The sequence below is a fragment of the Cydia splendana genome, chromosome 25 (genome assembly GCF_910591565.1).
Source record: "Cydia splendana chromosome 25, ilCydSple1.2, whole genome shotgun sequence".
NCBI lineage: Eukaryota > Metazoa > Arthropoda > Insecta > Lepidoptera > Tortricidae > Cydia > Cydia splendana.
In genome coordinates, this window is record NC_085984.1 from 10554128 (window position 1) to 10996535 (window position 442408).

The 442408-nt window shown below is 38.6% G+C and overlaps 15 protein-coding genes, 2 long non-coding RNA genes, 2 other non-coding genes and 1 pseudogene across 34 annotated transcripts; 10 read left to right on the forward strand and 10 right to left on the reverse strand.

Annotated features, from left to right (window-relative positions):
• Positions 1 to 12500: 12500 nt before the first annotated feature.
• Positions 12501 to 74715, forward strand: LOC134802942 (uncharacterized). 2 transcript variants are annotated; one of them, XR_010145910.1, is made up of 4 exons: positions 12501 to 12872; positions 13362 to 13425; positions 14445 to 14604; positions 74705 to 74715. XR_010145910.1 is itself a non-coding variant. In XM_063775672.1 (3 exons), the coding sequence occupies exons 1-3, from the start codon at positions 12663 to 12665 to the stop codon at positions 14519 to 14521; spliced, it is 351 nt and encodes a 116-aa protein (XP_063631742.1). In that variant the 5' UTR covers positions 12501 to 12662; the 3' UTR covers positions 14522 to 14635. The 2 variants fall into 2 exon arrangements, 1 of the variants encoding a protein (XP_063631742.1); XM_063775672.1 differs by lacking the exon at positions 74705 to 74715 and having other exon boundaries at positions 14445 to 14635.
• On the forward strand, positions 14899 to 23441 carry LOC134802941 (NADH dehydrogenase [ubiquinone] 1 alpha subcomplex subunit 8). Its single transcript, XM_063775671.1, has 6 exons — positions 14899 to 15154; positions 16318 to 16413; positions 17145 to 17224; positions 18307 to 18414; positions 21707 to 21834; positions 23081 to 23441. The coding sequence occupies exons 1-5, from the start codon at positions 15026 to 15028 to the stop codon at positions 21822 to 21824; spliced, it is 531 nt and encodes a 176-aa protein (XP_063631741.1). The 5' UTR covers positions 14899 to 15025; the 3' UTR covers positions 21825 to 21834; positions 23081 to 23441.
• LOC134802673 (uncharacterized) lies at positions 24610 to 40622 on the forward strand. The gene is made up of 5 exons (XM_063775306.1): positions 24610 to 25245; positions 28308 to 28493; positions 37386 to 37473; positions 39944 to 40087; positions 40436 to 40622. The coding sequence occupies exons 1-5, from the start codon at positions 24980 to 24982 to the stop codon at positions 40619 to 40621; spliced, it is 870 nt and encodes a 289-aa protein (XP_063631376.1). The 5' UTR covers positions 24610 to 24979; the 3' UTR covers position 40622.
• LOC134802674 (uncharacterized) lies at positions 41308 to 58946 on the forward strand. Its single transcript, XM_063775307.1, has 5 exons — positions 41308 to 41316; positions 41661 to 41779; positions 42567 to 42986; positions 44310 to 44471; positions 58877 to 58946. Exons 1-5 carry the CDS (start codon positions 41308 to 41310, stop codon positions 58944 to 58946), a joined length of 780 nt encoding a protein of 259 aa, XP_063631377.1.
• On the forward strand, positions 63072 to 65098 carry LOC134802914 (uncharacterized). Its single transcript, XR_010145903.1, has 2 exons — positions 63072 to 63926; positions 64020 to 65098. It is a non-coding gene; the product is annotated as an uncharacterized LOC134802914 (long non-coding RNA).
• On the reverse strand, positions 65397 to 74046 carry LOC134802933 (uncharacterized). Its single transcript, XM_063775661.1, has 9 exons — positions 73731 to 74046; positions 73153 to 73385; positions 71580 to 71770; positions 71031 to 71176; positions 69808 to 69944; positions 68889 to 68976; positions 67913 to 68071; positions 67336 to 67388; positions 65397 to 65946 (listed from the first exon to the last, which is right to left on the reverse strand). Exons 1-9 carry the CDS (start codon positions 73944 to 73946, stop codon positions 65811 to 65813), a joined length of 1359 nt encoding a protein of 452 aa, XP_063631731.1. The 5' UTR covers positions 73947 to 74046; the 3' UTR covers positions 65397 to 65810.
• On the forward strand, positions 74572 to 105219 carry LOC134802675 (uncharacterized). Its single transcript, XM_063775309.1, has 21 exons — positions 74572 to 75033; positions 75530 to 75589; positions 76010 to 76447; positions 78830 to 79006; positions 81452 to 81567; positions 82560 to 82652; positions 84277 to 84400; positions 85167 to 85220; positions 85421 to 85602; positions 86494 to 86617; positions 88468 to 88536; positions 90447 to 90521; positions 90936 to 91091; positions 92046 to 92133; positions 92870 to 93007; positions 94448 to 94620; positions 95240 to 95456; positions 99398 to 99486; positions 100005 to 100190; positions 103283 to 104376; positions 105173 to 105219. Exons 1-21 carry the CDS (start codon positions 74738 to 74740, stop codon positions 105217 to 105219), a joined length of 3996 nt encoding a protein of 1331 aa, XP_063631379.1. The 5' UTR covers positions 74572 to 74737.
• Positions 105220 to 108217: 2998 nt separating this feature from the next.
• LOC134802925 (uncharacterized) lies at positions 108218 to 123965 on the forward strand. The gene is made up of 12 exons (XM_063775642.1): positions 108218 to 108678; positions 109434 to 109530; positions 110564 to 110695; positions 114847 to 115066; positions 116075 to 116240; positions 117140 to 117288; positions 118225 to 118461; positions 119125 to 119855; positions 120512 to 120769; positions 121891 to 122066; positions 122703 to 122831; positions 123842 to 123965. Exons 1-12 carry the CDS (start codon positions 108500 to 108502, stop codon positions 123963 to 123965), a joined length of 2598 nt encoding a protein of 865 aa, XP_063631712.1. The 5' UTR covers positions 108218 to 108499.
• A 2638-nt stretch (positions 123966 to 126603) lies between these two features.
• LOC134802944 (ATP-dependent zinc metalloprotease YME1L-like) lies at positions 126604 to 149328 on the reverse strand. The gene is made up of 15 exons (XM_063775674.1): positions 149075 to 149328; positions 148491 to 148986; positions 147022 to 147174; positions 145959 to 146091; positions 143444 to 143546; positions 142891 to 143101; positions 142205 to 142305; positions 141102 to 141230; positions 138312 to 138475; positions 136593 to 136758; positions 134909 to 135092; positions 134230 to 134375; positions 133662 to 133768; positions 130824 to 131004; positions 126604 to 129680 (listed from the first exon to the last, which is right to left on the reverse strand). Exons 1-14 carry the CDS (start codon positions 149108 to 149110, stop codon positions 130827 to 130829), a joined length of 2307 nt encoding a protein of 768 aa, XP_063631744.1. The 5' UTR covers positions 149111 to 149328; the 3' UTR covers positions 126604 to 129680; positions 130824 to 130826.
• LOC134802625 (uncharacterized) lies at positions 137167 to 138296 on the reverse strand (annotated as a pseudogene).
• A 285-nt stretch (positions 149329 to 149613) lies between the features above and the next one.
• LOC134802928 (protein daughterless) lies at positions 149614 to 332215 on the forward strand. 13 transcript variants are annotated; one of them, XM_063775656.1, is made up of 16 exons: positions 257403 to 257547; positions 287328 to 287863; positions 300651 to 300816; positions 301784 to 301908; positions 304773 to 304931; positions 305200 to 305319; positions 307462 to 307530; positions 308507 to 308609; positions 309186 to 309272; positions 310291 to 310390; positions 311457 to 311525; positions 312477 to 312566; positions 323066 to 323161; positions 324434 to 324579; positions 327558 to 327667; positions 328679 to 332215. In XM_063775656.1, the coding sequence occupies exons 2-16, from the start codon at positions 287465 to 287467 to the stop codon at positions 328727 to 328729; spliced, it is 1890 nt and encodes a 629-aa protein (XP_063631726.1). In that variant the 5' UTR covers positions 257403 to 257547; positions 287328 to 287464; the 3' UTR covers positions 328730 to 332215. The 13 variants fall into 13 exon arrangements, with proteins under 13 accessions (XP_063631723.1, XP_063631725.1, XP_063631715.1 ...); XM_063775653.1 differs by lacking the exons at positions 257403 to 257547; positions 287328 to 287863; positions 327558 to 327667; positions 328679 to 332215 and adding exons at positions 149614 to 149718; positions 191245 to 191297; positions 202077 to 202172 and having other exon boundaries at positions 309186 to 309284; positions 324434 to 324717; XM_063775655.1 differs by lacking the exons at positions 257403 to 257547; positions 287328 to 287863; positions 327558 to 327667; positions 328679 to 332215 and adding exons at positions 149614 to 149718; positions 191245 to 191297 and having other exon boundaries at positions 309186 to 309284; positions 324434 to 324714.
• Positions 281809 to 284800, reverse strand: LOC134802943 (uncharacterized). Its single transcript, XM_063775673.1, has 4 exons — positions 284703 to 284800; positions 284179 to 284241; positions 284038 to 284097; positions 281809 to 281946 (listed from the first exon to the last, which is right to left on the reverse strand). Exons 1-4 carry the CDS (start codon positions 284780 to 284782, stop codon positions 281832 to 281834), a joined length of 318 nt encoding a protein of 105 aa, XP_063631743.1. The 5' UTR covers positions 284783 to 284800; the 3' UTR covers positions 281809 to 281831.
• A 617-nt stretch (positions 332216 to 332832) lies between the features above and the next one.
• LOC134802931 (nucleolar GTP-binding protein 1) lies at positions 332833 to 367780 on the reverse strand. Of its 3 annotated transcripts, XM_063775660.1 has the most exons (14): positions 367634 to 367780; positions 367396 to 367548; positions 365680 to 365801; positions 364452 to 364587; positions 363914 to 364015; positions 362055 to 362147; positions 361469 to 361618; positions 360167 to 360321; positions 347770 to 347911; positions 344450 to 344630; positions 336320 to 336548; positions 334655 to 334788; positions 333913 to 334073; positions 332838 to 333309 (listed from the first exon to the last, which is right to left on the reverse strand). In XM_063775660.1, exons 1-14 carry the CDS (start codon positions 367679 to 367681, stop codon positions 333154 to 333156), a joined length of 1962 nt encoding a protein of 653 aa, XP_063631730.1. In that variant the 5' UTR covers positions 367682 to 367780; the 3' UTR covers positions 332838 to 333153. The 3 variants fall into 3 exon arrangements, with proteins under 3 accessions (XP_063631728.1, XP_063631729.1, XP_063631730.1); XM_063775658.1 differs by lacking the exons at positions 365680 to 365801; positions 367396 to 367548; positions 367634 to 367780 and adding an exon at positions 365465 to 365551 and having other exon boundaries at positions 332833 to 333309; XM_063775659.1 differs by lacking the exons at positions 365680 to 365801; positions 367396 to 367548; positions 367634 to 367780 and adding an exon at positions 365357 to 365443 and having other exon boundaries at positions 332833 to 333309.
• LOC134803018 (small nucleolar RNA SNORA16B/SNORA16A family) lies at positions 343503 to 343636 on the reverse strand. Its single transcript, XR_010145930.1, has one exon. It is a non-coding gene; the product is annotated as a small nucleolar RNA SNORA16B/SNORA16A family (small nucleolar RNA).
• Positions 355355 to 355491, reverse strand: LOC134803019 (small nucleolar RNA SNORA16B/SNORA16A family). The gene has a single exon (XR_010145931.1). It is a non-coding gene; the product is annotated as a small nucleolar RNA SNORA16B/SNORA16A family (small nucleolar RNA).
• A 451-nt stretch (positions 367781 to 368231) lies between the features above and the next one.
• LOC134802994 (presequence protease, mitochondrial) lies at positions 368232 to 372158 on the forward strand. Its single transcript, XM_063775723.1, has 2 exons — positions 368232 to 368383; positions 368661 to 372158. Exon 2 carries the CDS (start codon positions 368695 to 368697, stop codon positions 371737 to 371739), a length of 3045 nt encoding a protein of 1014 aa, XP_063631793.1. The 5' UTR covers positions 368232 to 368383; positions 368661 to 368694; the 3' UTR covers positions 371740 to 372158.
• A 3038-nt stretch (positions 372159 to 375196) lies between these two features.
• On the reverse strand, positions 375197 to 376735 carry LOC134802995 (gastrula zinc finger protein XlCGF57.1-like). Its single transcript, XM_063775724.1, has one exon. It carries the CDS (start codon positions 376637 to 376639, stop codon positions 375218 to 375220), a length of 1422 nt encoding a protein of 473 aa, XP_063631794.1. The 5' UTR covers positions 376640 to 376735; the 3' UTR covers positions 375197 to 375217.
• A 287-nt stretch (positions 376736 to 377022) lies between these two features.
• Positions 377023 to 378835, forward strand: LOC134803006 (zinc finger protein 121-like). The gene has a single exon (XM_063775733.1). The coding sequence runs from the start codon at positions 377144 to 377146 to the stop codon at positions 378764 to 378766; it is 1623 nt and encodes a 540-aa protein (XP_063631803.1). The 5' UTR covers positions 377023 to 377143; the 3' UTR covers positions 378767 to 378835.
• A 5095-nt stretch (positions 378836 to 383930) lies between these two features.
• On the reverse strand, positions 383931 to 388652 carry LOC134802930 (zinc finger protein 555-like). The gene is made up of 2 exons (XM_063775657.1): positions 387779 to 388652; positions 383931 to 385074 (listed from the first exon to the last, which is right to left on the reverse strand). The coding sequence occupies exons 1-2, from the start codon at positions 388591 to 388593 to the stop codon at positions 384087 to 384089; spliced, it is 1803 nt and encodes a 600-aa protein (XP_063631727.1). The 5' UTR covers positions 388594 to 388652; the 3' UTR covers positions 383931 to 384086.
• Positions 388653 to 393862: 5210 nt separating this feature from the next.
• On the reverse strand, positions 393863 to 397106 carry LOC134803003 (uncharacterized). Its single transcript, XR_010145927.1, has 3 exons — positions 396870 to 397106; positions 396620 to 396785; positions 393863 to 394513 (listed from the first exon to the last, which is right to left on the reverse strand). It is a non-coding gene; the product is annotated as an uncharacterized LOC134803003 (long non-coding RNA).
• Positions 397107 to 442408: the final 45302 nt, after the last annotated feature.

Here is a 442408-nt window from a genome sequence, read left to right on the forward strand (position 1 = left end):
TCGATAGACTTCGTGAATACAGTGAAACCTAACTCAATTTGAAAGAAAACGAAATCAAAAAGTATGTTATTTTTACGGTGCATAAGTTTTAAGTTAAAGGGTCATTCTGTTTATTAAGACTAAACCTTGCCCGCACTTATCGCAATTCTCAAATTTGATCATACCAAACCTGCCCAAGTGCCCAACTAGGTAATCTAACTATGCACCTTTAGCTGACAAATAATCCAGTAGTCAACTAACTTTTTCCCTTAAATATTCCAATATTATATAATTAAGCCGACCATTAATTAAGGTCTCTGAGTGACTACAAGTTAATTTAAATCAGAAAATAATTACCTACTAAAAAAAAATTCTTACATACCTAGGTTTGGTTTAGATGATTAAAGTTATATTATTTCACTCAACGGCGCATTTATAATAAAAGTTTTATCTAGAAATATTGAATATGTCTTATTTTGGCGTTTTACTTGTTTTTATAAATGTGGGCATCTCATAGTAGGATGATAAAATCTAGTCAATTAAGTGGATTTCTGCAAAATATCATTAGTTTTAGCAATATGTGAAATAAGCTTTTGAATAAAACGATAATAAACCGATTTCTCGTTCTTTTTCTTATTTTTTATAATATTCGAATAATTATTCGAATATTCGAATATGTCGTCAGAAAAAGTCGAATATTCGAATACCTGAAAGTTTCGAATATTTGCAAGCCCTACTTCCAACTATTGGAAACACAAAAGTCCTCCTTGTTTAGTAAAAAGCTTTCAAAAACTTAAATCTATATCAGCTCCCACTGTTAGCTCTTCAACACTTCCCATTTTCCAATATGAATATGATTCTCTGACACTTATTCCTCCAGTTCTCCTCAATATTGGAGTCTCCAAGAATGATGTTGAACAAAATCAACAATTCCTGGGATTCATTGGAACAGATGGCCTGGGTGCTCATCATATGTACACAGATGCTTCTAAGACGTCAGAGAATGGTTGTGTTGGCGTTGGTGTTCTCCACACCCAATCTAATATTTACCAAAAAATAAAGTTGCCACCAGAATCCTCTGTGTACAGTGGTGAGTGCTTTGGAATCCTGAAAGCAATAGAGTTCATCATTATAATGCATCTCAAAAAAACAATTATTTTCTCAGATTCCCTAAGTTCACTACAGGCAATATGTAAATTTCCTTTCAAATCTAAATCTAATAACCCAATTATTTATCAAATCCGTAGCCTATTGTTAAAATGTCACATTAAAGGGTATTCGGTTTCCATTGCCTGGATCCCTGGACACAGAGGGATTAAAGGTAATGAAAGGGTGGATGATTTAGCTCGAGATGCCATTAGTTGTGGGGACATGTTTCCGTTTAAGAATGTGTCTGAAGACCTGTTGGCACTGCCTAAATTATACCTACGAAAGGAATGGAGGAATTTATGGACATCTGGTGCAGGTGCTGCTGCGTTACATTATCGAAGCATTCAAAAATCAATTCCTGCCAAACCTTGGTTTGCTAAAATCTCTCTGCCAAAACCTGCAACTAGTATGTTAATTCGAATGAGATTGGGTCACGTATGTACACCGGAACACCTCAAACTACTAAATCGCGTGGCCAGTTCTGCATGTACTTGTGGAGCTGATCCCGCTGATCTTAACCATATATTCTTTGCATGTAACCTTTATGATCGTTCTATACTATTAAGACAGCTGTCAGATTTTTTATATATTTTATTTTTGATTGTACATACCTATATTTTTAATGTTTCTGACACTTAGAGACCTTTACATCTCTAAGTCAACTTAGGCTAGTAATTATGTGAAGCTATACTGTCTTTTTATGTAACATACGAGCACAAAATGCCGTGTCTTACAGCTACTCGTACATGTTATTACTATTTTAATATTATTATAGGCCGGTAGCTTGAACATGTCATGCTCGCTTAAAAGTCTTTGCTTACGGTGGCGTCGTTGATCGGGTCGCCACTTTCCCGAATGAAGGTTGAGGGAGGCGATGGCTGAGATACGCGTCATACTCGTGAACGGGTGCTGTTTGTGGAGACTGGTCTGTTTAAGCTAACACAAGCTATTATACTTAGTAACTTTATTTTTATTAATTAATTACAGTGAGACGCCTCATTCTGCTCTCGTATGTTTCTTTTCTCTTAATGAATGTATTAATTATACAGGATATTGACTCTTGGAGACCCTATACATCTCTAAGGATAACTTGATAAACTATATAATCTTATAGTTCTGACACCTAGAGACATTTACACCTCTAAATATTATAGTTTTTTTTTTGTATTTTGTATCTGTATTTTTTATGTAATTCGACATTAAGAGACCATATACATCTCTTAGTAATTGTAATACGTTAGATTGAATTCTTAGTTTTATTTTATAAAATTGTTGATGTTATTATTTTTGCATGTATGTAAATTCAATGATGACGTGTAAAAGTGCCCTTGTGGCCTATTTGCTGAATAAATGTTGATGTTTGATGTTTGATGTTTGATGTTTAAAGTTCCGTTTCCCACATCTATTACAACACTCCTGTATATTAATGATTCTTCTCCATATATATTTAAATCATTGTATTCATTTATTTCACGTCATAACATTAAACTCTAACTGCCTATAATTTACCTTTTCCTGATCCGTCTTACCCGTTATAATGTAATCCTTTAATTCCGTTTCCCTGCTTTACTCGTCTGGCTGAATGCGCCAGGAGCGCGATGCCATAAAAAAAAAAAAAAAAAAAAACCGCTCCTCCTGGCTTGGCTCGTGGTTCGCACACGAATGTAAACACGGGTTTGAATTGACTCCACAGATACCTACCCACACAGATTTAATTTTATTGAAGTGTGAGTGCACTATTAGGCCCCGTTCGCACGGCAGCTTTTTCAACGCGCGTTAAAAAAGCGTTTGAATGACACAAATGGATAACCATGTAGTTATTCACACGAAGGCGGTTTTTAAGCGCGGCGCTTTTTTATCGAGCACTGTTCGATTTTCGGCGTTGAGCGTTGGCGTCAAATTGAATAGACCGTACGGAAATCCGTGTATCTGTTCTCACAAGCGTTGAAAAAGCGCCGGCGCTGCTGTCAGTTGGCTGTCAAGTGTCAATTTTTGGTGTCAATCGTCAAGATTATTATTAGTTTCACCTTAAAAATGTCAACTTATGCTTACAAATTCCTGAAATATTCAAGCTATATTCAAATAATACGTCGTAATAGCAAATAAAGTATGGCTTTGCTGAGATGCGTACGTGGCAGTACGACTCACAAGTGATTTTTAAGCGTTCATATGAACACAAATATTGGAAACGGTAAAAAAGCGCCAACGTCGGGTTTTAACGCAACGCTTTTTAAGCTGTCGTGCGAATGGGGCCTTAAGGCCGTAACACACGTAAGAGCGAGAAAGCGATATCTCTTTCTCGCTCTTACTTATCGGTGCGTTGCACAATGACCTTGGTGCGGTGCGATAGTCTGTAACCACTATTAAGGCCCCTGTCACAGAATAAGGCCTCATACATACGGCAGCTTTTTCAACGCGCGTTAAAAAAGCGTTTGAATGACACAAATGGAGACCCATGTATGTATTCACACGACAGCGGTGGCGCTTTTTATCAAGCGTTGTTGGATTTTCGACTTTAAGCCTTGGTCGTTAAATCGAATTTAGAGTGCGGACAGATTCAAGCGCTTTTTTAACGCGCGTTGAAAAAGCTGTCGTGCGAATGGGGGCTAAATAATAGTACTGCCGTACAGAAAGGAAACTTCCTACAAAACCGAAGTTTGACAGCGGTTCAAGGTCGAATCATGCTATCCCTTTCTAATATATGGCACCATCCCTTTCGGCTATTTAGGGTTGTCAAAATTCAAGTGATTATTTTATCTGTGGTCGTGCACGCAAAAGGAAGTCAAGTGGTGCCAACCCTAATAATTGCTCGGAGCAATGCTGAGCCGAGCGGAGCCGAGTTTAGCCGAACTCAGGAGTTTCGCACCACTGCTCCTGTACATATTGGGCCAACGCAGGCCAGTCCAAGGGACGCAGCCATGCCGTAGAATGAGATAGCAATATCACTTGCACCCTCTAACGCATAAATGCGTCCCCCAGACTGGTCCACGCTGGCCCAATATGTACAGGGGCCTTTAGATGATTTGTAAAAAAAGTAACTGTCATAGTCTCTGGTAAAATATATAAATTTTCGAATCTGTGGGCGGTGTCTGGCTGGTGTCAATTTGAAAAATTTTGCAAAGTTGCACTTTTGTTTATCGTTTCGTTTTCGGTTTTCGGCGTCTCCCTTGCTATTTCTCATGTATTTCTGTAAGATGTAATATCAGGCATCATTTTTCTAAGCGATCGAGTTATCGGGGAATAGTATTATGTATGGGAATGTGAAAATTCGACAAAATTTACACACAAGCACATTTGCCGCGAGAGGACGGCGGTGGCAGCATGGCGTTGGAGGCGCGTGTGAAAGAGGAGACCCTCGATCAAGTTTCGGACCATGGTGAGTTTTGCGACATAACTAACGATAATCCGCTCTAAACTTACTTAGTTTGTGACTCGCGCGCGATAGCCGCAGTGAGATACAGATGGCACAATCCGCGACTAAAGAAGGTTAAAGTCGCGTGTGAAGGATTTTTGCACTAACTTGTAATATAGGTATACATACAAAGTGTACCTATCTAAGTATATACACAAAGAAATAGATTCGTTTAAAACGCTGTTTAATTTTTGTTTAAACGCGGCGCGGCAAGCGGTCGCATGCGTCCATTCCGCGGCCTTATAGATTTTGAATAACTAAATTCAAATGTTTTCCAAACCAAGATGTCAATGTATAATGTTTTATTTGTAATTAAAACACTATACTATATGACTACTATGAAAATATTACACAGGACAGCATCTTTAGTTCCTAAATGTCTTACAAGAGTTATCATCTTAAACTCACTGCAATACTATTCTTTATTACAACCACATCACTTGCACCTAATGCCCTTATCATGTTAATGTCTGACTGCTGGTGTTTTCACTTCTTTTCTCAAAACCTTAATTCTGATGTAAGTAACGCTTGGTCAAAGTTGTTTACAGATGGCACCAGCATAAGTTGTCTCTGTCAATCCTATGAATAGTCACAGAATAAGTAATAGTACTATGGTACAGAAAGGACACTTCCTACAAAACTGAAGTTTGACAGAGGTTCAGGGTCGAATCATGATAACCCTTTCTAACTTTTGGCACTATCCCTTTCAACTATTTAAGGTTGTCAAAATTCAAGTAATTATCTTATCTGTGGTTGTGCACGCAAAGGGACGTCAAGTGGTGTCAACCCTAATAATTGCTGAGCAATGCTGAGCCGAAACGGAGCCGAGTTTGCCCTAAGTCAGGAGTGTCTCCCCACTGTACAGTGTCAGATACTTAGCTCTTTAAGTCTATTATCATAGAACAAAATTTACCTACTAGACAGTTAAAGTAAAACCTATGCTGGTGTCATCTGTATAAGTTTGCTCTAAATCACATTTGACACTACTTACGTTACATGCTAACCACACTGAAACTTACATCACAACTATGTGCACACATTTTTAAATGTCACAATAGTTTAAATTATGTCACTAGTTTTTAAGTTATTTATTGGTAGGTAATTTGGTAAGTAATATCTTTTAACTATTTCATATTTTTCACTGATTTTATTGACGTGATCTGGTCCTGGCAGAATATCAATGCCTCTCCCATAGGGTGCAGCGTAACACTGAGCGTGAGCCAGAACCCTTTTGTTTTGCTGCGACGCACACAGCATTCCATTTGTGTAAATCAATATTTATATGTATTTTTTCTTTCTTTTTCTATTTTTGTAAAAATCTGTCCGACTCTTATTTGTGTTTGTATTTTCTGTTTTTTCTATATATTGATTGTTTTTTTTTCTGTCATTTTTGTATTTGAATATTCTGTGTATATTGTGGCAAACAAATAAACAGATTATCTATCTATCTATCTATCTACCTAAACCTTTGACTGCCAACCCCATATCCCATTTTTTTACAGCACTTATAAAGAGCGAAGCAGAATTCACAGAAGAAGAAATGCGTGTAAAGAAAGAGTTACTGAGTTTGGGCAATGAGTGCAAGATTAGTGAGGCGGCTATGCTGGCCGGACTGTACAAGGATCATACCGTCAAGGGTGAGCTGGTGCTGGGCCCGGAGCATCCTCATCGGCCAGATGTAATGCTGGTAGTACATAGTAAGTTGTTTTACGTGGCATGGTGGTAAATATAAGAACTAGACTCACTCTGAATAACAAACCAACTCAAAAAAGTTGATCCACTCATGTATAATACGAGTATAACTAATACGTATTAGGAAACAAATTAAATTACTTTTAATACAATTATTTTTAATTTTGTGTTATTTTCAAGTAGAAACACTAATATATTATAAATTATAGATTGAATTAGAGACCGGAATCAAACCAGCGTCATCTTCATCTGCATTCGTGGTAGATGCCTTAAACCGCCTTGGCCATCCGGGCAGTGGCATGGATCGAATTTTCTCATGTAAAGTCAGCAGCAGAAGTTGCTAAGCGAGCGAGGTGTTCAAAATTACCTTGACACACTCTTATTCTCTTAACAATAAAGTCGCGTCAAGATAATTTTGAACAACTGGCCCGCTTAGCAACTTCTGCTGCTGACTGTATATGCAATACCTTACGGCGCCCTTTGTAGCCCTGGGCACTGGAGGCTTTGGTCACTTTTTCTTTCGTTTAAGACATCAATTTAAGTTTACAACATAATATTCTGTGATCACCAGGCTGGGCGTCAGGTGACGCGGATGGCTGTCCCAACTCACCAGCGCTAGAGCGCGCCCACCGCCCAGAACCCGCGCTCCGGGATTGCTACGTGCAACTGGAACGCCTCCGAAACCACGAGGCGCTCGCCAGCAACTATGGAACCACCATACAGAACACAACTATTGATGCTAACAAATTTTATACTGAAGATGTAATGTACACTAAAGTTGTCTGCGAGAAAGGGAAAGAAGTAATAACTGAAACTTGTGATAGCTTTGCTCTGAAGTCGGATTTGAAGAAACATATTCAAAAGTCAAGAAGCATGAAGAAGGAAAGAGACAAGCATTGTGCTGCGGGGAGAGGTGAGTTGATTGTAACAAACTATTAGTATCCGACCGGAAACGAAATCTAAGGTTCGGTTTGCTCTAGTTTTGGTCGAAGGTTCGGTTTCGTGGGCAATAAATCTTCTTTAACTGGATATAGGTCACTCTTTTCAAGACCTTTTAGGAATTAAATTGACCAAACATGCATTTTTGTATAAGGTTTAAGCCTATTCTACGTCCACAACCGCTAAAACTCCATACAAACGTACCTAGTCCCCATTTGCCTCTTAAGTTTAAAAAAAATTGTACAGTCACCTGCAATAATATGTTACACAACGAAGGCCTCAAAAATATCTGACACGATCTTATTTGTAGAGCCATAAGAGCGTGTCACATATTTTCCTTCCTTCCTTCGAAGAGTAACATAATTATTGCAGGTGTCTGTACGCAATTCTTTTGAGAGGAAAATGAGGACTACGCTTGTATGGAGAAATTGGAGAAGCTGTCATCCATCCTCTTAAGATTTAAAAACAAATATTTGTTTCTTGTTTCAGATAAGAACAAATCGTTTTCAGGCGGCCGCAAACAGACGTCAGCACGGGAGCGCGCCGCAAACAAACTACATACGCTCCGGGAGTGCTTCGTGAGAATCGGGCGCCTCCCACACCATGCGCTACTTGGATGCAAAATGCAGCCCTTAACAGCGCTCCACCAATCTCCAGCCGCGAGTCACACAGGGGAGTCCCCACCTGATTCACCAAACAAAATTAAATCAAAGAAAATAAAAACTAACACGAAAAAATATATGTGTGACACTTGCGATCGTACATTTGTACATAAAAAACACTTAATCGAACATATTAGACGTCATCTAAAAAAAAAGTCAGAGTCTTCAAACGTTGAGCATAAAACAAAAGGAAAAAAGCGCGATATAAAGCATTGTGCGAGAAATACTAATCTAAACCAGTACAAACAAAAATACACACGAATTAACCCTTCTAGTGTTTCTATAACATTGTCTGCATTGTTGAGTAGTTCTACGCAGTGTAAAAAAGCACCTGAAAAATCCTATTCATGCGAAAAATGCAACGCACGGTTTGAAAAATTGTCCCATTTTAAAATACATAGACGTCTTCATATGGGTCTAAATGTATTCACGTGCGATGTATGTGAAAAGAAGTTTGACAATTTAAACAGTTTCGAGTCGCATAAACGAATACATAGTGGCGCAAAACCTTACTCCTGCGAAATATGTAAAAAGAGTTATTCTCAAATGAGCCATTTGAATTATCATAAACGCGTACACACTGGTGAGAAACCATTCGTGTGCGAAATTTGTAAGAAACGGTTTACGTACGCGAGCGTCTTAACTGTACATGTACGTATTTGTCATACGGATATTAAACCATATACGTGCGAAGTATGTAATAAACAGTTTAAAACGCAGAGTCAGTACAAAAGTCATCAACGTGTACATACTGGTGAACGACCGTATTCTTGCGAAATATGCGATCAGCGGTTCAAGCATAAGCATGCTTTAAATGGACACGTGCTATTACACTCCGGTGAAAAACCATACTTTTGTGAAGTATGTAATAAGAGCTTTGCGCTTGAAAAGTATTATAGTTCACATAAATGCCGCGTCAAAAAACCTTACTCTTGCAAAGTATGTTCAAAGAAATTTGCGCGTCCCAGTCAGTTGAAAGACCACAAAATTGTTCACACGCGTGAAAAACCTTATTCGTGCGAGTTATGCAAAGAGCAGTTTTTGTATAAGAGCCAATACAAGAGGCATAACCTACGTCATCACGCTGATGGATCGCACTATTTGTGTGAAGTATGCAACAAAATATTTGTTACACGGAACAATTTTGAGGCACACAAACTAACTCATACTGACGAAAAACCGTTTTCGTGTGAATTGTGCGAACAAAAATTTGCACATATAAAGAGTTTGAGTCATCATAAACAAGTTCACACTGACGCAACATACTCTTGCGATATATGCAAAAGAAAATACTCCAATAAATTATCGTTGACTCGTCACATAAGAGCGCACATTGGTAATAAGCCGTTCCTGTGCGACGTATGTAACAAGCGGTTTATGCACTTGAGCCATTTTAATAAGCATAAACGCGTTCACATGAAGAATAAAACATACACCTGCAAAATATGTAAAGAAGAGTTTGCACGGTTGTACCTTTATCACATACATAGACGAATTCATTTGGGTGAATTCTTATATTCTTGTGAACTTTGCGAAGAAAAGTTTGTAGATAAAAGTCGTTTTGAAACACATAAACGAAAGCACACTGGAGAGCGTCCATACACATGCGATGTATGCGACAAGAAGTTTGCGGAATCGAGTTATTTAGTTGTACACATGCGAATCCACACTGGAATAAAACCTTATAAGTGTGAAATATGTGACAAACGGTTTACACAATGCGGTGACTGGAACAAGCACAAACGAGTACACACTGGCGTAAAGCCGTACTCCTGTGAGATCTGTAACAAACGGCTTGCGGATTTGCGTAGCTTTCGTTATCACACACTTACACACACTGGTGAAAAACCCTACTCATGTGACATTTGCAACAAAAAATATGTTCATCCAAAAACTTTGAGAGCACATAGACGAACCCATACTGGCGTAAAATCTTAATGCGAAACATGTTAAATGCATTTTACACAATCAATAGCTTGAAGTGCCTATAAACAAAGAAATATAGAATACGTTATGTTATTAAGTTAGTAATTTGTTTATGAAGTTGTCTTTTACGTTAACCTTTTTTTTTTGTTGCTGTACATTGTATATGTGACTTGCACAGTGAATAAAATAACAAATGTTATTTGTTGTGTGTGTGTGCATGTTTCATTCATTTATATTTTTTATTTGTCACAAATACGACGTAAAGTGTGTCTTATCATGTAAACAAACGTGACGTCAAAGTGTCATTCCAACAATACGATTCATAGACAATCTAGACATCGTAATGTCAGATGTTTTTGAGGTGATCCGTTCGTTACTGCGATTATTGATGAAAATCTTATTAGAAATTATATTCAGTGGTTGTTTGGTTAATTTCAATACATTTTGAGTTTCTTTAAGCATACAACAACATTTTAAGTGATGATTATTGTGTAATTCCAGAGAAAAGTGTGATAATGTCTTTGAGAACTGTTTGTTTACACTTTACATGATAGGACAAGTAAGGATGAATACACTTTAGTTTGATTGTAAACAATATAATTATGTATTTAAAGATATAAACTGAAATAGGTGTCAAATATTAAATAAAAAGTGACGAGGCCCTCCAGTCGGGAAGGCCGGATGTCCTCGAATCGCTTTTTCTTTAATAGGATATTATACTGTATTTAAAATAAATCATTTTACACCATGCATGAAATAAAACACCAGATAATTTTTAGAATAACACAGATCTGAGTTATTTATAAGAACAAGTTCTATTTAATAAATCGGATAGAAATATAAAAAGTAGGTGAGTTGACCGTGACGTCACGATGTAATGTTTCATATAAATTCCATATTAGCAAATCGTTTTGACAGTTCTAAAAAAGTAACTGATTTGACTAATAGGTAAATATACCCTATATTATATGACATATATTTCAGTTTATGATTTACTAGTAGTGTGACTACTTAAAAAACACAAATAAAAATAATTTAATTAGTTCTCAAGTTGTGTATAATGAAAGCTGCCAAACCGGCCAGCCTAGAAGCTTTTTTTCTTGTTTTTTGTTAATCTATATCATAGACTAGGAATCCTCTAGACGGCGTTAAGAGCAATTATTTCATGAAACCGATGCTGCCAAAAATACGGCGGTGCGGCCTGAAGGGGACGAGGTGAGCGAGGTCCCGTGCCGTGATTGGTCCGTTCAAAGACACGGACGTCACACAAAGACACTTTCGATTCGAAAATGGAGTAAAACTACCGTATTTGCGGCAGAGGGGGTAGAGCTACTATGCTCAGTCTGGAGGATGTCTTGTCTGTGATCTATATATAGTTTATATATACTGAAAGCATATTATGGCATTTTTGAATGCCAATTATGAATTTATTTTTCTGTAAGATTAAGTATAATATTGGTTGTGGAAGAAACACGTACTTACCATATTACAATTTAATAAGTAATAGGGTAAATCGTCAATTACTGGCCAGCCTTCAATAATTATTAGCCACCATATACTACAATGAATTAATATAATAGGTGAATAGAATTCATTTTTATTATAAGGTGGCCAGTTATTAAACAGTGGCCAGTAATTGACGAATAATCATTATTTAGTTTTTTTCTGGTTAAAGTTATATATGAAGGTATATTTCAGGTTTTTTTTTTCAGTTGTAAGTTGAACATTAATGCTGAAATAAACAGTTGTTGTATTTAGAGTTTTATTTTTATTCCCACCTAATTACAAGTCACGTTAGTTACTTAGGTCAGCATCAAAGTAGCGGATGAGACGAGGCAAAAATATCTAAGACTCTCGAATACTTTTCCAAATAGATATACTTAAGATTAAATCTCTACAGTCCGCTTTCAAAACTTTCTATTACAGACATTACAGTCTAATAGTTCTACATTTATGTACACGGTTTTTTTTAAACTCCGTTAACTTCGGAGTATGGCTTAGTAAAAGTACATTTAAGGAAACTAAATGGCATAGTTTTTAGGGTTCCGTACATCAAAAGGAAAAAACCGAACCCTTATAGGATCACTCGTGCTTTTGTCGGTCTGTCTGTCCGTCTGTCACAGCCCATTTTCTCCAAAAGTACTGAACCAATTAAGTTGAAATTTGGTACACGTATGTAAATTCGTGACCCAAAGACGGACATCTTACGTAAACAAATGAATTTTAAACATGGAGGCCACTTTTGGGGGGTTAAAGAAAAAAAAATGTTTTTTAAACTATATCGTGTTACATACATGTTACATATCAAACGAAAGAGCTCCTTTTGAGAATTTCTAATATTTTTTTTTTGTAATTTTAAAATAAATAGTTTAGGAGTTATTTAAGAAAATAGACAAAAAATGACCAACCCCCCCCCCCCCCTTTATCTCCGAAACTACTGGGTCTAAAATTTTGAAAAAAATATACAAAATAGTTCTTCACCTATAGGTGACAGGAAAACCTTGTTAGAAATATGCAGTCAAGCGCGAGTCGGACTAATAACTTAGGTTTTCATCCACCCCTACGGGTTTTTTAAAGGCAATTCACTCGCGTTTCACATATAAAAATACATTGTTAAAAATTGGGTAATGTACGGAACCCTTAGAAAGCTAGTCCGACTCGCACTTGGCCGGTTTTTTTGTTACGTGTTACACGTAAATTTTGATAAGGATCTCGAAACCCTCATTGATCGAAGATAACCCTACTTAGCATTCCAATTAAATAAGCTAGATATGATCTCATCATGCGGGATAAATCGAAACCTGTCGGTATAAAACCTCATGAAAACCACCATCACACCATCAGTAACTTACCACCAGTTTTGGAACGTACCCGCCAATATTTGACAGCTACATTCTTTTACAATGGGATTTAAACTAAGCTTCGGAATCGCGGTTTTCTGCCTAATTTGTTTTTTAGAAACGCAAGGGTCTTTTATTAAGGGGAAGAACATTCCAAGGGTCGGGAGAAGCAACGAGGCCGATGGGCCTTTTGACCAGGAGGCAATGGGTTACGTTATCAAGACAATTCCGGCGAAAAACATACCGCGCATGGGGAGGAGGAATTACGATTCGGTAAGTTACTTGTACAGTCAGCTTCAAAGAGAATTGAGCAATTTTGTATAAAATAATAAAGTTGGTCAAGCAGATCTTGTCAGTAGAAAAAGGCGGCAAATTTGAAAAATGTAGGCGCGAATGGATATGAAAATTTCTCATAGAAAATTTGAATTTCGCGCCTTTTTCTACTGACAAGATTTGCTTGACCATATATTGTATGACCATTGTATCTCTAATGTACCTACACCCTACACGTATAGAACTCGGGTGGTAAATATGCAGCTATTTACTTACTAAGGTTTATACAATAAATTAGGTTGTCATTTGTCTTTTCTGTTCCTGAAAGTTATTAATAACATTGTGCACGTTTTTGGCCGATATAATAGAGATTTTTGTTTTTCTGTCTGTACGACTCAAACTCCGCTGCACTTCAAGCTCCTTATTATATTTTTGATCCATAGCATAGGTATTTATTATGTATAATTTTCAATTGTGTTTATTTTACAGCAAAATCGCTATGATATCCCGAAATTTTATCAAGCGCCTGCACAAAACTTGGAATTATTTGGAGGTTAGTAACATTGAAACTGGCTATTTTTGTAGGAGCATCCTACTTCTACGGCACCACCGTACGGTCAGGGAGGCTAGGTACCGCGTAAACCGAAACTCGCAAATTGCGGGGATCTTTCTCTTTTACTCCAATGAAGGCGTAATTAGAGTGACAGAGAAAGATGCCCGTCACTAACCTAGGGATTATCACGTTGCCAGGTCTCTTGATACTGCAAAAAGCCTCATACACGCGAGAGAATTTAGATAAATACCACAGGCGGGGTGACAATAGCGACCGTATTACACGATACGGGCACAAACTAGCAGCAGTGTCTGTGTATAATAATCTACCAACAGTAATAACAGACGCACCTAGTTTGTTAATTTTTAAAAATAAACTTAAAGCTTGGCTTGTTGAGCGGTCGTTCTATAATATAGAAGAATTTCTGACTGCGAAATATTAATGATAAAAATAGAAATCTACGCAAGTAGCTAATGTATTTAATTTTAATTTTTAATGTTATTTGTACTAGTTATGTAAGCTGACATGTAATTACTTATTACCAATAAAGAATGAGTATGAGTATGAGTATGAGCATTTGCGAACTTCGATTTTCGCGGTTCTAGCGTGAAGAAAGAAGAATCAAAAACAAAAATGACAATGTTATCACGGACATTGGGGAGCAGAAGGTAACAAACACCCTTTCGGCAATAAATGTAAAAGGTACACTTAAGCCCCCCATTCACACTCCTACCTTGTAGTCCGCCTTGTAGTCCGCCTCGTTGGGTAGGATTGTGTATGGGGGTTGCGGACTACGAGCCGTCCTACCGTTTAGCCGTTTGTAGGACGGCTCGTAGTCCGCAACCCCCATACACAATCCTTATTATTTTTGACCGGTATTGTTACTATTTGTCGTGGCACCGACTTCAAACATATCAGTTGGTAACGCATATACTTAAAAACGGATAATATTTTATTTCATCCTTTTTGAAGTCGGTTTTCTTTTTTTTTGTAAAAGTTTTTATTTTTTCTTTTTGTAGATGACGGTCAACCTGGATTCAACCAAGAACAAATAGAGGGTTATTATAGCAGCCAGCTGGAAAATATGAAGAAATAAGAGACAGAAATGCTCGACTTGGCTGGAGCACTACCGTGTCCCTAAATATTGAAAATGGATCATTGGATTTAAACCCTTTTTTTGTTGCTTTTGCTAACACTGTTATTATCTAGTCATTATGTAAAATAAAATAAAATTACTCGCGACTTATAATAAAATTTAAATTCTTCAACTCGATTGTTTTATTTATTCATTGCGTATTATTTTTAGCGTAGATAACTTAAAAATATATGGCGTTGAACGGAACGTAGTTATGTCAACGTCAAAAAGTAACTCTATTACCCTACTAAATACAAAAGTCAATGTTACAAACTTCAAATATCTTTGCTCTTTCATACTAGAGGTAAAATACGAATTTCTCCTTTCACTCGCACAGTCTTCTGACGTCTACTCTAATCAGTCACTTAATATCCTCAGATTTCTTCCACGGTATCAGTGGAAGAAATTTTCCAATTTCTTTCGATTAAAACTTCTAAATTGCCAGTGAAACTTTAAGAAACCAAAATGGTGCTGACGGCGGACGTTAATTTGCCCGAAGAGTCCGAGTTGACCGTCCCCGAGGTCAATCTATCGATGGCCAGTTTGAGGGCTGGTTCATTCCACCTCGGGAAATACTGCGAGCAAGCTAATAATGTGGGTATTAAGCTTAAATAACCTAAGAAACGTATAACCTAGTTTATTTAGCTAGTATTCAAGCCCATGTTATTGTTTGAATCGGTTTGATGATTGCATAATCACAAAAATGAGGTTATGTTTTGGTCAAATATTTTTATCAGTTTTTTAGCAGCAACCCTATTTTTTCGTTAATGTTAAATAGTAATATTACTAATATTGACCATATTGTAATGGGTAATTAAACCCTTTTTCAGGTTTAAATATAGTGAAAGTACATTGTAGTATAAGATAGTAAACAAATCCAATTTTTACATACCAATTAATATTTTTTAGGCCAGAACATAGATTATAGATGTAAAACAGAACTTAGAATAATGTTGATTTTAAGTAGTAGTAGTAGTAGTAGTAAACTCTTTATTGTACAAAAAGACATATCAAAAATAACATACAATTAGTAAGAAGTACAAAGGCGAACTTATCCCTTTGAGGGATCTCTTCCAGTTAACCTTTGAGTAGATGAGAGGAGAAAGTGAAAAGAGGGTGACAAATGCAGCAAAATGTACAACAAGGTACCAGAAAGATAAAGGATATAAATACATACAAAATTTATAGGATAAACATACATATATTACACAAAAAGGAATGGGGAAAATACACTAAAAATTGGAAAGAATTAGAACGATATAAAGCAACTATACAATAGAAATATAGACAAATTAATCAGTCAGATCAGATAACCATAGTTTCTTTAACCTCTCCTTGAACGACGCAACCGATTCCGATTTTTAATTCTGTTTGTCTGTGTATAGGTGAGACTTTTTTCTACATATTCTCATATTTTAAAACATGCATTTTTGATTAAAATTGCCATGTTAGTGCATTATAGTTTGGCAAAAGTAGTGGGCTTAGTAATCTTTTTCTTTTAAAACCCCAAAGAGAGATGAGTATATTTTTTTTATTCTACTGTTACTGACTACATTGATTTGCCTGATCAGCCTGACTATTGTTTTCATTTCATATATACTTGTGGACAAATTTAGAGGAACACAAAAAAAAGGTTTTATTACTAGATTACAGCATATAAAGTAATTTCAAAATTAGTAATGTTTTTGTGTTCATCTAAATTTGTCCATGAGTGTATTATTATTTCTAGTCATTTATCTGTATAACCAATATTTCAGGAGTTCATGCTCTGCCGGTTCGAGGAGAAGGATCCTCGCAAGTGCATCAATGAGGGCAAGGCGGTCACCGCTTGCACCATGGAGTTTTTCCGCAAGGTGAGACTGACTATTTAAGCTCGGTTTTTAGGTTGTTTTTGTGCAGTGGGGGAATTTGTTTTATAAGGTGTAGTGATTTCTCCACAACAAGACTCCCAATAGGGTATATTACTGCAATGTTCTGCCGCCAGAGTGCAGCACTACCGATTCAGTAAATTCATAGACTAACTTATACATACTGTGTACATATTGTACACATTGTGTACATATTGTAATAAAATATGACATTGATGCATCAAGGCAGCTTGTTAACAAGGGCCTACCGGTAAACGCGAAAATCTAAATTTAGTTATCTGCCTCTTTATCGCTCGAATATGCAAGAGTGATAGAGAGATTAGATAATGAAATTTCGATTTTCTTGTTTCGCGGTAGGCCATGTGATTGACGTGACGTGTGATGTGTCAATGTGGTTTGTTTACTGTATGTGCCACAAAGGTGCCACCTACGCAGAGCTTTGCCTAATATTCCCTATTCAAAGAAAGAAGCCTATACACACATATTAGATGAGATGTTACACATTTTAGTTTCAAATTATCTTCATTCCAACTGGCTTGGAAACTAATTCAAGTTTGTAGCTAATGATTTATTTGGATTTGGCATATCCATATAGATGCCAAATCCTAATAAATCATATTTGGCATATCTAAAGATGCCAAAGACATTTTTTTCATCTATTGAAGTGTCATTTACATTAAACTTCGCATGTTTATCCTCATTTGTTTTGTTTATAGGTGAAGAGCGCGTGTATGAGCGAGTTCAACCAGTACGCCAACTGCATCGACAAGAGCTCCGGGGACTTCAGCCTCGAACAGTGAGTGTCTGCTTGTTTCCATGCAGGCTACATCTTCTCTTCGTCCTCGTTCACTCATTGCTGAGGATCGCGACCACATGTGATTTGTCTCGTGGACTGCTGGGGTATACCACGCTGCGTATACGCCGCAGTCTTCGACAACACCACATCTCAGTAGACCATCAGTGTTACGCCATCTAATTTAGCTGTCAAAACTGCTGCTTCGATACTCGATATTTTGCACTGTTTTACGCGTATTCCTTTGTCAATAAACGGGTCACATACTCACATAGAATAGAACGCGGCAATTTCCGCGCGAGGTGGCTCGGTGGTGGATACGTGCCTCAGCCGCATTGCCTCGGGCCTTATGTTATTATATACTATTAAATGAGTAATACTGGGGTGTTCAACTTCAATTGTCAAAGGTTTGCATAGATGGCGCCATCATAGCTTGCCCCTTTCTTTAGTTTGTTCTATGAGATTTGGCTTAAAGGGCCGGCATCCAGGCCATAAAATTAAAAAAAAAGCATAATTCTAGGGATTGACAGGACAAGCTATGCTGGCGCCATCTGTGAAATATTTCGAATAAATAATAAATAAACATTATAGGACATTCTTATACAGATTGACTAAGTCCCACAGTAAGCTCAAGAAGGCTTGGGTTGGGTTGGGTCGATATATATAATACATAAATATGTACTTAAATACATAGAAAACAACCATGACCCAGGAACAAATATCTGTGTCATCACTACACATCGGTAACTTGTGGCATTAAGGTAGCACTTAAAAGATTAGTTTAATTAATTCCTTTTTTTAGTGGTTTCTTTTTCTCGGCTCGTATAGGAAGAACATTGTCACATCACTAGTCTGTTAGAAACTGTCAAGTGCTACCTAAGTGCCACGAGTTACCGATGTGTGCTCATCACTAATCTTTTAAGTGCTACCTAAATGCCATGAGTTACCGATGTGTAGTCATCACACAAATAAATGCCCTTACTGGGATTCGAACCCGGGATCATCGGCTTCACAGGCAGGCTCACTACCCACTAGGCCAGACTGGTTGCCGTTGAATGTGTATTGTAATGGACATCCCTTTTCAGCTGCCGCACGACACAGGGCGTGATGGACAAGTGCATGTTCGAGAAGCTGAACCTGGCGCGCCCAGACTTCGGGTACTTCACCGAGGCGCGAGTGCACCACACCAAGAGGTACCATTACTCAATAATCCTTTATTTCAGACGTAAGTCCATCGCGGTTAGCCTCACTCATTCTCACACTCCTACACCTAAGCCCTCCTACACATACTCGTACACTCGCAACTCGACTGGAGAACTCCATTTCACATCACCTATTCGAAAAAGGGCTTTTTCTTCCCCGCTAGGAGGGATCAAAGTGGCACTTTTCTTTAGTGTCCGACCGAAACATGTTTTTTGGCCGAAACCGAAACCGAATGTTCGGCTTTGGCTCTAGTTTCGGCCGAAACCGAAACCGGAACCGAAACTTATCTAGACTTCTTAAAATCGTTGAAAAAATGACATAAAATCGCTTTTACACACATATTATGGGGCTGTCAATACCCAAATGTCCTTGAGATTGATGTTAATTAAGCAGTTTTGTAAGAAAATTACTTGAGTTAGACCAAGATAATTCTGCAACGATTTTGATAACACACGCAATGCAAGTGTTATTTTAAACGTCAAAACTTCTATGAAATTATGACGTATAAATAACATTTGCACTAGTTGCACTGCGTATGCTATCAAAATCATTGCAGAATTTTATTGGGCTAACTCTATTCATTCACCAGTCAAGCTAACATGTAGATACAGGGTCAACCATAAAACCAACCAAAAACGCGAGCGCAGCGAGCGCGAAATTTTTTGTTAACAATATCGCAAGGCCGGGTACCGATCTTCACCTGGGCCTAAAAGTCCGAAGTGCCCCAGTGAGGCGAACTTTCATGCGAAGTCAAAGCCGTGCTTCAGGTTTCAGGATAAGTAGTTGAGCACATACTCCAACCAATGTCCATTGTATTAAAAAGCGAGACCGCAGGCCGAGCAAGGCTCAGCGAGGCCAAAGGATAAGCTGAAGTAGAGGACATGTGGAACATAATTAACACAAACCAATGGTAAATTGAGGTAAAAAGTGAGGCTAAGGTCGAGTATTCGTATTAAAAACTGTACTGGGAACATTTTTAAGGGATTTTTCTTCGTTTTAATCAATAGTCAGCTGTTCAGCCTCGCTAAATATTAACTATTGAGAAAATCAACTTTGCGGCACTAGTTGAGCGTAGCCTTTAGCCTCGCTTAAAATTTGCCATTAGAGGTAGATAGGAAAATGACTGAATAAGTGAGTGAATAAGAGCGAAAAAGACATCGAATTTGACATTTGATTACTATTTGCTTTTCGGTGAAGGAAAAACATCGTGAGGAAGCCCGACTAGTCCCGTTAAGGCCTAGTTTACTCTCTGGATTAGAAGGTCAGTCTGATGGCAGTCGCTTTCGTAACAACTAGTGCCTACACCAATTCTTGGGATTAGTTGTCTATTGGACCCCAGGTTCCCATTCCCATTGCCACGGCTCGGCAAAAATTCCGGGATTACGCGAGGAAGATGATGAGCTTTCTTATTATTCTCTTGCCCAGGGCCCAGTAACATGCGACAGTGCTATCTCATTCACTCCGATACAATTAGACAGTGTGCGCGTTATAGGTATTGACAGCCTCTTAAGACTGCGTCGACCGTCCAGTGGCGCCCTCATTACTGGAATTGTGTTTTATAATAAACCAATTAATTTCTGTACATATACATGAATCAGTATTCCTATATGTAAGTATTAATATTGTTGTCCTACTTATTCCCCAACTATTGGTCTTTGTCCGAAGTACTACTTCGTAAGTTTCGGCCCGGCCGAAAGGTTCGGCCGTTTTTTGGCCGAAACCGAAACTACAGCCGAAACATGATTTTTTGGCCGAAACTGGCCGAAACCGAAACCGAAACCGAACCTTCGGTCGGACACTACTTTTCTTCCCTGCTAGGAGGAATCAAAGTTGTACTTTTCTGTTATAGGACACGATTTTTTCTTTCTTGCATTCAATTTTTTTTTGGTCAAATAATACATATTTTGGAACATAACAATTTCCTCATAGTTGATGTGAAAAGCAGTATGTGTCACACGGTATCAAAATTATTTCGTCTTGGGCGTTAACACTTGAATCCCTCATTACACTCAGGATTCTACTTTAGAATCCCTAACTACGTTCGGGATTCTATTGTAGATTCCATCGCTTCATTCAGGATTCAACGTACGCCCTTGACGGAAATATATCATTTTGATCCCTTGTAACACAAACTACTATTGTGCATCGTGTCGTGTGACTGCATCTTCAAGACAAAGTTTGGTTTTGCGAGCCACATTAGGGCATTTCATAATCCGGATAAGAATTGTTGATGGAGTCGCCATTGCCGGATACGGCAAGGAAGGAAGAGAGAGATTACTAAACATAAAATAAGAGTTAACATTATATAAAACGAAATAAAATAAAACTAATGAAAACAAAAGTTAGTTTAGTAGTTATGTAGTTTAGTTTTCGTCTTTTTGATGTACTTTAGGAGCATTCCACGGGCTGTCCCGTACAAACGTATTTTATTTCATGTGTTGCGACTGTTTTTCGGCATTTAAGGCAGGCGATTATTTTTCTGTGCATATTTTTGACCATTTGCCATAGAAAAGGAAACTTATACCTGCAAATCTTCAAAAAAATCGCGTTTGTACGGGACAAACGTACTGTACTTACATATTTAACTCTTCTCTTCTTCCTCGCGTTATCCCGGCATTTTGCCACGGCTCATGAGAGCCTGGGGTCCGCTTGACAACTAATCCCATGATTTGACGTAGGCATTAGTTTTTACGAAAGCGACTGCTTTCTGACCTTGCAACCCAGAGGAGAAACTAGGCCTTGTTGGGATTAGTCCGGTTTCCTCACGATGTTTTCCTTCACCGAAAAGCAACTGGTAAATATCAAATGATATTTCGCACATAAGTTCCGAAAAACTCATTGGTACGAGCCGTGGTTTGAACCCGCGACCTCCGGATTGAAAGTCGCACGCTCTTACCGCTAGGCCACCAGCGCTGTACATATTTAAGTAATCTTCTTCTTCTTCTCGTGTCGATGGTTTCTTTCATATTAAGCGGGACCAGAAGGTAGCGACGCTTAACGCCCTGTCTGTTGCGTCCCGTAGATCTTGCTCGGAACATGAGTGCGGGTTCGCTGGGCAGGACAGCATGTGTATCATCGTTTGGGGAGCCGTGCCACACACGCATAGAGTATCCGAGCCATTCAGGCCGCCCCACCTTACTAAGTTCTCTTTGCTGCGGCGAACTTGGGAACGCAGTCTATTTAAGGCTTTCCAGATCGGCCATGGTTCTTTATGCCCAGCCGGAAGCGTTTCGGCGGGACGGACGTATATTTAAGTAATGAGTCCCTAATTGTGTGTTGCAGGCCTAAACCTCGCTCGGAGCCCGCGCTGGAGTTCCCGGACGCGACGCCGGCGCTGCCCGCCGACGCGGAGCGCAAGCCCGCGCGCATGGGCTCGCGCTTCTACTGGATGACCGAGTAAACCCACCTGGGTATGTTCTCAAACATGTAACCTGTGTCATATTGAAGGAACCACGCGTGGCCACGTCAATATAGAGATGCGCAAACCGCTTCATTGAGTTGAAAAGATTGATTCATATCTTTCGCTCGCGGTGATATATATCACTAATTTCGCTCACTTCGCTCAATGGATCTGTAGATTATATTGTTCAAGAGTGAGTAGAGGGAAATGTCAATCAATCAGATACACACAGCCATAAGATGGAGAATCTCGCGATACGATCCCGCCAGGTTTTCCCTTCATCCTCCGAATTCTTCCGAGCCGCTCCGAAACCTATTCGCATCGTCTCGCTCGCTCCTCGCTCATCAGGCTCGGCTGTCTCATTCGAATCATGAGTGGGAAAGAGCGCGCAAGGAACACTGAGTTAGATGAGCGACTGAGCGAGTTAAGTCATCAGTGAGTTGAAGAGTGAGCGATTTCAATCAAAAGATATAGTTCATTTAAATCACTCACTCGTGAATGACACATGTCTAGTCAATAATATACTATTTTCAACAACAACACAACACCAATACTCTCCAATTGTTCGCTCCCGGACACTTCTCAACAGTTTCTTAGTTTTTGCACCTGACTGCGACTTGTTTGACAAACATCATAAATTTTATAAAGATTTTTTACGTTTTTGTGAATCAACATAGTCATCATCATTTTGCGTCCGCACCTCCTGAATCGATCGGGCAATTGAATCAGATTGGCGAAAAATTGACTAATCTGGATACGCCTTAAATATCCCTGAATAAATATCAAATTTTGCACGAATGTCGTATAGTTATAGAGCTAACACATTTATTCCAGACAACTTTAGACAGCGCAATACTATTCAAATACAACCAAATTCATTTATTGTAATAAAATTATTATAAAACGCGAAGCGGTGGTAGCCGAGGATAATTGGATTTGACGTCCGACTTTCAATCCGGAGGTTGCGGGTTCAAATCCTGGCTCGTACCAATGAGTTTTTCGGAACTTATGTACGAAATATTATTTGATATTTACCACTAGCTTTTCGGTAAAGGAAAACATCGTGAGGAAACCTGCATACATCTGCGAAGAAATTCAAAGGTGTATGTGAAGTCCCCAATCCGCATTGGGCTAGCGTGGGGACTATAGCCCAAGCCCTCTCGTGCATGAGAGGAGGCCTGTGCCCAGCACTGGGAGGTATATAGGCTGATTTAAAAAAAAAAAATTTTTAATGATTAGTTTCTTTTCTTTTTCAGTTGGCGAAAAAGCGATCGAGTACCGGTCTCCAAAGCGCGACCAAAAGTTAAACACCTTGTCATTTCGTTGTCAGAAATCAAAAGATGTGTTAATGCAATTTGATCTTTAATCCGTTGGTAAAAAGGTTCAAAACTATGCTATTGACATGTTTTCTTTTGATTTTTGACAAGTTGTAGAAAATGAGTGGTCTTTGTGTATAAAGTAAAACTTTAGACTTTTTTATTAATTTTATTTAAGATCTTTTTATTTGTTTACGACAATTATATCTGTCATAAATATGTAAGAGCAACTTTTCTAACGTTTACTTTATACATTAAGTTAGGTTAACAAATCATGTAGATTAATAAAAAATATTCAAATTATGACTTTATTTATTTAGTTGTGTCCATGCATCCTGTGTACCCTGAGTAGAAGTTCAAAACTTTTGAGTTAAAAATTTATAAATAAATTTAAATATTTACAGCAGAGATTTTGTATATCATACTTATAGACATCGGTAACTCGTGGCATTTAGGTAGCACTTAAAAGATTAGTTTCATTAATTTCCGTTTTTTAGTGATTTCTTTTTCTCGACTCGTATAGGAAGAACATTGTCACATCACTAGTCTGTGCCTGCTACCACAGAATAATTAATAGTACTATCGTACAGAAAGGAAACTTCCTACAAAAACGAAGTTTGACAGCGGTTCAGGGTCGAATCATGCTGTCTCTTTCTAATATATGGCACTATCCCTTTCGGCTATTTAGGGTTGTCAAAAATCAAGTGATTATCTTATCTATGGTCGTGCACGCAAAAGGAAGTCAAGTGGTGCCAACCCTAATAATTGCTCGGAGCAATGCTGAGCCGAGCGGAGCCGAGTTTGACCGAAGTCAGGGGTTTCGCACCCCTGCTGCTACCTAAATGCCACGAGTTACCGATGTGTGCTCATCACTAATCTTTTAAGTGCTACCTAAATGCCACGAGTTACCGATGTATACTTATGTCTAAGACCATTTGAGGAAAAGTAATACCTACCGAATATAGCAGTATAGTTTGCTATATTCGGTAGGTAGTAGGTATTACTTTTCCAACCAATTCAATTCTGAGATCCTACAGCCAACATCGAGTCTCTCTATTTAGTGCAGCTTGTGTTTTCGAGCGAGAGACGCAGATAAATTATGTAAATTTTCGCGGTAGCGCCTCAGAGTACTTTAAGCCCCCATTCGCACGACAGCTTTTTCAACGCGCGTTAAAAAAGCGCTTGAATCTATCCGCACTCTAAATTCGATTTAACGACCAAGGCTTAAAGTCGAAAATCCAACAACGCTTGATAAAAAGCGTCAACGCTGTCGTGTGAATACATACATGGTTATCCATTTGTGTCATTCTAACGCTTTTTTAACGCGCGTTGAAAAAGCTGCCGTGCGAATGGGGCCTAAAGGTATGAAATAATCTTCAAGAAATAAGTCAAGAACGAGTATAATATTTTTCACAAGACGATGCCGATTACAGAAAGCCAGGCAGTATGGCCTAAGGTCTCAGCTTGTCCAGAAGGACGAATAAAAAAAAAGAAATTGTCATGTTTCAGAGCTGCAAAAAAACGCCACAAAAGCAAGATTAGCGAGCGCTCCACCCTTTATAATTATTTTTTTACTCTGGCAACAATAGCCACATCCGTCAATCTGACATTTACATTTTTCTGAGATTGTTGTCGTCGCAGTGAAAATAAATAAATTAATTCAAAATAACACACTTTAACACTCTTAAACTTACCTTGAAAGCTATGATAAGTTCATTTAATTCATTATTTCTATATTCCACTCGAAATCTCACCCGTTTAGTCGCGCCGAGTGCTTAAAACTGAACCTCCTTCGAGTTATTTTTGAGTTCAAATTACCTATTTCTTATGTAAACAGTGATGGAAAACTGTTGGGAACCGTCGCCCCACAGTTCCCAGGATTGTTATCCGCACTACAACCTATTCCAGAGCTCGATATTCTACGATACAGACAACTTTCGTGTGCCGTGTCTGTTGGAGGACTCCGTGGCCTCGGAGAGCTCTGAGAATGAGGAACGGAGCGCGGAGCCCCCGGACAAGCCGCCGGAGGCGCCGGTGAAGGCCAAGCGGGTGATCGCGAAGCAGGAGCTGTATCGCGACCCGGATTTGTTCGGGAAAGATGATGGGTATGTTTGTTTTGATGTCATGACATATTTTACATTTAGATGGCTTTAGAAGCGAGTTTTTATTATATTTATTTTGTCTGTTGTATACAAAACAGACAACATTCAAAACATAGTTAAAATTAAATGTAAGTGCTAGGTTTTATATTTAACCCTCTGCATACTAGGTGGAAAATATGTTTGTAAATGCATCTATTATTATGAAGCAATGTCTAATAATTTTGCATTTATAACATTATTTTCTATTTTTTGGGGATGTCTTTGTATGACTAAAACGAGTATAACTGATAAGAAATAAATTCTTCAATTTTTATTAACGAATCTAGAGCTTGGAGTCTGTAATACCTACCTTGTCCGCGGAGGGTTAAATGACATTATTATGTTTTATTTTACAATAAACTAACTATTAAATGCATTTTAGAGACTCATTCTTCATAAAGAACGCACATAGAATGTTGATAAGATAATATTTGTTTACAATCAACTTTTGCCATAATCAATGAAACAAAATTAATAAAAGTAAGCCAACAAAACTTTTTCTTTTTTACAGACAAAATACAAAAGAATCACAAAAACTTGCTGATTTATTTACTGTGTGCAAATAATAATAAAATCAGGGGCCTATTGCATATTAAAATATAAGCTAATAGTTATAGTCAGGGTTGGGCAGTATTTCAATTACATGTATTTGAAATACGTATTTGAAATACATTTTAGTATTTTGTATTTGTATTTCAAATACTACCTGGAAAAGTATTTTGTATTTGGTATTTCAAATACTGCACTCACATGTATTTTGTATTTTGTATTTCAAATACTTCAAGGTTCAAAATACATTTCTACAAAATACATTTTATTAAATTCTATGATCCTAAAATGGAACATTTTTTTAAATATAATGTACGACTTGTACGAGCGCAAATAGGTACATTGCGCGAGCTATTCTGCGCAGAACTTTTCGTCAACAGCCAGGGGATAGAGTCATTGTAGTAGTTTCCGTCCATGCTCTAGTTTTCGACCACTTGACAGATTAGCATATAATATATTTCATTTTTAATTTACTATTTGCGAAATATATTTTTTATATTTATTTATTTATTTATTTATTTATTACTCAAATAAGTGACACAGCATTACAGTAAAAACTAAGGCACTGTGAAACTACAAAATAAGAATACAAGAAAACAACAACAAAACTACAAATAAAAACCAAACACAAATTAAACATTAAATTTGGGCGACGACGTAACAGCGTGGCTCCGTTGCGTCGTCTGACTTGGTGTAGGGTTCGGCAGGTTGCCCCGGAATCTCCGAAACACCACACCCTTCGGCCAGAAGTCCGCGCTTGCGATGGTGTCCTGCAGCGGCCGCGGCACGCGCACCACAAATGAACTGAAGTGCACATAGTGACGCGACTGTAGCTGGTGCACCCTCAGCGTGTAGCCAGTCTTCCGGCGGACGTACTCCACCACCTCGTCGGCCCCGGCGGAGTAATGCAGGCGAGACACGTAGAGCGCCTTACTCGGTGTCGCAATTCGTAAACCAGAATTAACCGGTTCCGCAGTGCCACACAGAGTCTTACGGGGCGCCCTGCGCACCTTGTTCTTCCTTTCCACCAGTGTGAATCCCTCCTTATCCACATTGGTGCGGGAGGACTTCTCCAAAAGGGGAGCCCGTGATTCACACGCCTTAGAAGGCGCGTTGACCCGGTTAGCTGCGACAGGCTGACCGGCGACGTCAGCATAAGCACGCTGACGTGACTTCGAGGGGACAGGAGGCGGTCGCGCGCGCGGGGGGTGCGCGGGCGGTGCAGCGGCGCGTGCGACACATTTTACAGTGTCAGCAACACGTAAACTAACCGACTCGACTCCAGTGTCAGGTCGATAATCGCTCTTGAAATTTGAAACCGCCGACCGAGTTGGAGCATTCCGCAAACATGTGATTTCGTCGCGTAACTCGGCGATAGTGACTAGGCTAGCTTCAAACTTCATAATAACTTCGGCTAATCTTGTATTAAGGGCCACGATTTCCTTAAACAAGCTGCGAACGTCGACATTATCCGGGGCACACGACGGCAGGATTGGGACATCCGTCGCCACAAACTCCGGAATCCGATCCTTGTTTTCCCTTAGGATTTTCATTATATCCTCGAGGGACTTCTTCCCGGCTTCATCCCCTCTCCGGTGAGGTACATAGGTGCCAACGATCCCAAGGGACTGGCATAGCACTTGCTTCGCTGCACAGATGTCTTCCACGGTGAAACTCGACGCACGCGAATTCATCTGGACAGCAGTCACCGCATCCATCGCTCCTTCCTGCACCAGCTTATTTTTTAGTTGCAGAAAGGCGAGGAACTCATTCACGATGGGTTGACTCTGTTCGGAGTCACTCATCGCGTCGATTTACCAGCGGCGGCCGAGCCGCGCTAATTTCGCAATTAAATAATTTAATTACACATCAATGCGTCTATGTCGCTGCGCGCATTGAACACGACTCTCATATGTAGACAGATATATTGTTTAGCTAAGGATTGAAATCAGTCCAAATTTGTGCAGCAATGTAGGTTTATATTCAAATTTCGTCAAGTGGACGAAAACTAGAGAAGGACGAAAACAAGCGCAATGACCCTATAAGTTTTTAGGAAAGGATATTCGTTAAAAAAAAACTAAATGATTAAACAAAAAAAAAGAAAAGTATTTTGTATTTTGTATTTGAAATACATTATTTTAAACACTGTAATTTGTATTTTGTATTTCAAATACCAGTCACCAAAGTAGTTTGTATTTGGTATTTCAAATACTTTTAAAAATGTATTTTGTAATTTGTATTTGAAATACGTGGAAGCCAGTATTTTGCCCAACCCTGGTTATAGTATTAGCAAAGCCACATTAATTGCTATTAGTGATTTTACATTGTGAAATACAACCATCCTGGTGTAAAATTGTTTAACTAAGTATATAGAATATTTATAGAAAGCACCAGTTTTTTGATTAAAATAGACAAAGTAAGAAAACATTTACATATTAGTTATCATGAAATTAATACAACATGGACTGTCCTTCCAGACAATCAAACACCAATGGTCCCATAGAGCCACCAAACTTGCCGCTGTCCCAGCCGTGGGGTTATGACTGGACCAAGCAGAGCTGGGTGAAGGAGGGTGCTCCGGTGGCCGATATACTGAAGGATGAGAGGCGTACACCAGAACACCAGCCTGCTGCTCCGAGGGTTAACAACAGCAAAGCAGAGAGGTCAGTATAAATAAATTAATAAATATTATAGGACAATTTTACACAGATCAAACTAGTTCCACAGTAAGCTCAATAAGGCTTGTGTTGTGGGTACTAGACGACGATATATATAATATACATATATATATCAATACCTTATATACATAGAGAACATCCATAACTCAGGAACAAATATTTGTGATGAACACACAAATAAATGCCCTTACCAGGATTCGAACCCGTGTGTTTGCATATTTCTGTTTTGAACTGCTGTAGGCCTCTATAAATATGGTACAACAAAACTAATGTGAAACCTATAAACAGCAATTAAGTTCATGTAGGTTACAATTTTGTTTTAATCTCTCTGAGTTTTAGTACAATTTATCATAAAGAATCCACAATCTATTAGTAACTTTTATTAGGTAACTAAGAAATCCAAATTCAAATACAAAACAACTGCATCTAGGTCTCAGGAGTTTAAAAACCGGACAAGTGCGAGTCGGACTCGCCCACCGAGAGTTCCCACCTTTTTAGTATTTGTTGTTATAGCGGCAACAAAAATACATTATCTGTGAAAATTTCAACTGTCTAGCTATCACGGTTCATGAGATACAGCCTCGTGACAGACAGACAGACGGACAGCGGAGTCTTAGTAATAGGGTCCCATTTTTACCCTTTGGGTACGAAGGCCTAAAAATCTGTAAAAACATTATTTCTCTTACCATAGAACTGGATTAACTAGACTTACTATTACTTGTATTGTATGTGTATAGAATTATTATATACAGGTGCCTCGCTTATTGAGAGTGAATGAACGTGGGATAAAATAGATGATGAATGGAATACTTGTTCTTCTTCTTTCAATTTAAGAGCTAGGCTCTTGTCGGTGCAAGGGCAATGGAACGGTCCATGTTACAAATTAAAATTAAAGACAGAATCAGAAATGAAGTTATAAGAGAGAAAACTGGGGTAAAAGATGTAATACATGCAATAAAAAAGAGTAAATGGGCCTGGGCTGGCCATATATGTCGTACTACAGATAACCGATGGACCAAACATATCACAGAATGGTTACTAATAGACACACCGAGAAAACAGAAAAAACCGAATACAAGATGGAGAGATGAGCTACGAAATTTCGACAGATACTGGTGGAGAACAGCCCAGAATAGAAAGGAATGGGAAAAACTGGGGGAGGCCTTTTCCGCACACGCGACATGCAAATGAATAAAATAAATTGAAAAACAATAAAAGTTAAAGAAAATAATTTAATAAATAAATGTAATAACAATGAAAGTGTAACAAAAACGCATGAAATAAAGGCTATTACTATTACTACTTGTCGGTGCAGCGTGATGAAGTTGTCTCCACCTTGGTCGGTCCAAAGCCAGCCCCTTAGTGTCCTGGTACGACACGACCCCTACATGCTCCTTTACTTGGCTCATATAACTCTTCCTTGGTCTTCCCCTCCCTCTCTTTCCATTTATTTTCCCTTCTATGATGTTTCATTGTATCATTCTTCCTCTTCTATTTTTAATAACACTCATTAGACTTCTCTTTTCTTTCACTCTGTTTAGGACAGCTTCATTCGTAACTCTTTCAGTCCAACTTATTCCTTCCATCCTTCGCCAACACCACATCTCAAATGCTTGTAGGTATTCTTCGTCTCTCTTATTTAGCGTCCATGTCTCACATGCATATAGTGCGATGGACCATATATATGTTTTCATAAATTTCTTCCGTATGTTTAAGGATATACGTGATTTAAAAAGGTTTTTCTTCTTATAAAAAGTCTGCTTAGCCATTGCAATTCTTGCTTTTATATCTGGAGTACATCTTGTGTCCTCTGTTATGATACTTCCCAAATATTTGAAGTTCTTGACTTGTTCTATATCTCTTCCCCTTATTTTTAGCTCACTCTTTATATTAGCTGTCTTAGACACTTCCATGAATTTAGTTTTATTGTCATTAATTTTTAGTCCAAATTCTTGAAATATTTTATCCATTGTATTTACCAACTTTTCTAATTGAGTGTTGTTATTGGCTAAGGCTGCAATATCATCCGCAAACCTAACAAATACTACTCTCTTTCCATTTATTTGAATGCCCTGCTCTTTTACTGAATCCAAAACCTTTAGGATGGCAGCTTCAATGAACACGTTAAATATGAGTGGTGATAATGAGCATCCCTTATTTTAGCCATTCCCTTTTCATTCTCTACTTCTATAATTGTTTCTTGTTATGAACTTGTTATGATGTGACTTGTTATGTGAGATTTTATTGTTATAATTGGCTACTTTCCTATTATACTATCGACGTTACATCCTCGAGATTTAATTTTAACTAGGTAGTACACTGTTTAATGTACTAGGCATCCAGCACAATATTTAGATATGAGAAAATAAGAAAGTCAATTGATCCTCTCGTTCCCGCCGCTGCGCCCTCTGTTGGCGCGCGCGTCACCTCATTCGCTTTTTTTTGTGCGGGCATCGCAGTACACTCTCGTTCTTATTTTTCAAATTAAATTATTAATCTTGTGAAAATAAGTGTTATATTACCGCGTACGTATAAAAGGATATCACGATAATATGGGAAAACGAAGAAGACGTCGCTCGGAAGATATTAAGCGCAAAATAAAACGATTAAAACGCAGTTTAGATCGGCGCCATTATTATAGTGACGATGAAGGTGAGTTCAAAGTACTTACATTTTTTAGCCGTGGGTACTATGGTGCAGGAGCGGCGAGCCTCCGCCGCTGTTCGCTACCTACCGCACATCTTGGAAAATGTAAACATACCAATGTTCGTATTGTTCGTTCGTTCGTTTATGACCCAGTTACCTATGCCATAAGGTGCATTTTCTACCGGATTGACATGCACAGTTATTAGAAAAAATGTGTTACATACATACCTTTGTCAATAACTGAATACTCGCCCTTATTTATCTGGTTTTAAACCCTACGCTGTTGTGTGCTGCAAATCGTATGTGTGGATATGTGTAAGGAACACATATATAATATAGTTATTTAGAACCGTGATGCGATTACGGTCAATAACTTTAGTCTCGAATTGCGATGCGATTGCAATCAATGACTTTAAACGTTGAGTTTGGCAACAAAGTTTTTATTTTTTAGCCCTTCATACCTCGACTTGTATAAAACAAGTTATTTAGAACCGTGATGCGATTACGGTCTATAACTTTTTTGTTGCCTATTATTTTTTGAGTCGTGATGCGATTACGACCTTATTTGAAATTAAGTTTTCACAAAGTAAAATACAAATTATGTCGAGGTATGCACTTCATATGCACGCACATATCAACGTCTGATCGATATATATACACACATTTACTCGAAGTTGTTCTTTGTTACATGGGAACTCATTATTACAGTTTCCGACTGCAACTCTTCAGCGGAAAATTACTATTCTGATTATGAAGAAGTGTCACAAGCCTCGGCATCGGACTACTCTAATGCAGAGGAGATTAAATCAGTAGTAGTACCGGTCGAAACTTCGGTCGACGCCCAGGCTACACAAGCACCCGCTCCAGAGCTTGTCGCAGGCCCAAGCACTATAACGCCGGAAGCGCCGTCGATGGAGTTGCCAGCTAATATTTTGGAGGCGCTGGGTGGTTCGAAGGAGAAGGAGGAGGTATTTGGGCCTAACGTCCCAGAAGAAATCGCTAAACGTTGGGGGCGAATAGCAGTTGAGGGCTTAGGCAAAGAAGAAAAGGAGGAGCTTACAGAGAAATTTCTAATTCCAGAAAACTTTAAATTACTTAAAGCTCCTAAACTTAATGCTGAAATTGCAGCTGTGATGTCTGAGTCTTCAAGACAGAGAGACAAAAGAATGGAAAAGGCCCAAAACCAACTAGGACTGGCTATTGCTGGCTTATCAAAGCTCACAGGTTCCCTCATTTCAGAAAACATGGAAAAGCTTGCTATCATAAAGCAGATAGCTGATGTTAGCCAATTGTTAGCTGATCTTCACTCTGAGAATACCAGTAGCAGAAGGAAAATTATTTTACCAAGTTTGGATAAAAAATTTACAAATATGATGCAAGATGTTAAAAGGGACTCGTATTTATTCGGAGAGAATCTCGGCGAAAAGATTAAAGCTTCAAAGTCAGCAGAAAAGTCAGGACTGCAAATTAAAAGATCCTACACTTCTAATGTCCCTTCTACGTCAAAGAAATATACTTCGCGCCAGGGAAACTGGAGGGGCCCACCCAGGCAGCAGGGTTCGAGAACGAACAAGCCGGGTGGGTACCGGCCTCGCGCCCCTCCTCAGCACCCCCGGCGGACGACCTCGGAGAAGTACCAGCCTTCGTCGTCCAAGAGAGACAGCCGGCAGCCACGCAAACATCAATAGAGGTAAAGCAGCACGCAGGTAGACTCCAGTTTTACATTGATCAATGGCGTGATATAACAGACGATCCGGTTGTTCTACAGTATGTTGTTGGATACAAAATCCCATTTAATTCACCAGTTGTACAAGAAATTGAGCCAACTAACTCTGTTATTTCTCCATCCGATAATGACAATCTTAAAATTGCTATCACAAAGTTACTAGATTGCGGCGCCGTCGTAAAATGTCGAGACTCTGCAGGCCAGTTTATATCCAAAATTTTTCTTACTCCTAAAAGTGACGGGTCACTTAGATTTATCCTCAATCTTAAAAAACTAAATAAGTTCATTGATCATCATCATTTTAAGATGGAGGATATTCGTACTGCCACAAAACTAGTACCTAGATCAGGATACCTGGCAACAATTGACCTTAAAGAGGCATATTTTTTAATTCCGATTCATAAATCAAGCCGAAAGTTTTTAAGGTTCAAATTTCATATACCTATGAGTTTACTTGTCTACCATTCGGGCTCTGTTCGGCGCCGTACGTTTTTACAAAACTCATGAAACCTGTTATTTCACATTTGAGAAGTAAAGGCTTAATGCTTGTAATATATCTAGACGACATATTGTGTATAGGTCGTACTTATAGCGAATGCTATGATTGTGTTACAGAAACCGTATCCCTTTTAAAGAGATTAGGATTTGTGATTAACGACAAGAAAAGTAAATTGCAGCCAAGCCAGACATGTACCTTTCTAGGACTTGATATAAATTCTCGTGATATGAGCCTAGAGTTGCCCTACAAGAAACGAAAACATATTTACGATCAGTCAGAAAATATTTCCAAACAAAAAGTTATAACCATCAGAGAATTTGCTACTTTTCTTGGCTCTCTTACCTCTGCTTGTTTGGCAGTATCTTATGGTTGGGTATATACCAAACGTCTGGAGAGAGAAAAATTTCTCGCGTTAAGGAATTCAAGTGATAACTATGATAGTAATATGACATTAACTGAAAAGATTCAACCAGACTTAAAGTGGTGGCAGGAAAACATAATGACCACCAAAAACCCGATCCGATCTAGTAAATACGCGTTGGAAATATTTTCAGACTCATCACTCACTGGCTGGGTAATATATTGTAATGGTAAACGCTCTCACGGTTTCTGGAACGCTACAGATAGGGAACACCATATCAATTTTTTGGAGCTCCAGGCAGCTTTTATAGGGCTTAAGTGTTTTGCGAAAGATTTGAAAAACAAAGAGATTTTACTTAGAATTGATAATATGACCGCAATCTCTTATATAAATAGAATGGGTGGGGTGCAATACGTACACCTTAATGACATAACTCGCAAAATATGGCAGTGGTGCGAAAGTCGCAAGCTATTTATTTTCGCATCATACATAAAATCAAGAGACAATAAGGAGGCCGATCAAGAGTCCAGGCGCACCAATATAGATACAGAGTGGGAACTATCAGAGGATGCGTATATTCAAATTATTGACAAATTTGGTGTCCCTGACATCGATATGTTCGCCACTCGAATCAATTCTAAATGTCAGAAATATATCTCTTGGTTCCCGGATCCAAGTGCATTCAATATTGATGCGTTTACAGTTGATTGGCATCCATTTTTTTTCTACGCGTTTCCGCCCTTCTCATTGATTTTAAGATGCTTAAATAAGATAATTGCCGATAAAGCAACTGGCATAATTGTTGTTCCCTACTGGCCTAGTCAACCGTGGTTTTCGCTACTGACAGCCTTGTCAACGTCAGAACTAATTTTCTTGGGACCTAATATTGACTTGCTCCTATCCCCTTTCAGGACTTACCATCCACTTTGGAAGAAGCTTACCCTGGTGGCGACGCTGTTATCAGGAAAGCATTTTCTAGGCAGTCATTAATGCCCCAAACGATTGATATAATGATTTCATCTCTTTCTGCAAATTCATTAAAACAATATAATTGTGCATTGTATAAGTGGTGGCTGTATTGTAAAAACAATAAGTTAGATTGTTTCTCAGTGGACACATCCATAGTATTAAATTTTCTAACGGAGCAATATGAACGTGGAGCTAACTATTCAAGCCTAAATACTTCTCGATCAGCTCTATCTTTAATTTTAGGAGATTCGATTGGTAAAGATAGACATGTGTCTAGGTTTTTAAAGGGAGTCTTTAAAACCAAACCCTGTTTCCCAAAATATCAAACAACTTGGGACCCGAATATAGTTTTGGATCATTTAACTACCCTATATCCAAATGAAGATATAAGCCTGGATCTGTTAACACGAAAAACCGTAACTCTGCTCGCATTGTCAACTGCACAACGAGTACAGACGTTATCCTTGATTAAGCCTCCTAATATTCAAATCAATGAAGATAACATTCAAATAATTGTTGATGATATTATAAAAACTTCCACTCCCGGAAGGACAATGCCACGTCTCATTATACCGTTCTTTCCCAATAAAATAGAAATCTGCCCAGCCAGGACATTGTTGGCATACATGGATAGAACCGAAACTATTAGAAATAGCGTCAACACAGAACGACTTTTTCTAACAATAAAAAGACCAATACATAACGCTAGTTCTAGCACAATCAGTCGTTGGATAAAACAGACGATGTCTGACAGTGGAATTGATACGAGCTTGTTTTGTGCGCATAGCACAAGGCACGCCGCTACCTCAGCGGCTAATCGCAAAGGCCTGTCAGTTGAAATAATTAAGAAAACAGCAGGCTGGTCCGGAAATTCGTTAGTATTCTCAAAATTTTACAATAGACCCCTAACAACTGACGCTAGTGCCGAAAATGCCTTTGCTGAAGCAGTTTATAATGCCTGATTGTACTTATTTGATTATACTTTATAAGTGATAATGAGCCTAATATTATATAATCGTAATGAAAGAAACTAATTAAAACACCATGTGATTACAATAGTGTTTTTTTCCTTTAGTTTTCACTCTGCGAAAGGGCGCTAAACATCTACCTAGTTAAAATTAAATCTCGAGGATGTAACGTCGATAGTATAATTTATGGTTAAACAAACTTACCTGAAGTGAAGTTTGGCCATAATTATACGAGACGTTACATCCGAAGAGATTTAAGGTCCCATCCCGCCCTATTTGAATGGTAATAATTAGTAATTACATCTTACCGTTCATCCCAAAATTTCGCAGAGTAGATGCCATAACTCTCTAAAGTAATGAGGTGACGCGCGCGCCAACAGAGGGCGCAGCGGCGGGAACGAGAGGATCAATTGACTTTCTTATTTTCTCATATCTAAATATTGTGCTGGATGCCTAGTACATTAAACAGTGTACTACCTAGTTAAAATTAAATCTCTTCGGATGTAACGTCTCGTATAATTATGGCCAAACTTCACTTCAGGTAAGTTTGTTTAACCATAAATTATAACACTTTAAACTCTCGCGTTTTGTACACATATTTAATTACACAAACGGGTCTACCGCGATATAATTTCATTGTTTTTACCTTTAATTCCGACGTTTCAGCTGAGTTGCACCAGCTGTGGTCATGAAATTATATCGCGGTAGACCCGTTTGTGTAATTAAATATACTTTCCTATTAGTCAAATCAGCTTCTTTTTTAGAACTGTCAAAACGATTTGCTAATATATGGAATTTAAATAAAAACGTGTGTAGTGACGTCACAGTCAACTCACCTACTTTTTATACTTCCATCCTACTTATTTATCAAATAGAAATTGTGTTTAAAAATAAATGCTATCTATGTTTTTCTAATTATGATCTAGTGCTTTATTTCGTGCACGGTGTGAAATAATTTATTTTAAGTAGAGGAAAGTACCCAATTGTATAATTTTAATGATGTTATGATGTAATTTTTTTTTAAATTCTATTGATATAATTGTATAAGTATGTAGTAGCAAGTGTAATTGGTATACTGTAACCGTTCTTGTGGTATTAATAATAAATAAATAGAACTTTACTGTCTAGTTTCCAAATAATAACAAGTAGCTATGCCTGTGTTTGCATCGTTTTATAGTTGTAGTTTGCATAGTTAATAAGCATATTTTCTATTCTTATGTATAAACAATCCCATATACAGGGTGGAACACTTCTAGGGACTGAGCTCAAAGGATAGTGTTATCTAAGTGCTCTAAAATCGAGTTATTATAATCGTAAAGCTGGATTAAAAAGTAAAACATAATCTTTGAAATGAAATATTTTGATATCAGTGACAACCCTACAAAGTTATTTACATTTTCAATTGACATATGTCATATCATTCAATAGGATCTACTTGCTAGGGGTGAAACTGTGTTGAAACATACAGATTTATGAACTAATGTTTAACAAACTGTATCTCAAAAACGGTTAGAAATATTAACGTGATTAATAAGTGAAAAATAAAGTACGTAGCCTAAAACAATTCCCACTTTGCATAAAAGTCCCTCGTTCTGTTCTAACCGATATATGCAACAGGTGGTTGTATCGCTAAAAAATAATCTCTTCATGACAATGTTACTTTTAGGATTTTGTCTAGCAAATGTTTAACTATTGTATGTTGTTGCAGCATGATGCACAAGATGGGTTGGCAGGGCGGAGCGCTCGGGAAGACCGGTGATGGCATCACGGAGCCCATCACACCTAAAACTATCCATGTAAGTACAGTTAGCTTCAATAGTTGCGTATGAAACAACGCGCTAAAAGTTTATGAAATACCACCCTGAAATATTCTCTCTCTTCCTAGCTATCTATCCCACATGGTGGTGGAGTCAGCTTTCCCGCTTAACCTTCTCCACTTCGCCCTGTCCACGACAACGTCCTCGGATAACTTGCACTCACTCATGTCCTTTAGCACTACATCCTTCCATCTTGTTCTGGGTCTGCCCCTAGATCTTCGACCACCCTGAAATACTAAAGCTATTTTATTTAGTTTAGTCATTAGCTGAAGGAATACAATCCAACTATTTCTACTCTGAAAACTCGGTTGATGACTAAATTGTTTATACGACAACGGTTTCACTCACTTGAATTTTTAGTCGCTATTGGCGACATGTTTCGGGCCCGTCGGGGGTCCTTCCTCAGGCTCGAGTGCTCGCGGCGGCTGCAACTCGTGCACTGATCGGTTTCAAGTGAGTGAAACGACTATAAACAATTTAAAATATGTCTCACGAAAGTTTAATATCGGTTGATGACTCTGGATACAGGCATTATCAGTTATTTCAACTGCTTTACAAATAATAATAAATAAAAAGGGCCTCTGCGCTGTTTGCTGCTTCGGCCCCACGCGTGCCTCCCAAAGGTCCGGGACCCCATGGTCCCGAGATATGTCAAGGACAAACAAATAATAATAACTATAGTGTTGTAAGACCTTGGTAGGGTATTAACACGTTCACTGCCAATCACCCAACACACAATCGCGTATGGTTACTATTTAATATTATTGAAGTGAAAACTTCTTTAGCGGCGCTGAGCACTTTTTGAGGTGGGGAAAAATTGATAAACTCGAGACAGCGTAACGCGTAACGCTGACGTCATGTGTGACGGACAATATTATTCACTAAAGAACTTTAGTCATAACGTATCATAATCAGGTCAATTATTTAAAACTGGACTTTTATATTAAGCAATAAAGCTCAATGTTCTAATCTTGTACAGGCTGAAATACGAGGATCTCACAGTTACATAACTTTATATCACTCCAATATAATTCAATAAAGCTACATCTTGATGAAATCGCTAATAAAAGTGAACTCTAGTTCTGGTGAATAAAACTCAAAATATCATGACCAAATATATTTAGACGCGAGGTCTGCAAGGTAACTTTACAATTTCTATTCAAATTTTAAACAATTAACGCTACAAATTTAAGCTCACTGGCCAGCTATTTCGGAACTAAAGTTTTTCAATAGAAAGGAGGATGTGTCAATTATACATAGTGCTGCAGACATTTTGGACTAGTCATTGAGTTTTCACTTCTGTCGGCACTCCCGGAGTGCAACCCGTTGTTTTTATTAACCTTACTGCATTAGAACTTTACTATGGAGTGCTAATAGTGCTATATATAAAATAACTATGGTATTCAAAGGGCAGTAAGACTTGAGGCTTCAAATACAAATACTTGGAAACTTTTTTGTTAAGAAAGCCATCTTAAGTTGCACAGCTAAGCCCTAACTCACAAAAATGTAACCAAGGCCGCAAAAATACCTGCACGAGCCTTAGAGCATTTAATAACTGGGAGTTGCCTTTAAGAGCTTACCCCTCTGCCGAAAACCTTGTATAATTGTGCAAACTTTTGTATGGACTGACATGGCTATTTGTACGTTACGTACAAATCATGTAGAAATAGCAATACATATGACGTCCCCTCCCCCGCAAAAATCGTCGGCAGACTGTTTTGTACAGAAAATGACAGCAATGACGTCTCCAGTTACTAAATGCTCTAAGGCACGAGCTTATTTGTAGACCTATAAGACCGTGTCACATATTTTTGCGGCCCTCGAAGAGTGACAAATATTAAGGGTTAGTTGCACCAAACTGTTTGTCATCGTTAAAGAGTCCGCTACATTTTATTGTATGGAAAGTTTCATAGTAAACTATCGCGGCGCGTCGGGTGGCGTTGATCAGTCTGTCAAGTGCGGATGGTGCAACTGGCACTATAGTAGATTGTACAACAAGGGCATAAAGTGACCTATTTATACCCGAGGCAATTTTTTGGTCTGAGCGAAGCGAAGACCAAAATAGTAGACGAGGGTAAAAATGGACATTTATGCCCTTGTTGTACACTCTGCTTTTCACTTCGATTGCGAGGAAAATATACAAAAAATCAAATATTCTAGGTTATTTTAACGTATTTATTCAAGACTAAAGAAAATTGTTCTTGTGCCGGTCGGAGGCGCGGGGCACGCCGATCGGGAGAGCGCCGGTCGGGGGCGCGCCGGCAGGGCTGGCAGTTTGTATGGCAGAATTTGGACTTTATTGCTAAGTCAATAAGGGTCGTAATCGATGATTTTACTGTATTCTCTAGAGCAAGCATAAAATGCGATTTTATGTCGTCTACGCACGACATAAAGGTGCACTTTTTGAGCATGAGAAGTGAAAAATGAATTAATGCATATTTTGTTTCAGGCGTTCCGTCCGTCGCCGGGCGTGGCGCCGCGCTCGGGCAAGAAGGCCCGCGCGCCGCCCGGCAAGAAGAACCACAACATGCGCGACGCCTTCCGGACCAACATACTGATGCACATACTGGAGTTTGTACAGGACGATACCGAGGTAAGTGCTAGAAACGCCGCTCCCATACAATCGAACATTACGCTCTCTTTTTAAAACGACTCGCAATGAAATCATGAAGTTTACTTCTGTACCTAAAATATGTATAATAGCGTATTTCATTAATCTTATGCTTTATTTCATGCATGGTGTAAAATAAATTTATTTTAAATACAGACAATTGCCCTATATCTGTCTGTGTACAGTCACCTGCAATGATAGGTCTTACCTCTGGGAAAACGCGCATTTTTGAGTTTTTATATGTTTTCCGAGCAAAGCTTGGTCTCCGAAATATTATTACAATAAATAACATTGTAGACAGACTTACAATTAAGCTTAATTGTATTCCAGACGGAGCTCCTATTCGACACGTCCCTCCGGCAGCACGAGCGGCGCTACATCACCAACATCGTGCACTCCGTGGTCAACGACGAAGCCCTGCACGCGCTCACCTCCACCGCGCAGTACGAGCTCGCCAGGGATATACACAAGTGTAACAAATACTTGCTGGAGTGCGCTCAAGGAGACAACCAGTAAGTACTTCCATAGCAAACATCGGAGGCTCGTGGCACTTAGGTAGCACTCGGTGGTCAACGACGAAGCCCTGCACGCGCTCACCTCCACCGCGCAGTACGAGCTCGCCAGGGATATACACAAGTGTAACAAATACTTGCTGGAGTGCGCTCAAGGAGACAACCAGTAAGTACTTCCATAGCAAACATCGGAGGCTCGTGGCACTTAGGTAGCACTCGGTGGTCAACGACGAAGCCCTGCACGCGCTCACCTCCACCGCGCAGTACGAGCTCGCCAGGGATATACACAAGTGTAACAAATACTTGCTGGAGTGCGCTCAAGGAGACAACCAGTAAGTACTTTCATAGCAAACATCGGAGGCTCGTGGCACTTAGGTAGCACTCGGTGGTCAACGACGAAGCCCTGCACGCGCTCATCTTCACCGCGCAGTACGAGCTCGCCAGGGATATACACAAGTGTAACAAATACTTGCTGGAGTGCGCTCAAGGAGACAACCAGTAAGTACTTTAATAGCACACATCGGATGCTCGTGGCACTTAGGTAGCACTCGGTGGTCAACGACGAAGCCCTGCACGCGCTCACCTCCACCGCGCAGTACGAGCTCGCCAGGGATATACACAAGTGTAACAAATACTTGCTGGAGTGCGCTCAAGGAGACAACCAGTAAGTACTTTAATAGCACACATCGGATGCTCGTGGCACTTAGGTAGCACTCGGTGGTCAACGACGAAGCCCTGCACGCGCTCACCTCCACCGCGCAGTACGAGTTCGCCAGGGATATACACAAGTGTAACAAATACTTGCTGGAGTGCGCTCAAGGAGACAACCAGTAAGTACTTTAATAGCACACATCGGATGCTCGTGGCACTTAGGTAGCACTCGGTGGTCAACGACGAAGCCCTGCACGCGCTCACCTCCACCGCGCAGTACGAGCTCGCCAGGGATATACACAAGTGTAACAAATACTTGCTGGAGTGCGCTCAAGGAGACAACCAGTAAGTACTTTAATAGCACACATCGGATGCTCGTGGCACTTAGGTAGCACTCGGTGGTCAACGACGAAGCCCTGCACGCGCTCACCTCCACCGCGCAGTACGAGCTCGCCAGGGATATACACAAGTGTAACAAATACTTGCTGGAGTGCGCTCAAGGAGACAACCAGTAAGTACTTTAATAGGGAATATTACGCAAAACTCTGCGCAGGGGGCGCCACTACCACTATCCATCACAATCTGGGGGTCTACCGCGAAACAAGAAAATCGAAATTTCGTTATCTGACCTCTTCATCGTTTCGATTTTCGCGTTTCCCGGTAGGTCCTTTGTAAACAAACCGCCTTGATGCATCAATGTCATATTTATTGTCTGTGAAAACTTGTCAAAAACAGTTTAAGGCACAGTATGTATAAGTTCCTCTATGGCTTATTAGAGGCGCTTAGTGCTGTACTCTGGCGGCAGAACATTGGAGTAATACCCCCTATTGGAACAGAGTTGTTTTTCTTGTGTTTCGTCGAGTTCAAAACATAAGAAATTCAACCATATTTCCTTCAATATTACTTTCAAATTCAATTGGCAATTTCTTTTTGACCTGCAGTGCCGGCAGAAGTGAAAACTCAATGACATTGTAACAGTTTTTCGATCAGGTCACGTGTCCGTCTTACGAAGCGTCTTACGTCTTACGTCAAATTATTAATAACAGCGCCATCTAGTGCAAAATGTTTGCAGCACGGCACTATGTATATGTATGGCATTTAAATCAATAAAGAAAAACTCAATGACATTGTAACAGTTTTTCGATCAGGTCACGTGTCCGTCTTACGTCTTACGAATCTTACGGTCACGTGACCTGTCGCGAGTTTAACATTTTTTCCCCATTACAAAAAGTGCACAGCGCCGCTAAAGAAGTTTTCACTTCAAAAACGCAGTACCATAATATTACATTTCCTTCCAGCCAACTAGGCATCTACAAGGAGGCCCCAGAAGATGTCTACCTCGTCACCCCCGACGACTTTTTATCAAAAGACACAGACAGCGACAAGAATGTCACCATCGACGAAGATGTCACCCACGACACGAGTGACAAAGTCGTCACCCACGACACAAGTGACAAAGTCGTCACCCACGACACAAGTGACAAACTCAACGGAGATATGGAGGACGACGAAAATCCTTTTCTAAAAAGCATTAAAAAGAGTATAAAGAAATACGATGAGCCGAAATTGACTAATAAGTTTGAGACGGATTGTGTGATAGCGAAGGAGAGTGACCCTAAAGTGGAGGGCAGTAAGGGGGATATTCCGGTGACGGCTGCTGATAAGATGTTGGAGTTCTTTTTGGAGTTTGCTGAGACGGAGACTTATAAGGAGATGCGGTTAGTCATTCTTTTTATTTATTTTTTTAAACATGTCCGGCTCACAGCGGAAACCAAACGCCAGAACATGGAAAAACATACAAATTAATATTTTACAAATACACAGGACAAGTGAAAAGACACAGACAAGTAAACAAAAAACCGGACCGGGCGAGTCGGACTCGCCCACCGAGGGTTCCGTACTTTTTGTATTTGTTGTTATAGCGGCAACAGAAATACATCATCTTTGAAAATTTCAACTGTCTAGCTATCACGGTTCGTGAGATACAGTCTAGTGACAGACGGACGGACGGACGGACGGACAGCGGAGTCTTAGTAATAGGGTCCCGTTTTACCCTTTGGGTACGGAACCCTAAAAAGACACAGACAAGTAAACAAAAAAAAAACTATTCATAATCATAATATCCACATTTTATATTCGGGCATATCTCCCAACCGCTTTTGTCTAGGGGCGTCCGATAAAAACAATTAAATATTGGGATATTTTCGAGCACGAAACACCCAAGTTATCATTAATATTAATATTTATATTTTATCCCTTTATTGTATGCTTTTACAAGCTTTTATATAACTTGCCCTGTTAGTATGTATGTTTTCACCACACCAACTGGTAAAGGCTCTCTTGATTGTTCAAAAACCGATAGTAAAGTTACATTTTATTCACATGTGAGGCAAAGTAATCAAATGCAAATATTGAGTTGTTTCCTTATGTTTGCTGGTTGAATTGACTTTTAAATGATGATTTTGAATGATAAATATTTAATAACATTCATTTGGATTTAATTTCGTTTGTTTTTGTTTGATATCTTACAGTTAATATTTTCTTCGGGTTGGTGTGGTGAAAAATTTTGTGATTCCACTCGGGGGCAAATTTTGTTTAACCCTCGTGCTTTGAATCCCTCGCAACGCTCAAGATTCCATTTTTCATTTTGCCATGGTCATGGGAGCCTGGGGTCCGCTTGGCAACTAATCCCAAGAATTGGCGTAGGTACTAGTATTTAAGAAAGCGACTGCCATCTGACCTTCCAACCCAGAGGGGAAACTAGGCCTAATTTCCGGTCCGGTTTCCTCACGATGTTTTCCTTCACCGAAAAGCGACTGATAAATATCAAATGATATTTCGTACATCAAACCCGAAAAACTCATTGGTACGAGCCGGGGTTTGAACCCAATATTAGTATTGCAAGTCGCACGCTCTTACCGCTAGGCCACCAGCGCTTTTTATTAATGAGTATAAGTTGCCTATTGAAAGAAAAGTACAGTCAACGATAAAAGCTTGCACCAAAAATTAAAAATTTCCAATAAACTAATAAAATGTTTCAGCTTCCTAGGCACATTCGCCGACGCCCAATCGTCAGCCATCCACGACATCCTGAACGACGTGTCCGCCTGGTCGCTCGGCAGCTTCCGCGGACACGAGCTCGTGGCGAGGGCGCTACGGGCCGCTACGCTCAAGATACGGGACGGGGCTAACGGGACCCCTGAGTAAGTTAAACTCATTTGTCGGCTATAGACGACTGTGGCAATTATAGTTATTTACGATACAAGTGCGGAAAAGAGGAAATTACCTATTCGCACGTGTATCGTACAACGTTTTACAGTACATATGGTATGGCCCTTTAAACTTTTGACATATACACGAAAAGTGCTATTTTACGCACTAGTGCGGGGAAATAGGGCCATATGTACTGTAGAATATCTTTTTTCTACTAGTCGACTGTAATTCTTGAATTAAGATTTCTTATACCAAACTGCAATTGGGTATTTTTAATGTATGGGCTCCCAACTCAACTATAATATTCATTTCGATACAGTTTAGTGAACTATAATGAAATTTACCAATCACAGCTCGCCGCGATCAAGAGGACGAAACAAAACCATAGGTCAAATTAATTATTGTAGGTTGTATAGTAGAAACAATTGGTTCCTAAGTCAGAAACGCGCATGTGACACCCTTAATATAGCAACATCCATAGACTACGAAAACCACTTAGTGTTGCTTGTTAGTCTCCATAGGCTACGGTGGCCAAAATCGAGAAAACAACTGTCTAAAAATTGAATTTAGCGCGGAGCAAGTACCAGGGCCTCATGAGTTACGAGAAGGTGTCGTTGACCAGCCCGCCGTAGGGCACGGCGGCCGGGTCGCGTACCAGTATGAAGGTATCGCGGCTGCTCGCGAATCTTAGCTGTATACTTTTGGTTTGGTTTGTTTGTATGATTCTACTAGTTTAAAGTATTATTTTTGTTGACTAGTAGAAAAAGTATTGTATACAATAGTGATATAATCAAGCTTTTCAATCTCGTACCTTACTTAGGCAACTCAGCAAGCTTCGTTGCCTAAACACGGTACTCGACTGAAAAACTCTCTATTATATCACGATTGTATAAAATACTATTAGTGAAAGCCTTTGTTTTATCATTTTGTGTAAAAAAGGGTAATTCCCCAGTAACTGGCCACTGTTAGTAAATGGCCACCCTAAACTACAAATGAATTCTATTCACCTATAAACAGAATTCATTAGAGTATAAGGCGGCTAGTTATTGAAACCTTATACTAAAATGAATTCTGTTTATAGGTGAATAGAATTCATTTTTAATTTAGGGTGGCCAATTACTAACAGTGGCCGACGACTGACGAATTACCTTACTGTATCTTTTGCTTTAAAAATAAATATATCTTATCTAATAGCTTATAATTTTGCGTATGTCACCTGACACCGTAAAGATACCAAGACAATGGCAACAAAGTAAAAGTAAAAAACCGCACAAGTGCGAGTCGGACTCGCCCACCGAGGGTTCCGTACTTTTTAGTATTTGTTGTTATAGCGGCAACAGAAATACATCATCTGTGAAAATTTCAATTGTCTAGGTATCACGGTTCGTACGGAACCCTAAAAAACCAACTACGATGCAGCGGGGCAATTTCGACTGCGGGATAATTTCAACTAATCGAAATATCGTCCATGTTTTACATTATTAACTAGAGTCACACACAACACATATATCTCGCTATCTGGACATATATGGCACTCTAGTTAATAATGTAAAACATGGAAGATACTTCGATTAGTTTAAATTACTTTAAATTACCCCGTTGCACCTTACGATTATTTTTCGTAAAAAAAAACAAATCGATTCGATTACCAACTCGTTCACTTGATAAACAAATATTTATGATAAACACAAAAATAAATTCACACAAAAATAAATTCAATAGTTTTAAATGATTCACACTTAGTTTCACTAGACTTATATCGACCGGGATATGAAGCGTTAGATTACCTTTTGTATTGTTTTTTTTTGTTTGCAAAAGGTAATCACGGTTCATATCCCGGTCGATATAAGTCTAGTCAAAATAAATTCATTTACAGAGTATCGAATCCAGGCCGCGTAGCCAACATGCCAATCCCTAACACTACGTAGCGAACGAAAAGCAAATGTCACTGTCACACTAATAAGGAAGAGTGATAGAGAGACACAAATTATTTTATTAAATAATCCGGCCTCCGGCACCGGAGGTCTTGGTCACTTTTTAGGGTTCCGTACCCATAGGGTAAAACGGGACCCTATTACTAAGACTTCGCTGTCCGTCCGTCCGTCCATCCGTCCGTCCGTCCGTCCGTCTGTCACCAGGCTGTATCTCACGAACCGTGATAGCTAGACAGTTGAAATTTTCACAGATGATGTATTTCTGTTGCCGCTATAACAACAAATACTAAAAACAGAATAAAATAAAGATTTAAATGGCGCTCCCATACAACAAACGTGATTTTTGACCAAAGTTAAGCAACGTCGGGAGTGGTCAGTATTTGGTTGGGTGCCCGTTTTTTTTTTTTTGCTTTTTTTTTGTTTTTTTTTTTTTTTTTTTTTTTTATGGTACGGAACCCTTCGTGCGCGAGTCCGACTCGCACTTGCCCGGTTTTTCTTTGGTATATCTATGGTCTGTATGTTCGCGAGAAACACAGAAACTACTGAACGGATTTTCATGCGGTTTCCACCTGTCAATAGAGTGATTCTTGAGGAAGGTTTAGGTGTAATTTGTTAAAGTTTACGCGTGCGCAGCCGGGGCGGGTCGCTAGTGACATATTTCAGTTCATAATTTTTCCTTTTCTTACAGGATCCACAAGGTGCCAGCCAGCCCGGGCCGAAATCTGGGGAAAACCTAGATATTGTTCATATAAGGTGGGCCAATACTATACTAACTACTTAGGAAAAGCGAAAAGAACCCTTCAAGTAGGTCTTAGTAAATCTCAGAGTTATTAATAGCAGAAGACTTGTAAAGTCTAAGAAAAAATCGTGCCACAGAATACATAATAGTACTACCGTACAGAAAGGACACTGCCCACAAAACCGAAGTTTGACAGCGATTCAGGGTCGAATCATGATATCCCTTTCTAATGTATGGCACTATATGGTTGTCAAAATTCAAGTGATTATCTTATCTGTGGTCGTGCACGCAAAGGGATGTCAAGTGGTGCCAACCCTAATAATTGCTCGGAGGAATGAGCCGAACGGAGCCGAGTTTGCCCGAAGTCAGGAGTGTCTCCCCACTGATCGTGCCTCGAATTTGACTGCTAAAGTAGATGTCGCTGTACGGCCATCTATTTGGGCTGTTAGAAGTATAGCACGTGATCGTCCATACAAAAAGAGAAAACGTTTTTCTACTTAATATTTTCCATTCTCCATGATTTTTTAGTATGTTATGTTATTAACACAATGAAATTCTAGGTTTATTGGTCTTCCTTTTTTCAAAACTTGCATTACAAAAAAAAATATTTTTAAAGCGAAGTTTATAATCTTAGAATTTTAGAATATATGCTGAAGCGATCGACATCAAAATCAAAGTGATATGTTAACATTTTAGTTAGTGGAAAACGTTTTCTCCCGAAATGGAAATTGTATGAAAAAAGTACATTTTGTCAGTAGCTATACTTCCCTACAGTCACCGTACGATTTATTCTTAGACGATAATCTCTTTCAAAAATCAATTGATCTACTTATCTATTAATCGATCTCGTTAAAAATGGTCGACGATGTAAGCTAATAATATTTAAAACTTTCGCGTTTTGAACACATATTAACTCAATTTATAGACGGGTCTATCGCGAATAGGGTTTCTGCTCGAGAATTCTCGAGGCGAGAAATCTCGAGAAATTTATCCTTCGTCGAGACGGGAAAAAAAATCTCAATGCCTCGAGAACTCGAGAAATAAATCACTTGTGATAAGTAACCAGAAAACACGCGTATAAAGACGTGATGTGTCTATACTATAGTGTATTTCTTTAAGCAGTTAAATAAATGTAGTTAAATAAACTTAAAACATTTATTAGTCAACCAACTAAATAAAAAACTGCCTTGATCCGTCCCCTATCAATCTGGCTTCAACAGATTTTCATGTTTTGAAACTTTTAAATTACTACTCTCAAATGTCTAAATAATTCGTCTCGTTTTAGGTTAATTACTATAATTCGTTTTTTTAGTATTAGAAAAAAGGTCAACAATCTTGACGAGTCTTTTTATTGAAAAACGCTTAAAAAAAATAGTAACTGTTACTTATGAAAGCAAAACAACATAAATTATCGTATATGCTAATGTTACATATTTGCCGTGACTTATTATAGGTATCAAAAGTGTTTTTCATTAAAAAGACACGTCAAGATCGCTTATCTTTTTTCTAATACTAAAAAAAACGAATTATAGGGCCTTGTAATAACAAATATTGCAAAACTAAATTACTATTGATAAATCAAATCATCCCGATATATTCTTATTAGCAAAATAAATAGCACAATATTAATAGCTTCATTGTAACTTTGAGTACCTATGTAAGTATTCATATTACTTAGAAAAACTTGATGATAAAATACCTTATTATTGTGGTTTGTTTACATTTTGTGAAATATCTAAAGAAATACACTATAGCATATCACATCGCCGGCACGCATGCACCTTTAGTTTTTTTGTTGTTGAATTTCGATTATTAAGTGTAATTTATGGTAACTAAAAACTTCCCATTTGTTTGATTATTGATCTCACCTACGACACCTATGAGTCTGATTTGTAGTAAAGCAAAAAATTGAAAATCACAAGGTGTTTTTTGAAACTTTCAAAAGCTTCTCGAGATACTCGAGAAACTCGAGGAATTCTGGTCGAGAATTCCCGTGCCTCGAGAAATAAAAAAGGCCGACAAACCAGAAACCCTAATTCGCGAATTTATGTTATTACCTTTATTTACCAACGTTTCGACACAGGTTTCACTGCTCGTGGTCGCGGCTGACTGACGTCCCAGCAAAATGTCAAAACAGAGATTTTTGCAACTACCCTGTGTCGAAACGTCGGTATATAAAGGTAATAAAATAAATTCGCGATAGACCCGTCTATAAATGTGAGTTAATAGATATAAAGCTTACTCAAATTATAACCGAATAGACTTTATTTAAAGTAATAAAAAAAATTAAAGTTGAGAGTCCTCTGAGAAAATATTTCTAAGATCTTTAAAAGTGACGCGTTTTACATGCTCGGCCATTTTTATTATCTCCGACTGTACGCCAAGACGTATATGTTTTGTCGCTAAAGATAAGACAGAATGAGTTTTGTGGACTTTTTTAAAAGGCATTTAAAAGAAATACAATAATACCAAATATCATTATTCAAAGAGCTATTTTGATAGCTCACAAATAAATATAAATATGACCTGTATATTTTGATATTTTAAAGGTAACCAAGCGTATTGTAACTCACAAAATTCATTCAATTTGACAAATATTCATATTTAAGTAAATATAATCTTGTAAATAAAATAGTAAGGTGTATTCTGGTATTCCGAAAAGCGACTTTTATTACAACGGAATACTTACGAGTAATTTTTAAATGATCTTCGGGATTACCCGATTTTGGAAATTACCAGAATACACCTTAATTATACCTACTCTGTTTAATTCGGTATTTAACTGAATGTCTAGACCAGCGGTTCTCAATCTTTTTTTTGACGGCACCCTTTTGGAAAGCGAAATACTTGATGGAACCCTACAATAAAACAATAGTTTTTAGAAGTGTGTTTTTTGCATAGTAATTTTTTTCGAGGCGACTAAACCATAGTGTTCTAAATTCTTGCGGAACCCCTGCAGGGGTGTCGCGGAACCCTAGGGTTCCGCGGAACACACTTAGAGAATGGCTGGTCTAGACAATGGGATGCAAAGACGCGTAAATTAGTGCAAAATATTATTAAACAATAATAATCTCATCAGAATCAGAATCAGAAATTTATCGGTAAAAGTCACAGAATTTTACATGTCAGGCATAAAAATATATTATAACTAATATGTCACATTTTTAAATCATATATCTTTTTTTTTTATCACACAGTTAGTTATTAGTTTATGATGCGGTATAGGTCGTACGGTCAGCAGCAATAGTTGCTAAGCGGGCGAGGTGTTCAAAATGATCTTGACGCGACTTATTGTTAAGAGAATAAGCGCGCGTCAAGGTAATTTTGAACACCTCGCCCGCTTAGCAACTTCTGCCGCTGACTGTACCAACGTTTGATTATACGATACAGAAATAGTGCATAATTATTTTCCATCGTGGTTTCACGGAAACGTACGAACGTGTCTGCTATGTCTGTTCTGTCTTGCTATTTCAGTCGGTCTCGGTACAAAAAGTACTGAGGTTGACTGAAGTAACATGACAAATACGAACGTTTCCGAGAATATAGGGTAATTCGCCCTTGGTCACTCAAAACTAAAAATTAATTATATTCACCTATAAACAGAATTCATTGTAGTATAAGGTGGCTAGTTATTGAAGGCTGGCCAGTTATTGAAACCTTATACTTACTAAAATTAATTCTGTTTATAGGTGAATAGAATTCATTTTTAGTTTAGGGTGACCAGTTATTGGCGAATTACCCTACTATGGAAACAATTATGCACTACATCCGTAACTTAAACTGCTTTATGCATTCTAGTATTCCTTTGTTTACAATTAATAATATAATTAAGTTGTACGTTATAATATAATATGATATGGAAAAAAACGAAGGGGGTGAAAAACATGACGTTTTTTAGTGTCCATAGTGTAAAAAACTATTCTAGAGCGGCATTTCCCAAACTATGGGTTGTGACCCATTGGTGGGTCGCGAGCGAATATAGAGTGGGCCCTGAAACTAATATGAGCGTGAGCGAGATAACAGGGAATATTAGGCAAAGCTCTGCGTAGGTGGCACCACTAGCACATACAGTAAACAAACCTCATTGACATCATCAATGACACATCATGCGTCACTAGGTCAATCACATGGCCTACCGTGAAACACGACAATCGAAAGTTCGGTTTTTGCCTCTCTATCACTCTTGCTTATTCGATCGATAAAGAGGCAGATAAAGAAATTTCGATTTTCGCGTTTCGCGGTAGGACTCCTGTAAACAAACCGCCTTGATGCATTAATGTCATAGTGAAAACTTGTCAAAAAACTGTTTAAGGCCTAGTATGTATAAGTTACTCTATGGTTTACTAAACAAATTAGTGCTGCACTCTGGCGGCAGAACATTGCAGTAATACTCCCTATTCATGCCCCCTTTTAAAACGGCCAAGAGCTGGGTCCCTAAAGGGGCCCACTGACTGACAGTCCGCCGGACGGTATCGGCCTGTCAGTTGTTCGGAACTATCAAAATTTAGTTCTAACCGACAGGCCGATACCGTCCGGCGGACTGTTAATCAGTGGGCCCCTTAAAATGACAGTCTTTATTTAATTACACAAACGGGTCTCTCGCGATATAATTTCATTGTTTTTACCTTAAATTCCGACGTTTCATCTGAGTTGCACCAACAATGACATTATATCGCGGTAGACCTGTTTGTGTAATTAAATATGTGTACAAAACGCGAGAGTTAAAGTGTTATATGGCAGTCTTTGTCAGGTGGGTCGGAGCCCAATCAACTTTGGGAACCACTGCTCTAGAGCATAGATAAAGTAATACTACGACGCGTAGAGTAGTGCGAATAGTTTTGATAATTGACGTAAAGAAAGGACGCTCAGCACCACAGAATAAATAATAGTACTAGGTACAGAAGACTCACTCTCTAACAACACGCGTCTGTTACGATCAGGACAGATATGGCCGCTAGGTGGCGACAGCGCCACGCGCGGCTTATGGCTAGCTACCAAAATTGGTGTGGAACGGATGTACTTTTAGCTACCTGTTGCAAAGCGACGAAATCGCGGAGTGAGCCACGCCTGTCAGCACTAGGAATTTCGTACATTTACCCGCCTGTTCCTATCTCTATTGCACGCGCGTAATTATATTGCTTTCTCGCCCATGATGCCGGCGGTAAATGACACTGCGAGCAGGACAGCTATATAATTATGCGCCTGCAATAGAGATAGCAACAGGCGAATCTACGAGATTACTCGATGAACCGTCCTTTCTATAAATGGCGCTGAACGACGCCATCAGTTTTGTGTTTGTGAAATATTTATCACTTAACACATTCATTGCCACTAAGTGCTACGGGTTACGCTCGTAGCGCGTAGCCACGGTTTCGCCGTATGGAGCGCGTAGTCGCTACGAACCTTAGAGGATATAACCAACGGAGACGCCATGTCTAAAATTTTCGGTACAAAATAGTCTGCCGTTTTTTGCGGGGGAGGGGCACATCAAATGTATAGGTACGTCATGTCAGATAAACGTCAGTCCATACATATGGTTGACATGTGGTTGACCATTGGCCGCCTATTTTCGACAGAGGGGAACGCCTGTTAATGGCGGCTCCATTGTTAATTACTCCGAGCTACGAACAGTGTACCCGACAGTCGGGTTCTTAGTCCTGAATGTGTTAACCTAGTTACCTATCGCATAATGTCCAGGGCAATACAGCGCCATCTATTTCAGCTGTCAAACATACGGCTCCAATATATTGCAGTAGTTTACGCGCCTGTATGGGAAATGGTTAAACTCCTGTAATTTAGTAGATATATGATAAAAAATAAACATTATAGTACCTTCTCACAGCAATGTGTCGAAATGGACACGTGAAATCCACCGCCTTAATATTATAATATAACTGTGAGAAGGTTCTATAACGATATAAATATCTAATTAAATGTACGATTAGTATGAATATTTAGGTGTGTTAACAGATAATTTTAACATATAGTAAATGTAATTAATGTAATATACTTAATTTAATGGCTTCCTAACCTAAGAGTTTGGTTCTTATAGGTATTTTAATATATAAAAGTAACAAGGCAGCTTTTTGTATAAATATATCATTCTTAATAGGGTAATTCGTCACTTACTGGCGTCTTTTTAATAACTGGCCACCTTATACTAAAAATTGTTATTGAAAGGCGGCCAGTTATTGAAACCTTATACTATAATGAATTCTGTTTATAGGTGAATAGAATTCATTTTTAGTATTAGGTGGCCAGTTATTAACCGGTGACCAGTTATTATTATTAATTCAGTCTATATACGTCCCACTGCTGGGCACAGGCCAGGTGACTAGTTATTGACGATTTACCCTAAATATGTAACATTTAGACTACCACGCAATAGTCAAGATTTTTCTCAATTTAAAATATACCCATTGTCCTGTATAAGCAACGGCCAAAAGGAATAGATACAGTTAGCTGTTCAGTACCCTCACCATGAGTTTCACGCGGCCTTAAACGCTAGCGACTACGTCAACTCAAACGCAGTGCATCTCGCTTGAACCAATGTCGTTGCGAGGGAAATGCATTGTGAGTTGGTTTACGCAGTCGCTAGCGAATATGTCAGTGTCAAACTCGTGGTAAGGATAGAGACATCTTATGTCCCTGCTTACAAACTACTAGCCCACTACTAGCCCAGGTATTTGTATCCACTGTACCTTTTTTGGACGCCAGTGTCGTCTATACATGACAAATCTTATATAAGAGCGTTTTCCAAAAAAAATGTACATTTCATTCATGTCTTCAAAATATTGACTTCTTGGGCTCATTTTACGCAGAATCATTTGTACATTCACGCCTCATACATGGAAAAATGTTTCCCAAGATTTCCTTTCCAGATCGTCACTTTTTTGTATGAAAAGTTTTTTTATTTGTATGAACGTGCTGCACTGGAAAAATATTTTTTTATACAAAATTTTGGGACACGTTTCTTCATGTATGAGGCGTGAATGTAGGTACAAATGATTCTGAGTAAAATGAGCCCAAGAAGTCAATAATTTCAAGACATGAATGAAATGTAAATTTTTTTTATGGAAAACGCTCTTTTATAAGATTTGTCATGTATAGACGACACTGGCGTCCAAAAAAGGTACAGTGGATACAAATACCTGGGCTATTTCATTTAACCCTTTATAAATTGAACCTTATCCCTTTGAAACACCGTTCAAAATCATGTGGGAAATATATTCCCTCTAACTTATAAAGGCTTAAAGTAGTGCTCTATCCTTTTTTTGAAACTTGGGTCATTTTATGCTATTTATACTCGGAATCACGAGCTCTTTCGATCCTTGTGGGAGAACAAGGTGTCCCAAGATTTTTATTTCCAATCCGTTGCCATTTCTCATAGGCTTTGTATGTCAGTAACGGAATGGAAGGCATTAAAAATGTAAGGAAATTTTGGGACACTTTTTTCTCCTTCTTCTTCCTCGCGTTGTCCCGGCATTTTGGCACGGCTCATGGGAGCCTGGGGTCCGCTTGACAACTAAACCCATGATTTGACGTAGGCACTATTTTTTACGAAAGCGACTACCATCTGACGTTCCAACCCAGAAGGGAAACTAGGCCTTATTGGGATTAGTCCGGTTTCCTCACGATGTTTTCCTTCAACGAAAAGCGACTGGCAAATTACAAATGATATTTCGTACATAAGTTCCGAAAAACTTATTTGTACAAGCGAGGGTTTGAACCCGCGACCTCCGGATTGACCTCTTACCGCTAGGCCACCAGCGCTTTTTTTCTCCTATCAGTGTCGAAACAGCTCGTGATTCTGAGTAGAAATAACAAAAAATTGAAAATGTTTGAAAAAGTATTGTAGTACAGCTTTAAATAGAATGGCTCACAATCGAACGCTTATTGACAAATAAATTATATCTCTTTACATTTGAGTCGTTTAACTTCAAACTCGGATGAATCCATCATCATATTATGCGATTTTGGTATTAAGAAAAGGTAATAGGGTAGATACTTGCTGAGAGGGTCGAATGGATTTACCCGAGTTTGAAGTTAAGCGACACATTTCGGTATAAGAAGTATGAAATCAAGCATCGTATAGGTACTGTCACAGAATAAAATTTACGACTCATTTCGTACCTTGTCACAGTGACAATCAATATGAAAGTAGCTGGAGACCTCATACTATTGTCACTGTGAGAAAGTACAAAATGAGTAGGAAAATAAATAGGAAAATTCTTTGACTGTACCATATTGTTGTATTTACCTATTTATTTTAGAACTAAACGTTTCCCACTTTTTTGGGTCTTGAAACGTTAAAAGTCTTCTTTTATTTACTTACTTATTATATTAAGAAATAGTTGATTAGTCGCACACAGAACGAGCCGCCTCGCAAGGAAATTGCCGCGCGCAGCGCCCGAGGCAATGCGAGGCACATCTACACAGACCAAGTTGCCCCGCGCGGCAATTTACTCGCGAGGCGGCTCCTAATGTGTGGACCCATATAACTAATATTAAGGGTGGTTCATAGATATAAACATGGTGAAAATGCTCTTCATTTTTAAGGCCTTTAATATTATTAACTAAAAAATATTGTTTTAGTTTTATGATTAATATAGTCTTAGTATTTGAAATATCTGAATATAAATATATATTAACCGGTCGGTAAATGGGGGAGTAATAAAAAGTTGTATATAAAATATTTTTTCAAAATAGTTTACCGGTCGGTTTTTATATACAATTTTATTTATTAACTTCCAATATTGTGAGCATTTGTTGCGTTAATCGTCACGCAAAGCATCTGTCTCTCTCACGCTTGTCAGAACCCCTGGTGTACATTTCATTCGATACCGTGACGAGCGTTCGCGTTTGCGTTGTGTCTATTTTGTATGGGATTTAGAACAGCGCGCCAAGCGGGACGTTCTGGAAACTCGAAATCTCATACAAAATGACACTTAACGCAAACGCGTACGTCACGTCACGCCATCGAATGAAATTTACACCAGTGGCCCTTTTCTCGAAAGTTTGTAACTTGTAATACAAGTGGAAGTCCCTTTCTAACAAACGCTGTCAAAAGTGACATCCGCTTGTATTACAAGTTACAAGCTTTTGAAAAACGCGCCCCAGGGGTACAAAAAGAGATGATTTACAAATAATATAGACGTTTAAATACGGTGCTGTACTAATTCTTAGACAATTCGTTGGGGAGTTTATGCAATATTTTATTAGTTTTAGATATATGTGACGTAATCTATAAAAGGGACCTTATTGTCGATGGCGCTTACGCCATCATTAACTATGCTCCGATATAAATACAATGCCACGCGACGCTGTGCGGCGTAAGCGCCATCGACAATAAGGTCCCTCTTCATAGATAATGCCCCATATGCTTCGTTTATAGCGTTCGGCATTTGATAAAATATTTGTTGACCTATTACTAAATACATGTTTACAGAAGTAGTGCATAATTGTTTTCCATCGTATTTTCTCGGAAACGTTCGTATTTGTCATGCTACTTCAGTCAAACTCAGTACTTTTTGTACCGAGACCACAGAATAAATAATAGTACTAGGTACAGAAGACTCACTCTCTAACAAAACGCGTCTGTTACGATCAGGACAGATATGGCCGCTAGGTGGCGACAGCGCCACGCGCGGCTTATGGCTAATAGCCACCAAAATTGGTGTGGAACGGATGTACTTTTAGCTACCTGTAGCAAAGCGACGAAATCGCGGAGTGAGCCACGCCTGCCGAGACTGACTGAAATAGCAAGACACGTTCGTACGTTTCCGTAAAAATACGATGGAAAATAATTATGCACTACATCTGTCGTACCTATAGATCAGTATAACAGTAAACTTTGAATGTGGTCTGAGCTATAGGGACGCGTGTTGGAGGGTCTACCATCTTGTGGGCTACATTGGAATAAGTTTAAAATTGACATTTGAGCGTTTTCCAAAAAAAATTTTCATTTCATTCGTGTCTTCAAAATATTGACTTCTTGGGCTCATTTTACTCAGAATCATTTGTACATTCACGCCTTATACATGAAAAAATGTATCCCAAGATTTCCTTTCCAGATCGTCACATTTTGGTATGATTTTTAGGGTTCCGTACCCAAAGGGTAAAACGGGACCCTATTACTAAGACTTCGCTGTCCGTCCGTCCGTCCGTCCGTCCGTCCGTCCGTCCGTCCGTCCGTCTGTCACCAGGCTGTATCTCACGAACCGTGATAGCTAGACAGTTGAAATTTTCACAGATGATGTATTTCTGTTGCCGCTATAACAACAAATACTAAAAACAGAATAAAATAAAGATTTAAATGGGGCTCCCATACAACAAACGTGATTTTTGACCAAAGTTAAGCAACGTCGGGAGTGGTCATTATTTGGATGGGTGACCGTTTTTTTTTTTTGCTTTTTTTTTTGTTTTTTTTTTTTGCATTATGGTACGGAACCCTTCGTGCGCGAGTCCGACTCGCACTTGCCCGGTTTTTTTTATTTCTATGATACGTTACGCATTAAAAAAAATTTTCCATACAAAATTTTGGGACACATTTTTTCATGTATGAGGCGTGAATGTAAAAAAGATTCTGAGTAAAATGAGCCCAAGAAGTCAATATGTTGAAGACATGAATGAAATGTACAGTTTTTTGGAAAATGCTCAGTTAGGCCATATTTTATTTCCCGCCAATAAACAGGGGGCTCCTGTGCTGCCCTCTACAGTTCATGCACGTTCCCTTAAATTCAGACGTGTTTTATTGCAAAAAATAGCTTTACAATTAGGTGAATGAATTTTATATCAAATATAAAAACGCCAAAACGTCCCTGTTTAGTTGAATCATGCAGTTAGCAGCAAAAGTACCTATGCATACGCAGAATAACACAAAATAATCTGCAATAAAAGAATTCCACTAAGTTCACCTATAGATCCAACTCTTTCAATACATCTGAAAATAACTGAGGAATCAATAATAGCATGGTATAATAATATACTCCGCCTGGTACTCTCTTCCGACCACGTGACTGACACAAGCCTACGTCATCATGCGACAGCGCTATATGATAATATGCGATAGCGCTTTACAAAGTGGCAATGTTATTGTGACGTAGGCTTGTGTCACTCTGGGAAGAGAAGACCATGTTTTATTAGACTATGAATAATAGATTTGAATGATTTGAATATTAACTTCTATGAAATTATGACGTTTAAATAACACTTGCATAGTCTGGGCTTTCAAAATCGCTGACAACTTAGCTTGGTCTATAGTCTGTATCTTTAGGTATTTAAATAAAAGTAAACAAACAATTTGTACATTTTCGGGTAGTTATAACATTTATTGGTTAACCAACCAAATACAAAACCACCTGGATCTGTCACTGGTAAAGTCAGGTTTTAACCTACATTATTTGATCATGTAATGTTTCCATCTACCCTCAACTGGCTTAAGGAGCCATTTGAGGGTAGATTTTGTTTACTTTTATTTAAATACCTAAAGATACAGAGTATAACTCTAGTTAGATTTTAACGTTCGTAAGCGACATTCTAGTAGAATGCTCCTCGAATTTTATTCTTTTGATAACAGAAGCAAGTGTAGATCATTTTGAACGCTTCGTTCGCTTAGGTGCTCGTGCTGCTACTCGTAACTCTTCATAGCTTTAAATAATTAGCAGTAATTTATTTAACAGGCGTATACGAAGTGAAAACATTAACCTTTTGACCGCCACAGACGGCTGTGGCCGTCATCGGAAAGTCTTGCCAAGGACGCCAACGACGGCTACAGCCGTCAGCTTCGCTAATGCAATAGGTACTTACGCGGGACTACGTAAGGTTCAATTTCGCTTAAATACTCGCGATCGCCTGGCGTCCGAGGCACTACATATTCCTTCGCCGTCTGGCGTTCAAAAGGTGGTATCGCGCGTTTGATTGTTAATTTACTTTAGGATATGTATTCTAACACGCAAATGCGCGGTCTCAGTAATTTCTATAATTTAAATACAAATCTAGGTATCCTTTCATACACTAAGGTTAAAATTAAATCTTGAATGTATGAAATCAAAAAAATCACCCATCAGAAATCGTTTTGATTATTAAAACGTTTTACTCCTTATATTTGTTTATTTATTTGATATATAAATACTTACTATACAGTGTGTAAATTCAATACGGGCTAATATTTAAACGGTGGGTAGCATAGGACTTTTAAGAAGTATATTGAGATTAATTTTGTTTAGAAATACAATGAAAATATTAACCATACCAAATAATTTGGCCCGCAATGTAAAGCAACACAAAAGTTACGGGATACGGGCTTTTTAAAGTAACTGTCAACGCCATTCTTGACAGTTACTATAAAAAGCTCCAATCTCGGAATGTCATGTCATAATATCGCTGGCCCAATATTACAGTTACAGGGTTCTATGTTACATTTTCAAGATAGTTGAAATTCGACTTAATGTCACTATGACAATGTTCAAATTTCAGGTCGATAAAAGTGAAACATAGAACCCTGTAATATTGGGCCAGAGATATGTTATAAATGAAATGAAACGAAAATTTTTATTTCAGGCAACTAGTGGCCCATATATAATATATTCTAAAACTACACACTACACATCACATTGTGGTTTCGATGCATTACGCAACCCCGCAATGTCATGGAGCCGGCCGCGGAACCGCCGGAACTTGACACCCTTCGGCCAAAACTCCTCCTTGGTGAAGGTCGCTAGATGTTCAGTCGGAACGCTCACCACAAACTAATTAAAATTCGCATTGTGTCGACATTCCAACTTGGCTCGAACTTTGATTTGACTTGACTTTGAACTTTGCTCGATCGTATTTCTCGTAATGTTTACAGTACATTACTGCTCGGTTAATTACGGGATCATAATTAAGTGTAACTTAAAAAACTTCTTAATTAATAATTACACGGATAAATTATCTGGTTTAATTTATCGCTCGAATTGGATTTACACACGGTATTTGAATTAATGAAGTATAGAGTCTGTGCAGAAAGAGAAGAGTCGTAGAATGTATGGGGCCCAATACATTCAACGACTCTTCTATTTCCGAACAGACTATATCAACACATTTTTAAGAGTCTTATAATTGACACTTTTTTACTATAACGTAAGTGTAGGTAATGTTAGGTAAATGCAGAGAGTAAATAGTAAAAATGCTAACGTAAAAAAAATATAATGTTCGACTAGACGGCGTTTGTAACGTTATTTAAATTTTCGGGTGAAGAAACATAAAAAACGAAACAAGAAGCTCTTTATAAACGCCATCTAGTCATCTCAGACGACACTTTTTATTACTTTAGCATTTTTTTTCATTAACTCTCTGGGTAAATGTACAGATAGCTATATTTATGTTAATTTTTAATCATTACTGCTCGAATCTTCGTACAAACGTTATTTTAAGCACACTTAAGACATATAACCTGTTTGTTTAAGTAGGTACCCAGTCCAACATTGCCTTCTATTGCAACTTTGCCCACTTGGCTTAGCTCATTTCGCTGTTGTACAGTCAACTGTAAAAATATGGGTGCACAAATCATCTCAAAAATATGTCTCATAACTCTTATGCTAGCGAATTAAGAACTATAATGGGACATATTTTTGAATAAGTTGGCTGCACCCATATTTTTACAGTTGACTGTACACAATAACCTTCTAACTTTTGGGCAAAGTTGAAATGAAATGCGATTTGGAAAGGTTGGTGTGTCAATTTGACATTTCAATGTCAATTCAGTGTCTGAATCACGTTTGTACTATATGTAGGAGAGAGCTATATTTCTCTAAATAGGACATTATAAAACCTCACTACGCTCGACTGTAATTTTCACTCATCAATAAGAAAATATTTTTATATTCTAACCCTTTCACTGCCAATAGTAAACATAAAAATATTTCCACGCATTTCTGTAAGGTAAGCGGATTTGGGGTAAATAAACATAACTTCCTGCAAATTTCCTTATGTTCGTATATTTTATCATTGTAGTCTCTAAAGCGCTTCACACACTAGTAATTCAGTAACTGACGACAGTGACGCAGCTATACGTTAGACACGGTACAGATATCTGCATCTCACTTCGACACATTGCCGCGTCCCTGTCTTCAGTTAAATGAATTAAGTAAGGCGTGTGGAGCACTTAAGCTTACTCTGCACTTACTGGGCTAGCGACAGAGTGTGAAACCGTCATAACGTTCCATTCCTTGGAACAAGTGGTACAGCCACACTTTGTCTCTCCTAAATCGGTGCACAGTTAGCTTAGACGGACGCTAAGCATGAAGAATTTCGTACATTGACCTGCCTGTTACTATTTCTATCGCACGCGCGTAATTTTATCCTCCTACGGCCCAAGGTCCTACGTATAGCACTTATTCAGTTTGATGAAATTTAAATCATATTCAATTGGAACAGAGTCGCGTTTGTTTTGTTTCGTTCAATTTTCAAACAAAACCAAAATCAACATATTCTGGATTTTTCATTTGTATGGCGGGGCCTTACGAGGATATAGCTGTCCCGCTCTTTATGGCTGCGGTCAATGCCACTGTGCGAGCGAGACAACAATATATACGTGTGCGATAGAGATAGGAACTACTTGTCTAAGCTTATACCAGTATATTTTTATAATGTCCAGTTTATTTAAAACCTAGTATAAGTAACTAAACTACTCGTAAGGATGTATAGTTGTATGTATTTATTATGTAACCATGTACAGTCAGCCGCAGAACTCCCTGAACGGGTGAGGTGTCCAAAATTATGTACATTCACTAAACAAAGTGGGTTATTTATTCCCACTAAGTTACCATCAAGTTGTTACCAGTGGTAACAACTGAAAAAAATCATTCCCATTATTTTTGATCAACTAGCTTTGGTGATAGAGTTAGTGCAAGTGTTATTTTAAACGTCAAACTTCTATGAAATTATGACGTATAAATAACACTTGCACTTGCACTTGCACTGCGTGTGCCGTCAAAATCGTTGTTTTGACTTTTCTTGGTCTAACTCTAACTACTTTTCTTTGTGGCAATGGTAACTAGTAAGGTTTTTTTAGTTATTCCCAGTGGTAAAAATCTCAGTTTTTACTACTGGTAACAACTTGGTGGTAACTAGTGGGAATAAGGCAACCAAAGTTGTGTTCAGATAATTTTGAACACCTAGTCCGCTTAGCTAATTTTGCTGCTGACTGTGCCGTCAGATGTACGAAGCGTCGTTTGTACAGTCCGCTTATGTATGTGTGTACATAGTTATGGGTGGGAAGTGGTAAACATTACAGTGTTTTCTTTCTTGTCTGCTAATTTAGACTGTTCAAAAAAGACCTTAGGGCCTAAAGGTGGTATTCCACCTGTCCAATATATCTCATTGCGTTTCACTCTCTCTTCTTCTTCCTCGCGTTATCCCGGCATTTTGCCACGGCTCATGGGAGCCTGGGGTCCGCTTGACAACTAAACCCAAGAATTGACGTAGGCACTAGTTTTTACGAAAGCGACTGCCATCTGACCTTCCAACCCAGAGGGAAAACTAGGCCTTATTGGGATTAGTCCGGTTTCCTCACGATGTTTTCCTTCACCGAAAAGCAACTGGTAAATATCAAATTATATTTCGTACATAAAGTTCTGAAAAACTCATTGGTACGAGCCGGGGTTTGAACCCGCGACCTCCGGATTGAAAGTCGCACTCTCTTACCGCTAGGCCCCCAGCGCTTCGTGCGTCTCACTCTCTCATTAAGCAAAAATGTAAGAAGCCATACACATTGGACAAAGAAATTGGATAGTTGGAATACCACCCTAACGGCCTGGCCACGACATTGCGCGTCTGGCTTCGGCAAAGGCGAAAACTATAGGTGGGAACGAAAGGTCCGATCGCTGTGCCTCGCTCCAACCTATGGTTGTCGCCTTAGCCGAAGCCAGTCGCGCAATGTTGTGGCCAGGCCGTAATGTGATAAAATCAAAATTACGTTAAAGTCGGACCAAGAAAAGTCTGCAGCGGATTTGATAGCCCATGCAGTGCAAGTGTTATTTATACGTCATAATTTCATAGAAGTTTGACGTTTAAAATAACACTTGCACTGCGTGGGCTATCAAATCCGCTGCAGACTTTTCTTGGTCTGACTCTATCTTAAATTTTTGTAATGCAAATTTTAATTTTTCTTTTTCGCGGTAGGGGCTCTGATCTGCTTCATAAAAATACACTCATGGACAAATTTATAGCAACGCAAAGAAAAAAGTTTAGTTACTAATTATCAAATTACTTTAGGTAATTAAACCTTCTTTTTTGTTCCTCTTTTGTCCATGAGTATATTTATATAACTTCCTAATTCAATTGAATCTAGGAATTCAGGACAAGAAAGCATTGAGGACAAGAAAAGCAAAATACTGTAACATTATTGTATGATAAATATATGTAATAACTGTCTTCTGCCCGACGCAAGACGCTCTAGTATATCTGATGCACCCTAGGAAACCTATTCGAACTATATTATTTGATCTCATATTGACATCACTCAGTCCATTTCGTTCGCACCAGCACCATCGCCCACACTGTTAACTGACAGTAAACCTTATTATAAAAGGCATAAGGTCCACCAATGGTTAAGAGTCTTGCTGTTTGTACTACCCTCATAAGCTTAATAGTGGTATCTCAAAAACAAAATTGTATTTTAACGTTTTGAACGCCAAACGTCGCATCCATTTGCCGTGCCACTGACGCCACGGGGGTAAAATTTAGTTTTGTGAATAAATAATGCCAACCTAAAAGTTGGGTGTTTTTCAGTAAATTTTATTTATTTTATTTAATCTTTATTGCACATAAGGAAATACACTGTACAAAAGGCGAACTTAATGCCATAAGGCATTCTCTACCAGTCAGTTTTTCATCAGAAAACGATTGACAAATGCCGTCTTTGGCGTCGTTGTCACGATTTTGCGTTGACGTCAATTGCCATCTGTGGCGTTCAAAAGGTTAAAATAAATCATTTAAAGTATTAATTTTGTTTATTTGAGATTTAGCTAATTGGCTTATAATTATAACGGCAGAGTATATTTAAGTACGATTAAGACGCATTGAGTGATGTAAAGATTATATCATTATGAGATCCTTAAAGTTCTTATAGGCCTAGCTTTAGACTGTAATTCCTAGTATCTATACAGTGAACATGTCAAAATATATTTACTATTATTTGTGTATTTATTCCCAATTACCACTCTGTTCTTACAGATATAGTGCATGATTATTTTCCTTCGTAGTTTCACGGAAACGTACGAACGTGTCTTGCTATTTCAGTAAGTCTCGGTACAAAAAGTACTGAGGTTGACTGAAGTAGCGTGACAAATACGAACGTTTCCGAGAAAATACGATGGAAACAATTATCCACTACAACTGTATTTTGTGTGAACTTTTGTGGTTAGTTTCCTGCGCCTATTTTACGAAATGGGCGGATAGCTACCACAAGTTAAATGTCTGTAGTTTTATTATATAAGAATCCCACAATTGTCAAACGTAACCAAAAGGCGCGTTCAAGGAAATTAACTCTTTACCAGGCTAACATTTAAAAAATGACAATCGAATGTCAGTCTTACTCATCGAAAATAGAACACATGTTTGAAGTGCCGTATGTGGGAAATATATATCCCTTAGCCTGGTAAAGGGTTAAAAAATTACCAGTTATCTCATTAACAATGATGTGAAACATTTCTTGCTCCTAATGATTAAATAACCTTGACTGTACATTTATAAAATGCAAAATAATGCAAGTGTTTAGAACCCACGTAAACTGTCATGAGATACTTTGTTTTACAACTTTGCCCAGTCTGAATGATCCGGGCAAAGTTGTAATAAAATGAAAGTTGTATTTTTTTGATATGGTGGACTGTATACTTATTAGAAATTTTGAATCTAAGAGTATGTATCTGTTAACGTTTTAATAAAAGAATACGTGTTTAAACAGTTTTTTTCTTCTAATCACAAACCCTCAAAACTAGTAAGTTTGTTGATAACTATTGTTGCATATAATCGCCCGCAGATGGAGTATGGAGACAAACCTTACTGGTTTAACGATACTTTTGTAATTAAGTTTAGATATTGTGTTGTAATTACCTGAATAAATAAAATAAAATAAAGGGATTTAGTCCAATGCGGAGTACAAATGTTGCGACTTGGCGAAGTCACACAAATATATTTATTGTGGTTTGCTAAAAGCTTGTTCAGCTTAAATTAAAGAGTATTCAAATCAAACACCAAAATACACTAAAAATACTTTATTAAATCAAACTCTGTCACATGAAGACTCACGTTCGAAACGGCTACGTGAATACAAAATATTAGCACGATAAGGTCCCATTCAGTATAATTATTACAAATACGATTTCGTACATTTGTAGGCTTCCATAGCCAAAATAGCAAAAACGGGACCCTTAAAATTTTATCATATCCGTCTGTTCATTCGTGCGTCTGTCTGTCCGTATGTCACAACAATTTTATTTGTATATTATTTAATATATGTAGCTTGAAAGAAATACTTATCGCGGGAATTGAAGAAAATACATTGTCTTGTTGAGGTTGAGATATCGAATCCTTAAAACACAAGATGACAACTTTGCCCTATTTTTTTAATCTTTGCCCTAAAGTTTTACTTTGCCCGGTGTAAAAAATTATTATTATCTTCTATTTCTTTGTGTTCTTTTACTGGCGCCGCACGGTATGAACACCTGGTATTTGGGGGTGTTGCCGCCCTTCTCTAACACGGCGCGTGCGAGCGAGAAGGGGTCCAGCTTCTTCTTTACCACCAGGAATCTGAAATTAATTGATAAGTTAGTTGTAGGTAACTTTGCACACTAGCAATGATTGAGGAGTGGTCACACGAACTGAGATTCCAAATGATTTCTATTAAATGGGTCGATTAACTATTTCTTGTTGTTATTCTGTCCCATCAGCCAGGAGACAATATTAGCATAGTTTCTTAGAAGAGCTGCTGTACCATGTTCTACAAACGTGCTTAGTAGATGTCCCATTATGGAAAGGCGTTATAACTACCAAAAAATTCAAGTTTGGTTCATTTAAATACGAAATAACCAGTATTTTTAGAGTGACCCAGGAGACCGTATAACCATGGCAACTAGTGACAAGAAAAAGTAGATTCACCCTTCATTTTTTGGTTCTATTTGTGTCGCTTAACTTCAAACTCGGGTAAATTCGACCCTCTCAGCAAATATCTACCCTATTTCCTTTTCTTAATACCAGAATGGCATAATCTGACAGATGGATTTACCCGTGTTTGAAGTTATGCTACTCATTCATGCTTTAGCAGTCTATGGTCTACTACAGCTATTCCCAAAGTGTGCTCCGCGGCGTAAAACATCTGTGGTGTAAAATAAGTAAAAAAATCAAGAACCAGCTCTTCTGTGTCGGGTCCACAGTGATGAACGAAAATGTTTAATTTGGGGCTCTGTCAAATGTCGCTTTCGAAAAGTGGTGAAAAAATTTGAGAACCGCTGATCTACTATACAGGGTGGCTAAAAAATAACTGCATTCCCGTTGCCAGGGAGGTTTTGGAAGTATACTGAGCAACTTTTACTATGAGACCAACCCCGAATCCCGAAAAAAATTTGGTTGTTTCATACATTTTGGCTGGTCCATTTTCTATGGGAGGATTTTCGTGGTTGGTTCAATAGTAAAAGTTGCTCAGTATAATCCCAAAACTTTCCTGGCAACGGGAATGCAGTTATTTTTCAGCCAGCCTGTATACGATTTCCAGCTAACGTCATCATCATGGCAACATTTGAGATCTTGAGGGGTGAGTAATTGTTTACCATCAGGCGATTCGTATTTCGTCTGCTCGTTTGCCTCATATATCACAAATCAAAGGTAATTTACATGATATAGTTGGTCAAACCAATTTGTCAGTAAGAACCAGGAAAACTATACTCATCCTTTTCTTTTGGGTGCTAGTACTAGTGTAAGACAAAGTATGTATGATTCTCTCTGTCTATGATTGAAATGAGACAGTCCTTTGACAAACTATAACTGTTATTAAAAACTGGGTTTGTTCTGTTTTTGTATACCATCGCACACACTGTTAGCTGACATTTTGTAAACCTTATAACAAAATGCATAAGGTCCAGCAATGGACAGTTAAGAGTGTTGCTGTTTGTACATGTAACTAGATGTCTGTGGCGTTCTTACCTTTCTTCTCCAGCCCCGTAGCTCCTGCTGGCCAAGCCGACCTTCTGCGCAACCTGGAAACAATATAGAAAAGAATGAGTACAATAAAAAACATCTAAAATTGTTGACCATGACTGCATTTATAAGCTAGTTGACAGAGCGAGTGCAAAGCGTCTCCGTTTCAGCGGACAAACATGCTTCCATATGTCCCTGTCGCATTTCTTAACCGATTCTGGTAAAATTTTGTGAGTAGGTTCGTTATTATATAGAACTAATAAAAAAAAAAGTACCGCTTCATGCCAAGGTTTACCTGACGTGTGACGAAGTTTATCTGACGTGTGACAAAGTTTACCTGATGTAAGGAAGCCCGCTCTTCCTTAGAGAAGTCTCTGCTGAAGATAAGATCCACGTCGAGACAGTCTTAAGCTAAGTATCGCCTGTTGACATGGTTTACCTGACGTATGACAAAGTTTACCTGATGTAAGGAAGCCCGCTCTTCCTTAGAGAAGTCTCTGCTGAAGATAAGGTCCACGTCGAGACAGTCTGAGGCTAAGTATCGCCTGTTGACAAGGTTTACCTGACGTATGACGAAGTTTACCTGATGTAAGGAAGCCCGCTCTTCCTTAGAGAAGTCTTTACTGAATATGAGGTCCACGTCGAGACAGTCTGAGGCTAAGTACCGCCTCATGAGGGTGAAGGCGGCTCGACGGAGGCTCTGGGCGTCGGAGCAGGTGCTGCCGAGGCCTTGGCGGTTCACCTGGACAACAAATGTATTCAATTCTAATTGCAGAGTAAAAGAGGTGTCTCGCACCTTACTTAGGCCACTCAGCAAGCTTCGTAGCCTAAACACGGTACTCGACTGAAAAGCTATAATAGAGAGCTCAACACTCACGATTATATAAAATACTATTTTAGTCACAGGTTTTTCTTGAAGCACTGGTGGTCTAGCGGTAAGAGCGAGCGACTTTCAATCCGAAAGTCGCAGGTTCACACCCCGGCTCGTACCAATGAGTTTTTCGGAACTTATGTACGAAATATCATTTGATTATCAGTCGCTTTTCGGTGAAGGGAAACATCGTGAGAGAGAGAATCCCCTCTGAGTTGAAAGGTCAGATGGCAATCGCTTTCGTAAAAACTAGTGCCTACGATTCTTGGGATTAGCTGTAAAGCGGACCCCAGGCTCCCATGAGCCGTGGCAAAATGCCGGGATAACGCGAGGAAGATGATGGATATAGGTTGTTCTTATACGTTTCTATAGTTACTCATGCATTCTCTTTCAGAACTTTCAGACTGTTATGTCAATTCTTCATTTTTGAAGTGAAAACTTCTTTAGCGGCGCTGTACACTTTTTGTGATGGGGAAAAAATGTTAAACTCGCGACAGCGTAAGACGTAAGACGCTTCGTAAGACGGTCACGTGACATGATCGAAAAACTGTTACAATGTCATCGAGTTTTCACTTCTGCCGGCACTCCCGGAGTGCAACCCGTTGTTTTTTTTTGTTAAAAGGTTATATTTGAAAAATTGTGTTTACTTTTATCATAGGCCTAGAGTACAAAAACTAGTGTGACTCACCATTTGTAGATGGGGCTTGATGGGCTCCTCGATGCCCTGCGCGTCGGCGCCCAGCCCGCCGCCCGCCCACCCCATCAGCTTCATCATCCTACACAACAACAACAAATACAATCACACTGACAATTTTGGGACACTTATTTCCCCTATCAAGATCAAAAGAGTTCGTGATCCTGAGTAAAAATAACACAAAAACTACTTTTAACCTTTTGAACGCCACAGACGGCAATTGACGTCAACGCAAAATCGTGACAACGACGCCAAAGACGGCATTTGACGTCGATCGTTTTTTGATGAAAATCTACTGAAAAACATCCCACTTTTAGGTTGGCATTATTTATTCACAAAACTAAATTTTACCCCCGTGGCGTCAGTGGCACGGCAAATGGATGCGCCGTTTGGCGTTCAAAAGGTTAATAAAATGGGCCAAATAAGTAGAGATGCCCGAACAGGTACTGGTTTTGGCCGAACACCGAATATTCGGCCCCTCTCTCTGCCGAATATTTGGCATGACATTTGAGTCACAATTATTATGAAAATGTTCGCCAACACAGAACAACGTTTGCTAGAACATATTTTTTGTGTAACAAAATTAAAGATATAAATAGAGTCAATCAAATCAGACCCATGATAAAAATAAAATATTTTGTAATCAACAAATGCTCAAAAAAGGGTCTTCATTTTTATCAACTTTCCAAGAATACATTTTAAATATTAATTATATGTATACCTAGTTTTTGGTTATTATTATTGTGTAATTTTTCTTTTTCTGTAGTTGCAACAGATATTATGTATTCGGCCGAATACCGATTATTCGGCAAAGTGGCCGAATACCAAGTAGTTGCCGAATATTCGTAGCATCTCTACAAATGAGCATATTGTCGAAGGTAAAAAGGGGGGTAGCAGAAACAGATGGTGTTACTTGGTGGCGACGCTGTTCTCCACGGGCGCTCCGAACTCGTCGTCGCGCCGCCCCGCCACCTCGCTGACGGAGATGGCGCCACCGTCTGCTCTGAATTGCTCTTTCACTACCACTGTTATCACTTCCTCGCGTAGTCGCTGTAACAATCAGTAGAATACATAAATATCATGACACAAATCGACCTAGGCCAACAATCAGTTCAATAAGAATTGTTTGTGACAGGGATGTTGCGGATGCAGATTTTTAGACATCCGCGGATGCGGATGAGGATATTTAAAGCCTCACATCCGCGGATGCGGATGTCAAGATTTGGTACTTAAAAAACGTCAAAAATTACATTTATAGCATTTTTTATTTAAAAAAAACGAAACGTTTAGTATTTGAGCAAGAATATAGGTGCGTTTTATTTAATAAACAGTAACTTGGCCGACTTTTCGGGATCTAGACGATTTCGTTATATATAATGACGAAATTACCTAGCACTTACGCCGCCGCTAATACGTTCCTGTTACCGACTTGGTCGACATCCGCATCATGCAGTTGCTCCGCATCGGTTTTATGCGGATGCGGATGTTGAAAATAATGCGGATGTTCCGCGGATGCGGATACGAATATTCGCAATATCCCTGGTTTGTGGGATTGTAGATGACGATGTACATAGCAGATCCATAACTCAGGAACAAATATCCGTCATAAATTTTATAAGGGCATTTAAGTGTGTACTTAAATGTCCTTAGCTGCTTATAAATAATAAATAAATATTACAGGACATTATTACACAAATTGGTTAAGTCCCACGGTAAGCTCAATAAACCTTGTGTTGTGGGTACTTAACTTAGACAACGATATACTTCATATACTTATATAATATATAAATACTTAAATATAGTTTATCAACGGACTGTCTCATTTCAAACATTAGAATCATACTATCTTTGTCTTACACTAACTAAGCACCCAAAAGAAAAGGATGAGTATAGTTCTATTGTTTTTATTTACTGATCAATTTACATAGAAATAAAAAAACCAAATAGCCATGCTCATCACACGAATAAATGCCCTTACCATGATTTGAACCCGACTCCATCGGCTTCACAGGCAGGGTCACTACCCACTAGGCCAGACTGGTAGTCAGCTTATAAATAAAACGTTGAAATAAATGATAAAAATGTGTGCAAGCAGAAAAAACTCTTCACTTGGTATAAGAGGAAATAAAATCTTACATTCCAAGCCATAATTTCGACGTTGCACTTGGCGTCCGCTTTAGAAATCCCCCCGGCGCGCGCCACCAGGAGCCCGTTGACCAGCATGGACATGGCACCGTCTTCAAAAGTTGAGCTGAACGGGATGTTGCATACTTGACAGCTTGCTGGAATATACAGATTTAGTTTTACTTTAGTTACATCGGTTAGTTTAGTTAGCATAAGAGCAGACATACATACATACATATTAGTATGTACTAATTATTGCCTTTGTACCATCAGCCTCAGGGTGGTATTCCACTTGTCCAATTTCTTTGTCCAGTGTATATTGCGTCTCACATTTTGCTTAATATCTGGGAGACCGTGCTTTGCTCGGAAAACATATATAAAAACTCAAAAATGCGCGTTTTCCCAGAGAGATAAGACCTAGCTAGATCGATTTATTGCCCCCGAAAACCCCCATATAGCAAATTTCATCGAAATCGTTAGAGCCGTTTCCGAGATCCCCGAAATATATATATAAATAAACAAGAATTGCTTGTTTAAAGGTATTAAATATGCTCTACTCACTCTGTATATTCCACCATTTCCCCGCCCAGGGCCTGACGAGCAGCACCAGCTGTCCGAAGCTGCTGAAGAACATGCTCTCGTCGAACACCCGGGCATCCAGGCACCGCACGCTGCTCAGGTCTTTCAGGTACTCGTTGAGGTCCCCGAGGGGCTTCCGAGCTTCCTCAGTCGGTTTGTCGGTTTTAGATATGCTGGAATGAACAAACAATAGCTTTGATTTTTGGCTTTATTAGTATTAGAATATTTGTCACAACCTTGTAGGCTCAATGTACAGTCATCACACAGGACAGGATTGATATGCCATTTAGGGTTCTTGCTAAATTGGAAATTCTATAGCGTAAGTATTGAACAACCAATTTAGCTAGGACCCTAAATGGCGCAACAATCGCCGAACGTGATGGTACATTACCTACAATGTATTTGTTGCAATCCAATTCGAACAACAATCTTTCATGAACCAAATAAAGTAGCATTTCTTTTGTATTGTCACTTTTACAACAAGGTTCAAATTAAAAATAGGAAAATTAGGTTTGGTGGGCCTTACATGGTTAAAGATGTTTCTGATCCCTGATGATTCCATATTATATAATAAATAAGTAAAGAATGGCTCAGTCTTTGAAAATCAATAACTTATCAAGACCTTATTTGAAGAGGTTTCGTGTTTAATAGAATGTTTCTATTGCTAACTTTAGAGAGAGATGTGGTGTTGGCGAAAGCTCCTACGCATACCCTGGACGGCTATGAGAACCAATAAGTCTATCCTAGAGGAGCTGAAGATCACCACACGGCTCTCTACAAAATGTCAAGAACGCGCGCTCAGCTTCTTTGGTCATATCATGCGGTCTAAAAAGCACAACCTAGAAAGGCAGATTATCTTGGGCCAAATAGAGGGCAAGCGAGCGCGAGGAAAAGCACCCACGAGATGGTCTGATGTTGTGAAGAGGGTGATTGGCGGCAACATGCAGTGCGTGACCCATATGGCCTATGATCGCACACTGTGGAGACGTAGCATACATGGTTGCGATCCTCAGCAATGAGGGACCGAGGAAGAAGAAGATTGCTAACTTTGCATTACCACCAAGGTTTTAACAGTATGCTAAGTTTTGAATCAATCAGCAAATTTGACAACCTGAAACTAGGGTGAATTTAAGTTTTAAGAATTATTATGAACAAACTGAACAATTAACCAAATAAAGTTTCAAAAAATTTCATGCAGTAATCTTTATTAGGTTTTTTATAATTAATTTAAGAGAACATAATGTTTATGAACATGACTACAATGAAATAAAGAATAAAGAACATGGTACTGTTTTGATTTTTATTCAAAAAGTATAAAAATTGTCTTTTATTCAAAAAGTATAAAAATTCAAATAATAAAATTATTAAGACTTATTGAGACAAGCATTAAAAAAATAGGGTCATTACGTCAATTTACCGTCCAGTGCCTGTTTCCGTCCACTTGGCGTAGTTGCTACATAGATCATCATCATACGCAATTCTGAAGCAACTATGCCAAGTGGACAGAAACAGGCACTGGACGGTAAACTGATGCAATAACCCTACAATGATTTACCTTGAACTAATCAAATTCCTTATTCTACTATCCACATCCTTATCCTCACTTTCCTCTTCATTGCCCTGGCCCTGTTTCACAAACTGGATTTTGGAAGACTTCGGTGCTGGGCCGTCTTTGATAATGCCACCTTCGCGCTTTACACCTCTCGCTCGGTCCTCGGCAGCATCGGAGGCTGATACAAACGTCCTTTGGAGTTTACCTTTCTTGGACTTTCTGTAGGTGCTTGCTACCTATGAAATCATTATGTTATAGTTACTATACACTGTGAAATATAAATCTGTGACTTTCCATGGCTAAAGGGTTTAAAAAGGGTAAGGGGTTTAGGCATGGAATGCCGCATATAGTTAAAGTATCATGTTTTAAAACTCTTTTTTGTGTGTTGTTTTAAAAGGTGTTGGGACACAGCAAAAAAGAGCCTAAAACAGGGGATAAATTTAATGATAACAAGCCTCATGGGACAAACGGAAAGTTGAGTACTATGCGAAAAATTATATTGAATGTGCCTTTCACTAAAACCAATTCAAATGATGCTGCAGTTAGACAAACATTAAAGTCAGAGGGAAAAGTGAGCTTACTTCTTGAGAGAGCCTTCCAACTTCTTGCATGACTTCTGTGGGGTACCGGCAACCCATGAACTCCATGTTAGCGAAGACCCTAGCTAGGCAAACCAGCCTGTCTTTAGGATATTCGTTCTTCCATCGTTCTATGAACGCCTTTCTTAACTGCCAATGTTCTTCGCATTCGTGGTCTTCTCTCTGACTTTCGACGTCCCAATTGACGTCGAAAGACATTATTAATGAATTGGTTATTTAATTATAGCACTTTAATTTAGAATTAAACGATAATTCCAGAAATAATATGTGTACATTTTGTAAAAACACAAATTGACATTCATAAGGATGTTGCCATATGAAATAATTATAAATTAGGCAGTAAAAACCATGTTTCGAACAGCTTTGACTGCGTTTTGTTATTCCATTATCTATTTTAGAATGAGTTGATTCACTGTATATCGTAACTATCGTATAAGGCAAATATTTAGTATATTTTGTAAAATTTGAATAATATGCTACTCAAATAAATAAATTTTGTTTGAATTTAAGGTATGTTTGGATGATGGGTCAATATTATTTCTTGAAGAATTTGAAGAAACAAAACGTTGTCTTCCTGTTTTTTGAAATTTTCTTCTTGACATCTTCTCAGTTTTCTGTTTGTTGTTTAGCGAAAATCCTGCAGTTTTTAAGAAAAATCTCATTCTATTCAGCAATAATATTGTCGGTAATAACTTAAACTTACTTGACTAGAGTTATTTAAAAATATCTTAATTACTTTTTTTTTGCATATTTCGCTGACGACCCGGTTTCATCAATTTTCCAGAAGTGTGGGTACCCACAAGTAAGAATTTGCATTTACAATATGTTCATGACAACTATCACTACTTCTCTTCGGTGTTATGAATAGTAAAAATGTCTACAATCATGCACGATTCATATATTCACGCGGAACTTTAGGCATCCTTGAAATATAGTAAAGAATTTAAATCATCAAGAAGCTTTTGCGCACTTGCCAAAACACTGTCAACATGGCTTCAAAAAACTTAATGGAGTTTGAGCAAGCCATGAAATACATGGAACCCATGGAAGTAAACGATTATCTTCAAAAAACACTGGACTTTTTGAAAAGAAACAACAGTGAAGTATACTTTCCCTCCATTTCGCCTTACGTCGAGGGGTTTTTGGTGAATTTGGTCACTGATACAAGGAATTTGAAGAGCAAGGCCTTCAAGTATCAGGACAGAGTGCTTGCCGAGGAGATAATCAAAGTCCTGGAGATGTCCCGGGAGGTGTTTAGGTGGACACATGCTTATGAGAATGGGAAGTAAGTTTACGAATTCAAAATAATGCCTAATTAGATAGATATAATGTCCTTTAGAAAACAGTCTATACAATTTTTTAAATGAGTACCTAATGTTAGTTAAATTAAATGTAACTTGCCCTTAATTTTCATAGTAGTATAGAGAATGATAATTATTGTGAGGGCAGGTTATTTAATAAATTCTGTGTACTTTTTTATTTGAGCATGGGGGCTGTCCATAAATTACGTCATCGATTTTTGACCCCCTCTAAAATCATCCAAAAATCATGCTTCGAATGACCCCATTTCCTCCTACGTCCAGACTTCCCCCCCTAATTTGACGTACGTAATTAAACGATGACGTAATTTATGAATAGCCCCATGACAAGAATATATAAAGTTATAATTTGCTTGAAACAGGGTCAATTTATTTATTAAATAAGGAGGCAGGCAGTTATGACAACTGATGTGGCCTGTATCTAATTTATGTAAGATTATTTTTGTATTTTTTTTCTTACAGCCTCTTAGTGTACAAAAAAATGTTTTCTAATAAGATTAAGAAAAAGCCAGTCAAGCTGAGGTAAGGCTTATTTTTATTACGGTTTTTCTTTTTGTTTAGTTCAATTCACCGTCTGACTAACAAATTAGTTTGTTTATTTTTTTATATTGAAACAAATTAATAATAATGTACCATATTTTATATTATTTCTACTCAGAATTACAAGCTTTTTTCATCTTTAGACCTTACAAGAAGAAATTTGAGAATTTTTTCCCATACTATAACTTTTTTGATTGAAAAATATATGACTTAAAAAACTCTTTCTGAGCAGAAATAAGATAAAATTTCCCAAATATGTAGCATTGTGCAGTGCATTCACTATAAGCAACACTCGTCATCACTTCATTCCTTGCAAATAAATTAACTTCAATATTACAAAACTTTTCTGTTGTCTGCTTACCACATAACAAGCTTTTCTTCAATCCATTTAACGTTTCACAGCACCATAGCCGACCGCTTAATCCAAGCACGAGCTTCAGCTCTCCAACGTCACACAGCACACCCACGCGCTCCCCTACCTCATGACCTCCGACAACCTCACACACGCGCTCCCCTGCCTCATGAACCTGCCACCATGCAACCACACTCACATGCGAGCCCGCTCCGCCCTCCCAACGTACCTGAAGAACCGATTGGCACCTTTAAAGTCCGGTTCCTAGACAAAACTTTACGCTTCATCAAAAGCACTCAAACCAAATTGTCCTATGAAGAAATGCATTTAAGTCAAGCGGAGTATATATACAATCTGTTGAAGTATCGAGACAAGGATGTCGGGTTCGGGTATAAGTCGCTTTACGCACCACTTTGGGAGGCCATGGAGGGTTGTGGGGATTGTAAGTTTGAGGTGACACTTAAGGAAACTAGTGGGAGAGAGACGGCGTAAGTTTTTCTTTGTTTTGGTTATGTTGTAGTTCGGTAGAAATTATGAGCTGCATTTAATAACTAATCTAGTGAAGAAGAAGAATCTAGTGAACATGATTATGTTTGCCTGCAAAAATGACCCCAAAAAAAATTGGCCCAATATTACAGGGTTCTGTATTTCACTTTTATCTAACTGAAATTTGAACATTATCATAGTGACATTAAGTCGAATTTCAACTATCTTGAATATGTAACATAGAACTCTGTAATATTGGGCCAGCGGAACAGCTACCTAGCAACAGAACACAAGGTATTAATTCATTTGATAAAAATCCTGCACATATAAGATTTGGTGAGCGCATATTATGTAGATCTACCGGTATGAGACAGTGGTATTAGGGATTGCAAACCGGATTGATTTTCAATCTGGCCGGATCCGGCCGAATTTTGGCCACAATCCGGCCAGATCCGGCCGAACCGGATCCGGTTAGGTATAAGGATATTAAAGTTAATTAAATGACATATTTTTCAAGTTTTATACGTTATATGAGAAACAAAGGGTATTTTAAAAAATGTATTCATAAAACAACAATTTAAAGTTAATAAGAACAAACTTTTTAACAATAAAATAAAAGTAAGTATTAAAACCCGGAAATCCCACTAAAATGCAAAAGTAAATTGTTCAACTCTTGCATCCTCCCTAGCATGACATATGGTTGCCAAACGTGGGCCTTAACACAAAAAAATAGGAAATCCCTAGAAGTATGTCAACACAACATAGAGAGAAGTATTCTCAACATCAAAAAGAAAGACAAAATAAGACTAAGCACCATAAGAAAAAACACAAAATTAAGAGATGTATCCTATGTAACAGATAGCCTAAAATGGAAATGGACTGGACACATGCTCAGAGAGCCAGGACAAAAATGGTCAAAAATTGTTACAACCTGGTACCCCAAAGACGGGAAAAGGAAAAGAGGCAGACCTTACCGCAGATGGGAAGACGACATTAGAGCTATCGCTGGACCAACATGGACATGGACAAGAAGAGCAACTAACAGAGAGGAATGGAAGGTCTTAGGGGAGGCCTATGCCGGGAGGCAAGTCGACCGATGTCAACTCTAACAAAAATGACAACCAACCTTATTCTAAATCAAATTATAATAATAATAGTGTAATATGTTTGACTAGCATGACAAATTTGACAAATATTCAATAACATGACAAAACTGTACCATTTAAAAAAATTTAAGGTCGAAATAAAAGGCTATTTTATTTTATTTTATTTTATTAAAAAGTGTCACAATGTCAATCTCAAATTAAAAATAAAACTTGAAATCTAAGTCATTTATTAATTTCTGCTCAAATTTACGTTTACAATAAAATTATAAATTTGATTAGAGCCCAAAGCCTGTTAATGGGATAATTATGGGATGGGAATTGGAGAACTCCTTGAAAGGACAAGTTTTCGCAACTGTTCTTAGATGGAATTATTTGTAACGCATCAGCGTATATTAGAATGGATATCAATCCATTCTAATATCAAGATATTTATTTTTAACCAAAAGTATATGAAATGCGCTCCAATATTATCTTGCTTTCTTTTTTTTTCCGTGAAAATAGTTTTATAGTCTAAATCACAAATAAGTAAATAATTCATGAATAAATATTTGGGGACAATCTTATACAGATCGACCTACTCGTAGCCCCAAACCAAGCAAAGCTTGCACTATGGGTACTAGCTAGCTAGGTAGTACTACTAGGCGACGATATATATACATATAGTATATTGATAAATACATGCTTATTTATATTGAAAACACCCATGACTCAGGAACAAATATCTGTGTTCATCACCCAAATAAATGACCTTACCGGGATTCAAACCCAGGACCATCGGCTTCATAGACAGTGTCACTGAATGGTCACTACCCACTAGGCCAGACCGGTCGTTACAAATGCCTTCCATAACATCTCCATTTTTTAATTTTTACTTCTAAGTATATAAGTAATCGTCGTATCGTGCCGATTTGTGCCACCAACATGAAAGAAGAGGAAATCCTCCTCTGTTCTCAATCATCGTCATATTAAATATCTTTTTATTTTACTAAATTTTGAATTTTTCATTCATTCTTTATTCTGTTTAACTTCTTTCTTCCATCCGTCGCCTTTATCTCACCTAAAACGCTCAGTGGGTGCTGTGTGCGGTCTTTTTTTCTTATTTCCCGGATCCGGTCCGGATCCGGTGATTTTAACCGGATCCGGTAGCTCCTAAAAAGTGTCGGATCCGGCCGGATTACCGGATCCGCCGGACCGGATTGCAATCCCTAAGTGGTATATGTAATGGTATGGTACCTGCAAAATAATAGTTTGACCTGTAGCATATTTTTCCAATTTCAGGGCTTTACTGCTTGAAAAAGTACCAAAGAATGGCAACAAATCTAAAAAAGATAAAGAAAAACCTAACAATAAAGTTAGTGAGAAAAAGAATAAAGATGAAACACACAAGACCAAAAATGTGTCCAATAGTCCGCATAAAGAAAACAAAGATTCTAATATTCAGACTGATCAGTCTCTGTAAGTACCTATCTAAAAATGTTACCTTATGATATGACTGTTTTGTTTTATAAAATATATTAAAAACGGGTCGCTCACGTATTTGAAGTCGATAAACGCTCGACATGTTTCGAGGAGTGTCATCAGGAGCTTGCGTTTACGGTGACGGACCGGCGCAGACTGCGGGCCGCAGCCCTCCGCGCCCGATGACTCGGCGCAGGCGCCGGTGGCGGCCGGGGGGCGAGAGACTACCCTCATTTATGGCATTATTGTCAGTGTGGATGAACCATTAGCGAATAACGTAGTGGGTGTTGTGTGCAACCCATCATTTGACAATAATGCCATAAATGGGTATACACCCACTTGCCAGAATTTCATTTGCCATAATTTCATTTGCCATAATAGTCAACAGCCATTATATTGTTTCCCATAATTACATATGCAATACTTATTGTTTACTATATTAGTCACGTGCCAGAAACTTTGTTTCCCATAAAATCAATTTCAATAATATCATTTGTCATCATCATTGTAAGCCATAATTATCACTAGCCATAATATTTTTTTTTACAGAAACCAAATGCTACTAGAAAAATGGGTTAGGTTAGGTTTGAACTGCGACCCTTACAGAAAAGTAATGCTACTAAAAAAGTGGGTTAGGTTAGGTTTGAACTGCGACCCTTACAGAAAAGAAATGCTATTGGAAAAGTGGGTTAGGTTAGGTTTGAACTGCACCCCACACAGAAAATAAATGCTACTAGTAAAGTAGGTTAGGTTAGGTTTGAACTGCGACCCTTACAGAAAAGAAATGCTATCAGAAAAGTGGGTTAGGTTAGGTTTGAATTGCGACCCTTACAGAAACCAAATGCTACTAGAAAAATGGGTTACGTTAGGTTTGAACTGCGACCCTTACAGAAAAGAAATACTACTGGAAAAGTGGGTTAGTGAGGTTTAAATATTCTATTAAATAATATTATTACAATTAATAATATGGACAACAACACGTATGGCACTCGTACGTTCTGGAATCTAATAATCGGGTAAACAAAGAGTATGTCACATAATTTTTATGGTAAACAAACAATTCGGGCAAATAAAATTCGGGCATATGAGTATTATTTTATATAATTTTCGGACAAACAATAGACAACCCCATAAATGAGGGTAGTTTCTCGCCCCCCTTGCCGCCACCGGCGCCCGCGCCGAGTCATCGGGTGCGGAGAGCTGCGGCCCGCAGTCTGCGCCGGTCCGTCACCGTAAACGCAAGCTCCTGATGACACTCCTCGGTACGGAGTGAAACATGTCGAGCGTTTTTCGACTTAAAATACGTGAGTGACCCGTTTTTAATATATTTAATTTGTCTGTGTCTCACGGAAGTTTTGTTAGGAAAACTGTTTTGTTTTGTTGTTATATTCAGACAAAAAACGACATCCATAACATATTTTACGTAAACCTACGTATTCTACATCTCAGATTCCAAAAAGGTCATCAAGTCATCATTATTGAAATCCGCACCCCTGAAAACTTTGAAAACGATCCCTATGATGACTTATGAAAAAGTATCCATATGGGCGCTATCTCAGAATTCAAAACCGATATCGTGTGACCACAAGCACATGACCATCACTGACATGCCCCTGATCTGCCCTGTTACGGCAAAACTGCTGCATCGAGATGTGGCCTAGCTCTGCGTTTTCTATCGCATGTATAAGGGGGAGTGCTCCAAGGAATTGTGGGGATTAATCCCTGCCGCTTCTTTCCGCCATCGCCCTACGCGACAACATTACCATCTTCACCACTTGGATGGTTGGCAGTCCTCAACTGTGCGTTTCTCCAGAAACTTCCTGCCTCGCACAGCCAAACTGTGGAATGAACTGTCGCCTGCGGTATTTCCGGACCGATACGACCTTCAAACCTTCAAGAAAAGAGCGTACTCCCATCTTAAATATTAAAGATTGTAACTAGGTTTAAGAAATTGTAATGCTATTAATATTTTTTTGAAATAAACAGATTTAATTCTCAAAAAATTCTCTCTTCTCTCTTCCATCTCAAAGGCCGGCAACGCGCTTGCAACCCTTCTGGTGTTGCGGGTGTCCATGGGCGGCGGTAATCGCTTACCATCAGGTGATCCGTCTGCTCGTTTGCCTCCTATATCATAAAAAAAAACAACGTATACTAGATAGGAAGTATTAAATATGTAATTAGATACGTTTTTTTTCCGTAACAGGGTACTCGAGTACAGTCACCTGCAATAATATGTGCCTCTTCGAAGGCCGCAAAAATATGTGACACGCTCTTATGGCTCTACAAACAAGATCGTGTCAGATATTTTTGCGGCCTTCGTTGTGTAACATATTATCGCTGGTGACTGTACATTATCAAGTATCAGACACATTCGTCTACTAATTCTAAATAAAAGTTCATCTTTAGACATATGAAATGATGATAATATTGTTTTCTTTTCAGAGCCCACAGTTTTCTTGATCCATATTACCCTGACGCCGCTACCACTATCCCTTCGCTCCGTCTCCTCTCAAACATTACTGAGAAATTCTTCACCAAAACGGTGGTCGCTCTCACAGGTAATTTCTATACCTACTATTTATAGTCTGTATCTTTAGGTATAATAGGTGTTTAAAAAAGAGTAAACAAAATCTACCCTCAAATGGCGTCTTAAGCCAGTTGAGGGTAGATGAAGACATTACATGATCAAATAATGTAGGTTAAAGTCAGGTCGTTCAGTGACAGGTCCAGGTGGTTTTGTATTTGGTTGGTTAATCAATAAATGTTACAACTACCCGAAAATCTACAAATTATTTGTTTACTTTTATTTTAGAACCTAAAGGTACAGAGTATAACATCCTAAGTATCTTAACTTTTGTACAATGCAACCAGGGGCTTATAGCATAATAAAATACAAGCCAATGCTATTAGTGATTTTGAATGTAAAATCACTAATGGTATTAACTTGTATTTTGTTATAAAATTCGGCCCTGTAATCTTAACAGTTTTTTAGGGTTCCGTACTCAAAGGGTAAAAACGGGACCCTATTACTAAGACTCCGCTGTCCGTCTGTCTGTCAGGACACCAGGCTGTATCTCATGACCCGTGATAGTTAGACAGTTGACATTTTCACAGATGATGTATTTCTGTTGCCGCTATAACAACAAATACTAAAAACATAATAAAATAAATATTTAAGTGGGGGGGCTCCCATATAGCAAACGCGATTTTTTTTGCCGTTTTATGCTTTATGGTACGGAACCCTTCGTGCGCGAGTCCGACTCGCAGTTGGCCGGTTTTATTCACCTGTGTTGGCTGTGTTATATAAATAAATGCTCATTTCTATGGTAACTGGTACCCATCGAGCTGATCTGATGATGGACTGCATGCAACTCTGTGATAAAACTATGCACACTAATTGTTTTAGGTTTGTTATGATTGTCTCGATGAGTATTTATCGCCTGTTGAAAGAAAAGTACAGTCGACGATAAAAGCTTGTATCCAAAAAAATTTTTAACAAAAAAATATTATTTTTAACAGAAAATATATTTTTTTTTGTTATTTTGCACAGAGTTTGCGGACAATGAGAACAGCAAGATGAAGACGTTCAGTCAGCTTTCAGAGGGAGAGGTCGAGTTCGTGAAGGAGGTTTTATCATTAGCAGGTCGGTTGGTAACTTGATAAGTGCTTTTTAGGGTTCCGTACCCAAAGGGTAAAAACGGGACCCTATTACTAATACTCCGCTGTCCGTCTGTCTGTCTGTCACCAGGCTGTATCTCATGAACCGTGATAGCTAGGCAGTTGAAATTTTTACAGATGATGTATTTCTGTTGCCGGTATAACAACAAATACTAAAAACAAAATATAATAAATATTTAAGTGGGGCTCCTATACAACAAAGTTGTCTTTTTTTGTCGTTTTTTGCGTAATGGTACGGAACCCTTCGTGCGCGATTCCTACTCGCACTTGACCGGTTGTTTTTATTCGATTTCTATAGTTTTATACTCATTCATTTATTCATAAACATTATTGGCAGGTACATTCAAAGTCAATCTTAAAATCTACTTAACAGTTTACATTTACCCTAAAATAAATGTCCTAACTTAAAATCTAAACACATTACTAATATACCATTCCACTTATACTATCAGTCCCATTCCGACCCCCACCCAGTCCAAAAGTGCCAAAAATACTAGCGGCATTACCGCGCTGGATGGCAAGCGATATCTGTTGGACTAGGTAAACAGCTCCAATCCACGGGGCGACTACGCACAGTGCCGCGTCGCATGGCAGTTTCAGTCAAAAATCCGAGGGTGATTGGACCAACGTATTATGAACGTCTACCTGCAAAATTGCGAACCGAACCATCTGACGAAACATTTGAACGCCAATTGAGACTCTTTTTATTATAATCCATTATATTCTGTAAATGAATATGTACATATATGGAAATGACATTTAATACAATAAATTGAACATAATTATTTTTTCAATTGACCTGTATTTCATTTTATTTTAATTTGAAGATCATTATGAGATATCCATGCTTAGTCGTATTGACATTGTTTTTTCATTTTATATTATTTGACATTCATATTCTTAAAAAAAAAATAGTTAATTAATTGATTGCTTATAATTGTTTTAAATTATGTATTGCTTGACATTTGTATAACTATAATCAATTGTTATTTTCCTACCTGACGATCATAATATGAATTCGTATAGATTAGTGTAAAATAATTTATATTGTAATTTCATATTATGAAATATTTAAATAAATCTAAATCTAGGTAGGAGCCAGAACGGGGATCGCACCCCTTTATATTATTAGTTCGATTACTATAATTTTATTATAACACCCTAGATCCTACTCATAGTGTTGTGTTCCTGGGCACACCGACCCTAACACTCCGCACCCTCGTTGAGCACCGGCAGGAACAAAACACTATAAGTAGGGTCTAGTGTTATTTCGCTACGGTTTTCTGTAAGGTGGAGGTACTTCCCCAGTTGGTCTGTGCTCTAGATCTGGACTGACATCCGCTGTGCTGTGCCCTACCACGAGATGACATTCACAGTGCCAATACCTCTCTTTTGTACGTAGTTGAAGGACATACCCCTGGGTCCTAAGTCTCCCTGAATATGTGACGTTTTCAACCAAAAAGGCACCACTTTGTCGGTTGTCGATAAGGTTGATTTCAAATTGAGACTACATGGAAATAGCGACTTAATGATAACCGATAATAAGTACCATTTTGGTTGAAAATGGCACATATGTTTTGTTATTCCAGAAACCATATCGGTGCGAGACATGTTCATGCCGAAATACCGCATTTTGCTGTGGAAACTGGATCGTGTCGTAAAGGAGGCGCGAAAAGCTTACGAATTGACTTATACCGTTATTGAGAAAGACAGGTCAGTTGTAATATAAATAAATCTAATACCTTTAAACGAGCAATTCTTGTTTATTTATTTATATACATATATATAAATATACATATAATATATACATATATATTCGGCGATCTCGGAAACGGCTCTAACGATTTCGATGAAATTTGCTATATGGGGGTTTTCGGGGGCGATAAATCGATCTAGTCCTAATATTATAGGACATTATTACACAAATTGACTAAGTCCCACGGTAAGCTCAATAAGGCTTGTGTTGTGGGTACTCAGACAACGATATATATAATATATAAATACATAGAAAACACCCATGACGCAGGAATAAATACGAGTGTCCTTGCTCATCGCACAAATAACTGCCCTTACCGGGATTTGAACCCGTGACCATCGGCTTCATAGGCAGGGTAAAAAACTCGCTACCCACTAGGCCAAAGGTCTTCATAATAATGTATACTGTTAAAATATATGTCAAATAAGTAAGTGGAGTAAAATTTCTGGTTGTGACTAATCGTAATCTGTCCCGTACCGATATAGTTTTTAGATAAGTATATTAAAATTTAGGGCATTTATAGTTAATACTAATGATTTCAACTTTCGGGAACAGAAAAAATAAATGAGAACACTTATTTTTTGTATTCTTATAATTCTTAAGGGTTCTGTTGTAATAGCAAACTTCGATGTAACTTTTTTTATTTTTTTTTTATTATTTTACAAAGCATTTATTTACATACAATATATATACAGTGGTACTACTTCTCTTATTATTTTTCAGAAGTATAACATGGATTAAAATGCAAAAATCTGCTGGAGCACTTTCAACATCCCCGTAAGTATAAGTACTTTACCATCACGCTCCGCGATTGTTGCGCCAATGAGGTACCGGTACTTGGTGAGTTACCGGTAATGACCTTAAGTTCCGGTACCCTACCAAGTACAAATCGTTTACCGAATGCATTGCAAAAAAATGATACCGGTTTTTGAACGATATAATGTAATACCGGTATTTAATCATATTATAACTTTCAGAGACAACGAATCTTCGGCCCTTCCACCACTAGAGCTTCTCACAAATATAACGGAGCCATTCTTCAAACAAACAATTATTCGTTTAACGGAGTTTGCGGACGATGCGAGGTTCGTGAGTCGCACTTTCAGGCAACTGAAGGAAGAAGAAATATTCTTTATTAAGAATATTAGACAGTTGGCAGGTCAGTTCATTCTTAGGGAATATGCAAACCGGTAAAAACTTGTAGAATATACTAGTAAACCGGTAAATTACCGGTATTTGTCATACTAAATATTTTACCAGATTTTAGCTCTATTTATTCCTATGTTTACCACGAATATTTTTCCTAAATTAATGTTTTCATTTCATTTATCCAATATTGTATGTCATGTATATACCTTGTAAGGACGGGGTCCCGTTGTTTGACATAAAGTTTTAAGTCATAATGTAAGTATATTATCATTAATGTATGTTGTCGTATTATCATTAGTCCTAAGTTAAGTTTTCAGTATTTTCGTAAGGTTATTCTATAGGTTAGGTAAGTTATATGGCAATCCTGAAAAGTTACGAGTTTCTGAACCAAACAAATTATGACTAACGAAAATGCGGACAAACAATACATTATGACTTAAAACTATTTGGGAAACAATAGAGACCCTGTCCTTGGACCAGGGATGTTACGGAGCTCCGTTTCCGTTAAGTTGGAACTTCCGTTTGGTATAACTATTGTGTATAAGCGTTCCGTTTTGCGATTTCGGGGTTGGTCCCATTGTAAAACTTGCTATCATCGTGCATCGTTGCTTGCATCGTGTGACCGCATCTTCAAGACGAAAGTTTGGTTTTGCGAGCCACATAAGGGCATTTCATAATCCGGATAAGAATTGTTGATGGAGTCGCCATTGCCGGATACGGCAAGGAAGAAAGAGAGAGAGAAAAAACTTGCTATTATCCCAAAACCTCCCTGGCAACGGGAATGCACTGATTTTTTGGCCACAGTGTATAGTTCTATTATATTTTAGGCTAGTCTATTAGGTAACATTTATCTGCATTTATTGTATTGGCCCAGTTTGAATACCGGTATGGTTTCGCACAGGCTCCACCAAGGTACGCGAATTGTTCGACCCGCACTACCGGGACCTGCTCTGGAGGCTCAACTACAGTATCAACGAAGCCGCCAACATCTGTAAGATAACTACGAGCGTCAACGATAAGGAGAGGTAAGTAATGGGTGCATTACATTTGTTATAATTACATATATTATAGTTTGTTATATCGTTATTTTGAATAACGTAATAAATGGCATAGTACCGTAATACCTAATTAACGGTATACATAATGTTATAATTGGTATAATGCTCATAAGGTACATTTACACTTGGTTTAATATACATTGCCATAATTATTACATACTCTAAAGCATATTATATATTATAACAAGTGACATCATAAATTGTTTGTGTGGCATAATAGTTGAATGACATAAATGGGTTAGGTTACGTTGGAACTGCGACTCCGCACAAACGAATAACTACCTAGCAAAAGCAGGGTTAGGTTAGAACTTTGACTCTCCGTAGAATAAAATACCTATCAACAAAGTGGTTTAGGTTAGGTTTGAACTGCGGGCCCCGCAGAATCGAAAACCATGAAAGAAATGGTTAGGTTAGGTTAGAACTGCGACCTCCCTAGAATAAAATAGCTAGCAAAAGAAGTAGGCCTGTGTACTACTTATAAAAAATATGTAAAACTTTACGTTATTGTCTTATTATTGAATGAAATATGGCAATAAATGTTATACAATATATGTATTTATGCTTGATAGAATTGTATGAAGTATTACGTTAGACAAAAATATAATATAACAAATGTCATTATAAAATATGTCTATATACTATTTATAAATTATATTACAATAGGCATTATAGCAATGACAGTTTAGATGAAATCACAATATAACACAGGAAACGTATAATAAAAATTACATTATAACATAAAATAATATATAAAATGGCGTTATAACAAATGTATGATAGTTTTTAGGGTTCCGTACCCAAAGGGTAAAACGGGACCCTATTACTAAGACTTCGCTGTCCGTCCGTCCGTCCGTCCGTCTGTCACCAGGCTGTATCTCACGAACCGTGATAGCTAGACAGTTGAAATTTTCACAGATGATGTATTTCTGTTGCCGCTATATAAACAACAAATACTAAAAACAGAATATAATAAAGATTTAAGTGGGGCTCCCATACAACAAACGTGATTTTTGACCGAAGTTAAGCAACGTCGGGTGGGGTCAGTACTCTGATGGGTAACCGTTTTTATAGATAATGGCATGGAACCCTTCGTGTCCGAGTCCGACTCGCACTTGCCCGATTTTTTTTTATAATTATATTAAGCATTACACACCCGTAAGTAATAAGTCGTATTTCTCACCGATCGGCAATGTGGTAGGTACCATTTACTTAAAATGTCATAAATGTTGTATAGATGTACCGAATAATCCGTTCGATTTTAGGGTTCCGTACCCAAAGGGAAACGGGACCCTATTACTAAGAAGGATTCCACTGTCTGTCTGTCCGTCTGGCTGTCACCACTCACCAGGCTGTATCTCATGAACCGTGACAGCTAGACAGTTGAAATTTTCACAGATGATGTATTTCTTTTGCCGCTATAACAACAAATACTAAAAACAGAATAAAATAAATATTTAAGTGGGGCTCCCATACAACAAACGTGATTTTTTTGCCTTTTTTTGCGTAATGGTACGGAACCCTTCGTGCGCGAGTCCGACTCGCACTTGGCCGGTTTTTAGGGTTTGCGTAATGGTACGGAACCCTTCGTGCGCGAGTCCGAATCGCACTTCAGCAGTTTTTTATAAAATTGGCACCATTTGTGTGACGTAAACCTTTTTCGTCTTCTCTATGTGAAGGTAACTCCCCAGTTAGCCTGCTCCTGACTTGAACCTGAAGACATTACGTTGTCCATACCTCTCTTAAAAATCAAAGAAAATATTGATAAATAATAATTGTTGTATGAGAATTAATATTAACAGTTGGTATTTTGATTTCAGAAGCATAACATTAAAGAAAACGCCAAAATTTGCTACACCCGCTCCAGTGCCACCAAAAGTCCAGCCAAAGTAAGTAAATAAATAAATAACCCTTCGGCTTTTAAATATTTATTCATTGTTTGTGCCATTTTCAGTCAACAGGGTACTTATTGTCAGTTGTCAATAAGGCACTATTTCCATATAGCTTCAGTTTGAAATAGGGATTGCAAACCGGATTGATTTTCAATCCGGCCGGATCCGGCCGGATTTTGGACCCAATCCGGCCGGATCCGGCCGGACCGGATCCGGTTAGGTATAAGGATGCGTTATATGAGAAACAAAGGGTATTTTTACAAATGTAATCATAAAACAACAATTTGAAGAAAATAAGAAATAACTTTTTAACAATAAAATACAACTAAGTGTCACATAGTCAATCTCAATTTAAAAATAAAATATGAAATCTAAGTCATTTATTAATTTAATTATATTTAATCATTCACATTCTGCTCAAATTTATACGTTTACAATAAAAATATAAATTTGATTAGATTCCAAAGCCTGTTAATGGGATAATTATGGGATGGGAAATGGAACTCCTTGAAAGGAAAAGTTTTCCTAACTGTTCTTTGATGGAATTATTTGTAACGCTGACATCCATTCTAGTAACAAGATATTTTACTTTTAACCAAAATTGTATGAAATGCGTTCCAATATTATCTTGCATTCATTTTTTATCCGTGAAAATAGTTTTATAAATAAATAAATCATTCATGAATAAATATTTGGGGACAATTTTATACAGATCGACCTACTCGTAGCCCCAAACCAAGCAAAGCTTGTAATATGGGTACTAGCTAGCTCTAGTTTACTACTACTAGGCGACGATATATATACGTATAGTATATTGATAAATACATGCTTATATACGTAGAAAACACTCATAACTCAGGAACAAATACCTGTGTTCATCACACAAATAAATGCCCTTACCGGTATTCAAACCCAGGACCATCGGCTTCATAGGCAGGGTCACTGAATGGTTACTACTCACTAGGCCAGACCGGTCGTTACAAGTGCCTTCCATGGCATCTCCATCCTTTAATGTTTACTTCTAATTATTTAAGTAATCGTCGTATCGTGCCGATTCGTGCCACTAACATGAAAGAAGAGGAAATCCTCTTCTGTTCTCAATCATCGTCATATTAAATATCTTCTTATTTTACTAAATTTGGATTTTTTCATTCGTTCTTTATTCTGTTTAACTTCTTTCTTCTGTCCGTCGCCTTTATCTCACTTAAAACCCGCAGTGGGTGCTGCGTGCGGTCTTTTTTTCTATTTTCCCGGATCCGGTGATTTCAACCGGATCCGGTAGCTCCTAAAAAGTGCCGGATCCGGCCGGATTACCGGATCCGCCGGACCGGATTGCAATCCCTAGTTTGAAATCAAGCTTTATAGTAGAGATGCACCGGATATTCGGTTACTGTCCTGTATCCGCCCTATCCGGCCAATATTTTACTATCCGGTCGGATACCGGATAGTGACCTACTATCCGGCCGGATACTGGATAGTGACCTACTATCCGGCCGGATACCAGATAGTAACATTGCTTGATTTCGGAGTAAACAAATTGGATCTAAGAAACAGTGACGGTCATAATCGTACTCGTTTATTATTTTAAAACAATTAAACATTCCACTGACTTGCACGCGCACTCATTTCGAACCTAGAAATGAGTCCGTACGAACAGTCACTAGGAAACAGCTCAAAACCTGCACAATTCGCACCTAAAAAACCGAAATGTAGGTATAGTTCCGCCGGCCGAATATCCGGCCAAACAACTATCCGTTGCATCTCTACTTTATAGCCGACAATGTGGTACCTTTTGGTTGAAAACGTCACATTTTAAGTGTACAACTGTACATAATCCAAATTCGAATTAGATTTACTTTTCGATCGGCATTAACCTTTTTGAGTTCATGGTTTTTTTGTAATTTTAGCGTCGCAACGGGAGCCAGAAGCAAATCGATGGTGCCGATGAAAACGAGAGAGCGATCTTTGAGTAGAGACAGATTGTGAGTTCATTATTTAACTATCTACCTCTTTCACTTACTCTCAGTTTACATTATGGTCCGTTTGGGGGAATAAAAGGGGCGAAAAAGAAAAGATTTGTACTTTTCGACCCTTTACCAGTGGGGAGACACTAAGATAATGACTTGAATTTTGTCAACCCTAAATAGCCAAAAGGGATAGTGCCATACATTAGAAAGGGACAACATGATTCGACCCTGAATCGCTGTCAAACTTCATTTTCGTAGGAAGTGTCCTTTCTGTACGTTAGTACTATTATTTATTCTGTGTCTTTGCGCCTACGTTTTAAAAACTTAGTGCTTTTTCTACTGACAAAAACAGTTTGCCAGGCTGTAGTATCTAATTTATCGTTTTTTCTTTAAAACAAAGATTTTCGACAGCGTATCCTATTCCCGCAGAATACAATTCGAAAAAGGCGGGAAGCCTACCACAGACATCATAGACTTGACCACAGATAAAGAATCAATGCAAGAGCGCGGCCGCAGCATGAGCAGGCGAACGGCGAAGCTGCTTGAAGACTTGTCCACACCTGTCGAGAGCGATATCGGGATGAGGTTAGTACATCAGCTCCTTACCACAGACATAGACCTGACCACAGACAAGGAACCAAAGCAAGAGCGCGGCCGCAGCATGAGCAGGCGAACGGCGAAGTTACTTGAAAACTTGTTCACACCTGTAGAGAGATGATATCGGGATGAGGTACGTTATTTAAAAGAAACACTAAAGGGTATTTGATTGTATTTAAAATAAATTATCTTACATCATGCATGAAATAAGCACCAGAAGATTAATAAGGAAACGTAGACAGAAGTTATTTTTAGACACCATCATAGGTTGCCCCTTATTCTATGAGATTTGGCTTAAAGGGCTGGCATCCAAGGTTTTAAAAAAACAAAAATTTGACACATTTCTAGGGATTGACAGGGCAAGCTATGATGGCGCCATCTGTTAAAAACTACCACCGGCCAACCCCATTCAAGGGTGAACAACTTTTCACACTTAACCCAAATAGACGTCCACCTGGCTTCGACAAACCGCGCCGGGTAATTAAATGGAGTCAACTAAACCGCATTCGAACAGGCGTTGGAAACTGTGCCTACCATTGGCATAAATGGGGCTGGTGTGACTCCCCTCAGCGCGTGTGTGGTGACCCTGAGCAGACGGTCGAACACATTGTTCTGGAATGCCCTCTCACCAAATTCAAGGAACGGATTGAAGACCTCGCGAACCTCAGTGAAAGGGCCATCGAGTGTCTGAAGAGTGCAAACCTCAATCTCTAGATTAATAATTAAATTGAATCCAGTAATTGTAATGCCATACGATAAATAAATATAAATTCCATAGTAGCAAATCGTTTTCACAGTTCGAATAAAATAACTGATTTGACTAGTAGTCAAATACTCAATAAACCCTATTGAGTAAGTTGAGATTATCTTGGAATGTAGACCCCTCCTTTTTATATGTAAATACAGTGTGTTTGTTGATGGTAACACAGTTGTTTGTGGCAGGATGATGATGATGATGGGGTGGCGAGGCGGAGCGCTAGGAGCTCGAGGCGACGGCATCATGGAGCCCGTCATGCCGAACATTGACCAGGTGTGTATGTAATTAATTACAACAGAGGAATTAATGAAGCTTAACTCGGGTGAAAGCACTTATTTTATTTACCCTTGTACTATAAACTTGGTCACCTTCGAGCTTCACACCTCTGCCCGAGAAGATTTAAATCCGTCCTCAATTGGAGGAACCCAATATGGTACATGGCTGATATATCAACAGGTACTTGAAAGTTTTTTCACTAATAAGGAGGTTGCCTCTATTTAAAATATGTAAATAATGAGACACTGCACGAAATAAAGCACCAAAAATATTAGAGAAACCTAGACCGCAGTTATTTCCAGACACAATTTTTATTTTATAAATCCCATTAAATTATAAAGAGTAGGTGACTTGACCGTGACGTCATTGTTCTGTATTTCATGTAGATTCCATAGTGGCTAATCGTTTTGACAGTTCTTAAAAATAAATGGATTTGACTAGTCAGTCAACTACCCTGCTCAACTAAGGGCAAACATAAAGTAAATTATTGTAAATCTAATCTAATATCTTTAAACGAGCAATTCTTGTATTTTTATTTATATATATATTTCGGGGATCTCGGAAACGGCTCTAACGATTTTCGATGAAATTTATATGGGGGTTTTTGGGGGTGAAAAATCGATCTAGCTAGGTCTTATCTCTGGGAAAACGGGCATTTTTGAGTTTTTATATATTTTCCGAGCAACGCTCGGTCTCCCAGATATTTATAGTGCTCAATATATCTTGTTCGCAGCCTAAACGAGGCGGGCTAGGTCACGTGCCGCCTCCTAAACTAGTGCCTCGGAAGCCGATCGACTTCAGACTGATGCTGCTCCATAACTTGCTCGACTTCCTGTTACATGACGAGTGGAAGAAGGAGATCGTGTTCAAGGTACATTCTAGACTGAGAATGAGAGACCAGCAGATCTTTGGCCAAGCCGGATCCCTTTGTTTGATATAATTATTGCAAGTCATAATGTAATGATTGTCAGACAATCATTAGTCATAATTCTGAAACCGATAACTTTTCAGGATTTTCGTAAGGTTATCCTATAGATAGGTTAGGTTAGGTTTGATTTATGGCAATCCTGAAAAGTTACGCGTTTCTGAGAAAAACCAAATTATGACTAACGAAAATACGGACAAACAATACATTATGACTTAAAACTTTATAGGAAACAATGGAGACCCTTGGCAAGCTCAGCCGTGGCAAGGCTAATGGGAGACTGGGGTCCGCTTGACAACGAATCCCAAAAACTGGCGTAGGCACTAGTTTTTACGAAAGCGACTGCCATCTGGCCTTCCAACTCAGAGGGTAAACTAGATCTTATTGATGTTTTCCTTCACCGAACGGCACCTGATAAATGTCAAATGATATTTCGTACATAAGTTCCGAAAAACTCATTGGTACGAGCCGGGGTTTGAACTGGCGATCTCCGGACTGAAAGCTCTTACCGCTAGGCCACCAGCGCATACTCAGACCAGCTCGATATTAGCATGATATTGCGTTGTCACCGGTTGCGTGATGTCAAATTTACCTCATACCATACCGTACCGCCAAATGATTGAAGGTTTTAAAAAATAAATACAAATTACATAGATAGTTTTTGTTACTGACATATCGTCGCTATACTTACTCAACCTCATATCTGCAAAAATCATTTGATGGAAATGTCGCTTTTCTTTCATTCGGAATAAGGGTGTTTTTGTCTTCAAATGAGTGTTGCAGATACGAGGTTGAGTAAGTATAGCGGCGATATGTACGGTCATTCAAAGTTTTATAAGAGTTCTACCTAATATTTTCGCCAAGTTTAGTTTTGTTTTCTTTAGGGTTCCGTTCCGTACCCGAAGGGTAATAACGGGACCCTATTACTAAGACTTATCTGTTCGTCTGTCTGTTCGTCTGTCTGTTCGTCTGGCCTGTCTGTTCGTCTGCCTGTCTGTCTATCACCAGGCTGTATCTCATGGACCGTGACAGTGACAGTTGAAATTTTCACAGATGATGTATTTCTGTTGCCGCTATAACAACACATACTATCCATAGCCAGCGAATCTTTCCACCATATGGGTCTAGGGGACCCTAGCGACATCTACCGTAAGACTGTTATACTTCTTAACCTTTTGAACGCCAAACGCGCCATCCATTTGCCGTGCCACTGACGCCACGGGGGTAAAATTTAGTTTTGTGAATAAATAATGCCAACCTAAAAGTGGGATGTTTTTCAGTAGATTTTAATCAAAAAACGATCGACGTCAATTGCCGTCTGTGGCGTTCAAAAGGTTAAAGACACGTTTCTGCTTGTTATAAATTAATTTCTTGATATTTCTCCAGGAGCCCCTCGTAGAGAGAGAGCGCAAGTTCCTCCACTGCCTCCTGACGTCAGTGAACGGCCGCCACAACATACAACTAACTGAGAAGGAAAACGAGTACATAGCGAGGATATACACCAGGCTAGCGGACTACCCTACTATGGAGCTTAGAGGAGACATCTCTAAAGATCTCAAGTAAGTATTTTACTAGTGGCTCTGTGAGCTATAGAGCTCTAAGATAAAATATTTATATCACTCTCACTTACGCGGTTACACTCACTTGTATTTTTAGTCGTTAATGGATGTTTCGGACCCGTCGGGGGTCCTTCCTCAGGCTCTAGTACTAAAAATACAAGCGAGTGTAACCGTTGTGATATAAATATTAAAAAAAAATTAAATAATAATTTAATTCAGGCAAGACCTATATAAGTGTTAGTAACAGGACTTAAATACTAATGTTCAGACATAGAAGTTTGTGTGGCAAAAACGAGTGTTTGAGAAAATGAAACATCGATAAATCTGTTATCGATAAGTCAATTAAGTCATAGATTAATATTTAAAATATGCAACTTCTACTTGCTGTAGGTAACTTACCGAGAAATTTCAATTCCTAAATCAAGTACAAAGCGGTACATAATTTGTAATAAATATCTAAGTACATACATAACGTTAAGGTAACATCGATAACAGACATGTCGATATTTCATTTTGTCAATCACTTTATTTTGCCACAAAAACTTCTATGTCTGCTCATCAGAAATGTTTAAATCGTGACACTATACTATCTATATAAAAGCTGAATTTTATTTCACAGAACAGTGACCCTACAGAAGCTCCTCGACCGGCCGCTGCGGGCGCTCAACATCAAAATACCAAAACCGAAGCCCCTTCAGAGCCAGCCTCAGCCCCAACCAAGCCCTACTGCCCCCAAAGCTAAGGCTGCCGTAGACGTTGTCATCACTAAAGCTGACGTGTCGAGGGTCATACCGCTCATAGATATCACTCAGATGGAAGTCGCGGCTACTCCGCAGGTACCTATTTAAAACGTTTAACCATTTATAAGGGGTATCAGAAATTACGCAAAGTTGAACCCTATCACTTTGAAACTAAGTTCAAAATCATGTGGTGGTATTCCTTCTGCGTGATCGAATCAGAAATGAGAAGATCCGCAGGAGAACCAAAGTTGTCGACATAGCTCAGATAATAGAGTATTAGTATTATACTATATTTAAAGTAATTTATTTTACACCATGCACGAAATAAAGCACCAGATAATTATTAGAAAAACACAGATAGGAGTTATTTTTAAACACAAGTTCTATTTAATAAATCGGATAGAAATATAAAAAGGGCTTATTATTAACCGGGCAACTAAAATATTAAACAGGAAATTTCATTGGGCATATAATAATATAAGTTGGCTGTGCATTAATATTTTAGCGCCAATAAATATATATTAGCCTCAAATATAAGCATCATAATTATTAAAAAACCGGCAGCAAAATCATGCCACCCAAAAAAATTAACCCTTTGACCGCCGTTGGCATGTATACAAGACAACGATAGAACGATACACTGGCGCCGTTGTCTTGTAAGACAAAAAAAAATTCAACAAATGTCAATTATACATTTTTTTACACTAATGTTAATGATTTAGGTCTTTGTTTAAAAAAAAATGCATTTAAAGCTGCTATATAAATCCATTCTTTTATAATAAGGCTATCAAAATAATCGCTCCAGATTTCAACTTTTTTCATGTTCCTCGTCGCCGTTGTCTTGTATACAAGACAGCTAGGGATGGGAATGTTAACTCGATATGAGAATATTCAAAATAAATATGAAATAGCAAATCTGGTTTTATTTAAGCATTTGAACACTTGTTATATGCCAATTGGTGGTAACTAGTACGAGCCCCGATGCAAATTATTTCGTCAAGTAGGCTTGTGCCTGCTCGGTCACTACAGAGAGCGCTCCGCTCTCGGTCAATCGGTCAAACGAACTAGTTCGGTCTTTTAGTTCCTTTAGTTCAGTTCGGTCGTTGAGAGCCGGGAATGAATAGGAGTCGATTTTTCATTGGTTTCTTTCCAATCTTTGGTAACTGAATACAATTTAACTTGTACGATACGATATGTCGATATTAAAAATTAAAACATCATAACATAATTAAAAAATATCAAATATGTCGAAAAATATTTGATTTTCCTTCATATTTTACGGGCTTAGGAGTGTCACGTCGTTCTTTCATCTCGTTCACACTCGTGCCAGCGACATTGACAACCGTTTCGTTCCGTCCATTTTACGTTTCACTCAGTCAAGCGCTCTCGAATCCCACTGAACTAAAGGACCTAAAGACCGATTAAGAGCGTGCAAAAAGATTTAGTTCCTTTCGGTCCTTGATGGGATTTCATTCTTAATAGTTCTTAGTTCAGGACCGACTCAAGCCTATCGTCAAGTTCCACGCAACAATTTTGTTTAATTCTAATATATTTTACACATGAACATAAAATAACCCAGTAATGGGAACCATAATAGTAATGTTTAATGTAGTTTATTTTGATCGTATAATAAAATTGTATGAGACTTTTATTGCTGAAAAAACGTACTTTTCAAAAACGTTGTCCAAATCGTATTGTCCTCCTACAGCACTGCTGCATGCATGGGCTCGAAACAAAATTGTCAATACATTGGTACTAGTAATAGCCCTTTTCACATATGTTGCAATCCTACCCGTCAATAAAAAAAATAAAACTCGTTATGTTTTCTTTCAGTACAAACGGTATTTCTTGTATTTGGATTTAGTTATTGCAGAGTATTACCATATAAAATTAAATTACATTAGTATAAGCATTAAATATTAGTAATTTTAAAACTAAAACATTATTTTTGAACAAACGCGAGAACCTCAAAAAATGGTCTCACTAGACGAAAACATGTGCATCGGGGCTCGTAACTAGAATACGTAAAACGAGACGAGAGAGACAGGCATAACTATAGCTGAAGTTCAGGGAGCTTCTTCAGCTGTTGATAGTAGAGTCAGACAAGTAAATCTGTCCTTGTGGTTTATTTGCAGAACAAAAGATTCATTTTAAGATGATAGTGTAGCGGGGAGTGATACCCTGCAGTGACCGCTTCGCACAAGAATGGTACAGGCGGACGCTAGGACTAGTCAGTGTCGCCCAACTATGAGAATGTTATATATTTGAAATTGACGAAAGATTGACATGGTAGGGAGGATGTAATACGCGAACTGAGAAGCTAAGGAACATGTCGAATGTGAAACATGCATTCCCGAACATTTCCGATCCCCACCCTTTTCCAATATTATTGTTCTTCACTCATTGACAATTCAATTAACCCACGTGTAATTTTCCCCAATGCAGTTCCGGTACTTACATTTATATTATCGACACACGATGCGCGGCTCTAACGTTACGCTTATAAAGTTTACGTACCGACAAACGCTTACGCCGTTGACCTAGAGACTATTATTACTTAATCCGCGCGGAAACAGTCCTTGTCGGTGTGCACTGCGGACAGTCCATGCGCGCCGTTGTCTTGTATAAAAGACTTCTCTTACTGCCTAGTGCGGTGATATTACGTCATGAATCGATATTGTTTAGTGGTTGTTTTTAATGATAAAGACCTTTATTTTTAACATTGTCGTGTGTAAAAAATATGTTAATTTTTGGCATTTTCGAAATAAATTAAAGTTGGTTAAGAACAAAGCCAAATTGAGAAGATTTTTACCATAAATTGTAAATATCGATATTACTATTTGCAATCCCTAAACTTTTTATTAGTTGTTTACTTAAAATTTGCTCTGGCGTGTGAGTGAGCGTCTTTGCGGACTAGGTCCGGCGGCCAAAAGGTTAAAGGGAACTTGAATTGATAGGTTGGCAACTAATATTGTAAAGCGATCATAAAATTTAGTTGTCATCTAGTTGTTCACACCTAAGTAATCAACTATAGTCATAACTGAGCACGTCGTTTCAGCTAGGTAGTATTTAACACGAAAGCAGTTAAATTTAATGAATATTGGTCACTTTTTACACAAAACACCTCAAATTAATTTACCAATACGTAATGGTCAGTATACTTATAGTCGAAATTTCTAATCATGAAACGCCTAATGGCCATTATACCATTAGATCTTTTAATTTTTAATTACTAATTTCAATAGTTACCACCGTGTTCTGCTAGAGTCAACAGATAGGTGCGACGACGAGCGAAGCGAGGAGGAGCGTGTTAGGTTGACCGTGTAATGACCAAACAAAATATTTTAAAAGAACTTCATTTCTGAATTAATATAGATAGCCGTTTTCTTTTTAAAATGTGCTTCATAAATGGTCTCCAATATAATAATTCAGTTGCCAAATAAATACTTGGTACCTGCCTAAAAATAATCAAAAGCTGTAACGGCATTAAAATACAACTCATATTGATATATTTTGAGGCTCCGTTTTTGTTGCCAAACTATTAATTTTAGTACCCATTTCAATTTTTTTTAAACTACCCAAATTCAATTAACTAGCTGACCGGTTAATAAAAAGTAGGTGAGTTGACCGTGAGGTCACGATGTAATGTTTCATATAAATTCCATGTTAGCAAATTGTTTTAATAGTTCTAAAAAAGTAACTGATTTGACTAGTAGGAAAATACCCTATAGCCAGACTTAAGTGGCAGTGGGCGGGCCACATTGCTCGCAGAACCGATGGGGCAGAATGGTTCTCGAGTGGCGACCACGTACCGGAAGACGCAGCGTGGGAAGGCGCTAGACTAGATGGACCGAGGATCTGGTAAAAGTCGCGGGAAACTGTTGGTTGAGGGCAGCGAATGACCGTTCGTTGTGGAGATCCTTGGGGAGGCTTTTGTCCAGCAGTGGACGTCGGCTGAGATGATGAGGATGATGAATTTGTGTTAATACTCGTATTATTAAAACCTGAAAAAGATCGATAGATAATTAATATTGCAGGCAATCAGGAAGAGAGCGCTTCGGTTGGTGTTTCTGACGAAACTGGCAGAAGCACTGAGCTGGGACTGGTGGGATCAGATTACATTCAAGTAAGTAATGCACTATTTAAAAATAGTGCCATTAAAAGTTTAGTTACATACAATGTTCATAGTTAACGTAAAATAATACATAAGCAATTACTTATTGCATGGTGATACCGACGAGAGCGGTAGATGGTAGCACTCGCTTTGGCAATGTACATATACACATATGTTTCCGGATAAGACCGCAAGATGGCAGACCCTCCAACGCGCACGGTCCCTCACAATCTGGTTATTAATATTTTGTTTCACTACACCTGTCTAAAGGCTCTCTTGATACTTCAAAAACTAATGAGAAAGTGACATTTTATTCACAAGAGTGGCAAAATAATAATAATACTTTTTTAGGTATTAGTTGTAGTTTTGTAGGTAGTTTTAATTTTAGGTAACTTTTTATTGTAAGTTTGATATTAATTAATGTTTATGTTGGTTTTAAATAAAGTTCCAAAATAATTAGATGCAATTTTTTTCTTGTTTCCTCATTTTGGCTGGTGGAATTTACTTTTCTTTCTTTCTATATTTCCCAGATATGAGGAAGGCGGCATCGCAATGCCCATAAGAACTTTCTTCCTCAGTGTGGTGGTGCACCTCAACAACAGGGACCGGTGCCTCAACCTGTACGGCGCCGAGGCCCCGGTGTTCGAGGCCATGTTGGGGGCCTTGTTGGAGGCTAAGGGGGCACGGGGGCTCGCTGTGGAATTTAAGCCGCCCTCGTAAGTATTCTTCTTCTTCATGACAACTAATAACATGATTTGACGTAGTCACTAGTTTTTACGAAAGCGACTGCCATCTGACCTTCCAACCCAGAGGGGAAACTAGGCCTTATTGGGATTAGCCCGGTTTCCTCACGATGTTTTCCTTCACCGAAAAGCAACTGGTAAATATCAAATGATATTTCGTACATACATAAGTTCCGAAAAACTCATTGGTACGAGCCGGGGTTGGAACCCGCGACCTCCGGAAGCCCTCGTTATATTCGTAGATTCAAATTGCTATTTTTATTTTTACTTATTGTTTAACTGTGGAATGTCGAGCTCTTTCTCTCTCTCTCTCTCTCTTTCTCTTGAACCGAGGTTTTCTCGAGGGGCTATAGTATGGGCTAAAAAGAGGAGTGTACAAATTTTTAAAGGGTAAGCAACGCGCATTTAGCACCCGTAGAATAGGGTATTATACTGTATTTAAAATAAATTATTTTACACCATGCATGAAATAAAGCACCAGATAATTATTAGAAAAACACAGATAGGCGTTATTTTTAAACACAAGTTCTATTTAATAAATCAGATAGAAATATAAAAAGTAGGTGAGTTGACCGTGACGTCACGATGTAATGTTTCATATAAATTCCATATTAGCAAATCGTTTTGACAGTTCTAGAAAAGTAACTGATTTGACTAGTAGGAAAATACCCTATTGTAGGCGTCCATAGGCTACAGTGACCGCTAGGCAGGCCGTATGCTTGTTTGCCACCGACGTGGTACAAAAGAAAAAATAGATATCTTCACATTTGACGTTAAGAGATGTTTGTTTGGGAAGTAGGGTAATCCGCCAGTAACTGGCCGGTTTTTGTTACTGGCCACCCTAAACTAAAAATGAATTCTATTCACCTATAAACAGAATTCATTTTAGTATAAGGCGGCTAGTTATTGAAGGCTGGCCAGTTATTGAAACCTTATTATTTATATTATTAGGAAAACAATGTACATATTAAAAAAGCTACGGCACTCCGCGGATCTGACTCTTTTAAAAAATATATACATATCGCTGTGCCAGTCAATAACTACTTACGCTATATCAGCGTGGGGCAGTGCTGCCAAAACCTCTATGTTAATTGTCGAAAGAGCTCAGCGCTCTGTCCTAAAAGTTATGCTCAAGAAGCCCTACAGATATGCAACAAAAAGCCTTTATGCCGAAGCCGAAGTCCTAACGGTCCGTCAGCTCTACATACACAAGGTTTGCCTCTCAATGCACAGATACGCGTCTAACCTGGAAAATTACTCTGAATTGCTCTCTAAACGCATTTTTAAATTACCTATTCCAACAGTCAACACTGCATTTGGTAGGCGTTTCGGTGATGTTCTTAGCTCTAGGATTTACAATTCTGCTGTAAAGTTACAAAGTGGGTTGATACGTTGCACGGTATCGGAGGCTAAACGGTTCCTTTTTAAATGGTTATTATCACTGGACTACCAGGAGACTGAAAATCTACTTTTAAGGGTAGTTTAAGGTTAACTCTATACAACTCTATATATAATAACGCTGTAGTCTATCTAATTTTGTGTTCTCTAGGAAGGTAGTTTCTGTAAAACTGTAATAATGTTATTTATTTCACTAACAAACAAATCAAACAATGTACTTTTAGTTTATAATTTATTTATTTTCTCTACTATTCCAACTGTCACTCATGACATACAAATGCATACTTGGTCTCCCGCGGTACAGGCCTAGCCTAGTGCGGGGACCCCTGGAAATTCGGTACTATATTTAACCATGCTATGCACCCACCCGATGTCACAACAATTTATGTACTGTACTGCCTGTTTTGTGCGCAATAAACTTATTTTTATTTTTTATTTTATTTTTTTTATTTATACTAAAATGAACTCTGTTTATAGGTGATTAGAATTCATTTGGCGAATTACCCTAATAAGAATACATGAGCGATTGCTAAGGTCTCTGTTTCAGCTTGGGCATAATGGTTTCTTAATTTTCGTATGTCTGTCCGTCTTTTCTCCTGTACAGGTCGTTTCCATATATATGTCGCAGTCGGATCGTATAATCCGCCGTATTACATTACGGCTAGCCGTTTTCAAAAACAGTGGCGTTTCGAAATGCGGCGGTTTAACGATTAGCCGAATTGAATGCGGCTGAATGAGAATCCGCCGGAATGTATTCGGTGCCATACGTTCTTCAACACGGCTAGCCGTAATGTAATACAGCGAGTCATTAGCCGTCGCTTTGACAGTTTTTAGTTCCCATTTTTAACACCCGTGGCGCTGCCTGACAAACGCTGGGGTATCCATCAAATACATCGGACTGTTTCTTTTCAAAAAACATTTCCTTCGCAACCTAACTAGACGGAGTCCCGCTTCGCGGGGCTCCTATTTCTGAGCGGTTTGCCCTTCGGGCATCTGAAGCTACCTAACGAACCTAACCTACCTACCTATTGATTTAGTGAGACGTCCGTGAAAACATTACACTTTGGGGAAAAAAGCGTAGGTAGGTAAGTAGGTTAGGTTCGTTAGGTAACTTCAGATGCCCGAAGGGCAAACCGCCCAGAAATAGGAGCCCCGCTTGCGGGGCTCCGTCTATTTAAGTTATGAAGGAAATGTTTTGGAAAAGAAACACATGTAGTGCGGTGGAACCATGGTAAAAATAAATTAAATTGCAAACATTGTCAAACTCCGGTTACGTAGGCGACCGAAAGAACTGGTCACTCTACAATCTAAAACAGTAGTACGATGCGGCTAAACGTAGGCCGCCTTATTGAAGAACGTATCGCAATGACAATCCGGCTAATCGTCGAACCGCCGCATTTCAAAACGCCCCTGTTTTTGAAAACGGCTAGCCGTAATGTAATACGGCGGATTATACGATCTGACTACGACATATATACATATATGTTTATATATTTTCTTTGTAGAGTCAGTTATTCGTTATTTTTTTAATTTCTGGTGCCATGAGATTCGAGAAGTGTACAGCTCACAAATCTAAATACAAAAGCTATAATCTATATTTGGATAATGTCACGTGTTTTGTAATTCCTACAATGTATATTAATAACTTTCTACTCTGATTGTTACAGAAAATTGATACTTAGCAGGACGCGATTTGTTAAAGAAGAGAGCCTGCCTAATAATTTTGCTAAACTCAAAGTCAGTGACAAAAATAACGATAGCAATGTCAAATCAAACAGCAACCAAGATGTAAATATGATTGATAATATTAAAAAGGCTCCCAATGAAAAGGAAACTTCAAAAGAATTAAATACCACTAATGTTATTGAAAATGTTGATAATTCAAAAATTAATGGGATTGCGAGAGATGACCTTAAAGATACAGCTAGCGCTATTGACGTAAACATTAAAGAAAATATAATAAATAAGAAATCTGCTAAAAGCGATGGGCTAGATGAAAATAACATTCAGGCAATCGATAATAAACCAAAAGTCATAACTGGAAAAGAGGTAGATATGGACGTTAATAATAATAAAGATGATTATTTGACTCAAGAACGTAATGAAAATGCTCTGGGAAGAACAAGTCCTGGGACTAATAATGTTGAAAATAAAACAGTTGATAAACATAAGAGTAATGTAACTATCGAGAACGGTAATTTAAAAGACATTAAAGTAGAATGCGATAACAATTTGGTTGAATCCACCGAAACTAAAATAGAAGGATTGGAGATTAAAATTGAAACCGATGATAATGTAGAACGTAATGAAGATAAGGGAAATTATATTTTGATGAATATTGAAGAAATTAAGAAGGAAAGGACTGATTTTGAATCTGATAATCTTAATATAGCGGGACTATCTGATTTAGATAAAGATATACGGGATTTAGAGATGACTATTTTAAATGCAGAAGCTGTTGCCTGTCATGTGAAGACAGAAAATGATTCTAATGATGGTGCCAGTGATTTAGAAATGGCTATTTCAGAGACTGATCTCAGCTTTATAATAAAGCAAGAAAACGACGACTCTAATATAAGTGGTAAACGATCTCACAGTAATTCAATTTGCTCACAAGAACTTGACCCGAAAAAAACTAAAATCAACACAGAAAGTGATGAAAATGTAGTGATAATCAAACCAAAGAAACCAGACGAGATCATGACGGAAGATATGATAAAAGAAGTACAAACAGTAATGGCTAAAGAACTAGATAAACCCGGTGGGTTTCTACCGCTACTGAAATGTCATGGCGCTCAAAATGGCGGACTGGTATACAGTTGCCATGACGACGAGGATGTTGCCTGGATAAATAAAGTAATCAATGATGCCAACTTAGAATTAAAAATAATTAATAAAGATTTTGGTTTAAGGAAAAGTCGAGAGTTGCTTGTCAAAATTAACAGTTACATTCCGTTGGATACAAAGAAAATTTTACGTAAATTGGAAATTTACAATGTTGGGTTAGACACAAAATTTTGGAAGGTTTCATACAAACAGGCTTCTAATACTTTCGTACTGTTTATAGTTACCGTGGACGAGAAATCTTTCAAGTATATTTCCGATGAAAATTTCTCTCTGTACTGTGGTATAGATAAAGCTCAATTTAGTATTATTTAAATTACCTCAATGTACCTGATTTATGTAAGTTTAACACTACCTCGCCATATTGTTAAGTAAAGAATATATTTTATTCTTAAACAGTTGTAGTCTGTAGGTATATCTAATAGATAAAATACTCTTACTATAGTCAGACCGTAAAAAGTCTGCAGCGATTTTGCTAACCCACGCAGTGCAAGTGTCATTTTAAACGTCAAACTTCTATGAAATTATGACGTATACATAACACTTACACTGCGTGGGCTATCAAATCCGCTGCAGACTTTGTTTGGTGTGACTATAGTGTTATTTGGGAGCAAATACAAAAGTTATACATAAAGACATTCATAGTGTTATTTGGGAACAAATACAAAAGTTATTCATAAAGACAATACTTTGCATTTAACTGTGACCCACAGCACAGAGACATTCAAAGTCTACCCTACACAAGCAGCAACACTCCTAAACTGTACATCGGTGGACCTATTACAACAGGCATAAGGTCCACCGATGTACAGGTTTAGTTATTTTGGGCGAAAAATCTGACAGACTGTTATTTGTTGATTATGTGTGTGTTGTTTTTTTTATTTTAAGTTTAGAATATTTAAGCTGTAAGAACATTATGGTGTAATGATGTACTATAGTTTGCCAAGTCATTTCTGTCAGTAGAAAAAGGCGGCAAATTTTAAAAATATAGGCGAATGATTCACCTCTCTTTAACCTTTACGACGCCGTGTCAAACACAAAAGCTGTCACTCAGACGCCACGTCACCGAAGTGTCAAAACTGAAATTGAACTTTATGCATATGCACGTAGGTCTATGTGGCTCTGTGGTCTGTGACCGATTAATACGTCTTTGGCGTTGGACCTGCGGTGCGGATATATCGGTCATTGGCGTCCAAAAGGTTAAATTTTGAATTTCGCGCCTTCTTCTACTGACAAAGGGCATCAGAGTATGCTGGTCGTATATTGTGTGCGCAAGGCGCCGTGCTATTTGCATAATTCGTATTTACCACCAATTTTTAAGGTCATGACTTTCGCTCTATCTATGTACAGTCAGCAGAAGAAGTTGCTAAGCGGGCGAAGTGTTCAAAATTACCTTAACACGCTCTTTTTTTCTTAACAATAAAGTCGCGTCAATATCATTTTGAACACCTCGCCCGCTTAGCACCTATTGCTGCTGAATGTATATTAGGGTGGTATTCCATCTTCAAACTTCAACATCCGTCCAATATCTTTGTCCAATGTGTATTGCGTCTCAGATTTTCCTTAATGAGAGAGTGAGACGCAATGACATTGGACAAGTGGAGTCGCGCACTTTTTTTTTAAGCTTTATATTCAGGGGGGAAGTGGGGTCACATGGACAAATTCTACTTATTTTTTGTCCCATGGTCAAATTATAGACCCAGCCCTTTCATGGGCTGATGCCCATGGCCCCTTGAAATTTTGAATGAGGTAAGTTGGTGCCGTATTGTTATGTAGGTATATATTTGTTACCTTACATAAATATAGTTTATGTAATACATAATATCTGCAGGGAGACCTCAAAATTGCGCGTTTTTTCAGACATAAGACCTAGCTAGATCGTTAGAGCCGTTGCCGAGATCCCCGAAATATATATTTATATTCCATTCTTAGGCTGATTATCTGCAGTAGATACTTTTTTTATGAATCTTCAAAATACACAGGGAAAATAAAATAAGTGTAGGTGCCTACTTATGACTAGAACATAATAAAATAATGTGGCATTTTATTCAAATTACAGCGAAGTTTTTGACATTTTAAAGATATAAATAGCTTGGAATTAAGATAAATACGGATTTTTATTGTATCAATGCCGAAATACCAAATAGCATTGTTGTATAGAATAGTAAAAGTGTTATGGCGTTATTCATAAACGCGTTACTGGCCTGAATTACCTATGAATCGTTTGTCTTTATCTGTCATGATTGTCATGAAAGGGATAAAACATAATTTAACTAAATCAGGCCCGTAAAGTTTATGAATAAGGGGGTTAGAAGTTACGTTTTTGTTCTTTCCGTTGATTTATATATTTACCCTCTTATTCATAAACGTCTACTAAAGTTGACAAGCCGATGATAATCGTTTGTCCCTTTCCGACGTATTCGTATGATGGAAAGGGACAAACGATTATTATCGGCTTGTCAACTTTAGTAGACGATTATGATAAGGGGGTTAGTTGATAAAAAATAAAACGATGTCCAATATATGGTAAGTATTTTCTTTGTAAATATCCCTCTTCGTCCCTTAATAGTTTCTGCATGAAGGCTATCAATGAAAGTCTTAAGCTTCATACGTAAAAGGGTCAATTCATACCCTTCAAAAATATTTTTACAGTACATATGGTCCTATGTACATAACATACAGTACATGTTTTTGTCATCTGTGTTTGTCATAAATAAATGTTTTTCTATTTCTATTGTATTCTATTTTCCCGCGCTAGTGCGTAAAATAGCACTTTTCGTGCGACGTCAAAAGGGCCATATGTACTGTAAAATGTTGTACGATACACGTGGGAATATGTAATTCGCAACTCGTGTCGATTTAAAACACTCCCTTCGGTCGTGTTTTAATTTATCGCCACTCGTAACGAATTTCCTCTTTTCCGCACTTGTATCGTAAATAACTATTTTACGTTACTAGACTAGACTATAGTTGTGACTATAGTTTACCGTCATTGCGAAACTTTATACTTGTCTGGGAGTTGTCTGGACACAGCCATATAGCCAACCTGTACGGATTATGAAGGTATTGTTTAAGGTTCAACCATATTGAACTTCTTTTTTTATGGCTTGGTTACGAGACCTTCGATCCAAGATCTTACAAGTGACCCTTGCCAGTGAAAAATAGGCAATCAAAGGACAAATATTTAGAAAGTTGCCCATTATGGTCACAATTCAACAGAAATAGGTTGCCAAAGTTGATACAATTGGACGTCTACACAATTAGTTTAGTTTCCTCTATTAGCAATTATTGTTGCTGACTGTACAGATCATACACAACCCAAAAATATAAATATTTTTCGAAACTTGCGCCAAAAATGTTTGACAGTACGTCGAAATGTAGCCAGTACTAAAAGAACTTTAGGGTTGCTATTTATATAATAAGTACGAGTTATTCTAAAATTTTAAATAACTAAAATAACATACCAAACATTTTCATTGTTACAACTTTACAAGTTGAAAATAGATGAATAATAATAACTCAACGAAACAATTTTTGTTTGATAAGTCGAATTTTTATAGTTATGAATCATCAAAATCAATAAAGGAACGCACTCACGACACGATTGACGCGCTTGCTTATTTATAAAACACTGCGGATTTATTTTGAAACTATCTTTTATCTCTTTCACTCTCGCATAGATTCACGGTAAACTAGCGCCAACATACTGTCAGTAGTACCGTTTTAAAAACACGTGCCGCGGAGCGTGTACTCGTATAGGCTGTTTGTGTGTGTGAAAAAAAAAAACGATTGAATGAATCGGCTGCTGACCTTTCGTAACTGTCAAATGCGGAAATTGGTTAATTCCACCGTAAAATCGTAAATACATTTTTCTACAGAAATGTCTAATATTAACATTAATAAGTGACTAAACCGCCGTAGCTGTGAGCAACTGTGATATAAGTAATACGAATAAAGTGCTGTTATGAATAGAGTTTAAATTATTGTTAGTGTGAACGTTTGGGCGTTTTGTTATTTTTCTACTTTATTACGAGTTAAAAATGGAAAAGAACAAGGAATATCACGACCCGGATTACCCGGAGGCCTCGGTGCGGGTGAAGGTGGAGGCTCTCAGCTTGTCAGAGGAGGAAAAAGAAGAGAAGATAAGAAGCATAATTGAGAGGGAGTTTAAAAACGAAATCGATGTTCGTGAGAATGAAGTGATGCTGGCTGATCAGCGGTAAGCGGGTTGTTTGCTGATTTGTTGATAACTTTTGACATGCACTTGATGCACTTATGTTTGTTTTGACGCGCATATGTGCTTATACTTGTATTTGTAAATAACAGGTTGCAAGTTTAAGAGATGCATGTGATTGTAACCATCTGTATTATGATTGGATTTTTAGTTACCTTTCAACCTCTTATTTAGTGAAAAACGTAGAATGCTGATAAAAGTAAGACAAAAATGTTTGCTATACATAGAAAACATTGTTCAAAACACATTCAGAGTTCAGACAGACGTCATGCACTATCTCTGGTGTAAGAAGTATTTTTAAATCAAACTAAAACTGCATGTGCCTTTTCCTTTTTTTTTTATTTTAAACTGCATGTGCTAGGATTTGTACTGATATGTTTCAACCCAATCATGAATCATGGCCAGAAATTGGCCAATTGAACAGTTTTATATCTACAGGGTGGAAAGATCGAGTGTCACATGGATGGCAACTACCTTAAATATTGTAAATAGCACATTTTGTGTAAATGAGACTTTCCTTTGTTTTATTAAACAATAAATTCTGCATTTAAGGATTTATGAAAAATCACTTGCCTCAGTCGGGACTCGAACCGGTCAAATGTGAAACTAAACTAATACAAAATGATATGCTCTCATGTATGTGTTTGAAATTAATTGAAGTTACTGATCATTCATTACATAAATACACCTCATTGTTTAGGTTTGCCACAGTCAAGTTAAAATTAAAACTTGTTTCGCAGCATGGCCACGGCGCGCAGGATGCTGCACCGGCTGCGCTGCGTGCTGGTCTCGCGGTATTATCGTGACAAGAAACTGCAGCTACCTGAAGAGCCTGAGGTAGATAGTGACCAGTATAATACAATACAATACTCTTTATTGCACACCTCACATACTCGTAGTTTACAATAAATGTACAGTAACATAAACAAAGACAATAGAGGTAGCAACAGGCACTCTTATCGCTTAAGACCGATCTCTTCCAGACAACCACTTTTAAGAGAGTATAATGTAAACATTTAAGTTGTCGGGACTTTGATCAGCGTGCACTGAGACCACTCGCATTTTGCATTTGTTTAACATGGACGCCACGCCGACTCCCCAATGGTCGCCGCTTGAGCATGTGTTCAATTTGCACCCTTACAGATTAAAACGCAAGAATCTCGAACATTATCATCATTCTCTTGTCCTTGTCCCATTCATTTGGGGTCGGCGCAGTATGTTTTTTCTCCCATAACTCTGTGTCATACTACAGTACTTTGGCCATGTCTCTAGGCGAGATAACAACTCCATAGAGCGACTGGTCGTACAAGGAAGAGTGGAGGGAACCAGATCGCGCGGCCGGTCACCTATGCGCTGGACTGACCAAATAAATTCGCAGTGGGAAACCGCGTATCTGACTGTGCACGACAGTCTGCCAACAGGGAGAGATGACGGGAGATCGTGCGAAGAGCTGTGTCCGCCTCTACTACCGATGCGGACGTTCTGTCAAGAGCGATACGACAGAGAAGAAGACCTCTCTGTCGACCGTCATCTCATCATTACCTTGCGTTCGTTACATATCATCTCTCACAAAATCCATCCACCTTTTCCTCGGTTTTCCTTTCCTCGTACCGGAGAGATCCACATTCATTCGTAATACCTTTCTCGTCACATGGCTTTCATCCTTCCGCATCACATGCCCGTACCACGCAAGAATCTCCAACATATCGAATATTTCCTTAACAAACTCATAATCTGTTGATTCTAAAATATCTAAATCATAATTTTAAGCTTTTGTCGCCTACTGCTGACGCCAGTTATTTCGCACCTAAACTTATCTCAAATTATGTAAATAATATTTACAAGAAAAATAACTTATTCTATTCCACAGTCGTCATCATCACTACGCAGCGGGCAGCGACGCCTTCACCCCTCCGTGAGGAAGCTCCTCGGTAAAACCACGGCTGATATAGAGGAGATCTTCAGACCGCTGGCCACCAGGAACAAGAGGAGAGATTACTCTGTAAGTTGATGTTTTCTTCTCGTTGTGTGTTAAATTTGGTTTACTCTTTAGTCATTTAATTCTTGGGATTAGTTGCCAAGCAGACCCCAGGCTCCCATGAGCCGTGGCAAAATGCCGGGACAAGGCGAGGAAGAATTACTCTTTTGGTCATTTAATTTTTGGGATTAGCTGTCAAGCGGACCCCAGGCTTCCATGAGCCATGGCAAAATGCCGGGACAAGGTGAGGAAGAATTACTCTTTAGTCATTTAAGTCTTGGGATTAGTTGCCAAGTGGACCCCAGGCTCTCATGAGCCGTGGCAAGATGCCGGGATAAGGCGAGGAGATCTGCCTCCATTCTATCCGCCTAACGATATTTAGGATGACCAACAGGACGGCGTCCGTTGATCGATCCAAGTAGGCCCTTTTGGCTGCCCGATCTTTTGTTTTAGATTTTTTTGACGTGAAACGTAGGTAAACGTCTTTAAAAACCCGTAGTAGAGGTGCCGGATCAAAAACCGATGTAACGAAAAAGTGTTATGGCGCGGCGGCTTATATCTCCGAAACTATAATACCTATAAACATAGTTTTGATCTAGATATATAGAAGAAAGTAGCCATTACTCGGAACAGCCCATGCCGCTGACATAGATGGCGCTGATTCTGCGCTAGACACGACGTATTCGGAGCAAAAATGACCCCTATTTTCAGTGTTCATTTAGCAATGACTCATCAGCCCATTAACCGATTTCGGTAAAATTGATGTCATTTGATAGATCTTATTTTATTTTAATGAAATATGAGTAAAATAAAGCACGCGGAATTATAATAAGCTGTTAAAAAATAGAAATGTGACAGTTTTTACAGAATTTTTATCACTGCTCTTGTTTGAGGCCACCGTGTGCGAAAAAAAGGGCACAAAACTGACGCAAAATACCTGAAATAGTAAGATAAAGCAAAAACGGTTCTTTACATACCACTTTTACCCTATTAAAACATGCTAATCTCCTCAAATAATGCATTAGAATCTACGGCGGCGCGGCGGCGCGAGTTAGTTTGATAGAACGCATAGAACATATGACGGCTGCTTGACAATCTCGAGTTCCTATTGCTAATTACTATCTTAGTTGGGTACTTTCTGATGTACCTATGGGTAAAAAACATATTTTAGAAAAGGTCACTTCTGTGGACAATACTATAAAAGGTAACGACTCTGGTACATAATATATATCCCGTTTTTCTCATTTGAGTCTCAAGTATACTGAAAAAATTTATTCCGCCTGTAAAGGTGCTGCGTAAAAAATAGCTTTTAAATTCCCTTAAATTTGCGATGGCTACAGGAAAGACACAAACGAGTTTGCTATAACGTGTATTACCCGTATAAAATATCTATTCTCGTAATTTTGGGGTGTAATTACAACAAAATAGTACCTAATCGTTACATTCATTACTCCAAAATGAAATGATCATATAATTAAATAGGTGTGACGCTGTAATTAATTGTTTTAAAATTACCCATCAAATTCTGTATTCAAGTTCATTTAGACACAGTGAATCATTATGACCTCAAATAATCTTTACAGCTAAAATTTAAGATATTACTCAAAATAATTATAATACATCAAGCATTCGCGAGATGCGCGACATTTCGGTATGGAAACACAAAGCACAAGAGTCTAACTAAATGCAAAGGCCGAAGGCTGAGCTCTGCGTAGGACCGATTCGAAGGTCCGAAGCGTCCGACAGACGCGCGCCTCCCGTAACTTTTCCAAGTATTTTAAAGTACAAGTGTCTAAATCGCATGATCCAAAGGCTGAAGTCGCGTAGGGCCGAAGGCCCAAAGCATCCAGGATGTCAGTGGTTAAACACAGAACTGACAGCCTGGACGCTTCGGGCCTACGGCCTACGCGGAGCTCGGCCTTCGGCCCACGCACTTAGACACTTACACTATTGTTCTGTGTTTAAGCACTAACATCCTGGACGCCACGGGCCTTCGGCCCTATGCGGAGCTCGGCCTTCGGCCTTCGCATTTAGACACTTGTACTATTGTTCTGTGTTTAAGCACTAACATCCTGGACGCTTCGGGCCTTCGGCCCTACGCGGAGCTCGGCCTTCGGCCTTCGCATTTAGACACTTGTACTATTGTTCTGTGCTAAAGCACTGACATCCTGGACGCTTCGGGCCTTCGGCCCTACGCGGAGCTCGGCCTTCGGCCTTCGCATTAGCTGTCCACACCACGTTTCACGTCAACCATAGCGGCTGTGTCCCTGATACAGCCTTCCTGATTTTTTTTTAAAAGGAAAGTGATGTTAGAAATAATAAATAATTATTACGATTCCCGAGTGTGGCATATCACCGGAACTTAAGTATAAATGAAATGAAAATGAAATGAAATGAAATAATTTATTAATAACAATAGTTACATGTCAGATATTACCATGTTTGGTATTATACATAATTTATACATCAATACATGTTCGCAACACTTTGGCTTATATTAGAATAGGTAGGTTAAAGAATTCTTCATAACTATAAAATACGTGAGTCTCGAGCCACATTTTTAATTTATTCTTAAAGCCCGCGGTGGTAGCTGCTTTTCTTATACTATCAGGCAAGCGATTATACACGCTAGGTCCCACAATATGGATCAATTTCGCTGATTTGGCGAGTCGGTGTGTTTCGACTACCAGCCTATTTTTATGTATGTTACTGCGGAGTACCTTTACATTTAAACCTGGCAATATTTTCTCGCGTGAACACCGCAATCTGATGTATGAACAGACATGGGAGGGGAAGGATCTTAATGTCCCGAAAGAGGTCACGTGCGGGGGCATCCGCTGCCTTGCTGGCCATAGCGCGGACAGCTCTTTTTTGCATGGCGAACACGCGTTTCCAGTCAGCTGCGCGGCCCCACAGTTCCACGCCGTATGTCAGAAGCGAGTGCACTGTGGCAAAGTAGCACTCTCGTACCGCAGGTCTTCCGGCGGTGAGCGTAAGCCTCCGCAGCGCGAAGCACGCGCGCCCCAGCTTGCCGCACAGCTCGTCGATATGCGCTTCCCATGTTAAAGCGTTGTCCAGCTGAAACCCGAGGAGACGTGTGCAGGTCACCTGCTGTATAGGGGCACCGCCCGCACACACTCTCAGGGGTGAGCTGGCGTGGCCGTTCAGTTTGATCGTCATGAAGGACGTCTTTTCCTTATTAAGTGCCAAGCCGTTTGCTCGGAACCACTCGTGCAGCTGATTCATTACGTTATTTAGTGCTCTCTCCAACTCCCGTCCAGATGTCGTGCTTACTACCGCCGTTACGTCGTCGGCGTACATAAAAATTTGAGCGCCTTTTATGGTTTTCGGTAAGTCGTTTAGCAGAATACTGAACAATGTGTTGGAGAGGCACGACCCCTGCGGGACACCCATTAGGTTTTTTACTTCTGAGGACTTGACTTTCCCGCCATCACCGACAACGATTTGGGCTCTCTCGTTCATGAATGACAGTAATAGTCGGGAAGCCGGTCCTCGTATGCCATAGTGGGCGAGTTTGTCGGCAACGAGGGCGTGATCCGCCGTGTCGAAAGCGCGAGACAGGTCGCAGCAGATCACCGCCACGCTGTGTCCCGCTTCGCGATCCAGCATAACGCAGCGCACCACGTCTCGCACCAGGTCAGTGGTAGATCGACCCTGGCGGTAGGCATATTGACTGTCAGTGAATACATTCCTAGGGGACCAGAAATCGAGTAGTCTTTTATTTAATCCTACTTCGAGACACTTACTTGGGCATGGGACTAGAGATATGGGACGGTAAGATTTAATAGCTGACTTCTGGCCTTTACCTTTATCTTAAACCATTTAAATTTAAACCATTTACAAAGAAGTACCATCACGCTCCGCGATTGTTGCGTCATTTAGGGTCAGAATATAGGCCCCCTGCTATATGCTGATCCTATCAGGGGTAGAATATAGTTAGATATTGGTTGTTCAATACTTACGCTATAGAATTTCAAATTTAGCAAGAACCCTAAACGGCATAATAATCTCGTGTGGGGACCGTACCTTCGAAATGTGTGAGAGGTTCCCCTATCGGAACTGACAGTTCAAACATGTCAACGTAATGTGGTCGCTAAATCGCCTCTAACAGTGGTCGTAGTTTACATTGTTATAAGACATGTGTGTTTCCCCAGGCAATGTTACAAGCCCGCAACTACACGATCCCGGCGTCGGGCGCGCGCTCGCTGCGACCCGGGGGCGGGGATGCCCGCGAGGAGCGCGAGGAGCCCGCCGCTCCGCCGCAGCCCCGCCCCACCAGGCCGCCAAGACACATCGAGCCGAGACCCGAGAACGTTCTCACTTTAGACGAGGTTACGAGAAACAAGATGAAACACCGCTATAGGATCATTATTGGTAAGTCTGTATGTCTGTACCTCTTTTGCAAGGACTTTTTGGGTTCTGTTTTGGTACCTATAGTTCGTTTTTTTAGCATTAGAAAGAACTTCAAAGAAGGTAAGCGATCTTGACATGTCTTTTAATTGAAAAACGCTTTTTAAAAATTACTATTACTAACTATTACTTATGAAAGCAGGAGAATATAAATGATCGTATTAGATTCATAATTGTTACATATTTGCCGTAACTTATTTTTAAAATGTGTATTTCAATTAAAAGACACATCAAGATTGTTTACCTTATTTTTAATGCTAAAAAAATGAACTATAGCTGGTCCAGCTGTAGGTAATATGAATGATGTAAACTTATAGGGTCATTGCGTCAGTTCACGGTGCCTGTTTCTGTCCACTTGGCGTAGTTGCCACAAAGAATTGATAGATTACCTTTAACAAAGAGAATTTGAAATAGAGAGTTACTGTTATGGTAAATTATGTAGCTACAGTACATTTACTGCCATCTTTATTCTTTTTCCTTATTCTTTCACTGATATGTGTTAACTTGTTAAATATTAATATTAACGCCTTCTACTCGACAGTAGGCTGAAGGTTATGGCGCCATCGCTCGAATAGATTGCACCATACCTTTGGCCTACAGTCGAGTAGATGGCGTTAATATTAATATTTAACAAGTTAACACGTATCAGTGAAAGAATAAGGATCAAAGTCAAATGGCGTTCTAACAGTTTTAATCTTCTGTCGAAAGATGGCAGTAAATTTACAGTGATTACATCATTTACTTTGACTATCCGCCTCTATAGATTTTAGATTTATATTTATTTATTTCACAATATATGATTACAGTACAAATTACATTAATGTCAATTTATAAGAATCTATATTGTGATCGCCAGAAATAAATTTAAATAATACATACACTATTCTCTTTGACTTTAAGAATCCTTGTTATGTGACTTGCATAAAATACTATTGTAAGACCATCGACTCAAAACTGACTTATTATGTCCAGGAAACACATCAAAATACGCCCCGGCGGCGTCCAGCATGGACCGCTCCACCCACAAGTGGTTGCTGTACGTCCGCGGCCCCACGGGCCGTGACGCGTCCAGGCTGCTGCGCGCCGTGGTCGTGACGCTGCATCACTCGTACGCGCCGCACCACATTGTGCATATAGAGTGAGTTAGAAAACCGGACAAGTGCGAGTCGGACTCGCCCACCGACGGTTCCGTACTTTTTAGTATTAGTTGTTATAGCGGCAACAGAAATACATTCATCTGTGAAAATTTCAACTCCATTTCAATTCTCACGGTTTATGAGATACATACAGACAGACAGACGGACGGACAGTGGAGTCTTAGTAATAGGGTCCCGTTTTTACCCTTTGGGTACGGAACCCTAAAAATCATAAATGTTTATTATTCTACTAACTTCGTATGCGTAGAATTGGTGAATTTTTTACCCACAATTTACTATGAAATTCTTGAGTTTTTCGGAACTTATGTGCGAAATCTCATTTGATATTTACCAGTTGCTTTTCGGTGAAGGAAAACATCGTGAGGAAACCGGACGAATTCCAATAAGGCCTAGTTTCTCCTCTGGGTTGTAAAGTCAGATGGCAATCGCTTTCGTAAAAAACTAGTGCCTACGTCAATTCTTGGGATTAGTTGTCAAGCGGACCCCAGGCTCCCATGAGCCGTGGCAAAAATGCCGGTAACGCGAGGAAGAAGAAGAATTAACTATGAAATTCAGCTACCGTTCTTAATAATAAATATTTGTTATTTTTACTTCTTATTATTATAGCTTTATTTGCGCAGTGCTTTACATTATTTTATGTTAGATTGGTTTCACTTTTGATTGCACTGATCCCTGCTGGGTGAAAGCATCCTCTTTACCCTTTCATTTCTCTCTGTTTTTTGCTGTTTCCATCCAGTTCTTTCCAGCTAGTTGTATGGTGTCGTGTGCCCATCGTTTTTGAGGTTTTCCTCGACCTCTTTTTCCCCTTGGACCTGACCATTCTGTTACCCTTAAGGTCCACGTTACGTCCAAGTAACGTTACTAAACTTATTACTTGCAGTAAACCACCGTACCACATATCGCGGCGCGGCTGGGGCGAATTCCCGGCCAGAGTGGAGCTGCACTTTAAGCTGCCCGACCGGAACCGACCCGCCACCGTGGAACACACTATAAAATTGGACAGACACTATACTGGACTGCAGACACTAGGTAAGTTAAATAAATATTATAGGACATTTTTACACAAATTGACTAAGCCCCACGGTAAGCTATCAAGACTTGTGTTGTGGTTACTCAAACAACGATATATGTAATATATAAATACTTAAATACGTAGAAAACAACCATGACTCAGGAACAAATATCTGTGTTCATCACACAAATGAATGCCCTTAACGCGATTCGAACCCGGGACCATCGGCTTCACAGGCAGGGTCACTACCCACTAGGCCAGACCGGTCGTCAAAAATAAAAATAGTAGTAAAAATTATAATTAAACGTTAAGAGCATGCGCTTCATTCCAGATGTCGCGGGTCTAAACCCGGACCATACCGATGAGGGCGATGTGTTTTTGGGTACATATGTACCAAATATCATTTAACGCATTCACTGCCAGGGGGCGTGGCCTAGGAACAAACTTATATGACGCTGAACGCACATGTGCGTTGGGGGCAGTGAATGTGTTAATATTTACCCGTCTACCGAAATACGGTGAAGAAAGTCATCGTGAGAAAACCGGACAAATACCAATTAATATAAGGCCTAGTTATCTATCTATCTAATGATTTATCTATCTATCTATCTAGTTGACCGTCAGGGTTGGAACGTTAGATTCGATTTTCGTAAATAGTAGTGCCTATCATGCTTAAAACTCGGTTTTCCTAGGATAGCGATGCCGTCATATAGCGACCGTCTTCATACAAAATAATACAGCTAAATATGGATGTCGTATTTCGTATGGAGACGGTCGTTATATTACGGCACCGCTATCCTAGGAAACGAGAGCTTAAGTCACTTCTTGGTATTATTTGCCAAGCGGACGTCAGGCTCCCATGAACCGTGGCAAAAAGCCGAAAAATGATGATGGATTAAATTTGAAACTACTTTTGAAAACCGATTGAATAATACCTTTTTTTTTCGTTCCAGGTGCAGAAACGCTAGTAGACGTCTGGTTATACAGTACTCCGGACATGCTGGAGTGTGAATACAAGGAGGAGCAAGAGGCCCTGCCAGAACCCGCCCCGGTGCCCAAACAGGAACCCGTGGAACCAGAGCCCGAACCACCGGCACCCGACAGCTGGCTGGACTTCTTCACGGAGAACACTAAGCTGGATGTCGATGAGATGATTATTAAACCGGAGAAGAAGCAGGACAACCATATAGGTAAGAGAAGTACAGCTTGTTGACGGCACGACCTAAAGCCAAATGTTTACTTATTTATGTTTTTCCAAATGCCAGCCTAGTTGTTCATAAATTTTACACGGAAATACCTGGTTACGTACAGTGATAATTTATAGACTAAAATAGATGTCATATACGAAAGAAAAATTTACTAAGGCCTCCAGTGCCCAGGGCTGGAATGGAACCAGCGTCCTCTGCTATTGCGGCAGGTGCCTAGACCACTCGGCCATTCATAGATTTTTGACCGGCTGTGTGGACGTATGAACTTTATATTTTGATACTTTCAAACACGTGATTAAAAGCTGTCGGCTGTGGGACATACTAGAGTCGGACCAAGAAAAGTCTGCAGCGGATTTGATAGCCCACGCAGTGTAACTGTTATTTATACGTCATTATTGACGTATAAATAACACTTACACTGATTGGCCGTTGACGTGATTTGACGTTTAAAATGACACGTGCACTGCTTGGGCTATCAAATCCGCTGCAGACTTTTCTTGGTCTGACTCTAGTCACTTGAAAGCTGTCTGATGTGAAATAGTATGAAAAGGGGCTCATATAAGTTCATATTTCTGCCACCACGAGCGAGCTTTTCATACAATTTAGGCTGTGATTTGTTTGTACAACATTATCCTCTGCTTTCAGAAACCCACCTGGACTTAGACAACCACATAGACCAACACATGGACTTGGAACCAAAGGACATTAAACCAGACATTTTCGACCTTGAAAACTCCATCAAAATGGAAAACGACCACGTGGACTGGTCGAACGACAAAACCATAGAAAACCCTTCCGAAACCATACCAAACGAAATACTGAACCAGCCCGCGTCACCCAAGAAACGAATCATGAAATATCTAGACCCGAAAACAGGGAAAATATATTATCTAGAAATGGATAGGAACTTAGATCTAAGCAAAGTGCAAGAAATAGTAATCAACTCTAAAGGGAACATGAAAACGGCGAAATTAAGTCCTGTAAAGCAGAACGGAGTGAAAAAAGTCAAAAAAGGTGTTTCTTTATTGAAGCCAGAAGTTAAAAACTTGATAAATAATAAGGAAAAGCTAAAGAAGAATTTTACACATATACAAAACGATCATTGTTATTTAGGAGTGACGTGGGCGAAGAGTATAACATTCAGTGCTCCGGACAAGGAAGTGTTAGTGAAAAAAGAAAGTAATCTATACGATAGTTTGTGTGCGTGTGTGAGTAGGTTTACCTGTGTGCGCGTGGCGGTGAACTATCTGCTTCGCAAAGTGCCGATAGTGACGGAGCTGGCGAGAGACCCGGACTTTAAGAAGTGCTTCCCGTTTGCAGTGGACAGCGATGAGAGGTTTTGGAAGATGGACTTTGCTAAGCGGAGAAATAAAGAGGTGAGTTTGTTTTGCTATTTTGAGTAAGCTGAGACATGATCGTCTACAAACAGTACAAACTAACTGAAAATTTGAATAACTTATTGCAATGATACAGTCAGCAGCAGAAGTTGCTAAGCAGACGAGGTGTTCAAAATTACCTTGACACGCTCTTATTCTCTTAACTATAAAGTCGCGCAAAAGAGATGATCTTATTTTGAACACCTGGCTGGCTCAGCAACTTCTGCTGCTGACTGTACAACCCCGTTATCAATGTTACAGTTGGTTGAAAGTTCTCGCATGATAATTAGATGATCGCTACGCTACGTATTTATCAGCTCTTATATAAGAAAATTGTATAAAAAGAAGGAAAGAACATTAGAGTCTAACTACTCTAGTTATCATGTGCTACGTGAGTCAAATATGGCGCCCATATGAAATATGTTAGCATTGTTACTTCCAACTTGTGTGGTCCGAATAAAATTATTATGTCCACTTGTGTTTTGTTTTTACACGACTCGGTTATCATTGACTCGGGTAAACTGTTCCACACTTTCACTACACGGTTAGATAGGAAGTGTCGTCTGGGGTTGCTACTACTCTGCGCCCGTGTCCGTTTCGTTTCAGAGAGTGTAATTGAATGTAATTCTAATAAAATAATGATTGTACCTTTCCAGTGGTCAAGAGCAAAGCTAATCAACACAATCCTCACGGAACACTTCCGCACCACCGAACCGATCTGGCGCACCAAGCAAATCCTCATCTTCTCCCGTCTCCACGGATACCAGCCCGTCCGGAAAGACAGCTTCTCCACCGACTACTGGGACAACACGGAGATTAATAGTGACCCGGCCACTATTAGTGTGTTTAACCCGGAGGATTTCAATAAGAGTTTGACGGATACAGTGGATGTTTCGGACGATGAAGATGTTGAGGTGTGTATTACTTTGAAATATTTCTCTTAAATAGCCGGGTCAGTTGAATCGTCATTTTAAACAAACGGCCAGTGTAGACGTGCCTCGCGCACGCCGCCTCGGCCGAGGCACGTCTACACCGGCCGTTTTGTGCACGAGCAGATTGCCTCGCGCCTATGCTCGCTCTGTGTGGACCCGGCTAATTACTATTAAGACATATAATAGGTGAAACCGTTCTTACCATTGAGGAACTAAGCACCATGTTTTCTCAAATAGAGTCGTTCTTTGGGTTCGATTTTGTGGAGCCCAATTGGTTGATTTAGCCCACAAGTCATATGGCAAACGTGTCCCGCCCAGTCCCACTCAGCTTGGAAAGGTTGTCCGGAAGAGATCGCTTTTAGAGATAAGTTGTTACCTAGTCTTAAGCTTGTATTTCGCTTTCTGTGTTTTGTTTTACTTTATGGTGCACAATAATAGTACATTATTGTCGAGGCTCGGAAGTAGCTACTTGCAGGCTGAGGATTCGTTTTAAACGGACGACCTTGGGAGTCCGTTTAATTGAATCCGAAGCCAGCAAGTAGCCTTCCAGCCGAGTCATATATAGTGCTTTTCTCAAAAATGGTGGAAGAAATATAAATATCATAGAAATATTTTACAAAAGCAACGTTGTTACGTATATATTTTCACAGAAGAAAGCCCTTGCCGCCTTTTTATTTTTTTAATAAAAAAATAGAAGTGTATTTTTCTGCCGAAAATACGCCAACCTATTTGAGACAACTAAATAGTCGCGGCACTAATCATCTGTTTGGCTGTTCAAAGGGCCTGTGCCTTCAATTGATATGGCCATTTCAACTTTTTAAAAGTTTGGAACTCGACAAATAATGGAATTTGTATGCGACATTGCAGTCCCAAAATCGAGACTGCAATGTTTTTAACTTTTTAATTTTTAACTGACCATAAACTAAGCGCTTCGCGACCTATTTTTTAGACGGCAAAGTCGAATTTGCCGTCCATTTTTGAGAAAAGAATATTTACTTACTTGGCGGTCATAGAGTTATTTACCCTATCGAAAAGAGTAATACAATGTAGGGGGAGGACTTTTGTTTTTCAAATGTTGGTATGATTCATTTACTTATTTCCAGGTGGTAGGGGAAGTGCCGTCTCGTGTGGGGGTGAAGAAAGAGGAACCGTCGGGCCTCGCCGTGATGCCGGTGGAGACGGAAGAGGACAGACTGCGGTTCCTCTTTCTGGAGCGGACGTGCGCGGACATAGGCGTAGAGTTGAGGAACGAAGACGTCGGCAATGGATACTCATATAGGTGAGTTGAATGGTTCATAATTGGTCATTGTCTAGCCATTTTTCCCATATATCAGTCAATTTGAACATTCCTCACTCGGGAGCTCCAGCTGTGGAAAGAGTTCCCTACCAAGGTTTTTTCGAAGAACTACAGAATGAGTTTCTTCAAAAAAGGGTACAGGTTTTTAAGGCGTCGCCTATGCGCATTTAATACCCCTGGAGTTGTGAGCATCCGTAGACTACGGTGTTTGTTTACTATTCGGCGGGCCGTATGCTTGTTTGCCACCAACGGGGTATTTAAAAAATAGTGATGTTCAATCTTTTTTGTAACGAGAAAAAGTTTTGACGTGAAAAAGTTATCGCGATCGCCAATCCCTTTTTTTAACATTTATTGTTTTTTTTTTCCTTTTTTGCCATTTATTTAGGCTTTGTAAGCCCCAGTGCCAGGGGCCTCGCAATTCACAGATTGAAAAACACTGTCATAAACAAATAAACAAGGAATGCGGTCTCGGTTTGTTAAGAAGGCCCAGTCGGCAACCGAATCTCAAGATCCGGTTCATATATGGATATGTTTTATAAAAGTGCCCGCCAGCTTAGTTATGAACCCAAATGGACTACTAGGTATTTTTTGTGGTAAACATTGTGTTTCTATTCTCAGCGCGGTACACGCCGTCCTCCTGTCAGCGCTGCGGAGCTTCGCCGAGGAGCTGGTCCGCAGCGCGCACGCGGCCGCCGCGCTGCACGCCAGCGCGCCGCCGCCGGACCAGGGGCCCAGCGTATGGACCGGGTATGAACTTTATATTTTCACGTATCTTCTCTTCTTCTTCGTCTTCTTCATTACTGAAGGTCGTGCCTGTCTTGAAATGCCTTCACCGAGGCCTCGATGAGTTGCTTCCATTTCACCCTGTCTTCGGCTTGTCTAAGGGCAGTAGTGACAGTAAGTCCTGTAATGTTCCTTACTTGATCGGACCAACGGGTGGGTGACCGTCCTCTCGGCCTCGTGCCATCCACTTTTCCACAAACAACCAGTTCACGTATCTAAAACCTTTTATTTTATCACCTAATTTCTTTGAGGAATTTTTAGTAGTGGGAGGGAGGGGGAGGGTCTTGACATATACTACGGGGGGTTAACGAGGGGAGGGGGGGGGGGGTAAAAATGGGTCACGTAGGTTATGTTGCCTTAAATTGGTAGCTCCAATTGGACATATTGATCGTATATTTAATTACACAAACGGGTCTACCGCGATATAATTTCATTGTTTTTACCTTTAATTCCGACGTTTCAGCTGAGTTGCACCAGCTGTGGTCACGGAAAGACTGACGTCCCAACAAATGTCAACGGAGATATTAATAAAACACCACTAAACTACCCGAAATTAGTTTATAAAAATGTTCGGGGTAGACAAAGAAATTGCAGCTACCCGTTAAAGTTTAATGTTTATTGTCCACGGCACGACACGCAACACTCACAGTATCCGTACACTGGTCCGAAGATATATCCGCTGGTTTCAACATTTGAATCACTGGTCCCCAAGTAGACGATAATTTGTACCCGTCCTCACGATTGAAACTCAGCTGAAACGTCGGAATTAAAGGTAAAAACAATGAAATTATATCGCGGTAGACCCGTTTGTGTAATTAAATATGTGTACAAAACGCGAGAGTTTAAAGTGTTATATATTGATCGTATATAATAATAATTGCGTTTCTCTAAATTTGTGCACGAGTATGGTTAAAAAACAGACAATAGCCAATGATACATACAAATGTGTATAGGCAATATATGTATGGTTGCAGCTGGGCGTCGGGCACGGCGGTGACGCCGCGCTGCGTGGCTTGCGGCGCGGCTGGGGCGAGGCTCGCGGCGGTGACCGGCCGGGACTGCGGCCAGCCCAGGAAACATACCAACGAACAATTATAATGCTTATTTATACTATACTGAGATTTTTATTTACACCACCGACCTTGTTCCATATAAACGTTTCTAAAAATTACCCCTTAACCCTTTTCCAGGCACAGTACGATTTATCGACCACGTACGCGCCCCTAGAATTTCAACTTTAACATTCCGATTTAAGATTCAAATTAGATTGACTTCCGAGAAATTTGACTTGTCTTCAAATGAATCATCAAAGCTGGATTAATTGGAATATATTTGGATTTTTCGGGAAAACCTTGTAGATTGGTGCGGCCTGGAAAAGGGTTAAACCTTCGGAACCTAGAATATGTGACGTTATCTATGACAAGGAACCTTATTGTCGATGGCATTTACGCCATTATTACGATGCCCCTATAGAAACACAATGCCGCGCGACGCTAGCTGTGCGGCGTAAGCGCCATCGACATCAGTAAGGTCCCTTTTCATAGATAATGACCCATATAGGTATATATGAGATGTTACAAAACACCAAAAGATTTGGTTTTTGACTAGCCGTTACCAACCGTTACTAACAGTTAAAACGCTGAGCCTTAGACTCAGCGCCCACTATCGGCATAGCTCTGCAAGGGATCATGCCAAAGCGTTTTCATGCATGCCGAATGTGCTTGGGAATGCCGAGGCATCCCTCAACGACTCAGGTGTACCAAGGTGCCATAGACATGCCGAGGCGTTCATAACATTTGTAATTTTGTATGGCCACCTGTGTCCATCATCAGATCAGCTCGATGGTAAGTGCGAAAAGGACAGGAAACATCGTTCGCGGTAACGCCTCTGGGACCGCAGAACCAGCTACATGTCACCATATTGACATTGACTGTACTATACAATTAGTAGGACCAATGCCCATACATAATTATGATTTTCTTGTTACAGTTCTACCGGTAGAACCAGGGACAAAAAAAATTGCCCGTGGTACTACCAGTAGGACTACGCAGTAGGACCACGGGCAACAAATGGTAAAAATAAAGCCTTGTGCGCACACTGGCTGCGTGTGCGTGACGTGCACGTGCACGTTGTATTATAATATACAGATCCTTATGAGAGACGGCACACCGCTTCCGTGACGTGTGCGTGCACGGCTCCGACATTTTAGCGCACGTCTACGCAGCCGGTGTGGCCTGGCCTTAAGAATCTTTTATTTGCGATAAACATTACTAGATACATAGATGTTCATGCGATAGGTGGTAGGTTTCATGTACCATTGTTAGTTGCATTGTCACCTAAGTACAGTAGGCCAATAATATGTCACATTCATGTTTTTACAGTATAATTTTTTTTTATTTGTGAGTGACTTCCACTGCTTTAGGTAGTCTAGTAGTATTTCTTTGTACGACCGATGAGAAAAATTGGTCTCATGTAGTGAATTTTCAGAGGTTTTTTTGTTTTATTGTATGGTCAACTCATTTTTTTAGAGTTTTTTTAGTAATATTCTGAGTCTTCTATTGTAATTAACAGGTATTCATCATATACTATTTATCATTTTACTTGGAAATTTACTTGTACAGCACAAATGGCGCACAAGATGGGAGGCACACGCAAGGGTGCCGGCAGCCGGTAGGAAATTTACTTGTACAGCACAGATGGCGCACAAGATGGTGTCTTCAAGCAGGCCGACGAGGTAAGCCACTCGCTTCCTGGCGAGCGCGTATGGCAGCAGACCGGACGATAACGATGCGGCTTCTTCACTCCACCAGTGCTCAGCGCCGACCTACGCACGGCTTTGGTGGCCAGCAGTTTACGAGGAGCCTTTCCTCGTCGATTAACGCGCACTTTCGACACTTCGTATTAATTATCAAACTGGATAAACGTTAAACGTAGCAAATGTAGTCTAAAAAAACAGCCCGGATCACCAACGACCTTTTGACACGAAATCCACAAACCATCTGCCAAAAAACAAAAATTCAATCGTTTCTTTCTCCTACATTCTATCAAAATTTGAATTCAAAATTATCGCAAATATGCATTTTATTTTTTTACAAACGGCCAGTAGCGTTTCGCTACAATATATATCTATTTGTATAAAATGACTAATAAAATATGCAATCTACAAACTAACACACAAAGGTGATATAGTATTGGCCGGTACTGTATGTGAAGTTTCACCTCAATCGAATTGGGAAGTGGGTCAAATTGAGCTAGCAAGATTTGGGTTAGATACAAAAATAAAACCAACATAACTCGTCAACGGTATATTAACGACCAGTGAACAGTCCCGAGACTATAGGAACCAACCAACGACTATTGTATTTCAACATTTCACTAGTTCACCAGTCAAGCGGCCAAATATTATTTACTTACTCCAAAATGTCAACATGACTTTTTTATTTCAGACTAGCGACCCGCCCCGGCTTCGCACGGGTTAACAAGTTATACACCTAAACCTTCCTCAAGAATCACTCTATTGATAGGTAAACCGCATGAAAATCCGTTCAGTAGTTTATCGCGAACATACAAACAGACAGACGCGGTGGGGGACTTTTGGGGGGTTGGGGATAAAGTGTTAGTGATACTAAAAGTTTCAATTTGTCTTATTTTCAATATTTATGTTGAATTGCATACAAATTGCAGTCAGATTGCAGTCCGTTTTAGTACTAGTTTTAAATATTTGATATTGACTTATTAAACATTTCGGAGTAAATAATATTTCGCCGTATAATATTGCATCCTATAACCTTATTAAAATAATATATTATATACAGTCTAAGAAGATATAACTTTGGAAGAGATAGATGGGTCCTAAGGTGGAGTTTTTTTTGAAGGATTAGAAAATCTATTTCGCTTTTAAAGTGAATACATTCTTTTAGGTATTTAAAATAAAGTAAACAAAGAAAACCTTGTGTTGTGATTGGCTAAAATGAAGTGAAGATTTTGGTGTTGGTTTGTTAAAATACCTAAAAAAAGTAGACTATTTAACAAAAACCTGGCTATAGGTAGCCCATAAATTCATTTTTTAAACCTCAAAATATTCTTTAAGCACGTGTCCATATTATTGTGTTTCAGATGTGTAACTTTATTTTTATATATATTTTTAAAGAAAACAAAATAGTCAGACCGAGACAAGTCTGCAACGATTTTGATAGCACACGCAGTGCAAGTGTTATATTCTTGGTCTGACTCTATCGAAGTACACCAAGCAGTCAATAAGTTTACAAAACCAAGTAACATAAATACATAGATTATTTTTATTTCACCACGAATAGTTTTGCTTCAAGACACCTTATGTAGTTAATTTGAGTTAAATGAAATATGTCATTGTACTGTATTTATTTAAGGCCAATATTTTATATTTGAGTTTGTAAGAAGTTCTATAGATTTCTTTTAAATCTGTATATTAATTTCTTTTTACTATAAACTGATTTAGATATCATACACATACAAAGACAAAGTGACTAAGTCCACCGGTGGCCGAGGCGGGAATCGAACCCGCGTCAGCTTACGCGGCTAACGTCGACCACTAGACCACCCGGCCACGGGTCGTTCTTTATACTAGTTAAACTGGCAGTGTACTACGACTATAGTTTGTATCTTTAGGTATTTAAATAAAAGTAAACAAATAAATTGCATAGTCTAATAAAACATGGTCTTCTATTCCCAGAGTGACACAGGCCTACGTCACAACAACATGGCCGCTATATATAGCGCTATCGCATATTATCATATAGCGCTGTCGCATGATGACGTAGGCTTGTGTCAGTTAGGTGACCTAGAAAAGACGGGAATGGAGTACCAGGCGGAGTATATTATTATACCATGATAAATTGTACATTTTCGGGTAGGTAGTTATAACATTTATTGGTTAACCAACCAGATACAAAACCGCCTGGATCAGTCACTGAACGCCCTGACTTTAACCTACATTATTTGATCATGTAATGTTTTCATCTACCCTCAACTGGCTTAAGGAGCAATTTGAGGGTAGATTTTATTTACTTTTATTTCAATACCTAAAGATACAGAGTATACATTTTGGAAGCCAGAACAGTGACTTCTGCACCCTTGGTGTATAGTTTATATGGATTTACAGTAATTTCCTTTTTACTATTTTAATTTCATTTGTGTAGTTCTCAGACAAAAAGTTTCACTCGGTCTTTCGAAAATACATGTTACATTTTGCCTAAGGAATGTTATATTTGTAACAGTTCGTCTAATTATTGTAGGTAGTTGCAATATTTTTATGCAAGCATAATAATTCATATTACGCAGAAAAGTAATCAGATTAAAACCCAGTGATTGTTACTACTTTTTTGAGACAAGCGAAAATTACATAAAATAATGTTGCAATCTGATATTTATCGCTTAGACCGTAAGGTCGATATTTTACAGATGTTTATGTAAAAATAAAAATCGTTAATCTCAAATAATGTCAACTACTTACAAAAAAACGATTTCGTACTTTTTTCCCCATATTGTTTACTAACTTTAGGCTGATATTACATTATCATATTCATATTAAATGGTATTAATAATGGTCGAAGATTTGAAAAATATGATCCTAATGATTTATAGAAATATGATGAAACTATGACAATAATAGCTTATACAATTTCTTTTACCATTAGGTACCGTAGATCGGGGTGACTTTAGAAAATTTGGGGTTACTTTGATAGATTTAAAACGGCCATAGAGTTACCATTATTTACTGAAAATGTTCCTGTAACTAGTTAGATTACTATATATTCATATTCACCTACTGTAAAAAATCTCGCATAAATATATATTATGGCTTAAAAATTAGAATTTGAAAGTCGCCCCTGCATTTGAAAGTCACCCCGGTCAATGGTACATAAAACAATTTAATAAAATGAAAACTATACTCAACGGACAAATTATGAAATGCCCGTAAAGGCCCATACGGTAAAGGGTGGTATTCCATCTATCTTATTCCTTTGTCAAATGTGTATTGCCTCTCACATTTTGCTTTAATGAGAGAGTGAGACGTACTGACATTGGACACGTCGAATACCACCCTAAAGTAAAAATGTGTATCTAAGTTCAAAAATAATACTTAACACTTCAAATGTCTAAGGCTTCTATGACATATCGTAGAAACGGCAACGACTCTTTATACTTACTGTATTTTCAAAAACATCCTGAAACTCAATTTATCTAATAATCTATTTATTCATATTTGTTTTATTTATTAATATTTTATTTCCCAATAGAAAAAAATATTGTATGCGGTGTTAAATATTGTATGCCAACACGACAAAGCCGAAACGATTGAAGTTATGTCTAAATCAAACAGAATTTCGTATAGAGACGAATTGTCAAAGTAAATTTCGTAGTCACAGTAAATTTATTGCCATCTTTCGACACATGATTAAAACTTTTAGAACGCCATTTGACTTGGATCCTTGTTTTTTCACTGATGTATTAAATAAGATAAATATCAAAAAGTGTCGCCCATCTACACGAGTATAGGCTAAAGGTATGGCGCCATCTGGTCGAGCGAGCGACCAAAATTTGCTTTGACAATCCGCGTCTATACTAAATTCTCTTTAGTCTAAATAAAAACCAAGATGAAATAATATGAATATGTAATATCAGTCCTTAATAATTAATGGTTACATCTCCTGTTTCACTAGCGTGGTGTCAGTTTTGAGTTTTGCTTATTTTTATTGATTTGGAAGCATTTTATGGCGCCTGCAAAATTTTCAAAGACACTTCTAACGTCCCTCCAGCTGCGATGTGGCCCGGCTGCAACAAATAATGAAGTTATGATAAATGGAGTAAAATATGACTATACTCTGTATCTTTAGGTACTTAAATAACAGTAAATAAACAATTTGCACATTTTCGGGTAGTTACAATATTTATTGGTTAACTAACCAAATACAAAATCACCTAGATCTGTCACTGAACGACCTGACTTTAATTTTCATTATTTGATCATGTAATGAAAATGTTATCAATTTACACATCGGTAACTCGTGGCATTTAGGTAGCACTTAAAAGATTAGTTTAATTAATTCCTTTTTTTAGTGGTTTCTTTTTCTCGACTCGTATAGGAAGAACATTGTCACATCACTAGTCTGTTAGAAACTGTCAAGTGCCACGAGTTACCGATGTGTGCTCATCACTAATCTTTTAAGTGCTACCTAAATGCAATCAATCAATCAATCATTTATTGTACCATGGTTACAACAAGGGATGTTACAACATTTATACAAGTACGTACCTCATGGACCCTAAAAGGGTATGACAAACATTTCCTTAAACTAAGATTTATAATATTTACATATGTCATGCAATAAAGCAGAAAAAGTAGCATCGTATTAAATTATATAAATAAAACTAATAAATTACACATTAAAGCTATCTGCGAAGAAATCATTAATAGAATAATACACTTTGCCACGAGTTACCGATGTGTGCTCATCACTAATCTTTTAAGTGCTACCTAAATGCCACGAGTTACCGATGTGTAGTTATCATCTACCCTTAACTGGCTTTAGAAGCAATTTGAGGATAGATTTAGTTTACTTTTTTTTAAATACCTAAAGATTACAAACTTATAGAATCAGTCGGGGTTCTGGGTTTTGTCGGTGAAGTTCCATTTTTAATACATTTACCAACAACCCGTCAGGCTATAAGCTACGGTGATCGCTATCTGTATATTTGGTTTTGAACTCTAAAAGGACCCAAAAAAGGGAAGATCGTGAGTCGAAAACTCCAGGCCTTCAATAGTCGTATCTCGTCGTGATTATTGTTGATCGTGTCTAGTAATTTTAATGTTGATGTCGAATTAAGGATAAATAAATAGTTCGTAAGATATTTAGCAACGTGACAGACGGACAGAGTCGCACCATAATTTTTAGTAGTTAAAGTAGTTTTAGTAACCTGTTACGCGGGCTGCGCGTGCGGCGGGCGCGGCGGCAGCAGCGGCGCGGGCGCGGGCGCGGGCTGCGGGCTCGCCGGCGCCGCCGCCCCCGCCGGCTCCCGGGTGGAGCGGCTCTTCTCGGGAGCCGGCTTGTCGCCGTTCACTATGGCTTTGATGTCCTCCAAGTCCAGAGTTTCATATCTGGGAATACAAAAATACTACATTATTATCGAGGCTCGGAAGTAGCTACTTGCAGGCTGAGGATTCGTTTCAAACGGACGACCTTGGGAGTCCGTTTAATTGAATCCGAAGCCAGCAAGTAGCCTTCCAGCCGAGTCATATATAGTGCTTTATTTAATTACACAAACGGGTCTACCGCGATATAATTTCATTTTAATTTTGTTGGGACGTCAGTCTTTCCGTGACCACAGCTGGTGCAACTCAGCTGAAACGTCGGAATTAAAGGTAAAAACAATGAAATTATATCGCGGTAGACCCGTTTGTGTAATTAAATATGTGTACAAAACGCGAGAGTTTAAAGTGTTATATAGTGCTTTTCTCAAAAATGGTGCAAGAAATATAAATATAATAGAAATATTTTGCATAAGCAACGGTTCTTACGTATTTTCACAGAAAAAAGTAAAAACAATTGAAAAAGTTTGCTTTGCCGCCTTTTTATTTTTTAAATTTTAAAATAGAAGTGTATTTTGAGACAGCTAAATAGTCGCGATGTCGCAGTCGGATCGTATAATCCACCGTATTACATTACGGCTAGCCGTTTTCAAAAACAGGGGCGTTTTAAGATGCGGCGGTTTAACGATTAGCCGGATTGAATGCGGCTGAATGAGAATCCGCCGGAATGTATTCGACGCTATACGTTCTTCAACACGGCTTCAACAAGCCGTAATGTAATACAGCGAGTCCTTAGCCGCCGCTTTGACAGTTTTTAGTTCCCATTTTGAACACTCGTGGCGCTGCCTGACATAACAACAACAAACTATGAAAAACTCTGGGGTGTCCATCAATCTGGAGTTCATCGGACTGTTTCTTTTCAAAAAACATTTCCTTCGCAACTTAGACGGAGCCCCGCGAACGCGGGGCTCCTATTTCTGAACGGTTTGCCCTTCGGGCATCTGAAGCTACCTAACGAACCTAACCTACCTACCTATTGATTTAGTGAGACGTCGGTGAAAAATTACACTTTGGGGAAGAAAGCGTAGGTAGGTAAGTAGGTTAGGTTCGTTAGGTAGCTTCAGATGCCCGAAGGGCAAACCGCCCAGAAATAGGAGCCCCGCAGAGCGGGGCTCCGTCTATTTCAGTTGTGAAGGAAATATTTGGGAAAATAAACACATGTAGTGCGGTGGGACCATTATTATTATTATATAAGCCTATACGGTGTCCCACTGCTGGGCAAAGGCCTCCCCCCTCGATTTCCATTCGTCTCGGTTTTGAGCAATCTCCGGCCAGTCGTTAAGATATGCGTCCAGGCCGTCCCGCCATCTCCGTCTGGGCCTGCCAGCTCCTCGCCCGTCTGGCGGCACCCATACCGTGGTTATTTTGGCCCACCTCTGTGGGTGCATGCGACAGACATGGGACCATGGTAAAAATAAATTAAATTGCAAACATTGTCAAACTCCGGTTACGTAGGCGATCGAAAGAACTGGTCACTCTACAATCTAAATAGTAGTACGATGCGGCTAAACGTAGGCCGCGTTATTGAAGAACGTATCGCAATGACAATCTGGCTAATCGTCCAACCGCCGCATTTCAAAACGCCCCTGTTTTTGAAAACGGCTAGCTGTAATGTAATACGGCGGATTATACGATCTGACTACGACAGCGATACCAACATTATAATAATAAATACTTGTCATCTGTTTGGCTGTTTAATGAGCCTGTGCCTTCATTTCATATGGCCATTTAAACTTTTAGAAAGTTTGGAACACTACAAATAATGGAAATTGTATGCAAAATTGCAGTCCCAAAATCGAGACTGCAATGTTTTTAACTTTTTAATTTTTGACTGACCATAAACTCCGCACTTCGCGACCTATTTTTTAAACGGCGAAGTCGACTTTGACGTCCATTTTTGAGAAATAGTACATTATTGTCGAGGCTCGGAAGTAGCTACTTGCAGGCTGAGGATTCGTTTTAAACGGACGACCTTGGGAGTCCGTTTAATTGAATCCGAAGCCAGCAAGTAGCCTTCCAGCCGAGTCATATATAGTGCTTTTCTCAAAAATGGTGCAAGAAATATAAATATCATAGAAATATTTTACAAAAGCAACGTTCTGTATATATTTTCACAGAAAATAATAGGAACAATTGAAAAAGTTTGCTTTGCCGCCTTTTTATTTTTTAAATTTTAAAATAGAAGTGTATTTTTCTGCCGAAAATACGCCAACCTATTTGAGACAGCTAAATAGTCGCGATACCAACATTATAATAATAAGTACTTATTATCTGTTTGGCTGTTTAATGGGCCTGTGCCTTCATTTGATATGGCCATTTAAACTTTTAAAAAGTTTGGAACTCGACAAATAATGGAATTTGTATGCAACATTGCAGTCCCAAAATCGAGACTGCAATGTTTTTAACTTTTTAATTTTTGACTGACCATAAACTCCGCACTCGCGACCTATTTTTTAAAGGGCAAAGTCGACTTTGCCGTCCATTTTTGAGAAAAAACGTTTTATTTCAACGTGCCAATGACTGCCCATTAATAATTGTAACTGAGCCGCTTAACTTCAAACTCGAGTAAATCCATGTGGATTTACCCGAGTTTGAAGTTAAGCAACTCAATTATACATTACATCTGTAAGAATGTCCCCATAATATAATATAAAAAATATACATACTTGAGCAGCGCCTCGGCGAGCGCCTTGTGTTCCTTGGCGTGCGTCCGAAGGATATTCTTCGCGCGCTCGTAACTCTCTGTCAACAACTTCTTGATCTCCGTGTCCACCTGACAATCAAACAACAATTATACTCTGTATCTTTAGTTTTTTTAATAAAAGTAAACAAAATAGGGGAAAACCAACTCAAAAGATGGGAGGATCGGCTAAAACTTGCTACGGGATTCAACTGGAGGAGAGTGGCCCGCGATAGAGTACAGTGAAAGCAGCTAGAGGGAGGAGGCCTTTGCCAAGAGGCACACTGAATTGAGGGACATGCTCTGATGCAAAAATAAAATCACAAACTACCAATTCAGGATGAAAAGGCTAATATAATAATATAATAAACAAAATCTACCTTCAACTGGCTGGCTTCTTACCCTCAGCCAGTTGAGGGTAGATGAAAACATTACATAGGTAATCAAATAATGTAGGTTAAAGTCAGGTCGTTCAGTGACTGATCCAGGCGGTTTTGTATTTGGTTGTTTAACCAATAAATGGCGGTCAAAAGGTTAAGGAAACAATGTCTTACTAGTTCATTGGTCTGAGGTCCCAGCGTGTGTGACTGTTGCCCCCTCGACGTCTCCATACTGCGGAGCCCTACTCGCTCGCTCATGCCCCACTCGCGCACCATGTGCTGGGCGATGGAGGTGGCTTGCTTCAGGTCCGATGAGGCCCCTGGAAATAATACAAAGGTTATTACCTAAGACGATACTGGACAAATCTTCATACAAACGTAGTTCCCATTTCCCTTCCTGGATATTGATATTATGGAAAATGTTTTGACAAAATTTATTGTCGTATAGTAACTTCTAGTTTTTGATTTGTTGGTTATTACTTATAAAAGTTAGGAGCTAAAAAGGAATTGCATGCAAATTTTCAAAAGCCTAAACGAGGGTCCACGAGATGATGGTCATTTTTTGGAGGGAATGAGCGCACTCGGGAGGGGTAAGCGCCCTCTGGATAGACTAAGGCGTCCTTAGATGGAGGTAAGACCTCTTTGGATGGGGTAAACGCGTGGCGTTGGATGGCGTTAATATTAATATTTAATAAGTTAACACATATCAGTGAAAGAATAAGGGTTAAAGTCAAATGGCGTTCTAACAGTTTTAAGTTCTGTCGAAAGATGTCAGTAAATTTACAGTGGCTACATAATTTACTTACTTTGACAATCCGTCTCTATGCACTCAATTCTCTTTGGTATAACTAACCTGAAGTAATCTTGTCAGGGCCGAAGACCAGCTCCTCAGCAGCTCGGCCGCCCATCATGGTGTCCATCATGGCCAGCAGCTGCTGCTTGGTGACGTGGTAGCGCTCCTTGGCGGGGATGTAGGCCGTGTGGCCCAGCGACGGCCCGCGCGGGATGATGGTCACCTTGTGCAGGGGGTGCGCGTCCTGCAATCAACGGGGACTTTAAGTTTTGTACGGTCAGCAGCAGAAGTTGCTACGCGGGCGAGGTGTTCAAAATGACCTTGACACGTTCTTATTCGCTTAACAATAACGTTCGCCATCAGGCAGCCGGGAACGTCTCTCCGGACCCATGAGGACCTTGTCTCCTCCTTGATCAGACCTGGAATATCTCTGGACCCACAACAATATGAACAGACCTTGGTGTAATAAGCTACCAGCGCGTGTCCGCCCTCGTGGCACGCGGTGATGGTGTTGGCCTCCTCATCAGGCAGTCGGGAACGTCTCTCCGGACCCATGAGGACCTTGTGTCCTTGATCAGATCTGGAATATCTCTGGACCCACAACAATATGAACTGACCTTGGTGTAATAAGCTACCAGCGCGTGTCCGCCCTCGTGGTACGCGGTGATGGTGTTGGCCTCCTCATCAGGCAGTCGGGAACGTCTCTCCGGACCCATGAGGACCTTGTGTCCTTGATCAGATCTGGAATATCTCTGGACCCACAACAATATGAACTGACCTTGGTGTAATAAGCTACCAGCGCGTGTCCGCCCTCGTGGTACGCGGTGATGGTGTTGGCCTCCTCATCAGGCAGTCGGGAACGTCTCTCCGGACCCATGAGGACCTTGTGTCCTTGATCAGATCTGGAATATCTCTGGACCCACAACAATATGAACTGACCTTGGTGTAATAAGCTACCAGCGCGTGTCCGCCCTCGTGGTACGCGGTGATGGTGTTGGCCTCCTCATCAGGCAGTCGGGAACGTCTCTCCGGACCCATGAGGACCTTGTGTCCTTGATCAGATCTGGAATATCTCTGGACCCACAACAATATGAACTGACCTTGGTGTAATAAGCTACCAGCGCGTGTCCGCCCTCGTGGTACGCGGTGATGGTGTTGGCCTCCTCATCAGGCAGTCGGGAACGTCTTTCCGGACCCATGAGGACCTTGTGTCCTTGATCAGATCTGGAATATCTCTGGACCCACAACAATATGAACTGACCTTGGTGTAATAAGCTACCAGCGCGTGTCCGCCCTCGTGGTACGCGGTGATGGTGTTGGCCTCCTCATCAGGCAGTCGGGAACGTCTCTCCGGACCCATGAGGACCTTGTGTCCTTGATCAGATCTGGAATATCTCTGGACCCACAACAATATGAACTGACCTTGGTGTAATAAGCTACCAGCGCGTGTCCGCCCTCGTGGTACGCGGTGATGGTGTTGGCCTCCTCATCAGGCAGTCGGGAACGTCTCTCCGGACCCATGAGGACCTTGTGTCCTTGATCAGATCTGGAATATCTCTGGACCCACAACAATATGAACTGACCTTGGTGTAATAAGCTACCAGCGCGTGTCCGCCCTCGTGGTACGCGGTGATGGTGTTGGCCTCCTCATCAGGCAGTCGGGAACGTCTCTCCGGACCCATGAGGACCTTGTGTCCTTGATCAGATCTGGAATATCTCTGGACCCACAACAATATGAACTGACCTTGGTGTAATAAGCTACCAGCGCGTGTCCGCCCTCGTGGTACGCGGTGATGGTGTTGGCCTCCTCATCAGGCAGCCGGGAACGTCTCTCCGGACCCATCAGCACCTTGTCGCGGGCGTCTTCTAGATACTTCATTGTGACTGTCTTTGCGCCGTCGATCGCTGCCCTGCAAGCAAAACATAATTATGTTAACAAGGGGACCCACAGTTTTAACCTCACCAAGGGCATTTGTTAACCGATTGTTGTGAAATTTTGTGAGCATGTTTGATAATGATACGGTTTTTTTGTCAATACAGCTTTTGGATTTTTTTCAAAATGGCTGAGCTATGGGTGTTTGCAAGGTCTACACATAGTATAAAAACCGGACAAGTGCGAGTCAGACTCACCCACCGAGGTTTCCGTACTTTTTCGTATTTGTTATTATATCGGCAACAGAAATACATCATCTGTGAATATTTCAACTGTTATTACGGTTCATGGCCACAGCCTGGTGACAGAGAGACGGACAGTGGAGTCTTAGTAATAGGGTCCCGTTTTCACCCTTTGGGTACGGAACCTTAAGAATGAAGGATAGTTACTTGAGCGCGGCCTGGTTGACAATGTTCTCCAGGTCGGCGCCGGTGAAGCCCGTGGTCCCTCGAGCGAGCACGTCGCTGTTCACGTCGGGGTTGGCCGTCACGCGGCCCAGGTACAGCTCGAGGGTCTCCGCCGTAGTCCGGTGTACATGTGAAGGATAGTTACTTGAGCGCGGCCTGGTTGACCATGTTCTCCAGGTCGGCGCCGGTGAAGCCCGTGGTCCCTCGAGCGAGCACGTCGCTGTTCACGTCGGGGTTGGCCGTCACGCGGCCCAGGTACAGCTCGAGGGTCTCCGCCGTAGTCCGGTGTACATGTGAAGGATAGTTACTTGAGCGCGGCCTGGTTGACCATGTTCTCCAGGTCGGCGCCGGTGAAGCCCGTGGTCCCTCGAGCGAGCACGTCGCTGTTCACGTCGGGGTTGGCCGTCACGCGGCCCAGGTACAGCTCGAGGGTCTCCGCCGTAGTCCGGTGTACATGCGAAGGATAGTTACTTGAGCGCGGCCTGGTTGACCATGTTCTCCAGGTCGGCGCCGGTGAAGCCCGTGGTCCCTCGAGCGAGCACGTCGCTGTTCACGTCGGGGTTGGCCGTCACGCGGCCCAGGTACAGCTCGAGGGTCTCCGCCGTAGTCCGGTGTACATGTGAAGGATAGTTACTTGAGCGCGGCCTGGTTGACCATGTTCTCCAGGTCGGCGCCGGTGAAGCCCGTGGTCCCTCGAGCGAGCACGTCGCTGTTCACGTCGGGGTTGGCCGTCACGCGGCCCAGGTACAGCTCGAGGGTCTCCGCCGTAGTCCGGTGTACATGTGAAGGATAGTTACTTGAGCGCGGCCTGGTTGACCATGTTCTCCAGGTCGGCGCCGGTGAAGCCCGTGGTCCCTCGAGCGAGCACGTCGCTGTTCACGTCGGGGTTGGCCGTCACGCGGCCCAGGTACAGCTCGAGGGTCTCCGCCGTAGTCCGGTGTACATGTGAAGGATAGTTACTTGAGCGCGGCCTGGTTGACCATGTTCTCCAGGTCGGCGCCGGTGAAGCCCGTGGTCCCTCGAGCGAGCACGTCGCTGTTCACGTCGGGGTTGGCCGTCACGCGGCCCAGGTACAGCTCGAGGGTCTCCGCCGTAGTCCGGTGTACATGTGAAGGATAGTTACTTGAGCGCGGCCTGGTTGACCATGTTCTCCAGGTCGGCGCCGGTGAAGCCCGTGGTCCCTCGAGCGAGCACGTCGCTGTTCACGTCGGGGTTGGCCGTCACGCGGCCCAGGTACAGGTCGAGGATGTCGCGGCGACCGCCGTAGTCCGGTGTTGGCACGTTCACCTTTAAAAAAAGTTTTTTAGGTTATACATCAATAATAAATTCTTTATTTAAGGCCGTCGAGGATCATTGTGTTAGTAATATAAATAATCTTAATCAAGTGTTATAATCCAGTAACGTTGTCGAATTTTGTCATCTGGCTCTTTTGCGTCAAATCCGGTAGTTCTGATTTTTTGCAGACTTGTTTGTGATGTTGGCCCAATGAATAATCCAAGTTTGTGACCTCGACCGCCGGACGCAACTTTGTCAAAAAATCGAATAAACCGCAATTTTTTTTTAGATTTGGGCGATTTAACCCCTAAGTACTAGTTTTTGGTAGTAACTTCCTAGGGCGTTTTTAAAGTAGACTAAATTTGCTACAATAAGACACGAGAATTGTCTCTGTACATCTAATATTTTCCGAGATAAAGCCTTTCAAAGTTTTATAATTTTACATCAGGTCTTAGCTATAATATAAGGGTTAGGTAGGTAATTTATATGGAATTCATCACCGCCACGTTCTACAAAATATTTATTTTCCATAAAAAAATATTTTTTCAAAATAGGCACTCATACATTTTTTTAGTAGCAAATTTAGTCTACTTTAAAAACGCCCTAGGAAGTTACTATCAAAAACTAGTACTTTAGGGTTATAATCGCCCAAATCTAAAAAAAAATGCGGTTTATTCGATTTTTGACAAAGTTGCGTTCGGCGCTCGAGGTCACAAACTTGGATTATTCATTGGGCCAACATCATAAACAAGCCTGCAAAAAAATCAGAACTACCGGATTTGGCGCAAACGCAAAATGTATAATTTTACTGTATTATTATAACTATACATAACTATCCTTAGTAACTATAACTGTACATTTATTTATTATTGCGTGCGTGTATCAAGCAGCAGTTATTCAAATACAGGCAATCAATTCTGTTCTGTGTGGGCGGTTTCACTTGACTGTGTACAATCAGCAACAATATAGACTGTCAACCTATTTCCGTCAGTAGAAAAGTGCGGTAAATTTAAAAAATGTAGGCGCGAAGGATTACCATACCATAGTAGCGCATGAAACAACGTGCCAAAAATATTTTCTCGGAAGCGTTCGTATTTGTCATGCCACTTCAGTCAACCTCAGTACTTTTTGTACCGAGACTAACTGAAATAGCAAGACACGTCCGTACGGTTCCGTGAAAACACGAAGGAAAATAATTAATTAATTATGCACTACAACTTTACGGATCTATATCTGAATCCCTAAAATCTTTTCTCCTATCTTTGCATTCCCTAATATTGTTTGTCATAATGATCAGATGTCCTAATGCGCGTATTCCCTAATTTTGGTTTCCCTATTATCGAATGGGCGATCATTAGGGTAATAGCCATTAGGTCAAAACAGTTAGAACATGTTATTTTATGCCAAACATTGTTAGGGATTTCGAAGAATATGGTAAAAAACATTAGGGATCTTGATAGTTATGGTACAAATGCTTAGGGCAAATGAGTCTTAGGCTAACCATTACATTATGGAAAATAATCGTTATGACAATTGATCCTTAGGGCATGTGCCCATTAGAACAAACCAGTTAGGGCAAGTGACTTTAGGACAAACGTTGTTAGGGATTCAGAATGACACCCACAACTTTACTACTTTCCCCCTAAGCTTTCCTCTACAATTCTAGTGTAAAATTGTTTGCCACAGTCTAATTGTTCTAAATATTTTTGTTGTGTTAGTTTTACATATTAATAACACAAACGGGTCTACCGCGATATAATTTCATTGTTTTTACCTTAAATTCCGACGGTTCAGCCGAGTTGCGCCAGCTGTGGTCACGTGTGGTCAATATGTGTATTTCAATATAAAATCGCAAATATGCAAATCGCGAGAATTTAAAGTGTTATATGTGTCAGTTATGTCCTACATATTACCTCAACGTCGAACCGTCCCGGCCTGAGCAGAGCCTGGTCCAAATCATCCCGGCGGTTGGTGGCGCCCAGGACTATGACCCCCCCGTTCTGGTGGAAGCCGTCCATCTGTCCTACATATTACCTCCACGTCGAAACGTCCCGGCCTGAGCAGAGCCTGGTCCAAGTCGTCCCGGCGGTTGGTGGCGCCCAGTACTATGACCCCCTCGTTCTGATGGAACCCGTCCATTTGTCCTACATATTACCTCCACGTCGAAACGTCCCGGCCTGAGCAGAGCCTGGTCCAAGTCGTCCCGGAGGTTGGTGGCGCCCAGGACTATGACCCCCTCGTTCTGGTGGAAGCCGTCCATCTGTTCTACATATTACCTCCACGTCGAAACGTCCCGGCCTGAGCAGATCCTGGTCCAAGTCATCCCGGCGGTTGGTGGCGCCCAGGACTATGACCCCCTCGTTCTGGTGGAAGCCGTCATCTGTCCTACATATTACCTCCACGTCGAAACGTCCCGGCCTGAGCAGAGCCTGGTCCAAATCGTCCCGGAGGTTGGTGGCGCCCAGGACTATGACCCCCTCGTTCTGGTGGAAGCCGTCCATCTGTCCTACATATTACCTCCACGTCGAAACGTCCCGGCCTGAGCAGAGCCTGGTCCAAGTCGTCCCGGCGGTTGGTGGCGCCCAGTACTATGACCCCCTCGTTCTGATGGAACCCGTCCATTTGTCCTACATATTACCTCCACGTCGAAACGTCCCGGCCTGAGCAGAGCCTGGTCCAAGTCATCCCGGCGGTTGGTGGCGCCCAGGACTATGACCCCCTCGTTCTGGTGGAAGCCGTCCATCTCTGACAGAAGCTGGTTAATGGTCTGTGAACAAAAGATTTTGATCATTAATTAAATTAAAAGCGAACACCAACAGCCGACATGAAGAAACACATTTTTGTGGAGAAAATGTCACTATTTCATCCTTTTTTGAAGAATAGATAGAGCCTTTACGACCTGGTGGCCTAGCGGTAAGAGCGTGCAACTTGCAATCCGGAGGTCGCGGGTTCAAACCCCGGCTCGTACCAATGAGTTTTTCGGAACTTATGTACGAAATATCATTTGATATTTACCAGTCGCTTTTCGGTGAAGGAAAACATCGCGAGGAAACCGGACTAATTCCAATAAGGCCTAGTTTTCCCTCTGGTTTGGAATGTCAGATGGCAGTCGCATTCGTAAAAACTAGTGCCTACGTCAATTTTTGGGATTAGTTGTCAAGCGGACCCCAGACTCCCAAGAGCCGTGGCAAAATGCCGGGATAACGCGAGGAAGAAGAAGAGAGCCTTTACGACCTGGTGTGGTGAAAACTTATACATATATACCTACCTATAATAGTAAAGTTATACTATTGTTAAATACTAATGTTTTGTTTTTTATGTGAATTTCATAATTTAAATATTATGTAATCTTAATACCACTCCAATTAGCTGACCGAGGGCGGGTTTAAATTCAGCAAGCTGTACCCGCACCTTTTTCATTACTTACACAATTTGTTACACAATGTTTAGATTAATACTTACCTACTTACTCCTTATACCTAAGATGGACTAATTACCTACCTAACCCTTATACTATACCTAAGAACTTATGTAAAAAGTAATGAAATAAACGCATTTGTATTTGTATTTGTATTTGTATTTGTAATATAATCAAGCTTTTCAATTTCGTACCTGCTAAGGTCACTCAGCAAGCTTCGTAGCCTTAAGGTACTCGATTGAAAATTTAAGGTCTCCAATTATCATGATTGTATAAAATACGATTACTATGAACTCTATGAAGCTCGTTCTAAGTTTATTCACCTGGTTGGCGTATGGATGTAGAACGCTGTTGGTTCTCTTGGCTCCGACAGAATCGATTTCGTCAATGAATATCACACACGGCGCTCGCTCCTTTGCCGCTTCTGTAAAAAAAAACATCGGATTAGAAAGTTTGACAGTGTATTTTTTGCGACAATAGTATCGCTATGGTCTAAATTTTGGTTGGTTAAGTTGTTTCTAATACCTTGAAAAATTTACCAAATCTTTTGTATGCATATCGACTGCTTCATTCTAATATTAACTTGTATTGGAAAACTCTGGTCATCAGAACAGATTCTTAGTCAAATAAAAAAATCTCAGACATCAAACCAGTTCAAAGTAGTACTTGACTTGATTATACTCAATTTTTTTTTCCAATTTTGAGGTGTTCGAAATATATAATTCAAAATAATTTGGTTCAAACTTACACTATAATGCCCAATATAAAGTAAACACTTCATATACTTACGAGTAATAATAAGATGTTGACGTTTCCGTCAACCGTACAGCTTAACCCCCTTATTCATAAACGCGCTACAAACCTCAACTAGCTAATGATCGTTTGTCTTTAACTGTCATTTAGACTTATGTATTTGTAAGAAAGGTATAAAACATAATTTAACTAAATCAGGCCCGTAAAGTTCTATGAATAAGGGGGTAAGCAGACAAATTTGTGGTAAAGGACTTACTAAACAAATCTCTGACTCTTCTCGCCCCCTGTCCAACAAGTATCTCATCGAACTCAGGTCCGGCGGCGTGGAAGAACGGCACCCTCGCTTCGCCGGCCACCGCTCGCGCCAACAACGTCTTGCCGGTGCCCGGAGGACCCACTAGCAGCACGCCCTTGGGCAGCTTGCCGCCGAGCGATGAGAACTTCTCAGGGGACTTTAGGAATTCCACCTGGGAAACGAGAATATTTTTCTTAATTTTTACCATTTTTCACTAAACTCTATTAAACTTCGTTCTGCGTTAAAATTCTTAAAATAACCCTCCCTATCCTAAACTAATATTTACCCCGACCTCCATTTTAAATTTTGGGGGTGAATTTTAAGCATAATTTTGATACTTTTAGCCGGTTGCACCCGCCAATAGTCTCATAAAAACGAGCAGAGTTCTTCAAATTCTGACTCAGTGGACTAGAGTTTTTACCAACACTAGTACAAACGCAAGTAGTAATAATGATGAAAGAGCACGCTTCCTTAAAAGACATTGACGTTCCTTTTTTTAGAGCAGCCCACTTACCACATCCTTCAGCTCCTGTTTGGCCTCGTCAGCACCCTTCACATCATCAAATGTCACCGAGATGTCTTCGGGATCCACCTCCACCTGGTTGCCCAACTGAATCCTGCTCGAAAGGGATAGTAGACTGATTATTCAAGTAAACCACTTTTGAAACGCCAATCGAAACGTTAATAATGTATGGAAATAGTCACACAAGTTTTCGTAGCATCTTTCATCCCGATATATTTTTTCAAGTGCAATAAGGATGTTTCCATCTCAAATTCCAATAGAATTTCTGATAGAAACGTCTTCCTTTTGCAGATGAAGCATAAGGATCCTTCTCTCATGGAAACCAACATATCTCTGTTGGGCGCAGGTCTTTTTAAAGGAAACGCCCACATAAAATTTAACTAAGACTATATTTCCAATTCCAAATGATCTGGTGATATGGCAAACTGTTACATTTTTGTTACTCTACCTGCATATAATGTATCTCAATGTACAGTATGTATCGTACAATCTCCTCATATTCTTAAAAATCGCTCAAGTGCGAATCGGACTCGCGCACGATGGGTTCCGTACCATTACGCAAAAAACGACAAAAAAATCACGTTTGTTGTATGGGAGGACTTAAATATTTATTATATTCTGTTTTTAGTATTTGTTGTCATAGCGGCTACAGAAATACATCATCTGTGAAAATTTCAACTGTCTAGCTATCACGGCTCATGAGTTACAGCCTGGTGACAGACAGACGGACAGTGGAATCTACTTCGGGTCTCGTTTTTACCCTTTGGGTACGGAACGGAAGAAACAACTGTAGATAGATACCGGAACACAGTGCCGCTGACGGAAGCCATGAGGCTGACGAAGATGGCCAGGAACAGCACGATGGTCAGCAGCTGCTGCACCACCTTCAGGTACATGGAGGCCTTGGTGCCGCGCGCGTTGTCAGGGTGGGAACCTGAACTAGTGTAAGCAGTTACCGGAACACAGTGCCGCTGACGGAGGCCATGAGGCTGACGAAGATGGCGAGGAACAGCACGATGGTCAGCAGCTGCTGCACCACCTTCAGGTACATGGAGGCCTTGGTGCCGCGCGCGTTGTCAGGGTGGGAACCTGAACTAGTGTAAGCAGTTACCGGAACACAGTGCCGCTGACGGAGGCCATGAGGCTGACGAAGATGGCGAGGAACAGCACGATGGTCAGCAGCTGCTGCACCACCTTCAGGTACTTGGAGGCCTTGGTGCCGCGCGCGTTGTCAGGGTGGGAACCTGAACTAGTGTAGACAGTTACCGGAACACAGTGCCGCTGACGGAGGCCATGAGGCTGACGAAGATGGCGAGGAACAGCACGATGGTCAGCAGCTGCTGCACCACCTTCAGGTACATGGAGGCCTTGGTGCCGCGCGCGTTGTCAGGGTGGGAACCTGAACTAGTGTAAGCAGTTACCGGAACACAGTGCCGCTGACGGAGGCCATGAGGCTGACGAAGATGGCGAGGAACAGCACGATGGTCAGCAGCTGCTGCACCACCTTCAGGTACATGGAGGCCTTGGTGCCGCGCGCGTTGTCAGGGTGGGAACCTAAACTACTGTAGACAGTTACCGGAACACAGTGCCGCTGACGGAGGCCATGAGGCTGACGAAGATGGCGAGGAACAGCACGATGGTCAGCAGCTGCTGCACCACCTTCAGGTACATGGAGGCCTTGGTGCCGCGCGCGTTGTCAGGGTGGGAACCTGAACTAGTGTAGACAGTTACCGGAACACAGTGCCGCTGACGGAGGCCATGAGGCTGACGAAGATGGCGAGGAACAGCACGATGGTCAGCAGCTGCTGCACCACCTTCAGGTACATGGAGGCCTTGGTGCCGCGCGCGTTGTCAGGGTGGGAACCTGAACTAGTGTAGACAGTTACCGGAACACAGTGCCGCTGACGGAGGCCATGAGGCTGACGAAGATGGCGAGGAACAGCACGATGGTCAGCAGCTGCTGCACCACCTTCAGGTACATGGAGGCCTTGGTGCCACGCGCGTTGTCAGGGTGGGAACCTGAACTAGTGTAAGCAGTTACCGGAACACAGTGCCGCTGACGGAGGCCATGAGGCTGACGAAGATGGCGAGGAACAGCACGATGGTCAGCAGCTGCTGCACCACCTTCAGGTACATGGAGGCCTTGGTGCCGCGCGCGTTGTCAGGGTGGGAACCTGAACTAGTGTAAGCAGTTACCGGAACACAGTGCTGCTGACGGAGGCCATGAGGCTGACGAAGATGGCGAGGAACAGCACGATGGTCAGCAGCTGCTGCACCACCTTCAGGTACATGGAGGCCTTGGTGCCGCGCGCGTTGTCAGGGTGGGAACCTAAACTACTGTAGACAGTTACCGGAACACAGTGCCGCTGACGGAGGCCATGAGGCTGACGAAGATGGCCAGGAACAGCACGATGGTCAGCAGCTGCTGCACCACCTTCAGGTACATGGAGGCCTTGGTGCCGCGCGCGTTGTCAGGGTGGGAACCTAAACTACTGTAGACAGTTACCGGAACACAGTGCCGCTGACGGAGGCCATGAGGCTGACGAAGATGGCCAGGAACAGCACGATGGTCAGCAGCTGCTGCACCACCTTCAGGTACTTGGAGGCCTTGGTGCCGCGCGCGTTGTCTGGGTGGGAACCTAAAAAACGGACATTTTTCTTGACACTTTCAACACCAGTCATAGTGATCCATGTCAGAATGCACGAAGGTTGATATTGGGCACGTGAGCCGCGCACGTCAGCACAGAATAAATAATAGTACTAGGTACAGAAGACTCACTCTCTAACAAAACGCGTCTGTTACGATCAGGACAGATATGGCCGCTAGGTGGCGACAGCGCCACGCGGGGCTTATGGCTAGCCACCAAAATTGGTGTGGAACGGATGTACTTGTAGCTAGCTGTAGCAAAGCGACGAAATCGCGGAGTGAGCCACGCCTGACGTCAGTTTAACGTCTTTGGCGGATAAAAGGTCAAATCTCAAACCGAAGAAAACCCCTAGCCGCCCTAAGGCCTTTAAAAAGGCCCTTCTTTCCATTGAGTCGTCATTATGACTAATGACAAATTATAACACTTTAAACTCTCGCGTTTTGTACACATATTTAATTACACAAACGGGTCTACCGCGATATAATTTCATTGTTTTTACCTTCAATGAAATTATATCGCGGTAGACCCGTTTGTGTAATGACAAATTAGTTGACAGCTAAGACTAAAGAATAAATAAACTTTGATGATCCTAATCTGGATCAGTATGAAGTTCTTCAATAAAGGAGTATACAGGTTTTTAAAGGGTCGGCAACGCGCATGTAACATCCCTGGATTTGCGGGCTACGGACGCTACGGTGACTGCTTACCATCAGGCGGGCTCTTAATTTAGCATACTGGTCTTCAACTCCTATTTTTACGTCAAGTTTTGTTTATGTTAAAAATTACTTCATGTTTCCCTCCATAACATGGAGGTTTATCGTCATCTCAGTGACGCATTGTAGTGTGTTCAAATTTCAAATATGCCCGAGTCCCACAGAAGTACCTATTGTTATTAAAATTAAATAAAAATAAAATACTTACCAGCTAAATATCCCTCAGCAAAGGCAATCTTGATCTTGTCTTTCTGCTGGCTAGTGAGAGGCGAGTCATCTCCTAGCAGCTTCTCAAGGCGCGGGGCCACATCTGGTCCCAAAGCCTGCTTGTCCTTACTGGTAGGGGGCTCTGCTGCAAACCCTAGTGTTTTGGTATGTCAATAATTGAATTATTATGTGGAAATTGTACAAATATAGTAAACAAAAATAAATACACCACAAAGTACATACATAACACATATAATTTATTGCTTTAAGACAGTGGTTCCCAAATATGGCCGGGCTCCGACCCACTTTAAAAATTTGCCAAATTTGGGACCCACCACTTGGCCGTCTTAAAAAGTTAGTTAGTAGTTTCAGGGCCCACTTATAGTTCGTTTTTTTAACATTAGAAAAAGACTACGCGATCTTAACGTGTCTTTTAAATGAAAAACTATTACTTATGAAAGCAAAAGAATGTAAATAATTGTATATGATTCATAATTGTTACATATTTGCCGTGACTTATTTTTCAAGTGTTTTTCAATAAAAATACACGTCAAGTTTTTCTAATGCTAAACTATAATATACGCCCACCCGTTGGTGGGTCGAGACCCATAGTTTGGGAAATGCTTAAGATATCTATTCCAGTGAATCTTGGAGCAGTTGTGGCATAGTTTTCCCGTTCTCAGGAACACTCTCTGTTTTTTATGGGGAACATTCTCCCTAGGGGGCTATTCATAAATTACGTCATTTCAAATTAGGGGGGGGGGGTCTGGACATCGGATGATGGTAGCATGACGTAGGAGGAAATGGGGTCATTTGAAGCACGATTTTTGGATGATTTTAGGGGGGGGGGGGGGGTCTAAAATCGTCGAAAATAGATGACGTAATTTATGGACAGCCCCTAGAGAATATTCCCCGTAATAACCGGAGAATGTGCTCGAGAACGGCACAACTCAAGTTGTGGACGAATTAGAGATGTTTAGATTAGAACTTATTGCTTTCATCACGCAAAATAGGCGCAATAATATGACGTCGAGTTGCGGACACCAAGCCCGCGAAAACCTATAACCTATAACCAACTTATTGCCAAATTCTCCAAAACACTATACATTCACTGAATTCTCTTCTCTCATATTACCTATGTTCTTTTCTATCTGCAATTGCAATCTGACTTAATTCAATACCATATGGTTTCAATAAAACTAGTCAAGTGGCATAATAAACCCTTTGAATGCCAGGCCTATTGCGTGCAGCTAGTACCGTCTTTACCATAAGGGCATATTAGTTATATTTTATTTATAAAAACTTGCTATGCTATGTTAATTACACAAAATATTTATGACAGAACTCATGTTAACCATAATCCATAATGAAATTAATAACAAAACTACTTTTTCTATCTATATACTCACACAGTTATCACACTGTTCTCTCTAGTCAACATTCCTACGAATTTATCTTATTCATACTGACCGAAGAACTTACGCAGTCTATTAATCAAGTTCGGGTTCCGTTTCAGGTCCGCATGGATCCCTCTCTCCGTCTTGAAGCCTCGCACTTGGATATCGAAGCCCCTCTGCTGGATACTACTTGATAATAACCCCACAAACTGATCTGTGAAGCTGAGGAAACCTCTTGGTGGAGGTTGGGCCGACCAACCATTTTTATTTTTCTCAAAGGAATCTGCTGATACATAAGAGATCTTTCTAGGCGATAGACACCGTTCTGTGTCTCTTGAGACGCGAGGGGATGATGCAAGCGAGCGGATGTCCACTTTCTTCAATTCCACTAAGACATCTTTGTCCAAATTCTTGATCGCCTCTTCAAAGCTTTCCTTGCAAATTGTTGCATCATAAGTCAACGCCGCGCTCTCTTTCCGTTTAACATTCTTGTTTTTATCATAACTGTGCTTTCTGTGCCTGAAAACACTGGAGTAGCGGGCCGATAGTTGGCTAAAACTAACTAAAATCTGCAACGATACAAAGGTTATGATAATGACAAACAAATTCACGATTTTAGCAGATTATACTTATTATACAATTTCGGGAGTACTTTACCTGATTTTGGGTGTTTATGGAGTTCAGTGAGAACATGTTACATGTAGCTGGATTTGTGTTTAGCGAGTGCACTCGAAAATTTTGTAGGCTCTTACGTCAAACTTAATTTTCGTAGCAAAATATGGCGAACAGACACATTTCTTCTATGACCTCTATGGGTCAGACTTGAATAAGAATTATGATGCCACTGACTCGATAGTATTACATTTTTCGACAAAAAGATTGAATAAGTAAACGAATTATTGATGTATTTATTTTTACAAGTCATATATTAATGTAATGAAATGTTACTAAACATTAACAGAGGCTAAAAAAGAGAGAATAACGTTTAAATTATGTTTAAAAATTTACTTCATGACTTTTCAGATAGAACGGATAAACAATTTGGACGAAAATATTAGTTTTATTTCAATATAAAAATATTTAATTACTGAAAGATTTATTAAATCTTGATTTTTTACTACTCATATTTTTTGAATGCATAGACACATGAAACAAAACTTTTTTGAATGGGTAATTAACCTCTACATTGTCTGTGATATATTTGGCAGTAAAATCCAAAATGGCGACGAGCGATGACGAGCCTATGCATTTATATGAAGTTTTTCAAAACTGTTTCAATAAAATAGCGAATAAACAACAAGGTGAGTGAAAAAATGCATACCGTGGATCGTCTCGCGTTTCTCGATTAAACTTTCGCGGTCAAGTGAAGTGTTTCATTGTGAAATTGGACCAAAGTGTTTGCGTGTTATGCCATTTTCAGTATTGAAACTCAACAGCATTTTTTCAAAATACGCCCAAAATCATCACCTCACGTGGTTGAAATGAATAGTTTTAGTATATGCATTAGTCAATGAAGGTGATATGATCATCAAAAAGGTTTCTACACGGGTTTGTAAGCCTGAAAAGGCTATGTTTTGATCGGAGAGTGTATTGTCAAAATGTGCCTTACCATTGTGTCTCAGTTGGTTTTCAGAGCAAAGCTGAATTGTTTCGCGAGTTTTATTTACTTTGACGTAAACTCTGACGCTTCGAGCAGGTAAACTAGGCTTTATTGACCGGCAGTATTGTTAAAACTGCCGAAAATTCATGTTTAAATTATGTATTCTGTCTATGCATTCTCGCTTGGGATGGAGACGATGGAGTCGTTTCTAGGGTATATTGATACATAGATGGCGAATTACCGTTTTTATGTTCTCTTTATGCCCATGTTTACAGTATGAATTTGTTTATTTACTCATCGTACGCTCGGACTAGAGACGCCAATGTCGGACGCTATAGTATGCATAGACTTAGTTACGTACTAAGAGACGAGAAGTCATAAACAAACTAAAAAAATATACAAGCGGTTTCATTATTCTAATGCCGAACAAAAATATCGAAACTTTATTTATGGATACTTATCTACTTGTTTGATTTATTGTTGCTGGGTGGGCAGAGATAAACAATGGATTTGTTTTATGGATCATAATTTTTAAATGGGCTGAATAATGTCGCAACCTTTGCCTTTTCCTCTTTGTTTTATTTTAGTTAATTTGTATTATTCTCTAATTGGACTATTTTGTCTCTTTCATATTGTAGTATTATACTCAAACACACCCACTTTGTCAGTAGAAAAAGGCACACAATTAAAATTTTCTACGGCAACTATTTTTTTTTAATTTGCCGCTTTTTTCTACTGTGGGTTTACTAAGTGGGTGTGCCAGAGTGCATCACTCCAATAAAAGGAACAGATGAAGCTTTTTTTTTCATTCTATGGTTACTGACAAATTTGGTCTGTCTTAGTATGAAAACATTTTTCAACATGTCTAATATTCAATAGATTTTTTTCTGGATTTCCTAACATCATGGGATTAATATTCAATAGATTTTTTTCTGGATTTCCTAACATCATGGGATTGCATTTTTGCATTAAGGTTTGTTATAGTTTTACCAGTTAACCACCAAAGAAAGAAAGACAAATAACAACATAGATTTATAGATCAAAGTCTATGTATAATTTGCCACTCCCTGCTAACTATGTAAAATGCCTTGTTAGGCTACCTTTTCACTAATGCAGAGATGAGAGGATATGTGTAGGAATCAGCCAATGCTATTGGTTGATTCAGGCACTTCTTTCATCTTTCCTCATCTCCGCCTCAGTGGACAAGCAGCCTTAAGCTCTACAACTGCTGCAGAGGTGTTTTCTGCTCTCAACTCTTTTCCTGTAACCTCATATTGTCTCCATAAATATCTTAATTGTTTTTAATAGAGGCAACGGCCAATAGGCTTGTGCCTGCTCAGTCACTACAGAGAGCGCTCCGCTCTCGGTCAATCGGTCAAACGAACTAGTTCAGTCTTTTAGTTCCTTTAGTTCAGTTCGGTCTTTGAGAGCTGGGAATGTATGAATCGATTTTACAGTAGTTTTTTCCTAAATCTTTGGCAACTGAATTACGATTCAAGTTGTACGATACTATATGACGATTAAACATCAAAAAGCTAGACATAATAAAATGATATAAAAAATACAGAAAAAATATTTGATAGTTCTTCATACTTTTCAGGTTTAGGACTGTTTGTCACTCTTTTATCTCGTTCGCACTCGTGCCAGCGTCATTGTAAACCATTTCGTTCAGTCTATTTTCTGTTTCACTCATGTCAAGCGCTCACCAATCCCACTGAACTAAAGGACCTAAAGACCGATTAAGAGCGTACAAAAAGATTTAGTTCCTTTCGGTCCTTGATGGGATTTCATTCTTAACAGTTCTTAGTTCATGACCGACACAAGCCTAACGGCCAATGACAATGACTCATCATCTACTGAATAATTTATGTTAACATTGAAAATCTTCTTCTTCCTAGTCGTATCCATGAGGATAGAGTCATGAGGCTGAGGGATGTGACGAATGTGGACACTTTTCACTAGTGCTCTCCAAGCCGCTCTGTCTTGGGCCCAGTGCATGCTAGCTTGCAATGTGGCGTTTGTCATTGACAATCAAAAGGATTAAAATTAACATTGTCTCCTTGACATAATGGGGTCGGCCGGTCGAAAGTATTTAGAAGATGGCGCCAGCATAGCTTGCCCAGTCAATCCCTAGAAATGTGTTAAATCTTTGTTTTTTTTAATGGAATTTTATGCCCTGGACATTTGGCCTTTTAAGCCAAATGTCATAGAAAAAGGGGCATTTCGCTATTTCGGAGTTGGACCCATAGTAAAAGTTGCTCAGTATAATCCCAAAACCTCCCTGGCAACGTGAATGCACTTATTTTTTGGCCACCATGTAAGAATTGGAATTCGCTGCTTTGCGTGATCTGACTTGGCCATTTTTTTCCTGAAATTTTTACCATTCATTATATTAGTCCATTAAAGCTTAAAGTTACTGTAAAAACGAGAACAAGGACATATGACTGATTGTCAGCTCATATTGATTTCAATAGGCTAGCTCTACGACAATTATAACATGTGCTGATGACCTAAATAAGACCCTATTATGACTGGTTAAGGTATATTGTAGAATGATGGCTGTGGCATATAAAATTGTATATCTTTTAGCCACGTTTGAAGAGACGGTTTATGCGTTCAGGATAGTTTTTGTTCACACGAATGTTCCGAATTATCTGCAAAACCTGGTTTTCAGTAAGGGGCATTGGGATCATTTCGTAAATAGGGTAATTTTGAAATTTGCTCATATCTACACCACAGAATAAATAATAGTACTAGGTACAGAAGACTCACTCTCTAACAAAACGCGTCTGTTACGATCAGGACAGATATGGCCGCTAGGTGGCGACAGCGCCACACGCGGCTTATGGCCAGCCCTAAATTGGTGTAGAACGGATGTACTTTTAGCTACCTGTAGCAATTAGCGACGAAATCGCGGAGTGAGCCACGCCTGTCTACACTAAAAGTACTAAACTAGGAGCACTTATTATTTTAGAAACAGTAAGCAAGATCAGTGAGGCGACACTCCTCATTTCGGGTATTCTCGGCTGCGTTCGGCTCAGCATTGCTCCGGGCAATTATTAGGGTTTACACGACTTGACGTCCCTTAGCGTGGACGACCACAGATAAGATAATGACTTGAATTTTGATAACCCTAACTAGCTGAAAGAGATAGTGCCATACATTACAAAGAGACAGCATGATTCGTCCCTGAATCGCTGTCAAATTTCGGTTTTGTAGGGCACTCTTACATCTTGCCACAGGACACTTCCTGTGGTATGATGCCATCCATGCCATTGTCTATTAGACGTCCTTGATTGATTTAATTATTACCATAATATACCATATTACCATCATCCGCACTGTTAACTGACTATTTTTAAACCTTATTTTGTAGACAATAGGGTTCACCGATGGTCAAGAGTCTGTTAGTCCCGGTGGTTTCGTAGTCGTCGTAAATACGTTTTTACGTTCCCGTGAATTATCGCGGTTGTTAAAAACAATAAAAACTATAATGGGTGCTTACGGTGCGCTATAGGCGTAGATTACCTCACGTAGAAACTGCATTATTAAGCGTTTAGGCTGCGTTTCCACCAGGGATGTGCGAGGATGCGTAGCGAGGGATATGTTTGTTATGAACCAATAGAATCAATTAATTGACACCTATCCTCGCTCAGCGCACCCCTGACGGCAATTTTCTATTTAATTTTAACAAATACATCGCTCGCTACGCAAGTACGCATAGTACACATATATCCTCTCACATTTCTGGTGGAAACACTGCCTTATAAGACTCACCTTCGAACATGAATAACTTATGGAAAAACTGAAACCATGCCCTAAAAAGTAAAAACTTTTAAAATACCGCTTAAAACATTTGTATAATTTATTTGGGTAGTTTCGGAACGAACTTTGTACGAACTTTTATATTTATTAGTGAGGACGCGGATTTTCTTCATGCATTAAACTCATACAAAATTCGCTACGAAACTACAAAACTCAATTGGCTTCCAATCCGCCGCCGTAGAGATCTTCACACTCTTTCTCTTCTCTTTAATGTTCTTTTTACACCTTCTTCTCCTTTATACCTCTCTCAAAAATTTCAATTTCTGGCTGAAGGCAGTGGCCACCGTCTGCGTTCGAGCGCGAATTTATCACTTGCCATCCCTCCTCACAAATCTCGAGGATACAACAAGTCCTTCGCAGTGCGTCCAGTGAAGCTGTGGAATGAGCTGCCTGTTTCGCTCAGGCAGGCACAATCGGTTGCGTCGTTCAAGGAGAGGTTAAAGAAACTATGGTTATCTGATCTGACTGATTAATTTGTCTATATTTCTATTGTATAGTTGCTTTATATCGTTCTAATTCTTTCCAATTTTTAGTGTATTTTCCCCATTCCTTTTTGTGTAATATATGTATGTTTATCCTATAAATTTTGTATGTATTTATATCCTTTATCTTTCTGGTACCTTGTTGTACATTTTGCTGCATTTGTCACCCTCTTTTCACTTTCTCCTCTCATCTACTCAAAGGTTAACTGGAAGAGATCCCTCAAAGGGATAAGTTCGCCTTTGTACTTCTTACTAATTGTATGTTATTTTTAATATGTCTTTTTGTACAATAAAGAGTTTACTACTACTACTACTACTACAATACAATACAAATACTCTTTATTGTACACCTTAATTTTAGAGCATTTAATACTGCCGAAACTCTGCCGAAAACCTTGCACAATTGTGCAAACTTTTGTATGGACAGACGTTTATCTGACGTGGCTATTTGTACTTACGTTACGTATAAATAGCAGTGTTGGCCGAAAGTTAATGCGAATTGAAAATGTTGGCCATTAACCATTATAAATTGAACCTTAAACCGTAACGGACGATTACAGATTACGGTTCAATTTATAATGGTTAATGGCCAGCATTTTCAATTTGGATTAACTTTCGGCCAACACTGATAAATAGCCATACATTTGAAGTACCCCTCCCCCGCAAAAATCGGCAGACTGTTTTGTACAGAAAATGAAAGACATGGCGTCTCCAGTTACTAAATGCTCTAAGACCTTAACCTTTTAACCGCCAGCAATTTTTGATCGAGCGTGCTCGTGTCGCCACGCGTTGGCATAGTTACGGGAGTTATAAATGTGCTGTAAAAACCAAATCAGATCTTTGTCTTATTTATCAGACTGTGGCGAAATGAGCTGGATATGTAATATCTTATATATCAGACTCTGGTGGTTAAAGGGTTAATAGAAGAAAACAGAAATAAAAGCAGAGATAAACTGTTGTTTTATCACGGTCTTATCGCTAAAAAGCGATCTCTTCCAACTACCTAAATAATACGAGTGGTTCTTTCGAGCTATTTTCCCCCTACTCTCGTTCTAAATTCAACAGGTATGAAAGTAATAATTTTAGAATATTTTTATCTATTACCTCTTCTTCTTCCTCGTCTTATCCCGGCATTTTGCCACGGCTCATGGGAGCCTGGGGTCCGCTTGACAACTAGGCAATCCCAAGAACACTAGTTTTTACGAAAGCGACTGCCATCTGACCTTCCAAGCCACAGGGGAAACTAGGCCTTATTGGGATTAGTCCGGTTTCTTCACGATGTTTTCCTTCACCGAAAAGCAACTGGTAAATATCAAATGATATTTCGTAATAAGTTCCAAAAAACTCATTGGTACGAGCCGGGGTTGGAACCCGCGACCTCCGGATTGAAAGTCGCACGCTCTTACCGCTAGGCCAACAGCGCTTTTATTTTTGTCTATTACCTAACTTCACCAACATCAACACACAACATGTCGCCAATAGCAACTAAAAATTCAAGTGAGTGAAACCGTTGTCGTCTAAACAGGCGGCCTAGCCAAGGTGACAATCGCTTGCGCTTCGCCATCGAATCGCTTTGTGTCTCTCTATCGTCTTCCATATTAGTGTGACAGTTACAGTTGCGTCTCGGCATGTTGTCTATGGGGCCAGATTATCTAACTTTTTTATTTTTCAAAATATCGAAGCCATGGGGGTTTGCGAGGGAGGTCTAAAGCTGACAGAGAGCCACAACTGTAATTTCGGTTCGTTATAAAATGAGATTTATTTAAAAAAAGCGCTGGTGGCCTAGCGGTAAGAGCATGCGACTTTCAATCCGGAGGTCGCGGGTTCAAACCCCGGCTCGTACCAATGAGTTTTTCGGAACTTATGTACGAAATATCATTTGATATTTGCCAGTCGCTTTTCGGTGAAGGAAAACATCGTGAGGAAACCGGACTAATTCCAATAAGGCCTAGTTTCCCCTCTGTGTTGGAAGGTCAGATGGCAGTCGCTTTCGTAAAAACTAGCGCCTACATCAAATCATGGGTTTAGTTGTCAAGCGGACCCCAGGCTCCCATGAGCCGTGGCAAATGCCGGGATAACGCGAGGAAGAAGAAGAAGATAAAATGAGTTTTATTTGATAATCGCTAGTTTGGTGGCCGCTGCGCGGGCGCAGGCGCCGTGGGAAAGCGTTTAATTGCGCGCAATGAATCACGGTTAATAGATACTATGTACTGCGAAGGCCGCCACATGTGTCTATACTGGACGGTCTGAACTAGAGATGCCCCGGATAGTGGTTTTGGCCGAATACCGAATATTCGGCCCCCCTCTCGACCGAAGCGCCGAATATTCGGCATGACATGCGAACATTTTGAGTCGCAATTATTATGAAAACTGTTCGCCAACAAAGCAAAACGTTTGCTAAGATATATTTTTCGTTGAACAGAATTAATGAAGGTAGTTATTGTCAACCAAATCAGATCCAGGATAAAAATAAAATATTTTGTAATCAACAAATGCTCAAAAATGGGTCTTCGTATTTAACAACTTTCCAAGAATACATTTTAAATATTAAATAATAAATATACCTAGTTTTTGGTTATTTAAGTTGTGTAATTTTTCTTTTTAGGTAGGTGCAACAGATATTCGGTATTCGGCAGAATAGTAGCAACATTCGGCCGAATACCGAATATTCGGGAAAAAGGCCGAATATGCCGAATTGCCGAATACCGAATAGTTGCCGAATATTCGTGGCATCTCTAGTCTGAACCACAAAATAAGTACTGTTTAACCCGTTTAATACAATTTCTTTAATTAGTACGCTTTCCCGCTAAAACGCGTATTACGATTGGGCCGATTGGCCTCTTTAGGATCTTCTAAATTTAATTTACCTAATTCTCAAATAAGGCAATCCACTGGAAATAGAGTTCTACAGTCTACGTAAGCTATTGCCACTCATAAAAAATGGCTAAAAATTGGTTTTCGCGCCTTTTTGAATGAAATTAAAGGAGTTTGCCAGAGTATCTTGACTTTCATGGCAGAATGTTCGCGATTCCATGACGTCTCCCACACGGCAATGCGGGTGAAGCCGACGCGGCTTTAGTGGGCAAGGACCTCTCCCTCTTTTCTCGCTAAGAGAAAGGAATGGGAGATGGGAGTCCCACATAACCTCGACGCCTCCTAGGTCACAGAGGGTATGCGTAGCAGCATTAATACATCGTTAAAAAAAAATCTTGACAGATAAAATAATATAAGAACCTCATAATTTCTTCTTTGTCGTCACACTCTTGTCAGAGTGGTCGTGGTCGTCATATCAGGGCCGGTGGCAAGCTTCACAATCCGTCGCCATTCCTCCCGTATTGTACATTCATGGAGTGGTCCATTGATTGCATTTATGACTAGGTCTGACCAACGCATTAGTGACCTACCGCGCCTTGTTTTTCCTTGCACTACAAGTCGTTCCGCAGATGTCTCGTCCCGACGTATAATATGTCCAAAGAAAGTGAGAATACGACACTAGACGATGGAAGAAAGACGCTGTTTAATACCAAGTTCCTGGAGAGTTGAGACGTTGTTTCGGAACCTCACCATAACTCCTGTAAATTCTTTGGCCTCTTCATAAAATGATTGCCAAACGTAACGTAAAGCTATTACTAGAAACGTATCGCGGTGTTTACATATTTACTGCGTGTTTGCACAAGTGTTATTAATTTGTTTCGACCACAGACAAGACATCCTCCAGACTGAGCATAATAGCGCTACCCCCTCTGCCACAAATATACGGTAGTTTTACTCCATTTTTGAGTCAAAGTGTCTTTGTGTGACGTCCGTGTCTTTGAACAGACCAATCACGGCACGGGACGGGACCTCGCTCACCTCGTCCCCCGCACCCCCGTATTTTTGGCAGCATCGGGTTCATGAAATAATTGCTCTAAACTCCGTCTAGAGGATTCCCTAGTCTATGGTTCCGACTAAATCCACACGATTTGGTCACGCCCTCTATTCTGTCTTCTGGAAGGTTCTTTACAAGATCTTCTTTCACGCATTATCCCGGCATTTTGGCTCATGGGAGCCTGGGGTCCGCTTGACTACTAATCCCGATATTTGACGTAGGCACTAGTTTCTACGAAAGCGGCTACCATCTGACCTTCCAACCCAGAGGAAACTAGGCCTTATTGGGATTAGTCCGGTTTCCTCACGAGGTTTCCCTTCACCGAAAAGCAACTGGTAAATGTCAAATGATATTTCGTACATAAGTTCCGAAAAAACACATTGGTACGAGCCGGGGTTTGAACCCGCACGGATTGAAAGTCGCACGCTCTTACCGCTAGGCCACCAGGCCCCTATTTCACCAACGTGACAGGTGCGACAATTCGACAAGTCTCATTGTTGCTGACGTCACAGGCATCCATGGACTACGGTTATCGCTTACCATCAGGCGGGCCGTATTCCTGTCACCATCATTATATTATTTAAAAAAACTTTATTATATCGGCAAAAAACAGGTATTTCTCTTGTGATGTTTATGATGATAATGATGACAATTGTCACAAGATTTCAAAGAACTTTCGGTAATTCTTGACAGCAAATGAGTTCTGTGTCGGAATTCGCCAACAAACTGTTCCGCAGTTTGGCGAAATTTCAAATGTGTAAATTTGTTTATTGTGTATGTTAGAACTAAATAAAAAAAAAATTCGTGACAATTGTCGTATTTCTTGTGACAATTGTCGTTAGCTTCGCAAAATAAGTACTTATTTACTGGCGATATAGTGGACTTTTTTTTAATTAACATGTTGGTGGCAAACAACCACACTGCCCGTCTGATGGTAAGCGGTTACCGTAGCCTATGGAGGCCTGTGACGTCAGTAACAGTGATGTCGACAAATGCTACATTTGTCACGTTGGTGAAATAGGGCCCAGCGCTTTACAAGATCGATTAAAAAATAACAACGGCTAACGTCTGTTTATCTCCCAAATAAAATGACGGTTCGATTGGCCAATGAAAATAAACGCGCCAAACTAAGCACAGATGGCTCTAAAATCGTTCTTAAATTTTTATCAATTTTCCGAATATTTTTCAAGTTAAGAGATTTTATTTGGTTTTAAAGAATTTATTTCTCAATCCTCAATCTCACTGTCCAAGGCCCTAGATCACGCGGCCGCGGTAGGCCTAAGAAGCGCTGGGTGGACGTCGTGACAGCGGACATGGAAGAGAACAATCTCACACCTGAGGATGCCGAAGACCGGGCAAAGTGGAGAAGACTGAGCAGGAAAGCGGACCCTGGCGCTAGGCCGGGAAAACGCTAGGTTGAACAAGAAAGAATTTATTTCTCTCTTTAAAGTCTTGCGTTTAGGGTACAATAGTGTAAAACGTGACCTGATATGCCCTATGTAAGCTACAAGTATGCGTCGTGTCGCGCCTATCATTGCCATTGAGCATCTTGCCTTATCCGTACACACCCGTTATGGCGAGCAACACAAGATAAGAGAGGAAGCGGAAGCGGTAGCGGGTGGGTATGAGAGGTGGGGGATATGCCCGAGTCGGGCCCAGCTCAGCAATGTGTTGTGTGGCGACAATCATGCGAAAGTAGCTTGTCTTGTCTAAGTATGTTACCATTCATGGCTAAATTACTGACAAGGGTGACTATTGGAAAGTAGAAAGCTTCCTGGGACTTTTATATTGGAATCCACCCCGGCTTAGGGTAAGGGCACAGACCGACTCCAACGCAACGGAGCAGCGTGGCACTGTTAGCAAACACATAAATAAATATTATAGGACGATCTTACGCAAATTGACCCCTAGCTCCAGTCCCACTGTAAGCTCAATAAGTCTTGTGTTGTGGGTACTAGACGACGATTATATAAGTAAAGTATATGTATATAATAAACATACATAACTCAGGAACAAATATTTGTGAAAGGCCTAAAAATATTTGCCCTTACCTGGATCTGTACCCAGGACCTCACGCTAGTAGGCACTACCGACTAGCTAGGCAATAATTTTGCATTTAATCAGTGATAATATTTATCGCTACCGCCTACCGCCTCGCCTGTAACTTGTGACCTTACAACAAGTTACCATCCTTTGACATATTCTGTACCTGTAAATATTAATTTATTTACTGCATTACTTAGTAATCTACAGGATGTTACGATTTATTTTCTACAATTAGTTTTCCTGTTAGGATTATCTGATCTGATTTGGATTATGATCTTTTATAATAGAATGTTGACATGAAGCACACAGCTCACCTGATGGTAAGCGGTTACCGTAGCGTTGCCGACCCTTTAGAAACCTGGCCCCGTAGATAACATGCCAATCGCTAACGCTCCGTAGCGAACGAAACGCAACTGTCACTGTCACACTAATATGGAAGAGTGATAGAGAGACACAAAGCGATTCGATGGCGAAGCGCAAAGCGCAAGCGATCGTCACCTTGGCTAGGCCGCCTGAGGCCGCTTGTATACGGTCGTTTTCATCGGACAACGGCCCGTGCTACGCGAGTACAGTCAGCAGCAGAAGTTGCTAAGCGGGCGAGGTGTTCAAAATGATCTTGACGTGACTTTATTATTAAGAGAATAAGAGCGTGTCAAGGTAATTTTGAGCACCTCGCCCGCGTAGCAACTTCTGCTGCTGACTGTACACCCAGTTTTATAAGTAGCTACCGACAGCTACAGCTAAAACAAGACATCGTCGTCTAAAGCTACCTTTCCACAGAGGTGCAGATGAGAGACGGGAATCAACCAATAGCATTGGTTCTCTTCTCCGCTTCGCTGGATTACAACCCGCACGTCACCTGTCATCTCCATTCGTCTCCACCTCAGTGGTTAAGCAGCTTAACATGGACTTAGGTGGTTAGTTATAGATGACTACAGCACTCTGGTCTTACTAAAGGCCTGTGCACACCGGCTTGCGTGTGTTGCGTGAGGCATCAAGGTGCAAGACGTCGGATACGTCATTACCAAACTTAAATTGATTTGGGGGGGGGCATGTTGCCAGGCATAAGCCCTTGCTAGACGGTCGCCGACAAGCCTTCTAACCGTCTGACCTTGGTCTGTCCTTGGTCAGTTTTGGTCAAATTTTGTTGGTAACAACTGTCTACACGGTCCGGGACAGACCAAGGCCACGCGGTTTCAAGGCTTGTCGGCGACCGTGTAGCAGGGGCTATAGTGATGGCAGGTGGGCCAAAATGTTAACGGAATGGTGGCCGCTTTCAGACGAAAGGAGTGCCTGGCGTCCGTTGGCTCGTTGGGTGGACGACATTCGGAAGAATGCGAGGCACTTCTGGATGAGATTGGCTCAGCACCGGGATAAGTGGCGTACTCGAAGAGAGGCCTATGCTCAGCAGGGGGCGAGAAAAGGCTGATATGATGACGAGTGGATGCCAGAAGGAGGGCGCGGACGCGGCAGGCCCAGAAGGAGATGGCGGGACGACCTAGACACCTTTCTCAGTAACTGGCCAGAGCAGGCGCTATGTCGGGAGTCGTGGAAGACAAAGGGAGAGGCCTTTGCCCAGCAGTGGGACACCTTAATAGGCTAGCAAAAAAAAAAAAGGTGACGAGACTCACTAACATTAGATCAGCCTGTGACTGCTCCGTATAAGGTCCGGCACGGCGTGGAAAGTGTTACGGGGCTCGCATCCATCATACGTCTGTCAAATGTTGCGCACAACTTGCTTAATAACTAATACATACTTAATATTATTATGAATAATCTAGTTACGAACGCTAACATTAGAGCCAATCAAATTATTTTTTTTCCAGGAATTAATTCCCAGCAGGCTGGAAATCGTCTTAATACCTTCATTTGGTTCTAAATTAGCGTAATCTGAATTTGCTCCATACCAGGAGTTGTGGAAAAAAATTTTGCTCTTCAGTTTTTTGCTTGTAATTCAAATACGGTACGTCCGACGGAAAATTTGCTCTAATCATGATAAAAATTGACATCTGAGGATCCGAAAGATACCTTAATATGAGTTCGTAGTCAAAGATTGTAAAAAATGACCGCCACTTTGAATTTCTTCTTTTTTTTGTAAAATCGTGTCAAAATCCGATTTTTTTTATCAGTGTCTGATCCACAACAACCTTGCTGGTAGTAACTTTGATTTTGACGGTGGGTTCCTTCTGCATCGAGTGGTTTTGTCAATCCAAGGTAAAATAAATCTCCCAAGGCCCCCAAAATTTATCCACACCTCCTGGGATGGAGCAAACGCGGATTATACGAATTTAGGACCTAATGAAGGTATTAAAATGATTTCTAGCTTGCTGGGAATTAATTCCTGGAAAAAATCTATATATAATATATTCATTCCTCAAAACGCTTTTTTTACAAGCTTTTATTTAGTTTCACCTGTCTGTTGTCTGTCTGTAATCAAATCTTTCAAGTTAAATTTGATCCACTTCCCGGTTTCGGATTGAGCTGAAATTTTGCATACATACGTAAGTCGGGTGACAATGCAATATTATGGTGTCATCGAGCTGATCTGATGATGGAGACCGGAGGTGGCCATATAGGAACTCTGTGATAAAACAACGAAACCTAATTGTGTTTGGGGTTTTTAGAATTGTCTCGATGAGTATTAGTTGCCTGTGGAAAGAAAAGTACAGTCAGCGATAAAAGCTTGTACCAAAAATGAAATTTTTGCCTAAAACTTATTTTTATCTAATTTGACTGGTGCTATTAACAGTTTAATACATGTAAAGGGTTAATGAACACTACAAAGTCAATATGTCCTTCACTCAGTACCTTATCAACTAAAAGCTAGGCTATCTCGAACGAGGCCGCCATGGCCTATACTATACATAGCACACAATCTAACGTCCTAACCGCCACGCTTTCCGATACTAGATAATGTCCTTTTTATGGTACGCTGAGCGTTGATTGGTTAATTAGGTTGCAGTAATGGTTAGAATGTACATTGTAAGAAACACTACACGCTTTAGATTGGAGCTTTAATGTTTGCCACGTAAGTTAGTGCGAAGTAGTTAAAACGTACAGTATGTGTTCGAAGGCAAGCCTTTAATGTGTTGTCAAATTATTGCTTGCCTTACTATGAGAGACTTAACTTTAAAATAGATTTTTTAGTTACTACCAACCCGTTCCGGCTTCGCACTGGTTAACCTTAATTGTACACTTAAACCTTCCTCAAGAATCACTCTATTGATAGGTGAAAACCGCATGAAAATCCTTTCAGTAGTTTTGAGTTTATAGCGAACATACGAACAGACAGACAGACGCGGCGGGGAACTATGTTTTATAATATGTAGTGATAGTGATACGTCACAAAACTAGTCTTCGTTGTAGCAGGAGTCGTTGAAATTTGTTTAACCCAATTTTAATCCCCAAGTTCTGAGTTTCGAAAGATCATCTCTTTGTCGAAAATAGTCAATATAATTCTGCCACTTTACTCTACGCATTATTTTAAAAACCGGACAAGTGCAAGTCCGACTCGCCCGCCGAGGGTTCCGTACTTTTTATTATTTGTTATAGCGGCAACAGAAATACATAATCTGTGAAATTTCAACTATCATGTTCATGAGATACAGCCTGGTGACAGACAGACGGACAGCGGAGTCTTAGTAATAGGGTCCCGTTTTTACCGGTTACGGAACCCTAAAAAGCACTAGTTATCCGTACGTGCCGACACGTATACATGACATAGGTCCTTAAAGATTTATAATGTTATAAGACTTCGCAGCCAATTTAGACTTATGATTGACAAATTTATTAGCCCCAGCTATCAGAGAGATCTTGATTGATCTTGTTTTTATCATTTGTCGCCTCACTATTAAGGGCATAGCCTTTTAGTCGTGCTCTGAGTTCTAAGAAGTGTCGATTTTATCATTTTTATGATCTGAGGAGGAAATCTAGTCCAATAAATAGTACCTTTACCTTTCATAATGTTAGTTATTTCTAATTAGAATCACATATGAATGTCAAACAATTGTTTTCGGATTGAAGAAAAAACTAACAAAGAAAAAATTGAAAAAAAAACCTTCAATACTAGAATAAATCAATGCTGGTTACGCAGCTTAGCTTAGCTGAAACCTATTTTGGTATGATACAGCATAAAATCGGGAGTTGTGGAGAACCAGAAAAATGTTTACGTATACTCTTTACTGTTATCTGAAAGGACGCACTACTATTTGTTACTACATATGTATAACTACTTTTTAGGGTTCCGTACCCAAAGGGTAAAACGGGACCCTATTACTAAGACTCCGCTGTCCGTCCGTCCGTCGGTCACCAGGCTGTATCTCACGAACCGTGATAGCTAGACAGTTGAAATTTTCACAGATGATATATTTCTGTTGCCGCTATAACAACAAATACTAAAAACAGAATAAAATAAAGATTTAAGTGGGGCTCCCATACAACAAACCTGATTTTTGACCGAAGTTAAGCAACGTCGGGCGGGGTCAGTACTTGGATGGGTGACCGTTTTTTTTTTGCCGTTTTATGCATTATGGTACGGAACCCTTTGTGCGCGAGTCCGACTCGCACTTGCCCGGTTTTTAAATATACCTAACGCAATCATCACTTTTCAAGTTTTGATCACCGTTTATTACTGTCAAAATAATTCTTTATAAATAGTCATTTTATTCCAAAAGTAAACCTTTCTTATATCAAACGAAATCTTCTGGAAAAACTACAAAAAAAATCTCAACGTAGTAAATTGCTGTCAAATTGACGATTACAAATAGATAGTTTTATATCATTGAGTACCTAAAGTGATTAATGTCACAACAATATTTTTATCACACCAACAACGCGCGTTAATTGTTATTCTCAATTAGTTCAATTACCCTTCGACCTTATATCGCGATCGCGCTTGACTTTTGACATTTTTCTCATAACATGCCTAACAGGCGAAAACTACCTATCTGTTTTTGTTACCACGACCTTCAATTAGTGTCGGACATATAGGCCCTGTGCATAAACAGGGGGCAGCATAGGAGCCCTCAGATTTTTGGCGCGAGGCTTAAATGTGTCTTATGCTTCCGATGTAGCCCACAAGATGGCAGAACCTACTATGCACAAGGAAACGTACCGACGAGAACGGTAGATGGTAGCACTTGCTTTGGCAATGTGTATGTGCACAGATGTTTCCGATTCCTGGCCACAAGATGGCGGACCCTCCAATGTGCACGGACCCATATAGAAAACGCCTTTTTGATGACCTTATTGTTGAGACTGTGGGGCTTAGTCAAAATATCCTTTTTGACAGATATCAAAAAGTGACAAGTAACACTTTGCAAAATAAGGTTTTACTCATATAAAATGTTTTCCTTCTTTTGACCTCTGAAATGCTTGGTTAAAATCTTTCGGGTCTCTCGCGCCACCTTGTAGATAAGATTATGTGACAATGGGGTTGACCGGTCGAAGTATTTCACAGCACATCAGATGGCGCCAGCATAGCTTGCCCTGTCAATCCCTAGAATTTTGTCAAAACAACTTTAAGCCAAATCCAACAAACCAAATCTCACAGAACAAAACCAGATAAATGGGCAAGCTATGATGGCGCCATCTATGCAAACCTATGACAGTTGCCATGCCCATTGTTAGATATATCACATAGTACGGAAATAATACAGGTAGAGAACGCCTTAAGGCATTAAGTCCGCCATTTGTACCTTCATGTATTGTGCAATAAAGATTAATATAAATACATAATTTTTGATCGAGCAGTGACACACGCAAAGACAAAGAACCCATAAGTAATAATTTAATTAGCATACGCCTGATAAGCTGACATTCGACCGAGAGACGTAGTAACCCCGGGTTATCAGTTTACATGATGTGATTTGTAGGCGAGTTATTACGTTTTATTGTGAGTAGTCAATAGAGATGAGACATCATGTAAGTAAGTCGACCTGAACTCGACATCTTTCGAAATAAATATATACATATTTGGGGATATTCTTACAGAGATCGATCTAGCCCCAAACTATGCATAACTTGTACTATGGGTAATACTAGACGACAATCTTATATATACCTTTAAACGAGCAATTCTTGTATATTTATTTATATCTATATATATTTATATATTTCGGACATCTCAGAAACGGCTGTAATGATTTTGATGAAATTTGCTATATGGGGGTTTTCGTGGGCGAAAAATAGATCTAGCCAGGCCTTATCTCTGAGAAAACGCGTAGTTTTGAATTTTTATGCATATGGTTTCCGAGCAAAGCTCGGTCTCCCAGATATTACATATATACTTATATGGATACATTAATACTTAAATACATAGGTAACATCCATAACTCAGGAACATACAAATAAATGCACTTACCGGGATTCGAACCCGAGAACTCCTATTTCAAATACAACGTCGTTGTTTCTTTCTGCCATCCCTCTAATGGGGCCCACTGATTAACAGTCCGCCGGCCGGTATCGGCCTGTCAGTTGTTCGGAACTGTCAAAATTTTGTTCTAACTGACAGGCCGATACCGTCCACCGAACTGTTAATCAGTGGGCCCCTTAATACGCGACAACATTTCCATCTTCACCACTCAGACGCTTGACAGTCCTCATCTGTGCGTTTCTCCAGAAACTTCCTCCCTCGCACAGACAAACTGTGGAATGAACTGTCGCCCGCGGTATTTCCGGACCGATACGACCTCCAAACCTTTAAGAAAAGAGCGTACTCCCATTTTAAAAGCACAACGCACTTACCTCTGGTGTTGCGGGTGTCCATGGGTGGCAGTAATCGTTCACCATCAGGTGATCCGTCTGCTCGTTTGCCTTCTAAATCATAAAAAAAAACATTGCCTCGCTTTGTCATTGCAAATGCCAAGCAGTGTTATCTTGGTCCGACTCAGAATATGACTCTTTTCATAATCATCATCATCATAGGCTTTATCCCATTACCTAGGGTTTGGGTCGGCTCTCCGTATCATTTTGCGCCATTCTTCTCTATTTTGCGCTCGCTTTCAGGGCTCGCGCCTATCGTCCTCAAATCTTTCGACACGGTACTCAATGTACTCATCCATGTCGTAAGGGGGCGGCCTATACCCCTTCTACTTTCGGGAATATCATTTAGGGCTCTCTTAGACATGTGGTGGTCGTCTCTTCGCATCACAGGTAATCGGGTTCGGGTCAAATTTGGCCTGGCCAGCCACTTAAGAGGAAAAACTGATAAGAGCAAACTCACAAGAGCTCATAAGAGGAAAATCCCTTGATTGCTGAGGTCGTCGTCATCAAAATCGATGTGGAGGACTATATAAATATATGTAACAAATGCAATCGGGTAAAATCAAAACAATTCCATCCCTAGTGACTTGTAGATAACACACGAGACTGTCCGACTCCAAGCAAGAACATTTAATGTTTATTTAATGTACTCACTTTATCAAATACATGCGCTAATTTCTGAATAATGTACGCATAAATTATTTTACGCATCGTGAATATAGTTTACTGATAACAGATAAAATTAAATAAAACCGTACTTTTTAATGATACTTACTGACTATTTCTCATAATATTCTATGAAATTATGACGTTTACAATAACTATGTCACACGCTGCTACAGACACGGTGCAGAGTTAGCTTAGACGGACTCTCTCTGTTATTAAAAACGAATTAAACTACTTGTGAATTAATAAAAACAAAAGAAAGTTTTCTCTAAATGACACTGGGCGCCGTCAAAGATAAACAGGGAACAGCGTCAGTCGTGGCTCACTCCGCGATTTCGCGTGGCTATGTAGCCCATGTAGTACATGTGTACTTACCTGCGGCCCGCACCAATTTTGGTATCTAGCAGTAGTGGTTGCCGCGCACCGCTATGGAACGGACGCCTGCTCGCGCTTGCGCCACCTTGCAGTCGTATCTGTCGTAATAGACGCGTTTTGTTAGAGTGAACCTTCTGTACCTAGTACTATTATTTATTCTGTGAACAGTGTAGTGTTTTCCTGTAAGTACTCAAACGTAACAAGATAATCAAGCCGGTGGAAACCGAGTTCTATATGCGATGCGCCACTATTTACTAACTTGACTAGAACCCTACAGCGTCACATTTGTGTACACAGCTGTAAATGCTGGACTCCTATTGGCCGAGCACTGCCTATTTAAATGATAATAAAATTAAAAGTGATATGACCTGATATTGTTTTAAACTTTCTAAACATCAGTTACCTATTAATGTCTGCTTTTAACCGATTTCTAAAAAAAAGATCGTATTCTTGTTGTATGTATACTTGTATAGGTGCAATTTAAATATGGTTCAGAATAAACATAGGTAGGTATACGGGTGATCAATAAAATTCATCGTACTCAGTGGCTCATACCGCGATTTCGTCGCGTCGCTACTAGTACATGCGGCCCACACCAATTTTGGTGTCTAGCAGTAGTAGTTGCCGCGCACCGCTACGCAACGGACGCCTGGTCGCGCTTGCGCCACCTAAAGGGGCCCACTGATTAACAGTCCGCCGGACGGTATCGGCCTGTCAGTTAGAACAAAATTTTGACAGTTCCGAACAACTGACAGGCCGATACCGTCCGGCGGACTGTTAATCAGTGGGCCCCTTAACGGTCATATCTGTCGTAATAGACGCGTTTTGTTGGAGAGTTTACCTTCTGTACCTAGTACTATAAGGTGGTTAACGGCTTCACCTGCGAGTCTGGCATCTCTTTGTATGGTACAGTCAGCAGGGCTATAACCGCGAAAATCGAAGTTCGCAAATTGCGGGCATCTTTCTCCGTCACTCTAATTAGTCTTATTACGCCTTGATTGGAGTAAAAGAGAATGATCCCCGCAATTTGCGAATTTCGGTTTTCGCGGTAGCCCTCCTGAACTTGCTAAGCGAGTAAGCACTCTTCAAAATGACTTCCTTAACAACTAGAGTGGCTCAACATCAAACTTTGCTAATATGTATTTTGATAAATTACCTAAAGCTGAATCGACAAAAAACCCCACAAATTGTACAGTCAAAGAATTTAATTTCCTACTTACCCATTTTGTACTTTGTCACAGTGACAAGTATTAAAGATGTTTGTGAACTCGACTGTACTAACAACATTGTTGGCGCTGATACCCCGGTACCCCGCTGATAGATTTAAATTACCATACACGTCCATATTAGGATTATTTTATTGCCCTTTACAATTAAATAGGTATTTAAATTGCTTGGAGTTATTTTACGATGGACAGAATAAAATGCAATTAATTAAGGTTTTTTGATGCCATCAACCATTACAGACAGTAAAGAGGTTCCATTTAAATCTTTTTTTCGAGCCGTCTTTATACTATGTATATGTATTCATATTTATTACTATGACTTTGTGAAAATTCTATAATGTAGTCACTACACCTTATAAAACAAAGTCCCCCGCCGCGTCTGTCTGTTTGTGTGTTAGTTCGCGATAAACTCAGAAACTACTGAACGGATTTTCATGCGGTTTTCACAATATCAATAGAGTTAACCCGTTCGAAGGTGGGGCGAGTCGCTAGTATTATTATGAAGATGAATTATCAGTCAAAATTATAGATATTGGATAGGTTTCAAAAATGGTGCACTGAGGCAAAATCAGCATACAAAATCACAGAATATCAGATTCAAACTCCTCACTACTACTTAGTTAATATTATTCTACTAAATTATTTTCTGTGTATCATAATAATTCTTGAAAATAAATGAACAACTGGCTTATAAAACAAAATACAGTAAAATTAGTATTAATAATTGTATACTTAAAGCTACCTTGTTTTCTCGACTGCCAATACTATGTAGCTTTATTTTTTTACTGGCAACTATTTAAACCTCCCTAATTAAAATAACCGATACCACAGTCATTATCCTTAGCATTTCCCTTAAACAAATCTAATGAATACGTACAAAAACGCATCACATAGTTTACCTTATTCCGAAGTGCGAAGAACAGTGTACGTAGAGAGATATTTTAATTGGCATAGTTTTTGCTGTCTCGTAATTGATACTAGAGTTCTTGCCGAGTTCTAAAATAAATGTGCCGTTTTTGAGCAAAAGGTATAGTCGCCCTTATTGACAAGCTACATTGTGGTGACTTTAAAAAAGCCTGAACTATTTGTTGGTATAATGCTAAGATGTCTAGTTGTTGGTGAAGTTAATGTTTTTGAAATAAAACGCAACTGTACTAAAACGAGCAATTGTAAATAACCCAGTAATGGATTTACGTGTTGTAAACAATGTTTGTAATTTTGTAATAAATTTACGATATGATACCGAATTACTTTTTCTCAGACTTTTTTTTACCAATAGGCAGAGGGAAATAAAAGGGGACCAATAGAGATTGGAAACCCCTGGGTTCAAAATAAAATGCCCACTAAACGTCCATACCTACGTGGTCATCGCAAGAGTCCCATTAAAAAAAATCGCCGAACCCGTGGCAGTGATTTGGCTTCCAGTTTTTATAGCTTAATCGAAGTGACGTTTACATTAGCGCCCCCTGTTTGGTTAGGCGCGCAAACACTCGGGTGACCGGGGCAAATATTGCCCGCTTTAAGGGCAACCGTAAGCTCGAGTTTGGAAACAGGGTTGGTTTTTTAATTTTCTATTGTGTTGTGGGATGTGTTATACATAATACAATTAGGCCCGAAAGAGCTATAAAGCATACTTTCGTGATTGAACCTTTAGAGAGGGCCGAGGCCGCGACGCGTTCCAATCCGGCCCGCCGACACCCAAAGCAAGTGCCCACTGTCCGGCCCGCGGGAGCCAGGCTCAGCATTCATTGAGAGTGGAAAAGTTCCTAACAGCAGCAACCAGACACCCTCCCCCGGCGCAGAAACCGACGGTGGCCCGCGCGAAAGTTTCTGAGGCGCAATATGGCCCTCAGCTAAAAAAGTTTGCAGACCCCTGCGTAGGTGAACATAGCGCCATGTAATAACTACCACTAGTCATGATACGTGGTAACTTACTGACGTGTGCAGTGGTAGTATTTGATGGTCTATTATGATTTTTGTCTGAAGACCTAGAAATATAAAATATTACGGCGAGCATGAAATAAAATCAGACTATAAGTCAATATTTATCGTCGCCACGTGTAATAAAAGTTTACACACACATTACACAAGCTACGGTCCTCCTAACACACAAAACGTGTTAACCCCTCTTAAAATCATAGTCACATACGTCAGTCTGTAAACTTGGTATCACTACTAATAGAAGGACATAAGTGGTTGCGACCCGCTCTACAACGCGACGTATTTAGAAAATGTCGTATCTCCCACTAAAAACATCGATGTATACGCCATTATGAAAGTAAACTTAGTTATCTCCTCACTATCAAAAGGACATAAGTCTATATGAATACATATGAAGTTATGTCGTTTTAATTTAAGCTAGCAATATGTCTATTACAAGTGAGCGGCTTAGCTTAATATTCTCAATGCATATTGCATTATATCGTTCATAAACCAGCTAAGTTTGAGCTTCGAACACGAATATTTGCTAAGAATGTCGGGGTCACAGTTGCGCTCGGAGCAAGGGTAGGTCCAAGCGTGAAATTTGGGGCATTAATCATGGAGCCGATACGCCCCTAGGGGCCCGATTGTACGGGACCAGTGATGGGGTAACTTGTATCTGTGGTTTAGGTCAGGGTGGCCAGTTGGAAAATATATTGAAATATGAAAATCTCTAAGTTCTAGTAGTAAAACTCATAAATGTACAAAATAAGTATATCATAACATTCGTACAAAACAAACCGGCCAAGTACGAGTCGGACTCGCGCACGAAGGGTTCCGTATTATTTACGCCAAAAAAAATCATGTTTGTTGTATAGGAGCCCCACTTAAATATTTATTATATTCTGTTTTAGTATTTGTTGTTATAGCGGCAACAGAAATACATCATCTCGGTTCATGAGATACAGCCTGGTGACAGACAGACGGACGGACAGACCGACAGTGGAGTCTTAGTAATACTAATAGGGTCCCGTTTTTACCCTTTGGGTATGGAACCCTATAAAGAACTAATCCCTTTATGTGATATCTTCCAGTGAACGTTTGAAAATTTGAAAGAGAGCAAAGTAGATAGACATGAGATTGAGAATATACCTATACCTACAACATTGACAAACCCCATATAATCGGTCAGAGATAAAAAAAAAATTGAATACGTAGAGAGTACATTTTGTAAACAACAAGAAATTATACCCGTATTGTTTTAAAGTAGGTATGTTAAATGGTAACTGATTTTTCCTAATCTATAGTCTGTATCTTTAGATACGAGTATTTAAATAAAAGTAAACAAACAATTTGTACATTTTCGGGTAGTTATAACATTTATTGGTTAACCAACCAAATACAAAACCGCCTGGATCTGTCACTGAACGACCTCACTTTACGACCTACATTATTTGATCATGTAATGTTTTCATCTACCCTGAACTGGCTTAAGGAGCCATTTGAGGGTAGATTTAGTTTACATTTATTTAAATACCTAAAGATACAGAGTATAGTAAGACTCAATATCCACCCTGTGTATAATAATATGAACATCGACTCACCCCGACTTGCAAAAAGGCGAATATCATTCAAACCCTCCCTCTCCCCATAATCACTTCACGCTACAATATCACTAACGTGTAATGACAAATATCCCCCTCCCTTTCACCCCCATTCGCACCCCCTAACGGTAGAGCGAGGCGGAAGCAGCGTAGCGAAAAATTACCGCTACGATTTGATTTTTATTTATTGCATCTGTTGGAGTTTTGCACGCGATTATGTTCGATTTTCGGCGGTCGGTAAATTGGAGAGACTAGACATAGATAACCGCGAAAATCGAAGTTCGCAAATTGCGGGCATCTTCCTTTGTCACTCTAATTACGCCTTCATTGGAGTAAAAGAGAAAGATCCCCGCATTTTGAGAATTTCGGATTTCGCGGTAGGCCCTGTGTTTTTAGTTTTTGTTTGGTTATTAGTGCAATCAATCAAATGTACCTATCAAGTGCCGTTTAAATTCGTAAGTATAGTGCCCGTACCCGAGAGTGGCAATCAGAACTTTTACAACATTAAACAAATAATAAAAACAACATGACAAAAAATACATATGACTAATTCAGTGGGGTTTCCATTTTAGTGTTTTTTTTTGCGATCGGACTAATCGAGACTTTCAAACTAAAAGACTTTTGGTACAAACAGCAACACTGCTCACTGTGCATCGGTGGACATTATTACAAATAACATATTATAAGGTCCATTAGGTCCACCGATGTAAGTGCAGTTATCGTGTGGGCGATGTACTTGTAGACTCGGACCAAACACTGCATGGCATTTGCAATGACAAAGTGTGGCAATATCATTAACGACCAAATTTCTATGAAAATATGAAGTCTATAATGTCCCTCCTCACTTCTATATTATCTAAGTCGGTGCAAAGTCTATAGACTGGCTCTACTTAACGTACGGAACTTACCACAATGCTAAAGTGTCAATCTTAGTTAGTCACTTATACTGGGCATTTTCCGCAAATCGACAACCACTGTGCCTATTTTGCGTGATATGTAAAAATGTAAAAAAGGCTAATTGTCAGAAAAAAAAACAGAAATCCATCCAGATAAAACCATATAAATGTGTCATCGCATATTTAGACTACGCACGCATGCCACCAAATATACCAGACCAGAGACACGTGCCACCATTCGTCCCATTGAACAGTTTGTGCACTCTGTGGGAACAGCGGCCATATTGTCAATGACCATAGACTAGACGGGGTTTTATTTATGGCAGATTTTGGTTGATACGATTACTTATGGTATAAGTGGGTGACGCAATTTGCAGGATGAAAATATTTTTGTTGCTGTACTAATCGAAAAAAAAAAACACGTTACTCTCGGTTGCAACACTTGCAACTCTTCATTTGGGTTTGATTATGAAGTTGAGTAGTTCTTACGAGCATTTGGTTTGACCTAGGCTGATCACAATTAAACAAGAGAGGAAGCTAGGGTGAAAAACGAAGGTTGAATTTAATCTTCCCATATGGTATCATTTTTTTGTTATAATGAGGCGCTTTCCATTCGGAGTATGGCCTTTTCTATCTAATTTCGGCAAATGGTAAAATATTTAAAAGAACTACTCAAAGTTCCTCATGGATTTGAAAGCCAGATACCGCATTTCTTAAACTTATAAGATCCTCAGTTCCTCACTTTGTGTGACTTTGTTCAGTTCACTAAATGTTAGGTTTAAAATACAACACATAAGACAAAAAACATTAATATTAGTCCAAATCCATCGGTCTATCAAAATAAAAATCATCCTCACATAATATTATTAAATAAATTACCCCGGTTTGTCATCAATAAGAACATTTATTATCACAAATTACTGACCCCTACACTTTACACTGGCAACCCCACCATATTGCGATCTCGAAACGCCGCGCGACCGACACGTGCTTTCGCGCCAAATTTGTTTTCTTTTTAAACCGAAACGCGGACTTTAGCGGCCAGTATCACAAAAAAAAGTATTAAAGCTTAGGCTTCACTATGGTATTTATGTCGTTTTAAATTTTCATCGGTAAGTTTTTGTTTTCTTTCTGCTAATTCACCGTTGACAGATTTATTTGGTATCCTTTTGATGGTGCTTTAAGGGTGGATTTTTTTATTTTTTAGGCGAGCAGTAGATTACAGATAAGACTTAATTGTTGTTATTGAATTAATTAGGATATTTGTCGTTTTAGAACTTTTTTATCGCTCAATCTAGTTTTTTTTAAGTGGCATCGGGTAGCATGGTTAGATGCAATCGCTACATGTTTACTTACGTTGTAGTTTACATGTAATCTGCTTATGTTTGCATAATTAATCGAACTAATATCTCGGAGACTAATCAAATTAATACAAATACCAAGGGTTTAATTATATTACTACGATAACAATATTGAAATTGACTGACAATTACATAAATAACCAATTGTGTATAAACAAGACGCACCTCACTTTTAAACAAATTTAACTGATTTGCAAGACCGAAGTGATCCAATAAGTGTACCGTGAACAAAGTTTTGTGCGGTACACTAAAAATTGACTTTTTTTTTAATAAATGGCCTGGATGCGAGTATTTTAAGCCAGACTTATCTTAATAATTAGGCATTGTTTTACTGAGCTAATACACAGAACAGGGTTATAACTAGGGAGTGCTCTCGGTACCGGTTTTCTATACAAACACAGTACCGGAACCGGGAATTCCCGGTTCTCGCCATACAAACTCAGTACCGGGAGCATTCCCTAGCTATAACCGCGAAAATCGAAGTTCGCAAATTGCGGGCATCTTTCTCTGTCACTCTTATTACGCCTTCATTGGAGTATAAGAGAAAGATCCCCGCAATTAGCGAATTTCGGTTTTCGCGGTAAGCCCCCAAATTATGCTAATATGGTTAGTACGTACCGTATTCACTTCTGCATTGAGTTATTAAAAAGTTATAAAAACGTCTACTCAGCTAAAAGCTCGTAAATGCAAATGCTAGTATAAAATTAACGGCTGTATCTGTTTTAACTACTGTTATTAATGAACAGTTTTCGAGACCTTGAGCCAATTAGTGGAGAATAGCGTCGTCATCGATATCGATATATGTGCTAAGTGGTTATTTCGTATCGATTTGAGCCTGTGGTTTGGCGCAAGTCATGGACTTATTACTATTCTCTTTATTTATTTTTCGTCTTAAGTTAGGTTTGTTATAATATGAATATAAAATTAAAATATAAAAACACTTACAAAACAATAAAAAATACATATAAACACATTATAAAAAACCTAACCTAGGGTGCCGCCGGCAGCGGAGCTTGGCCCAAGCTGCCGGTGGTCAGGGCCGCAGAGTGAGGAACCGACGTACTATACGCGCCGTGTCCAATATTACCGCCTTCTGCATCTGACCCTTGATCCAACCACCCAGCGAGAGTCTCTCTAGGTGTTGGTCGAGACTCTTCGCTATGAGACCGTTCGCTGACACAACTATCGGAACAATCATACTATCATTATTAGCTAGCTTATTTGAATTTGAATTACTAGCGACCCGCTCACACGGCTTACACAAAACCTTAACAGATTATACACCTAAACCTTTCTCAAGAATCACTTTATTAATATAGTTAGTTTTTTCTTAAAGAGCTGGCATCCAGGGTATAAAATTTCATTTAAAAAAATCGACACAATTGTGTCACAACTGACGCAATTTGACGCAACTGTCAAAGGTTTGCATAGATGGCGTCATCATAGCTTGCCCCTTTCTCTTGTCTGTGAGATTTGGCTTAAATGGCTGGCATCCACAAAATTCCAAGAAAAAAACAAGAATTAGACAATTCTAGGGATCAACAGGGCAAGCTATGCTGGCGCCATCTGCTAAATACTTCGACCGGCCAATCCCTCTCCTGGAGAATCTCTGTTTCGCTCTATGGTTGACTGGTAGAGAATGCCTTAAGGCATTAGTCCGTCATTTGTACTTATTTTTATTGTGCAATAAAGTTTAAATAAATAAACCCCATCACTACACCTTATAAAACCAAGCCCTTCGCCGCGTGTCTGTTTGTGTGTGATAATCTCGAAAAATACTGAACGGATTTTCATGCGGTTTTTAATGGTTAAACGAACTTACCTTAAGTGAAGTTTGGCCATAATTATACAAGACGCACATCCGAAGAGATTTATATATATACGTTTACAAAGTAGTATTCATTTTTCAATGTACTAGGCATCGCACAATATGTTTAAAGCAAAGAAACATAAAATAAAAAGTACCCTAACTGACACTCCCCTCCCCCGCCCCTCAAGCCGCGCTCCCACTGATCGCCAGCAATCGTCATTATTTTTAGAGCAAAGCGCCTATTTTATACATTTTTGGGGTTACTTTCTGCGAAAGTGCGTGGGTTTGGGAGGGTTATAAATCTCTTCGGATGTGCGTCTTGTATAATTATGGCCAAACTTCACTTAAGGTAAGTTCGTTTAACCATTAATTATACTACGACGTACATCCTCGAGATTTATATATATACGTTTACAAAGTAGATGTTTAGAGCCAATGTTAAAATAGGTGCAAATAACAAAGTGAACATCCATAATCAATCGTTTATTAGGTAAATTGTTAGTTAATGATTCGTATAAACTAAGCTTGACTAAGACTTACGTCTAAACATGATCATAAGTTGCTTCCGCAAAGACATTATCCTCTACACTAGTCAAGGGGCGATTATAATATTTCGCGAAAATCAATGAATTTCCGGTCCATCCTGCAGTTCGTTTTATAAGGTCTATTGAGATACCTTTCCTATTAGCCGCCGAAGTGGATGCGTGGCGTGCGCTGTGGGCGGAGAAGATATTAGTATTTATTCCGCTTTCCGATAGCACTTGTTTAATCCAACGGGCGATAGTCGCCGGGCTAGCGTTATGTACGGGTTTTTTGATAGTTAATATTAATTTGTCTGACTGAGGATGATTCCTAAGGTGTTTTGTCATCTCTATGTAGGCGGATAATGTCTTTCCCGGACATATTTGTACTTTGTTTGGAAATAAGGTATAATGAGCCGCGGATTAATGCGTCCTGGAGCAGAAGTTTTGATCAGATCGCTGATCATGATTTCTATACCTGAAGCATTGGTTGTGATACTGGATAGTTGAATAAGTGATAGCGTCTGCACACGTTGTGCAGTTGACAACGCGAGCAGAGCCACCATTTTCTTTGTAAGTTTGTCCAGTGACAAATTTTCGTTGGGATACCAGTTTGACAAATGATCAAGTACTGAATTTGGATCCCAGGTACTGTGATATTTAGGCAAATTTGGTTTGATCCTAAATACCCCTTTTAAGAAACGACTTACTCGTTCGTCTTCACTAAGACATTTACCCAGTATCAGAGCCAATGCTGATCTCAGACTACTCAAAGAAGAGTAACTTGCTCCGTTTTTAAATTGTGCTGTAAAGAACGTAAGTATTACAGGAACATCAATCGTATAAAAGTCATGTTTTACTTCCTCACAAAAACTCCACCATTTTTTGTATGCACAATCATATTGTTTTAAGGATGATTTTGCTAATGATGCGATTAATATATCAATTATTTCTGGACTTAATAATTGTCTTGAGTACGCTTCCCTGATAATAGAGATGACACCAGGGTAAGCTTTTTCCAAAGTGGGTGACTGCTCCTGAAAGGAGATAGAAGCAAGTCATGATCAGGCCCGAAATAAATAGGACTGCCTATCGATAATTTAGTAAACAACGGATACCAGGGTTGGCTTGGCCAATACGGCACTACGACAACTCCGGTTGCTCGGTCATTAATAATTTTGCGTAGACACTTTAGAATAAGTGAAAAAGGAGGAAACGCATAGAACAAGTAGGCACTCCAGTCTATCGTGAAGGCATCAATATTAAAGGCTTCGGGATCGCGTTTCCACGAAACGTAATTAGGGCATTAAGCATTAATTCTGCTCGCAAAAAGGTCAATTTCTAAACGGCCGAAATTCGTTACAATCGTGTCAAAGGCGGATTGGGATAGGCTCCATTCGGTGTCTATATTAGATCGCCTAGACTCTTCGTCTGCCTCAAAGTTATCTTTAGATTTAGTATATGATGCGAAGACGACAAGTTTTTTAGTTTCGCACCACTGCCAGATTTCGCGAGCTAAATCATTTAAGTGTTTGAATTGAACGCCACCGCACCTATTAATATAGGATATTGCTGTGGTATTATCTATGCGCAATAATATTTCTGTGTTATAAAGGTGATTAGCAAAACATTTAAGGCCATTAAATGCGGCTTTGAGTTCTAACGCATTTATATGACATTTCAATTCATCGTCGTTCCAGAAGCCTCCCGTTCTTTCAGTATTACATGCTACTCCCCAACCGGTAAGAGAGGCATCTGAAAATATTTCTAGTGCATATCGTCCGGTGCGTATACGGTTTTTAGCAGTCATAATATTATCAATCCACCAGGTAAAATCTGACTTAAGATTAGGACATAAGAACATGGATTTGTCAAAGTCGTCCCCGCATTGTTTAAGTGCTAGAAATTTTTCTCGCTCAAAACGCTTGGTATAGACCCACCCATAAGCAGCTGCTCGGCAAGCAGAACATAGCAGGCCAAGAAAACTTGCGAATTCCCTTATGACTATAGAGCGCTGTTTACAAATTGTTTTAGCGCGATCATAGATTTTTTGGCGTTTCCCTAAGGGTAACTTGAGACACATTTCTCTCGAGTCAAGTTCGAAGCCAAGAAAGGTTTGAGTTTGACTAGGAATAAGATGACTTTTGTCGTAGTTTAAAACAAACCCTAGCTTAATTAGCAGACTAATTGTTTCTCGGACGCAATTTTGACAATCGGTAAAGGTAGAACCCATGCAGATTATATCGTCTAGATATATAGCTAAAATAAGGCCTTTATTTCTCAGAGAGGTTATAAATGGCTTCATCAGTTTCGTGAACACCATTGGGGCAAGGGACAATCCAAAGGGTAGGCACTGAAACTCATATAAATGACCTTGAAACTGAAACCTTAAAAATTTCCTACTAGACTTGTCTATAGGCACCAGGAAATAGGCATCTTTTAAGTCAATAGTGGCCATAAAACAATTTTTTGACATAAGTTTGTTAACTGTTCGCATATCCTCCATTTTGAAATGTTGTGGAGCAATAAATTTGTTGAGGCTCTTCAAATTTAGTATAAACCTAAAAGTGCCATCTTTTTTAGGGGTAAGAAAAATTTTTGAGAGGAACTGTCCAGGAACGTTTTTATTGCAGGGTACTATTGCGCCCGAATCAAGTAATTTAGAAATTGCTAAATTCAAATGTTCAATTTCAGACATAGTAAAATCGTTGTTCTGGGGAGTTGAGCCTAATTGTACCACTGGTTTATCAAATGGGATAGCAAACCCTTTCACGTATCCTAATATTACGGGGTCATCGGTCAGCTCACGCCAAATATTAAAATAGTAACGTAATCGTCCTGCGTGGGACGTTACCTTAGTTAAGTCGTCTTCGGATTCTTGGGGCTCGGCTTCGGCGCCGCTGGTGGTCGGTCTGCAGCTGGTGGAGGGCGTCTGTATGGCCGTTGGTTGTAATATCGGTTCCTCGGCCCACCCTGTCTGCGAGGTCCTTGCCCCTGTCTTCTGGGTGGGCCTCTCCAGTTTTCCCGATAGGTGTATTTCCTGGTCGCATTTTCATTCCTTCCATCACTTCGTTTAACTTGCAGGCCAGATCTTTCTGCCGTCTTTGATGTTTTTATTTTTTCGCCCAGATTGGCTCCAAAGAGATAAGCATCCCTCTTAACGTCTTTAACAATATTATGGAAATTTTTGTCTAGACATTGGGAGACCAATTTTCTTCTGTGCATGGTGCTTTCGTAGTGTAAATCCGATAGGATTTTACTTACTTGAGAGAGGTTCTGGAGCATCTCAATTTTGTTGACGTCACTTTTTATAACTTTGGACGTGAGGTTTGACAGGGCAGCAATACCTATACCAAGGTGTTGCTGAATTTTTTCTATGCTTTTATCCCTATTTTTAACGGTTTCGCTCAGTATCGGTGCAATTTCAGGGTTGAGCTGCGGAGCCTTCAGTAGAAGGAAATTTTCTGGTATTAGCGCCTTCTCCAATATATCCTGCTTCTGTTCTTTGGTTAGACCGTTCACAATAATTCTACCCCAGCGTTCAGAGATTTCTTCCGATATTTTAGGACCCAACTTTTCGTCCTTGTCTTGGGGGTCGCCGAGCGCCGCAAGGATGTCATCCGGCAAAGGCGCGACGCTGTCGGCTGCAGCCCCATTAGCGGATGGGGCATGGTCATTACCAGTCGAGTTATCACCTGGCGGGACGGCTATATCCAAATTTGGAGCGGAGTTTACAGCGCCCGATTCGTTTCCAGGTGCTGACCCGGGCAAACACACAGTCGACCTTGGGCGTACTATAATCGAATCATCTGACTCATCAGAAAAAGGCGCCTGATAGTATTCATCGGGTGGTGGTGAACCAGGATCATAACGCGCGTATTCGCTTCTAGGGCTTTCTGAAACCGTATCGAGAAGAATGTCTTAATAAATCGTAATTTAAAAAACATTGAGTCATGATCGCAAACACGTTGCGATAGACTAATTGGTTATCAACCATGACCGCGTCACAGAGTATAACCTTAAGAACTCTTAAGTTGAGGATAGACCATAAGAATACCAACCATGACCACATCATGGAGTGTATTTTGCTACTAGGTGCCTAAGGTCGGTGCAGACATTATAACTATCAACCATGACCGCATCATGGAGTATAGTTGTCAAAGCGCTAAGCGTCAAACTCCGATAAAGGTATCAGACAAGCATAGAATGCTAAATAGTTATCAATCATGACCGCATCATGAAGTATAACCAAAAACCCATGATATGTCTAGTTATGTACATAAATGTTGAGCTATTGGGGGTTAACCTTATTATTTATCGTTTTAAACACGATATTTAAAAAGTGATTTAATAAACACTTTGATAATCCTACAAAGAAAAATAGTAGGCACATATTTCTAGAAAGGAAGGGTCACCAGTCTATTGTGCGCGCTAAGCGCGCGAGATAAGGTCGTTTTCCGTTTGATATTTTACTACACGGAAACAAAACTTACCCCCGCTCGAGTCTGTGGAGTTATATCGCAAGCGTTCTTGTAAACGCCGTATTTTTCTTCTTATATGGGAGTCCCTGTCCTTGTGTTTTCGTTTTCCCATTATACCACAAGGCACACAATAATTAAAGATACTAGATTATAAGAAAAAACACGTAATAATTAGGTAGGTAATCAGTAATCACTATTTCGATGTTGCGATGCCCGCACAAAAAAAACGAATGACGATTGCTGGCGATCAGTGGGAGCGCGGCTTGAGGGGCGGGGGAGGGGAGTGTCAGTTAGGGTACTTTTTATTTTATGTTTCTTTGCTTTAAACATATTGTGCGATGCCTAGTACATTGAAAAATGAATACTACTTTGTAAACGTATATATATAAATCTCGAGGATGTACGTCGTAGTATAATCACTTATCAATAGAGTGATTCTTGAGGAAGGTTTAGGTGTATAATTAGTTAAGGTTTTGTGTAACCCGTGCAAAGCCGGGGCGGGTCGCTAGTCGCCTATAACCTGCACCGTCACCCACTGTCACTTAACTATCCAATTGTCTTTTATGTAAATGACAATCTGTAATTCTGTAATTCCGGTGGGCGGTTCTCTGTAATTCAGGCTTATTCGATTTACAATTTACCCGTTGACTAGCTTACAGTCTATTTCATGTAATTGGCGGACATTTCACTGAAACTTTCCTTCTGGGCTTTTGAACTATTTTAATTTTTAACAAGCAGAAACGTCTGCGAACGGAAGCGCTGGTGACCTAGCGGTAAGAGCGTGCGACTTGCAATCCGGAGGTCGCGGGTTCGAACCCCGGCTCGTACCAATGAGTTTTTCGGAACTTATGTACGAAATATCATTTGATATTTACCTACCAGTTACTTTTCGGTGAAGGAAAACATCGTGAGGAAACCGGACTAATCCAAATAAGGCCTAGTTTCCCCTCTGGGTTGAAAGGTCAGATGGCAGTCGCTTTCGTAAAAACTAGTGCCTACGTCAATTCTTCCCAGGTTCCCAAGAGCCCTGGCAAAATGCCGGGATAACGCGAGGAAGAAGAAACGTCTGCGAACGATGCTATTAAGCTTAGACTAAATTTAAAAGTGGAAAAATTACTGTCTTGGGTGAGACTTGAACTCACGGCCTCTGGATACACAAGACAGTAATTGTTCCACTTTTAAATGTAGTCTTTTGAACTACATATGTTCAGGAAGTCTAAGTTAGAAATATCTAAGAGTCTGTCTAAGCTAACTGTGCACCTATTTGAATCGTACAAAGTGAGGGGGTGTCATTATAAACGTCACATTTTAATGGAAATTTGACATTGCAAATGGCATGCGCAGAGTTAGCTTGGTCTATTTCGTTTTGGCGTGGTTGTTCGGCAGGTCGTAAAATTAGTAAAATCTTAGTAAGTGCTAAGGTTTTTACATCTATATCTTGGAAACTATTTATTTTTATCCCTTGTTTCATAGAGACTTATGAACTGGGTCAAAGATTGCAGTTATTTATGGAAAATATAGAGGTTTTCCTCATTTTCACGTTTCTTTATTAAATGTAGTGTACTTTACCTACTCGTTAGTTTAGTAAACATCGAAAATATTAAAAATAGCCAATTATTTTGATATTTTCGGATATTTGTTTTATTAACCAGGTTAAAGTTTAAAAAACAAGTTCCGTTTTAATGTTCCCCAAGTAATACCTAAGTATTTCCATGTTGTAACTTCTTACTTGTTTTGTTACTTGATAAAGTTTTTAAGTGAAACGCTAAACCGTGTTTCAATCTTTTAATGGATTTTTAAAGTTGGAGCTTACTTGATAGTTCAGTTATCGACCGTATAAAACTCTTTACGCTCGTAATCCGTTATTAGTTTACTGTCGTAAAATAGAACAAATATGTAGCTTTATTTTATCATTTTGTAGTCACCTTCATTAATATGTTACTCTTCGAAGGCCGCAAAAATATGTGACACGTTCTTATAGCTCTACAAATAAGATCGTGTCAGATATTATTGCGGCGTTCGTTGTGTAACATATTATTGTAGGTGACTTTACCTACCAAGCAAAGCTAACTTTATCAGTAAAAAAAGGCGGCCAATTTAAATAAAACGGGACAAGTGCGAGTCGGACAGTGTGCGGCTACAGAAATACATCGTCTGTGTAAATTTCAACTGTCTAGCTGTCGCGGTTCATGAGATACAGCCTGGTGACAGACAGACTTAGTAATAGGGTCCCGTTTTTACCCTTTGGGTACGGAACCCTAAAAATGTTGGTGCAAAGGATCGATAAATAAAAGAAACCCTGCAGAATGAAAGAGCTATACAGATAGGCTTAAGTTAACGTTAAAGCACAGCCGTCAAGGTCAAAGCGACTGAGTTGAAATTAGAAGAAACCTACCTTAGGTAACAGAGGGTGCGCAATTGTAGCCTGTACCTCTCTTAAACAAATTTTGAATTTAGCTTTTATTACTTTATTTCTATAAAAAATTAACTTGAAATTTTTCTCTACACAAAACAGCAAAATTGTCCCCATACAAGTATACAAGTCCCGACTCCCGACAGCAAACGTCAAATCTATGAACTGTAATCAATGTCGTACCCTCCACTGTACCGTGTAATTTGTAGGGGACAGGGTCCCATTCCAACAGCCTACCGAGTAGGACGGAATTCAGGCCTCTCAGAGCCATTTAAGGCAAGGTGGGGTAAGACTAACATAATTTATTTTGCTCGGGGCAAGACAAACAGTATGAGGATTCCATACAAGTGATAGTCTTACTACACTTTTATTGTCTTAATTTGGGAATGTTTGGGTATGTTATTTCTACTCAGAATGACGAGCTCTTACGAACCTAATTAGGAGAAAATAAGTGTTCAAAAATTACCATACAGTTTTCGCTCCTTCCATTTCGTCACCGTCATACAAAATCTATATGAAAAATAGTAACGGAATTGAAATAAAAGTATTGGGACACTTTATTTCTTTTATTAGGATCGAAGTAGCTCGTGATTCCGTTTTCTGAGTAGAAATTACATAAAAATTACAAAACCTGAAAATAGAGTAGTGTACAGCGGTAAATGAAACTGCCCATAGGTTGGGATTCTATCAGTATAATTAATGATTTCAATAACTAGCCAGATTGAATCCAATCCAAAAATTAATTCAGCCAGAATAAGTCAAACCAGTACAAGTGTCTCGAGATCACAACGAATAGGTTAAGTGTCACTCTATGGAACTTGCTAACTATGTAAACAAATTCATCATTCAGAGACAATTTCAATATGGCGGTTGTTTGTTTACGTAGTTAGCAAGTTCCATAGAATGACACTACACTGGATAGCCCGGGGCGATGTGTTTGGTGGCGGTCGGAATACATGTCGAGGGGTCGTACTTGTATTCAACAGTCGGGATGTCTTTTTGGCACAAGTGGGATAACTGTCGCGAGTTCCCCGGCTTTTTGTTCACTTGTTGGTGTTTCTGCTTTTGGGGCATTTTCGTCTTTTTTGGTGCCGTTCTCTGTTTTAGGGCATTTTTAGAAGTTGTCGTGAATATTTTTTGAAAGTCAGTCGTAGGTTTGGTGTTCATCTTCCTCGCGTTGTCCCGGCATTTTGCCACGGCTCATGGGTGCCTGGGGTCCGCTTGACAACTAATCCCGAGAATTGGTTGAGTGTCTCTGTTGATTTATATTTTTTATTGCTTTTTGTCTGATTAGCGTGATCACTAAAGTGCATAAAATTATATTGGATATTCGTCCAAAATATACCTGAAATATAAGTCAACGAAACTGAAGCAATCTACACAATACTTTTCACCGTCAGTCCGTCATTAATATGTATGCTTACTCATCAATGGCCACTGCATCCCTGACGGATGATTGTTGCAACGCTGTATCAGGAGCGGTTGAGACGGCCAATGCATTTCCGCCTATGGCTATACAAGCCTATCGCTGCACGGCACTTCTTGCCGCATAAGTCCCATGTGTGTATTTGTTGAGCCTCTGGATCCGAGACCAGGCTACCAGCCCGATGACGCCTGTGCCTTTTTTGTCTTTTTTTTCCAGCCACCCTTCGTCGTGCTTCTTCACTCCCACGCATAGGTCTCTACGCCATGCTTACTACTTATACATAATATGTATGCTTACTACTTATACAGGCACTAAAATAATTCTCATTAGCCCTTAGTGTGGCTTAGTTAATATCTTAATTTCCTAATTTTCTGTGTCGTAAAACCCCCAATTTTGCAAAATATTAATCAACAATACAACAGAGAATAGACAAAGCGGAAAGGGACTGAGTTAGTGTATAATTTGGATTGTCGAGGGTGACTACTGGGGGTGGCTACCCCACGGAGGTTATGTAACTTACATTACACTCAAAGTGATGTACAATCAAAGTGTAACTTTTGATGTTTCATTCATTATTGCGCCATTATCTGACTGTAGTGGTAAATATATACAATGACTACGCCAACAGGTTATTTAGAATAAAACAATCCATACAAAATGTCCGGCGTTTATTGGTATTTATTTGCGTGTTTATGGTATTTGTATTAGTGGTATTCTTAGACAAACTTTCATTCATTTTATTTTACTTTCATGATTTCCTTGATGATTCCGAATTAAAAGGTTACATTATGGCATTATTATCTAATACCTTTAAACGAGCAATTCTTGTTTATTTATATATATATTTCGGGGATCTCGGAAACTGATCTAACGATTTCGATGAAATTTGCTATATGGGGGGGATAAATCGATCTAGAGCTAGGTCTTATCTCTGGGAAAACGCGAATTTCTGTGTTTTTATATGTTTTCCGAGCAAAGCTCGGTCTCCCATCAGATATTGAATAAGTAATATGTAGATGAATGCTCTGTGTTGCGGATAAAATAAAAATAAACATAAGTACAGTATCCCTGGTGTACATTTCATTCGGTAGAGTGACGTGACGTGACGTATCGTTTGCGTTAAGTGTCATTTTGTATGGGATTTAGAGTTTCCAAAACGTCCCGCTTGGCGCGCTGTTCAAATTACCACACAAAATGACACTTAACGCAAACGCGTGCATCACTCACACTATCGAATGAACTGAAGGTACTAAGGTGTATTCGGGTAATTCGGAAAATCGTATAATTTTATGGAGTTAAGGGTAACTTTCGGATTTACCCGACAGATTTATCATGTGTCAGCATTAGTTTATTTATTTTATATATTTATACTTTATTGCACATAAAATAATAAGTACAAATGGTGGACTTAAGGCATTCCCTACCAGTCAACCCCTGGACCAAAAAGAGACGTTTGTTAGTGCAAGCATTAGCAGCGTTTTGGAAGAAAAACACTCGAAAATCTCGAAATAACCAATATTAATCACCCAACACCAAGGATAGATAGCTTTCTTAATAACTCTTTACCACAACAATAACCAACAATTTACCCTAACGTCTTTTGTTTACAATCCCACTTTACTTTTACATCCTCTTATCTAAACCGAAACTCCACTTCAAAATCAACCTTAAGCACCTTAAATTAAGGTTGAAATTGGCAAAAGATGCTAAGTTGGTGGAGATGCTGGGAAGGCAAATGTGCCAAAGTCTGACAATGGGCTATTAAATGGCTGGATTATGAGGAATATTACCATAATCGCTTCTGCTCTGATGGACTAACTTCAGCTAATTCAGTTTTGCTTAATTTGGAAAATTGGCTAAATATTTTGACGAAAGGCAATTACACGGAATGGCTTAAGCTTAAGAAATTGCGAGGAGATGAGCTGCTTTGGTCATTGCTTAGAAAGTAAGACTAACTAACTAAAAATACCTAACTATTTTGGCTCAGCGATCCAAAGAGAATCTTGGCTTCCGAAACGAGAGCGTGCCAATGTCCCGTCCTGTCCCGATCCTGCGCAACTTCCTGCCAGTTACTAACGCGAAGCTGAAGCAGAAAAAAAAGAAAAGAAAAGTAAGAAAAAGAAAAGAAAGAAAGGAACGTTATTCTTATTAACTATTGCAGGTGTCGGCAAACTTTTGAGAAGAAGAGCCAACCGTAGTAGTTCTATCACCAGTTTTAGGAATCTCAAAGAGCCGCAAATGTTGTTTTCTGTGGTTTAAGAACGCTAAATGTGATTTTTTTGGTCGCTTGAAGAGCTGCAATCGTACCTCCAAAGAGTCGCATGCGGCTCGCGAGCCGCAGTTTGCCGACCCCTGAACTATAGTTCGTTTTTTTTAGCATTAGAAATAAGGTAAACAATCTTGATGTATCTATTAAAGGAAAAACACATTTAAAAAATAAGTTACGGCAAATGTGTAACAATTATGAATCTAATATTACGATCTTTTATACTCTTCTGCTTTCATAAGTAATAGTTACTGATTTTTAAAAAGCGTTTTTCTATTAAAAGACGTGTCAAAATAGCTTACCTTCTTTCAAGTTCTTTCTAATGCTAAAAAAACGAACTATAGTGGATCACGAGACCAAATTAGCCATTGCGGAAAAAAAAACTGAATCGAGATAAAAATCTATAGGTACTAAGTATAATTAGATTCTGTTCACAAATATGTCTGTTGAGAAATGAGACCTGTAGACAGCGGGACAGACATAATTATGTAATAAGTTTTGCCCAAACTGAAACAGACTTTCCCTCTTATTCATAAAACTTTACGGGCCTGATTTAGTTAAATTATGTTTTATCCTGTCTTACGAATACATAAGTCAAAATGACAGCTAAAGACAAACGATTCATAGCTAATTCAGGCCAGTAACGCGTTTACGAATAACGCCATCGCTCGGACAATAAATATGCAAGTATGTCTATATTAGCAATAGCATTAACGCTATTTTCGGTAACATTGTCGCGTTTCGCGTCTCACTGCGTTCAGGGCTTCGCCCCTCCTGTCACTTGCACGGCGATTTAGCTGATTTAGACTAGCTTAACTAATGGGGGGGGGGGGGCTAATTGAAGCTAGACCGTTGCTTTCCCCTCCCGAGATCCTCACCTCATATATACAGGTTAGGCTACGCCCATGTGAGATATTAGCAAACCCCGTTATCATGTTGCAATTAATTGAAGATCAAGATTATCAAAAATAAGTACCCTTATTTCACCTTTATTACAAACATATGTTTACACTTTAGCACCTTACATGTTTGTAATAAGGCGCAAAATGTAAACATATCTTTGACGTGGACTGTACATAACTTCGTCTTAACTAGTAGTACTCGCCTTTTCAAGAGATTCGAGATTTCTTTGATAACAAGGTTTGGTTATCTGACACTTGACAGGTGTCAAATAGTATGAAAATATGCTTCCATGAAAGTCCACGAAGAAAGCAGCTCGTCAGGTTTAAGTTCTTGAAATGTATCACTTTTATGATAATGAATTGTTTAATACAGAAAACAGGGATATAACCGCGAAAATCGAAGCTCGCAAATTGCGGGCATCTTTCTTTGTCACTCTAATTACGCCTTTATTGGAGTAAAAGAGAAAGATCCCCGCAATTATTTGCGTATTTCGGTTATCGCGATAGGCTCTCAGCTGGCCTCAGACTGGCTGTATTTTTTAAAACACCTCAAATATATTACTCTCTACTGTCAAAACGTGTGGAGGTGGTATAGATACCCTGTATTAAAAAATAATGATTAAATCAATTGCTTTGAATGTAATTTTATTAACAAAAGAGATTTAATCTTATGTCCGACCAAACTTGAAACAGCTTAATTCATACTCTGCTTCTTTCTGATATAAAAAGTCTAAATTTAATATTAAAATTAAATAATATACGATCTTTTGGTACTGAGGTTAACATAGGGTTGTCACAAAAGTATACACTCTTTTATCATCTCCCTATTGGATTAGTTTTATTGTTATCGACCTTTCAACTTATAATTTCATTGGAAAAACAACTTTATAACTTTTTAATAGAGATGAAATTCCTAATTTCCATGTCAGTTGAATCAGTACTTGTTAAAGGGATCATACTTCAACAAATTGATTTGGCAAAAGGAGTATTATTTCGTAATGTTAAGTCACATTTTTCTATACCACTCTACAATTGTTATGGACTTGCAGTTTTTAGAAGCTGTTAGAAATACTTGATGGTTGAAATTGTTAGAGATCGGCTTTTATACACAAAAAATCGTACTAAAATCAACCTTATTCACTAGTTTAGAAGGCTTAAAATGTAACGTCAAAATTTATAAATAATTTTCAGTTCAGATAATTTCAAATGTGTACGAGAGAGATTTTGATATGTTTTTTGTCATGGGATTAGAATTTGATTTACATACTTGCTGATTTTACGGACAATTGATTTTTGGCGGATAATGGACCACATTGGTCTCTATTTAATCTGGTTTGTTATTATTATTACTAAATAACTAAGCCAGGGCCAACCTTAATAATAAAAGTCTGCGGTTGTACTCGTATGTTTTGTTTTGCACAATTTGCTACAAAATCTACCTACGCTACACAGTTTGACATATTCTTTCGTATTTTTCAGGGCTTATCTGCGTTAGGGTAAAATGTCCCAGTAGTTGACACTACACACTACCTTAATCATTCATTATACCCTTTATAGGGCAACGGTCTCAAAAAAGACAACCCTGTAACACCGTGTTTTTGTATTTTTTTCTTGTACAGCATTTTTTGGACTATAGAATGAGGTTTGAATTTAGGATTTTTATCAGTTGGTTAATCTTAAAAGTTGTAGACATGTTAAATTGGGTGTTAATTATATTTAAGTAGATTTTGAATCATATAAACATTGGGCGAATTTTAAAGCAAAAATGTAGGATTGTAATACAAATGGCATAACACGTGAACGGTAAGTCGAAACACTTCACCATACCTCAATCGAGAAACCAAACTACCTTTAGGGTTCCTTAGCCACAATGGCAAAAACGGAACCCTATAGTCTGTTTCTAACTCTGCACAGATGAAGTACCAAAGTATTACAGTGCCGCTATGAACGTCATATTTTCATAGGAATTTGACGTTTAAGGTGGCACTGCCGTATTCTGTCACTGCGAAATCTGAGGGACGTTCGACGTGTTGCCTCCCTGTCACACTTACGTACGAATTTACAAGTGCGACAGAGAGGCAATGCGTCGAAAGTGGTTCGCGGGAGGCCCTCTCTCTGTGCAAAGTTACATTGTTCCGTACCGACTTTAAACTAAGGACGCTAAGCAAGAAGAATTTCGAACAAATGTTCCGCCATTTCCTATCTCTATCGCACGCGCGTAATTAGATTGCTGTCCCGCTCATGATGCCGGCGGTCAATGCCATTGTGCGGCGGGTCAATGTACTAAATTATTCGTGCTTAGCGTGCTTACTTTAGTATCGTCATTATTTCATAGTTTTGCCCTGTATTTTGGTATTAACGTGCAGTTTTTTTGCAGTCACAGAAAAAGCAGGCTACCAGTCACCGTATGGAGGAATGGACAATGGAATGGTGAGTTTATTTTATTATGTATTTGTACTTATATGAGTATTTAATTTAAAATATTTATAGATCATCATCCAGATATAGTAAATCATCAATAAAAAAATGTTAATAAAATTAACGTTTCCTTTTACCACTAATATATTGGCTACTTGCATGTGTGTGGATTCCACCCTGGAAGCCTTAGGATAAATTAGTTATTTTACCGTTAACATTTATGTAGGATTGCGAATGTATATTTTTTCCGTTACGTTTCCGTACTTTTTAGTTCCCTCAGTACTTTGCACATAGCCAAAATTAATTAAAGGTAGAAAATATAAACTTCGTACAAAATATTGGAAGCTAGATAAATTTGAATTATGAATTTGTCTTTGACTACATCTAGGGTTGCCATATGGAAGAATTAAATGTCCTGATAAAAATCCTGACGTCACCGTAAAAATCCGGACATTTCTTGTAATAGAGATTTGGCGTAGGCGTGTGTAAACTCTGTAATAAATATATCACGTAAGTAAACATTTTTTTTATAAGTTCATTCCTAAAAATCCGGACACTTGCCAAGTCCGGCCGCAATCCGGACAAAGGGTCAAAAATCCTGACATGTCCGGACAAATCTGGACGTATGGCAACCCTAACTACATCATCCAACCAATGAATCTTTGCTACAAATGTTATAAAATCGCCTGGTTTTTATAGCGTCCAAGTGTCTCATACAAATGGCAGTCTGATTGCAGTCCATCTGTATCGGCCCTAAAACAAGTTCGTTTCTAGCGTCTTTCATTAAAAATATCGCTATAATATCTCAGTTAAGATGAAAAAAAACAACGGGTTGCACTCCGGGAGTGCCGACAGAAGTGAAAACTCAATGACTAGTCCAAAATGTCTGCAGCACTATGCATAATTGACCCATCCTCCTTTCTATTGAAAAACTTTAGTTCCGAAATTGCTGGTCAGTGAGTTATTTAAAATTCGAAATTCAAATTTGTAGCGTTAATTGTTTAAAATTCGAATAGACATTGTAAAGTTACCTTGCAGACCTCGTATCTAAATATATTTGGTCATGATATTTTGAGTTTTATTCACCAGTACTAGAGTTCACTTTTACTAGCGATTTCATGAAGATTTAGCTTTATTGAATTATATTTGAGTGATATAAAGTTAGAATGTAACTGTCAGATCCTCGTATTTCAACCCGTACAAGATTAGAACCTTTTTCATGTAATGTCATTGAGTTTTTCTTTATTGATTTAAATGCCACCTAAACGTTACGGTCACGTGATCGCCTTACGCTGCCTCGAGTTTATCATTTTTTCCCTACCTCAAAAAGTGCCCACTCCAGCGCCGCTAAAGAAGTTTTCACTTCAAAAACCCTTATAAAGGATAGAACCTACCTATTTCTTACAATTTCCCAACGAGGGAAAAACATAGTTCCATAAAGAAATGGGATAAAAAGGAAACATGAAAAAGGGCGCCGGCTCAGCGTTTACAAGGGATAAATCACGATATACCGCTGTTTCGGTAAAAACTGCTGTTTTTGCATATTGAGGGTTGAATTATTAAGTTTCTAGCGAACCGCTCCGGCTTTGCACAGATAGTTCAACCAATTTGCAAATTATACACCTAAACCTTCCTCAAGAATCACTCTATTGATAGGTGAAATCCGCATGAAAATCCGTTCAATTGTTTTGGAGTTTATTGCGAACATACAGACAGACAGACGCGGCGGGGGACTTTGTTTTATAAAGTGTAGGTAGTGAATATTACTGGATGTGTTAGTGTTATTACTGTTTGTGTTATTCTGTGTTTATATAGTAACTAAATTGTATTTTAAGAGTCACATGAACTCGCCGTCATAAGCCAAAAAGTTTTTATACAATTGAAGTTACACTAATATTAAAACGGCATGCTTAAATTGTATGAAACATGTACTGAAGAACTAAATGTCTGTCTGGTACTATTTAGTTGTTTTTGTAATAATGTTTTACTAAAAATTGTAATGCACAGAAATTAGAGCAAGTAGAAATTTTGTATGTAAATCTTCTATTGGTTCTAATTTATTTGTTTTACAATTTCTAGCAACGAAAATAGTTTGTATTTGAGATCGACCATTCGTGTCTAAATTTTTCGCGACAAAATTGATTTTGACTATATTTGTATAATTTTAATGGCATAATTGAATACTATCCAAACTCAAGGTTTGTCAGCGAGCCATGGAATACTAGTATTCTGAGCGTGAAATTAACCGATCGCATTAAAAATACAATACTACGTTCCAAAACTGGAATAACTAATTTATTAATTCCATCACCAGTAACATCGTCTCTTCTTATCACTTGTATGCTGATGATTTACAAATTTATTCTCAGGGTGTGCTTGACGATCTTCCATCCGTTATTAATACTACAAATATTGATTTAGAAAACATTTTAGACTGGAGTCATCGCTATGGTCTCATTGTCAATCCATCTAAAACGCAAGCAATAATTATAGGTAGTTCAAAATTAATCTCCCGAATAGATTTTTCTAATTTACCTACGATTTTATTTAACGGCACACAGATTCCTTATTCGTTTCAAGTTAAAAATTTAGGCATAATTATGGACCGTACTCTATCTTGGATTCCCCAGATCAATGAGGTTAGTAGGAAAATGTTTGCTGCTGTAGGATCCCTACGGCGGCTTCGTAACTTTCTACCGCTCGCTACCAAAATTGCGCTTGCTCATGCTCTGCTTCTCCCCATTTTAGATTATGCGGATATCAGCCATCCCGATCTTTCTGTAGAGCAACTAAATAAACTCGAACGTCTTCAAAATCTATGCATCCGGTTCATTTATGGCTTGCGAAAATATGACCACGTCTCGTATTACCGTTCGCAGCTCAAGTGGCTCCCCATACGTTTGCGACGCAATTCTCACATTCTTGCTCACCTGTACGGTATTCTCTTCAACCCCTCTACCCCTATCTACCTGAAGGAGCGTTTCAAATACCTCTCTTCTTTAAGATGCTCCCAGAACTATCTGCTTGCCCAAATTTCTTCTTCTTCTAAATTCTATAACGGTTCTTTTACCTTCCAAGCGATTCGGTTGTGGAATGCTCTGCCGTCTGAGCTAAGACATGCTAAATCGCTTCCCATTTTTAAGGCTCAACTCAAAATTCACTATCTGTCACTTCCTCAAACTCGCTAATAATTAGATTCTGTCTGTCTGTCTGATTCTGTGTTGTGTGATATATGTATGTATATATGTATTTATTTATTTATATATTTATTTATTTATATATCTCTTTAATGTATGTATTCATATTGTTATATATTTAGTTGTGCTGGTTTTTTTTTTTTTTTTTTTTTCCTGATCTTGCACTTCATTTATTTTTGCTACCCTTATACTTATTTCTTCCCTTCGATAATTTCTACTACCTGAAGGTTGTCTGGAAGAGATCGCTCTTTAGCGATAAGACCGCCTGTTGTTGCTTAGTTTTTTATTTATGTTAATTTGCTGTATTTAATCATGTTTTCATTGTGCACAATAAAGAATATTATTATTATTAACTGATGTAGCTAAAACTGCCGCCAAGCTCAAATGGGATTGGGCAGGACATGTCAGCCGTATGCCAGAAGACCTGTGGGCCAAAACAGCCACCCGTTGGGTCCCACAAATTGTAAGGCGTCACGGTAGACCTCGTCGGAGATGGCGGGGCGGGAGCGGGACGAGCTTGACGCTTTTGACAGAGACTGGTGGGAGACTTCTGAGGATAGGGATACGTGGAAGAATAAGAGGGAGGCCTTTGCCCAACAGTGGAACAATATGGGCTCATAATAAATAATAATGTATCTGTAGGTTTACCACAGGACATGTTTTTGCCACGGTCCTAGACTGACGTGAGGGCTGTGTTTAGTGCAATTAAAGTGGGTACCTGTACTCGCCGGATAGACAGGTGTCGCTACGGGTTTGATCGCTTACAGGATGGTTTGAAATGCTGTCAGAGCTGACATGTCTGATTATGTCGGAAACAGGTGCTTAAGTACTTCACATCTCAATTGTGTTATAGTGTATATTTAGATGTAAATTACGAATATTTTGATATTTAGAGTTACCGTAAAAAGTGACCGTTAACTGTCTCTAACTATACCAAATTTCAAGTGAAACGGTTAAGCAGTTTAAGCGTGAAGAACTAAAAGACAAATATACACGGTTTCGCATTTATAATATTAACTAGCGACCCGCTCCGGCTTTGCACGGGTTAACAAATTATACACAAACCTTCCTCAAGGATCACTCTATCGACAGGTGAAACCCGCATGAAAATCCGTTCAGTAGTTTTTAAGTTAATGGCGAACATAAAAACACAAAAACAGACAGACGCGGCGGGGGACTTTGTTTTATAAGGTGTAGTAATATCATCATCATCATCATCATCATCTCAGCCATAAGACGTCCACTGCTGAACATAGGCCTCCCCCTTGGACCTCCATTCGTACCGGTTGGAAGCGACCCGCATCCAGCGTCCTCCGGTGGCCTGAACAAGGTCGTCTGTCTATAGTAATATGGATCATCTAAAATCTAAATTTATGACGAGAATCTAATTCCATAAACTATAATTTCATCACTCTACAGCTGCGGTCGGCAACCTGCGGCCCGCGGGCCGCATGCGGCTCGCGAAACTGTCACTTGCGGCCCGAGAGGCGCCTTGGCTATGTTGTATGTAATAGTGACAAACGACAATGTCTCATAAAGTCATAAATATTAACAAAGTACGGCCCGCGTCACCTCCGTTAACTACTATGTGGCCCTTGGCTGCTAAAAGGTTGCCGACCGCTGCTCTACAGTATTCACAAAAGCATTAAACTCCCAATACTCATCCTCTTCGGTGACACAAAACTAAGTCCCAATAAAAGACGCAACGTTAGCGTCATTAAATATGTATATTTCGTAAGAGATCGTAAATCTGGGCGTGACTGTACAAAGAGTCTGGCGGCCATAAAACGGAAGACGGAGGATAATGTGTGCGACTGTACTTGTATCTATATTATGTAGCTTGTAATAGGGTTGCCATACTTCAGGATTTACCCTGACTTGTCAGGTTTTTTTCTTCCTCGTCAGGGTTGTAGCTACAGCATAATTTATAGATACCCCTATGATGGATGGCGTGGCACCAATAATGTGACGTATTATACCATAAAACCTGTAAAATAAATATTTATTATAAATTTTTAAACACTGGCAACATTTTATCTTAAACAAGAGCCACAGAGCTGCTTAAGTTTGCGTTTCATCAATTTTTGTTTGTTTTAAAATAAATGGTGCCATACTGCCTATGACTCGAGAAAAAACATAGTTTAAATTTTTTTATTATGTTGAAACCAATTACAATTACAGTATCTTTCATTAAACACGTCAAAAACATAAAGGATGATGAATAAGACATTCAACTATTAACGCGCAAAGCGGTAGAAATTTTACATGTGTCAATGAAATATTAAAAATATGTAGGTACTCCAATTTTTATCTTAATTGTCTCATTATTGGTGCCTTTACTATTATCAAAGACATATCTAACTTCGTATAAGACGAATAAAGTCTAAGGAAAAAACGTGCCTCGGAATTGAAGCAAAAGTCATTCTCGAATAGATGGCGCACACACCTTTAGCCTATCCTCGGCTAGATGGCGTGACGACACCGTTTCATATTTAACAATTTTAACACATAGATATTAGTTGAATGAACATGGATCAAAATGATATAAAAATAATAAAATCATTTATCCATATATATACATTTTTTGATAACTTTATACGTTTTCATTTTGAGTTTTAGTCGTGTGTCGATAGATGGCAGTAAATTTACTGTGACTACAAAATTTACAATGACAGGACCCCTCTATACTATCTATTCTTTTTGCTATTATGGTGGCTTTTGTAGCTACAGCAAATAAAAAAACTTCGATATGCGGATGATCGTCCAAGAAATGACAGGATTTTTAGGGTGATGTCCGGACTTAGGGTATTCCATTTTTCCATATATGGCAATTGACAACCCTACATAAAACGGAAGACGGAGGATAACGTGTGCGACTGTACTTTGTATATGTAGCGTGTGGGTTCATAAAGATAAACTGTGTCTGGAGGATTTAGGGTTGCCAGATCGAAAGGCGCTATTATCGGGAAACAATAGATTTTTTTCGGGATTTTAGGACATATAAGTCGGGAAAAAAAAACATTCAAATTAAAGTAATTGTATTAAAAACAACGATATTTTACATTATTGGCACTACGTCAGCTCGCTCGCTCGACGACAGTTCGGAGCTTGAAATTATTGTTTTAAAACGTGAAGCTGTTTTTCGGGACAGTTTACACTTTGTCGGGAATCGGGAACACATGCTAAAAATCGGGAAAATCCCGCCAAATCCCGACCATCTGGCAACCCTAGGAGGATTAGAGACTCAAAACAATTTATTCTAAGTCTAGAGTGGAAGGTATAGTCGCGGACGGTCTAGAACGCAAAATGGCTAGTGTAATATTTTGCCTATCTACCGTTTAACTGATAGCCTCAAAGTCATATATATACCTAAGGGTCAATTTGTAACTGTCAAATATGTGATGTTAGAACAATTTCACTGTAGCTATCACGGTTCATGAGATACAGCCTGGAGACAGACAGACAGACGGGCAGCGGAATCTTAGTAATAGGGTCCCGTTTTTACCCTTTGAGTACGGAACCCTAAATAAATAGAGTCCATTCGAGTCCCGAAACTCGAGGTTTTACCAGCACAACGAGTATCTAAAAGCGTGCAGTTCTGTCTCCTTTATTAATGATCTATTTAATAGATGCTTTTAAAAATAACTACATCATTACTTTACAATTAAAGCGATGTGTAGGAATGTTTATCAGCTTTTATTTATCATTTATTATCAGTCTTTACTCTTGTTCTTTCAGTACAATAACCCTCATCAAACAGAACTAGTTTGCATTTTTAAAATATATCTACAAGTTTTTACTTTGTACTCGTAGCATCCACTTAAGTGCGCTAAAATCCGGTCTTTATCTTTAAAAAAATCTAGTCAAAGTGAACCGTTTTTATTGAACTATAGTGTATTATCGTGAGGGATTACTAAACATCTGCCGCATTGTCACGGACAGGTTTGGGTGGTTCGGTATATCGGGCGGACATACGGACGGGTTCTGCGTAATTAAGCTGTTAGTACTGACTTTTGATCGGAAATTACAAGCGATTCGTTTTAACAAGAAAACACTTTAATAGGAATCGAAATAAGGCATTTTTTTCTTTTATTTGAGAGAAGAAAAATGCCTTTTGTTTATTGATTGTTATTTGTACAGTCGCCATCAGATATATCGGCGCGACCAAGGTGCTCATAAATATCTGAACACGCCCATATTGTCAAGGCGTGAGAGTGCCAAGTGCCAAGCCAATAAGTGCCAAGTCGGGCGCAAAATTTGTTTGGTCTGTCTCTGTGATGATGTTTTTTGGTAAAAATCTCCTAAGTCTGGTTGGCTATTATTGACTACCTTCCTATAGGAAGATAATTTCCGTCTTAAAAGAGGACTACAAGAAGCCATAAGCCGGGGACATGTCCCGAACTGCGGACATAAAACTAAAGGTCGACGACCGTTTTTACTGTCGCATTCACTTAAGTGATCTGGATAGGCAGGCCAAATTCTACAGTAGGTCTGCTTGGACAGTCAGCAGCAGAAGTTGCTAAGCGGGCGAGGTGTTCAAAATTACCTTGACTGCCAGCTGTATTCGAATTTCGAACAATGAGATACCTCAAATATTAGATATTTAAACGATATGTATCGGATATGTCAGTGTCAAACAAGTGTCGAAAGTGAAGTTTGTGTTTGAAGAAACGTCACTTATGACACTTGTTTGACACTGACATATCCGATCCATATCGATTCAATATTTGACGTATCTCATTGTTCGAATGCGGCTGACTCTCTTATTCTCGTCAAGATCATTTAACACCTGGCCCGCTTAGCAACTTCTGCTACTGAGTGGACAAGGACTTATTTTTTTAGGCATTTAAATAAACATATTCTTGGGATTTGGCTTTAAAAATCGTAGTGCAATAAACCAGAGATTTTTCTAATGCATTTGACACTGTTAATTACCTTTTCTTCATCAACTAGAAGAAAGACATAAGGACATACGGTGCCACATGGGAGTATCTTGGGACCTCATGGATAATTTTATATCATCTTGTAAATATTTACTTTAGATACTTAATTAAATTTAGATTCTCTTAAGTGATCCAGATGTGACGCTGGCTGGCTAAATTATAAACGCTGGCTGGCTAAATTCTAAACGGTGGCTAAATTCTACAGTATGCTAGCTTGGACAAAAATTTACATTAAGTACCTACTGTAAAAAATGGGATACAATATTCAACAACTAGGACAAATTTGGGACCACGTCGGTCAATAATTTTGAATTTATTTTGACTTAATTTGTAAAGACTAGATGCCAGTTTAGGTTTGGATAACTAATACAGGGTGGAAAGGCACGACGATCCTTCCCGGAAGTATTAGGTCGTTTAAGTGATACAGAGACTATTGGTAATGGTAAGAATCGTTAATTGAGTAAAAAATAAAAATTGCAAAAATACTACTTTTTAACTGTGGTGATAACCCTATAGCATGTGCACATGACGGCTAGATTAAGGATCTCCGTCGGGAAAGCTCGGGACTTTACACTTTTTTCCGATCGTTGACAGTATCGCAATGATGTATGAATGACGCATAAATGTCAAATAAATCAAATGCATGCAAAAATATTACAAACAATTTTATTACTTTCTTAGATAATTACTTTTTTCCAATATTTAATACTATCTTCTTTTCACATACGGTGTTCAAATGTACCTCCGTGTATTACAACGCCGCCGCAGCCCGTACCCGAGTATGTCGATGCACATGCGATATAGTGTATGCTCTTCGTCATTTATCCTCCGCAGAAAGCACCAATTAGCCTTTGTCTCATTTCGTCCGCAGTTTCACATTCCGTTTGGTTTGGTACACCATATCTTTTACACAGCCCCACAAATTTAAATAGCCACGAGCATCTAACATTTTTATTTGAAGAATATGACATTCGATAAGTATAGTTCAATGAAAATTTAATTTCAAACATCAGACGTCTTGTCTATTTCCTACCACGCAAGAAGGTTTGTTAGTTTGGTATTGAAGAAGTATTTATTCTTGATTTATTCTTAGTATTTCATTTTTGCAAGTTCATTTGGTGCAACTAACACAACCTACATGTAATTTTTTATTATTTTAAATAGTTTCCAATTATTCGAAAATAATTTTGTGAAACGTGTTAAGAAACTAAAACCTTTTTATCAGTCAAGGAAACCAGAGATATTTATAAGACGATTGCGTACTTTTGAGTGGTTGTCAATGTCACCATTTGAACTGTCGTTGTAAACAATGTTGTGGTTAGAATTATTAATATTAAGGAATAACATAACTATTTCATTCAAGTATTGAACAAGTGGAACCACTAAGAAAGCGAAAATCCTGCAATGATTCTTACCGTGCTGTAAGCAGACCTAAAAATGGTTAGATGGCAACAAATTAGCATAATTTCCTGTCGAATACTGATTGTTTACAAGTAAGTTCATTGACCCTGTCACCTGTTAGGGTTAGAACAAAGTAGTTTTTTGCGTGGATGTTTAAAAGGTCATAATTTAGAAACGGTTGCCCATATTAACATAGTTTCTATGGAGAAAATATAGAGCTTAGGCTAAACTATCTCCCATTTCCGGAAAGGATCGTCGTGCCTTTCCACCCTGTATAAGTATCATGAAATTGGGCACTTAGGTTTAATACGAAGTGAGCCTTCTGTACTATTGTAGGGTTACATTGTGCTTCCTTTTTACGACCCTTAAGGTACTGGCGATAAGGGAAGGGCGTTTTTTAAACACCCTTTTACTTTATATTGGTGGATAGTGCAAGGTTTCATGGCTTAGGTCCTTTGAAACTGATAGGTATAACCTTTGTCTTCGGGAATTTTTTTTTATTTTTATAAAACAACTAACTAAAGATGTAACACTTGACGAAGGTCGGCTAATATTGTTGTATTTACTATAAGTCGATATTGATAGACATTGGTTTGATATAGGGATATAGCTGACAATTAAAACTATTAAGTTTTTCGTGTAGACTGTATTGTCTACCTAGAAGTCCTAGAACATTAGCTAAATGAAAATCGTTGATAGAAAACGCCACTCGAAAGTGAAATAATGTATGGAGATGATCACGTGATTTTTCGTTGCATCTGTCATCCCGAAACATTTTTTTCTTGTCGATCGGCGTTTATCGATGCACGACTATCATCTTGACTAGGCCCCCTGTACAGTACAAATACATCATCTTATTATAAATGCACAATCACAAATTCACAATGGTAATACCATTGGCAATTTCTGTCACACTGTATATTAAAATTATCATACTGACTATTCTTACTAACCACACCTTTTATACATACTTTTAACCTCTTCGACGCCATGTCAAACAAAAGCTGTCACTCGGACGCCACGTCACCGAAGTGTCAAAACTCAAATTGAACTTTATGCATTTGCACGTAGGTCTATGTTGCTCTGTGGTCAGTGACAGATTAATCCGTCTTTGGCAATGGACCTGCTGTTGGGATATATCCATCGTTGGCGTCGGAAAGGTTAAATCTTCATTCAGTTCCAACCAACAACAAATTTTTCCCCATGTCACTTACCACTGTTCTTGTCACTAACCTCACGTTTGCACGTAGTACGGCGTGGCGGCGACCTGCGCCGCGCCCAACGGCCACCACCAGGACCGACGGCATCTCCAACACCACCAACACGCAGACGTGCCTCCGCAATGGGTGAGGAGCATCCTAGGAGTTGTCGATGTTGAACGCTTTCATAGTTATCACCGTTAAGTTGCTGGTCCTCTCACTCATTCCTTGTCCTGCACCCTACCGTAGAATAGACTGCTTGTCCAATGGAAGGTGCACAACTATCGGCCACCACTAAGACTGATGGCATCTCCAACACCACCAACATGCAGACGTGCCTCCGCAGGAGCATCCTAGGAGTTGAACGTTTTATTGTTTCTCACCGTTAAGTCGCTGTTCCATCACAAATTCCTTGCTTTACTGCACCCTTGTACACAGTAAATTATACTATCCTTATCAAATAGAAGGTATCCAACGTTAACCACCAAGAGCGGTGACACCTGCAGCATGCAGATGTAGTTGTTGAATACTTTCATTGTTATCCTTGTACATCGTAGGCCTCTTCCTCATTTCTTGTCTTGAACCCTCTACCATAAAGTAGACTTTCCATGTCCAACGACAGTTGCCCTACGACTAGTAGACTACCACAATGGGTGAGGTGAGGACTCTTTGCATCTAGAGTTGATGTTGAACGCTTTCATTCTTTACCACCATTAACTAGTTGTTGTGACATCATCCATCCACAGAACATCGTCATCATTAATTAATTCTGTGATCCGCTTTACTTTCCAATAATTTTATTCTATTTATTTAGTTGTAGTCGCATTCACAGAATTCCTTTAACCTCTGATGAACACCTCTCTCCCGCTTAAATACCTTTCTTCTTCTATTTCCGAATTGAGCTATACGAGTAGATGTAGACAATATCCAAAATCCTCATTCACCAAATCACCATTCATTACAGATAGCGTGGACATCGCTGTTCCTTTCCTATCATTCGTTATCTCACCATGTTTCTTAGCACTTTTTGTTGATTTTCAGCACCTGTTTTTAGCACTTGCTTTGATTTTTTTAGGATAACAACAATTGAATCAGAAATTGTTGATTTTTGGCACACGCTTTGTTTTTTTGACAGGTTGGTTTTATTTGTGACTAAGTAATTGAATGTCGTCGTAGTGTGTGGCTTTTAAAGTACCTATATTTTCAAATTTTCAATCATTTTTGATTTAGTATGTGTTGTTTAAGTATTTACTATTTAGTGATGTTCGAGTACACGTAAGTAGGTACCTACTACATAGTTTGTAATTTGTAAGTAGATTGTCCTGTTTTTTCCTCTTGTAATAAAATGAAAAAAAGGCTGTCCATAAATTACGTCATCTATTTTTGACCCCCCCCCCCCCCCCCCCTAATTATAGCCCCAAAGCTAAAATGCAGAAAAAGTCGATAGCGCGATCTACAACAATTATGAATTGTTGACATGCGGAATTGGCGATGTTGTATGATTAGATTAGATTTACATATTTCACAACATATGATTACAGTACAAATTACATCAATGTCAATTTATAAGAATCTATATTGTTATCGTCAGAAATAAATTTAAATAATAGCAAGATAATCCGAATAAATTAATTTCATTAATTATACATAATATGAAAAATTTCACCTGAGAATGATCGTCAAATAATAACAATAATAAACAAAGACAACGCCAAGAATAGGTATGCAAAATGCGAATATAAATATGAAATAGGTATGAGATTGTAGAGTTGGATAAAGCTAAATTGCAAATGTCTATTTGCAATGGCAAAGTATGGAAATGTCATCATAAATGTCAAATTTCTTTACATGGTTCTTGGTTCTGTCAAAGTCGGGGCAGAATTGCAGATACATCTTGACGGACTTAGCTCTTCTATAAGTTCTATAACATAGACTTTGCTCTGATGACAAGTATAACAAACTTCGTAGTCCATAACATGGTATAATAATATACTCCGCCTGGTACTCCATTCCCGTCTTTTCTAGGTCACCTAACTGACACAGGCCTACGTCATCATGCGACAGCGCTATATGATAATATGCGATAGCGCTATATATAGCGGCCATGTTGTTGTGACGTAGGCCCGTGTCACTCTGGGAATTGAAGACCATGTTTTATTAGACTATGGTCCATAAGTAAGCCTGTAGGTCGCGACGTGCCTTATCCTCCTTGTGGGAGTTTACGATAACGTACGAACGTACCCGTGTACGATATGTTGCTAAATGCGCACGCGCGTGATTTCATTCAACTAACGCTGCGGTCGGCAACCTGCGGCCCGCGGGCCGCATGCCGCTCGCGAAACTGTCACTTGCGGCCCGAGAGGCGCCTTGGCTATTTTGTATGTAATAGTGACATAGGACAATGTCTCATAAAGTCATAAATATTAACAAAGTACGGCCCGCGTCACCTCCGTTAACTACTATTGGCCCTTGGCTGCTAAAAGGTTGCCGACCGCTGAACTAACGTATTGATAAATAAACAATAACAGTAGTTCCTCTTTGCTTGGTCTTTAAATTATTCCTTGTTGTATGGTCCTATAGTTATTAAATGAAATATTGATGACACAATTGAAAATAATTGTAAAAAGTTCTATACCAGGCAGATACGACACATATAAGTTATAAATTCATTACATATCAATTTTGTATTATTATATCGTCCATAAGAACTTGATGTTTCACTTCTAGAACGATTGTCGATTTTTAGGGTTCCGTACCCAAAGGGTAAAACGGGACCCTATTACTAAGACTTCGCTGTCCGTCCGTCCGTCCGTCCGTCCGTCCGTCTGTCACCAGGCTGTATCTCACGAACCGTGATAGCTAGACAGTTGAAATTTTCACAGATGATGTATTTCTGTTGCCGCTATAACAACAAATACTAAAAACAAAATAAAATAAAGATTTAAATGGGGCTCCCATACAACAAACGTGATTATTGACCAAAGTTAAGCAACGTCGGGAGTGGTCAGTACTTGGATGGGTGACCGTTTTTTTTTTTTGCTTTTTTTTCGTTTTTTTTTTTTTTTGCATTATGGTACGGAACCCTTCGTGCGCGAGTCCGACTCGCACTTGCCCGGTTTTTTTTATTGCCCTAAAGGGGCCCACTGATTAACAGGTCGCCGGACGGTATCGGCCTGTCAGTTAGAACAAAATTTTGATAGTTCCGAACAACTGACAGGCCGATACCGTCCGGCGGACTGTCAATCAGTGGGCCCCTTAAAGCCCGCTCGCCTCACGGCTTCGCGCCGCAATTCGCGCACGAGTGTGGAGCGGGCTTTAGGTTATGAACGCGTGTAACAGGCGTAACACTAGCATGCTTGTGACATGCGCGTTACCGAACATTTTAAACTTGTACACTCCTTTTTTGAAGTACATACTTAGATACCTACCTAAAAATTCGGTAATTAGACTGATTAGAGTGATTAGGTTCCTAAAACTTAATTCGATCATATATTTCAAAACATTGACTTATTGCCACCTTTTCCATTAAAAGAAACTTGCAAGTAATATCAAAAGAGTCACGTGACGATAGGGTAGCGCTGATAGGTCGCGTTCGGGTCACACTTTTGACCGCGTGCGTGACAATTGCCAACCTGTCACGTGACCGCCACACGTGTGACATGACAGGTTGTTAGTGTGATGACACCGCGAATTTTTATAAAAAAATATAAACAATGTCTATTGCCTGTCAAATCAAATATTAAAATTTCGACCAAAATCTAAAGTAAAACAATTTAGCAATATGTGAATATTAAGTATTTATTGTTCACTGAATAATATTATACCTTTAAACGAGCAATTCTTGTTTATTTATTTCGGGGATCTCGGAAACGGCTCTAACGATTTCGATGAAATTTGCTATATAGGGGTTTTCGGGGGCGATAAATCGATCTAGCTAGGTCTTATCTCTGGGAAAACGCGTATTTTTGAGTTTTTATATGTTTTCGGAGCAAAGCTCGGTCTCCCAGATATTGATAATTACGTTTTGGTACAAACAGCAACACTCTTAACTGTCCATGAGTGGACCTTATGCCTTTTGTAATAAGGTTTACGAACTGTCAGTTAACATTGTGGGCGATGGTACAAAATAAAAATCCGTGGTGTCTCGCACGAAATAGGGCTCCGCGTAACGTAATCCCTTATAACTTTTGCCATGTCTGTCTCTCCGTAGTCCGTTAGTTGTTGTTGTTCCTTTTGACTAAATACTACATTCATTGAATGCTGGCTATAATTTGTTTGTCTTCCCCATACATTAGAACAGCCATTCTCTAAGTGTGTTCCGCGGAACCCTAGGGTTCCGCGACACCCCTGCAGGGGTTCCGCAAGAATATAGAACACTGATTTAGTCGCCTCGAAAAATTTTACTATGCAAAAAACACACTTCTAAAAACTATTGTTTTATTGTAGGGTTCCATCAAGTATTTCGCTTTCCAAAAGGGTTCCGTCAAAAAAAAAGATTGAGAACCGCTGCACACACAACTTGACCGAATCAAAAAATCTGTGTAGGTAAATATAATTTTGAAACATTACATTTATTTTGCTGGCATTGGTAACGTTCGACGTGTTGCCGGATGTCACACTTACGTACGAATTTACAAGTGCGACAGAGAGGCAACACGTCGAACGTGATTCGCGGTAGGCCCTCTGATCATACCTAACCCTCCTAACCCTAAAAGTGGCAGTAGGTATACAAAGTGTTTGATGTTAGGTACCTCTCATGTAATACTTATTAATATAAAGATTAGGTGACAAACACATCGGAAATGTGAACGCAAGGGTAACGTGTTCGAATCCGTGCACGCCCACATGATAACGTCAATAATAAATTAATAACATGGTAACGGTAGAGGAAGTGTTTCCGTACGTGGGTTCGAATCCAGCGTCGGTACGTGGGAATACGTTTTTATTTGTTAGAAGTACTCTCAGACCTCGCATTTCACCCCTATTCGTAATTCCCAAGACCAGCACAATGACACTAGTCACTAGTCCACTATACGTCGCACTTAAGGGGCCCACTGATTAACAGTCCGCCGGACGGTATCGGCCTGTCAGTTGTTCGGAACTGTCAAAATTTTGTTCTAACTGACAGGCCGATACCGTCCGGCGGACTGTTAATCAGTGAGCCCCTTTAACCACATTAATAATATTTTACATAATCCCACTCTTGACTTATTCTCACAAACAGAACCGAAATTCCTAGCCACGGCAGCCCGCTATCTAGAGTCAATATCTACGCCCAAAACTATTAATATTAAATAGGTAAATTTAGTGATAAGTCTATTATAATTAGTTTTAAGTACATATGTTTGTAACCCATAACTTGCATGTTTGGTTTAACTGTCAATGTAAAGTGGGTTAAATAAATAAATAAACTATGAAATGTCCAATGTAAAGTAAATCCTAAATGGTTCAACAGTTAAGTTCGTGACTGTACTTAGTACAGTCATGTCTAAAAACATCGATACGGACAATGTGCCAATAATATGTGTACACGACCTTATTGCCCATGTATTAAGGTTGTGTTTACATGTACAGTAAAACCTGGTTAAGTGGGACCTGGATAAGTGAGAAACCTCTATAGCTGGGACTCATGGTGCGGTCCCGACACTTTAGCACTGAATTACCTCTGTTAGTGAGATAAAACGGACCTCTATAACTGGGATTAGTTGTTGTGATTTTATAGTCACATTTACCTCTATAATTGAGACAGAGAGTGTGTTTTACCTCTTTTACTGAGACTGTATTTATAAGATTACATTTTCCTAATTGTTTTTTTACAATTTTATACGAATTACCTCTGTATCTGATATAACGTCAATCTATGACCTCTCTAACTTGGACTTTATTGATCTATTTCCGTATTCTTACTAACTCTTAGTCTATCCACAAATTCCGCATTTGCTTAATTGTGTCTAAACGACTTCAAGTTTCATTTAGTTACTTTATGTAGTTAAAACTATCGAAACGAAAGCTGACATTTTGATAAGTAACAAGAATAAACAAATTTTCATTTAATTAATTTCTAAGACGCAATGAATTCCGTATCAAATTTAATTGAAAAAATCTATCCTTTGGAAAATCATTCATAATAAATTCAAAGAAATATTTAAACAGACTTATAAAATATTTAGGGACAAGGATTATTTTACCTAAACATTTAAAGATAATTACAAAATACCTTAATAACCACCTCTATAACTGAGATATATCCTCTATTATCACCTCTATTAATGGGACCCTCTGTAAATGAGACAGAAATGTATTTGTACCTGGCTAACTGAGAGCCTGGGTAAGTGGAATACCTCTTTAAGTGAGACAAATCTGCTCGTCCCTTGAAGTCTCACTTATCCAGGTTTCACTGTATTTGGTACTTTGTCCGTATCGATATTCTCAGAATTGCTACGTCGGACCAATCTCTTTGAATGACTACCTACTTTAAAGACCATTTGAAACCAATTTATATACCTATATTTTCATTGCTTTCGAGAGATCTATGTGCGTATAGCCAACATGCCAATCGTTTACCCTTCGTAGCGACGAAACGCAACTGTCACTGTCGCACTAATACGGAAGAGTGTTAGACACAAAGCATTTCGTTGTCGAAGCGCAAGAGATTGTCACCTTGGCTAGGCACCCTGATGTATATAGTAAAAACTAATAGGGTATTTGACTACTAGTCAAATCAGTTTCTTTTTCGAACTGTCAAAACGATTTTGCTACTATGGAATTTATATGAAACACTAGCATGTGACGTGACAATCAAATTACTTACTCTTTATTATTTTATACGGGTTTTAAAATCGAAATTGTGTCTAAAAATAACTGCTGTCTACTTTTCTCTATTAATCTTCTGGTGCATTATTTCATGTATGGTGTAATAGTTATTTACGATACAAGTGAAATACATTCAAATATATGAAAGTGTATACGATCGCTTCTGCGAATAGTCGTGGTCGTGGAATCCCTCTCCCGTCGCTATGTGTGTCATTTATACCTGTGCAGCACGCTCCCGGTTTTTTGCGCCCTCCCTTACGTGTGGGGATGTTTAGAGCATCGATATCGATATATGCTCGATGAATATAAAAATTATCGACTACAAAAATGTAAAGCTACTTTTATGGTTCAACTCACATATTTTGGGTCACTCGCGCAACATGATTCGGAAAGCCTAGGTATAGATTTTTAAGCACCAACCGCGCGTGCGTAGCGTAAAATTAGCTTAATATTAGTATTGAGCACGAGAATTTAAATTTATTACAAATATGTTGCAGAGGATGAAACAGGAAAGAAAATGATAGGATTGCGACTAGAATTTTGAATAACTGTAATAACATTTATTGTGAGATTATAACGAAAATGCTAATGTATAAAACTGAGAATGCTTAATTCAACAATACATAATTAAAATATATTGTAAAAACACTAAAAACAATATTTCTTATTTTCTAACTAACACACTTACTAATACAATATTTTTATCACGATTCTTGGGGTCTACATACAGATTTTTTTGGTGCGCTTTAGTCAACGGAGTCACTTTTAAAATGATGTACAATATAAATTAAAAGTATGTCAGCTACGCGATTTCATATGAAGATTGTCAGTAAAATTTTGTACGAAATAAATAATTGAGTAAATTGATGAAACAAAAAATGCAATCTTAATAATTGCATTACTCCAAATTGTTATGCGTCTCGTTGTTGATGGAGTACCATCACCCACACTGTTAACTGACAGTAAACCTTATTACATAAGGCATAAGGTCCACCGATGGACAGTTAAGAGTGTTGCTGTGTGTGGTCTGAATATTGAGTGATTAAGGAATTTGCTTGTTTTTGCAAACGACTTCGTAAGCGTTTTATAATCGTGTGCTCTCGAATCCGTTTAATTTCTTGTGCTGCCCTCGTGTTTACTTGTCGATGCAAATTCTCATTTACTCAGCAGATTTTGTTTATCGGAGCTTTTTATGTAACACGATATTTTTTAAATTTGTGTAAAGTATCTTACATATAACTTTTTATTGGTTCGCTTTCATTTAAATTTAATTTTTTTACTCTCAACGTCGTAAATATCGATCTGGACAGTGAATGAAATATATTTCTACACTAACTTTTTTAATAAATGCATAATGGCATATGACCTGGGTTGTGAAATAGTTACTATACATAGTTGTAACAGACGTGATGATTAACTTCAAATTTAAACGCAAACTTTTCGTTAACACAACACTAATATTATGTGGCCTAAACATAGTTTACTTGGGCTTAACCATACAATAAAAATAAAAATAAAATTTTAACATGCCACTTAGCTTATAATATATGTAATGATAAATTATTAATTTCAATGTAACACATAAACAATAATGAATCTTAAATATATAGTAAAATTAATGTAATATAATTATATAAATGTATACGTAATGAATTTCCAAATTGTAAATATGTCTGTCTAAAAAAATCCTAACTTACCATGTTTGTGTATGTAGGTGAAAAATATATACTAAATGTACTACTTAACTAAACAGACTTGTAACCATTGTTCCAATAAAAATTCATTTTCATTTAAAAACGCCCAAATAGTTATATAAAATATCGATAACTTCCTAATTGTGCCATCACTACTCGCTTGGCGCTGCACCTGGCGCCGCGCGCCAATCGCGTGCCGACTCCCGCGCACACGATATAACACTAATAATAATATTCCCGGGAACTTTAGCTTTATTCCCTAAAGGGTCCCGATAAGCAAGGAAAGTTAAAAGAAAAACACCGTTAGGACTTAGGAGAATTAATAAAAACAATTTTTATAGTATGTGCACAGACAACTTGTGGTTATACTACATTACATTACACTAATAATAAATATCTGGGAGACCGAGCTTTGCTCGGAAAATATATAAAAACTTTATATATAACAAATAAACAAGAATTTCTTGTTTAAATGTATTAGATATATATCCCAAGAGAACATCAACCACGAACCTTAGCTTTATTCACCAAAGGGCCCCATAAATATAGAAAGTTAAAAGAAAGACACCGTAAGATTTTAGAGAGTGATGAATGTGATGATCCTAGGAGTGTCGTATCAGTATCATAATCCTTTAATAAGTACCAATATTTTATTTACTTTTAGTACACGGTCAAAAAGCTATGAAGGTCCTACATCGACGGTTAATACCAGGATGTATTGTGTTGACCGCCCTAATAAATTTTATTTCCAATCAAACGCAAGTGAAGTCATAATAAAAATAAACCATAGATGCGTCCGATGTTCATTATTTTTTACCACCATCAATTGAATGCACCAACTCTTTCAACCCTCGATTTAATTACGAATTCCAACAATATTGAATACTCAGACTCACCCTGTTCTGAACAAGTAGGGTGCGCAGGCGACCCTTATATAGATCACTATAACGCAGTCAAAAATCAACCTTATTTACACATACTTAAGATTGACTTTAGCTCGTATTAAATAAGAAAAATGGCAACCTGTTACACGCTTTAATCTAATATCAACTTTATAGTGTACAGTTTAAAGTTTAGTTTAAAATGGAGCATCGAGTCATGAAAGTACGAAACTTTTACGACTATAGTTTTATGGATTCTTTTAGTTTGGTAATTTGGTTGAACCCGATTTGAATATTTTTTTAGCACGTTTTTGGGGTTTTAGCTCCTAAAGTTATACAATATAAGGTCGGAAAGGGATTGAAAAAGATATGTGTAAAAATTAGGGGTGAGATATGCAAGTTGAATGTTTATTGGCTTCGTTTCAAGACAAGTTGTTATATTTTATTTAATCAGAAATGTCAATGGAATTGAATTGACAATCTATTTTTAACGAGATTTAAAACGTACGGTATTTTCGTAACTCAATGGAAAATTATATACATTTTTTGAGGCAATTTGTAATTTTGTATTTATTCCGCCCAGAAAGAGAGAGCTCCTCAAACCAGACAAATTTTATGTAAATAGAATCGATAAAAAAAACAAAATCAAAATCGGCTCAAATGAGGTGTCAATTAATTTGTCTTTATAGCTCCGGTGATGGCTGAAATTAAAATCCTAAAGGGTAATTCGCCAGTAACTGGCCACCCCAAACCAAAAATGAATTCTATTCACCTGTAAATATAATTCATTTTAGTATAAGGTGGCCAGTTATTGAAACCTTATACTAAAATGAATTCTGTTTATAGGTGAATTAGAATTCATTTTTAGTTTAGGGCGGCCAGTTACTAAAGGGGCCCACTGATTAACAGTCCGCCGGACGGTATCGGCCTGTCAGTTGTTCGGAACTGTCAAATTTTTGTTCTAACTGACAGGCCGATACCGTCCGGCGGACTGTTAATCAGTGGACACCTTAAAAGTGGCCAGTTACTGGCGAATTACCCTACCTACTATTTCGGCGACGCCTAAAGGATCTATACGAAAAAAACCACAGCCGGGTTAAAGTTATTCAAACATAATAAACAACTTATTATTTGAATTTAGGTGTTCGATTTTGACGGTATGAAACACCTTTCGCTGTATAAAGAAAGTACCCTTCCCATGGGACCAGCAGTTTACACCTTTTCTACCTGCTCTTATACTGCTCTTATAGCATTTAATAACTGTTCTATTTCGCATATTCACTGTCATCCATAGATAAGTAAACAAAGAGTGGTAACTCCATACATCAGTTTTCTTACCAAAACGCGCGTTGTTTCGTAGTAGACATCTAGCGTCATGTAGCGAATTATCAGTACCGCTAGTTGACGATAGATGTCTCGACGAACGAAAACTCTAATGCTCAACAATTTTCAGCTAATATGTGACGTCCCACGGTCAAAGGTACCTTATGGCGGGTATGGAGTTATGCATACCCCAGTAATCTACAATAAATAAGCTATCGATAACACAAAAGATCAACCTTCTAGGTTGCGTAGTTACAGAGATATGATTTTTTGAAAATAATGTTGTGAAATGAGCAACTTTACGATAGAGAAGTTTTAAGTTTAGCCGCCTAAAAAACTATGTTCCTGAAGTAAGTTACATAGTTGACTACAAATAATAATACCTTATATATCTGAGATTAAAAAAATATTGCGACTTGTTCTGTAATGCAAATAGAAACTTTTGATATCGACTGATTTATGTGTATACTAACCAATCTCTTGAAAATAAAGTTTTATTTCATTTTCACGATTGATTGCAATGAGCTCTCAAGATTTAAATTTTATCTATTAGAAAACGACACTGACAGACAGTTTAAGCAAAAAACAATACCGATTTAGAGGTGAAAATGTATTTTCTGACTTTTTCATATAAAATCACTAAATTGAATATTTTTACTTTTAATGTGACACACAATCAATTTTTCTGAGCACATATGAAAGAAATTCTGTCATTCAAATGAAATAAATCCTAAAACCCCAACTAAATACTATATTTAACCCCTTATGCCACTTTAAACTTACATAACAATAACAGTATTTGCTCCATACATTTACGAAAAGGTACCTTATGGAAATAAATCTAATAATACATCACTACAAAATATCAATCATATTACAGTTTATCTTTTATGAATAGAAAATATTAATATACATTAAACTGCCCCAAATTTAATTAGTTCTTCGACATAATAATCTTAAAAAAGACCAATAATTTGTATGTAATGAAAAGGTACCTTGTGATTAAGTTACATGATGAGGCATGATGATGATGGAACAGTTAGGATAAACTAATAATATTTTGGTAATGGTATAAATCGTCTATTTCTTATCAATAATATATTTCGGTTGCTATTGAAGATAAGCAGCATTGAGGTTCAATGACCTCAGATATTCCATAAGGTAATGCGTCGGGTATTGGCATTTTTCAGCAAACCAATGGCTGATTTACTGCATGCGACCAAACCAAATGAAGATTATTCTAGTTAAGAAAGACTTGACGAGAGTAACTTTGGTATAATAGCAGGCTACTTGGATTTGTGATGTCGGTCGATGTACGGTTATAATATTTGCGAGGCGCCCCAACCAGAACTGAAATTATCAAATTAGTTTTGCAGAATGCTAATACAGTTCTCTACCAAACTTCTTTTCCCGTATTGACTAGTTTTTTTGGGAATTTTCAATCTTTTTTCCATAAGGTACCTTTTCTACTAAACTCTGAGACGACATTACTAGGCTTATAACTAACTTATAACAAAAATAAAAACAGGTAAACAAACGTTACGCATTAAGGTTTCAGATCACACAATAAAAAAAAATTGAGCATTTTTTCACCTCTTTACAAAACATTTCATATCTCCGAAACTAGAAACCCTCATAAGGTACCTTTTCCCGTGGAACGTCACATATTATCTACTTACGTATATAATTATCGAACCTGCTCACCTAATTTCACGAGAATCAGTTGAGAAAAGCGTGTAGAAGAGAACATCTGGACGTACGCATACGAAAGAATTTTCGCTCAAGCTGAAACGGAGACCTTCGCTTTCGCTCGGTCAATGATCATAGAAAAAAAAATCGAGGAAGATGTCTAAAATAAAAAAACAGAGATTTCTACGAATCATGGAAGCTAACCCTTCCGCTGCCATATAACATTTTGAGTTCATGTAATTTTAACTCATTAAATTTCAATTTCTAATAGGGACCGTGCGCGTTGGAGGGTCTGCCATCTTGTGGTCTGAATCAGAAACATATGTGCACATGTACATTGCCAAAGCAAGAGCTACCATCTACCGTTCTCGTCGGTACGTTTCCTTGTGCATAGTAGGTACTGCCGTCTTGTGGGCTACATCGGAAACATAAACGACAAATTCACGTTGCATTTACGCCTCGCGCCAAAAATCTGACGGCTCCTATGCTGCCCCGCCCCCTATAGTTCAGGCACGGGGCCTATTCCTACGTAGTCGTACGCTACGTGAATAAGTCGAAAGATTATGGGTCAAACAGATCTCTGTGTTATGTATTTCCTGTAGACATACACAAGAGTTAAGGGCTATAAAGGTTAATTTTCTTATTTAACCCTTATCCACGTGAAAAGGTCCTCCTTTTATTTACAGAACTATGATAAAATCATTACTTACATGCCCACAAGCTGTTAACTATTGCCCACAGGAGAGAAAAATGTACAGTTCGCGCGAACACACTAGTTTTCTCTCCTGTGGGCAATAGTTAACAGCTTGTGGGCATGTAAGTAATGATTTTATCATAGTTCTCTAAATAAAAGGAGGACCTTTTCGCGTGGATAAGAGTTAAATAAGAAAATTAACCTTTATAGCCCTTAACTCTTGTGTATGTCTACAGGAAAGACAACACAGTGATCTGTTTGACCCTTATAATTAACCTACAAATGCAATAATAATAAACAGGTGTTTGGTGTTTGGGACCTGTCGTTAATGAAATGACAGTAATGCCACTTAATTTAGCAGTGTAATTGTAACTTTAATTATTATAGTGCAATAAAATGTGTCGTTCCACGGCTAAAGGTACCTTATGGCGGCTGGCGCTTACGTCGCATAGCACCGCAATAATATTGGAGCGGCGTTAATAATAGCGTAAGCGCCAACCGCCATAAGGTACCTTTGTCCTTTACCCGTGGGACGTCCTACTACTACTCTTACACTACACCCCTTTATTTATTCGTTGTAAACTAGTTAAGTTGGTTAAAGGATCGAAGATTTTGAGAAACATTTTGGGTTAACAGATAGGTATTTTAAGAAATTTTCCGGTTTTTGTCCGATTTTAATTTATTTGTCGATATTTTTCGTCAGATTTTGATTAAATGTGGTGGATAGATAGAGTTTCCCATTCTGTATAATATAAGCGCAAGGATCTCCTAAAAATCTTCCTCTGACTAACTCGACGGAAAATTACATAGGTACATTTTCTTCAGGACGAATTGTGATTTCGTATTTATCCCACCCAGAATGAGCAGTTTTTCAAAACCGGCAAATTGTAATTTGTATCCAAACCTAACGAAAACAATTATTATAACAAAATAAAATTCGGCCCTTTTAACATTAACCTGATACAGTCAAATTTTATTTCAGCACCATTTCGTACCTACCTTGTCAAGTTGTCACCGTCTCAATCAATATTAAAGTCGCTAGGGACCTCATACTATTGTCACCGTGACAATGTACGAATTGCTCCTGAAATAGGGGGTATTACTGCAATGCTTATAATGTTTTGTAGCATTGCCTGTAAATATTTTTCAATGTGGTGTTAAATAAAATTTTTCTATGTCTATGTCTATGTCAATGTTCTGCCGCCAGAGTGCAGCACTAAGCTAGCTAGTAAACTTATACATACTGTGCCTTCAACTTTTTTTTTTACAAGTTTTCACAGACAATAAAATATGACATTGATGCATCAAGGCGGTTTGATAACAAGGGCCTACCGGGAAACGCAAAAATCAAAATTTAGTTATCTGCCTCTTTATCGCTTGAATGTGCAAGAATGATAGAGAGGTTAGATAACGAAATTTTGATTTTCTTGTTTAACGGTAAACCCCCAGATTGTGATGGATTGTGGTAGTAGCGCCCCCTACGCAGAGTACGCGTAATATTCCCTATTAAATTCCTTGACCCTACATACAATACATGCATATAAAATATTCGTCATTTAAAAAAACTTGAAAAAAATTATAAACGTCGAACACTTACCTTACATAACCCTACCGTTAAATATAATTCCTTATTCGAATTTAAATAGCTTGCACTTGACAAAGACGCACATATCCCCCAGGACAGGTTAGAAAGAGACAGGTACTACGTGTGTGTGGGTGCGACAGATGTTCGGTCGTATGCGGGTGTTTTTTTTTAATGTGAGGTTTGGGGTCTATGGACGCTTCCTGGCGGCGTGGGAATTGTCTATGGGATGTCACTGGTGCCAATTGGGGGTTGAGATTGCAGGTTTAGGTGGGAATAAAAATAATCGGTGCTATAGTTTGGCAAGCTATTTCCGTCAGTAGAAAATGTAGGCGCGAAGTGTTGTGCTCTCATAGAAAACTTAAATTGCGCGCTTTTTTATTATTGACAAAGCATTTTCATTTTCACACCTTTGGCGAAAAACAGTTGCTAGAAAATGACCTATGACATCAAGTCCTTTTATTACTCATCGAGACAATTCTAACAAACCCAAACACAATTAGGTATGTTGCGTTGTTTTATCACAAAGTTCTCATGGCCACCTCCTATCTATGGAGATCATCAGATCAGTTCCATATGTCATCGTATTGTCATCTGATTTACATATGTATGCAAAATTCAGCTCAATCGGAAGTCGGGAAGTGGGTCAAATTTAGCTTATAAGATTAGACCCACGCTAACTAACACACTAACAGGGAAAGCTTGTAAAAAAGAAGTTAATCCTATTATAAATTCATTTATATTATATTATAGCCTCTTTATTTCAAATTATTTAGTTTCTGTTAAAATATGTTTTTATGCTGTAGTTGTTGTTTTTCCTCCTTTCGTGAGGTATGGATCCCGTTTGGGTAAAGGCCTCCTCCCATTTCTTCCATAAATGTCTGTGTTTGGCATTGTACATCCAGTCTTTTCCTGCAACCTCTACTATGTCATCGGTCCACCGTTTGACTGGTTTGCCAGCTTTCCTCTTGGCTGGTAATGGTCCTTTCCATCTTGTTAGTGTTGTCCATCTGTTATCTGTATATCTTGAAATATGTCCTGCCCTAATTCATTTATTTAAACTCTATTGCACGAACAAAGTAAAATTAACAAATGGCGGACTTAATGCCAAAAGCAAATAAATTAAATTTTGCTGTTAAAATGCTTCATATTTCGAATGATTCAAGATTGAAACAAGTGCGCATTTAATCATCAAATATTGACATAAAACGGCAGACATTTGACACGTAAGTATATACCTATAATATCAGGAATTTAATAGACAAACTGGAAACTACGTTCTGTTTCTTACTTTTATACCAATTTCAACTTATAAACCTTGCTTCTTATCCAAATGAAGGCAACCAAACTGCTAAATTAGCATATACATATAAACTAGCGGTGCCCCGGCTTCGCACGGGTTAACAAATTATCATACATCGGGGGCAAATTGTATGACGGCTAGGCATCCCGTCATACAATTTGCCCCCTAGAATCCGATGTTTGCAAATTATACACTTAAACCTTTCTCAAGAATCCCTCTATCGATAGGTGAAAACCGCATGCTTAACGACCGATGCTGTGCCGTAACGACCCGAAGTGGATCTTGACCCCCGATACCAAAGACCGCCATGCTACTCTGTCCAAAGCCGTCTGGACGCCCTAGGTACCGCTGGAGAGACGGAAGTGCAGAAAGACCTTAGCGAACTCGGCGCCGTCGACTGGACAGAAAACCGCATCATAAATGAAATCCGTTCAGTAGTTTTTGAGTTTATCGCGAACCTGTATATACAAACTGACAGACGCGGCGTGGGACTTTGTTTTATAAGATGTAGTGATTATGGGAATTCTGGGATAGGCCAAATTAGGTCTATCAAGCTGCTACATATATTTGGGATATACAAACAAGGATTAGCAAGTGGTCAAGTTAACATGGGCCATGGGCATTCTACGCTCGCATGATCTTTCACCAACTCCCCAAGCTTATTAACTACACGAAAAAAACCGTATCAGAACGAAAGATTCGAAACTCGGAAACGGAACCGCACCGAACTTCATAAAACGACTTATAAGCATTACATTCACACGGCGCTTACGACGTTTTGTCTGAACACTTTATATGCGTGTGCGCGTCGAATCCCATTTTTTGCTCTCTCTAGGGAGCTTTGTTTCTCCATCCCTTTCTTACTTACATTTTACGTGTATAGCTGTCTCGCGAGGGTGTAGCTATGGGGGTGTAATGCGCCAGATGTTCTGAAGATTGTTTTTTTTTTCGAGTTCATACAATGGACGCGCGCTTTTAAGACATATGGTAAGGTACAGGTACGCGAATATTTTGGAGCGGTTATGATTATTGAGTTTTTGAGTTTCTTTTGTGTCAGTTTTAACGAGTTTAACGGTGATAGTTTATTTTATAGTTTAGTCGGTATTTTATTGTCCTTTGATGTTAGGGTTACCAGATTCAAATTTGGGATTTCCTGACCAAACTGATTAGCGAATATTTTTCCTGACGCTCATAGCGGTATCGAGGGAGGGGGGGGGGGGGGGGGGGGGCTAACCCTAAGCGCCTCGATCTATCTATGTATGCTTGATACATTGTTTAAATTTTATTTGTTTTGGATTTATGTAAGTAAATTTGAATAATGTACCTTTTTTAGGTACTTACATAATAGAAAAATATGTTCATTCACTGAAATTCCTGACATTTTCGTATTCCGGCTGCATTTCTGACAAACGGGCAAAATTCCTGACATTGCAGGAAAATTCCTGACATCTGGTAACATGGTAACCCAATTTGATGTTGACTCTTGAGGGCCACTTGCACCATCCCACTAACCCAGGTTAACCGGTTAAACCTGAAGTTACATTTGACACTGGGTTAACGGTTTAACCGCTAAACCCTGAGTTAGTGGGATGGGCAAGTGGGGCTAAGAGTTGTCAAGTTTTGTTTCGGTTTAGAGGAAAATGAGGACTGCGCTTGTATTACGGAGTCGCCGGTCGTCCACTTTCCTTTTAAATGAGAAGTTGCTGAGTGGATAGGTGTTGGAAATGACCTGAGCATAACTATGTACGCATAACTTTTAGATAAAAAATAACTTAACATTTAGACATAAGAAATATAAGATTGTGTGCAGTCATTTTGACCACCTCACCCGCTTACATATTAGATGACTTAGTTGTGATTTGCAATTGATATTTTACATATTTGCATGTTTGTTTATACACTGAATAATAAATACAAGGGTGTTTATTACTCTACCTTAGATCTTCCCTCCTCTAAAAGGTTAGAGAAGGGAAGATCTAAAAGGTAGAGTTTTTAGTACGTATTCGTACTCGTATGTAGTTAATAAAGGCAATGTTTATCCTTTTTCGCTTGAAGTAGTAGAAATATGTACATACTTATAAAATAAAGTTGTAAAGAGTTGTAAATCTAAAATGGCATTACCTATGTAACACTCTCAAATATCGGCAAATTAGTAGATTTCATTATTACTATTTTCTTACTATTTGCACACCTTTTCTCGGAAACGTTCGTATTTATCATGCCACTTCAGTAAACCTCAGTACTTTTTGCACCAAGACTGACTGAAATAGCAAGACACGTTCGTACGGTCGACGTCAAAGATATGTTTACACTTTTCGACTTACAAAGGAGTAAGGTGCGAAAGTGTAAACATATCTTTAACGTCGACTGTACGTTTCCGTGAAAATACGATGGAAAATAAAATAATTATGCACTGTATAAATGTTTGTACATAACATAAACACGTGCTCACCTGGCACGTGCCAGCTCCGCCGACGACCCACTGATTTTTGTGTCTCTTTGCAGGTAAGTGCCAATTTGGTCATTACAGCGGTAAACGGGACGAGTGCCGTGAGTCACAAGACACTCGCGGCTGCGGCTGAGGTAAGTGCGTTTACAGGCGGAAGCGATTTAAGGAAATAATTTAATTTTCTATATTGCCCTTTTCACCCTACATACACTATTAGAACGTTAAACAATAGGCAATAAATGTTCTATTTTAATACTTTTCGCTGCTTGGTGAGGTGTGACGAACAACGAGAGGTCTACTTTTCGTCTATATACATATAATTTACGTTTCCTATTTGTTTCGCCTCACAACTCTTACTCATATTATTATGTAAATGCTACGTCAAAGTTCATATTAATTAATATATGTACACCTAGTGCGTAGATTATGACGAATTTCTGTCAGCATCGCGCATGGCTCACAATTACACTGTAGTTTATGGTGGTCCCACACTGGCTTTTATAAATCGTGTAACAAGTACAACATGATAGTATTGTGTTACCACCATTACAACCGCCTGTTTTCGTTGTCTGTTAGTGGTTAGTCACTCAGACACTCACCGTCCACCATACCTGACAGTTTCTTTTTTCGACAACGAATTAACATGCGTTTTGAAAATACTACCATCATTTTTCAGCAACTGGGAAAACCTTTACATTCTCATTACTTTAAATAATATGTATGTGTAAATAAATCGCTGCCTCGTGTACCTTTGGGCATGATGAACAGTTCGATCCCGGCTGAAATAGCCGGTCAACCGCCGCAAAAATATGCGACCGTTTCGGATTGGCGGTGCATGCTAATTCTGTTATGCAACTTGCACTCCGCCTTATCTTGCCGCTTTCCCGTTTGCATCCTAAATAATGACAACATGTTCATTAGGATTTGGATTTCTTTTTAATCTCAATCTAATCATAAACTTGGATTTTCTTTTTCTGTTATTTCTGTTATAATCTATATACTTACATATGCATAGGTATCTACTTTGAAATTTGTGCAATAAGCCAATAAAACAGGGCCTAACCGCGCTTTAGGCGGGGTATGCCCACTTTATTCTACTCTCCCCTACTACTTCCTTAAAAACTGTACTGCATTTAATGTCTGATGTGAACTTTAAGCTTACTTCTACGGAGATCTTTCTAATGCTAAAAACGGACCAATTTATTAAGTACTTAATAATTAAATTTTCTTTAGGTAAGTGTTTTAAGCAATATAATAATATACCCATCCTTACGATTTCTTGAAATTTCTTAGGATATAATACAACTTCTTTTACTTTGAAATTCAGGAACTGCTGACGAAGACCAGGGGGCCTAGCCATAATGACAATGGTTGGTAGAAAATGTCAATCAAAACTTAAATAGTGTATGGAAATAGTCAAGTGACTTTTCAGTTTTCACAGCATCTGACATCCCGATACATTTTCGTTTAGCGTTTGTATCTTAGATATGTACGATTGTCAACTTGACTAGGCCACCTGGCCAGACATTACGACTCACCGTAATTTAAGCTTAGAAACAAATTAAGAGTGGAAAAATTCACTGTGTTGGGTGGAACTTGAAGTACTTGAACCCACGACTACCGGATCGCTAGCCCTTGCTCTGCCGTCTGAGCTACAAACACCTTACCCAATACAGCGAATATTCCCACCATATATGAGCTTTATGGACAGACGTTTCTGCTTGATACAGTCAGCAGCAGAAGTTGCTAAGCGGTCGAGGTGTTCCAACCACGCGACGTTATTGCTAAGAGAATATTAAGAGCGTGTCAAGGTCATTTTGAACACCTTGCCCGCTTAGCAACTTCTGCTGCTGACTGTACAAAATGAATTGAATGAAATTTCCCTGGATATAAACACAATGCCTATACTGTCAACTTGTGCTGTGAAATCTTCCCTTCCTTCTTTAAACACACATAATTTATATCAAGTTCCAACACTGATAACTGATAAGGTTATCAGTAAATATTCAAGTTAGCACGTGTCACGGTTGAAAAAATCCAAGACACCTTTATTTATCAGTTTTTTTTAGTAAGCAAGCAAATATTGAAGGGTCATAGAGGTCGTAGAACTATTTAAGGGTTATTTTGTTTACATTCCTACAGAATTTTATATGTAGTTGACAAAATACGGATTATTTGCACGATTTGTCGTACAATTTGTTCGAGAGATCGTGCAAATTCGTCAACTGCACTTACTAATTTAAGATAATAAAGACTTGACCGTATAGTTTTTGAGAATGACTAGTATATTGGATAAGAACACGACAAAACTACCGCGCTTAAGAGGAGACACAGAGATACTTTATCGATTCTTTGAAGGTTGACGCAAAAGAATTAGAGCCCTATTAAAAAAAACCAACTCCTGTCATGTAAGAAACAATCTGTTTTATCAAATTAAAGAGGCACCAAAGCACGAGGCGTAAACTAGGCCTTGAAAGGAGGCCTCATATGATTGAAAGCTAGTCCGTTTCGCCAAGCAGAGCATCTAATATGCAGCCCGATTAGTAGCTCGCATAACTACGTGGTTTATTTTATACCCGACATATTAGTTTATTTTATGCCCTGTCATCAGCTAATGCCAGGCTTTCGCAATCGCGAACTTTTATAGTGAATACGAAGAATTGTAGCGGGGCAGATAGTTTAGCATTTTGTGGTCTATGTATAGTTTCTATACAACGATAAAGATAAGTGATAGTGACCGACCGAACCGGCACGATTTCGGTAGGTAGGTTTCGGCATAAAAATCGTAGTTCGACCGAAGTTTCGGTTTCGGTCAAAAAACTGCCGAACCTGCGGCGTCAAAATTTATAACATTGTCCTTTCGGATCGCGTTGTTTTCTATGATGAGGAAAGTATTAGATTATTTTAATTTCAACACATAGCCAAATTTAATTCAGCAGCTAAAACTTGGGATATCCCGAAAAATCCGGGACGCCTGGTCACCCTAGTACACGGGATCCGAATTCCGAGCCGTCGCGTGCGCACCGCGCAATTATTGCGGTCCCTTTGTCTGAGGCCGGTCTGTCTTAAAACGCGCCCCTCGAAAATCTCGCAAAAGATGGAGATCCTTAATAAAACTTTATTTATTTAAACTTTATTGCACAAGTGGAATTTCTGATTCTGTCAGTCAATTTGACACCAATAATACTGCGCTCCAATGCTCTCTGATGACAAACCTTGAGGGGAAAGCTTTTGAGCATTAGTCAAAGACCAAGTCTGAATGCCGTAGGTGAGGATCGGCAGAATACACATATCCATGAGTTTGCGTTTCAGCGATATAGGAAGGTCTCCCTTCATGGACCAACTTTGCATTATATCAAAAAATCTAGTAAGTGGGTCCACTTCTAAGAGTTTGCATAGATACCATTCTGTTAAAACGCCTTCTTACTCATGTTCAAATAAATAATAAATATTATAGGACAGTTATATACAGATCGACCTAACGCTTATGTTGTGGGTGCTTGTTTGTGATAAACATAATACAAATAAATACCCTTACCGATTCGAACCCTCCTGCTTCGTAAACAGAGTCACTACCATCTATTTAGGCTAAGAGGGCGTCAAAATATAACTACTAAATACTATACTATATCAAGTGTAATATTTATGTTTTTGCATGAATCTTTTCAAATACTGTACCGTCGCGTGCGCAGGGCCGCGCAATTACCGCGGGCCCTTTGACTGAGGTATAAAAAGGCTCCCCTTCGCTTACTTCAGAGATCCTTAGAAAAACAACTAATACTTCAAAGACAAAACTGTTTCACGCAGTCGCTTCTTGGGCAAAATTAACAGGAATGCAGAGTAGAAGAAGTGTTATCACATTTCAATAGGTACTTCACAAGTAGTCAACTGTATTATGTTATGAAGTTATTTGCCTTTCCACTGAGGCGATGAGAGGAGAGGAAACGTGCTCCGCTTTCAGTCAGTCAGTCAATCTTCCTTGCCGCATCCGGCAATGGCGACTCCATCAACAATTCTTATCCGGATTACGAAATACCCTGATGTGGCTCGCAAACCCAAACTTTGTCTTGAAGATGCGGTCACACGATGCGCAATGGAGTTGTCCAGTCGAGTTGCGGGTGTATGTGTAGGAGGGCTTAGGTCGCGCGGATATGACGCTTAGCATCGGTCTTCCAGGCGCTCCCGCTCCGTTTTGCGATGACGACGAGTGAGATGAGCGGAGTTGAGAGCGGATTGGTTATAATCCTCATCTCTTCTCCACTCCGCTGGATTACAACCATTGCTATTGCTTGATTCCCGCTCGTCTGCTCTCAACTCCGCCTCATTGCAAAGGCAGCCTTAATGTTTACTCCTCTTTCTGCAAAAGACAGCATTTTTCCATGACATGCTTTGTAAGAATTTGCAAGATGCCATTCGGTTTATGAACGCATCTTAGCTCATATTCGAAAATAAGTAGTTCTACTCGTATATCAAGTGTAAAGTATTCGGTTTCTTAGAGTTTTTTTCAAAAGCCTAACCATTGAAATTTGTATGGATCCCGCGGACTTGAGTTGCCGACGCGTGCGCAGAGCGCAATTACCGCAGGGCCTTTGTCTGAGGTCTTAAAAAGGCTCCCCTTCGCTTACTTTAGAGACCCGTAGACAAGAAAGGCCATCCTTATATTTTCGTTTTCCTGGTTTCCTCTTACTGAAGAGGAGGGAACAGTTAGCTTGACCACCTTATCCCAAAAATTGACGCAGACGCAGAATCTAGTTTTTATGAAAGCGGCTGTCATTTGACTTCTCAGCCTAGAGGGGAAACTAAGGTCTTAAATACTTAATACGGTTCTTAGAATATTGACAAATCCCTCGGCTATATCACAAGCTATTTTATACTAAAACTATACTGCTATGCTATACAGGGTAGATAATATACAACTGGAAATTTAAGAAAATTAGACATGTTTTCGTGATTTTTGTCTATCCAGCCAACTTTAACTTTTTAAGGTTTAAGGTTTGTAAATCGTTAAAAAAATTAAAACGTTTAAAAATTCAGTATCAAAACTAAATTTTTGCCTCATCCTTATGGTCATATTTTTCTCCTTTATAAAGGCTTATGGAATTCAGGAGACTAAATGAGAAAAGTCAGTATCGGAGTTTCGTGGTCTCGTTTATGTCAACTTTTCAATTGATTTATTTATCTAAATGAAAGAACCCTTTTAAAATAAAGCTATCTCACTCACCCACCAAAAGCACGGTCATTCAACCCGTCCACTGCTCACTATAGTTCTCTATACCCTTTGAAAACTATACTCTTCAGAATCGCCCTTACGGCCTTGGCAATAAGTTGGACTTGTAAAGGGGTACCTTTTAGCATAATTACGTTTAATGTGAATTCAATCTTGGACTGGTTCCGCTTTTTATGTGTCTGAGATGGGTGTTCTACTTTTTATTGAATATTGAATATATGTGACGTTCCACGGGAAAAGGTAGCTTATGTGAAATTTAGTTTTGGAGATACATATTAAAATATCACCTTTATTGTCGAGGCGTTAGAGTGCGTGTCCAGATATTTTGACCACCGCGGCCGCTCCGATATATCTGATGGTGACTGTCCGTCACAATCACAAGATATAGTGTTACCCGAGAGGCATACGAATGACCACATTAAGGAACATTATTGGCGGATACAGGTTTCTATTTAAGTTATTAGTTAGGTTTATGTGTAATCGAATATGAATGAATGACATTTGGCGGGCACATGGGATATATTATGCGAAAAACAAATACATTTACAATAGGTAATCAGATATTGAATAATATTTATCACCACATCAGCTCGTAATAAAGGCTCTCTTTATCCTTTAAAAACCGGCTAAGTGCGAGTCGGACTCGCGTTCCAAGAGTTCCATACATTACTCAATTTTTAACAATGTATTTTTTTATGTGGAACGTGAATGAAATGTCTTTAAAACCCGTAGGGTTCGGTCGGATCAAAAACTAAGTAATTAAGTCCGACTCAAGCTTGACTGCACATTTCTAATAGGTTTTCCTGTCATCTATAGGTAAAGAACTATTTTGTGTATTTTTTTTCAAAATTTTAAACCCAGTAGTTTCGGAGATAAAAAGGGGATGGAATGGTCGGACAGACAGACAGATAGACGCACGAGTGATCCTATAAGGGTTCCGTTTTTTCCTTTCGGGGTACGGAACCTTAAAAACTGATGAGAAAGTAGAATTTTATCTACAAGAGGGGCAAAGTTAGATGCAAATTTTGTATTGTTTTCCTCATATTGGCTGTTGGTATACCTAAGTGATGATATATATGTCGTAGTCAGATCGTATAATCCGCCGTATTACATTACGGCTAGCCGTTATCAAAAACAGGGGCGTTTTGAAATGCGGCGGTTCGACGATTAGCCGGATTGTCACTGCGATACGTTCTTCAATAAGGCGGCCAACGTTTAGCCGCATCGTACTACTATTTTAGATTGTAGAGTGACCAGTTCTTTCGGTCGCCTACGTAACCGGAGTTTGACAATGTTTGCAATTTAATTTATTTTTACCATGGTCCCACCGCACTACATGTGTTTATTTTCCAAAACATTTCCTTCGCAACTTAAATAGACGGAGCCCCGCAAGCGGGGCTCCTATTTCTGGGCGGTTTGCCCTTCGGGCATCTGAAGCTACCTAACGAACCTAACCTACTTACCTACCTACGCTTTTTTCCCCAAAGTGTAATGTTTTCACGGACGTCTCACTAAATCAATAGGTAGGTAGGTTAGGTTCGTTAGGTAGCTTCAGATGCCCGAAGGGCAAACCGCTCAGAAATAGGAGCCCCGCGAAGCGGGGCTCCGTCTAGTTAAGTTGCGAAAGAAATGTTTTTTGAAAAGAAACAGTCCGACGAACTCCAGATTTGATGGACACCCCAGCGTTTGTCAGGCAGCGCCACGGGTGTTAAAAATGGGAACTAAAAACTGTCAAAGCGGCGGCTAATGACTCGCTGTATTACATTACGGCTAGCCGTGTTGAAGAACGTATGGCGCCGAATACATTCCGGCGGATTCTCATTCAGCCGCATTCAATCCGGCTAATCGTTAAACCGCCGCATTTCAAAACGCCCCTGTTTTTGAAAACGGCTAGCCGTAATGTAATACGGCGGATTATACGATCCGACTGCGACATATATATTGTATGATAAATACTTAATACAGTTCATTTGGATTATAATTGTAATGTTTTACTTATTCATAAAACTTTACGGGCCTGATTTAGTTAAATTATGTTTTATCCCTTTCTTACAAATACATAAGTCAAAATGACAGATGAAGACAAACGAATAAGGGGGTTAGTGTTTTCCTCGTAATGGCGTGTGCGGTGAAAAATGGCTTGTTTCACTTGGCTTGGGAGCAAAGTTTGTTTAATCCTCGTTCTTTGAAATCTTCCTAATGCTCTAGATAGACTAAGATCCCTCTTTTCGAACTACTCTCTACGCTCGTGTGTCAATATCGGTATCCTTCGCGTAGGGTATCAATTTTAGTACGAGGGGTTAATCAAGAACTGTCCCCCCTTTGTAAAATAAGTAACATTTTTTCTATCCCTCTCATCCACAGAAAGTGTTCGGCGACCTGATAGTTGTGCAACCAGGGGCCTTATGATGTCCTTATTGCGATTCTGTTTAGGTCCTAAACTGAATTGCTAAAGGAAGGAGCTATATTTAAGTCGCATAACTCCGCCCCTTAGCAATTCAGTTTAGGTCCTAAACAGAATCGCAATAAGGACATCATGGTAAGGCCCCAGATGAGATGACAGACAGACATCAATACGTCAATCAAATCATTTATAAAAGGAAGGAAGCCGCCATATACCACAAATCGACTAAATTAAATCCGATCTTTATCACCTGATGCCATAAATAATCAGCTAATAGTTCGACTGGTCACATATGCTAATGTAAATATTTGCTTGATCATGAGCCTTATGGCGACGGGTTAGGGTGTATTAAAGGTCAGTGGCTGACCAGGTGGCTTATGGGCATGACTTTGGGTGACCCAGACGGGGCCCGATTAGGTGACATCTTTTCGGTTTACTCATCGTTTATAGATGTGTAGATAAGCTTTTTGTTACTATCTCGGAAAATGTATCGAATCTGAATATTTATACATGAATAGGTTAACTCACCGGCTTGCCTAATGTTCAGACAGTACAGCATTTATTCTACAGCTCATGAACAGGGCCTGCTTAAACTATGCTGGGGCCCTTGGGCACATAAGAATTTGGGGCCCTTTTGGAAAGTAAAGATAAGATAACATAAAGATAAAAAATAGTTTATTCAAGTAGGCATATTACAATGCGCTTATGAAATATAAAGAAAGCCAATTAAACTAACATTTTTCTACTATGATCTTCTATTTATTATGAGTAATCAAATATACTGTTACTAGTGTTACTGTCTGTCCTTCGGGGCCCCCTGAGGATGGGGACCCTGGGCACGGGCCCCGTGTGCCCTTATGGTAAAGACGGTACTGCTCATGAGGGAAGCCAGAGTTGGTTCGGCTTACCTCTATTTGTGAGTTTCCACCTGCTGGATTTAAACGGCATTAGTTACTTGACGAAATGCCGCTGCTGTTAGGCTTGTCATATGAAAAAAAAACCGGGCAAGTGCGAGTCGGACTCGCGCACGAAGGGTTCCGTACCATAATGCAAAAAAAAAACGGAAAAAAATGCAAAAAGAAAACGGTCACCCATCCAAGTACTGACCACGCCCGACGTTGCTTAACTTTGGTCAAAAATCACGTTTGCTGTATGGGAGCCCCACTTAAATCTTTATTTTATTCTGTTTTTAGTATTTGTTGTTATAGCGGCAACAGAAATACATCATCTGTGAAAATTTCAACTGTCTAGCTATCACGGTTCGTGAGATACAGCCTGGTGACAGACGGACGGACGGACGGACGGACGGACGGACGGACGGACGGACGGACGGACGGACGGACGGACAGCGAAGTCTTAGTAATAGGGTCCCGTTTTACCCTTTGGGTACGGAACCCTAACTAGCGACCTTCCCCGGCTTCACACGGGTTACCCTTAACAAATATTTGTTTTTCGCATATACACCTAAACCCACCTCAAGAATCACTCTATTGATAGGTGAAAACCGCATGAAAATCCGGTCAGTAGTTTTTGAGTTTATCGCGAACATACATACAAACAGACGCGGCGGGGGACTTTGTTTAATAAGATCTTCAGACAGACAGAGATTCAGACATTTTCTGGACAGTAGTTTTTAGGGTTCCGTACCCAAAGGGTAAAACGGGACCCTATTACTAAGACTTCGCTGTCCGTCCGTCCGTCCGTCCGTCCGTCCGTCCGTCCGTCCGTCCGTCCGTCTGTCACCAGGCTGTATCTCACGAACCGTGATAGCTAGACGGTTGAAATTTTCACAGATGATGTATTTCTGTTGCCGCTATAACAACAAATACTAAAAACAGAATAAAATAAAGATTTAAATGGGGCTCCCATACAACAAACGTGATTTTTGACCAAAGTTAAGCAACGTCGGGAGTGGTCAGTATTTGGATGGGTGACCGTTTTTTTTTTGCTTTTTTTTTGTTTTTTTTTTTTTTTTGCATTATGGTACGGAACCCTTCGTGCGCGAGTCCGACTCGCACTTGCCCGGTTTTTTTCTTTCTATCCTCCTAAGTCCCGATGTCCTTTTAAGGACAAATCAAATCGAATTTTGAATGGTAGTATGAAAGAAGGTTGCAAATTCAAAACTGCAAAAATTAAAGTTACTTAGGAAGATATTTATGTATCGGAGACATCTAATCCTATCACATAAGCAATAGCCCCCTCTTAATCCATGCACAAGGGGTTATTTCTCGATATCTCCGGACACGTTATCGCACCCCGGTCGTCGACTCGCCCACCTGCGCACGCGCCACGACAGATGCGCGCCTTCGGCCGTCTCCGGCGCTGCTCGGCCGTCTTCGGCTTTTGAATCTTCCGATTGAAGGCTTTAGGGTTGCGGGTGTTCTTGGTTATTATAAATTAAACCGTCTTTGCAAGGCGATAAGGTTAACTTTTCTTTGAGTTAACCTATCTATGGGTCTCTTACATTTGGAGAGCGTTAAATTTTAGGTATTCTTAACCGTTTTGGTGAAACAATAAGGTCAAAAATTGTTTGACCATCTTTGACTTTTTTAGATGATAAGGACTTGTAAATACCTATTATATTTTGACATGCATGCTCTCAACATTTGTATGCCGTAAGGCGCCACATAGTGAAACTGACTGAACTGTAACACCCTATAACCTATGTTGGACAAATAAATAATTTTGTATTTGTATTTGACGCTTGGAGACAGGGGTATATTGGTCATTGCAAATTTTACTTTGTGTGCCGGTACATAAAGTCAACATTTGTTTGAATAGATTTTGTAAAATAATACAGTTTTCAGCATAGGTATAGCAGGCAAGCCAAACTAAATAAAGTACGTTTTTCGGGAACTCAGAAGTTTTAGGGTCGCGAGTTTAATTACAATATTGATCATCGTACTTAATCATAAACAAAGCAATTTTCTAATAATAAAGTTGAATCGTAACACAAACAAGAAATAAATGATTCAAATAACAATTACGTGGTGGAACTGTTCAATACCCCTGCATCGGTTCCATGTGTGATCATGTCTAGGGTTGACGATTTCCAAATTCACACTACATTTATTTAAACAATACCAAATGTCTTGTAGGTTTCTGTACCTTATGTAACTTATTATTATTATTTATTAGAGATAAATCACAATTACATAATATTTAAAAATCGAAATAGTTAAGAATAGTTTCGAAATAGTTATATTACGAAATAGTTAAGAATAAAATACACTGCGTTTTTATCAGGCATTCTAACGGATAAGTAGTAGAACAGACATAATGATTTTGTCTACAAAATCCAAATCGGCATTTTGATTTACGCAAAAGTAGTGAAACAACCCAATTTTAATATTGCAGTATTATTCGTTTACGATTAATATCATGTAATATGATATACTCTGTCGAGAGCTCTAGGTAAAAACCGGGCAAATGCGAGTCGGACTCGCACACGAAGGGTTCCGTACCATTATCTATAAAAACGGTCACCCATCCAAGTACTGACCCCGCCCGACGTTGCTTAACTTCGGTCAAAAATCACGTTTGTTGTATGGGAGCCCCACTTAAATCTTTATTTTATTCTGTTTTTAGTATTTGTTGTTATAGCGGCAACAGACTATCACAGATCACGAGATACAGCCTGGTGACAGACGGACGGACGGACGGACGGACAGCGGAGTCTTAGTAATAGGGTCCCGTTTTACCCTTTGGGTACGGAACCCTAAAAACGTCATTAACATAAGCATAATAAAACAATTATTTTGAATTAACATTAATATTACCTACTTTAATTGTTGAGCCATTTAGGGTTTACTTTACATTGGACATTTCATACCATTAGTATTGACAACCAAATTAGCTTGACCCTCAATGGCTCAACAATTAAGTCCGTGACCGTACGAAACGATCATGCACGAAATATTGACTTGTTTGTGTAGTCGCAATATTTTAGTGGAGGATAGAGTTATATTTTTCGAAATTTGATAGTTTAATTTTCAGCAAATGTGCTACAAATCTTGATTTGATTTACTTGGGGCTGTGGTGTGGCGTTGGGTTAGAACCGGTGATAGTTTTTAACATTCATACCTAAGTGCATTGTATGTTGAAATTGAAGAATTAAGACCTTTACTTTCCAAAATAAACCGAAGTTTGTACCGACAAATAATTAATGACATTAACGGGTCTAACGCGATTAAATTTCATTATTTAACTTTTTTCCGACGTATCAGCAAGCTCCATTGACATTTTGCTGGGACGTCAGTCTCCGGTGCCCACAGCTAGTGCGACCTGGCTGAAACGTCGGGAAAAAAGGTAAAATAATGAAATTTAATCGCGTTAGACCCGTTAATGACTTAAATTTATGAGTACTAAAATCGAGAGTTTTAAAGTGTTGTACAGTCACCTGCAATAGTATGTTACTCTTCGAAGGCTGCAAAAATATGTGACACGCTCTTATGGCTCTACAAATAAGATCTTGTCAGATATTTTTGCGGCCTTTGTTGTGTAATATATTATTGCAGGTGACTGTACAGTCGACGTCAAAGATATGTTTACATTTTTCGCCTTATTACAAAGGAATAAGGTGCAACAGTGTAAACATATCTTTGACGTCGACCTGACAAAGTTGGCTAGCCAGACTACCTACTACCTACTAATGGCAAGATTTAGCGAGTGCCAGCCCTGAGTGGTTGATTATTATTGCACCGCGTTATTTGGGCCGGTGCCGTGAAGGTTCATGTGAAAGGTTCTACACTACATAGGTACTTACTCATATAATACCTTGCCCTTTATTCTTTGCGGCCCGGTCCTTAAACGAGTCTGGAGGGGTTTCAGTTTTCACAGGAATTTACCAAAATGGTCTACCTTACGAACTTTTTTATTTATGACTAGGTACATAAATACCTACTATTACATATCTACAGTGGAACCTCGATAGCACGAATCTCAAGGGAAACGCCAAAAACTTCGTGTTAACCCTTTACCGCATGGATTTTTTATTCTCTCTGAATTAAATATATCTAATAAAACACTATAAATGTAACATAAAAAAAATTGTGAAAAAAATCTATATTCGACCCAATTAAAAATAATAGTAAATAACAATTTGTTCCACATTTGGAACTTTATGTATTCGTGGCTAAACGGAGCCCGATTATTAAACTGGTCAAATTTGGAACTGTATGCAATATATGTATGGAAAAGTAAGTTTAAAAAAATCACTTACAATTTCAAAAACTATTTATTATTTTTATACTTATTTTTGGTAAGGTTTAGGCTATAGTAGCCACTTACCAGTCTTACCACCATACGGAACGTATGAACGTTTGTCATTGACGTAGTAAAATAATTTGATCGTTATTGGTTATCTGTAGCTACCAGCTGTCACGGGTTATCTACAGATTATTAGCAATCCGGCTAACGTACCTAACTTAACAAAAATAAAATAAAGAAGTAGCTTGCCTGAGTGCATAAGGTTCCATATTTGTCAAACTGATAAAAAATCACTAATGCATAATGTTCCATATTAGTCCAATCCTTCTAGCTTATAACGCATAGTGTTCCGTTTCAGGAACAAACTTTCACGACATCATACATAGTAATTTGAATATAAATGCTTACATGTTTTACCGTAAAATCTCACGGCATCTATTTTTCTAATACTCAACGCTGGAAATTTATTTATTGCACTAAATATAACAACGAAAAGCTAATTACAAAATAGTCAATCACACTTGCCAGTAAAATTGCCGGACGTCGGTGGAAAAGATAACGTCATATGGACCACGAACTAGTTAGAAGCTGTATCAAGTACAGAAAACGTTCAGTAGTATTCATAGTTTCTACCTCTTACAAGTTCAGTAAAACAGATGACGCTTATATCAATCCAAGAGGATAATATCATTACGTTCCAAATTTGGACCCATAAGCGGTAAAGGGTTAACGAGGTTTCGTCTTATCGTGGGCATCGACTTAGAGAGGTTTCTGTTCGTCTTAAAGAGGTTTCGAGTTACAGAGGTAAAACGCTTGAAAAATTCGTGTTAGAGAAGTAATTTTAGAAGCGCAGAAAGTACAGTCTTAGTTGTCTGTTTCGAGTTACAGAGGTTTGTTAGTAAATAACTTTGAGTTATAGAGGTGGTAAAACAATAAGACTATTTTTTCAAGTTGTAGAGGTCAAATTTCATTTATCGAATTATAGAGGTAAAAAATGTACTGATGAATAGACGTGAAGGGAATCGCTGCTTACTTCGTCTTAATGAGGTTGAATATTTCGAGTTATAGAGGTTTTAGGCTCTTAAGGGAAGGGAATGGCATTTTATTTCGTGTTAACGAGGATTTCGTCTTATCGAGGTAAGAGTTAGCGGGGTGCCATTGTACTTTATAGATTACAAAGTATACTTCTTTAAAAACTTCCCCGTTATTTTTAGGGATCCGTACCCAAAGGGTAAAAACGGGACCTTCTTACTAAGACTCCACTGTCCGTCTGTCTCTCTGTCTGTCACCAGGCTGTACCTATATCTCATAAACCGTGATATTTACATTAAATTTTCACAGATGACGTATTTCTTTCTTTTGCCGCTATAACAACAAATACAGTGCGAATCCGACGCGCACTTGTCCGGTTTTTATAATTTGTTTCCAAAACAATCCAAGGTTACTTAAATCTAATTAATATTGTAAAATATGAAGCCGAAACGAAAGTGGGCCGCGGCTTTAAACGGAGGAGAAAAGTTAAAAACTCACCCCAACAACGCTTACGGGATCGATGCTGAAAGAATACGGAACTTATGGACTTATTACATACCTTTGGAATTGCTATCCGGAACGGTTCTATAGTTTGTCAAAGGACTGTCTCATTTCAATCATAGACAGAGAGAATCATACTATATTTGCCTTACACTAGTACTAGCACCCAAATGAAAAGGATGACTATAGTTTTACTGGTTCTTACTGACTGACAAATTGGTTTGACCAACTATAGTTCCGTTTAGTCTTGTGCGAATTTCATTCGATAGCGTTCGCGTTCGTTATGTCTATTTTTGTATGGGATTTTGAACAGCGTGCCAAGCGGGACAAAATGAGCGCAAAAATCCCATACAAAATGAGCGCGTTCGTCACGTCACGCCTTAGAGCATTTAGACGGGAGATGTCATCGCTGTCATTTTCTTTACGAAACAGTCTGCCGATTTTTGCGGGGGAGGACGTCAAAAAGTTTGCACAATTGTGCAGGTTTTTCGGCAGAGGGATAAGCTCTTAATGGCCACTCCAGTTATTAAATGCTCTAAGCGTCACGCTATCGAATTAAATTTTCACTAGGGGTGCGGATCTCAACTGTATGTACGGAAGGTCTGTTGGACTTTGATGATCCCTGTACTTGGGATCCCATAGTTGTGGGTACATTCCGAACTCTGCGTAACTATGCCACTATACCATTTGGTCTAAAAACTGAACCCGCTGAGTCTATTTCACCTACATTATATTTGATATCGTAGAAAGTGTATAATGTAATATCAACTGCTTCAAAAGAAAGATAAATGCTATATTTAATACTTACTTGGCTGGCGCGACCCGATGACCCAAAATGAGTCTTGGCCTCCAACACAAGAGCACGCCACTTTGCTCGGTCCTGAGCGGTATCACGCCAGTTTTTGCAGACGCCGAGTTCACGGAGATCTGCCTCCACTCTATCTGCCCAACGATATTTAGGATGACCAACAGGACGGCGTCCAGTTGGTATTTAATACTATGTTGATAAGTCCGTCAATTGTGATTGGTGCACAGATTGAAAGAAACAGACGCTGTCTGTCAGTGCCATTATAAAGCATCGATAGCCGCGACCATCATAGACCTCCAGGTGGGCAAGTCTACTAAGGCTTTTAGTAACAGAATTTTAGCAAATTTTACGAATTGGTTTTGTGGCTGTGCCTGCGTGTTTGTATGTTACTAGGTTTACATTTTAATACCACTTATGTTCTCGGTGAGATATGTTTAAGGAAACAGCATAATCTGTATTGTACTTGTTGCGTATACTCTAGTTGCGTATTCTACGGGTAAACGCTTTCATAGCAATGGCCTTTAGCGATACGTGTTTAACAATAGGGGACTCGGCAGAGCAAAGTTTTAAACGGCCAAGTTGGGGCCTATGCAAGTTCGGGCGTGCATGTTTTATGAACTTGCCCGTGTCACGTACGTTTTTAGACTTGGTCGGGCTTTTCGGGCTTAGGAAAAGTCAGTGTCTCATAGAATACTTTTAATGTACAAGCCAGACGATACTAAATACATGGCGCTCTATGCTTATCAGTTATCAACTTATCACCATACCTGGGATAACTCGGGGCATCAATCATCTATACGAAAGTTATGTAGCAAAATATTTTATCAACAAAAAAATATATCGATGTTACTGTGAACATCTAAATGTTATTCGACATAAATAAATATTACTTAATTTCTCCGCATTTTTAAATAAAAAAATAAACAAATTAAAACGTGTATATATATATATATATGTTTATTTTAAAATAGTTTTCACAATAAACAATTAATATTTTTTCCATATTCGCGCGCCAGGGTTCGAACCCGCGACCCCCTTGAAAGCGAAGCTTACTATACCGTAATCATGTCCGTTCGTCAGTAAATCGTCTCGACAGTGTCTGCGGAATATCGAGCGAGACGCGTCTCGAGAACAGTAGTTATATGTTATATATCTAAGCGAAGGCAGTGGTCAGAAATATGTTGAATGCTAGTGTACTAGAGTTAGACCAAGAAAAGTCTGCAGCGACTTTGATAGGCCACGCAGTGCAAGTGTTATACGTCATGACTTCACAGAAGTTTGACATTTAAAATAACACTGGCACTGCGTGGGCTATCAAAATCGCTGCAGACTTTTCTTGGTCTAACTCTAGGAACTCGAGTCATTTGAATATTAATTTGAAGAACTCAACTCGTTTATACGAGACTCTGAGCTTAAAAAACTTCCGAGTCTTTTAAGTCCCGAGTCGGGTCTTTTGTCGAGTCTTTTTTCAATTCAACTCAAAGGGACTCGAGTCTCCGAAAAAAGATTCCGTCGTCAATTTTGTAGGTTGTATTTAGATTAACAGTAAAGAAAGCATTAGAAAGAACTTGAAAGAAGGTAAGCGATCTTGACATGTCTTTTAATTGAAAAACGCTTTTTAAAAATCAGTAACTATTACTTATGAAAGCAGAAGAATATAAATGATCGTATTAGATTCATAATTGTTACATATTTGCCGTAACTTATTTTTAAAATGTGTTTTTCAATTAAAAGACACATCAAGATTGTTTACCTTATTTCTAATGCTAAAAAAAACGAACTATAGGTACTTAGGTAAATAAAAGTAAACAAAATCTACCCTCAAATGGCTTAAAGCCAGTTGAGGGTAGATGAAAACATTACATGATCAAATAATGTAGGTGAAAGTCAGCTAGGTCGTTTAGTGACAGATCCAGGTGGTTTTGTATTTGGTTGGTTAACCAATAAATTTTATAACTATTACCCGAAATTTATACAAATTATTTGTTTACATTAAATACCTAAAGATACAGAGTTATAGTGCCCGACATTTAGTCAAGTCCACTTTTTGACATTTATGATCATAAACTTAGTATAAATTTAAAAGTGGAAAAATTACCGTCTTGGGTGAGACTTGAACTCACGGCCTCTGGCCGCGTAGCCAACGTGCCAATCGCTCCGTAACGATCGAAACGCAACTGTCACTGTCGCACTAATATAGAAGAGCTATAGAGAGACACAAATCGATGGCGAAGCGATAGTGATTGTCACCTTGGCTAGGCCGCCTGGATCGATACTCCAAAAATTCAAAAATAAATTTAAATAATTTGATTTTTTTTTATTTATTCTAAGCTTAATAGCATCGTTCGCAGACGTTTCTGCTTGTTAAAAATTTAATTTATGATCATATTTGATAAATACAGTATTTTATTCATTACATGGCAGTATAATATGTTGCACTTGCAGTCATAAATCAGCGTTATCTAAGTGCATATGAAATACATATATGCACTATATGTGCAACACTCTCGTTTGGAAAGTAGTTTTGAAACGTATTACCCCATCATCTGGTTTAACTGCAACTTTGCCTACCTGTCCTATACTGACTATAGTCAGACTAGTCAGTCCAAGCGAATTTTACACCGACTTCGGCGTGACAAAGTGTGAAAGTGCCACTATATTAGTGGCTCTGTGAGCTGTAGACTTCGCCAACCACCATGGCTGCGCCATTTTCTACCAACTTTTGTAACTATTTTTTTTTTGCAAATAAATTATTATGAATAATGACAAAAAAAATCGAACCTGCTTTACCAAATTACCTTTTAGCAGCCAAGGGCCACATAGTAGATAACGAAGTAGTCGCGGGCCGCACTTTGTTAATATTTATGACTTTATCAGACATTGACATTTGTCAATATTACATACAAAATAGCCAGGGAGGCTCGCGGGCCGCAAGTGAGAGGTTCGCGGGCCGCATGTTGCCGACCGCTGGGTTAAGAAATGCGACCTGTAGCTGTAGACGAGAACATTCGGACATTTTTACCTTCCCAAGCTGATGAAGACCTTTGCTAACGCTCGGTCAACGAGACCTCGAAGTTTCAAAATTTTAGTTTATTTTTAACATCAAAATTGAAAAAAAAGCGGTTAATACCATTCCTTACATCACCCTTACCTTACTGTTAGTTGTATGGGAGCCCCACTTAAATATTCATTTATTTTGTTTTTAGTATTTGTTGTTATAGCGGCAACAGAAATACATCATATGTGAAAATTTCAACTGTCTAGCTATCACGGTTCATGAGATACAGCCTGGTGACAGACAGACGGACGCAAAACGGACAGCGGAGTCTTAGTAATAGGGTCCCGTTTTTACCCTTTGGGTACGGAACCCTAACAGTAGATTGTTAACTACACAATTTAGGCCAAGAAAGGTACGCTCGGCTAGTATGGCGGAATGGAAATAATTAGTAATAGCTGAAATTTTCGGTGTATGGGACAGATAATAAATCTAGTGATTACGTCGACACATAATCCAAATAAATATATTACATTTAGGTATTTAAAAAAAAATGTAAAAATATAAAAAATCACAGAAAGTTTGTAAAAAATATTAATAACATTTTTTAAATTTATACTCATAGAGAAATATTTGCTTTATGACATTAAGCATGAATCACACAAAAAATAATTCTGTATCCTACATTTAAAGTAAGTAACCTACGGTTATTATTAAATTCAGTATATTTCCGTCCTCAAAAATGGTAATAGGCTATTTTTTCTCTCATTATTTCCAAATTACAATAAGTACAAGCGTTGCAATTTAATCGTACACTAAATAATACCGTATGGGAGGTTTTATGGGGTTGTGCATTAATTGCCTGGTTAAAAATGGTAATAGATCAATATCATATGGGATTTTTATTATGAGTTCTCCTTCATCGAATACTGTAAAAATCGGCTTGAAATATGATTCGTAACACAAAAAACCATCAAAAACGTTATCGTTGCTTTAAAGTTGCCGCGCACGAGCCAGCGAGCTAACGCGATTGGTCGTTGCATGGAGCGGGGCGACGGAACGATGAAACTTCCATCGCCCCGAGCGCGAATATTTAAAAAAGTATTTAGTATATTTACTATTTACTCGGTCAAAACATATGTACCAGTGAACGTAAAAAATATGGGAGACTAGATTCGAACTAATTATCAGCTTTAATCTGGGCAAGAGTGCTGTAAATAAGAAAGTAAATTTTACGTAATTGCAGGCTTTCCGTCTTTGCGTGCGCGTTAAATTTAATACAATAATAGGCCAATTATATAGGGCTATTATACTGACACACACCCAATTTGATAGCAGAAAAAGACGCGAAATTAAAATTTTCATAGGGAAATCAAATCTTCGCGCCTATAAGTTTAAACTTTAGGTTTCAATAGCGGTCATTTAAGTACCACCCCTCACCACTAAAATGTAATTATCAAAAACGACAGTTGCTAATGTTCCCCAAAGTAAGCATTTCTAGTTAATGCTGCAATACAGTGGTACCGGGCACCTTGCGACGCAAGGCCGAGCAGGAATCGCAAACCTTAAAATATTTGCACTAATTAATTGAGTTAGGATTTTGTTAGTACTCTTTAATTGAATAGCAAAAAATATAAGTTATGCATTAGAAATACCGTTTTTATTCGATTTTTAATTAAGTAATTATTGTTAAACTTATTTTTACCGTGTGGTGTCGGTTAAAATTTCACTAGTAACATCATTTGGCGACTAGGGCAATAAAAGTCGACACCACAACCAACAAATTAACAAACAACAATAACCAACAAATTAACAAACAACAAAAATTTGCAGTAATATTCCAAAACTCGACTGAACGCAAGCGCACCGAACCGTGTCGCTCCCCTGACGCGACTCAGTGTCATAAAACGTAAGGCCGTGGTATTAACGACAGCGGATAGCTGAGCGGCGAGCGGTGACTGCAGGCGGCAATAAGGTGTTCAGTTAATGTTTTTATAATTTGAAATGACTTCGTTTCCATGTAGAAATAACCAAACAGACTTTAGAAGCATTTAATATTTTATTTGTGGCCGTATAAATTATGTTTTATTGGTAAATTAACTATAATTATTCATATTTGTGGATAAAACAATATACATACTATAATTAATACTAAATTAACATTAAATAAATACATTATTTATGACATAAAAATACATTGGCCGTATTTAACTACTTAGCACTGTTTAATTACGATACTTGCAAGCAAGTAGTAAAGTATATGGCTCCATCCTATCCTGTACCACGATATACAAGCGATAACATTTTTGCGACAGTTTTGTATAGATAATGGATTTGTCGCTAGAAAATTACGATATCGAGATAAAAGTCAGGTCTCTGAGCGCTATTGAAACCTAACGCTATACATGTTTTAAATTTGCCGCGCTTTTTCTAGTCAAGCTGAATGTGTTTCACTATAGAATAGTAATCGAATTGGTTCAGATTTAACGTTTAATGCATATAAATAACATAATTAGTAAATAACATAATTAGTAAATAACATAATTTTGGACTAAGTACATTATACATACCTACATGACATCAGGCTATGGTTTGGCGCACCGTGACCCTGAACGGCGCGGTAATGTGTTACGGCTGTTAAGTGAAGTCCAGACGGGATGATCAAATCGACCGATTTGATCAGAAATGAAATTGGGGTCAATCTCCAAATTAAGCAACAATTAAACAACTGTACCGATATTTGGAACCTCAGAATAATATACCCGGCCGGATACCGGATAGTAACTTTGCTTGATTTCAGAGTAAACAAATTGGATTTAAGAAACAGTCACGGTCATATTGTACATTACTCGTTTATTATTTCAAAACAATTTAAACATCCACTCACTTGCACGCGTAGGTACCTACTCATTTCGAACATAGAAATGAGTCTGCGCCAATGTTCACCACGAAACAGGTTAAAACCTGCACAATGCGCACCTAAAAACCGAAATGTAGGTATTGTTAAATTTAGTTTGTAGTTAATTAGTTTTTTGGTGTAAGTGTATGAACCAAGGTCTGAAATAAATGATTTTTTATTTTTTTTATTGTTCCGCCGGCCGAAGATTCGGCGGTCGGATACCGAATATTTGGCCGACGGTCGGGCCGAATATCCGGTATCCGACCAAACAACTATCCATTGCATTTCTAATTGAGAGTGGCAACACTATCGTAGGTCGTATTGCCCTTTTCTAGCATATACGTCCCTCGCTCCTACACTCCCACCACACAGGCAGGTTGCTTTGTCAGTTATACAAGGCAAATTTTCAAGTCATTGGCATGCTGTTTTTCCATCTGGAAGGTCGTGAGTCGTGAAGCTAAACTGCTGGTGAGTTTTTGAATTTGTACCTCAGTTTAGCTGACTATATTGAAATAGTTATTTATTTTACAAGGGGGCAAAGTTGTTGTTTAACCGCTCGTGCTAATATTGATACTTGAGCAAGTAAAACATTCGAAACATGAAATCTTGAGCGTTGCGAGGGTTTCAAAGCACGAGGGTTAAACAAAATTTGCCCCAAGTGAAACACAAAATGTTTCACCACACCAACCCGAAGCAAATATTAAATGTAAAAATATCATACAAAATCAAATACAAATGAATTTTATTAAATATTTATGATTTAAAAGTAAATTCTACCAGCAAACATAAGAAAACAACTCAAAATTTGCATTTGATTCCTTTGCCTCACTTGTGAATAAAATGAAACTTTGCTCTCAGTCTTTGAAGTGCAAAGTAAGCCTTTCCGAGCTGGTGTGAAATAAATAATTAAATTTTTCACGCCACTGTTCGGAAATGTGGCAATAGATGGTCTAAAACCAAGCTGGAAAGTAGGCAATAGCTGTAGCACTTGAACCACCACTACTACACTCGCGTGCAAAAGTATTGCATCACTTTGCATGTTTTCGTCCGCACCCAATATCTTTGTAATTCTATACCCGATTCTGAAAATTTTGGTATCAACTGAAAGCTTATAATGTAACGCATTAGAAAAATGGTAAATTCAATGAAATTTCGAATCTGAAGACTATAAAAAATCATAAAACTGAAAGTAGTCGCATAATGCTCCAAAAATAAATCCGGAAACTTGAGAATAAAAGTCATTTTTTTAATACAATATCGTTTATTATTATTAAATTAATACTTGGTATTGCCACCTACAGGCCTCCTTTCACAAACCAAGTGGTTTTTCATAGACGTAATTAATTTTCTAATGTGATCATGAGGAATAGCGTCCCACTCCTCCAGCAAGGCTCCCTTCAACTCCTCAACATTGACCAGGGCAGGATTCCGCTTTCGAACCCTCCTTTTTAGGTAGTCCCACACGTGTTCAATGGGGTTAAGGTCCGGGCTCATCGCTGGCCAGTCCATTGTGTCGATGCCCACTTCGAGAAGGTAGGCTGCGGTGGCCCTAGCGGTATGACACGGGACATTATCCTGCATTAGGATGAACCCCTCATCAAAAATACCGGCATAAGGAACAACATGTTCCTCCAGGATATCAGTGATGTACTTGGCAGCGGTCAATCCACTGTCACGGCCCCCGCCAGGCACGAAAACCAGTTCTGTCCGCCCGTCGTAGGAAACGCCGCCCCAGAACATTACGGATCCACCGCCATAGGCGACCCTTTCGGAGAAGAAACATTGAGCGAACTGTTCTTCTGGCCTTCTGTAGACTCTTCCTTTTCGGTCACATCCATTCAAACACATTCTGCACTCTTTCAAGAAGAGAACTGGGGTTCATTGCTCAATGGTCCAGTCCTTGTGATTTTCAGTAAACTCTCTTTAGGCTGTACGGTGTCGCGCCAGCAATCTGGGCACCGCTGCGGGCCTCCTGGGTGTCAAGTTCGCTTTCTTAAGTCTTCTTCTTATTGTCTACTCACTGGCAGCCACTCCTCGTACCTCACGCAGACGCTGCTGGATGGCAATGCTGGTCTGGTGTCGATCTCGGAGAGATGTTGTGACAAAGAAGCGGTCGTCCCTCTCTGATGTACACTCTCTGCGGCCGCTTCTTGGTCTTGAAGTAAAGGATCCAGTCCCCTGGAACCTCTGGTAAACTCTGCAAACTGCAGATTGGCTTAAATTCAGCTCGGCAGCTACTGAACGTTGGCTACGCCCCGCTTGCAGGGGCTGGATGATTTGGCGGACTTCAGCTTCAGTGGTTTCCATTTTTCCAGGTCTTTTTCACGGGAAAATACGCGGAGATATGTAACGATCGACTTCTGATAAGTGACTGATAACAACCCCTTCTCTACCCCCGTTTTATAAGGGTCAAGGGTAACGCAACTCGTGCGCGTGATAACATGAAACCGCTCACAAATCGGGAAAATGCCGATAATTTGAAAAATACTGGGCCGATTTCCATGTTTTTTTACTTTTCGTAAAGCTAAAACTTCAAGGAACATGATTACATTAAAATAATTTAGAGAAATTAACCAGTTTACAAATATATTGGATGCGGACGAAAAAATGCAAAGTGATGCAATACTTTTGCACGCGAGTGTACAATGTTTCATTATTATCATCATCTGTCATTGGAGACAGTTCGCTACAGCAATGAGTATAATTTAAAACATAAAAATCAATAAAAGGTCTTTTTTGGCGCAACTTTTTCCTTCAAAAATAAATTTAGGTTATTTATAGGACCAAATTCTTGTTTAAAAAAAAACGAAATGTCAAACTATTCATTCATTCAGTCAGTTCATTCGATTCACGCTTAAGGCGTTTTTTACTTTTGTAGCTGTTTGTGGTTTTTTTTAGCAAAAACGCTTCTAAGTTTAGAGTCCGTTTGAAGCAAACAACATAAAAACGCCTCTTAAATGTGATAAAAAAGAAAAAAGGCGGGATCGGAAAATTCTCACTGAATTGGATAGTACTATAAAATATAAGAAACACGTATCTACGCTCGCTATAAAAATGAGTTCTTCTAGTGACGAAAATGATATTCTTACGCTGACGCCTACCGAAATTCAAGAGACAGCACAGGCAGTGGCTAGTAATTTGCTACCAGAGAAATCGCGGGCTAGTACTTATAGTTATCCAAATGTTTCCTTATTTCCTCGCAGTAGTCGTGAAAAGCACTATGTAATGCCTCGGCCGGAAACGCTAAAGATGGAGTCGTATTATTCGAGGGCCTCCACCAACGTGTCGGCCCTCAAACTCACTCGTCCATCTTTTAGCGGTTTTCCGGCCTCTCCTACAATGTACTATAGTTGTCCGTTAAATTATCTAGCAAATAAAAACGATCCGGAATAGTGATGTGAAAGTGCAAGAGGATATTAGAAAGAGAGATGCCTAAGAGTAGCATACCATAATGAATACATGTGTCTTAGCTGTATATTGTATTGTTATAAATAATGTTAAAAATGCTTTATGTTGTTAATGTGTTCCAAATTGTGCTGCTTTGGCATTAGCTGTAAGGTGCAATTTGTTATTTGAATTAATAAATAAATACAATAAATGTTAATTTTACAAAATGTACCTATCAAATTGTATACTTTACTAAATATCTCTCTCCTCACAGGTGTTACAATAAAGGGTGTACGTACTACATTATTAATTAAACACTCATAATATAATTATATTACATACACATAATAAGTATATCATAGGATATGTATAATCACATTGGTTTGGCGTCTTCCCACCACCAGGCGATAACAAACATGTTTCAATATTATTCTTAGGTTCCGAATATCGGTACAGCTGTTTAATGACAGCATTTACACAAAAATAAAACGCTAATTAAATAACTTATCATATTCGGATGCAACGGATAGTTGTTTGGCCGCATACAGGATACGGGAGGTACGGCCTGACCATAGGCCGAATATTCAGTATTCAGCCGCCGAATATTCGGCCGGCGGAAATATTCAGGTTTTTCAGGTGCGCATTGTGGACGTTTTGGCCTGTTTCGTAATGAACTTTCGCGCGGTATATAGGTCTATCACTAGGTACGAAATTAGTGCGCGAGCTAGTGAATGGAACGTTTAAATTGTTTTAAAATAATAATCGAGTACGATTATATTCCGATATCAAGCATAGTTATTTAGTACCCTTATTTTAGTATCCGGTATCCGTCCGGATATTAAAATAAGGGCGAGATAGGATACCGGATAGTAACCGAATATCTGGTGCATCTAGTAGTAGTAGTAGTAGTAATCACTTTATTGTACACAACACAGGTTTACATAATATTTACAGAAATAAAGGTACAAAGGCGAACTTATCCCTGTAAGGGATCTCTTCCAGCTAACCTTCGAGTAGATGAGGGGAAAATTCAAATTAGATAGACAAACTTACGGAATGCACAGTAACATTTTAAAAGTAAACTAACCAAAACGTCCAAAAGTAAATAAAATACATAAATAATATTATAAAATAAAATACATGCTACATACATAAATACTAAACATATATTACATATAATATAATTATATATATTTATATATATATATATACACACAAGTGTCAACAAAAAAAAAAAAAATTATCAGTACTTAACCAAATCACGCTTGGTTGGAAAGCATACGTTTCTTCAAATTAGCCTTGAGTGACGCTACAGACTGGGACCGTTTGAGCGACAGGGGCAACTCGTTCCACAACTCTATTCGGAACCTAAATTTTTAATCCTGCATGGTGCAAATATGTATAATATTGAGACAATGACTTGAAAATTTGTCTTGTATAACTGACAAAGCAACCTGCCTGTGTGGTAGGAGTGTGGGGTAGAGAGGGAGGTATATGCTAGAAAAAGACAATACGACCTAGGGGCTGTCCATACATGACGTCATCTATTTTTGACGATTTTTGTCGCCCCCCCCCCCCCCCCCCCATAAAATCATCAAAAAATCATGCTTCGAATGACACCGTTTCCACCTGCGTCATGCTACCATCATCCGATGTCCAGACCCCCCCCCCCCCCAAATTTGAAATGACTTAAATTTATGAATAGCCCCCTACGACAGTGTTGCCACTCTCAATATTATTTATTCTTAGGTTCCGAATATGGTAAGTTATTTAATTAGCGTTTTATTTTTGTGTAAAACGCTGTCATTTTAAAGCCGTACTTTTCGCCTTATTGCAAAGGAGTAAGGTGCAAAAGTGTAAACATATATTTCACGTCGACTCTTATTATACTATGTTATACTTATTATGGAACTTACTATGTTATACTTATTATGGAACGTAAACTATGAATTGAAAGAGCACGAAATAGTCAATATAATACGTTTGTTGAAAAAAAAAGTCTACAGACGCTTAGGCGCGAAGGGTTATTGTCTCATAGAAAATTTGAATTTCGCGCCTTTTTCTACTGACAAAGTTGTTGGATAGACGTTAATATCAAATTAAAGAGTGGGCCTACACACTTCGCTGTGACAGAATGTGAAAGTGTCACCAAAACTGTCAAATGACTACGATAATAAGTATTCCTTTTATAATGCCACTCCACACTATGCCATTCTGAAATTAAATAAGAACGATAGATAGTCATGCGCAATTTTTATTTTTGTAGTGGGTCATAATTGACGTATATAATTACGAATATAATTTGAACATCAACCAATAATATTGGATATGATATCAGTTATTTTTAATCAGCTATCATTCACGCGCGCGTTCATTTTGCTCAGACTTGGCCGCACAAATATTTGGTGCGAGCGAGACGCCCGCGCACGTTCGAATTGGCCTGTCACTTGTAGCAACTTGTAGGTAAGTACATACTTACCTACATACTATCCACGCGTCCTTGGCACGAACTCCCGCCACCGCCCGCATTGAAACTGTCCCCGCGCGCCGCAAGGAAATGTAATCCTTAGCATTAGCGCAAAGAGTTCAAATTTGGTAGTTTCATTTAGCGAATTTGATAAAATGCACATATTTATTACATTGACCATATTTTTGTGTGATTATGTATTGAATATCACTTTGAACGTTATCAGAACAAAGTCTGCAAGAAATTATATCTATAACCATTTTTTCTAGCATGTTTAAGGCGTAAATATATATACAAGTGTTACAAATCATATTGATGTCGGATTCTCGGATAAATAGCTTAATGTGGTAGTTTTATGGTAATTCAATCAAAGACCTAATTATTACTTTTTTTTATATCAAGTTACGACGTATATCCGTGAGGCCCCGCCATTTATTGAATTAGTTATTTTCCGTGTTAATATTTTGACTGATTCCATTGTCGACTCATTATAAATATTATTTTCGTCACGTTTACGAACTAAAAATACTATTACTATTTTTAACAAACAAGAACGGCTCTTTTTTTTAACTATTTTTTTTTACCTACTTCCGGACAGAAAGTTTTTTGGATTCGAAAATAAAGTATCTTAAAATGATCTAAAGAACAGGAATAAAAAAAAAATTGCCTATTACTAATTAATGTTTAACGTAAGCGTATCTTTACTGGAGTAAATTAGGCAGCAGGACTGACCCAAATATACCAGGAAAACATAGCCTAGAACAAATAAAGCAACAACTATAATAAAAGTCAAGCAAGTTCCCTTTCTAATATAGCTCCCTGTCCCGTTCCCGCGCGCCGTGTGCGAGCGGGAGGGAGGACAAGTTGTTTCATTAGACTTGTGCAAGTTTTCGGGCTTGGTGGACTAGCTTTTGCGTGCGGGTTTGCTTGTTATATGTAAACACTGTTTTACAATACAAGTAATGTATTTTGGTAGTCATAATTATTAACTAGAGTTAAGAGTTTCACGAACCCGACGCCAAAAAGCCGCTCCCATACATTCAAAGTTAAACTTCCCATTTGTAACGGCATGTTTAAATTGCATTTACTTTACATATACACATACAGTGGAACCTCGATAGCACGAATTTCAAGGGAAACGCCAAAGGTTTCGTCTTATTGAGGGCATCGACTTAGGGGAGGTTCTTATAGGTTTTTGTTCGTCTTAAAGAGGTTTTGAGCTACAGAGGTAAAACGCTTGAAAAAATCGTGTTAGAGAGGTAATGATAGAGGTAGTAAAACAATAAGTACGACAATTTTTAGAGTTGTAGAGGTCAAATTTCATTTTTCGAGTTAGAGGTGAAAAAATGTACTAAATAGTCGTGAAGGGAATCGCTGCTTACTTCGTCTTAATGAGGTTGAATATTTCGAGTTATGGAGGTAAGGCCAACATAAGGAAACAACTGAAAATTTGCATCAATTCAAATTTCTTTGTCACTCTTGTGGATAAAATGCAACTTTCTCATCAGTTTTCGAAGAATAAAGTACGAGTTAAGGTGGGAGAATAAGCTTTACTGAAAGATAGAGTCACCGTAAAATTAAACTACTGAAAGCCTGAAACTATAAGAACTAAACAGTTTTATTTTGATTTCGTTTAATTGTAAAGCCATCATCATCATCATATCAGCCAGAGGACGTCCACTGCTGGACATAGGCCTCCCCCAAAGAGTGCCACAATGACCGGTCTTGCGCCACCCGCATCCAGCGGACTCCTGCGACCTTAACCAGGTCCTCAGTCCACCTTGTGGGGGGTCTACCCACTACCCCTACTTTGTTTCTTGTAAAGCCATACAAGAAACAAATTCAAAATTTGCACGTATGAACCTATAACGGCTAAAATGTAGGAAATATATTTGATTTTGGTGAAAATTAATCGAAAAAAAAATTGATTGAAAAATGATTTACCAAAATTTAATTTAATTTATAATGGTAAAGTTCGGAAGAAGTCATACTAAAAAGGGGCCCACTGATCAACAGTCCGCCGGACGGTATCGGCCTGTCAGTTGTTCGGAACTGTCAAAATTTTGTTCTAACTGACAGGCCGATACCGTCCGGCGGACTGTTAATCAGTGGGCCCCTTTAAACTCTACCTGTCGGTATTACAGTCAATAACTACTACAATACATTAAACTTTTCTCCAAAGCTCCTTAAATTATCACTTCATTATCAATGATCATTTATACAAGATCATAGTATAAAAGATCATATTTAGTTCATTATTATTAAATTCCCACTATCTCTACATCACTTAAAACTTATCAATCTTATCAATTATGACCACATATTACGTTTTCCACTCACACGCACATACTAGGAAAACAGAAAACACCCCATACCTACACCCATCCCTATCACACACCGCGCCCTCTCGCTCACAAAACGGGGGGGAGAAGTCTGGCAACGTCGCGCGCGCCGCGCAAAACGTACTAAGTGTAAATCTACAATTATTGAGATACGTCTTTCTTGCCAAGTTTTGTTTTAAAACTTTTTAATTCTAAAGTGGCTTAAGTATAAATGATTCATTTATTTACATACAACTTTTTGCAAAGTTAAGTTGTGGTGTCTAAAATGACGTATTGATAAATGGGAGCGTAGTTAACATGTATTAGTTTGGTTTTAAGTGTTTTAACGTATGCATAGTGATGCTAAGTTTAAAAGTCGAGTAAGTTTTATTTAATTTAGTGGGATTATTTCAACGAATTGTTGTGATAGCGGTTTCAGGAATCTGTAGGAGTATCTATTTGTATGATTTGTTATTGTTCGGTTTCGCTTTATCCATAATAATAGCAATAAATTAAGTGTAATGAATGCTGTTTACTTTAATTTTTTTAGTTATTACTGTAATTCTTCAAGTTTCTTTGGTGTTTTGGATATGTATTGAATTAGATAATATGTTTTATTTATTTTTATTTGTGAGCCCAGTATTATGTCCCATTGATGAGCAAAACCGAGAGAGGTCTCTTAAAAATAATATAAAATAAACTTTTCTGACCTCTAATATAGTTTTTACTTTTATAAAAAACGGATTATAGAGTCGGATGGAGCTAAATCTGCATGGCATTTACAACGACAAAGTGTGGCCAGGTCATTATTAATGTGAAATTCCTATGAAAAAATTACGTTATTAATGACACGCCCTCACTTCTTCTCAAATCGATGCAAAGTAAGTTTAGACGGACTCTAGCTTATAATTAGAAGCTTAATGATATTAAAAGCATAAGTAGAAAATTGAATAAAAAGCAATCTAATCATTACAATAACAAAAACTAAACTCTCTAACCAGCGCAAACACATAAGTACACTTGAGAGAAAAGAAAACTGATCACTATTCTTAAATATCCATACAAAACGACCAGTTTTCAATGATCTTGTGTATAATATCAAGCCCAACTCTTTCGTGTATCCATTTGGTATAATTTTACGCGACCGTAATTTGGTTTTTACGAGCGCGTCGGCCGCATCACTTTCGGACATTATAAACTCATTGTGGAATAAATAGGACGGTGTAAAACTATTGTGTTTGTCTCTTAGAGCATTTAATAACTGGAGTCGCCTTTAAGAGCTTACCCCTCTGCCGAAAACCTTACACAATTGTGCAAACTTTTGTATGGACTGACGTTTATCTGACATGGCTATTTGTGCGTTACGTACAAAATAGCCATACATTCGACGTGCCCCTCCCCCGCAAAAATCGTCAGACTGTTTTGTACAGAAAATGACAGACAAGGCGCCTCCAGTTACTAAATGCTCTGAGGTTTGTCTTGACTTGACCAAAAACTTCATCTAGATTTTATCTGACTGTTGACAGTTGTCAAATAGTACGAAGATTTCGTCCCTTCAAAGTTTACAGTTTTCCCACGCCGCCGTCGCTTGCTTTTCTCCTACCACGCAATTCGTACACATTTCAGAAAAAGGTCACTTCTGTAGACAAAACGATAAGAGTTAACGTCCCAACTACATATGTATCATATTTGCATCTCAAGTACTTGAAAAATGTATCCCGCCTGAAAAGGCGCAGCGGAAAAACTATAGCTTTGGATTCTCTTAAATTTGCGATGTTTACAGAAAAGACGCAAACGAGTTAAGCAACTTATAACAAAATATGTATGAGCCGTCGCTATATACTCAGTGTCATACATCACATACATGCCCAAACATTGAAACATATTGAAATCATTAAAACATTTGTGTACATGCGTCACACAGATAAGATAAGCTGGAAATCTGATACGGTCAAAGAGACATTTATAATTGTCAGTGAATACCGAATGTGAAGATAAATGTCATTAGGAAATCGGTCAAAACAACCAATGTAGAGAAGTCACAAATATGTATACGGTTTTTTTTATAATATCGGGATACGAGAAGACGAATCGCCTGATGATGATCCGTCCGGCCGATTTCGGCAATGGCGACCACTTTCACTCCTAGTTAGCTCGGCGCTCGTGCGTCCTATGATGGCTGACGTAGCCGATCTTTGAGGTGAACCCCCGCACACATTGAGGGCACGTGAGAACACCAGCCACATAGTGGCAGTAGCAGTAGTAGTAAACTCTTTATTGTACAAAGAGACATATTTAAGATAACATAGAATTAGTAAGAAGTACAAAGGCGCTCATCCCTTTGAGATATCTCTTCCAGTAAACCTTTGAGTAGATGAGAGGAGAGAGTGAAAAGAGGGAGGGAGGGAGGTGGTAGTGAATGGGAGCAGGCTGGCGTGTTTTCAGCTGCTAGACGGTACGCAATTATTTATTACTGTCGCCCAGAGGGGTTTGCAAGTGCGTTGCCGGCCTTTAAGATGGAAGTACGCTCTTCTCTTGAAGATTTGAAGGCCGTATCGGTCCGCGCAAATACTTACCTGTGCGAGGTAGGAATTTCACACTTTTCATTGCCTTCTTGTATCATACAAAATGTCATAAAAACCCGTTGAAAACATACGAAAGCAGTGTTTACCCAAGATAATACGGACACTTTCAATTTGCTTGGTCAATTAAATTAAGTTTTGCCTCGAGACCACACAATAAGAAGTTCTCTTTGCTTAACAATGAAGACTTCTGCGCGCGCGCATGACTCACTGTGCTTCCGAATAACCGCGTGTTTACTTCCGAAGGATTTAGGCGTAGATCACTGAGATGAACGCTTTTAATACGAAATATTTGACGTCAAGTCAACGCGTACTGTCTTCATCATAACCCATAACAGCCTCATTTAAGTTCGCCTTTGTACAGCCGCCATCAGATATATCGGAACGGCCATGGTGTTCACAAAATCTGGACACGCACTGTAACACCTTGACTATAGAGGCGTGTTCAGATATTTGTGAGTGCCTTGGCCGCTCCGATATATCTGATAGCGCCTGTACAGACAGGCCCTAAAAGCATGTTTTGTAGGACATGTCAGAATTTGTGGTTCTTTGTCAGAATTACAGGGGGAACTTGGCGAGTGTCAGGGTTTTTTAGATACCTCATCTGACTATTAAAAGCTAAATAAAAAGTTTGGAGTTGGCTTGATAATTTTAAGAGAAATGACCATCCAGGAAATGTAAGGATTTTCAGAGTCCAGACTCCATTTATTCATCACACCTATACGTTTACCTTTTTTTTTATTGTATTATAGGACAATTTTACACAGATCAATCTAGCTAGCAGGTAAGGCTCGTATTGTGGGTGCTAGACGACTATATTATATACATACAAATACTGCCCTTACCAGGATTTGAACCTGGGACCTCCTGCTTCGCAAGCGGGGTCACTACCGACGAGGCTAGGAGGCCTTTAACAGTTTTGATTTGTCCATCTATTCTCATCGTCACCTGGCAACTGATAAAAGGTGAGATCGTATAAAGGGCCCGTGAAGGAATATCCCTTGAATATGATGTAAACATTACCCAACTCGGCAATAGCGTGCTATTGACAGCTCTGATATAATAGTAAAACAATATCGGAGGACTAAGGGACTGTATCAGAAAATCTAACATTTATGTAACTAAATCAATACTGTATAAATATAAATAGAATAGAATAGAAAGTCATTTATTCGATAAAGCACACACACACACACACACACGCACGCACGCACGCACGCACGCACGCACGCACGCACGCACGCACGCACGCACGCACGCACGCACACACACACACACACACACACACACACACACACACACACACACACACATATATATATATACACAGACACAAATGACAAAAAGATGAAAAATAAGGAAAAAGAAAAGGATAACAACAACAATACAAAGACAGCAGACAGAAATTATATACACACAGACAGAAATAGTTATTTTGCTCACTGAGTGAGACAAAATGACATTCAAGTGACCTTTATAGTCAAATGTCATTTCAACATGCGGGGTCTAATACAAGTTCGATACTTGGGTTCTATTGTCTCTGTCCGTCTAGGTATGTTCTCACCGCTTAGGGTGAAAAATTTTGTGTACTACACGAGATCAAAGTTATTTACATCTCGTGCGCTTTTGAATCCCTTACTACGCTCAAGATTCTAAATTAGATTCACTCGCTACGCTCGTGAATCTATTATAGAATCTTTCGCTTGCACGGGACTCAAAATAAGCACTCGAAGAAATATCAAACTTTGATCTCTTGTTGTACAAATAACTATTGATATTTCTTCGAGTGCTTATTTTGAGCCCCGTACAAGCGAAAGATTCTATAATAGATTCACGAGCGTAGCGATAATAGAATCCAAGTATATCGAACTTGTATTAGACCCGGCATGTTGACATGACATTTGACTATAAAGGTCACTTGAATGACATTTTGTCTCACTCAGTGAGCAAAATGCGATTTTGCTCACTCATTTTGTCTCACTCAGTGAGCAAAATGCGATTTTGCTCACTCATTTTGTCTCACTCAGTGAGCAAAATGCGATTTTGCTCACTGATTGAGACAATATGTCTTAGTGAGCAAGGGTACTTTGTTTTTAAGAAGCAAAGTACCCTTGTTCGAGCTGCTGAGGTGAAAAATAAATTACACTTGAGTCCAGCAATGTGTGCAGTAAGGAAAAGACTTTTTCACAAAAAACCGACTTGACAATGACAAAATAGTATGCCATCGTTATATGGTCTTCGTCAGCAGTACCTCTAGTGTAAATTTCATTCTATAGTGTGACGTAACGTACGTTAAGTATAATTTTGTATGGAATTTTGACTATTTTGAGTTTCCAAAACGTCCCTCTTGGCGCGCCGTTCAAAATCCCATACAAAATGAGACATAACACAAACGCGAACTCACGTCACGCTATCTAATTAATAACTGTAATTGATATTTACACTACACTAGGGGTTCGGTTTCGGTTCCAAAATATCAGTATCTCCTGATAATGCCTCGTAGAGATGCGAGACAAGTAATTTTTCACCACACCAGCTCGGAAAGGCTTACTTTGCACTTCAAAAACTGATAGCAAAGTTGCATTTTATTCACATGTGAGGCAAAGTAATCAAATGCAAATTTTGAGTTGTTTTCTTATGTTTGCTGGTAGAATTGACTTTTAAATGATGATTTTGGATGATAAATATTTAAAAACATTCATTTGGATTTGACTTGGTTTGATTTTGTTTGATATTTTACATTAAATATTTGCTTCGGGTTGGTGTGGTGAAAAATGTTGTGTTTCACTCGGAGGCAAATTTTGTTTAACCCTTGTTAATAAAAATAATAATTTTGTTTTGTTTGTTGCTTTGAAACCCTCGCAACGCTCAAGATTCCATTTTCGAACCACTCGCTACGCTCGTGGTTCAATTTTGGGATCTTTCGCTTGCTCGGGTATCAATATTAGCACGAGCGGTTAAACAACAACTTTGCCCCCTTGTAAAACAAATAACTATTGTTCTTTTGGTGTTGGTTTGTTATATTTTTTTTTGGGATTTGTTTTTCGCAGTGCTAAAATAAACTTCGTCATTTGCACGTACCATGCAACTGTACATCGGCGGGCCTTATGCCTTTTGTAATAAGGTCCTCCGATATACAGAGGAGTGTTGCTGTTTGTACACTGTGTAAGTTTAAAAAATAGAATACCTATTGAATTTGTCTGATCAAACTTCAAGATAGATGTACAGTCACCTGCAATAATATGTTACACAACGAAAGCCACAAAAATATCTGACACGATCTTATTCGTAGAGTCATTAGAGCGTGTCACATATTTTTGCGGCCTTCGAAGAGTAACATATTATTGCAGGTGACTGTACGTATCTATATGATTAACTACTATGTACTTTCAATTTTATCTTAATTTGTAATCAACTAATCACATTTAGATTCTTAGTGTCATTCAGCATTGTCGTGTTAGATATGTTAGAATACCTACAGCGAAAAAGGATAGTCTAATTTCTTTATCTGCCTCTATCTCTCGAATCTGCAATAGCGATAGAGAGGCAGATAACCAAATTTCGTTTTTCGTAGGCCTCAGTTACCAAGGGACATGACGCCAAAGTCTGCGATACATATTATAATCGTATTTATTGAAATTTTAAGTAGGTTTATAACCGTCTAAAGTACTTATAAAGTATTCAATTTAATCAAATTTCTATTGATACTTTAACGCAAAGTAAAATATTCTATTAGAAATCTTGATATTTCATTTGCATATTTTCCTACTTATGTCACTGCGGTCAAGTTCATCATTTATAACTAATATCGACGCAAAAGAAAGCGTTCTATTAAACTTATTTCCAATTCACAGTGTACCTTTTTATCCTAAAAAGCTTACGTAAAACGAATTTCATAAAACGTGAATGAAATACGGCCGAAGGATGAACGCCTAAGCCACTGAAATTTAAGAAAAAAAAAGTTGCGTTCAGAAACTTTAACCTCATTATAGTAACGTTCGCGTTCTTGAGCGCGCATTTAGCGGCGGAGCGGCAACGTCGCGCGGCGCGGGGCTGCCAGAGCGGGGAGAGCTTTTATTTACCCTACAATGGGGTAATTTGTCGGAAACTCAGAAATTGATCGGGACCGTGAAAACTGCGAAGTGCTTAAAAATTAAGAGTGTAAAAAATTATGTATCTTGTGAAAATAATTCCTGTTACCAAAACGTGCAAACGTCCAAACTGTGTGTGTGTGTGTGTATTGTATATATAAATGCAGCTATGAAAACGATATACTTATGGGTAATATATTGTGCAATAATGAAAATATGCAGAATTTCTGTAGGTTAGTTTACTAAATTATAAGTAACAAAAAGTCAGTATAATACGATAAGACGTGTTGTGAAATGTTATTGGTTTGAATATAGGGCACGGCGGTGATACAAGAACAGCGATAAATCACGTATTTTTACTTAATAAGTCCATTGTTTACTATTAGTGTTAAACAAGTTTCATCCAACTTATCTATCATTGTTAAAAATGTAGAGGCTTCCAGCATTGTAGGTATAATGACTAAGTACTATTTTTTTTATATTTGTAATACTTACCTTTAATGTTTATTTCGTTTATCGGCAACTGTCTAATCAAACTATATATTAAATAATAAAATCAATAAACGATCCTCTCTTGTACACCATCTAAACATATGTCTGTTTTATAGAGTCCTAATACTTGACTGTTGATGCTCTAATTTGTTGTGTTTTGCCAACAACACATAGTGCTAATTTATTCAGTGACACTAATCAAAGTAACACTAACATGCGATACGATAAAGCTATAAACAAATGCTCCCATACAGAGTCTAGTTAGACTCTATTATGCTAACTTTATAGTTTGTACCGACTTAAACAAAACAAAGAATTTTCACAGAAATTTGACATTAATGATGACATTGCCACACTTTCTTATTGCAAATTCCATGCTGAGTTATATAGCTTGACATTAAAACATATTTTTTTGCATGTTGACGATATTCTAGCTAGGGTAACCAATCCCCCGTCTGGCAACACAGCGAGTGAGCGGCAGTCGGCCTCAGGCGTGCGCACCGCCCGCTCGCGTCGCCCGCGCTCAATGAACGTACAAAGTTTCTGTGATGTAACTAAACGTTATCAAACTGTTTATACCTAAACTAAGCCACTACACTCCTGTTGTCCTAGTGTTTACGTTTCGTTTCTGATTCTGTGTGCAGTGAGGACGGTGATTTGAATTTCGAATTGTGATGAGTGTAAGTTTTTCAGCCAGCAAGTTTGAGTGTTTCGGAAATTTAAAAAAAAATCGACCAACAAGAAGAGTGTTTCTAAAATTTAAACGTTCCGTTTTGCGTATTTTTGCTACAATTTGATGTCTTTTAGTTTTTTTTTTAATTTAGTTATTATAAATTTCTTAAATATCTTTTATTTGTTGTTTATAAAATATCTTTGTTCCCTATTTCGGTTTGCTAGTGCATATTTTGGTATTCGCAGTGGTTTTTTGAGCAAAAAGTGAGTTTTCTTTGTGGTGGTGCACGCTTGGCACAATGGATACGCATAGGCGAGCGTTAGAAAAAAAAAAACGTTTTGTATGACCATTGTTGGTGGCTCTATAATCTTCGAAACTAGGTGGATGCTTTCATATCAGTTTCATACATTCTTTGAAACAGGGCTTGTAAGTGTTAATGCTTAATTTTCAGGAAAAATAACATTTATTTTTTCTTCTAAAACAATGACGTGAATTGCAAAAAAATATAGCAATTTCCGCGTACTTGAAACTTAAAAAGTTAAAAATATGCCTTAAAATATTATGTTGACTGGAGTACAGGTCTACTTAAGTTAAAGTTATTAGATAGCTGCATTGAAGCCAAGACGCTCTACATACATATTGTAATGTAAAATTGACTCTCCCATACAATATTTCAACATCAGCCAGCCAAAATGTATGGAAGAATAAATTTTGTTTTAGCGATTTCGGAGTTGGTCCCATAGTAAAAGTTGCTCAGTATGACCTATATATTCACCCCGTAAATTATTGCAGGTGACTAAATTTACAGCCTGTATATTTTTACTTTTAAATTGATAATTCTAAACTTATTTAATCGTATGGCGATATGGTCACATAGGCAAAAATTGTATACACAGTATTTTTATTTATAAGGCAACATCCAAGTTTTGCAACCACTGCACAGCATCGAGCGTCAAGTCTAGTAGATCATCCGGGCTACCCGAGTTTACCTTACCCGAATTCTAAACTAGATGCACTTTTAACTCTCTTACTAAGATTCTTAGAGTAAGGACTTGTTGGCACCTATCAAGTGCTTCAATTTTTTTAAATTATCTGTATATGTTTCGAAATTACCCCAATGCACTTTACTAGTCCAGTTTTAGTTATTATAACACGGCGAGTCACTCTATTGAGTTGAGATAACGTCTCGCCAACGATAATATTATTATAGAATAATATAATAATATTATAACATGTGACTAAAACTTATGCAATATGTTTGAAAACGGCTTTTGTAATGTTTAAGGGCGTGTCAGAATTATGTGACGGTTTCAGAAAAGGTATTACCATGTGTCTCTTTCAGTAAGAGGTACAGTCAGCATCAAATAGTTTGACTCCCGAAATGGCCAAATACCTATATATAGTCTGTATCTTTAGGTATTTAAATAAAAGTAAACAAACAATTTGTACATTTTCGGGTAGTTGTAACATTTATTGGTTAACCAACCAAATTCGAAACCGCCTGGATCTGTCACTGAACGACCTGACTTTAACCTACATTATTTGATCATGTAATGTTTTCCTCTCCCCTCAACTGGCAAAAGGAGCCATTTGAGGGTAGACTTTGTTTACTTTTATTTAAATACCCAAAAGATACAGACTATAGTAACACACCGTTGTCATAGAAATAAGGTTGTGTTCCGATAGAAATTGGTCACTTTGTTCGTCACTATCTATTTGATGCCGACGCTTGAGAGGGCGCTTGAAAAAGCTGCCAAAAGCTCCTTAATGATAAGTTGGTATCTTTGCGTGGAAACGATGCATAGTTTCATGTAAACATTAAAATATCAGAGCAAATCTACTATTAAAATGAATAGGCGTTTTATTATTACCGTAATCGTTGTATATTTTTGAATTCACGTTTTTTTTTTTATTTGGCGTTTGTCGATGTATGATTGTCATCTTCACTAGGCTCTGTGGTTGATATACATCATATTGTAAATTAATAGACCATTTTTGGCCTCGGCCAGTAACGTGCCCGTTAGTCAGTAATGAATTGTACGTCGTTACTGCATTATATATGAGTCCAGGTAATTATTAAACTAAATAATTGTAGGTCTGTCTTCGCGTGCCGGATGATTATTTCATCGAAGTTAGTCTTTTAATTGTCATACAAGTGGTTTCATTATTAATATATATACTGAGCTTATTATTGTTCGTGCTAGATAAAATGACAATAAATGTGCATAGGTTCGAAAATGTTAACTGTTTCGAGTCGCAAGTGAGTTTTTCCTTTCTTTGTTTCTTATTATTGTGGTATCGTTTGCATATGTGCCAGAAGTTTCTTTTTAATACAAAATTGGTTAATTAGGCTACGTTTCCACCAGAGACGTGCGAGGACACGTAGCGAGGGATGTGTTTGTTAAGAACCGGTTGAAATCATCCACTACATAGAGCTGCGCTGAGCGCAAACATAAAGTGATTCTATTGGTTCATAGCAAACACATCCCTCGCTACACATCCTCGCACATCTCTGGTGGATACGCAGCCTAATAAATTTTGTAAGTATTAAAAAGATACGTCTGGCAAACGATACCACAATAATAAGAAATAAAGAAAAAGTGAAAAAACTCACTTGCGACTCGAATTCGCGACTCGAAACAATTAAAATTTTGGATTTTTTTTGTCATATTATCTAAAAACTCAGTTTATGAAGTTTTACATCGTCTCGAATAATAAATTTGCTTCTAAAAATACATGAAATAACAAGTTAATAAACACCGATTTAATCCAATAGGTACATGTCATTATAAAGACCTTCATTAAGTTGTAATTGTATTGGCAATGTGACTACTTAGGGCATTCCTCTTTTTATTTTAAATTGGCCTAAGAGTCTAAGACGAAAGTGGACGACCGGCGCCCCGAAACCGCTTTTCCATGCAAACGTACACTGCATTTTCCTCTCTCGATATTAACATTATTAAAAATATTTTTACACAATTTGATGTACACCGTGTCCAATAAGTCCAAATCTTTTTACCTTGGCTCTAAAGCCATACGCATTACATGCCATCAAATTCTTATTTTAATTATTATTTTATTTTGAGGGTGAGCGCTGGTGGCCTAGTGGTAAGAGCGTCCGACTTTCAATCCGGAGGTCGCGGGTTCAAACCCCGGCTCGTATACCAATGAGTTTTTCGGAACTTATGTACGTAATATCATTTGATATTTACTAGTTGCTTTTCGGTGACGGAAAACATCGTGAGGAAACCGGACTAATCACAATAAGGCCTAGTTTCCCATATGGGTTGGAAGGTCAGATGGCAATCGCTTTCGTAAAAATTAGTGTCTACGTCAAATCATGGGATTAGTTGTCAAGCGGACCCCAGGCTCCCATGAGCCGTGGCAAAAAATGCCGGGATAACGCGAGGCAGAAGAGAGGAGATTTTATTTTGAGGGTGGATCTTGGATGCCATGCTTAATAAAAACGCAAAGTACATGGCATTTCCGAAGCGACCAAGAAAAAGAGAGTGCAAAGATCTAACATAATACTTTCTTGGCACGCAGGTGACGAGTTTGTTTTTTCTGACGAGAAACTGTTTGTGTTAGAACAGAACCCAAAATGATCGATTGTGGGCACCACGGATAGAAGACATTCCGGACAACCAGAAAATATACCTAGGTTCCAGAGCTCACCATTGGCCATGGTGTGGGGTGCGGTATGTTAGAGGGGTAAACTACCTTCAGTATTTATAGATAAAGGCGTTAAAATTAACGCACTTTACTATAAAACCGAGATTTTGGAGGAGATTGTTGCCCCAAAATCAAAATGTATGTTTTGGAATGAATATTATGTGTTCCAACAAGACGGAGCTCCTTCACACACGGCAAATGCTGTTCAAGGTAATTTGAATGAATGAATATAATATGTAATGAAAAAATGTACAAATAGTTACATTAAAAACTTGTGTTTAAATTGCATAGGAAACGCTCCACATAAAATATATAGTGTTGTCAACCTGACACGGTGGTCCTACCCCCATGTAACTATAAAAGGGGTTACTTTCAAATAAAATACTCCCCTCCCGCTCACTCTTACAACAAGTGTCGGGTGTTCCGCTCTGGCACGGTCTCCCCTCGATAGTGTATTGTGAAATCAGGTTTCAACTTGACAAGATCGGGAAGATAGCTTTTTAAACTTATTTATGTTTGTTGATTATTAAATATAGATGGTCAAGCAAATCTTGTCAGTAGAAAAAGGTGCGAAATTCAAATTTTCTATGGGACGATATCCTTTCGCGCCTACATTTTTCAAATTTGCCGCCTTTTTCTACTGACAAGATCTGCTTGACCCAGTATAAGTTATAAAACAAGTAATAAATAATAATAATTTCAGCCTATATACGTCCCACTGCTGGGCACAGGCCTCCTCTCATGCGCGAGAGGGCTTGGGCTATAGTCCCCACGCTAGCTCAATGCGGATTGGGGACTTCACATACACCTTTGAATTTCTTCGCAGATGTTTGCAGGTTTCCTCGCGATGTTTTCCTTCACCGAAAAGCAACTGATAAATATCAAATGATATATATTTCGTACATAAGTTCCGAAAAACTCATTGGTACGAGCCGGGATTTGAACCCGCGACCTCCGGATTGAAAGTCGCACTCTCTTACCGCTAGGCTACCAGCGCTTTTTTTTATAAAACAAGTACATGGACAAATATTAGACCAACGTCCTGGCACCTCCACATGCTGGCACTACTAAGTCTGTGCAGAGTTAGATTAGTCCAACTCTAAACTATGAAAGTCGAGTAGAGTCCGTCTAACCTAACTTTGCACCGACTTGAACAGAACCAAAGTGAAGGAGTGTCATCATTAATGTCCCATTTTCATAGAAGTGTGACATTATTGATAACATTGCCACACATAATCATTGCAAATGCCATCCATAGTCACCTATTATCCGACTCTATTTGCAGATAATAAATTTTCTATTCCATAAAACGATAGTAATATTTTTCCCTACTCCCATTACTGGCCTCCTCTATAATTACCCGCAAATTGCATCGACTTTTATTCGCAACCGCATTAAATATGCACTGTATGGCTGACGTGGCGGCTTGGTATCGGCAGGCCGGGAAAGCGGGCATTACCACGTGGCCGGTAAATTACTGGTTTCGCACCTCAAGAATGGAGGTTATATGTCACTGCGGCTGACTATCGATCGGGTGATAAGCCACTTTATGAAAATTCCCTTGCTAAGTGTCCTGCTATTATTGCCCTTGAGTACAGTCAGCAGCAGAAGATGCTAAGCGGGCGAGATGTTCAAAATTACCTTGACACACTCTTATTCTCTTAATGAAAGTCGCGTCAAGATCATTTTGAACACCTGGCCCGCTTGGCAACTTCTGCTGCTGAATGTACTTAAGGGGCTGTCCATAAATTACGTCATCGATTTTTGACGATTTTGGACCCCCCCCCCTATAATCATCCAAAAATCATGCTTCAAATGACCCCATTTCCTTCTACTTCATGCTACCGTCATCCGATGTCCAGACCCCCCCCCCCCCCTAATTTGAAATGACGTAATTTATGAATAGCCCCTAAGTAGAAACTCAGTTAAACTTAGATAGGAATATTTGAAAAAATATAGAGAAACATGCATCCGCATAATGTAACAAGCATACTTTGAATGAATATTTAAATTCTGATTTTAACCTTTTTTAAAAATCTGTAACACGATCGATGCTTAAAGATTACTATCACCATAATTTATTAACGACACTTGCAGAAAAAGTGCATTATCCCCACCGGATGTGACGGCGGATTTGTCGCGGGGATCGAACCCGGGACTGTTTACAAAGCTTGTGATGTTAGGAGCTTTCATCTTAAACGTAGATGTGTTATGTCATTTATGTTTATTACTATGTACTTATCGTAGAAGCGCTGGTGGCCTAGCGGTGAGTGCGACTTTCAATCCGGAGGTCGCGGGTTCAAACCCCGGCTCGTACCAATGAGTTTTTCGGAACTTATGTACGAAATATAATTTGATATTTGCCAGTCGCTTTTCGGTGAAGGAAAACATCGTGAGGAAACCGGACTAATCCCAATAAGGCCTAGTTTCCCCTCTGGGTTGGAAGGTCAGATGGCAGTCGCTTTCGTAAAAATTTGTGCCTACGTCAAATCATGGGATTAGTTGTCAAGCGGACCCCAGGCTCCCATGAGCCGAGCCGTGGCAAAATGCCGGGATAACGCGAGGAAGAAGAAGACATATGTGTACTTATCGTATGTTTAAAATTGAGCTAGTAGTGTAATTAGGTACTTAAAAACAAAAACCAAAATATTTAGAAATGAGTAGTTTTTAAGAACTTTAATTTAAAATTCATAATTCATAATTCAACTAAGTGCAATGCTAGGACTCAATATAAATATAACATTATACTACCAAAAACAAACACGTCTATATACAAAAAGAGCACTTTTGTAACAGCTATTCAATTATTTAATCACCTTCCAGCTGATATTAAGGCACTTGAAGACAACCGATTCAGGGTAAGGTTGAAAAACTGGCTATTAGATAAAACATTTTATAGTCTGAAAGAATATTTTGAGCATTAATTGGTATGTAATTATCTTTGCAATGTTATTTAAGTTTAGTTCATAAGTTATTTAAGTATTGCATACCCGAAATGGGTAACTGTTGAAACTAATTGTATCATGATTACCATCCACAAATGTACACAGTACTGCAATAAATCATTCTTATTCTTATTCTAATAAAACCTAATTTTCACATCTTTCGGAATATCATTATGGAACATCGGAATTTCGGAATAGAATTTCAAAATTTATTTTCTTTCTTAAAATGCCCGTGCTCAAGTGTTGCAGTTTTTGGTATCAATGCGTTAAAAATTGTTAAAGTATGACTCTTTTAAGTTTTCGAGTTTCGAGTCAGTTAAGAATAACCAAATACCAGTACGGTTACCATCAGTTTGTCACTGACATAAACGCCGTCGAGAACGTAATTTACTTTCTATACATCCCGTTTGCACTAATATGCGAGCAGTGGCGGATTTGCAGTCTTTGCCGCCCTAGGCCCCAGGCCTTGTAGCCGCCCCTTTCTCAGCATCAGCACCCATCATATTGACTACATTTAGGTCAGGCAACGAAAAGGTATAGAGGGAACTGCTTGGGACACAGTTTTAACTTAGTAACTTTATTTGGACTCGTTAGGAGGTGAACATATCAAAAGTCCCCTTGAGCGGGGGTAGGGGGGTTTGGTTTTTCGCTTATTATATCTCAGAATCTATACGTCCTTGTGACATGATCATAGGAACATAGGTTTTACGAAAAAAATAAGCAAATACTTATTCATTTTAAGTGACAGTTTTACCAATAACATTGGCTTTTTATGTACCTACAAAAACATTCAAAAAATCAAAAAAAAAAAACATAAGAAACACATTTTCTTTTGCTATACCTATAAACACTCATATAAACATTTTTTTCCTTCTTTTGGCCTCCAGCGAATTCCAGAGAAGTTTAAAGGACAAATTAGTAGGTATTTAAATATGATCAGTAATAAACTGTTAAAATATTTCGGGTTCCTTTCCTCGTGAGCACCGTGAAAATATTATTGAAGGAAATTTAATGCAAAATTACTATATAGCCAGCATATTAAAATTAAAATATAGCCAGCCGCTATATCATTTTTTGCCTATTTTCTTGAATAAGTGCTAAACTATTTATCCTAAAATTATAAAAAAAAATATTTGAGATTTTTACAATGAGCTCTTTGATTTGATATGTAACACGATATAGTTTGAAAAACTTTATTTTTTAATTTTCTCATTTACCCCCCAAAAATGGCCTCCATATTTAAAATTCATTTATTTACGTTACATTACACGTCCATCTTTGGGTCACAAACTTACATATGTGTGCCAAATTTCAACTTAATTGGTCCAGTAGTTTCGGAGAAAATAGGCTGTGACAGACGGACAGCCAGCCGCAAGAGTGATCCTATAAGGGTTTCGTTTTTTCCTTTTGAGGTACAGAACCCTAAAAACGGAGAACAAGGCGCGAAGGCGTCAACAATTTGCGAAATCGACGCCACACTCGCGTTCGCGGCTTCGCGCCGCGATTCGCGCACAAGTAGATATCGAAAAACTTGTAGCTTGTAGCAAATTTAGCCAGCTTTCATTTTGTATAATGAATTCCAAATTCCAAATCGCATAGTTTCCGAGATATAAGCGAAAAACCGAAAAATGTGACCTTCAAACCCCTCTCTTCCCCCGGCTCAAGGGCTACGGCCGGGGAATTTTGATATATGTTCACCTCCTAGATAATCCAAATAAAGTTAGGTACGAAGTCAAAAATTGTGTTTCAAGCATTTCCCTCTGTACCTTTTTTTTGAGAATTCGTTGCCTGGCCTAATTTTGAGTTATTTTTTGTTATCATCAGCGAATTTTTTGTCACAATTTGCCGCCCCTAATTTCTCGCCGCCCTAGGCCCGGGCCTACTGTGCCTTATGGGAAATCCGCCACTGTATGCGAGTGCGAGCGAGATGTATAGAAAGTAAATTACATTCTCGACGGCGTTTATGTCAGTGACAAACTGATGGTAACCGTACAGTTGTTCGGTTCGGTTTTGATTAAACAAAGACAAAAAAGAAGAAAAAGTTGCTTTAAAGAATGTGTTAGTTAGACTTCTTTTTAGCAATGAGATTTTTTTTAGGGTTGGAGCCAAATACATTTAATTTTATGTTGTGGGAATTATCTCATGTGATCTAATAAGAAGAGTAAGCAAAAAACCTGTATAATATATTAATACTACTTATTAATAGCCTATCCCTGATGGGCCAAGGCCTCCCTCTCTCCGTTTCGGTTTTGACCAATCTCTGGCCAGCCGTGAAGATACAGGCGCTTGGCACACTGGATAGATTCGTCGCTCGGATGGTTGTGCGAGACAACGGTATGCACGTATTATAGCGACATCCCGCTTGCACATCGGAACGACGTGCGAATCGCATCCAGTGTGCTGAGCGCCATACATCCAGGTCATCCCGCCATCTCCGCCTGAGCCTGTGGCTCTTTTGGTCGACCCCTGTGGGAGTGTGGGTGGATGCGGTAGACATGGCCGGTTGGCCGGTCCAGCAAAAACCTAATATGGGCTTGTGCACAAATCACGCGAGGTTCAATAGGGGGGGAGGGAGGGCACGACAAAATCACGCCAGATCACGTTGGGGGAGGGGGGTATAAGGAGACCTCGCGTGTATTTTTCGAAAGTGAACGAAAGTAAGTAAAAATACCTACCACATGAGTAGATACTTTTCCTCGGTTTCGTTAAACAGCGAGTCTATTTTACGAAATTTTGGAGCGCTTGGTCTTGACCGGTCGGATGGAAATTAAAAAAAAAATACACGTGAGGTTATGTGGGGGATGGGGGTAGCCAAAAACCTCATCAAATATCAACAAGGGGGAGGGGGGAGGGGGGGAGGGGGTCAAAAGGTAGCCGAAAACACCTCGCGTGATTTGTGCACAACCCCTATGTTAGTACACAAACATAATATATTTAATCACAATTCGGCAGCACGTCCGTTCCAGGTACAATGTAAATGAGTCTCACGAACAATATCAATAATATAAATATTCAGTGTGCGTGCGCGTCTGCGCGTGCGACGCACTGTCTGCCGCGACACTGTTGATGAACTGTCGAATATCGATCTAGGTGAGGATTCGATCACTGATCTAAAATATTCAGATTAATATCTTGGAGACCGAGCTTTGCTCGGAAATCGTATAAATAAAAACTCAAAAATGCGCGTTTTACAGAGATAACCCCTGGCTAGCTCGTTTTTTCGCCCCCGAAAACACCCATATCTATATCAAATTTCATCGAACAGCAGTTTCCGAGATCCCCGAAATATATAAATAAATAAATATACAAGAATTGCTCGTTCAAAGGTATATAATATTGCACTATACATACAGGATGTAACAAAAATAGTAGGGCTCAGTTTAAGGGCATAAACGGTATCGTCTTCTGATAAGGAAAAAGTAGAAGATAGTTATAAATAAAAAAATATCAAAAAGTAGTTTAGAATCATCAAAAATTTCATAACATATATTTGGTCATTAATCTTTACAATAAACGCCGGACACTATGAAATTGCCAGCAATTCAGAAAACATATTGCTATAAAATCTGAAAAAATATGCTCAAATTAAATGCTTTTGTTATGGCATTAACTCTGTATGGCCAATATTAAAATCATTTTGTGTTACTGAACTATTTTGTAAGAAATAATGTAGAATGATGAAATACATAAAACATTTCCAACAAGCAAAGCCACGTGTCCCGGCCCTCCCCTAAAATTATACCAATTTGTTGTCTATTATCTTTTCACGCCCTTAAAAACAATCCTGTAAAATATAACTAAATTATATACGATTGAATTCCCAAATAAACGTTGAAACAGCCACGTCATACTAAATAACCTTAAATGCTTTAAAAAGGTAGTATATTTATTTTAAAATGTTAAAAGAATATCAATCTTCTTTAGGTTTCTTAAGACTCAAAATGGAATACTCTAAAATTGAAAACTATCTTGTTTATTGAATTAAACACTCATTAGACTCTGCCTTTATATATCTGTTAAGCTAAAATAAACCTTATTTACTTTTGAATACGTTTCGTAAAGATTTGGCTTCGAAGTAAAAATTTTATTTTTTATAAAATGGGGTTGACAATATAGAATATTAAGTAGTAGATGCCCTGACGTGGCTCTCGGCGGTAAGTGCGAAACAGGGTTAATATTTAAGTATGTGTACGTGGCCATCGATATTCTTTTAAAATAGTTATTTATTTTATTGTAGGTTACTTTTTTAATTGTTTGCACGAGGCCGTGGCGGTTAATTTTTCATTGAGGACGAGTGTAAATGGATAAATCATTTGTAAATGAAACTACATTGCACTAAATTTTATTCAGATTGAATAATTGATACGTAAAAGACATTCTATGATAATTCAAAGCTGTTTTTTAAAGAGGAAGTTAGATTTATTGATACAACCAAATACAAGTTAGGTAGAGTGTGTGCGGAAAGAGAAGAGTCGTGGAATGTATCGATACCTATGGATAAGGACGGACGGACGGCAAACAAAGTGATCCCATAAGGGTTCCGTTTTTAGGGTTCCGTACCCAAAGGGTAAAAACGGGACCCTAACTATCTGTCTGATGTCCGTGTGTCTGTCACCAGGCTGTATCTCATGAACTGTGGATAGCTAGGCAGTTGAAATTTTCACAGATGATGTATTTCTGTTGCCGCTATACCTAACAACAAATACTAAAACAGAATAAAATAAATATTTAAGTGGGGCTCCCATACAACAAACGTGATTTATTGCCGTTTTTTGTGTATTTAATGGTAATGGTACTGCGCAAGGGTTCCCTTCGTGCGCGAGTCCGACTCGCACTTGGCCGGTTTTTTGTATTTCCTTTTGAGGTGCGGAATGATAAAATAAATAAATAATAAATAAAATAATAATAAAAAAAAAACAATACCTTTGCTAAACACTTTATAAAATATGGTAATACTCTCGTAGTAGTCAACGTTTATCTCTCATCTCTAGGTATACTAAGTATAGGGAACAACGTATGCATCGGTATGCAAGCTATTCCAACTGATGTAAATATCTCCGCGTATGTATGTGTATCTGTCTGTGTACGGAGTCGGACACATTCCGATCTTCTACTTAATTACTCTGTTTAAATAAACTGTCCGTTCTAATGTAATTACGTTCTTTAAGTTTGTAAGCATCAATTTCTGTAAGATTTTTAGTATGTTAGTACCATCACGGTCCGCGATTGTTGCTCCATTTAGGGTCCTAGCTAAATTGGTTGTTCAATACTTACGCTATAGAATTTCCAATTTAGCAAGAACCCTAAATGGCATAACAATCCCGTGTGGTGACTGTACAAATTGGACTGGAAATCAGCTTATTAGAGTCTAGTCATAATTTAACCACCTACATAGTAAATACTACATAGCTGTTCAGTTGCTCGCGATATCGTCGTAGAAATAGTTCTTTGATTTTCTAGTTCCATAGTAAATCCACCCCTTTTCACTCCCTTAATGGACGATTTTAATTTCATTTCATTTATTGAACACAATGCAAGTTTACAGTTTCAGACTAATTCACTTACATACTAAGAAAACAGATACATTATCAAAATAATAAATATACATGCTAATTAATCAAGGATTAACAAATTAACATACAAAAATAGAAAAATCATGCGCATAAAAATTTCATACAAATTCAAATTGTCATTTTATATTGAGAAATTGTGTTTCACTCGGTAGCAAAGTTTGTTTACCCTCGCCTCGTGCCTTGAAAGTCTTGAAACCCATGCGACGATCAAAACTACACTTTTCCAATTTTGGAAACTTTCTCTTGAGTAGTATACCAAAGTATCGATATTAACACAAGGGGTTAAACAACAACTTTACCCTATCTAAAACAAATAACTATTACCTTATCCCAAGTGTATTATGAAGATATGTGACTACAACGAAGTATCACTATCGGTCAGGAATGCATCGTCACGGCGTCGTGCCGTCTGTCCGGTTATCTGTATGTGTGTCTGTGTGTCCGCGTTAATGGGCGACACTGATACATACATATTTGTATGTAAATTATTACCAGTGTGTAAAGCAAAGGCGATGGAATGATTTCTAATGAAACTACGGGTTTGATTCCAGGTAGGGTTTGTTTAATATTATTTCGACCCCCGAATATGTTTGATAAAATGTGAAAACGATCTTAGTTAAGTCAAAATATTATTTTTCAAGTAGGCATGTAAAAGCCCACAGACTTCGCTGGTTCGGTCACCTACTCAGAATGGATGAGGACCGGGCTGTCAAGAGGGCGTTCTTGGGACGACCGACTGGTAGGCGTCCGGTGGGTCGGCCCAGGTATCGCTGGGAAGACAGTGTGACGCCGGATCTGCTTCAGCTTCGCGTCATGCAGTAACTGGCAGGAAGTTGCGCAGGATTAGGACAGGTGGCGCTCTCGTTTCAGAGGCCAAGATTCTCTTTGAATCGCTGAGCCAAAATAGTTAGTTAGGCCTGCAAGAACTTTCGAAAAGTCATTTACAAACATAACTTTAACTTAGCTCATAGTCAAAATCGTGTATCAAGTCTGATCTTATAAACATAGAGAAATTTCCAAGTAGCAACATTAACAACAACAAACGTTAAGTGAACGCCAGGGCAGGCGCTAATTGTGTACATATTAATGACAGCGTAGGCAGATCGGATGCCGATGGTTGCGATTCAATTCAGGTCCTTGAGCTCATTAGACGGACATGGACATACATATATACAGGCAGGCGGAACAGACCGACTGACGCCTAAACATACTAATGTCTGTCAACAATTAGTTGTATATACTCGTATCAACGTTTAAATAGTCCGTCACACAGGCGCTTTATCCGGGCGGGGAGTGAGCGTTTTATATGTAAAAGCCGCTCACGCCCCGCCCGGAAAACTCGCCTGTGTGACGAAGCCTTAACTATATGAAGCTTGGTTTTATGTACCATGAGTTACTGAAAGGTTTTGGTTAAAAATTCAATTTATAATACAAGTATCGGTGATTGTAATTTTCTTTCAACAGGCAAGTAATACTCGTCGAGACAATAGGGTATTATACTGTATTTAATATAAATTATTTTACACCATGGATGAAATATAGCACCACATAATTATTAGAAAAACAAAGAAAGGAGTTATTTTTAAACAAAAGTTCTATTTAATAAATCGGATAGAAATATAAAAAACCAGACAAGTGCGAGTCGGACTCGCCCATCGAGGGTCCCGTACTTTTTAGTATTTGTTGTTATAGCGGCAACAGAAATACATCATCTGTGAAAATTTCAACTGCCTAGCTATCACGGTTCGTGAGATACAGCCTGGTCACAGACGGACGGACGGACAGCGGAGTCTTAGTAATAGGGTCCCGTTTTTACCCTTTGGGTACGGAACCCTAAAAAGTAGGTGCGTTGACCGTGACGTCACGGTGTAATGTTTCATATAAATTCCATATTAGCAAATCGTTTTGATAGTTCTAAAAAAGTAACTGATTTTACTGGTAGAGGAAAATACCCTATTCTAACATAACATTACCCAAACACAATTAGATTGCGTTGTTTTATCACGAGTTCCTATGGCCACCTTCTGTGTCCATCATCAGATCAGCTCGATGGGACCATACGAGTATGTATTGTCACCCAACTTCATGTGAAATTTCAGCACAGTAGAACGGGAAGTGGGTCTAATGCTTGCAACATGTGACACGAACATACAAACATTACAACTATTGCAAGTTAAATAAAAGATTGAAAAATGAGTATAATGACATTAATGACAATTAGATTCACTACCCAATCATCCTTCTTTTGTATTAGTTTTGTACTTAGAGCATTCAATAACTGGAGTCGCCATTAAGAGCTTACCCCTCTGCCGAAAACCTTGCACAATTGTGCAAACTTCTGTATGGACTGACATGGCTATTTGTACGTTACGTACAAATCGTGTAGAAATAGCAATACATTTGACGTCCCCTCCCCGGCAAAAATCGGCAGACTTTTTCGTAAAGAAAATGACAGCGATGACATGTCCAGTTACTAAATGCTCTAAAGGGACCCACTGATTAACAGTTCGCCGGACGGTATCGGTCTGTCAGATAGAACAAAATTTGGACAGTTCCGAACAACTGACAGTCCGATACCGTGCGGCGGACTGTTAATCAGTGGGCCCCTTAAGAGTTTTGTATGTGTACTACTAAAGACGGTACCAATAATTTTAAGGCGAATTAGGTCTCTCTAAAACTTTTTTACGAAAAGTACCTGCAATTGTGGCTTGGACTTGTGGAGGTGTAGAACTGCTGGTATTAGTATTTGACATTCAAGTGTATTGTATTAGGAGTCAATCGAAGATTAAAATCATTTTTCAATGGTTATTATGGTTTACCTATCATTACATTGTTGAAGTACTTAATTCAAAAATAAAACTGTATAGTATAAATATGTACTTCATTAATACCTATGTTGTTATAACCCGTTCGCGGCACCTGCAGTCGCCGCGGGCGTGACCCGGATTACCGGGCGTTTCAATAAAAACGGCCCGAAAACTCAATGGACAGATTATAATAAATAATATTTAAATAAAATATAGATAGATAGATAGACATACTTTTAGCGAGATATATATGTACATATTATAGAGTCCATAATATGTATATTCTAATGCTGAAAACTCAAATCGGGGAGTTGGCAGACCCCGCCGGCGATGGCGGGATGAACTATAGACTCCTTTTTGAAGGAGTGGCCAGACACAGCATTGGAAAGAGATCTGTGGAGAAATTGGGTGGAGGCCTTTGCCCAGCAGGGGGACACGTAAGACTCCAAATAATAATAATAAATAAATAATAATGCTGCACAGATTTGACTAGCGCAGAGTGTACAACTGCCGCCGTATTCCTATATGGAAATACAAGAAATATTCTACCTTCAGTTACTGTATGTTGTACTTTGTTGCTTTATCACGTGAAAATGGCTGAACAGATTTGGATAAGATTTGGCATACAGATAGGTTTTATTACAACACCTCGAATAAGCCATAAGATACTTATATCTTGTCCCCGTTTCATCCCCTATGGGTTGAAAGTTGAAAACGAGCGAGGGAGGCGCTCCTCCGCTTAAAATAACGTGATACTAAAAGGTCTTATACGTCCATTAGTTCCATATAAGTCAGGCTGTTTGCTCTGGCACATACAAGTCCTAAGCGTCTTATATGCGACATCCATTCCAAAATGTCGTAAGCGTCAGTTAATTTCGTATAAACTGTGCTGCTTTTGGTTTGGGCATGCGCGGGCGCCGAACCCGCACCTGTCGTCGCGTGCGCATCTGTCCGACGTGTTCAAGGCTCGGCGGGTATGCGCCGACCGGACGGTGACCTACACGTGACAATCTTACTAGACTAGAGCAATAATAAACCCGGCTGCGCTTTTAAAAAACATGCATTTTGACGCTAAAACCTTCACAGTAAGTACCCTCGCCCATACTGTTATCTGACAGTTCGTAAACCTTATTACAATAGGCATAAGGTTCAGGGTTCACCGATGGCCAGTTAAGAGTGTTGGTGTCTGTACACGGGACACATGCGACAATTTTAGTAGAGCAACGCACAGACTATAAATAAAACGAGTGTGTTTTTGTGAACATTGATTTTGGCGTCAAAATTCGCCATTTTTATATACTTACGGTATAAATGCTTGGCATTCCCACAACTTAAACAAATCTATATGCTGAAATTCGTCAAACGTGAGTGCCTAAGTATAAAATATTCATACAATCGAAAAACATAAATATCACTGTCCCATTGGGCAGTTTTGTATAAATCTTCTAGCTTGTAGCAATCACAACAGCACTAGACAACTCTAAAAACAAGTAAAAATCCATAAAAATGTTCTTATTTATACCAAATTACGATTTTTAACAAGATACAAAACTTTCGCATATGAATTGCGTGGTGCATCATTGCTGTCTCGCTGTTAATAAGTTATTATTTATCGAGTTCAAAGTACGCTCGAGGTATTTAAACCCATAAACCTGAATGAAAGATGCCGACACACCTGCCCGGTGCGGTCGGCGCCAACCCGACTAATAAGGAAAAAATAAACTAACAGGCCATTTTTCAAGTTATGGCGTATGGGACAAAAATTAATATGTAGATGATCGGTATATTTCTATTTACAGTTTTCTTATAGTTGGTTTTATCACTGATTTAGCAATGTGATGTGTTTATAATTTAATTATTTAATTTTGAATAGGTAAATGTTAAGTAAAAAAACCGGCCAAGTGCGAGTCGGACTCGCCCACCGAGGGTTCCGTACTTTTTAGTATTTGTTGTTATAGCGGCAACAGAAATGCATAATCGGTGATATTTTTAACTGCCTAGCTATCACGGTTCATGAGATACAGCCTGGTGACAGACGGACAGCGGATTCTTAATAATAGAGTCCCGTTTTTAGCCTTTGGGTACGTTAACCCTAAAACGGTCGCACACAACAACTCTGACATATACGAACTCTATATTATATATAACAACCTTATATGGTGTCCCACTGCTGGGCAAAGGCCTCCCTTCGATTTCCATCCGTCTCAGTTTTGAGCAATCTCCAGCCAATCGTTGAGATTTGAGATATGCGTCCACCGTCCAGGTCATCCCGCCATATCCGCCTGAGCCAAGCTGAAATGGGACTGGGCCGGCCATGACTGCCGCATGGACCCACAGAGGTGGGCCAAATTAGCCACGGTGTGGGTGATAATGATAAGGGAAAAATCTCTTCTACCTAAAACGTAACGTAAAACATGTATGTTCCATACTTTATTTATGTATAGCTCAATGTGCGCGGGGGTTCACCTTAAAGATCGGCTACGTCAGCCATATTCGGGCGCACGAGCGCCGAGCTAACTAGGAGTCGAAGTGGTCGCCTTGGTCGAAACCGGCCGGAAGGATCATTTTTTTTTATGTATAGCTAGCGTTTCGTTTTCTGCAAACGAAACGGTAATGTCTCTCTATCACTCTTCCATATTAGTGCGACAGAGAGTCCTTAGCTAAGCCCCCCTGAGCTTTGTTGACATTTGATTTCAAACAATAGACAGTTGGAACCGAGATACTGATGTAGAGCATAATTGTTTTCCATCGTGTTTTCTCGCAAACGTTCGTATTTGTCATGCTACTGCAGTCAACCTCACCTCAGTACTTTTTGTACCGAAAGTGACTAAAATAGCAAGACACGTTCGAACGTTTCCGTGAAAGTACGATGAAAAATAATTATGCGCTACATCTGTACTCTGCTTTCAAATAAGGTCAAAAAATAGGAAAACAAGTGTGTAAAATCAGCTGACTCCGTCAACAGCCTTGGAACACCTGTCAGATGGGTCAGGCCAAATCAGGTGTACAATTATACCCGCCATCTGTCCATATGGTTGGAGTTTTTGTTATAATATAATTATGCTTATTTTAAGCGCATTTGTAGCGTCGCTGGAAGGTCAGCCTTTAAGAGTCACATTTTCATTTCATTTTTCATTCATTTATTTATTTCTATAACAACATGATATTGTGTTAAAAATATATTACAAACTACTACATGCACATAATTAAAATTATAAAATAACAGCGGGACATGTCAATAAAGAAAATTCCAAAAATACACTTAATTAAACCAACAACAAAGAAAAGTACAGATTAAGTAATAAAAATGTCATCATTAAAAAGTGTAAAGTTACATGCATGGTAATTTTGTAAAAATCTGTTTAATTTGCAAAGATCTCGTCAATACTGTAAAACATGGACCTAACCGCCAATATACAGTCAGCAGCAGAAGTTGCTAAGCGGGCCAGGTGTTCAAAATTATCTTGACGCGGCTTTATTGTTAAGAGAATAAGAGCGTGTCAAGGTGATTTTGAACACCTCGCCCGCTTAGCAACTTCTATATCTGGAAGACCGAGCTTTGCTCGGAAAACATATAAAATACTAAAATGCGAGTTTTCTCAGAGATAAGACCTAGCTAGATCGATTAACGCCCCCGAAAACCCCCATATAGCAAATTTCATCGAAATCGTTAGAGCCGTTTCCGAGATCCCCGAAATATATACAGTGGAACCTCGCTAACTCTGACCTCGATAAGACGAAATCCTCGTTAACACGAAATAAAATTTGTATAATATTGCATTGTCATCCGATTTACATATGAGCTAAATCGGATCAGTCATCTCTTAATATTATAGGTAACACTTACTCGTGTTACTCTTCTTATAACACTTTCTTATGGTATTTGCGGTGATTCCCACCGCTGTGTGGTCGCCACCAGCGACGACACCCGACACCGCCCGTCAGCTGACTCGCACGGTGCCCGATACAAGTGTCAATATTTGATACAGCTGGTTGCTTACGTGCAGAATTAATATTGTGTCGTCGAAGGGCACTGCACTGGATGTAATTAATTTTTATGTAGCATCAGCAAAACAAGAGTATAAAGAATTGAAATATCTAACCATTAAAAAAGATTCGAATTGATTACGCAAATCTAAATTCTTAATCTATTTCCAAAAAGGAGGAGTCACAGCAAAAGTAAAAAAACCGGGCAAGTGCGAGTCGGACTCGCGCACGAAGGGTTCCGTACTATAATGCAAAAAAAAAACGAAAAAAAAGCAAAAAAAAAAACGGTCACCCATCCAAGTACTGACCACTCCCGACGTTGCTTAACTTTGTTCAAAAATCACGTTTGTTGTATGGGAGCCCCATTTAAATCTTTATTTTATTCTGTTTTTAGTATTTGTTGTTATAGCGGCAACAGAAATACATCATCTGTGAAAATTTCAACTGTCTAGCTATCACGGTTCGTGAGATACAGCCTGGTGACAGACAGACGGACGGACGGACGGACGGACGGACGGACGGACGGACGGACAGCGAAGTCTTAGTAATAGGGTCCCGTTTTACCCTTTGGGTACGGAACCCTAAAAAGGATCAGACTATACACGTCAAGAGTATTTTTTACATTTTCTAATTTCTAATGTACAGTCAAAGGTAAAAATATGGGTGCATACAACTTGCTCAAAAATAGGTCCCATAGTTCTTAATTCGCTGACATAAGAGCTATGGGACAAATTTTTGAGTAAGATGAGCGCACCCATATTTTTTTTTACACTTGACTGTGCTATACGAAAAAGAACACCGTGGTTTTTAACCCCCGACGCAAAAAGAGTCGTGTTATACTTTTGACGCCATTATCTGTCTGTCTGTCTGTCTATGCATGGCATCGTAGCTCTCAAACGGATGGACCGATTTCAATGCGGATTTTTTACATGAAAGCAAGTTTCCTTGCGGTGGGTTTTAGCTATGTTTTTATTGGTAAAAATCAATCTGCTTTTTTGCGTAAAGGGGTTATACATTTTTAATTTAATAGTTATGTATAGTTCTAAATATAAATGGCTCATTAGCCATCCTACACTTGTAAAGAAGCCGTAGTTTTGGCAAAAACATTTGCAAATATGTACATTACTACGTAAAAACTTTTCACACCTGTGAAATACACTGAATATTGGAATTTACTCTTTTCATTATAAAGCTGACTTTTCCATATTAAATAATACAGGTTAAATATACTTAACAGTTGGTAAGCGTATGTAGGTTACCGACGCGACGACTCACAAAAAACGTCGTATTTGAGTCCTCATTACGTGTGCTTTACGCCCTTTTGAGCAGTTAGCCGAAAACACTTTAAAGACTTCTGAAATCCACCTGCCTTTCGAAAGCGTGCCTTACCCAACGGCGAACAGAAGGGTTGTGAGTTTGTTTTGTTTATTACGATTGTACAATCAACGGTAGCATCAGCTTTCCAAAATATCATGGTTTTCAATTTTTCTTGCATGCTTTTCTAAAAAATATCATGCGTATTAGAATTTAATATACTTACTGCACAATAATGAACTAAAAGGTACCTATGAACTTTTCTTTTTTTATTCCTTTCCATCAACCAGAAAACATCACAGCACATTTTATCAGAAAAAAATTTGTATCCCATAAACTATCTACTAAAATAGTATGTATCTAAAAAATATGGAAAGGACTTTGACCTAAAAGAGATATGCAATAATGCATGTTTTGTGAATTGCAATGTTTCAAAATTTTCAAGACGTAAACCATTACAACGAGTGACATGAAAAAGTAGACCCAAATCAAGATAGGTATAAAAACAAAAAAAATATATACTGTCAGTAAATAAATAATTTTACAGTGAGTTTATTTACTCTGCTGACTGTACGAGTACATAACATTTTACCGGTTCGAGCGCGTGCTCTCTATACAATTGATAATCGTTCACGATTTCTTGCATTCAGTTAATTATGAATATTACTGCTAAAATGATTATTACTTGACCATATGTGGTAAAGTTTTCAATTTGAGTGTTACTCGTATTTTCACCCGGTTTACGAAATGCGTTCGTAAAACTGCAAATAGTGACAATAATTTAAACAACTAGGCTTTATGACTCATATAGGTACCGGGTGTCTTCTGTAAGACGATCAAATACTTTTTAATTATAATTTAAGTTTAAACGATCGTTTAAAAACTAAAAAATTGTTTAAATTTTCTCTTTTGTTAATATAAATTAAGGCCGTTCCCGTACCCAAATGAAATCTACAATCGAGCCTCCCCTCACGCCACCCATCCCGCCCCTAGATACAATGACGATACAACAGCGCCACGCAAGAAGTAGCGACTTAAATGAACTAACAGGACACTGATTTGTAAAACGTATTACTAAATACTGAAAAAAAACATGCTGCATCTCATAGATGGCGTTAAAGTTAAATTGGAAAAATAAATGAAACATAGTGCAAATTAAATATTCATTTTAATGAAGTCAACTCTTATTTCAATAATATTTAATTATAAGGGTAAATACAGTTTATATTTAAACAAATTAATGACTGCAAGTTTTCTATAATATCATTATTTATTAGGTATACTGTGCAGGTATATCATCGATATTTATTAAAAAATTAGGGCATACCGATACAAGTGCGAAAAATAGGTAATTCGCACATGTATCATACAACGTTTTACAGTACATAATATGGCCCTTTAAATTTTCGACATAGTTACGTAATGTGCTAATTATCGCACTAATAAATGCGGTAAAGTAGCACCATATTGTAATAGTACTTACCTACATTACGTTTACAAGTGCGGCAAATAGGAAATTCGAAACGAGTGGCGATAAATTCGAACACGACCGAAGGGAGTGTTTTGAATCGACACGAGTTGCGAATTACCTATTGACACATGTATCGTACAACGTTTTACAGTACCTACAGTCCTTACATACTAGGGTTTGCTCCCGGGAAATACCGGTACCGAAAGTACCGGGAATTCCCGGGATTTAGAGCCAAGCAAAGAACCGGGATTTCAGAATTAAATTCCCGGTACTTTCGGGATTTTCGGGACTAATATTTCCGGTACAATATTTGACTGTTTTCTGTTACTTAGCATGAAATATCATGTTTTTTAAAGAAATACATTATATAAATCCATTGCTGACGCTAATACTTTTACGACTGACCATATATTAAAGCAAAACAAAAATAGTCAATGGGTTTGACAATGCCAACAAAATAAAATAGCTTATTTTGAAACTATACGAGTGTTTCTACGATAAATAATTTTATACGAATAATTAGTTAGTTCTATACTAAATACGAGCAAAAACTAGAGAGAATTGTATAATTAATAAAATATTTCTTTTAATTCGAATACGGTATAAGAAACTCTTATTGATAATCTGAATGACATTTTAAAATGAATTAAAATATTATAGTGACATGTCCTCTCCTTGGTAAATTCTTAATTCTGGCTGCAACAACTTCTTGATCCTTCCTATTGCTAATTTTATTAAGTACCACTTTTACCTACTCACATGCAATTTTGCACATTTATTCAAGCCCCTTATCTTGTCTAGAATACAAAATTTCGTAAACGTAGCTCTAACAGTTATTCATAAATTAACGTTTTAAAACCGGCATTTTTGTGACTGACTGACTAATAGATCAAAAACCTAACCCACTTCGAGCTGACCTAGAAACTTGAAATTTGGCACCAAGGTAGACTATTAGGAGTTTATAGAGGGAACAATCTAAAAAATGAAAATTATTGATAATTTGATGAAGAAAAACATATATACTTATCGATAATAGGCTAGATGACTAATTTTCATTTATGGTATCAATCGATCAGGTTTGTCTTTAGGATCAAAAGTCTATATGGGATCCATTGCATTAAAGGAATACAAAAGTCAGAAATGATAGTCAAAGTCCGACAGTCGTACTTCACTCGCGAAACGCCCCGAACAAAACGATATGTGACCGTGACGTCAAGGTCACAAAGAGTCCATCTTGAAGTATGAACAAAACAAGAAAATTGCGATTTTGTCGGTGAAATATTGCGTTTATGTATATAGTTTAGATTAGATTAGATTAAAATTACATGATATTTAACAATGTCATAAATGTCATAATGTTTCCAAATAACATGAATTCACAAAAAGATCGTCAGATTGTAAACAATAATAATAATACATTAAAATAATTAAAAAATAAGTAAAAAATATAAAACAATCAAATAATCATAATAAAAATTAAAAGTATCTATATTAATATTAAAGTTTCCATACAATCTTTTATTGGATAAAATGTGAGGAATCGAATCGAATGGTAACTAACTGCGACAATTCTTCGACCGACGGTTTTGTCAGGAAGCTCTTCTTCCACATTGAACGATATTTGTAACTGAAAATAAAATATATTGTATGTGTTAGCATTTACAATTTGTCACATCACTCGCGCACGTTTTAACTCGACACGAGTTGCGAATTACCTATTCGCACGTGTATCGTACGTTTTACAGTACATATGGCCCTTTAAATTTTCGACGTAGTTACGTAATGTGCTTGTTTTAGCACAGGGTGTCGTAATGGAGCACCAGATGTACTGTAAACATCTAATAGTACATTGTGTATTAAGGGCGGGAAATAAGAAATTACGAACGAGTGTCAATTTTAAGCCCGACGCGAAGCGAGGGCTTAAAATGTTCACGAGTTCGGAATTTCTTTACCGCCCGTGGCACACACAATGTTTTTCATCACACTTGTAAGGAAAAAAAGGAGAATTAATAAAAACAAACTTCTGTATAAAACACTTTTCCGCCCTAGGGCGAAAATTTCAATTTCCCGCCCGCAAGCCCTACGTGTAAATAAGTGTTTTTCATCACACTTGCTCGGAAAAGATTTTTTCCGCCCTAGGGCGAAAAATTCAATTTCCCGCCCGCAAGCCCTACGTGTAAATACATCTTTTCCGAGCAAGTGTGATGAAAAAAATATTACGCATTTTTATTATTCAGTCACACCAAACTTCGTCCAAATATTAGTTTTTATCGGCCCCTTTATTTAGTCAGTACATTGTTCCAATCATTTCCATTTCCAGAACGTCGACTGTACATATAAAGCACCGGTGGTAAAGAACCAACGAGAGAAATAGAAGTAAGACCCTGTATAATGACTACGAATCGTGTGATAAATCAATTTACGATGGAATTCTGGCACACGAAGTTGAAACAATGTTATTCTAGCTAGGTAGTTAGTACAAAAGGTAAAATTGTTCTCTGCTCTACAATCAATAAGCATAATTAGCATGAATCACCTACCTCATGGGTATCTTCTTCCTCTAATATACTAGGAACCCGATAAGTGTCATCCACCTGTGCAATGCGTGGGTTCAAAATGTTTGAGCCGGTCGCCTCACTGTCAAAACCAAAATTAAATAAATGTATGATGTTTTACAGCACATATGGACTTTACCGCACTAGTGCGATAATGCACACACACATTACGTAACTATGTCAAATATTTAAAGGGCTAGTAGTAGTAGTAAACTCTTTATTGTACAAAAAGACATATTAAAAATAACATACAATTAGCAAGAAGTACAAAGGCGAACTTATCCCTTTGAGGGATCTCTTCCAGTTAACCTATAGGGCTATATGTACTGTAAAACTGTCGGTCGAAGAATTGTAGCAGCCAGTCATTTCTTTACAACATCACTCAATTTATAAATTAGTCCATTACTATTTCATAAATTGATCATGGACCCGCGAAACGCAGCATTCCAGAAATGCAGTTATTTCGAAAAGTGAGACAGACTAATTTCAAAATTTTTATGTAGGTACCTATATTATAACAAGTGATGACAATGGAGAAAACTACTTGAAAGTAAATAAACCATTGTGCTGGTTACAGGTACAGTCGGCGTCAAATACTTTGTAGCAACAAAGTAGCCAAATAGTAACATCTAGCAAGTAACATAATAAAATTGCGGTTTATGACGTAAGTATTAAAAAAACTGCTTACTAGATCTCGTTCAAACCAATTTTCGGTGGAAGTTTGCATGGTAATGTACATCATATATATATATTTTTTTGTTTTATCATTCTCTTATTTTAGAAGTTAAAGGACACACATTTTACCACTTTGGAGGTGGTCTCTCGCGCAAACTATTGAGTTTAGAAAAAAATGATATCAAAAACCTCAATATATTTTTTGAAGAATCCTTAAATACCCCACACGTATGGGATTGATGCAAAAAAAAATTTTGAGTTTCAGTTCTAAGTATGGGGAACCCCCAAAATGTATTGTTTTTTTCTATTTTTGTTGGAAAATCCAAGTTTCAACAGTACCTATAGTTCTTATAGTTTCAGAAAAAAGTGGCTGTATATACGGACGGACAGACAGACAGACATGACGAATCCTTAAGGGTTCCGTTTTTTGCCATTTGGCTACAGAACCCTAAAAATGCTCTATCACAGGTAAATGAGAAATTGAAAATGGAAATAATTGCCCAAGATTATTAGTTTTATTAAAATAAAAAATCGGTCAACACGCTCAAGAAAAGGAAATCATTTACTATTGTGTAGGGTAGGTATAATATAAAATAACTACCAGTTCATTAAAAAAAACGTAAAAGAATAACGAAAGTACGGACAATCGGTAAATCCCGGGATTTTAATTTCCGGGACTTACTCAGGCAACCCTATTACATTCTATCAGTGTACATTTTTAGGGTTCCGTACCCAAAGGGTAAAAACGGGACCCTATTACTAAGACTTCGCTGTCCGTCCGTCCGTCTGTCCGTCTGTCCGTCTGTCATCAGGCTGTATCTCATGAACCGTGGTAGCTAGACAGTTTAAAATTTCACAGATGATTGTGTTTCTATCGCCGCTATAACAACAAATACTAAAAACAGAATAAAATAAATAGTTATGCAACAAACGTGATTTTTGCCGTTTTTTGCATAATGGTATGCGTGTGCGAATCCAACTTGCACTTGGCCGGTTTTTTTTAAATTAAGTACCTCTTGGAGAATATCAAATAACTGATGAGGGCAATGTATCTCGTACGATATTATTGATTGGCGACATTTTATTTAGTTTTCGGCGAACATTTGCTAAGTAGGTAGTACTAATAGCCATCTAGGAAAATAAGTACAAAATATGTCCAAATAATTGAGAATATCAATTCAATTCATAAAAAGATATAAGCATCTGCACTGATAGGAAAACAGTAGGTATCTAAATCTAACTAAGGTCTTTTCGTACGCCGCCGCTGTGAGTACTTGAGTAGGTAGGTATTTATCGCAACGCACGAAGTTACGCGCGACATAGGTACCTACATATGTGACGTTATCTATGAAAAGGGACCTTATTGTCGATGGCGCTTCCGCAATTATTAACGATGCTCTGATATAAATACCACGCCGTGCGACGCAGTGCGTCGTAAGCGCCATAGACAATAAGGTCCCTTTTCATAGATAATGCCACAATTAGAATTAGAACTTACTCGTTACTTTGAATGTCAGTGGTTGATGAAATCGGAGATTCCATTTCCATATTTTGCAGTCTGTAAATAAAGATAAGTTGTAGTAGTGTATTGTGTTACGTAGGTAGGGCTAAAAAGCACAAGTCAAATAATTATACTCACTCGATGTAGTCTAAAGATATAGTATCATGTTCGGCTGTGAAATTATCCAATTTTCTTCTTTTCCTAGAAAGACAAAAAAGTAAAAAGTTTAGACGCATGACAAATCACGAGCTGAGGTTCGAACCCTCGATAGGTGGATGGATTGCTAAAAGAACGCTTTATGTGTCTAATTGTGTGCGTTACATGTATCACTGTGTGCTCGTATTTATAGGAAGGCCCACTACACCGCAACCGCGTAACTACGACTCACGGGGAGACGCACACATAGACGGCAATGTTTTCTGTCTTTGCCGTGCATTAGGCAGCGGCGCTAGTGCCGCGTGGTGTAAACGTCGCGAATCGCAATATCCTTTTAAGCTATTTAGATGATGAATTGATGACAATGTTTAACCGGTAGATGGAGCTATTATTAAATTCTAGAATGTTTTAAGTTATATGGATTACTAATTAGTACGATCAAGTATATATTAAATTAAGTAATAATTACGTATTTCACTGTGTAATAAATATACATTTTTACTTACGTTAGTTCCATTGTTTGTTGGAATCTTCCGAGTTGTCTTTTTCGAGATGTCTTCTTTTTATTCAATTGCTTGTTACCCATTATAACTTAAAGGTTTTGATGCACACGGTATATCACTAGGACACACAATACAGCACAGTTTTTATAAGTAAATCTTATATTTGTTTTGGGGACACCTAGTACAGGTCCGTCTGGCACGAGCGCTCAGCCATCACTGTCTCATTTCGAAAGACGGACGGAGATAGAGCATGCAGGCCGGAGTCGATATTTTGTTACGATAGAATTAGTTGATGTTTATTTATTTTAAAAATATTGCCTCTAATTATCGTTTTTCTAAAGCTGTCAAATTACTGTTATAGTTATGATTGATTTTTCTCCTTTTTTTGTTTCATAGTGTCACATAGTAAAGAAACGAGTAAAGTTGGAGTAAAAATTCGAATTGGAGGTTACTTTGGGAATAAATTGTATCGAGCGAAGTGTTATGAATCGTGTATCGAAAGCTGTGTTATTAAAGATAATATAATCAAGAATTATATTTATTTTTCCCACGTCTACAAATATCACCGTTTCTTAGAAAAATAGGATAATTATTGGGGTATTTTTACATTTCTGGCTCAGGGAACGGCCTTAAATATTATTTTAAATGTAAGCTATCATCAGTGTAATTGACGTTGCTTGTCACGCTTTAAACATACTTAGAGTCAGACCAAGTGTTATTTTAAACATCAAACTTCCATGCAATTATGACGTATAAATAACACTTGCACTGCGTGTGCTATCAAAATCGTTGCAGACTTTTCTTGGCCTAACTTTAACAAAATTTGCAATTTTGCGTCTTAGAATTTTAAAGTCGCTAAACAAATGTTGGTCAGTTTGAGACAGCCTACAGTTTAGTTTTAGTTTATTGCTCCTGTTACAGACCATACCCTGTATGCTTAATAGGTCTGTAGTCTATCTCTGTCCCTTTAAAACATGACATAGTTTTAATTACCTTCAATATTTAATAAGTCAACTATAATATTAATATTAGTCTTCCTCATTCCGACAACTGGTAAAGTAACCAAGTCAACTTTTTACCATTTCGAGCAGATGTTTATAAATACGAGTCTCGGGAGAAAGGACATAACTCTGCAAATGTCATTTTTACGATCTCATAATAATACTTCATGTAGGAACGCAACTTGAAATTTCGGCGTTTTTTTTTTGAAGTGTAGAAATTTTTACCTGCTAAATGTAGTGAAGTTTCAAATCTTTACAAATCTGTAACAATTGAGTTGCATACGAGTGAGTAAATCTTTAAATCCTTTAATTTTTGTAGTGGATTTTGAGGTTTATTCTGTTTTGATAAAATTCAAATTCATAGTATAGATTTATATGGGTTAAGGCGAATTTGTAGATATAAATTGGCAAGGTGCGTTACGTTTATTCTATTTTTTTTGAGTTTCATTTCCACACCTTCAAATAAATTACGATCACCAGGCAATGACGCATAAAGAGATAGTAAAAATTGCAAGATAGATGAGACAAGAAAAGGCGATTTTAGAATCGCTCATTACAGAAAATCTAAAAATTGCCGGTAACGAATGGATGGACCCAAAAAACCATCTCCCAATGGACATTGAAAAAGGAATTTTATTTTAGGATTCCATTATATAATTAAAATTTAATGCTGCCGAGAGCATTTCATTTCTAGCTGTTTGAAAATATAATTCAATAATTGCCTGAAGTTTGCCCCGTGGCACTCCCATTCATTTAACTTTTAAAGTAACTTTATACCATAAGCCTTGTCAAACTTTTAAATGTCAATCATTGTACGCTTTTAAAATGCTGTAACGAGTCTATTTGTGTTCTTAACTTTTTTTTATAAGCCTGTATTCAATTTTGTTTTGATTCCCAAAAATATCTTGTTACTTTTACGCCTGATGGTGTGACCCTCGATAGCTCGACACAATACTATCACTCCATCAAAATAGACTCGAATTTCAAATTAAAGTTGTTACACTTCTTATGAAATTCAATTTCGTAAGGATACTGTCCCTTTTTTATTTCTTCTTTAAAGGAAATATGCACTTATCGCTTTGATTTTAAAGTATCAATTCCAATTTTCATTCTTGTTTTAGAAAGTCGTATCCGCCAAATCTTTTTTTATAATTTCTATAGGTGTTCAATTTTGACGCTCCCTAGCGGATGCGTACAAAGTTACACAATCCAGTCCTTATGTCGTCGTCATAAGGTTGCATTTCGCCTGGCTTTTGAACCATACCTGCTTTCTCATTGTCCCGGGTTCGGTGCTGGTCGGTTCCCATCGCAAGGTGTCTTTGAACTTAAAAAAAAAGTAATCCGTCATTTGTTTGATTTTGCGGTTACGGTCTTTTGATTTTGGGTGGTCAATTTTGCATTAAGTCTTGCACCGCCGCAGCTTATTTCAATTGATTGTTTTTTTCTATTTGTTCTTTTTTCTTTTATTTACTTAGCCCTTCAAAAAATTACCTGTACAACATACACCTATATCTTTGTTAGGACATGAAATCGTTTAAAAATTCGACGTTTTTCGTAAAAAAATTGAACACTCAGTAATTTAAAACGAATCAGAAACGAAACGCAAACTTATCATTTTCATTTCCAGTGACCTAAGTGCAATATCTAATAAATAAACCCAAAAGTGCAAAACACAGTGCAATAATGCCGCGGTGATGCGTGCGAACAAGTTCAAAAAAGTGAAATTCAAGTGCCCAAAGTGAAATTGAAGTGCCCAAAGTGAAAATGCTACGCCACGACGCAAATATGGACTCGAATTTCCTCACAGCCGACCCTCCACCTTTAACCGACATGGACTATCAACCTAAAACGGACTTAGCTACAGAATATTTCAACACATTCAATCAAATCTGCGAAAACTACAGACCGGAATCTGATGTGAATTTGCGACAAACTTCGGACTCCTTAAGACTGTCGTCAGAGATTTTGGATGGGGTTCGATCAGAGTTTATAACGACAGATTTCACTGACAAAGTGAGTGATGTGGAGAAGTTTTTGAGCGGGAAGGAGCAGATATTTCAGTTCGGGCAGCCTGATGCCTCGGCGCTGTTGAGGCATAGGGCCAGGCGGCGGTTTAACGAGGAGCATGGGCTGCCTCAGGCGGCCACCAGTCAAGAAAGTGGGGTAAGTTGATGGATTATACGCTTTATTTATTTTCAGGATCTGCTTTGACAGCTTGGATTCAATGTCAATCAATCATTCTCTATAGATCCAGTTGATAGATCCAAAATGGATCTAGTGAGACAAGGTTTTCTTCTAGATCTAAATTTAATCTTAGCAGAGGAGTTCATTGGAAAACTTTGCCAGCTATTATGTTTACCGTATTCTCGCGCAACGAAGTAGAAATTCAAACTGGTTTGGAGTCGAAAAAAACCGTATTTTTATTACCGTTACATTTTTAGATAAATGTTTGTGTTAACTTCCAAAAATAATATAAACATTTTCCGTAAAAATTAAGTGTCGCAGGGACCGACGCGAGAAGTACCTACCTGTTAGTTTGTGACTGACCCATTTCTAATAATGGAAAAGATTTGCATACATATTTGCATCAAAATAAAGTCGTAAATTTAACCAATCTCTTTCGTCGTCTTTATTTCTGGACGAATCAATTGTGCTTCTAAATATAAACAAGAATGCACCAATGAGTCAGTTGAACAGGAAGCCCTAACTATTTGCCCAAAGAGGGTCATCTTCTAAGAAATGCTCTATAATTGTATCACATTCATAAATACATGACGCATATTACTTAGTCGTTATTGAGTTTATAAAGGATAGTCGCCATCAGTAATATCGAAGGTGCTCATCAATATATCAACGTGCACTATGACGTTTTGACAATATAGGCTTTGTTCACATATTTGTGAACACCATTGTTACTCCGATATATATGATCGCTACTGTACGGTCAAGGAATTTGATGTCTGTGACACTTCGTGCCTTGTCATAATGACAAGGGTTTGATATTGGTTGTCAACTTGTCACTGTGCAATGTACGAACGGAGGGGAAAATAAAATTTCTTGACTTTATGCACAGATTCTAAACAGACGAGCCTTCCAACAGTCCAAATAGCGTGGCTGCAATCCAAAATCGGTCCGTCAATGTCAAAAACGTACAATGTTTAATATTAGGATGCCGTCCATTTGGATGAATCCATTGTAACGGCATCCATTTGGAAGGCTCGTCAGTGGCCTGCTTTAGATTGTCAATCAAATTTGACATAAGGTAAATAATCCCTTTTTGCTTTGATTTTGTAGAGTTTCAAAGATTTATTCACTTAGACCTAATATTATTCAAAACTAGCGACCCGTCCCGGCTTAGCACGGGTTACAGAAAACCTTAACATATTATATACCTAAACCTTCCTCAAGAATCACTCTACTGATAGGTGAAAACCACATGAAAATCCATTCAGTTGTTTTTGAGTTTATCGCGAACTTACATACACAGAAACAGACAGACGCAGCGGGGGACTTTGTTTTATAAGGTGTAATGATAGTGACTAAAAGACTGTCTACTTCAGTGGTGGGCAAAGTACGGCCCGCGGGCCATCTGCGGCCCGCGAATGGATTTTATCCGGCCCGCCGCCGGTCCTATGAAATAATTAGTATATGGCATTGGCCCACGATTATCACAAATCAAAATAAATTTTGGCTACAATTCTGGCCCTCCACTTAAACTTCCTAAACTTTCTGGCCCCCCATGAATAAAGTTTGCCCACCACTGGTCTACTTCAACAACTGTCATCGTAGTTTATTGTATTTTTGTTACCATGCATTAGATTTCAACACAAATATTTTGTTATCTTAATGTAAATCAATTTCTACATTTATTGCCTTAAGCGTGTCAGTTCGCCTACACTCGTAGAAATTAAAACTACATATATTATACTTGAAATCAATTGTGTAGGTCGATTTTAACAAACAATCCTAAAGCTTATTGCCAAAGCGAGAAAGTTTAAATTGCTATAACAGTTTGTAAAATATTTCAAATATGTATATGTATATATTGCTTATAACATATATTAAGAGCGGCCGTGTACTGACGCCCACTGTCTTTAACGGCCAAATATATGTCTACGTAAATAGTTGTCTAAAAATATAGTATATTAGCTAAGCGTCGAGTGTGTTATGATATATGATTTGGAGTATTGCGTGTTTAATCATAGTATAAATGTTTTACACTTCTTTCAGTACCCCTAAGTGTAAATTTCATTCGATTTATTTATTTAATCGTATGGCAAACATATTTTAAAAACAGAAACAAATATAATCAGATGTCTACACTACGACCATTCAGCCACTTTATGGCTTCGTCGCTCGGGGTGATCAGGTCTTCGGGAGGACCGGCGACGTAGCGCGTTATAGGGCAGTCTTGGATTATATGCTGGATGGTTTGGGCTTCCGCACCGCAGCCGCAGGCCGGGGAGTCCACCCACCCACAGCGGTGTTTGTAATAGGCGCATCGACCGTGGCCAGGACGGAGTCTGTTCAGTTTGCACCAGTCTCGTCTAGGGAGGTCCGAACCGAACCCATTATTCTGGAGCCAGGCTTAATTTCACATCCTAGATTTCATTCGATAGCGTGTCGTGTCGTACGCGTTTGCGTTAAGTGTCATTTTGTATGGGATTTTGAGTTTCCAAAACTTCGAGTCTAGGTGACGTTCGGATGTTGTTGCGGCGTCGTTGTCGCCGACGCTGTATCTATCTATAGGGGGTATTACTGCAATGTTCTGCCGCCAGAGTGCAGCACTAGCTCCTCTAGTAAACCATAGAGTAACTTATACACACTGTGCCTTAAACTGTTTTTTGACAAGTTTTCACAGACAATTAAATATGACATTGATGCATCAAGGCGGTTTGTTAACAAGGGCCTACCGGAAAACGCGAAAATAGAAATTTAGTTATCTGCTTCTTTATCGCTCGAATAAGCAAGAGTGATATAGAGAACGAAATTTTCTTGTTTCCCGGTAGACCCTCAGGTTGTGACAGATAGTGGTAGTGGCTCCTCCTACGCGGAGTTTCGCGTAATATTCCCTATTGACTTGATAAAATTCTATTCGTCTCGAAAAACGTTCACCACCGCATAACTGCCGCGATTATGACGTTTCATTCGCCAGTCATTTTATCAAGGAAAATTAACAGATAGGTACAGTATATTTATTTATTTATCATTTTAAATCAGGCAAAAAGGCCCATATTACAAATACCTTACAGACTAACATATATATGCATTTTATATAAACTTAAAAAACTAAACACAATTTAGGCGACAAAACGGCGTGGCCCCGTTGAGTCGTCTGTTCTTGTGTCGGATTCGGCAGTTTGCCCCGGAACCTCCGAAACACGACACCCTTCGGCCAGAAGTTGGCGCACTCGATGGTCCCCTGCAGCGGCGGCGGCACGTGCACCACAAACGAGTTGAAGTGCACGTAGTGCAGCTGCACCTGCAGTTGACATACGGACGTCATCTATTTTTCTGCCGATAGTATAAGTATACCTAAAACAACAAAAGTATATCGTACTAAAGCGACAATTTTGATTGATTTGCGATTATTTGCAAAAATAATTGATTCTTTGGATAAAAGTGTCATTTAATGAGTGAACGATCAAAGCGTCATTGATATTGACTGATAAAAATGCTAGAATGGGGTCATCCATTAATTACGTCACACGAATTTCTAGGTTTTTTTACCCCTCCCCCCCTCCTTCTCACACTTGGTCACATTTGGCAAACCCCTCCCCCCTGGTGTGACGTCACATTTCTTCAACGAAATCGGCAATTATTCATTTAATATTATATCAAAATATTTTTGACAAAAGAAATATTAGTAATTTTATAACCCAAAACTGATTAAGAAATAAAATTAAACGAATAAAAACGATTATAGTTTCATAAACTTGTTATTTAAATGTATATTATATAGTATAACTATCTTTATTCAATAATCATAAGTAATACATAGGCAATGGGTTAGGTAATACATATGTGGGTCAAAAATATGTCCCATCGTTCTTAGTTCGTCCCATACATAGGGGGGGGGGGGGGGGGAGAAATATATTAGTGAAAGTAATTTTGGGCTATTCTGTACACCGTGTCAGATAGGAATCCAAGTGTCACTTGTATGAAGGTAACTAAATGATAAAACGAAAAATTTTTTTCTCCTATTAGGATCGGAAGAGCTCGTGATTCTTAGTAGAAATAAATTAAAAAATCCCAAATCTGAAAGAAAAGTGTACAACTGTGGTTAAAATGGCCGGAATACATCGTTAAAATCCTTCATGTACAGTCCGCAGCAGAAGTTGCTAAGCGGGCGAGGTGTTTAAAATTACCTTGACACGCTCTTATTCCCTTAACAATAAGGTCGCGTCAAGATCATTTTGAACACCTCGCCCGCTTAGCAACTTCTGCTGTTGACTGTACCGTGTAGAGCCGAGAGTCCCTTTTAAAGTATTTGACGGCGTAGGTATCACATAACGGATCCATTAGGGCGTCAAGCGTCAAGTTTCGGGTTACAGAGTCCTGCGGGGCCCGACGAGTCACTGAATTCGAAGATCGGCCGTCTTTGTCTGTATAGTCACAGTAACACAAGAGTGATAGAGATAGAATCTCGATATTCGAGGTAGCTAATACTCAGTTCTGGCGGCAGGGGTTTTCGAGTTCACATCACACAAATGGTTTTTATATGGTTTGTATAGGCCGGTACCGTTTCAATGATGCGTCAGCTAAATGTAATAAAGTTTTAAATTGAATCTTGCATGTGAGCGTGTGGTATGAATTTAGTAATTTTGAGTATGGTGCAGAAATTAAATTTACATCCCTTTTTTTTCATTACATATTTAGTTATAGGTACGTTTCGCACCCCGCTTGTCATCTTTCTATTTTGTGAAATATTTAATGTAGTACCTAAACGGTAGAATAAGTAGAGATTAAAATGTATAGGGATTTTCTTACCTACATATATATCCGCCATTATCAGCCTTAGTTTTATTTTGTGCGAGATTCTATTCTCGTGTGACATCCCGTGGCTAGTTTTTGCTTAATATAATTCCTGATAATATAACAATTAGAATTAATGAGAGCCTTCACAATAAAGCGTCGTGAATCCTGTACAAAAAGAAAGTCCCGTTGGTTGAGACAGTGTAAGACACAAGCGGCAGCGGTAAAACTGAATTGAAAAACTACTCTATGGGTTTATTTATACTGAGTTATCATTTTACTTACTTACTCCGTTGGCTCAGCGACCCAAAATGAGACTTGGCCTCCGACATAAGACAGCGCCACATTTCTCGGCGCCATTTTAAACATTTTATAGTATAAATATTTCGCAATGTTAAACTTTAGTGTAATAAATATTACATTGGCAAATGTAACCTTTTTAGAGAGAACGAGCGAGAAGAAGAAAAGAACTTACATTAGCGTCTCTCGAGGCCGGCGTCTAGTCAACTCTATGGCTTCTGCTCGACGAAGCGTTGGCGCAACTGCGCCATGATTTCCATAGCGCTGCCGCTGATTAGTCGCCGACGCTCAAAAACCGCTAGTGTCTCTGAAATAGCAGTCGCGTCCGCTTGTGGCTTGGGAACTGACAGGAAACGAAGGAGCGAGCTGGGGACAGGATGTAGCGTTATGATTATGATTCATGCAATAATCGCTGCTTCTCGAGAGCATGCTAAGAAATTATAGCACTGTCTCTGCCGCATTTCTTTAGTTAAAACCGGCCAAGTGCGAGTCGCACTCGCGCACGAAGGGTTCCGTACCATTATGCAAAAAAAAGGGAAAAAAATCACGTTTGTTGTATGGGAACCCCACTTAAATATTTTTTTTTCTGTTTATATATAGTATATGTTGTTATAGCGGCAACAGAAATACATCATCTGTGAAAATTTCAACTGTTTAGCTATCACGGTTCATGAGATACAGCCTAGTGACAGACGGACAGAGGAGTCTTTAGTAATAGGGTCCCGTTTTTACACTTCGGGTACGGAACCCTAAATACCAAGCGCGCAGCACAAGATACAAAGATGGACAAGAAAGGTTTTCAAGAGTACTGCAGTATTACATAAATTATTTTAAAAGCCCGGTACAGGCTTTTGAAGCATCACCCCTGGAAATCCTGCAACTGTATGTGTCCATTATTGTGGTAGCTTATAAAATGAATTAAATAATTTCGAAGCTAATTGGTTGTGATAGTAGAAATAGGCGCGACATTCTAATTTTCGGGCCAAAGTCAACTCTTCGAGCCTACATTTTTTTAATTTGCCACCCTTTTCTACTGACAAGGTCGCTGTGCCAGAGTATACCTACTATATTATTTAAAAAAAAACATCTGAAATACCTGACATTATAAATGACAACGATTTCTGCGCTTGCGCTCAGACACTGTCACATGACAATGTTGTAACATACGCTTGTCTATTCGTAAACCTTATGTATTTGTATTAAGGTTCACAATGGCTCAGCCTGCCGTGTGGTCTATGTATAGTACAAAGAGTTTCTCATATAGGCTTGACCATAACCAGCTTCCTTGTACGTTTAAGGGTTAACTAACGCGGACAATTGAGATAGCACCTTATTGTGCGTACACTCGCGGTCACGATAATGTGGACATTAGTTTACTTACAACATAAATATGTATATCGGTTATTCATTTAATTACCTACAAGTCCTAAAACATAAATATGTTGATTTGAACTGAAATGAAATAAATATATTGCTGTGACATACGCAAACTTAAATATTCGTAGCCATATTTGTTAAATAAGACAAATAATAAAAATTAGATATTCAAACATATATTTAACTGATGATCGATGATTGTAAATTAAATTTATAGTATTTAAATAGTCCAATTGAATTTCTTAGAAATTTTGACAAATATTGCTAACTATGCAAATTACCGACCTATTAAACTATAATAATGAAAAGATTATTCGATCTGTTTGAATAGTAGCAAGATCAACACAAACATACATCTATTTATAATAATGATCTAACAATGCAAACAAATTATAATCAAATTTAAAATTCATATATTGTCTCCTTCTCCGTCTAAACCAGTTTATGACGCATTATACCTACTTTTGATTATCATTCAATATTGTTAAAAACAATACTGATATTTAGTAGCTAATAACTATGGAAATCAGTGGGATACTCAGATAGGGTAGAAAAAAAAATCGGGCAAGTGCGAGTCGGACTCGCGCACGAAGGGTTCCGTACCAAATAAAAAAAAAAAAAAAAAAAACGGTCGCCCATCCAAGTACTGACCACTCCCGACGTTGCTTAACTTTGGTCAAAAATCACGTTTGTTGTATGGGAGCCCCATTTAAATCTTTATTTTATTCTGTTTTTAGTATTTGTTGTTATAGCGGCAACAGAAATACATCATCTGTGAAAATTTCAACTGTCTAGCTATCACGGTTCGTGAGATACAGCCTGGTGACAGACGGACGGACGGACGGACGGACGGACGGACAGCGAAGTCTTAGTAATAGGGTCCCGTTTTACCCTTTGGGTACGGAACCCTAAAAACTAAGTAATACCTAGATACAACAAAAAACGTAAGGCAAATGCAGGCGATTCCTGTATTATTCGAAATGCCTGAATTTATTCGAAACATAAATTCATAAGAATGTCTTTTTTTTTCATTTTCATTTATTCACCATAAAGTAATATGTGCATTACATGGTATGTCGTTATAGGCAATCGAATGCTTAAAATAAGTACAATACATTACAATAAATAGAAATGAATTAAAAGTAATTGTTGTCAATCAAAATAATTATAAAATTTCCCTTCAATAGCCATCAGCTCATTACGGATAAGTAAGTATTTAGGTACATTCAAGTGTAAAAATATGTTTCTATTGTTTTTTTATATATATTATTCATCGATTAGGACTGTTAGGAGATAACTACACACAGACAGATTCGTCATCATACGAGAAATATGATAAGCTAGTTCAAGGTGACGTGACTCACTTTTAATTTGATTGTATAGTTATTGATATCAATAAGCGTTTGACAAATATATAGTATATTATAGTACCTATATACTATCTAAGTTGTGAAAAAATTGTAGGTATATTATGTTTTGTGTTTACGTTATTGTTCGCTGTAGTGAAAAAATGTAGGTACGTAGGTTGCCCTGAAAGTTTCGGGAATTGCATACTTAGGAACGTATATTTGACATGTGTTATACCTCTTTGTTACAAGCATAGTCTCATTATTCGAAAACACTGGCCACTTAGAAAAAAAAAACAATGTTCTATTTTCAATTGTTTTTTAAAGTCGTTGAGTCGCTGGTGAAAATGGAGCTGTCCCGCGAAAGTTTTAGAGCAATGATTTATTATGACTTTAAAAGTGGATTAACACAACAACAATGTGGAGACCGATTGACTATTGCTTTTAGTAGTGAAGCACCTTCGAAGACGACAATATACAGGTGGTATTCGGAATTTCAACGTGGCCGTGTGTCTCTTGCGGATGACGTACGTGAGGGTCGACCGAAAACTGCCGTTACCGATCAAAACATCGATGTTGTTCGCCAACTGATAAAAGAAGATAGGCATGTTACATATCGGGAAATTCAGGAGACTTTAGGCATTGGAATGAGTCAGGTACAAGTTATTTTACAGCAAGAGTTGGGCGTGCGGAAGTTGTTTTCCCGGTGGATTCCTCACTTGTTATCTGACGACCAAAAAACGGTCCGTGTCAATTGGTGCCACAAAACCCTAAAAAGATTTAATGGAGGAAGCTCAACTGCCGTTTTTAGTATTGTGTCAGGTGACGAGTCATGGATTTACGCATATGAGCCTGAATCCAAAAACCAATCTCGAGTATGGGTTTACGAAGACGAGCCGAAGCCAACAAAAGTTGTTCGTTCTCGCAGCACGATCAAAAAAATGGTAGCCACGTTTGTCTCCAAATCGGGTCACGTGGCGACTATTGCTCTTGAAGATCGAAGAACTGTCAATGCCGATTGGTATATAGGCGTTTGTTTACCGATTGTTTTTGCTGAACTGCGAAAAAATAACACTAACCGCCGTATTATACTACACCATGATAATGCCAGCCCTCATACTGCTCAGAAAACAAACGACTATCTGAAGGGCGAAAAAGTCGAATTACTGGACCATCCTCCGTACAGCCCCGACCTAAGTCCCAACGATTTTTTTACTTTCCCGAAAATAAAGAATCGGTTGCGTGGTCAGCGTTTTCAGACCGCGGAAGAAGCAGTCCACGCTTATAAAATGGCCATTTCGTCAACCCCCAGTTCAGAGTTCAATAACTGTTTTGAAAACTGGTTTCAGAGAATGAAAAAGTGCATTAAACACAAAGGAGAATACTTTGAAAAACAATAAAAGTACTTTTATTTCATTTAAACGCGTATTTTTTCCAATTCCCGAAACTTTCAGGGCAACCTACGTATGTATATGTTTTGTGTTTACGTTATCAGTAGCACTTTCGGTTACCTAATAAGATTGTTATATGCTGTATGTTGCTGGCATAAAATAAACAGAAAATTACGTTTAATATGATTTAATGACCTCTAATCCTATTATCAAAAAAATATTCATAGTATAAAAGTATAATATATGAATAATCATTATTCATTAATTAGTGATTATGATGAATAATACATATAATGATTAATTGATTATGATGAATAATATATAAAGTATGAATAATAAATAATTGTCCTCGAGTGTAAAAGTACAATAAGCTCAATTACTCGCTGCGAGCTTTCGCTCGCGGCCGTGCGCTCGCGCAGCTTTCTGCGCTAGGGTTGTCACCTCATCGTATTATCATTTCATTTTGACGACCGGTCTGACCTATAGTCTGTATCTTTAGGTATTTAAATAAAAGTAAACAAAATAAATAAATAAATAAATATTATAGGACATTCTTACACATATTGACTAAGTCCCACGGTAAAATCAAGAAGGCTTGTGTTGTGGGTACTCAGACAACGATATATAAAATATATAAATATGTACTTAAATACATAGAAAACAACCATGACTTAGGAACAAATATCTGTGTCATAACACAAATAAATGCTCTTACTGGGATTCGAACCCAGGACCATCTGCTTCACAGGCAGGGTCACTACCCACTAGGCCAGACTGGTCGTCAAAAACCTACCCTCAAATGGCTCCTTATGCCAATTGAGGGTAGATGAAAACATTACATGATCAAATAATGTAGGTTAAAGTCAGGTCGTTCAGTAACAGATCCAGGTGGTTTTGTATTTGGTTGGTTAACCAATAAATTTTATAACTACCCGAAAATGTACAAATTAGTTGTTTGCTTTTATTGAAATAGGTACCTAAAGATACAGAGTATAGTCGGTAGTCACCTTGCCTATGAAGCCGGTATGGTCCTGTTCGAGTCCCGGTAAGGGCATTTATTTATGCGATGAGCACAGATATTTGTTCCTGAGTCATGGGTGTGTTCTATGTATTTAAGTATGTATTTATATTTTTTTACTGTATCAGAACGTTTTCTGTGACGTCACAATGAAGTGGCCTCCCTTTAATGATTATTATTATTCAGAGCTCACTGTGTCCCACTGCTGGACAAAGGCCTCTCCCCTCTTCTTCTACTCGTCTCTGTTAAGTGCTATATCTGGCCCTTTAATGAGTTTATGATAATTTTAAAAATATATATATCGCAAAAACATGTTTTATCTAGTTTTTTTAGTACATTTCTTTGTGTAACAAATTGGTTTTATCAAAAGAATCCAACCTTATGATAATAAAATGTTTAAAAAAGAAATAAAATAGTGAGTGACAAAAAAAATCGTTTTGTGACAACCCTGAATTGCCCCGCTAATAGCATAATTAGCATCGCCAAGACTAATTAACCTTTAGCGATATCTTTATAAACCTTTTTCGGCCTTTTTACTCCACGCAACTACATTACATGGATAATTTGCTGGACATGTCGACGGACCAATTGGGGTCATTTATTTTGTAAATAAATAAGTATAAGTACAAGCCGAGTATGGTTTACTGCCTAAATAATTTACCGAGTATGGTTGTAATTCATTTTGTTTGACACGTTTTTTAAGAACATGTAATGTCGACTTTTATGGAGTTGAAATGAAATATAGGTACCTTTTCTTTTTTTATGATTATGACAATTAACTAAACACAATGATTATCATCATCATCATCATATCAGTCAGAGGACGTCCACTGCTGGACATAGGCCTTCCCCAAAGAGTGCCACAATGACCGGTCTTGAGCCACCCGCATCCAGCGGACTCCCGCGACCTTTACCAGGTCATCAGTCCACCTTGTGAACACAATGATTATAAATGAATTAAATTATAACCGTGCCCCTTATCTATTCTAAACAATCGTTTAAATAAGTGTCTAGGAATTACTGAAACCTTTAGTATAAGAATAACTCATTGTTTAATTTCACAATGTACTTACAATTGTAGCATTCGTAACAATCACATTACAATATATATTATGTACATACACGATACACGTACACAATTATGTTCGCGTCCTAATTCTAGTATATGTAATAGAAATCCTACTTCCCAAATTAGAAAACTATGCACAAAACCTCTCCAATTCACAGGTTCAATTGTTCCACATGTATAACGCGTCATAAGTCTAGTAATAAAAACCGGACAAGTGCGAGTCGGACTCGCCCACCGCTTTCTTCCTGTTTAGTATTTGTTGTTATAGCGGCAACAGAAATACATCATCTGTGAAAATTTCAACTGTCTAGCTATCACGGTTCATGAGATACAGCCTGGTGACAGACAGATGGACGGTCAGTGGAGTCTTAGTAATAGGGTCCCGTTTTTACCCTTTGGGTACGGAACCCTAAAAATATAGAATTCTATATACTTCCTAAATTAGAAACCCGTGCTTTAGTGTAAAAGCTCCCCAATTGCAGGTCCATAATGAACAATTGTACCGTACAGGTAACGTAGCTTGCGCATTGCCCAACCGTAGTTCCTTAAAAAGCTCACAAAAGCTTTCAAAATGGCCACCACTGGACTGAACCGGGAACTGTGACTCACGGACAAGCTAACGTACTTTTGTACTTATTATGTAACACGCACTGATCTACAATGTACAGTCAACAACAGAGCTATGAATACAGGCAAAGTGCCAAAAATATGTATACACGACCTTAATGTACAGGCAATAAAGTACTGTATACATATTTTTGACACTTTGCCTGTATTCATAGCTGTGTTGTTGACTGTACTTACAAAATTGCCTGTCAAATATCGAACCAATACTTATTGTAGTTATTATAGATCTGTGCTGTACACTATATGGCTGGTGCAACTCCGTGAAGTTTGCGAGTTGTGAAACTTTTATGAAACTAAACGGTCATCCCACAAATATTTACTACTAACTACGGTGACGCAATGACCCAAAGGGAGTCCTGGCCTCCGACACCAGATCACGCCATGCCTCTCGGTCTTTCGATAACTCTATGGCCGAGGTTGAGCAGGTTTTGAGCTACTACGTCTTTGCAGCAGTACCTATGAACAAGTACCATTTCTTTAAGAACAGTCTCTTCAAAAGCTTAACCATTTTCATAAAAAAATACTAAACATGTTCTTTGAAACTAAAAATCTAATCCAGTCTGAAAAGGTGTTCGTTTTCAGCTAAGATGTTACTAACGTATGTCTTATAATATATTTTATCTGACAAACCTTATTGTAAATGATATTTATTTAATAGCCTATTTTGTGTCGCGCTGCTGGGCAAATACCCCCCCCTTTCTTTCGCCACTCATCACGCTTTGGTGCATGCTCCCGCCAGTCACTGCAAAATGCGTCGAGGTCGTCCCGCCATGTCTTTTTCAGTCTGTCTCTGCCCCGGGCATTGAAGATGGCAATTTTATAACTTGTTTTTTTTTCTCTTCCACAGTATGGCAGCGACGAATTCGGCCACGACTCACCGAGCCGGTACGCGTCACCAAAAGGAGCTGGTGGGGGCGCGTATCAAGAACCATACTACGCGGGCGGCGAATGGGCGGGCGGGTACTACCAGCCCCCGCCGCCCTACCAACATGACACATACGGGGCGTCACCTGGTAAGAAACTAACTTTTACCCTATCCAGACTGGTCTATCAGTCATGAGCTTTGGGCTCGAGTTCACTCCAAGTCTTCGCCTCTGCAATGATAGTCCGTGGCCAGGTCAGCTTTGGACGGCAACGGTTTCGCTTTCCTTGGGAATTCCCGTATAGAGCTTAACTCGGTTTTTTGGTCAGGATCCCCAAGAAGTGTGTGTCCAAATGGACTCCATTTCTGGTGCTGGATCTACTGGTCGATCGAGGTCTGGGGAAAGAGAGGAGAAGAGTTAGAGGTGATGGAACATATTATACCGCTCACTGTGAGTAACAATTTGACAAGAAAGTATGTCTCGCCAAAAATTGACAAATGACACCTGAACCTAAGCCATACAGTCTTGTAATTGTTTTGTCGGTGGCCCGTCTAGAGTCGACACACAACACTGCACCACATTTTGTAATAGGACATTGTACCACCTCATTTCCGAGGTACTTTTTAGGTTCAAAGGGTAAAAACGGAACTCTATTACCAAGACTCCCCTGTCCGTCTGTGCGTCTGTCTGTCACCAGGCTGTATTTCATGAACAGTTGAAATTTTCACAGATGATGTATTTCTGTTGCCGCTATAACAACAAATACTAAAAACAAAATATAATTAAGTGGACTAACTACGTAACTCCCATACAACAAACGTGATTTTTTTGCCGTTTTTTGCGTAATGGTAGGGAACCCTTCGTGCGCGAATCCGACTCGCACTTGGCCGGTTTTCAACTTTTTCCTACCCACACTGAAAGTACTGTATTTACCTCAGTAAATCATACGATGTAATGTATTCCCAACGGTTCGCCAACACAAATATCATTCGGTACGACCGACTCTGTTCGCAGTCTGACATTGACTGACTCTAACTGTCAGTGACGTCACTATGACGTAAGCGCTCGAGACGTCTATACACTACCCACACTATAACCCTTAAACTCCATGTTGCAGGTCTGCCAGGCGCGCCGAGCGAGCCCGCGGGGGCGGAGCTCCCCCTGCCGCCGATGTCGTCGTTCCGCGCCGCCGCGCCCCACCACTCGCCCACCGACATGCTCGTCTCCAAGCCCCTGCAGCCCGTAAGTGTCCATAACCCTGGTGAACCTCCCCTCCCTCCTCTCATGTCGTCCCCACTACTCGCCCACCGACATGCTCGTCTCCAAGCCCCTGCAGCCCGTAAGTGTCCATAACCCTGGTGAACCTCCCCTCCCTCCTCTCATGTCGTCCCCACCACTCGCCCACCGACATGCTCGTCTCCAAGCCCCTGCAGCCCGTAAGTGTCCATAACCCTGATGTAAAACTGCATAACAGGATAAAGTGAGGGTAGTGTAGTAGCCATGCTGGCGTCCAAGCTGGCAAGCAAGCATAGCCAGTGAATCTTTCCACCATATGGGTCTAGGGTTCCCTAGCGACATCTACCGTAAGACGTTACACTTCTACGAGTAATTGTTCGTGTGCATTGCAGCACTAACTCGCCCACCGACATGCTCGTCTCCAAGCCCCTGCAGCCCGTAAGTGTCCATAACCCTGGTGAACCTCCCCTCCCTCCTCTCATGTCGTCCCCACCACTCGCCCACCGACATGCTCGTCTCCAAGTCCCTGCAGCCCGTAAGTGTCCATAACCCTGGTGAACCTCCCCTCCCTCCTCTCATGTCGGCCCCACCACTCGCCCACCGACATGCTCGTCTCCAAGCCCCTGCAGCCCGTAAGCGTCCATAACCCTGTTGAACCTCCCCTCCCTCCTCTCATGTCGTCCCCACCACTCGCCCACCGACATGCTCGTCTCCAAGCCCCTGCAGCCCGTAAGTGTCCATAACCCTGGTGAACCTCCCCTCCCTCCTCTCATGTCGTCCCCACCACTCGCCCACCGACATGCTCGTCTTCAAGCCCCTGCAGCCCGTAAGTGTCCATAACCCTGGTGAACCTCCCCTCCCTCCTCTCATGTTGGCCCCACCACTCGCCCACCGACATGCTCGTCTCCAAGCCCCTGCAGCCCGTAAGTGTCCACTGTCCATAACCCTGGTGAACCTCCCCTCCCTCCTCTCATGTCGTCCCCACCACTCGCCCACCGACATGCTCGTCTCCAAGCCCCTGCAGCCCGTAAGTGTCCATAACCCTGGTGAACCTCCCCTCCCTCCTCTCATGTCGTCCCCACCACTCGCCCACCGACATGCTCGTCTCCAAGCCCCTGCAGCCCGTAAGTGTCCATAACCCTGATGTAAAACTGCATAACAGGATAAAGTGAGGGTAGTGTAGTAGCCATGCTGGCGTCCAAGCTGGCAAGCAAGCATAGCCAGTGAATCTTTCCACCATATGGGTCTAGGGTTCCCTAGCGACATCTACCGTAAGACGTTACACTTCTACGAGTAATTGTTCGTGTGCATTGCAGCACTAACTCTGGATTGCACCTTGTTGCATTTTATGCCAAAGAAAGAGCAACCATTACTTTCTGGAAAGCAGAAAAACTTTCAAGGAAGCAACCAAAGTTATCGGCCAGACTATGATGCTCCTCGCGCTGCCGCGATGTTGCCCGCTCCGGCCTGCCCTACTTACTCGCGACGCTCCTTGCCGGTCTTTAGACTCGCTCCAAAATACCGACAAAATAGGGAGCGGTGGGCATGACGAGTGGCCAGACGAGTAGCGCGGCCTCATTACATCTCTGCCTACTTCCCATCTCATTCGTCGAGTAGTATGGCCGCCGGGGTATTAGAGACTTTTTAAAACATCTTACACTCCCGTGTCTCCCGTAGTCACAAATATTTACCAAATGCACGAGTCTCGCCTGGAATGCCTTCGAAGGCGGTCGCATTGCACCCTTAGCAGCATTTATCTCCTAAAAGTTGTAAAAGACCCGAGCAAAACAATAGACCCCGCAATTACCGCCAGATGGTCAACTGCCCAACCGACGCGACGGTCCGATCGAATCTTCGTAACGCGTTACTTCGTGCTTGTATATAACGCACTGTAGCTTCTAAATTTCGAGATTAATGTCATTCTAAACGTGTGTGTAGTGTATTTATATGTATAGGTGTTTTTACAAGTGAGTGTATCATTAGTGCGTGCTACATAGGCTGATATCTACGACGATAGCTACTGCAGCTCAACTAAATCCCCGGTGAGATTAGTCTTTTTTGCATAAATTATGAGCTAGGAGCGCCCTGTACTTCACATCGCCTAACCGTATCACACAGATCACACTTTAAGGGGCCCACAGATTACCAGTTCGCCGGACGATATCAGCTAAGAAATGAAAGAAATGCTACATAATATATACAAAGTTTGTATTACCGACAAATAGGTACCCAAGAGTTTTTGACTTTCGGCTCACATAACGCGGCTGTGATTACAGGTTTAAATTCATGATTATTATTTTCTCCGTAGGAGGTTAACTATCTATGAATCTTACTTTATGGAAAAAAAATTAAATTATTGTGCAATATACTGTTCTAAAAAAAGCCGGCAGACAAAAACAATAATACTCGCACATCCCTATTGTTTTAAAAACAAAGCGATGTGTCGTAACATCTGCCGGCGTATTAGTTTTATCCATCTTTATCCTCGTGATAAAATAACTGTCACTTTTTAACACCGTAGGATAGAAAGTGACGGACACCGTTTTATCACGCTGTCACGCAGACTAGAACGACCATCATATCCGTACCGTTCACTGAATAGTATAGACACTATAGACCGACCGAGGAGCGGAAGAATTGATCCAAAAGGATTGCTATTCCTTTTTACTGTCTTAGCTCGAGCCGTTTCTGAAAAATGTACTAATTTTTAATCAACCCAAGTCACAAGACCTATACCTACAACCTACATTCGCACAGGCCCCTTTTGCTCCCATACGATAAATTTGTTAACAGTTTTGTCTTACCTCTACCAATCTTTCTACAAATCAATCATATTCAACGCACGCATAAAGCTTGACCATAACTTACAGATGTACGCGTCAGCCAGCACACCGACGGTAGCGGGGGAGGCGGGCAGCCTCTCCTCGTACGGCTCCTCGCCGTCCACCCCCGTGCACTCCCCCCCGCCGCTGCCGGCGCGGCTGTACCCCCCTCTCAAGCACAGCCCCCACATGCACCACCACACACAGGTCAGTCATCATCACGAGCACACCCACGGTTATACTTTCAGAGTAATTGATATGATATAAAAGGCAATTCGCGCGATGACAATTCCATCCCTCGCAAGTCCATCTTTCGTCTTTTTTCTGGGCTTTACCCCTTGGAACGCCACGCTTAATGTGTGCGGCGCGTCATCATGAACCTTGTTAGAATGCACGAAGGCTGATATTGGGTTGTAGCCGCGTCAGTTGCCATCAGTAGCGGTCACAGAGTTAACCGGTTACTGTTATATTGCAGGGCCCCAACTGGGTGGCCAGCGGAGTCTCGTCCCCCGGCAGCGCTGGCACTCCGCACCCGCACGGCGTCGTGCTCCCCAACGGTCACCAGCACGTCGCCGTCTTCCCGCCCAATGTTATGGTGAGTGGGATACAGTTAGACACCCCTATACTAGCCAAGGCTCGGAACCGGTTTTTTATTCATACAAATAATACCGGTATTCTTTCGTTCTTTGGTTTATTATTTCATTTTTACTGGGACAAACTAATAATACGAAGTTGTTACCTAAATACATGATTCAGTCCTACGTAAAGAGCGTAAAATTAATAAAAATATTGGGCTATTTCAGGTTTAAAAAAAACCGGTTCCGAGCCTTGATACTAAGCGTCTTTTGAGCGTTGGAGTCTAGCCAGCGCTATGAAAGCTAAGCGATCCATAGAGTTCACTAGACGCCGACGCTCAAAGGACGCTAGTCTGGAGTGCTCTTAGGGTTGGTTTGAGGTCATCTGTCAAGGAGTAGTCTATACTGTTTTCTATTTTGTTGCTACGCCTACTTAGACGAACATTTGGTTAAAATAACGTAGGTACGTTTCAACAAATATCAAAGATCCGTTAAAGATACGTCAAAACACAGCCGTTTTTGCAGATGCAATCTATTATTATAGCGCCATCTACTTGAACTGCAAATTTGCGGCTATAATATTTTAGGCCACTTTGTACGTTTCAGTATATTTCTTTGTATATGACTAGTTTCCTTATTATCTTGTATACTGTGGGGTTTATAAAGTCGGTTAACGTACATGATATGAATTTTAATAAATTAAGTGTTTTATCAAAGTATAGATTATGCCAATGACCGATGACCTGCAATTGTCGTAATTTATTACAACTATAGTTGATTTACATATCCATTTGAACTTATAGAAGTAAACTTTGAAATTCCCTAGCTTTTTGAATGAATACGATTTTCTAGTGTTTTTTCATGATTTTTGTTTTATTCGAGCATGGATCCCAGCATGGATGAATATAACTTTTAATATATTACAGTTTTATATGATCCGAATCAAAATATTAATACAAAATATAAGAACATTATAGAGCTATAATACTTGCTAAATTGAATCACCAAGTTATATTTTGATTCTGGACCATTTAGTTGCTATTTTTAGATTTTTTACTTACGGGCTTTTTCACAACGTATGCTGAAAAATAGAAATATAAAAAATCGACTGCACTTAGTGTAGTTTTATATGCATCACCTTTATTTTAAAATGTGTGACGTTGTGAAACAAGCCAATGTTTTAATTAATATTTAATTTGTTTTGTTTACGGTTTCAACTTAACACGGTATGACTTCACGTTTATGACTATTAATGAATAATACTTAGTAGATATTTTTAAATTATTGCAAAGCAAATAGTGCCTACCTATGATATGTTATTCGTTATGGGCAGAAACCGGTTATTTTTCATATAAATAACCGGTTTCTATTTTCTTACAAAGTCATACAGTGTTAATTGAAACTTTTTTCTTGTTTTTTTTTTTGTTAATATTAGCGACCCGTGTGGAGCTTGTTACCATTGCCCTAGATGTAGTAGATAGTGTGGTTTAGTAGCTAGCTTCTCATGTTCTAACAGGAAAACATACATACATCATTACAGCCACTGACTGCCTAATACATTCATAATTATCTATTCGTGTAAAATATTTTTCTTTCGTTCTTGTTCTGATTCAAATATTTATAAGAATACAAACTTCAACATATTAGACATCAACATACAATGATTTACCTAATATAACGTAAAATTATACTTTTTTTCCAACGCTATAAAGACTACTTTTGATGTAACATGAGTCGATGCGTTTAGCATTTTTTACTTTTATCATCGTGAAAAAATAATCTTATGTGTACACACATCAAGTGAATAAATGTGTCAAAAACAAATGTTCAATACTAATAATTTTTCACTTTTCTATTTCAAAAGTAACGAAAGCAAGAGTGGTTGTTTTTTCTTTCTTATTAAATTAGTAACTTTCTCCGAACTATTTATCATCACCATCAGATGAGACTATGAGAAGTCATAATTATCTCTTTTTAATGACTTCATTAGTATTTTGTAGGGACCAAATAATTTTCAGTACCAACTTTTGCTAAATAAAAAAACACTTTAAACCCAAAAACTAAGGTTCATATTTCCTCCTCATTGAAGTTAAGTGATAGGTCGGTATATGGTGCGGGCTCCAGGCGTTGTGCGAACGTCGTCGTAACGTGTCGTGTCGTAGGGCGCGCCGGCGGAGCAGCGGCAGCTCGACGAGGCCATGGTGTTCCTCCGCGAGCATTCAGACGTTGGTGTGAGTATTACACAATCTGTAGAGGGGGTACAGAGCTACATATACTTGGTAACATTCGGAATACTGGGACAAATGGAAAAGCACTATAAGATTAGACCCACAAAGGAAGCATTCCACGAAATTGTCTATCTTAGTCCCGTACAAACGCGAATTTTGTAAAGATTTGCAGATATAGGAGTTGTTTCCATCACAATAGATGTCAAAAAGAGTAGAATAATATTATAGTCTTAAAAAGTCGAAAAGATAAAATTTTGGTAATATACAAATCAAATGCGTTCCTTGTACGGGACAGCTCATGCAATGCCCCAAAGTACTACATTATCACAGGAAGTAGGTAAGGATAGGATCCGATTTATTATACCTACACCTATGCTGCGCTATATCCATCATGTTCATCAAATCATCTGAATTGTATTCAATAAAATACCTTTTATACCTAAGTATTGAAAACAAGTAAGTTATTAGCGATTGCGTGGCATGGTTTGGTTTTGAGCTTACGTTTTTATTTTGCGAATCTAAAACAGTACAAAATACATATGTAGTACAAAATTGTTTTCCATCGTGTTTTCTCGGAAACGTTCGTATTTGTCATGATACTTCAGTAAACCCCATTACTTTTTGTACCAAGACAGACTGAAATAGCAAGATACGTTTGTACGTGTCCGTGAAAAATGAAAATACGAAGGAAAATAATTATGCACTACATCTGTAACTTAATTACATAGAAGTATTTTTTTAAGTTTCCCTACCCGTTAGTCTTATTTAATAAGGGTCTTTAAATTGCTCTAATTTTAGACTTGTTTATTAGAGCAGGATATCTAGCTTTTAGGTTATATCAAAAAGTCATTGATACAGAGTCGTACAGCGCCATCTAATTTGGATTACGAATGTTATCTTACACATCGTGCGCAATCAATAAAGGTTATTTTACATATATCTTTGAGCTTTGGTTTGATGTTTGTGTTTGATTGACCAGGGCGCCAGAATGGAAGAGAGGTTAGACGACGCCATCAACGTGCTGCGTAACCACGCGGAAGCCCCCGATCTGTACCCACAGGATGTTCACCACCAGCCACCAGGTAATAATAATGGATAGATATTCGAATTTCCCTTTATTTTTGCTTTAACTTCCGTTTTTTCCACTATCTGGATGATCTGAGTGATCTGTCTATAGTTTACCACTTCCTTTAATAATTTACCTACTGTTAACTGGACTTTACTGTGTTTTTATTTGCTCATTCCATATCCATCCTAAAACGATGGCAGGCAATGAATACCTAGTTTAGAAATAGTGATAAAATAAAATAAAAGACGAATTCAGTTATTCCTAATAAAATACCCGTTCCTATTTATCTTTTTAAAATATAAACGGTTATTATCAAATTTCACGAAAAATTACAAGTATTCTTTTCAAAGTGGGATTTTTTTGGACAGTACTAGATTTACGTTGTGTTTGTAATTTTTTTTAGGCTTTATGTGAAACTCATAAATATACCATTAAAATCCATAGGTATGCGATCTCATGAATGCATACACATATTTGGCTATTCATTTCTACGAATCTATCTTGTGTTTGTGATTGTACCTTTTAGACGTTGATCTATCGTAAGTCGTTGTATTTTTTGCGATTATTCTTTAGCAAGTTAATATTTCAGTGTCGCGGCTGGGCCCCGGCCCGGGCATCCCCCAGCTGCACAGCGAGCCGCCCGTCAAGATGGAGCGGCACGTGCTGCCCAACACCAGTACGTATCCAAGTAAGTACCTACTCTTTTCCTGACTAAACACATTTCAGGAATACATCATTTGCAGTAAATTGTTTTTTTTATGTTAATCTTTTTCGATAAACTTTTATATTTTCTATATTGTGGTTTTTGGAAAATAAAGTTAATAAATTAACTTAAAAAAATCCATTTTCATGGTGCAAGTTTTTCGCCACGAAACCAAAGATTTACCCCCTCATCATAAAACTTTACGGCCCTGATTTAGTTAAATTATGTTTTATCCGTTTACATTTACATAAGTCAAAATTACAGATAAAAACAAACGATTCATAGCTAATTTTGGCCTGTAACGCCTTTATGAATAACGCCATTAGAGTATAGAACTTTTTAAGTAATTGACGCCTCGTTCACGAACATACCGTCGCAAGGATCGATTAACCGGTTAGTTATACATACATGTCAATCACGGTTTACGACCCTTTGTGCGTATATGACATAGATCTGAAAATAAATGTGAAAAAATGGTGAAATATTAAATGCGTATATAAGGTGCTAACAAATTAGTCACGGATATTTTAAGAGATAATACATTACATTAAAACAATTAACTTTTAACTGTAATTAAGGAACCTTTGTATATCATTTTTTTGTTTTCATTAACCGAACAAAAAAAAAATATTATAATCTATTTTTAAAATAATCACCCCTATTATGTACCTGTCAAGATGTTTAACACTGTCTGTCATGTCACGTCACCTCAAGTTTAAAGAGGTTCTAGAATGTCTAAAGAGGTCTTATTTAATTATCTTATTAACAGGGTGTTTTAACGTAGCAAATTTGTTTCCTAGTTTTCTCCAAAAAAACATAACAAAACCAATGATGTTTCATACTTAAATGTACTCCGAGAACCGAGTACTATCAGCTGTAAAAATATCCGTGACTAATTTGTTAGCACCTTATATACCAAAAATAGTAAAAACCGGTTCCGTAACCCTTGTTTATCATTCGGAAGCTTAACACATTAAATGTTTGTTTACAGAGAAGCGTAAAGAGCCCCCGGACTCCGGGCTGGACTCCAAACCCTCCTCGTCGGGCTCCGCCGACCTCGCCAAGCCCGGCTCCAAGCGCTCCCGGAGATAGTGAGTCATACATACATACAATTTACATATCGAATAATCCATTCATACTTACCTCCCCTGTATAGTCTGAACACTTCTGTGCTAAATAATATTCGTTTACTCGTAACGCTCGTTTATAATAACTGTACTGTCCCGTTTCTATTTTTTTGAACTCTATTCACAGAAACATGTCTCACGTTATTCATTTCAATTTATGCCCGTTTTCCAAAGGTAATTATTGCCTTTTTTGCTAATAAGAAGAATATTATAAACGAGCGTACAATTCTCAGCGTAATATATATCATATTCAAAATGCAGTGACTGAATGATCGTCAATAAAATTTTTTTCGATATCTCTATGAATATGATATATAAATACGTTTTATACGGTTACAATGGTTACTGATCATCATAACTTGTATCTTTGGTATGATTAACAGTTATGACGATATATCGTAAGCACTGTAACCAGTTTTCTATCGCTAGTCGGTCGGAGTGACCCGCGCGACACCGGCCGACGCTCGATATTTTTCAAACGCAGTCCGAACTTTATATCAGTTAAACAAAATACAATCCGGTTAACCATATAAAAAACCGGTTAAATTACCGGTTAACACACGAAATTTTTATACAAAAAACCGCAGTCGATTTAATTATTTATATTAATTTTAAAACTACTTTCCAAGTTGCGAATGCCTTAGCTTATTAATTCATCTGCAACCTTTAAATATTAAAAGAAAACCTTTTTGAACATATTATTTATTTTATATTTACGAGCCGAGATCTTACTGCTGGACAAAGGCTTCCCTTTTCTTGTGTAGTGTTCTATCCTTGAACATAATATGTTTTAAGCATAAATTAATCTGCACTGTTGTATATATATATATATTTCAGAACCTTGTTTTATTTACATATGTTTCAGTTTTATATATTGTTTTACTTCATTAGTTAGTAATACATATGGTCTTAGTACACATAAATTAACTATGAACAATTTGTCAATTGTTCCCTAATAAACCTAATCCTGATTAGTTTTGAGTTTTGGTATATTAGTTCGGAGTGTATAGGTAGTGTGTGTTCGTTCTAGCGTCCCCGCCGCGCCCGCCTCAGACTTCGGCCGGTGTCGCCCGGGCCCGGGCCCCGGCCCCGATGCAATGTAAGTTACATTGCACACATACATACACAAACAAGGCTTTGGTCTTCGTCTTTACTACTCGTAAACGCTCGTTTTGTAGCCGAGACGTACAGCGTCATATTGTACACCAATATTTATATACAATATGACGCCGTACGCTGACGTCAACCGGAGACCAAGATCAAAACCTAAAGATTAAATGCAATCAAGTTTTTAAAATAAAATTGTTTTTTTCTTTCGATATCTCAAAAACTAACATACGTACAATGCAGTTGCTTGTGTGAAATTATTTAGTGGGGACTTTTTTTTGTAAATACCTATTAAGTATGTAGCTTAATTTGGTTTTGCACAATAAATTTGGTTTGTGCAAAAAATGTACCGGTATAGATTATCCAAAAAGAAAGAACATACTAAAAAACTCTGGATAGCATTTACTAACTATATTTTGCTTGACATTTGGAAGTAATTGAATGGAAAAAACAGTATAATTTGACCGAAATTAAATCGATATGTTTAAGCATAAGCTCTTGAGATACAAACTTGTTGATAAAAAACGATTAGAAAGATTTAAGGACCTTTGTATGCGATAACATGCTCAGTAAATCCGTAGCTAATAAAAATTAATTTGTTAATAATGAAATGAAATGTAACTATCGCGGTAACCGAAGAATTAATTTTGGAAGATTCTAATCAGGGCTCGGAACCGGTTTTTTTGTAAAACCCGATAAAATAATATTTTAAATTATATTATGCTCTTTACGTAGGATTGAATCATGTATTTAGTTAACAACTTCGTATGATTAGATTGTCCCAGTAAAACTTAAATAATAAACGAAAAAACGTAATAATACCGGTATTTTTTGTATGATGAAAAAACCGGTTCCGTGCCTTGTTTCTAATAACGGTCACCAATTTTGTATCTCCAACAATGTCCTATTTGTGTACTGTACGTAACTGTGTCGTTGTAAGTAGCTGCTCGTCGGCCGACGAGGATGACGTGGACCCGGACACGAAGGCGGCGCGCGAGAGAGAGCGCCGGCAAGCCAACAACGTGCGGGAGAGGTGCGCACTCTTACCTTACTCTTAGAGCATTTAATAACTGGAGTCGCCTTTAAGAGCTTACCCCTCTGCCGAAAAACTTGCACAATTGTGCAAACTTTTGTATGGACTCACATGGCTATTTGTACGTTACGTAGAAATCATGTAGAAATAGCAATACATTTGACGTCCCATCCCCCACAAAAATCGGCAGACTGTTTCGTAGAGAAAATGACAGCCATGACGTCTCCAGTTACTAAATGCTCTAAGACCTTACTACACGGCCTACCGTGAACAACGAACATCGACATTCCTTTAGATAAAAAACGATATTCGTTTTCGCGGTAAAGCTCAGGACGGATGGTTTTATCATTAGTTATCGGCGTTGAAGTGATATTTAATACATCTTGTATCAAAAACGTTTTTGACAAAGAGTTGTCAAAAATGTTAAGAAAAACGTGCGTCTTTCCTGTGGACAATATCAACCAACAACACAACAATTAACAACACAACCACAATTGTGTTAACAATTTTAGTACATACAATTTAGTAATGTTTTGAAGAAATAAAATGTTTCAACGTGATGAAAGACGTATAACCTTAACTCATACTAATATAGGTTTTGGCCCATAAGTTATGAACAGACCCCGTTATCAGTGGTGAAATTTTATTGAAATGCAAAGGGTTGGCACTCACTCCCCCACCGTGCGGGTAAAATTCCGCAAGCTATTGGGTAAAAGTACGCATGTGGGGTAATTGTTCGCATCAAGAAAATTTCAATGGAATTGTCAATAAAATAATGTTTAACGAATATTTATGAAATTGTCTGATCAATATCCACATACTAATTTAAGAATATTAAATAACTATTAACATTTTACTTAAGGTATTTAATAGTGCTTGATTATTGCATCAAAACTTGACTTAAATGAACTATAGAAGTCATAATTATACATCAATAATGCGACGTGTGTCAAACTGCTTTCGCTTTGCGTCCGCAGCTCACGTGGTTCCAAAATATTGATCAGACAACTTCATAAATATTCGTTAAACTTGATTTTATTGACAATTCCATTGAATTTTTTTGATGTGAAAAATTACCCCACATGCGTACTTTTACCCAATAGCTTGCGGAATTTTACCCGCACGGCGGGGGAGTGAGTGCCAACCCTAGCATTTCAATAAATTTTCACCATTGATAATGGTTATGAACATTATTACGTATAAGATAAGTAAATCAAAAGCAGAAGTTATGTTCTAGTCGCTTGCAGAAGTCAAATCCGGTTTTAATTTTTTAAATAAAGTCTTAGTAGTACACGTAATGTTCACATCTAAATACTATAAAATGTTTAGATCTAAATTACAAACCGGTTAATTTGTGTGGACAATTAAATTAACCGGTTTCGCTCATAGCATGAACCAAAAACCTAACGTAATTGAACTCTGCATTCTAAAATGAAATGATACCTATATGATGATGATGTTGATACCTTTATATCATTTTATACAATTTGACGATAAAATATGCGTCGTTCCACTGCAAAGGTACCTTATGCCGCAATGATATTGGAGCGGCGTTAATAATAGCGTAAGCGCCAACTGCCATAAGGTACCTTTACCCGTGGGACGTCACATATTATCCTACCTTATCTTAAAATTGTCAATTGATTTATTATCGGTCACACTGTGCCAACATTATTAATTATATGGCCAAGGGGTTTGTGCAGCGAAATTTTAATTAGAAGTATACTTTCAGTGTTATTGAGGAAAAACGTTAAAACCCGCGCGATCGTCAAATCTTCCGTCGCAAGTCTCGCAGGGAGCGCCGTATTTTTTATTCCTTTCCAATTTCCTGGGTTTACGCGCCCCCTTGAGTTATTCAAGACTATCAAGCGCTTTTAAACCCCTGCCTTAGGATGGTATTGGTATTGTCCCAATGTGCATTGCGTCTCACTCTCTCATTAAGCAAAATGTGAGACGCAAATACACATCGGACCTAGATATTGGACAGATGGAATACCACCCTTAGGTGCTTACGTAGCTTATTATTGCCACCGAGAGATGGCGCTGTACCGTCCACGAACTAAGTAAAGGCATGTTGACGTCACTTATACAAGTGATGTTGATGAAGTTATTAGAATCGTGCACAGGAATACGATGAATCAGGAATTTTTGAAGGTCAGTATATGAATGTCAGTATACTGGCTTAATAAGTACTCAGTATCAATTGGAGTTTTTATCTACGCACATAATATTATAAATATTATAATAGTAGTTTATGTGATTACTACATAATGAAAGACATCAAAACTCGAGTCAGGGTTTATGAAACGAACGAAGTGAGTTTCATAATAGAATCACACGAGTGTTTTAATGCAGATTTATGTATAGTTTCACACACTCAACTAACATGCGAGATTTGTCAAAATTGTATGCAATTGACATTTCATTTCGAATAAAACGTCATCTCGATTGATATTAAAATACACACATACATATTAAATTGCTTTTTTTTTTCAGATATGTTCGAAATATGAATGTCATTAGCATTACCAAATCGATTTTGATATAGTAATGAAGCTATTACAACATTTTCACGGATGTGCTGTAGCAAAACAGTTTATCTTAATGTTGGCCATTATATACGGATTTTGAAGACATCATATAGGGTTTATGATATGTGTGTAGATAAAATAATTATTAATATCTCGTTGATTTCGCCACAGGCATTCGTAGTAATTTATGATGACAAATTTGATGTACTTGTACACGTTAAAACCATCTGTATCCTGAATTTGAGCATTTATTCACTTGTGTTTCTTGTTCTTGTCTATACCATGTCTTCATCCCTTGCTTCTGAGTCCAAACATAATATCCTTTTAATATCAATGTATGTGCCTACATTGAACGATCAAGCAATTTGATTTCTGAGCCACTTGGTACCAGGCTCGGAACCGGTTTTTTTGAAAAATCCGAAATAGCCCAATATTTATATTGTTTTATGCTCTTTACGTAGGACTGATTCATATGTGACGTTCCACGGGAAAAGGTACCTTATGAGGGTTTCTAGTTTCGGAGATATTAAATGTTTTGTAAAGAGGTGAAAAAATGCTCAATTTTTTTTTATTGTGTGATCTGAAACCTTAATGCGTAACGTTTGTTTACCTGTTTTTATTTTTGTTATAAGTTAGTTATAAGCCTAGTAATGTCGTCTCAGAGTTTAGTAGAAAAGGTACCTTATGGAAAAAAGATTGAAAATTCCCAAAAAAACTAGTCAATACGGGAAAAGAAGTTTGGTAGAGAACTGTATTAGCATTCTGCAAAACTAATTTGATAATTTCAGTTCTGGTTGGGGCGCCTCGCAAATATTATAACCGTACATAGACCGACATCACAAATCCAAGTAGACTGCTATTATAGCAAAGTTACTCTCGTCAAGTCTTTCTTAACTAGAATAATCTTCATTTGGTTTGGTCGCATGCAGTAAATCAGCCATTGGTTTGCTGAAAATGCCAATACCCGACGCATTACCTTATGGAATATCTGAGGTCATTGAACCTCAATGCCGCTTATCTTCAATAGCAACCGAAATATATTATTGATAAGAAATAGACGATTTATACCATCTTAACCCCAAAATATTATTAGTTTATCCTAACTGTTTCATCATCATCATGCCTCATCATGTAACTTGACCACAAGGTACCTTTTCATTACATACAAATTATTGGTCTTTTTTAAGATTATTATGACGAAGAACTAATTAAATTGGGGGCAGTTTAATGTTAATTAATATTTTCTATTCATAAAAGATAAACTATAATATGATTGATATTTTGTAGTGATGTATTATTAGATTTATTTCCATAAGGTACCTTTTCGTAAATGTATGGAGCAAATACTGTTATTGTTATGTAAGTTTAAAGTGGCATAAGGGGTTAAATATAGTATTTAGTTGGGGTTTTAGGATTTATTTCATTTGAATGACAGAATTTCTTTCATATGTGCTCAGAAAAATTGATTGTGTGTCACATTAAAAGTAAAAATATTCAATTTTGTGATTTTATATGAAAAAGTCAGAAAATACATTTTCACCTCTAAATCGGTATTGTTTTTTGCTTAAACTGTCTGTCAGTGTCATTTTCTAATAGATAAAATTTAAATCTTGAGAGCTCATTGCAATCAATCGTGAAAATGAAATAAAACTTTATTTTCAAGAGATTGGTTAGTATACACATAAATCAGTCGATATCAAAAGTTTCTATTTGCATTACAGAACAAGTCGCAATATTTTTTTAATCTCAGATATATAAGGCATTATTATTTGTAGTCAACTATGTAACTTACTTCAGGAACATAGTTTTTTAGGCGGCTAAACTTAAAACTTCTCTATCGTAAAGTTGCTCATTTCACAACATTATTTTCAAAAAATCATATCTCTGTAACTACGCAACCTAGAAGGTTGATCTTTTGTGTTATCGATAGGTTATTTATTGTAGATTACTGGGGTATGCATAACTCCATACCCGCCATAAGGTACCTTTGACCGTGGGACGTCACATATATTTAGGTAACAACTTTGTATTATTAGATTGTCCCATTAAAAATGAAATGATAAAGATCGAAACGCAATAATACCGGTATTTTATGTATGAAGAAAAAACCGGTTCCGAGCCTTGCTTGGTACCTTGTCACAGTGACCATAATTGAGATCCCAGCTACTTTCATATTGTCACTGTGACAAGCTTAGAGGATATAACCAACGGAGACGCCATGTCTAAAATTCTCGGTACAAAATAGTCTGCCGTTTTTTGCGGGGGAGGGGAACATCAAATGTATAGGTACGTCATGTCAGATAAACGTCAGTCCATACATATGGTTGACATGTGGTTGACCATTGGCCGCCTATTTTCGACAGAGGGGAACGCCTGTAATGGCGGCTCCATTGTTAATTACTCCGAGGTGACAAGGCACGATGTGGTACAGAAATTTAAATTCCTTGACTTTGTTTTTCTGTGAATAAATGTGCCGTTTTCAGCCAAAAGGGTACTAATTGTCGGTTGTCAATAAAGCGATATTTCCATAAAGCTTCAATTTGAAATCAACCTTATCGACAACTGACAATGTGGTACCTTTTAGTTGAAAACGCCCCAATTATTCAGCAACTAAAGATAAACCATTTTTAACTACCATCCCCTCTACAGCACATACGCTAACATCTTATAAAAGTAGGTAATCTTATATGTAGATGCAAAGCACATATTTTACGTAACATGTATTGTGTTGTATTATTTTAATTTAGGGGTGTGCACTTTAAAATTGGTCTATCTATCTTACCAATTATGTAATTCTTAATTATGCCAATTGTATAAAATGTTAATAATATGTTTTATTAAGCCACTGGTAAAAGTAGCTTCTTATATATGTTTGGACTCTGCTTTTAGGTGTCTCTTGTATATAAACTAACATATGTGTTATAGTTTCAGCATTCCATTTTAACAATGCGGTCGCAGTATGTAAAATATTACGCCATTTACGCTCTTACGTCTCACTATTAGGACCCAATTTCGTGTGAAACGCTTTCTTATATTAGGTACCTTATAGTTTTAGTTTTTCATAGGTTTTCTTCTGGTGTACCTAAGTCTTAATAAATACGTGTAAATCAAAACTATACAATATATAGTTTAAAATATGGTCAAAAAATGTATCAAAAGATCACAAAAATATTTAAATATAAGTAAAATATGCATGAAGTGGTTTCGTTTCAACTTGTAACTTTATAGGAGTAAAGGTAAGTACATGTATAATTTATAGGACATTGGGCACGCTGGGTCAGGCTACTCATTGGCTATCACTACAACAAGGTATTTGCATGATTTTCTATCATTTTCCATCCATTTGTACACTAATATGGGGTTCTAAATCAGTCATTATAATAATAAACACATTCCCACCTTCCTTAACAACTGGTGTCACCTTCCTGCTCTATAAGTCCGGTAGTACCACGGAAGCGAAGAACTACAGACCCATCACATGCTTGCCTACACTATACAAGCTCCTTACATCCATCTTGAGAGCAAAAATCAACGCGCACATTGTTGCAAACAATATTCTGGCTTCCGCTCAAAATGGATGTAGGGTTGGGTCCCGTGGTACTAAAGAGCTCCTCCTCATAGACATGACCATCTGCCAACAAATCCGGCGGAACAAGGGGGCCCTCTCAGCCGCTTGGATTGACTACAAGAAGGCCTATGATTCGGTGCCTCATTCGTGGTTGGGGAGGGTCTTAGAGTTGTATAAAGTTGATGCAGCTTTGAGAGCCTTCCTAAGCACGTGTATGGGGCAGTGGACCACAGTCCTTCGTCAACCAGGAGGCGGGGATGACCGCCTTGGCCCGCAGGATTTTATAAGGATTGAGCGAGGAATCTTTCAGGGCGACAGTCTGAGCCCCCTGTGGTTCTGCCTAGCTCTGAATCCCCTCAGCACCCTGCTGAAGGATTTGGGACTAGGTTGCCGGCTTCAGAGAGAGGGTGAAGTCATTTCTCACCTCCTGTACATGGATGACCTCAAATTATTTGCACCAAATAGCCAAGACTTGTTGGAGCTACTGAAAACCACCGAAGTCTTCAGTAGTGCCATCAACATGGAATTTGGTGTCGATAAATGTGCGGTTATGCATGTACAGCGGGGGAGGGTTGTAAATTCAAGAAATTTACAACTCTCTGAGACAATGTCTTTCAGATCTATCTCTGAATCAGAAACCTATAAATACCTTGGTATGTCACAGTCGTTGGGTATTGAGGACGAGGGTATTAGACAGTCGGTGAAGGAGCGCTTTTTCAGTCGGCTTACAAAAGTCCTTAACAGTCTTTTGTCAGGAGGCAACAAAGTGCGCGCCTTCAACGCCTGGGTAATGCCCCTACTCACATACTCCTTTGGCATACTAAGGTGGACTCAGACCGAGCTGGACGCCCTGGATCGGAGGGTCCGATCACTGCTCACCACACATCGCATGCTACACCCACGCTCGTCAGTTATGAGATTGTACATCCCACGGAAGTGTGGAGGCCGAAGCTTCCTAAATGCCAAGGATCTTCACAACCGCGAGGTGTACAATCTCAGGAATTATTTCCTTAACAACGAGTGTGGGATGCATCGTGATGTGGTGGCAGTAGACAGGAACCTAACGCCGCTCTCCTTGGCAAACGAGAACTGGCGCAAACCTGTGGTACTAAGTACTGCGGATCGCAAGGCGGCATGGGAGAGTAAGGTGCTACACGGGCGGTTCTACAAGGCCCTCACGGGACCCGACGTGGACCTGCTCGCGTCGGTGAACTGGTTACGATTCGGGGACCTCTTCGGAGAAACCGAGGGTTTTGCCTGTGCAATTGCGGACGAAGTGATGATGACGAACAACTATCGGAAATATATCCTGAAGGACGGTACGGTCGACATTTGTCGGGCATGCCGCCGTCCCGGAGAGTCACTCAGGCATATCATTTCCGGTTGTTCTCATCTTGCTAACGGCGAGTACTTGCACAGACATAATCTCGTAGCCAGGATTATTCACCAGCAACTTGCTCTTCTATACGACCTTGTGGACCGCGAAGTACCGTACTACAAGTACTTACCTGCACCTGTTCTCGAGAATGGTCGTGCCACGCTCTATTGGGATCGATCTATCATCACTGACAGGACTATTGTCGCCAATAAGCCTGACATCGTGCTGATAGACCGATCGCAGCGCCGGGCCGTGCTCGCCGACGTCACCATCCCCCATGATGAGAATCTCGTGAAGGCCGAGAAGGACAAGTCCAGCAAGTACCTAGACTTAGCTCATGAGATTACCACCATGTGGGATGTTGACTCGACGATCATTGTTCCGATAGTTGTGTCAGCGAACGGTCTCATAGCGAAGAGTCTCGACCAACACCTAGAGAGACTCTCGCTGGGTGGTTGGATCAAGGGTCAGATGCAGAAGGCGGTGATCTTGGACACGGCGCGGATAGTCCGCCGGTTCCTCTCTCTGCAGCCCTGACCACCGGTAGCTTGGGCCTTGCCCCGCTGCTGGCGGCACCCTAGGTTAGGTTTTTTATAATGTGTTTATATATTTTTGTTATGTTTTGTAAGTGTTTTTATATTTTACTTTTATACTCACATTGTAAAATCCTAACCTAAGACCCTAATTGAATAAAAGAATAATAACACATTGTTAATTTGTGGAGTTCTTAAAACAATTCTAAACACGGATGCATTTTACAGTATCAGAAGCAAATATAACTTGGATAAGAAATTAATATTGATGAATTTTTATACATAGCAATGTTGTTTGTTACGTTTAATGTCTCATTATTGTCAATTTTTACTCGATTCTTTAAAAAAACAGAATTATAATTAAGTACTTCAGACGGAATCTAAATCCAAAATACCAATAGATACCTACCGCTACTTTGAGTTTAACTAACATTAACATCAAATCATTTTGAAAACAATTTGATACAAACATTTTACATTTTTTTAAACATTTAGTTTGTTTTTTATCACAGGAAATAAATAAACATTTTACATTTAATTTAAATAGATATGTAGGTATGTACATTCAATTGTAAAAATATGGGTGCATATAACTTACTCAACACAAAAATATGTCTCATAGTTCTTAATTCGCTGACATTCGAGCTATGGGACATATTTTTGAGTATGATGCATCCATATTTTTAGACTTGACTGTACTAAATTGTGTAATTTGTTTCTTTGACTTTTACCTAAAAACGAAAGCAAACGATGTTTTAGAACACCATTTAGTAATTAGAGACATGTAAAATGTTTGTGCGGGCCACGGGGGCGTTCATTGCAAAATTCCATTCTCACTCTGGTTTTCGTTTGGGATTCGGTATTTTGTTGAAACAGGCGATCGGCTGTCTCTCTCGTGCGCCGCTTTCGTCCGAGGTAACGTTAATGTTTTGATTCACCGTTTTTTGAACAAAACTGTACCTTCTAAAGTGAAATTCTAAGTGAAATACAGTTAGCAGCAGAAATAGCTAAGACGATGTGTTTAAAATTATCTTTCAAGACTTTATTTACTTACACGAGAACAAGCGTGTGCATATAATTATGAATAATTTGCCTGTTTAGGTATATCTGCTGACTGTACTTTTAACTCCATGGTCGGTACAAAGTTTTTGGTTCAAGAAGCGGCGATGTTTTTAAAAAGTATCTAGTTAAAGAGAAATATTGCAAATATTTTTATCTATAATCTGGGTCGGTCATCTAAGTACGTACTTAGCTCCCCGTTCTGATATTTATACAAATAAATATGTATTATTTGGAATAGTTGCAATATTGTCTCTAACAATATTACAGAAAATTCAGTAAAAAAGTATTTCCCATTGTTTTTAGGTCTTATTACATAATGAAGCTTCTTTAGCGGATTATTCTGAAACTATACGAATATTTCCAACTTTCATAAAATTACTATCAGAGATACTCTAAAAATGTAGTCTAAATAGTAGTTTAAAAAAAAGACATAAAATTTTACAATTGCATATTTATGGGAATTAACTTGACAAAACCATTTAAACACTTTGTCACAAAAGTAAGAGAATTCTATTTAATTATTTAACAAAATGCCAATGATATATTCAAGTAAGAAAAAAACAAGGAGTTCCACGAATTGACATACAGATAGAAACATAATGCAATCCGGTTTCTAAATTAACCGGTTTTTTTTAAGTCTTATCGGTAAAAATAAGATCACACTTACTTACTTACGTAATACATATAAATACCAGGTTTTGAATTTTGTATCGAATTTTCGAACGTTTAATTTTCGAACTTAGAATGTGCATCCGCGGAACCCGGCACAGAGTTAAATCCACAAAAAAATCCTAGGCTTTGACGACGAGGCGGCCCTACCGTAGCCCTAGCCCTAACCCACCAACTCTCTTCATATATGTACTTTTTGTTCCTTGTTTCAGTTTAAGTAAATAAACTTGATGTTGTTTAAAAAAAACAACGGGTTGCACTCCGGGAGTGCCGGCAGAAGTGAAAACTCAATGACATTGTAAGTCAAAATATTAATAACAGCGCCATCTAGTGCAAAATGTCTGCAGCATTATGCATATTTGAGGTTAACGCCATCTAGCGTTATTTCGTCGCATTACTTGAAACCCCTAAGCACATCACTGTGAGTACTAGAGTTATATTAGTACCAGTTTGAGGGAAACTCACTAGATGGCATTTAAATCAAAAAGACAAACTCAATGACATTGTAACAGTGTCCGTCACACGTGACGTCACGTCTTACGCTCTCGCGAGTTTAACATTTTTTCCTCATCACAAAAAGTGCTCCGCGCCGCTAAAGAAGTTTTCACTTAAAAACTAAAAAAACTGGACAAAATTTTCAGAATGGTTCTACTTTTATATTGATTTGATGTTAAGCTTATAAAATCAATGGGAAGTATCTTTAGATTATCTATAATAAATAGTAAATAGAATAGTAGTTACATGAGCTCGTTATACAGCTGTTCGTCGGCGGACGAGGGGGACGACGAGGGCGACCCTCAGGCCAAGGCCATGCGCGAGAAAGAGAGGCGGCAAGCCAACAATGCGAGGGAACGGTGAGTGCGAGTGACATGGAAATAGAATTAAATACCATACCATACCATACCTGAGATGCATGAGATGAGATCATGCACTTGTCGTGGGAGACGAGCCGGCTGTGGAATGAGTTCCATGTCAGGCGTGGCTCACTCCGCGATTTCGTCGCGTCGCTACAAGTACGGCCCACACCAATTTTGGTGTCTAGCCTAGCAGTAGTGGTTGCCGCGCACCGCTACGGAACGGACGCCTGCTCGCGCTTGCGCCACCTTGCGGTCATACCTGTCGTAATAGACGCGTTTTGTTAGAGAGTGAACCTTCTGTACATTAGTACTATTATTTATTCTGTTGAGGCTTTCTCGAGGTTATCTTATGTTATGGTTTTTGAAATCGCGAAAAAAAATGTACCATCCCATAGAAAATGGACCAGCCAAAATGTATGAAACAGCCAATTTTTTTTCGTGATTTCGGGGTTGGTCCCATAGTAAAAGTTGCTCAGTATAATCCCAAAACCTCCTTGGCAACGGGAATGCAGTTATTTTTTAGCCACACTGTATATGTATTTATATGAGATCCCCAATATTAGCTATCCGTATACAGTCACAAATAGATCTGTCAGTGTAGGTAAGGTATGGCGAAAATGTAAGTGTCCGAGGACTATTCTTTGTCTGCCAAGTTTCGTGGGGATTCAGCTTTCCTTGCCGTTTTATCAGAGGCGTTGTAGTCACGATACGATGACTAGGTTCTAAATGAAACGGGTAGATTGCTATGAATCGTAATGACGTGCCCAACGAACTAGGATAATATTTTACATACTGCTCCGTGATACTAAAACTCTGGTTTCCTAGGATAAACGACATCCATATTTAGCAGTATTATTTTGTATGGAGACGGCCGCTACTTATATGACGGCACCGCTATCCTGGGAAAACAGAGCTTAAAAGTTGAAAAACGTTATATTATTTTTATTTATATGTATTTTAGTATTAAGATCAAAGTCACGGATTCGATTTCCGTGATTCGTTTGTGTATATCAAAACAATTTTAATAACAAAACTTCCGTGAGACACAGACATATTAAATATATTAAAAACGGGTCACTCACGTATGATGATGGCACGTGGGTGATGACACTCCTCGGTACGGAGTGAAACATGTCGACTTTCGACTTAAAATACGTGAGTGACCCGTTTTTAATATATTTAATATATCAAAACAAGCCTAGATTTTAACCAAATCCGATCTTTTGCCCATCTTGTATGTATTATGTCTAATAATTGCGTTGTATACAGGATAAGAATACGGGACATAAACGAAGCGTTGAAGGAGCTCGGGCGTATGTGCATGACGCATCTGAAGAGTGACAAGCCACAGACTAAGCTGGGGATCTTAAACATGGCGGTGGAAGTTATTATGACGCTGGAGCAGCAAGTCAGAGGTGAGTCACATTGTCACACATCCTCCATTCATAAACCAAGTCTTGAAGGAGCTCAGCATGACGCACTTGAAGAGTGACAAGCCACAGACCAAGCTGGGGATCCTGAACATGGCGGTGGAAGTTATTATGACGCTGGAGCAGCAAGTCCGAGGTGAGTCACACATCATCCATTCATAAACCAAGTGTTGAAGGAGCTCAGCATGACGCACTTGAAGAGCGACAAGCCACAGACCAAGCTGGGGATCTTAAACATGGCGGTGGAAGTTATTATGACGCTGGAGCAGCAAGTCAGAGGTGAGTCACACATCATCCATTCATAAACGAAGTCTTGAAGGAGCTCAGCATGACGCACTTGAAGAACGACAAGCCACAGACCAAGCTGGGGATCCTGAACATGGCGGTGGAAGTTATTATGACGCTGGAGCAGCAAGTCAGAGGTGAGTCACACATCATCCATTCATAAACCAAGTCTTGAAGGAGCTCAGCATGACGCACTTGAAGAGCGACAAGCCACAGACTAAGTTGGGGATCTTAAACATGGCGGTGGAAGTTATTATGACGCTGGAGCAGCAAGTCCGAGGTGAGTCACACATCATCCATTCATAAACCAAGTGTTGAAGGAGCTCAGCATGACGCATTTGAAGAGCGACAAGCCACAGACCAAGCTGGGGATCTTAAACATAGCGGTGGAAGTTATTATGACGCTGGAGCAGCAAGTCAGAGGCAGGCCTCCGTCACACGCTCAAGGCCACGCGCTATATGCCTACCGCTCGGCGTATCGTCGACGATACAACCGACAGAGGGCCGCCGAACGCCCGCCTCAGCGCTCGCACCGCATTGCACCGCGCGTTTCCCGCGCTTATGCTTCGAAATGCCGAAACCACGTAATTATTGTGCAGTAGATGGGTGAAAAAGTAAAAAAAAACAAAGGAAAAGCCTATAATAAAAATTCATCTTTTTATGGCGGGCTAAAGGTCCCACCTGAAAGTTTAATAATTATATTGAAGGGTTAGAAAAAGTACTTTTAATTAATTTTGACGACGTAATAATTAATCGGCCTGGTAGCACCGTATTACAACTTTTAAAAACCGTTGATTGTCCGTTGCTTTGCTCCTGAATATTTATTAAAATTATTTACGCGATTTAGGATATTTTCAACTACTTATAAAATTTTAATAACAGAGAATTCCGAGAAGTGAAAAAATTATAAATCATTATATTAAAACTAAAACATATTTGATTCGCAACATTCGTTTTATTACAATAATCATCATAGGTAGGGTAGCTACAACCCTAGCGCATTCTTACGAAGACGCGTTGGCACGTGACTCGAACGGCGAGCAACACAGTCTCGACTCTTTGTGCGCGTACTTATGGTACATTTCTTCTTGTCCTGAGCAGCAGGTATTATTATTAAGGTTTTGTAGGCTATTATAGCGTAGGTATTTTTGCTTTTGTTTGGGAATGAAGTATCTGTTACGTAGTAACTATTTATTAATCTGTGTCAGAGGTGAGTCACACATCATCCATTCATAAACGAAGTCTTGAAGGAGCTCAGCATGACGCACTTGAAGAGCGACAAGCCACAGACCAAGCTGGGGATCCTGAACATGGCGGTGGAAGTTATTATGACGCTGGAGCAGCAAGTCAGAGGTCAGTCACACATCATCCATTCATAAACCAAGTCTTGAAGGAGCTCAGCATGACGCACTTGAAGAGCGACAAGCCACAGACTAAGTTGGGGATCTTAAACATGGCGGTGGAAGTTATTATGACGCTGGAGCAGCAAGTCAGAGGTGAGTCACACATCGTCCATTCATAAACCAAGTCTTGAAGGAGCTCAGTATGACGCACTTGAAGAGTGACAAGCCACAGACTAAGCTGGGGATCTTAAACATGGCGGTGGAAGTTATTATGACGCTGGAGAAGCAAGTCAGAGGTGAGTCACACATCATCCATTCATAAACCAAGTGTTGAAGGAGCTCAGCATGACGCACTTGAAGAGCGACAAACCACAGACCAAGCTGGGGATCCTGAAAATGGCGGTGGAAGTTATTATGACGCTGGAGCAGCAAGTCAGAGGTGAGTCACACATCATCCATTCATAAACCAAGTCTTGAAGGAGCTCAGCATGACGCACTTGAAGAGTGACAAGCCACAGACCAAGCTGGGGATCTTAAACATGGCGGTGGAAGTTATTATGACGCTCGAGCAGCAAGTCAGAGGTGAGTCACACATCATCCATTCATAAACCAAGTGTTGAAGGAGGTCAGCATGACGCACTTGAAGAGCGACAAGCCACAGACCAAGCTGGGGATCCTGAACATGGCGGTGGAAGTTATTATGACGCTCGAGCAGTAAGTCAGAGGTGAGTCACACATCATCCATTCATAAACCAAGTGTTGAAGGAGCTCAGCATGACGCACTTGAAGAGCGACAAGCCACAGACCAAGCTGGGGATCCTGAACATGGCGGTGGAAGTTATTATGACGCTGGAGCAGCAAGTCAGAGGTGAGTCACACATCATCCATTCATAAACCAAGTGTTGAAGGAGCTCAGCATGACGCACTTGAAGAGCGACAAGCCACAGACCAAGCTGGGGATCCTGAACATGGCAGTGGAAGGTATTATGACGCTGGAGCAGCAAGTCAGAGGTGCGTTTTAAATAGTAGAAAATAGTGCCTGCAACAATTTCCTTGTTGACTGGACATTAAGGGTCCGTTGCACCAAACCGTCTGTCACCGTTAAAGCGTTCACTATTTTACGTACGCAATGCAAGTTGTCTCACCGTCTTCATTACTCTTAACCCATTTAGCGCCAATCACGACACGTTGTCGTTTTGCCCCTACGAAGCATTTTCGCTACATGCCTAGAAACCCATGTTATCGTCTACTACGTAGCGCTACGATCGTAGCTCAGCGGTGAATGTGTTAAGTCAGCACTGACTTCCTGTTGTTAATTCGTTTGTGTACTTACAGAGCGTAACCTGAACCCCAAAGCAGCCTGTCTGAAGCGACGCGAGGAAGAGAAGGCAGAGGAGGCGCCAAAACTGCTGGCCGCCCCCCTACACCACTACCAACCCATGCCGGTGAGTACAATACAATATGGTATTATACTGTATTTAAAATAAATTATTTTACACCATGCATGAAATAAAGCACCAGATAATTATTAGAAAAACACAGATAGGAGTTATTTTTAAACACAAGTTCTATTTAATAAATCGGATAGAAATATAAAAAGTAGGCGAGTTGACCGTGACGTCACGATGTAATGTTTCATATAAATTCCATATTAGCAACTCGTTTTGACAGTTCTAAAAAAGTAACTGATTTGACTAGTAGGAAAATACCCTATTGTTATTTACGATACAAGTGCGGAAATTCGAAACGAGTGGCGATAAATCGACACGAGTTGCGAATTACTTATTCGCACGTGTATCGTACAACGTTTTACAGTACATATGGCTCTTTAAACTTTTGACATACGCACGGAAAGTACTCTTTCCCGCACTGACTATATGTACTGTAAATACTCTTTATTACACACTTCAAAAGAAAACAATGTACCTATTGAACAGATTTCTATCTTTTTATTGAAAAGATATGTTACAATTACTTAGAAAGATTAATCCTGAAGAAAGTCCAGGTCAAGGGCACCCTAAACCGGCGAGCGTGTATGAGGAATGTTATGAAAGTGAAGGAAGCGAAAGAGGTATGTCAGGATCGTAGCAAGTGGAAATCCGTGGTCTCTGCCTAGCCCTCCGGGAAATAGGCGTGATTATATATATGTATGTAATTACTTAAATGCATATATTCATTTACATTCTTTTGATCTCATAAAACATATCAAGATTATTTAGGTATCCTTTTTCTAATGCTAAAAAAACGAGGTATAGGTAGTAGGGAAAAGAGACGGCCGTTTGTTTTATAAAAGCTTACTAAGCGCCACTTGCACCGCCCCATTAACCCGGGTTTAACCGGTTAAACCGTTAACCTAGTATCAAATTGGACTGGTTACCATGGTAACTCCAGCTTTAACCGGTTAACCCCGGGTTAGTAGGATGGTGCAAGTGGCCCTAACTCTATTTTTTTTTCAGGGCATGGGCCAGCTCCCCGGCCAGCCCCCCTCCGGCCCCCCGCCGCAATAGCGACGCCCCCCCGCGCCCCCGTGTCGCGCGCCCGACCTACACACACTGTCACACCTATAACTGCCCACTTTAGACCTTACTGTCTTAACATTAAGGTTCACTGATGGTCAGCAAGTGCTACCGCATAGCCGAGGCTTGAACTCCAGGGGGTACCGCGAACCACTTTCGACGTGTTGTCTCCCTGTCACACTTATGTACGAATTTACAAGTGCGACAGAGAGGCAACACGTCGAATGTAGTTCGCGGTAGCCCCGCAGGCGAGGCATTGTCGCCCGTCTTGTTTGGTGCGGCTTTGGAATGCACTTTAAAAAGCGTATAACTAAAGTATTAAGACTTAGTCCTTGCTAAGTCAGGCGTAAAAATGTTCAGTGCCGAAAACGCACATGTGCGTTCGCATTTAAAAGTGTACTGTGGATAAGAAATTCTTGCCCCCGAAGCGCAGTTTTCATTACACTACCTGAATATCAAATAGAATTAAACATAAAAGAAAGAAATCGCGAAGAAGATTATACTGGATGTCATTTTATTTGTTAGACACCGGGCACCCTAAAATGCCATCTAGTGTATTGTTTCTTATATAAATTTTTACTGATTATATTAGAAGTGCATTTCGAAGTTTTTCAAATAGGACGAGTTACAAATAATATATTGTTTTGAAGTTTGAGGTAGCCAACGAAGCTATTTAAATGTAGTTAGTGACAACGATAACCTATAGCCATATATCATTGTCACGGTAAACTTAATTTAAATAGATTATTGAACACTAATGTGTTTTGCTAAGGGACTGTGTTAGTATCTCGTGCTATGATTATGATTTAAGCCTTGAAGGCATAGGGGTGGACCCTAAATATTGGCCGGATCAGAGCATCATTCGAGTGCTAAATGCTAATGTATAGGCTTGCCCTCGCTCGACGACTATGTGTGTATTTATAATTTATTTACGTTCAAATCATAGATTGGAAGGGTCCGCGGTCAATTATATGTAAATATGACTTTAGGTTTTTTTCAGTTGAAATATTTGTTTGAAATTGGGTGTTTAATGCCATGGACGCATACGTGTCGTTAAGTCTTTGCTAGAGTATTACTATATCGGGTATAGAAATGTGTTGAAATATTAAAGACCAAGTCGGTTTTGCGTAAAAATGTTTCTGCAAGAAACTTTTGTGGTAAATCAGAATTTGATGTTTTGATTGATAAAAACCTTTACAAGAAGCGGGCTTAACGTGTTTACATATTTTTGATGGCTGACCGTTACGAAATATTTGTGAATGAATATTATTGACTATTGACATGTTTAAATTTTGAATATTTAGAAAATTCCGAATAAATATGATCAAATACGTTAATTAGACTTTGAAATATGTTTTATTTATTTTGTGTTTTTGTTGTATTTTTTTGTAAATTATAAAGTGTTGTTATTAAATCATATGGCACTTTAGCAAATTGTATTTAAGTATATTTAAAATCTAGAAATTATAAAGATACACACATAGTTGCCTTAATATTTTTTGATAAAAACGGTTTTTATTTTTTTACCCAGTGACGAGTTACTAAAGTCATTTTAAAAGTTCTGTACTTAAATATTGGGTTAAATTGGACTGTTGTCAAAAAAGTAATCGTCTTTATTTTGTATACCTGTATTACCTGTACAATTTTTATGTTTGTTTTTGTACTTTTTGTGTATGGCTAGTTCAAAACTTATTACAGATGAATTTGTATTTATTATATCGGAGAAAAATAGAAAGCATGTTTTTATTTGTATTTTTTTTCTACAAGTTCATCTGTATTAGGTTTTTATGTTTGTTTTGTCAGTGACTTGGTACTCTCATATATAATTGGTACAATAAGAAGGCCAAATGATGCATATGTCCCAAAGAAAGTAGCGGCATTTACCTCGGACTATACTAAGTGTAAAAAGGATAGTTTTCTAAAACACACATCCCCAGAAACGAGATTAAAAATGTCTTCACCCCAAAGACAGCAGAATTGTACATTACTAGCCTAGCGTATGTATAGGTATATATAGCGTAATTGATAGGATATACGGAAAAAAGATATTTTTAATTACGATTTTAAAGTTCTTTTTTGCTGCCATAAGCGTAGTATAAGCGGAGTCCCGAGTACATTTTTCAGACGACGCCTATAATACTCATTTTTGTTTTTGTAAATGCGTGTTCTAGGCCCTCCCCCCTTTAGTTATTCGCCACTGCTCTCACCAAAAATCGCTTGACAATAAAACACTCGAAAATGTACTCGGGATTCTCGACGTGATTTTTATTATTGTAAGTCACGTTTGATGATTTCTGAGCATGCTGGATCGAGCATGTTGCATAGGCCGCTAACTTAAGATCGTACTTAGTTGAGGACTCCAGTGATTTATGGAGCTCTACGGATTTCGTAGTTATTTTTTTTTAGTTTTTATTCGGTAGCTATCGGAGACGAGGCAACTAAACGAAATTGTTGTAAGTTACCCTTTTATTGTAATAAAAAGAGTTATATATCATACTATTGCATTTACCATTAACTAAAAGATACGTTAGAATTTATTGTGGACATTAAGCGTTCTATTTCAAAAATAAACTAATAGAACATGATACATATAAATATTACCACAATTAATTCTAGCTTAAACTGTTATTGTAAAAATATAATTGAATGTAATAATCAAATTATATGACGAATTATTATTTTGTTATTTGATCTCACGTGAATTCAATGTATTAATTAAAAAAAAAATCTCATTGCCAGTGACGACACGTTGTCGTGAATTACTTATACAGTGGAAAATATTACGAATTTAAATTTATTATAGTATTATATTTGTTTGTGTAAGGTATATAACTCTTATTTATTAGTGTCCCAAAGTATTTCGGTATCCCCGGTGAATGCATAATGTAAATACATCGCTCAATATCGGCCATACTTTATTTACATTCGCTATTGGCTGGTCTTCATTTAAGCATAATAAATTATTATTAATTATTTTCTACCGTATCATGACGATCTTTATAAGTTCACCTCTTCGTAATACCCAACGAGTATTGTGTGACAATTATAATTTGTACTGGTATAGTAATTATATTATGTGTAAAGTATATAATTAATAGTTGTTCCACACGTTAGATGTTACGAAGAGGTATATTTCGTTCTAAAATGTATTATATAGATGTAAGGTCTTTTGACTGCGTTATATGAAGACATCCCGCGATTTTCGCTTGCGTCGAGTTCAAATAACTTAGTTTTAGCTTAGTTCACCCTTTTAGTTTAGTTTAGTTGACTTTATCTTCCAATTAGATTATGTTTAAGTTTCTTTTTGACTTGTTTGTGGCTCAGAAGGCACTACACATCGTCCTGGAGACGCTCGTTTCCGACTCATGAAGCATTTGATCTGTTCCAATCAAATGCATAGTTTAAAATATAACAAAAGGTCTAATTATAAAAATGAATAATTATAATTAAATATAAATGTGCCATTCATTTTGCTAATTTTGTGTTTTATTTTAATTAAACCCGATAACTGTCAAAATCCTTGACATCAGTCAGCGGCCGGCAAGCGCCAGGCCCGGCTTTATTTCACCGTACGGTGCATGTTAACTTACAAAAAATAAACTTGTGTTTTGTATTAGTCGTAAGTCTTAGAAAAATTGTATGTAAAAATGAAAAAAATCGTGTCCTAGAACAGAAAAGTACAACTTTGATCTCTCCTAACAGGGAAGAAAAGTGCCACTTTGATCTCTCCTAGTGGGGAAGAAAAAGCCCTTTTTCGAATAGGTGATGTAAAAAGGTTTATTATCGCTTGTCAACACCTCGCTTGCCGGCGCACAAGTACTTGGGCATCTTGGTGCCGATTTAGCGGTCTGCCTCGCGCTTGAGACCCATCTTTTTCGAATTTATTTATTTATTTAAACTTTATTGCACAATAGAAATCATATTCCTTTATTCATAAAATTTCATACATGTCAAAAGAATGATTAATATTTATATAATTAGGTTTTCTTTTAACAGGTATTTGTGCTGGGGGACAAAATAGGCTAAAATGAAAAAGACATATTTTGTACAACTTTTTATTGCATAAATTATCACTTACTCTTGAATACTCGTAGTAACATAACAGATAGTGGCGGAGCATAGTATTCAATACAATTAAAAAATATTCTACTATAAAGGAAAACTCCTACTGTCTGTCTTTAGGCTTTACGCATCTTGCTAACAAACACATTTTAAAATTCGACATAATAGGTGAACGCACATGTGTCGTCATTGACATTTAGGTATAATAATGCCTTTGTTCCCCTTTCTATGTTATGGTATAATTGAAAATGAACCTTAAACAGATGACATAATAGGTCATAAAAACATAATATTTTTCCGTACGATTTCTATACAACTCAAAATAAACCCTAAAATGAATGGATAAAAGTACATTATCGCCTGTCGGTCTTGCCAGCACCTCGCTTGCCGGAGAACAAGTGTTTGGGCATCTTGGTGCCGATGAAGCGGTCGGCCTCGCCCTTGAGGCCCATCTTCTTCGTCTTCTTCGCGATGGCCACGTGGGCCATGTTCTTCGCGCGTTTCGCCATCTGGAGAAGAATGGTGTAAGTATGGTAACGGATATTTGAATCTTTTTTGTACATAACAATATAAATGACAAATTCGTATATAGTAAGAAATAAATGAAATGCAAAAGAAATTAGAGTTAGACTAAGAAAAGTCTGCAGCGACTTTGATAGCCCACGCAGTGCAAGTGTTATTTATAGATATATATACATAGAAGTTCCACGTTTAAAATAACACTTACATTGCGTCGGCTATCAAAATCATTGCAGATTTTTCTTGGTCTAACTCTATAGTGTTTTTGATTTTTGACATTAATTATAATGACAAAGACAAGATCAACATATTGCATATTTTTATTTGTTGGCAGAAGACAAATCAAATTTAGAAAGAGTTGTCAAGTCAAAGAAGAGTTTCCGTTTTTGACCCATCCAAAATGTCTAAGGTCGGAAGGTCATTATCGATTGGTACAAAACTTGCAAGACTAAATTTTACTTTTATACATTCATATGTATAAAAGTAAAATTTAGACTTGCAAGTTTTGTATTTTGTGAACGCATACGTGTCGTTATTGGCGCTAGACTAAATTCCCACTGAATAATAAAGTTGTAAAGTCTGGCATCCCTCACCTGCGTGTCCTTGACTCCCTGCTCGTCGCGGGCGGGCCGGGACACGGAGCGCGAGCGAGACACGTCGACTCGTGCTCTCTTTGTCGCGGGCGCCGAGAGCGAGCGGGACCGAGAGCGGGTGCGGGTAAAGTGCGCCTCTTTCGTCTCGGACATGTCCACGCCTGCAAGTACACGGGTTATTCATATTGGGAATACAAGTATACAGGTTACTTATACATTCTTCTGTAAAAACACAATTGATAGTATATGTAGCGTTGTCACAGAATAAATATTAGTACTCCCGTACGGAAATTACACTTCCTACAAAACCGAAATTTGACAGCGATTCAGGAACGAATCATCACGACCTTTTCTAATGTAATCCCTTTCAGCGATTTAGGGTAATTAAGTTTGCGCGCTGCCAACGGTCAAGCAACGCCACAAACTATACAATAATATTTGTTTAAGTCATTATATTATTTTATCTGTGGTTGTAACACAAAACAACATCGAATGTAGCCGAGAGCCTCACTGGTGTTATGTTGTCTTTTTATGTCGAATTTATTTTGCAATAAAAAAAAACTTTCACCGCAGTGTGACGGCATTCAACCTCCCGGCCTTGAAGAACCAACCCTCGATCGATAGAGGGTAGATTATAAGATTTCACTTCGTGGCCTGTCGCGACTGATTAAATGCAATACCAAAATGGGCGTGTTTTTTGTGTAGCTTCTCACATTCTCTCAACTAGGAAGAAATAACGTACCCAGTTTCTCCATCTCGTCTCTGAGCTTGGTGGTGGATCTGTCCCGTTGCCTCGCGCGGGTGTTCCGCGGCATGACGGGCTTCGTGCTCTGCTTGGTGATGCGGGACTCATCTTTGAGAATCGCCTTCTTGTTACTGTAACAAACGAAATGTCGTTAAAAAACAACTAAGTTCACAAAACCGTCTCAACATACTAACATATATTTTTGCAAAATTTGTTTTCACCTGCCTTACACATTTTACCGAAGCTTGTAAGGGTGGTATTCCATCTGTGAATCCATCTTTGTCCAATTTCATAGCGAGTGAGACGCAATGAGATTGGACAAAGACATTGCCAAGTGGAATACCCCCCTAACATAACCTAATAGCCCTTTCGTATCCTGAACTCCGGGACTGGATCGTATTGGCCATGTATTCGGCCTCATTAGTCATAAGAGTCACACTTAAGAGTTTTATCATATCGTGAATACAAACAAGTCTAATAGATTTGGACGCGAGTGACTAAAAGAAAAACTGTAACATGAGCGTTGCCGACTATTCTTTTAGTACCGTCACAGAATAAATAATAGTACTACCGCACAGAAAGGAAACTTCCTACAAAACCGAAGTCTGACAGCGATTCAGGGTCGAATCATGCTGTCCCTTTCTTATATGTGGCACTATCCCTTTCAGCTATTTAGGGTTGTCAAAATTCAAGCCATTATCTTATCTGTGGTCGTGCACGCAAAGGGATGTCAAGTTGTGTAAACCCTAATAATTGTTCGGAGCAATGCTGAGCCGAACGGAGCCGAGTTTGCCCGAAGGGAGGAGTTTCGCACCCCTGGTACCGTTGTTTACATTAATTTGGCAATTTCTATTAAATCTCACTTTAGATCTGTATGTGTATGGACATGTGTTCCGCCTCCTTAGTCGTGAGAAACACTAAAGAGTTTAATCAAATAGATGATGAAGACAAGTAAGTATGATAGAATCAACCGTGACTTCCTACATGACGTTCATGTGATACTTTTTGTTGATTATTGTTTAATAGTTATTTGTTTCACTCGGGGGCAAAGTTATTGTTTAACCGCTCGTGCTAATATTGATACCCAAGCAAGCGAGAGATTCCAAAATTGAACCACGAGCCCAGCGAGTGGTTCGAAAAATGGAATCTTGAGCGTTACGATTACGAGGGTTTCTATACACGAGGGTTAAACAAAATTTGCCCCCGAATGAAACACAAATTTTTCACCACACTAATCTGAAGCAAATATTAAATGTAATAAATCAAACCAAATCAAATTCAAATGAATGTTATTAAATATTTATCATCCAAAATCATCATTTAAAAGTCAATTCTACCAGCAAACATAAGAAAACAACTCAAAATTTGCATTTGATTACTTTGCCTCACATGTGAATTACTGATAGCAAAGTGCATATTTGCTATCCGTTTTTGAAGTGCAAAGTAAGCCTTTCCGAGCTGGTGTGGTAAAAAAAATAGTTTTCATTGAAAACTCACCAGATTTGTCTATATCTGTATGCACATATATTCGGCCTCCGCAGTCGTGACAGACACACTTCGTCTTATACCATATTAAAGACGATGGTAGTAAATAACCACACGGCTTGGCAGCATCGATCGCCAGTGAAACATGAAATAAAAACATTTTTATAGAAAACTCACCGGATTTGAATAGCTAATTGCTTGATTTCCTTCATAGTTTCATCTAACTCTATCTTGGGCACGGCGTACATGCCGCCCTCCTCCCTCAGCGCCTCCTCTCGCTCTAGCTCCGCGAGTTTGTCGAAGATGTCGGGGTCGATGTAGTCGGCGATGTTGTGGCCCTCCCACATCTCCGGGATCGGGTCGTGGCGCTCCTCTTCCGCGATCTCTGTGTAGTTCTTCTGTAAGTCTGGAAATAGGAATAAAATAAGTTTATGGCAAAAATTTAATTTTTGGTACAAGCTTTTATCGCTGACTGTACTTTTCTTACGACAGACAACTAATACTCATCGAGACAATTCTAAAAACCCCTAACACAATTAGGTTGCGTTGTTTCATCACAGAGTTCCTATGGCCACCTCCTGTCTCCATCATCAGATCAGCTCTATGGTACCATAATATTGCATCGTCATCCGATTTATACATGCATGCAAAATTTCAGCTCAATCGGAAACCGGGAAGTGGATCAAATTTAACTTGCAAGATTTGATTACAGACCAACAGACAGACAACGGTCAGGTGAAACTAAATAAAAGCTTGTAATAGGGTATTTTCCTACTAGTCAAATCAGTTACTATTTGCTAATATGGAATTTATATGAAACATTACATCGTGACGTCACGGTCAACTCACCTACTTTTTATATTTCTATCTGATTTATTAAATAGAACTTGTGTTTAAAAATAACTCCTATCTGTATTTTTCTAATAATTATATGGTGCTTTATTTCATACATGGTGTAAAATAATTTGTTTTAAATACAGTATAATACCCTATTAACGTTAGATTAGGGTTCTCTTTTATTTCATGGCTCTAAACTGGTTTAAGATATATATCTTGAGAACGTGAAAGGTTTAAGAACTTTAACTTAATGTCTGTAAAGTGTCATTCTATGAAACTTGCTATAGTTGAATTATCGAGAAGATGGAATTGCATTTGTAGTGGTTGTATGCTATTGAAAAGTGGTTGAAAACATTGTAAACATTTTCTAAAGTGAACGTTATTAAGTGCAGAACTCAAAATGTAGCAGTTAAAATAATACAGAGCAACGTAAATAATGACGGTAGCTCAGGAGACTTTTACAAATAAGTGACAAAGGAACTCAAATACATAACCAAGTGCATTGTGATTCATCATAACTAGCGAACTATAAAATAAATAAAGTGCATTAACTATTTAGTGAAGTGTTACAGAACTTTAAAACGAAAACAATAAAATTGCACTAAAAAAAAAAAAATACAGTATCTACCGTAGTCGCTAATTAATTTCAGCGCCATCTAGCGGGCACCACCAGTGATATTAACAAGCTTCGAGCGCTACACAGCTATATTGAACCATCAGATTAATCACTGCATCCTCACGTAGTATCGCTACTCACCACTAGAGGGCGTGAATTTCAAAACCAACATGGATCAACTCATTAAATCCATTAACGAGCTGGGCGAGCAACTAAAACAGATTGACACAAAACTCTGCTCAAAAATAGACTCTCTCGATAATAAGGTGTCTGCATATAAGCAAGAGCTCGAAGAAATTAAACAAACCCAAGATGCCCAAGAAATGAGATTGGACCAGCTGGAACGAGATGTTAGAGTCCGAAATCTTGTCTTCTTTGGTATTGAAGAGACAGAAAGGTCCTATTTTGACCTAGAAGATGTGGTTTTAAAAATAATAAATGAGGACTTGAAGGTGGAATGCTGCAAAAACGACATACAACACATCAGGCGGCTGGGGAAAAAAGGCGAGAAACCTAGACCGATAATAATTGGTTTCACGACTCTAGGAAAGAAAATTAATATCCTTAAGAATAAATCAAAGCTTCAAGGATCCAGGTGTTACATTAAGGAAGATTTCCCTGCTAAAGTATTAAAAGAACGAAAGGCGCTACAGGAAGACTTAAAGAAAGAGTTGGATAAGGGTAACAAAGCTATAATTAAATATAATAAACTAATAATTATACCCGAAAAAAATACTCCGAGTAACAAAAAGTCACCTGCTGGAACAAGTAATACTAAGAAGCGATCGCTAGATACATCTCCGTCCTCCGTAAACAAGAACCTAAACCGCCAGGTGTTAAAGAAAAATAAACCGAGTACAGATAACCGAAATATAAAACAATACCTAACATTCCAAAGGCCAGAGTCGCCAAAAACCGGAGGAGACACAGACAATGATGACAACATATAGCAATCAGAGCCTCCTCCATTATACGATAAAAGCACATTTTACAAAAAGAAACCAATCAACCGATGTTCCCCAACACGGCCGGTCACCGCGGGGACAAACGACCGCAACCCTCCACTCCAACCCTTATACATCTGCACCTACAACGCACGATCTCTATTATCTAACGAACGACTGCTAGAGTTCAAAGAAGCAATTTCAAAAATAAAATTTGACATAATTGGACTCTCCGAGATACGCAGAACAGGCTATGAAATTCTAGAAGACAAAGAACACATCCTGTGCTATTACGGAGAAACCAAAGGACTGCATGGCGTAGGATTTATATTGAAAAAACAATTAAAACCAAATATAGAAAGCTTCATTGCAATTTCGGAACGAGTATGCATATTAAATTTAAAGTTTGATAGTATTAACATCTCGATAATACAAGTATATGCGCCCACCAGCACTGCATGCGAAAATGATTCTGATGCTTTTTACGATCAGCTACAAGGAGCTTTTGAAAAATGCTACAAAAATGTGATCGTAATGGGCGATTTCAACGCTCGCATTGGACAAAAGCTGCCTGAGGAAAGTAGAGCTTTTGGAGCATTCTGCTACGGAACGCGTAACACAAGAGGCGAGAAGCTTATACAATTTGCGCTTCAAAATAATCTATCTGTTATTAACAGCATATTTAAAAAGAACACTAAAAACATGTGGACGTGGATATCACCAAAAGGCACAAAAAGCCAACTAGACTACATTATGTCCAACACAAGAAATAACTTCACAAACATAGAGATTATAAATAAGCTTAATTTTCCCAGTGACCATCGCCTAGTAAGAAGCACTTTCCAGATCGTAAAATCAAAGAAATGTAGAGCAAAATATAGCCTCCAAAATACAAACCTAAAAACACTAGAAGATGAAAAACGGTTCCAGCAAAACCTGAAACACAATTTGGAAAATAGTACCTTATCAACTTGTCAACATGTAGAGTTATATTATTCTGCATTGAAGAAAGGCATCACGGACTCTATGGGCTCTAAAAATAAAATAAACAATAAACCTAGAACTATACTTTCTGAAAACACAAGACTGCTACTAAAAAGAAGATCAGAACTGCAACACAAAAAACCGCGATCTAAGGAAGAGAAACAAGAACTAGGAAACCTATATAAAAATATACACAAAATTATAAAGAAAGAATACGAATCCCATAGACAGCATATAATAGAGCAACACCTAACCACCACGGGAAGCCTGATAAAAGGATACAAGGAGCTTAACCTCACGAAAAAATGGATACCTTGTGTGAAAGAAAATGCGTCGGATAAAGAAACATTTTCCAGGTCTAAAATCTTAGATATTGCTACGAATTTTTATAAAAAATTATATTCTAGGAGAAAGAGTGCATGCCAGTATGAAACTGAAAATACTGAAATCACGACATCTCCACCCGCCTCACCACCACTTCAAAGATTCACGGACAACGAGATTTTGAAGAAAATTAAAACTTTAAAGAAAGGAAAAAGTTGCGGCCCCGACAGTATTTCTAACGAAATAATCATAACCGGAAGTGACATATTAGTACCCTATTTAACTAAGCTTTTTAACAAAATACTGGACTCTAGACAGATACCCAATGAATGGGCGAAATCAGATATCATTTTATTGTACAAAAAGGGTGATCCTGGAAACATTGCAAACTACCGGCCTATAAGCCTACAACCATGCCTCTTCAAACTTTTTGCCTCATGCTTAGAACGACGCATCTCTAAAATCACTGAAAAACACCAACCAATAGAACAGGCCGGATTCAGAAAATCTTTCTCAACAATGGACCACATACACGTACTGGATCAAATAATTGAAAAATATGTAGAAAAACGACATCCACTATACTTAGCCTTCATTGACTACGCTAAAGCTTTCGACACTATTTCTCACGCTAGTATATGGAAAGCTTTATACGAATGTGAATTGCCGTCAGAAACAATCGAACTCATTCAAGATATCTACAACAAGAGCGTTAGTCGAGTGAGATTGGACAAAACTGGTGCCGAAATACATATTCGAAGAGGTGTAAGACAGGGGGACCCCCTCTCTCCTACATTATTTATTACAGTTTTACAACATATTATGAAGAAACTCGATTGGTCAAAAAAAGGCATAAACATAAAAGGAAAATACTTAAGCAACTTACGCTTCGCTGACGACCTAGTCCTTTTCTCAGAGACAGCATCACAATTGGAAGAGATGATAAACGAACTTGACTGTATTAGCCGTGATATTGGTTTGGAATTAAATATCGACAAAACGAAAATCATGTCCAATAAAGCTCATAGACCTATTTTCGTCGAAAACAAACAGATAGAGTATGTAGAGCAATATATATACTTAGGTAAACAACTGTCTCTATCAAAGTCTAGACACCGTGACGAATTAGAAAGACGTATTACAATGACGTGGAATAAATTCTGGAGCCACAAGGAAGTCCTAAAGTCTAACATACCCTTAAGACTAAAAAAGAAAATTCTGGACTCATGTCTCCTACCTTGTCTTTCCTACGCAAGCCAAACATGGATATTTAATGCATATACGAAAAGAAAAATTACAACTTGTCAAAGAGCCATGGAGCGGAGTATCATGAACCTAAAACTTATAGACAAACAACGTCATACGGCTATAAGGGAAAAGACTAAAGTCATCGACGCTCTATCACATTGTAAGAAACTAAAATGGAAGTGGGCTGGCCACGTAGCACGAATGAACAACGAAAGATGGACTAAGAGAGTCACTACTTGGGCGGGACCTCCCGGTAAAAGAAAGTCAGGCCACCCACTGGGAAGATGGACGGAAGACCTAAAGAAGTTTGCCAGCGACGACTGGGTAACAATAGCCCAAGACAGGGAAATGTGGAGTAAAATGGAGGAGGCCTTTACTCGTCAAGAGGTCCTTAATAATAAAAACTAAATTATTGATCAGAATTCAATTTAAATTTGCACGACATTAGTTTGATAATATTTAATTTAATTTAATAATGTATTACTATTTAATTTAATAATGAAATATGTATACTTTTTTTTTGTTAAGGAATTAAATGGCTTAAATAAAAAAAAAAAAAAAAAAAAAAAATTAATGATTGGCCCTCTATTGTCGAAAACTTTTGCAAAATTGTTCTATTTGCAGACGACACATCTTTAATTTTTAAAGTGAATATAAATACAATTGATTACGATAGCATCAATGATATTCTTTCGAAAGTTTTAAACTGGTTTACAAAGAACAACCTGCTACTTAATCCCCAAAAAACCAAGTGTATGCGATTCACATTACCTAATGTTAAGCTTGACAACAACATAAATGTTCATTTGAATGGAGACCGCTTGGAGTTAGTAGATAAAACCATCTTTTTAGGTTTAACTTTGGACACTAATTTGCAGTGGAGTCCTCACATATCGTCACTAGCTAACAAATTAAGTTCTGCAGCTTTTGCAGTTAGGAAAATAAGGCAGTTGACTGACGTAGAGACGGCACGTTTAGTATATTTCAGCCAATTTCATAGTTTAATGGCATATGGAATTTTACTGTGGGGTAAGGCAGCAGATATACAAACAATATTTGTTCTACAAAAAAGAGCCATCCGGTCTATTTACAAGATGGGGTCTCGAGAATCATTAAGAGATCGATTTAAAGAAATAAATATCTTAACAGCAGCATCTCAATATATTTACGAGTGTATTGTTTATGCTCTAAAGCACATAGATTCGTTTAAGAAAATGAGTAGTTCTAGACATAAGCATAAAATTGCAATGCACAAGTTTCGTGTGCGTAAAATATATAAATCTTTTTTGGGGCAATGTATATTATTCTATAACAAATTGCCCAAAGAGGTGCTTAATTTGCCAATGCTCACTTTAAAAAAATATTTAAAAACCTCCTTAATGAAAAAAGGATACTACAGTGTCGAAGAGTACCTTAACGATAAAACTGCTTGGCCTAAATTGAACCAAAATAAGAACGACTGCATGAGGCTTAGTAATTAATTATTTTTATAGAAATTAGATCTTTAAATAACTGTTTAATGTTATGTACCTAAACTTCTTCTCTTGTTTGTTTTGGAAATTATTGAAAATTGTTATTATATGTTAGATTTTTTTTGATTATTGCGCTTATAATTTTGTTTTTGACGATGCAAAATGCTGATTCAGCCATTATACAACTAGGTAGGTATAATTTATAATTTGTATATATTTTGATGTTGCATGAAATTAAATTATTGTAAATACACAATGACATAACTACCATTAGGTAATCGCACTTTTGCATGTTTTAATTTTTAGTTTATTATTAAGTAGGTACTTTCCTTTCATAATTTCCAAATTGTAATGTATTTATTCTTATTTGCGATTTTCTTGACATTCCTTTTAATTAAATTTATTGTAACTGTGCATGTTTAACATAAAATGTAGACATTGACGATGCAAAAGCGATCCAACAGATCCTACTTGAATAAACTGATTTTTATCTTTATCTTATCTTTATAATACTACTACATATGCAATTCCACGCTCTCGATGATTCAACATAACTATGTAAACAAAAGTCACTAGTAAATTCATCATCCAGAGAAAATTACAATATGGCGGTTTGTTTACATAGTTAGCAAGTTCCATAGAATGGCACCTTAGAGTTAGATCAAGTGAAGTCTGCAACGATTTTGATAGCACACGCAGTGCAAGTGTTATTTAATCACAATGTCATAGAAGTTTGACGTTTGACTTAACACTTGCACTGCGTGTGCTATCAAAATCGTTGCAGACTTACCTTGGTCTAACTCTAAGTATCTCAGCAACAGAATTATTTTATACCTATATTTACAAAAAAAATCTATAAAACTATGTCTTACGCCAATAAAAACACTGAAAATTTAATCTGCTCAATGCCTTAACATCAATTTTACTAAATAATAATGTGTATTTGACATGGGTAATGCACGATCTCATATTGGTGATGTGTCGTGCGACCATATGTCAAACTATACTGTAGGCCGCGCTTTGACTGACACCAAACATGGAATTTGGTTCAGCTTCGATCGGGCCAAATAATTCTATCCGAGAATCAAAAATATAATAAGCTCATAATTCTCATGATATTCTAGTAAAAATGTGCAATTTTTTATAACAGAATGTTCGAAAACCAACGTTAAAAGGCGGATCCTTTTTGGTCAGGGGGATCACATGGTCAAATGGATCCCCCCCTGGAGTATCTAGGCCTATCAAGTTGATGTCATTGAGTATTACTACATATTAAACATGGTGTTTAAACTTTTATTCTGTTATTTAAGTACAAATTTGGTAATTAAACGTGATTTGGTAATAAATTTGTCAGTTAAACTGTAAATTTAATAGGTATGTGTAATAATAAAAACAAAAAACAACAGCCATGTCCCACTGCTGGGCACAGGCCTCCTCTCATGCGCGAGAGGGCTTGGGCGTCCCCACGCTAGCCCAATGCGGATAGGCTACATTCCTACTAGTCAAATCAGCTTCTTTTTTAGAACTGTCAAAACGATTTTTTAGTATGGAATTTATATGAAAACAAATATAGTGACGTCACGGTAAACTCACCTACTTTTTATATTTCAATCCGATTTATTAAATACAAATTGTGTTTAAAAGTAGCTGCTATCTATGTTTTTCTAATAATTATCTGGTGCTTTATTTCGTGCACGGTTTGAAATAATTTATTTTAAGTACAGGAAACATCCCTATTGGGGACTTCACATACACCTTTGAGTAGTAGTAGGTATGTTTATCAGGTTTAAATGTTTGGGTTTCAATCTCAGGTTGCCAAAGCGGACCCCGGGTCTCTTCTGAATGCAACAAGGAATTTTAAGACTTAAAATGAAGATCTTACCCAGAACATAGTCGTCTCCCTCCTCCAACTCTATCTCTCTCTCCAGTTTCCTCTTTCTTGCCTCTCTGTCGGCCACCTGCTGTTTCTTGGCAAGAACCGAAGGGGGGATGACGGGGGGGCGCGCCTTGCCATCGCGAGGGGCGGGCGTGGCCACGTGCAGGCGGTTCAGGATGCCGTCCACCTGCGGGGACAAACATTATCAATAACAACCATACACAAATAAATAATAAAACTATTGATTATATCGCATATATTGAATTCATCCCGACGTTCAATAGTTTAGTAGTAGTGTAGTAGTTTCAATAGTTTTATGTCATGAGGAACTATCGCGGTAACCGAAGACAATATTAAATAAATAATAGTACATTGAGCAACGAGAGGAGAAGGGAAATATTGCAAACGAGGGTCTATAGATTCACGACAGCCACAAGCTGAAGAATTAAAGACTCGGGATTGCAATATTCTTACCCGCAGAATTACACACAATTGTGACGAAGTAACTAAATTTTAAGCGAAATAATTATTAAATACCTACAGTGACATTACAGACATATGTTTTTCATAGTCATATTTTATTCTTTTCGTATATAAGGGTGGTATTCCACCTGTCCAATTATTTTGTCCAATGTCATTGCGTCTCACTCTCTCATTAAGCAAAATGTGAGACGCAAATACACATTGGACCAAAAAATTGGACAGATGAAATACGACCGTAAGTCACTTCACAACTAATAATTTTGGCCACCCGAAGTATTTCGCCCAACGGCGCCCAATTTGCTTATGACGGTTCTGCCTGAGTATGAAGTTTTGATATACCTTCTTAGTGCGCATCTTCTCAGTGACCCTGTGTCCCAGCAGCCGCTCACAGGCCTCTATCTTGACCTCCTGAACCCCCTCGTCTATGACCGTGGAGGTCCGCATGACCCTTGTACCCTAAGAGTATGTTACCTTCTTAGTGCGCATCTTCTCAGTGACCCTGTGTCCCAGCAGTCGCTCACAAGCCTTTATCTTGACCTCCTGGACCCCCTCGTCTATGACCGTGGAGGTCCGCATGACCCTTGCACCCTAAGAGTATGTTACCTTCTTAGTGCGCATTTTCTCAGTGACCCTGTGTCCCAACAGCCGCTCGCAAGCCTCTATCTTGACTCCTGGACACCCTCGCCTGTGGCCGTGGAGGTCCGCATGACCCTTGCACCCTAAGAGTATGTTACCTTCTTAGTGCGCATTTTCTCAGTGACCCTGTGTCCCAGCAGTCGCTCACAAGCCTCTATCTTGACCTCCTGGACACCCTCGTCTGTGGCCGTGGAGGTCCGCATGACCCTTGCACCCTAAGAGTATGTTACCTTCTTAGTGCGCATTTTCTCAGTGACCCTGTGTCCCAGCAGTCGCTCACAAGCCTCTATCTTGACCTCCTGGACACCCTCGTCTGTGGCCGTGGAGGTCCGCATGACCCTTGCACCCTAAGAGTATGTTACCTTCTTAGTGCGCATTTTCTCAGTGACCCTGTGTCCCAACAGCCGCTCGCAAGCCTCTATCTTGACTCCTGGACACCCTCGCCTGTGGCCGTGGAGGTCCGCATGACCCTTGCACCCTAAGAGTATGTTACCTTCTTAGTGCGCATTTTCTCAGTGACCCTGTGTCCCAGCAGTCGCTCACAAGCCTCTATCTTGACCTCCTGGACACCCTCGTCTGTGGCCGTGGAGGTCCGCATGACCCTTGCACCCTAAGAGTACGTTACCTTCTTAGTGCGCATTTTCTCAGTGACCCTGTGTCCCAGCAGTCGCTCACAAGCCTCTATCTTGACCTCCTGGACACCCTCGCCTGTGGCCGTGGAGGTCCGCATGACCCTTGCACCCTAAGAGTATGTTACCTTCTTAGTGCGCATTTTCTCAGTGACCCTGTGTCCCAGCAGCCGCTCACAGGCCTCTATCTTGACCTCCTGAACCCCCTCGTCTATGACCGTGGAGGTCCGCATGACCCTTGTACCCTAAGAGTATGTTACCTTCTTAGTGCGCATCTTCTCAGTGACCCTGTGTCCCAGCAGTCGCTCACAAGCCTTTATCTTGACCTCCTGGACCCCCTCGTCTATGACCGTGGAGGTCCGCATGACCCTTGCACCCTAAGAGTATGTTACCTTCTTAGTGCGCATTTTCTCAGTGACCCTGTGTCCCAACAGCCGCTCGCAAGCCTCTATCTTGACTCCTGGACACCCTCGCCTGTGGCCGTGGAGGTCCGCATGACCCTTGCACCCTAAGAGTATGTTACCTTCTTAGTGCGCATTTTCTCAGTGACCCTGTGTCCCAGCAGTCGCTCACAAGCCTCTATCTTGACCTCCTGGACACCCTCGTCTGTGGCCGTGGAGGTCCGCATGACCCTTGCACCCTAAGAGTACGTTACCTTCTTAGTGCGCATTTTCTCAGTGACCCTGTGTCCCAGCAGTCGCTCACAAGCCTCTATCTTGACCTCCTGGACACCCTCGCCTGTGGCCGTGGAGGTCCGCATGACCCTTGCACCCTAAGAGTATGTTACCTTCTTAGTGCGCATTTTCTCAGTGACCCTGTGTCCCAGCAGCCCCTCACAGGCCTCTATCTTGACCTCCTGAACCCCCTCGTCTATGACCGTGGAGGTCCGCATGACCCTTGTACCCTAAGAGTATGTTACCTTCTTAGTGCGCATCTTCTCAGTGACCCTGTGTCCCAGCAGTCGCTCACAAGCCTTTATCTTGACCTCCTGGACCCCCTCGTCTATGACCGTGGAGGTCCGCATGACCCTTGCACCCTAAGAGTATGTTACCTTCTTAGTGCGCATTTTCTCAGTGACCCTGTGTCCCAACAGCCGCTCGCAAGCCTCTATCTTGACTCCTGGACACCCTCGCCTGTGGCCGTGGAGGTCCGCATGACCCTTGCACCCTAAGAGTATGTTACCTTCTTAGTGCGCATTTTCTCAGTGACCCTGTGTCCCAGCAGTCGCTCACAAGCCTCTATCTTGACCTCCTGGACACCCTCGTCTGTGGCCGTGGAGGTCCGCATGACCCTTGCACCCTAAGAGTATGTTACCTTCTTAGTGCGCATTTTCTCAGTGACCCTGTGTCCCAGCAGTCGCTCACAAGCCTCTATCTTGACCTCCTGGACTCCCTCGTCTGTGGCCGTGGAGGTCCGCATGACCCTTGCACCCTAAGAGTATGTTACCTTCTTAGTGCGCATTTTCTCAGTGACCCTGTGTCCCAGCAGTCGCTCACAAGCCTCTATCTTGACCTCCTGGACTCCCTCGTCTGTGGCCGTGGAGGTCCGCATGACCCTTGCACCCTAAGAGTATGTTACCTTCTTAGTGCGCATTTTCTCAGTGACCCTGTGTCCCAGCAGCCGCTCGCAGGCCTCGATCTTGACCTCCTGGACCCCCTCGTCTGTGACCGTGGAGGTCCGCATCACGGGGACCGTAGAGAGCTCGGAGTTAGAGTCGGCACTGGAGAAACAATTATTCATACTATCAAGTGTCAATTCCTTCATGAGGATTCTAATTCTTTATTTGTTTACCTTTTTAGGGTTCCGTACCTAAAGGGTAAAAACGGGACCTTATTACTAAGACTCAACTGTCCGTCTGCCTGTCTGTCCGTCCGTCTGTCTGTCACCAGGCTGTATCTCATGAACCGTGATAGCTAGGCAGTTGAAATTTTCACAGATGATGTATTTCTGTTGCCGCTATAACAACAAATACAAAAACCGGGCAAGTGCGGGTCGGACTCGCGCACGAAGGCTTCCGTACCATAATGCAAAAAACGCCAAAAAAAACGGTCACCTATCCAAGTACCACAGTACACTAAGAACAGTAGTGAATCTAAGGCCGCTCGGCAAGTTATTTGCCTACTCTTGCGATGGCGCTTAGGGTTGTCACTTTTATTTTTAGTTAAATATTATTTGCGTATTATGAGTAGCACTACGTTTCTATTTATTATAATATAATGAAATGTTCTATCAATTCATAAATGAAGTATAAATAAAACGCTTTTTAAATATTAACATTAGGAAATGGCAGTTATTAAAAAAATTATAAATTCGATACAGAAAAATATTCCTCCGGTTTCTGCATGTTCGGAACGCTTTATTGTTAGCGGTTAAAGTAAATTCTCATCCTTACGTATAACTTTAATAGTAAAAAGGTTTTAGGGAAGCATGGGCAAGTAGGTATTATGAAGAATGACAAGTCCGGGTTTGAGGAGTCGTTATTGAGACACTATATTTTTTTTCTACTGTACGACTGTAATTTTTGAATTAAGATTTCTTATACCAAACTGCAAATGGGTATTTTTAATGTACGGGCTCCCAACTCAACTATAATATTCATTTCGATACAGTTTAGTCAACTATAATGAAAATGACCAATCACAGCTCGCCGCGGTCAAGAGGACGAAACAAAACCATAGCTCAAATTAATTATTTATTTTAGGTTGTATAGTAGAAACAATTGGTTCATAAATCAGAAACGCGCATGTGACACCCTTAATATAGCAACATCCATAGACTACGAAAACCACTTAGTGTTGCTTGTTAGTCTCCATAGGCTACGGTGGCCAACATCGAGAAAACAACTGTCTAAAAATTGAATTTAGCGCGGAGCAAGTACCAGGGCCTCATGAGTTACGAGAAGGTGTCGTTGACCAGCCCGCCGGGTCGCGGCGGCCAAGCTCCAATTTCACCACGGTGACAGGTGCGACAATTGTAAAACATCACTGTTGCTGACGTCACAGGCATCCATGGGCTACGGTTACCGCTTACCATCGGGCGGGCCGTATTCCTGTTTGCCACCATCATTGTTTTATTAAAAAAAACTTTATTATATCGAAAAAAACTGATATTTCTTTTGCTAAGTTTATGACAATTGTCACAAGAAACACTACAATTGTCACGAAATTCCGACATATAACTCATTACCTGTCAAGAATTACCTACAATTCTTCTAAATCTTGACAATTGTCAGAAACTTCGCAAAAGAAATATCTGTTTTTTTCCGATATAATAAAGTTTTTTTAAATAATACAATGATGGTGGCAAACAGGAATACGGGCCGCCCGATGGTAAGTAGTAACCGTAGCCCATGGATGCCTGTGACGTCAGCAACAGTGATTTTACAATTGTCGCACCTGTCACCGTGGTGAAATTGGGGCCAGGGCGCGTACCAGTATTAGGGCGGGTTGCACCGTGCCCATTTGATGTGCTGATCATGGCTAAAGATGGCGCTAACGAACGCTAACTGCATATTTGGGTTGCACCACGCCTAACGTCTGTTAAAAAGTTACGCTGCCCTTAACCGGTCGTAGACCACTGGTTAACGATTTTACCGCCTGATAAAAATGGCGGCACTTTATTGAATTTGTCCGTATTTCATGAATTTATATTTGATTTTTCAATAATTTTAGGAAATATGTTATTTTAATTATTAAAAAATGTTAATAACAATAAAATGTGGAGTTTGTAAACGCAAAAACGTGTGACAGTTGACATGAATGGCTCTAAAAGTCATTATAATTGGGAGACGATCCGTCTTTCATAAATACATTAATTTATTTATAGGTTAAAAGAAATGTGCGTGTTTTAAGTTTAAATTGCGTGCAAAATGACTCAAAGTTGGAGTTAAGACCAGATTGACGTTATCACAGGTTAACAAATACGTCCCATCAGATGAAACTCGACGGCATATATAGTAACAGCACCAGTCATGGGACATTTAAGAGGAAATTTGGAGTATTTATGATATTTCCCTTGTACATGTAAATGGTCTTCCGCTTAGCGTGTTAAAAGATGAAAGTCCTATCCGCCTTTCATGTTTTAGTCGTGTTGTATCAAAGATACTGCAATCAGGGGCGTATTTACCCTAGGGCCATCCGGGCCATGGCCCGGGGCGCCAATCCGCCAGGGGCGGCATATGGGCCGAATGGCGCCCCTGGCGAATTGCATTTTGTTTTTCTTCCTTGACTTCTGGGGCGGCCAAACGTATTGGCCCGGGGCGCGAAATCTCAAAATACGCCCCTGACTGCAATGAGTTTCCACATAATTAACAAATTAAAACTATGCTTTTTTTCTCCAGTCATGGACACCAAAGCTCCAGTAATGGGCCCCCGGTAATGGACGTGGATCCAGTAATGGGCCCCCTATAATGGACATTGCTCTATCAGTATAAAATTTTGAAATGGGGAATAAGTTATGGCAAAAAAATCAATTTTTGATATAAGCTTTTATCGCTGAATGTATTTTTCTTTCCACAGCCAATTATTATTGTATTAGACCCATTGAGACAATTCTAATATACCTAAACACAATTAGTTAGGGTTTATTGCGATAAAGTTCCCATGGCCACCTCCTGTCTCCATCATCAGATCAAGTCCATGTTATCATAATATTGCATTATCATCCGATTTGCATACTTAATTACGTACTTACACAAAATTTCAACTGAATCGGAAATCGAAAAGTGGGTCAAATTCAGCTACCAAGATTTGACCCACACTAACTAACAAGGCAAGTTAAATAAAAGTTTGAAAAAACGATATTAATTTATCCTAAGTCCGAGAATACCTCCTGGTTGACATATTTCGTAACTACATTTTACTTCTGTATTGTTTAAAACATGAAATTATGGCATGGCAAGCATCATTATGTCAATTGTCCCATCATAGGAGGTATGCAGTTTTACAGCTCCTATAATGGGATTGGGCCAAATACCACTATTTTTTTACATCTGTGGAGTCACAACATAGTGTGTTGTATACCTTATCTCATGGTAAGTGCAATTAACAAAACACATTCTAGTTTTCATCAAGTATTAATTAATTAAAATTTAATAAATTAACTCACCTCTCTTAGCGAAGTTGTTAAGAATTTTTAGTGATATTTTTTTTCAGTGGCACGACAACTTTTGGGTTGACGCACATTTCTTAAAAAATAACCGAATTTAATAAAAATTCAAACATAATCAGCTCTAGGACTCTTATTTATGATAAAAATATATCCAGTGTTTATAAACTACTTTTATATACTTATTTTAGAGGAATTGTGTTTTTTTGTCCCATTACTGGTTCCGTGTCCATTATAGGGTATACTACTATAATGTCGGCACTACTAACTTGTCGCCAGGATGGTCATTAAAACCAATTAAAGGCTTCTGATTATTGGAATCAAGATAAAAATGATAAATCCTTTGGACAAATCCACCACGGACGAACTATGATATTCGAAAACAGCGAGATGGCACCTATAGCCATCTACAAGTCTGCCTCTGAAAATCGTAACCCGCTATAGAAGTGAACTATGTTTAGAACTATAAACGTACATAAAACAAATTGCGAAATATAAAATCAAGTATTTTGTGAAGTATGGCAAGTGAAGTTTTGTGAAGTGTGGAATGTATTAGGACAATTCCAGACTAGTTGGCATAACTAATAGGTTATAATCAAGTGACAAAAATGTGTAATGCAAAAGTGATTATAATACTTCAACTCCTACTTATATACTTGGGTTTTATTTGCTTTTACAACATAATCTTATTCATAACCCTAACAACAACTTTCCAAGTAGGCATTAAACTAAAATAATATTATTTTTGGAGCTATCTATATTTGAATTGCAATTACAACTACAAGTGCAATTTGTGTTGCTTCTAATAGGATCCCGCACCCATTATCAACATAGTATGGCAAAGCATCCTTTAGCACAGCGGTCGGCAACCTTTTAGCAGCCAAGGGCCACATAGTAGTTAACTAACTAAGTTTAACTTTTATATTGTATTTGTTAACAAAGTAGTCGCGGGCCGCACTTTGTTAATATTTATGTCTTTATCAGACATTGACGTTTGTCAATATTACATACAAAATAGCCATGGAGGCTCGTGGGCCGCAAGTTGCTTTAGCATAAAATAAAAATAAATGCCCGAGGGATGCCGCTTTCCTAAGTAATAAAAAAAGCTAAAATATATATTACTGTGCCAAGGCGATACTGGCTGTCAAGCTTAATAGAGTAATTATTCTGGAAATATGGAACATACATGAGAACAACTGAGTTGTTTTAAAGGAACTTATAATATGCTTGTCAGATGCAGAAAGGAACAATACCCCTATCTGCATCTGACAAGCATATCTATTGACAAAATTCAAGGTATTCTGTAAGTAGGGCTCTTCCACTATAGTCAAAAAACATTTGCAGTGACTTTAAAAATACAAAGCAACATTTATAAAACTTTAATACAACTACCAATACCTGGGTCAAATAAAATATAATATGGCTTGTTTTCTTGTCACCTGAATTTTATTTGTGTTCAACCAGTCATACATTGAAATATATTTAACCCTAGCCATGTATTGGAAATAATGTTCCAGTACAGTACCTACTGATTAACCTACCTCAAGTCCCTATATACATAACATTTAAACCTAACATAGGTACCTAAATAGCCCTGAATTTGTCACAAGAAAAGGCCCTCGGTCTGAATTATTTTATTTTATTTGTTTTCCCTCCATACTGGCTTTTTAATTATTTATCTACACCCGAAGAAAATAAAATAGTTAATAACCAAGTTACCTGTATGACTGAAAATATAATAACTGATAGGTAGGTACCTCCTTAAATATAATTGTAAAATAAATAAGTTCTTTATCTACTCTCCGGGTAACCCTTTACCTCCATTGGTCACTAAACTGCTTAAGTACCTAAAAAGGATAGTAGTATGAAATGGAAAATAAAGTAGATAAGGTAACTAGCAATATATTTTCTTGTCAAAATTGAAATTCAGATAATATTTCTATTTCTAATTCTACTACTATTCTACTACTATTTCTAATTGTACTTTATTTTTTGTAACAAGTTTCTTCCGGTTAATTTAATTGTATAATTTGTTGATTTCTTGAATTCATTCACTTGTGTGTAATTTTTATCTTGTATTCCATATCATATGGTGTCAATCTAACCTGAAAAGAAAGCAACATGATATTATTATAAGTCATCATATTCCTCGCGTTTGTCCCGGCATTTTCCACGGCTCATGGGAGCCTGGGGTCCGCTTGGCAACTAATGCTTAGACCAAGCAGTTTTAAATTAAAGTACAAAAGTAACTCAAATGCCTGCTACTAACAGTTATGCATTATTTTGTCAACAATATAATTGGAATTTTTTCCCTAACTATCGTCTTTGCTTCATAGTTGTAGATAGCGTACCTAGTTAGCGCAAGTAATCACTTGTGCATGCTTGTGCTTAGGGCTCTGAAAGGACTGGAAGTAGGAAGCAGCTATAAGCATTAAATTAATAAGATAACTTACCGGGCAATGTCGCTCCTTGTTTGATTCCGACTTTAGCTAGGCCATTCAACAATCGTAGTCAGACATTTCACTTTAGAGTGTTTTTAATATATAACCATAAATATATTCAGGAATGGCTTATATTGTTGAATATTTAGATTTTAAATCTGCAAAGAAAGTGTAGTTCGCGCCTACAAAACTTTTCTCTTTGAGAATTTTGACAACTCAGTTTGGCATTTATGACTGGGTTGCTATATAAAATAAAAATTCTACCATAAAATTTTTGGTAGGAATGCGTTCATAATACGGCAATACGATTACCGATTAGTAATTTTAACGTCCTGTTATTTTATAGTTGGTGCAACGCATTTTATTTAGCAATCGTTAAGACCCCCACGTCAGCGTTAAAATTTAGCGAACCGTGCTTACGTTAGCAGGTGGTTTGGTGCAACCCGCCCTTATGAAGGTATCGCGGCTGCTCCCGTATCTTAGCTGTATACTTTTGGTTTGGTTTGTTTGTATGATTCTACTAGTTTAAAGTATTATTTTTGTTGATTCGTAGAAAAAGTATTGTATACAATAATGATATAATCAAGCTTTTCAATCTAGTACCTTACTTATACCAAAGACATATGTAACTTCGTATAAGACGAATAAAGTCTAAGGAAAAAACGTGCCTCGGAATTCAAGCAAAAGTCATTCTCGAATAGATGGCGCACACACCTTTAGCCTATCCTCGGCTAGATGGCGTGACGACACCGTTTCATATTTAACAATTTTAACACATAGATATCAGTGAATGAACATGGATCAAAATAATATAAAAATAATAAAATCATTTATCCATATATATACATTTTTTGATAACTTTATACGTTTTCATTTTGAGTTTTAGTCGTGTGTCGATAGATGGCAGTAAATTTACAGTGACTACAAAATTTACAATGACAGGACCCCTCTATACTATCTATTCTTTTTGCTTATACTATTGCCTCTGTTCATAGTCATGATCAAAAAAATTAAGGCGTACCGTCAGAGCAGACAAATGCGAGCGGGCGGGTAGCGTACTCGAATGCGCGCGATCACAGTCGCGGTACGGCCCACACTGCCGCCACCGTATTCCCCCGTATATTATGCTAATGTGTGCGTGGCAGTGCGTGCGTACACGGCGCCCGGCGCGCACGCACACATTCAAGCCGGCAGCGGCACATTTCTATGAAGATTCACTACTGTTCTTATACTGTGCAAGTACTGACCTCGCCCGACGTTGCTTAACTTCGGTCACAAATCACGTTTGTTGTATGGGAGCCCCACTTAAATCTTATTTTATTGTTTTTAGTATTTGTTGTTATAGCGGCATCAGAAATACATCATCTGTGAAAATTTCAACTGTCTAGCTATCACGGTTCGTGAGATACAGCCTGGTGACAGACGGACGGACGGACAGCGGAGTCTTAGTAATAGGGTCCGTTTTACCCTTTGGGTACGGACCCTAATAAGTGGGGCTCCCATACAACAAACTTGATATTTTTACCGTTTTTTGCGTAATGGTATGGAACCCTTCGTGCGCGATTCCGACTCGCACTTGGCCGGTTTTTTTAATGGCTGTTTATAAAACAGTATTCATTTGTATTTGACATGGGTAATGCACGATGTCATATTGGTGATGTGTCGTGCGACCATATGTCAAACTATACTGTAGGCCGCGCTTTGACTGACACCAAACATCTATATATTTGACTCAGCTTCGATCGGGCCAAAAACGTATTAAGGGGCCGGTATATGACGTTTTCGATTTAGACCTCACTTTGTAACCATAATTTGTTCAATAAATGTTTGATAATTGCATTAAATTACACGTAAATTTATTCACGAAGAAACCGTGTACCGACTCTTTATGCCATTATATTTTTAATTTGCTGTTATTCTCTACAAATCGACACTAAAAGTATCAAAAAATCAAAATATGGAGTTCCGTTTGAGACAGAAGCAAAACAATTTTGTCTTTGACAGTAATTGAATTATTGTATGATTTTGGAAGCTAGATAATTCAGCTACCAATTTATTATCGATTTATATTTTTACTCACAAAGACAACACAGAAATTCAATCTCAAATGTAAACTTTCGAACAATTTCCATACATTGACGACATCACTCAAAATTCTTCTTCAAGTCAGATGCCCGTTGGGGCTACACCGGAGCACACGTGTACTTCTTCAAATGAAAATGACAGCTCGATTTTCTTGCTTTTGACAATTATATTGACATTAAATCATATACGCACACGAGAAAGCATACCAGTAGATAAAATGTATTTCAAAAAATAGGGTACATAAATATCAGCTCGCGTCTCATTTAAATTTCATTTGCTGTTATTTACGGGTCATTATTGTTGAAAACCGCAGTAAACTATCTTAAAATAATACGATTACAGTCGAATTTAAGTATTATCTTCCTTCAAAACTCGCTTAAAATGAAAAAAGTTTAAAGACTCATCTTTACTGATTGGGATCAATTTTTATTATGCTGGTATCATTTTGCGTCATTTTAAAAACGTATTTGACTTCTGTATGTCAATGAATTTTGATGACAACTGTAATCTTGTATTATATTATAGAACTTTTATATTAAAATATTGCCTATTAACAGGAAGAGTTATGTAATTCGTATAAGTAATACCTGAAAGTCTTGTAACTAGATCTGTAATACCATGGATTGCGACGAATAAATTATTATGATTATGCCGTTCGTTCCGTCTATATGTATAATGCGTGTACGTGCTGTTCTCTGAAAATCTTCAAGAAAAAATAAAGGCTAGACCAGCACTAAGTACTAGCAAGTTTTTGCGGCTTTGGAGACCGAGATGAAGCTTACAGGCCAATAGCGTTGTTGCCTGGTTATTGTTATGTATACCTATGTATCGAATGTTTTATAAATTTACTATAAAAAGCAATGTTTTATTTCGATTAGGTCTACATTTTGTGCATATTGCATATCTGAAGTATTTTCGTACTAAACTTGAAACTTCCGTTGAAACTAAATAAAATAATTATTCCAAATGTACAGTCACCTGCAATTTATGTTACACAACGAAGGCCGCAAAAATATCTGACACGATCTTATTTGTAGAACCATAAGAGCATGTCACATATTTTTGCGACCTTCGAAGAGTAGGTACCGTCATTACTCATTATCATCAACTTTGCCCGCTTTTTTTTTAAACACGAATTTCTCAAAAAAAATCACATCATATGACTTTTTTTTGCTCAGCACGTCCATTGTGATCAAACGCATCAGTTTATGTGAAGAAAACATTTTTTTATCGTGTTTTTACCCATTTTTTTGCGTTTTAGAGGGCGGGCAAATAAAAAAATATCCGGGGTTTTCGCCAACATTGCCCAAGTCAATTTGGTATTCAAATACAGCTCGTATATATGATGATGATGTCTAAGGATCACTTAAAGGTTTTGGGCAATCCTACCATTCCCTGTTAATAACTTAGCGATAAGTGTAAAAACTTTTAAATAAATTTGCTGGGCAATGTTGCCTACCCGTTTTTGCCCATTTCCAAATAAGGCTCGCCTAAGCATTTTACAAAGGCTAGGGTTGTCACTTTTGAGAAAATCTGTTACAATAGTTTAATGACCAAAAATATGATTTTTGTTGTGTTTTCATTCGTTAACGGGATAAAACATCTAAATAAAGGATAATAAGACAAATTAAATACAGTATATATTTATAAACTTATTTTAGTGTACAAACATAACCTTCTTTTACTTGCGAAGTTGGGTAAATTAGATGAAAGTGACAACCCTAATCCGTTTTTGGTGGTGGGCAATGTTGGTATGGATGCCAAATTACCGGATTACTTTGCCCACCGCTAAAACTTTTGTGTATTTAGGCCTTATTAGTTTAAATCTCAATAGACATAATCTATGCTTCATGTGTTATAACTGAAACCCGGAAATATTTGTCAAAGGGTTCTCAATTTTTTCTACTTGCATTCATTATTTATCAATTTTTTGCCCGCCGAAATATACCCTATATTATACAACTCGCTCAAACTCAAAATTCCCAAGTCAAGTTATGCACAAGTTTGGCATATACTTTGTCAGAAATATAACCAATTTTCTACTAAAAACAGCAGGGTGGCCATAACTATTATCAATTTTTCTACATTAACGAATTTCTTTAAAATTGTCGTTTTGGGCAAAGTTTCCCTGGAGGCAAAGTTGGCGCTAATGACGTAACATATTATTGCAGGTGACTGTACATAAATGTTTCGGTGATTTTGAGATTATTTTCCAGGTTAGTTTACTAACAATCAAGTTATGCAGATACCGATTTCGTGAACGTATAAGTAGTAAGGTACCGCTATTGTTTAGCGATACCGATTATTTTTGAAGGTAAAACTATACCGGTTGAAATATAAAGATATTAAAATTACAGCAGGGACAATCATTTTTTATAGGTGTACCTAAACCATCATTGGCCGAGCGTTAGCAAAGGTCTCAGTTTCAGCTTGGGCAAAAATGCTTTTGTATGTTCTCCTTTGCAGATCACATTTCTCAACTGATTCTCGTGAAAATTTGTAAGCAGGTTCGATAGAACTATTCTGTTTCGCTTTATCCGCCAAAATGGAATTGCCACCCTGCTGAAACTTTATTTATTTAAATTCATATTGAATGGATTTTGCACCTTATGAAAAACCGTATAGAGTAGTAAATAACATTTTACATCTGACTTAATGACATCTTGTTTTATTCGCTTTAATTGTACAAAACGCGTATCTCGACAAAGCAATAGTAGGTAGTAAAACAGTCAACAATCAAATGAATTAAATAGGTACGTCACGTGTGACATGAACAGAGAAGGAAAGCAAGATTAAATGCATTGTTTCTCTTTCATCTTTAAATGGAATGCTTTTACCCTAAAAGGAGGCTAGTGGTCAATACTAAACTAAAAGTCCAATCTTAAAAAAACATGATGGGTCACTGACCTGTCCCAGTAAAGTGAGGTAGTGTGCGTGAATTGCGCTTGTGTGTGAAATGGGGTAAATTGACAGAATCTGATATTTTACCCACCGCTACCGTCGCCTTAAACATTGACATATACAGGGTTGCCAAAAAATAAGTGCATTCCCGTTGCCAGGGAGGTTTTGGGATTATACTGAGCAACTTTTACTATGGGACCAACCCCGAAATCGCGAAAAAAATATTAGGCAATTTCATACATTTTAGCTGGTCCATTTTCTATGGGAGGGTAAATTTGATCCTTTTTTTGGAAATTATTCAAAATGATGGAGCCGCGGGAGTTCGCGAACAACTATAACTAGGAACTATAGTAGTAGTAGTAGTAGTAAACTCTTTATTGTACAAAAAGACATATCAAAAATAACATACAATTAGTAAGAAGTACAAAGGCGAACTCATGGTCTAATAAAACATGGTCTTCCATTCCCAGAGTGACACGCGATTACGTCACAATAACATTGCCACTTTATTTCAACATAACATGTTACATGGGTACATTATACCTATGGTTAATAAGTTAAAATATTTATTTATAATTTTATAATTTTCATTTATATGTATTTTAGCTTAAATTTTACAATAACACGTCATTTTTAATTACTCGTTAGCAATATCTTCCGATTCACGAAAGAAATTTCAGACTTTCGGGTAATTCTCTTTATACTACTGGCAACACAGGATAGCGCTGTGGACATTTGACAATTCGGATCTAGATAACTTCATGCCCTGACCGTCATCCTTGTCGAACGCGTGTTAATTGTTATTTCCTTCTCGCTCAGTGTCAGCAGTCGCAGTGTTTTCCAAACTTTTCACGTCGTAAGCTTGGTAATTAATGTGTAACTGTGAATTAGTTTTTTAAACGTTTGTCTTGTATAGATAAATAAAGTTTAATTTAATACATTAGATTTGTTTTATTCTACTATGTTTCTACATGAATAACTTAAAATTAATGCCGTTAAAATAATTTTCACCGTTGGTTAAAATTCTCCCACATTTCAAAGTTTGAGAACCTGTAAACAGCATGATGACGTAGGCGCGTGTCAGTTAGGTCATACGCGAATCTCGGAATGGAGTACCAGGCGGAGTATATTATTATACCATGGGCGAACTTAGTGTGTCTTAGTGTGTCTGTATAGTCTGTGTCTTTACGTATTTAAATGAAAGTAAACAAACAATTTTGAAATTTTCGGGTAGCTATAACATGTATTGGTTAACCAACCAAATGCAAAACCGCCTGAATCAGTCACTGAACAACCAGACTTTAACCTACATTATTTGATCATGTAATGTTTTCATCTACCCTCAAATGGCTTAAGGAGCCATTTAAGGGTTTACTTTTATTTAAATACCTAAAGATACAGAGTATAAGGTAGGATAGGATAGGTGAAGTAGATATACTCACTTAACTGGATTCTTGGCACAGCGGGCCTCCAGCTCTTCGATGAGCTGTCTCTTGGCCGGTGCGAGCTCTTCAGGCTGGATCACGTCCATCTTGTTGAGCACCACGATCAGGGGCTTGTTGCTGAACAGCGGCTTTATGCTCTCGAAGAGAGATATCTGGGGAAATAAATAGTTTTTTATTTTATTTTATAATGATAGTATTATGGGGCCATTTGTACACAAATCGACCTAGTAAACTATACACATAAGTAATTATAACATCATAATTGTAAACACAAACAAAATATGTATATCTAAAATTGAACAATTAACAATTCCACGCTTATTATCTGAAGTCGAAACTCGGGATTTGCCAGTGTTTTAGTTTTGTAGTAATAAGTATAAAAGGTTGAAAAATGTGACCAGACTAAATATGAATTTATTGTAAAAAAATCCTTTATAGAATATTATTAATTAAATCATTATTCAGTCTCATATTTTTTTTAAATTAATTCAAGCTCTTAGTTAGAGGGAGCTATTTAACTGATTGAATGATCTTTGAACCTGTTGTTGTCATTAAGAATTTTTATGGCAGTTAAAAATCAACTCACACATTCTTCTAGCTCTGTTTAACAATAAAATGTATTTGATATGGGTAATGCACGATCGCATATTGATTAAGCGTCGTGCGACCAAATACCAAAAGTTATTGTCGGCCTCGCTTTGACTGACGACAGGCATTAAGCCGAACTCAGCTTCGATCGGGCCTAGATATGTTGAAAGATAAAAAAAAAAACCGGCCAAGTACGAGTCGGACTCGCGCACGAAGGGTTTCGTAGCATTACGAAAAAACGGCAAAAAAACACATTTGTTGTATGGGAGCCTCAGTTAAATAAAAGTAAACAGAATCTACCATCAAATGGCTCCTTAAGCCAGTTGAGGGTAGATGAAAACATTACATGATCAAATAATGTAGGTTAAAATCAGGTTACTCATTGACAGATCCAGGCCGTTTCGTATTTGGTTGGTTAACCAATAAATGTTACAACTACCCGAAAATGTACAAATTGTTTGTTTACTTTTATTTAAATACCTAAAGATACAGAGATGTCGCTAGGGTCCCCTTCACCTATATGGTGGAAAGATTTGCTAGCTATGGATGAGGTCTTGGTGGCTCAGGTGGCAGAGCGCTGGAGTATCGATCCAGAGGCCGTGAGTTCAAGTCTAACCCAAGACAGTAATTTTTCCACTTTTAAATTTATTCTAAGTCTAAAGATACATACTATAAATGGTGAAGATGGAACTGATGGTAATGTGGTCTCACCTGTTCCTCGATGCTGTGTCCGCACTGCTCCGAGGGGTCGATGAAATACAAGATGGCGGCGCGGAGGTGGGCTAATGCCGTCACCGCCTGCATTTCTATCACGTTGCGCTCTTCTAGCGGGTGGTCCAGGATTCCGGGGGTGTCGATCACCTAAAACATAATTAGTATTGAAAACATTGTTTGATGTTGTACAGTCACCTGCATAATATGTTACACAACGAAGGCCGCAAAAATATCTGACTCGATCTTATGTCTAGAGCCATAAAAGCGCGACAAATAATACATTAGGACTTAAAACTTGATGTGGAACAAAGAGCATTCCATGAAATTGTCTACCGTTTGTCCCGTACAAACGCGAATTTTCTGAAGATTTGCAGGTATAATAGTTTCCTTTTCTATGACAAATGGTCAAAAATATGCACAGAAAAATAATCGCCTGCTTTAAATGCCGAAAAAAAGTCGCAACACAGGAAATAAAATGCGTTTGTACGTGATAGCCCGTGGAATGCTCCATTGTGTACCCCCGTGGAACTTATAACACCACTCTTTTTGCGTCGCGGGTTAATAATATCAGAGTTGAACGGACCTGCCACCTCAGGTACTTGTAGTCGGTGTGCCCCACATACAGGCTCTTGGTTGTGAACGCGTACGGCTGCACTTCTACATCGGCTCGAGTTATCTGAAACAATTATTCAATTAGGACGTGAAATGAAGAGGATAGACGCGGCACGCGCAAAGGTTAACGTAGATGGCGCTGTATTAACATGTTTTAGATATGCTTAACCTTTTGAACGCCAAACGGCGCATCCATTTGCCGTGCGACTGACGCCACGGGGGTAAAATTCAGTTTTGTGAATAAATAATGCCAACCTAAAAGTGGGGTGGTTTTCAGTAGTTTTTCATCAAAAAACGATCGACGTCAAAAGCCGTCTTTGGCGTCGTTGTCACGATTTTGCGTTGACGTCAATTGCCGTCTGTGGCGTTCAAAAGGTTAATCCAAAGACAAGACAATTAACAAGAAACTACAGACTTTTGTTTGGTGAGTTTTTTAACCTTAACACATTTAACCTTTTCACCGCTAAAGACGTCAACAGACGCACGCGGACGTTCGTGCATTTCCGACAAGGTTCACGATGACGCGCCGCATGATAGGTGTGGCGCTCAAAGGGTTTAGAACAAATTATATTTAAAAACTTTAACCCTTTACCGGGCTGACATTTCAAAAGTGACAATCGAATGTCAGTCTTACTCATAGAAAATAGAAGACATGTTTGAGGTGCCGCATGTGGAAAATATATATCCCTTAGCCTGGTAAACTCGGTGGTCTGATGCCATACGCGACGCTACGGGCGTCAACATCCAGGGGTCAATACAGCTGGCCCAAGACAGGGGGGTTTGGAGAGCGGTGGTGAAGAACTGCACTCCTGATGGTCACGACCCTCAGCCTTGAGGAACCGACTAAGAAGAGTAGCCTGGTAAAGGGTTAATGTACAGTGCATGGATAGATGTCGACCGTAATGCCTTAATATTACGGTTGAAACATCCCCATGCCCTTTTGAACGCCAGTGTACCTACATAAAAGACGTAGGTACTATAGGCGGACTTAATGCCCTAAACATTCTCTATCAGTCAACCATAGGACGAAACAGATATCCTATATTTCTCAATCAGAAATAAACATAACAAGTGTATTCATCCTTACGTGTCTTATCATGTAAACAAACGTGACGTCAAAGTGTCATTCCAACAATACGATCCATAGACAATATAGACATCGTAATGTCAGGTGTTTTTGAGGTGATCCGTTTGTTACTGCGATTATTGATGAAAATCTTATTAGAAATTATATTTTTCAGTGGTTATTTGGTGGGGTTCAATACTGTGTAAATTTCTTTAAGTATACAACAAAATTTTAAGTGATGATTATTGTGTAATTCCAGAGAAAAGTGTGATAATGTCTTCGAGAAGCGTTTGTTTACATGATAGGACAAGTACGGATGAATACACTTTAATATGAATGAATGAATATTTTTATTACGTGTAACATATGGACACATTTTTTATTAGTAGAGCTTACAAACTAAGGGGTTAGGAGGTACAGAAAAAGTTAAAACAAAACAACACTGATGGGGGAATGCAACCCCTCACAGTGCAACAAGTAGGGACAGTCAACCCTGTCCGCTATCATGCGAAGGATGCTGTTGGGACTGCCGCGCACGCGCACGCGCACGCGCACGCGCACACGGCGCACCAGGCGTGCCATGCTGCGCGCGCACGCCTGCTAGTATAGGAACAATCCACGCGCGCCGCCGCGAACATCCCTGATGCGCTACAGAAACGAGGCAGCCCCATCAACACACGGAGCGCATTATTATACTGGACCCTAAGGGCCCCATATGCCCGTTGCGTATACGCCGCCCGCAGATTAATAATATATTTGGTCACCTTGTTGATGAAGCTGGACTTGCCGACGTTGGGGAAGCCGCAGATGATGATTGTCCGCGTGTACGGGTCGATGGACGGCAGACGGGCTAAATGCTGTCTGACCTGCGGACAGACAATTTAAATAAATAAATACTCATTTACGAAACTCATATTTTTTATAACACTTCAAACTGTCGCGTTTTGTACACATTTTAATAAGGACGTCAGTCTTTCCGTGACCACAGCTTGTGCAACTCAGCTAAAACGTCGAAATGTAAGGTAAAAACAATGAAATTATATCGCGGTAGACCCGTTCGTGTAATTAAATATTTATTTTATAAAAAAATAATGCGAATTTTTATAACAACTCATTTGCGTTTCAAGCTGTTTAGCTGTGGAATGTCCTACCATAGGAAGCGAAAGCGTTGCCTGCCACCGGCGTTCAGAACAGACTTAGTCAGGTATATAAGTCTATTATCTCTTCATTATTATAGCCATGCCTTAAAGCATTCTCTACCAGTCAACCAGCGAGTCAAACAGATGATTCCATGGTACTAACCTGTTCTAAATAAGCCAGGTTGGCCTGCTGTCTCTTCATGATGGTCGCCATGCGTCCGAGCGCAGCGCGTTTAAGTTGCTTGCAACGGTACAGTGAGTCACCATACTTGAGCAGGCGCACATAGTCTTTCGCTACACTGGAATTTCAAACAATCAACCGATCAAAAGGCAGTTGAGATGGAAATATTTTAGAGCTGCTATGGTATTATGCCCCTGCAAGATGGTTGGATTCCATTACACAAGCATGTGGTTCCATGTGGCAGCCCACATAGGCCTTGATTGCGTTAAATGGATGGACTATGTCCATGTTGGTCAAAATCCTTAGTCATGAGGGAACACCCTTTGAACGCCACGCCTAGAAGCCTATCGTGCATGACGCGTCATTGTAAACCTTATAGAAATTCACGAAAATTGATATTGGTCTGTACCTTAATTTGTCAATCGCTTAGATATATCAAAGAGAATAGATAGTATAGAGGGGTCCTGTCATAGTAAATTTTGTAGTCACAGTAAATTTACTGCCATCTATCGGCACACGACTAAAACTCAAAATGAAAACGTATAAAACTATCGAAAAAATTTATATATAATAATATACATATATGGATAAATGATTTTATTCTTTTTATATCATTTTGACCCATGGTCATTCACTGATACCTATGTGTTAAAATTGCTAAATATAAAACGGTGTCGTCACGCCATCTAGCCGACCATAGGCCAAATCATCTATCCGAGAATGACTTTTTCTTGATTTCCGAGGCACGTTTTTTTCTTAGACTTTATTCATCTTATACGGAGTTACATATGTCTTTGGATATATTTACTTTTAGAGTAAGCGAAAGACTTAAAAATGCTAATAAATAGTAACCCTCCGGCAATTGATAGAAAATACTGTAAACTCACTTGTCAATGAGATGGCGAGCTGTGCTGAGCTGGCCCAGACCCAGTTTGTAGTGGTCCTTGTCGTACAGCACATTCATCAGGTCAGCGTAGTAAATACTGTAAACTCACTTGTCAATGAGATGGCGAGCTGTGTTGAGCTGGCCCAGACCCAGTTTGTAGTGGTCCTTGTCGTACAGCACATTCATCAGGTCAGCGTAGTAAATACTGTAACTCACTTGTCAATGAGATGGCGAGCTGTGTTGAGCTGGCCCAGACCCAGTTTGTAGTGGTCCTTGTCGTACAGCACATTCATCAGGTCAGCGTAGTAAATACTGTAAACTCACTTGTCAATGAGATGGCGAGCTGTGTTGAGCTGGCCCAGACCCAGTTTGTAGTGGTCCTTGTCGTACAGCACATTCATCAGGTCAGCGTAGAAAGGATGCACATCATCCAGCTTCGGAAATTCCTGCAGAACAAAATAAACCAGTTGTCAAGTGATAAGAGTCCTATTTTATGGAATATATGTGAATGGATAAGTGCTTTACAATGAGTAACTTACTTGATTGCCGAAACTACAGCTATTACAAACAATAATCTCCCTATATGGTCATTGCACTAGTTTCCGTCCATGCTCTAGTTTTCGTCCACTTGGCAGATTACCAAATAATTATATTTCATTTGCGAAATATCATTTTTATGTAGATAGATGTATTGTTTAGACATTAAGGATTGCAATAAGTCCAAATTTGTGAAGCAATGTAGGTTTATATTCGAATTTCGTCAAGTGGACGAAAACTGGAACTGGACGAAAACTAGCGCAATGACCCTATTATAAATATGAAAGTAACTTTGTCTGCATGTCTGTTGTGTCTTTGGGGCTATTCATAAATTACATCATCTCAAATTAGGGGGGGGGGGGGGTCATTCGAAGCATGATTTTTGGATGATATTAGGGGGGGGGGGGGGGGTGTCAAAAATCGATGACGTAATTTATGGACAGCCCCTTTATGCTTAAACCACTGAATTAATTTAAATGAAATTTGGTCCAGAGACAAACTTTAAGGCATGGGGAAGTGTATATATTATGATACTTTTTATCAATCATCACCATTCCATGCAGACAAGTCACTGGCAAAAGCTGGTTTTTTTTATGTATGATACTATGATGCTTGCAGTCTTGTAGGTATGTATTTTTGGGCCTTACACAGTAACAAAGTATAAGTGTAAGTATATTTAGTTATTAGCATATTCAAACAATTATATTTAGATACTGAGTAGGTGTTTATTTTTATTTTTTTGTTGTATTTAAGTTATTGCTATTTAATCTAAAACAAATAAAAGATAAATAGCAAAATATTTAAATATTGCTAAATAATGTACAGACAAATTTCAAGTTCACCAAACTAAGATAATAGCCTCCTTATCTTTATTTATCAGTCGCAAAAAATGTATAAATATAAGAAGGGAACATTGTGCAACATGTCAATGGTAAACTTTGTACAAGCTCAAATCAATAAGTTATAACTGTATAATAACTTTTTACAAGTGTTTACTTAACTTGCATTGTATGTATGGGGCTGTCCATAAATTACGTCATCGATTTTTGACGATTTTTGACCCGCCCCCCCTATCATCATCCAAAAATCATGCTTCAAATGACCCCATTTCCTCCTACTTCATGCTACCGTCATCCGATGTCCAGACCCCCCCCCCCCCCCCCTAATTTGAAATGACGTAATTTATGAATAGCCCCTATGTACCTATGTCATTATGTTTGTACAGGTCAAATCTTGCAAGTTAAATTTGATCCCATTCCTGGTTTCTGATGAAGCTGAAAATTTGCATATATGTGTGTAAGTCGGGTGACAATGCAATATTATGGTAGCCATAGGAGCTAAGTGATTAAACAATGCAACCTAATTGTGTTTGGGGTTTTTAGAATTGTCTCAATGAGTATTAGTTGTCTGTGGAAAAAAAGTACAGTCAGCGATAAAAGCTGTACCAATAATGAAATTTTTGCCAAAAACTTATTATATAACATATTGTTGACAGTCACAAACCTGAATAATACGGGACAGTCTGTCGTGGAAGTTCTGTTGCGTAAATTTCACTTTTCTCATATAAAACCCACGTATCCGGGATATTTTATAATGCTTGTGCACCACTGTAGGAGTCTTCCTTTGTGTTTTTGACAAAATTATATCTATGAAGTCCTGTAAAACACAGAAAATAACACATTTTGAGGTTACTTTTAACACACGTAAATATTATTTAAAAATGATATATTTGAATATTTACCTTAGCCGTAGGGACTACCGCAATCTTTTTAAAGTTGTACAAACTCATTTTGTGGTTGTAGTGTTGTTATTTTCTAGTAAATATTAAATGGACTCGGAAAGAGTCCATCACACGTACAACACGTGTTTAAAAAGAAAGAAATGTCAAAATATTGCGTCTCGATTATTGCTATTTAGTTGTCAGATTAAAAGTTACTAATTTTAGTAATGTTTATTAAATATTCTTGCTAAAAAAAATAATAAAAATGGATATAGTAATAAAACTTGTAAATGTCATCAATTTAATTAAAAAACTATCGATATAACACAAACTCATAGGTATACCCAATCTTTTATTTTATTTCATTTGTGCAGTATCTAAACGCAACTGGACTAGCGTGTTGCCATATCTATGCTTAAAATTCCCTAAAACTTCCAATAAGTACAAATTTACTTAAATTCTACTTTTGAATATATTTACAACGTTTTTTATCCGTCCAAATATTTGATTATATGAGTATAGTGCATAGAAACTTAAAGACATAAACTTTACTTGAAGATATTTGATGCTCAGTTTTTATGTAAATTTTGCTTCCAGGCAACTTCAAAAAGAGCTGTCATCGGAACTGCTCGTGCCGATAGGCCGTAAAAGGTTAAGAATTTAGACTTAATATTACCTAAAAATGTCGTAAATTTGATATTCCGTAAGGAAATTAACTAATTCGTCTCAGGAAACTACAGATAATACTTTCTATATCTTTATTACTTTCATGTAAGTATAACAATATTGCATCATTATTCATTTGTTTTCGCCGATATCAATATTTTTTTTCCAATTATTTTTTGATTATCTGAACCAAAACAGGCGTTTATATCTTATCTTTATCTTAAGTACGATTTTTCTTTACCACATATTACATTTCTGTAACGTATTTTGCATTAGCAGAGGATTTTACGTAAACTTCGTGTCTTCACAATTTCATAACATAGAATAACCATTTCGCGTTATCGAAATCACTAAAACCAGTCAGTGCTGTGTGTATTTGCAGGAGAAGTGAGCGCCGAAGCGTATAAAGCTCGAAAATGTACTCCAGACTCCACAATTGCGGTTGGAAAGGCATTCAAACCCGTCTGACGTCGTCAAAGAATTATAGCGCAAGTATATTGAAGAACAAAGAAAATTTCCATGGAAAAGTGTTGCCAGGAAAAGTTCTCCATGGATTTATGTGCAAAAATGTTGAATCTATTCCTGAATATAACATGACAGCATACTTGCTCACCCATGAGAAAACTAAAACGGAATATTTGCATTTAGAAAGAGATGACGCTAATAATGTGTTTTCAGTTGGGTTCCGAACTACACCTCTGGACTCTATGGGTACTCCACACATTTTAGAGCACACAGTTTTGTGTGGGTCAGAGAAGTATCCAGTTAGAGACCCATTTTTCAAAATGTTGAACAGATCCTTGGCTACATTTATGAATGCTTTAACCGGGCCAGATTATACATTTTATCCATTCTCATCACAGAATGAGGTTGACTATAGAAATCTCCAAAAAGTGTATTTAGATGCAGTATTCAAACCTAATTTACTAAGGTTAGATTTCTTGCAAGAAGGTTGGCGATTAGAGCACAGTAACTTGGAGGATAAAAGCTCTAGCTTAAACTTTAAAGGAGTTGTCTATAATGAGATGAAGGGAGCTTTCTCCGAGACTAATTCACTATTTGGTCAGAAGTTTATCAACACAATTCTTCCACAAGGTACATATGGATACGTATCCGGAGGAGACCCGCTGTGCATTCCAGAGTTAACTCATGAGCATTTAAAGAAATTCCACGCTACACATTACCACCCCAGCAATGCTAAAATATATTCCTATGGCAACTTTCCTCTAGAATCTAACTTGAAAATGCTGAGTGAGACATATTTGAACAACTATGAGTATTTAAATCCATCAAACACTTTAGTTCCGCCACAAGAAAGATGGAAACAGCCTAAACATGCTAACATAAGCTGCCGACTTGATCAATATGGGGGCCCTATTGAAAAACAAAACCAAATTGCTATAGGCTTTGCTATGTCAGATATTACCAACATATTTGATACATTCATGCTTACTGCCTTAGCTGAACTGATAATGATTGGACCAAACTCTGCTTTTTACAAAAGCCTCATTGAGAAGAATATTTCTGGAGGTTATAACGGTCTTACAGGTTATGATAACCAAATAAGAGACACCTTATTGGTAGTTGGATTGAGGGATGTTGAAACTTCAAACTTTGGAAAAATAGAAGACATTGTTAATAAGACCATTCAAGAAATACATGAGAAGGGTTTTGAAAAGGATCACATTGAGAGTGTACTTCATGGTTTTGAGTTGTCCATTAAGCACCAATCTCCTAAATTTGGACTCAATCTACTTTTCAATTTGATGCCCATGTGGAACCACAATGGGTCCGTCCTAGATGCCCTCAAAATGAATGACTTGCTTAAAAAACTTAAGCAAAACTTGACAAAGCCAAGTTATATACAAGACACTATTGAGAAATATTTCCTTCAAAACAACCATAAACTAGTAATGACCATGCAACCTGATCCTAAATTTGATGATGTGTTTAATGAAGCTGAAATTAAACTGTTAAAGACCAAAACATCAGCTCTCACAGATGAAGATAAGAAATCTATATTTGAAGATGGAATAGCTCTTTCAAGAGCTCAGAAGAAAGAGCAGAATTTAGATGTCCTGCCGTGTCTGAAACTAGAAGAAATTACAGTGACCAAAACTGCTCCATATATCAAACACACCATGTCTGGAACAGTACCTTTGCAGCTATTAGAGGCAAATACCAATGGAGTCACCTATTTCAAAGGTGTACTTGGAACTGAGAGCCTCAACAAGAAACAGTTGGAAATGCTGCCTTTCTTCAACTATATTCTGGACAAGTTTGACACAAAATCTTACAACTACAGAGAGTTTGATCAATACATCAGCAAGTCTACATCAGGATTGACTGTCAACTGTCATATTACAGAGCATATTGACCAACCAGACCAATATGAACAAGGAACACTCATATCTAGTCATTGTCTTGATGAAAATGTACCAAAAATGCTGGATATATGGAATGAAATTTTCGCCAAACCAAACTTCAAGAACAAAGAGAGACTTGGCATGCTCTTGACAAACTACTGTTCTTCTTTGACTAGTGGAATCATTGACAGTGGACATGTGTACGCAATGCAGATGGCAAAATCTCTGGTGTCGTCTGTAGATCAATGCAAGGAGCAACTTCAGGGCATACAACATGTTATTAACATGCAAGAAGTTCAGAAGAAATACAAAATTGGCGACGTAGGAAATCTAATGGATGACATCGCGTCAAAAGTGTTAAATGGGAACAATCTCAGGGCAGCTTTCCATTATTGCAACACAAACACAAATGTCATCCCAGCTGTTGAAAAATTCTGCACAGAACTGTGCAAAGACTCCAAAGAGCTAAATCGAATTAACTGGATCGATTCAGAGAAAATGCCAGGAACGCAACGCGGGATACAAGTCCTCATGAATATCCCAGTCAATTTCTGCTCAAAAGTCATCCCAACCGTAGGATACACTCACCCAGACTATCCGAAATTACGTGTGCTATCCAAATTCTTGACCTCAAAATACCTACATCCCATAGTCAGAGAACAAAACGGCGCATATGGCGGAGGCGCTGCTCTATCCTTAGACGGAATCTTCAGCTATTACTCCTATAGAGACCCTAACTCCCGGACTACGTTTGACGTTTTCGACGAAACAGCAGATTGGATGGCCAAAAATTATTCCCTAGTCGACGATCAGAATTTATTTGAATCCAAACTGTCCATTCTCCAGCAAATGGACCAACCCGTTGCTGAATACATGAAGGGAATTGACCTGTTCCTCTTTGGATTGTCGTATGACATTTGGAAGACGCAAAGGGAGCGGGTTTTGGCGGTCAACGCCGAGGATTTGATTGAGGTGTGTCAGAAATACTTGACCTCTGATAAATGGGCTGGAAAGTGCGTTATCGGTGAAGGTGCAGGACAACAGATAGATAAGCAAGGCGAAACTTGGGAGAAACTTAGTGGACCTCAGCAGTAAAATAGAAGAATTCTGATTTTGAGATTTTGATATGTATTTGTGATAACGCATTTCAAATTCATGTCGATATCTGAGAAGTATATTATATGAGACTTGAAGTGTCTTAGTTGAGAATGTGTGAAATAGGAGTAGAAAAGATATGAAACGTCTGCTAAGCAGAGTTTAATGCTTCCATGTATTATGCTTATTGGATTTGAGATTATCTTTATTGAATAATTAAGAACTGGTTTCTATCTATCATCATCAGGAAGTAAAAAGATACGTATTTTATTTAAAAGTGTATGTGCTGGTTCAATTTATTAATTGTTGTTCTATAAAATATTTTTCTCTCTAAAATACATATTGTAGTTGTTATTTATTAAATTATTACAGAGTATTTGTGGAGTTAAATACTGTTGTAAATAAATGTATTCTTCTGATTAACTGTTTTAGTTTCTTCTTCTTTTTAACATTACAGATCTGCAAGTTGCGGGAAGTTTCCAAAACGATAGAAAAGTTCTAGGAAATTTTCACAGGAAACAAGGGAAACTTTCATTATAGATATATCAATATTTCGATTCCTATGCAATAATATGAGAAATTTTTCCACGTTGGATTTTGCAATTTTGGAAACTATTCGACGGCTTATTATCAGAGGGCCTACCGCGAACCACGTTCGAGGTGTTGCCTCCTTGTCACACTTACGTACGAATTTACAAGTGCGACAGAGAGGCAAGACGTCGAACGTGGTTCGCGGTAGGCCCTCAGTAGTGGTGACGTCACGAGTGTCATGACGTATAGTATGGATAGAATCATAGACAAAGGAAAAGCATAGACCGTTCTCTCCTTGTCTTGCAAAACTAAGTCGTAAAAATATCGGCAGGTGGCGTTACGAGCCTCGTTTTACTTAAAGTAGCTAACACACTACCGCACCGCACCAAGGTCATTGTGGGACGCATCCATAAGTAAGAGGGAGAAAGAGATATCGCTTTCTCCCTCTTACTTATGGGTGCGTCCCACAATGACCTTGGTGCGGTGCGATAGTGTGTTAGCTACTTAATTCTCTTTGATAGAATAGAGTCAGTCCATGAAAAGTCTGCAGCGGATTAGATAGCCCACGCAGTGCACGTGTTATTTTAACACTTTGACTACCGAGAACCCACCTGGTAGGCACTCGTAATGTTTGCTCAGATGCCGGACAACCCGCCCAGCGGGTTGTTTTGTACGCAGATATAGACGACCGGTTTCTGGGGTAGTGCGCCGTTTTTTGCCCGGTTGCGAAAGTGTTAAACGTCAAACTTCTATGAAATTATGACGTATAAATGACACTTGCACTGCGTGGGCTGTCAAATCCGCTGCAGACTTTTCTTGGTCCGACTCTAGATCATTGCACTAAAGCTAGGCCAACGAAACGAGATGAAGAATGAATGAATGAACATTCTGACCGACTGAACGAATTGTTGTGTTCAACTTCGGTAACAGTGACGAGAAAAAAAGGTTATGAAACCCTGACTGAACTTTCGTTTACATTCTTTATTCGCTACGTTGCCCTTACTTTATTAGTAGTTTAGTACTTATTAAAAACTGATCTAACAGTTAATGCTTTACTTACATTATACATATACCAACCCCGATTTTTCAATTGTGTTGTACTTTTTCCAGAGCTATGGCGTTACCAAAAGCATTCCAAAACCCAAAAGACTTCTTCGACGAATGCATCGCGTTCTTAAAAGAATATCAATATTTATACAACTTCCCAAACACCGACATACTTGTACAAAACGTTTTGGAAAAAATAGAAGTAGACAACTTGGAAAACATGAACGTTTTTGACAAAAACTTCAAACTACCCGCATTTGATATTCTTGAAGGTTTCTTTTTGAAATTGGAACGTTTAAAAGCCATTCATAGTGTGTTCGAAGAGATAAACGATTTGGAGAATTCAGTTCAAGTGCCAGTAAGTCCGAAGAAGAGACATGAAATAGTATATTTGGCGAAAGAGGTGAAAGATGTTTGCGAAGAAAATGGATGCGATGTGGTTGTGGATTTTGGTTCTGGATTGGTAAGATCACATGTAAATTATGCATAGTTAGTGACCATCGTTCACATTGTTAGAACCACCCCACACTATAGCGGCTCCCGTCGGCGTGTCTGCTCGACGCAACAGCACAGCCACACCATTTTCCATAGCGCTGACTAGCTAAACGCGGACGCTCAAAAGACTAATAGCGTAGCGTCTCTCTAATAGTACCTATCACGTAGGTAGGTACCTACTATGGGACTAAATCTGTTTCTCCGATTTACTTGTTAATTTTTTTTTTTGTTCCAGGGCTATTTAGACCAGATAATTTTCGAAACATCCCACCTTAAAGTATTAGGACTTGAGTGCAACTCCTCTCACTACGTCGGAGCAAAAAAAAGACAAAGTAAATACCATGCCAACTCCACAGAAAACGTGAAATACATAAAACATACCATAAACGAAAATTCCGACTCGCAAATAGAAGAGTATTTGATAGATAAGTTTTTAAATTTTTACGGTTTTTGCATAGCAGGACTCCATGCTTGTGCCGATTTGACGGTTGTGGCCTTGGATTTGTTTTTAAAAATGGAAAAGGCAAAGGCTATGGTCATAATGCCATGTTGCTATCATAAAATGGAACAGGAAAAGGGAATATTTAAGAACTTCCCTTTAAGTGAATGTCTTAAGGAAGTTTTTGAGAAGGAGACTGGTTTTGAGTTTATGGGAGTGCCATTATTGAGACTGGGAGCGCAGCCACCCTGCTTAGTTGAGGATAATTTAGAAGATTCGGTGTTTAATTTGCTGTCAAGAGGGGTGTTACAATTATATGCAAACAAACGTAAGTTAAAATATTACGAAGTACTTTTCTTAGTTAATTTATCCGGTTCGAAGGACCAGAACGTTACTATAAATATACTATTAGGTACTCTTAAAATAATACTATGGTTTATTTTCAGATAATTGCAAATTGAAAAGGAACAAAAGAAAAGCTGTCAAAACAAAATCCATGGACAGAAACTTCGAGACTTACATACAAGATGCCTGCACTGGATTCAGTTTGTTACACAATAGTCAACCTAATACACTCAAGGAAAAAGTCGATTCTCCGGAAGCAGGAGACATAAGTATCGATTTAGACGAATTAAGATCGTTTTGGCGGGAATATTCAAGCTCTATGGTTCAAAAGAAGGCGGCTATTTTTATTTTACTCCAAAATTGTTTGCAGCCAGTTATTGAGAACTTTATTTTGTATGATAGAATAGTTTATTTAAAGGAAAACGGACTGAATAATTGTCAGTTTAAAAGAATTGTAAATGAAAGAATATCCCCAAGGTGCTTAGCTTTAATGGCTTGTAAATAAAAACAATAACATTTGTGTAAAATATAATTATTTTTTGTACTTTTGGAATGTTTTACATTTTTATGACACTTATAAGTTTAATAACTAAAAATAAGTAATCCCAATCAACACGTCATTCAGGGATTCATTACATGTAATGTTTTTTCTGGCAAAGGTGCATAATCCATACCACTGACTGGGGTATGTTCTACTATTATATTAGGTTTTCTTTTTGCCATGCTAGTCCCATGTCTCCTTTTCATATGCTTATTGTAGTTTGACCAATTTGTGAAATTCCTTTGACACAATTCACAGCAGTACGGCTTTACACCAGTATGCTGCCGTAAATGCAAATCTAGAATACTTTTAAAACGGAATGCTTTGCTGCAATATGGACACACAAATGGCAAGGAATCTGTATGTATAATTTCATGGGATTTTAGCTGTTTCCTGAGTCGAAAACGACGAAAGCATTGAAGACAGGAGTACGGTTTAAAATCGTTATGGAGTTTGATATGGGCTTTTAAACGGATTACAGTTTTAAAGTCTGCTTTACAGATTTCACATTGAAATGGACGGGCCTCTTCGTGCGATGCTACATGGGCTGCTAAGTCACTTTTGTTATAAAACCCTTTACCGCAGCGGTCACATATGTGTGCTCTTTTCTTTGGGCTTTTCTGTGTGTGCACGAGTAAATGACCATTTAAGCTGCCTTTGTTTTTAAAAGTCTTTTTGCATATCACACATGTCAGGCCGTCTGATGTGTCCATGACGGCTATAGTGCTGCCTGCTCGGTTTTTGTAATACAACTTTATATGTTGATTTAAGTCATCCACATTTTGGAATTCGGAGTTGCAACCGGAGCATACATTATCCGATATTGAGTGGACTTTTTTGTGTAATGTAACTTTATTACCAGACGAAAATTTCGTATTGCAAATATAGCACGATAGTTTAAGATGCTTCCTATGCCGCTTCACATGGAGTAAGAATTTATCTAATCGGAGAATGTTGGTGTTGCAATCTGTGCATTTAAATGCATTGCAGCATTCATGGTACATCATTGAGTGCGTCTTAAACTCTTCTATGGTTGTAAATTCGCTTCCACACTTTGCACAAGTCCATTTGTAATCTTTCCATGTAAGTTGAGGTTTGAGTATGCGCTTTTTGACAGGTTTCTTAGAAAGTTTTGCTGAATTATCCACAAGGACCGCAGGTTCTTCCTTAATAATTGTCTCTGGAGTCAGAAGCTCTGTATAGTCATCATCTGTTATAAATTCTTCCTTTTTCACATTCTTATAGATATTGATAAGTACCTGTTGGGCATGTTCAACTTTTTCAACAAATTCAAAGGCTTTATCTAGAGAATTGATACAGATTATACACACAGTTTTCGGAAGAACGTCCCTTTCAAACATAATCGTTGAATTTGCGTTGACTCTGGTTAGTTTCTTAACAATGTCAAGACGCCTGGTTATGTCCGATTCCAAGTGGATGAGCTTTTCTATCGGCTTTATTTCGGCACAAAGGCGGCAATGGGATTTGTCTGAATCGTTCATTTTGTTCCATCAAATATCCGCTTGGTAATTATTAACTTACGTTGGAGTTTAATTAATAAAATCCATATTAACTAGGAAATAATTCCGACTTTGTTTGGTTTTAAGATTTTTTTTAGACAAGAAAGTAAGGGCCAAGGGGCTTTAGCCATTTGACAGCTAATGTGTCATCGATTCATTTGTTCCGCTCGATTTTTACTCGAATACTTTTCAAATAAATTACCTTTAAATGAAAATAAAAACACGGAATAATCAAGTAATTAGGGTATAGCTTTAATAGGGATATTAGGAATCATAACTGAGTAAGACAAGTGAAAGGGTATTATTTTGAAAATGTTGTATCGATTTTTTTCTAGGTAGGTAATCGATTAACTAAATCGTTAGTATGCCAACAACAAATAGGTCATGAATGTCATGATCAAAAAGAAAAGTAAACGTCAAATGTCGTCGAAGAAACAAAAATAATTTATTAATTTCGCCTAATTTACGCATTAAACCGTAAAGACTATGGAAAACGCTCATTGCCGACTGTGCGCCGAGTTAAAACCACTAGACAAACTCATCGACTTGCAGTCTGAGGCTGACAAGTGGATTGAAATCGTGAAGAAGCTGAAAAGGCTTAACGCAAGGACATTAGGGTTGTTTACTGATGAAGTGCTGCCTAAAACGGTTTGTTTCGTATGCGTTAGCTCTTTAGACAGAGCCTTCGAGTTTATCTTGAACGTGGAACACGCTCAGGAGATGTTAAACACCATATTAGTGCGCAATGTTAAGAAAGAAGAACTGTCTGATGATTCAGATAGAGAGGAGGCTTTTTTGGAAGAGCAGGCGGAAACTATAGCGAATAGCATTAAAGTGAAGCTTGAAATACTTGAGTCGGAGTCGGTCGCGCTCTCTGCACATCAAGGCGAACCGAAAAAGAAGAAGAAAACTACAAAATGTAGAAGCTTGGATTCCTTACCTCTCTCTCAACTTAAACTAACTTGGAAGGACTATTCCTGGACTTGTTCCTTCTGTGAAACCCAGTACAAGTCTGCTGAGGAGCTGAAGACACATTCTATGCAGTACCACCACTGCTGCAATGCTTTTAAGTGCGGTGATTGTAACCTTAAGAAACAAAAGCTGGATAGTTTCTTAGTTCACGTTAAAAGGCATAGACGGAACCTGAAATTGTCCTGCTATGTGTGCCACAAGAGTTTCACCAAGCAGAACCAAATGAGTAATCATAAAAATGAACATAGAACTTCAGAGTACATCTGCAAAGGCTGCAATACTTGCTTCCCTAACTTGGAAGAGTTAAACGAACATACCAGCATTTTTTATAGGGAGAAGAGAGCTCCTCGAATTGTCCCACCGGAGCTGGTAAGCGATGACCGTACTTGTATCTTGTGTAAAAAGGAGTTTAAAAGCAAAGGGAGCTTGACGTCTCATCTCCTGACACATACGGATAGGAAGCGGGATCATACCTGTGAGAAATGCGGGAAATGCTTCTTTAACAAGCAGAATTTAGCCGGACACATGCTCCTTCACGATGATACAAGACCGTACAAATGCAAGATCTGCAAGTTTGGCTTTAAAACGCTAGGCCAGCTACGGAACCATGTTGGTGTCCATGATGGCAACAAGCCACACTCTTGTGATCAGTGCGGCCGTTGTTTCCGTTTACCAAAACAGCTGAAATCCCACCAAATCGTACACACAGATGAGCTCCCGTACATCTGCTCGTACTGCGGTAAGAGCTTCCGCTTCAAAACGATTTTGAATCAACACGTCCGTCAGCACACCGGTATTAAACCATATTCTTGCGAATTCTGCCAACGGGACTTCACAAACTGGCCGAATTACAACAAGCATATGAAACGTCGTCACGGCATGGACATGGCGAAAAAGAAGCACACTCCGGAAGGTTTATACCCTATAAACCCTGCTACGGGCGAGGTAGTTATAACTCCGGAAACCATGGAAACTGCAGAATGGAAAAGGGAAATGCTGAGATCTCGGAGACCAGGTCGACCGAAGCAGGGCATGGAAGCTGAAGGCCAGATGCCGATGGAGCAGATGCAAATGGAACCGATGCAATTAGAGCCAATGAATTTCAAGAGTGAAGCCACTGAAAGTCAGAATCAATAGCGGTTGGTAAGGGTATTCAAGTTATTATGTTCATGTTCAAAAGTTTTGGTTTCAGGAGCTACATTTTAGGTTTGGTCTCTCCTTAGTTATGGTCACTTGGCTAGTGTAGCTATAGCTATAGACTCACTTTAGGTACAGTCGCCATCAGATATATCGGAGCGGCCAAGGTGCTCACAAATATCGGAACACGCCTCTATTGTCAGGGCGTTAGAGCGCGTGTTCAGATATTGTGAACACCTTGGCCGCTCCGATATATCTGATGGCGACTGTACAGATGTTGTGCAGAAAAAACACTCGGTCGCAACGATAAAACTTACTTGCTGATCGCCGGCGGTCAAACACCTGTCTCAATCTAAACGAATGGGGCTGCTAGAGTTAGACCAAGCTAAGTTAGCAGCGATTTTGATAGCCCAGACTGCAAGTGCAATTATTATTTTAAACATCAAACTTCTATGAAATTATGACGTTGCACTTGCACAGGTAGGGCTATCAAACGTAGCTTGGTCTAACTTTATTGATATCGACTCTGAGACATGCACTCAGTGTACACGCCTCTTTATATTACAGGGTTGCCAAACAATAAGTGCATTCTCGTTGCCAGGGAGGTTTTGGGATTATACTGAGCGACTTTTACTATGAGACCAACCCCGAAATCGCGGTAAAAAATTTACCCTCCCATAGAAAATGGACCAGCCAAAATGTATGAAACAGCCGAATTATTTTTTTTCGCGATTTCGGGGATGGTCCTATAGCAGGCGTGGCTCACTCCGCGATTTCGGCGCTTTGCTACAGGTAGCTAAAACATCCGTTCCACACCAATTTTGGGGAAAGCCAATAAGCCGCGCGTGGCGCTATCGCCACCTAGAGGCCATATCTGTGCTGATCGTAACAGACGCGTTTTGTTATTTATTCTGTACTATTATTTATTCTGTGCCGTGTAGTCAAAGTTGCTCAATATAATCCTAAAACCTCCCTGGCAACGGGAATGCACTTATTTATTGGCCATTCTGTATACCTACACCTAATGTAGTTTTATTACGAGCGGTGTTGTATTTTAGTTAGTGGTTGTTAATTAGGATTAGAAGCAAAATGTTTAATTATGGTATTGGTTTAGTGTCATAGCACAAATATAATTTATGGGAATACTAATTTGATTGTATGAATGTAGGTACACGTTATGTAGTCAACAGCAAATGTTAAAAATCTGAATTGTCTATTTATTTATGTAAGATCTGATATAGTGTATAGAGTACAAACAACACTCTTTAACTGTCCATGAGTGGACCGTATGCCTTTGTAATAAGGTTTGCGAACTGTCAGTTAACAGTGTGGACGATGGTATGTGTACAGAGTGGAGAGTGAATTTTGTTCTACATAGACAAAGGGCATTTCTAAAGTTTATAAATTATTTCATAATCCATAGTAATCCAGAGACAATTGTATAATAACGACTGTCAATCAAACTCCACAAAAAAGCAAAGGACGGACAATTCATTCATTTTTTGTAGAAGAACAATACTTATCGTATTTTTCAAACTCGATGGGTACGGTGACAGGTGTAATTTCAATACAATTTTGCGAGATTTGGCGTTTTTAGGATAGACTGACAGTTTGTTTATGTACATATCTCTGGTCGAACTATAGGTGCATTCACACCACAGTTACGGCTGTATTTCCACCAGGAATGTGAGAAGATGCGTAGGTCATCATTGGTGGAAACGCAGCCTAACTTCTGTGCAACACATGAACACAGTAAGATTAGGTAACTTACCTTCTCACATCTCTGTAGATTTCCACTTTTATAACATAGACTTTATTAGGTGTAAAGTTGTAAACACTTATGTAAATAAGACGTTTATTGTAATAACTATAATTAATAACAAATTGTTTATTCGTGCCATGTAACATATTGTATATGGTGGTTGGCTAAAATAGGGATAGGCAAGAAGGTTATCAAATTGTAGAATAATTTAAATACTAATCTAAAAGCAGGTACCGAATACCGGTATATTTTTCATACAAATTAACCAGAATTCAATTTCGGTATCTTGGTTGTTTATGTATATTTTTGCACTTAATTTAGCTAATCTGATCTATTATTATCCTTACCTAAATACTATTCTATAATATCAAAGAAATAATGTGAAAGCAATGAGACATTTGATTTTTAGTTATACCGGTAACGGTCCCTGCCTAAAAGTCGCGAGCTTACAGCGCCAAGAAAGGCAACTCTCAAACTCTGAAAATATCTACGTGCCGCAGTGCGTGTTGCATGCAGGCTTGCAAGATGCTTGCAAGCGTCCACATCGGTCACCAATAACCGCTTACCTTTAGGCGGGCCGTGCGGTTATTCGCCACTGACGTAGTATAAACTACCACGTCACAGTGACACTGGAGGTAGGTCAACTCACGAGGAAACTAACCAGCCTAACGTGACCCCAGTAACAGTTGCATGGTTTTCGAGTTATTAGAGAATTTTCCCCTTTGTTTTAACATTTTTAGTACAAAGGGGAAAATTCATTTTTTTTTAACCTTTTGAACGCCAAACGGCGCATCCATTTGCCGTGCCACTGACGCCACTGGGGTAAAAATTAGTTTTGTGAATAAATAATGCCAACCTAAAAGTGGGATGTTTTTCAGTAGATTTTTATCAAAAAACGATCGACGTCAAATGCCGTCTTTGGCCTTCAAAAGGTTAATTACACAAACGGGTCTACCGCGATATAATTTTATTGTTTTCACCTTTAATTCCGACGTTTCCGCTGAGTTGCACCGCTGTGGTCAAAACAAAAAAATCCGCGTCGGAATTAAAGGTAAAAACAATGAAATTATATCGCGGTAGACCCGTTTGTGTAATTAAATATGTGTACAAAACGCGAGAGTTTAGTGTTAATTTTTTTTTTCGGTGTTAAGTAATAACTCGTAAACCGTGCAACTTTTACTGGGGTCATGTTAGGCTAGTTAGGTTCCTCTTGAGTTGACCTACCTCTGGTGTCACTGTGACGTGGTAGTTCTGGGACTTCCTGTATATTACTTGTCTGCTGATGTGTGTAGCTAGTATTCAAATTAACATAATGGCGAGAACAAAATAGGTAAAACTTCTGTAAGAGGTGATTGATTCTCGATGTATTATTTATAAAAATTATAAGCTTAGAGGCACAATTTGAATTTATTTGTTGTCAATAAATGTATTTCGTAATATAATTTAGCGTTTTTATTTTGAACCCCCGACCCAACGCGAACGCGTACGACACGTCACGCTATCGAATGACATTTATACTAGGGGTCCTGAATTTTTGAAACGATTAACCATCCCACTAACCCGGGGTTAAATGGTTAAACCGTTAACCTAGTGTCACAGAATAAATAATAGTACTAGGTACAGAAGACTCACTGTCTAACAAAACGCGTCTGTTACGATCAGGACAGATATGGCCGCTAGGTGGCGACAGCGCCACGCGCGGCTTATGGCTAGCCACCAAAATTGGTGTGGAACGGATGTATTTTTTAGCTACCTGTAGCAAAGCGTCGAATTGCGGAGTGAGCCACGCCTGCTAGTGTCAAACTGTACTGGTAAATGGTTACCACAGTTACCATGGGGTAACTCCAGGTTTAACCGGTTAACCCCGGGTTAGTGGAATGGTGCAAGTGGCGCTTAGCTAGGTAGGTACAGTCAGCAGCAGAAGTTGGTAAGCGGGCGAGGTGTTCACAATTACATTGACACCCTCTTATTCTCTTAACAATAAAGTCGCGTCAAGATTAATTTGACCACCTCGTCCGCTTAGCAACTTCTGCTGCTGACTGTACGGTAGGTAGGTACATGTACAGTCACCTGCAATAATATGTTACTCTTTGGAAAAATATCTGACACGCTTTTATGGCTCTACAAATAAGATGGTGTCAGATATTTTTGCGGCCTTCATTGTGTAACATATTATTACAGGTGTACCTACATATTGCAAAAATACTGTGATAATTATATTTACAGAATTACAAATCTCATTGCTTAGAAAGTAATTTATTTCAATATAATACAATCACTTCAAATAATTACAACTATCACTATGATGGTGGGTAATATTACTTAATTGTTAAAATATCAGCGCCTAGAGTTGACCAAGATAAGTCTGCAACGATTTTGATAGCACGCGCAGTGCAAGTGTTATTTTAATTGTCAAACTTCTATGAAATATGAGGTGTAAATAACACTTGCACTGCGTGTACTATCAAAATCGTTGCAGACTTATCTTGGTCTAACTCTATAATCTTTAAGCCCTACCGCGAAAAAGGAAAATCGATATTTTTTTATCTGTCTCTCTATCACTCGAATATGTAAGAGCGATAGAGAGGCAGATAACGAAATATCGGTTTTCGCAGTAGGGCCTCAAGCGCCCATTATGGCGTCTTCACATTGGATGCGTATTTACACGTCGCTCTGGTGTGCGAGCGGGACATCGCTATATACACGCATAGCGCTGTCACGCTCACACAACGGAGCGACGCCCGTATTCTTATCAGTGTGATGACCACGTAATGTTGCCAAAATAAATAAATTATACATATTAGCGTTTTTGTAAGGCACTATTTATAATAATATTGATTTCATATAGGATGCCATATTTTACATGTTGGTGAAAAAAAAAGCTTTTATTGTTAGACCAAGAAAAGTCTGCAACGAGTTTGATAGCACACGCGGTCCAAGTGTTATTTTAAACGTCAAATCTATGCAAGTATGACGTATATAAATAACACTTGCACTGCGTGTGCTTTCAAAATCGTTGCAGACTTATCTTGGTCTAACTCTAGGTTCCTGCCTAATTTTCTTTTTATTTAAAATATATCCTTCGATATTGAAAATGTGAATTATTACATTGTCGATGGCATTTCATTTCAGTCTTTAGATTTTTTTGTGAAAGTTCATCATTTAGTTAATTAATTCACTTTAAGATTATATTGTACAGAAATTACTCTAGAATAGATATCATAAGATCATAACTCTTATGTTTAACACTAGACTTAAATCCTTTGCACTAAAATATTTTTAGCAGCTGCATTACTTACTCAAAAATATGTCTCATAGTTCTTAATTCGCTGACATAAGAGCTATGGGACATATTTTTGAGTATGATGAGTGCACCCATATTTTTACACTTGACTGTACCTAGGTTTTTCAGACTGAGCGAGTTGCTTTTGACTACCTATGGCATTTAAATACATATTTTTAGACTCGAGCACAAATGAAATACAACTCATTTTGTAATAGATGCTGCACTAGGAAAAGAGACCGACTAAGCAGTTTGTCTCATTATCGCATTCTTAGTTACGGAGCAAGGTCATTGACATCGGCATTTTGAACGTATTGGACTCCAGAGAACTTACTATCATCCCTCTCGCTCTCGCACGCGTGTGCGCTCTCAAAGTGTGTAGGTCTGATTTCATCATCCTCCCTTTTTATAACTTTTTTCTTTCCCCTTTTCGCTGGTATCATTATTTTGTTTTTCCACTCGTCCATACCAGCATCCTGGACTTGCAGGATCTGCCCCGTTTCAGGGTTGATAGGAAACACGCCTTCCGGAGTGATCTTCTTCTTGGATGTATCCGTTCCGTGCCTGCGTTTCATATGCTTGTTGTAGTTCGACCAGTTGGTGAACTCCATACCGCAGTGTTTACATGAGTATGGTTTTGCGCCTGTGTGTTGGCGTTCATGGTTCTTTAAGATCTGTTTAAACCTAAATGCTTTATTGCAGTATTGGCATACATGAGGCATAGCATCAGTATGGATGATTTTATGAGCATTCAATTGATACTGAAGTCTAAAGCACCTGCCACACTGTTCACAACTATATGGTTTGACTCCAGAGTGCATCTGCACATGCCTCCGAAGCATGTTAGGGAATAAGAACGACTTATTGCATATCCTACATATATGTGGACGGATCTGATCATGCGACATTATATGTGATGTTAGCGTACCTTTGCTGTAAAACGTTTTGCCGCAGCGGTCACATGTGTAATCCCTTTTTCTGTCGCTTCGGTGTAATTTTATATGGTCCCTAAGACTGTTAGGGTTCTTATAGACCTTTTCGCAAATATTACAGGTTAGGTCGGCTATGGTGATGGGAACACCTTGTTTTCTTCGTGGTTTCCGCTTGGGTTTGGAGGAGTTGTAGTCGAGGAGGTGTTGTTGAAGGGCCTCCTCAGTTTTGAGGAAGTCGCCGCAGGCGGGGCAGGCGAGGTGGGACTTGAAGTGTGAGGCGAGGTGGGGAGACAGCTCGACGGGGGCCGCGTCGCAGTAGTAGCATTGGTTTCTGAAAATAATGGTATTAATGGTGTTTTAACATAATTAATCATGGTATAGTTTATTGACGATAAAAACGTGTGCTTTTATTTATTTTTTAATTTTTATACATATATCGTGACCTTTTTTGCCACTTGTATTATTTCTATTCAGAATCACTTGCTATTTCGACCTAATGGGAAAAAAAAATATCCCAGAGTTTCTTTCCTATTGTGTTACCATTTTCCCACATACTTTGTATGGCGGTAACAAAAAAGAAAGTTTGAAAAATGTATGGAAATTTTAGGACACTTTTTTTGTTATAAGGATGAAAAGGGCTCGCGATCCTGATTAGAAATAACACAAAACTGACAAAAATCGTCATAATATATAAAAATGGAAAAATTAAAAGAAACGCTCAAAGGAGGCTATAGAGCACACCGGCTGCGTGTACGTAGACGTACACGGTGCGCGTGCGGTGATATGTTGGAGCCGTGCACGCACACGTCACGCAAGCCGTGTGCCGTCTCTCATTATTCATTATTAGTATTTAAAATTTGTATTATTGTCATCTTCCTCGCGTTATCCCGGCATTTTGCCACGCCTCATGGGAGCCTGGGGTCCGCTTGTCAACTAATCCCAATAATTGGCGTAGGCACTAGTTTTTATGAAAGCAACTGCCGTCTGACCTCCAACCCAGAGGGTAAACTAGGCCTTATTGGGATTAGTCCGGTTTCCTCACGACGTTTTCCTTCACCGAAAAGCGACTAGTAAATATCAAATGATATTTCGTACATAAGTTCCGAAAAACTCATTGGTACGAGCCGGGGTTCAAACCCGCGACCTCCAGATTGAAAGTCGCACGTTCTTACCGCTAGGCCACCAGCGCTCCATTTGTATTATTGTATGTTAGTTTGTAAGGTTGTATCTATGGGCCTTGGTTGCCTGAAAATAAATGCTTTGATTGATTGATTAATTGATTATCTCATATTACAACGCGTCCGTGCACGTCTACAGCCTTTATGTAGGATTCACATCAAACAGCTGAGTCAGCGCCTGTCTTAGAGTCAATTGAATTTGACCCTTGTATACCAAACAATAGATTTCATATTGATGTGGCAGCAGCAATGGTTGCTACATTGCCATTTCAAATAGTCTCAGAAGGAGGGGAAGGGGAAGACTCCCTCTCTTGATTTCTATCTCTAACTCGCTATAAACACTTATCAATAATATGTAAACAGGCCCCAAAGTGAAAGGTTCTGTTTTTCTGATTCTGTTGTTTTGTTTTCAAATTTTTTTTAGTAATTAGTAAGTTTTGCTTGTCACCTGACGAAATAAAACTAAAAGTGAAAGGGATGTCTAAGGCAGTGTTTTTCAATCTTTTTCATGAGTTTCATGACGCGACCCCCTTAGTACATACAAAATGTTTGGCTTATGTATTGCCGTACAGCTGGTAGAGGCTGGTAGAGGCAGTTTGAAAAACTCTGGTCTAGGGTAAGTATGACAATTATTAGCCTCATGCATAAAGTTTATATTTCAACGAAATATTTTTTATTCGGATGTTTGTTACCGTTATATCATGTTACAAATGCATTTCCGTTATTAAAGTATCATATAATTGCTTCAAATAATAAATAAAAGGTACAAAAAATTTCTCCCGAAAAGCTAGTGAGCGAAACGCAACGCCAATGGTCGAAACGTCACGTGACGTCACTCGTTTCAACAAATTGTTAAGACCAACCAAGAGTGAAAGAGATGGCATTATGACCTGACTCGCCACTAAGTAGCAAACGTCAGTTGCGTTCACACCGAGTGACGTCATCAGTTCATCACGCTCAGTCAAATTCGCACCAAAAATTATGAGCGTTTCAACTACAACCGCTAAAAATTTTTTAACATTTTAAATATTTATGACAATATTATGGGAAGGTTTCTAAAGGTATTTCAATGTTTTCGAGTGCTCTAACAATATAAATAAAGATTTAAAAAATTTAAAAATAGTCATGCATGAGGCTAATTATTTAACGAACTCTTAGCCTAGTCGTAGACCCTGTCTATGAAGTTGGAGGTCCCACGTTTGAATCCCAGTCAGGGCATTCATTTGGATATGGATGTTTTCTATCTCCCTTATTCATCGTGCTACAAACCTAGCTAATAATTGTTTGTTTTTATCTGTCATTTTGAGTTATGTATTTGAAGGCCCACTTGCACCGTTCCACTAACGCGGGGTTAACCGGTTAAACCTGGCGTTACCATGGTTACCAGTACAATTTGACACTAGGTTAAAGGTTTAACCGCTTAATCCCGGGCTAGTGGAATGGTGCAAGTGGGCCTAAGAAAGGATAAAACATAATTTAACTAAATCAGGCCCGTAAAGTTTTATGCATAAGGGGGTAAATACATATGTATCTAAGTATGTATATCGGTGCCTAGAACTTATAGTAGAAGCTTTGCTTAGTTTGATCTGTGTCATTGTGCCCAAATGTTAATATATTTATTTGTTTATTTAGTTAGTGCTTCTGGGCATTTTCCCCAAATCGACAACCATTGTGCCTATTTTGTGTGAAATGAGGTAGGTTTGTTTATTTATTACAGCCTAATCATCAAGACTGGCCAATTATCTTTAACCCCTGGAGCGCCCCAGAATTACCGTAGTATGGAACTCCTATACTAGTTACCAGCACACGTGTCTGTGTAGGGCGCTCCACGGGTTAAGAAAAACATTATATACTTACAGAAGGCTCTTCCGGTGTTTAATAACATGATTGACAAAGGCGTTAAAACTCTTGTGTCCATACGACTTGCAATCCACACATGTGAATGCTGAACACTTGCGATGCACCAGCTTCGAGTGCTTCCGCAGCGTTGCTATATCCTGAAACTCTATGTTGCAGTGCGCACACAGCCACGGGTATTCCTGCCAAGTATTTATTACTTTTTTACTAACATCGGACATTTCTTTAGCATAAATAGCTATGTTAGAGGTAAAAGGGCCTCCGGACATGGCTGCATCAATAATATCTTGGACGTTAAGGCTGTCGTCGAAGTTCGAAGGGCTCGGACTGCGCCCCATACTGCTAGTATCATCTGCGGGCCCGTAGGCCTCAAGTTCTTCTTTCGGTTCAACTTTAACTGAAACTTTCGAGTCTGTTGTCGATGGTTTACGCTTTTTAATACCAGACGTTTCTTGTTTAATATGTGTTTCGGCATCGTCGTTAATCAATTCATCGAAAGATACTTTATCGAGTCTATCGTCCGTTCCAAAATCAAAACTAGCGCTTTTTTTCACTGAATATAGATTGGAAATCACGTCTTGTGCTTGTTTAACTTTATTTAAGAAATCGTATGCATGATTTAAAGAGTTGTAGCATACAAAACATATCGTTTTAGGCAGTGTGTCGTCGGATATATCAATATACATTGCGTTAAGGAATGTCAACTTAGAGACAGTGGCTTGGCATATTTCTGTATCCATTTTAAGATCGAAGAGCTTGTCTTCATCTCTCGGCTGCGCGCAAAAGCGGCAGTAGTTTGATTCAGCTCTATCCATCACAGAAAGACATTATTTCCTTCCAAAATAACAAAATAGGATTCGCTTGGAGTTTACGAAACAAGGTTTTGGTACAGATAAGATAAGGCAAGTAAAATGTCAGGTCATTGACTTTTTTTTTACGTTCGGAAATCAGACTAAGATTTGTTTTGTAGATATAGCCGGTCAAACATCTTTTGCTGAATAAATGTTGATGTTTGATGTATAGCAAAGAATATAATACTCACTAGGAGAAGAACGATAACTCCATACAAAAAAATGTCCCTTTCAAAAGTTCGTTTATACTACTAGCGCTCTGGTAGGATACCATTGTAATTAGAATTGACAACCCGTTTAGCCTAGCGGGTATTGGCAGTAATCCAGCGGGCTTAGCAAGGTTGTACGACAAGGTAGTTATCACGCAATAGGTGTGGATAAAACGGCCGTTATCGTCGGTTTTATCATCCATACTATGGTTGCAGACGATATATGGAGTTATCCACATTTGACAGCGGTAGATGATAGAAGACAATTTGCATAACATGGTCGTTGGATAAGATGTGGATAATTTGACAGATTGTCCCATTTTGACAGTTCAACTTAGTTAATTTTAACTACGTGCTTCTTAGATGACGATAAGCCTTGTCGTGAAAGCAAAAGTAGTGAATAATCATATTTTAAGGTATAAATTACAGGTAAATATCAGTTTTTCTATGATTATATTGAGAGTTATTAGTTACAATGTTCCGCTGTATATAATATTGTCAATATTTTCTTCGCAGGGAAGTCAAATTTTATTATTCCTACTCGCGGCTGCTGTTGAAGAAAAATATCGTAAACAGCTTTAAGAAACACTTGCAGCCCATTTGATATGACGGACGAAGAGTTTCGGCATATTTACAGAGTGCGTAAGGAGTGTGCAGTGCATTTACTTATGTGCCGAATTTAACGCCGAGCTTCAAAACGGTGATGGGTTACATACCAAAACATCTCAAAGGTAAAGCTATAAAATTGCAGTGTTTCTTATAAAGTTAATATGTATTCTATGCATAGACCCTATTATATTTGAAATCATTGATTCTATGTAAAACAGACGTCTTAATGACAATGCTACTAAACTCTTCAATACTAGGTACCGGCCTCATTATTATATGTAAAAGTTAGTATGTTAAGATATCTGTTGTACAATCTCTTACTTATGCTACTAACCTACTAACAGAGGTTACTTAAGCTACTATTTACTTCAACATTCATATCCTAACCTCCAAGGGGAAAATCTACTTGACAACATTAGATTTACAGTACCGGTCAATAACATATCACCTTTGTGTGTTTTTGTATGAACTTGTAGTAGGTTAGTTTGTAGATTTCATATTTTACTAGTCATTTTATATAAATATGCATGTTTTTCCAGAGATGAGACCTAGCTAGATTGATTTTTCGCCCCCGAAAACCCCCATATAGCAAATTTCATCGAAATCGTTGGAGCCGTTTCCGATATCCCCGAAATATATATACGTATAAATAAATAAATATACAAGAATTGCTCGTTTAAAGGTATAAGATATTATAAATACTGAAATACTGTGAACTACAATAAGAGACTCAGCATATTACTAAAAAAGCTCTTTAAAAATAATGAAGTTGACCATACATTAAAACAAAAAACCTCTATGAAAAAATCATTACATAGACCAATTTTTCTCATCACTGGACAAGGAATACTACTAAACTACCTAAAGCTGTGGAAGTCACTCACAAATATAAAAAAAGTTATACCGTAAAAGCATGGAGGTGATATATTATTGGCCGGTACTGTAATTAGGTACTTATTTGTTTTAGGTTCTAACAGTATACACCACACCAGCAGCACACCTACACCAGCAGCAGCAGCAGCAGCTGCTGGTGTGTAACAGTTACACCTGCTAGCTGATGGCAATTAACTACCAACGTGGGACTAGTCAAGATCATGGCTTGTCCATTGGAGCACTACTGACTGGATTGGCCACACTACTGTAAGCCTGAACCTCGAGCAGTTTGTAGATGCTGTAAACAGAAGGTAAGTTCTTTTGAGCACTGAATTAAGTATTAGACATAAAAAACTGTGACTTTCCACAAGGACTGTCTTAGTAACTTTTCCTTTTTTGAATAAGTATGAGTGCGGCTGTATTATGCATTGAGATATGTACCTACCCATTGTTTGATAGTTATGTATGATAAGTAGTTATCTCTGGGATATATAATCTGGGAATGCAATACTTATTAGGTTTAACTAAAGCACCTAGTTCTAATGTGCTGCCTTGTTTAATGGATATTATTCCTGGCGATTGTTTAGTATATATCTTGAGTGCACTAGACTGCACTCATGTGAAAATACTTACTCCATCGCTGCCACATGAACCTACTTTTACTTATTTCCTTCTTTTTCTTCCAGAAAACTTCTCGTGGATCAAGGGAAAAATTAGAGAAGACGCTCCTAAAAAACTTCCTAAGCATACAAGCATGCACAAAACCGGCTCTTAATAAGCTTAATAAATACATATTTCGCCTATTACTATGTTTTACTATCACACAAATACCTACCTAATTTACCTATATTTCTATACAAGTAGAGACTAGTAAACATTCAAGACGGATAATCTTCACACAGAACACCATTCCCGGGCATGCTTCAATGTAGGTGTCACTTATTCTTATTTTTCATTTTAGCCTTATGCGTACAAAATTTGTGATATTATAGCTTCTAAATGTAAAATCCGACTCATATGCAGTATAGTACAATGAAAGCATAGGTAATAAAAACATTTTAGGCACGTTCTTACTTAAGAGGAAAGGGAGATGGCCGCTTCCGCTTCTCCATACAAACGTAGTCCTCATTTTCCTCTCTGGATATTGACATTATGGAAAATATTTTTACATAATTTAATGTATATTAACCATATAGCTATGCCCCTACGTTCGAATTTTTGATTATTGTAAAAATTAGGAGCGGAAGACAGATTACATACAAATTTTTAAATGCTTCTAACTCTTATAATAATTAAAAATTAAAAAAAAAGAACAACTGTAGGGGCATGGCTGTAGTTTATGTTGATATGATATACAACAAATTGTATCAAAATATTTAATGTTATTATCCAGAGAGAAAAATGTGGACTACGTTTGTATGAAAAGACGCGTCTTAACGACGCGTCTAGTGAGTCTGGCGGTGAAAAGGTCAAATAAGAATATTCCTAAATGCTCTATTATGCTAATAAGTCTACTTTAGTGACTATAACTGCGGTCAGACTCAATACGCCAATAACTAATGTTGAATATTAAAAACTATGTTAAATTCCATTTAGGTAGATACAAGAATGACAATTCTCGTCACTTGTGGTGTTGTCAAGTCTTTTTTGTTTACTAAACTCTATAGATAAGTTAACAATTTCGGCTCTGTGCTAGAAAGAATATTATAAATGGGTAAATAAAACAACTATTGCCAAAAAATTAAACAAAGTTTATTTACACATTAAATGTAGGTGTACAAACAAATCATTGGCTGCCGTACCCGGTGTGAAAGTGCCCATCATGCCAGCAGCTTTATCGCTGGATTACTATGAAGTATGAACAGCTTTTGTACCAGGAACGTCATATGGCGCCCGGGGCAGGCACCAAATTTGCGCCTCCCCCCCCCCCTCTCCGAAACGAAATGGGACCAACCCCTAAGTCGCGAAAAAAAATTTGGCTGTTTCATACATTTTGGCTGGTCCAATTTCTATGGGAGGGTAAACTATTTTTTTCGCGATTTCGAGGTTGGTCCCGTAGCAAAAGTTACTCAGTATAATCCCAAAACCTCCCTGGCAACGGGAATGTAGTTATTTTTTAGCCATCCTGTATAGTGTATAGGAAGCCTCAGTAGTCCACATATCGATGAATGTCGTCGATAGACAACATGTCACAGATATGCAGCAGCAGCTATTGAAGCAGGTTCCCCCCCCCCCCCCCCAGTTTCGCCACTGAGCGGGGGCCCTTACCATTCTGTCTGATTCGACGGCCTAACTTACGTTGTAAAACGCTTAATGATAATACTAATGAACTGAAAAGGTTGTTTGTTGTTTTATTTGTGGATAGGTATGACACATATATATATTTTTGGAATGGTCTTCTCACTAGCTTTTATTTGATATCCATATTATTTATTATTATTTATTTATTGGAAAACCAACAGCACATGAAACATATTAGCACTATGTATAAAAATCGAAGGCCAATTATAGGTTTTCAGATAGAAATTACATAGAAGATAACTTCGCTAAGTAAGTATATATAGTTTACAATTCTGCGTAGACTAAGCAAGTACATACATAAATTAAGAATAAAAACTATTGAGGACAAAAATCATTACAGACAAGATAGAAAGGTCAAGCTCACTCAAAGAATTTAAGCGTTAAAATACGTCGTATAGACTGCGTATTTATATTAAACACATCAATATCATGCTCTCTTGACAGACTGTTAAGTGTTCTACCCGCACGAATAAGGAAACTGTTACGTCTGTAATTCGAGGATGCAAAGGGAACAGAAATAGGGGGATAATACCTTTTAACTCTATTAGGAGTGTTGAACATAATACTACCTAGAAGATCAGGACAGTCAATGGTGCCATTCGTAATTTTCAAGAAATATATAATGTCAGCAATTTCACGTCGCTGTGACAAAGGTAACAAATGGTGTTTTTTGCACACGCTAATATAATTAGATGAGTTATATGGGGTACGTAATTGTAGTATTGCTATTTCATAACTGCTCATCTATAAGTTTCGTTTCCAATATAAATAGAATGCTTAACGGCGCAGAAAAGATCAACATTCCTCTCAGACCTCCAACAAAAAGGGGCCAAACTGAAAACCAGCGCTGGACGCCAGTCTAGCACATGCTGAGCTTGGTACCCACGGCCAACATGTCTTGCTAAGTGTAATTACCTATGTATAGAGTAGACAATAAGTTAGTACTTAACCTAGAATAACTTAGTACATACTTATCATAGAATTTATATGTAGGTATATGGTTTGTATTCCTAATATTTTTTCTACCATCAACTTATCATGTTTTGGCAATGGAGCATTCCATGCAATTGTCTACCGTTTGTCCCGTAGAAATGCAGATTTTCTGGAGATTTGCAGGTATAAGAGTTTCCTTTTCTATGACAAATGGTCAAACATGCACGGAAATTTAATCGCTTGCTTTAAATGGCGAAAAAAAAAGTCGCAACACAGGAAATAAAATGCGTTTGTACGGGGCAGCTCGTGGAATGCTCCAATAAAGTGATTTCATTTCATATCATAAACTGATGAGGGCATTCAGAGTGTAGCCTTGAGGTTGCCAAGCCAAGCAACCAAGTCAGGTGTCACGGTCTTCAGGTCCTCAACAGGCCCAGGAGTGGAGGAGGAGTGGAGTGGGCAGCGTTGGAAGATATGCTAAGTGGTCTGCATTCTGCATTCGCAAAGTGGGAAAGCCGTCTATCTCCATTTGTGTGGCTGAATTGCAGCGGCCATGTCCGGTTCTCAGGCGGCACCAGATTTTCCGAGGAAGGTCAAACCCTTTTGGTTTTTTAGTTGGGTCAGATATACAGCAACTCCGAGCTGCCGAAGCTGACCATTCCGCTATCCACCTATCCGAAATATTAAAGCTGCTCAGGCTCCCAGCTGTAGCACAGGGTCGGCGGGCAGTCGGGCGGCAGAATTCCTCGTGGACAGGCATTGTGGCGTTATTCGTGATATTCTCAGCCTCCCTCTTCAACGCCTTGAGTCGTCGGATGTGAGGAGGGGCAATGTGACTCAATGCCGGCAGCCAGTGGCGGTTGTAGATCGGATAGTGCCTGAGATGCATCGCATGGTCTCGTTGAGCTTAACGTCCAATCTATGGGTATGTGCACTTTCAAGCCTCCAATATGTTATGACTGAAACAGAAACAAATTATATTAGATGAGGTCAGGCGCAGGCTAGTACTTACAGCGGTTCATTGGCAAATTATGTGAAATTAATGTCACTTTTAGAAAGCTCTCGTTTTTAAGCCAGGGGGATTTTTTTGTTACAGTTGTCCAAATTATCGATTGAAAATAAATTGAATTTTGTTCTAGTAATTATTTATCCGTTAATAAAGTTGTATTATGTATCAAGTGTAGTTCTGTACCACTTGCGTCATAAAAACAAACCAACCAACACCTTATTTATCAAAATGTATCTCAGATATTCTATGCTAGGGTAATATACGACACAAACATACCCACACACATACATAGGCTGCTAAAATCATTCCCATAGTCAGGTATAGGTACAATAGACCACTTTACCAAACACAAAAAAAATATTCCAGCTGCCAGCAGTAAAGAAACCAGCTTCTACTCCCAAGCCCTAACAATATAAATAAGTTTTTGGCAAAAATATAATTTTTGGTACAAGCTTTTATCGCTGACTGTACTTTTCTTTCAACAGGCAACTAATACTCCATGAGTCCATTCTAACAACACCAAGCACAATTAGTTTGCGTTGTTTTATCACAGTGTTCCCATGGCCACCTCATGTCTCCATCATCAGATCAGCTCCATGTCATCATAATATTGCAATTGTCATCCGATTTACATATTGTTATGTATGCAAAATTTCAGCTCAATCGGAAATCGGGAAGTGGGTCAAACTTAGCTGTCAAATGTATATGGCCAGCTTTAGTGCTAACATAACTGTTCCTAGTATTCCTATATTACCTACATGTTATAAGTAAGAATATTGTACGAGTAGGTATTATATTATTTTATAATCTGAGTAGAATAGGTACTAATACAATTTATTTGTATTGAATAAGGCCGGCGCCCCACTGCTGCGCACGCTACATCCACGGCCCACGTTTTAATACAAACCGTGGGCAAGCCCACGAAATTTTGTATAGGAACGTGGGTCGTGTACATAGCGTGCGCAGCAGTGGGGCGCCGGCCTAACTCTTGCAGGGAATTTGTAAGTTACTTGTGGGTATGGCTACTTTATTTATTTAATTTATAAACTTTATTGCACAAAAATATAGAATTACGTAAAAATGGCGAACTTAATGCCAAAAGGCATTATCTATCACCTACTAGTCAACCATAGAAACAAATATGTGACGTTCCACGGCAAAAGGTACCTTATGGCGGCTGGCGCTTACGTCGCATAGCGCCGCAATAATATTGGAGCGGCGTTAATAGTTAATAGCGTAAGCGCCAACCGCCATAAGGTACCTTTACCCGTGGGACGTCACATATAAACACTAAAGGTTGGTGCAAAAACCAATCAAAAAGCAAATGCAGTAGGTATATCTTAGATATACATACTAACATAAACATACATATATGTTATAAAAATAAATGTACTAATATGTATATGGGATGATAGACACTAGACGAGACATTTAGCAGATAACTACCGAGCATGACTACTCAAAAAACAAATTTTCTTGGGGCTTGTCTTACAGGTAGAGGGAGTGCATTCCATAGATAGGTTGCCTGAACGGGAAAACAATCATACATAAAACGGTTATGAAGAGGAAGGACTTAAAGTTTAAGTGAGCGGGACATCCGGAACGGGCATAAAAACTAAATACTTATTAATAATATTTTATCTTTATGTCTTAGATTTATGGCATAAAGTGTGTCTTTTTCTTTTTCAATAAACTTTTATTCTTGCTACAAAACCAGCTTCTAGAATATACAAACAGAGTAAAAAAATATATAAGTTTTTAAAGTGAGGTCTACGGGTTTCAAAGATTTTAATATTTGTTAGAACCCTTAAGTATGCACTTTTTATGCAGTGTGAATAAATGTATGCATAGATAGTGTTGTAGTGTAATTTTTACACATCATTGTTGCCAAATCAACTTCCTGCAATTATAGTAGTGATAGAACAGGTTTTTAACAAACTTTTGTCACTTAGTAGAACATAATAGATAGAATGAGAAGAAATAGATATTAAGTGTCAATAATATTAAAAGGCACCAGAAACTTTTCATGATTTTAGTTTAAGAAAGGTGTACTTACATCTTCAATCCTTTCTTCTAGATCTTAGAACTTGTGTGCACTGTGCAGCATTGCATTTTGTATCTCTGGGTTCCGAGAGGCTCATGAATCTCCCTGTAGGTGTAGGCGAACAGGGGATGCTGAGTTATATATTTGGCTAGCATTTTCTTGTGCGCCGAAGCATCGACTGAAATTAAACATATTCATGACAAAACCAGTTAATGATCAAACGAACTATAACTTTTTCTATAAATAAATTAGAGAAACTTACATTTTGGGTGGCATTTCCTTTAGTTTACACAGCAAATCAGTATTTTTCTTCGACTTGGTTTGTATTTTCACTAAATTCACTGAATCATGCGCGTACGCGATGCTTGTCAATGTCAAGTGAATTGTCAGTTGAGAAAACACGATTATCCGTGCATGTTATAATGTAAGTCAATTTGTATAAAGCTGTCACTCATTTAAACATTTTTCAATTTGGAAGTGTAGTAATAAAACTAACTATTCGTTTTCAAACATCGTCCGACACACGTCCGACATTTTAATAAAGCCAGGCATTAAATGGATTTTTCATAAACTCTAGGCATAGACAATCGTGGTCACTTACGAATGATAGTGGATAACTTTATACGATATCGACGTGGTATTCTTATCGTAACCCGTAACCATGTTCAGCAAAACGATAAAAATACGACTATCGTTAAAAGACGACAGTAGATTCCACGCGCAATATGATATAACCTTGCTAAGCCCGCAGTTCAGGAAGCTAATGGTCCTGGGTTCGAATCCCAGAGAGGGAATTTCTTTTTGTATTTTTTTCTTTTTTGTTGGGGTCAGGTTTTTAAGAGCCCATCAACGTGCACACTAGCGCCACTGCTGAATACATTAAACTAGTTTTTATGTTATTGGATTCGTCAATCTACCCGTCCAAAGTTAAAACGGCCGTTTTTGTTTTGAGCTCATAGATCGACGAATCCAGCAACATAAAATCTAGTTTGATGTATTCAAAAGGTACCTAAATACACAATACAGTCCGTAGCGGCCCCTTTTTTAAATACATGTCGTTAAATTTAAATAATCACGATTATTTAGCAGTGGCGCTAGTGTGCACGTTGTTGGGCTCTTAAATTAGCATTTCACAAAAAGGTAAAAAAATACGTTAAAAGATAATGATTAGGTACTATATTCAGAAATTCGTGAAATATAAAAGGTAACAAAAAGTTACGTATTATTAAGATATAAATATTTTCATAATACATATGAATACATACACTGATATGGCAAATGGTTACAAGTTGTTATTACATCTATCCGGTTATCGGACATTTTCTGCTTCACAGCTCCGCGCAGCGTTCTTGGTCACCGGGAAACTAGTTTGGATATGCGGCAGATACGTGCCCTTCTGAGCTTTTTCCAAGAAATCATATGACGGCCCAGGATTATATTATTATCTCACGCTCAAGCCATCTGCTGATTCACTTTCTAAAACAAAATAGTCAAAAAATTAAACAATATAATCTATCTTCCTAATTACTAACGTCGCTAATTCCTAGGGTTACCAGCTTAAACAATGTGGGGTTTTACATCTATGTTGAATTTTGATTATAATTTCGGACGCGATATAGCGTCCGCGGGACTTACGGGGATAGTAAGATTAAATTATTATATTTGAATTTGGTAATTAGCACGCTCATTTTTATTTAAAGATTAATATATATCTTACCTTGAAATTATCGCTGTTTCTGATTTACTACAACGGTTTCCACACACACATTAGGGCTTTCCATAATCCGGATAAAGTCGCCATTGCCGGATACATACAGCAAGGAAGGAAGAGAGACAACGGTTTAAATTTAACTAAGTCTGTGCGAAGACGCACTTAGATATGTTGCTCGTACATATCAATAGTTTTTATTTTTAAAATTAATAGGTAAATAAATATATTTCAAGTGAATAAATCGTTTTATATGAAAATTGATATTTTTGCATTAAATGACTTAAATGACAGCATTGACATTACAGACTTTTATCTTGTCTATGTTCTTACCGGCCAGTAGGGCTACCGCCAATACCGAAAATCGTCAATTGCGGGCATTTTTCTCTGTCACTCTAATTACGCCTTCATTGGAGTAAAAGAGTTAGATCCCCGCAATTTGCGAATTTCGGTTTTCGCGGTAGCCCCTCAGACCCAAATCAAGGCCTATCAAAGAGGCCAATTGACAAAGATTTTTTTTTATTTTATCAAGGAGGGTAGAGGCACGTCTACCCTTCGTAGATTTTATGAACATAGACAAAGAAAAACTGAAATATAATAGATAATAATATACATATATCAAAAAATAAATAATAATTTACATATGACTACTTCATAAAATACAAATCAAAATATATTTGATAAAATAATTTGATTTGTTCCTAGAAATCGTATCTATAGACAAAGCCAGTTCTAGCAATGTTGCTGTAGTAAAATAATTTGATGTTAATTACTGGCAATCTCGTCTGAGAACGGACAACACATGTACAATTTTGAAGGGTCACATCGTTTCAAGGAAGTCAATAGGCCTTGATGTATAGTCGCACCAAACAAAGTCTGCAGCGGATTTGATAGCCCACGCAGTGTAAGTGTTATGTATACGTCATAATTTCATAGAAGTTTGACGTTTAAAATGACACTTTCACTGCGTGGGCTATCAATATCGCTGCAGACTTTTTACGGTCTGACTATACAGCAATTTTAAGCAAATTTCCAAGTCATTGTCTCAAAATTATACATGATGTAGTTGGGAAAACAAATAATTGTTATGATTGTTATGAACAAAAAAGCGGGGAGCGGATGACACAACCTTAGTAGCAAGTTATAGTTGCTCAAGCAGGCTCCAATTTCACCACGGTGACAGGTGCGACAATTGTAAAACATCACTGTTGCTGACGTCACAGGCATCCATGGGCTACGGTTACCGCTTACCATCGGGCGGGCCGTATTCCTGTTTGCCACCATCATTGTTTTATTAAAAAATACTTTATTATATCGGAAAAAAACAGATATTTCTCTTGCTAAGTTTATGACAATCAGATCTTGTCAGTAGAAAAAGGCAGCAAATTTGAAAAATGTAGGCGCGAAGCGATATCTTCTTTTGTAGTGCCTCTGGTTGGCCTCTGGTATGTTTGCCGAGGCACAAATTGACAGCTTTGCGGCGATAATGCGCAAGAGGTGCTCTTCAGTGATGCGTCGCCTGCGCGGCAGCCCCAACAGCATTCTGAAGCTCCCTCCAGACTATGCGCGTGAATCGCGGGCGAAGCCGCGAACGCGAGTGTGGAGTCGATTTCGCTGTCTGCGAAAATCGACTCCACACTTGCGTTCGCGGCTTCGCCCGCGATTCACGCGCATAGTCTGGAGGGGGCTTCACGCTTTTTAAGCTGTCGTGCCAATGGGGCCTTATGCATTTATGCATCGCAGTCATAATGTGTTTTGTAGTGTTTAGTTTTAAAATATATTTTTATAATATATATGTATGCTAGTTTTAAGGTAACTATTTATGTATGGGCCACTAGTTGCCTGAAATAAAGATTTTCATTCATTTCATTCATTCATTCATTTTGATCAAATCGCTCATGTTATGCCACACATTTAATCCTTCCCTTGCCACAGTCAACCCTTCTATGATGCTGCTGGTCTTTTTTGATGGAAAGAGATGAAATTAATAAACAACACGGATGACGGGCTACGACAGATATCTTTATTCTTTATAAACTTGAGAACATTCAATATAGATACATAGACACATAGAGGTCTAATATAATATCTAATATACCTTTTTGTTATCATTCCAACACTCCCACTTAACAAAAAACAAACTAACTTACATAAAACTTCTAATTCTCGAACTTGGGAATGCTAATTAATACATACTAATACTTAACACGTAGACAAACCCAACAGTTTTATAAATTTATAATGTTTATTGGCCACTAAGCCTTTTGTCAGAATATCTGCGGGCATATCTTGTGTTGGCAGATATTGTAACTTAATATTACTTTTGACAACGTTTTCTCTTAGGAAATGGTACCGCACATCAATGTGTTTGGACCTTTTGTGGAATATAGGATTGGCTGCAAGCTTCTGAGCAGACTGGTTATCATTGAAGACAACTAAAGCATAATCATCATGAGTTATCTCATATTGCAAACGTTTAAGATAAAGAGCTTCTTTGCAGCAATCAGCTAACCCCATATATTCAGCTTCGGTGCTGGATAAGGCAACTGTACTTTGCTCTCGAGTTTCCCATGAAATGGCACATCCTGAAAGCTCATAATAATATCCAGTATATGACTTACGATCTAAGGTATTGCTGGCCTAATCAGCATCTACGTAGGCTTGCAGATGTACATTGCCATCCTTCGAATATCTTAAACGCAAGTCTTTGGTTAGTTTTAAATACTTAAGAACACGTTTTGCATAAGCCCACATTGGGCTTCTTCATCTTCTGTGTAACACGTATTGAACTGACTTAAATAATTTATTGAAAATACAATGTCCGGCCTTGTAAGAACAGCTAAATACATCATACTACCTATCAGTTGCTGATAAGGCAACGTCTTGTCGCAAACTTCACCTTTACTTGCATTTAGTTTGGGCTCAATAGGAGTCGCTGCTGTCTTACACTCGACTACATTAAATTTATCGAGTATCTGCTCTATATAACTTTCTTGATCAACGGTAATAATTCCATTATCCTGATCATGGTTAACTCGCATGCCTAAACACTGCTTAACACATCCTAAATCCTTAATTTTGAAATTTGTTGCCAATTCTTTTTTCAAACTGTTCATTTCATTTTGACTATCTGAAAAAATGAAAAAAATCGTCTACGTACAACAATATCACGGTTTTAGAATGTTCATTAATTTTGGTGAACATGCACGGTTCCAACAAAGACTTTTTGTAACCAATTGACTGTAGTGAATTATCAACCCTTTCATACCAAGCTCTGGATGATTGTTTTAATCCGTAAATAGCTTTGGTTAATTTTAAAACCTTACTGTCATCGTCACACTCTAAACCTACAGGTTTTTGCATATATATTTTCTCAGATAAAAAGCCATTAAGAAACGCAGTTGTCACATCTAAGTGGCATGTACTTAGATCTAATTTGACAGCTAACGCAAACATTAGTCTTAAAGTCGAATGGCGCAAACCAGGAGAGAAGGTTTCCTCGAAGTCAATGCCTGGCCTTTGGGTGAAGCCCTTAGCCACTAGTCTGGCTCTATACCGAATGCTGTTATCTGGGTTCAGTTTCTTTTTAAACACCCACTTACATTTTACTATAGCACCATCATCTGGAGCGTTTACTAACTCCCAAGCATTGTTATCGTCGAAAGCCTTCAGTTCCTCTGCCATAGCTCGCTTCCACTGCAAACTCTCAGGTCCATAAAGTGCATCATTCAAGCTTACCTCACTACTCGGATCATTGTCGCTTACACTTTCACCAGTAGCGCACCAGCCGTATCTGGCAGGCGCCCTGCGCACGCGCGTAGATGACGTAGCTTCACTGACCGTTGGCTGCGCTGCTTTAACAACCTTCTCGTCTTCGACTGCTGCCCCAGCCCTTTCTGGCGCTGTCGTAGACACAATCTGAATGTCAGATTCTTTGTCATTTTCAGGTTCTGGCTCTGAGCTTTTCGTGGCTTCTGGCATCGCTCCCACTGCTTTTGGATTCTCTTCGAACTCTACATCTTTTCTGAAAACGGAGTCTAGCGAGTTATCATCAATGTTAATCTGAACCTCGCCTCGCAGTCCTTCTTCAATCACAACAATGTCTCTACTCGTTGTTATCTGATTTGTCTGTGGATCGTAGACTCGATATCCTTTTACATTGTCTGGATAGCCCACCAAGATGCACTGGGTAGCCTTTTTGTCGAACTTAAGCCTCTTCTCCTTTGGCACGTGTACCATGACTTTGCTCCCAAATATCCGCAGATGGCTAACATCAGGTTTCTTACCAGTCCATAGCTCATAAGGGGTCTTGTCATCTGTACCCGACACAACTGACCTGTTCCGCAGATAAACAGCTGTGTTCACAGCTTCTGCCCAATATGCTTTGGATAGATCCGCGTCGTACAGCATACACTTGGCTTTTTCGACAATTGTACGATTCATGCGCTCGCAAAGTCCATTCTGATTTGGACTGTATGGATTCGTTTTGTGGTGGATGATTCCTGCATTTTTCAGATACTGTTCAAACTCCTTCCCACAAAATTCCATCCCGTTATCTGTCCTAAAAATACGAATCTTTCTGCCAGTCTGGTTCTCTACCATGGCTTTAAACTCTTTAAATGACTTAAATGCTTCATCCTTAGTCTTCAGGAAATAGACATGGACCATCCTGCTAAAGTCATCAACTAATAACATGAAGTACTTCGAACCTCCAATGGATTTTACTTCAATTGGGCCGCATAGGTCTCCGTGAATCATGTCAAGCAAGCCGCTACATCTGTTCCCAACATGGTTGAACGGCAGCCTCATCTGCTTTCCTTCACAGCAAACTATGCAATTCTCTTTACGTATCTGGGACTTATCTGTGTATGACATACCTGTGACCGCTCCATCACGCATCTTGTTGAGGTCGCTGCTGTTCAGGTCTCCAAAACGCCTATGCCACACAGCCCCTGTTGTCGACAACAAACAGTGAGAATATTTCACATTCAATTTGTATACTCCGTCGACAAGGTCGGCAACTGCCACTATTTCATCCGCTTGATTGTGAATGTAGCATTTTTTATTTTTAGCAAAACATACTGTATTTCCCTTGCTGACCAATTCGCTCACTAAATTAAATTGCCCATAACCAGATGAAATTAATAAACAACACGGATGACGGGCTACGACAGATATCTTTATTCTTTATAAACTTGAGAACATTCAATATAGATACATAGACACATAGAGGTCTAATATAATATCTAATATACCTTTTTGTTATCATTCCAACAGAAAGCCACATAGTGATTATATGCTCTTTGGTCTGGAGGGGGCTTGAGCGTGTTTACGGAGCGCGAAAACGGCCCCATGCTCAGCCGTTGGCAGAGACTGCATACAGTTATCGTTTAGTTTTTAGTTTTACCTTATGTCATACTAACACTAGTTATAAGATTTTAATGTTCACTAACCATGTAGGGACCTTTAGTCTGAATGTCTGAAATAAATGATTTTTATTTATTTATTTATAGAAAATTTCAATTTCGCGCCTTTTTCTACTGACAAGATTTGCTTGACCATCTACAGTAGTGCCAACATAAAGAAAGTGAAAAAAAAGAAAACGATAAGTTGGCGAAAAATTGACTACTAGTCTGGATACGCCTTTACACATAAATATAGACTAAATGGTCAAGCAAATCTTGTTAGTAGAAAAAGGCGAGAAATTCATTTTTTTTATGAGACGATGTCCATTCGCGCCTACATTTTTCATATTTGCCGCCTTTATCTACTGACAAGATCTGCTTGACCAACATAGAAAAGAAAATTAAATAATTAGATTAGAAAAGGTAGGCGTTATTTCCATAGAGTTTAATGCCAGATACACAACAAATACACAATCAGCCGAAAACAGTGGCCCCGCAAAAGTACCGCGGAAACAAATCACACGGTACTTTTTCGTTTAATCTTGTTTGGAACGCTATACTGTGAATTTACTCCATCTTGGAGACACGCCCACGATGCTAACTTCAGTCTGCGGACGGCGCTCATTCGAGAAATATCGCAAGTTCAAGGGAGTTTGGTTGTGATAAAATGCATTATTGCTGCGTGAAATTGTGTGGCAAGAACACTAAAAACTCGGGTGTTAAAAAAAACGATACTTCATTTCACAGGTAAGCCGATTTTTAGAGATATTGACAAACAATAAATTTAATTTAAGCGTGTTATTAAATGAAGCAGCGCTCGGAACTCTTCGATCTTTATGTCTCTTTCTATCACGCTGCACATGATAGAACTAGTGATTATTATAAATAATAAATAAGTATATTTACTATCGATATAATTCATGTAATAAGATAATTAAGGCTTTAATGTACTTTGCTGCAATATTGTACCATCGCCATACCATCGCCCACAATGTTAACTGACAGTTCGTAAACTTTATATTACAAAAAGCATAAGGTCCACCGATGGACATTTAAGAGTTTTGCTGTTTGTACCTACTATTAACTGGCATAGCATTCATGCACGGTACGAGCCAGTCTCATCTGAACTTCAATTAGCGGACATGTTTACCAAGCCATTGTTTGGACCAAGACTGGCAACGTTAAGCAAAAGAATAGGACTTCAAGACTTGCCTCAATTCTAAAAGACAAAAAAAGTATTGTGGACGTGAAGATGATATGTTGACCTCCTTTAGAATCTTTATGTGAAGATGATATGTTGACCTCCTTTAGAATCTTTACATACCTACTTGTTTGGTTTGATGATTTATTGGTAGTTGCTTAGCAATGGTGTTTACATGTCTTTTGTCAGTTGACTCGATATAGTAAAGTATTGTTATGAATTAAACAAGCTTTTAATTTACGTATTAAACTGTATTTCCATATACATGAAGAAGTCTCCTGCACCGCAGTGAAACAAACTTCATATGGTAGCAGAGTGAAAAAGGGAAATGTAAAATCTCCACGAAAAACGGAAATACGAAAAAGGGTATGTCAACTATACGTATTAAAGTGGGCTTAGAAGCTCTAGACAAAGAAAATTATGATACATGGCGCATACACGCCAAGGCGTACTTAATTAAAAATAAATTATGGAAGCATGTATCGGAAACTCTTAAAGCAGACGCTACACAAGCCGAACTCGACGCAGATGAACTGGCGAAGTCAGAATTAATGCTATTAATAGCACCATCGGAGCTTAGACAAGTAAAAAACTGCAACTTTGCTAAAGATGTCTGGACCACCCTCGAATCCATATATGCGAGTAAGGGTCCCGCCAGGAAGGCTACTCTCCTAAAACAATTAATACTAGCGAAACTTGAAGAAGGTGATGACGTACGAGAACACCTAAAGAAAATAATGAACACAGTTGATAAACTAAAAGATATGGATATTGACATCAACAGTGACTTACTTTCAATTATGATGCTGTACAGCCTTTCTTCCGATTACGAAAACTTCAGAACTGCTATAGAGTCTCAAGACTCATTGCCTACTCCTGAAAAGCTAAAAATTAAAATAATTGAAGAGAGTGAAGCTCGTCGACGTGATGTCCCCAGTACTAGTAATTCCAACAGCACTGAAGAAGCATTCTACGCATTTTGCAAGATCTGTAAAAAGAAAGGCCACGATACGTCAAAATGCTGGTCGAAAAATAAAAATAATACTAGCAAGAAAAATAAAAAAACCTAAGAACAGTTCCTGCAAATCTAATAAAAGCGAAACGAACCTCTACAGTTGCTACTTCATTAATGAAAAAACAAAAACAAGTTGGATTCTAGACAGTGGATGCACATCACACATGACATATTCGGACAAGCCCTTTACCAATATTAAAAATACTTCAAAAACATTACGATTGGCGTCAAAAGACCAAACTGCAGAGATAAAAGGATCTGGGCCTGCTTTGATTGAAATTAAGGAAGGAAAAATTGCCTTAACTGATGCACTATATGTACCAAGCCTGTGCGCTAACCTCCTATCTGTTGGAAAAATGACTGATAAGTAGTGATGGGTAGGACATCAATTTAAAATGAGTTTGTATGAGTACCTCATTTTCTAAAATGAGGTGTTACAATGTCTTACTTCAAATGAGGTGAGGTACTAGCATATATTCAGCGTCGACTATTCCATTAACTCCAACGGCGACAAAAATATTTAATGTATATACATATTTATGTATTCATCACTTCCTTTATAAATAAATAAGTAGTAATATTTAATTGGAGTGCAATTCTGGAGGTTAAGAATAGAACTTTTAGGAGAAAGATAATTTTAGAATCAAACTAAGAACATAAAGTACCTAACTTAATTTGCTGCTTTTATGAAACTTGTTCTAATATAGCTCTTTTTTATTGTTAGATTGTTTAGACCTCCTCCTTGCTACTTGATATAATTTTAAGTATAATAATCACTAGCGACCCGCCCCGGCTTCGCACGGGTTAGCAAATTATACACCTAAACCTTCCTCAAGAATCACTCTTTTGATAGGTGAAAACCACATGAAAATCCGTCCAGTAGTTTTTAAGTCTATCGCGAACATACAAACAAACCCACAAACAGACAGACGCGGCGGGGGGACTTTGTTTTATAATATGTAGTGATATATTTCATAAGTACCTATTAACCATAAAACTACCACATTTTTAACAAACTAAGGAGAACAAATTCAATATTTTCACTAGTCATTATTATATAGAAGTGACTAACTTACCACCTCAGATAATTTAACAGTAATATCATCAATATGATAATAAACAAAGCACCATTCGCGCCTGCCGCACCGGCTACATTTACACTTCATTTTTTCATGCAAAAGGCACCAAGGAAGATCCGCGGGTATATTTACTGGCAAAAACTATGTCCATATTTTGTTATGATTATAAGAATTATCACTAGGTATTAGGTATTAGAGAACTAAAATTAACTAGGTAGTGAACGAAGTACGAACAAAATAAATATAAATATGTCATAATCATAACTTGACAGTTCGACTTTGTTTACAAAGAATGTTAATAAAAAGTATTGCAAATTCAAATCGGTATAATTTACATCTACATTTTTATTTTACCTATGAAAATTATACTTACTTTTTATTTAATAAACTTGAAACTTATTGAAATTATCATAAATTGTGTACGCTACCGTATTATATTTCAATAATATTTAAGTTACTTAAGGGATTTCTGTTTCTAAGCAAGCTTCGTAAATGCCCGCCTGGTATACAGAGGGCGTACCGCGAACCAAGTTCGTCATGTTGCCTTCCTGTCACACTTACGTACGAATTTACAAGTGCGACAGAGAAGCAACACGTCGAAATTCGTTTTGAGACTGATTTCTCGCGCCATTTTGACACGTAAGTTAGGATCAAAAAGGCGTAAGATGTATGAAAGCTTGCAGCGCTTACGCTTGTTGTCTTTCGTGTTTAATTTTTAACGTATTTTCGGTGGTGACGCGAGGCGATATTGAAGTACGGCGCGTGTCTGTCTCACTCCCTCTTTGGGTATTTCTAATTCATTGTTTCATTTTGAAAGGATTGAGGTGTTCATGTCACAGAGAGGCGGTGAGTGGTACAAACTCAATGCTTTTCTCGGTGGACCTTTTGTCGTTGCAATAAGGTTTGTAGTTCGGCAGTTGACAGTGTGGACCATTACGTCCATTACTCGTTTCTTCATTTGAGTTTTGAGTGTCGGCGAGCGGGCGAGCACCTCGAGCGCCTCGCGCGATCCAGGGACTCTCTTGCGAGGTTATGAGGAGCGTATGAGTTTTGAAGGTCGCGAGTGAAATTGAAAGGATAAGAGTTTTTTTAAATTTGAAGTGTGTGAATGATTTGTGTGGCAAGAGGTGTTTGTGATGCGCGCGAGTAAATGAGTAAAATGAATAGAGGAGTGATGTAAGACATTTTTGCGGTATGAAGTACTGCGACAAATTAACAAAATGAGTGGTACAAATGAGGTGCCTCACGAGTGAGCGACTCAACACTAGATAAGGGATTAACTGTCTTATTTACAAAGACGAAAGCAATAATTAAAGATCACAAGCGAAGAGTACAAATGATGGCGATCAGAGACGATGATGGCCTGTACTATTTGAAAACTAAAAACAATGATGTTGCCAGAGCCAACAATGCTGCAGAATCTGATGATATTTTAATAATAATGATCGAAAACAAGATGAGTCTACAGATATCATGAAATGGCACTGCAAAATGGGACACATGAATGAAAAAGACCTGAAGCTAGCTTTAAAGAATGAAAGCCTGGTTGGATTACATTTGACAAAGGGTATAAGTTGATTGCAGGTAGTAAGCTATGTAAGTTAGTTAGATGGGGCCAAGTAACATGCACTTCATATCGCAAGGAAAATCTATTTTTAATGGATTTCGAGTTTAATGAAGCAGTAGCTTTGGCTACCACTAGAACCGTTAATGAATGCCATAGTATCTTGGCTCACCAGAATCTTAACCAGGTAAAAGAAGTATTGAGTAAAAATAATGTTAAACTTGAAGGGCTGACTGAGCAATGTGTACCTTGTATTAAAGGAAAGCAGCATAGGTTACCATTCAGCAGCAGTACAAATCGGGCAAGTGCCCCTGGGGAGTTGATTCATATGGATTTGTGTGGACCAATGGAGGAGTGGTCCATAGGTGGGTCTCTATATTTCTTGTTGTGTAAGGATGACTACAGTAGCTATCGCTTTGTATATTTTTTGAAACAGAAGTAAGGGACAAAAGAGAGGATCGAAACACTAGTTAACAAGTTTGAAAATGAGACGGGTCATAGAATCAAAACTGTTAGGAGTGACCGTGGGACAGAGTTTGTGAATAAAGATGTTATGGATTTGTGTAACAGGAAAGGCATCACTCATCAAACATCTGTCAGCTACACGCCAGAGCAAAATTCGCGGGCTGAAAGAGACATGCGAACTTTAGTAGAAGCAGGAAGGACAATGTTACAGGAAGCTGCACTAGGAAAAGAACTTTGGGCAGAGGCAGTGAATACAGCTGCATATGTGATCAACCGGACTGGACCAAGTAAGGTACCTAATAAGACACCATACGAACTGATGTATAACAAAGAATTTGACATAAATACATTGCACAAATTTGGTTCAGAGGTGTACATCCATATACCAAAACAGAGACGTCTTAAATGGGACGCTAAAAGTAAGCATGGTATTTTTGTGGGATATGGAGAGTACAGTAAGGGGTATAGGATTTGGGAACCTAATACAACTATGGTTGATACATACAGAGATGTTACATTTATAAAAGATGTTACAGAGAAGTCTGACGGAAGGAAGAAGACCAAGACAATAGAAGAAGGAACAAAGAGTGATTGTATTTTCCAGACGTGCATGAATGAAGAAGAAGAAAAGGAGTCTTCATCTCCTGAACAGTTGCATGATATTTCTGGATATGAAACCCCAGACGAACCTGTTGAAGATGAAAACTGTTAGGGTCCTACTGGGACGTAGAAATAAAATCGCGGACTGTATCAAAATAGGCTGTAAAAATAGGCTATAAAATTAGATTCTGTATTCGTCCGTTGCCGGTGAAGTAGGTAAAGCGAAGTGGTGGGCCGCGGGTCGCTCGCGGCTTCCCGCGATGACGTCGCGTGCTGCCCGCCGCCCGCGCGTCTCCTCCCGTGCGTATATCCAGTACTTAACAAAAACCAAATTGTGGAAAATGAAAACCAAATTGTGGAAGACGAAAACCAAATTGTGGAAGATGAAAACCAAATTGTGGAAGATGAAAATACAGAAATCGGACCTGATACGGGACATGAAAATAATGCAACAGGTCGAGGAACCTGCGGGCTCAGCACGGTTCCATTTTTATCGACTATCACTATGCGCGTCCCTTTCGCACTTACATACTTGTTAGAACGTGACAGGCACGGTGACAAGGGATAAAAACGCGACCGTGCTAAGCCGCAAGGACTAGATAGATAACCAAGCCTAAGCGTTTGGACGACTACGTTTTGGGATTTACAGCAGTTAATGACGAAAGTCAACTCACATATAAAAATGCAATAGAAGGAAGTGACAAAAACAAGTGGAATGAGGCCATACAAGCAGAATTTGATGCACTAGAACGGAATGACACATGGATAGAGACTGATTTACCAGCGGGAAAGAAGGCTATTGACACCAAATGGGTCTTTAAAATAAAGAAAGGTGAGGATGGGAAGCAACAATATAAGGCAAGACTGGTGGTTAGAGGGTTTCAGCAGGAAGATAGATTTGATCACACAGAGATTTATGCACCAGTGGCTAGACTACCAACTTTGAGAATCCTACTTGCAGTTGCGTGCAAATATAAACTGAAGATGTTACAGATGGACGTAAAGAGTGCCTTTTTGTATGGAGACATATGTGTCTCCCTTTCTTCAACCGAATCGGAATACGTAGCTTTGGGGAAGGGGATAATGGAGGCGTGCTGGATACGTAACCTCCTTCTGGAGTTAGGGCTGCATTTTCAAAATTTTAAAATATAAGTATATTGATAATCAGTCGGCCATTCATGTTGCAAATAATGTAGACAACAAAAGACTTAAACATATAGATCTAAAGTACCATTTTGTGAAACAAAAGGTAACTGAAGGTCTATTGCTGCTAGAACATATTCCTACAAGTCAACAGTTAGCTGATCTGTTTACAAAAGCGTTGGGAAAAGTGATTTTTCGAGACCTGTGTTCTCAAATAGGTTTGAGTGGTCATTTTTAACTTACCCTTAAAAGTATGTAAATGGTACCCGACAGACCCATAAAGTGTTCTTTTATTTAAAGTGGTTAATTGTGTTGTGTTCGCTATGTGGTCGTAGTGTTTTAGTTGCTGACGATCTATGTTTGAAGGACTTCTAAATATTCCTTCAATTTATAGTTTTTTCTGCTGTCGGTACCTAGCTTCTTTTGTTGAGGAAGGGTGTTAATGTCAACAAAAAATAAAGAGTATATAGTCTATGATAGGTATTTGAATTATTCGGTTGTCAATCTAAAAAAACAAATGTAGGTGTTCTTCTTGTATGAGACGCCATTATAATATGTAGTCTTGTTTTGAGAGTAATAAACTTAATTTGGTGTTTAAAAGCTTTTTCTTTCCTGCTTGGAGCCCTAATCCTAACAGATCCCCGCAATTTGCGAATTTCGGTTTTCGCGGTAGCCGCTCTTGGCAATCGCACATAATGCTTTACTCCTACCGTAATCGTAAATATGTATTATGCGATTAGCGCGCTAGCGGCACGTTTAATTATTTTTATTAGTTGACGATGATCCTTGTGTCGTTATGCAGCCGTGTGATGGCCAAGTCGTTATATGTATTAAAAATTAAAGATATCTTATTGATATGGTTTAACACCCCGTGGCACTGACTAAAACAACCGACTTGGTTTTACATAACATCTCAAAACTTTTTTGTAGTAGAAGAATTGCCTTGCGAGACTTGCATCTTTTTACATGTAATGTTTTTGATGGGATAATACTTAACAAAATAGGTTAAAGAAACTTTTTGGTCTATCTTGCAATTCTCTGTTGAACTTGGTATCGGTACAATAAAAGAACAGTAAGTAATTTCAAAATCCCGCTGTCATTACCAAAGAGTATAATAATATATGTATAGTAAAAGAGAGCCAACTCGCGAGTAAATGTCAAAAAACGTCGACACTAACGCTCCTAGCGGATTTCTGTTACAAACATTTACGTATGTGTGCGTGGCACACATGCATAGTAATAAAGACTATGGCGCCTTTTTCCTTGACCGTTTACAGTGAACTACAATGAGGGTTCCATTCTTTCACCTTCTTGCAAAGCAATCACGTGAAAAATGAATACACCTCATTGTAGTGCACTGTACACGGTCAAGGAAAAAGGCGCCAATATATTATGTACTATAATACCTATTCATTCAGTGACGATTTACTACCTAGACCAGTATTTTATAAATGTGCAAAAATATCATTTATTTTTCATTACTTACATGCGTAACAAACCAAAAAAATATTTTCTAAGGGTTCCACTTATTATAATAAATTAGTTCGAAATAATACAAATCCACTATTAAAACTTGGACTTAAATTTGACTAGCTAGCACGAGCCACGAAGCATTGATGCGTTTTGGAGTCATGTTGTTTTAATTCGCACAGCCGAAAAGGCAATAACGTTTCTTTATCCCAGGCGCACTCATTTTCATCAATTTATAGTGATTATACTTTAAATTATTAATTAAAATTACAAAAAATTAGAATCTTCTGTTTGACTTTTATAGTTTGACGGTTACTATGTTTTTTGTTTTAACGTTTCCTTTCACGTAAGGCACTTGACGAAACTATTTAGTTAAATGTTCTTAATAAAAACGATTATATTATTTTAATATAAATACAATTATATTAAGACGATTAAAAAATGTGAGGTACCTAAATTACTGAAAATTTTAAACGTTTCATACTTGAAACGGAATTTGTGATAATAATGCAAAGACAAAGTTTTTTTTCTTTTTAACAATTATGGCCTGGATGCGTGTTTTTTAAGACACCACAAACAAAGCGGTGATACCATCTAGTTGATTTACATGGAAGCATCAGGTGAGGAAATGTTGCTGTAAACATAATGCTGTCTGCGCTAGTTTCCATGTATAAGGTACCCATCTTTGAAGTTTCGCCCCCCTGGTCATTACATGACAATGTTGTTGTGTGCGTGACTTCAACTCTGGTGAAACTATCTTATACCCTCGTAGCTCAGTTTTCAGGGACTTTGTTGGGACACAAGGACACAGGTTATTCTAATAGACTTTCAGCCATTTGTTTTTAAACTATAGGGTTCCGCTTTTGCCACTTTGGCTACGGAAGCCTAAAAACCTTGCGCGGGTAGTTCGTAACCTCGCACATCCAAAACATGGTTTATACTTTGACTATCTTTAGGACCACGGGCATAATGTGGCGTCCGAAATGTCGCAGGTAATTTTAATTTTGTATGCCCACGTCGCTAGCAAAAAAACGCACTGCCCGCCTAAAGGCCTGTGCACACCGAGTGCGTTGTGCGTTGACGTCCACGTACGCGTTGTAATATACAGTGCCTTATGAGAGACATACCACTTGTAAGCATTCATGCAAAAACTGTATATCGTTTGTTCAAGGTTTCCCAAATGCCTAAGAATGAAGGAACTATGGATTAATGCCGCCAGAAACCGAGACGATTGGTTTCCTCGCCCAACCAGCGTCGTATGTTCTCGGCACTTTAGACCAGAATGTTTTGTATCCACCAAGTCCAACAGGCGAATGTTATCTTACAATGCCGTTCCTACGCTTCACCTGCCAACTGTGGTAAGCTTGGTAAGTACTGTATGAGATATAGTCTGGCAAATACAATTTGTCAGTCAGTATAAGAACCAGGAAAAATAATCCTCATCCCCTCATCCCTTTCTTATGTCAAAATGGCCATCATTTTCGAAATCTGCGCCCCCTAAAACCTATAAAACGACACCCATGACGACTTTTATGACATAGTGCATGGCCGCCATTTTGGAATCCAAAATGGTTATCATTTTCTAAATCTGCGCCCCCCAAAACCTATAAAACGACACCCATGACGACTTTTATGACATAGTGCATGGCCGCCATTTTGGATTTCAAAATTGTCATCATTTTCTAAATCGGGGCCCCCTAAAACCTATAAAACGACATCCATGACGACTTTTATGACATAGTGCATGGCCGCCATCTTGGAATCCAAAATGGTCATCATTTTCGAAATCTGCGCCCCCTAAAACCTATAAAACGACACCCATGACGACTTTTATGGCATAGTGCATGGCCGCCATTTTGGATTCCAAAATGGTCATCATTTTCAAAATTGGGGCCCCCTAAAACGTATAAAACGACATCCATGACGACTTTTATGTCACAGTGCATGGCCGCCATTTCGGATTCCAAAATGGTCATTATTTTCGAAATCGGCACTCCCTAAAACCTATATATCGACACCCATCTCGACTTTTATGACAAAGTGTTTTGCTACCATCTGCATGCAAGACATTTATATTATTTTTACGTACAAAAATGGCCCCCTGTCAACTTTCAATTGAGATTTAATCGATAATTTATTCGATTAATATTCAGATTAATTCAATTTCAATCTATGTTAGGTCGACTAAACTAATCGCCATTAAAATTTGAGAATTAACTTTTTTTATTCCATTAATTAGTCGAATAAACAGTTAATCGATTAATGCCCATCTCTGACCACGGCATTTTTACACTTTGAGAATATCTGAAAACAAATCAACACAAGGAGCCATTTTGCAAATCCAGTAACTTTGTTATTACTTTTGACAGCGCGTGTCATGTGTCAACACAGAGTCGACACAAAGTCGAAACATTGCAACTACTTTGTGACTGCAATATTTCTCAGCCTTAAACCATATTTATACATCATAATTAACAAGTTTCGTAGTATGTAAAGCGTTATTTCTGTTATTTAAGTATAGTATACGCATCGAAGTACTAAAAATGCTTCAAATAATATAGTTATGAACACAGGCACTGAGAAGTAAACAATTTCATTTCCGGCTAAACTAAAACAATGTGGTGGCGCGTTGATTATATTACACTTACTTTATCAAATCACTCGAGCAGTTTAATTCCCCATAATAATTTAAGTCATATTGTAATATAAATGCAAACAATATATAATTACGTCTTGTAATCCGTTTTAGAGATGGCGTATTAATGTCACTTATTTTTATTTAAGTATTTTTCCATCTGACAGTTTCCATTTGACAGGAACAAAATGAACGAATGAACGAATGATTTTGGCATAAAGTAGTCGCAAACCCGAAACAATGTGTGCACACGGCGACCACACTTTATGTCACTTTGTGTCATGTGTCGACCCTTCCCCATTTCTGGTAACTGTGTCGACACGGCGACGACTCTGCGACTGGAATTGTGACCGAAACAGACGGTGTCGACACAAGATGTGTCAACACCGCGTCGTAACAGCGACTGGAAATGGTTGTATGAGTGTGGCAAGGGAAGGATTAAATGTGTGGCATAACATGAGCGATTTGATCAAAATGAATGAATGAATGAAATGAATGAAAATCTTTATTTCAGGCAACTATAATATAGTGGCCCATACATAAATAGTTACCTTAAAACTAGCATACATATATATTATAATAAAAACCGGGCAAGTGCGAGTCGGACTCGCGCACGAAGGGTTCCGTACCATAATGCAAAAAAAAAAAAAAACAAAAAAAAAAAGCAAAAAAAAAAGGTCACCCATCCAAGTACTGACCACTCCCGACGTTGCTTAACTTTGGTCAAAAATCACGTTTGTTGTATGGGAGCCCCATTTAAATCTTTATTTTATTCTGTTTTTAGTATTTGTTGTTATAGCGGCAACAGAAATACATCATCTGTGAAAATTTCAACTGTCTAGCTATCACGGTTCGTGAGATACAGCCTGGTGACAGACGGACGGACGGACGGACGGACAGCGAAGTCTTAGTAATAGGGTCCCGTTTTACCCTTTGGGTACGGAACCCTAAAAATATATTTTAAAACTAAACACTACAAAACACATTATGACTGCGATGCATAAATGCAGGCCCCATTGGCACGACAGCTTAAAAAGCGTTAGGCCCCATTCGCACGACAGCTTAAAAAGCGTTGCGTTAAAACCCGACGTTGGCGCTTTTTTACCGTTTCCAATATTTGTGTTCATATGAACGCTTAAAAATCACTTGTGAGTTGTACTGCCACGTACGCATCTCAGCAAAGCCATACTTTATTTGCTATTACGACGTATTATTTGAATATAGCTTGAATATTTCAGGAATTTGTAAGCATAAGTTGACATTTTTAAGGTGAAACTAATAATAATCTTGACGATTGACACCAAAAATTGACACTTGACAGCCAACTGACAGCAGCGCCGGCGCTTTTTCAACGCTTGTGAGAACAGATACACGGATTTCCGTATGGTCTATTCAGTTTGACGCCAACGCTCAACGCCGAAAATCGAACAGTGCTCGATAAAAAAGCGCCGCGCTTAAAAACCGCCTTCGTGTGAATACATACATGGTTATCCATTTGTGTCATTCAAACGCTTTTTTAACGCGCGTTGAAAAAGCTGCCGTGCGAACGGGGCCTTACGTTAAAACCCGACGTTGGCGCTTTTTTACCGTTTCCAATATTTGTGTTCATATGAACGCTTAAAAATCACTTATGAGTCGTACTGCCACGTACGCATCTCAGCAAAGCCATACTTTATTTGCTATTACGACGTATTATTTGAATATAGCTTGAATATTTCAGGAATTTGTAAGCATAAGTTGACATTTTTAAGGTGAAACTAATAATAATCTTGAGGATTGACACCAAAAATTTACACTTGACAGTCAACTGAGAGCAGCGCCGGCGCTTTTTTAACGCTTGTGAGAACAGATACACGGAGTTCCGTATGCTCTATTCAATTTGACGCCAACGCTCAACGCCGAAAATCGAACAGTGCTCGATAAAAAAGCGCCGCGCTTAAAAACCGCCTTCGTGTGAATACATACATGGTTATCCATTTGTGTCATTCAAACGCTTTTTTAACGCGCGTTGAAAAAGCTGCCGTGCGTACGGGACCTTACGCAACCCTGCAGTGTAGGGAGCCGGCCGCGGAACCGCCGAAACTGAAATGTTACGAGAGTCAAAAAGAAAAGGGTTTTATGTTTTAAGCCCGCTCCACACTTGTGAGCGAATAGCGGCGCGAAGCCGCGAACGCGAATGTGGAGTCTAATTCGCGGATGTCCGAAATCGATTCCACAATCGCGTTCGCGGCTTCGCGCATGAGTGTGGAGGGGGCTTTATGAGTATGACTCGACGACGCGCTTCAATCCGGCCCGCCGCGCCGACATGCCCACCGTCCGGCCCGCGGGAGCCAGGATCCAGGGGTTCAGCCCTGACAACAGCAGCAACCAGACACCTCCGGCGCCGACGCGAAAGTTTCTCAGGCGCGATATGGCCCTCAGGTAATCTCTGTTAGTACTAGAGTAGGTAAGTCAAAGACAGTACGACTCTCTCTGTCTATGTTCTTAACTAAACTATATTATTATGTACTACGAACGAGCTAGTACGTAAGTATATAACCGGCACAGAGAACCAGTATTTTGGGCATGAATCTAGTATTTTAACTGGATAAGGCGTGATGGGTGGGGGAAATGAGCGAACGGGATAGTCTTATGTATCTTTCAGTAAGAGTAGCAGCGAAAGCGCTATTATTGTTTGTCCTTGTCACAGTCTCACATTTTTTTTTATTCCCCACCATAAATTATATGGGTTATGGTGGGCAACAAATAAATTCGACCAATCATACTCGTAGTGTCGCATTGCCTAAGTTTTATCCCTCACGGAGGCACGTAGCCTACCACTTCTATAGGATCCTTAGGACCTTCTATGATTTTGCGCCATGCCGGCAACAACTCGCTTAGTCACTGGCCGACGGTCTCACCATACACCCGTGCGTGCGTGCGTGCGTGCGTCTCAAACACCGCAATAATGCCGTCTTGCGTGCTAAGAACTTGTAAAAATCAATCCACTGGGAAGAAGAAAGCTAGTGGCGTTACGTATCATCGGTAAGTAAAAATATTAACTAAAACCAACCGAAATTATTCGTGTTATTTTCTTCTGCATGCCGCCATTTTGTTTAAAATCATAGATTACGGTTACAGATAGGACACGTAGGTACCTACGTACCTACTAAAGTTTTATCTCGTATTCCTATACCTAGATATTATGTTCTCATTGTTGTATTGTCATTTTCTAAGTAAATAGCCAGTATAGAAAAAAATAGCAAAACCAAGTTTACTTTTTTTCTGCGGGACGAAATTATTATTTTAACAATGCATGTAATTTCTGTAAAAAAAAACAAAGGCTCCATTCGCAAGGGAGCTTTTTCAACGCGCGTTAAAAAAGCGTTTCAATGACACAAATGGATAACCATGTATGTATTCACACGACAGCGGTGGCGTTTTTTATCAAGCGTTGTTGGATTTTCGACTTTAAGCCTTGTTCGTTAAATCGAATTAAGAGCGCAGACAGATTCAAGCGCTTTTTTAACGCGCGTTGAAAAAGCTGCCGTGCGAATGGAGGCTAACGCCAACTTCCTCGACTGTATTTTTTAATAGTTTGGGTACGGTGACACGTGTCACAAAATACAAATTATACATTATACGACCCTTATGCTTATAATTTGTATTGAGATGATCGCGGTGTCACCTTATCCGGCACCCAAGTTAAGCCGACCACTGACTAACAGTCCGCCCCGGACGATATCGGCCGGTCAGGGTCAGTTATTCGAAACTGTCAAATTTTTGTTCTAACTTTTAGAGTCTGTGCGGAAAGAGAAGGGTCGGGAAATGTATGGGATACAATACAATACATTCATCGACTCTCCTCTTTGCGCACAGACTCTAAAAAAATCATGACGTAGTGAATGTATTCCTTTAGGTTTCCGCGACCTGGTCATGAAAAAAGAGAAGCATGGATTAAATTAGTTCAAATAAATCGCCGCGACGAAGACTGGCTACCGACCGAGCATACACTTATGTGTTCAGATCATTTCAGAAGCGAAGACAAATACTTTACGAAGACAGGTCGACTGTATCTCAAGAGTGGTGCGGTCCCGTACGACGATTATCATTCTGGGTGTTCAAACGCTGTAGGTATTGCCAGGAGAGTTGAAGTTATTGAACTATTATTACTATCTACCTACTTAAAAAAAATGGCAATTTACTTTATTATTATTATTCAAGGCCCAATTGACAGATGGGAACGGGACGTCGTTCTACAAATGCATAGCACTGTCTCGTTTGCGCATAGCATGTCATTCCGTACGGAAAATTCCGAACGTATGCGGCCAGGCCAGGCTATTCACGGCACTGACGGCACGGAATGGGGTTGGCACATGAATCTAGTATACAATGACAGGACCCCTCTATACTATCTATTCTTTTTGCTAGTATATAACTTGATCTTAACATGGGGGGGAATGTCCGAACGGGATAGTCTTATGCATCTTTCAGTAGGAGTAGCAACGAATGCGCTATTATTGTTTGTCCTTGTCACAGTCTCACATATTTTTTTTCCCACCGTAAATTTAGTATGTATTATGGTGGGCAACAATTTACAAATAAATTCGACCAATCATAGTGTCGCATTGCGTATGTTTTGTCCCTCTCGGAGGCACGCGTATACCACTTCTATATGATCCTTCTATGGGTTGGCAACAGTCAAAGGTTTGCATTATATAATTTTTGAAGTGAAAACTTCTTTAGCGGCGCTGTGCACTTTTTGAGGTGGGGAAGAAATGATAAACTCGAGACAGCGTAAGGCGTAACGCGTAAGGCGTCTCTCCTCTCTTTCTACCGCGCGGCGAAAATGTATGCCTGAGCCTGCTGTTTCATGTTCATGTAGGCGGCGCAGGGCGCTTGCGTGACTTATGTTACGTGTGACGGACAATGTCATTGTTTTTTTATTTAAATGCCATCTAGTGAGATTCCCTCAAACTGGTATTAATATACCTAACTGTAGTACCAGTAGTACACAGTGATGTGCTTAGTTAGGTGTTTCAAGTAATGTGACGATACAACGCTAGATGGCGTTAACATCAATTACACATAGTGCTGCAGACATTTTGCACTATATGTTATTAATATTTTGAGTTACAATGTCGTTGAGTTTTCACTTCTGCCGGCACTCCCGGAGTGCAACCCGTTGTTTTTTTATTCATTTTTAGTTTTAATCCAATGTCGAAGGATGGCAGTAAATTTATTGTGACTATAAAATTTACTATGACAATAAGCCTCTATACACTCTATTCTCTTTGCCCCTACAGTTTACGCACGCTGCTTTGCGCGTTGTAGGTTCTGCCATTGTGGCGTAAATTAGAAACTTAAGCTTGACATTACATTTCTCGCCAATAACGCTCGACGCACACCCTGTCACACTTAAGTACGAATTTACAAGTGCGACAGAGAGGCAACACACCTACGTCATCATAGACTAAGGTATGTACATGTACTATAAGATATCTGACGGAGGCGTGGCGCATGTAGGGTTGCCAGATTTCAGGAATTTTCCTGAAATGTCAGGAATTTAGGCCGTTTGTCAGAATTGTCAGGAATGCGGCCCGAATACGAAAATGTCAGGAATTTTAGTGAATCAACAGATTTTTTCTACTGTGTAATTCAAAACAAAATCACATTTAAACAATGTATCACATAGATATCGCTTACAGCTAGACCCCCAAATCAGGAATTTTGTCAGGAATTTCCAAATTTGGATCTGGTAACCCTAAGCGCATGTCACCGCAACATGGTTAGGCCCATAGTCTAATAAAACATGGTCTTCCATTCCCAGAGTGACACGGGCCTACGTCACAACAACATGGCCGCTATATATAGCGCTATCGCATATTATCATATAGCGCTGTCGCATGATGACGTAGGCCCGTGTCAGTTAGGTGACCTAGAAAAGACGGGAATGGAGTACCAGGCGGAGTATATTATTATACCATGGTTAGGCCGACCATACTCTGTCCTTCGTAAGAGAGTCGCAATTTAGCTGTCATTGATAAATGTGCGCGTCATTTTTTTTAAATGCCAAATTGTAGCGTTGTTTCTTGTAGAAATAGGAGTTTAATCAAAAACTTTAAAACTCATGGAGCTTAAACTAATAACGCATAGACGGATAGTCTCCATACGGCTAACCTGCCAAAAGTGAAGCCGAAACACGATCGATGTGTGCGTGGAACGCTCGTGTTTTACGCTCAGCAAACACACACATATATACAAAATATGTTGCCAGTATTCATTTACTTCTCTCAAAGTAGGGGAATTTTAACAACATCACACTTGGTTATTAATAATTTGGAAGTGTGTAGATTCGATTTTGTAGCAAAAGGTTTTTGTTTATTTTGGGATTTGTTGCATTTCTGTACTTTGTGAAATAAGGATTAAATAAATAGCTGATAAGTTTTTACTATTTTTATTTATTTAACAAATGTGCATAAAATAATAAGAATAAATTTAAATAGGACAGAGCATATTCAACTGTGTTTAGTCCGTTTCCAATGTTTCCATATTGCGTCATTCCGATTTAGTCTATTTTTTTCCTTCCATCTCGCAGACAGAAGTAGATCAGTCAGAAAACTGAAACGAACATGACACAAAATAAAATAAGAAAAAAGTAAATACTTACCTAAATAATTAACTTAATTATAATTTTCTATAATTATACAATGAAATTTAATGGAGCGTATTTATTTTAGAATGTAGACGTCATGTCCCATTTGGAGGAAAAAATATTCACTACACTGGCAACATTTAGAAGAAATGGCGGCTGACGAAAATTTGGATTTTTGTATTTACGATTATGTAAAAATATCACATTAAACTCGATACTTACGCGTGAAATGTAATATTAAGCGGTTTGTATTTATTATATGATGTGTTGTGACACCCATTCACTGTACAAACAACCATCTTTCCTGTAGTTTTTGATTTTTAAACGGGAGGTGTACACACACCGATTTGACTTTGAGTACTGCGAGGGCCGTTCGAATACGATGATGCGAGTGTGACGTGACGTCGCACTTGAAATGGCTTCACTGGGGGTGTACGAACTAGGAATCTATGCCTTATAAATCTATGTCATGGAGTTACATACCACGTGTAAGTACTTTATTTTACGTATAAATCCATAAAACCAAACGTTTTAACAACAGATTTTTCTGAGTCGGGCCATTTTAATGCGTGGCAATTTAAATATGCATCCTTCATTGACAGCTTTGTACGGAAAACAATTTGTTGTAAGCTAAGCGACGCCGCAGTGTATCAAACAGCTAGCGAATATTCACAATTCATGAAATAGTTACTTGACTAATGGCTCCTCTACACGATGGCCCAACCTATTGGTCCAATATGTTGGACCAACGTGTAGAGGGGGTAGTGGTGTCGGTTGGCTTATGGCGCGCGGGATGGCGATGAGTTGGCCGCGGTGTCGACTTTTTGGCTCCTCTACACGATGGGCCAGCGCCGGCCACTCCAAGGGACGCAAATTAGAAAAATCTGCGGAAATAATTCGTGTAATTTTGAAAATTGGTACAGGTATACCTTGTAGTGTCCAGATAAACATACTAAAAGTCCTCGAGGGTAGGGGGTGTGCTGAGGGTGTACGGGGGGGGGGGGGGGGGTTGAAGGTACCTTTTTTCATATTTTTGCTCATATATCGAATATCTGTACGAATAGCATTATAATTACTTCGGATAAAAGTTTTAACATATAAAAAATAAAAATATGATAAAATATAAAAAAAACAGGCCATGAGCATGTCGGGCCATGCTCAGTGTAGGGTTCCGTAGTTACCCGTCTGTCAAAATAGACTATTTGCCAAAACTCAAAAACAGCTATACCGACTAGGATCGCTATATTTTTCCTTGAAAGTCTTTACTAAGCTATGTTTTCACGATTTTTTTCAAATTTTTTGGACCCATGGTTCAAAAATTAGGGGAACTAAAGGGTAAAACACAACTTTTTTTCTTTCAGATCGATTATTTCCGAAAATATTAAGTTGATCAAAAAATGGTTCTTGAAGACCCTTATTCGTTTTAAAAGACCTATCCAACGACACTGACATTCTAGTTTTTATGATTAAAATTGACACGAATATATAAATCAGTTACGCTGACAAAGTCGTAAAATATAAACTAGAAAAAATATTTTTTTAGGGTGGCTCCCCTACATTAAAGTGAGGATGAATTTTTTTTTCGCGTCAACCCTATAGTGTAGGGTGTCGTTGGATAGGTCTTTTAAAATGAATACGGGTCTTTACGAACCATTTTTTGATTAACTTAATATTTTCGGAAATAATCGATCTGAAAGAAAAAAAGTTGTGTTTTCCACTTTAGTTCCCCTAACACTTGAACCATGGGTCCAAAAAATATGAAAAAAATCGTAAAAGTAAAGCTTAGTAAAGACTTTCAAGGAAAAATATAGCGAACTTAATTGGTGTAGCAGTTTTTGAGTTTTTGCAAATAGTCTATTTTGACGGACGGGTAACTACGGAACCCTACACTGAGCATGGCCCGACATGCTCTTGGCCAGTTTTTTTTATATTTTATCAGCAGGTCGCTTAGCTTGCTTATTCTAAACTAATTTTTTTATTTATGATGAACAATTACGAAAAAACAACGTTTTCTTAAACCGTCTATTTTTTATCTCTTATTTAACTTTAATAGCCTGTAGCTCCTAAAGTATTGATCGCAGAGTAAAAATAAACATAACTAAATTTGTGGCAAATTTAATGTTAAAACTTTTGTCCGAAGTAATTATAATGCTATTCGTAGGTACAGATATTCGAGATATGAGCAAAAATATGAAAAAGGTACCTTCAACCCCCCCCCCCCCCCCTACGCGCTCAGCACACCCCCTACCCTCGAGGACTTTTAGTATGTTTATCTGGACACCACAAGGTATACCTGTACCAATTTTCAAAACTACACGAATGATTTCCGCAGATTGCCCAAATTCGACTTAATTTGACGTGGCTATAATGCTTCCACGTAATCCACGTCCATTTTGAAAACCGGTTAGATTACAACTGAATGTCGCCATCGTGACCATCGTGTAGATGCGTTCCAACCACCACAAGGTCATCTCGCTGGCGCAGCGCTGGGCCATCGTGTAGAGGAGCCATAACTTGGTACGACCGCCAAGGCCGCCAGGCGCCAACCTTGCTCCTCGCGGCTTGTCTGCCGCAAACTAGAGTGGCGCCCATGTATAATTTGATGTTTGTGAGTTATCGATAAAAATGTCTGGACATATGTATGTAGTGTGAACTGAAGTAATTATTTTTCATTCAATTTAAAAATCACTGACATCAGTATTATTTTATTTGGTACCTACCAAATATTAGTGTCTTTATTTTTTTTAATCAAGTAAGTACGTCTAAAGCCCCCTCCAGACTATGCGCGTGAATCGCGGGTGAAGCCGCGAACGCGAGTGTGGCGTCGATTTCGCAGAATGTTCACGCCTTCGCACCTTGTTCTCCGTTTTTTGTCGGTATTTCGGCCCGCGTCAAAGGAGACGCGAAGCGCGAACTTGCAAGACTCCACATTACACAATATTTTGGCTCCTCTGTGGCAAGATAAATATTAATTATATTATGATTATATTATACACGGTGTAATATGAGGAAACCGAATAATTTTAACAGCGTATTCCTGATCATATTTAGAGACAAAAATGTCTTATAAACTTTTTTGAAATTCGCCTAGTTTCAGAGATATTATTAATTTAAAAAAAACTAGTTTTTATTGTTACATAGTGTAAAAGGCCTTTTTGATGGTGAAGTTGCTGCTATGGGACGTAGTCTAAATATCCTTATTGATAGATGTCAAAAAGTGACAAGTAACACTTTGCAAAAAGTAGGTTTTACGAAAAAAAAATGTAAAAATCAATTTTAAGTGACAAGTTTACCAATAACATTTATTATTTATGTACAAATACATTCAAAAAATTGAAAAACCAAAACAAAAAAATTTTTTTTTTTTTGGCGAAATTGACCTAAATTCATATTACATTTTTTACTTCTTTTGACCTCAGAAATGCGTGGTTAAAATTATTCGGTTTCCTCATGTTACACCGTGTATTAAGCAGCTATATTTTACGGTTTTACAATAAAACAAAATGGAAAAACAGCTAAATCACGTATGATGCCATAGATAACTACTAACAGTTAAACTCGATCTGCTGATGCTTTTCCGCCATATTGCCGCTAACCAAACTGCGAAATCACCGTGAAGTGTGCGGGTGTGGAGTCATACGTCAACTTCGCGATATGTTCGCTCCGCGACGTCACGCCGCGATTCACGCACATAGTCTGGAGGGGGCTAAAGAAGAAAACTGTTCTATGTTTTATGTACCTATGTATAAATATATTTTAATCAGGTTCTCAGTTACGTTTAGAATTATTCATCAATTTCATAATCATTAATTTGTCGCAATCCATGGTATTACAAACCAATAACTGAAATGTAATCTACAAATATTAATTGCAAATTATATTTTTCTAAAAAACCTCGTTGTCATTTTACAGTTTCCCGAGAAATCCAAGTACTAAAGAAAAATGGATAGATGCTACAGGTAGAGGCGCTAACTGGTTTCCGACACGGACAAGTGTGATTTGTTCGGATCATTTTCAAGAAAAATGTTACCAGTCATATAATAAAAGTCGCCGACTTTTTGATTGGGCAATACCAACCTTGAAAACCCGACAAGTTTTTTTATCGGTAGGTAAATATAAGTCCCTACTTTGTTAAATTTCCAGTAAATACACTTTATTTATACAATTAAAATATGAGTTAATATGCTCAAAGCTAGCAAACTCTGTATTTTTTGCATACTGCTAACAAAATATTATATAAAAAAAAATTGTAAATTACGTTTTTTTTTTGCTTTCAGGATTTCTGTAACCCTGATATTACATTAAGGGATTCTTCTAATTTAGATCTTGCTAGTACAACAAGTAAGGAAGATATTGCAGTGAGTGTTTATACCGGATGTGGCCTGTAACACGAGCAAATAATTAAAACATAGATTGTACTCCTCAAACGGTGACACTTGTACAACAACTTTTAAAAATTATGAAGTATTTAGACTCGCTATTTTTCATACAAAATAAATAATATCATCAATATACGCCATCGCCACGCCATATCATTGTGATTGACGTTGCTTGTCACGCCTTAAACATAACAAAATTCGCAATACATTGCGTCTTAGAATAAACTTTAAAGTGTATTAAAAATCAAACCACAAGTTATTTCTAAAAGTCGCTGAACAAATGTTGGTCAGTATGAGGAGTACAGCCTACAGTTTAATTTTTTGCTCATATTACAGGCCACACCCGGTATATGCTATATTTATAGATATGCGATACAATAGATAGAGATTTAACTATAACATTAAATCTTGCAAAATAATATTCAACTAGAGATAATTTCCTAATAAGACTCTTATATTTCTTGTATGCATGGCTTCATTTTTTTAGGGTTCCGTACCCAAAGGGTAAAACGGGACCCTATTACTAAGACTTCGCTGTCCGTCCGTCCGTCCGTCCGTCCGTCCGTCCGTCCGTCTGTCACCAGGCTGTATCTCACGAACCGTGATAGCTAGACAGTTGAAATTTTCACAGATGATGTATTTCTGTTGCCGCTATAACAACAAATACTAAAAACAGAATAAAATAAAGATTTAAATGGGGCTCCCATACAACAAACGTGATTTTTGACCAAAGTTAAGCAACGTCGGGAGTGGTCAGTATTTGAATGGGTGACCGTTTTTTTTGTGCTCTGTTCTGTCATGCTCATTCTCTTTTTTAACCGACTTCAATTTCAAAGAAGGAGGAGGTTCTGTATTCGGTTGTGGCTATGCTTTTTCTTTTTTTTTATATTGAATACTTACCTCCTGTATTTACCTATTTTGTCTACTTGCAACAGTAATTACATTTCATTTATTTCAGCGATAAGCTCAAATGTTTAAACTTTAAAGTAGTTTAAAGGAATAAAAATCAAGTCATCGTGAATAACATTCATTATTACCTACTTAAAAAACCGGACAAGTGCGAGTCGGACTCGCCCACCGAGGGTTCCGTACTTTTTAGTAGTTATTTGTTGTTATAGCGGCAACAGAAATACATCATCTGTGAAAATTTCAACTGTCTAGCTATCACGGTTCGTGAGATTCAGCCTGGTGACAGACGGACGGACGGACAGCGGAGTCTTAGTAATAGGGTCCCGGGTTACCCTTTGGGTACGGAACCCTAAAAACGTTTTTATATTTTCATATTTTTGACAGCTTACTTCGATATTTTTGATCTTGACTGCATTAAGGTATTTTTAAAACAGAAAGAGTACCTACGCTGGCCTGACAGATGTCTGCTCAATAGGTACAATTTTGAGAGATTAGGCGTTTCTGGGTTATACATTGTATGGAGACGACATTTGTCACCGTAACCATCGTGTTTGAAAAATACAATACTTAATGCAGTAGTTTAGTTTTCGTATTAATATCAACTAACATTGAAAGTTATAATATTCAGTACATATAAATTATCGATAGCTGTAACTTTATCGACTAGTCCGCCGTCTAGAAAAAAAAAACAATTAATAATAATTCGTATAAAAAGTAATTACTTTCATAAATTATACGATGAAAATAAAGCTTTAGAAATAAAAGTATCTTATCGACGTTTATCTTTTATCGAGATGCCGCCATACCTATGGTCGCCGGCGTTTTTTACCCTATTAAAGCAGTCCTACTCATCCGTTTGGTTTGGGTCTGCTTTTTATAGCGTCGCCGGTAAAGCGCAGATGTCGCTCGCACCACTACGCGCGGTTTGACCAATCACAGCGAGCTGGTTTGTCTGACTGACGTAGTGATTATATTCTCTTTGGGCCTACCGCTAACACCTAAATTCGCAAATAGCGGGCATCTTTGTCTGTCTCTCTTATTACGCCTAAATTGGAGTAAAAGAGGCCACACTCTCAATGATGCGGTGGGAGAAAGTAGGACACAACGAGACTCATTGAAATTATGCTCCGTTATTAATCTCCCCACTTCTTATAGGTTTAGCCAGGAACTGTCTCAGTACAGAGATAGAATCATACTGTCTTTGTCTTACGCTAGTACTAGCACCAAAAAAAGGGATGAGTGTAGTCTTTTGTTCTGATTTACTTAGCTGTTTGTCACTATGAGCGAAGTCATCTTATCCGACTTTGTTACAAATAATTTTATATGTAAGTAAAGTTTACATTGTAAACCAAACTTCACGCAGTAAGTGTATCATAGTAAGCGTTTGATCAATATAATCAGACTAATCAGAGTCATGATAAACGTATTCCACTGTATTCTGAGATTCTGACCGGCCAAGGTCGCAGCCTGGCACGCGGAATGTCGTTACGTCACGTTACCCTTCTGACAACAACATCGGTACAATGTTCCGACCTTCTGTTTAAACAACTTCATTCATCGATTATCGTCAGTCTTGCGATCGTGTTCCGCGCGTGACGAGCTCCGGCAAAATGCCTTCATGTGCCGTTTATGGGTGTAAAAAGCGATCAACTACATCAAGTATGCCAAAGGATGGAATATCATTTCACAGGTAAATACATTTTTGCTTTTATTATAACATATTAGAGTCGGACCGAGAACAGTCTGCAGCGGATTTGATAGCCTACGCTATGTAAAGAGCATATAATCACTACGTTTTTGCTCACGCAGTGCAAGTGTCTGCAGTGTTGCCAACTCGGATTTTGAAAAAATGCTAGACTAATGTCTAGATTATGCCAAAAACATGCCAAAGTTTTTTGAAATATGTATGCTAAAAAAAATGCTAAAATGTCACTTGAAAATAGACACTTAAAATAATATGGTGTCTTAAAATATTCACTAAAAAACACCGTACCTTGTCAGTAGAAAAAGGCCCGAAATTCAAATTTTCTATGGGATGATAATCCTTCGCGCCTACTTTTTTTTTTAAATTTGTCGTTTTTTATTACTAACGGAAATGGCTTGACAGACTATAGTTACGACGGTTACGAGTCTGCTGTTGTTTGGCAATATAGGCTGGCAAGACGCACGGAATTTTCATTCGGTTTCCGGACGGTCAGGTGTGAACGGGACGTCGCTATACACATAGCTATATACATGTCTCGTTTGCACCTGTCATTCCGTACGGAAAATTCCGTGCGTCTGTGGCCAGCCTTATTATTGACCAAGTGAGCTCAAAATGCGAGCAAAGCTTCTCCGTTTGAGGCATATAACCGCGAATATCGAAAATAGAAAATTTCCAGCAACTATCTCTGTCAATCTAATTACGCCTTAGTTGGAGTAAAAGAGGTAGTTGCTCGAAATTTTCATTATCGACGTTCGTGGTAGGCCCTCTGTAAATTTATGTAGGTAAATAGGTACCTACAAGATCAGTGAAGGCCAGTCCAGATGGGACAATTTTCGCCCAACTTGATTAAATTGTTAGATCAAATCTGCAAAACGGAACTCAAATATGTCAATCCACGAAAAAATCAGAGGTCAATTTAACTGAATTAATTTGCCATTTCAAAAAAAAAATTCATATATAGTCCGTCGACGTCCATCCGCCCACAAAAGTCAAAATTCATATGAAAATATGAACCACATAAGGCGATGGCGCATATTGTTGCTGCCAAGTTGGTGCAAACTTGGCTTAGGCTAAATTATGCTAAAAAATATGCCAGATGCTAAATGGAATATTTTAGTGCCAGGGTGAGTGAAATTATGCCAGATCTGGCATCATTTATGCCAAGTTGGCAACACTGAGTGTCTGAAGTGTCATTTACACGTCATAATTTCATAGAAGTTTGACCATAGATATAATATACTTAAAGACGAAGTCTAAGCGAGCTGTCACTGTTGCCCATAGAGGTAGAATATAGGTAGTGATGAAACGGGGGAGGCGCCAAACGACCGAACGAGATGCACTTCAGTAGGAGTAGCAGAGAAAGCGGTATTATTGCTTGTCCTTGTCATAGTCTCACTTTTTGTTTGTTCCCCAGCTTTTTATTAGTATGGATTATGGTGGGCAACAAATGAATTCGATCAATCACAGTGTCGCATTTGCGTATGTTTTGTCCCTCACGGAGGCACGCGTATATCACTTCTATACGATCCTACCTTCTATGACTGTTACCACTTTTGTTTAGTGTACGATTAACAATATGAATCCACTTTGCTGTAGCCATGTCGATAAAGTCATATCGATAAACTATCGACATTTCTTGCAATTTTAATTTTACTTCAAAGGTTTAACGATACCTAAAATGAACAAAAACGCTTTTATTCTTTATTGTGGTTATCAGATCACAATTTTATCGTCACGCCCCACAGAGAACGAAGGGAAAGTTCAGATATTTAATTAAAATACATAAATACCTACTAAAATATGTGTTCCGCAATAATTGAATTATTTTATAATATATTCATTATCCATTAGCATTTCACTTATGTTTAACGAAGGGGTGCCCCTTAATACGCCTAACATTAATTGTCAGAATATGAATTCGCATAACAGTTTTGGCATAACATAATTGTGCATAACATTGAACAGGCATAATATTAAAAAAGCATAACACTTATTACTCATAATAATGAATCCGCATAATTTAAATATGCATAACATTATTAACTATAACTTTATTTGGCACAAAATGAATTAGCATAATTTAATAAAGCAAGAGAATTAGATGGATCAGGGCAAAACCAACTCGGTTAGGTCAGGTTCACGAGGCTAAGGCAGGATCGAGCGAAACAAAGCGAGGCTTTTGTAACTAATAATAATCTTTTTGCTGTAAAACATTATTAAGGCGTAGTAAGTTCGTGTTCTTCTTTTTTTTTAATATTTTTTGTTTTTTTTTTTAGGTTTTAGAAATAATTTTCATATTTAGATTTTTTGTGCAAATTTTTTTAAAGTGCATTTTAGACCTATTTTAGTGTGTTTATTATCTAGCAAAAGTCAAAAACTCAGGATTCGAATCGCTGAAGTCCCTAGAGAAAGGCCGCAAGATTGCTAATTAAATTTTTGGCAACCGTATTGTGATATTTGTGATCTGAAAAAGCGCTACATTTACTTAAAACTTCGTTCTCTGAACCTACTGAACCTTAATAATTCGAGCCGATCAGTCTACATTTTTATATATTTGCCTTTTATATTTAAGTATACCATTTAATAATTACGCAAAGTAACTTTATGCTTATTATATTTATCCAAGTCACCGTTATGACAATTTACATTATGCGCATTAACATTATGCGTACTCAGTTATACGGAATAATATTATGCGATTTAGGAATTATGCGTAACATACGTTATGCCAATTTGAATTAGGAGAATTACGTTATGCGAATTAATATAGACCCTTAACGAAGATATTGAAGCTTCAATTAATCGCTATTTCGTTCCGCTGTGTTATCGATATATAACATGATAATATCGAGTTTTCACATCCCTAATAGAGCACACATATACGTTTTTATGCACACATACACAACTTGTCACCAGCTAAAACGGTAACACCTTGATTCGAAGTCCATCTTGTCAACAGTATGGTTGTCCTTTTTTGACAAACGGCATTTTTAAAAGAGCGAGGAGAGAGAAATGATACTAGTTGCTGCGCCGTCAAAGAGAACAGACAACGTTGGGGCCTTGAATTTGACGTTTAAAATAACACGAGCACTGCGTGGGCTATCAAATCCACTGCAGACTTTTCATGGACTGACTCTACAACATATTAATACATCAAACATTTTCAAGAAAACCAGGTATTTAGAATCGATTAAGAAATCGGTTTGTAAAAAATCGCATACAATTCGTATTTGGTTTTGACTGATAGACAGTTTGACGTCTTAAATGTCACAGAATTTAAGGTTAATAAGGTCTACTGTCCTTAAAATGTTGTATAAAATTACAAGAAATAGTTCTATCAGCAGTATCAGCCTTCGTGAATTAAGTATTGTAAGCCGGGTCTACCTTACTGGACTAGAATAGTGCTGGCTGTGAGTGTTATTCTTAACCATAAAAATATATCGATGAGAAATTAGATATTCTTCTGACAAATTAATTGTATTCACAGTAAAATTGATCGATACAGCTATGCTTAGCTAAACAGTGATTTATATCATTTATTTATTTAGTTTAGTTATTTATACCGTACTTTCGGTATAAGGTTTCAATGATCAAAAATACAACACATGGTTTTCAAATTTTATATTAATATGTTGTTTAATTTTATGTTCCAAAATGATAAATGAAGGATTTATTGTGAAATTTTCAGGTTTCCCCAAAATTTAGAAATGAAGCACTTATGGACTAAAGTTTGCAACAAACATCCAGATTGGACACCAAAGCGTACCAGCTGCATATGTTCCCGACACTTCACTCCTTCTCAGATGCAAAACTTACCAAATAACAAAAGAAAGTTGATGTGTAACGCCATACCCACTTTATTTTTACCAGTAAGTATGTTAGAAGTAAGACATTAAAATACGTGCCTCAGCTCCTTTCATCTGACTGCTAGACTTAGTGTTAATATAAAAGCTGAAAGTTTTTTCTATAAATGTATATTTTTCTCTTTCTTTTTGTAAGGAAAGATGTGGCGATGCGTACTCCATTACTAAATCCCCCAAGCCCAAATACGATCATTCTCTTCCGCTCATCTGAGGGCCTACCGCGAACCACGTTCGACGTGTTGCCTCTCTGTCCCACTTGTAAATTCGACCGTAAGTGTGACAGAGAGGCAACTCGTCGAACTGGTCTGAATCGTCTCGTCTGGCAACCCTGCAGTTGTGTCGTTGGTAACTCAAATAACATTTAGATGTTGACAGTAACATCGATATATTTTTCGTCGATAAAATATTTTGCTACATCACTTTCGTATAGGTAGATGCCACGCGTTATCCCAGATATGCATATGAGTAAAAAAATAAGAATCAAACTCAAATGGCGTTCTAAAAGTTTTAAATGCTACGTCGAAAGATGGCAGTAAATTTACTGTGACTACAAAATTTACTTTGACAATGATCTCTACACTAAATTATCTTTGCCTAAGGTGGGCGGGGCTTACAAACTGCTCGATTGGCAACCTCAGTTCGATCGAGATGACAGTCGGTGACGGATGGCTAAATTGGTTTATAAAAACAACGTTTTTTATAACTAAAAATGGCTTCATGTGCCGTGAAATGGTGCAGAAGTTATTCTGCTCATACCAAGGCCAGTGGAATCACTTTTCACATGTAAGTAAACAGATAACTTCAGTAAAATTTGGAATAAATACGACGACATTTTTTCAATTCTAGTAATACTACCGTGCTAAGCTAAAACGTAACAACTGCATACGACTTTCATAATAACATACGACTTTTTAAATTACGAGGATAATAGGGATGATGTTATGCCAAATGAAGTAGACAATTTTATTAACTGTTTGATTTAGGTAGCTATCCTACATTGTAATAAATTCCTTCTTACATATTTATATTTTCCTTTTTACTTTCATGGGATGGAGCTATAAAAACTACCTAGTTATTTAAAATTAATAATCAAATTTCGTATTGTCATTTTACATTCTAGTATTTGTTATGTTACTCTTCATTCAGATTCCCTGAAGATCCTTTTCGCAGAGAACTATGGACAAAAGCTGTCCAATTAGAGAGACAAGAAACTGATTGGATGCCTGGCAAGAGATCTAAAATATGTTCAATTCATTTCAAAGATGAAGATTTCCACTTGTCAAAAAAAGGATTCACGCAGCTTAATAAAACTGCTGTACCGATTTGTACTGTAAGTACTCGTATTTTTGGGTGACATAATATAACTCAAAAAGTAATCACTACAGTATTGATTCGAATAGACGCGATCTTCCATAATATAATCCAAACTAGTTTTGTGCGTTGTGCGAGGGGCCCGAGGGCCCCGCGGTCTTCTTGTTGTTGGTGCTGTTGTTTGTGCTGTTGTTGGTGTTGTTGTTGTTGTTGTTGGTACCGTTGTTGGTGCTGTAGTTTTTGTGTAGTAGTTTGTTTTCCAGAGGGAAAAGGAAATGAAGTTGTACTTTTGTTAGAAAGAAAAGATCCGCATGCGAGCACTTCATTCCAGCAGCTCGGCCTTCGGCCTCGTGCGCTCGGGAAATCGGCCTTCGGCCTTCGCTGGGTTTCGAAACTCAGCGGGCGTTCGACCCGCCGCTTCGCTTATTAAAGCACTTGGGATGGTTAGTTTGCTCCGGGGCTCAAGCGGGAAGTTGCAGCTTAAACACGACCCAATAGGAAAAGTGTCTTAGACAAGCGCAACGGCGGGCCGAAGGCCGAAGGCCGTAGGTAGCTTCCCTCTCTCGTATGACGCTTCGGGCCTTCGGCCCTACGCGGAGCTCGGCCTTCGGCCTTCACGAGCCTCGACGCTTCGCCGTCGGGCCTTCGGCCCGCCGGCTCCGCTTATCAAGACAGTTGACTTGGTAGAACGCTTGGGAGCACTTCATTCACGCAGCTCGGCCTTCGGCCTCGCGTGATAGCGCATGCGTAAGGGACGCTCCGGACCTTCAGCCCTACGCGTAGCTCGGCCTTCGGCCTTCGCTGGGTTTCGTTATTTTAAAATTATAAAAAATACATATCCATCTTTGGGTCACTCAATTACATATGTGTACCAAATTTTAACTTAATTGGTCCAGTAGTTTCCGAGAAAATAGGCTGTGACAGACGGACAGACAGACAGACGCACGAGTGATCCTATAAGGGTTCCGTTTTTTCCTTTTGAGGTACGGAACCGTAAAAATACTTATAATAGCGGAATACATTTATACAACAATAAATATTTACTTATGTTGAGTTAGTCTGTCATTTCAGAACAAAATTTTAACTAGTTATCTTTTAATCTGCATTAAATGATTATACGTGAATTATTTGACTGGTTCTTCAATGTATTGCATAAACCTATCCCTGTCCAAGTCATATTCTAATCATATATGAACCGCGAACTCTCAGCGGCCAGTACGTACAGCAAGAAGGTTATTAGCGGATTAATGTCAATTGACATTATATGCATTTCATCTACACTTAGCTGTGTACATTTGTGTAATAGAGATGACTATTATTTCGTTTACCAGCTTCGATTACAGGCTCTCTAACGTATCGTCTTATAAATAAATGTAGGCGTAATTGTGTATGTGTGTCAATTTGTGAGAGAGAGAGAGAGATCTTTATTTGCATACCATAGTACAGATGTTATATACATGGACCCTAGAAAGGGTGTAGCAAAAATTGATGGTTCACAATTTCACAGTTTTGGTTATTATTACTACTGACTTATACTTAGGTTTCGATATTATAATACTTGTACATTTTCTAAATTGCACTTTTAAGTTGTAACAGCCTCTTCTAACGAATACTTGAATCTTATTACCTATAAACAAGGACTACTACATTACGTTTTAAGTACTTATTACTGTTTGTATTAATATAAAATATGTTATAATATAATACAATTATATTTATATTATATGTACAAGTTACTATTTATTTATTTACATAGTATCATCCTCCATAAATTCGGCTATTGAGTAGTAACATTTATCCATCAGCATAGTTTTAAGGCGGTTTATGAAGTTTGAGTCTGTTTTTATTAAATATGTGGGGATTTTATTATAAACATTTATGGCTCTGTAGTATGGTCCGTTTTTGTATATTTCTAGTTTAGGCTCCGGGAGTTCTATGTAGTGTTGACGTCGAGGGTTTTGACAAAATTGGAATAAATGTAGTTTTTTTCGGACAAATGTAGCTACTTCCAAAATGTACAGAGAGGGGAGGGTCAGTAAGTTAAGATTTTTGAAGTGTGGTCTACAGCTGTGGGGTGGATGTATATTTACTAGGATCTTGATACCCGATTGTCCCGAGAATTTGAACGGTAATGTTCCCAAAGGCGGTTTTCCGTTAATATTCCTTCACTGGTTTCAAACCTTTACCACTGGAACCACATTTCTTGTTGAAATTGTTATAGACCGACCGCTTAAATGAATCCTCGCCTGCGCGGTACGGGGGCGACGGGCAAGACGACTAAGGGTGTCCGGGAGGTGCGGGCGGCAGGCGTACGGCATATAAGCGGTCGGTCTATAGGCTATAGCGTGTTTCGTTTCGTGATTTCAATGGCTTCCCGCTCTATCTATAGGTATATATGTAATAGTCGAATTGTACGTAATTTTCAGATGGTGTTTTCAAATAACTGCAGTGAAAATTTAGACAATAATCAACTTCAAGTAGCAGCAGCCGTTCCGACATGTAGCCGCAATCAGGAAAATGTTAAACCTGTGCAAGAAATTGATTTACTTTATTTTTTGGTTAGTACAATTGGGAAAGACATTTATATGCACTTATACCTTTATGGGATACCATGCCCCAATGACCTTCGATCTGAATGCCTTAGTTTTATAATGCTTTTGAAGTGAAAACTTCTTTAGCGGCGCTGTGAACTTTTTGAGGTGGGGAAAAAATGTTAAACTCGAGACAGCGTAAGACGTAAGGCGTAACCCTCTCTTTCTACCGCGCGGCGAAAATGTATGCCTGAGCCTGCTGTTTCGTTTAGGCGGCGCAGGGCGCTTGCGTGACGTCACGTGTGACGGACAATGTCATTATGTTTTTTTTATTTAAAACACTTAGTGCTGCAGACATTTTGCACTAGATGGCGCTGTTATTAATATTTTGAGTTACAATGTCGTTTACACTTCTGCCGGCATTCCCGGAGTGCAACCCGTTGTTTTTTTTTTGTAGCTTATCATATTAAGAACAACGGCTTTAAGCAATATGGTATCCCATATTTACTTCAAAGTTCACTATATTCGAGATATTTGGCATCAAAGTTGAACAATTTTAGGCCAAAAAACTGGTTTTCTGACTATAACTTTTGTGTTAATTAGTTTAAAATTAAAACGTTTTTAGAGACGTCAAAGATGAACCCAAATATGTAGATTTCGTATATATTAGATCTTTCATAGCAATCTAGATACACTTTTTTCGTAAGTGTTTTTTTAGACAATGTTTAAGAAAATCATAAAAAAATAAGTAATCATTTCTTTCAAAATCCGGTAGACAAAAATGGAGATAAAAGATTGAAGAACCGATAGCCGTTTGCTTTATAATTCTATCTGAAGTGCAAAAGGAGGACATACGATTCAAAACTTGTCAAAAATCGATGAAAACTTCGGGTAGACCCTTAAAGTGCTTTCAACGGAATTCATATGCAGTCTGGTATGAACCCAAGTCGTCAGTAAATAAGAAGAAAAAAACTATCATCATTCATTCAATTTAAGAGCTCGGCTCTTGTCGGTGCTGCTTGAATAAGTTGTCTCCACCATTAGAAAACAAAAAAACTATAACAAAACTAAAAAAATTATACTCATTTTTTTGTTAGTAATAGCAAAAAGAATAGATAGTATAGAGGGGTCCTGTCATTGTAAATTTTGTAGTCACTGTAAATTTACTGCCATCTATCGACACACGACTAAAACTCAAAATGAAAACGTATAAAGTTATCAAAAAATGTATATATATATGGATAAATGATTTTATTATTTTTATATCATTTTGATCCATGTTCATTCACTGATATCTATGTGTTAAAATTGTTAAATATGAAACGGTGTCGTCACGCCATCTAGCCGAGGATAGGCTAAAGGTGTGTGCGCCATCTATTCGAGAATGACTTTTGCTTGAATTCCCAGGCACATTTTTTCCTTAGACTTTATTCGTCTTATACGAAGTTACATATGTCTTTGGTAATAGCGTAAGACAAAAACAGGTTGATCCGCTCTATTCTATCTGTTTGAAAAAAAAAACTGTTTATTTTTATAATATATATCTACCTAGAGTAAAATTACAATTGTTATGTTAGAACTAATCATATATTTTTAAGAAAGAAATGAGACTTTATCAACCTATTATAAAAAAAAGTCCAATTTTACGCGTACAACTTTTATTTATACATATAGAAATTGCTCAATGCGATTCAGTAGCTCCTTGTCATTTTGATTGTCAGCTTTAGCACGAATCACGACCAAGCATTTTGTGTTCGACCATTAATGTTGTTTTGTTCTGTGGTCTAATTGGGAGTGGTCCATAGATTTAATATATAGAGATCCCGTCTCAGCGAGCTGTCACTGTTGCCACTTTTGTTTAGTGTACGATTAACAATGAGGCCCACCTTGCTGTAGCCATGTCGATAAAGTCATATCGATAAACTATCGACATTTCTTGCAATTTTAATTTCACTTCAAAGGTTTAACGATGCCTAAAATGAACAAAAACGCTTTTATTCTTTATTGTGGCTATCAGATCACAATTTTATCGTCACGCCCCAGCAGGGAACCAAGGGAAAGTTCGGATATTTAATTAAAATACATAAATACCTACTAAAATATGTGTTCCGCAATAATTGAATTATTTTATTACATTATAATATATTAATTATCCATTATATCGCTATATATCAATAAACGCTACACAGCGGAACGAAATAGCGATTAATTGGAGCTTCAATATCTTCGTTAAACATGAACATAATTGAAATGCTAATGGATAATGAATATATTATAATGTAATAAAATAATTCAATTATTGCGGAACTCATATTTTAGTAGGTATTTATGTATTTTAATTAAATATCTGAACTTTCCCTTGGTTTCCTGCTGGGGCGTGACGATAAAATTGTGATCTGATAACCACAATAAAGAATAAAAGCGTTTTTGTTCATTTTAGGTATCGTTAAACCTTTGAAGTAAAATTAAAATTGCAAGAAATGTCGATAGTTTATCGATATGACTTTATCGACATGGCTACAGCAAGGTGGGCCTAGGGTTGCCAGATCTAAAGGCGCTATTATCGGGAAAAAATATAATTTTTTCGGGATTTTGGGACTTAAGTCGGGAAAAAAAATACATTCAAATTAAAGTAATTTTATTAAGAACAACGATATTTTATATTATTGGCACTACGTCAGCTGCTCGTCTGATCTTGAACAAACAAACAAAAGTTCTCTGCGGCGAGCGGCTCGACGCGGGTCGCTCGCTCGCTCGACAGTTCGGAACTTGAAATTATTGTTTTATAACGTGAAGCTGTTTTTCGGGACAATTTTCGCTTCGTCGGGAATCGGGAACACATGCTAAAAATCGGGAGAATCCCGCCAAATCCCGACCATCTGGCAACCCTAGGTGGGCCTCATTGTTAATCGTACACCAAACAAAAGTGGCAACAGTGACAGCTCGCTGAGACGGGATCTCTATATATTAAATCTATGTGTTAAATTGTTAATCGTACACTAAGTTAAACAAAAGTGGCAACAGTGACTGTAAATAAGAAGATGTTTTTATTAAAAGTGATCTTTATTTAATCTACTCTGTCTACATACATGAAGCCATCTTCATTGTCCTTGGTGTTGCCATCGTCTACTTATAATATCCCTCTTACATCCCCTTTCTTTTCAAGCAACTACAACCATGACATGCCTACTAGCAAGTTGACTTTTTACAATAATATACTAATTAATTACAACACACATATAAAGGCATAAATTATCAAATTCAATCAGTTTGATAATCACAGAGATAGCTAGGTTTCTTAATCAGTCGACCTGTTCTAGTTCTTATAGCAGAATTGTTATTTTCATTAGCAATACTTTGACCATTCTCATTTTCTTCTGTATAGTTCTGAACATCAACAATATTCTTACTTTGTTGTGAAACATAGCTATCATCTGTCATATCAGCAATACTATTTCTTCTATACCCTTCAAATACTGTCAGCGGTTCCTCCTCATCATCGCTATACAATATTGGGCTATCTCTTACAGTTTTCATTTCTCCCTGATTTTTACAATTTATTAAGTACCTTCTATTCCTAAACAAGTTCTGTCCAGTTTCTGTTCTAATTTGAAAAGAGTTGGGTCTGCTATCTTTTCTCACTACTTCAGCATAGCTGTTAGGTTTATTATTATTAATTAATACAACTTTTTGACCCTCATTTAGCTTTGACAAGTTTTTTGATCCTCTATCATAGTACTGTTTTTGTTTCCATGCATTGTCATACAATATTTTTTGCACATTACAATTTTCTTTACTAGGTTTCTGAATACTAGGCAACAAACCCTTAATTTTCCTGCCCATTAACAATTCTGAGGGCGTATAATAATTAAATTCCTTTGAAATTGGTGTGTTCCTATATTCTAACAGGCTTAAGTATCTATCTTTTTGTTCATAATCAGCTTTTTTAAAAAGATTCTTAGTTATTTGAATATATCTCTCCGCTAATCCATTAGACTGGGCATAGGTAGGACTGCTTGTTTTGTGTACAAAACCCCAATTTGTAACAAATTCTTTAAATTTGCTACTAGTATAGTTAGTCGCCCCATCACTATACAAATATTCAGGGATCCCAAATCTACTAAAAATAGCTTTCAATGCATCTATTGTAGTTTCTGGTCGCAAATCTTTCAATTCTGACACTTCAAAGTATTTGCTGTAGTAATCCACTACAATTATAAAGTTTTTTCCTTTATAGTGAAATACATCTGTACCCAAGTGCCACCATGGCTTATTTGGCATTTCCCTAATTTGCATAGGTTCTTTTACATTATTTTTCTTAAACCTATCACATGTACTACAATTCAAAACTTTATTTTCAACATCTCTTGACATGAACGGCCAAAACATGCATGATCTAGCCCTAGCCTTACACTTATCTAATCCCATGTGATTGTAATGAATACGCTCTAACATGTCTGATCTTAAGGTTTGTGGAACAATAATACAGTTATTCTTGAAAATCAGTTCATCACACACATACAGTTCTCCACTAAATGTAAAATATGGTTTTAAACTATTAGGAATATCTTTAATACTTGGCCATCCATTCAAAATGTAATATTTTATTTGTTGTAAATCTGTGTCTTTATTTGTCTCATCCTTAAAAATTTGTAATTTCCTATCTGTTACTGGTAAAGAACTCACAACCATCCTAACTTGAGCCTCAATTTCCTGTTCTAGAAGATTATCATTTGTTTTTAAATTATGTCTAGATAATGCATCAGCTATCAAAAGGTCTTTTCCAGGTTTGTATTTCACAATTATGTCATATTTCTGCAAGTGTAAACGCATGCGCTGTAATCTTAATGGTATATCACATATGGGTTTCTTAAAAATTGACTCTAAGGGTCTGTGGTCAGTCTCAACCTCAATTTGTTTACCATAAATATATTGGTGATAGCGAGAACATCCAAACAAAATGGCTAAGAGTTCTTTTTCAATTTGAGCATATAATTTTTGGGTGCTGGTCATGGATTTGGAGGCATAAGCTACCGGTAAGTCATTTTGTAATAGCACCGCTCCAAGAGCGTCTTTAGAAGCATCTACTGACAATTTCACTGGTCTACTGACGTCATAATATTGTAGCACAGGGTCTGAAACTAATATTTTTTTAAGTTCACAAAAGGAATCATCATGTTTTTTTGACCACAACCATTCTACATCTTTTTTTATCAAATTTCTTAGAGGACTACAAACTTGTGATAAAGACGGTATAAACTTGGCCACATATGTGATCATTCCTAACAAGCGCTGCAATTCTTTTACATTTTGTGGCTTTTCCATTTTAATTATAGAGTCTATTTTTGTAGGATCAGGCTTTATACCATCTTTAGTCAGTAGGTGTCCTAGATATTCTATTTCTGACTTTCCAAATACACACTTAGTTGAATTAAACTTTACCCCATTTTCTTTTGCCATTTGTAATACTTTTAATAAACGTTCATCATGTTCTGCTTGATCTTTACCATATACTACTAGGTCGTCAACAAACACTTCACATCCATTTATATTTTCAAAAATTTCTTTATATCTACGATGAAAAACTTCTGGTGCAGAACAAAGCCCATATGGTGGACGTTTAAAATAATATCTACCAAAAGGTGTAGAGAATGTGCACAGTTTGGCACTATCCTCATGAAGTTTAATTTGAAAGAATGCTGTAGATGCATCCAGTTTACTAAATACTTTAGCACCTGCCATTCTACTAGACACTTCTTCAAAAGTAGGTAATTTGAAATGTTCCCTCATAATACAGTTATTTAAATTTCCTGGATCTAAACAAACTCTAATTTTCCCATTCGGTTTTTTTACAATAACTATATTGCTAACAAACTCAGTCGGCTCTGTTATTTTTGAAATAACTTGAAGTTTTTCCATTTTATCTAATTCCCTTTTCAAGCTCTCGTGTAATGATATTGGTACTTTCCTACAAGATTCCACTTTGCCCTGAGCATTTTCTTTTAACTTGATTTTATAGTCTGGACCACTTAAAGTGCCTATAATTTTGTCATCAAACAGTTCTTTATAATTTTCTGTGAATTTATTACAGTCATTTTTTATACAATTTAGATATTTTCTTTCCATTAATTCTTCCTTGAATACTGATTTTTTACCTAACACTGGTAGAATCGGGCGAACTGAG

Bases quoted from the DNA above. Each gene is read 5' to 3' on its own strand.
- LOC134802942 (XM_063775672.1), top strand. From the start codon at position 12,663: ATGGGATTTAAACTAAGCTTCGGAATCGCGGTTTTCTGCCTAATTTGT. The intron at 12,873-13,361 runs GTAAGTTACTTG...TTTATTTTACAG, and splicing joins GGAGGAGGAATTACGATTCG to CAAAATCGCTATGATATCCC. The intron at 13,426-14,444 runs GTTAGTAACATT...TTCTTTTTGTAG, and splicing joins AAACTTGGAATTATTTGGAG to ATGACGGTCAACCTGGATTC.
- LOC134802941 (XM_063775671.1), top strand. From the start codon at position 15,026: ATGGTGCTGACGGCGGACGTTAATTTGCCCGAAGAGTCCGAGTTGACC. The intron at 16,414-17,144 runs GTGAGACTGACT...TTTTGTTTATAG, and splicing joins CCATGGAGTTTTTCCGCAAG to GTGAAGAGCGCGTGTATGAG. The intron at 18,415-21,706 runs GTACCATTACTC...TGTGTGTTGCAG, and splicing joins CGAGTGCACCACACCAAGAG to GCCTAAACCTCGCTCGGAGC.
- LOC134802673 (XM_063775306.1), top strand. From the start codon at position 24,980: ATGGAAAACTGTTGGGAACCGTCGCCCCACAGTTCCCAGGATTGTTAT. The intron at 28,494-37,385 runs GTCAGTATAAAT...ATGTTGTTGCAG, and splicing joins AACAACAGCAAAGCAGAGAG to CATGATGCACAAGATGGGTT. The intron at 37,474-39,943 runs GTAAGTACAGTT...ATTTTGTTTCAG, and splicing joins TCACACCTAAAACTATCCAT to GCGTTCCGTCCGTCGCCGGG.
- LOC134802674 (XM_063775307.1), top strand. The intron at 41,780-42,566 runs GTAAGTACTTTA...ATTTCCTTCCAG, and splicing joins TGCGCTCAAGGAGACAACCA to CCAACTAGGCATCTACAAGG. The intron at 42,987-44,309 runs GTTAGTCATTCT...AAAATGTTTCAG, and splicing joins GAGACTTATAAGGAGATGCG to CTTCCTAGGCACATTCGCCG.
- LOC134802933 (XM_063775661.1), bottom strand. From the start codon at position 73,946: ATGTCTTTCGACGTCAATTGGGACGTCGAAAGTCAGAGAGAAGACCAC. The intron at 67,389-67,912 runs GTAAACTTCGTC...TATTGTTTCCAG, and splicing joins AGCGGGCTTCCTTACATCAG to GTTGCGCAGAAGGTCGGCTT. The intron at 65,947-67,335 runs GTAAGAACGCCA...AATTAATTTCAG, and splicing joins TACGGGGCTGGAGAAGAAAG to ATTCCTGGTGGTAAAGAAGA.
- LOC134802675 (XM_063775309.1), top strand. From the start codon at position 74,738: ATGGCTTCAAAAAACTTAATGGAGTTTGAGCAAGCCATGAAATACATG. The intron at 90,522-90,935 runs GTGAGTTCATTA...CTATTCCCGCAG, and splicing joins TCTTTGAGTAGAGACAGATT to AATACAATTCGAAAAAGGCG. The intron at 93,008-94,447 runs GTACATTCTAGA...ATATTTCTCCAG, and splicing joins AGAAGGAGATCGTGTTCAAG to GAGCCCCTCGTAGAGAGAGA.
- LOC134802925 (XM_063775642.1), top strand. From the start codon at position 108,500: ATGGAAAAGAACAAGGAATATCACGACCCGGATTACCCGGAGGCCTCG. The intron at 117,289-118,224 runs GTAAGTTAAATA...TTTTCGTTCCAG, and splicing joins TACTGGACTGCAGACACTAG to GTGCAGAAACGCTAGTAGAC. The intron at 119,856-120,511 runs GTGAGTTTGTTT...GTACCTTTCCAG, and splicing joins CTAAGCGGAGAAATAAAGAG to TGGTCAAGAGCAAAGCTAAT.
- LOC134802944 (XM_063775674.1), bottom strand. From the start codon at position 149,110: ATGTTCTCACTGAACTCCATAAACACCCAAAATCAG. The intron at 147,175-148,490 runs GTCAGTATGAAT...CCAAAACACTAG, and splicing joins TAGACTGCGTAAGTTCTTCG to GGTTTGCAGCAGAGCCCCCT. The intron at 146,092-147,021 runs GTAAGTATTTTA...TCCGTTTTTTAG, and splicing joins TGCTGAGGGATATTTAGCTG to GTTCCCACCCAGACAACGCG.
- LOC134802943 (XM_063775673.1), bottom strand. From the start codon at position 284,782: ATGGGTAACAAGCAATTGAATAAAAAGAAGACATCTCGAAAAAGACAA. The intron at 284,098-284,178 runs GTGAGTATAATT...CTTTATTTACAG, and splicing joins ATATCTTTAGACTACATCGA to ACTGCAAAATATGGAAATGG. The intron at 281,947-284,037 runs GTAAGTTCTAAT...TGGTTTTGACAG, and splicing joins ACTGACATTCAAAGTAACGA to TGAGGCGACCGGCTCAAACA.
- LOC134802928 (XM_063775656.1), top strand. From the start codon at position 287,465: ATGCTACGCCACGACGCAAATATGGACTCGAATTTCCTCACAGCCGAC. The intron at 304,932-305,199 runs GTCAGTCATCAT...GTTATATTGCAG, and splicing joins ACATGCACCACCACACACAG to GGCCCCAACTGGGTGGCCAG. The intron at 308,610-309,185 runs GTAATAATAATG...TTAATATTTCAG, and splicing joins TGTTCACCACCAGCCACCAG to TGTCGCGGCTGGGCCCCGGC.
- LOC134802931 (XM_063775660.1), bottom strand. From the start codon at position 367,681: ATGAGTTTGTACAACTTTAAAAAGATTGCGGTAGTCCCTACGGCTAAG. The intron at 367,549-367,633 runs GTAAATATTCAA...TGTGTTTTACAG, and splicing joins CGGTAGTCCCTACGGCTAAG to GACTTCATAGATATAATTTT. The intron at 364,016-364,451 runs GTTAGTACCATG...GTCTGTCCGCAG, and splicing joins ACCTGGCTTATTTAGAACAG to GTCAGACAGCATTTAGCCCG.
- LOC134802994 (XM_063775723.1), top strand. From the start codon at position 368,695: ATGTACTCCAGACTCCACAATTGCGGTTGGAAAGGCATTCAAACCCGT.
- LOC134802995 (XM_063775724.1), bottom strand. From the start codon at position 376,639: ATGAACGATTCAGACAAATCCCATTGCCGCCTTTGTGCCGAAATAAAG.
- LOC134803006 (XM_063775733.1), top strand. From the start codon at position 377,144: ATGGAAAACGCTCATTGCCGACTGTGCGCCGAGTTAAAACCACTAGAC.
- LOC134802930 (XM_063775657.1), bottom strand. From the start codon at position 388,593: ATGGATAGAGCTGAATCAAACTACTGCCGCTTTTGCGCGCAGCCGAGA. The intron at 385,075-387,778 runs GTAAGTATATAA...CATTATTTTCAG, and splicing joins AAACACCGGAAGAGCCTTCT to AAACCAATGCTACTACTGCG.